This window comes from Anomalospiza imberbis, chromosome 1 (genome assembly GCF_031753505.1).
Source record: "Anomalospiza imberbis isolate Cuckoo-Finch-1a 21T00152 chromosome 1, ASM3175350v1, whole genome shotgun sequence".
Classification (NCBI taxonomy): Eukaryota; Metazoa; Chordata; class Aves; order Passeriformes; family Viduidae; genus Anomalospiza; species Anomalospiza imberbis.
Genome location: NC_089681.1, coordinates 95,361,606 through 95,938,321, shown reverse-complemented (window position 1 = coordinate 95,938,321; position 576,716 = coordinate 95,361,606). Strand labels below are relative to the sequence as shown.

General features: G+C 39.5%; 4 protein-coding genes and 1 long non-coding RNA gene across 15 annotated transcripts; 4 read left to right on the top strand and 1 right to left on the bottom strand.

The window, feature by feature from the left end:
* The first annotated feature begins 24,925 nt into the window (after positions 1–24,925).
* SALL3 (spalt like transcription factor 3) lies at positions 24,926–48,593 on the top strand. Of its 2 annotated transcripts, none has more exons than XM_068200889.1 (4): positions 24,926–26,835; positions 41,388–44,321; positions 44,538–44,878; positions 45,863–48,593. In XM_068200889.1, the coding sequence occupies exons 1-4, from the start codon at positions 26,757–26,759 to the stop codon at positions 46,292–46,294; spliced, it is 3,786 nt and encodes a 1,261-aa protein (XP_068056990.1). In that variant the 5' UTR covers positions 24,926–26,756; the 3' UTR covers positions 46,295–48,593. The 2 variants fall into 2 exon arrangements, with proteins under 2 accessions (XP_068056990.1, XP_068056979.1); XM_068200878.1 differs by having other exon boundaries at positions 41,385–44,321.
* Positions 48,594–93,463: 44,870 nt separating this feature from the next.
* On the top strand, positions 93,464–248,589 carry ATP9B (ATPase phospholipid transporting 9B (putative)). 2 transcript variants are annotated; one of them, XM_068200828.1, is made up of 30 exons: positions 93,464–93,618; positions 110,728–110,901; positions 119,697–119,847; positions 123,283–123,396; positions 126,995–127,103; positions 135,852–135,910; positions 142,214–142,265; positions 156,894–156,988; positions 165,086–165,166; positions 171,478–171,553; positions 178,566–178,642; positions 198,574–198,734; positions 209,885–210,027; positions 217,815–217,927; positions 222,226–222,474; positions 230,457–230,618; positions 231,222–231,314; positions 232,893–232,976; positions 233,532–233,702; positions 235,091–235,189; positions 237,718–237,807; positions 238,264–238,408; positions 238,740–238,804; positions 239,235–239,390; positions 239,544–239,608; positions 240,795–240,903; positions 242,583–242,640; positions 243,317–243,520; positions 245,998–246,030; positions 246,800–248,589. In XM_068200828.1, exons 1-30 carry the CDS (start codon positions 93,524–93,526, stop codon positions 246,934–246,936), a joined length of 3,420 nt encoding a protein of 1,139 aa, XP_068056929.1. In that variant the 5' UTR covers positions 93,464–93,523; the 3' UTR covers positions 246,937–248,589. The 2 variants fall into 2 exon arrangements, with proteins under 2 accessions (XP_068056929.1, XP_068056937.1); XM_068200836.1 differs by lacking the exon at positions 245,998–246,030.
* Positions 240,730–559,634, top strand: CTDP1 (CTD phosphatase subunit 1). 3 transcript variants are annotated; one of them, XM_068200849.1, is made up of 13 exons: positions 465,892–466,258; positions 481,338–481,421; positions 482,524–482,617; positions 484,041–484,169; positions 485,499–485,649; positions 490,906–490,996; positions 492,101–492,267; positions 493,836–494,921; positions 502,147–502,288; positions 504,483–504,713; positions 510,712–510,877; positions 533,355–533,533; positions 558,602–559,634. In XM_068200849.1, exons 1-13 carry the CDS (start codon positions 465,936–465,938, stop codon positions 558,741–558,743), a joined length of 2,985 nt encoding a protein of 994 aa, XP_068056950.1. In that variant the 5' UTR covers positions 465,892–465,935; the 3' UTR covers positions 558,744–559,634. The 3 variants fall into 3 exon arrangements, with proteins under 3 accessions (XP_068056963.1, XP_068056956.1, XP_068056950.1); XM_068200862.1 differs by lacking the exons at positions 465,892–466,258; positions 481,338–481,421 and adding an exon at positions 240,730–240,733; XM_068200855.1 differs by lacking the exons at positions 533,355–533,533; positions 558,602–559,634 and adding an exon at positions 523,831–524,034 and having other exon boundaries at positions 465,890–466,258.
* LOC137480036 (uncharacterized) lies at positions 253,013–256,856 on the bottom strand. Its single transcript, XR_011002675.1, has 3 exons — positions 255,143–256,856; positions 254,707–254,855; positions 253,013–253,888 (listed from the first exon to the last, which is right to left on the bottom strand). It is a non-coding gene; the product is annotated as an uncharacterized lncRNA (long non-coding RNA).
* NFATC1 (nuclear factor of activated T cells 1) lies at positions 266,757–377,407 on the top strand. 7 transcript variants are annotated; one of them, XM_068200789.1, is made up of 11 exons: positions 266,757–267,243; positions 275,988–277,086; positions 286,031–286,190; positions 310,076–310,278; positions 313,358–313,530; positions 315,474–315,614; positions 330,813–330,868; positions 332,093–332,225; positions 344,761–345,140; positions 345,252–345,447; positions 374,876–377,407. In XM_068200789.1, exons 1-11 carry the CDS (start codon positions 267,111–267,113, stop codon positions 374,923–374,925), a joined length of 2,724 nt encoding a protein of 907 aa, XP_068056890.1. In that variant the 5' UTR covers positions 266,757–267,110; the 3' UTR covers positions 374,926–377,407. The 7 variants fall into 7 exon arrangements, with proteins under 7 accessions (XP_068056890.1, XP_068056908.1, XP_068056898.1 ...); XM_068200807.1 differs by lacking the exon at positions 345,252–345,447; XM_068200797.1 differs by lacking the exon at positions 374,876–377,407 and having other exon boundaries at positions 345,217–345,428.
* Positions 559,635–576,716: the final 17,082 nt, after the last annotated feature.

Genomic DNA, 576,716 nt, shown 5'->3' with positions numbered 1-576,716 from the left:
GGGTGGTTGCTTAGAGATGGACATCTATTCATTCAGTAATAAGTGACATAATCATGTCTGTCTTTTACAATCACAATTCTCTGCTAACAAAAGATTTCTCCTTAAAATATAAAGGAAAAGACCCATCTGATACTACTGATAATTAGCCAAAACAAAAATTTTATTTCTGGGATATAAGAAATTGATCTTTTCCAAACATAGATTAATCCCTCCATTTGAGTGACTGATAGAATGTAAAAATTGCTGGTGCTGTTCACTAGTGTAATAATTTTTAAATGTGCTTACCAATTAACATTAAAACATCTAAACACAAGATCTAAAGTATTACATGAAAATACTTAACTATGGTGTTCAGTTTTATATACACTTTGTTTCCTGTCAATTGTGATTATGAACGTTAAAAGAAAAACTAATTCTGGAAGTTGGTAATAAATGTTCAGTAAGAGCCAGGAAGTATAAAGAACCATGTGGTCAGCCACTAGAATGTTGTGCAAGTAGTGCAAAGTAGAGGGCTTAAAACTTCCATGTGATGAATTTCAAAATACTGTTAAACAGTTAAAAGTTAAGCTTTTATGTCTCAACAAGAATGTCCTGACAAAATTTTTACAACCACCTTTTCTCCATTTCTAAGGAATTAATTTTCCTCTCCCCAGTGTTGTTTAGTGTTTTATCCTGAGCACTCAAGAAGGGAAACTGTTTACCACAATAGCTGGAGGATATAGTGCTACTAATTATGCAGAAAGTGCCATCAGATGTGCAAATTAAATATAAAAATCATAGATTATCCTCTATTCCCATGCATTCAGATTTATTTTCATTACTTCAGTGTCAGGTGTTGCATTTAACTGTGGTAGGTATGTAGACATGAAGATGATTTTTAGAATATTATCTTTTGAAAAATTACCTCCTGTAAGACTATCTATTAACAAAGTGCTTTTCTAAATTGGACTTGCTCTTGCCTGGGAATTTCCAAGCTCAGAGCAAGAGGTGACATCTCTTCTTGCACTAGCCAAGTTTTCAAGCATACAGTCTAGACTGCATATGTGAAATTGAAGTCCAGTGAATTTGGTGGGGAATGGTTGTGTTGCTTTGTTTGTCTGTTTTCATCTACTTGGGCATAAGGTAAACCAGCAAATACGTGATAAAAATAGTGGCACCAAAAAAGTTTGCTGTTGTTTACATTTATTCCCATCCATCTCCCCAAATAATAACAGTGACCAGTCAGTCCATATTGCATGTGGGCTGTGCACTAGTGCACGACAGACTGATTGCTGGCTAAATAGCTTCTGAAGGGAAGACATGCATTGCTGCACTAAAAAAGACTACAGCTTTTCACCCTAAGTTCAAAGAGTGATTTGGGGATCTGGTCAAACAAGCAGTTTGACGTGGGAGTAACTATCCACTGGGGCAGTTACTCCAAATTTTATACATAAGTGTGAAAAAGTTATCATGTGAGCATACAATTATTAGAAGTAAAAAAACCCTCCTTTTAAGGTTATGTCAGTTTTGACTAACTCAAGTGCAAAGAGTATGGCAGTGCTACACATCCCAAGTCTGTGATAGTAGTGCTAAAATATGGAGATGACTAGCTGGGTAAAAATCCTCCAGGCAGGAGTTTGCAGTTATTGTTTACATTTACACAGTCCTAGGGATTTCCATGGTTTCTAACAGGCTTCTGAGATAGCTCCACTTATCATCCAAAAATGTTCCCTTATGTGGCACACAAATGTCGTGTGGAAGGTGGCAGGGGGCAAAATCCTGCATGTAGGATTAGGTTAGGAGAGCTTGCATTTGAATTAGATTTTGTATCATATAAGTAGTATATAAGTGGTTCTTTTCTTTACAACATCATGCGGAAACATTAAGACATAGCCAGTCCTGTGTAGGAGAAAAAATGCAGTAACTTTAGTGAAAAAAAAAAAAAATAGGGAAGGAATTCTTTGTGATATTTCCTTTATTCTGAGTACTCTCTGCAGTATGTCTGGGAGAGAGTCAGACACTGAAGGATCCCACAACATTTACAGATGTAGAGAGGAAAGCATCTGGGGTTAGGAATCAGCATGACAAGGATAAGTGTGTCTTTTACAGCTTGCTAAGGCTCATACATTTTCAGGATAATGCATTATTCTACTCATTTCCAGTAAGAAGCTGTGGAAAGTAGAGCCTGTGTCAATTAGGTGACTACAAGTCTTCTGAGAAGCAACTGTGCTCCAGAGCAAGGGGTTTCAGGCCAACAAAACCTGTCTAACCTGTGCCTCTTGGTGAAATACCCCAGTTATCACCACTAGCTCTCCACACTGACCTTGCCCCCTTCCCACACAGTGCCAGTGAGTCTGCTGTCAATATAAGAAAGACACTAAACTGTTAGAGAGTGTCTAAAGGAGGTCCATGAGGGTGATGAAGGCCCTTGAGGGGAAGGCATGTGAGGAGCAGCTGAGGGCACTTGGTCTGTTCAGCCTGGAGGAGACTGAGGGGAGTGCTTATTGCAGTTACAACTTCCTTGTTAGGGGAAGAGGAGGGGCAGGCACTGATCTCTTCTCTGTGGTGACCAGTGATAGGACCCAAGGCAATGGCATGAAGCTGTGTCAGGGGAGGTTTAGGTTGGATATTAGAAAAAGGTTCCTCACCCAGAGAGTGTTTGGGCACTGGAACAACTTCCCAGGGAAGTGGTCACAGCACTAAACCTGAGAGTTGAAGGAGCATATGGACAATGGTCTCAGGCACATGGTGTGACACTTGTAGATGGTCCTGTGCAGGGGGAGAAGCTGTATTTGATGATCATTGTAGGTTCCTTCCAACTCAAAATATTCTCTGATTCTATTACAGGCTCAAACTTACTCTACCTCTCCCATCTCCCTCTAGGAAGATTGCCGCCCCAAATATTGTTGAAGCTTCTTCTCTTCCAACTCTTCCTTCTTTCAAATACTGTTCTCTAGCATCATACAAGGAATAGATTTCTGCTTTTCTTCATCCAAATAAAATGCTTTCCTTGGCCACTGCAAGATTAAGATGTAAAGACTTTCAGATTGCAGAGCAGTAGACTTTGGGGAAGGCAAAGTGGTTTGTTTATTTTTCTAAGTCTGAATTTTCAAAACTCCATTTTTCACTAATTCATGGAGCTCATCAGACCTAAGTGTCAAAAGAGCACTTTCCCAACACAGGCCCAGGGACCACTCTGTCTTATCTTGAGTATTAGCCAGAGCTCTGCTTCTGACTCTGTAGCTTTGTATGCAGAACCCTTAATAGCTCAGGACTCTGCTAGCACAATCTTCTTTCAACTTTTTGATATTCTGGATGCTGCTTCTCACTTGAGTCCTCTGACACCCTAATCCCCAAGATAGTGTTACTCATGGCAGTCAGTCTGTAGTGTTACAAGATCAGCTGAGGCATGGATCTCTAATAAGATTAAAGTTCATCAGTATGGTTTTAGTCCTTTCCTTTTCTAAGGCAGAGAAACAAAATTACTCAAGGCTTGCAGCAACAACTTCAAGCATTTGCTAAATATACCTTCCCCCCTCTTCTCTAAGGAATCTACTAATTGTAGATTTATATACAGATTGCTAATTTGTATAATGCCTTAATGAAAAGAGAAAGTAAAAATAGCAAAAAGCATTCGCTGTTTTGTTTGAAAATATCTTTTCACAGAATCGCAGAACATTCTGAGTTGGAAGGGACCCATGGGGGTCATCCAGTCCAACTTTTAAGTAAATGGCCCATATGGGGAACAAACCCACAACCCTGACATTACTAGCACCATGCTTTAACCAGCCAAACTAATTTGTCATCATATTAATTTGCATTTTTTATGAAGTTACATATTTGTAAGCATGTGCTTTGATACCTCAGTATTTAGTTTTTCAGAGATTAAGAGAAGAGAATTGATGCTCCTTTCCAGGAGGACCCTTCACTCTATTCCCTTCTATTTTGGTGGAACAGGTTTTACACTTCACATGAGCAAATTACAGGGCCTTATCATTTGGGATATGTCACCATATTTGAAACTTTGGAGTAGTTAGAAAACCCAAGCTCATTATTTTTTCACAAATGCTTGTGTTAGCATCTTGTAGGATGCTAAGGAAACTTCTAGGAAGTTGCTCATATAGGTGCATTACACCTTCTCCTTTACGTAACAACTTATGGACTCAGATGGGTGCATATAAAATGGATATCACAGAAATATAGGAAAAGCATTTCATCCACTTTCCATGGGAAAATCAACCCCCTCCCCCAGCTACCCTGACACCCAAATCCCAGATACAGTAGCTTTGAGTGACAGCTGGATTTTGAATCCCATTGGGAGACTCTATGCCTCTTGACAGATTCGTTGTGACACTGCCCAGACTGCCTGCAAACTGGTAGACAACTCTGTTTGCCAAATGTCGACATTATCTCGTTGGCATTTCAGCCCACTTCTCGTTTTTAATGGACATGGGGAAAACCCAGCTAGCAGAGTGCTGAAGCAGCAGCAGCGCACTCAGGCTGCAGTGGCTGCAGCCTCCCTTGGGCAGCTGCAGGATGGCACCAGTACCCGGGGTGTGGAGGCAGCTACTCGAAAGCTGCTGGACCACTTGATGGAAAATACAGGAACTGAGGAGAAGAAACGAGACAGCAGAGGAATGAAAAATTCAGGGGTAGATTTTAGCAATCAAAGCAATGTCATGTTATTGTGGTGGCTAAATATCTTAGACCTCTTAATATAATTTACAGCAAAAGCAGCTGTCATCTTTGGAAGAATGGCTTGCCTCAAACAAGAAGATTGTTTATATCTGTTTATATATATATATGATTATATATATATATATATACTGATCTGTAAAAGGTTTCCTGATGCACTATGTTCAGAAACATCAAACCTTTGAATGGGTAACTTGGAGCAGAGTTCACACAATAAGCCACCTTTGAATGGGTAACTTGGAGCAGAGTTCACACAATAAGCCATCTGCTGAAGCAGCTGAGAGATGGCAACTCATATATTAAGGTAGCTGTCTATTCATTCATAATTGTTGCCTACATCTCGAGAAATAGATCTGTTTCTCTTTTTCATATCTATCTGCCTGGCCTGTCAGAGCCATGGTAGATTACTTTTTCTCACTGTACTAAACTGTGGTTTTCCAAATAAATTATTACACCTCTCTTGGCTTGCAGCAATAGTGTGGCAGAATGGATAAACAATTCACATGCTTCAGTCATCGCTCTAAATCTTCATCAGACACCATTTCAGTGGCTGCACCCTTTTATCTCAAACATGTCATTCCTAATTTCCTGTCAGAGGGTCTTTACACATTATTTCATATTGCTTTAAATGACAGGATATACATCCATGGAAAAAACACTATACAAAATACTGCCTAGATGAAAAAAGGTCTGCTGCCAGAGAGAAAAGCATGAGTGCTTGAAGTTTTCTTGCTGAAATTGAAATTGATACCGAATAAGATTTTTAAATCACACCACTCTAAATAAAGTGTGTGGAAAAAACATTTAAAACTACCAGATAAATGTGCGATTTGAGAGTTGCAATTAACCTACTCCAGCAATAAACCATAGAATAAATATGAAGAGATATGATTATGTGTATAAGCAGTGCTTTTAAAGAAAAGGGGCAGGGGGGAAAGTCCCATAGAAAAGTCCAAAGTTTTAAAGTTTAATATATAATTTTCAATGAAATGTTTTCTTTCAATTTATATTTCATTAATGTTACCTTCATGTCAGTTGGTGGAGCTGGAATATTTTACAATGCACTCCTATTTGGTAAGCACAAATAAGGACTGCACTAATGATGGAGGGCACTTTTAAAGCTGAACATCAAGATGGCTTTTAACAAGCTACTGTAAAAGGATTTTCCAGTTTTAGTGAGAGTTATGACAGTATTCATCATTCTAACAATATAGTAAACATAAAGAAAATCTTTCCTACAGTCTCAATAACATTTTCCATAATACCCCCTTCTAACTGCATGCAGGTGCATGTTTTCAGCCACTCTTCACAGTTCCTTAACAATCATTACAAATTCCACTTATCTAAACCAGTGATTAAAAACCTTTAAGAGGAAGATGTTTAATTAAAAGTAAAATAGACATTTATTGTGTGTTTAGTGTGCCAATTTTGCTATGACCTAAGAACCATTCCCTAATTAAATTTTGTAACTCTTTCATATATCACAAGTATAATATGATAACGTAGAAGAAACCTAACAGCTAATTCAAAGCTCCCATGTGCTGTTATAAAACAATAGGTTGGCTGTTTTAAAACATGAGGCTGGGTTTTGCCCTGTGAAAGTCTGTGGGAATATATTTATAGTTTTGCCATCAACTTTAAAAAAACTAGAATGAAACCTGTAAAACTCATTGTCATGATTCATTTATGTAATTGACCTTAATCTGTCATAATTTCTTTGGTTTCAGTGGAATAAATCCAGACAGATAAAATTATTCCATGTGTAGTATTTCCTACAGCTTAGAAGCATAATTTTTGTCAGAATTTTCTTTATTGTGAGCAAATGCATAGGTGTCTGGGGACAAACATAGGGATGTTTGTGATCTCCCAGTAATGACATGATGGCTTAAAACACCGCTATAAAGCAGAGGCATGGCTGCAGCGCCTGGCGAGGCACAGGGCCGCTGACAGTGACGTGAGAACACACCTCTCTTGTTCAGATTTTTATTGTTATTACTTCAGCGCTGACATCTGACCTCTTTAGCTGCCTGCGTGTACTGAAGTGCTCCTGGCTCACACCTGGCGTCGGTAATAAAGCACAGCATGCATAAATAATGAAGATATGTTTGTGAAACTTCACTAAGTGGCAACTGCCTGTGACAGAGATCCTGCTACCAGCACTTACTGCTGTAAAGGTTTGTTAATGGAGGCTGCTCAGCAGATGACAAAATGACCCAATTACAGTTTATTCCAAATGACATCAGGGTCATAAAACTGAACAAAAGAGGAGGAAATGGCTCTAGTGGTTTGAGAATATATTGCTCTATATATTATGACATCTGCACTTTTTGCTGTCACAGGAGAACTTCATATTCATGTAATATCTATAGAAAGCCAAGTTAAAAAGGCGACTGTTGGCTAGACAGAAAAATGATTTCTTGTGACACTCTACTGGACATGCTTTCCAGGAAATGATCTAGTAAGAAAGTCTTTTGAGACTGGGATAGGAGAGACATTTCTCCTGTCAGACACTAGATCAGAGACTTTCCAGATGAACAAAGGATTTTAAATTCAAGTAGTCAGTCCATTTGTAGGACAAAGCTCTCACATAAAGAGTAAAGTACTCCTAGTGTAGGATCTGTCCTATTCTGATTTATTCTGAAATTTCTAGATGAGGGCTGAAAATGTGGGCCCCTTGAGGACTAGACATATGGCCCAATTTACAGAAAAGTTACTTGCTTCTAAGTGCCCCTTCCACTGGAAAGGAGGAAATGTGTGCAAATGAAAGGAGACTGAGGTTCTCCAATCAGAAATCAGCAGGCAATAAAGCATCAGTGATTTTGAGCCACCTGCAGTTAATTTTCCATTGGTTCCAGTCATCAGTCTCCATAGGGAAGGAGGAAAGACTATTTAATTTGATTTCTTTTGCATTGGGACTCACCGACACCTTGTGATGTACTTAATGCACCAGTGGGGTAAGAGAAGCTGTGTCAGGTGAACAGGAGCAGCAAAGAGAATGTGGGATCAGACCACAAGTGTCACTTGTGTGCATTCATCCATGCCAAATGAAAATAGATCAGCACAATTTGTTCTGAGAGACTGTGAGGCCAGTCTAGAAAACCAATAAACACTCCTTACAGAGTGCAAATATTTAAGGGCATATTTAATTGAGAGTGTAATTTAGGGTCATTTTTAATCCTAGGAAGCCAAGGAAACCAAGGCCACAGAGAAGCATCACTTTGTGTACATTAGTTTTAGTTGATTGAATGAAATGCAGAGTCCTCTACTCAGAGACAGGTTGTCAGAAATCAGCTCTGATTAATTCAACTTCACTATGACACTTTTCCCATGTTATAGTTGAGGAAAGTGATAAGTTGTTTCAGTGCTGTTAGCATGTCTTAATAATTCACTGCTGCCTCAGATCAGATAGTCTGCTCCCCTGCCCTATGCAGGTTTGATTTGTGAGGAATTTAATTTTTTATGAAAATCCATTTTCAAGAACTTGAGTATTGGTTTGTTTGTTTTGGATTTGGTCTCATTGTTTTGGTTTTTTGTTTTTGTTTTGTTTTGTTTTGTTTTGTTTTTTGCACTTCTACATACTTGCAACAAGTATTCAATCAACTGCTGTTCTGCAGGCAAGGAGCAGGACAACAACCTGTTGTTACATTCATGACCACCTCACCAGCATAAAAACACTTTATGAAGATATAGCAACAGGTCAGTGGCTGCCTAAGGTGGGAATATTCAGATTTCAGCCACACAAAGACATATTTTGCCTATTAAGATGCAGCTTTAACTTTGTCATTCAGTCTTCACCAGAAAGAAAGGATCCTTAGGGAAGAAAGATAGGTAAACATTTGGTTATGATTTCTTGACATAAAATGCATCTTTCAACAGACTGTGGTTCAAAGCATCCTGGGCCACAGTTTCATGTTTAATAGCCCTTTGTCAATATTTTTTTCTGTACTAACTGTGCCTGAGTTTTGAACCTACATAAATTTTTGGCACCTATTTTATGCCAGTGGTAAATCAAAATGAACACCAAGCCTCCACAGACAGCTAGTTTAATAGAGAAATACAATTTTCTCACAATGATTAGATGCTTTCCTTGCAAAGTGCGATACTAATTTGAATACAGTAATCTTCAGCCTACAGATTTTGTTTTGGTAGAAATAATGATAAAACAAGTAGATTCATACTTCTTAATAAAAAGTCATCCTACCCTTTCAATACGAAAATGAGATTTTACCCTCATTAGCTAAATGAGTTTGAGTGAGAAATTGAGCAATAACATTTTTGGACAATTAGTCTCCACCATGCTGCTTCTCATAGTAAAGGAAATTATTTGCCTTCTACCCCAGATTCTTTCTGATGCTTCTTGGCATTTTGTTTCTTTATTGTGAAGGAAGATCCTTCTTACATTCCAGGAATAAGTATGTGCCCTTGTAAAATCAACAAGATTAAGAAATTTGCCTTAAGGCAGTGACTCCCACCTTAGCAAAATATGATGCAGACCTGCGTATCAATGCTTCCTTTCACCTATTAAAAAGTGAATGAAAATTCTGAGTAACAACCTGAAGGATTTTTTTTTTTTTCATTTATATTTGTGCAGTATTTCCAGAAGATATGTTTTCCATTTTGGCTTTTGTTTGTCAGCAGAAAAAGGAAGCCTGTTACTGCATAAATCCATGCTTTGTCATCCCAGCAGCCTCAATGGTATCTTATGAGATCACATCTTGAGAAGGAGATGTCTGAGAGAGCAGACCATGGGCAGTTCAGCAGTGCTGCTGCCGCTGTCGCACAGCTCCTGCTGCAAGAGACATCCCAGAGACGTCAGTGTAACTGCTAACACTTTTCAAAAGCAGAGCGTATGCTCAAATTTTCTCCCAAAAACAGGTCCTCAGCAATTAGTTGTCTTTTCTCATCCCCACTGTGTCCGTGTAGAACTGGTATTATTAGGCAGGGAGGACACTGATGTAGTACAGCAGCAGCAACCTTTTGGAAGGGAAGTAAAATAACAGCCCTGGTTGCTTGTCCTCTTTTCGGGAGTGCAGTGGTATTTATCCAGTGCATGAGAGCTCTCAGCCTCAGTCTTCTGACAAAATTTCTATCGTAGCTAATTATATACTCCTTATCTACAAACCTCCCATGCTTCATCTAGCTTGAGTGGAACTTTTCCAAATGAATGTTTTTTTCAGTGGAAAACTGCTGTTTGATTGAAAACAAAGCTCCTCTAAGTGTCAACTTTAACAAAATCTGGAAAACAATTACAATTCCTTTGGTAAGGTTAAAATACCCCGCATTAACCTTTTCAGAACAGTGACTCCATTTCTCATTTTGAAATTACTCCTTCAGATTGTGTTATATTTTCAATTGAGATTAAAGACTGAGGTCTAAAATGAAATTGTTTTGAAAATGTCACTTAAAGTGATTTGATTTTATTCTGCTTCAGAAGCAAAATAAATCCTGAAATCCTGAAATTTCCTGTGAAAGGGAAATTTTGTATCCTTTGCTACTTTACTCATTTGCTTTTGGTTCCATGCTGTGGTGCACTGCTACTATCTTCAATGAGGAAATTGATGCATATCCTCCACATGGGATTTGTGTTTCACTCATGGTGACTGTAGCTGGGTCTCATAAAGAACTAAATTTTTTCTTTTTCCCATTGCCATGAAGTCTTATGGTGACCTTCTGGTGACATGTGTAAGAGCTGTGATTTCTTGCTCTTACAAGTGAATTGCTGATACCTTTTTTGAAACTTCATATATCACAGCCTGAGCAGTGTGTAACTGAAAACCAGTCGCATATTTCTGCTTTACATATACTGAAGAAAAAGAAAAAGAAATCAACACATTCTGATGAAAAAAAAAAACTTCTGAAATGTTCACTACTGGGTGTCCTCTGCAGAAAATTTCTTATTTCTCCATTCAGATAGCACTTCAAGTATAACTTCAGCTGCTGGAGTGAGTACCACATACCAAAGAGAGCAAGACAAAGGAAGGCTCCAAAACACAAGGATTGACAAGTTACTGAGAACTTCTGGAACTGCACGTGAAAATAACAGGAGGCACAAAGTTGCTTAATCTGCTATTTTAACAATGTCATTAGTAGATGGTGCTAAACATCCTTTTTTGGTTTTTGATTCTGAATAGTCCTTTTGGGTAGAGACAAATGGAACAGGTTAGTGTCAATAGAGTGTTTTTTTGGTGGCAATTCAGGCTGAACTTCAGGTGACAAAACTCCTAATGTTGTCTGCCTTACAGTATAAGGAACATGTCTGTGTCCTTGGTACCTCTGAAAACTTACCCCATGAATTTTACTCACTAATTGTCACTGGAAAAGAGCAATCTTAACATCTGGCCTCAGTCTCATCTAAAATGCCATGGGAAGAACAATGCTGAAGTATTTCATAAAGTTGTCATGAAGTTCAGTTCAGTAAGTAATGTTTGCAATCACATTATATTTCATAGATTGTCACCAGCCAAGGAGCAATACTTGAATGCTGCTTCAGAATTGCATATCCTGATTTTAAACAAATTAGGTCAGTCTACCTCTAATTGGCTCTTGCTTGAATATTAGTTTGTGAGATTTAGGAGCATCACAGTGTTACTAAGAGTGTTATGATCCATCAAAGAAAGTACCCCTAAGCTGTAGTACATAGACATAGGTGCAAGCATTACAGACTATTTGCAGGTGACAGATAAAAAACCCAAGTCCTAACTCAGACCTCATTATTGCCTTATCTGTATAATTTCATGTCAGTTACTGCATTTTGGAGCTCTTATGCATCTGGCTGATGCACAAACTTTATGAAATAGAAATGATATGTCTATATTTGTTATCCAACATAGGCAAACACCTTTCTAGATGCTTGGAGATGATGAAAGCTGTAGTATCTGAATACAACTTATTACAGCTCTTTGTAACAGGGGTATAAGGTCACCAACATTGGTAAGGAATGCTCTGACCAAGCCTTATCAGAAAACACCTATTTATTAAAGCAAAATAACTTTTGTGAAAATTCTTCTGGTTTGATACATCCTAATTAAATCACAGCTGTGACTCTGATGGGGAGTTGCCTGTGAGTAAAGATCCCATCAGAAATACAAGTGACCTAGGCTCCCAAGGGCAAGAATGGGATTTCTGACACCCTTTCATATCCTTGCCTTACTAGCCTCCTAATAGAAATTGAGGTCTCTGTAACTGGTATTTTGCAGGGGAATTCTGAAACTAGCTGCCAGCTTCCCTAAACAAGCAGGAAAGATATAATTTTGGACTAAGCTTGGCTGTTTGTTTAGAATATGAAAGGATACAAATCCACAACCCACTCAAGACAATCAGTTTTGCTAGTGAGTCTAATGGATTTCTGAACCTTTTCTTTAAAAGAATCTGATTAAACCTTCTTATGGTTCACGTCTAATACAATTTCGTCAAGTGGTCCACCTGGAAACTCTGGTACCAGCCCTTCAGCCTGAACTCAGATAATACTCTAGGAAACTTTGCTAGACTTTATCAGATAATATACTCAACAGTACACAGCCAAAGATTAGGTTGTCTGTGAAACTAATTCATATTAAACTGTTGTTTGAATGCCAAATGAAAAAATAATTCTTCCTCTTCCTTCCCCACTCAGAATCTCTCATACTCTATTCAAATTTCCCTTAGGCCAAATCACCCTGCTGATATATGGGGGTGAGAGGGACAGTTCTTCCATTCAATTTGCTGTTCATATGGAAATGTGTAATTACTAATCAAAAATGCACTTGGATAGCAAGAAAGTAGGAAAGATTTCTTTATTCAAGCAGAATTATAAAGTAACAAAATTCCAGGGGAACTAAAAAATATGCAAGTCATGCCAAAGTATTGATTGCATAATAATGTGATGTCAACAGGGCAGAATAATCATGTTTGCAGGTGGGAGCACTACATGCATCATACAGCAAAGGTTTTACTGTTGAAATGGAAATATAACCCTAGTAGTATGTATTTCTAGAAAATAAATATTTCTAGAAAATAAATAGAAAATAATATTCACATACTAATACCCATCTTGTACATCATGATAAAGCATTATCATCTCTCTCCTGGACTGACTAATGAAAATGAAAAATTCGGTATTTGGAATTAAATCTGATGTGGATGACATTTAAGGTCATGAAAGGCAATCTTAGTTGTACTGAAATCTTTTAATCTTATTTGCAGATTATTCCATCAGTGGCTCCCTGGAGTTGCAAAAGGATTTTATTCTCATATCTTTATTATTTAATTGAATGTTGAAAGTGTAACATATTGTAAATTGCTCTTAATTTTAAAAAGTACTTTCTTGTCTCAACATCATCGCATTTGCAGAGCTACAGGAGTACTCACTCAGAAGTATACCTGGGTAAATTCAGTAGTGACATTCAAAGTGGTTGGATGTAATTAGGTAGGGAAATGACTATAGGGGGTGAAGTACATAATCATACTTAATTGTGATTCAACAGATGTTCAAAATTACTGTAATTTACACCAATCTGACGTAACAGGCAAATTTGATTCTATATTATATCAAGATGCAGTTCCCATTAAAATCAGCAGGTCCACATAATCTGGGCTATCAGACTACCAACTTCTGTAAGCAGGAATATATTTGGCCCCATGCAAGTACAGATTACAAGGGCATTGGTATGCTTTTCCTTTTTTTGCTTTTGGCAACTGAATTCAAGACAGCTTTCCCAATAGCCTCAGTAGCCAACCCAAGAACAGCTTCCCAGCTGGACTAACACACATCAGCATTGAAGGTCCTGTTTGTTTATGTAGGAGCCCCTCAGAGGTTGTCTTTATCCAACAAGCCTGAAGTTGAGCTCCTGTCTTCACATGGCCTGGGCTTAAATTTCACTCAGTAAAGTTGTATCAACAAAGTGAAAACATTTTTCTCACCATTTTTTTTGTTACCTCCGTTCACCTGGAGGTATGATCCATGGTTCTTGAGTAAGGTGAAGAATGCATCTCTCTCTAAAATTACAGAAAGAAACAACAATGTGAGTGGTTTTACCTTGTATTCTTGATGCAGAAAGGGAAAATCCTACCACAAAGACAATGTGAACCTGGACTGTAATCACGTCCAAACGCAGACTACTCAGTCTATGTGTAAAGGCTTTGCACATAGATTTGAAGATATTTTTGAGACACTAGGGGGTATGGCACAAACTGTCAAACAGTGACAGCAGAATGAGCGATGAGGCTCAGGATGAGTGAACTCCACACTTCAGTGATCTGCCATGGCAGAAGTCCCTTTGAGTATTTACTTCAGCCACGTGACATGACACCAAGCTTTCCAGCACACCTGGTCTGGTCCCTTCAGGTAGGAAAAGCCAGTAGAGGAGACACAGTGTGCATGGCCACTGATGTCACACTACCTGGAAGCCATAAAAAGCTGCAGGAGTCTTTGACACTAGGAGCAGCACCTGCAGGTCCCTCAGTGAGGCCACCTGTCCCTGAAACCATCTTCATTACCTCTACAAAGGAGCTTAGAACAATTTTCTCTCACTACGTACTAACACTTCTATGTGTTTCTTGTAGGAAAATCCAATTCATTTCCTGGCCAGTGCAGGGCTATCTCTGGTAGGTATTCACACAGCAACAATCACAAACCACTTGTGCATAGGTATTTATAGAGCACCAATTACAGGCAGTTGCACCTAATGACTGATATTAGCATCATGTGTCAAATACAAAAATCTTGCCCTGAAAACAGCAGGATCCAAACAACTCAGCTAATGAAACAGGCAATAAAGAACATGTATGTGGCACCACCTCGCCTATCCTATTTTTGACCACTAAAATAAATTATATAGATTTCAAGTACATGAAAATAACACAAGACTACCTGACTTGCCTGCATGTCAATGTCTTGCAGCAAGGCTTAAAAGTGGGGTTTTTGTCCTCAAAAGCAAACCCTTGGCATAAATCAGCTCTTTGGTGACAAATTAAGATGATAAGCTCTTCCTTTCCTGACAGCAGTACCTGGCTTCACAGTATGGCACTGTCCATACAATGCAATGTCCACTTTTGGAGCATGAATTAATGTCCAGCACTTGTGACATAAGAGAGTATTAGCCCCATTCCACAGTCGGGGACATGGTGAAGCTCAGCAACCACTTTGCATTTGAGTGATAATCCTTGTGTTGCAGGCAGGATTTGACACACAGAAAGATGGACCTGCAGGACAGCAATGTCATCACAACAATCCCTCCTCCTCCTATCCATGTGCACCTTCCCTCTCCGTTTTGGAGTCTCCTCCACAGCTAAATACAATGAGGGTTATTTCAAAGACAGCAACTCGCTCTGGGTTACACAGAGCTGATATTGCTCTTTCATGGAAGCAGAGACAGGGGAGCAGATAAGAGGAAGCACTAGAAATGTACAGATGTAATGCATCCTTGCCAGAGAACAGAAAGACATACAAATTGTTGTGCTGGCACAGGACAGTTGTTTGGCTTACTTATTATCAGTCTGTGGCATTGATCTGTACCAGGTGCTTTAGATGAATGTCAGAAACCATACTGATGTTGACTCTAAAATTGCCTGCCCATCATGGAAAATTTTTCTAACCCTAAGATATGAGTCTCAACCTTCTGGTTCACCTGTTCATATTTTGTGTATGTCTCTGTTCCTCTCTAGTTTAAATGTAAACCTAATATATGAAGTATTTGTAAAATTAAGAGAAACTTACCTAATGGATTGAATTCATTGTTCATTCATTTGTCTCCGAGTCAGATTCTACATTTGGAAAATGTGCTTGTAACACTTGATATAGATGCATTTTTTGGCTTTGAAAGCACACAAAAAAATAAATATATATAAGAAATCTCCCACTATGAGGAAAGGTGGATCTTTCAACCAGAAATATTTCTCTGCACTTGACAAGGAAAGCACAGCCCAACTACTGTCATGGATAGATACTGCAATCAGAGGCACAGATTTTTAAGATAATCATTTTGAAAAGAGGAATGCATGGTTGGATACTACTTTAAAATCAAGGTCTGTGTTCAGAAAGAAAACTGAGGTGTGCAAACACAGTTTTCAGATCTACATGGGTATGTTTGTACAGTTCTGTATTTGACTATGAAATGTACACACCTGGCTCGATGACCTTAAAGGTTTTTTCAAAACTAAATGATTCTATGTTTCTATACACACAAATAAGTGCACATGCACACACACAAAAGCTGGTGCATTCATTTAGGAAACAGATTCCAAACAGGGAAGCAAAACCCTCATTTTATTCTCACAAAGAGGGGTAAGGAGAGATTCTGCGGTATCATTCCTGGTAGCAGGCAGATGCAGGCAGGGTGATTGACTGATCAATTGATTTTGATCCCAGCAATGATAGAGATTTTGTTATAATAGTATAAAATCACAGGTTGGGAGCATTATTGTACTCCTTAACTAAATCTTTTCAACCCAAAGGTGATGATTTATAAATTTTATCTGAGTCACTCCCCCTATCACCGTCCCACTGTTTTAAACATTTCAGTGGTGAAAAAAACCATAAACCAAAACAACAAAACCAGGAAGTTAATACCACTGCCATTTTGTTTTACTTTAAATTAAAGGGCTGTCAGCTGACATGAGCAAAGGAGTCAAATGTGCATACTTAAAAATGTATACTGTTTTATGATCACATTATAAGCACTTTAAACTAAAAGCTGTGCCTTTTATAGATAAAATCCATATGCAACAGATATACAATAATGTGACACTATTGGCTGCTGGAGTTCTTAGAAAGCAAAGCAAGGAAGAATTATATATTTTTCTTTCATTTTATTAATGGTACATCCAAAGAGAGCAACACTGTCATATCAGAAATTAGCCTCTGTGCCTTCTTTATGCCTAGAAACATCTCAAACAAACTTTTGTTTCATTCTACTTTCAAAGAAGACCAGTTTTAAATAAGATCCACAGGTCTGATATATCAAAATCCTCAGAATCTTGTCCTCTTACTCGGAGTCTCAAGCTTTTTTTATGAATCCCACCTTGCATAACCCTTCATGTAAAATAAAGGTTGTAATTTTTCATTTGCTAATTTCTGTGAACTCATTTCCAAAACACTTATTTTATCCACAGACAAACACTGGCCTCTTCTTTCTGTCCATGTAATCTCACTTCCCATCATCTCTATTTCACCTTTTTGCCCTTACTACCATTCTCTTACTACACAAGTGGCTCAGTCTCCTGTTTTATCAAACTCCCCTTTTTCTTCCTTTCCTCCTTAATAGTGCTTCTTTACAAAGTATTCATTACAGGCTGCACTTTTTTCCCCTTCCTGATTTCTGCACATCTCTGAATGATTCTAACCCAGGCTGCACTACATGAACTAACACATATGGTCTGAAAAGAAACCATATTCCAGTGTGTTGCTTATTTAATTTGTGAAAATTCAGGAGTTGTGGAAAAACTAAAACACCAGAAAGTTTTTCAGAGGTCTCTCTGGCCAGTAGAGTATCACGAAAAGATTCAAACCCAGCAGAAATGCCAACCCTTTAGAGTCTTTACACATACTTAGAGTTTTCTCCTGTTTCTGCAGCGTGACATAATGGTTTACATTAAGCCAACATACTTATCTTGAGATTTGATGATCTTCCTCAGAGTGGACTTCAGAATTTAAATGTTTCCGTGCTCCCTTATCTAACACTTTATTCTTTCTCACATTCCTGTTATTCATATGGGTGTGCAGTCTGAGTGGGCTAGCCAAAATCATTTATGGAAATGTATGCTGCCTAGTTTTCAAAAAGATTGTATTTCAGCTATCCTTATTTCAGATCTCAGCACATGGGCTATCATTTAAAACTTGCAAATACTCAGACAAACAGGCACAACTCAGCTAGCTTTGGTAGTAAAGGTGGTATCACTAGCACAAACTGAATAAATGTTACATTAAAACATGAAAACACATATAGCATTTTGCAAATTATAGAAGCATTTTCAAAAGCCCATGCATTTGAAAATATCAGGTATTTTTTTCTAAAGGGAAGCTAGAGTGACACAGAGAGAAGCTGTTTCCTAATCAGGTGCTGCCTCTACCCAAGCAGGGTAATCTAATTTGCAAGTAGGTGACCTATATAGTTGATTATTTATTCAACTAATCAAATTATATTGTGTCATTTGATGCTAGGATGTACACAGTGCTGACACGATGTTATTTTTTGTCACCAGATAAGGGGAATTGATTCTAATCTATATTACTTTTGTTAGTCATCAACTCTTACACCTAGACCTGCCAAGGGAAGCATGAATGCATTTTGTGAAGTTCAATTGCACACATATCATTAGGTCGTAGCAAAGATATGCATTGTTGAACAAAAAAAAATTAAAAAAAAAAAAAAAAAAAAAAAACAAAAAAAAAAAAAAAAAAACAAAAAAAACCAGTGTCCATCACCATTTGATCAACTGTTTCTATGTATCAGTTGTGTAGTTGTGTAGGGCTGAAAGCATCCTTCTGCCCCTCTCCCACCAGTCACTGCCACGATGCAATTTGCCCATTTCCACTTCTTCATTTTTGTCCTTCTGTCATCATCTGTTTTAGGAAGAGATCACTTTGGATTAGATTGCATCTTCTGAGAAACCTTGCCTCTTGCTATCCCAAAAAGCGCTGAAATCTTAAGAAAATCCTCCATCCACCTGTGTGTACTTGTGGCGCCCATTTTATAATTAATCTCAGGCCAGATGTCATAACCTGGACAAAAGACTGTCTTTTTTAAAATTTTGATTGACTGATTTTATTCTCCGACAATATCTACTGCAAGGGTCAGTGAACAATTCTGATATACCAACTCGGTCTCGGGAACTCATCAGGAGGGCTCTGTGCCTGCATGCCCTAATGAGGAGCGGCAACTGAGGCCACAGCAGATCTTGGTATTTCTCCCATCTCTCCCTGTCTTGCGTTGTTGGTTGGGGTTTTTTCAACGACCCCGCAGATTTTTTTCAGTGGAGGAGCAGAGAAAGTGGATGCTTAGGACTTAGTGGAAAGGAGGAAAGTATTGCCCGTGGGGCAAACGGATCCTCCTCTGTGGAGTGTTACGGAGACCGATGGCTGTAATTGTTGCCGCTGTCGCTCCCATGGGTGGGGGGCTCTGTCTCCCATCCGCGGGCAGGAGAGAGTCGGGAGCGGCAGGAGCCTGGCCGCGACTCCCAGTGTTGAAACCGCCGGCTGTCACGGCTGCTACCTCCGCGACACTCCCCGGGCCACAGTCGTGGGTGGGAACTCCCGGTGGGAACGTTCCCCCGGGGAAAGCCCCGTGAGGGGGGAGCGGCGGCACCGCGGCTGCTGGAGAGGCGCGGGAAGACAGGGAGCAATCTGCTCGCTCTGGAGAAGTTGGCGGCAGCGCAGCGGGGCGGCAGAGGTGTCACCGGGGCGGCCGGGCTGTCACCGAGCCGGCATCCCCGGCGGAGCCTGTGGTCGGGCTGAGGCCGCTCCGCCGCACCGTGTCTGCGCCGGGCGAGCCGCAGCCGCGCTTCGGTAGCGCCCGCACCTCAGCGGCGGCGGGTCGGGCACGGCCCAGCCCGGCCCGCTTCGGCCCCCCGGGCCCTGCCCAGCGCAGCTTCTCGGGCTCGGCCTGGTTACCCCCGGCACGGCAGGTCCGGCCCCGCTCGTCCCTCAGTACGGCTTCCTCTTGCTGGGATGTGCCCGGCGCTGCCCCCCCGTCCCGTTCCCCGCAAAGGGTGTTGGTCGTAAGGAAAGCGCCTTCTTCGCGACCTATGCTCCCTTGGGGCGCCGGACGGAGTGCATGCAACTTCAGCGGCCGTGGCCGCTTCCATCGCTGTCCTTCCTTCCCTTCCCCCGCCTCCCCTTCTCCCCTGAAAAGAACAAACTTGCGCTGAAATGACACCCCTGCTCGTGCGCCAGCGTAACCAGCCCATTAAATATGATCAACGTACCCTTTGTATTGACTGAAACCTTTCCCAGTCCTGATTGCTCCAAAGGGGAATCACGTACTACCTCCCACCTTCCCAGTCTTCACTCTCCCAGTGTACACACGTTTGTAATTACTGGTGATTGTGCTAATGCAACCCTGAGCAAAAGCTTGCTGGTACTATGGAGAGAGAAGGCGAAGAAAGTACCATTAATTTAGGGCAAAGTACATGTGGATTATGGTTTGGGGTTTTTTTGGGGCTTTTTTTTTTTTTTTTTCCTTGTCTGCACCATCCTATAGATGTTTGTTAAGCATCAAACCAAATATCAGCTGCTCGTTTGCTAGGCCCCCTTTTTTTTTTTTTTTTTTTTTCTCCCGTGGGACTTTTTTCTTTTTTTCCCCTTTACCGGATCACAAGGTAATTTGAAAAGAAATGATGGATCGCTTCGTGGACCAGCAAAAGGAGAGAAAGTGAGAAGACGACTTGTTAGTCCTGACTCGAGACAAGGAGAATGCTGCCTGATCCCACTTCTGCAGTGATTGCTTCTTACATAACTCTCTGAATTCACCGCAGACCGCTTCCCTCTGGGGCGGAGGGGGGCCGCCCCAGTATAATACCACGCCGGGCCTTCTCCGCACTTGAACACCCTCGCTTCAGCAGAGCGGGGCTTCGAAGCGTGATCATTAACCTCTGTGATCATCACTTGATTTTTTTCAAGGCGGCTGAACGGTCTTTTTCTTAAGATATGAGAGGGTTTTTTTATTATTGTTTGTTCAGATGACATTCCCTGTTCCGCTCGCCCCCGCCCCCGCGGCGTGTGCACACACACACACACACACACACTCATTCCCCTTTTCTTTTCATCATCAGCAAATAAAGATTAGGTGGGCAGATTATAGAAAGCGTTTTCAGTCCTGTGCTGATCTTTATTCCAGAGCCTTTGTGATAATATTGATGATGATGATGGTCAAATGGACAGTTTGATTTTTGTGTTTGGAGCTAGTTATAAAGAATCAATATTATATCAAGGGGTAACTTTCGTGATAAAAGACTTTAACCACTCTGGCTATTCATCATAAGTCTGTAGCAAGCAGATAGGTCAAAAGAAATTATATTGCACTAAAGAGTGTGTCTTCTTATCTCTCCTATACCAGGGGAATAAGGGACAAGCCGATCGATACAATAGCTGCTGTATACTTCTTGCAATTATCAATAGCTGATTTCGTCTTTTGAGGCCTGAATCTATTAATACAAACTAATAATAATCTTCTGAGCATATCTGTAACCAAGGCAATGAAAGTTTTTATACCTGCCGACACTATTTATATAGCTAGAATTAGTAGACAATGTAACATCGTTTATTTGTGTGTGTGCCTGCAGTGTATATATGTGTGTGTATATATATATATATATATATATATATATATTCACTTGTATTTTTCAGAAGCATGCAGATTTTTGAACATGGGCTAAGCCCACTAATTTTACATGCATGCTGCATTCCTACGTGCACCTCCTGGAGTATGTACTGACAGACGTGTTGCAGTACAAATACAGGAGCTTAACATATATAGCACCTATGCATCTATAAGTGTGAATTACATATATGTATGAGCTTTAATGTGTGTAGTCTTTATAATGCCCGCACAACGATGTGTATTACAAATGTTTCACAAAGTATTTCAAATTCTTGGTTAAATTATCAGCTGTTAGGTTAAGGAACAGAAGTAGATGGCAATTAGAGTTCGCTACGTGCGAACATAAGCTTTTGTGTATATGAATCAATGTTTATTTAGACCCAAGGGTGTATTAAAGACCCAAGTATTAAATAAAAGGAAAAGTAACTTAAACATTTAAGGCGAAACATTTAGGCATAGATGTGCTGTAGACTGGTTCTATGAATCTCGTGGTGGGGCTAGTTGCTTTCCACAAAAAAAATGTAATAGAAAAGAAACATCTTTATAATTGACATTTGACATGCTGTTTGGTTAGGCTGTGGTAGACCAAGCACAGATTTCCCTCTGATGGAAACATTTATCATCATGATTGCTGCAGAGTGGCAGGTGGTGGTATCAATTACATCTTCTTACCAATAATAATATTAGTATGGTAATATCTTTGCTCACGTGAGAACGGATTACTGGTCAGTTGTTGCAGCTTTAAACAGAAGAAAATCTTGTTGGATTTAACCCCAGGGTCCTCAAACATAAGTTGTGGTGCGGAAAGAATGTGGGAAGACGATACTTCAGCCTGCCAGGAGGAGTAGGAGATGACAGAAAATAAAGCCCAAATAATTACATGCCCCTTCGATTAAAGTTGCTGAGCAAAATAATGACTTTAAAAGACGGTAGATGGATTGCATAAAACGTCAGATCCATCTTATCCGCACGTTGGTAACTTTGACGGGTTTAAGAACAACCTTGTATGAAGCATAAGTGTAGACAGAACTACTTATATGCTCTTTGTAGAGTCAATCTTGTAGATAAGCTTTCTGATGGTTTTTATGAACTTTGAATAAGGATAAAAATTATATATAACTAGGTGTCACATGAATGTAAAAAATAATGTACTGGTTGGTAAATGACATTATTAAGCAGGCAGAATAATAACGTATCGCTTCTGGCAATGAAAGCAACATGGCAAAAGAAGAAGACGATTAACAAATTAGATTTAATTACGGAGGGAAAAAACACTTTTGTTTCCCATCACTAGTAAAGTATTTCGGTGGACCCACCAGTCACGGCGAGGGGGAAGGGAGGGGACGCTGTTTGAGCCGGAAAAAGCGTGACTGCCGGCCCCGCAACTGCGCTCCCTGCTCGCCTGCGCGCCCCTACCTGTGTGGGTGCGCACAGATTTACGCGGCTAAGAGATCCCATCCCCTCCCTCCGCCCCCCCAACTGCAGTGGCCGTATTTTTTCGCAGCCCAACTTCAGCGAACGCATCATTACTTTTTTTTTCGCTCTCGACTCCAGAAGATTAATTTAAAAGTCCGTGGAAAACTTTGCTGGGTAATGGGGAACGAAGGAGCAGGAAGGGACCGGAGGAGACGCGTATCACTTCGTCACTTTCCACTCGCCTCCCGAGCCCGCTACACTGACAGGGTTTTCCACTCAGGTAGTGTAGTAAGATTCCCCCGGCGATGTGCGCCGTCGCTGGCGGTGCGTCCCGGCGGTGCCTGACGGAGCCGGGGCTCCGCAGCTCTTCTCCGGCCGGGGGCAGCGGCCGCCCCGCTCCGCGCCGCCCGGCACTCGGCTCCGCAACCCCCGCGCAGCGCGGCCGGCTCTCTCTCCCAGAGAAAAAGTAGGAAGGCGAGCGGCATAAGGGAAAAGAAAACCATAAAATGTATCACTTGTAACCCTAGAATATGTTAATGTCAAGAGATACAAATCTGGTAATTATGCATTTCTTGCCTGTTGTGTTCTCCATTGTTCATTAAATATTAAAGACGGGATTATTTAATTTTCCACTTAAAGATTCTCTCACGTTCCGCAAAATCATATTAATTTTCAGTCATTTTAATTATACAAAGGACAAAGTTTTGGGTTTATAACGCTGCCAATGAGATGCCTTTTTTTTTTTTTTTTTTTCTCCCCTCATATCGCAATTTTAAACGTTCTAAGAAATCGTCTGCTGCTGAGGGAACTACCAGGCACCGAGCAATAGAAAACGCCAAAGTTTTGGGGGATGGGTGGTGAGGGGGTGTGGGAATTTTACCTCACCAACAGCAACAAATCTTTTCAATAGATGACTGGATGAAAACCGACACATTTCAGGTACTACAGCAATTGCAGGGGAAAATGCCCGGACGAGGGGAAAGTGCGTCCTCACTCATTCCGGGCAAGTATCTCAGCCAAAGAGAGCACTAGCTAAACCTCCTCAGTTATAAAAGTCGGAAAAAAATGTCCCTCTCTGTTTTTGAAGAGGAAGCCCCAACTCCAGCTCCCTACTCACGGCTGCGGTGCTGCGGGTTACTTGAACGCCCGCAGATGCTCGCTTTCACCTGCCCTCTGCCTATAATGCAACACATACACACACACGCACAATGTGTTATTCGTGTGAGTCGGGTGCAATAAATCCCTACTTCTGTCGGAAAAAAAAACATGCTCAATTAATGGACTCGTCCCCTCCCACTTCATATAAGAAAATTGCATCATATTTCAACCATCACCATTGTCTCCAGGTATTTTAAGCGAAACACTCTCAGTGCAACAAAACTTTCAGCGAAGAAGGATGCACGGGAAGAAGATGCACTAGAATTTATAATCAGTAAACAAGTTTTTTTAATTGTGAAGCGGGCAATCATTGCAAGGAGTGTCACGTACACAGCTCGCCAAACGATAGACAGAAAAGTACAATCGTCTAATACCAAAAAGCATTGATTTGGCGTTTCAGTGTTCTTTCCCTTAGAGGTTGTGCCCGTTTCTAACGAATACCTGCCCCACAGAAGTCGCGGATGTTGTGCATGTCAGCAAACTATCCGGAGTGGCCTAAACTGTCGCTTCTAACTTTATTTGGTTTGCCTACCAACATAAAAGCGAGGAATAAACCGAAAACCCAGAGACTGGGTATCAGAGCTCACGAGATAAAGGGAGCTATCAGCAGGGAAAGTTTACATAGAGAAGGCTCCCAAAGAAGCCGGGGTTAGTGTGTTTTAAGGACTAGGGCTGGATTACACGGGCTGGGGTGGGGGTATTAGGAGGAAATCCCTTTCACTGATTCCCGGCCCCATGCGTGGAGCTGACCGCCTCTCTCCCGCGGGCGGCAAGGTGGGCTGCACCTCCGCGCCCCTGTGAGGGCCGGCCGCCGGGGCCACTCCGCCGAGCGCGGCACGGGGCGGGGGTCGGCGGGGCCGGACTGCGACTATTAGAATAAAAGGAAAAAAAAAAAAGAAAGAAGAAAGAAAAAAAGGAAAACAAAACAAAACGGTGGAGGGGACCGCAGGAGCCGCTGAAGGACTCCACTCCGCCCCGAAAGTGCACATGCACAGCGCGGCGCAGAGCCGCGCGACAGGACAGTGCGCACTCTGCGGACCCCTGCGCGGTGCAGCACCGCAGCAATCGGCGACGGTGGGGTACATCCTAGCGGCGGCTGGCTGCCATGGGAGCGGGCTAGCTGCACTCCGCGCCCGCCCCGGCCGAAGAGAAGGCGGGCAGGGACGGCCACGGGAAGCGGCAACTTGTGGCGGCGGCCGGGGAGACGGAGCTGCTGCGCGGTGGAGGGGCCGCCCGCCTCCCCGGGGAACGGACGGGGCGGGAGGGACGCGAGTCGGCGGGACGGGGCGGAGGAGGCTCAGCCCGGCTCTCCGGCAACTTGAAATGCGATAAGAGTGGAAAGCGGGGGATGGGAGGGAGGGAAGTCTCTCCCCACCCCCCCACCCCCCCCCCACTTTTACAAAAAAAGGGGGGGCCTGGGAGAAAAGCCGCTGTTGGGAAAGTGCGTGCGGAGAGGGAGGCTCGGCAGCGGCGAGGAGCGGATCGTGCGGCGGGGCTGGGGGCAGCCCCGGCGGCAGCCCCAGCAGCGAGGCACGGGAGGCGGAGGAGGAGGAGGAGAGTAGGAGGAGCTGCTGTGTGACCCTCTCAGCTCCCAAACTTGAAAGTTTATCTGCCCGAAATCAAGAGCGGCCGCGGTGCGCGCAGCGCTCCTTGGCTCGGAGCGGAGGCAAGCGACCGGTGGAGCCGCCGCGCAGGGAGCAGCTGGCGGCGCCGCTGAGAACGAGGCAAGGCAGGGGAGGGGGGATCACCCGGCGACAACAACAACAGCCACCCCCACCCCCCAAAACCGGGAGACGATCCATACTATTTGCTGGAGACCAAGGACTTGCTCATCCGCGCACACTCGAGCGCGCTGTCATTAGCTAACGGGACACACGGCTGAGCCGGTGGGGTGGGTGGGCGGAAGGGTGAGGAGTGTCACAAAAAGTCATTACAACCTGAGAGAGAGAGGGAGAAAGAAAAAAACTTCCTACCAATGGACAACAGGAAGTGACCACCACCACCAACGGGGAGTCTCTGCTTGGAGAAAGAAGCTGCAAGACAAAGAAGGAAGGAGAGGTGAAAGACAAAACTGCCCAAGGTCTTCTGCGTGTGCGTGCGTGCGCTTTCGAGAGCGGAGAGAACAAAAGTCAGCCGGGAAGGGGAGACAGAAAAAGCAACGGGAAAGGAGACAGGATGGAGGAAGAGCTAAAGAGAAACATGTGAAGATCAAGGCGAAAGAGCAGTACAACGCCGAAAAAGAAAGAACACCGAAAAGAAAAGGAAAAGGCATGCACAAAAGTTTCTTTTCCTCCTGGGAAGAAATTACTCACACACAGAAATCAGTTGCTTTGCAGCTCAACTTCGGGGGAAAGCGTGACCGAGAGAGCAGAGGACGCAGAGTGATGTGAAGAAAGAAAAGGAAAAAAAAAAAAAAAAAAAAAAAGAAAAAGAAAAAGAAAAAAAGCAGAGAGCAGAAAGCAGAGCAAAAGAAACTGAGAGACAGGGGGAAGAAAGCACGACAGACAGAAAAGCGAAGATCGTGACCTTTCCCAACAAGTGAACCTTGCACATATGTTGTGTAAAGTGTGTGCAAAACAGATTCCCTCCTGCGTGGTGCGTGTGTGCTTCGCTGCTGCCGCCGCTGCTGCCGCTGCCGTCGCCACCGACGCGGTCGGTGCCTCTCGCAGGCGGCGCTGCCGGTGCCGGGGAGACGCATCATTTGGCGGAGCGAAGAGGCTAATTGCGGAGCCCCGTCCTTCATTTACATATGCAGCCTGAGTCCGCTGGAGCTGCGCCAATCCGCGCTCGCCCCCAGCACCATTAATCGCCATGCATTATTCACAATCATAATTACTGAGCCCCATGCGCGCTGCGCGCAGCCGTCCCAGCCCGCCGCCCCGCGCACACCCCGCCGCTCCGCGCACACCCCGCCCGGCTCATCCCCCGCTCGCTCACCCGCTCACCCACGCACTCACTCACTCACTCCCAGTTTGGCTGGCTGGTTAGCCTTGCCTTTTTTTTTTTTTTTTTTTTTTTTTTTTTTTTTTCCCGGGGTGTTTGTTGCCTTTTCTGTTGTTTGTTTGGTTTGTTTTGCAACTCGACTTTTATTTGTGAACAGTTATTTGCAGTCCCCAAGCCCCCTCCCTTCGTTCCCAATTCCTTCCCCCCTCCTTGCCACCTCCACGTCGCTGATGCCTCTGCAAAAATCAGAGTTAAGACGGCTCAGTTAGCAGCATGTCTCGTCGAAAGCAAGCGAAACCCCAGCATCTCAAATCGGACGAAGAGCTGCAAGCAGAGGTAGTTTCTGAGCACGGTAAGGGCTCCCGTCGCCTCTTTCTCCTTCTCTCTCTCTCTCTTTGTGAATGTGTTTCGGATGGAGATAGGTGAATTTATGGTGATGGTGAACATGGGAGTGCAATTACTCTGCAGCGGGAGAATGGGAATTAGAGCAGCCGGGGGAAGAGGCAGCGGAACAGAGAAGTTCACAGTTTAGCCAAGTTTCTGCAGCCTACCCCCTGCCTAACCAGCCCTCCCAGCAGCAACCTCCCGGCCTTCCCAGCGCTTTGATCGCTGCTGGGCTCGGCGGCGGAGCTCGGCCCTCCCTCCCCACTCACCCGGGCTGGAGCAGCTGCAGGAACGGGCGCCCCGGAGCAGCGCCTGCCTACTCCTCCTCCTCCTCCTCTCCGCTGCGCTCCTTCTCTCTGTGTTATTGGGCATTCCCTTTTCTCCCCCTCCTGCTCCCTCCTGGCGGAGGCTCGGAGCGGACAGAAGCCATGTTCCGCTCGCCCCACTGGCGGCAGGAAAGTTGAGGCGGCCGGGGCCGGGGTGCCCTGCACGGGGCCGAGGGAGGTCCCGCGGGCCGTGGACTGCCGGGCCCCGGGGCAGCCCCACGGCGGCCGCTGCCTGGGGATGCCCCCGTGGCCCCGGGTCGCCCGCCCAGGCTGCGAGGGCTGCCCCGGCAGCTCCCCCCGCTCGCCCTGGGGGGCCGGGGGGGGCATGGTAGGAGCGGGCAGGGCCGCTAGGATGCGCGGGGCCAGGGGAGTTGGTTTCATTATTTTCGAGAGGATTCAACAGCAGCTTTTAGCCTTCCCCCTGCGCTGCCTTCCCCCCTTCGCCTCCTGGCTCTGCTGCGACTGTAATTATTATCAGTGGTAGGTGACACGGAGTGCCACCATCGCCACCAGCCCCTGTCGCGCCAGCTGTAAGCAGTGGGAAAGGGTTATTTTCTCGCCCATCCGCCATTCCTCGCTTCCTCCCCACACGCAGGCACACGCACACTTGCTTTTATTCATCTGGGATGCCAGGCTGCTAGTGAACAAGTGTCCAAAGCTGGAGAGATTTGGACTATAATCCTGATTTATTTCCATTTTGCTGTAATTTTCTTTTCGGGAATAGGGCTGCACAGTTTTCTTCTTCCTTTTTCCTTTTTTTTTTTTTTTAAATTACTTTTAATTTCCTTAGTAGTCCCTGGCACTGCAGCATGCAAAGGCACACCACAGCCCATGCTCTCTTCTCCTGGACTAAGATGAGAGCTTCCACTTGAAAGTTTTTTCTTTTCCTCTTTGCATAGAGCCCGCTGATTTCTTAGTTTCTTATATAACCTAGTGGGATCCCAAATGTTTTCTGCTTTCTGTGTAGGCCTCTTGCTCCACTATATTATCTTCTCTCTCTCTCTCCCCTTTCGAAAAGGAAAACAAAAAAGTCCTTCTCCTGCTTTAAAACTATAATTACTCTTAAGTTGCATCTGTGAGGAGAGAAAAGCAGCAAAGTTGAAGCTTGAGGAGGATTTTGACTATTGTATCTGAACTTTACAGCCCTGAAGCTTAAGACAGTGTGAATCCACTTCATAAGGTTAAAGCATCTGTCAGACTGGCAAATTGTTAAGCTTCCCACTCCTTCCCAGGGTGTTTGGGGAGGCAGGGAGCAAGTCCCACACTGTCCAAAGCTGCGATGGGGGTTCCTGCCACTGCTTCAGGAAAATCCACTTCGGTGTTGACAATAACAGGCACACAGAGAAATCCTTCCTTCTGTCACAGTGGAGGAGCAAAGCAGTGCATTTTCAATTTTTATTTCCTTTGGAAACTGTGGTCATGTAAAATAAATTAATAGAGACAAGTAGATAAGAATTAGTATTTTATTATGAAAGCAAGATTTATTGAGCCCATCTCTTTTGGGTTGGGCTCTAGTTCTAAGAATTTATCATTAGCATTATAAACTTTTACATGCTCTGAATCCATTTCAATACCGGAAAATAAAACCCCACTACTTCATTATGACACTCCTGGTAAGTTAATAAATTGAAAAAAATTGTTAAACTAGGTTTTTGTTTTGTTTTATGAATCTTATCTATGTAGCCATGTCACCCGAGATTAGAACAAGAGATATGCTAAAAAGAAACGCTTGCATATGGTGGGTAGATTAAGGACAAAGAATCTTTTTGTCATGGAAATTTTTTTTTTCCCCTTTTTGGGGGGGTTTTGTTTTGTTTACTTCATCACATAGAATTTCTCACACTTGGTTTGTTTTGTATTGCCCTCAATGACTACATGATCAAATGAATGGATTTATTTCTGCCGAATGAGAAAGACAGTCTTTCCATCAAAAGGACTACATTGCATCCCAGTGAGGAATTTTAAAGCGTTATTATTGTGGTCCCTGAATAGCACAAAATCGGCTTTCACAGCAGCCCTAAAATGCAACAATGTAAAAATACTTTTCAGCCTTAGAAGGCTGTTATCAAAATGTACTATGTTTCCTTCTATTAAAACATATTTTAATTAATAGAGTGAAACCCTTGATGACTAAGAATTAACAAGTTAAATATGAGTTTGCACTTTCATTTGAGAAATGTGAACAAGGTGGAGACAAGCTACAGGAGCAGAGGGCTATCTAGTGCACATTCGAGTAATGTAAATAATTTACAGATTATATTAGGAAGCCTAGCGTTTGCCATAATTGAAAGCAATTTTATGGGCCAGATATAATGAGAATTCCAAATCTCGTGAATTAAAACACTTCTTGTAAAGTCAGTGTTCTTAGTTTCTGTTCACAGCTGTGATCAAGATATCGCTACAGTTCCTGAGTATATTTTGCAACAGGCCAAAAACAGTTGACACAGCGCAAGAATATTTGTCATTTTAAGAAAGTAAACTGTTTAAGCAGTATTATTTAATATGTGTAGCCTTTTGGCTCATTTTGCTTCTTGTCTCCAAAGGAGTTAATGCAAGACTAGGCAAATGAAGTTTAGTATTAATTTAATGAAATTATGTTTGATATCACCTCAAAATAGATTTTATAAAACAAAGCATTTAAAAATTAATGTCCCATAAATGTAATCCTCACAGTGAAGGGACATTCATAGCAACAGAGTGAAACATGGAAGTTTGGGGTGCAGGATGGAAGAAAAACATTAGACCGGGTTTTAGGCTGACTGGTCATAGTAGAACTTTCATGCTAATGTTATCACAAAAGTTTTACAATCTAAACAAGTAATTTTATAGCCAGCTTGAGCTACAGCATTCAAACTGCATTCAAACAGGACATTATCATGGTGAGGAGAAACTGTTGGAAATCTGAAGATAATTAGTATGCCATCAGCTACAGATATACACTTGAAATCGTTTGAAATTGTTAATCAAAAGTGAAATGTTAAAAATATATTTTTAAATAATTTTGAAAAAAAATGTTAGCAAGTAGCTGATGACGATATATTTCTTGAATAATTTCAGTGTAGAAAAGTGAACAAAAATATGTTTTAAAACCGCACAATTTGAGGTTGCTAAATGAGAAGATCTGCTGGAAATCATTTAAAAACAGCAGCAGCAGGACTCAGATGACTGCCTGTAAATACAATAATCTCAGTTTCTCAGTAAATGTAATGCATTGTAATAGCTGGAATTACATTTCTAATACACTTGCCTAATTCAACAGATTACAAATTAATCAGAATTGTAGATACAATAAACATCCTTCAACTCCATTTAATTTTAAAATTAAACCATAGACATAGACTTTGTATTTTTAATGTAGGGATAATAGAAAGAATTTTGTTTGTTTGTGGGGGTTTTGTTTTTTTTTTTAATTTTTGTTGGGGTTTTTTTTGTGGTTTTCTTTGTGCTGAAAAGTGGTTCTTAGAGTGTGCAAGTGAGTTTCTGGTAAGAGCGTTGACAAATGGTGCTTTGGACTTCTTCATGTGAAGTTTCTGGCAAAGATGTATTATTGTTTAGCCTGAGGTGGAAGGGATACCTTGTAGTGAACTGTGTAAAAAGAGTTTTCTAATGTGCCTTTTTCAGTCATTTTTTTCAAAATATTAGACCTCTTTTTTCCCCCACTCTTCAATACATACAATATAGTCTAAACTAATTGATCTGTTTCATCTTGGTAAATTGAGAATGGGCTGTGCAGTTTAGGCAGTTTTGTGACAGCACTTAGTATTCTTCTGGAGTATGTACACAGACACACAGGCTCAGCTACAGCAAAGACACAGTTCTGTATGTAGCAGCCAGCCTCATGCAAGTGTGGTCACTCCATCTGCATATAGGGAGGGTTAAAACAAATTTTGAGGGAACGTTCCTTCGTATGAAATTGAGGTTATTCTCTATTGCTTAGACACTGTTGCATTTCAAACTTGAGAAGTCACAAGCAGCCGTCAGCAAGCATAAATTTTATGTGATTTTTGCAAATGTTTGTTCTGAGGCAAGTGTAAGAGAAGGCTTTTTGTTTTGAAAAATAAAGGCCAAATTAGTAGGGCTATGAATTGTCCCTTTGATTAGAAATGGTAATTGAAACTTTATATAAATACTTTTGCCATTACAGAAGAGACCTCACGTTCAAACTATGTAACATCTGTGTTTGTGTAATTTTAAAAACACTCTGCACTGAATTGTGTTGACCATAGAAAAATATTTGGAATAATACGAAAACAGCAGCAATCGGCCAATTTGCTGATGTATGTATAACAATGGAAGTAGACAAAACTGAGTCAGATTTTATCTGATGATGCTGGTCTTGAAGTCTTACCATCTCCTGGGGCAGACATTAAGGCACCTTTTTCAGAGTGAGAGAGAGGAAATTTTGAAAGGTGTTTGTTTAAATTCTGTGTAATTAAGCTGTTAATATGCATACATTTATCTGTTGAAAATTACTTTTCCTTGCCTAAAATAGAGGAAAAGCTACAATTCAAAAAACATGTGGCATTAGAAAAAGTGTAAAAATAAACTAATTAATAAAGAGTATTAGTGTCATCTGAAAAATCGTATGAGTCCTGGGAAGATTTTCCTGATAGCTCTCCTTCATTTGATTTGTTGTCTGCCCAACACAGACAAGCATAGCTGTTGACTGTCCAGCAGCAAGGGTATGAGTCAATCACTTTTGCTGATAATAAACCAGGTCAGGCATGACATTAAAATAGTACTGACATAGTTTCTGCAATAAAGCATATAAAATAATTTATTTTATTATATTGTATTTGTAAAATGAGAGTAATTGTCTATATTTTTTCCCAGAGGAAGCACTAATAAATCTATTTCTAGCAGTACATTCATATTGAATTTTATATATCAATGTCAATCCTGTTTCCTTTGCGCTCTTAAAATTTCTCACTAAATGTAGGGAAGGTTCTCCATTAATTCAAAAAAGAGAATTTTGGCCAAAATATACTTTTAGGAGCTGGTTCAGTTCTAGTGCTGTTGGACCTAGAGAACGTTTTTTCTTATCAAGGAAATACCCTTCAAAACCGTGAAAGCCAGAAAGATAGATGTTTGTAATGGTGATAGAAAACCATAATGCAACACATTTGAAAAATCTGTTTATTTTGAGAAAAAGTGAAAAGACAGAAGATTAAAGAGAGGGGGCTTTATTATTTCCTTCCTATATTTAGGGTGGAAAAAGTGAGCATACTTGAACAATATTTATTATCATAGTGTAAGCTAAATCTTTACAAAAAGCCCTTCTGAAATCCTTATTGCCACTTTCTAATACTGGAGCGTGCGGTGTGTTCCTCTCCCCGCACCCCCAGCTTCACCACTCACCCCTCCCAGAAACCTGAAAGCTATCACTTTTTGCAAAAAAATCACCGAAGATATTCCCAAACTTCAGAGCCAGGGAGGGAGGCACACCCTCGGTTCGGGCAGGCTGCTGAGCCCCTGCAGCAGCCGCCGGGCCGGGCGCGGGCCGGGCTGGGCGCAGCTGGGCGCTGCGCGGCTGGGTCCCAACGCGGTGGCAGCAGGAGCTCCGCCGGGGAATGCCGGCCAGAAGGTGGGATCGCAGAGTGCCAGAAAGCTTCCCCAGGTTTCCTCTCCCGGAGGGTGGGGAGCTAGAAGTGCTTTGACAAGGCTTGCTGATTTAACCTTTGCCTGCTTTGCCCTGCCAGGGGTGGCCACTAGATGTCAAGCTCATAATACAATTAGTACATCTGTGCAGTTGACCTTGGCAGCACGGCTTACCACTGTTCTGTTAAGTGTTAACACTGAATTTGAGTGTTAACTAGAGATCCCTCGGAGTTTGCTATATGCTGTACAGTTTATCAAATGCCCATCTAGTCCAGCACAAGTGTTTACAGTCCTTAAAGTAGGAAAAAGGTTTTCTTTTGTGAAGCCCAGCATCTTGAGCTGCTTAATTAACCCTGCAGGTGCTGCCATTCCAGAAAATCAAAACCGAGTAATTATTCAGTGTTTCAGGAGACCCCTTCTCCTGGTGCCATTCGATAGCTTTCATTTATGAATTTGTTGATGCACTAATGTCCCCGAAGCTGGAAATGATGAAAGCTAAAGGATTTGTCTAGATCGTTATGGCTTTGCTATCCTGGGCAATACTGCAGTGTATGGAATGGTAAAAGACCAAAATGACTGAGCTGCACAACTGGCATTGAACTGTGACAGGTTTGCTCTTTCAAGTTGCTCCTGGTTGTGAGTAATTTTGCTCAAAGGAGCCCAGAACTCGTAAGTTCAGTTTTGAAATAATTTGGAGATGCAGGATTTTGTCCTCACATCGGCTCCTTGTCTTGCAAGTCTCCAAAACCAAATTTGTCCTCCTTTCTGTGCTTATGCAAAAAGTGATTGATTCATTGATGCATTAATTCATGCAGGGTGTTAAGAGTTGTGCAGTTTAAGATGTAGCTAATTATGCACTTTCCAAGGAAAGTGATGCAGAATCTCTATGAATCAGATGCAGAATCTCCCTCTTACTTCGATTTTATTTTACTTATTTATTTATTTATTTATTTATTTTTAGGATTACCAATAAAACTCAATGCATTCCAAATATTTCCTACAGACACCCACGTTATTTGTACACAAATTCTGGCCAACCTGAAATTATTGTACCTGTGCCATAACAGCCAACCGAGTAGCTGTTTACATGACTTTGAAAAACATAGCACAAGTCTTATTTAATATGATATCTTGCACAGATATTGCAAACAATTTATGAAGCTTGCATCTGTTCCACATCTGCGTCCACAGAGAAAGGCGCCGGTGTTTGATATAGTAAAGTGCTTCGCTGCACAGATTATAAACTGCAAATGTTTTAACCAGAGTACAGTTAGTGCCTGTGCTACAGGTGGCTGTTACTCAACAAATTCTGAGATTCAGGCTACTGAATAGATCAAACCGAGAGTGCCAGGTCAGCACCGGGTTTTGCATAACAAGAGTGCCCTCCACTGTTCAAATCTATACTGACAGCTTTTGTGGGCTGAGAAAAAGGACAGAAAATTTTTCTTGCGAGTCTGAAATTTCTTCTACATTGTTAAACACAGTAGGGGTCTCTATTTGTCTCCTCCTGTTTCACAGCTTGGGCTCAGTATGTGATAATTCATCTTTCTTTATGGGATTCAAAGCTATCATAAAGAGTTAAAAAAAATGAATTTGCAAGAAAATAAACGTGTTCTAACAATTTAAGAAAACTTTCTTTAACAACTCTGTCAATTGTAAGAGATGATAGAGCTAAGGAAAAAGTAGTACTGCTCTTCTCCAGGATCACTATGTTGCTATAAGGCTACTGTTTCCAAATTATTATAATTTTAAAACAAATTTATGGGGTTTTTTTAGTATATGTTGTTACTTTATTTAATCTGTATTTGGGGGAAAAAAAGTATTCTGATGATAGGAATAGTAAATAATTGTCCTGCATCTGTGCACTAGGCTCAGAGTTTTGTTTATAATAATGTTTGTTTTAATATACAAAACATTATGAGTTGCACTTTGAAATGATTAATGGATTTGCATATGAGAGCATTTTATACCTCTGTCTTTATAGTTAGCAGACATTTTAGCTTCAGCTGATGCTAACATATGCATTTTTTTCTGAAACTTCTTCACAGTTTCGACACTGCTTCTCAGTGTATCTTTTTATCTTCCTGAAAGAAATTACATTTACAAAATATTAATTAACTCACCATTTTAGAGCTCTGAATGTAGAAAAAATAACAATTCATACAACACTCTTTCATGCTTTCATTTGTATTATTGTGTATAGTCTAAAAAGAAGCTTCAGAAAATATTTTACTCTCACATTTGTTGTATTCCTTTATAAGGCTGTTTTGTTTGAATGCTTCAGGAAGGTATCGGCAATTCAAAATATGTACAAGCCTAAGGAAATGTTGATCCTCTTACTTGATTTTACCCAAGTAAATCACACATAATATGAGGATTCCATGACACAGAGTAACAGAAAAACAAAATACTGAATTATCAGAGATAATTTTATTGTTACAGTCCTTATTTAATATAACTGAAAAGGCTCTGTTCAGTTAATTTACTTGTGTGGAACTAGAACTGATTTAAGATGGGACAAAACAAAAAGATTCTGGAGCAAAAATTAAGCACAGTATTTGCTTGGGGCTTTTTCCAGACTGGAAGCAGTTAGCCCTAAGTAAGGGGGTATTTAGCAAGCAGCATACATTTTAAGACTTAACCTGACTAGCATGTGATGCTTAGTTTCAGTCTGTTTCACAAAAGTAGATAGCAACATTTTTGAAGCACCCATTCATTATATTTTCCCTTCACACCATGTAAGAAGCTCTTCTGTCATACAGAGGAGAAAGATCTATGCCGGCAATAAAAATTCAGAACTACTAAAGCCAGGTTTACAAATCCTCTGTGTGTGTAATCAGAAGTAACTATTTTTTTTTTCAACTCTGCACATTTCCCAAAGGTGACTAAAGGACCCACGGCATCCTTTGAGCCATCTCCCTTCTCCTTGGGTACTTATGAAGCAGGCCAACACCATCTTCCTTGCTGCTGCCCGAAAATTATTTGGCGGGTACACATAGTTAGGGACACAGAGCAAAGCCTCCTGGCATCAACCCCTTGTACCCCCCTCACTGAGTCACCAGAGCACCTGAATGGCTTCAGGTATCACCACCCCAAAGTGCCTTTCTCAAAATGCCTTTGTTTGAATTTCTGTGGGCTAATTTTAGGGCCAGACCTTGGTGGTACAAAGTGCTAGTTCTGCTGGAGCCACTGTGCTCAGGGAGCTTGCCTCGGGTACCATCTGAGAGATGCTGCCTGAGATTTTTCACCTGTTTTCACAGGGCTTGATGTGCTGTAATTCATCTTGCATCCCATAGCAGCTTCAGATTAGTCTGGTAGCTGTTAGACTACTAATGAGAAAAAGAAAATAACTGTGAGGTTATTAGTGTCTGAGATCCTGACTACTTGACAAAACTCCCATTCAACACCTTTTGTGTAACTAAGAACTGCAAAATTCAACCCATGTCTGTAAGATTAAGCAAGTGCTCGTTTAATTCCACCAAAGTCCTTGAAAATCTTTACTGTATGACATCTTCACTGTAATAACAGAAATTATTGTTCCTCTTCAGGAAAATTTAAAGAAAAGAGATTAAGTTCTTCACTACCTAACAAATTCAATCACTTTGTAACACATGGGGAAATGAAAACAAGTATAAAGCATAAATAAATGTGGAAAAATTGTATGTTTTCCTGCAATAGACATATCCAGTGATTAAAAAACCAAAATTAAATTGTATATTAATATTTTAGCATTTAACATTTTTAATATTTTGAATTAGTGATTAAATTTTGTATAGATTTCTGTCATTCATAAAGTGAATGAGTTTTAACAAAGAATCAAAAACAACCTTTCATGTAGAATGCTTTTAAGCTTTACTCCCTGTTGAATTCAGTGAGGACTTACACTTCAAAAGCAACAACAGATACAGTGCCTTAGTGCTTTCATATCAGTAAGTACTACTGAAATGGGTGTTAGAAATTGCATTTGTGAAATATGGAGGCAATGTCCTTTTGTCCAATACAGGTATATATTGCAAAATACTTATCAGCTGTTATTTTTAGTCTTTCTTGTTTTACCCTTGGAAGTGTTTGTTTGCATGGCTAGCTTGTACTCTTTCAATCCTATTAAATTCAGCACTGTTTCAGATGTGAGTAAGGGCTACTCCTTTGAGTAGGACTTGCTGGATTGAGACCACAGGCTGTCGTTCTGTGAAGCATCTTAGTAGCCTCAGCATGCTGTGCAGCAAGGTACCATCACCCGTGGCAAAGCAGCATTTAATTTCATGCTGTTTGTGTCACCTGCTTGCCTGCCTGTCCAAGGAAGTGAAGTTATGAGAGAGATTTCTTTGACTTTTTTTAAAAAGCCAGAATAATTTATCCTATATAGAAAACACTGTGATGAGATTTGTAGTATGTCTAGTTTGAGGATGAACTGGAAGGAAGAAAACTCCTAGCAGCTCTTTGGCATTATTTGAAATATTTTTCTAAAGGAGTCCATAATTATTTCAAGGCAGATGGATGATGAGGTGAATGAACTTCGATCGGTCATTGGAAAAGTATTCTCAATATTTTTAAGGTATGGGAGTTGAGGGAAGGAGAAATACAAAATAGAGCTGTAGGTCCCCACTTAGTGCAGGCAGGAGCCTGGTCCCCCTGAGACAGCACAAAACTAACCATTTATTTCATTGAGAGCAGAGCTGAGCACAGAATTTCCAAGAAATAACTATACTGCTGCATTCCTCATGTACTTTTTCACAAATTATATTTCAAATGCAAACTGCTGTTTCTTTGAGTTTGAGAACAAGTATACTAGCCTGCTTTTTATTATGAAATGCTGCACAGGTCCACATCAATACGTCCTGGCAGTGAGATTGCTTTGGAAAGCTTATGTGTTATACGTACTAACTTTGATACATGGAGATCCTGAGACTGTCTTCCAATGCATAAAATAATTCCTCTTTTGGTTGTAGATATTCAGATTTGGGCTTAGTTGTTACTATACAGTGTTTGAAATAATTAGCTTTCTGGTGTTTGATCAGCTCATTCTAGATCAGAGGACAGCCATATTTGAATGGCTATATTGCCTGAATCCATCACTAATTACTGAAAGCTTTTGTGTGAGATTTGTTTAGAGAAAGCTCTCCTTAAACAAAAGAATACCGATATATAGATAAAAGCTGGAAGGGGAGCTACAGTTAGCAACTTCTTTAAAGATCAATCCTCCTTTGCAATCACTTAGTAGCAATATTGGAAGTAGTAGTTGGAATAATAATCATAATCATAATCATAACAACAACACAAAACTGTTACCTGGCCTGCCAATGTTTAGAAATAAGCACTGGAAAATGTTCCTGGTGAAAGCCTTTGGAGAAATGACATCTCTGTGTGCATGGTTGGTGCTAGTAACCAAGACACTCTATAGATTCTGAGCAAGGACCAAAGAATCTGTCTTCCCGACTTTTAAAATGCAAATCTGTAATGTAAATAAGGATTTGTTTGAGTTGTCTTAGTTCAGAAAGACTCTGGAGAGAGGCAAGGGCATTGGATGTTGGATGCTTTGCTGGTCTGTACTCTGCATACTTTCACATTGCGAGAGCCAGAGCGCACACCGAAAATGTGGTTTGGAAGCCTGCTTTTTCACTTAATTCACTTTGGGAGGCTTTGGGATTTTCAGAATATGCTTTAGGATACCTGCTGCCAGTATGCTCTTTTTCTGTGGTGAATCATGTTATCTTCTGTGATATTTTTGTAACGCAAAGTGATGGTTTTTACAGAAGCATTTACCGTTAGGATTAGTCTAGTATTGTCTATCAACAGCTATATATTATCTATCTTAACCCAAACAGTGTACCAGGTTCAGCACTTCATGCAGAAGTCTTAAATAATTCTTGACTGTTTTGAATTGCTTTTTATTGCCCCCTTCCAAAAGGAAAAATAAAAAAAGAAGGGGGAAAAACAGTAGTATTTAAAGAAGTGTTTATTTTAACTAGTAAATGCAGTAGAATTTTGAAATTAGAAAATTTTGCATTCAGCAAAATAATTTCTTAATATCAGCAATATCATTTCTTAATAGAGAATGGATGTCTGTTACTTAGTGGCATATATCACTGAATACATGAATGTATGAGTATGTAGTGGATATAGTGTCATCTTTAAATTTTTTGAAAGGTACAGTTTTGGAAGGTACAGGAAAATAATACGTTTGAGAGGGTCTCAAAGGCTAGGAAACAGTATTTAGGGCACAAATTTATCACCTTTATCAGACAAAATTCCCTGCTGAAATCTGTAGGGAGTTTTAGCTGAGCAAAGACTGAAAGATCTGATAGACAATTTTGTCAAAAGCAATTTTATAGTTAATGTTCTGTAAAAACCTCTTTTTTAAAAGCAACCGGAACATCTCAACATTGCACTTTTATTTTCCACAGCTACCTTTTTTTTTTTTTTTGTAAGTGTTTCTGTTGAAATGATAAGTTCTCAATTTCTTGGCAATTTTTTTTTAGGTGTTCTCTAACAGTTCCGGGTATGTTCATACCAGAAGCATGCCTCAAGTTTTGTTCATACTAAACATGGGGTATGGAGGGTGTTAGCCCAATCCTGCATCTACTAAAGTCAATGGAAGTGTTGCCATTCATTTTAGTAGAAACAGTATTGGACACTTTATTTGCTTACTCTGCCTATCTTCAAGACAAATCAGCTATGTCTTTGCTTCTAGCCATGCTCAACCTCATTACAGATACATACTACATTCCTTGCTCTGGCAGGATGCTTAGACTACCAGCATTCTAATACCACGGCCGAATTTAGTAGAATAACTTGTTAATTGTCGGCTCTTTTATTCTTTACTTGCACAATCTTTTTCCTGATGTTGGGTTATGGTGCTAATTGTATAAAAATTGGTTGAAATATCCAGATAAATAAGAGTGCAACTTGGGATCCCACGATTGCAGAAAACATTCTTTTTGTTTTTTGTTTCAATTATGTGACCACATCTCTCATAGAGAAATAGAATATTGAAACCTTAGCACAGGGTTTAATTGAAATCTTAGCACAGGGTTTTGGCTGAGCATTCTTTCTGAGTATAAAAGAAAATAAACTAATAGACATTCTAGTATGTTCTCTTTCAGTAGCAAAACACTAAATTATTGATATGGCAAGAAGACTCAAAGCCACTTTTCTCACATACTCAAATGCACATAACAAAAACTGATTTACAGCTGTCATTCTCTTCTGCCAAACTGATTTGCTGTTGTCACTCAATCTGTGGGCTGACAAAAAGCAGTTATGTCCAGAGCAGCAAATGGAACCCAAGTAATTGCCTACATTCCTTCTCCCCTACATGACATAAAAAAAAAAAAAAAGAAAAAAAAAAAACCAAACCAAAAAAAGAAAAACCCACCAAAAATGTTATTGTATGTTGATTTCTCCTTCCTGTGCAGCTATATTTGATCAGGTGTGAATTAGAATTCTGGAATTCTGTTCATTTAATGTGCTTGTTATTCGGCACAAGAGGGTAATGCGAGTCAGAGGAAGTAGCTGCCTACAACAGTAATTAAACATGTGTAACCAATTAGTGGGTTTTCCACTATGGCACAAGCATATAATTTGTTGAGTCTTTCTATGAAGAGAGATGAAAATAGGTACAAAAAGTGTGCCTGACTACAACATTGACGTTCTCATGTTAAACATTTCAATCCAAATGAACTTTAAATATATAATATCTAGTTTCTCTTCTTTGCCTAAAATGAACTCTATTGGCTAATGGCAATAACATGTAATTTATTGTGATTTTTGCTAGAGGAATATTGCATCTGACAGAACCAATTAATAGTATTAAGTATTAACAGTATTTTATGGTTAGGGTATAGGGTTTCCAGTTTATGTATCACAGAACAGCTCATTTCAGCAGCATTTAACAGCATTTACAAGCAAAGTGCAAAAAGACATAATGCTAGTTTATGTTCTGAGTCAAAATGCTAAAAGTGCTCACACACCCTTGTTACTTTTATAACTGAATTCATTTAATTGAAAATTCTTAAGTTAAATAAATGCTTATTGATTTAAAAGGTTATACAGAATTACATTAAATTCATGGTTTCTCAACACTGTATAAAGATAATAAATCTAGGTAGTCCAGGACCACACTTGAGTAACAGAGGCCCAGTTTGTCCTGTCAGGTGCTGATTTGAGTTTGAAAGGTTACAGATTAGTTTAGCAATGTTAAGTGAACTGGCAAAGGCATCTCTAGTTTTGCTGGAAATGAGGAAGCTTGTTGGTAAAGGGGAATCCTAATGAGTCCATCGAAAGTTTGCTTTGTACCCAACAGACAAGGTGCTGTGAATTGTATGAAAATATTGGAAATCAATGGCTTCTATGGAATTTCATTAAGAAGCAGTATCCACAATTGATAGCACCTCATAATTTGATGGATTGTGCTAAGAAAATTATTAGCTAGGTAGAAAGAGTCATAGAATACACACACTGGGACCTAAGAAATGTTGAAGTGGGGCAATGTGTACAAAATAAAAAATATTGATTTTACTTATGTGCAAAATTTTTAAATGTAGGGAGACTTGTCTCACAAGTCATTGGCTGATAAAATCTTTTGATTTTCTAGCAGTCCTGGGAGAAGGAGTGGATGACGGTGATAGCGGGAATGAGAGCAGGAGCGGAAGCGAAGAAACCAATGTCTGTGAGAAGTGTTGTGCTGAATTCTTCAAGTGGACTGACTTCCTGGAGCACAAGAAGAGCTGCACTAAAAACCCCCTGGTGCTGATTATCAATGAAGATGAACCAGCTCCACCCCCTGCTGAGGAATTCCCTGATCCCTCACCCACGAGCTCTCCCAGTGACCAGGCAGAGAGTGAAGCTGCTGAAGAAGGCGTCCAGGCAGAAAACAATGACAGCTCTGAGGTAAAAAACACGGAAAAGGAAGAAGAGCCAATGGAGGTAGAAACTTCTGCCGAGAAAAGTTTCCAGAATCAAGGCACATCAAACACAGCTACTCCTCTACCTCAGATCCCTGAACCATCTTCCATGACAAGCTATAACATGCCAAACACCAACGTCACACTAGAGACTCTGCTGAGCACGAAAGTGGCAGTCGCACAGTTCTCACAGAGCACACGGGCCACTGCTTCCACGAGCATCAGCAGTGGAGTGACAGCTGTGGCCATCCCCATGATCCTGGAGCAGCTCATGGCCCTGCAGCAGCAGCAGATTCACCAGCTCCAGCTGATCGAGCAGATCCGCAGTCAGGTGGCAATGATGAACCGCCAACCCCTGCGACCATCCCTCAACCAGATCATGGCCGCCCAGGGTGGTCCCGGGCAGGCCTCCAACCAGCTGCAGGGGTTTGCCACCAGTACTGCTGTCCAGCTCACTGCAGTCATTCCTTCTGCCATTGTGGGACAGGCCACCAGTGGTCAGCCCACTGCCTTCGACAGCTCTCAGCATATCTCGAGACCTACATCTGGAACAAGTACACCCAATATATCAAGCAGTGGCTCTTCTGCCCTGCCTGAATCAGGTGTACCTTCCTCCTCAAACGTAATTACGTCCATAACTCCCATTTCTGTGTCAAATGCTTCTAACAGTGCTTCACAGCCCCAGAATGCTTCAACTCCACCTTCAATAGGACATGGAAGCCTCACCTCAGTGTCCAGCCTGCCAAACCCACTTCTACCTCAGACTTCATCAAATAGCGTGATCTTCCCCAATCCGCTGGTTAGCATCGCTGCAACTGCTAACGCGCTTGATCCTCTGTCCGCCCTAATGAAGCACCGCAAAGGAAAACCACCAAATGTGTCAGTGTTTGAACCCAAATCAAGTTCCGAGGATCCCTTTTTTAAACATAAATGCCGATTTTGTGCCAAGGTCTTTGGAAGTGACAGTGCTTTACAGATTCACCTCCGCTCGCATACAGGCGAAAGACCTTTTAAGTGTAACATATGTGGAAACCGCTTTTCCACAAAGGGCAACCTGAAAGTTCATTTTCAGAGGCATAAAGAGAAATACCCTCATATTCAGATGAACCCTTATCCTGTTCCAGAATACCTCGATAACGTGCCCACCTGCTCTGGAATCCCATATGGGATGTCACTGCCCCCCGAAAAGCCGGTTACAACGTGGTTAGACAGTAAACCTGTTTTACCAACTGTCCCGACTTCCATCGGGCTCCAGCTTCCCCCCACTATAGCTGGTGTGAACAGTTACGGAGACTCTCCAAGTATCACTCCTATGAGCAGGTCACCCCAGAGGCCTTCTCCTGCCTCCAGTGAATGCACTTCCCTATCCCCGAGCCTCAACACTTCTGAGTCGGGCGTTCCGGCATCTGCTGAATCCCCACAGCCTGTTCAGAGTGGCTCATCTCTGACCAAGACAGAACCTATCACTCTGCCTCCCACGAGCACACGGCTCGGGGACCTTTCTGCAGGTGGGCAAGTTTCTGCAGCTGCCACATCTTCAATTCCTACGGTGGTTGCAGACAACAGTGCTGCAACAAGCCTCCCAAACCCTGTGCTTCCAGCAGTGTCTGACCAGTTTAAGGCAAAGTTTCCATTTGGTGGTCTGCTAGACTCTATGCAAACATCAGAAACCTCAAAACTTCAACAGCTAGTGGAGAACATTGATAAAAAGATGACAGATCCGAATCAATGTGTCATTTGTCACCGTGTGCTTAGTTGTCAGAGTGCTCTCAAGATGCATTACAGAACACATACAGGAGAAAGACCATTTAAATGCAAAATTTGTGGACGTGCCTTTACTACAAAAGGCAATCTAAAAACACATTTTGGAGTTCATCGAGCAAAGCCACCACTTAGAGTACAGCACTCGTGTCCCATTTGTCAGAAGAAATTTACAAACGCGGTTGTTCTTCAGCAGCACATTCGTATGCATATGGGCGGGCAAATTCCTAACACGCCACTACCAGAGGGCTTCCAGGATGCCATGGACTCAGAGCTTTCCTATGATGAGAAGAATGTTGACACACTGAGCAGCTTCGATGATGACATTGATGATAATTCTATGGAAGAAGACCCAGAACTAAAGGACACGGCAAGTGATTCATCCAAACCCCTTATCTCTTACTCTGGGTCGTGTCCTTCTTCACCACCTTCTGTGATCTCCAGTATTGCTGCTTTGGAGAATCAAATGAAAATGATTGATTCTGTCATGAACTGTCAGCAGCTGACCAGTTTAAAATCCATAGAAAATGGATCAGGGGAAAGTGACCATTTGAGCAATGACTCCTCATCAGCAGTTGGTGATCTTGAAAGCCAGAGTGCAGGCAGCCCTGCAATGTCAGAGTCTTCTTCCTCCATGCAAGCTTTGTCTCCTGTGAATAGCAATAGTGAAAGTTTCAGATCAAAGTCCCCTGGTCTCAGTAACCAGGGAGAGCCACAAGAAATACAATTAAAGACAGAAAAACCAGACAGTCCACCACCCACAACTGAAAATGGAGGCGCATTAGACCTGACATCCACCAACCCAGGAAGACCGGTCATCAAAGAGGAGGCTCCTTTTAGTCTGCTGTTCCTGAACAGAGAACGTGGTAAGTTTAAAAGTACTGTTTGTAATATCTGTGGCAAGCCTTTTGCTTGTAAGAGTGCATTGGAAATTCACTACCGCAGCCATACTAAAGAACGTCCATTTGTTTGTACAGTCTGCAGTCGTGGGTGTTCCACTATGGGTAATTTAAAACAGCACTTACTGACTCACAAATTAAAAGAGCTGCCTTCTCAGTTATTTGAACCCAACTTTACTCTAGGTCCCAGCCAAAGTACTCCTAGCCTGGTCACCAGTACAGCACCTACCATGATCAAAATGGAAGTGAATGGTCACAGCAAGCCGATCTCTTTGGGTGAGGTTCCCTCGCATCCAGCTGGAATCCAGGTTCCTGCTGCACCACAGACAGTGATGAGTCCGGGGATCACCCCTATGCTGGCACCCCCCCCTCGCCGGACTCCCAAGCAGCACAACTGTCAGTCATGCGGGAAGACCTTCTCCTCAGCAAGTGCACTGCAGATACATGAGCGCACCCATACCGGTGAAAAACCGTTTGGTTGCACAATCTGTGGTAGAGCTTTTACCACAAAGGGGAATCTTAAGGTAAGAGGCCACATAAAACTGTAAAGGCTTGGGGAGGGTGGGTTAAAGAGCACTGCTCTTGAATTCAGCAAGTTTTAGTGCTAAGTGTTTGTCCCAAAGACAGGTGAGAAGGGAGCTTCAAGGAAATGTTTGTTGTATGGTGGTGGTCATTATGCTTCCACTGTGTAGAAGATAAGGACAGGAAAGTGGCTGTGCAATGATGCAAACTTTAAAACTGTTTCCAGGTGTACATGCAGGCATGTTGTAGTTCGGACAGATGTCATGGCACACTCAGTCTGCTGGTGGACATGTTCTGAGGGTTCGTATGGACCATCAATGCAAAATAACCTTGTTATAAACCAGAAACACGGAGCTTGCTCAGCTCCTTGGGTGCCTCCCCAGTTTCTATTTTCTATTCCACTTTGCAGCCATTGCATAGTAGAAAGCTGTTTCTCACAGATTTACAATAGATTACTACAGGACTGATCACTCCTATTCCTGCCATTTGGTTAACCATCAGGACTCAGCCTGGGGAAGATATTTTAAATGTCCTTTTTAAAAATACTAAATTTATCAAATTAATCAGTGCTTCTGACATGAGATAAAACATGAAAACAGTCAGGATGAAAAAAGGAAAAGCGAAAAACCACCCATCTCCAAGTATGAGTAATGCCCTTGGTAATCTTCAGTATGTGAGGTCTTCCAGCTTGCATGTGAAATTGTCTAACCCAAGAGAGAATGTACCCTTTAGTCTTGCAGCACTGTTTGTTTTTACTGAGAAGAATCAAATGCACATTGAAAAACTACTATGGATCTGAGTTTTCTTTTTGTGGGCTGACTGGACCTTAGAACTGTGTCCTTACTGGAATTGTTTTTTTTTCAATACGAATTAAAAAGCATTATTTTAAAAAAGCAAGTGCTACTCTAAGTAATAGCATCTCAGGCTGGACACCTCACCAGAATGTGCTAACTTGGGGGTGCTTCTTGTGCCTGTTTACTCTGCAGGTTCACATGGGGACTCACATGTGGAATAACGCCCCTGCACGCCGTGGCCGACGCCTCTCTGTGGAAAACCCCATGGCTTTGCTCGGTGGTGATGCTCTCAAGTTCTCCGAGATGTTCCAGAAAGATTTGGCAGCTCGGGCCATGAATGTTGACCCCAATTTTTGGAACCAATATGCTGCAGCTATCACTAATGGACTTGCTATGAAGAACAATGAGATTTCTGTCATACAGAATGGAGGCATTCCTCAGCTCCCAGTAAGTCTAGGTGGAGGGGCCATCCCGCCTCTAAGTAACCTTACCAGTGGCATGGACAAAGCTCGCACGGGCAGCAGCCCTCCCATTGTCAGTCTGGACAAAGCAAGTTCTGAGACGGGGGCCAGTCGTCCATTCACCAGATTTATTGAGGATAATAAAGAGATTGGCATAAATTAAAAGCATTCATTCCGAATAACTGTTGGACCTCTACTCGACACAACACTTGTCCTGTTCCATTTACAGCTTTTGAAGATAAGCATTAGTTTCCTGACCTAAATGCATAGGTTCCCTTTAAAATTTTACCCATAGCAGAAATACATAACTTTGTGGCTGCTGAAAAGTTATCTTGCAAGGTCTGCATGGTACTTCTTTCAACAGTGAGTTTGACTGTTACTGAGAACTTTGAAACCTTTTAATTTAACAGAAAACAATCAAACAAACAAACCAGTCATGGGATAACTTCATTAGAAACAGAAAGAGGCGAGTCTACATTCACTTTGCTTCTTACAAAACTTACTATCACCTGAGAAAGGGGGGCTTCATTACAGCATTGTCACACTTATTTGCTGGTTTTGTTCAAATTAGTTAGCAACATGGACTATGTTTTTAGGAATCTTAATCTTAAATAAGTGATTTAGTACCCCAATGCTGTGTATTATTAAGGTATCCTTGTCTGTAGTATTTATAATGTTAAGATTATGCGGGTAACAGACAATATACTAGTCCCAAACTTAAATGAAGCTTTTGTACTGCAAAATACATCTGGCTATGTGATTTTTCTTTTTTCTTTTTTCCTTTTTTCTTTTTTTTTTTTTTTTTAAGCAGGTTTTGTTTTACTATGAATAAGTGGTTTCTTTCAATGCAGGCAAAATTGTGAAGTTTTATTGGGAAAGATAGCATGCTTTTCATGTGCAAGTACCTGTCAGTAACAAACCTTTTTTTATTTAAATATTTGTAGCTGCTATGTGGACAGTTGTTCTATTAAATGAAAAAAAAATGTAGCGTGGATTTTAGCTCAATGATTGGAAAACAAGTTACAGACAAACCTTAGCACCATAAATTATTCACAACATTATAAACAGTTGTGAGTAAATACTCCGTGTTATCAAAGCTGTACAATAAAAAGGTAATGTTTGTATAATGTGGTTGCAAACTCTTAATTTATACTATTGCACTTTTATTATTTTGTATTAGGGAGGTTTGTCTATAATTTGAAACTGAACAAAGATGTCAACTATTTTATAAATAGTACTTTGACTTAAAGAATAAGGAGGAGGACTCTGTTGCAGTTTCTTGTTTTGTTTTAAGCTCAGACAATGAGAGATCTCTATCAACTAAGCAGAAATTTGAAGAGAACTGTCAGATCCTTAGGAAATATGGGGACTGCTGTTTCTTAAACAGAAATGATTAGTTTAACTTTTCTATGATGCCCACTTAAAAGCGTGACCACCCCTGAAAGAATTCTGATACATTTATCTTAGGAGTGTGATATTAATACAAGTCTAGGATAGAGGAAGGAAAACATTACGTAGGTTTAATTTTCCTGTAATCTGTTCTGTCTCTTTCACGTGTAACCATGAGAAAGATGCTGACTGCCTAGTAATAGTGGGAACAAAAGAACTTTTGGGCAGTGTGAGCAGTAGTAACACACAAATGCTCTATATTTATTTCCAACTGTCTGATTATCTTTTCAGATTGCTCCAAAGCACAATGTACTCTGATTAATCAAATATAATTTTACGTTGATTGCATTGCTGGAATTATACTGAGTAAACAAAGGGAATGGTTCCACTCATAAGTTAAGTGGGGAATGCTGAGGAGACTGGGGCTTAATCAAAACTTGAACAGTAAATGTTTTGTGTACTACCTCATTTTTGTGCATTACAAGCATGGTGGAGTTGACACTCTGAACTTCCGTCCAGCAGAATTGCTTGAGGGACATTATGGGTAGCTGGGTAACAGTGCAAGGAGTTTTATGCCCCTGAAGAATGAATCAGACAGTGAGGTCTTCACAGCTGAGACTGAAAAATAGGACAATCTTTCTTATAAAACAGAAACCATTACTGTAAGAGGATGGAGTATTTCTGCCATCATGTAATGGAGTGAGAAGAGGTTCAAAGACTTATTAGCTGTTTCTATTGGGAATGAACAATGAACTCTACAGCTCCATTTTCTACAATGATGAGATAGAGATATATAGATATAAATATATATCTCTATCTGAGCAAAATCATATATCTGTAACACCTCTACAGTATAGCATAATTTTTTGCCACAGTGTGTGGGTGGTTAGGGGTGTTTCCAAGCATTAAAGAAAAAGAAAACTGAGGTGGCTTAATGTTGCTGTATTTCAGCAATTGAATGTTTTTATTTATCTGTGTAATTTTTGGTGTGACTTTTTTTTTTTTGCTAGTATTTGGTACCATGTAGTGTTATCTCTATTCCCTAAAGGATGTGTATAACTTAAAAAAAATAAGAAAGAAAGAAAAATAGAGATGAAAAAATGAAAAAGGAAAAAGAGAAAAAATATGTAAAGTGTTGTAAATAAGATGGTTGATGATGGTACAGTAAGACTGACCCCATCTTGTATTCAGGGTTAGGCCATTCCTCTCTGCATGGTGAAGAGAGACATTATTTTTATACTGTGATACCATGTAGGGCTAGGAACCTCCCTGAAACAGCTGGGAATTGTTACCTAGATCTGATATTTTTTATTATTAAATTCTTGTTGGCTTGACACACCTACTGATTGAAATGGATGTCTTAGTCTAGGTTACTATTTTTGTCATATGGAATTGAATAAAATGCAGGATGTAATATTGTTTCTGAATTGCATTCCTTGATTAATAACAGAACAAGATATGAGACTAAGGTCACTTGTGGTAGATTGGTGTCAAAGACTTCTAATCATTGCATCTGAAAATCAGAGTAAGCTCGACACCGTATATTCAAATGTTTTTCTAATTTATATTAACAGTGCAAAGGGATAGAATTATTAAAATCTCTTTTCCAATGAAAATAAATTTTAACAGAATTTATCCCAAGGTAGTAGTACAAAAAAAGACACCAGAAAAATATTTTGGAGCGGGGAAAACAGACTTCGGAATGACTACTGTTTTAAATTGACTGCTTTCTGAACATTTATCCTGTACTATCTAATAAAATGCCTCCTTTTCAGGTTGTTGAAATATCTGCCTAATATTCACAATACACTGCATGAACAAATTTATCAGGAGCAATTCAAATTCTAAAATACAAAAAGGAAAAAAATTGACAACTCGCATCCGTTCATTCCAAATGACATAATCTATATGTTTAAAGCCATGGTTTTGTTTTGTCTTCTTTTCCAATATCAAAGCATGTCTAACTTTAACCAAATTATTTTTTCACATTGATTTAAATAAAGTATTTACATTCTTAAGGTTAGGCATGTGGTTACTTATCTCCTGCAAAAAAGCTGTATGTTTGAGTAAACTCCAAGCTGTTATATTCTGATAGTGAATGCCTGCTGCATTTAAAACAGACAAAAGATAAATAAAAGAGAAAAATCTGTATTAATCATTTTTCAGTGGCCTTGTTATGCAGATACTGTGTTTTATAAGACGAACCCAAAGAAGGTATGAGTTTCCTCAGATGACTCAACAACAATGATAGATTTGTGCTTTTCATCCTCCATGCACGTCCCTGAGTCTTGCTGAGAGAAAACATGATATGCAAAAGAGAAGAAAAGCAAAGGAAAGCTGATAGCTATGGTTCTGTTCAAAACACAAGAGGAAAATTAGCTGCTTTCCCTTCCTACTCCCCCTAAAAAAAGGATGAAAGCAGAATGGTATCTATTTTTAAATATGTATGGGTTATTTTTTTTATCATATGAAGACATTAAATAAAAAAATATGCTACACAGATTAAAATGGTCAAAGTCTGTTGAATTACAGATGTTTAAAAAGATAGCCACGTAGGAACTCAATATATGATCAGAAAAATTGCCTGTTATGATTTTTTAAGAGGAGTGTTCCAGCAAGGCTTTTGAACTTTTCACTTCCATTTTTCCCATGAGTTATTAGAAAGAGATCATTTATTAAATGATTGAAATAACTTAATTTTTACACTTTTTTTTTTTTCGTTTTGTATATATTAGCCCTCAATATATTGTCTGTTCCTTTACCTGTTTTTCCCTGTCTCTTTTGGCAAAAGCTTTGTTTTCCTAAAGCTGCAATTGTGCTGTACTTGTGTTGCCTTTAATTTACTTCTCTGCATGTACTCTGCCATTTGGAAGATACTCTGGTTTATTTTTTTCCTTTTTCTCTAATTCTGCAGAGGTCAAAAGAGCTGCCTGTTTTTTACGTCTATGTGTAACACTAGCATAATGAGTGATGAAGTCTTCAGTGATGTGATCAGGTATGTGCATAGCTCACAGGATTTGCTGACAAACAGGCCATTCACACTCTCTCCTTCAGATGAAGGCATGAAGCTTGTTAGTGCTGCTGGTAGAGGGCAGCCACAGATGGGCAGGAGGATAGAAGTCCTGATCCTAACTTCACTCTGCCTGCTGTTACACCACTGAAGTTCTATGGCCTTTAGTGGAGATACACCAGGCTTATTCTGTTGCAAAAGGGACTGCTTCCAGGTTCAGATGTCTTGCTTTTCCTTAAGCATTTTCAAACAATGGCTAGCTATACAGTATTTTAAAGAACGCCTAAGCAAAAGCATTCTGGACTTTATTTTTCAAAAGAGGGAAAAGAGAATACATATATTTTAGTACATTCCACAGGATTATACCAGTTTTAAAGGAGGTCCTGAAAGAAAAACATAAAAAATATATGGCTGTGGCCCTTAATATATAATTGGATGCCATCATATGACTATTTAGAGTATTCACATAAATGAGTAAAATAACCTGTGATTTTTATGCATATAAGTAAAAGAATGGGAGACTCTTGCTACAGCTCTGCTACACAAGGTATGCACTCACAGGGAAATGCCTTCCCTTGCAGATATTAAAGGTATCAGCAGACTTATGAAAAGAAAAATACATGTTTGTGCATGTCACAGGATCAATGTATAGTACCTTATTTTTTCAAAGGGAGAATGTCTCAATCAATTGACTAAGTGACAAATTTGAAAGCCAACAGCTTTGGGCTGTACCACTGACATTTTTAAGGATGTGGGCAAATTCTTAATTAGACTAATATTTTGCTTGAGAACAACATGCTTCTGAGGCCTCTGGGAATCAGGAACTCAGGCTTCTGGGAATCCTCTTACAGCATCAGCTAGCACCTTGCAGTATTGGGATGAGTTGCCCCATCAGTAAGATGGGGTAACACTTTTGTACCTACCTCACAGGGGTGTTGTGAGGAATAGTCTTATGTTTGTATAGTGTTTCAAAGATGGAAAATGCTTGGTATTATCCCTGAGTTTAGAGACTTTACAGTACATGTACTATTCTTTATTATTTGTACTCCAGTAGTACCTATGAGCTCCAGTCAGGACTGAGAGGCCTTATCCTAAATGTACACTCACCTAGTTGAGACTGATACAAAATTTTACTCAGTTACATTTTTCAATGGAGATATTTCATTATCAAATGCCTATTTGATTACTAAAGGGTTCATTTCAATTATTTAAGTATTTAAATTGATTATCCGTTTTAGGCTATGGCAAAGAATTATCTAGTATCACATTTTGTTTCGAGCTTATATTGATTTTCAGAAAAAGTGCACCAATTTTCTATGGATACTCTACAACCAAATCTTGCCATTAGTGAAATTCTACTGTACTTTTTCCTATTAAAGATAAACATTAAAATACATGTGTGTGTATATATTATTATAGACCAATATATAATATATATACCTATAAACATGTATGTTTTAAATTTCTTTAGCTCCTTAGATTAATTTCAAACTGTGTGTGGCATATTTTGCTCAAGAATTGCCCATTTCAGGTGCAACTTAAACATCGTTAAATGGTGTCGGGTCTCAGTAAAGATATAAAAACTGGAAAACATGACAACAAAAAACATATTGTTGCTATCATATTTATGAAGGCTTGTAAGGAAAGTGTCTAACTCTCAAATGTATTAAAAAAACCTTCAGTAAGTCATAGAAGTCTACTTAGATTATGTTGAAATAAACTACTACATCAGAATAAGATCACTGTATATAAAATTCATTCACTCATTAAAATGAATAAATAATTCCAAAGGTAATGCTTGCTATCATTTGGATGTTGAACAGAAAGTAATTTGTTTCCCAGACTGGCAAACAATAGTTAGTATGTTTTTACAGGTATGTGATTTACAATACTGTGTTAAGCAGCTTCTTTAGCATTTGGTCATGTGCTAAATATATTGGCTCAATTAATTGTATTGATAGTCTTGGTTTTTTGTTTGATTGAAAGGAAAGTTTTTGGTTTAGTTTTGATTGAATTGTAATCAGTGATGTTAGTCTCACTGATTTCACTCATGCACATCATGGAGTAAATGTATGAGCAACAGCAGGTAAATCTAGTCTAAAGAATGTCTCTTTCTTTTCCTTCTGGTTATTACTGACATCTCTCCAACACCCCATTACATGCTGGTCACCAGCAAACACTCTGTAGGTTGTTGTCTTTCTTGTGTGCTGATTAGCACCCGTGGCTCAGCCAATTTTGTTGAACACTTGGCACTTGTTCTGCTACAATGCACATTTCATATGGGACCTATAGATACACTAAGTATCATATTTAAGACAGGCTGCTGGTGGAGTAAGTAAGTGAACACCTCTGCTGGAAGTTGTATATCATTACCTGTAGTGTGTGGTGAATAAAATGGGCACATAAATGGATGTGGTGATCAGGAGGTTTCTATCACTTTATACTCTTAGTAATGTGCTTGATGTAGGAGGATTCATTTGGGTTTTGCTTTTTTAAACAATTGTTGTAAGAGCAACTATGAACAGATACCTTAAAAAGGGGAATATCCATTTTCAGGTAGGAGTTTTGCAGGAAGAACATTTTTTGCCCATTTTCTATTAAATGACTCTTCCCAACATAGTTTTCTAGATAAATTCACAGTCAGAATTTAGTCCTTACCTAGGTTTTAGTCTGCCACTATCCCATTCCAAACAGGCTTACTAAAACCAAAGGACTTTATACTAATACACTAGCTAATGCATCTAATGGGTAACAGAATACATTTCCCTGTGCACTTCTGAAATTTTCTTAAAAGAAAATTCAGTTATATCTTTAAACAGTTTTTTTATGTATTTTGTGTCATTGAATGTGATATCTATTCCAATATTTGGCAACAATCTGTACTCTCTCTTACACTCGGTAGCCCCGTTCTCCACAATTTCCCCTAAGTAACGCAATGACACATGACAACCAGTATTAGTCATTAAATGGAATTTTTTCAATGGGTTATCATGTAACTTATTACAATAGCTGCAATTCCACCCTCAGAGAAGGTACATTAATTGAGTCTGGTCGTCTCTGCAGCCTACATATTTCCTCTTCTCCAAGCCCTACTGTCTTCATGAAGCAGTTTGATAGTGTTTCTTCTGTGATAACGTGTCTTCTGATTCTTTTCAGCAAAGTAGTGCTGCTATGTTCATTTCTTTGGTTTCATTGTCTTTCTATACATGGCCATGTTCTTCACATGTTTTCTTTATGGTAGTGTTAGATTTGCCCAGTACACACATCTGTCCTTGCATTATGTTGAGACTAATTTCTTTTTTGATTTTGGGGCCAGGCCATATTGTCTCTACTCATATCTCCACCTAATTCCAATTAATTGCTTTCACTGGGACTATGAGTAGAAGATACTGCACAATGAAGCAAAATTCAGCACTGTGAAACTTTGAGGAATTTTAAAATGTTTGTCCCATTGGGATTACTGCACACCCACATGTTGAACACTTGAGTTTATTAACTTCAGCACTTTGGCCTATTATACATAAAACTAGTTCCACTCTTAGTTCCTCTGTGTCTGGAAACTCTTTCAGACTGACCTTGATTTTCCATACTTTTTAACAATATCCATGTATTACTCTACCCAAAAACCTATATCATTCACTTAGTGGCTAATGTTTTCTATGCCACAAGCAAATTGTAATCAAATTTTGCTATTATTTCAATGGAACAACTCACATATAATGCTGAGAGGGAAATAAAGCTCAGATGAGTACAATAAGTAGCCTTTTCTTCACAAGTACCTTTATAAGTAGCTTTACCTGTATATCTCTACTGCTAAATTGAAGAAAAAGAGAGCACTGGTTGCATGATTAGCAGCTAACATAGAGATCATAGCAATAGTAGCGTTAAGCACAAACACAGGCACAGTACCAGAATTAAACACAATAGGAAACATAAGAATTTAAGATACTATATTTTTTAAATATACATCATAAGGAAACAGAACCATACCTCTTTGCAATTAACAATTATGAGCTTTTTTGTTTTACAAGGATTGACTTACCTGACGTCAAGAGCATCTGAGGGAAGCCAAGGAGCATGTCCCTCAGTTCAGCTTCTTGTCAGACTCAGAAAACACTTTTTCAAGTTCAGTTGTTAAGGCTGGGGAGCTCCTGAAACCAGAAGTATCATTTAGTCAATGTTAGTGTGTATAAATGTCACAAGTAGATTTTCAGCTTACCCCTAGTCCACAGCCTTAGAAAAAAATGGAATATTTTATTACTTCTAAAGCTTACCATAGGGCTCCAAAAGAGGAATGAAAATGACCCTTAGCACATCCTGATAAGTGCAGCTGTAAAAGGACTCGTCATTTTTCTGGGCACAGATATTCTAATTTCTATAGAATCACTCCTGATTTACACTGCTATGGGCAAAATCAAAAGGCTGTAATGACTGTATCATCCCTTTTTCAGCAGAGCAAGACACTTGTCTCTTTTCTTAAACTATAATTTTTTCAGTGCACTTTTTGTGGTATAAATCACAGTACACACTGGAACAAGCATGGGATAATCAAAGTATATCTGTACTTCAGTATGTCTCTGGCCTGTTCCTTTTCTAGAGGCCACTTGTCCTACTAGAAGCTGCATTCATATAATTTCAAACTCTTTCACTCTCTTGGAAGAGGACAGTTACATCCAAATGGAATATTGAGATTGGCCCTTGCTCCCCAAATCCCTCCTGGATATTGAACAGGAGTGTGCCTGTCAGCCTGTGTCAAATCTTCCTGTGAATATGCTGCAGTCTGGTAGGGCAATTCCTGGCTGCCTGCCCTGGTCCTGGTCAGCTCAAGGAGATAATTAAAGCCTTTGAGGACAAACATTTCTTTCCTGAGAAGTAAAACATGCTTTTAGGTGGAGTCCTTTTCTATCCTGCTTTTTTGTAGCTGTACTTTTGAAGTAACTGGAATGGACTCTATCAGACCATTCTGTTCAGCATCTTTCTCTCTTGCCACGAGGGATTTGACTCATGGTATGTGATTTCATAGGTCCTATCTCATGCTTCTGGGAAGCTGGGCTTCTTGCACCAGCTATTATGTGCAAAAGGTGAATTGCTCCTTGTAGGTTTTCTGAGGGGGTTCTCCAGATTCAGTGAAGCTGCCAGAACATCTTTTAGCACCTGTTTGTTCATTATTTTATCTAGGCATGTTATCTAGCCCACTCTCATTCCAGTATAAGAATGTTATTCATGGTTATTCAGGAATAATATTTCCTGAATACTTGTGTAGACCGAGTAGTCCCTTAAGTAATGAGTTCAATTAGGCTAAGAAATTCTATGTAGCAATTCAATAACAAAAGTCCTGGGAGGTAGAGGTAGGAGAGGCTTGCCAATTGCTTACACACAGTATGCTGGATGACAACTAAAGACTCCGTGCTGTGGCATATTTGGCACATGCTGGCCTTCAGTTATGCCTAGCAACTCCCAAGGTTTGAGCAGTTCCTTACTAAGGTTTTAATCAAGGAAAAAAGTAGCATGGTGTGCAACTTAGTAAGACAACAGGCTCCATTTGAAATCTCTTTGGGGATGTTCATTCTTACAGAATACCATCATCCAAGAAAATCAATTTATCTTCTACTTTTTCCTAAAAAAAGTCAACAGACAGTTTAATTTAGCAATTCACTACCCTGAGCACAGGGTATTGGATTCAGAACTGTAACTTAAAAAAAAATTTAAAACTTGAAATGCATAAAATTTGACAGATTTCAATTAGGAATTACAATGGATTCAGCATTTGGTCTGCATTTCTCATTTCCATTGTTAAAACATTTAAATATTTACTCTAAGAAGATCAGTTAGCTGCATTTTAAACGGGCTAAACATTCTACCATGTACTTGAAAAAACATACCTCCACTATATATTCTTATGAGAGAATAATACACTGCAAAAATGCCTAGAAATCTTCTTTGGCTCTGCTTGTAGTCTAGTGAGATTACTCTTCTCAATTTCCATTTCATGTTCCTTCTGAGGATCCTACCCTGTAAAATGTTGCTCATTTTAGAGAAAATTCCTGCAAGACTTGAAATCTACTTCAAGTCATTATAATGACTATTCAAATGAAAACCAAACCCAGAACCTAGCAACACTACATGAAAATAATATGGAATTAAAGGATTCTTATGCCAATACCTCTGACTCATCTGCTTTTCAAGCTCCTGGTTTTGTGATAACAATGGGATTCTGCCTGCCACAGCATTAAGCATTCTTCTACAGTTTCTGACGAGGTGACTGCCAATCAGATCTCTTGACTGCTGCTGGGATTAAGTCCTCAGAGGCTTGAGATATTGATGGAGATTTCTTAGCATTGATTTTATGGAGAATGTTAAAATGTGAGTTTCACTCAAATGCTTCAGATGAATTAGCTTATGACAGTTGTCGAGCCACAGAAGCATAGGAAAACTTTGGGTAATTAAATGACAGCCAAAAGCAGATTTCAGCTGCTGAAATCATGCCATAGCTTTAGAAGCTGTGCTGATAGGCCATTCATGGTTGACAACGGTTAGAACTTGCCCAGTGGGTTAGGATCCTTGAGCCATACCATACCTGATTGCTGATTGACCCAGTAAAAGCAAGACCCTAACAGGATAGTGGAAAACAGAAAAATTAAAAAAAACCTGTTTCTCCACTGCAAGACAGAGATTTGACTGTTCTCCCGAGGACTTAAAGTTGATGCACTATAGTTTCCATGATTAGAGCATTATGGTAGAGCTGAAACTCTGACAGGGATTTCAATATAGATTTTTTTGTGCTTTGTTTTAAACTCATCTATATGCCAGTTCATTAACTCGAAGTAAGCTTTTCTCAGCTTGTATTTGACTTCTGCTATCATTATTCTTATAATTGGCTTTGGTCCATGCTATTTTATACACTGGCATGTTGTACTGTTCTGTTCACAGGATGTATTACTCAATATCTAATTGTAATGTAACTGAAAGCATTCAGAGAAATCACAAATACCCAGCACATTGCTGGTTTTATTTGTTAAAATGTCAGATACTGTACTCTTTTAAATTCTTACCTTTGGCTGAAAAGGGTAGATTTGTTTCCATTTTTTTATTTCCATGTACATCTAAAAGTAGGGAACAGCCAGTAAAATGATCATGTACTTGGTAGCTGATTCTCTGTTGTAAAACCAAACTCTTGCTGGCTTGTGCCTGAATATGAAGTTTGTATTTCTCCCATAGTGGTATAACCACCTAATATAGTCCTCCATGAGTTATTTGGTGGTTTATATGTAGGAACTGGAACAGGTGTTTTCTTCTGAGAAGGAAGGAAGGAAGGAAGGAAGGAAGGAAGGAAGGAAGGAAGGAAGGAAGGAAGGAAGGAAGGAAGGAAGGAAGGAAGGAAGGAAGGAAGGAAGGAAGGAAGGAAGGAAGGAAGGAAGGAAGGAAGGAAGGAAGGAAGGAAGGAAGGAAGGAAGGAAGGAAGGAAGGAAGGAAGGAAGGAAGGAAGGAAGGAAGGAAGGAAGGAAGGAAGGAAGGAAGGAAGGAAGGAAGGAAGGAAGGAAGGAAGGAAGGAAGGAAGGAAGGAAGGAAGGAAGGAAGGAAGGAAGGAAGGAAGGAAGGAAGGAAGGAAGGAAGGAAGGAAGGAAGGAAGGAAGGAAGGAAGGAAGGAAGGAAGGAAGGAAGGAAGGAAGGAAGGAATGTGCAATCACATTTTGTACTTGTATTCAAATCACAATGATAGATTTTAAAAATGTATTTAAAGAAAGAGCAAATAATTACCCCATTTCTGAAACACCTGTGTTCTCTACAATGATGGCTTGTGTTTTCCTGTGTCACTAACATCTGAATTCAGCTTTCTTGGTTTTGCTTTCTTCTGTATCCCTTGTTTATGCCACATTTAGGATCAATCTGCCTATCTAATACTACTGAGCTCCTGAATATGTGCACATTTTCAAGTCTCCTCCCCCACCCTTTTTTCCCCTTTAGTTACTTCCACAGCTTGTGAACCATTATAACTCCACTTCTGCTGGTTTAATTAAATTTACCTATGGAAAACAAAGACATGAGATCTGGCAGTCAGGGAGCTCAGGGACACAAGGTGATCTGTTACTGAATAAAGCGATGCTTGAGAGGTGCTATTCTTTATGCATCATCATGATCATCAGATAAGGAAGAATCATATGACACATTGCAAGAATGCTTTGAGGAAAGTGAAATTCTAATCCTTTCCCAACATAATCATAATGATGTAAATGTATCCCTTTATGTGGTGTAAAATTGATTTTTCCTTCCTGTTAACAGCTGTACAATTTCTGTTCTGCACACATTTTTCTTCAAAACTGCCTGTTTCCCTCTGAGTACATTGTTGTTCTTTCCCTCATCCCTTCTTTAAACTCATTCATTTTTTATTTATTTTATTTGTCATCCTGACCCTTGGTAAGGTTAAAATGATTATTCAGCAGTCGTGCACTGTTGAATTACCTGTCTTTTGTTCCATGGTCTATTTTGCTGTTAGTGTATTCCATAGACTCCTTTGACTCAATTATCGCTGATATTGTTAATCTCTGGGCTACTCAAGATGAATTCCCAAACTGTATAAAGATGACATTGGTCTATTCTATTCTTAAAAGAGTAATTCTTTTGACAGAAATCCAGGAAACTTCAATCTGTGAATGAATAAAGTAAAAAGGACAGAGCAATGATGTGATACTTTTTATCACACTGACATTGTAACTTGATTCTATTATAACTTCTCTTAGGAATCTGATATCCTAGTCCAATAAAAAGTATGGCAGCCTTTATTTTATGTAACAAAAATCTAGCTTGTTCATGTACACTGCTGGACCTTAGCTGTCAGAATGTGGTCAAAGGAGTGCAAAGGGCTGTGCTCTGTTCTCAGAAATAACTTGTGTGCTTAGAAACATAAGTAGTCCCAGAGATGTCCCATGATACGAGGAAATTTTACTGATTTACTATCTTGATAGGGGAGGGGGCAAACTACTGTGCTGCTGAGTTCTCACGGGAAGGCAGGAGTGTTGAAATAGGTGTCTCGCCAGCTCATTGGACTTTTCCAGCTCCTGAACTGAAGTAAAGCCTAAGGTTTGCTTTAGAGGCCCAGTGAAAGGCCTCAACATACATTTAGGCATATGTGCTTGGATCAAAAATGCCAAGAGCAGCACCCATCAGCACCTCAGGGAAGGTGATCACTCATAAATACCACTTGCTTACAGCACCAAATGCACTCTAATAATTTAACACTATAAAGCTAAAGGACGTGAAAATTAGGTAAAAAGAGGATTTTTTTTTTCATGTAGTCTTTGATTTCATTGTGGGCTTAATACCATAATTTTAATGTTAATGGGAATGTTAATAGTTATGCCCACCTCTCACTTTTCTCCTGATTTTCTGGCATTCCACTCCTCCATCTCCCTATAGATATGATTCCTGCCTATTCTATGTTTACCTGACACATCTCTCCCTAATCTTTGGGTGCCAAATCACATCCTCCTAAGCTCTGACACTATGTTCAAACCTCACACCTGCTTTTATTCTGGAATATCTCATTCACTTAGCTCCACTCACACTAGTCCAGGAGAAGTCAGTTCCTTAGACCAAGATCCATTCCAGTTGCAGAGCTTCCCACTGGATCTTCTGAGTGAACTAGTTATGCCTTTAGCCTGATTAGATGGCTCAGATAAGACTTAGATACATGGCATGAAGGAGATTATTCAAAAAGGAGGATTAGACAGATAATAGCTAAATTGGCAGGGAAGCTAATCCTGTGCACGTGCAAGAGGGACAACTAGCTGTCAAGGGACTTTTCCCTCTCTCATCTGTGTGGCTGCTGGGAAAAGATAGGTGGGGAGGTGGAAGCAAGGCAAGGTGGATGTGTGGAAGCAAATGGAGTATGGGTGTAGCTCCAACAGCTCTGAGTCTCACTGTTGGCCTTCACAGAACTCCTAAAATGGGAGTGGGCCTAACCATTGAGAAAAGGATACAGATCCTGGACTAAGAGCCATCAGTCAACTATCAGGATTTAAAAAATAGATTGGTATGTAACATAGATATGTATCTATATGACCTCATAAGATACTTTATGTCTGTATTGTTGTTCCTGTCTGAGACTATTTACTGGGCTACTATAAAATAGCTATTTCCAATGCAAATGCAAAAAACAGCCAGGGATCTCTTTTCTTCTCTTCTCTTCTCTTCTCTTCTCTTCTCTTCTCTTCTCTTCTCTTCTCTTCTCTTCTCTTCTCTTCTCTTCTCTTCTCTTCTCTTCTCTTCTCTTCTCTTCTCTTCTCTTCTCTTCTCTTCTCCTCTCCTCTCCTCTCCTCTCCTCTCCTCTCCTCTCCTCTCCTCTCCTCTCCTCTCCTCTCCTCTCCTCTCCTCTCCTCTCCTCTTCTCTTCTCCAGCAGTAGAGGTGCTAATGACATTAATATAGAAAAATTTAATGTTTGATCATAGGTACCTCAATCACTGACTTTCAATTGGGCTAGAACACTGAGACTTGTATTTGCCAAAAGAATCATAGTCTTCCTTTTTTTTTGTTGTTTGTTTTTGTTTGCTTGTTTGTTTTTAAGACTTTTCAGCTGTCTTTGACCATAGCCTCTTTTTATTTAGTGTGACTTCTTTACCAGTTGTTCTGGCAGTGTACTGATCAGTGCAGATTTTATTTGTCTAATACGTTTCATTTGTAGTGTAAGGAATTACCATGGTTTGGTTCTCATCATTCCATATTGATCTTAGTCCTCTTTGTATCATCTTATTTTATTTCTCTTCAAAGGATGAAGTGTCTTTTTTTTTGCATTCTCTGCATTATTCAATCCTACTTACCTTCAAATATTCTTAAACTACCACGCAAAATCGTATTTGTTAAATTTTATTTTTTGTGTTTGGCTATTAATTAACTTGCAAGTGCAAAGGTCTCAGGTATCAACTGTGGTATTTTCTTTTTATTGGCAATACTTTTTGCCTTTCATATAGCTGTCCATTTTACATAAGCAAAGAAGAGCTAAAAACCCAGAGAATTCACCTTAAATTTTCAGTTTACTCTAACTGAAACAATATTTAGTTTTAGTTAACACATTTTATATGAGATTTCAGACATCCTGAAAAATTAATGTTTTAAAAATTTCTTTATATTTTTTATTATTATTCATATCGGGGCAATGGATCTAATATTTCAGAGTATTTTAACATTTCAGCTGGCTTGAAATCAAGTTTCTCTTTCCAAATTCATTCCCCACAGATCAAAACTTCACCTTTAACTTGCAATGGCTTGCACAGTTTGACTACAAGCAGCCTTTGTGAGATAACCAGATGCACTGGGAATGCAACAATGAAATGAGGTATGTTTATGCACTATTTACAGCACTATATGGTGCTATTTGCAGTTAAACTGGGGTTTTGAATTTTTAATACCTGTAAGAAGGACCAAAACCAAGATCTTCAGAGAGAGATAGAGATTCATGATCCAGACATATGCTCATAAGTTGGTACTGAACTGCCTCAGCCAAAAGATGCATTACTAAAGTTCACTAGAATAATAAAATTACTTTCCATGCTTTTGAGCTTAAAGATATAACTGCATCAAAAAGTTCTTGTCACTTACAAGAAAGCCAGCAAGGAATAAGACCCCATGTTAAGCTAGACTGCCATCTCAGAACTCTGTGTTTCTTGTTTTATGCTATAAAAAAAAAAAAGGGGCTCAGTCTCACTCTTTTCACTTACCTGTGGCCTTACTTTTGTGTTGTCTTCAAGGGAAGTCAACAACTTGATAAACCATTTCCTATATCACATATTTTGTGTCCTAATCACGTTGAATTCTCTTTAAATTGTGACAGAACTACAAACTGGATTGAGATCCTTGCATAAAGATAGTTTTAAAAATGTAAACATGATAGTTTCAAATTTAAAATATGTGCCAAATGAAGCACATTAGGTAGCACTCCTTATGAGTCTCATTTACTTCCTTGCTATTTTTTCCAAATCACAAGGTCTTTGCTCATTCAAGAAATAAATACATCTAATTATTGTGATGTGGAGAAAAGAGCTTCCATTTTTGAAATTATCCTGACTGACAATAAAACAGCAGTTCTGCTCAGAAAAAAATAGCCAAAAGCATTGTAATTATTCTGCTATTGCATTTTCTATGTGCTTAGTTTTGAACTGTAATTATTTATTTCGTTTTTAAATTTGCCCATATTTACCCATGGTCAGACTTTTCTGTCTTTGTTTGACTCACATTACATCTGAACATTACTGAAAATATAAACACAACTGTGCTTCAATTACTATTTTCCTTCTTTCCTAGTCAGGTTTTTTTCTTCCTTATTTTTGTGGCTATTATTTGCTCCCCTTTCCCTAATTTAGTCTGTTTCGGTATTTCTTCTTTGTCTCCATGCAGTCCTGCCTTGCTCTTTTTTTGCTGTGTCCACTTCCACATAACTGTGGGCTGCCAAACAGTCTTCCTTCACTTCCTCCGACTTTTGTCTTAGAGCCACTGAGCTGGCAAAATCACAGGAACCCACCCATTGACTACAGAGAGAAGCAGGTCAGCTCTCTCCACTCTTCATGCCTTGATCCTGTATGAGAAAAAAGGGAAAACAGCTCCAATGAGTTGCTTCTTTGTGTGTCTTCTGTGTCCTGTGTTCTCTGTCTGCCTCAGTTTTGCAGTCTCCTTGAAGTATAGCTTTGTTTGGCTCATTGAGAGAGGAAAAACACTATTTAATGTATTCACACATTTCAGTGAGACCATTAGTCTTGGGGTGGGATGTTTTGGGATTTTCCCTACTGTTTTTAAACAAGTATTTAAGTAATATAGTATGAGGGAAGTTAGAGACTTTATTACTAATCAGAAAGCTTAAGGCATTCCCACCCACATGCAAAAACATTAAACTTGTAGTTCTTTTATTAAAAGCCAGAGATACATATATGCTGGTGCTTAACAAGTCAGCCCAAGAGAGGAAAAGATTAATCAATAAATTTTTCAAATCTGACTGAACTCCACAGAGTACAGGATTGAAATTAAAAATATTTTCTGATCTCAGTACTCACTATACAGGAGATAAAGCAATAAAGAAGACCAGTTATGAAATATAATAAAGCTTTGGCAGGAAAAATTGGATGAACTAGTAAACTTAAGCCATACATGAAGTGTTAGGGTGGTTGGTATGCCTGAATATGTTTAGGGCATAGCTAAGGGCTTAGACCCAGAAGGATTTTTTACAAGCTGGCTGAAAGAGTTATTGATACAAGCCAATTTAGCTGCCCCAGTTGTGCTGGCATCTGTCAGGAGCCTTCTTGCTAAAAAAACTGCTCCCTTCCTGTGTACTGTGCTGTTGGGTTGTGTGACAGTTTTTATAATAAAGACACTCCTTAAAACATCAAGAATTGCTTCTAATCTGAATAACCAAAGTTCTACTCTGGGAATATATATCCAGATTACACTATGTTACTTTTGAAGAGGAGACAGATGTTCATGGCTGTGAAACAGACCTTTCAGTATATTGGTATTCTCCTTGTGCAGTTCATTACTCAGCCAGACTTTGGGTACCAGGCAAGAGGCACCTGGACAGATTTTAACTCCTGATGAAGAAAGTATGTTTACACAGGATCTGTGAAAGTGAGATTTCTGTATTTTCAGGAATGCAGAAATTAATAAATAAAAATGATCCTCTTAGAACACTTCATGATGGAGCAGCAAAGTGTGGAATTAAAACATCATATAACACAGTGGTTATATTTCTTTATGTGATACCTATATTTGATTCCTAAAACAAGGTTCAGAGGAAAAATGCATACCATTATTCAAGGTTGAAAAGAAGGAAAAAAGTACATGCTCTGGAAGTCACTTCTCATATCATCATGTCATGGCTGAATTTTAGTTACCTGAGACAGACTTCAGCAAGCAAATTAAGAAGCACGAAGTCCTCTTGAACCATATATTCCAATCATAATTGCTGTATGCAGCCTTTTTTTTTTTAATTGGATATGCTTATGTGCACATGGAAATATATATGTAGTCCAGTTGACTACAGACTTCTTACACATGAATATGACCTTTATATGAGGGACGTGGAAACCTTCTGAGGTACCTGCCAAAGGAATTAGCACAGGGACAAGGCCAGTCATTTTAATTATTTTCTTTTTATTTGGTAGAGTGTCTCCTCAATCTTGTATTGCAGTTTAGTAATGAGGAATAAGTGACTGCTAGGATTTACACTAAAAAGATATTATGATAATTATGTCGTGTCACCTCTCATTCATCTGCCTCATAAACAGACCTAATCTCTTCCCATGTGGAATTATTTCCTGACTGGTATCTGATCACTGGCCTGTAAGTCCTTCCAGTTTATTGTATTTTGCCTTGTTTTGTGAGAAGTGCTGACAGACAGTAAGCAGGATCAAAACTAAAGGACAGCTATTGTTGGATCATATGATAAATGTCTTCTAGAAAGTGTCTTCTGTTATTCCATCTCTTAATACTTCCTAAAACACTGTGGGTTTGTTTGTAGTGGTTTTACAGTCATTTTTAACTTATGGTTGTGCATTGAGTAGATGGCTTCATTTGAGCCATGCACAAGATGTCAAGGTCTTCTTCCTGAATGTTTACAATGTTTACAGTTAATTTAGAAAAGCCCAAAACTCCCACTGAAGTCAATGGGGAAAATCAACAAGAACTGCTGAGGAAGGCTCAGAGGCAGTCAGGATGTTGCAATCTAACAACCCTCAGTATAATTTGAAAAAAAAAAAAAAAAGAAAAAAGAAGGTAGATTTTCTTTTCTGAGATAAAATGATAGTGCTAACAGCTTTCTTTTGGTAAAACTGGAGGTATGTGATATAGCTATCCATTTCTTGGAAGAAGGATGACATAATTAGAGAATTAAGCATTATAAATTGGTCACAAAATTGTTTCCTCATTCCACAGACCAGAATGATGTAGGACAAAACTTCCACAGCTGGATGTTTCAGCATTCTTCTGGAGGCACATGGAGCCATTGGTGTTCAGCATATCTGAGAATCACACTTTATTTAGGTGACTCTGTATGGAATCAGGATCCATTTTAGTTATTCAGCTTTTGAGCTGAATAAATTTTTGTTTTCCCATGGGTCTAATGGTAATGCTGCTGAGGGTAATGACTCCTTCATACAAATCAAGGAAAAGTAACAGAGGGCAGCCCAGCAGTAGGACCAGGACCATTAATTGGGCTGTTCCCATTACTCGTCTCCTTATCCAGAAAACCACACATGGAAGATGTACAACAGCACAGGACATATTTCACTTAAATCTAGAAGTACAGGGTGTAAACAACTATATGTCAGCTCAGCTTCAGTGGTGGGAAACAAGCACTGATTGGGTGCAATGACTGATGTTTGTCACCTCTGTGATCTTGGCTTAACTAGATGAACAAAGGCATCTACAATAGGGGACTTTACAATCCTGTCCTACGTTAATAAATGACCAAAAGTGTGTGAAGAGCTCTAGATATATGCATGTCCTTGGCACTGCTGACCACATATGTAGCTGAAACTCTTGTAAGGTGTCAGTAATATTGCAGTAGCTCAGGTAGTTCTTAAGGGAACTCTCTTTAGCATTTGAATAGAAAGCATACTGTCCTCTACCAAACTCTAGTTTTATTCTTGTATTCTGGTGCTTGGTCCCTACATTTCGTTACACTTTTCAAGAACCATTTCTTTCTGTAATGTTTTTCCATGGCAATATAAATCTATTCAAAGTGGTAAGTGGAATTTGCATGAATTAAATTAAATTTTTGAGAAAATAATCTTGTCTATATTAGCGTTCAGGAACACTAATACATAATCATGGGATATGATAATATGCAGGTGCTTTTATTGCAGAGCTCTGGGAATCAGGGGTACAGACCCAAATCTGACTCCAATATGGCTTTCGAGCTGAACATATTTTATATTCTATTGTTATATAACTTCCATATTAATTATTAAACTTATATTGTTCTATTGTATACATTGACTTTATCCAAGCATGAATTTCTCGTGATCTTTCTCGAGCCCCTGACCACAGTTTCCCATCATTATTCTTACAATTAAACAGTAATTATATTTAATTACTAAACAATCACTGCATCTAACAATTATATAATTTATCATATACTAGCTACACAGGTGCAGTTCTGGCAAGTACAAGGCCTATACTTTCCCAGGGTATTTTCCCAGGGCCTACTAAGCCTAATTTTCCTTTTAACTCCCCAAATCCTCATTATTTTAAAACTCTTTTATTATCATTTCCCCCCCTTTGAAAGTATTTTCACTTCACTATAAGTGCAAATGCTTTCACTTGATACAGTCTTTGGTTTCTGAGTTTATATGTGATGTTCTTCAAATCCAGGACTGACGTAAACGTTGTCATGGATGCTGTCATGAACTGGAGGATCAGAGGATGATGGGTGTGGATCTCATGTCAGTGCCTGTAGTGGTTTGACATGGAAGTGATTTTTTTTATTATTATTTTTTGGTTCCAGGATATTGTCTTCTGTATTTCTCCCTTTAGGACACTGTAGACTAACAAAATTACTAAGAACACAATTAATAGGATTATCACACTCTCGATGATAGATTTAATCCATGAACTCACATTCCACCCTAACCCTTTGAAGACTTTGTCTAACCAGTTCGTAGTCAAATCTTTTTGCTCTTCTTGTGCTTCATGCTCTATTTGTTTTAACTGACTGATGTCATATTCTACATCTGCAGTCACATTTGGATTGGGTCCAGGAGATTCGTATTGTACAATATCTCATAAGGACTGACTGACATCCCCCTCCTAGGCTTTATCCATATTCTCAGCAATTGGTAAAGCCTCTGGCCACTGCAGTTTGGCTTCTTGACATATTTTACTGATTTGCCTTTTTAGTGTCTGATTCATCCTCTCTACCTGTCCACTTGACTGGGGTCTCCATGGTGTATGGAGGTCCCAAGTTATTCCCAGCAACCTACTTACTTCTTTTACCACCGTGGCTATGAAACGGGGTCCCCTATCTGATGATATCCCTAGAGGCACCCCGAATCTGGGAATGATTTCTTGTAGTAACCACTTAACTGTTTCTTTTGTTTCGTTTGTGTGACAGGGAAGGGCTTCTGGCCATCCAGAAAATGTGTCAATCTCTACTAACAGATATTTGTATCCTCGAGCTCTTGGCAATTCTACAAAATCTACCTGCCAATAATCTACTGGTTCTATCCCTACCCGAACCCTTCCTAGTTGTGCCTGTCGTCTAGCCACTGGGTTGTTTTTCAAGCAGATCTCACATTTTGACATTATTGATTTTGCCATTGTTAACATTTGTACTGAGACCAGATTGCGTTTTAGAAACTTTACCAATGCCTCTGCACCCCAATGGCATTCGATATGTTTAATTTGTAGAACGTCTCTCATTACCAATGGGGGTACCACTATCTGTGTGTGTGCAGTTACATACCACACTTCTGGATTCTTCCATGCATTCAGCAAATGTCCCAATATCTCATCTTCTGCTGAATATTTTGGCGGTGGAGGTAAATTGAATTGAGATACATTAAGTTTTAAAGGTACCAAGGCCATTGCTGTTTGCACCTTTCGAGCAGCCTGTCGGGCTGTCCAGTCTGCCTTTCAATTTCCCTCACAAATTTTGGAGCTTCCTGATTGATGTGCTTTACAGTGCATAATTGCCACTTGTTCAGGTTTTTGTACTGCTCTTATCAGCTGCAGAACTGCATCATGATGTTTAATGTGCAGCCCTTGAGACGAAAGCAGGCCCCGTTCTTTCCATAGGGCCCCGTGCACATGCACCACTCCAAAAGCATATTTTGAATCAGTCCATATGTTTACCTTTTTTCCTTCACTTAAGTCTAGTGCTCTGGTTAAAGCAACCAGTTCTGCCTTCTGGGTGGATGTATTTGGTGGCAATGCTTTTGCCTCTACCACTGTACTGATTGTTGTTACCGCATATCCAGCATATCTGATTCCGTTCTCCATGAAACTGCTTCCAACTGTGAACAACTCCCAGTCTGGCTGTTCTAGGGGGACATCTTTCAGATCTGCTCTAGCCGCACAGGTGTGTTCTATTACTTCCACTCAATTATGTTCCAATGGGCTTTCTTCAGATGTTGTACCTAGGAACAAGGCTGGGTTCAAAAGGTTAGTTGATTTTAATGTTACATCATCTTGCTCCGTTAAGATTACCTGGAATTTCATCATCTGGCTCGGGGATAGCCAATGGCCCCCCTTCTGCTCCAAAACAGTGGTTACCATGTGCGGTACATAGACATCTATGTGCCTTCCCATGGTGAGCTTCCTGGCTTCTTGTATCAGCATCACAGTGGCTGCAACTGCCTGCAGACATGAAGGCCACCCGGCACTGACGTTATCAAGTTGTTTGGAAAAGTAGCCCACCGGCCTTTTCCAGCTCCCCAAACGTTGGGTTAGGACTCCCAGTGCCAGGCGCAGCCTTTCATGTACAAACAGCTGAAAATCTTTGGACAAATCAGGTAACCCCAATGCAGGAACAGTTGTCAAGGCCTCCTTTAGTTTGAGGAAAGCCTCCTTCTGTGGTTTGCCCCAGGTAAATGGCCGTGTCTTTTGGGCCTCATACAGGGGTTTTGCAATTAGTCCATAGTCCATGATCCACAGGCGGCATCACCCTGTCATCCCAAGGAAGACTTGCAGCTCGTGTAGATTCTGGGGCTCTGGAATGGCACAAATAGCTTGAATACGGTGAGTACCCAGTTTTCGCTGCCCTTGTGAGATTTCACATCCCAGGTAAATCACAGTCTGTTGGGCAATTTGTGCTTTTTCTTTAGACACCTTATATCCTCTCATTCCCAGTGAATTTAAAATCTCGACTGTTACCTTTATGCAGGTTGCTTTTTCCTCTGTGGCTATCAGTATATCATCAACATACTGTAGCAGCAGGTATTGTTCTCTTGCTACTTGCCCATTTGCAGTCCAAATCTCTAGCTCCTTCGCCAGTTGGTTTCCAAATAGGGTCAGACTGTTCTTGAATCCTTGTGGGAGCCGTGTCCAGGTGAGTTGTGTTTTTCTTCCATTCCCTGGATTTTCCCACTCAAAGGCAAACAGATTCCTACTTTCTTTGTCAAGGGGTATGCAGAAAAAGTCACCTTTTAGATCAATTACTGTAAATCATTTATATATCTCTTTCACGGATGTTAACAATGTGTAAGGATTGGCAACCACTGGATAAATGTCCTTAGTTATTTCATTTATTGCTCTCAAATCCTGCACTAGCCTAGACTCACCTTTGGGTTTCCTCACTGGAAATATAGGTATATTATATTCTGATTCACATTTTTCTAAGATTTGGTATTTCAAGAATTCATTAATAATTTTTACTATTCCCTGCCATGCTTCTGGTTCTATAGGATACTGTTTGATCTGTACTGCTTTTGCCCCTTCCTTTAATTCAACATGTATTGGTTGTGCTAATTTAGATTTTCCAGGTATATCTGTTTCCCATACTGAAGGAATTACTGTATCTTCTACTACCCTAGGAATAGAGGGAACTGGTTTTTCTTTAATCATTAAAATTTGTCCCGTCTTTGATTCAGGTATTTTCATCAAAAGCTCCCCATTCTCAAAGGTTATTACCACATCAAGTTTTGCCAATAAATCTCTCCCTAAAAGGGAAATTGGTCACTCAGGCATATATAAGAATTCATGCGTTAAGACTTTATTTCCAAAACACAAATCTAGGGGTTTTAGGAGTGGCCAATTCTCCTCCTTCCCTGTGGCCCCAACTATTGTTGCTTGTTTGTCCCCAATTTGTCCTTGCAAATCATTTAGTACAGAATACATGGCCCTTGTATCCACCAGGAATTTTACTGCTTTACCACCTAGCTGTATGGTCACTAAAGGTTCCTTCGTATATCCCGTTTCTTGTCAGCTACTGTATTCCCCCAGCACCATCAATTTTGAAATATCCTGATCCTGGCTTGGCTGGTTGCCCTGGTAAAACTAGTTCGGGCACTCATTCTTCCAGTCACCTTCTTGTTTGCAGTAAGCACACTGGTTAAATCCCAGTCTTGGCACAATAGTACCCCCGTGTCCCCTGTCAAGCCCACCTCCCTTCCCCAGTCCACGGCCACCCCTACCCCTCCCTCTGATACCTGGGTTTCCTTTCCCTTGTATTAATGCCAGGAGATTTTGCTGTTGCCTTTTACTGGTCTCTTTTTCCCTGTTATTGTATACCTTCCAGGCTACTTCGAGCAATTTATCCAGATTAAATTCCTCCCCTTCTAGTTTTTGTAATTTCCTCCTAATATCATCCTGTGACTGCCCCAGGAAAATGAGAGCAAGCCGAATCTTCACTTGTGGTACATCTCTTTGGAGATCTGTATATTTTCTCGCTGCTTCCTTAAGCCTTTCCAAAAAAGCAGTAGGGGATTCTTTCTTCTCCTGCATTATACAATTTAGACCAATTTATAGTCTTAGGCACAGCATTCTGAACCCTTATCTGGACCCACTCTTGATATTTCTTCAGCCTCTGCATATGCCCAGGTGCATTAGGATCGTCCCCTGAATCCTCAGTTGGAAAATTATCATCTAGAGTTCCCATTACAAGCCTATTTCTGATATCCTGCCTTGCCCTTTCCTTGGCTGCTTTAAGTACCATCTCCTTCTCTGTAGAATCCATTAGGGTATCTAATATTACTTGTATATCATCCCAATCTGCATTCTGAGTTTTCATAATCATTTTTACCACCCTTGCCACTTTATCAGGATTTTCCCTGAATGTTCCAGCTGATTGTTTCCAAATTACTAAATCTGCAGGCGAAAAAGGTACTTTTACAAACACTGGGCCCTCTACTCCTATTCCCTGTCGTAAGGGGGCAATCACAGTTCGCTTCTGTCTACCCACATCTTTTCTGGCCAAAACCAGGGCGGATTTTGACCGACACCGAGTCCTATGAGATACTGGTATCCCAGATTCACTTTCATCTCCACTACCACTATCTCCTTCACTTTCATCCTCCCCCCTTCTTTGTATCACAGTTAAATTTAGATCATCTCCTGGGGAAGAGGGATCAGGTGATGGTGGGAGAGGAGGATAGGGAGAGAAGGGTTGAGTGGGTGAAATAGGACTAGGCAAAATAGGATTGAGTGAAGCAGGTGATGAAGTAGGGGTAGCAGGCAGGATAGGGTTAGGTTCTCTCGGTCTTGTGGGGGCTACCTGTAAATCAACATTTGTATCGTTCCTCCGACTCAGACTTTCTTTCAACACAAGACATTATAAACAACGTTTCTCCTTCACACAAACCACACACTTATCACTTGCAGATGCTCTAACCACCATCAATCCACATTCAACCTGCCATTCTGGCTTATGTCATAAATAGAATAACAAATCAATATATGGAACCTCATCCCATTTTCCTTTATGCTTACAAAACTACATCAATTGCAAAATAGTGTTATGTTGCAAAGTCTCATTCATTGGCCACTTTGCACCACCCTCCAAGACATATTCTGGCCACCATGTATTACAGTAATCAACTAACTTACCCCAACGTAAGTCTTGCCCAAAATTACCCTATTTCCAATGTGTTAATAAGCACCCCAAAGGAGAAGTACATGGTATGGGGGCATTGCCGCCCAAAAGACATTTAAGCTTCTCCATGTTACAGCTACAAGACACCACAGAATGCTGAACCTGCAACGCTTTTGCAATGTTTAACAGATGGCGCCTAGGCAATACCACAGGAATTCCTTTAACCCAACCGAGCGTAGCTTTCGCTGCGTCTTATTGGCAGGTACCAGACCAGAGTAAAAGCACCTTACCTCTCTCCAGAGGATATTGTGAGCGGCGGAGGGTCACGGCACCGATGGGCTCCCCGAGAATCCCTCAGTGCCAGCTGGAGCGTGAGCGGGTCGCGGGGTCCTCAGCAGTGCTCGCAGGGTCCCATCTGGGTCGCCAAAATGTTAGAGTTCAGTAACACATATAATCACGGGATATGATTATATGCGAGTGCTTTTATTGCAGAGCTCTGGGAATCAGGGGTACAGACCCAAATCTGACTCCAACATGGCTTTCAAGCTGAACATATTTTATATTCTATTGTTATATAACTTCCATATTAATTATTAAACTTATATTGTTCTATTGTATACATTGACTTTATCCAAGCATGAATTTCTCGTGATCTTTCTCGAGCCCCTGACCACAGTTTCCCATCATTATTCTTATGATTAAACAGTAATTATATTTAATTACTAAACAATCACTGCATCTAACAATTATATAATTTATCATATACTAGCTACACAGGTGCAGTTCTAGTAAGTACAAGGCCTATACTTTCCCAGGGTATTTTCCCAGGGCCTACTAAGCTTAATTTTCCTTTTAACTCCCCAAATCCTCATTATTTTAAAACCCTTTTACTATCGTCTATGCAGTTAAAATATTGCAGTTTTATGTGCATATAATAATATGTATTATTGCAGTTTTTGTTGTGCAGGTACAAACTGAAGTTGTTTGTTGGAAATAGTTTGGCATTGCAAAAATGTCCTATTCTTGCTCTAGCTACCTTAAGACTAATTTATGCAGATTGCTTCAGAAACAACTACTTATATGCATTATATGCTAAAACAGATCTTTTCTTAAAAGTCCATTAGGGAATTAGAGAAAACCATTTCAGTTACTGATTCTGTTCTCTGAGTTGATGACTAATTTGACAGTTTTCTTCTTTCAAGCTTATATGTTCATATATAACCATTCATCTTTATTGTGGGTATTTTTCCTGTCAAAATGTTTCTTTTGCAATAAGAATTTACTGAGGGAAAACCAGGGAATTCTATGTCCAGCCGTCATAGGTCAGTAAACACTCAAAGAAAAGAAAACATTTCTGTGAAGCTTTTGGTTTCTTATATTGACATGGCTAGATTGGGAGAAGTCCTTTAAAATCCTACTAAAGGTAAGGAAAAAACCTTAACATGTCAACTTTTCAGACCGAAGAAATTCCATCAATAATTAAAACATATATGAACCTGCAGTAGCTCAGTGACAAAACTGCAGCTGCAGGATACAGCTAGGTTCCAAATAATCAGTAGGCTGCTGAGAAAGGTTTTGTCTAGTTCCTCTGGTCGTCTCTTGAGTAAGATTCTCACACAGTAGTCTGCCCATTCCCTTATACATAGTAGTACTGTCTAAACTAAGAAGAATAAGAAGAGTCAAGAAATGTTAAATAACAGACTGAAGTAATGATAACTTTGTTTTGAATGCTGGCACCTAAAGAAACCAGATGGAAAAATCTGATCTGGCTGTGGTCAGTCCAAGAGGTAGTGACCATGCTTGTTTTGATTCATATTTCTGGCCAAGATGATAAGAAATGGCATTTTACTGGGACATAAGAGGCTTGATCCTGTCTTCCATACATATGAATTTAGTGCACTCTGAGATTCCCTCAGGTATCCCACCTGATGCCCCTGGCACACCACTTCAGCAAGATTAAGGCCTCTTCTAGTCCTATATCATGTTTGCTGGGCCCATGTAGAGGTTTTAGGCACCACTTCTCTGGTTTTAGGAAAATGAACCATATACAAGGTGATGGCTGGAGAGCTTTTTCCTCATCCAGTGTTACATACATATAATCTATGCGCAGTTTTCGGTATGTGTGCATTTTGCAGTGTGTTTTATGCAAAGGGCTGAAGGTGAGATGTAGCTGAGGAAAGTGCTGGGTGACCATAACCTAAATCACCACAGCTGGTTTTGCAGTGAAGAACTCAGAGCTTCTTTTGCTGCTTAGGAAGTGGAAAGTGGTGGGGGTTTTCATGGTGGTTTTTAAATAGTTTTAAAGAACTATAGGATAGCAACAGCTTAGACCATTACACAACAAAAATGCTGCAACAATCAAACATTGTTTTTGACAAGGGGTCAAAGTATTAATTTTTAATTAGGGAAGACAAAGGTTAACAGTTTACAATACTCCTATGTGTTCTTCATTTGGCTAGGCCCTTAGTTAATTATAAATCTAAGGAAAAAACAATATTCCCTCACACAAAGACCATACCATTATCACTAATTATTCACATATTTTATAATATCTACATTCAGGAGGAAATAGAGGACTAAACTGAAACATGGATTCACTACAAACAAATATTAGCTTTGTTTAAAGAGACAATATTCTCCAATGGCTAGACTCAATCCTATTGATTACTTCCTGTGTTTCAGCCAAAACTCTCATGTCTCCCATGAATCTCAAGCTTTAATTTCTAGTCAAGGTATTAATTAAGCCAGATTGACTTCAGATGTCTATTGAATATAAATTTACATCTGCCTCATGTAACAGCTTTGAAAGGACTGTGACAGCTTTGAAAGGACTGGTCCTGTGATCCTCTATCTTCATCAGTTCTTTGGACCTATGACCTGTTCAGAAAAGTATACAAAACTTAGAAGGCACCAGTGGATGCTTGTAGAACAGTGTTGATTAGAGCCCCAGTTGTCAGGACTCTGCTTCCTGACAGCTCCTCCAGCTGCTGATGGTCAGGCTGGGCAGGTGATTGCTGCTTGGCATCTTTGAACGCCTAATTCGGGTTATTCTTTTTTTTTTTTTTTTTTTTTTTTTTTTTTTTTTTTTTTTTTTTCCCCTCCAACAATCTTGTTCTTTGTCTAAATGTTTGCTATCCAATCGTCTGATTTTTGGCCAGGATTTCAATGGCTCCTTGCTGACAATTTTCAAGGCTGCAGAAAGCTGCCAAGGGGGTCATTAGCACAAATCCACAAACATCTGCTGTGAGAAGGATTTTTTTTGCCAAAGATAGTAAAATTGGGAAGGAAGTAAAGCTGCTCCAAAGAAGTCAATGGAAGCAGCACTTCATCTGTAAATGAAATCAAGCTCTTTTGGGAACAAGGACTTTTCCTTCTGTGTTCAGATTGATGGTTCAGCAGTCTGGTGCCTGAGCAATCTCCTGGAAACTGGAGCTGAAGTAAGAAACATTTGCTTCTGGAAGAAGAAAGATGGGAAGTTAATATTCCTTCTGCAAGATGTTGAAGGAAGTACAAGAGCATCCATCCATCCATCCATCCATCCATCCATCCATCCATCCATCCATCCATCCTTTACATACCAATGAGTGTGCAGTCATTTATATATGTTGAAACATATATACATATATGAACATATGTATATATGTTTATACAGTTCATCTGCCCATTGCAAGCTGCCAAATGTCAGGTGATGATAGTACATAAGTGCTCTGGTGCAGTGAATTTTTTTCCTCTTTTTCTCCTACCTGATAAATCTGTGTCTGTTGAATGTACACAGATGCTTGTGTCTAATCCATGAAATATGTTCTAGGGAAGAAAAGGACTAGACCAATTTCTAAGTAACTGGGAGGTCACTCAACTGAATACCAGATCAGTGCTCAAGTCAGCTCCCCCAGGTGAAAGACAAAGCTTTTTATCCACCCATGTAGCACCCAGTGACTTACTGGGAAAGGAGGTGAATTGGGAGAAGATTCTCCGCAGGTTAAGTATATTCTGTTATAGATTAAGCACACAATTAAAGATCGTGGACATCTGAACATATCTGATGCCCCTGAAATCAGCCTTCTAACTGCATAAGAGATCCTACTCACTGCCAGAAATACAAAGATCACAGAGGATGAAAGAGAGGATGAGATAAAAACATCTATGATGGACTGGTTTGCAGGCACGCTGAACAGTTGCCTTGTTCAGTACAGGTGGATGTAACTTCAAGCACAAAGTAATGAGCAATTAAGTGATAGGATCTAGGGGAAAGTTAGCTGGCAAATAATTTTTTTACAAAAATTTGTTTCAGAAAACAGTGTACTAAAATATTTAACTTTATGGATTACCATTGCTGCTGTTTCCTTTCTGTTTAAATAAGGATGATAGGAAACCTAGAAAGCACCATCACCTATTTAAAGATACGATACTTACAGCTGAAATTCTCCATGCAAGATCACTATATTGAAATGGAGGACAGCCCAAATCAAACTTTCCACTCACCTCCAAGTGACATATCAAATAAGTCTTTTGGACTCTTGTGTTATTTTTTTGCCAAAGATTATATAGAATTATCTATTTACTTACATAGGAGATAAATATATAAGCAAAAATATATTGATTCTGCAATTATATAGAACACAGAATAATAAATAATAATTATGCCCTAATAAATTATGAGAATATTATAGAATTATTTTAGCTAGTCTCTAGTGAGGGATAGTCTCTCCCTGTGGTATAAAGATACTACTATCAGTTGTGCACAATTTTGCTGAACTTTTAATTAAAGATTTATACCATGGAGAATTGTGAGGTGGTAGGATTTTTTGGTTTGCTCTCTGCAAAAACATTTCTGTTGCTTCTAAAAATGATTTTAAGGAAAACATATCACTTTGCCCATATTAACTGTGAGTAGGATTCTTTCACTAAGATGTCCTTATGCTCTCATTGCTGGGAACAGAGATTTGAGGCTTGACGTGGCATTGCAGTATTTTCTTTCAAGGGTGTTTCTTTTGTCATTATTGCACATTGACTGCCCAGATATGGCCTGTGGTATTACACGTAGATGTATTACAAAAGATATAAAAGATACATATTAAAGACATATTACACGTCTTTAGAAAATATCTGTCTTCATATGCTCTTCACAGAGTTGTCAGGCTGGCTTCTGCCTTCGTGAAAGGGCATGTTTACAGTGAATGTGCTCTAGCTTTTTACAGCTGTTCTTCCTGAGTCCTTTGGTACCAAAAATGAGATCAGGCACATCCCCTCTTGCTCTTTCATGCCCTTCTCATGTACAAAGGAAAAAATGCCTGAGTGGAATAAAAGGGAGAACAAACAAGTCCTAGACTAGAATGGTAAAGATGAAATAGGGTAAGGATCTGAAAGGTTTGACTGTCAGGCCATGGGAAAGACTGACTGGGAGAGTAGGGGAGTCTGGCATTCAGACTGAGGGCAGAAAGGATGCCTGAGACTTAGTAATGAATTCAGAGTGAGGACGGAGGAGGACATTCCTTCCACATAACCTGGGAGAGTAAAACTAGTGTGTCAGAGGTGAAGGTTAGCATGGGAAGGGTTAGCATGGTATGGAGAGTCTAATAGAGTTGCCTGACATTAGCTAAGCCAGGAGTTTTAAGAAAAAATAGTCTGTGTTCAGCGTAACTAAATGGCCTCATAAAGTGTATAGAGCTGCACTGAGACAGTGGGAATTCAGAGGTCAAACGATGATGCCATTTTTGTCTTGCTTTATTATACTAATAGAGAAAGGCTGAGATTTTGCTTGGTTTGTTTGTTTTGTCCTTTGTACAACTTTGAAAGGGAATTCATCCTTTTTTTTATTTTTAAGCATAAAAAGAATTCTGTTCCTCCAAGTGCAAGCATTTATGAGGACTCAGTGAAAGCAAGAGCCTGAAAAGCCTAGGAAAATTTATAGTGCTTGCCTTGGAGCATGTGTTACACCCTGCATGATACTAACCACCTAGAGGACTGGTGTACCACAGCACACACAGTGATACCCTGCAGTGTGATCACTTCTACTATTTGTACAGCCTAGAAAATACTGAGACTCAAGAGAGAAATTATCTCAGAATATAAATATTTTCTGGTAGAGTAAGGAGCAATGGCCTGAAACTAAGAGAGGAAACATTTAGACTTGCTATTAGAAAAATGTCCTTAATGGTGAGAGCAATTGGGCAGAAGAACAGATTACAATGAGAAGAGATCAAGGAACTGCTGCTATTTCAGATTACATTACACTGAGAATAATACCAAAAGCCAGCAATACCTATGGAAGTTCTCTTTGTTTCATACTTTAAAAAGGCGGAATTTTTAAATAACAACATACAGTTATTATAGATTCCTTTTCTTCTGATTGTTTTTCAAGGCAGTGGACACAATACATAATGATTGCAACCAAAGAAAATGGACTGGGGTAAAACCAGGAAATTGAAAAAATGCCTGATGGGATTTTGGAATTTCTTCACCAGAAAGAAGATAGCACACATACACTCATTATATTTCTTGGTTACCACTTCTGGTAAACTTAGAACAATTCGGAGTACCGTGAACTGAGCTACCTGTGAGAGCTAAACCAGTTATTGACAGAAGGAAGCTATTGACAGAAGTTCAGCTGTAGCCAAATCATGTGCACCTCACTTTTCCACTAGGGTAAAGCTTTGCAGCTCTGAAACCTGACTGATCTGTCATGATGGATGCCTGGAGGAGTGGTCATATGGGGAAAAAAAAGACTACATGTGTTGTAGCACCAAAGAATGTGTTCAACAACTTTGCCATTTGAAGAAGGTAGACCTCAAAAACCTTTGCAATGCTAGTATGTTTTCTTCTGTTTGTGTGCAGTTTATTGCCACTTGCATATGCCGCATGAATCTCGGTCATGTGATAACTCTAAATTATGACAGAAGTAATAATAAAAAAAACTACAGTTATTATAGCTTTGGCTTACAACATGATCTAAGAGAACCAATGACATTATTTGAAACAAAAAGAGGCAAGCATAATACCCAGTGCAAGATGTTGCAGAAATAAAATAATAATTTCATAATGTTGCTTTGTTTCTGATTTTTAATAGCAGACAACATCTGGAATAAGTAAATGTTATCTAGTTTCATGAAGAATCAGAAAGGCTACATTCCAAACTCTTTTACAATTGAAAATAATGAATGCCTGTGGAAATATTTGTGAGTTATGACAGAAAGGAAATTTTTATTGTTCTTAGCTACTCATTTGCACTGTTGATATTAGAATTTAAACTGTCTTAGCACAAAGTCTCTGAACCAGAAATAAATAATCCCTGACTGAGCTAGTGAGATACCTGATTGAATGTAACACCTGTTAGTGGTATTGGGATGCTTAAAAGCCCCAGCAGATATTGTGGCTCAGAGAGGATGTTTATAAAAATATGAATCAATATCCTTTTGCAAAGTGTTTGTCTCTTTTGGCAGTAACTTAAATCAATTAATATCCTCTACAGGATTTATGAGGGGGAAGAAACTACGGAAGGTAATAAGCTGCAAAGGTAGTTCTTGAGCTCAGAATGTATTTTTCAAGACTAACATTTCACTGCAGACATGATGATCCATAGTACCTCATCTTTTTGTTACAAGAAATATATGATGGCACAGGTACTTCAACTGTTTGTCACACCAAGTAGAGGAGATTTCCATTGAAACTTCACTATCCATTGATTACCTGCCATATATTTTGTAGTCTGAGCTGACCTATTTGTTTTTATAATTTAAAAATATACTTAGGGCACACATTTTAAAAAAGATTTTGTTATTGTTAAGACTTTATGTTTAACTATGCAAACACGAGTGATATAAAAAACCCAGTGAAGATTTCAGCATCATCACATAAAAATAAACTTACTTGTGTCACATAGTCTTGGAAGATTAATTGATAAAGAGGCAAAATTAGCTTATTCTTATCTAGGCTGCCCATATTTTTATTTTGAAGAGTAGGAGTTTTTTTAACACCATTTAAAAGATCTGCTCCATTACACTGTGGCTTTGCAATAAAAACTCAGTGTGGGACAGAGGAACAGCTGTGCTATCTCAGAAGTATCTTACTGAACCCAAAACTGCCTCACACAATTTTTTTTCCCTTTGTCAGAAACTTGGATATTGTGGCTGAAGTTAGTTTGAGTTTTCTTTTATTTTTTTAAAGCTCTTAAAAAAATACATCATCTCTTTCCTTTTATCTGTGGAATAAATGTTTTAAAATATGTATTTAAGTATCCAATTTTCCATCAAAACAGTTTTATATGTATGCTTTTGATAAACCTAGCTTAGAACCACAAACCATCATATTTTCCATGATCCAGAAGGGAACTAAGGTAGTTTTTTCCATTTGCAGGGGCGGAACTCTGCTAACAGGGAGCCAAACCTTTCTTTCAGCTTCTCCCTTCTTGCCTTTTCTTTGTAACTAGGAATCTGTATGCAGCACTGGTCTGTGAAAGAGGTAAAATACTTTGGTTTGTGCCCTTGCAAAAAAAAAGCATAAGGAGAAAATGGTCAATCAGCACCTTCTCTTTTGATTCCTTCTTCATAAATAAGCACCCTTATCCTTCAAAGACAACATCACAAATGTAGATAAAAAACGGATGAGAGTTCTCTCTGGCTCATTTACTGGAGCCAAATGCAGCTCACAGAAGGGGCTGGTAAGGACCATATTTTCAAACAAAGCAAATAGGTCCACAAAATGAGCCAAAGCACAGGACAGGTTTTGGGGATAGATAAGAGGGCACAGACAAGGTAATATCTGCCTTAACTCTTGAATGTGAGTGACAGAAGTAGTTGAAATACTGGCAATAGTCCATTAGTTACATGGACTGAATCCTATTGGCTCTGCTTAACCTACAGAATTCAAGGAAGGGTGTCTTGTCTATACATCTGAGAAGGGTGGAAGGGTGTAACCTTGTGCTCAACAGAGTTGTGTACAGCATAAAATTTAATTATGATAACATAAACAATAAGAACAATGAATTCTAGCAAAATACTGAGTGTCTTCAGGATGGCAAGACTGCAGCTGCAACAAGATGGGTACAGTCCACAGCGGCTTGTGAATGTTACATGGACTCCATCTAGAACGAGATATTTTAAAAATCTTTCCTCATAAAATGGATTAGTAATTTTAAACAAGTTCATTCACAAGGAAGACTTAAGAATAATATAAGCAAATGTTTGCTTATGTTATTATATTATTAATATTATATAGAATAATATAAGCAAATATCTGTACATTGAAACTCTAAAAATAATAATAGTACAAAATTCAGCACTGCAAAGCTCTTTCCTGCCTCCTGGGACCCAGACACTGCATAATCACTGATTGCCAGATCTGTGCACCAACATGATGAGACTGGCATTTTGGGTCTACATCTCTTTGCTGAACTGCATTAAAAAGAGCAAGGGGTTATTTTGGTCTTTTAGAGCAATTATTATTTTTTGTCATGCAGCTTTATAAGATCAAGATTAACACTTAGAGAGAACATATATGTGTGTGTTCATTATTACCATCATAACAAAAAATGTTTCTGAAATATGCAGTTGAAAAACCCCTTTTTTGATTATTTGTGGCATTTTTGCATTACTTCAGAAAAACACAACTCTTAGAAAAATAAAAACTTCGTTTACAAAATAAGATGTTTACACATCATGGAAGAAATCTGCTTTGAACATCCTGAATCATTTTGTTAGTAACAAGGAGAAGCCATATTCTTTGAGCAAATGTAATGCAGGAGGTGTTGGTTGCTCAGAGCAGTCTAAATTTGCAACTTCAATCTTTGTCTTCAGTTTCTGTTGTATTGTGTTATTTGGTTTGTCCCTGTTTTTCCCTCGTTTATGGTTTCATCCCAAGTTGTCTCCCCTTCCCTAAATGTCAATCCCATGCCCACTCCTCCCAAATCGCAAGAAGTTTCCTTGTCAATCCCCATATCCCCTCCCTGGCACCTTGTCTGTCGTTCAACTCTCCAGCCCCTCTCTCTAGAAGCTTCCACGAAGGGCGTTGAGTGATTGGCCAAGGGCCAGGGGTCCCCCCTCCTCAGCTCCCTGATATGTTGTTCTGTTTGTCAATTACTTCATGTCCCACTCCCCTCTATCCCCCCGCTGGTGGATAGCCAAACCCCTCCCTTGTTTCCACCCTCTAAGAAAAGGGGCTGCTCCGGTCTCCTTGGGCACTTTCTAGCGTTGTATCCCTCTGAGGCCAGGAGCTCCCCGGAGCTACCAATAAACCTTGGATTTATACAACCTGGATTGTCTTCTCCCGGCTCCTTCACCATGACTAACAGTGTCTTCCGAGGAAAGGGCTCATAACCCTTAGCTGCTCTTCTGCACTCCTGAGCATGGAGGGGTGTCCCCTGCAGCCACTGTGTCATAGCTAGCAGGGAAGCACCAAGAAGACTCTTGGTGGGCAATAAGGCAAGTTTCTTAAATCATCAAGGAAGACCTCAGCACTGTCCTGAAATAGACAAGAATGCAATATGATTGGGTTCTTTTTACTTTTTGCCATTTATTTACTACAAAATCATCAGTTTATGGGAACCTGTTGTTAAGAGATGGGATTGCACAAATGAAAGGCTAGAATCCTTGTGTTCTCCCTTCCTGAGAGGGTGCAGCCCTGCAGGATTCAAATCTATGCATGGGGTCCCATTTGCCCTGAATGCAGAGCACACTTCCTCCAGAGCATGGTTTCAAGACTCCATGTCTTTTGGTCAAACAGTAGTGTAGCATTTCTTGTCTTGTGGCTGAATGGACAAGACAAATCATTTGAGTTTATCTCAGCCTTAACTATTTGTTGAGAGAAGGAACTATGGGTAATTTTCCCTGTTTGCTAATTCTTTAATGCAGTACAGAATGGGCACTACCTATGCCAATGTGCTCCATGAATCTGAGGCAGGAAAGAAATGAAAATACCATAATCATCTCTTTGGAAATGCAGGAAGATTTAGACAGAATAATTACTGAAGCTGGAATTTAGCCAGAATGCTGAGTCTGAACACATTTTCTCTTCCAAATACTACTGTGAATCCTTTCCTGACTGCATGTAGCCAGTATCTGAATTTTTGCATGTGTTATAGCAAGCTGCCATCTCCTTTCATCCTCATCCTAAATTAAGAATGACATATTACATCCAAATCATAGACCTGCATTATCAACACTTCATAGAACAGTCTTCAACATAATCAGTGTAAGTAATTTACCAGATAAAAGAATGTTAATAGCAACTACAGTATAATTTATGTGGACACAAATTGTACCTATCTTTCAGAAGAAGAAAGGCACTGCTGCGTACAAAGAGTGGATCAAGAGCAAGGTCAAGTGTAAGCACTTCTGTTTAACATGCACAGCCTGAAAACAGCAGGAAGAGCTTTCAAAGACAGATGGAAATTATACCAAATAAAGTTATTATAAATAATTGCTGTTTTTACGCTCCTAGTGGGTTTGATATGAGAGGCAGTTATAAATGGAAGACTTATTCTTTAGAAGGCATTTGATGAAGACCTCATTTCATCAAAAGGGTTGAAAGTTTACAACCTGTAATACTAGAGGGAAATTGTCATTTTAGTTAGCTAGGTTTCTTAGCTTGTGTGTGTAGATATATATGAAACACTGGTACAGGAGATTTTGTTGACAGTTCTTGCATCTCAGTTATACATGTCTTAAAAGCAAACACAGGTGAACTTTTGCCTTTGGATTTGTGGAGCATCTTTTCTTTCTGAAATTACCAGTGCCCAAAATGTACTAGGAATGGACTAGAGTATGAAAATTAAGTATTTTCTCGATGTGTACCAAGGCTTGGGATTTGTTAGCTGCACAAGAGATTCCATTTTGCCTACTTTTTTTTCTCTCCTCTTTAGAACTGTTTCATAAGATTAAAGGAAAACATTCAGAATTGTCATGCTGTATCTTCATAGTATCTAACAACAAAGCTTTCACTTCTCAGGGAACTTGCTCTTTGCATCATGAGGAGTTTCCCAAATCTACTCCTTCAGCAGGGGAAGAAACCTCAGGCTCTTCCCTCTTGTGGTAGAACATGGACTTTCTGAAGCACAGGAGAAAATACCACTTTACTAACTGGCTTTCAGAAGGTTGCTTAGGCGAGACACAGTTTGTAATTGATATGATATGAGGAATGGTTATTAAGAGTTGAAATTGCACTCTGTATGGCATGGAGATCACCCCAAAAATGCATTGTCTACCATTCTGAAAACCTTCATGCTTCAGAGATCAGCTATGGAATCTGGTGGATGGGGGCAGATTTCTGTCTAATGAAGCTCCATATTTTTCAGCAAGGTAATTAACCTGGGATAAGCTGGCAGACAGATGAATTTCTGGACAAGGAACTAGACTAGGACTGGGGCAAAAGTGAATTTTTCACTGGATTTCCCATAGCCTTTTTTAGTTCATTACTATTCAGTTCTGGTCCTATGTTTTTATGCTGTGGGAAAAAAAAATTCCAGCTCCATCCCCAAATTTATTTGGGAAAAGTAGGCAATAAATGAGGCCAGACACACCACACTGATAGTACCTTATCAGCGTATATCAGCACATTTGCTTCTGGGTATGTATTAATTTTCATCTCATTTTCTTTACCTTCCTGAGTCAGCCCTGTGTCCAAAGGCCTGTGTCTCAGGCTTGTGCCTTCGGAGCATTGCACAGCTGATAACATAACTCATCTGGTCAATTCCCCTAAGCCTATCCAGACTCTTAGTCATGCTCTGACCAACAGTTGAGGGTAAAATGATTTTAACCGCTAGGTGAACAATAAGAGGTATCAGCACTCTGCAGCATTTCTGATCCAAGAAACAATGCTGGTGATACAGGGATGCTTTATCTGATGTCTTTTTCTTGAAGTACATGCCACGGCATGTAACAGAGGCAGACTTTCTAAACTTCATAGAACAAGAATCTCAGATACAGTCCATGTCCATATGTCTATGGATATACACACACATACACATACACTCACATCTATACTGAACAAAGGTGTAAAGACACAGGAAGTTGACCAGGGTGACTGAGGAGAAATTGAATTTCAAATACTGACACACACCCCATTCACCTTACAATTAATGATACAATGATTCTATGGGTCTGTGAAGCCTAAGGCTACAGACGCATTCTGAACTCCACTTTTTATATACCACTGCACCCACATTGTTCAAGTTGCAGAAGGGGCACAAAGATACATTTTTCCTCTCTATCAGTGATGCTTCCATCTCAGCAAAGTCTTCAAATAAGAATCCTGTAATGAAATCCATTTTTTCTTCTTAGAGACCATATTGCATGTTATTAGTACAGAGGGATATGCAGTGTAAAACATTAATTTCTGTTTTCCAGAAGAAACATCTTTGATCTTAAAGTTAAATTTATTTTCTTGAAAATGGTACAAAATTTGCAGTGTACCCTCTCTCTTTTTTTTTAATACTAATCAATTTGCCTCTTTCCAGAAAGCAAACCAGATTCAACTTGAGACTATACAAGCATCCTAGAATATCAATATTTAATAGTAATATGTATAATAATCCATAAATTTCATAGAGGAAAAGGAATTGGCCTATGATCTTGGCACAACGGTATGACTCAGTCCTAATCCCAACTGAATCTGCTTGTGAGCAAATAGTTTCAATGCACCAGAGATCTGTTAAATTATTTTCAAGCACCTCTCTCATCGCTTGCAAACTGATCACTCAGATCTTTCCTTGTTTTAAATGAAAAAAATAAAGCCACAAAAAAAATCAATAGGATAGGAAAAAAAGAGCATATAATCCCTCCCAAAAAGTCCATCTTCAGCATTAAGAGAAAATACCCTACCTTGTGACATTGATAGAATTCACAGAAGAGAGTATATCTTTCTTCCTTTTTTAAGCAGGAAACTTATAGAAGAACAATTCTCTAAGATTCCCACTTTTCTGCAAAGCTTCTTCCTTGACTCTTACCCTGCTTTCCTCTTGTTGACAACCTTCTAACTCAAAGGTGCAATGCACATCTCTCTCTCCCCGTTTAATTTCTTTTTAGCCTTAAAAAATGAATTAAATTAAATTTCCCTGAAGTCTATACAAGACATGGACACGTTTAGATTCCTTTCACAGAAAATTTATTTAGGGATTAGAAAAATCTTTCTTTTTACCAGAAGACTGAAAAATGGCAAGCCACAGCTGACTATCCTAGCATCCTTACAGATGTACGTACAATCTGCAAAAGAAATCCATGCTGTTCATTCCCTTAGCTGTTTGTTTCAGTCTGGTTTTGTCTGTTGGGTTGTTGCACCTCACACCTGTAATTGTGGTTATATAATTATTTTCACTGTCATGGGCTATGACTCCACACCTCTGTAATCCAAGAAATTAAATCCTGGCAACTTCACCCTAAATGTATTCCAGACTATAGGTATTATTTTTAAACAATGGACTAAATATTGATATAGTCACAGTCAATTTTTGTGGATAACCTATTTACTATATGAAGTACATACTTCTTTTCAGTTTAAAGCCTCTTTTCAACAATATTATCTACTTTCAAAAACCACTGTATTTGGCTACCAGTTCTTCCAGATTTAGATAAGTTAGAATCAGATAAGGATATAATTGGAAGTTGCAGGTAACTAACGTTTGTAGAGTGATTGGTCTTTACCCTAGTACTTTGGAGACAAAATTGATTTTCTGTATCCAGTATTATTGAGGGCAATCCTGGTTTCAGTTTGCCTTGTGGAAGGAAGCTGACCCTTCTTAGTTCTGAAAATAAGCAATGAGGGATTTTTCATCCATTTATGGGAAATTCCCCAAGGAATGTGAGAAAATCTTTGCAAATTTTAGAAGACAAAATATATAGACAAACCCCACTGGAATTATTTGATGATTATAATGGGAAACAATCTCTCAGTGACAAATAATGAGTTGAGTGGGAACAGATTGCTGCTCAGAGCAGTACTGGGAAAGAAGGTAGAGGAAGGACATGGTGGGGCTGCACCTCAAATCCAGTGTCCAGTTCTCACTGCAAGAAGGACATTGAAGCACTGGAGTCTGTCCAGAGAAGGGCAATGGAGCTGGTAAAGGATCTGGAGCACATCCTACAAGGAGTGGCTGAGGGAGCTGGGGGTGCTAAGCCTGGAGAAAAGGAGGCTCAGGGGAGACCTCACTCTCTTCAATTGCCTGAAAGGAGGCTATAATAAAGTGGGGCTTGGCTTCTTCTGCCAAGTCTCAGGTGAAAGGACAAGAGGAAATGGCCCTCAGTTGTGCCAGGGGAAGTTCAGATTAGATATCAGAAAAAAAGTTTTCACTGAAAGTGTGATTAGGCTCTGGAATAATTTGCCCAGGGAGGTGGTGGAGTCACTGTCTCTGGAAGTGTTCAAGAGCTGTCTGGATGTAGCACCTGGGGATATGATTTAGGGGTGACTATGGTGGTGTTGGGCTGACAGTCAGAATAGATGATCTTGAAGGTCTCTTCCAACCCTGATGACTCTGTGATTCTGTGAAAATAATGTTTCCTATGGATAAGAGATACAAGAAAAATCTGTAAGGTTCAAACTGCTGCTTGGAGTGAAATCAGTATACAAAGAGAAGATGTTTAGTTTTTAGCAGAAACCAGTTCTGACTGGCTAAAATAGCTGAGGAAAAACAGGTTTCAGAAGCAGGACTGAGGCAAATAAAAACAAAATTTTACTATTAGCCTGAGCTGATGGCTGGGACAGACAGAGATATCAGAGAAAGTGAAGATTTCAAGTAATTTTAGACTTTTGAAGGATATGCTTTACATGACACTAAGTATTTTTTCACTTAGCAACTGGGAACTTTTCCTTCATCTACTTCTGTATAGCTCCCAGAACAAAGACTCTCTCACCCCACATGAAGCTTTTGGTCACTATTGTATCAGAAACTGCAAAAAGAAATCCAAGCAAGTCTGATACCAGCAATGACAACTGGATACTTGAGTTTACACTTGGGCCTTGTTTGTCCTTCCATGACCTTTTCAGAAGCTCTGAAACAATACAATATTTGTAATCAATCCATGGGTGTATTTTCTTTCAGTTTCAAGAAGTAGTTAAAATAGTTGTATTTATTTATTTGAAATATCAACAACATGAAATTTGAAGAAATAAACCTACTGAGAACACTCAAAAAGTAAAAAGGGTCCTTTGAAAATGCTGGTGTGCTTTGCTGTTAATTTTGCACAACAGATCATGGGAATATTTTATCGAATATTCTCTCATTTTAAGAGAAGATCAGAAGTTGGTAATATAGCTCAAGAGTTTTGAGTCCATAGGGCTTTTTATTCTCCAATTAGAAATAGAAATCTAGCACTGAATTTACATACACTAAGAACATTAGAAAGAGTACCTCAGAAGCTAACTAGAAATTCAAAGACATGGGATTTTGAAATGTATATTGAAGCAATGTTTAAGTTACAGATTAACTTAACTGAAGAGATACTGTGAAAAATTACTAGATGGTGTTCAGTGAAGGGTCATTGTGAAAATGCAGTAAAATAATGAACATGGTATTACAAGTTTCTCCTTTTGTTTATTCACAATCAACACTTAAGATATTAAGTGAAAGCATGACTGATATTTGTATCAGAAGTCACCAAAGTTTATCTGTTTCTAAAACAATTTTATTTAAGTACTCTAGGATTTGCACTTTTTCTGCCTCAAGTGTTGCCAAGCAAATTGGAGAAAATGCCTTTTCAGTCAGGCTTGTTACTGTCTAGAAGACACACCTGCAGTAAAATCCAAAATACAGCATATACCTTATTTTTCTTATGTAATTGGAGAAGATATTGCTTGCATTTTATTCTGAATGTATGCTTGGTAGAATTCAAGTGAGAGTGACACAGGACTGGAGTGAAGCCAGTGCTGAGGGATGCATAGTTTGGTAAGGATGGACTACAAAAGGAGGAATAGAGATTTGGCAGTCCATAAATCCTGCAGGGCTGCAGAGAGTTGGCATTTACCAAAGAGAAGACCTTGAAAGAAGGTGTGGAAAAAAAAAAAAAAAAAGTAACAGCTGGGAGGGCAATTAATTGACAAACACTGAATATTAAAAATAAAATGTGTAGAAATAGAATTTTCTTCTAGCTTTGTAGACAATATTATTTTTTAATATGTGAGCAGCATTTTGTTTTCAGCATTTTTATAGTATAGTAATATTTTAAATTATTATTTTTACTTCTTTTTGCTGTTTTTAAACTCATTTATTGTGGTGCATAACTGAATTGCATGAGGCTTCATTGTCTGAAGTGATCTTTTAAAACAAGGATCTTTTCAGAGAAAAGAGTGTCTCCACTTTTGTTCTTTCCCAGAGCAAGATAATATTTTGTTACATCCTACTGTAATATATTGAAGAAATGAAGGCACAGTTATTAGCATTATTAAAACATAACTGCAGCTGGTTTAGCTCCCTCTATTTTCCATTTGTCTTGCTCCCTTTCTCTGACAGTGTAAGAATTTATTTGGTGTAGCATTTCTTGCTGCCCTTAGCTCTTCCTATAAAGAAAACCATGTTCTTTCCATGTTGCTGTGCTTAGGTCTTGCCAGTGATTTTTATTTAAGCCAGGAGGTATTTTGGAACAATTTACAATTTGATGAAAATTTGAGGACAGATACCAAGCTGGTTCACCACTGGTGAAAAAAGTTACACAATTAAAAGAGAAATACATGGAGGTTTGAAGGATAAGGAGGTTTGAAGGATAAGGCAAGAAAATATCTAAGTTATGTAAATTTTGTACAATGTAACAATACATGAGGCTTACTGAAACTTTTTCTTTTGTTTTATATTTAATGATTTTATTATCATTTTCACAGATTTACTCCAGTGTAAATGATTTTATAATTTGGCTTTGAGAAGGATAGCAAAGAATGAATTAGCTTCCAACTATCTTTCATTTCCCCTATTACCCTAGCCCAGACTGGATACATAATCAGGATTACGAGGGAGGAAGCATTTAACCTTCAACATTTACAGCAGAAGTAGTATGGTAACAAAAGTATAAATTATTATTAAATGCCCTCTGGGGATATGGCAGAACTTGTTACAGATAGGTTCTGCACCTGTAGCAGATACACACAACAAATGCAAAATAGTTTCTATGCCAGCTCATTCCTAGTCAAACCAAGAGTTCACAAGATCCATAAATCATAGGTTCTGGATCTCTGCCACTTGTTAGAAATGCGAAAGTTATGTAAAAAAGAAGCACAGAAAGAATGATATAGAAAGTTTATTTCAGAGTGGTGTTATATTTACTCATTATCACAAATGCATGTTATCATGATATTTAAGTTACAAATGTTACTTAGCCAAGTATTGAAATGAATATTATAACACAAATATAAAAATGAATTCCTGAAATGAAAAGCTGTTTCTCATAAAGAAAAATAACACCTGCCTGAAACACCTGAATACAAAAATCTAGATCAAAAGCAAGTTTATTCCATGACCTTTCAGTATTGCTAAACAGGAAAGGAAATATTATTTTCAAAATGCAGGGACGTTTCCTAAAGGCAGCTTGAAAAGTCATCACATATCATACACCAAATTGTCAATTCTGTGTGATGAAAACTTTTATATAAATGTTTAGAATTTTTTTAAAAAGCAAGAGACAGGATCACATCATAATCTAGAGGCAGAACTGAATGATAATTCATGATACACAGTCAAAGATCCTGCACTTAAAAGCTTCTACCATTTTATGAAAATAGTGATGCAAAAAGGCAGTTAGAGTGATCAAGAAGATGAAATTATGATAGATTTCCAGCAACTGTCTTAACTACAAGCTTTAAACTTATATTTGAAATAATCAAAACAGCATGTATTTAAAATTACTTTGTCACACTCTTGGCCATTGGTATACCAAAAAACTCATTTTCCTCTCCTTGGAAGGCTTTCTGATCAAAATCTTCTCTGTTCACAGGCAATAGAGAAATATTTCTTTCTTAAAACCTCAAAGTAGTCATAAATAAAATAATACTGTGTAGACCACAAGAGACTCAGTAAGAAATGAAGGCTCTAAAGGCGTTTACGGTTCCTAATGATTGTCTCATGCTGGGGCCTTTACAAGTCTGTCAATAATAAACCTTTCCTTACACATTCTTGATCACATATTTGTTTATACATATGGAATTTACAAACACATGCACATAATTGACTGACATTAGATATAGTTACAGGCCAAACAACCTGTTAAATAACCAGAAATATAACCAAATAACCAGAACCAAAGTTCTGCACAGACAAGAAGATCAATCTTAAGCTACTAACTTGTGAATTAAGTACTTGCTGTTCAGTTCAAAAATTGCTCTGCCATGGGCTAGAATCAATTAATAAACTGGAAGCAATAGCTTTAATTCTCTTGGCCTCAGTGATCTCCAGTAACTTATTTAGCCACCTGACGATTCTGAATATGTAGTTATTCATATTAATGCTTAAAATTTTAAAACTGTGAGATGCACAGAATTTGCAGTAATAACAGCCATGAAAGCACCTAGGACTGGCATAATTGTTACCCTGAAAGTTTTCCAGGCTATGTTTGCTTATTCCAGCACATAAGTTACAGCCATCATGGCAGAGCAGGCAGGAGATAGGCAGTCCCACACACACCCCGTAAACTGCCATGCAGTGGATGCAACAGCAATGTACCCTTGAGCAGAGTCACATGCCCACACCTTGGGCACTATTACTAACTGTGTAGCCAGCACCTACAAGACGGAAGTGACCCTTCTCTGTCTGGTACTTGTAGTACCTTATCTGCATTACCATGTCCAGTTTTGGTCTCATTACAGAAGCTCATTGTCATTCTGAAGTGAGTCTATGAAAAGGTGACCAAGATGGCCAGGGAGCTGGAGAACATGGTGTATAAGGAGAGGCTGAGTACTCAGCTTAGAGTAGAAAAAGTTAAGAACTTTGTGGCTGAATGAGACTAATTAATGGCAAAATACCAAGATTATGGAGCACAGATTTTTCTGAGAGATGAATGGTTCTGGCTGATCCTGTGTCTCCCAAGTTGGAGCACAGGAAGTTTTGAGTACTTATTAACAATTTATCACAAGATAAACACTGCAACAGGTAGCCCAGAGAAGTTATGGAAACACTGTGTTGTCCTTGGAGGTGTTCAATAGTCCACTGCACATGGCCCTGAACAGCCTGATATTAAACATAATGTCTTGGTGGAGCGGCTTGGCTTGGGTGATGTCTAGACATCTCTTTCAATATAAATTACAATTCTGTGATTCTACTGGTGAACTGATTCTGATTCTAATACCATGAACATTATAAGGGTTAACAGAGTTAAAAAGTTAAATAAATATCTTTCCCCTTTCTGGCATTTCCATGTGTGATCCTTTGAATACCCAGCAAAGTCCTGTCATGTGCCCAGCATATTTTTCACTTCTATTCCTATAGAAGCCTTGTGCTTTCTGTGTAATTATTGTTCCCATCTCCTGGTTCAACTTCATGAGTTCTGTATCTGTCAGTGAGTTCAGAATCCGGATAGTACGCTTAAAGTCAAAATTCTGCTCAGAAATTTGGAAAGCACTGCCAGTGCTCCATAACCTTCACTCCAGCAGATAGGAGTATCCTTCATTGTAAGCTGTGTGTTGTGGTGCCTCCATGATGACCACCTTCCCTTGGTCAAAGCTACACCTCAACGTACAGCAACACTTCAGCAACACTTCTGAAGTGTCTGGGTTATCTTCATTTAGCAGCAGGCATTAAGGAAAAAAGAAAATAATGTTCTTTCTATCACTGTGGAATGTCTTCTGTATTTGTAATGGTTTTAGGCTTTTTGCTCCCCCATAGCATCTGTTTCAGAGGAATACCAACAGATAACATCCTACAGTAGGTCTATGAACTCATCTATCTTTCAAACCAGCTTGCTGGTGGTGACTTGTATAGCAGGCCTGTGAGGTAACACAGACTGGTTCATTATCCCTGAAGTACAGAATGTCCATTTCCACGTGGCAATACCTGTCTCTGTTTAATGGCAGGAGACCATCACTGGCAGGCATGGTACCACAGAATAATTACCAAATCACAGAACGGGTCCGGTTGGAAGGGGCCAGAGTGGGTCATTTGGTCCAACCTCCCTGTCCAAGCAGGGTCACCCTAGAGCCCAGGGTACAGCACTGCGTCCAGACGGCGCTTGAGTAGCTCCATCAAGGGAGACTCCACAGCCTTTCTAAGCAATCACACGGGAAAGTAGTTCTTCCTCATGTTCAGGTGGAACTTCCTGTGCACCAGCTCCTGCCCGTTGCCTCCTGTCCTACAGCTTGGCAGCAGGAGCAGAGCCTGGCGCCCGGCCGCCCGTTCCCCGCACTGCGGCTCCCCGCGGTCAGCGCTCTCTGAGCGACCTGCGCTCCACCAGCCACGCGAGCCGGCCACACCGGCCGCGCTGCGTTTACCCCGAGACCCCGCCCCTCCCCTCCCGACGTCACCGGCGTGGCCGTGACGCCGAGAGGGCCCGGGCGGCACCCGGCTGGGCGGCGCGGGGGCGCCCCCAAGATGGCGGACCAGATCCCGCTGCGCCCGGTGCCGCGCAGCGCCCAGCGCAGGGCGGCCTATTACAGCAGCGCCGCCGCGGCGCAGCGGCACAGCAGGTACGGGCAGGGCTGGCGCGGCGGCCACTGCCCCCTTCCTTCCCCTCTTCTTCCCCTGTCCCCAGCCGCGGTCGGGGCGGCGTGCGCCCCTCGCCCAGCTCTACTGCCCTGCGGAGCTCCGGGACCGCCCGCCCGCTCCGCGAGAAGGGGTGGCGGCCCCGCCGTGGGTGGCGGAGGGGGGTGTCGGAAGTCGTTGGTTCTCGCAGGCCTCCGCGGCGGTGGCCGCCTCTCCCGGGCCGCTGTTCCCGTGTCCCGGCGGCGGGGCTGCGGCCGGGACGGGCTGCCGTGGTGGCGGGAGGATGCGCAGGGCGCCCTCGGCCCGGCTGCTCCCGGCTCCAGCCCTGTGCCCGCGGGTGCGGCCTTCGCTCGCCCGGCCCGCAACTCCGCGCAGCTCGGGTCCCTTGCCAGGAGTTCACTTAGGAGCTGGATGCCCGCGGCGGGGGGGCTTGTTTGGGCGTCCTTAGTAATTATGTTGCGAGCTAGTTGTTGAGTGCTAGCATGGACACCATTCCTGAGTGTGGGGATTAAAATAGTTTCAGATTTCCTCAAAAATACACTATTGGGCTTAAACAATTTGGAGAAGACAGTTTAAAGATCTGCCATCAAATTGTTTCCAGGCAAAAATTAAACGTTGCTTTGCTTCCCATTACTCTGAATAATTTCTAGGTATATTCTTGTTGTGAGCATGGAAAAAGTCTGCTCCATAATTTTGCTGTCTTTATTGGCTAGCACTCTTACAGTGGATTATGTGGTTATACTTACTAGTTACAGGTTTCTTTCCTCTTTTGGTTCCTGTATAGCATTATCTGTGGATAGAGGAACTGGAGGGAGCAGTTGTAGGATCTGAAGTAAATGGATTTAATAGGAACAGAATAGTTGGTGCTCTTTTTCTAGTTCAAATACAGTGATAAATCTGTTTCATGATGAATAAAATGTGATAAATCTGTTTCATAATGAATAAGATGTATTTACTTCTTTGTCTGGATGGGATAACTAACAAAAAAGGTAGTTTAAAGCTGTGCAAAATAGGTTAGGCTTACATTATGTTGTCTTGATTTGTAAACTAGATGAAGGGTTTTTTATGAACATTCGCAAGTTTGTAGGACAGTCTGCCATAGTATTAGCCTTCTCCATCTCACTAATACTTGAATGTCTGACAATTTGTTGTAGGTTGGTCCTCTGTCTTGAGGTAGGGCAGTGTCATCATCATTAACCCTATTCCTTAGAGAATTGAATCAGAGAACACTGTCACTGAAATTTGCTTCTCAGTAGGTGTTGTGCTTGGGAATAAAGAGGAGGATTTGGTAGGCAAAAACTTAGTCCAGACTATGAAAGGTACTGGGAGTTCTGTTGTAGGTTAACCAGGAGTGTTCTGGTGATGCTGTAGATGGGATGGCTTGAGTCCATAAGTCAGATGGTTGCACAGGTTAATTGAAAGTGTGTGTGTAGGTGTCATTGTGGTTCTTTAGACAAGCTGTTTAATTGTGGTATTCTATGCAGATTTGGCAAGTTGTAGGAACTAGCAAGGAACTGTCAACTCATTGATTCTTGCCCTCTGTCTTTGATCAACATTGCCCTCCAAAGATAGTGGATTACATTCCTTCCAATTTAGATGACATCTTTCAGAGTTATGATCTTTCCTAATCTGTGTATTTAACATATTGATCTTCCATGAAAGTGATTATCTGTGTTTTTAGTTACTTTTGTGCAGCTTCTTGTAGGTATATAAAAGCTTTAAAAATTGACAGGCTCATTTATTGTGTTTCTTCATTTTTGATCACTTGATTAATAAATTGCTTATCTGAGCTCTGAGAATCAGAATACTTACACCAGCCTCTTCACTCACTTTATTGATTTTATTTTTCTTAATGTGAATTGAGTAGGTTGGTCATTCTCCTTCAAGAATACCTTACCTTGGATTTGTGAGAGCACCTTGGGCAGGTGTCCTATGGACCTGCAGTAAAAACATGGCAATGCTTGTGTGGAGTCTAGCACAGCTGTCTTGTGTAGAGTCAAAGGGGAAATACTGCAGTGCAAATAGTTGAATTGCAACTTGTCAGTCTTATGGCTCTAAGTTTGTAATTGAACTACAGTTTCTGTGTCTTTATGAATGATTCATCCTGCTTTTCTAATCTTTATCTTCAACACAGACTCTGAAGAAGCCTTGCATTCCTGTGGAAACTGCAGCAAAGGTCCCAATGTCAGATACTTATGAGAGTGTTGAAGTGAAGTTACTGAGGTCTCTGATATGCAGAAACCTATCAAGTGCATATATGCTTGAGGATTTTGCCTAAAAGGGTGTAATACATCTCTCTGAAGATGTCTAGAAACAAACACCTATTAAAATATACTGGAGTTGGTATGTTGGGTTTAATCCAGTGCTGTTGTTTCTGGATCTTCAAGACTTTTTGATTTGCTGTGATTTCTTTTTTCAGTGAAGAATTTACAGTCTTTTGGAAGTCTTATGCACACATCCTTAACTTTAGTGTGGTAGTGTTTTTAACTCCAGTTAACTGTACTGCTGCTGTGCAACATCAGTTAATACATATCATCAGTTGCTAACCTTTATTGGCCTTGTAGCTAATTTGTAGGATGACTTCTTTTGCTTGGGCTAAGCAGTCTGTAGGAGTCTTTGTCAGTGTTGCTGTAGCTCACTTTGCAGTGAGGACAAAGATTTTCATATTCAGTGTTTGTCTGTAGTGCACATTGTGCTTTCGAGGTTTATTTAGACAGACTGATAGTGCGTATTTTAAAGCTGGAATATGTTTTCCCACACACACCTAAAGAAACTTTGATAGTATGCACACTTCTGTATAAAATTGTAGCCAGCTAAGAATAGTGAAATGTCCTGAGTTGTACTTTATATACAAATAAACATGACAAGATTAATGTATTTTATATATTCATACTATATGTGTTAAGGCCTGTTAAAAATATATTAAAAATACATATTAAATATTACCTATGGTTCAATGAACACATGCATCCTGTTCTGCTTTTATTTCTGATATTTAAGCACAACTTATTACTTTTGCAGTAGAAATTCAGTCTTTATATTTTCTCTCATCTTTCCCTACCTCAGATGGACAGAGAACTGTTCATGTGTTGCTGTTAACAATTAGGGAAATCTATCTTGGAGGAAAAAGTTGTACACCTTAAAATGAATTTGAAAAATCCTTGCTATTGTTTAGTATATTCAACTTGCATAGTTGTAAAAAGGCTTGGGGAAAAAAGCTGATTGGTTCAGCACTTGTTTCAGCACCTTGTCCTTCAGTTTGAAGGTTGTTATCTACAGGAAAACAATTGCTGCTTTTTGTTTACATGGAGAGGGAGAAAGAGGACCAGAGAACATTCAGGTTCACCTTAAATGTTCAGTGAGGCTTATTCTCATCTGTTTGACTTGTATTTGTTGTCATCAACCGCAGAGTAATCAACTGCTGACCAAAGGAGGAAGTTGACTGTGCTGTCATGTGAGGTTGGTGGCAGGAAAACAAGAAGCCTGGTGGAATTTTGAGGCTGATAAGGAACTAAACAGTAGTCAGCTATCATTTATCCATAAACAAAATACCTGGTTTATTCAGGTGTTCTATGCTTGCTGCTGACAGTGCATGATTCTGTTTGGCCTAATAGGGCTGAGGTTAGAGGTGTTGGGACTCCTGAGCTGGTACCAGAAAATCACATCTTTCCAGCTCTCCCTTATGTGACATAAATTCACTTGCACTCCAGATATTCATAAAGGTGTCATGAAAGATATCCAGTCACTGGAAGGAATACCTTGCATGCTTGTTCGTGGTGTGGGCGAGAGTAGTGTATGAATGGCACAGCTGGATATATTAAGTGGTTGTTGTAGGGCAAGTTGCGGAGCAGATCAACAGCTGCTGCTTGTCTCTGCAGTTTGCCACTGCTGGAGCAACTCTGTTTTGAGGCAACTGACTATACTGTTATTTTGGAATTATTTTATGTCATTAGCAAATAAGAGAATTGCACAAAAAGAAAAAATGAACCAAATAATACGAAAATGTGTCTTTTGTTCAGGTAAATGTAGGATACTTGTTGCTTAACAATTTGTGAACTGTAGCTTATTTAATGTGAAGTATGTATAATAGAAAAAAAATGAAATCTGTTCCAGACAAAAGGGAATGGAAGTCTGCAGAGCTTGAAGTTCAATGAAAATTCACATGGTTCCCTGATACTTACAAATCTCAAACCTGTTTTTGTAGTACACAGAAAATAATATTATTTAATGTAGTAATACTGTTCTAATGCTTTTGATTTGAATAAAAGCTGTTCCCAGCAATCTTGTAGTCATTTTGGTTATGATTTCTTAGAGTGTTTGGCTAGGTTCCACACTGAACCACCAGAAAAGAGATAAAAATTGTCAATAGATAATAGTCAAGGCATGTACTGTAATTCTGTGGGATTTTTCATTTCTGACATAATCTGATGTGGGCTTTGTTAAAATACCTTTATTTTCCTGCTGCCTTTCAGTTGTTTGTTAGAATGTGTTCTAAACGGCATTGTCTAAACGACAATGTGATTATCAGTGTAGATATTATTCTTCGTATTCCAGTGGTTTTTGATATTTCATGTGTAATAACTAAGAATAATGTTCCCAAATAACTAAAGATATTATTTGGTGAGACCATGTACCAATCAACACTTTTAGGACCTAACATCTCTTGTAGAATGCCGTTCACTGAAAGTTAATGACTTCTGTTGTTATAAATGTGGGTCTGGAAGGCCTTGCAAAATGTCCATAATTGTTCAAAACCCCCAAATACTGGTACATATCAGTGGAGTTTACCCATTGAGTGGGCAGTGATATTTGGTACTTTGTACAGTTTGTGAAATGCTGCTAGTTCCTATGAATCTCCTTCCCTGGGTATTTCTGAACGTTAAGAACAAAAGTTCTTACAGTATCTGGGTAAAGTTATACAGGTTTCAGTTTCATCTTCTCCCCAACACACCTGTTAATTGAATGGCTCTACATGTTTCATCCTGAAAAAGAGCTTGAAAATGATGGATGAGGCTGAATGACTGACAATATTGGCATTAATTTGAATTTTAATATTGTTTCTGTGATAAAAATTTCCAAAGATGGAACTGAATTCACTTTTGAACATCTGTGTTTTAAAATTGCTTTTGCAAAGTGACAGTAACTTTTTCCAACATCTGTTGTTTGACCAGAAGCAATAACTTGTTAAATCCGGGATCATAAACTGTAAATATCTATGGTTTTGCTAGGGTTTGTTTGGTTTTTTTTTGAGGAAATAGCATTGTTAATGCTACTCATTCTGCTACTCTGGACATGATCACAGAAACTCCTGGAAGTTAAGCAGCTGTGGGAGTGTGTGGGAGTGGGTACTGCTTATTAATTCTCCATACTGGCACACCTGCACTTCCTTGTGGACAAAACTCCTAACATCATCCTGGTTCCTGTGGTGCTTCCTTTAAATCAGAGCTCCTGTCTTGTGTTGTTTTTCCTCCATGACAAGCAAACAGGAATGGCAGCAAAATGGATGCACCATTACAAATGAGTCTTCTGTCTCTGTAGGACAGAAATCTTTGCTGGAGGTAGCAACTCAGAGTGAGATGTATCGGTAGTTACTGTGATGCCAAAAGCTGCAAATGTTGCAGGTTCCTTTGATACTTGCTAGAAATGTCATGAACTCTTAACAACTAAGTATGTTATTCCTGGGAAGTGTTTCAAGCTACAGGTGCTGATATGTAGATGTTGTAGTGTATTGGGGATGAGAACACATTAAATTACTCAGCTGTATATTATGCTGATGTATTCAAATATATCTATTCATTACAATACACCTCTGTTTTTTGTTTCAGCATAAGGAGGAAAGGATCAAATGTGGCGTAAAGAAATTGCACTAGAATAGTCCTTAGTAGAGTTGTCTGTACTTTTATGCCATTCTTGCGAAGTGGATCAATTATGTATGTCCATTGTTCTTTTCCAGGAGAACTCTTACCCCTCCCTTTTTTATAGACTTCACCTGAAATTCAAAGTGTTTGTCTCTTTTTCATTAAAAAAAATTAAACATTGATGTCACTGTCTTGCAGGACTTACTGTCCTTTGTTTATTAGCCTTTCCTGGATTGTGGTTTTGGACAGATTCATCCCTGTTATTTGGAACTATGTCACTGAGTGACTTTTAGGCTTAGTCTTAGATCCCATCTCTGAATTCTGATGCTTCCAACAAGATGGTTTGTGTGGCAACTTTGTACTTGCGATGCTGTATTTGTGTAACAGTGTTTGAGTTGGGTCTGTTTTCAAGATTGCAAGTTATGGAGAAACTAGTTCTCTAGTTTTTAGAAAAAGGAGTAGTTTATGTATTCCCATTCCTGGACATTTTGGGGTTTTTTGGGTTTTTTTGGGGTTTTTTTGTTTTGGTTTTTTTTTTTTTTGGTTTTTTTTTTTTCTTTGCTAAAGACTTTATTTATAGGTTAATACTGCTGGTTGGGACTGACTCCCATTTTAGGATAGGTGCAGATTCTAAGACTTCTGCCTGGGACAAAGGTACAAGGAGTTTGCTGTATAAGTCTTGAAAAATAGTCTTGCCATATGTGAATATTTTCAGACCTTTTATGCAGTGTGTGTTGCCATTGTTAGGTTCTATGACTTTTACTTTTCATAGCAAAGTTTAATGATTTAATGATACAGGTAACCATATGACATGTATATAAAGTTGTTCAAATTAGCAAGTGTAAAATAATTTTACAAACAATGAGACTTTGATTGGCGCCATACCTGAGAAGCAGTTTGTCTTATTTTAACTGCAGACACAAATTTAGATGATGTACAAACCTTAGGTGATTTTAGTAAAAAAGTGATTTTTAATTGCAGTTCTTTAACTTGACATTATGTAGAACTGGGCATTTGGAAAAAGTTGTCTTGATGTTTTTCTGTTCACTAGTAATGGTCTTTCATACCAAGATAAGTTTACTGAAAGTCATAATTTTTAGCACAGTTATTCTTACAGTAACTCTCCTGAAGTGTTTTAATTTTTGGGCAAAAAAAAAGTTTGAGAACTTCAAATTACTATTGCAGGTGTTACTATTGTTCGCATAAGCACAAGTGACTGCATGTTTAAGCTATTATTTTTGCATGCCTTCCGGGTCTGTACCTATAGTATCTAAATACAGTGATTTATATTATAGGGCAGGCATTTGGATTGCTAAGAAGAGGGAGAGAAAACAATTGATTGGGCTACAATGTCAATAACAATAGCCAGTGACAGTGATAAAATGGCCCCGTTGTTCTGATCAATGACATACCTGACTAATTAAAAAAGGGTTCTGCTGAATGTAGATGATGTTTCCTAAGGTCCTACTGTGTACTTGGGCATTTCTGTATCTATTTGTTAAATACAGAGACTCACTCATCTTGTCATGGGTTGAAAAAGATTTTGTGTTAAGGTATACATTGCGCTTTGTAAGTTGAGCAAGAGGTAATAAGGATGGGTGCCTTTTATCATGGAGGCTCCATTACATATCTTCTCAATTTGCTTCTTCTGTATATTGTTCTAGTAAGAAAGTGTGATGTAGGAGAAAGAAAAGGCAAATAGCGTTCAGAATATTTGATTGTTGTATGGTGGAACCTGTAGTTTTAGTATCTGTTTTAAGCAATTTTTTAAAGCTACTGATGAAAGGGAGTTGCTGTGGTGCTAAGTTTCTATTATGCTTGTAGACCTTTATCTCGGCAGATGTTAAGGGTTTTCCCCTTAGTTCTGCAAGGCTGAATATACCAGGTGGTTTTTTTTTGTTTTGTTTTGTTTTGGTTTTTTTTTGTTTGGTTTTGGGGTGGGATGTTCAACGCTACAAATATCCAGCATCCTTAAAAGCTGTTAGTATTAACTGTGGTTACTCCATAAAAATTTGTAATAGCATTATTTTGTATGAGTGTCTGATTATTTTTTTTTTTAGATCAGGACCTGTGTTCAGAGACTTCCCAAGTAACACTGATTAGGGTGTTATACTTGCATGAGAGGCACAGCTGAAGCTGAATAGGGACAAGTTCTAAACAATTTTAAAAATTTCTGAAATATCTTTTCTGTGTTTTTTGGGAAGAGGTTGAAGGAAATTATTTAAATTTCACGCATTTATCTGTAGAAGATTCTTCCATTTTCAACTTCCATTGTAATCTAGGAACAGTATGATTGCTTTGTAATTTAACAGAATTTACTGCTGTGTGAAGCATAGAGGGGTTTGAAATTAGAGGAAAAAAATGTAATTTTTAATTCTTAGAAACACGGGGTAATATTTGAGGAAAATAAGTATTTGCAACTTGATTTTTCTTGGGTAACTTCTAGCAAAGCAATTTGTTTTATGGATACACTGGTTATTTGTTTAGGAGGAAAGGTTACATGAAACTATATTGTATAGTTATAAACATGGTTATGGATGAATGTGCCTTGATTGATAAAATCTGTCAGCTGCAGTTTCTTGGGATTTTTTTCTTCATTAGAGGACATGATCGGGACAGTTTTGTCATTGATACAGGCAGTCTACAGCAGTTGCTGATTTGGTGGTTCATCCTTTAAGAAACAATTTTTGCTCTTTGTATGGGTATGCCTGTCACTTCATTTTTTTTTTCTCCTGCTGCTTCTCAACAATTTGGCAGATTCCTCCTTTATCCTCAGACTTGGAAAGTGTTCACATAGGTTGATGTCCTGGTTTAGGGGACAAAAACATCAAAAAAGCCTAGGCACCAGAAACACATGAAGGCCTCCACCCTGAGAGACATTATGAATTCAAGCAACATGGCTACTGACTGCTTTATCCCAATACAGAGTAAGCACAACCAAAATGCAATCAGTACAGGATTTTTCACTTTCTTGAGCCCACATTGGGTGCCAGAAATTGTATTTGTCCTGGTTTAGGTTAAATTTGGGAGAAAACCTCCAAAGGAGTTTCCTCTAGAAAGCAAATTCAAGGAGCCCCTCCCCTAACTGGTTCAGGAAAAAGATTTTCTTGGAGAAAAGTGGAAAAGCCCTGTTTATTTAACAGGCAAAGCACAAAAAATGAAAAATATTAAACAATAAAGCCTCTTGCCTCTCTAAAAGAGAAGTCAAACTCAGAAAAGTCCCCTCCGTGGGTTGCAGCTTGGCTCACTCAGTCTCTTACCAGTCCCCCTGGCCCTGGAAACGCCGCGGCCCAGACCCGGCCCAGTGGGTCACAGGTGCGAGCTGCCAGTGCTCCTCTAGGTGTTCAGTCCAGAGCAGGTTTAAACAGGTCCAAGAAAAAGAAAAAAACACAGTCCAGGGAACTTCTTTGCCTCAGCTAGCGAAAAAATAACTAAAAGCAAAGGAGAGCTCTGTCCCGCTGTCTGTCCATCCATCCCCAGACAACACAGTCCCAGAGCAGGAATGTGGAGAAGTGATTGCAGTTTCTGATAACAAACTCCATTCTTCTTTTTTCCCCCCTCTTTGCTCTCAGAGCAAGTCTTAAAGGTGCAAAACTTATATCTGGGTAAAACAAATGGAGATACGAGCATCATAAAGTCACTCCAGGACAACTGGAGGTAGAAGATAGGGTATGAGTGAGACAGATTGTGCATCTTCCTCTGCCCATGATGGGAAGCAGAGGGAGTCCTGTGGCTGCCCAGCCACTCAGCCAAATGGCCAGCTCTCGGCAGGATGGGAATAGTCACAGCATTGGGAGGCAGTAGCTCAGCTAGTCTTTCTCAGCTTTTTTACTTAAGACTTTCCACTGCAGCCTCTCTTCCATGCTACTCTGCATCCCACAATAATCTCCTGGGTCCAATTCATGCATAGACTCATGACCATGCGTTCTTTTTTCCTCCCTCACTAGGTTTGAGAAATACTGCTTTAATACATCAGCTTTGTTTTCCTTCTTGTGAATGATGGTCTATAGCAAAAGCGATAGGTGATGAGGAACAAATATTTATGCAGGATCTGACACAGTGCTTATACCTGGGTCTTTTAATCAAGCAGATAAAAAAACCCTCTTCATAAGTACTGCTTCTACATTTGTTGAGTGGCTAAAATCAGAAAAGCATGCAGTCACAATTGCCCTCTGTCTTGCACCTTCCTGCTGCGCCCTTGAATATTGCTCTTTTAGAATAATGGAAAGCTGGCAGGAAACACAGAAGTTATTATGGACCTGAATAGTTAGCCAAGTTAGATTTAAATAACTTATAATGGCTTCCATTACCTGTTATGGTACCTATAAAATTCTGCATCTGCATCTAATCTGGCAAACTAATTCTCCATCCTCATCTACTCAGCCATCAAAGTGGGATGACATAGGTACATGTGACTTGAGGCATCATTTTCACAGCAGATATATAAAAATTTCACTTAGAAGTATTTATTGTATGTGACTTTCTTTCAGTTAAATGTGTTAAATGAGATTCCTTTGAGTAGTCAGATTTTGTGGAAAGTTGTTTAATATTAATGTTCCTTTTTTCTTAGGAAACCATATTTTGTCAAGATGGTTTTCTTCATACCTGATTTAGTAGCAGTCATGCTGAGAGTTTTGATGTCTCCACTCTGGCTTCTTTTTTCATGTTACTTTCAGTGCTTCCCTATTTTAATACAAGTTTCTAGGATTACACTTAATTGATTTGTCACTCAAGGAAAATCAGCACTTCAAGCAATTAAGTGCAGCAGAATTCTAGGTAACAAAGACACAAAGATTTTTGTTCTCATCCTAGTTATGAAAAATCCATTATTCATTATCTTACTGTTTTTAAATACTGAAGTACAATTTTCCAACACAATAGCAAAATTGCTTTTGAAACAGAATAAATTGCTTGCCAGTTCAGAGGCTGTATTTTGAAGTCAGGCTTACCAAACACGGTGATGCTTATGCTCATTATCTTCACTACTTGGTGAAGCTCCAAATTTGAAAGTGCAAATGTAGATACTAATTGTGGGGAAAAAAACTCCTTGTCTTTAATATAATGGTAAACAAATCTTAAAGAAATTATGATTAGAAGATCAGTGTATTCTGCAAATATTACCACATTTACAAAATCGATTTTAACATTAAGCATATCTGTGAATGTTTCTCTGTCAAATGTCTCCCATGATTCTCTTTCATTAATGTATTTCTTCAAGAAAGATTTTACCCTGTTTACTGTGTTACTGTTGTTTATAAGAGATACTGTTTTTCAAATCAGTCACTTGTTAACTTTTACTTCCATACAAAGGGATGTGTTACTTTGTGATATCTTGTACCCTCAATTACAGCTGTCAGACTGTGATCTCCCTGGGTGGTGTTAAAATACATCATTAATTAGATGTCCAAGAGAAAAACACAATGCAACATAAAGCTTTCTATTAAAACCGTGATCATGTAATTTACAAAATTAATTAGAAGAGATTATAAAAGCATTGTACAGGAGTATGTTTAAATACAGGCCTGTCTTATTGGAAGTCTAAAAATAAAGTAGTATCTTGCATTTTTACTACACAGTGGTTTTATTACCTAATGTTGATGTGGTCTGAGATAAATCAATGTAATTTGGTATGATATGGATGTTAACCTGTAATAATTGCTGTGTTTTGTGGAAAGAATTTTTTGAAAAATGTTTTTTCTTAATGTCCATTAAAATAAGAGAAAATATATTTTTAGATTGTCATATTAAACTAAACATCAGATACAGCTTTTTGGAAACAGCATTGTGAAGATCAAGTTTTATCATGTTTGTTTTAAACTTTTTTTTTTAAGTGGATGCTCTTAGCAATACTTTGGAAAGCATTTTCCATGCCATATTCTCACATAACTTTCTGGGAACTCCTAAGTTTTAGTATTAGCACAGTTTATTTTAGTTTGAAACTTTGGTTGTGTTTTCTGCAGTGTGGCAGTGCTTTTACACCATTTGAACTATTGATGAAGATTTCTTGTCACAAGACCTAATGTACTTCAGGTTGCAATACTCAGTTGACTTGCAGAGTGGTATAGGAGATTTTTGTTTATTATTACTCCTAGTTATGCAATATTTTCTAATCTGGTATGAACAGATCCTTTAGTGGTGTTCTATGCCAAGGAATTCCAAGGTAGTGCAGAAATCAGGGCATCACCTGCCAAAGAAAAGAGGGAGAGTGTAGCTCAAGATTTGTTAAACAATAGTGGATTTAGGGCTTTTTGTTCCCCTTCCTTATTAGAGTTTACTTCTTAACTGTGTCAATACCAATTTATTATATAGCCAGTGTAAAGTATGTGGTCTATCTTTTCAATAGAAATCTAATATTCAGTCTCTTGCTTTCCTCCCTCCCTTTCTTGGTATCCAAAAAAGTTAATAACTGCTTTAATATATATTCTTGTATACAATAAGGCTTAACATAGGAAATCTAGGAGGAAACGAAATAGTTTCAGGTTTTTGTATTAAACATATAGTGAGTTGAAAAAATGCAAGCCTTTTCATGCTTACCCCTTGTGTTTGTAATATTGTTTTTTTTTTAAAAAATATTGTATTTGAATGAATACTGTTCAGGGTGCTGCTCTGTCAGCAGAGCTCCCTCCTGCTCAAGCAAGACCACCTACAGCTGTTTGCTCAGGATCGTGTCCAGACAGGTTTAAAATGTCTCAAAGGATGGAGATGCCACACTCTCCCTGGACAGCTCATGACCGTGCTCAGTCATCCTCTTGTTAAAAGTGTTTCCTGATGTTGAGATGGCACCTTCTGTGTTTCAGTTTGAGCCCATTGCCTCTAGTCCTGTGACTGGGCACCACTGAAGACAGCCTGGCTCATTCATCTTGGCAACCTCCCTTCAAGTTCATAGACATTAGTAAGATCCTGCTTGTACCTTGTCTTCTCCAGGCTGAACAGTCCCATCTCTCTCATTCATTCCTTGTAGTTGAGATGCTTCAGTCCCTTCATCATCATCATGGCCCTTCACTGGTGCCTTCATGCTATTCAGCATGGCCATGTCTCTCTTGCACTGGACACACTGCTCCAGGTGTGGCTTCCCCAGTGCTGAGCTGAGGGGAAGAATCTCCTCCCTTGATGTGCTGGCAGCACTTTGTCTGATGCAGCCCATGATACTAGTAGCTGTCTTTGCAGCGAGGGCACAGTGCTACTGTCTGCCAGGATCCCCAAATTCTTTGCTGCCAGGCTTCTTCCCTGGAGTAGCCCCCAGCAGGTAGTGGTGAGTGAGGCTATTCAGGTGAAGAACTTAGTAATTCTTCTTACTGAGCTTTCTGAGGTTCCCATCAACCTGTTTCTCCAGCCACTCAAATTTGCACTGGATAGTGGCATGTTCATCTGGCCTGTCGTCATTCCTTCCAGTTTTGTGTCATCTGCAAATTTGCTGAGGGTGCATTTTGCCCCATCTTCCACATCATCACTGAAGGTGTCAAACAAGACTGAGCCAGTATGCATCTCTGGGGTACACTGACCTAGTGTACTGAATTCCAACTAGACTTTGTGCCACTGACTACTTCTGGACTTGGCCATTACAACAGAATTCAATCCATCTCGCTGTCTGCTCATCCAGCTACTGCAGCAGCAGCTTGCCTACAAGAATTTTGTAGGAGACAGTGTCTTAACACCTTACTGAAGTCCAAGCAGACACTATCCACTGCTCTTCCTTCATCTACCAGGTCAGTTATTCAATCTTACAGGTTTATCAGGTTGGTCAAGTAGGACTTCCCTTTGATGAAGCCATTCTGACTACTCCTCATAATTTTCTTGTCCTTTTTTGGAAAAGATTTCCAAAGATGAGCCAGTCTATCACCTTCCCAGGGATTGTGGTGAGACTGGAAGCTAAGGGCAGGTTCCCTGGGTCCTCCTTCTTGCCCTTCTTGAAAAGGAGGAGTGGCATTTGCTTTCCTCCAATCTTTAGTCACCTCCCTCAATTGCCATAATTGATTCAAGATTATTGGAACTGACTTGCAATGATGTCTGACAGGTTCCTCAGCACTTATGGGTGCATCCCACCAGGGCCCAATGGCTTTTTTATGTTTTTACATGCAAATATATATAATAGAATACTACTAATATATAATACATGTTTTATTACATATTTTATTTTATTATATATGTAATGTTACACTATATAAAATAAATAAATAAACATATATATTCATATTCAGTTTGCTTAAGTGTTCCCTTGCTTTAGGCTTTTTTTCCTGTTCTCTTAGACCTGTGACTCCTGAAACTCAGTCTTGCCAATCAAGACTTCAGCAAAGAAGGCATCCAGTACCTCAGCCTCTTCCATGTCCTGTGTAACTATATCCTCAGTGTTATTCAATGAGACCCCATTTTCCCTAGTCTTCCTTATCTCACCTATGTGCTTAAAACTTCTTGTCTTTGACATCCCTGGCTGGATTCAATTACATTTGGCTATAGCTGCCCTAGCTTTGTCCTTGGAAGCTTGGACAATGTTTTTGTATTTCCCCGAGTTACCTGTCTTTTTTCTACCCTCTGTGCACTTCCAATTTGTTCCTGGGTTTGAACAGCTCTGTGTTTGTCCAGTCAGAGCCATCCTATTGGATGGGAATCTCTTGAACTTGGAGTAGGTGATCCTTGAGTACTAGCCAGCTTTTCTGGGCTCCTCTTCTCCCCACGACCTTATTCCATGTCACTCTTTCAAGCACTTCTTGAAAAGGCTGAATCCATTCTGAATTCCAGGGTTGTGAGCTGCTTGCTACCTTCTCCCCTGCTCTCAGAGTCTTGAACTTCACCATCTTATGGTCACTGCAGTCAAGGCTGTGTTGACCTTCCCATCCCTAGTGAGCCCCTCCTTATTTGGTGACTATGAGGTTCAGCAGAGCTCTTGTCTCATGGGCCTCCTCCAGAGTAATTAGAGGAGGAAGTTGTTGAAGTGCTGCAGGACCCTCCAGGATTGCCTATGTCCTTTTGTGTTGTTCCTCCAGCAGATACCAGGGTGATGGAGATTTGCCATGAAGACCAGGGCTTGAGAATGTGAAGCTGCTCTTCTCTGTCTGTAAAAGGCCTCACCTGCATGCATTTCCTGTTCAGGTGGTCTCTAGCAGATGCCTACTAAAATGTTGCCTTTACCTGTTCTCTCTTTTCTCTTAACCCAGAAGGTCTCAGTTGGCTCCTCATCCATCCCTAAGCAGAGCACCATTCACTCCAGCTGGTCACTCACATAAAGGGAATGAATTTCCAGTTTTGTTAATTACTATTTTTATATGGTTTGGGATTAGGTTGCTGTGGAGAAAATGAGACAGTCCCAGGATTCACCTTGTAAGAGATGACTTTAAATACAGCTTCATAAAAATTAAACTTACTAATTCTGAGTAACAGTGCCTCTTCTTTCAATCATCTTCCCAAAGCTATGAAAGTATGAAAGGATTAACGTGGCACCTCTCTGTGTTTTCCCGGCTCTCGGGCAGCTCTGGCACCTAGAGCAGCGCCGCCTCCTTCCGGGACCCGGGATCGCCGCATGCTTCTGGGTTCGGCTCCGTGCCGCAGTCCGGGCGGGGGTGCCAGCGTATTCTCGCCACTGTGAGCGAGAGACACCAGTAAAGAGTGAAGGAACGTCCGTATTTCCCCATGCTTGGAAGGCTGAAAGTCTTTTATTGCTGCGGGGAGCTGTGCAGAGGTGCCGTGACCTGCTCCCAGCTTGCGTGTGAGGAAACACGGCCTTGGGCACTCCGAAGCACGGGATTATATCGGGGAGAGAGCGAGGAGAGCAGGGACCCTCCCGCCCAATGGGGGCAGGCGCCGTGGCGATGACATGGACCACGGCGCCCAACGGGGACACGGCCGGGGCGGACCCTGGGCGCTGCGGCGGACGGGGGATGGGAATTCGGAGTGAGGGGCACTGAACCCTCCGGGCAGGACGGGGAGTGGTCACAGGAGTGGCTCTAACAGCCAGGGACCCGGAGTGAACAGCCATGGTGGGGGGGGGAAGGGGAACAAACACAGGGGGTGCACGGGGGTACGCAGAACACAGCTAGCTAACGGATCCGAACCCCTAACCTAAACCCCAAACCGCGATGCCACAGATTAAGTTAGTCAATTTACATGCACTTAGAGGAATTTTCTTACTGAATATTCCAGTGTTTCGTCTTTGCTTAAAAAGCATTCCACATATGTAAAATTAGAGTGGATAATAGTTTCTGGGGAGGAAAGAACCATTGTTAGCCTAATGTTGTTTCCATGGGTCTGATGCCTTAAGTTTTAGCTGTCATTTGTTCCAGATTCTGTACTGCATTAGTATATAACTCTGAATTTCATATAAAGTGTTAGCAAGTTCTCCTCACAGTTTAGTTAGACAAAACTGTCCTTTTCCAGCCCCAGAACCAAGGACACCATTGCAGTTTCAGGCCCAAAAAGTGTAAACAACAAGAGCATGGGAGGATGGGACTTCATAACCTGAAACTGTAACTGGGCAATTAACCCCAATATGTAAATGGACCAAAACTTATAAAAGTGTGAAGACGTATGACCTGTTGTCAATGTTTGGTGTAACCTCGGCCAGGCTCTTGTGCTGCCCAAGGTGTATCCTTTGAAGGCCTTTTTAATAAATACCTATTTTATTCCTTTAACTCTGTCTAGCCTGTGTTCTAGGTAGCCTCTCAAGGCATCAGGTCCCACAGGCAAGTCTTCTTGACTCACAGAATGTTTTTGTGTAGAATTATAAGAGTAATTATAATGTTTTCATAATTAAAACTAAGATACTGATGTGTGGTGTCGAAAGTGAGGCTCAAAGGCCTGCACACACAAGAAAATACATCAGGAAAGCAAGTTGAAAAAGCACAGTGAAAATATAAAGTCTGTACTTCCATGAAAATTCAGTCACTTGTGTCTGCTATAAGTTTTTCAAAGTAACTTCTATCTAACAAAATTTTACAAAGAATCCTTTGAAAAGTAGGAAGTTGCAACTTTGTTTGCACAGATTATATAAAAGCTAAGAATTTTCCTGGAATTATTTATACTATGATTGACAATGATTGCAGGCTTTTTGCTGTATTACACAGTTTTAACTAAAATCAGAATATCTTGTTAATCTGTTAACAAAAATGCATGAGATGCTGAGATGAAAATATCTCCCTAATAAAATTCCATATGGCAAAAATTAAGTTGTTAGTTTAGGAGATTCCCAGTAATAAAAAGTGATGTATTGGCTATTTATGTAGTGCTTTTATCTCATTTTGCCAGGTACCAAGCGGAAGATGAGTCCTCTCATTTGGATGAAATGCCACTAATGATGTCAGAAGAAGGCTTTGAAAATGATGAGAGTGATTACCATACTTTACCAAGAGCCAGAATTTCTCAGAGAAGAAGAGGCTTAGAATGGTTTATCTGTGGTGGCTGGAAGTTCCTTTGCACTAGGTTTGTCACACACTAGTACTTTTAATTAAAGTTTTCTAAAAATTAAATAAATAATAACTTCATACTGTGTGATGTGTGCAGAGTACAGAACACAGAATAATTTGCTTGTAGTGAATCTTTTGATTTATTTGATTGAATTTTCGTTACTAGGACATTGCCAGCTGCTAAAAGCCATTCTGAAGAGCTGAGGGTATTGTGCTTTTCCTGCCTGCCTTGCTGACTTGCAAGAGAGATCATGAGCTAAACTTGTATTAATCTGAGGTCCATAATTTAGCATGTAATTCTGGTTCTCACTTCACTTAAAACTACATTAGGGTAAAGGGGTTAAATTTTTTACTTTTGCAGATATTAGTGTGTTAATTTTACAAAATATATAAATTTATTGCTATTGCTGTAAGGAAAATGTAAATTCATCAACTAATTTTTAGTCAACCCTTCAACTTTAAAGCTTAAAATATAAATTTAATTGGTGATCTTGGAGTGAATTACAACTAGAATTAGCTCTTGTGATTTGGTTCTTACTTAAAAAATTTCTGTGCCAAACTCTGCTCTATGCAAATACCTGGGAATAGTAATTTTCTAATGAATTTGTAGCAAAACTTCTAAGTAGTGAAACTGCTGTTAGGATTATTAAGGATCTTCCTTTTTCTGTAATTTGGAATGATAAAATCTGAGAATCAGTAAAGTGAAGTGAGTGAAGCATTTTCAGTGGATTTAAAGGACACATGCTTTTTTTGGCAGATGTTTTAGATCTGATTTAGATAGAAGTCTTAACAGCTGGTTTTCCTGGTGCATTAAGAGGCCTGTTGTTTTACCTAAGCAAAGCTGTGTTTGTACACCTTCAGTTTTTTGAAATAATTATTACAAAGCTTTAAAAAGCAGTATCTGTGTTGATTCCTGCTTTATATAATGATTTAACAAAAACTCATGGTTTATTAACTTTATTATAGGGGTTAAGTGTTTGGAAGGTAGAAGGAAGGAAGGTAGAAAATTTTACAGAAGTAGTGTTTGTATATGTAAATGGATTTTGGAAGCAGTCTTTCTGGTACAGACCTACATTTCAGTTGTTAAAAAAACATAAGTATTTAAAGAAGTTGTTAATGTATTGCACATGTCTTAAAATTTATATACCTTTCAAACAATATACTTTCATGTGAGTTCAGTTCTGTATGTATTAGTGATTATTAGTTACTGTGGTTATATTCCTGTAAGTTTTATGAAGACAGGTAGATCAGTAAAGACTACACCCTAGCATGGAATTTACAGTATTTGGATAGAGCCAGACAATTGCAAGGTGAGTTTATGTTGGAATTAATTAAAAATTGTAAGAGAATATCACAAGAAATGGTCATTAGTGCTGAAGACTGCAAAGAAGAAGTGCTGAAGATTGCTGCTTGCTTTTTAAAATTGAGAGGTACATCTCTGCTTTCAAGCCTAGAAACTTTAAAACCTGTTCTTTAAATTACTTGAGTCATATTTATGATGGATTTTTGAGAAGGAAAGGAGAAAGGAATTTTTTTTTTTTTTTTGCTATGCTCTATACATACTTTACTGCTAATATAGTTGTGTGAAAAGTCTTCACTAAGAAAGAGGCTTTAGCGGAGTATGACTTCTGCTTTGCTGATTTCCTCATCTGAATTTGGATACAGTAAATAGTCCATTTGGTCTTGCATTTATATCTGTAGGCATTTTAATCACATTAGTGTTCTCTAAAGTAGAACATCATAGCAGATAATTTTCATTTTTCATGGAAAAAATAATGAAAAAATGAACATTAGATTCTAGCAGAAGCTTGAAATTTCAGTTGGATGTTAGGAGACAGAGGATACTCCCATAGAAAAGCTGTAGATGTCTGCTTAGATGAAGTAGGGAAAAAGATGTGGAGGGGAGGTGAATCCCATGGTATCTTATCTACTGGTCCAGTTAGGCTGGATAGAAACCTCCTGTTGGGTGAGAATTTCTGAAGGTGTCATTGTAGTAGGGAGATTTCATCTGGGCTGAGAGCATTATTGAGGCTTTGTAATTGATAAAAATCAGGGATGTGCAGTTGGTGTAAGTTACTCTTTTTGATGATTTCTCATTGTAATAGCACTTTACAAATTTTTGCTGGGGCCCACAAAATAATTGAGTTTTTGAAATGCCTATTTGCAGTTGATAAAATTACCTAGGATCATACAAAAAAACATACAGGAAACTTGGAGGGTACTGTATTGTGACACCTGCAGTATTTACTTACACTGTGTAGTAGAATTAGTTACAGTGTTTTCATGTGGTGTGAAGTATTGGTTTGGGATACAATTGTGTGTTGATGCCTTCACACTTGAAATGGAGAGGAGCATGTCAGAAGACAATTTTTGTGTGTGTTAGTGTATTCATGTTAAAGGAACAACTGAAACTTATTTCCAGAAGACAAACAGGGTTCCTTTAAGTGTAATGTAAGATTAAAGCAGTCTGAGACCTGTTCAGTTAAACAGAACTTAAAATTTCACCCTCTTTTTATGGAAATCAGTACCTGCGTCTGGGTGAGGTTGAAATCTCCACTTCAACGTCTAGAATTTCTTTTTGTGCTTTAAATTAAATTGTAAATTTTTCAAAGCTGTGACAGAAAGATGAACACAATAAAAGACCAGGCATTATTCTGGAGCCAAGCTCAAGGTGCCTCTGATTTCATTTGGGTTCTCAGTGAAAGTCTTGTGTTTGTGTTCAAAATCACTTTACATGTTGCAAACAAGCAAAAACCCCCATACCCAGTAGGGGTTTTAGTCTGTCTTGCATTGTTAGGATTAATCTCATTTTTGTGAGAGGAAATTTTTCATCTCTTACTTTGCAGCTTTAGAATTTTATATTTTATGGATTTTTGTTGCTACATCACAAACTGTTACTCTTTAGTCTAAAAAGTTTCACCTGCTTTGCAGAAGCAAATAGGGAAGGTTTGACAAAGTTCTGTGTACTTGAAAAATTATTTTGTAAAAATCTTTTATTCAGCTTTTAACCTCAATTTTGACAATAGACTTGTTGATCAGATCTGAATGGTGTGAACTTTATTTGGAAATCTTCAGCTCTTTAAAGCTCTTTTTTACATTTGTGAGAAAAACATCATAATTAAATCAAATGTTGTCTTTGATTTTGAACAAACCGAAGACTTAATACAACCAACATAACTTTTAACTTCAGAAACTGCTTATTTCTTGCTTTCATAGCACAGTTAAAAGAAAACTTTGTGATATAGCATCTGTTTTGTGGTTGTAATCATTTCCCCTTTAACTTACAAATTCTCCTCAAGCTTGTGAAATTATAATGCACATAGATCAATACTCTGGAGTTCTTTGGGCTGGATTGCTTTCTTTCTCATGAGATTTACATTCCACTTGTTATCAAAAACACTTTGTCCCTATGAAAATGGTGCCATTGAATGGCATTTCCATATGAAGTGAAGGGGATATCAAATGCTCGGATTAATTTGGGCTCTAAGATGGCCTGTATGCTTTCAATTAATCTGCAATGCACTTGTTATGCAGAAGCATGGGAAAATGCTGATCTTTTGAGAATGACATGACCACTGTGTTGCTTTTGGCCTGATTACTGAAGCTACCTGTTGAGTACAATAATTACAGTATGTTTTCTTTGCAGAACTAGTTTCTGCTACTTAAAACCTAATAAGGAAAAGCTGACCCTTGCAGACAATATAGAGCTTTTATATTATCTTTCCATTCTGATGAAAATGCTGTTTTGTGAAAGATACTGGCAGTTAAGCTTGTAGGATAAAAGTAATGAAAAGAGAAAATAAAAAAAAAAGCCTTTATTCTTAGAGCTGCAGAGTCAGTTGAGACTTTTACTTTAGCTTTTGACTTGTAGAAATACGCTCTATTTATGAAAAAGTTAAGGGTTCTTATTTAACAATTACTCCAGGTTTTTGTTTGTTGGTGGGGAGTTTTTTTTTGTTTGGTGGGTTTTTATTGTTGTTTTTAGTTTGAATATGGTATTAGTTAGTAATATGAAGACAATGGTTATTGTTCCTCCACATTAAAATAATACATTAGGAAGCAGGTTAGTAAAATGCTGTTTAATGGATATGCCTTTAAGTTATTTGGTTATTTTTCATACATACCATCTGTTATATTGATACAGACAACACAGTTTGCACCTATCTTATGGAAAAGGTTTTCTGTACATGTGTTGAATTTTGTAGGCAAGGGCATTTGAAATACAAACTTAAATCAGTAAACAAAGATGTACTTCATGGTTTTTTATTGCTGAAACCCTATTATATGTGGTTTTGCATAAGAGTTCAGAAAAATCTGAAGTGTGTCTCGATCATGCTACATCTTATGTTTCTGTTGGAAGCTCGGAGAATGCTACTCTCATTTATCATACGAATTTACTGTTCATGTTAAATGAAAGCCCATGGAAGGGGTACAGAAAGCCCATGGAAGGGTCTATACCGTTGCTCAAAAATATGTTGTGTTAGGGAATGTTAATTCAAGAACAGATTAGAAATAAGTTGGATGGTGATAATCTGAGTTACAAAAATTTTGGGTAGATTTTATTGGTGTTAAATTTTTTAATTAATATAAATTGATTAAGATTTCTGAGGCCAGCATGTCCACCTTGTATTATTTCTGTGATAAAACAGTAATTGCTGCTGAGACTGTAAATAACAGAATTTAACTGATTTATATTTTTATGGTAGTAAAGCTCATCTGAACCATAACAATATTGACTTGGGCATAACCTGTAATATGTTCATCATCTGTGACTTCTCACATCTGAGAAATTGACTGTTGTTAGTGCTGTGTCAGTCAAATCCCTTTTATCAAAGGTATCACAGTTGTTTCCCAGTCAGACATGACTTTTGTGTTTGTACTTTTTGGCATTTGCTAAACTAATGGTCATGATGGTGACTGTTGATCTGTACCAAAAAAAACGTAGTTTCAAGGAGGGGAGACTCCATGGCAAGGAAGGCAGTGTAATTATGTTGCCTTAGGTGACTGTTTAATTTTAGTGGTAGAGAAGTCCTTAGTGTCTGAGGAAATGATTCTATAAAAGAGACTGTGGCTAATCAAATAGTCCATCTGGTTACCGTTCAAATTCAAAAACTGATTGAACAAAGCAGGATTTCAGAGATTGTCAGGGAATTTGTGTCTACGGGACTGTAGGCAGATCTGTCATGCTAGCTTAGTTTCTCCTGGAAAAAGTTATTTTCCTTGGAACTTTTTTCCTACAGATCTCTCCTTACACTTCTCACTATATAACTAAGCTGTCTCTTTTGTCTCCACATCCCTGCCCTGGAAACTAACAAGTTTAAAGCTTTAATGCCATGGGCAGTTTTATCAAGTTGGCACTGAGTGGAATCATTCTGCCTTCTGCTGCAAACAGATCACCTGCATAGTTTCAACTATTTTTACAGTTTTTTTAGATTTTTAAAGCTTGGGGATGGATATAAGCAAAAATAATCCCCTTTTATTCTGCATTAGTATACAGCTGAATCAATTTGCAGGCCTGGTTTTCCTATGCAGTTGCATGAGTATTCCCAGCACAAGGGAAGGAACAAGAATCCACATCTTTGTTATGGGTGGAGGGAGGTACTGGACATTTCAGCAGCAGCAGGATCTGTTCACAGCCATTAAACTGATTGTGGAATCATGAAAAAGAAGGACTGGTGTTCATTTTGCTTTAAAGACAAGTTTAAGTCATAATATTTCTTGTTTGTATGTTACTAAATAACAGGGCTGTATTTTGAAAATTGAATTGTTACAATTTTTGTAATAGGATAATTCTTTGTCACTATTTTAAAGTGACTGGGAAAAGCTAATGAAAGGACATTTCATTTTTGTCGCAAAAATAAAATGCATGTTTACGTCTATCCCATAGTGAGAGTTTCGGGGGGAAAATCTTAAGAATCCAGCATTTAAAGTTGAAGTATTTTAAGGGTCAGCTTGTGAGTATTGATGTACTGGTATTTCCATAATGAAGTTATTGTTGCTATGAATAATTTTGCTATTGGCATAACCTTTAATTTTCTTTAAAAAGAACCAACAACTTTGAATTCCATTATTTGGCAAAATTAATTTGTAATAAGCATGAGATTATTTAGACTACACACAAGAACACTTTAATAGGGATTGTAGCAATGTAAGCTAGCTATCAGCCTTCCTTCCTTGCAGTATTTGTGTGTTTCATGATTCTGTAATTGTGAATAAACAGACTAAGAAAGGACCTTAAGAGGTCTCCAGTCAATTCCTTGCCTATACAGAATTAATTGTATCTATCACTGATGTCTGATCTAACCACATCTTAGAGATATGCAGAAATTCCAGCTTCCTTAAGTGTCTCCTCCACCCCTCTCATTGAAAGAGTTTACTCATTATCTCTCCATGTTGTGTCCCCCCTGCTTATTGATTTGCCACAGTGAAGGTCTGTCATTAGTTAATGATGGTGGACCTGGAGAATAATTGTCCCTTTCCTCTTTGCAGCTGGTTCTTACATACTTGAAACCATATGAAGTCCACACTCAGCCTTCTGTGAACAGCTCTGTTTCTTTGGTGTATCTAATAGTCAGCCTGCCCTGCTTTCTAGACCTGTAATTGTTTTCTTGCTCTTGTGTGTGGTCTCTGTTTTCCCAATAGGCCTGTTTGTTGAAATTTGGTATTCAGAATGGTCCTGTAAGCCAACTGAGATCATGCTAGTACTGACTAAGAAAAAGAAACACATTCATGACTTGCTACAAGTAGCATGCTTGTCCACACTGAACAGATGTCTTTTTTTTTTTTTTTTTTGCATGTGTATAACATTCTCATGCAGTAACTGAGCTGCCATCTGGTTTTTGAGCATTTCCTGGTTCTGTATTTGTGTAGTTGGTTATTTCTCTGTAAATTGGGTTGCACTTGTACCTGTTCAACTGCATTCTGTCTTAGGTAGTTTCTTAGTTTTTCTGATCTGTCAAGACAGCCTTGAACTCTGATCTGCTCTTTGCATATACCCCTCTCCCTTCTATTTTTTTTGTGGTCTGAAAAATGAAATATTCAAAAGTCAATTAACCAGTAAGTTCTAAATAAATATTTAGAGATCTTCACTGAAATTACTTTGGTTTTATGTAAGCTACTCTGCAATTACGAGTTTTCCAACTGCATCCGTTCCAAGAATATGTTCCTTTACTTTTCTTATGATAAATGTCTTGAGAGTTTAATTTTATTAGAGACATAGAATCATAGAATGATTTTGGCTGAAAGGGTCCTGTAAAGATTATCTAATCCAGCCTCCCTGGCATGACCATGGATATCTTTCACCAGAACAGGGTGCTCAAAGCCCCAGGAGTCCATACAGGACATGCACTCAAGCAGTAGTGCAATTTGTTTCTTCTCAGAGTGAAATTAGTTCTGTTTTAGAGATTGTTCTTGACATGTCACTGTTGGTTGTGACTTCTGTTTTCTTACAGGTCTGTACAAATACATATGAATATGTTGACTATAGAGAATTAATCCCGTAAACAGTGCTGAGATGATTGGACTGTCAATTTCTCTTTTGTTCTCAGCCGAGTTCTTCCTGTTGGTTTGAATAAAATTTGTACAAATTTCCTAATGGCTGTTTTCTTTTGCTGCATCAAAAATATTGCCAGTATATTCAAAAACCTCACTAGAAATTGTTTCTCATGTCCACTTCATAAGCTGATGTAGCTGAAATCTGCTGTTATCAGCTCAGTCAACTGCAGTAGGTGAAGAGCACAGAAGACCTGTCTGCTCAGCATTCCTGATTCACTTGCCTGTAACAGACTCCAAACATGATTGAGGCACCTCCTCACTGTATTATGAAATAAATACAAATAAATTCTCCTTTAATGTATGGGATTGTAAGTCAAGAATATGCGGTGTACAGCAAACCCACTTTTCTTTGCAAATGGTCTCTGGATAGCCTTTCTGCCTCTGTAGATAGAACTAGCAAGTACTTAAGCTGATTACATGAGTCACATCCATGTTTGTTCCTTGTTTTATGGCTGTTAGTAAATAGCGTGTTGAGCCTCAGAGGCATCATTCCATTTGCCAGCTTTTGTTTCTCCTTGTTGTGACCCCTTCCCACCATTCCTGTATCCTTGTCCAAAATGCAGTTGTTTAAAGGTTGCTGTGAGCTCTTCTGTATCTCACTGCTCATGGTTTAAACTTCTTCAGTAGATTTGTAAACTATTCCTTTCTTCTGTGAACTGAAGTTCCTGTGCAACCTGCATTTACATAGTGCGCTTGTTTTGAATGGTTTTCTGGTTTTGTTTGTTAGGTTTGGTTTGTTAAGTTTATTTTTTAATATTTGACAGTATGGCATTAGCAGTGGTATGGAGGAAACTGAAGATTTGCAAATTATGTGGTAATTGTATCTAAAGCTGCTAAGATCTTTTAAACTGTATCAAACAGAAGCCTTATTTCCTCTTCAATCATTAGCATAATCTGAATGTTAGTAATCCAAGATAAAGAGTTTAGCCAAAGGACTATGAGGCATAATGCAGAATCTTATTAACTAGAAAATTTTAAACCTGTGTCAGAGTATGGTGTAGTGAAACTTCTCATTAGTGTATTAGGATTTTCTGCAAAGAATGTGCAAGTGTTTATATATGCGTATGTCTGGGTAAATTCAGTACTCTGAACTGCCCTAAATATTAGAAGCTAACATCATGCTTGCTTATATAGATGTGGCAAACATTTTTAGCCTGTTTTTCATAGTTATTTGCCTTCAGGGGTTACAGGTTTATAAGTTGTGATCTTGTATAGTACATTTTTAGTTTTAAAATAAATTATTGTCTTTCTTTTCAGTTGTTCTGATTGGCTCATAAACATTTGTCGAAGAAAGAAAGACCTGAAAGCTCGCACAGTGTGGCTTGGGTGTCCTGAAAAGTGTGAAGAAAAATACCCCAAAAATACCATAAAAAATCAAAAGTACAACATCTTTACCTTTATACCTGGGGTAAGACCACTAAACATTTTCTAGTGTTGGGCTGACTGTATGTTCTGTAGTGTTTTTTGACTATTCCACAAAAGGATAATTTTATTTGCCCAGGTTCTTGTTTTTCTTTCTGTATTTGTCTCAATGACTTCAATGAAAATTAACAGCTGACAGCAAGGTTGCATTTTTATTAAATTGTTTGGTTTTCAAAGGGATGTGTACTTAATTGCAGTTTGAGTGGTTGGAATTCAGTGATGCTTTTAAAATTTGAGATGAGTTTCTTTGCACTTTTCTATTCAGCATTAGAAATTTGTAATCCTTTTAAAAAAAGATGCAGTTCTGCATGCAAAAGATTGACTCCAATTGAGAAGTAAATAGTTGAAAATTACAATTTAGTCCCATGGATCTTTTCTCATACTCCTTGCCATTGAAAGTATAATAAATAATGAATTCCAAAACGCACAACTCCTTAAAGGACAAAAGCAACTAACATCTTCCATTTGTATCACAAGTAGGCCTAGTTTAATACTTTTCAGAGTTGCATTTGTTATTGCATTCTTTTTGCAGATATTTTTGACTTTGAGTGCAGTTTTTCAGCAAATACTTTTGTTGTGGAGTGAAAAGTTTTTTTGTCACTTTTCTCCTAAGAAGCCATATTGTGCTTTAATTTCAGGTTTTTGCTTGTACTATACACCGTGTATATGAAGACAAAAGAGACATTACAGTTTTTTCTAGTTCATAGTTTTTAAAAAAATGCATTTTTATAATGAAATTTAGCAACAGAGAAACAATTTTTAAAACTTAAGTAGTTAACCTAAAAATGTATCCTAGTGTGATATTATAAATTTTAGTGTTACACTTTTATTCACATTTTTGCAAATACCATCCCAGAGTCCTGTGTCCCATAGCAAAACTGAATGCCTTGTACTTTTGAATACAGACATGCTTTGTCTTAAATTTTTTATTTAAGTGATCATGCTGATTTATAAGACTTTTGATTCTATTCTTCTGGCCTCTTTAGTCCAAAGACTGACAGGTGTTTTGTAGTTAATTTCATTATTAAAACAACAACAACAAAAAAAAAGAATGGCCTTGTAATTAAGACTGATCTCCTGTCAGGAAAATAAAATGTCACTTATCACATGTGGATAAAATATTCTCATCATTATTGAACAAAGTAAGTGTCTTCTTCCAAAGTTTAAATTATTAAATACACTGAAATTGTTTATGCCACATATGCTTTCCTAAAGATCACAAAATTCATTAAGCATATAGTAAGCCATTGATTATTGCAACACAAAATTTGCAGTGTGGATTACAAATCGTGAACCAGACTCATGTTCCTTATAGGGATCACATGTAGTTTGCAATTCCCTATTGTGAGAATGTTTGTTCTTTTTTGATCTTTTAAAAATCTTGGTTTTACCCAATAGGTCAAGTCAACTTTTTGATTTGGTGCTAGTATTTGAAAACTCAGTAGTAACTTCAAAATGAAGTGAGATCCTAAATGTAAAGCCCAGTAGTTGGTGAAAATGAAGTGTTTTCAAATTTTAATTTTAGATATAAAGTAAGACTTTTCATTCATTAGAATATTGTGTATCTGTTTTGGGGGTTTTTTATGCTGCTTTACTAGGAGTAATTTGTAGGAAGCATCACTGTATTGGTTCCAAACTCATAAATATAACAAAGTCATAAATATTGACTCCAGTGGTCTTCTCTGGTTGAAATTTTCATCATGTGAAATTTTGTGTTCTCTTCTATGGTTTTTTAAACATTGAGGCTGGCAAGGGTAATATTCAATGATTTCATGTCCAAATACAAACTTTAAAAAATGCTTAGATTAACAGAATTTTACTTGCTGGCTAAAAGAGCTGTAACATTTCCAAAATATCACCAAATTTCTGAACATTAGATAAAATACTTGCTGCTTCTCCCTTTATACCAGTCTGTTGAATTTCCATTCACAATTAGATAAAGATCTTTATACAGCTGCTTAGGAATTTTGCATGAGTTTCCATAAAACATATCTTCTGTGATGGGCAGGTTTTGAAGATAACTCTCCTGACCTTCAAGGCAGTAGTTTCATTAGTTTTATGTAGCTGGAGACTTTTCAATTTGCTTAACTGAACTGAAGTGTTTAGCTTTGTATTGAATGAACTGTCAGTGGTCTCCCAGGATTCAGAAGATTTGTAGGAAGGTGCTTTTTAACTTCCACTGTCTCCTACAAGATCTTCACCTCCTAAATTACTGTCTGGACTTTTATTTGACTGAGTGTATGAAGTTTTTGTAAATAATTAAGCATACTAGCAGAAATGAGTGTATGAACTTTGTTATGAACATAAGGTGCAGGTTCAGCCTGAAATACTTTCATTTTGGAAGAAGGCTCTGACTTTTCTAACAATTTCTGATTTCACTTTTTATCTTTACAGTTTTATTGGTAAGTCATGAAATAGCATTCGGTGCTCTGAAAAAAAATCTTATGCTTGGTGGCTGTTTAGGTCGTCTTTAGCTGAACTGGCAGCTTTGAGGTACCAGTACTTCGTTGTGCCTGCCAGAAAGACACTTTGGACTTCCCTGAATATTTTTTCATAGCACATAGGTTTTTACATAAATAAATAATCATGTTGGACTGGTAAGAGCAATGAATATGAGTCAAAGAACTTTACTTTTTATGCAGAAGTCATTTTAATATTAACTGAGTTTTATGAGTAAAAATTGGAGACAAACTCTGAATGTGGCTTTTTGATCTATTTTGAGTGTTTTATCTTTGAAATAATTGGTTATTTATTTTCTTAAGTCTCAGTGTTCCAAGCTCAGTAACCACTTTTCTTAATGCTGCTGGAGGTGCCATATTACCCTGGCTTACTGAAGAAATATGTGAAGACTTTGAAGAATCAAAATTCTATAAAATGAATAATGTTCTTAGCATTGTAATTACAATCAAAGCAATCTTGAGAACATGTGCTTGCTGAAGTGGTACTTTTAATTACTAAAGGAATCTCTACATCTGACATTGTTTTGGAGTATGAGACAATGTATTCTGTGATAAATCTACTGTGGCTTCACTTAAAAATTGGATAATTAGCTCTGAGTTTAAACCAAACCTTTGATTTATTAATAAATATATCTTAGTACCTATATTTAAATCTTTGCACAGTGGTCTTGATACATAGTCCAGATTTCAAAATACCCAAAATTTAGCAAATTACTTTTTCAGAGTGAAAAGAGGCAATACTATCAATGGATTTTTCTCAACAGAAATAGCACTTTAATATTAAACTAATGTAATAGTGTGTGATGATCTATAATATATTGTGCTATATAAGTACTGTAATAATGCCATCTATAACAGTAGGACATATAATGCTTTTATATATCCTCTCATTAAAAAGTATACTTTATGTATATTATGAATGGAAATTTTAAGACATTTTTCTACTTTCTTTTTCATTTTAGGTTTTATATGAACAGTTCAAGTTTTTCTTGAATCTCTATTTTCTCATCGTGTCCTGCTCGCAGTTTGTACCAGCACTGAAAATAGGCTACCTGTACACGTACTGGGCTCCTCTGGTAAACAGAAAAATACTACTAACTAGAAATTTGGGCATTTTAATGTCAATGAATGGTTCTTGTCTATGTACCTTGCATAAACCTGCAACTGGTAAACTACAGTGGTCAAGGAACATAACAGAAGTAAAATGCTTATTTGAAAGCTGATGTTTGACATCCTTCCCTTCCACTTGCCCACTATGCCTCTGCCCCACAGGCAAGGTTGTTTTTATTAACCAGCTAGTGTCAGTGTGTAATGCTTCATTCTGCCTGCTGGTTGCTCAAGAGTTTAAAAAAACCAACCACCAAAAACCTCCAGCTACTAAAGAAACTTACTACGTAACATAGGTAATTTGTGTGTTTAAAATCTTTCCATTTATTGTTATTTGGTGACTATTTTGTGTTTTCAGACTTGTTTTCAGACAATTTCAGAATTATGAGCATAAATTTTTTGCATTCCTTCTGTATCAGTTTTGATCACAACCTTTTCTCACAAAAATATTTTAAGCCGTGGATAAATCAGGAAGAAATTGTTCCTTGAAAAGAAGTTATTAATTAAACACACTTCTCCTAATTGATCACCCTGCCAGTTGCACTGACTTCTTTTGATATGACTTTTTACTATTGAGCTCTCTTCAGTATTTTCTTGGGAAACTGTTCAAACCACTTGCTTCTGACTCAGGTTTCCTGTGTATTGAAAACTGATTTTTTGTCAGAGGTGACCCTTTTGGTAGTCTGCCAGCTGTATTGCCATGATTTGGAATTATTTTCTTATTTGTAACCAGATCGTTACCTTTTCTTTCATCTTTTTCCCAGTCCCTCCACACTAGGTTTAAAGGCAGGAAGAGCAAATGCCTCATGTTTTAAACTTTTTTTAAAAATTTGTAATTTTCAGTAGCATTTATTCTCAGTAGTGTTCAAGAAGAACTGTGTCATGCTGACTGCTTGAGTAAAGGTCATTCTTAACAAGTCAATAGAGTAAATATTCTTAATAGATTTCATTGTTTTAATTGTTGTTACATGTGTCCTTTTATGGATAAATGGAGAGACCATCCTGGATGTTCTTCCCACTTCTCTTCCTAGAATTTTGCTTCTTCTGCAACAAAAAATCACTTTCAAGATAGAAAGCTTGTTCAACAGTGGGATTTTAAATTTATATTTACAAAGTTTTGTCACTGACACAGTAAGAAAAGACAGTCTACCTTATCTGGAAGTTGCTCTATTCACCATGATGTACTGTGTGCAGCGCTATACATTAGTGGGTTAGTAAGAAAAAGAAACCGTTAAACCCTTAGCATCTCAGCTCATTTCTATCCTGCTCAAAGAAGGGAGAAAATACTGTATTTTGTGAACACTAGTGATCTGTTCTGTGTGTTTGTCTTACTCAAAGGTATTTTGAATTATGTATCCCAGTTTTCACATATAGCTTGAAAATACCAGTATCTCAATATGGTTTTTTGCTAAACTCACTTGTTTCTACTTTAATAGCTTTTCTACTAATAATCAAACTCCAGGTAAAAGGCAGCAATTGAATGTTGAGCAAAGCTAAGCATCCAAGAGGAAAATACATAACACTTAAGTCTGATCTGTTGGTCTGCTTTTGCTTCTTAACAGATAAGGTTAGGTTTTTTTGAAGGACATGTAGCTACTGATAAATCTTCAGTAATAATCAAAGGAGTAACTATGACTTGTATTTTCTCTCAACATTTTAAAGGAAAATTGTTTGCCCTCATACATAAAATCAAATGACTAGAAGCTGACTATTGCTAGAACTGTTTGGGGTTTTTTTTGATGGTGTATGTGGATTTTGTGGTTGTTTTGTTAGGATTTTTTTGCTTTTGATTTATTTCAAGAGTTTTTTACAATACAGATACAGTTAGATCAAGCCCCAAATTTCTTAAAACAAGACTGTTTTGCTAATTTATTTTCAAGTGCTTTAGGGAATGGACTTCTCATTTTCACTCCAGCATACAAAAGATTTTAAAGCATACAGGTTTGATTGTAGGCAGTACACTAAAGATACTTACCTGCTTACAGTAAAGAAAGATGACAGGTTCCCTTGTTAAACTGGATTCAAAATTTTAGCTCTCCTTTGGAAGAATATCAACTTCCTTGGATCAAATGAGTAAAAAGAGAAATGTCTTTCTTAAATAGTTCTTCATAGTCATGGTCAACTGTACTCAGCTGCTCAGCAAGAGGCAGCTAGAGGAAATTCTTGCAAGTAGCGCCTTGCATTGTGTTTTGATTACTGTCTAGTAGCAAGGTGTGTACAAATGAGAAATATGTTTGAAGGTGCTTCAGGAGTGCCCATTTTTATGTGGCTTAAATATCTATATTGCCAAAGCATATGAAAATACTGCTGTCAGAAAGGGAGAAAATCTGATTTTTTAGTTCAATTATGCCCTGGGGAGTAAAAAGAGAATGCTTTCTGCATAGGCCATTTTTTTTCTATGTAGTTCCACTATAATTTTAGCCAATGTAAACTTGAACAAATAAGTAGCGCTCAACTATAAGGTCATATCTGAATAAACCTTGGAACTTTGGTCTGGAACTGCAAAACATTGTTAAAATCTGTAGGAGGATTTTAGTCAACACTTTTAGGAAAACTCTACACCTTCACTCCTTTCATATTGCTGGGATGCTAGGGGAAGTTTGGCAAACTGTGAACTTCTGCAAGAGAAGTCTAATGGCATAAATTTTCTTCTGTAAAGTAGTGGTGGTTGTCTGAAACTAGATGGATAATGTTGAATCTTATTTGTTGGTGGATTTGTTAATATTTTAATTTTGTATCCATCTTATTCATAATTTTAATTTTGTATCCATCTTATTCATAGTAATGAAAGATCCTTTTACTGGTAAAAAAATTATTTCTCTTTCATTGATGGTGAAAAACTCAAGTGCTGAGTCTAAGCCAGAAGATCTGATCTGAGGAGGTTTAGAGAGGTAGAGAGGAAATTTATGTGCTTATCCCTGAATTGTTCTGTGTTTGTTAGCTTACCACCCTTTCTGGCCAGAGACCCTCACAGCTGAGTGAAGCATTCTGTGCATTTCCAGTAGAATCTGCAGTAGCATTGCCTGTGAAAGAAGCAGCCAAAGGATTTAGACACTTAGTTTTTGAGAGCAAATCCCCTTTTCCTTTGTCCATATTTGTGATGTGTTGCTAAGTAGCTACATTTAAGATGCAAAATTATTGAACTAGCCATCCATTTATCTTTTTCTGTGTATTAGGAAAAAGGCATTTTTTCAGCATTAGAATTGGAGGCTTTTTAAATGTTTTTAGTAAAGCCCTAAAGTTTGTGGATAAGGAAATAAGCTTATTGAAACTATAAAGGCTGTCTTTAAGTAATCCAAAGCATCTTCCTTTTTTGCATTTCGAAATACTGTCTATGTGTATTTGGACAGGTAGTTACTCTAATTATATTTGTACAATGTGCAAGTATGATTTTGTTTTTCCTGGACTAAACTGAGATACTATTTTAACTTATTGAATAAAAGACTCAAATCCAAATTAAAAAAAGAAAAGTAAATGTTCTAAGCACATGTTCTTACTCTGTGTAGTGTTCCTATTTGTCTATTCTAGCACTGAGAATTCTGAATTGCATAATTGTATCTTTAACAGGGATTTGTTTTGACGGTCACAGTGGTACGGGAAGCTGTTGATGAATTTCGACGTTACAAGAGAGACAAAGAAATGAACTCGCAGTTGTATAGCAAGCTGACAGTACGAGGTTAGCAACACCATTTTCTAAATCCTTAAAATATTTAATCTTTTTCTTATATATACATTTGCAGGCTTTCAGTTCAAAGAAATAACTAATAGTTTCAAGCTATAATACTCATATATGAAATTTATATTCAACTAAATAAAGCAAGTGATTTTCCTTAGACAAATATGATTGTTAAATTTGGCTTGTTTAGGAATTTTAATAAATATTTGGTTGTTTGTCAAAGAAAGGTGTATGTGTATAATTGTATATATTTTTAAAGAATTCTGCTGGTTAGTACCCTGACTTCAAAGTGCAATTTACCTCTGAAATTGATGCTGAACAGTAACTCAGCAACATTGTCTACTATGTATCAAGCATATATAGGAAATAAGGGAGTAGTAAATAATGAAACTAATTAAAATTCTGTGGAGCTGTTCAAATTTGGTGGATATATTTTGTGCTTAAGAAAAGGAAGGTGTATTGTGAGTCAGCTTCACTATCAAAAATATTAATTTGAATTTTTGCATGTAATTTGAAATTTGTTTGATCATGCAATATGGAACAGCCAGTTTTCTTTAATGAAAGGAGAAATCAGTTATGACTTTTTTTTGACTCAACACTTTTTAACAGGTTTTCATTAATACTTTTAAGGAAGTGAAGCACTTCAGATGTGAAGTGGCAATTAAATTTGGTAGGATATTGTAAATTTTAAACATGGGCAGAAGAGAGAACTGTGCGTTGCTCTTCACTTTCATGTGCTTAGCACTTCTTACTGTTAGATTCAGAACAGAGTACCACATAGAAAGGTGCCAAAAAATATTATCAAATCCAATTAATAACCTTACAATGTGACCTCGCTATTACCATCAAAAGGTTTTCTTTTCTCTGTTAATGATTTTCCTTGGCATAAAAATTCTAAAAGAGGAAAGTTAAGGGAATTTGAGGTTGCACTTCATGCAGTTAGAGTATATGGCAGAGATTGTGCCAAATATAAACTCTTTTTACTTCTTCCTAACACACAATTCAGTGTACTCTTTAGTGTATATTGGTGATTATTTTCTGAAAGTCTGTGGGAAGAGTAGCAACACCAGGTCTTGGACTCTTGATTAGAAACTAAACTCTTGGAGTAGCTCTGGATAATATTCTCTCCAGAAAATAAATGGATGAAAAGCTTGTAATGTAACACAAGAATGTTCTGTATGTTCCCATTTTTTGGAGTAACTGGAATGTAAACAGTCAACAGTCTTGTTAGTGATGACATAACCTAGCAGCTGAGAGGCATTCATGCTGCTTCCTTGCAGTGTGGATACTTGCATTGTTTTCTGGAGTTTCCATCCTGAAGGGAGCAACTGTAAGGAATAGTCTCATATTCTTTCTTTCCTTGTCAGTCTGAAATACTATTATCAAAATTTAGAAGTACAGCTGTTGAAATTTGGTATATAGGACAATTGGCATAGCTATAATTTGTTCAGCGTAAGGGTTGCACTGCTGGCATCCAGATCTTTTTTACAGTCATTAATACAGTCTGTTAGGAAATAGACTCTTAATAGTTTTGTTTCAGAGTTGTAATTTAAACTGCTAGTTGGCCTATTCATTTTTTAGATCTGTTATGATAGGCCACTGAACACTCACCTTGAAACAGATAGTACAGTCCTACCCTATTCAGCAACAGTGTTAGTAATCTGAAATTCTTAATTCAGGAAAGTTATGTACAGTTTATAATTACCTTTGTGATGTACATGTTAAGACTGACATTTGCTCTTTTAAGAACAAAGTTTGGTACCTTTTGTGCTTCTCTTTTAAAACATATGTTTAGAGTTAATAGACATTTAATTAGAGGTGTTGGAATTGCAATTTTCTCTTTCTCTGCTCATGAAATATTTTGTGAGGGTGTATGTATTTGAAAAAACTTTTATTTTGTGGCTTGTTCTGGAAATAAGGAAGTTGTCAATGAAAATTGGATTTGGTCACCTTAGAGATTTAAAAGTAGTATAAAGTACTGTGTAGGTAAAGCCCAGCAGTTATATCAGGAACTGACACACAGAGAGAAGGGACTTATTGAAAAGAAGCTTTAAAAATGCCCCTTTTTTAAAAAAAGGATATCAGCTTTTAACCTAAAAGAGTATTTGTCATTTTGACTTTCAGATTTTGGTGTCAGTGCCATCATGAATTCATACTTGAATTTTGTTCTGTTTTGTGTGTTTTTTGAAGACTGGTCTTCTACAGAAGTAAAGATTCAAAAACTCTGCTTACAATGAACTCTGAATCCCATGTTGACAATTATGTGCGATCATTGAATTAACAATGTTTTGAGTAATAACTACTTTTAAGAGTGAAAACATTACTGCAGTCACCACTCAAATGTACTATAACCCATATATTAAATCATAAGTAGTGATAAATTTCACTTTTTTCCTAAAAAAAGTGAAAAAAGGGATGAAAAAGTGAAAACCATTTCCTAAAAAAGGGTTCTTCCATAATGAGGTATTCTGAAAAGGAGAGATATAATTTTGATACAAAAAATGGGACTTCCTCCCATCATAATATTAGACCAAAATTTTTTACATGTTTAAAAAAGATGTAGGTTTATTTTATTTATCTGTGTAAAATAATAAAATCAAATACTATGCTTCCATACACTATTTTTAAAAATAACTTTCAATATAATTACCTATTTTTTTCATATTGACAGTATTCTTCAAGTGGAAAAATTTGTTTAGGCCAACTATACTAAAGTACAGGCTAATGGTTTGGAGAAAGAAGACTTTGTTTCTTGTGAATGAACAAACTTGATACTGATTTAATTAAAAGCCTGAAAACTGATGCCAGTCTTAAGAGTCACTTTTCAGAGTGGAACTGCACTTTATACTGCTCTAGCATTTTTTTCCTAATGATTTTATGACTTGTGCTAGTTTTACAGTCTTCTATTTGAAATATTTATTTTTTCAATCTTAAAGTGAGAGAAACTGACATAGAGATTTTAAGCAGGTTGCCCATGCTCAAACTGGACAGTAGAAAAACTTAAAATTAACAAGGATCAGTGTTCAGTTTTGGTTGATAAAAATGAAAATTTAATGAAAATAATATCTCATTAGTTGTTTTCCAAAGTATGTGTTTACTAAAGAAAAATAAACATATTTGTTGCAATAGAAGTTATTGGAATCTAAATTGTGATCAATTATTTCCATAAAGATAGTGTGGGTTGGCTGATTTGTAAACTAATATTTTTTATACAATGCTGCAGAAGATAAAAATTTGAAAGTCTGTGACTATCTATCAGGCTTAACTTTCTGTTGAAGTCTTCCTTAGTCTTGGGGAATCCTAAACATATAAAACATGTGAATGCTGTCATATGACTTGCATGTAGCTAGTGTAACAACTACCAACTTTTGAGGATAAGAGTATTTGTGCTAGTAACTGTTGAAGACTTAGAATTTCTTTCTAGTAATTAAAAAACTTGAATATGTATTTATTGTAATCAGCTTTTTTAAATAATAATGAGCTGTTCAGAGCAGAAAATCAAGGGGGAATGGGACATGTCTTTTAAATGTTACTTATTTGTAGTTGGACAGGTATTGACCAAATAAACATCCTTAGGCTAATTCTGATTAATGAGATATCCAGTGATATGCAGTTCCCTATTTGTCATGTAACATGGAAAAGCTCACCATGTTGAATGGTCATCCCTTGTCACCCCTTGTTGAATTTGCAGTGTGTAACTTTGCAAGTTGGTGAACCTGCTAACCATGAAGTTAGAATTGTTTCTATTTTTTGAACGCTTCATGGCAAGTGGTGAAACATGCAAATCAGTAAATGCATTGAAGTTTTTAAGTGAGCAAGTCAATTAAGTGTACCTGTCTCATGTCTGTCATGTGATTCTTTTCCTTTGTTTACTTGATGCTTGATTATTGTATCGAGTATATTACATTGTTCAGTGTATGGGGAATTCTGCTGGCCTTATCGAGATGTTTGCTGCAGGATCTTCTTTGCTGCATATGAAAGTCTGCAGATCCTTAATAAACAGTTTTCAGTTGGAAAGAGGAATTTCTGTTTCACAGCAGTTCACATGCATATCTTTTTCTAGAGTAGAAGACTGCAATGGCAAAAAATTTAAACCTCGGCATGCAGGTTTGGGAGGTCTTCTAGTTTTTTTACCTAAAGGACAATTATGCTTTTGACACAGTTTATTCTCTTGTGCACTTAGGTATGACCAGTTAAATGCCTATAAATGACTGCTATTCTGAAGCAGAATCACCTCAAGTTTATAAACAGGCTATATTATCTGTTTCATTAGTGAAAAGCCCATTGGATAATAAAATTGTAAAGCACTTTTAACTCTTCTTTTCTCCCTTCCCATTCTTGAAGTTGGCAGTTCTGAACCTTCCTAGTGAGGTTTGTCTGTGCACTCTTACTGAAGTTTCCAAGAAAAAAAAAAGATCAAGCAGAAAATAACTTACTATAATAGTCACAACTACTAGTGGCAGAAGAGGCCTGCATCTGTCACTTTATCTCATAATGTTTAATATGTTGCAGAACTCTCACTTTGCAATCTGCAAAGCAAAAGAAAAATTGAATGTCAGGAGAAATAAGTTCAGTAAAATAATTCCATCCAGAATTCAAGTGTGAAAGCTTAGGTCTTGGCTGTATCCTTAAAAGCTATTAAGGAATAAGTAATGAAGTTGAAAACATACATTTAAAACTCTGTAAAATTAATAAAATATCAATAACCAGTAATTACTATACAAGAGGAAAAAGTATGAAAGCTAGTATGTTTCTTTTGGAGACCTAGAGTGATTTCATTTTTTTTTTATTAGAATTACAGCTCTTCAAGAACAGGTTGTCCCTCTGCTTTGAAAATCCAGTCCATTAAGAAACCACACTATATCTGAATCTAGAGGTACAACATTAGGTCATTATTGCTTGTAACATTTCAGACCTACTGATGATTTTATTCCTGGTATGCAGACCATTTGCAACAGACAAGTTTTTAAAAAAATATATAAATTTTATCTGATTAGGGAATCAGTACTATCAACAGAAACAGAACTTGAAATTTTAATGTAAGAAAGAATTTAAATTAGAGGCCAGAAGAGAGGAAAAATCAAGGGGACTATTATTCCACATTTTTGCAGCATTGAGGATATTGGGTAAGGAAGAGTTTTACCCAAGATTAGACAGGACACATAGGAGAGAAGCTAAGAAGCTTTTTTGTGGAGTTTTACAATTGGTGGTTAAAGACTAACCTTGCTTCACTATGTAAGATGGAGTTTGAAAGAACAACCTACAGACAGCACTTGCTGTGAAAGATCAGCGTCCTCAACTTGGACTCACTAGAACTTTAAGTTTTCCTCCACTGCCTGCCTGCTGTGTTCTCTTCCAACTTCCCATATGTTATGTGTACTCTAATTATGCTGACAGTTCGGGCTAATAGATATCAGGAAGAACTTTCATATGGTCTATGCTGCCATCTGTCAAAAGAGTTTTGTATTTATGGGTTAGAGACAAGCGCCAGTACTAACTCCACAAACAGTACTTTAGACAGTATTAAAGGTACCATGGGTAAGGTGTAATAGCAACTTTAAAATAATTTCAAAATGCTGTTCTCAGAAGTGTCTGTTCATTCAAGAGTGGCAGTCAGGTGATGGAGAAACTTTTTAATATAAAGAAGCATATTTTATACCCACATTTTGCTCACTTAATTTCATATTTTTTTTGTGTGAAGTACTTGTTAGCACATATGAGATATTTATTAGTTTTTCAAATCATTGCAGTTCATTTAAACTGGTTTTATCTTGGGAGTATGATGACTTACTATAGACACATTTCAGTGTTCCTGTTCTGCATAATTTTCTACATTGCTTTAGGCGAAAGCCTTGCGCCTTGGTGGACTATAAAGTCTGGATGCGCAGCCTCTTCTGACAGCTTTGGACTTTTTATTGGTAATTACACAGATGGTGAAGTGTGTTTTGCTATGGAGATGTTTTTAGAGAAAAAAAAAGTTTGCAAAAATAATTTATGCAGTGAATAATATTCGGTGTCTTTTTTTTCCTAAATGCATCTTCATGAAGATGTAGTATTGCATTATTTTAACATTCTCTGAAATGGTATCTAATGAGTCTCATTTTTGCTAGTCTAAAATAAAGTGTTTATGTTGACTTTCCAGAATTTTAAGTCACTTTTTTAATTACTGCCACATTTTACCATTTAGTACTTAATGTAATAGATCCTGCCATTCAAATTTATTGTAGAATTGTCCTGTATATATGTAAGGCCTTTTCCTTATGTGTGAGAATGTACAGGATGATCCAACAAGACATGTTAGTGTCGAATAAAGTGAGCATTCTGTTTTATTATACTAAGCCATCTGGAAAACTATCTGATAAGGAAACTTTTCAGATCATTAAATGAAAGTCCTGGAGTTGCTAGATGAAGTACAAAGGTGAAGTGTAGGTTCTTCTTGGTGTACTTGGCACCAAAAATCTTTGCTTTATGTCTGCCCTACATCATGTTGCAAATGAACATTCTTCCTTCTCTTGGTCTTTCAGGCTTAGTGTCTTTTGGTCTTTACTGTAGGTGCAGTTTTGGCCTGACTGTGGAAAATCTGATTGTTTAAGTTGATAAAATTGCCACTAATTGCATTTGGTTAGTACCTCTGAATAGTTTTGCTCATACATGACTGTATAGGTAGTGAAGATCTCGGACTTGACATAGCTCATACTAGAATTTTTGTGACTGTTACTGCTATAATCAAGTAATTGACTGATAAATTGATGAAAATTGTTAGCAGAAGAATGGAAAACAATTGAGGTAATGCTATTCTTTTGGTAAAGCCAGCAAACTTAGAAAGCAAAGTAACATTACAATGTTTGTTCTGGTATATATACTATTCACTTCTAGTCAAAACTTCAGAATTTTTAAGGAGAATTCACAGGCTTGTGCAGGTAAGCAGGTGAAATACATTGATTTTATGTCAGACTGTTGTTTTAGTGGCTGAGCTTTAGTATTACTTTAAATTACAAAAAATAAAAGCTTTTGATACATTGATACTAATTTAATTTCCATAGGTATCTCAAAAGTCTTGTAGGGAATTGCTGATATTCTTGCTACAGCTTTTTATACCTTCTGCAGTCTTCTGCTACTTCCTCTCCCCTCACAAATTTATCTGTTGGAGACTACATTTGTCTTACATTTGAGAGCAGAGGACAGAAAGCACTTCTGGCAACTGAAAAATGGAACTAGTGTAAAAGGTCACTATTAGTAACAAAGTCTGGCTCTCAGAAGTAACTTTGCAGACAAACCAAACAAAAATTGTGATTTTCCTGACACTGCGCATTTTCAAAGTGCTATTTTAATGGAAAATATATCAAATATTAGCTGTATGTTACAGGAATACATTTATTATTGGCTGAATTAGACATAAAGCAACTGCTGCTTTTGCATGAAATTTTAAAGAGCAAGTACTCAAAATAATTACTCGTGAATCTTACTGCCTTTTAATAAAGGTAAATTTAAGTATAAGGAATTTTAGTATCTCTTTACTGAGAGTTGTAATGAGAAGGTCTCATGGATTTACATCCTACCCTAGTTTTCTTTTGCTATACTTAGTACAACTGAGATGTAACTGTGCATTGACAAATCTGCTACTCATAGTATTTTTGATTAAGCTTCATACTTTTTGCTGCTCAGTCTGTGCTTTTGTGTGTCTTCTGTTCTAATTCATTCCACCTGTCATTTAGAGCTCTAACACCTTGCCACGTTTTGACATACTTTCCATCTTATACCTGTGGCTTGTAATCATGGTAGTATTTCTGTTGAGGGAAGATCATACTTACAGGGGCTGTGTTTCAGCCCAGCAGGATATTCAAATATGTATGTATCCCTCAGGGGATTTTGGGTTTTGGTCATTTTTAACTCAGGGAAGCAACTTTATTTTGGAGTTGTGGACCTGGGACTAGAACTCCTGAATTCTATTATTGATCTCTCTTGAGATCAATAATAACATATTTTGGGCCATAGCTTAGCCTCTCTGTCTCAGTTTTCCAGTCCATCAAATAAGAATGTTAAAACTTAAGATCTTGTCTTACAAGTATTAATACCCTACAGAATGTGTGGAAATTAAATTGGAAAATGTGTTGTGTATATTTTTAAGTGAATTGTTCACAGCAGTTACTCAATGGGCAGCTTTAGAGAATGAAAAACGTCTATTTCAGCTTTTGACGTTTTACTTTTCTAGAATTAAATCTTTAGGCATTTCTTTGACTTTAGAGAGTTTTACATCTTTTCTGCTATAATTGCCAACATTATCAGACAGTGCCAGTTACATCAGGAACTTTAGTGGTCAAGCAAAGTTACCTGTTGGTAACTGTGCTGTGAATAACAACTCATGTGTGCAAGACTGCTTCATGACTACAAACCTAACAATTCTTGTCAGACACAGAAGTGCTGCCTAGTAGATGTGAAAGATTCTTTTTTCCAATTTTACAACTCTATTACAGATACTATAGTTCAGACTTGAGCTCTGCCATATGTATTTTTTCCTCTAATACTTCTACAATAGCTAACTGGTTACAAAAGGGGAATTTTTTAAACCACTGGGTTATTTATTCAAACAGATGAAATGTATTTATCAATGTATTCAGCAGAGATCTGTTTTGTATTAATTGTAACATTTTCACTTAATAGTAGCATCTATAAATAATGCTTGCGTTCTGGGATTTATATTTTTGTTATTCTTTATTAATGTTGATTACATTTCTTTTTTTTTTTAAGGTAAAGTGCAAGTTAAGAGTTCAGACATACAAGTTGGAGACCTCATCATAGTGGAAAAGGTTGATACTTTTAAAATATATTTTAGAGACTAAAGATTATTAACATGCTAATTATCTTCTGAAGAAAAGTGTATCAAGGTACTTATCTGTGAAGTCCTAACTAGCTAGTATTTTAGTTCAAGTCCTATTTGAGAATCTTCAAGGAAGTCTATTATAAAATTAATTATATTTTAACTGAATGTATATAATTATATTTTATGAACAGTTATATGCTTAAATCAATCTTCTGAAGGGAATACAACTACAGAATTAAATTCCCTGTCATGTGCTGTGCTGAATGTTTTAAGATGTCTTGTTACTGATACCTTCCTTCTGATGGTTAAATCAGTGTTTCTCTCTCTGAAGCTTTCAAGGATATATATATATATATATATTTTTTTTTTGTATTATTTTACTATAATATGTATCTAACTATATATAATTAAATAATAAGAAAGTTTATATATTTTTTTAATGAACAGAAAGCTTTTCAGTTTCCAGATGGTGAGTGAGAGCTGTGAATTCTTCTTTGCTCTATATTAACATTATTATAAAGATTGTTGCTTATTTCAGTTGCCTTTCTGGGCTACTAAGAAATTATTGTGAACTTAGAAGTCAGCTTAAATTTGTTGTCAGAGGTAACTGTTTTGCTTAAATTAATTCTGGAAAAGTGACTCACTTTCTGGGTGCCTGCAACTGATTCCCATCACACTTTGTATCAAAGAGGTGATGCAAGGAGGCATCTCAAATTGAAGCTTCTATCTACTTATGCTTGATTTGAAAAACTTCTGTTTCCTTCCTTTCTATTTTTGCTGTAGTTCAAAGCAAAAGGCAATACACCCAAGTCTCATTTGGCTTGCTGCTGTCAGCTTAATATATATATTTTTTCATGTAGTTTTCACAATTTCTTGCTTTTTCTTCTGTTCTTTTTTGTCCGCTCTGTGTACCTTATAACTTTTTGGCACCATCTGAGCAGCAAGGACTAGGCTGTACAAGAAAAGCATTGGTATATCTGGCCTTTACATCTGTTCTGCTTTATACCATGTTACCTTAGAGTGCAGGTGGAATTGGCTTGCACATGCTTGCTTCTGCCTATTCCAGAACTTTTAGGAGACTGAGATACTTGCTTTGATTTTTGTTAGGGAATTTTTTTGCCCTTCTTGAACTCTAAACCAGGAATTAATTTTTATAGTGGAGGGAAGACTCTGATGGCTACTTAGGTAATCTGCTTTCCCTGAAATTCACTGTGATCCATCTGTCTGTTGGATTATACTAGAATTTGGAGAACTGCAGTTACTTTGGGGATCATTCTGTCATGCATGAAGTTGCTATTTTAGCAGTGTTTGCAGTAGCTTAGAGCTCATATGTTGTGAGTGCCTGAAGTTTCTAATGAAAAAGAGTAATGTTTAAGGAATTAGAGAAATAATGAGCAATGGACTTTTTGATGAAAATTTTAGTCAGGTATTATCAGTAAGATGTTTGAATGGTTTGAATGTAGTATTTCAGTTTCAAGCTCCCTATTGCCCCAGCAGAGCTGTCTTTTTTCCTTTTCACCTAGCTGAGGGTGCTTTCAGGCTAATGAAATTAAATGTTTTCTCGTTCTGTTGAGGAGTGTATTTTGTTCGAGCAAGCAGTTTTCAATTTCAGAGTATGACTTAAGCCAAAGAACCAGTCAGGAGTGAAATGTTCAATTGCTCACTCTAATGGCAGAGAAACAAGTTAACATTGTATTTGACTGGTAGATACATCAACAGCATCTGCAGTGAAATTAATGACTCACTTGAGCTGAAGATCCATATGTTAACTAGTGAGTGCATCACAAATACTAACAACTTAAGTAACAGACCTTTCTAGATTTAAACTTTGAATATCCTGTGATTGTCTTTTTCTTAATAGTCATAATTAATTTCAAAGTATTTCTTAAGTGACTGTAATATGCTTAAATAGTTTAGTTTCAAGTAATACATCTATTTTTTTCAACTATATGAATAGTGAAAATTTCATATAGCTCTATTACTAGGCAAGATGAAGCCTGAACAGATGAAAATATTGCCTAATTTTAAGAGCTCAAAGGCATTCATATCTGTTAGCTGAAAAATGGTCCCCTGCCTTGAACACTCATGCTACTTCTGGATGTTTTCCTTGGCTTGTGTTACATTTTTAATTTCCTGTGGAAGCACAGATGTGCACAGTATTCCTAAATAAGACAATTGAAGGGATGAGTTGTTGAGTTCAGATATTGTTATTTAGACCCTGTACCATATTGACTGTTTGGAATACATTTTGAGGATGTGAGGAGGGCATAAAACTCAACAACACATTTAGTTAATAATAATAACTACACATTTATGAGACAACATTTAATATTAACAACACATAATAGTGATGTAAAGCATGAGACCAGTAATGCTTTTTCTTCAAACCTTGAGAGCTTTTCTTGGAGCTGTAAAGGTACACAATTTTTTCCTTAATCTTGTGCATAAAGTGAAAATAATCCAGTATTTGCAAGGATTACAGTAATGCTAACATGCAGTATTTCACAGCATGCAGATCAAGAAGACAACTGGGAAGTGCCTGTTCTATTTATAACTCAGAAATAAGTGGGAGTATTTTAGTTAATAATAGAAGTACATGGTTCATTGCATGCATGGAGAAAGAAGGACAGTAAATGCAGAATTCCAAGGGTCTGTAGCTATGCACAATTGAGGGGAATTGGAAGACTGACTATGGAACAGGAAAAGTTTATGTAAATAACAATTTCATGATAATAACATGAGAAAAATATAAAAGTAATTTGAAAGCTATGAGAAGAGTATTTTTAAGTGAATATTGTAGCCTGTGTTGCAGAAAGTTTAGATGCCTTTATGGGTTTCTTGTTTACCAGTCTGGCTGGTATTCCTGGATGACATAGAGTTACTCATGGAAACCCTGGAGCTGAGGAAGCATTTGCCTTGTATTGACCATTGGCTGGGTGTAGTTAGATATCTAGGACTGAATCTGGAAGTGTGCAAACACTGAGATAAATAGAAGCCCTCCTCTGGAGCTCTAATTATGCCCAGATTTAAGAAAAACTATGTATTCAAGTAATTTTCATGACTTATATGTTCAAATTTCAGTATATGTTAATAAGCATTTCTGGTAGCATCTCCTGGGTAATAGAGATTTTGTAGTTTTTTCCTGGGTTTCTGAATGCTTGAAGTTGTATCTGTTGTCATTTTAACTTGTTCTACTTTGATAAATATGACATGAGAGGGCTAACGTGATTGACATACTGCTGCTCTTTAACTGTGACAGTGTACAACAGAATTTAATTTTCTCCATAATGAGATGCTAAAGATTTTTGTAGCATACTTGCCGTCTGTTTCTGTGTAGTCACACTTTTATAGTGACTGGGTATGTATCTGCAGGTCTATCTTTGCTCTCCAGAGTCAGCAATAATAGTGACAATGTTTTTGGTACCTAGTACTCCTGCAATGTCTTTCTGCCCGCTTCCAAATTATGAAAACCCTGATAATAAAACAAGATGTCAATTTAAAATACTTTAAAGACAAGTCAGTCTCTAGCCTTCCCTACATGGTAGGATACATTCAGATACATTTATGCAGAAAAGGTTTCATTATTTTACAGGCAAGAAAAATGAGCAAGACAGAACACAAAAGAAGGCAAAATCAATATCTATTTTGTATTAAAATGAGAAAATATTCACATGACTAATTTGATCACAGTCTATAACTTTCTTATTGGGGGGCAGAGGGGGAGGAGTTGCTGATGACCCTCTGGTGATCAGCATCAGGACATGAGGAAATGTAGTCACAACAGTATGCAGCAACAGTACAAGGAGTAATGGCTTTAAATTGAAAAAGGGTAGATACAGATTAGATAGTGGCCAGAAATTCTTCACTGTGAGGGTGGTGAGACAATGGAACAGATTGTCTAGAGAAGTTGTGTATTCCATGTCCCTAGAAGTGTTAAAAGGTCAGGCTTTGAGCAACCTGGTCTAGTGAAAGGTGTTCCTGCCCATGGCAGAGGTTTGGAACAAGATGATATTTAAGGTCCCTTCCAACCCAAGCCATTCTATGATTCTATGAATGAAGCTGTGTTAGGGAAAGTTCTGGGAAAAGGCTTGTCACTGAGAGGCTGGACAGTCACTGGAACAGGATTCCGAGAAGTGGTCATGGCACCAAACCTGTTTGAGTTCAAGGACTGTCTGGATGTTGCTCTTAATCAAATTATTTATTCATAGGTAGTTCTTAAAGCAGCAGTGAGTTGGACTCTCTGATCCTTATGGGTCCCTTCCAGCTTCAAATATGCTATGATTCTGCTATGCCCAGTTTTGTCAGGCATAAAGTATGTGAATCTTGGATACTCTGGGCCAGGCTGTTTAATTTACTCAATGTGAACTGAAATGTGTCCTCTGAGGAAATTGGTAGTGACTTGTAAGGTACCTCTTTTGTATTACCAGAACTTCTATTTAATTCAGTATTAGATCACTTGACTGTTATTTTTGGATGATGGTGTTTTAGCTTGTTTACAAGTAACTGGAAGTTTGTAGGCATGAAGCCAGTAACCTTAAACTTGTTTAATGGATTTATGTCAGAGCTGGCAGGGGAGCTGTAAAAATGTATAGCTAATCTATATTAAGACTGGATATCTATTTAATCGTTATTGTCATTGAAGGACAGAATTATTTAATTTTGAAGTTGCCTTTTCCTTTTTCTCTTTTTTCCTTCTAAGTAGGTGCAAAATAATATAGTTTAAGATTAATCTTTTTTATGCATTTTTTTCCAAATTTGAATGAGATATTCGTAGTTGAATCTGGGCTCATGGTGGATAATAAATTTTAGTGCATCCTTAATTATTAGCTCGTATAAGGCAAGAGTCAAGAAAATGCTGTACTAGTTAAAGATAAACTTCAAGGTGAATACTGTTGGCATACAAGCAAGTGAATTTTATTTGTAAAAGCATAAAGGGTTAAAATAGGAAATGCTGCAAATCAGGAAATATTAATGGATGAAAATGCATCATTGTAAGTTATCCAGTGGGTTTTTTGCTATTTGCGTAGAATTTTCAGGTAAACTAAAACATGCATCTATTTTTTAGTGTTTCCCAACTTCCACATGTTTCTAGTTTCATCTTTGCTTATAATAGTAGCCCTCTCTGTAGCCCTTTATGGCCCCTCTCTACTGAACTTCCCATAGAGAATAGAATTACAATTGCTTCCAGTCCCATTTATAAACTGGTGTTGCTGAGAGTATGTTACAAGGAGTGGTGAGAAGTACTGGTCTCCTAGAGATTCAGAGAGTTTACATCATCTTATTTTGGAAGCTTAGCCCATATAACACATAGTCTGGCAGTTGACTTTGGCAGATCTCTTCAGATCACACTATTCCAAATGGCACTGTTGTGGTGGCATGCTGATCTTGGGAAGGTTTCTTTGGATTAATGGAAAACCTTGCTTTTTTCCTTTCCAGTCCTGTGCCTTGCAAATTTTGATATGTTGGTTATTTTTGCTTTCTCTGGTGTTTCATTCCTAAGCCCTGTGTTGGCCATGTATAACTGGTGCTGGTATATGCCTTGGGAACAAGTGAAGAGAGAGCTGAGAATTTAGGTAGTCATGTAGCAGATACCATGTGTGTGGCAGCCTGGTATTGTTCATTTTGTTTAAACTGTGAAAGCTTAGATTGGCCTTTCTGTGATCAAGAAATAATTGAAAACTTGATACAGACAGTTCTGTGCTGGAAAGGGAAATGACAGAACAGGTACATCTGACGATGCATATGATTCTGTTCATTTTACATATATGGATTTCTGTTCATTTTACATATATGGAATAAGAAAATGCTGTTCCCTAATTTGCTGTTTCCCCTGTGTGTGCTTGTGTGTGTTGGAAGAGAGAAGAATGCTTGATGCAGCTTGAGTGCCAAGACAGATATTTTAAATTTACTTTTTTTTTTTCTATTACGTGTGCTAACTGAATGTCAGAGTTTTGCTCAGTGAAGCTATGTTTTAATATATTTTGATTATATATTTATATACTTGAAGTACTGTTTTCAGTCAAGAAAATGTTGATCTGTTCTTCAGGTATTTATGATTCACTTATAAAGAACATCTGAAAGGGTTATCTGTTGTTTGCTTATGGTATAATTTTTCGAAAATATTGATTTCTGAATTGCAAATGCTGAATGTAAAGTACTGTGAGAAATCCTATTTTAATTGAGTTTCAATTCAAGTGTGACCTTTTGGTGATAGATCTTACTGGACTTTTGATTGGAATTCACTTTTTTTCATACTTACAAAATATACCTTTTTTTTTTCTTCTCTCAGAATCAGCGAATCCCATCTGACATGGTGTTTCTTAGAACCTCGGAAAAAACAGGTATGTTTTCACAATTCACATTGGTTACATGACAAGTTGGTGGTTGTGGTAGAGTTTTAGATTGTACATTGTGGTCAGCTTGAAATGGTTAAATAGATTGATGGAGCTCCACCTTCATCAGAGTAATGAGAGAAAGTCCATGCATGACAAAGACATTATGCTTGGACTGTAAACCAGGAGTAATGTTTCTTTGAACATGAGACTTCTATAGATATGTTTCTCCACATGAATGGTTTTATGAGCTGTTTTAACAAAAGGTTTAAATATCAAAAATGCTAAAAATATTTATCAAATAGATTTATAAGACTGTATTTTATTAGTATGATTTGACATTAATTTCACATTCTAATATGATTTGCAACTGATCATTGTCTTGTGACATATATTTAAATATAATCTGATTGTGTTTCTGTTATTAAATTTGATAGAACTCAAATCTGAACCTACTAATATGTGTTTAAAATAACTGTTTTTGGAAAAAAATTATTACAATTATCTGAACTCCTAAAATAACTTTTTTGGGTTCTTTTACTTCAAAACAATACTGCCTTTTTGATCAGTCAAAAAAAAAAAGCCAAAAAACCAGGAATTTTCTTGCATGAGAGAAAGAAAAGTGCTGTGCTTGTTAGCTCCGTTTCTCTTGGTGATGTTGGAGTACACATGGTGATAGGGGAGTACTCTTAATCTTTGAGAAACAAATATCTCCTTTATAGGAACCCTATAAATTATAGCTGTTTGTAAAGTTTAGAAATTACTACTGGATGCCCCTGTGTATAACTCAAATGAGTTTTCCTCCTTTATATTACCATTTCTCTTCAGATCCTGAAGAACTGTCTGGTATTTGTCAGACAGCATTAAATTTCACAAAGCTAATAGCTGTGATATTGATAAAGCCCTGTATTAGTGGCACACAGTATTTCATTGTGGCACTGGAGTTCTATCATATATTTCAGATAAAAGCCTAAATTTGTAGAGATCATTTGAAAGAGAAGACAAAAATATTTCTGATAGCCTATGGAGCTCCAGTAGAGCTATATATTTACTAAGAGAAGAAATTTCTGTATAGTTACTGTGTCTTGTTAATGCTGATTACATGCAGTGGTCATCTATAACTGGCCTGGAGTGACAAAGTCTTCTAGTGGACTTATATAAGCTCCATGTTTGTTAACCACCCTCTGGTTCAGGATACAGGGATTTTCTTTTTATTCCCTCTCAGAACCTCAATCTGTTAAAAAGCCTAATTTTCTGTTAACAAGCAACAGGTTAATTACTTTTATTGGTGTGGCACTTCTTTAAAAACAAAAAAAGAAAGCAAAACCACACAAAAATAATTTCCTAAACTTCAAGCATATGGCAGTAATTGTTTTTTGACTAAAGAGTGAACACTTACATCTCTAATTGTTTCTTCCTGATGTTGCAGTTTTGACTGATTTATGCTTTAATTTATAGTTGAAACTTGTAAGTACTTTGTGAAATAGTTTTTGCATGGTTTTATGTTCTATATGTAATTTTATCTTCTGTGTAATAAGGCAGTTTAACTATAGCTTCTTACTATAAATCTCTAAAGAGTAAAGTGGAGAGTTTGAACTAATCTCAAAATCCAAACCCCCCTGTAAGCTTCTTTTGGAGTAAAGTACAATTTTACAGCTTCAATATTTACATTACATATTAATGTAGTCTGCAGCACTGCAATATCCTACATCATCACTCAAAAAAGAAGCAATTTGAATTATAAATGGGCAGCTTACAAAGTTTATCCAGAAACTCACTCCCCCAATGCATTTTTACAGTTTTCTAGGATATTTTTAACTCCACTTAGCAGAAGCTGCATTCTGGGGTATCGAGCTTATTTTGATAAAACTAATTTCTTCCTAGATATATTTTTCCCTTTCTTTATCAAATGCATTGTCTTTTAGGTAGAATGATCTCTTCAAAGATCTGGTATAGTAACTTGATGTCAATTGTGTACCTGTATCTAATTTCTAAGATTCCTATGTTTATGAATCAAACTTTATAGAAATTATAGTCTAGAAGCTCATATTGGTGGGACTTTCTTTTGTATTCGTGTGACAGTCTGTATCATTTGTATTCCTCTTTTTCATGGACAGAGGCAGCTAGATGGCTGTTAATATTTTCAGTTAGGATTCCTTCCCAGGGGGATGGAGCAGGTGGAAATCATTCCTCAAATGTGAATTTTTTGCTGCTGTCTGACTCCCTGTATAACAGGTTTCCAAAAGATTTTCATTGACTTACAAAATAAATAAAAATAATTTTTAAAAATTAGGCATGAAAAGCTTATGGTGTAATATGTTGGAGCTCTATGTATTTGAAAAGGTAGGAGGGGATTATCTATGACTGAATCATGATTTTACTCATTATATATGGCAGAAATTACAAGGGATTTGGATGATTTGTCCCATTTATCAGCCTTCCACCAAATGAAAGGAAATGTTCATGCTGAGCTGGCTGCAAAAGATGGTTTAAAGGCTATTTTCATTTTCTGTATAAGCAGGCAGCATGCCAAAATCAACTGACTACCTTAGTGTAAAGCTGTTATGCAAATGTAGGCAAGATCTCGGTTACACCAACACAAAGCTCCCTTGCTGACATTAAACTAGATCTGAAGTGACCCTTAACAAAACTTTTAGGATCATTTTTAATTTGTTTGGTATATTCTATGCATTTCATTTGTCTATATGCCATCTCAATCAAAAATCAAAGGCTAGACAGGGCATTCTAAAGATCATTATATAACTTTGTAATTGTCCACAGAAACTGCCAACTGAAGCATGCATTAATAACATCATTATGGGAGAATCAAAGATACTGTGTGTATAAAACACAAGAAAAATTTCAAAGATAAACTCTTTCCTTCTCTGAGCTACAATCCTTGCACTCCACATTGGCTGCACCTTGGTGCAGTGACTGGCTTCTTATCCAGGTCAGGTATTCCTATGGTAACACATGTTCTGACATGATCTGGGTCTCACCTTCCCTGAAAATCTGGTGCATGTGACTATAAGAATCAGTGTTTCTGGAATATTTGTACTTTTTTTACTTCCAAATGTGAAATTCTGAGAGAAATACAAACTTTATAGGGTGACTAAAAGTGTCAAAAAAGAATGAATGAAGCTTATGTTTTTTCCAGACAAGCTTTTTATTTACATGCCACTAATAATTCCAGATTCATGGTGAAAAGCTGGCAAATGCAGTGGCTGGTTCTGAGCTAAGCAAATGTTGATTTTAGCTATCAACTTTTGCTAGGTCCTGGAACAGATGACTGTTGGAGTTAGCAGCTTGGCTTTTCTTTTGTTCATATGGCTCTTTCATCGTCTCTTGTTTCGCAAAAACTCCGGGAACTTCCTAAGTTTGAGATCATTGTTCTGCCATACTAGATTGAAATCGGCCACAAGTCAAAAGTAACTGGGAGAAGGATTGCATGGCAGAATAGCATTGTACATCGAATTACAGCTAAAGGAACTAATTGCCTACATCTGCAGCTGGAATAGCCAAGGGGTGAAAAGCTTTCAGTCTTGTGATATGCTCCATAGACACTAGGACTGCAAAAAAAAAAAAATTCTGTATTACTGCTAACTATTTAGGCCTACAACAAACTAATCACAGTGCTGGTAGGATACGGACTTTCCTTAGTTGCTTTTTATGGGGGGGTAAGAATTGCTTAATCTTAATCAGACCCTTCTGATTGTTCCCGAGGTCCTCTTTGTCACAGACAGTGCTTTGTGATGTATGAAAAGTAGAGCTGGATTTTCTGTTTAGCCTTTTCTGGTGAAACTGAACTTCCAAAGGGTGAACAGGAAGTGGTTTTCTTGGTCTGCTTCAGCTTTCCTGACCATAGTATTTGAACTTAGCACATGTCTTCTGCATACAGTTAAATTTTTTGGTAGACACTTGATTTCATGTAGAGTAACAGCCACTACTTCTGGAAAAGCAGTATTTTTTTTCAAGAGAGAGAGTACTGCATTAAAATATTTCTCTTTGAACAAACTTGTAAAAGTTCGTAAAAAAGATATGTATTTAGATGTCTGGTAAAATAAAGTCACAATTTATTTTTTTAATATCTCAGATGCTTTAGATTTCTCAACAGCTACTAAATTGAAAAAACAGGTGGGGTTTTTTTTGTGGGTTTTTTTTTTTGTTTTTTGGTTTTTTGTTTTTTTTTTTTTTTTTTTTTTTTTTTTTTGTTGTTGTTTTTTTTTTTTTAATTGTAGAGGTGATACTTTGGAGAGAGCAACTCCCAGTGGCTGATCAGTTCCACTGCTGTCAAGCATACTCTCATGCAAAGTTTTTTATCATAAACCAGTTTTGGTACTGTTTCTCCTTAAATCCAGTACATAATAACTTACTGGTGTGGATATTGCAAAACACTGTCCACCACTATAGCTGTGCAATGCAAGTGGTAGGGAAATGGAGAATCATTGAAAAATTCTTACAATCCTTTGTGAAGAACATTTAATTCTTTCCAAGGTAATGCAACTTGCACAGTTGCTACATGCATTATTTTTCAGGCCACTATTACATTGTTCTGGTGCTTGCTCGTCAGCCCATTTCTCCAGGCTGTAAAGGTCCCCCTGGACATTTCCCATTGCATAGATCAGTGTTTTGAATTCCACTTATAAAATTATTTTAAAGTGGTATATTTACTCAGGTATAAAATACTAGTTGCAAATATGTTTATACATCTTAGAATTGTAGCAAAAAGAGTCATCTCCCTTAAATTGAAATTTGTAGTTAAGAGTTTTCAGAATTCTTTACTTGTAATTACTTTAACAACAATGGTATAAGTAAAATGTTGGAATAAAACAGGAAAATAATTTTTGAGGCATTGTAGCAATTAATTTCTGTAGCAACATAATTCTCAGATGTGATTTTTATTTTAAATGCTAATAATTTAACTGGCAAAACTCTGCAATGCGAGTACGGGCTTAAATAATAATTCATGCAAGGTTATTTTCTGTTGGAAGGAGCTGAGTTAACCAGTAAAGGGATACACCAGAGTCTACCATCTCAAACAAAGTCTGCTCATTAAAGACCTTTTTTTGAAAATGATGAGTTCTTAAGCATTTCTATACAAACAGAGAGCATTGTGCCATTAAATACATTTTACTTGTTTAAAATATCTAGTTTTGTAGGTCTTAAAAAGCAAATATTAGTAGTACATTTATGTCAAAGAATGAAACTCCAAACTCACTGCAAGGAAGAATATAATAGAGGTGATGCTAGTACTGTCTATTTATTCTGGACAGTTAGGAGTAAGTGTTCTACAAATAACTTGATTTTCTGGAATTTCAGATATTTGAAAATCAAAGCAGAGGAGAAAATGTCAGTTTGGAATTCTGTTGTGCAGCTGATGTCACTTTTTATTTCTTAGTAAAACCAACTACTGCAGAATAATATGGCTGAAGGAGTTGCATTTGTCACACATTCTGGAATTTTCTGTTATGTTTAGAAAACAAGTGTTGCAAAACCTACCTGTCTGGAAATTAAAATGCTTTGAAAATCTATTGCTAAAGAGAATGATAAATGACTAGAGTTAAGTTTTGCACATACGGCCAGATAAAAGTTTATCTTCAGGGCATGAGTAGCTGCCAACAATCTGTCCAAACTACTTTAATCTGTTTCTCTATTTCAGTTCCTATTTCATTTTTAGCATTTGATTTAACTCAGGCTTGAAATGTTTTGGTATCTGCTTTAAGCCACTGAGTACTAGTGATTTAACATGATCAGCTACTTGTTTAAGATGTAGCCAGATAGTATGAATGTTATGTGGTGAAAGGAGGTGGTCTCAGCAGGCATTAGACTCCAAATAATATTCTTCTCTCTCTATTAGAACTGAAAAATTGCACAGTAAAATATTATTAGAAGACATGATCATATATGCAATTCCCTAATTGTTTTATTTTCTCTGCATACTTGTCTGACTAGTACAGTCCATGTGTTTCATTAAATTTGCAGCAAAATAAGCATTAGCAAAGAAATATTTTAATTTTTTTCTGTATTAAAAAAAAAGACTAGTAAGAGTTGAGAAAATTTATGTGTAAGGAGACTGTGTATTGTGTTAGGCATAAATTAGCCTCTTCCTATTTGCCAGTGATCATGAATTTTCCCAGAAATTTGAGGGGATTTGGTGGCTTGGCTTGAGTAGCAGTGTGAATGTCCTGAAATCCCAAACAATTCCCCCTTTTTGGGAAACAATGTAGAGAAACTGAAGGTGAGAATCATCAAAGCAGATCCCAGAGGTAGGGCAAGTCAGGCAAAAAATTATATGTATATTAAGAACTGATAGACTTTTTGATATGTGATCAAAGGCTTTGAAAATAGAAAAAACAAAATTACTCTTGCAAAAGTAGGTTTCAAGAATTCCTTGTGTAGAAGTTTATAACATGTTGTCTGTAAAGTATCTGTAAGGTCCAGTGTTAAATCTTCATAGTTGGGTCTATTGTTTCTTCCCAGCTACCAAACAGTAAAGGAAAATTTGCTTTTCCCTGCTAAAGTTTAACTAAAAATTTATCCTCTTGTTTTTCACATGCCTATTGTACCCTGATGGCTTTGTCAACTCTTTTGACTTGTACTTTTCTGTGTTTAAGCTTTATGAGATACCAAGGCTTTTATTACTACTCCCCCTAATTTAGTTAGACTGTCCTTCAAGTTGATTATTATTGCTGCTGCTAAAGTCTTGGAAGCAAAACATGTGGATACTGGTATGTTTGGCCATATGCTTTTCTCAACCTCCTCTGTGAGCTCTGCTTTCATCTAAAGAGGAAATGCTCCTTAAGTCTTCTATAAGCACTCTTCTTTGAGATGTATATGTATTTTTTTGTGTTACTGGTCTTTAGAAATACATAAGTGCATTAGGGACATGTATGGGGACAGTGAGTTCTGCTGTGCTGCCAGAGCTCTCAAATCATGGAGCTATTTAGTTGGTATTCGTATTTTATCTGAAAAGTGAGAATTTTTTCAGTGTTCTAAGTATTGTCTGTGGCAGACATTTTGATTTAGTCATTACTCTGAAGATGTAAATAATGCACACGATCTTTTTTCTGTATCACTGGGTTTCTGCAATAAGAGATTGTAGTATACATCAGAAGAATAATGGAGCAAGGTGGTTAATCAAATCCTATTAAATGGAAAAGATTAATGGTTTTGAGAATCCTGTATATCTCAAAATAATATAAATCAATAAGCTAAAATTTGAGAATGTGAATGTAGACTTTTTTTATCTTGGAACATTTTTTGCTATATCTGAAAATTCCATAATGTTTTAATAGAGAGAAAAATTCCTAAAGCGTACTGAATCAATACCACAATTCAAAAAAGATGCAATGTGATCAAGCTTGGATTAAAAAACTTCTGAGTTCTTGTCAATAAGGAGCTGTGATGAGTTTAGGGGTATCATATTGACTGTGTATTAATACATGGTATCCTATAAGACCATCAGCTGATTGTTTAGAATGTAAATGAAACTGTTCATGGATCTAGTGACTGATGGCTTAAATTCCAATTAATCAATTGCTTCATCAGTTTCTTAATTCAGATCAAATATCTCAAGTACATGCAGTTCTTCCCTGGTCTTAAGAGAAATTAATGCTTTTAAACTAATTTAATCAGTCTTCTATAAATGTATGTCCTCTGGAATGGTGTTGTAACTTAAACATTTAGGATGTTTCAGGTGTCTTGCGGTTTTGTTCCTCCTTATAAGGCATCATAACTGAAAGCTTCTCATTAGAATAGTAAATGAAACTCTGTACTCAATACATCATCTTGGTGTTGCTATTCACCTTGTCATCAGTTTAAAATTTTCATGTACATAGTCACTTAAGTAATATAAATGATTTAAAAGTTAAGTTCTTTGTAAATGATCTGGTGTTAAAGTGTGCAAAGTCAGAGTCTGTTTTTCTTTTGCTGGGTACATTCTAGTAGCCCATCTCTTTCAATTTTTTTCACTTAAAGCAGGGAGGCTGGTAATATTGCCAGAAAATATAAAGCTGTTTATGACACTGCAGTTCCATGTGTCCTGTTTCCCACTGACCCATCAATTAATTCACCAACACTTGACACAAGCTCTTCACTCTGACACTTATACCAGTTGATCTTAATTTGATTGCCGTTAAAACCTTCCTTTCCTGACAACTGTTGTCAATTATACAAAATAAAATCAAGTATTCATAAGTAGGTTGTAATAGGATATAGGCAGACAGATTTAATAATTCAGTTTTGCTGAGGCTTGAAAGGCATTAGTTGTAGCTGTTGTTCTCATTTGTAAAAAATTCATTGGATACTCTGGAGAGAGAAGGCAGACATAATTTTATTTATTTAGATTTGACAGAGAAGAACCCAGACATGTAGTGATGGTTTAGCATTATCTCTGTTCAAAAATAACTGACAGGAATTCTTATCCGTTACATATTATAGAAAGTAAATGTAATTTATTTCTATGATTTTTTTTTTTTTACTAATTTAAGTGCACACATTCTAGAGTTGCTTTTTGACAATATCTGTAATGGAGTGTGGTGTGGAATTCAACCCTGCATTTTTGCAGAAAAAACAATACCTTTTCAAGACTGGGGTGCCTGGTCTTTATTATGCTTGTAAAATATGCATATTCCTGTACATCTGCTATATACAACTAAATTATAGTTTCTTCCCTCTGATGCATCTTCCTTATTGTATAACATTAAAATATGTGCTATGGCATATTTGAATTATACCTATAAGTTTACTTTAGTGCTTATTGGCAAGTTGACTTTTTAAGCTTGCCGATAATTGGCAAAAAAATTTGCAAGCCGAAATCTGTTAACTTTAATGGCTTTTTAGAGAATATTAAATACAGTTTTTAGAACTTCTGTGTTAACTTCTTATACACTATTCTTTACTGTGTACACTGATGTTTTTAACAAATACCATAGGTGGGTTGACTGGTAAGGCTCTGTGGATTTCAATGTACTTGTGAAATCTAAAAATAGAAATATATTAAAAAAATAATTTCACTTGTAAAATGCTGATTAAATAGGTGTAGTCAAAGACAAGATCTGCTCTAAGTTATTGCTCAAAGTAAGAGCAGAAAGGGTAAAGGATAGAAGTGTGCAACTCCTTTTATAATGTGTCATTTACTTTGGTGCTTTTTAATGCTAGTCAGAATAAGTTATTCCTTAGCAGGGTTTTTTTCCTGAATTGAGAATACTCTTATGTCTCATCTCATGACTTAGAACTGCTTTCTCAGACCCTTCTTCTAGGCCAGCAGTTGGGAAATGAAAATTAAGTTTGGATACAGGACAAGTTGGATAGTTTAGTTTGTTATATCAAGAAAACTATCTTAATTTTTCCTGTTGCTGTATGTCAAGAAACATGCCCAGTCCTGGAAAGCAAGTATTAGCATATTTTAGCTTTAAGTATTAGCATATTTTCCAAACTTCTCTTTTTAAAAGCAAAGCAAGTAGACATCATGATCAAGAAGGAAGTAGGGAGGAAGCTCTCTTTTCATCATGCCGCTCTACCTAAACTTTTTGCTTGCCATTTTCAGAGTCTGATTTTCTCATAATTTTCATCAATTGATGAATTTATTTTCATCAATTGATGAATTTATTTTGAGGTATTTGGATTCAATTATACATATTTGGATTCAATTATGCAGTGTAGGATTATTCAAGAGTATTACTGCCTAACAAAGAACTTAGATCATAGTTTTATATCTGGAAGGATATTCCATGTCTGTTTATTTAAGGGCAATATTAAGCTACTAAGAAAAGTATTGGTTTTAATTTGGTCTTTGCCTAAAGCCATGTCTGAAAGAAAAATGTCTGTGATATGCAGGAATGGATGTAATCTAACACAGGAGATGCTATAAATAGCACACAGTTTTGATTCTGCAGCAAAGTAAATCAACGTGTCTAGGGCAGTTGAGATTCTTTCCCCACTTATTTCAAATATTAAATCTCAATGTAATTAGGATAACATGATTTTTTAAATTATAGCTTTCCATTAAAATCAGGGGATGCAATTTTACCAAGAATAAATTATTTTCCTTTCGTCAAGTAATTGCTCTTAGTCTGTCAATTTTGGGTTTCTTATGTTAAGTATGCGTTCTATAAAAACTACTTGTTTAACAGGCTGAATATTAAGCTAATTGTTTTAAGGAGAAATTATCCATCTTTCTGCTTAAAAGAAAGAACAACATTTCCAAATCAAATAAAATAGGAACAAATAATTTAATTAATAACCAGCAAATTTTCTTTTCTGAGTGACTTTCTTAATAAACCCTGGAAGCTAGAATTAATTTAAGAATATATGTAACATCCCAAGTAATACCTTGTTTTCAGAAGCTTAATTTAAAAACTGAATTTAATATTCTGGAGTGTGTATATAAAAATAAAATAGAAGTGTTTGATAGTATCACAGGTTCATATTCATTACTATAATTTCAGGAATTTAAGATGTCCACATATAAAGAAATTAATACATAAAATATGATTAGCAAGTTTGGTAGTATAAAAAAAAACCCTAGATTAGGCTATCTGGTGATGATGCATATTATTAATTAAGAGAAAGGTTATGATATAAATGTGTTTTACTTGATTAAGGAGCTTCCCTTTCTGGTTTGGGGAAGAATTTTTTCCCTTTTTTTTTTCCTCTCCTGCACATTGTTTTAAGGTGAAAATATTACCAGCTTTTTCAAAGGATGACCTGTATTTCGTTTGAGAATTTTTGTTCAGGGCCCTTTTTTTTAGGATTGCTAGAGGCAGGTAGGTGATTGCTGCATGTGCATATGTACACCATTCCCAAAAGCATTTGACACGCACATGTCCTTCAGATATTATCTGATTGAAGCCTTAAGTCCGGCACACACCAAGTAGAATTGTTCCTCTTTACTCTGTATTAACAATACAGAGTTTGTTTGACAAATCTAGGCCAGGCATATCATGGCCTTAGATTGGTGCCATCATAAATGAGCTTTTTTATCTCTATTTCAAAACACCATAAAAGCCACTGAAGTAAACATTATTTTTCTTCAATATTCTACTAGCACACAAGATATACTAGCTTTTAAGATATATTTTTATCCATCATATCTCAAAAAACATAAATAAGAAGTCTGTTAATAATTACCAATGTATCCTTATAATGTGAAGTTAGATAGTTTTTCAAGTTCTTAAAATTATTTAATCCTTTGTATTGAAAAGAGGTTTTTCCATGGAAAAGCAACCTTAGGGTAAATTCTGGACAGAACTCAAATAATTGAGCTCTTGATAAACCACCAAACAGAATTGTAAAACCTAAACATTTCTAGTCCCAAGACTGTCCTAAGCATTCAAGTTTCAAAGTTTCAACTGAAACAGTTTCAAAAATCAGTTTAGTTGCTACTTGGGCAGCACCTTGCATGCACTTGCTCTGCATTGATTTCTGCCTGTCTTCATCTGATTAGGCTAAATTAATATTACATATTTGTAAATTAGTTTAAATCTGCTCATGAAATTTGCACCACTTTTGATAAATGATTAATCTATATAGGCCCAGTGTAATTTCCTTGAATCAGACTTAAATTCTAATTCAGGTAATTTCAAAATTTTCACTTGAATGATAGAAATAAGTCAGATGTTCACAATGTACAACTTTGTCTACTAATTTTGCAGAACTGTACAGTTATGGGAAATGAGCATCTGACTGCTTCACTATATAAGGTAGAAGTTTTAACTTTGTGCATTCTTCTTTATACGTAGCCTTACAAAAATTTCTCATGTTCAGTGTGTAATTAAATTTTTATTTTTTAGTCTTTTATTTTTGTAAACAGCTGCTTTTGAATGGTAAATGCTTAAAATACTTAATGGCATTTCCTTAAATGCCTCATTTTTAAAAGCAGCAAAAACTTAAAAAAAATTCATTCTTGTGTGCTGTAAAATAATTGTCAGGTTCAAGAGTTATTTCTGTATTCAGAAGGAATAGCGACTCCTGACATGTATAGATGATTTGGGGTTGTTTTTGTTGGTTTGTTTTGGTTTGTTTTCTTTCCTGGCAAGTCATATTCAGGTTAGAAATGTAAGAGACTTTTCACACTGTCATAAAGCATTCTGCTGAAATATGCAAATATGTAATACAATTTTTACGGTGAGCTTTTTGGTTTTAATTTTGTTATTGGGGGAGAAGGGTGCAATTCTTCCAAGCATTTTAAAATGGAAAAAGGAAAATACTTTTTTTTTTCAAAAGAGTTTGATTTTTAGAATTTTTATGCACTACTGACTCAAATACCTCTCAAAGGTAAAGTATGTGAAAGGTAAGGAAATATACAGTTTAGTTTTACAAATATTCAAGGTTTTTGGTAGGGGTGAAGAGTTCTTTTTTATACTTTATAATTACATATTTAATCTTCCATGTTTATAGCTTAGTTAAGCCAGGTTACCTTAGAGAAAAGTTAAAATTTACTTAGTCATATCTACTGCAATATTTGAGGTGGAGAAGAGGATTATATTTTTCAGTTTTGCTTTTGTGATCACTATTGAAAGCTGACTTGGCAGAAAGCAGTCCCATTTTCTGGGTAAAAGGGAAACAGGCTATGAGATAAGTTATTGATGAAAATAACTGCTGAAGAGGAAATGCAGCTGGCCAATACATGTCATAGTATGAGCTCTATTAAATGAATATATGTGCAGTCAACCATTCACAGCAGCCACACTGGTCTTGAACTGCATTGTTCGATAGTATAATTCTAAATGAAATTGATGCAAGAGAGCAACCATTGACAGCAAGGGTAAAGAAAAACATGAAATGTCTTGTACAGGAAAAGTGTGATGGAGAGTAGGCTCATCTATGCCATGGATAGAAAATGCAGTGATACCATGGTGTTTCTAGGTGTTCCTAGGTACGACACACTTCATTATAATGCAGTGGATGTTGCTGACTCTTCTGTTTTGTAGTATTTTATTTTAGAAGAAAATTCATAAAGAATTCTGTTAAGAATTTAAAACCAGCTTTTAAAGAACTTCAGAGACAGCTTTGCAGTATGCATCTCTGAGCTTTGGGTGAAATTTAGCTGTGATTATGTTTTCTGAGAGCTGTCTATATTAACATTTAAAGATTTGTTTATTTAAAATGTGCTTAATATAAATAGATCTGTTACATGAAAGCTTGTACGATTCTTTGAAGTCTGTTGTGCAAAAACACTACCTTTTAGTCAGGTAGAATTTCAGGTGGTTTTTCTCTCAAGCATGTCCTTTCAGGCAACTGCTCATCGAACTGCTTAATTTGCAGGCTTTGATGGATAAAACATTAGGTTCTATTAGACTTTACTTACACCAGAATCCACTTTTCCTATAAAAAAATATCTCTTTTGTTTTATGTTTACTGGTAGGTACCCTTTCTTGGCATACAGCCTTGACACATTCTAGCAGACTCTCTTCTTGTCTGTAATAAGACTCAAATCTGGACAAATGCCTTTGCAGTATTTCCTTCCACTTAATTGCTACCACATCACTCCTAGGGGTAAAACTACTTTGTTAGTTTTTATTGGATTGGTTGAAATACAGATGGAAATATGTGTGTGTTTATATAAATGTCTGTTAAAATTTATGAATAACTTGTAAAATCTATTCTTTGCACAACCAGCAAAGCAGTTAGCACCAGTAACAATAATGTATACATTTGTTTAGCTGTAGTATAAAGGAAATTGTAATTACTACTTCAGAAATACTTAAGGCTTCTCTAGTGTAGCAATTGTGAAGAGTGTTGCTAAAATTTTACCACCTTTGTAAAAGGCTTCAAGCTTAATGGAATTGCAGTTAATTTTGTATTTTTAATAGATTTGCAGTGTTTGTGTGTGGTCTTTTTTGAATCTTACATTAGTAATGTATGTAATACTCCAGACTTGACGATATTCATCAAAGTATGGAGGTGAGGGTAGGCTATGCAGTGGTCTCAGTTCTCTGTTTCTTCATTCCCGGTCTTCTGTCTGTACAGCACACTGATTCTCTTCAGTGTATATCAGTGTGTATCTTGAACTTTCCTCATATCTTAAGTACTTTGCATATGTTGACAGGTTTCTTTATTCTTGGACCACCAATAGTTGCAGATAATTTTAAAATACTTATTTTAAGTATAATACATTTAGATCCACATTGTTTTGAATGCTGTCCATGTTAAGGACTTATTTAATTTTTTTTTCCAGAGAAGCCAGGAGACAATAAGCAATGAAAGTTTGTGATGTCATACCAGCATGGAGAAAAAAAATCACAGTATTCGGTAGTGTTGGAATTGTCCAAGTGGCAGAATTGCACAAAGAAATGACATTAAACCTTTTTCAACTCCAGTTGAAGTTGTATCTCTTGATGATAATGTTTGAAAGCCTGTTTAGAAACTTCGAAGAAATCTGTAAAATAGAAGTTACCTCCATTCATAAACAGACATATTGCTAATTTTATTAGCAAAAATGGTGCAGATGTGTGATATCTAAAGCATTCCTGGAAGAGAGCACACAGACACTCCAAAATGCAAATCCTTTTATATGTTGCACATTTGTTTTAAAATGGCTGTAAACTGTGTTGTTTTCACTATTTTACATATTTTAACCCAAACTGAATTTTTGAAATTGAAATAATAGTTTGATGTCTCTTTATAACTTCCAAGGTTCATGTTTCATTCGAACTGACCAGCTGGATGGAGAAACAGACTGGAAACTGAAGGTTGCTGTCAGTTGCACACAAAGATTGCCAGCTTTGGGGGTAAGCATTCTGTTTGCTTTTAAGTTATCTTCTGTGTGTGCATTTATATCTGTTATCCAAAAAATTGTTACAGTTACTGTAAGTGTTGAAAAATACCTGGAACCTTAGTTTTTACAATAAATAAGACACAAATATTCCTGGTTTTGCATTGAAAAGAAACAGAGTCAGAAGTGGATTTTTATCCTTCAACCTAGTGGTTCTCATTGTTGTCCACACAGAGATTCACACTCTCCAGAAGAAAGCCACAGTTACAGTGTTTTCAACCAAGTGTTAGACTGCAAGTACAAATTATTCTAGTCTCAGGAACCATTGCTTTAATCACTTACTTGTGAGCTTGGGAAACAATAGTCTGCTCCTGGAAGGTGAAGCGCTTTTTGTTGTCACCGTTCTTTCTAGTCCGAGTATGTGTGATGTGCCAGTTCTTGCAAGCAGGACTCTCTAAGAGTGGGTATTTTTTTAGTGCAAACATGTGTTGTCTCACAAGTAGATCTAAAATCATGAAAAGGAACACAGGTGTGTGTGTGTGTGTGTGTGTGTGTGTATGTATATATACACATCCAAAATAGACACATACCTACAAAAGTAAATGTAAAATTGTATAAATGTCTCCCTTTCAAGAAGCTGAATTGTTTCCCTTGTACTGGGAAAGCTTTCTGTTATACCGGTGAGTTGGCTTGGTATTAGGAGACCTCCTTTGAAAACATACTCAAGTGACAAGCTTGTGGAAATGTACCTCTACAGAATTTCTGGTGTTTTCACACTAAATCTTTTAGGTGTTTTATTAAAGGCAAATATACCTTAAGAAGACTGTTCATATTTCATCTCAATAGCAAAAGTATTAGATTATCTGCTGGATCTTAGCGGGACTTCTGCAGTTACATTTCCAGAAACAGAATTGCTGCCACAGTCATACTAGCAAAAATGAGAGGTTTTCTCCTGTGTTCATATTCTCTTACTACTTGCTTTGCAAGTGACCGGAGAAGGAAGAAGTAGTTACATTGCAATTGCACTTTAGAGGATTGAGAACAAGGTTTGGAACCAAAGGTTGGAGGTTGGTCATGCCAGACAGAGATGCCAAATCAGGCTTCAAGTCATGAGTTCTGGTGCCAGAACAGACTTTAACAAATATTCTGTAACCTGCAGTTGAATTTAGAGTTTGTAATAATGCTTCTCCTGTAGTTTTTAACATTTAATCAAGGCCTTCTCTTGTTTTCTCATTAAAAGAAAAAAACATCTAAATTTGGGACACATGCAATATGTTTGACTAAAATACAGTCAACTTTCTATCTTACTTTATTTTTTTTTTTAATTTAGTAGTACTTTTCCAACAGTTACTCCTGTACTCAACTTAGTTGTTATGTTTTGTCTTTTTTTTTTTCGACACATCACTGAATGCAGTTGCAAATACTGTGCAAAGCACTGCCTAAGAGTTTTATTTCTTAGCTATAATTTTGATATTCTGAGCATAGAAGTCTTGGTGTACTGAGGCTGATGAAATCTCGAGTAAATTACAATGCAAAAACTTCTCTGGAAGTTTTGGAAAAGAAAAAAAGCCTTTTGCATTAACTTTTTCCCCCTAAAAAATCCAAATCCATATTTAAAGTTTTTCTTTTCTTGTTAGGAAGAAAGCATGGAATTACCTTTCATGTTAGATGGAGCATTACATTTTTGTATTGTAATTTTTATATTATGTTCTTAGTTTAAAAGAAAATATCAATAGACTTGATAAATAAAGCATTAGGTATCTATGGAGATAATGCAAAATTATGGCTAAATCTGTGCAGTATGATTTGGAGAATAAATTATTGTACTTTTTTAGACTAGTAAATCAGAAGTGATTGAATTTGGGATGTCTGCATTTGAATGGTGGGATAGGCAGCCTCATCTTCCTGCAGACTTGATGGTTCTCGTCAGGTGGTGGTTGTTTTGGGTGTGAAGGGGAGGGAAGGCAAGATATCACCAAGAAATTATTTGTGCATCTTGGAAACAATATAGAGGAGTCAACTGTACAGTATAGTAACCATTTCTTCCTTAGTTGTTTCCACTTAGGGCTATTAACCTCCATCTGACTGATCTGGGCTTCTTGCAAGATCTTTATGCTCTCCCTCTTGAGCTGTAGGTGATAATCTGAGTTGTATTGTAAGTGTGGTTAATCAGGAGCTGCTTCCACTTAACCTGGCTTTTTCCACCTTTCCTGACTTTTTCCACCTTTCACACCAGCAGCATATGAAAGCCACAAGCAGTTGATGTGCCTCTGCCCTTTCTCACACCACTCAGTTATTGGTGCATACCAGGTGCTAAACAAGGCTTTGTCTGCATAAGCTGACATTTCATCCTGAAGTGACTGACACTAGGTGTAATTCTTCCTGCCAACTAAACTAAAATACTTCCAAATTTTTCTACTATGGGGTTTGGACAAGCCACTTAGACTTGGTGGTTCTTCACTGAGCTCACTTTAAATGGCTGCTCCCAGCAAGATTTAGACTGTTTGGAGTACTCATGTCATATACCTGCTTCACTCCTAAGCCCCATCTATCTATGACTTACTTTGGTGGACTGGTAGCCTAATGCATCCAAATGTAAATGGTTTTTAGGGGTTTCTCATATCCATCACAAAAAATGATGCTCAGTGCCCATCACAGAATATTATTTTCATTCCTGTGGAAAAGCATATTGATAATTCTTAGACTTCTGCAAAGATGCTTTTATCTTTACTCAAATTACAGTGATATTCAGGAGTGTCAGTCATGTAAAGAAACTCTGTGAATAGACAACTTCAGAAACTGGTATGGAGGTCTAAGCAGGCTATGAATATCAAACTAACAAAAAATAGCATTATGAAATTATTTTACTGTCAGCTTAATTTTTGTGCTTTATAATAGAGTCATAGGCTATATTTGTATGTGGGCCCTACAGGAAGTCAAAATGCAGTGTTCAGAATTATTTTGTTATAGTTACACAGTCAGGTTCCTTTCCTGTACAGAATGCCAGGCGGATCGTGCAGCGACCTGGCCAGCTGCTGTGTCCAGCAGTGCAGCCCGAGCGCCAGTGCGCGCCTGGAGCAGCTGTGGGGCACTCAGGGCTCCCAGCATGCCCACTCCAAACCTGGCCCTGAGCGCCATGGGGCCTGGGCTACCCCTGCCACCCGCCGGGTCTTGGCCCTCCCAGCTCTTTTCGGGAGTTCAGCAGGGCTGCACAGTCCTTGGCCCCCAAGGTTAAATCCCTATGGGCATGGGATGAGCCAGCACCTGGCTGCTTCTCCCCAGTAGAGCCCATGCCAACCAGGGCAGCGGGGTTCTGTCCCTGCGGCTCTGCCCTCTGTGCCCCTGGGCTGACGTTTCAGGGTGTTACCAGATGGATCGCATTATTCCAGCCAGCCTCTGCCCGCAGTGGCCTCCAGAGACTCATCGCACATCCCTGCCACAGTGGCTTCTCCATGTGTTTGTGATGTTCTTTCAAAGCTGAGACTTACAGTTCATACTTCCATATTGTAATATATTTTTAATAATTAAAACATACAATTTATGGAAGTTGAACATAAAATAGACTATGAACAGTTAGCTCTTGTGTTGAATAGAATAAACTTTCTATAATTTTCACTCATTTTGATTTCTTTAGTTGTAAAAACAGAGTCATTAAAATTGGAAAAGACCTCTAAGATTGTTGAATCCGCTGAATAGCTCCACTGTGTTCACCACTAAACTGTGTACCCAAGTGCCACATCCACGTGCCTTTTGCACACTTCCAGGGATGGTGATTACACCACTTCCCTTGACAACCTGTTCCAATGCCTGACTACCCTTTATGAGAAGAAATGTTTTCTAAGATCTAATCTAAACCTCTTCTGGGGCAACTTGGGGCCATTTCCTCTGCTCCTGTCACCTGGGAGAAGAGTCCAATTCCCACCTCACTACAACCTCCTTTCAGGTAGGAGAGTGAGTATCTCGTGTTGGCATGAGCTGTCAGCCGTGTCACCAGAACAGCACTGTAATCCTACCCACTGTGGCATCCAGAACAAACAAACCTGCAGACCTTCAGAGCTTTTCTTAAAGAACGGGTGATGCCACCAAGATGATCAGGACAGATTCTGTTGTCTTTCTAAAGCACTTAATGTGATCAGAGAATTAAAATCTCAGCAAGTCCATTAATGATGGCTGAGCAGCAAATATGGTAACACTTGGATTAGGTTCCTTGCAGTTTCATAGTTATAGGTGGGACAGTTCTGGCAATACACAAGTTCTGAGACATTCTTCTCTAGCTTGTGTGATCAGCTTGTGTAACAGCAGTGAGGTCACTGTAATTTTCAATAAATGGTGCAATGCTGATTTATATCAGAACAACTATACAGCAGTAAACAATACCATTTACATTTAGTTAGTTTTATTGAACCAAAGGCAATTGTATTTGCAATGAACTACATGTTATGATTAAGAATGTATTTTAATGATCTTTAAGTAAGGTGAACAAATGTTGCCCTTGACCTAGTAGAGGAGATTTTTCTATGTCATTGATAACTGTGGTGATTTCTAAATTGTGAAATGCAAAAGAGAGCATTTTCATTATTGTACCATCACAAAGTCATTTTCTGACTTGCAGTGTAGAAGAATGAAATGCAATCTTCTCAATTATTATTTTAAAGTATGAGATAATTAAATGCATCTCAATTTTAAAGAAAAATTAATCTGTTATATAATAATATTTTTTTACTTGAGATTCATTCTTTCATGTAGTTTTTTAATCTAGAACTGTTACAATCCCCACCCAAATGTGTTTTTTTGTCTTGAGTAAGAAAATAACTGAGATATTTGACCTTATTACATCCTAAAAGTGATGTAATTTTAGATGTAGAATACTGTTTCCATTGAAGGTATCAGTAAAACTATTTGGCTTCAGTGAATCAGCCAGTATTTTTCAGACTTTTGAAAATAAGTCTTTACTGAAGCTGAGTATCCCCCATTAGTTAAATCATTAATAAAAAGTAGTTGCCTTTTCTAAAAATAATAGAATCAAATCCTTTGTTTAAGGTAATTTCCCTTTCCCCTGCTTTTGTATAAGGGAAAGCAATGACATAACCTAACAAAGTAGTTTTTTCTTGCCTAGTGAGCAGAAGTTATGTTTGCATGTACCGTTGCTTACAAATCTTGATGTCTCCTTGTTAAAGTCACCCTTACGATTTCTTTCAAGACATTGAGAGGAGAAATGCACAGCTTCCATACTGGAAAAGCAGCACTTGGTGAAAAAATATCTTTGTATTACAGCAACTTTTCCTGGTTGTTGAATGGCGTTCATAGGAAATTTGTCTTCTGTAATTGTATCATTCTTCAAGTTTTTCTTTCCTTACCTCATATTATAAAAGTACTGTTATTTTATTGGCCTGAGAATGGTGTCTAGTTGGAGTACAGAACAATTGGCTACAGCAAATAAGAATCTTTAACTCTTTTCTTTAACCTAATAATGAAAAAAGCACTTCAGAAATCTACTGAGCTCAAGTAATATGTTTTTATGTCTTTCTGCTACTCATGAATGAAATGCAATGGGATAACACCCTAGATTTCGCCCAGAGCATAATTTTTTTTAAATTTTACAAAAAAACCCTGTGCACTTCTGGAATACTATGCCAGTTATAGCTTGTAGCATTTCAGAGTAATGCCAGTAATGTGCAGATCTCTGTTTTCAACAAAGATAAGTAAGTTTGTTTCATAGCTGAAATTCAAAAAGGAAAAAAAAGAAAACACAAATTTAGGTGTTAAATCAGAAATACAAAAGGGGAACTAAATCATAAAAAGACACCAAGGGAGTGTGGATAGGTAGACAGAAATTTTTACATTTGAAATGTAACAAAGGAGAAGATCACAGTAGAAAAATTAGATTAGAAACAAGGAAAATATATTACTGTACAAATGCCAATTCACTTTAAAAGGTGGATATTTCTACTTTCTTTTCTTTTAATTTTGCTTCCCACTAAGGCATTCTTTGAAAAGAGAGAAGTTGACGCATTTCACTAGCAGTTTTTATTGTGTATATGAACATGTGTGTGGTATTAGTTTTCTTCTCTGTTATCCGCTACTGAGAGACTCTTTATTTTTCTTTGCATAATAATGCACATAATAGCTTAGATTAGCTAAATTGTAGGTGATAACAGATTGGAGAGAAGTGAATGATGAAGATATAGGACACCACATGTGTATTAGTTTCATATGAATTACTTCCTGTGAACCCGTTGAAAGTAGATTGGAAGAGCAAGGGTGCAATGAATGAACTTTGTGTGATAGGCTTCAATAAATGTCTAGTGGTTTAAGATAAAGATAAGTTGTGAGATTCGGTGTTTAAATTTCATTCATGTTTTTAAAAGCATATGAAATAAAAAGTGTGTGTGTTTTTGCAAGCTATGAGAGATTTCCTGTCTGCAGAATATAAACACAATTCATTACTTAGAGAACTACACATTTTTAAACTAAAGTCAAACATGTTTCATAAATGTACATTAGATTTTAAGAAAACATTCATTTTGATAAGGAAAAGCAAAAATATAGTAATATTCATCAATCCAGCCATTGTATCAGAGAGAATAAAGGATATACAAGTGATGGGCTTTAAGACATTAACACAGGTAGACAGGTAGACAATTGCACTTTTAGTTAATTTTTCTACTATTCAAATTGTGAAACATTCTTACTTTCAAAATTACAGGAAAAAAATAATGGCTTACTTTTAAAAGTAGCATTTGTGCCAAGGTGTGGTTATATATCCATGAAAGAGGCTTTAAAATTAATTCTGCTTTGGAAGGCAGCACATTCTAGCTAGCATGAACAGGATATTGTACCCATGTAATTTGGTCCCCAGAGATGGTGTTTGATTAGCCTTTTGCAAGATTCATCTAGTAATAAGAGATGGAGATAACCCAAATAATTAGGTGCTACACAGAGTGGGAAGGTGTACAACCTTGCATTTGATCAGAGGTTGGAATTCTTACATCGACTGGGAGTTGTATATAGCATCTGCTCCTCTCCAGAGTAGAAATGGGACTGTTGTGTGTTCATGCATGAATGCTCAACTCCTTTTGAAATCCCTTTGCTGCTGTTGGTTCTTACCACCTAAAAAGCACCAAAAATTTACATTTGTGATTGAAAAATTCCTTTTCTATCAGGGTTTTAGTCTGTAGTATTTTTTCTGTGGAAGGTGGATGTTTTAAAAGAATTATTTGATGAAATAATTGTTTCAGAATTTTAAGGTTAACCTCCTTGGGCCTCTAGGGACAGCTCTTAAGATCTAACAATCATCAGATTTATTAGGGTTTTTTTCTTTTCTTTATAGTATCCTGCCATTTACTTATATAGTATATAAATATATTTTGTTTATAGTATACTGCCATCTATATGTCTGTTTATAGAGACTGCTTCTGTACTGTCTTAGGAGTTTCCTATTCTTCTTAGTTTTAGGTTACGAATATTTGTGGATTGTTTGCTGTCGTGAGTAGTGGTACCACATATATTAGACCAAATTTTATCAGATTAGTTTTGATGTATCCCTGAATTTAAACATTTGAGTAGTCCTGTTGATGTAGCCAGGCTTTCCTGAAGCTGATAGGGTTTTCTTGTGGGGTTTTCACTGGGGTGCTGGAGCATTCAAGAACTCAAATCCATTTAATTGTTTCCTTTTGTACTCAGTTGCCTTTGTCCTTGCTGGAAAAGTATTTTTTTCCAGTTTCTTTAAAAAACACAACCAGAAAACAAACCAACCCTTCTCCTTCCCCCACTTTATTTTGAAAAGGACAAATATCTGGAAAATATTTTAAGATTACACTATTATTAATTAAAATGGGGCTGTTAAAAGAAAATAAATTTGATAAGATATCTAACTCCTAATTGTAAAACATTTTCGGTTTTGAACTATCATAACATTTAGGATATCAACTTGAAACTGATTCCTCTGTAGCAAGATGTACTGGAAAAAACCACCATGTTTCTTAGTTGGGTGAAAGTTGCCTGAACTTAGTTTGGGGTTGGTTGGTGAGGGTCATAAACTGGAGTCTTTACCAGGTCTTCAAAATACATGATTATATTTAAGTAATTGTAAGTACATTATTCTCTTTTACAGGATCTCTTTTCAATCAATGCTTATGTTTATGCTCAGAAGCCACAGCTGGATATCCACAGTTTTGAGGGTACCTTCACACGGGTAAGAAGTCCGTGTAAATATATGTTCTGCCTCACTCTGATATTTTTCCTATGTTCCTGCCATGGCAATACTTCATATCAAAAATATCCTGTTAAACATGTATGGCAGAAAACTAATGGATAAGGAATATCTGTAAAAATCAGAATTGGAGAGTTGAATATTTGTTGATTGACATCACTTTAATCTTTTTATGTGAAATTCTTTGTGAACAGTATACAGTTTCCAGGTATCTAATGTATTGTTCATATATGTCAAAAATTGACAAGCTGAATAATAACAGTAGCCTGAGACAATGTATCTGCTAGTTTATGTGCAATAAAAGTGTGCCTTGTTTAACAGCATTTCTGCTGTACTTCCAAAGTTCAGTTTTCTGAAAAAGTATAAATAAAACTAAAATCTACTTATGGGGGCTTTGTATTGAATCTCTTCTCCAGAGATAATTATATTCAAAACTGATTATGAAAATAACAATGCAATAATATCTATGAGTTGTGTCTGTTGTTTTTAAAAGGTGGCCTGCTAAAGTTGACCTTTTAAAACAGTGTCCTAATAGGTAGTAATTTTTTTTTTTTTAATAGATTTACAGTTTTTTAGCATTGTGTTAGAAGATAATGATTGTTCTGTTTGTTTTAACCAAACTCAGTGGTGTTAGACGCGTTCCTGTTGATGGCTTGTTTCTAAAATAATTTGAGAGAATTAGCTGCTGGGGAGGTGAAGAGAAGGGTTTTTTACCCATTACTCAAATTGGTAATAGATTTTGTTTTGTAGTTGGAATTCCAGTTCACAATTGTAAATACACTGATGAATGAGATATTGCAATTGCTGGCTCTTGAAGACCAATTTATACCATTCACATAGTCCATGCTGCCTACAAAGTAAATGTCATTTGTTCACACCTTCTAAAGCAGTAAGCAACAATGTTTACTTAAACCTTGTGTTGACCAATTGTCCAAATGAAACTTCTATTAACAGCTGTAAATTCATATTATTCCTCTCAGTGGCTAAGTGTGTACTTTCTTACATATATATTGAACTCTTGTGAATCTTTTTAACACCTCTGGTATAATACATAATATATATAATTGAGACATTGGGAAATTATCACAGTCATTTGTGTTGTGGATTCTGTTTGTGCACGTCATGATTCAAATATCCCAATATGTGTAAATAACTGTTTTGCATTTTATGATTTCAGGATTGCATATATGTTTTTTTTTATTCTTGCTTTAGTAGCAGGGATAGTTTAAACTGAACCTCTCTGTAAAGCATCTTAGGGCATTGCCCTCATATTTGGTTCAGAGTGAATCACACTAGAGATTTTTCAAAGGTTGGGTTTTGTTAGTAGTGTGCCTTCTGCATTGTGAAATGTTGTTTTAGGACGCTTGTTTACTGATTTATCTTTCTGCTTTTTGCTGTGAGCCCTTGCAATAAATCAGTTCTTGCATCTAATTTCTATTTTATGTTAAAGCAAAATAAATTAGGGTGCTTAGTGATGCTAATGCATACATTTTTTCTACTTAAGCATTGATGTTCAAAGAATTCTTGCAAGGGTAGGTTGACAGGGTAATAGCACATTGATTTTTCTTTTTCTTTTTTCCCCCATTATGGAGACAGAGTACTAACAATGTAAAAGACAAACTTAGATAATTTCAAAAAGTGTGCATCCATAAAACAAATGAGTAACTTGGGAGCACAGTGCTAGAGTTTTTATGGGCAAGCAAGATCTAAATACAAATCTATCCACAAAAACCTGAAAGCTGATAGAAGATATCTTTTGCAGAACACCTGCATAATCATGTCAGGAGGCATAAAAGCTTTGCTGTACTCTAGTGATATCTGCCAGCTTCACATGAAGTTGTTTTCCATTGTTATCCATAGGTTTTGGTTTGTTTTTCTGTGGCTACCCATAGATTTTGGATATGCAGTCAGTGCATGAAAGTGAGTGTGTGTGCTTGCATGTTCATGTCTGGCCCTTAAATAATAGCGTAAATTAATTCCTCTCCTCCTTTCACATTTAGTAGACAGCTTCTCAAAAAACAATAGGTGAGCTAAATTAGTGTTTTTTGGAAATTTATGAGATAGTTTTATTTGTTCTGAGGGCATCATCCAGGTCTTCGCTGAGCTTATTTTTAAATAGTGGTGTACAGAATAAGGATGTAAACAGATGTTAGTACTAGAATTTCTCTTCTGTCTGATGCTCCTCTGTAGGCTTGATAAATGAGGGAGCAATTTTATCCATGTTGAAAATCTGTAAAAAGACAATAAAATATAACCATACTTCTTAACCCAACTTGTACCAGTTAGAGCCTAAAGAGTATTCTAGAGCATTACATCAGTATATATTGGCATAGCCAGTATTATTTAACCTTTGCTTATTTCTGTATAGAATCATGGAAAGTCTCTCTTGCTTTTAACCTTGGCTATTTTTTGTTTAAATTTGGGGTTTTCTTTCACTATTCCCTTAAGAATATTTTCCTTTTATTACTTCTGTATTACAGCTCTGTGCTGTTCCCATAGTCTCCTCATGTACTTTAGAAATATATCTTAATTTTTTTAGAAAATGCTGTTTTCTAATAGCAATCTTAGAAAGCAAATGCCATTGAGTTTGGTTCAACTACTTTAATAACCTTCTTTTTTTCATATGGTACAAAACTATATTGTATAATATATATAATTCTTTACAATATAGCATCTTGTTAGATGCTTAACAAAAACCTACCCTGATGCAAAACCTGGTGCATGTAGCCGTATTCATTTATGAGTAGAATCTCTGGCCTGATGCTGATTATACAGATGTTTCCTTGGATATGTCTTGCATTTTAGTAGAGAGAACATTAAGTTGTTTTTTAAATTCATGTTTTTTGTTAAAGAATTACCTGTTTTGAAGCAATGGTTGTGTTCAATTCAATCTGGCTTACTTTTATGTTGCCACTGAAGAGAATGGCATTATGATTTGCAAATCCTTTTGACTGCCCTTCCTTTATGCTAGCAGTAACAACTATACTGACAACTTGACTAGGGAGCTAATGTGTGTGGAACCTAAAACAGATCCCAGTAAAAGGAACATAGCCAGAAAAATTAACTGTGGGGTTGAGTTGGGGAAGGAATCTCTTTCAGTCATTCAAGTAAATTAATGTGTATTCCACTTTCCTACAAAAGTTGATGGGAGTTTTTGTACTGCATCCTGTCATGCGGGAACACAGATAGACAAGGTCAAAAAGAAGTGGTACCCTGGTTCATTCAAGGATTAGGTATTTATTCTCAAAGACCTCTCTTGTTATTTACAAAAGTTTCTAAAAAATTATAGGTTTGAAATTTTTTTAATGACTCCTTGAAATTTGTCATGATCCTTGGTCAGCTGTATTATTAATTCATCAAGGGACTTTATGAAATTAATAATGAAAGGACTGAGAATGGGTAGTATTCAATTTTTGTTTCACTGATCATCTTTCCTTTCTCTCTGCACATGCAAAAGCTGCAGACTAATTTCCAAAAAGAAACTATAGACAATTTAAACCTCTATGATCAATGCTGCTCACAGATTAAAAAACTGAGCCTGAATATGAATCTTGAATATAATACTGAACTGCACTATTCTGGTAATTAACTTAATTCATAACTCAAAGACCAAGAAACATACAGCTGCGAAATGAAATTCAACCCAGTAGACCTTAAGTGGAAACTTTGTCAGCTGGACAAAGAAGCCCTTGTATGTCAAATTTCTACTACAATAATGAGTGATGGATTTCATTTAACCCGAAACATACATTGTTCTGTTAGTGTCAGAAAATTTGCAGAAATTCCTCCTTAACATAGGTCTGGTCTCACCCAGGAAATGCAGTTCCTGTCCTTCCCTGCTTCATCTATCCCTACCATCTCTCTAGAATTACAAATAAAAATAGTGTGAAACAGCTAAACTCATAACCTTTAAATGTATCTTGTATTTTTCATTTGAGTAACTTATGACAAAAGAAAAATAAGAGTAAGTCATAATCTGTTTGGGCATGGAAGGTGTGATATTTTGGAAATGGCATGAACTGTAGAAAGTTGAAAATGTTAGGTAAAAGTATAAAGACACGAAAGTGTTATAATGAAATAAGCAGAAGATACATGATTGTCCAGACCATTCTGTGGATGAGCATGAGTGGAAAGAGAGAGAGCTCATTTGATGTTTTCCTATTTTGAATGACCTAAAAGAAGGTATTTCACTAGATCTTGTAGCAGTGGTAGACATTGAACAAGTGACTTTTTCCTGACCCTATTGTCAGCTGTCCACAATCATTGCAGGGCTTTTGATTTCTTCTTGTAGTATGGAAGAGTTTCACAATTAAGTCTTAAAATCTGCTAACTGAAGAACAAGAGAAAACAAGGGATTTACCTGGCTTAGTATCCTCTTCTTGACAATAGCCAGAAGCAGAGTGCTGGGAAGCAGAATACAGCTAGAGAAAGACATGGTAGTACCTCCTCAAAAGAGCCATCTGTCTCTTAACACGAGATATGGGAAATTTCCTGAGTTAGAGCTGTTTTCTGTAAGTAACCTGCAATGTATTTTCCTTCTCTAAACTTACCCAGTTCACCCTTGAACCTGTGTAACCTTTTAACATTGAAATTGGAGTAAGTTACACAGGCTAAGTTTATATTTAAGAATGATTGCCTGTTGTTTTAATTTTGTTGACTTTATTTATGACTTCTTTCTTCTTTGGTAAAAATAAGCAGTATTTGTCCTCCCTTTTCAGGTGCTTGGTTCATAGATGCCTGTCATATTCCCCATTAGAAGTCATGTTTATTTAGTCATATCTAGTACAGAAGCTATGTTGACCTCCCTTATTGCTCTGAACATTTTCCAGTTCTTTTTACTTTGTGTTTGGAATAAACACAATAAATAATCACAGAACCCAAATAATTTGGGAACAATTGTAAATAAAACCAGGAATCTAATAATTAAGATTTAGGAGTATAGCAAATAATTCTTGCAGTACTAATTTCTGAGGTAAGAATCAAAAAATATTTCTCCTCTTTCTTAATTTAAGGCTAATCTTATAGAACATAAATGATTTTTCACAGAATCACAGAATATTCTGAATTGTAAGGGACCTGCAACAATCATCAATAGTGAGTGACCCATAACGGGATTGAAGCCATAACCTTTGCATAATTAGCACCAGGCCCTAACCAACTGAGCTAATCCCAAGATTGTCAGAATATTAATCCTGATTCAAAATTTGTGATTTGCTTCTAAGGGCTAATTCCATATCCTCCCTCTCTTCCCCTCTGTTTTTGACAGAATGGTTCTCCACACCTTTTAAATAACAATTTTTCCTCTCTTAGGAGAGTAAGAACTATAGTTTCCTTGCTATATTGGGATCTCTTGATCTATGCACAAAAATTTATGTGTTTAATTGGAGATTTTTCTTTTTTCAGAAACAGATATTTCTATGCAGTTTTTCTTGTGCTTGGTGGTTGTTTCAAAAGTAGAGATGAAGAATGGGCATAGGTTTTGGTTATTGACAATATGTAGAATTTATTGTGTACTGTGATAAATAAGTCATCTCCCCTTTTTTGCAAAATGTTTAGCAACAGTCTGTAATTTGATCAAATACACTTGATTATCCTACCTCCTAAAGTTTCCTTTAGTTGTAAACAGCGCATTTCACAGCTGCTAATGAGTAACAAATCTGTACATGCACCAAATTGATTATGAGAGATTGTCTGTTTACAATCTGCAGATCATTATTGCTTGGGAGGAGAGAGGGGAGGAAAAAAGGGAATGTTTAAAGTAATCATGGAAGCAGTTTTCTATTGGAAGTATTTTCCCAAGGAGTATATATTTTGTAAGCATGTGGTAAGACAATACAAGCCTGCATGTAATTTTAAAAGTCTAAATATTTTTCCCTGAAGTTTATATGATGTTGATCAGATGCAAAACAATGATGACCATAACTTACTGTATGAATTATACTTGATTTAACTAGAGAACAGCATGTTAACTTGGGAGTTACTGTTCAGCACTCACTTTAACTGCATGCTGTAACATACTGTTCTGCAGTTTGATACATCTGATGAAAAGAATATGTTACTTTTAAAATACTTTGGACTAGTTATTTTAAAATTATTGGATAGAAATAATATGAACTTCAAACATTATTCACTCTTTAGAAAGTTATCTGTATCTGTGTATGTGCAATGAACGCTATTATACAGTGATTGATACAAGGATACAGACATCCTGTGTCAGTTATTCAGATGGTTTGACATGGTTCTTAACTTCTTGTGATGGTGATTCACTTATTAGCTGTTCTTATTTTTAACAGGAAGACAGTGATCCTGCAGTTCATGAAAGCCTAAGCATAGAAAATACATTATGGGCAAGCACTGTTGTTGCTTCAGGTAAGTGCTGCAATACAAAGCTGCTAATGTATATCAATACTTCCAAGGAAATGCATCCTTATTTTTCAAAAGCCATTAATAGTTCACATTGTAAAATACCTTTATCTTCCACGCTATTAAACTGTTGCTTTTCTGCCTTCCCATTGTTTTCATCATGCTGCTTAAAATATTTTCATACATTTTTAATCCTCCTTAAAAGCTTTAGGGTTTTTTTTAACTTAAATTTTGATCTTTCAATAGTGCAGTCCCTTGTAGCCCACTGACATCACTGACCTTTTTGATTTAATTAAAACTTTAAGTTGTAAGGTGCTCTGTTCAGTCACAGTAGATGCTCTTCCCTCCTGAAAAGCAAGGGTGGTTTTGCATTTTTTAGGAGTTTTTCTTCTATGATTAGTATCTCTGTGATTAGGATCTTCTATTAGGCAAAGTCTTAATCGGAAAGAGTAGAGTTTTGAAGTTAGGTAATTTTAAAATATTGGGATCTAAATATTATTACTGCTTCATGTATGTCCCAGATATTAAAAATGACTACACATTAATACCTAGATGCTCTATTCAGACTTTAAGCCACTGTAACTTTTTGTTTTTTAGAGCAGAAATTTATTTTCTTTCATTTTTGCTCTATGTAAGAGCAGTCATAAGGCCTGTGTTTATTCTTCTGCATGAAGACTGAGAATAAGGAATTGAGAGAGCATGATTTCTGAAGAGAACTAGGATTTAAGATAGGGAATCAGGACAAATGGGAACTGCCAAGAAATGGGAAGAAAGTAAAAGAGTCTCCAGCTAAATTGTAAAGTTAGTCCCTACTATGAAGACTTCTTACATCAGTGAGAGGCCTGCTGGAAGGATGTGGGGAAGAGATTAATTCTGAGGAGGTAGCAAAGAAGTCTGTGACTGAGCACTCCTTTCCTGAGTGCTGAAAAAATAGTCATGTTCTTTGAGTCTTAGTGTTGTTTGGTTTGATTGCACTGGAAAATTATTCTCTCTAAAACTGTTTAGTCAAATGGATGATGCCTAAAGTTGTCCTCAGTTAGGTTTTTAACTTAGGTAGCCAAAATCTTTAACTTTGTATAAAAAGATGCTTCTCATGAATTATAAATTTCAATACTGTATCATCTTGGTTTGAGTTTCCTTTTCCTCAAATCTATGTGTGGAAGAAACCTACAAACAAGGAGTATGCATTTGCAAACTCTTTAATTCTGAATCCGTACATTTGAATTTTAATTGAAAGCTGTTCATGTTTTCATTTCCATGGTAGGTGATTTTGTTTAGAAGTGTAGCTATTGACTGATTGCTCTTGATCTGCTATCTAAATTTGGCACCCATATTACTGGAAACAGTGCTCCTTAAAATTTATACCTTAGGATAAGTTTGAGTTTTTAACTTCTGTGGGGTCTTGTGAAAGTTTAACTATTTATGAAGGACTTTACCTCATTATTAATGATGGCAGTGGAAAAACATAAGAAAAGATAATTCTCTTATTGGGACATAGTTTTTGACAGTGGAATAAGACTTTAAGGCAGACTAAGGGCAAACTCACTGAACAATACAATGTTAAAAATATTGAATGGCTCTTCAAGACTGTAACCCCTTCTGAAGGGAAAAATAATGTGATCAAGAAATTAAAAATGGTGTCATGGTGTGCATACAGAAGTTAGCTTGAATTAAGGTACCAGGCAAAAATAATTTCTTTCAGTAACTGATTTTGTAATATTAATTATATCTAACCATTGGCATATCATTCATTTTGCTTACCTCATTTCATGTATTAACTAGAGTTTATTACCATGGTAATGTGCTTCTCTCTTGCAAGTACTCCTTATCTTGTAGGTCAAAAATTCAGATATTAAGAATTACTCAGGACCTCTGTGGATGTAATTTTAGCATTTGATAGGATTAGCCCTTCAGCAAAAAGTAGGAAATTATTTCCTTCAGTCTGCTGCTTATCTAATAAGGCATTTTTAAGGTCTTAGAGGTACACTGTGCATATAGTCATGAGGTACACTGTGCATATAGTCATGAGGAAGACCATGAGGTAAAACATCTAGCAAATTCTTAAAATTAAGATCTTCTAGATCTAGTTGATAACTGATACATCATTCAGTTGTTTCCATTTCACTTCCAAGTTGAACGTACATAACTAAGTTCAAACACTTGATGCTGAGCTAATTAAATTTGCTTGGCTTTTTTTTAAAGTAGACTTCATAATTGAATTTCCAAGATTTGTGACAACTGAAAATCTCAATAAAAATGCTGGTCATTGTCTGACTGCATTATAAACACATATAAGCTGGCTTGCTTAAACCTGCCATGGAAGGATATCAAAGGTGATCTCTGCCTGCACAAGTTTGCAGGTACCTCTGCATTCTCTCCCCTGGTAAAATTGGTCACAGCCCTTAATTATATCTGAAAAATCTAGTGGAAGAATATGCTTGTGCCCAGCTTCTACAGACAAGTGACACTAGGATTCCATGATAACAGAAGAATAAACAGCCTGTAGCATGTGAAAGTGTGCAGTTTTTCTACTCTGTAGACGGCTACCTTACCCACGTTTGTATCCGATTTCAGTGTCCTTACTGTCTAGGTTCACAGTTTTGTAACACACAGGTATTTTTTACTGAAAAAGTCTACAACGTCTGTGTGCAAACCTAATAATTCTATTACTAGAATTGTTCTATTATTCTATTCCACTTCGGTTCAAGAAAGGAGATTTGAGGCCTGAGTCCAGGTAGTGGAGGGTAGAGTTCTGCCCTGCAATGTTTCCTGTACACCTCTTCCTTTACCCTAAGACTCTTCAGTATGACAGTCTTTAATACAGCTTGAAAGCTTGAAAGGCTGCTCCCTCCAGTGCTCTCTTATCAGCCTGGACATCATCTGTTACTAAGCCAAGCAAATGTGTGACTCATTGGGACCCTGTTAGGCCCCTTCCAACCCCTTGTAGGTTGTTACAAAGTGTTCTGGGTCAACCTAGCACTATTATCTTGACATATTACTGACTGATGGTGTCAGAGTGGAGACAGAGAGCTACATCACTGATGCCCAGGAAAGGAATAGGTACCTGAGTTGCAGATAGAAAGCCTTATTTAATTTTAGAAACTGTTTTCTATAGGACATATAGGACAATTTTTGGGTGAGGGGGCTCTCCTCCCAGTCATTAATAGATACTGAATTTCCTAATACTACTTTTTTACATATTACAAAAATCACACTGTGTCAGGTAGGATAGCTCACTATCTCCAGGACAGATGCCATTGCTATTTGTCAAGGTGATACAGAGGGTCAAGGTTAGGCTGGGAAAAGTGTTTGGGGAATTATGTGGGGAATACCTCAGAAAACCTGAGCTCAGGTTGCTGATGCCCTGACAGTTCTAGAAGAGAGAGACCACAAATCAATTATTTTGCAGATCAGTAACAGTAAATTTAAGGGTATAAAGGTTTCAAGAAATCTTATCAACTGCATCTTGAATGCAGATTACCAAAGCTCATGAGAATATCAGAATACTACAATAATGGATTCTACAGAGAAAAAAAAGCACCTATTGCTAGAGCAGTAAGAAGTGACAAGAAAAGTATTTGCTATAGTTTAAGATTTTTTATTTTCTTCATGAATTTTGGTAACCAAAAAATTGATTCAACAGCATTGTGTAATTCCAAATAACTCAAGAATAAACGATTCCATGTCAATTTTTATATCAAAATATAATATTCAGGAGAGTGAGATTACTCAAATTTGTACATTTGGAAGGCATTTACTTTCCTTGGTTTTAGTATGTCTCTTTACACCTTAAAATAAAAATAAGCTAAAGGGGCAGGGGAGGGGGGGGAGGGTGAAAGTCCATTTTACCACACCTAATATATATCCAGTTTCAAAATTGATAGTTTAGATATCTAAATGGAGATTCCTGCTGATAAACAATCTGCAGGGTTTTCTGCCCTTTGCTGTAAAGCTCTGACAGAGATCTGGTGACCTTCTGTATGATGTTTACCCTAACCTTAAAAAGGACAAGGATTAATGTGCCTGGATCACACTGGAAGCTTCTGTGGGGATGGAAAACAAGTCTTTCTCTCAAGTCCAAAGCATGCAGTCATCCTTTAGTTATTCTTTAATAAATAAGATAGGAAAAAATATTCTGACTTTTCCACTTACAGGCAATAGTCTAGCAGGTTTTTTCAAAGTAACAGTAAGGCACAGAAACTCTGTCATTCTTAATATCTGTATTATCACTGTGGAATTAATAACAGTTCCTGAAGGAAAGGAAATTTTGGTTAGTGAAAACTTGCAAAACTACTGTTCCTGGAGAAACACCTCTAAATATAAACAAATAACTGAAACCACTGAGTATTCTGAAAACCTCTTAGTTTATCTTTGATTTAATTACTTATCTTTCAGATCATTTGTGCTTGTGGCATCAATGGCTATGGTGTTTGTGCTTATTGAAAGCTTCGATAGGTTTCATTTCAGAAAGGGAGAGAGGAAAGTTAGCAGTTAAATTTTTAAAAGCTTCAAAAGGTCCACTACAGTATGGACTTTAGCTTTTTGTTCTCCACTTGTGGTAATGATCGGTGTGGTTCAAATGCTGAACAAGATAATGCAGCTTTCTGAGAAACCTGCTGAGATACCTATTAAGAGAAGATTTGTATTAATGAAATTGCATCATCATTTTGGCAAGTGTCAGTCTTGTGAAGTCACTTTAGATAAAATCAGAACAATTTATATAAATGCACAGCTGTCAAAAGCAGTATTTTCTGCCAACTCCTACCTATGACTTTAATTAATTTGAGCAAACCCTAGTTTTTATATGGTTCATACAGTGCTTGGGAGATACAAAAATTTGTATGATCACACACTGGATTCAGAGTTTGTCTGACTATCACAAGTCTGCTTTTATTTTTTTTTTTCTAGGCCCACATTTATTCTAGTGGTATCTCCTAATTTCTCTCCCTGTCATTAACCGCTCCGCCCATATCTATCAATGATTGCCCAGTGTAGAAGACCCAGGTTGCAGAGGCCCCGTACATAAAAATACATGAGTCGTTACTTTTAATGAGCTGAGGCTTGCAGTACAGCTATGCTTTCAGAAATCCCAGATTGGATTCAGTACATGTTATTAGACACCACAACTGTCCCTGGTGCAACCACTGTGGGACAACAATGAAACTAGGATGAAATTCCCTACACTACTTGTTATAAGCAGCAGTTTAGTCACATCTAACCAACATTCTGCTCTAAGTTCATTGGTCAAAATGGAATTTATCTGACTTTTACCTTTGAAACCAACTTTTCAAGGACCAAATTATGAGACAAGTAGAACAGTTTGTTTTTCTGAGCTGCAGCAGCCAGGTGAAACTTTGCAGAAATGTGCCATCTGGAATGTAGAGTCGTCCCCAACTTCTACTGAACTAAATACCTTTGAAGGCAGAGGTTGCTGGAGTGTGCAGGAGGAGATTCCCTACAGCATATTGTCCAATGCATTCTGACTATTGGACAGAGGTCAGCTCAGGATCACTCCAAAATAAAGTGCCTCAAAGGGATATGTGGACATTGGTTGGAGGCAGTAGAAAGGGTTCAGAAATTATGGATTAGTGACTATTGGAGGAATTTTGGGGTGGCCTGGGCATTGATCAGTGGGTGTGAGCAATGGTACTGTGCATCACTTGTTTCACTTGGGTCTTAGGGGTTTTGTTTTGTTTTGTTTTTTGTTTGTTTTTTTTTGGGGGGGGGGTTGGTATTTGTTTTTTGGGTTTTTTTTTCCTCATTACAATATTTATAATCATTAATATTATTACAAGTATTACTAGTGTTGTTATGTTTACTTTGTTTCAGTCATTAAACATTCTTATCTCAACCCATGAGTTGTGATGTTTTTTTTTTTGGACGGGGGGATTCGTTAGTTGTTTGGTTTTGTTTTCTTTTTAATTTTTTTTTTCCTTATTCTCGCCATCCTATCATTGGTGCTCTGTGGAGGAAGTGAGCGAGCAGCTGCATCAGCTGCATAAAACTTAGTTGCCTGGGATTAAACCAGGGCACATTCTTTATTTTTGAGTAAATGCAGACATCTTTAATGCAAGCATCTTTCGCAATCATCTTTTTTGTCTTTGGGAGTTTCTTCAATTTTTACAACATGTTACACTACAAGAGTAGTGGTAGCAGATCTTACATGTGCTTCTGTTTGCCAAAGACTAATTAAGTTAATGTCAGACAAATATGTAATGCTTCTACTTTTTTTTAAGTTTTCTGAGCAGGGAGTTTTTTTATAGTTATGTTTATTATTTCTTTATATCATAGTGACCAGCAAAAAAATCACATTATTGCTTGTATTGCCATAAAGCCATTTCAGGTCACTTTATGAAATAATAGAAATAAGTGGAGTTTTTTTATGCTAGAAAGTGTCATGTGACATATTAATAAAAGCATAAAATTTTGTTTAATGTAAACATTTATTTACTAATGCTGAAGCCAAATTTTCCTATATCATGTTGTAAAAATTGACTAAAAGATAATTTAAACTAAAAGACAATTTAAAAAATAAAATTTATATAAGCTAATGAAGACAATATTTCTGTATAACATTCTGTCAAAGTAATTAATTGGCTGAACCAGATTTGAGATCATTATAGATAGCAGAGGTAGCAGGCAACTGGTGTGTGATGCGTTCAGCACTACTTTACTCATATTTTACTCACTGTGCAGTTATTTATGCTGTCCTAACTTCTGAATACAGTAGGAGGAAATTTTAAGTTCAAATGCAAGTTTCTAACCAGTTCTATTGGAAGTATTGTTTCCATAAAAAAGAAGGAAAGCGTGTTATCATCTTTATGGATGTCTATTGCAGAAGTTAAAATAAGTCTTAATTTTACATTCTGAAAATCAGCACTCCCAGTGTTATGCAGAAATGTTGGGGTTTTTTTAATACAATTGATTTATTTAAGGTACTGAATTAGTGCAAGATTTAATTTGGGAACATTTTCTCTCATTTACTTGACACATCTGGGTGTTTTTTTTTGTTTTTCAGGAACTGTAATTGGCGTTGTTATTTACACAGGCAAGGAAACACGAAGCGTAATGAACACATCCAATCCAAAAAATAAGGTAAGTTAGTCTTACTCTGGAATTGGCAGATTCTGCTCTCAGAAAACTTAAAAAGAGATGTACCTAAACCCAAAATTCTAGAAGTTTTTACTGTGATGTGTTTCATGTGTGCTGCTGCTTTGAATTTTGGTACAGTCTCCTTTTGAAAGTAAAATTATTCTTCCTTTAGCTAGAAGTGTTATAGGTAGTAATGGGGGCATTCGTCTTTGAAGTATCAGTTTTCATCTTCAGACCTTTATAATTCTGTCTCCTAGCTAAATATTAATTTTCACTTCTCCCAGATTATTTTACTGTACAGTATTTGGCTAAAGGTAGACAGTAGTTTTAAGGAGTGTTTATAACAGAATACTAAAGTTTATTCAGGCTACCAGTGGTGGTAGAAAAAGATAAGTGATGTTCCAGTCAGTGCCCAGAACACTCTTTCAGGGATTTTTGCAAGCAATTAAAACATTTTCAAGAGATTTTTCTGTCAAGAAGATAAAAGAGGTTTCAGTGCTTCCCTCTGTACAAGATTCTTTCAGTTCTAAACAAAGCTAATAGGTCTTCTCTTAATCAGTAATGTTTCTAATGTAAGTTGGGGAGCGCTCTCAATTTTAAAGAAATAGAACTTCAGCTGTGGGCTGTACCTTACAACCTAGACCTGTGTTTAGTAAGAAGATAATTATATTAAGAAAGGAAAAAATTATTGCAAGTGGTTTAGAAAAAAAATCAACTGTGACAGGTTGCCATTTTCACGCCATTCATAATAAGTTGCTCTGAGTTGGAATATCAAAAGTGAAATGATAATACAAATTGCTTGAAGCATTTATTGCAGTCCCCTGAGTGTATTGATTTGTGTTTCTAATAAAGAGATGCTTTTAAATGTCTCATTGGCAGAGACAGGTGATATGTACCATTAGGAGGATTAAGATGGCCTTTTATTATTTTAATCTTTGTAACATGCATTTTAAAATAATAGAGTAAAATGGAACCAGAATGTTTGTGATATATTGTTATTTTCACTTCTACCTGATACAAAGATGAGCCCTTTAGCAACAGAATATTTCTTTTAAGAATTCTGAACAATTTCTCACTAATAAATAACACAGGGGTTTAAAATGAAATTATTTTATGTAGCAAACTGATAGGGAATTATGCATGAGTGTAACAAGCATTACCTAAATTCAGCAGATTCTGGGGATGTATTATGCTTTTAGTAAATGTTAAGTTTTTTGTGACTATTTCAATAATAGTATTGGCATGGAGATTTTGTCTCTGTGGACTGAACAACCATGTTTAAAGAAGTAACCAACATGTAACATGGCCAGTAAGGACAAATTTGGGAATTGAAAACAGGAAAACACAGCTCTCACAGCTGCGTAAGTGATAAAATGGAGTACTGCACTGTAAAAAATAGTTGTCATCATTTTTAAGATGTAGTTTTAGTTTTGCAGTCTGCATTTTACTGTCTCTTTGTCTTCTACCATGGGATGAGATTGGTTTGCATACTTCTGTATGATAAGACACTTGCTGTCTGTAGGTGACATTTTGTGCTAGCTAGCCATGCAGAAGGTAGACAAACAGAACTCAGTTCATTCATCCTCTGTGTATTCGGGAATCCTCCTGTGTTTTTCCAAGTTTGAAAGTAATGGTTATGTGTTAGCTAGGGTATGTAGCGTTAGGACCCAAAAGGAGGGCAAAGGGAGTCTAAAATAGTCTTTGAGAGTAGAAGATTTATTACATTTGAGAGATTAAAGATTTGAACATTTAAAAAAGAAATTAACATACAACTTGCTGAAACAAAATTTAAATTAAATTGACCAGTTTTGCTATTGCTGCAAACTTGAGAGGAAATAAGTCTGCAGCCTTTTCTGCTTTAGGAAAGAATTGTTTGAAATACTGTTGGAAACTAGTTTTAAATGGCACATTGTCTCTCTCTGCTGTTCTTTGAAGACAAATAAAAATAACATTTTAGAGATTTTCCTGTACAACATGTTGATACACTCTTCTTGGGAACATAATTCAATGATGGTGGTGTCTTCTTTCTCTGGGAGAAAGCAAACACTGAGATCTATGATTCCCAAATTACACTGTCAAACTGAAACTCATATGTCCAGAAATAAGCAAGAAGTACATGGGCCTGACTCTTTTATCAGTACTCTCTTCATTGAAATACAGATAACTGCTGCAGTTGTATTTTTTAGCTGGAGAATAATATTACTGCTGTCCTTCATATTATAAATTTGTTTTCTTCTAATGGTAGATTTTTAATTTGCCTTTTTAACGCTAGATGCTTTTTGAACCAATATTAAAATTTAAAGATGCAGACTTGCTCTATAAACAAACAGCAAAGACTAAAACTGAAATAAGTTTAGGAAAACTTGCATAAGAAAAATTGTGAAATGTGTGTACCTGTTCAAGCATAGGATTTATCTGTATGTTAAACTTGGAAGGATTTATTATGTTTGCTGAAGTATTTAGTCATTCAAGCAACAATTTTCTTAACTTAAAGTCAACACTTACTTGTTTTATTGCAATTGTAAAAATTGTTTCATTGCCTAAGGATGCGAACACGGTCTGAAAAACACAAAGACAGAGTGTGGAATTTTCTTAATGGATCAATTCAATATGTTTTTAATTCCAACAATATAAAGAAAAATTATTTCTGGCAAGGTTTAATTTCAGTCTAAAATGATATGTGTTCTGTGCTTCAGATAAATGTGGAAGTGGTAACATCAACTTTATAGTGTAATGACTCTCTGCATTTTACCTCATTGGCAGTCACATCAGCTTACTCAGGAATGCAGTTCCACTCTTTAAAGAAAAAAAAATCAGATTGAATTGTGCTCCTCACAATGCTGTAATCAGTAATCAATCCTATTTGGATAGATATTCTTAAACCTTGGCTTTCTGGATGAAGGTGGACTTGTCAATGCTAAAGGTCATTTATAGGTGTTAATTAACCAAGAGGAAAATTAACAAACACAGGTTATTTATTTATTTTGTCTGGCATTTTGCAGTGTTTTCATTCTTATTTAAAGTGCAGAACAGTTTTTTGTTATCTAAATTCAGAGTTGCTTCTGCAGCTTTAGTCTTCATAGAAAGCAAGACTGTTGGTGCAGCCCTTCTGCAAATGTGACTTGTTTCCATCAATGGAAACAGATTCTGGGGGTGAAGTTAAAAAAACACAGTATCCTTGGCAGGAGATGGAAATAAATTCAGGGTAATATATTTTGTGTACTAAGATTGAAACATTACAATTTCTTGGACTTTGCAATATATATATACACCCAGAATGTACACAGTAATGCATCAAAATTAGTAGAAATTATCTTAAACGGAACTGCTGAGAAATCAGTAGCCTCTCTAAAGGAGCTACAGCATGTAATCTATCTAGTGTGCTTCAGATTAGTATAAAAATAGTTTTAATGTTGCTAATCCTTACAGGCAGCATTCAAAACACTTTTTCTCCCCCCTTATTTTATGGAATTCTGCATCTGCTGTTAAATTTTAACATCAGAAGTAAAACTTCATAGTAACCATTTGGTGTTCATCAAAATAGTAATATTGTTTTTACCCTAATTCTTAACTAGCCTGGAAGCTAACTACTGTTGTGGTTCCTGCTTTTGTTGCTTGTCTGCTGTTTTGATTTGGGTTTTTTAACATATGAAAATCTCAAAAGGGTGGTTGGTTTTTTTTTCTTTTTGTGTGTATATGTTGCCCTTTGTTATTTGAAAACGGCCTTGCTATTCTGGTAAACTGAGGCAAAATCACTTTGCTGCTCTCTTTTGCTCTCTCTCTCAGTCTCTCATTCTTTCCTCACACAAAATTTCTTTCTGGTGTTTTGTGGCCAAATTTACTTCTGTGTGTTTAAAAGGTTTTTATCTATGCTCTTTCTCCATTTTTATGAGGATGATTTTTGAAAATTATTTGCTAATAAAAGGAGCAGATTCATGTGGTCCCAGAAACTGATGCCACTTCACCAATTTCCATGTTCAGCATAGCTTTTTCAATATTCAAAATATATGCTTCTTCTGCCTTGACACATTTTTTTGAACAGCAATAAATTAGGTTGTCCAACATTTTGTTAGTGGCATTAGTAAGCCATTATTGTCTTCTCTACCCGAAAGTCTGACATTTCTAAGTCCAATTTGCATTTCTGTTCAGGGCTTCATAAGGGCATTGACTTTATCCTGCTGCTACATTGTTGTGCAAGAGCCCAGTAATTTCACTTGCGTATTTTTTTTACTAAATTGGTAATTTCATGTTCATAGTTTGTTTGAGAATGGTGGCTTTCTCTGGGTGTATGTCTGAAGGGTCAGAGTAAGAGTAGAACAGTGAAAACTGTTAGATGGCTCTTCATGGCAAATGTTAAGGATTTATAAGAAAAATGTTTATGCAGCACTTTTTATTGGCGTATAGTCTGCTGTAGTTAATCCTCCTAAAAACTTCTCTTTGTATTGGATAAAACTGAGAAAACTGTCACCTGCAGGTAGTATGTAGGTGACATGTTTAGTTTGCCTCTGACACAGAGCTTCTGTCCAAGGAAGTACTTAACTACCAGCACCCCATGAAGTATGAGAATCCCTTTCTTGGTGTATGGGAGAATTTGTGGGATCAGGCCATGGGGAAATAAATATCATGTAGTGTTGTTGATGCTTTTCTCTGAGCAAAGGAAGGAGAGTAGCACCTTGAAAAGCATAGAGTGTCTCAGCAAGAGGGATGGAACAGTGTTGGGTAAGGAGGAAGACAAAAGGTACTTTTCTTTAAAAGTTTGGGAAGAAAGGGCTAAATTGCAGAGGAGGCACCTTTGTTGTTCCAAAATTAGAATGTAGGAATGTTGATGCTTGGAAACAGTCAGCAGTGTTTTGGCAAACCAAAGACAAAATTTGTGTGTCCTTTGAGACAGAAAGAACATCTACCTACTATAATTATCTTTAACATTATTAACTGAAATAGCAAGTGTCAAAAGTGGGAATTTCAATCCTTAGATGATTAGGATGGAAAAAGCATAATTCCACATAAAGGAGCTGAGGTTTTCCATTTTCTTTGATATATAGAAAACTGGAAGAATGCTAGATTTATACCATGATTTTAAGACAATAAGAAAACAATAAGACTGGAAGTCTTGATTGATTTCCTTGAGTGTATATGTAGACAAAATCGCTTGATGCAGTCTGTTGTGCTGGGGGGTTTTGTACACTCATGTATTTTATTTACAGCATGCTGCTTCTTTTCAGAGACTTGGTGGGGCACTTTTATCCCCATTGGCAATGCTTTTCAATTAGTGGTGTATGTATTTTTATTCTCTTCTTCTTTACGTTGTTCTCAAAAGAAATAAAATGGTAGTACTATACAAATGGAAGCACAAGAGATAAAGGAGGTGGGGTGGGAGGAAACCAGAAGAGCCACAAAAGAAACAGGAACTGAGAGTGGTCAGTTTAAGGTATGCAACTTCATTTTTCATCCAACCTGGTTGAATGTTTTACAGTACTCTTAGGTTTCAGAATCTATTAATTTCGGGTTTGTGTACACATAATGTGTATGGGTTTGTGTGTACATGATGTCTGTAGCCTTAAAATTCATCCTCATGTATTTTCTTTGGCATCTTAAAAAATTAGATCACTTGCTTATCTGCTTCGCTGTTTTATCCCCAAGCTAGAGAAGTTGTTCCATTATATGGCCTGCTATAAATTCACAAGTTAAAGTTACAGAATAACCTATGCCATAACTTCTTATTTGTTCTGAAACCAACAATTAAGCATATCATGCAATTGATATACCAAGGCATGTGATAGGTCTTTTCTGGCTGCATGTAAGTTGTGTATTTCGCTGTGTCCTGCCTGAGGCACTCAGCCTGAATGCTGCTCAAGGACCAGGCTGAAGAGGTTAGCTGTGCTGTATTGTGGTACTGCTGCTTGGAGATGTTGAATCAGTGTCCTTTTTCAGTTGGTGCCACTTTCTGTTTACAATCCTACTGCAAAGCAAAGGCAACAATATAGAGTGAAGTTCTAAACAAAATCATTGCTATACAACAATATACAGAACAAGCAAGGGAATGGCTCCTCAGTAGTGAGAGAGAATTCTCACTGTACTCTTGGTAAATATCTGAGTTTACTGTGTATTTTAGAATTCATGCTAAACTCTCCCACTGGTTTTGCAAAGCCACGTAATTTATTCACAGCTGTAAAATTCCTAAAGCGTTAAATTTATTCCCTATGACAAGGCTGTAGAAGGCTAAAAATTGATATGTACCAGAATGTTAATGACAGGCCACAAGCCATGTCTAACTTGGAGTCCTAAATTCTTGTGATTCTCATCAAGAATGTTACTTGATATTCTGTGATCTCTGACCTGCCATTTCAGAGACTCCCATTAAAAAGGTCTTGGATTTTGTTATCTTAGTATTTTTAGAACATGTGTAGGTTAGAATTTGTCTCAGTACTTCAATGTCATTTTACACTGGTGTTTAAGGAAGTGTGAAGTATACCATGGTGGAGTACTCCATTGGAATGGTGAACTGTACCATTTCTGAAGTACTCTATTAATCTATTAAAATGGATTAACCTCACAAATAGTCAGAACAATTCTTAAAATGGATCAAGTTGTGGAATAGCAACAGGCTGCTATTTAGCTTATTCAACAGAAATTATATGTATTTTACCTGGGGCAATCTAAGCTAAAATTAATGATTTATGGTAAAATAAAGAAATCATTTGAAATGTTGTCATTCTACAGGAGACAGTGCAAAAGGGAGATTGCCTGCACATTTGGCTTGTGTGGAATATCCCAGTAAGCTCTCAAAGAGGCAGACTCTGATGGCTATTTCCTCTCAGCTGCTGCCTCCACTGCTGCTGATCAGCTGAGGGAGTTTGCTTTTTACCTTTACATCGCTCCTTATGGCTTTGTTGCCATTCAGAATGTAATCATGCCCTTGGCAAAATGCAGCTGCTGGGAGATGAGAGGGTAGGGGCAAAGGGCATGGCCTCTCAGAGGGTACTTGAAACCTCATCCCACGGCTTAGAACTGCACCACGTTCAGAGGGCTCTACCTGCAAGGCCGTGCTGGCTGTGCATGAGCCAAAGTGGTGGCAACCAAAATACTGATGTTGTGGAAGGAGGCTGCTGTGCATTTTCCTACATTAGGGTTGTGTTCTGTGCACTGAGTGTTTGTTAATAAGAACAGTGTACCACAGTCAGCAGTTTTTTTGTGTTTTTTTTTTTTTTTAATTATTATGTGTATTTTATTGGAAATCTGAAACCTTATTTTTGGAATTATTTTTTCCTTAGTTAAGATCCATGCAAACACATTTCTTTGATGTATAGTTCCAAAAACTTGATGCTGCAACTGTGTAGAAAGTCAGGTGTGCCTAAGGTCCTTATGAAATCTAGTTGTTATTAGGAAAATATATAATGTTTTTTGCATAATTTTCATTATTTCTGCAATTGTTTTCATATTTTTCTGAATAAGTTTGTTTTTTTTTTTTCCAATATGGAAAGGAACTCAATAAGAAAGAATAGAGATATTAGTTTTAGTGATGGGTAAGTTGAAAGTATATTGATTATTATTTTTTACAATTATTAGGAAGGAGGGATGTCCCAAATGTCAGAAACTAGGACGTTTAAGACCTGCAGAGCATTCTTAGAACAGATGCTCATCCAATTTTCAAAACTTCTATTTGGATGCTTACAAGCATTAATTATTGTTTACTGTTATTATTGGATAGCCTTCTCTTTGCGTAGAGCAAGTATTAAAAAAACATCTTTTAATTTTTGTGACTCCCTAATTCATGCAGCTGAAGTCTCATGCCTTTCTCTAATTACTGGAGGCTCAGAAACCATCATGATTCATGTGACTTGAAATGTTAGTCTACAGTGATGGATATCTAGAGGGAAAGGAAAGTTCCCTCCATATCAGGACACAGTATTTGTTTTGGTGTAGGCTGAACATAGTGATCATAACTAAGATAATTTACTGAGTTCTGTTTGACACTTGACGTAACAAGCTTGTTGTATTCTTAACAAATAGTCTTTGCCCTTCTTTTTTACCTCAGTTCAGAGAGCAAGCCTGTGGATACAGTGAGCATTAAAATCAGCATTCCAGCTTGTACCAGATGAAAATAATATGGTTTAGATTGTGGATTAATTTGTAAAGAGTGGATTGCTCTTCATATTCTTAAAGCTCATTTCCTTCCCATTATATCTTTTGGAATGTATCTCAAAATACTGTTTATACAAAACAGCATTGTTTCATTTCTTTTATGATTTGGACACATTGTGGAATCTTTTCTTAATCTCATAGTCTCCAAGGAATCCACTCAAATGTTTTGTTTTATAAAAGCAAAAATAGGTGACTTGTGACTCAGCTCTAGAAAGAAAATAAGATCCTTATTGATGCCTACTGGGTTTGAGGGATAGGCTTTTTTTTTTTTTTTTTTTTTGTTCTGCCTATCACGTAAACTCTTTTTCTAGTCTAAGTTTGACAGTGGTTGGACAGTTGTTTATTTTGCGTTTTTGAAAGAACTGTTAAAAAACTTTTTTATTCAGTTTGTTGTGACTCCCTACTATATATATGGTCTCTGGAATAGATTCAGCCAGCACCAGTCCTCTGCTTTGTATTCAATATATCTTTCATCTGACTACCTTCCCCCTTGCCTTTTCTGCTTCTCCACCCTGTTACTCTGGTCTGTCTAATACTTTTACTAGCTCCACCTACCCTTTCCTTCCTTCCTCCCTCCCTCCCTCCCTCCCTCCCTCCCTTCCTTCCCTCCTCCCTCCCTTCCCTTTACATATCTTACACGTGCATGTTTTTTCTCTGACAAGGTAGTACATTTGTGAAGAAGAAAGTTTAAGTCTTTGATCACATGAAATTATAAAATAATAATCTGTCACAATTTGTTTACCTTGAAAAATGCTGACTTGGTTATTGTGCACTCATTTTGCAATGATAAAAGATCATGATCCTGGTACACCTCTTCAGCTCTTACCTGCATCTTTCCATGGGTTCCTTCCTCCTTAGCCTATCCAGTCCTGTCACCTTCCTTTTAAAGCTACTTTCATCACAACTCATGTATCTTTAATCTGCTCTGCTATCAAATTGGTGGCTTCAACTGCAGGGTTGATGTTGTAACAGTTTTACGCACGGGAAGAGATTCCCCATAAGCAGCTGAGTAGCCATTTCACTGACCTTATCTATGCATATTTTTGAAATTCCCAAAGGTTCTCTGGCTGTATGTCCACCTCTTATTCTCACTTTTGGGTTTTTGTTTCAGCAGTTACTGTATCATTACTTTCTCCTTTGCACTCAAATCAATTTGTCTTTCCTTGGCTTGTTGAGGTACTTTATGCAGTACTTAGTGCAGGGATTTGCTCCATAGAAGGGGATCTCACTCTCGATTTGCAGCTAAAAAAGTTTGAAGCGAATTTGTGTGTATTTATAAATTTGGAGGTTATGGGAATCAATTTTTGCAAATGAGATACACCTAATTGTGTCTGAGCTGTGAAACAGTACTTTCGAGGGCACTGGCAGAAGTGTGGAGGGGTACCCATTATTAAAGTGTTGTATTCCATGTATGAATCTTCCTCTCACCTTTTTTTCCTCTTGCATTGAAGCATGTATTCAGTCAGTATCTTACTCTTGCACTGAAGAAAAAGTGTATTTATGTAATCCCTCCTTTGGGACACAGGTTTCCATTGTTTAGCAGATACATTAGCTGATGTTCCTACTAGTTTTGTAATGACTCTCCCCATTGTGAGGTTAAGATATGCTCTGTTTGCACTGTTTTACTTTTAAATGTATTTAATTCTGTAAGCACTAGGTGAGCTTTTCATGCCTTGCATAATATTCTATATTCTATTTTGACCTTCCAATTTTCTTTGAGAACCTGAATAATTTATTTCTAAGTACTGAATTGTTTTATAGTTGTACTGCACAACACTTTCCTTGTGGAAGGTCTGCTAGCTTCCAATGACCCTTAGCTACCATCTGGTACAAATTCAAAGTGCTTCTATCATCTGCTGCTAATTGCTGTCACCTGCATTTTGCAGTCACTGAGCAACTTGTAGTGCAGTAAAGCAGGAGGCATACTGCTTTGTATAGCTGCAATCTATCCATAATACCCATGATTTCTTTATTAATATTAATTTAATAATAAAAGAAGTACATGCCTCATGAAATGGCGTGAATTAATATAAATGGCATTTCATGTTTATTTTAGTAACTTTCAGAGTTTAATCTTACATTCAAAAATGTGTGTAGATTTGTATTATAAATATATTTATTATTTCAGTATTCTTCAGCCTGTTTATTCTGCTGAGATTGTTCAAACTGAATCTTACAGAAGAGTCCTTTAATCTTTTTTGTAAGCTGATAAGCTTTAGTCAGGACACTAGCCTACAGCACCATATTATATTAATGTATTTTACTTGTAATTTAGAGAACAAGAAGAATATCCTGATCTGAAGGCTAAACTGTCCCCTGTGGCACTTGCACAGCTGATAATCGTGAACTAGAAAGATGTGTATATCAAATAGTTTACAAAATGAAGCCAGCTGTGTTTCCCTACATACTGTGGCTTCCTGACATGCATCATTAAACCTTATTAGCTACTTCCTTTTACAAAGATTCTTGTAGCCTTGAACATTGCATATTAACATTTTCTGCCCCTCCAACTGGAAATTATTTGCTTTATTGTAGAGTGTCAACTTGCTCTAGTTTCTGATATGCGTTCTAATTGGTACTTTGGAGTATAATCATAGTGAAATACCACTCAGTGCATTTCTTTATTTGGAAAATTAATACAGACTTTTTCACTTCATCTGTCAATCTGTGCAACGTTTCACACAATTCCCAACTGTTGGGATTGCTTGCAAACGATTGAGTATGAAGTGGTTCATAAAATGTCTTTAAGAATAGAAACACTAAAAGAAGAAGTTGACTTTTATGGTAAGATTTTTTGTTGTTGTTACTTGCTTAATAGAAATAAAGCTATTTTAGCTGATAAATTTGATGATATAAGAAACCTCAAAAATGTAGTGATGTTATAAAATTAAGTTTTGTTGTTCAGATGAAGCTTTGTTTAATAAAACCACCATGCTGCACACATGCACACACACACCACTTGATTGCTGAATTGTGATAATGAAATTCAGATCTTAAATCTTAGAAAAGTAGAATTTTTGAAATATTAATCTCTCTATGGGTAAAAACAGATTTGGAATTAAGTACAAAAATATGTATATGCATTTGTACATATTTAGAGTTCTTTTGTATATCTGTCCAGAAGGTCAATTAAATACTTCTGATCTCTCTGGAAAACCTTTTGGAAAATATTATTCTAGAACCTTATTTGTTTGTATAATCCCAAGAATAATTTCAAAGCAACACATTCTGTTAATTGTCTTGAAACATATTTTGTGTTTATTTTAGGACAGGAGGCACTAGTAACACAGACATTATATAGATTATTAATGACGTGTAACTGTATAAAGAAAAAAATTAGGAAGTATCCTAAAAACCTTTTTGTTAATATTCCTCATTTTAAAAGTTTAATATTTGTTTCAGAAGGACAGTTTTATTTGTAAACACATCAGTGCATTAAAGTTGAGCTACAAATTCTAGAGCTCAGGTCATAATTTCTACTAGATATTAGAGTCTGAAAATTGATGTTTTTACATAATATTAGAAAGAAGTTGTATGTCAAATCTTATCTAGAAGTCTTCACTTAGATTTGCTTTTTCTGTGCCTTAAATGGTTGTGGGCATTTGCTCTGGATTTATTTTGGGTGACTTGAAGAAGGCTCACTCCCCTTTTTTGGGCATTTTTTCTGTATATTCAGACATTTAATTAATCTTTTAGGAGACTACTGCTGATTTTCCACTGTATGGAGCAGCTTTCAAGCTCCTGTCTAATTTTGAAGTAAAAATAAAACCAAGTTTTTATTTCAATACGTATCTCAGGCTTTTTTGAAACATTTCTTTTCAGTTTGTAGGCTAACAGGATTTTATACTCAGGAATATCTAGGGCAGAGACAAAAGTTCGATGCAGTCAAAATGCTCATTCTCAGTTCCTTTCTCACATGTTTTCCCATTTATTCTTGAATATTATTATATGTAAATATACATTCTAATTCGTTATTAATAGGATTCAGATTTAAAGCTTTGAAACAAACTTTCAGGTGCTTTGTGTTGTGTGGCTGTTCATTTTTTTAACCTGATTTCCTGTGCAAAAATACCTGGATGGTTGTGTTTGTATCTGGACCTGTGCTGAGACAGGTTTAATGATGGCCATAGACTATACACAGCAGAGGAGGAGGGAGGTTGTAGAAATGTTCCACCAATTAATGAAACACTGCATACTGCTAATTTTAATTATTCATTCAATAATTTTTATTCATTCTTTTGCATTTATTGGCTAATCCGTCTTCTGAAAGTTTCCTCAGTCACTTTAATAATGTGTGTTGTATCAACTGTATTCCTTCATTTACATTTCCATGAAGAAATGTTGCAGCTCTGATTTCCATCTAGTTTGTGGCATAAGCACCAACTTAATATATCAGAGTTTCTCATTGAAGTTTTTTTTCCAAATTTCATTAACTTAAAATAACAAGGTGTAATAAAATAAAATGTATGTAATTTACCTAGAAAGAAATTTTAAAAATGCACCTCTGAATTTAAACTCGAGTAAGATGGAAGGAAAACATATCCTTTCAACTGTCTTTAAGCTTACTTTCAGTTTACGATAAAATGCAATTGTGAAATTTTAAAATAAGCTTAGACTTTCTGGGTTCTTGGCTTCATTTATTTAATTATATTCTTAATGGAAAAATTGACATGTGTTTTGATAACCTTAGCTCTGACCTCTCTTACCCCAGCCTTGTGTGAGATTAAACTCTTTACAAAATGTAATAATCTCTGCTAATAGCTTAATCTAGATAGTCTATGAGGATATGAGTTACTAACACCTTATTTTGAATGTGGAGTAAGGAAATGTTGGTTTTCTGTAGTTACACATTTTCTGGTATTCAATTTCAAAGATGTCTTTGAAAAAGCTGTAAGGTTTTTTTTCATATCATTTATGAAATATTATTAAACATACTGTGTCATATGTAAAACCCACAGATTCAATCCCTACTATGAAAATACTACATTTGTGCAGTTTTCTATTTGAAAAAGTTATTTAGACCAGTCAGCCGCATGGTCTGAAGTGTAGATATATTACTATTCCCAAAATTTATGCAGATGAAAGAGTTAGCTGTTGTTGTCAATTTGTTAGGTCCCTTTTGTAATTGTTTTTTCATGAAGAAAGTAGTATCTGTTACTGAGCTATTTATTTTTTTTATCTCAATTTTTTGCATTTATTTATTTTTATATATGCAAATTTTACACAATAAAGTTTTGGAACCAGTTTTCCCTGTGCTAATTTTGCAGTTATTTTGGTACTGCTAATTATCTTAATCTGTGAGAAAGTAAATAATGTTTTTTTAAGCTATTCAGATTTGAAAAAATGCCAGCTCCATTTTAATAATAGTGCATGGTGTGTAAAGCTGCTTATTCTGTATTCTGACCCTTGAAAGACCTGATTACATGACAGCATCTGTAGAAAAGTCTTGAGTTGAAGCTGATGATGACTGAGCTTAAAGAAGATATAACAAGCACATGTAAAAGGTACATATGAAATATGAATCTGAAGATGTAAACGGTACATATGAAATATAATCTGAAGATAAAAATAAGTGTAAAATCAAGCACCTTTAAATCCTGCTCTTCCCCCACCCCTGAGAATTCCATGTCTTAGCAATATTGATCAGATATAAGGAGGATTTCAAGTGCTTAGAAACTCTAAATATCTTCTGTGCTGTGTATCTAGATTTTGTTTTAATTGAAAAAAAAAAAAAAAAACTGATTAATTAGAGTTTCACTGTGTGAAAGTTATTGAAGTTTCCAGTATGACTGGTTATCTTAGATTACTGAAGCAATTATTCTAAATTGATGGGTGGTCTTGAGAAAATGTTTTCAACTGGTAGCTTTTAATAGGGGGACAGTATGTAATGCAGCACAGTCACTGTATGGATACCGGAATTCAAGGGGCTGTTAACCTTTTCGATATCTTAACGTGCTCTGTAACGTTCTAATCATTCGCGTTCGTGACAAATACGTAGCGAAGTCGGAGAACATATGGTCGCACAGCATCTGACTACTGCTGCCTCAAAGTGTCAGACTGTGACTGTGTAAAGGTGTACGAAGTGTAGCGTTTCGCTAAGAGGAAATAGAACAATCTGAGTGCACAATCTGAAGTGTCAAAGCCGAGTAATTGACTCCGAGCGTTTCTCGCCGAACGCGGCGGGTGCCGGGGGAGGCGCCGTGCGGCACAGACGGGCGCGGGCGCCCTCTGCTGACCAAAGCGCGCATGGCAGCGCTGCCCGCCCCAGCCTCCACTTCCGCCTTCGGGCAGACCGGAGCAAAAGCCAAGTATCCACGGCTTGGCTTCGTTGCTCTACGTAAAGACTCAATCGAAGAACAAACATCAGACTGAAGAATATTTAAAGACAGTACTGTAGGTTACCAAACCTCAAAAATGGTAATGAAAGACAGATTTATGGTCAGAAGGATATTGAGAATGAGTCGTGTTCAATTTCTGTCATTGCGATCATTTGAAACAGTATGTTTTACTACAAAAAGACTAAATCGTTGGCATTCAGGTAAACCAGGATACAACTGAAAAAGAAGACACACTTAGGAAGGTTATGAAATCTGTGACTAGCATTCGACAAAACGAGTGCCTTACTTCAAACAATTGAGCCCTACCGAAGTGCAGCTGTGGAAATAGCTCACTTACAGTTTTTATTGCAGTAGACGCCTAGAGAGAGCTAAGCATCTCTAAAATCCTGGAGAGGATTCTCGAGCTTCAATTTGAGTATCCAGACTCAGATGATGTTGAGTATGGAAAAGGCAATAATATAAAATGAATTAATAAATGTGGCAGAGAGAGAAAGAATTGTGTGAGTCCTCTTTTTCTTTTAGAATTATCGATATTTCTATTTGTACAAGGGAATTCTACTTTCAAAGTGATTATTTTATTTCAAAACACATAAATATTCATTTATGAATAGTGTGTTAAAGTAAAGCCAGGCAAGTCAGAAGGGTAATTTCAAAACATAATAATAGTATTCTGTTTTTAAGAGCAGTTAAACCTCTGGTTTTGAATATGCATCAAAACACTACCAAAATGTACTTTAGCTTCTCTTTCATTGGACAATGAACTGTATTTCTTCTTGACTTGTAAAATTTCTGCTATTTTCAATGCCTATGCGCTGGAGTTGGACTGATTTATGTAAGAATACAGAGAAGTAATTGTAATTTGTTTCTTTGGGGAAACAATTAACACTAAATATATGAAATTATTTGTTGAAATCAGTGTAGAAATGACATAATTTGGTTCCATAAAACTGCAGTATTAACATGATACCAAATATTTCAGTTTGGTCGAAGGTTTGGTTGCATGTTGGATATTTTTTATGAAGGATTTTTTTTTTTTTTTTTTTTTTGCCAAAGGTAAGACAAAAAACATTACTGGAATCAAATGAACTATTTTATGGTAATTACTTATCATAAATCAAATGGAGTGGACTGAATAAGTAAAGTTTATTTCATTTTTATGAACTTAAGTAGACCAGTCCCCCCTGCATTATTGCTCAATTCTAAAATGAATAAAACTTGTAAAAGGTTTTTAGTGCTTCAGAAAATATTTTCAAGGTTTCATTGTTGCTCTTGCAGCTAAACCTGTGATGAGACCATGTCTGAAAATTGATATCAGAAAAAGCGAGGACCGGTGACTTTTTACAAAATGGTTGCTGTAGATATTTTTGTATTTTCTTTGCTTTTCCCACCTTTGAATCTACTGATTAAAAGAATGAGAAAGATAGTGATTAAACAGTGTACCATACTGTATGCAAGATTTGGTAGGTTTGGCATTAATCAGGTCAGTTTTGTAGAGAAACATATTTGTGCAGACCATTGCATAAGTAGAGGGAATTAAGGCAAGATGCTTGCTAAACCTGAATTTACTTGTTTTGATTCATAGTTATATTATCTTAATGTGATTACCTGGATTGCTGAGCTGTCAAGACTTTGAATCATGCAAATTAGGAGACCTAAGAAAGAAGAAACATTTACAGATTCCAAAGTTGCTCTTTGTGGTTTTAGTGTCAAAGATTAAGGTAGATAGATAAGGATGTGTCACTTTATTTAGCCTTTAAACACAAATTAGTAACCTGTTATTTCTAGGGACTATAGAGGGAGGGTTTAACAGATTATTGAAGAAAGTCATGGGGGTTTGGATAAATGCAGCTGACTGTATAGTATAATCTATATAATTTTTTTTATAAATGATGGAATGCTACTAATCGTTTTTGTTAAGCAAACCTTGGTTTTGTCACCCTGCAGCTGAAAGGTGTATTATTTGAATTTTAGTATTTTTAAATATTTATTGTCACATACCTTTTACATCTAAGTGTAGGCTACAATTAATGGAAACATATACTATACTGGTATTCAAGGCTTAATAAATTAATTTCAGAATATGTATTGAGAATAGGAAAGAAATTGTTTGTGTTTATCATGCAAGTTGAAACCCAAGTCCCTCTCAAACATGCATACCATGAAATTTCATTGTAGTCAATGTAGTGATTGGCAGTGCAGAACCAGGCCGATTACTGAAATATAATTACCTTTGTGAAGGAATGTGGTTGTAGGGGGAAGTCTGTCCTAAGACTGTGCCTTAATGCTTCAATAGTATTAAAGTAGGGCAGTTAAAGGCTATTCGTGAGCAATTATTTCTAATGCACTTTAAACTGTAATTGAATAAAAAATGGCTGCACTAGACCATTTTGAGAAATCTTTGTGATTTTATAGCATTTATCAAATTTTACATTTCAGTATTCTAGCATGTTAAAAGTTCTTATTTTGAAAGTAATATATATTTTATAGTGCTAAAAGAATTGTTCTATTGCTACAATCATAACTTCAGAAGATAATCTTTCCTAAAAGTTAAGCATCTAGGTCAGGAACAGCAATATTGTTGTTCAGATGTATTTCAGTAACTGGAAAAGTTCTTGTTATTTTCAGCTTTTTAATTAAATTAAGATTTTTCTTATAAGATAATGAATTATACCTTGTGGCCCAAAATGTAAAGTGTAGAATCATTGAATCATTCCCTCATTCAAATACAAAATATTTGAAAAACTTGTCAGCTTATTTACCATGCAAACAGACAATTGATGGTATAAGCCATTACTTTATTGAAAACCATTAACTATTTAAAACTGTGTGCATAAATTAAAGAGGAGCTAAATGGATTTGTGGTTGTTGCTATTAGTAGCATTTTAAATTATACAGGCAATTATTGTGTTCATTTTCATTATTATAGAGCAGCCCCTTTGCAAAACTATTGTGGTTTTCTTAGACATTACATCCAAATTTTCCCTTGGAGATTAAAATTTCTAGTGGTGTGTTTAATTTTGTTGTTTCAAATAGAACAAATATTATGACAAGTAGAAGAAAAATTGTTTTAGTAATATGGGAAATACCAATAAACATGGAAAACTACTCCAATTCTTAATTAATCTATTTCTATTATTTTCATAGTTATTCCAGTTACTATTTTCCAAAGAAAAGAAATAGCTTTCGTAAGATGGCATATTTTACAAATGCTTTGATAAAATCACAGTCTAGTTAAAATGGAGTTTATCCACTTTTCCAATATTCAAATGAATTTTAGAGAATGTTAGTGAATTTCTACGTGAAATTTATCTGGATAGTTCAACGGTGTTTCATTAGTTGACTGCAGAAATTTTTTATGTGGAAAGGCACAGAATTAAACTAATTAAGTATCTTTTAGTACATTGGAGTAGCTAGTTTTTGAGAAATGGAGAATGCATTTCAATTCAAACTTACTTTTTTGTGTGCCTTCTTAAGTAGAATTTTGAAATTGCCCTCACTTACTGTAGTAAATAAAAATATTAAAATTTACTATGGCAAATAGTATGATCTATATAAAAAAGAATGGCATTATTAGTAGTAAATCAAGAGTTCTTGAGCAAAAGATTCATAGTGTGAAAAGTTTTTCAGCATCAACTTTTATTGTCATAATACCTCTCCAAACACATTTTTATTGTGTCCCAAACTTAAACTCACATCTGTCTTCATAAATTAGAAAGGTATTAATGCTTTGAGTTAGCTACATGTCAGTGTGCAATGGACTAAATTTAATGTTTCTGCCCTAAAAGTGGCGTTCTTTCCAAAGAAGCTCTTTATTCATTTCTGTTCTGGGGTGGGGTTTTTTATGGGGGATGGAGAGGGGAGAGATAGGCTTTCACTACCATGATGCAGGGGAAAAAAAAGTGTGAGGTGGTAGTTATGCATATTGCAAGACAGTGATTCTTTATTTTATTACAAAAAAAGACCAACTCTAGAAGGCCAGATTAAATCATTCCTTTCACTTTTTAATGGGATTTGGATGAATAGAGTAAAATATGCACTTTGCATTCATTGATAGCATCTTTAGGTTGAGGTAATTGAGTCTTTTTTCCCTGACTGAATGAATAATGACTTCATCTGATCCTCAGCGAGGCCTGAAACTTAGGCTGCCTTTGTCAATGCAAAAAGATCTGGGCTTTGAAACATGCTCTACTTCCCTGGCTTCATTTTTCTTCATTTTAATCCAAAAACCTATTTTTCTCAATAATTCAAGCATAAACTATGTAGTAGTTGAAGCAGCGGAAATTGCAAGATATTTGTCCTCGTTGTGCTGCTTTTTAAATGCAGCTGATAAATCAGCCACTGTGGTCTTCAGCTGCCTGGTTCTCTAGGGAAGGGACAGCCTATGCGTAAGCAAGATTGCTGGAATTTTTAAGAACTATATTTAAAGTGCTTCTTTTGCAGACTGTTTGTTATCTAAGGAAGTGTTATGTTTTACTGGTCTTACTGGCAAGACTTGGAGATAAAAGGGGCATCTGTGATGTGGCCTAGGAAACTCTTCCTGACATAATTTTCCCACATATTTTACTGACTACTAGACCATCCCGAAAAGTGTAGTATGAATACCCTAGCTTACATCATACATTATTGAAATGGTGAGAGTCTTAGCTACATAGCTTAAACATATTTTTTCATGAGAAACAGTGGATGAAAGATAGCTTCTCCTAATGTTTTACTTAAAATGTTTCTAAATCAAATACCTTTTTATTCATGTGAAGCTGAAGCTCTGTTTCACTATATTGATTTGAAAATGGATATTCCACTTGATGTTTTTATTATTATATTGGATAAGTGAAAGCTTTATACAATTAAAAGTCATTTCTATGGCATAGGTTCAGATTTACAGAGTGGAATGAGAGCATAGTGACAAGTCGCAGTGCACTTGTCACACGAATAAGAAGCCTGTGACTTCTTATTCGTGTGACAGGTGCACTGCGACTTGTGCCTCTTGGTTCTCGAATCTAACAAGTATTTGATCTTCTAGCAGTCAATGAGCTTCCTACAAATATAATACACCATGCCAGTATTTTTGCTGCATGCATGACAGAAGAAAATTGTCCCTGCTCATTTGTTCATCTGTAATTATCCTTTCTCCTTGCTCTTCTGTGTTCCTGTCCTAGAACAAGGAAAGGAGAAGGGATGTGTCAAACTTGAAGGCTTGTCTGGGACAATTCACATTGTTTCTGGGAATTGTTATTGCCACAAAACCAGGGAAAATCTTTTGTGTGCAAGCAATAGGAATAACAATCAATGCAATGATCAAAGTTCAGTTAATTGTTATATGCATGTTAATTGTTAAGTGCATAGATTTTTAATAGGTAGGAATAACCAAAGCAAACAATCATTAATTGTTTGCACTGCAGAAGCATACATTTAAGAAAAACTAGTGACTAACTTGATTTCTTTTTCTTCCTCCAGGTTGGCTTGCTGGACCTGGAGCTAAATCAACTGACCAAAGCCCTGTTTTTGGCTTTAGTTGCACTATCAGTTGTTATGGTAACTTTGCAAGGATTTGTAGGCCCATGGTATCGCAACCTTTTCCGGTTCCTCCTCCTGTTTTCCTATATCATCCCAATCAGGTATGTATAAGAATTAAAGCAAAATACAGTTGCATAATTTCACTGTATGTGGCTTTCTTGAAATTTATACTTGCTTCTCATTGCAAAGGAAATTGATCTTATCAAGAAGCTGAAGGAGAAGGTGCCAGCAAATCTGCTGATTCTTGAAGGATCACTATACAGAAAGCAATACTGTTGTATTTTTTTTGTATAATGTTCATCTTGCTGGAGTTATCAGGATATCTAATCCTTTGCTAGCATAAATGTATTAATAAGGATACAAGGTATATGAGAAAGGAAACGTGCAGTTGAATGAACTGCTAGATGCATTGTGGAATTTTAATTTTAATGCTTTAAATACTAAAAATGTTAAATTTCTCTGGTTAAAACACAGATATTTTACCCCAGTAATGATTAATTTAAATTGGACGGCTGAATAATGCAAGTGCTCTTTTACAATGAGAGGAGTTTTAACGTGTAACCAAGTAGAGACTTGCCCTGAATTAATTAATTCATTAAGCATGAGTACTGTATATTCAAATTGCAGATAAACTGGAACACGAAAAAATATCCATGTGTGTAATCAAGTCTTCTGTGGACACAGAAATGAGAACACTGCCTCTGAGCTGAATTATTTTCTTTGCATAGGTATTGCCTTTGCAAAATCGAAATACTTTTTCCTGTTAAAATACTTAGTGTTTAGATTAAGGTAATTGTTAATTTTAGATCCTCTTTACAACTGTTCAGTTTAGATACATCATTCAGTAAGCCCAGTGATCAGCCAAAGTTAGAAGCATCTAAACTGTAGCTAGATTTAAGACCTGTCCCCTCAGGCATGCACACAATATTTAAGTTCACGTAGTAAATAAAAGAAAAATAACAGGAGGATTTCATTAGGCCTTTTATTCTAAGCTTACATTACTTACATGTTACTGTGATCACATTTTTAAAGTACATGTCTGTGTTAAGGAAATTGTATCATATTTGATACATAGCCTCAGTCTTAACATTTTATAACTTAATGGACTTTATTTTTATAGTACTTTTGTGTTGCAAGAGAAACTGATTCTGTGGGAAGTTGAAGGATGAGGTTCTGGCAAATCAGCTGGAACCACAATTTTGGGATATCTTTCTAAACACTGTTGCTGTCATAACTCCTTTACTGCTTGAATGATGCTGTTCAATTATGTTGCCATCCCCCCCTACACACTCAGTTACTGAGTATTAAACAATTTATCCATGTGAAGAGGCAAAAAGGCCTCCATTCAAATGGTTAAGTCTATGTTTTACTCAGAGATGCCCTTTAAAACCTCCAGGGGAGGGGAAAAAAGAGCTAAGGATATAAAGGATCACTTCTAACTAAAGGATAACCTTTAACCATTTTAATGTCTTTGTTACTGGATGCAAGAGGATTAGGGCCACAGAGGTGTAGTAAGTAAATTTTACTCTATATTGAAAGCTCAACAGATGCCATTGTAGAAACGTTCACTGAGCAGCTCATTTTCAAGGTAATAGTTCTTTAGTGGACTTGTGGAATAGTTTTTCTCCAAAAATAATTTCTAGCATGCATCTAATCTAATTTACAATTGTTTGTGAGAGATAATATAAAAACTAAAAATATTAGGGAATATGGTTGGTTTAGTTCATCAGACAGGAATTTATCACAGAATGCTTTCCTCCCTAGAGATTTATCTGTTTCTCTACCAAATCTTCTTCAACCCGGATCTTCATAAATACAGGGTTGCTTCCCACACTGTCAGCAAGATGAACAACACAATTATGCTGGTGCTCAAATTTGACTACACTTCCCATCCTCTCTTCTGTATGTTAAGCATGGGAATGACTTAAATTTTAGACTGTATTTTGCATGTAAACTCTCAAAGATGAAAATTGCAAAACAAATTACATTGAAGCACCAGGTGTTATATCTTCCCATTATTTTTAAAATAGCTATGTGGGGGAAATAATGAAATTACAGATGTAAATGAAACGTCAGAGATTAGGATTCACTGATAGAGGCAAAGCATATCTGGACTCAGGCACACATGAAATGCGTTGCTTGATAGTTTTAGAGAATTCAGGAAGTTTCTAATTGTGGAGCTTTTTTGCAGTTCTGTTTGGCTTTTGGTTTGCAGAGCAAGGGAACTTCTAGGTATGCAATAAAAATAGCTTTTCATGGCTAGATGTTTTTGGTGAAGATCATCAGGAAGATGATGATAGAGCTAGTAGAGTTTAACTGATCTCTGTGCAGCCTCTCCTATAATTAATAGGAAGAAGAACTTGTCATGTGCTTCAGAAAGAAGCTGGTTCCCTGTGTTTCAGCTGCATCCTAAATACTTGTCTAGACCGAGCAAAGTATTGCTTCACTTTGTGCGAGGTATTAGTGTGGGGCATGTAAGACTTAAGTATAAACATAAAACAACTGTAAAAAAAACCCCAACAGCACAGCAAAATAAAAACCACCCCAATAAGCAACACTTACCCACCCCTCACCTCCAAAAAATCAGCTTCCAACATTGCACACATTCTGTGGTGTACAAGGAATCAAGAAAAATGGAGAAAAACTAGTAATAAACAGATATCAAAAGCTTAGTCCATCTCTAAATTGTTTGTAAGTTAGAGTCATTAGGCACAAAATGTTTTGAACAGCCCCACAGCCCCAGAAACATTTGGCCCTTAAAGTGTTGATGTCACTGATGTTTTCTTTTTCCATATGGAGAAATCATAGCTCAGGGAGCCTCCATAGGCAATCTGCTGCCCTAAGAAGTCAAGCTATTTTAATTTCTTAAGATTTATCAGGGAAAGAGGATATAAAGCAAGTCCTTGACATTCTGTTCAAAACAAAGTAAATTTCTCTGTGATTATCTTCACCCATTATCTGAGTTTTTCCATGTTCCTTAGAATTTTTATGCTTTTTTCTAGTTGGCTCTAGCCAACTAGTCTGTAGCACCTAGTGCAGTTGTCACATAGCAAGCTAGCAGGGAGCATGTGTCCTCAAGTATGTCCATGCTGATGCTCTTTGTGATACCAATGTGGAAGTTCTTAAGTCTGTGATGGCACCTTTACTTTTTTAATAAGGTGCTTTTGTTGAACAACTTGTATTTTTGGATTGTCTGTTTTCTGAATGACAAGGGTCAGAGCAGCTGGGGTGGGGGAAGATTTTTGAATTTTAAGTGCAAGAGAATAGAAGAGGTTTTAATCAGTATAGGATGCAAAATACCAACTACTATTGTCATGAAAATTCTGATGTTTGTGTATATGGGTGTAGGAAAGATGTTAAGGCTGTTAGAGAGCCTTATCACAAAATTATTCTGTTTTTTTCCCCAGCCTTGAGTACTAACATGTCTTTATCAGCTCACTTGAGATATCGTAGCAAATGGTTCAGAAAGCCCAGCCAAAGAAAAGACTTAGTGATGGCACTGCCCCACAAACTGGATCCCCTCCATCGCCAGTGGACTTTGTTAACTCATTGTCCAGTCTTCTTCACCACCTTGAAAGACAAAGTGAGTTGCACTTTGTGTTAAGGTCTTCTGTATGTTTGGGTTTTGTTTTAAATAAATAAATAAATAAGGTAGCCAGGAAAGTTTTTCAAGATAATTAGCCAAACAATGTTTGGTGAAATTGCTGCCTCACACATACAGATGTGTGAGTCTTGTAGCTGTATGTGCTTCTGCTTAGCTGTTAACAACTGTAGAGGATTTACCATAAAATTATAAGATATTGACTGGGGATCTGTTAAAAACATGTGTCACCCAAGCTCTATATCTAATAGCAGTTTAAAGCTGGATTGACAGGGGCTTAATCAGCCATCATTTTAGAAGGATCCTTTAGTTTTAGTGTGAACAGAAGCTGAAATATCTCTTGTCCTTACCTTTGTACACCCCAACGCTCCTTGTCACTGAGCTGTTCTGCCAAAAGAAGCTGTCCCAAATGACTGGAAGGAGCTGCCTTGCACTTAAGTAGTAAAGTTTTGGGGCACTACATGGTTTCTGGCTGGGTTTTTTTTAGGGTCTTTAAGAGAAGGACTTAACTCCTTCAAATTATCTCAGTCTGTTTTCAGGGGCAGTGAGGAAAACACTGCTAGGAGGTCTTATGTCTGAAATTCATTAATAGCCCCTCAAATCCCAGATCATAGAGATATGAATTTCTGTGTTTTCTTGAGATTCAGGGAAATCACACCTATGCCAAGTGTCTAACAGCAGCAAGCAGCTATGCTGCTTTCAGTCATGCTGTAGTTTCTGCTGTGTTGACGCTCTAATCTGTATAATCTATAGATGTAAGAGTATCAGTATATGATATCTCACACAGAGAGACAGAGTATATATTAGATATATGATGCAAAGGTTTCAATGTGGAAGAGCTAAAGAGCTGCTTATGAAGTGGCTTAAGCAAGTGATTTAATACACATTTAGTGTATTGTGCTTTAATGCCATATAATGCAATCTCTATAGAGACTGAAAAACATTATGCTTCATGGCATTTTACTAATTAATTTTGCAGCAGAAGTTAAAGTGAGTCTCTCCTGTGCTAAGACTGTCTTACACTGTCTAGTGTGGTGCTGTACTACTGTCTGAGCTAGCTTTGTGCTTCTCTTAAAATGTCTGATATTCATGCTACATAGAAAAAACAGAGAATCAAAAAGTTATTTAGATTAAAGGAGATTTTTAAGATCATCAAGTCCAACTATTAATCCAGTGCTGCCAATCCAGCACTAAAACATTTCCCTAAGTGCTAGTTAGTCCGATCTGTGGTTCTTTTAAAATACCTCCAGCGATCTAGACACTACCACTTCCCTAGACAGCTAGTTCCAATGCTTGGCAACAGTTCTAGTGAGGAAATGTTTCCTAATATCCAATCTTGAGTTCCCCTGGTGTGACTTGATGCTGTTTCCTCTTGAGACTGACCCCCACCTGGCTACACCCTCCTTTCAGGCAGCCCTGAGCCTCCTTTTCTCCAGGCTAAACACCCCCAGCTCCCTCAACTACTCCTCATAGGACTTATGCTCCAGACCCTTCCCCACCTTTGTTGCTGTTCTCTGGACACACTCTAGCACTTCAGTGTCATTCTTTTAGTGAGGGGCTCAAAGCAGAAGACAGGACTTGAGGTGTGGCCCTATCAGTGCCAGGTACAGGGCCAATTGCTGCCCTGGTCCTGCTGGCCACACTATTACTGATACAGGCCAGGACTATTGGCCTTCTTGGCCCCCTGGGCACTGCTGGCTCAGGTTCAACAACAGCCAACCAGCACCCCTAGGTCCTATTCTGCTGGGCAGCTTTCTAGCCAGTCTGGCCCCAGCCTGTGGAGCTGCCTGGGTTTGTTGTGGCCCAAGGGCAGGACATGGCATTTGGTTTTGCTGACCCTCATACAATTGGCCTCTGCCCATTGACGCAGCCTGTCCAAACCCCTCTCTGTAGGTCCTTCCTTCCCTCCAGTGGATCAACACTCCCACCCAGCTTGGTGTCCTCCACAAACTTACTCAGGAGGAGCTAGATCCCCCTGTCCAGATCATTATTACAGATATCTATAAAACAGGGCTGGCCTCAATACTGAGCACAATCAGTCTAAAAAAGAAGTTATTTTTTTAACTGATCTATTGTAGTAAATCTTCCTCCTTTCAAATCTGGCAACATTGCCTATTTGCTCCTAGTTTTTTTTTTTTTTTTCTGGTTTTACAGCAAGTAATATCGAATTTGTGTAGACTATTAAAAAAAAAAAAATCAAACATATTTTAAATATTTGTATTGGACCTCCAATATGAATATTGTCACGTTGGTATAAGAGGCCTAATGAAGGACAGCATCTGAGTTGATAAGTGTGACAATATCAAAGAAACATTTTTCATAGGAAACGATCACTGTCATTCTGATCTGCACATGCTACATCTCTCAAGCAAAGGTGCTTGTTTGACATGTGGGTCTTTTTTTTTTTTTTTTTTTTTTTGCATTCTTCTGTGATTTAAGCCTGTAAGAAATTCACAGATAATTTTTTTTAAATTAATTATTCCCTAGATTTCCTCCTGGATGTTTAAGTTATATCTGTGTTACAACAAGTAATTATCTGTATCTGAGTTGCATTTGGCCTTTGAAAAAATGCATGTATCACAGTTGCTATAGCAATACAGAGTTGATACACATTTTTTGCCACAAGTATTTAATCGTAAATGTGTGGCGTTGAGTTCTCTTTTAAAGTTGCACTCGCTCCCAGGGTTTCATGCAAAATGCTATGTGTACTTTCCTTAATTTTCTTTTATATGCTCACATAATAGACAAAATTTAGAAAAATTAGTGCAAGAGAAGTAGTGAGACCAGTTATGAAGCAAACAGAAACACAGTTGTGAGGCTCTTCTTGGGAGTGCCAAACAGATAGCAAAAAAAGCTAAATAAAAATATACATATAGTGGACAAAGCACAAAGGAATATTATATTCCCATTTCCTTGTCAAATAAAATACAAGAGATGGAGAAATTAAAGGATGACCTATAGGTTGATTTTCATTTGCTTAGATCTTTATATAATACTGTGCTTAAATGAAGTAACTTCTGTTTTGTTCTATTTTTATTTCTTTTATGCCAGTTAATATCAGTTACTAGACTCCAAAAAATCAGTTTCTGTGAAGATTTAACTTTCCAGGCATGTTGAATTGAAAATATTTTTAGTTGTTTCTTGACCAGTAATTTAAAAACTATTCAATTTTTTTCTACATTTTGAATAATGCATATATCAGTGTATAGTTTATGGCTGTTTCAGGTAGGGATATGTTAAGAAGGTTAGGGGATGTAGCCATTGGGGATTCAGTACAGTTTTGGGTAATAATGGGACCCAAATATCACCTTCAGTTTCATTTTCACAGAGAATGAAGTCCTGAAAATAAGACTGCATCTCAATTACTTCATTTATTTTAAAAAGTAGATATCACTTTGGGTACTCATACTGTATCTGGAGTTTTGGCAGCGCTCTGGTGTTTTGGTTACAAAACTTTTACATATACAGAACTGCTCAGGAAGTTAGGAAAAAACCTACCATCTAATTTTAAGTCAAAATCATACTTAAATTTTATTTGACACAATATTGCTTTGTTCACAAAATTGTCCTTGCTAACTTCTTAAGGTCTTGATTGCTTTTCACTGAGTCATGAATGGTAGAATGTTACTGGAGTTTCTAAACGTATATGCCAAACTTTCTCATTGAAGGCCCTTGCTTATTGGCAAATTTGTCCTTTTGACAAAAAAAAAAAAAAACAAACAAAAAAACAACCCAATCAGACACCTTTAGAAGGGGACCTTGCATCATTACAATTTGTGAAAAAAAAAAAACAAAAAAGAAATTTAGAAGTCCTGTAAATAGGAGCGTTTAATCTAAAACACTGGTGTTGTTTTTGAGGGAATAAGAGCAGAACTATTCATTTTTAACATTTAGTTAAATGCAGTGTGGATTTTGAAATGTTGTGTTATTTATTTGTTCTGAAGCTGAATTGAAGAGAAACTCTGGCTCTTAATGGAATAAATCCCCAAGCTGGATAAAAATTGCCTTAAGATTGCCTGCTCTAGGGTAAACTTCAAATTCCTATATTAACATACTCTGCCTAAATATTGCATGTTAATTGGTTTGCTAAAAATTAGTGTTACTAATGCAACAGTTGCTAATGCTACATTGGATGCTGTTCTGTGTGTTTTCATGAATAACTGATGTTTTTGGACTTTGTTTAATTGAATTAAATTGAGAATGATTTGAAAACTGGTGAATTTAAAATATTTTGGTTATATAATGAGGTTTCCTAAAGTCTGCAAAGAAATTATCAGAAATGATAGCTAATATTATCAGACACTGAAAGTAGCTTTATTTTGAGTAAGCTTAGTGTCTCCTTGTTTTATTATGTAAAAATTCTTGGACATTTCAGTGAAGTATTTTTATCCATTCCTGTGAAGCTCTGTTGGAGAGGCTTCTAGTTTCAAAAGCAAATTCACTATTAATAGGCCATCAGCATTTTTAGTATTGCATCTGTTTCCATAGTGTGCTAAGCAATAGCTACAAGGATTTCAAAGATAAAAATTTCCTCTAAGACAAAAAGCATGAAGTGAAGGAAGTCAGAGAAGGATACAGTGTGCAAATTCTAGAATTAATACTAAAAATTAATCTATGGCACTCATTTTTATTCCTGTTTAATTCTTTATTCATCTTAACAATTCAAGCATATACCCGATATCTTTCTGTGTGCCAGAAAGCTGTCTTGGACTGTCCTAGTCATTGGGGAGACATAATTTTTCTATAGACCAGCAGTGCTAGCTACTAGGTCCATCAGCATAAAGGGGGTACTTTCTGTTCTACTTAGCAGTGCATGCTGGAAAGCTACAGTAATTCCTAAAATGCCATAATGCTTTGAAATATGGATTTCTCCTCACTGCTCATCAAGAGAAGTTGGAGTCTTATTTTCTTTTCTCTTTTTTTCTTACCTTTAAAATATATTCAATTATAGTTAAATGTATAGAGTGTTTAGAACATCAAAACCAAGGGATACAAATGCTTATAAAAGGTGCAAGTAAAGATGCCTGCTGCACTTCAGCTTTGAGAGACTTTTCTGATTTTATCTTACTGAAGCAGTTTATCATATCTGAACAGCCACAGAGCTCCATTGGTAGAGCAGCCATGTAGATGTCTCTGTGTGTGTGTCATGTACCTGAGACTGAGTGCTTAAATAGTGTCCATCTCAGAACTTCTGTCTTGGTAGATAGCCTAAATGCCTCTTTAAAGTGGGATGGTGAGCGGCTTTCATCATTCAGTTAATCCACTTGCTCCTGGCTAGAGCAAATGTCTATCTGTTTTTGAAATAAACTATGTGTGCTTGTGTTTCTCTTGTCAAGTTAGACGGCATCCTTTGTACTTGGCTGGCTAACTAGCAGGTTCACATCCCTAAGATGAGTAAATCTTTTGCTGTTCCTTTGGTTTCAATGTGAGGTGTGTTGCTTTGGTCTTTATATTCACTCTGAAAGTTAACAGACAAGCATAATAAGAATGCAATTTGCACAGTACTGGCTCCGGATTGAGTAAGAAAGGGTATAACTGTAGTTAACCAGTGTGAGGCAAGTTACTTACAGTATTTTTCTCACTATATTGTAGCATTTTCAGTACAAAGAATCTGTAGAGTCCACCTTCTGTTGTCTGTCCTTTTTTTACATATATTTGCATGTCTGAGGACAGATGAAATTAGGGAAATGTCAGGGAAACTGCAGGACTAATTGGGGTATATCACCACAGAGAAGAGTAATTTTCAAATTATGACGATTTTGATGGGAAAATAAGATGTAGTTAAAGCATAAAATACCATCCTAAATGGTAAATCTTGTATCTAAAATGTATGTTTCTTTTCTGCTGCAACATGTTTTGTCTTCTGCTGCACATATTCAGGAGGTAGGGGATGTAGAATAAACTTTTTTTCAGTGTGTGTCAAAATTCCAGATCCTCTCACAATTCTAATTAAATGCATCTCTTCTATATGGGATAGTGCAGATTGTGACTCACTGTTCCCTTCACTGTTACCTCAGGTAGTTCACAATATGTTGCTGTGATTCCAAGAGGACAGATGAAAACTCCTGGTAGCTGGTTTTTTTGTTATGCAGTTAAGTCAGGATGATACCAGGACTCTTACAAAGTGCATTAGCAGTATTTTGACCTTGATATGTACCTTTGAACAATTCTAAGAGTTACATTACTGTAAACCTGTTGCTTAACTTGGGATTCTTGTGTTGGCAACTTAGTACAAATAGTTTGCAAAATCACAGAATATGCTGAATTGGAAGGGACTCATAAGGATCATCGAATCCATTTTCTGGTCCTGCACAGGACCATCCTCGCGTCACACCATGTGCCTGAGAGCATTGTTCAAACACACCTTGAACTCTGTCAGGCTTGGTGCTGTGACAGCTTCCTTGGAGAGCCTGTGCCAGTGCCCAACCATCCTTTGGGTGAAGAGCCTTTTTCTAATATTCAAACATCCCCTTACACAAATCAGGCCATTATCTCAGGTCCTGTCACTGGTCATCACAGAGAAGAGATCAGTGTTTGCCCCTCCTCTTCCCCTATGAGCAAATTATAGACTATGATGAGGTCTCCCCTCAGTCTCCCCTTCTCCAGGCTGAACAGACCAAGTGACCTCAGTAGTTCACGTAGCTACTGTCCTACCTATGTTTTCAGTATTTCTGTTAGAGCAGAGTCAAGAGAAATCAACACATGCCTTTTTCTTAGTCACTGCTCCTCTGATAAGGCAGCATAAACATGGTGAATAGCCAGAGGAAAGTAGCATTTTAATGGTTTAGAACAAGGTGGATAGAGTTTTGTGTTGGAGCATTTTATTATGGGGAAGATTAATGTAATTAAATTAGTGAAGACTTTTTCTTGTAACATAGAAATACAAGGTGCATCTTAGTTCTTATATGATGAAGACATGGAAATATGAAAAAATGAATACACAGAGTGAACTGGAAAAACATACTTTTGATTTTGGACTTCTGTGTATAATCAGTAAAATTTGCTGCAAAATGCATATTTTCTGTTAGCGAGCAACCCAAAGATGCCAAAATGCTATCACAAGGATGCATTTTGCTGGTTCGCACTTTTCTTCTTTTATGACAGACCCTCTCTAGCTACCAAAATAGCATTGATTTGTTGGGAAAGAGGAATTGACAAATATAGTTGTACTATCCTAAAGAAATAATGTTGTTGGTCGTTTAAAAAAAAACCCTACAGTAACTTGAAATGGTACAAAAATATTTGTAATTTCACATCATAAAAGAGAACATAGGTGGTGTTTGGGGTTTTTTAGCAGATAAAAACTGTGACTTGAATAGTGATCTGTTCTTGCTATATGTTACCCCTCTGTATAAGTGTAGTAATGTAATTAAGTCAAGAGTCTTCACAAACTGTTGGAATCTGTCTCATGCAGAATACATGATACTGCATTTGTTGGTATTGGCATATCTTCTAAAATTCTGGGATGAAGCCTATGATATGTACTCTACAAACACATAAAAAAAGCGTTGTTCCAAAATTTGGTACACATAGGTTTAAGATCTTTCTTTTTTCAGATATACTAAAAAAAGATTCTAGTGTTATTTTTATGGTTATCGTTTTCACTTTGCCTAATATTCACACTGATTATGTTATAAATTTCCTTTGCAGTTTACGTGTCAACTTGGACATGGGTAAGGCAGCCTATGGGTGGATGATTATGAAAGATGACAATATTCCTGGAACAGTTGTTCGAACTAGCACCATACCAGAAGAGTTGGGACGATTAGTTTATTTACTAACAGATAAAACAGGTATATCAGGTTACCATTCTGAAATCTGATAACTTCTATAAAATTTCTAAATGTAATTCTGTGAATATGCTAATGTAAGAATGGATTTAGACTACTGATTTTTGCTTCTCAATAAAATTTTACACATTTGCTTGAGGACTTTTACAAGTACCAATAGGCTTGGGTAGGCCAGTACTTGGATATTAAAGTCAGCATTTGGTAGTACTCTTATTTATTCCAGTGGGAACAGCTCTTCTATAGCAAGAGAATACTGTACAGCACGAGTAAGAGTACCATATATCTTCCTCTGAAAAGACACTGGAAGAGCACTCAGGATGATGGTTTGTTCTGCACTTCATTTCTACTGCAATATTGTATGATAACAAGTTATGAATGATCTTTGAGAAAGCAAGTAATTTCCCAAACAAGTCACCAGATCAGCCTCCAAAATTATATCTGTTGTCCCAGTGAAGTTACTTGCTCTTTATTAGTTACTTTATTAGTTACTGCTCCAGTAACCAGTTCTAGAACTGCTCTAGTAGACCAGTTCTAGAGCTGCTGATTTCACCTTCATAACTGTACTCTGTTACTGTACCTCATCTGGTATACTAGGATCCCCAACCCTTACTGGGATCAGAAGGTAGATATTGAGAGTGTGAAGAAGTAATAGCTTGTGTTACACTTTCTTGTTTCTTTTCTGAGATTGAATAAATAATTTCTAGTAGATATACATGGGTTTTTTTAAAGAAGCTTTACTTCTGAACGGAGAAAGTTGTTTCTCGAAAAGCTTGAAGAATTCTTTTACTGGTTTTAAGTAAAATATAGTTCAAAATCATGAAAATCTGCTGGGGAAGGGAGGGGTTGGCCTCTGTTATACTGCTCTGAAAGCATAATTCACAATTTATATCTCCTTCTGTTTGAAATAGTTCTCTATTCCCTCCCATGCTAACACTTCCATTACTGCATATTTGAAATGAAGTGTAAATATAATATATCATCACATTTTCAAAACATACTTTTTTTTTTCTATAGGCACATATGTTATTCTATATATATCTGAATGATGTTCTTCTATTTTGTAAAAGGAAAGTATATTGCTAATTTTAACTGCTAAGTGTGGCAGTTCTTCAGAGCAAGTGAATGATTGGTAAACAATTCTTGTTTCAGTTACCTAACGATTTGTATACTATTTGAAACTGCTTATTGATTTTAATTGCACCCTTCATCATCATAATTTATGTAACATTGAGTCCTGTCACATTGAAGACTTGAAATATGTAATTTACAGCATATGTTTGGAAAAATAAGTATGTTCAAAAATAATTTATTTTCAAAACAATGCAGTAAAGTTAACTTACAAAGTAAATTATATAGTTAGTTACAAAACACTACTTTCTAAGCAAAACCAGTGTAGACTTTTTAAATTTTGCTAGTAGAGATTCCAGATAGTTGGTATTCAACTTCAAAGGCTTTTCAGAGGATTGAGATCTGCTGAGCTCTGGTGGAAGGTCTGAATCTGTACAATAATGATGTAAAAATGAAAGTGAAGGCCATACTCTAGGGCAGTAGTTTCAAAGTGTTTTGGAAAGAAGCAGAGTCAGCAGTCTCACCCTATGCACTTTTACCCAAGTGTCAGCTGAAAGCTCATGTAAGTGAAAATAAGCCAGGAGTCCTGGAGATGTCACCAGCTTCAAACCACTGACTGTGCCTTGCAGAGATGGGAAATACTGTTCTAATAATCTTAAGTGCCCTGCAAATTTTAAACTGTTCTTCATTCTGGACAAACACATTGACAATGTTCTTTTTACCCAAGTCTGTTGGTAGCTGCTTCCAGATTTCTTTCCTGAATACATTTGTTCTCATTATGCATTTTATGATAAATGTGAAACATACTGTTAGGTAATGAACAAAGTCTGTACTCTTAATCCATGATTGACATTGCATGATTATACAGTTTATAAGAGCTGGTCTCAGCACTTTCTCATTTGAATTTTCATTTCCAGTCATATAAACCAGTTGATTCTGTTCTTCTGCCAACTTAAGGCCTGGCTGTCAGAGGATAAAGAAGGGAGTCAGTTTTGTAGCCATCTGCCCAAGTGGGTGCTACCAAAAAGCAGCATTAAAAGGCTGATTTAGTTAAACTTAAAAGGAAAGGGAATCCAGAGAACTGTCTGCAAAAGTCTTATATCGTGGCCCAGGCTTCACTGGAAATGATTAAGAATTAGTTGTTTAGTCTAAGGAGCATTGCATTACTAACATAATTGCAAGGTAGTCCTTTGTTTGAATGTAAATTGGGTTTGTGCTTTATCAATAAGCTTTTTGACAAGAAGCGTCCATCACAGTGGCTCTCTCATTTGCCACAGTATAATAGAAAATGAAGTATCCCAATAATTGCATTATAGTTTCCTTATTGTGGGACAAGAAAGCAATGTGGTATAATTAGGTTTGATTGGAGTGCATGTTTCCGGTAAGATCTGAAATTAATGATGTTGCTATAGTGACACATCTGCGACCACCAGTGCATGAAACATAAAGTAATTCATTCGACAAGAGAAGACATCTGTTAACTGCAAGGATGCAGAGCATATTGACACTGACCAGAAATACTAGACGTTACGTGATAAATGAACAAATGATGCTGAAACAGGAGGACAGATAATTTGTACTTAATCTGCTGGGAGAACTTTAATCTTCTCACTGGTAGCATTTGACAATGCCGTTGTTTAAAGAACAATGCTGCAGAGAACTCATAAATTTTAAAACTTAACTCAGGGTGCAGCCTACTAAAGCAATACATTAATTCCTTTGTTAGGGAGTTTTTATCTTCTTGTAGAACAAAGCCATTACTAAAAACACCCAGTAAAACAACAGGTTTTTTTTAGGACCCACATTTTAATTATAGCATCCATTACCCATAATGTCATGTTGTTTGTACTTGAATCACATATAAGTTTGACAGAAAGGCGTCATCCGTTATGATGGTGGGTAGCAGTTTGCATGAGCATGGTTTCTCATGCTCTCCAGGGCACAAAAAATTCTAATGGTGAAAAAAAAAGATATTTGGCAATATTTAATGAGAATTTTTGTTTCTTTGGATGTAGGATAGAAATCCACCTGCTATTCACAACAACTACTGGTGTGTTCGGCTAAAACAAATGGGTTGTCTTCCAAGTGTAGTTATTTACTAATTAATGAACTTGTATTTGAGTTCTGTAATTAACATTTTAGTGGTTATTTGGACCAAATGACATGCTTAACAGATATAATCGTTGAACAGATGCATAGAGCAATGGGATTCTTGAATTTTTGGAAAATCTGTGTATTAGAGGTTGGTGTATATGGACTTTTTTGTTAAATGTGCCTAATGTAATATTCAGTTAGAACAGTGAATTTCAGTAATTGTTTTTGAAAATTAATCTTTTTAGTTACACTTTGAGTCTTTACCTCTTCAGTGTAAGCAACTAGAGAGAAAGAGTAATTTTAAAAAGTTCATGGAATAACATCTCCTTCCTTTACTTAGATGGATCTATATTTATGTTCTGCTTCCAAGATTTTTAGTACCACTAGGTTTGCAGTGTGAGTAGAGCAGACTAGAAATGAAACCTTTTGATGGAGACATCCTACAGGAAGATTCCAGACTAAGGAATCCTTACTTTTTATCTTTTGTTGGACTTCCATTCACTGGAAATATCCAGCGAGCATGATGTTGCTCTTACACCACTGAATACACAGGTATTGTGCTTGTGGGAGGCAGAAGGCACAGAGAAAATAGGTACTGCTCTTCACAACTGTGTGTCATGGTTTAGGAGTGGTGCTCCCTAATTCAGTGCCCCAAATTACCTGTTACCTCTACTGTGACCTTCTGCCCAGGAAAGATTAGGCTTAGCTCAGCTCTTTTGGTCTTTGTCCTCATTCTTAATGGGTTGTACTGGGACTTACTTGGTTTGAGATTTTGTGTAGGTTGTGTTTATGGCATACTTATAAATGGAGCAGCTGAATGAGCAGACATATGCTATGTATGCTTACCATGAGTTTTTTCGTTTTCTTCTTATATTATATACCAGATTATATTTTTCTAGGGTTCATAGAAAAAAGTTTGTATCTCCAGATTGTTGTCAACAGTCTAATTATTAGACTGATTAGGCCTGATCTCCCTAAAAGTTTCCATAGAAATGTTCACATTTACACTTACTTTTTATCTGTTTAAGCAAATGCAAAGCAAAGAAAGTACTCAAATTATATGAAAAGTTACTCATCCTCTTAATTTCTCACACAGTTAGTAATTTTTCAGTTGTACATATTTTCTTGATTTTTCTTGTTTTGGACTTTTTAGATTGCTGGTATTGGTCCAAATTGCCATCTAGTAATACAGGATCAGAATGATCTGCATCTGCTTCTCAAAAAAGCAACAAAAAAAATCTCTGCTGCTCTGTTGTGAATCACATCTGTTGCCACCCAAGGAATGATGCCTTCAGGACTTTTTCCTTAGAAATTAATTTCCTCTTTGCCTGCTTTACTCTGTGTTTAATGATACAATTGTAGGAAAGAAGGAAAAAAAAGAAAGAAAGCTCTTGGCTTCAATAAAGAACACACTACATTTTTCCTCAGCAATTCTATACTAACATTTTTGTCAGGCTATTTTCCTTATGTGGTACCTGCATTCCAGAGCTAAGTTCAAGAATGTATAATAGTAGTAGTATGTTGACTAATGTGCTTTCTGGAAGCTTTTCTAAAATAAGCTTTTTTTTTAATCTAGTAACTCTTTGTATTGGCAATTTCCTGAAAGTGTGGATTTGATAACTAGATCTTTAAAAATATTATTAAAAATAGAAAGTTCCTTCACTGTTCTATAGTACTTACCACCTTGAGCAGACTAAAAGAGCTCAGTTTTTTGTTTTTCTTGTTCAAAAAGTGGGCTATATTAGAAAATCTGCCTTTAGGTATTTGAATTGTTTGCATCTGGGGGTATAAAATACATGTTGTTCTGTCATGGAGTTTAGTCTTCAACTAAAACACTAAAATTTAAGGCAGAACTGCTGCTAAAGTTGTAATATGACCGGTTGGCACCATGTAATGTATGGAACAAGTTGTTGGGAATTTTTCTGTCCCATTTTGACATTTCATTCATTAGAAGTATTTAGAAGTAAATTATTAATTTGCATACATGATGAAATTTTATTTCCATGTGGATGGCTGAAAAAGGTATATTTTTTAAGGTGGGGTTTTTTCAGATTTTTTTGGAGTTTTTCATAACTTCAGCTACCTCTGTTTGTCTAACAACACATCAGGTTTATTATGGCTGTTCTTAAAAGTCTTAGACTAATCTTGAGAAGCATGAGCAAACTGGAATTGTTGTTTTTTTCTTTATTTTTGGTTTTAGTTATTTATCATAGATATTTCCTCTTAACATAGGTGATAAAAAGGATTGTATGAGAGATGTACAAGATGCAAGTATTGAATCAGGATTTCTAGCATGTTTATTTCCGTGTCTTTGTTGATTCTTTTTCCTCACCTGTTTTTTCTAAACCTCCTTCCCTGGCTCCTGTTGATTGCAAGATAGGAAAATCAATACTTTTCTGTGCAGAAGCTTTTCTTCTCTGTTTGCTGAGAAAGAGGAGTTGGAACACATAAATTTTCCACCCATCTACCTTTCCCTCACCAAGCATGATATGGAGTCGGACTGATTTATTGGTGTCAAAAGAAATAATCTTTCCATATAATAATCATAGGGCTAATTTTGTTTCCTGCTTAGTTTTCCCAAGCAGCAATTACAGAAATAGTAGGAAGTGGATTTGACAGTTGCCTGCTGTCTCACCTTTTGACTAACATTTAGTTTCACAACTCCTAGAGAGAGCTTTTTTAATTCAAAGGCTTGGCAAAGTCAAGGACAGTGAGAAGGTATTAGCACACCTGGAAAGTTAAGGAAGTGATAAAGATTGGCTTTGAAATTTCTTCCACTGACTATTTTTGCACAGTGTGTGGGTTTTGTATTTGCTTTCTCTTAGAAATGGAGATTTTAGTTTCTCATTATTTATTGATGGAAATTTTCATGTTTCTCATATGCAAACTCGAGATTAAATTTTTCTAGTCTTGAATTAAAGTAAAAAATATAAGGAAATTTTAAAAAAGGTCTCAGTAAATGTACAGCTTTTAAAAGTAGAAAAAGTGGGTTTATGTGATTAATTTCCTTTTCCCATGTATGAAAGTAATCAAAAATTTCCAATTTGTTAATTACAGAGATCTGGAACTTTGTCTTCCTGGGCTGTTTTCCAGCCTTGGAAATGTTCATCTTCTCATGTAAATGTTTAATAATGTTATGCATATTTTGTATAGAATTTATGCCTTTCATATAAACCTTATTTTAATTATTTTTAAAAATTTAAATAATATAACCATAGAAAGAAAAATTCTCAACAACATGTAAGGAAAAGCAAATGGGAAATGTAGTTTTTAATGGTAAAGGGGGAATTTGGAAGAAACATCTTGTACTGGTAAAACAGAAGGACAGGGTTTGATAGTGCAGTGTGGTGGTACAAGAGTGGAGATGAAGTGTAACTGTACAGGTATCACCAGGAGGTGGGAGTGGTAGACATCTCAAATGCAACAGGGAAAGACATGACACTTTTACAGCCCTAATGAATCTTTGAAGATCTCTGATTGTTCTAGCCCTGTTAAGTGCATAAACTGGATGTTGACTGGCCAGACAGTATTGTTTTGCTGATATATTGCATATGTCATGCTTTTAGTCTTTTCTTCTCCTGTTGCTTAACATGTATTTTGGCATACTGGGATAAAGATGTGAAATAAAAATAGTTAAGGTAAATAAAATAATTATGAAATACTTTTATTCTACAATATTTATTTCAAGATAATTTTCTTATACTCATTTTAAAAATATTGTAGAAGCTTCAAGAATGTCTACTCTGGTACCATTTTTGCATTATTTTTTTATGATCAGACTTTGCATTTTAATGACACAAAACTGTCTGGTTAAGTATGGGAATAGCCTTATACTATTTTTATACTTGCTCTGCCTGAGTAGCCATAGGGAAAAATTTTAGGAAGGGCCATAATCAAAATAATCTTTTGTGAGCTGACCATGGAAAGCTAGGCAGTAGTCACCCCTTTCTGCCTCACATACCCCATCAATCAGGCAAGGCTGAACTCCCACCCCTCGATTAGAGATTTTCCAAACGAGGACATGACTGCTTGGCAGAGGTGGATGCAGTGTCAGTCTGACTGACACCCTGTAGTTTCTTACAAATGTGAAGTGAGCACAGAAAACACTGATTTTGTTCATTCTGCCTTATTCTGCTAGGAGACTTGAGTCTGTCAAATTTGGAAGTGATATTAGGTCTTAATGACTTAATCTAGATAAGACACTGACACTGAATGTGCCCAATTGCCAGAATGCCTGCCTTGGTACATGAAGTGTGGAAAACTTGTATGAATTTTTGGAGTCTCCTGTAGCAGGTTTATTCTTTAGATTTTCTGATACATGGCGTAAACTCTTGCACTGGCTTCTGAGAGTCAGTTTTTTTGTATATAAAGAAAAGGTTTTCTCTCTTCAAGTTTGTGTAGTTATTGGCAAAATCAGCTTGCAGGTGGAACCAGTGACTTCTTCCAGAATGACTAACCCCGATCTTTCTCCACAAATGTTCCTTTAATTAACTAAATTGATGCTAACTCGGGATACATTTCTGCTTTCCAAAGGAAATATTTTTTTGCGGGGGGAGGGGAGAGGAGGTGTTTGTGGCCATCTCATAGTTTTTTTCACTGCTTTGTGATATACTTCTCCTTTATTACAGGAACACTTACACAGAATGAGATGATATTTAAGCGCCTCCACCTAGGTACTGTTTCCTATGGAACAGACACAATGGATGAAATACAGAGTCATATTATAAACTCTTATTCACAGGTATTTCATAAATCATTTACATTTCATGTGGGGGAGAGGGGTTTAATGACATTAAAGCATTGCTGTTAATGATTATGTCTAGAATTTGAGATGCTATGAAAGTTGTCATGTGTAGGTATCTCTTAAGAAATATGATGGAAGGGAAAAATGTGAGAGAGTACATAGTTCTCTCCTGATTCCAAAGTTCCTCATAATGCCCACTTAAAGAGATTTACTTTTCTGTTCTTCACTAGCAGAAATCTGTCTTAACCTGTCTGTGCAGTGCAGTCTTTCTCCTGCCAAATCATCTAAGAGTAAGCTATTCATTACTGAGTCTACAAATTATAAGGAAGTGTCCAGAACAACATGAACAGTAATTATATCTTTGAAGATACTCATCAAGAATATACATCAAAAAGCCACATTAATTGCTATAACCAAATGGTATAACAGTAGTTGCCAAAATAAAACTTACACAGGTATATTTAAAAATTCTTTTTAAAAAAATTAAGATTATTTTGAACAGCATAAAACTGGCAGAGAGAAAATGTAAGAAAATTGAAAGCTCCATATTGCTTGAGAGCAAAATGTTCCTGTGATGTGTAAGAGTGCTTGGTCTGGAAAGTGTACAAGTGTACAACTGTGTGGGTCAGTTGTAGGATTCTGCAAGCATTACTTGCATTTCTCGTGTATGTAGACTGTTTGGGCGCTTGCTGCAAACCTTTGGAAACACCTGATTCTACTCTGAGATTAGTGTGAACTTCGTGCTTTATTTCTTATTTCTATTCTTTGAAACAAAAAAAAAAAGAAAATTTACAGAAGAGGCAACAAATGAAAAGTTAACTTAACTAGTATTTCAACAACAATGTTAACTAATATTTCAACATGTAAACATGGTTTACAGTATGATAATAAAAATTTATATAACTTTTTTTTTCTGTAGTTAACGTGGATACACAAACATGACTGCCTGACCCAGTGTCCTGGTTTAGGGCAAATTTGGGAAGAAACCTCCGAATAGGGTCCCTCTAGAAAGCAAATTCAAGCACTGGTTCAAGAAAGATTTCTTTGGAGAAAAGTGGAAAAAACTGTTTATTTAACAAGCAAAGCATTCACAAGTATAAAAAAGACTAATACTATTAAACAATAAAACCTCTCGCTGTTCTGAAGAGATGGCAAATTCAGAAAGTCCTTCTGTAGTTCCAAGAGAGTCCTCTGTGGGTGTTTCTTGGCTCACTAAGTGCCTCTTAGTTCCTGTGGTGCTGGAAAATGCCACGTCCCAGGCCCTGATGGGCCACAGGTGCAAGCTCCTGGTGTTTTTCTGGTTTTTTAGTCCGGGATTGATCAGTTCCAAGAAAAAGAAAAGCCACAGTCCAGGGAACTTCTTTGTCTCAGCTAGCTAAAATCTGACTAAAAGCAAAGGAGAGCTCTGTCTTGCTGTCTGTGCTGCAGACAACACAGTCCATGAGAAAGAATGCAGGGGAGCAAGTGCAGTTTCTGATAACACACTGACCTTCTTCTCCCTCCCTTTGCTCTTGGAACCAGTCTTAAAGGTGCAGAACTCAATATCCAGCATAAACAGGACAGACAACTGAGGATACAAGCATCATAAAGTCACACTAGGACACTCAGTTAAGTTTGTAGACTGACCTTCTTGTCTGTGTTCTCATTTTCTCTCGTAGAAGAACTGTAGGGTCAACAATTGATTGGAATATCTGGCTGTGCTGTGTTGTAAACTATGACTCCCTTCTGATTTGCTTAAAATAAAAATAAATATTTAATTTAATGCCACACTGGACTCAGTTAATACTTTGTCGCTTTTGGGAGGAGTGACAGGAGGGAAGACAATGGTGAAGTATGTACATTTTAAGTTTGCACCTTAAATTCTTAATTATTTTTTATCTATACAATTCAACAAATCCCCTTCTTGAATTATTTTCCTTGGATAAATCCATTTCAGCTTAATTTTTAGTAGATATAGCTATGAATGGAAAGTGAGATACAATAACCATGCCTTGGAAATGGGAAATGGAGCTCTTTCACCTAAAGATCAGCTGTCCAAATTTGGTTCAGAATGTGTTGCTGAAATTATCTGCTACTGACTATGTTTATAAAAATCACCCAAACCTGGCTTTCTTATAATGTGTCTTTTGGGTATTCACAGTAACAACTCTAGCAGTAAATTATATTAACTGACAGTCTTGAGCTGGCACACCTTGGCCTGAGTGAGTTTGACAGCTAAGCACCAGTCTTCTAGGGCGGAGGCAAGCTCACAAATACCAGTTTTATATTTTGCAGTTAAATATGCTATCTGAAAAGAATTGCACGATTCCTGGAATTCTTACTACTTAAAGCTTTTACTAATTTACTGTAAAATTTAATGAGTGGTAACCATGGTTACAAGTTTTAATAACTGTAATATACTTAAAATAAGAAATGTGACGGAAGCTTTTCTTCTCAGTTGTGGGAAAAAGATTTTCAAAATGTAGGTTTGCTATTAGTAGATGATGAAAAGAGCTTTCTTGGAACATCCTTTTCTTCATCATTATATAACACTACTCTATGTTTAAATAATGCTTTATAAATAATGCTTTAATTGTGTTTGTGTTAGTAGCAACTCATTAAAACAGAGCAATGATGGAGTCTCAGTAACAAACCAAGCAACTACTAAACAATTGTTTCAATCTGAAAAAGTATTGTGAGGTTTTTATTTAATCTATGATAATAGAAGCTGCCAGTTAGCTAAGCAGTGGTTCGTGTGTGACATTGATTTTATCCCTTGTTTGTGTTCTTTTTTATTATTACAGTGGACCTACCAGACTATTGTCATCTTAATGTAACACACAAATCTATTATAACTTGATTATATTTCCCCACTGGAAGCATTTTGTGATAGAGGTCATAATCTTTAATGGAATTTGTGTGAAATTAAATTATACAAGCATCAATAAACAGAACATAATTCAGAAGGAGTAAATCAGCTTAATTTATTTGTGACTGTAATGGCATCAGTGTTAGCAGAATGCAAATGCAGAGGTTTAAAGCAGTATCTGAAAAGCAGTGCCAGATGAGCAGAAAGTTAAACCGTTTATTAGACAACACTGTAATTTGATGGGCAGAATGTTCACGGTTCACCAGATTGCAGTCAGGAGGAAAAAAGTGTGGATTCTGAAAAGTTTTTCTGAGTTACATTGGAGTGAATGGAAGAGCCCTGTGGTGGTACTGCTGATATATTTAATGTTCTGACTTTTAAACAGAAATCAAAACCCAACCAACAAAAACCAATAACCCCCACCCCAACCCCGCAAAAAAAACCCAACATACTTTAACTAATTATGAACACATAGTACTTTTCAGAGGAAGATTCATTCTGTCATGTGCTTGGGCATTTCTGAAGGATAACTTAAAACAGTGCTAGTTTAATGGTTATGCAACAGTAATACGATCTTCAAATATGTGTCAAACTGTTATTTTGCATGATTATTTTATTAGATTATTTCATTTTTGTAAGGGCAAAAGCATTTCAGCTGCAGCAAAAGCATAAAACTGCATTAGTTCACAAATACAGAAATTATGTAAGTTATAAATTAAATCAGCAATATCTGTATTTTAATTACTCCTAATATTTATACTTGAAAATGATCCTGCTTTTGTTCTTCTGTTCTCTTATGATCTCCTCTTCTTCTTATCTCTTCTGATCACCACAAAATCTTTTAAAATACAGAGATTTAGGTGAAATTTTTTTAAAGGGGGTCTTTTCATTTTAATGACACAGATAAAGAAGAACAACAAAATAGCAAATTTTGAAATTTTATCTCAGTGTTTCTGAACTCATCCATTTGTTGGCTGGTTTAAATACTTTTTTTAATAATGGAAAACAAAAAATAATTCACTGAATGCAATAGACGTGAAAGGACTATTGTGACGGATCACGGAAAAATGTAAAATCTGAAGTCAAGTAGCAGCGGTTTCTGCATAATCCGATCAGCCTATTCAGCATTTTTCCAACAAGTTTTCCAACTTCTTTTCATTTCACATTTTTCGATTATCTTCAGGCTCTGTTATTGAAATTTGGCTACAAATGCAAGGTGATGAGCCCATACTTATGTATGCTTTTTTAAAAATGTAGATGAGCCTTTTTATGAATCACAAGTTGAATGAGTTAACAGTAGGTTATATAAAAAGTAAGTAGATGGTTACTTGCCTTATAATTTATCAACCTTTGTGAAGGGAACAGTCCGATATAAATAGATAAGTATTCATGTTTTGTTTCCATTTTTGAACTTTGGTTTACTTATTCATTGTGTTGGGTCTTAAAGGTCCACTCTCAGAACAGTGGGAACAGTACGAGCTCAACACCATCCAGGAAACCTCAATCATCTGCACCCAAAGTGCGAAAGAGCGTCAGCAGTCGGATACACGAAGCAGTGAAGGCCGTTGCACTCTGCCACAATGTGACCCCCGTGTATGAATCCCGGGCTGGTGTGTCTGGAGAGACAGAATATGCAGAAGTGGATCAGGACTTCAGCGATGAAAATCGAACTTACCAGGCTTCCAGCCCTGATGAGGTTGGTATGCAAGGCTGAAAATACTTATATCTCCTAAAGAATGGGGTAAACTAAGTAAAAAAGAGAAGAGCTGTGAAAAAAAAAGTGGTTCGAGCAGGGGTTTCTGTAAAATTAGTAGTAATCTATTTTTATATTTTCTACAGCTTCAGAAAGATCTACTGGTTCTGATGCCTTGTTGTATGAAAGTGTTTTCAGTTATTTGACTTAAAGACCTGTGAAGTCAGTGCTTCGAGGTCAATCCTGTATTGAGGACTGCAATTAAATGTTTATTTTTTTTTATTATTATTCTCAAAACATTAGTCCATGTATGAATCATAGTATGCTATTAAAGGGAATATGAAACTGTTCTGAGTGATGGACAACCTGGTACATTAGTTAGAGATGCTACCAGATACTAGGACATACAGATTTCTAACAGGAAAAAACAAACAAACAAAACCCCCCAGAAAGAAACAAACAAAAAAATCCCATCAAACCTCAAATGCTTCTGTTGAAAAGTTTTTGATCTTCAAACTCTAGGCAGTTTCATAATCTTTAGGGTTCTTTTAAAATTGCATCAAGCGTAGCACAAATTTAAAATACCCTTTCAATAAAAATATGCCTTTGAGTTTTATTGAAATACAAATTTTAAACAAATCCCAGTGCTTTCATTGGATTTGAGTTATTGTTCTGAATAATCCTATTTTGGTCCCTAAATTGATTGCCTAAAATTCAATCTAAAATTATACTAGAAGAGAGAGACAAAGGTCACGCTGCAAGATACTGCAAAGAGTTCACTTTATAAAAATGTATGTAGTTGATATAGTAAAATGGAGAAATAGACTATTTTGAGGTTAGGTTGCATCTGAAAGTGAACAGGTTGAGAAGAATCGTTGTTTTAAAGAATTTCTAGCATTTTCTGAAGGTACCGTTTTTGTTGTAACCCCAATCCTTAGTCGTAAATAAAATAAGGTTGTTGTGAAGAAGGGATTATGTACCTGAAATCCTGAATATTTCTCTAGCTGTGCAAGTTGATCTCATACAAGATAATGTTTCTTTCACAAACTTCATCCTGCTACATAGTGTATTATTCATGTATACATTTGGTTTTCATGTCTAATTTTTCACCATACCTAATGCTAACAAAACTTAAGCAGTTCACACTGCAGGCTATAATTGCTAGAAGTAACAAGTCTGTAACAAGGGATTTTAGGAATGCAAGAAGTAAAATTAAATCCATCTTCAAGTCGTAACAAGCTAGCAGACATTACATACATTTCAGATGCTATAAACACAGTTCATAGTGTCAAAGGACTGTAGAATATAAAGTGGCTGATTCTTCATGACTAAAAAATGGCAGTCAGAACGGTTTTAAAAATAAAACTCTTTACTTTTAAATAAAGAGGTAGGACTTGAGATGCTGATCTTTGGCTAAAATCAGTAATCTATAATAGTGTATGTGGTGTTATATAGTGTGAGCTGATCCACCTTATGAATTGAGAATCCTAGAAGGGCATTTGTTTATGCCAGAAGGGCATTTACTTATGATATATATATATATATATCTTATATATATCTGTATAATGTTTGACTTGTATTATGCACATGTGCACAAATTTTCATCTGCACATGCATTCATATTTACTTAATGTTTCTGTTTAATAAGCTTGGGAGGTACTACTGAGTATAATGAATGATTGCATGAACAAGGATCTGTTTATCAAGATATGATAACTGTTATGAATTAAGCAAATATTCTGCTTTAATAGCCAAAGGTATTACTAAATCAGGTGAAGAGATGTGCAGTTGAGAGCGATTATGTGAGTTTTTTCTCCCACTCGCTCATCTCTCCCTGTGGGCTTTTGTATATTTGTTCAGTTGTTTGAAAGCTGAAAATGTTACCATGAAGAGCAATTCTCCTCCCTTACTTACTAAAGAAAGCAGCTGTAAGACTCGAGAATTATACAAGCGGAGCCCTAAGAAGACAGTAGGGAATTTGACCTTGAAAAGATGAAAGGAAGGAAAGGAAAGTTGATAAAGTGCTAATATAATAGATCTGGGACTCAGGGTGGAAAAGAAGGTAGAAGAAGAAATCAACAACAAAGAAACTGTTCATGCTGCAAGAGAGAGAATTCATAGATATTGTTTTAATAATGATTTTTTAATAATTTCAACTCATACATTAAAACTATATGGCAATGAAATGAAATGCTTCCATTATAAAAGAGCCTTAAATTTCATTTTTGTTTCTCAAAGATAATGCTTGAAACACTAGTAAAATTATCATATTGAACAAATAGGCTTTTATATAATGAGAAATTGATGTTAAATGGAGTCTTACAAAAAGATGAAGCTACAAAAAGTGTGTGAACAGCATAAAAATTGCAGCATGACAGAAAAAAGCCTAAGAGTTGAAAGACTAGCAGGTCTTTATCATAATTTTTTTAAGACTTCTATTGATGCAATGTTTGCAAATCATTGGAGCCTAAGGAAAATAATGTAAATGGTTCATTATTTAGCTTATTGAACTTTCCTGCAGTTAGGTTGACGGATGATGCCAATGTTTCCCAATCACCAAAGTACCATTTTAAAAGCATTTTTCATTGAATAAAGTGCTTTGAATATTGCACCCTGGAGCTTTATTTAGGGAAATGGTTCAATTGACGTTTTCTGTTTAACCTCAGCACTGACTTATCACAACATACTTGGTTAATAAGCAACATTATCATTTAATAGACTTAACCGGTTTTATGCATTGTACTTTCTCAACATCGCAACTCTGTTCTCTTAGATTTTGTTTATGGATCTGGCATGACTGCAGTCTTTTGAAACAAGATGTTATTTGCATAGTTGTCTGTTGCATTATATAATATTGCATGATCGCACCATAGGATGTAAAGAGCAGAGAACAGTATGTAAGTATAAACTATTCTTCCTTGTAGGAAGGTATAAGAAACAGCTCAGTAATATGCTACACTGCACGCTTAATTAATTGACTTGAGGAACTCTTTTGAAATTCCTTACATCTGTGCATATGTGTGCATCCGTATACAGATATAATATAACCATAACAAAGTATGCACATTTAGAAGTAGGTACATTCATCATAAAAGATGTATTTATCTGTTGTTAGAGTAACCTGAGATAAGTAACTGATTTTGTATTCATAATGCAAACCCTGCTTATGCCAAGCTCTTTGCTTCTTATGATAAATGATCAATATTTCATTTTCTCTGAAAGAGTGGAAAGTTTCATTTGTCTGTCACTTGTCCTCTACAGCTGTAGCATAGCAAACAATAAACATTCACTGAGAACCCACTGGATGGAAAAAAAAAAAGAAAAATGCACCAAAACTCAGCTTCAACTTTGCTATCATAGGTGTGGGTTCAGTTCATCTGTAGAAAGCCAGCTACCTTAATGTAATGAACAATCATAAAAGGATATAAGCTAAGTAGGCGAAGCAATAGAGTTCAAAGGTCAGAGACCCAAGCAATTCAGGGCATGCTATGAACAGGAGCCTTTGAATACCTTTGCTCCCCTTAGTGAGAAAAGGTTGATCAGTCATGATTTTTAATGACTGCTTACTCTCATAAACCAGCCATTTATTGGTTATGCTTTGTCCTGTGCTGTTATAGTCTTAAGCATTTCTAATTCCAGAATCTTGAATATTTAAATACTACCTTAAAGTGTGGTCAGTTATTTAATTCCAACATTTCTGTCCAGAGACAACAGAGTTGCTAAAATTAATTACAAGGATACAAAGCCAATAATTTAAAAACAGGGAAATTATATGCCCTTAGTGAAGCAGCTTTTCTGTTTACAAAAGTGAAGCTGTTATGTATGAGACATGTTGTATTGTTTAATTCATTTTATTGTGTGTGCTTATTGAAGCAAGACTAATTGTGTTGTTTTGTCAATGTATTGTGAAAAGCAAATCACTCAGTAGCATAAAACCATCACTTGTGTGACCTTCGAGACCCACAAAGAATAACTACTGCATAGCTTGTCTTCAATATTGATTGGTGTTTTTTTCCCATGACCAAGCTGTATTTTTAAGTTAATAATTTTATTTTAATTATGAAGGGTTTTTATGAAAAGTGATGGACTGCAAATGTTAGTTATAAAATTATTGTTTATAAATATAAACTAATCACCGATTGGAAACAGATATGAGTTGTTGAACAGTCCTAGTGGAAATGGTTGGAAACACTCAGGCAGTGGGGAAAGGATAGCTCACTGCTTCTTTTCCGTTCCAAAGCAATAGCCTTAACTTAAAAATACCACACTTACAATGTCTGTACACCTTATACAACAGTTTGATTTTGAAAGCAGATCCTATTGTCTGAAGTGATGCTCTTAAATAGTCTGAAAGAAATACAGGTGGGTTACATGAGAATTCTTCCAAGCAGCAAAACTAGCTTCCAAAATTTCCATGTCTAGTCCTTCTTTCTTGCCCTACAAATTGCTCCCTCATATATGCCAAAACCATTGAAGGCTTTACTTATGCAGGTTCTTTTTTAATTAAAGTGGTTAGGTCCATAGCAGGGCTTCAGGAAAGACGTGAGTACAGCTGTGGTGGAACTCCTAAACTGCCCTGTGAGGTGGAGAAGTGCCAACTGCAGCCACAAGGCAGTGGATCATTTTCCTAAACTAATGTTAGCTCAAAAGAGAATATTGTGCATTGAAAGTAACAATTATTTGTTCAATGAACTGTTTTGAGCAACAAACACTGTAAATGTTGAGCAGTTCAATATTTCTTCTAAGGAGCAGAAACTATAGTCTGGGCCATAAGGAAAGGAAAGCAGGAGCTGGGTATGATAGCCAGGCTGCTAGAGGCTGTGACCTTAGTGATGAGGTGTACAGCCCCACAGGATCCAAGTATGGTGAACAGAGTATATCCTGTGATGGAAACCTGCAGTCAAGAGTATTATTGTACAGGTCAACCCTAACCCAGTGCATAAGCTGTTTGGTTTGATTTGGTTCCATAAATGAACATTTCTAAACAAATGGGATGATTATGTCCCAAAACATGGACATAAATGGTGCTTTTGAAGTTTCACCTCTTCATGCCCCTCTGGAAATGCACTCATTCCTCAGGTGACTAAGTTAGTAACACACTTCTACTTAGAGAAGCTGCTTCTACCTCCTGAGCTGCTACTACTCTAGGTGATGTTGTGGGTTCCAGTTGCTGCTTGATTTGGGAGTGTTTCCTTATGAAATCTCTGAATTTGACTTTGAGTGGAAATCTGTGCCCTGATAATTGAAGTGTTTGATGTTTGGATCCGTGAACTATAGAAGCTCAGAGGGTTGGGTGGCCTCTAGTGGGGAGAATGCTGGCAGAAGCAACCAGAGTTCAAGAGTGGGCATGTGGTAAATGGAAGCATCTGAAAAATTTAGGGTAAGAGCACTAAATGAGGTGTTTCTCACTAGTTCGCATCAGATCTGTTGCATTTCTGTTTCACAATGCAATTATTTGCTCCTTTCTTTCCTAGTTTGGAAGTTACTTCTTTGACATTGTCATGTGAGAGGTGGATGGTCATCTCTACCCTTTGGGTTGCTACTGAGGAGAAAGAAAATTAGCAAGTTAGCAACCACAAATCTTCTCCTCCATGTGCATTACCTGCCCTAGAACACTTCACAGTTAGTGAGTTCACTGCATACCTGTGTCTCAGTAATGGGAAGACCGTTTACCCACCAACATGCTTATGTCTCCCAGGCAGCCGGTGTCCCTAGAAGGGAAGCTTTGTGATAAGCCAGAGAAGATCCATAAAATATTTAAATAAGTACCTAATCTGGATTCAGGAAACTTGATACATTTCATGTGTGTTTGTGTGCCAGCAAATTAATGGTTATCAGCAAATAAATATTGTCATTGCAATGGATTCTTTTAAAACAAAATGGTAGCATCACTATCAAAGCTTTTTGTGCTTGTCCAACTTTTAATTGCTTTATCTGACTTCATCCATTATGTCAAGCTCTGTAGAAGCCACAGCTGTTGTATTTTCCTGGTATTCTAGGAGTTCTTTATTTAGGCACACGAAATTGCAAGATCATTTTAATGTAAAGGTTCCAAAATGTAGTGAAGAGAATATATTTGTAGAGGAGAAACCTCAAGAAGAGAGACTAGCCTAAGAATCCTTTTTCTGAACTCTCTATAGCCAGCCTTTCAGTATATATGTATTTGTTAACATGTAGATGTTCATGCCATTTGTGAAATACTTGATTAGAAAAAAATTTCTACATTCTAAAAGCTTAAAGTATTTTAATGGTAAGATCTGGCTATGTTGTTTTGGATGCTGCTCTGATTCATTCTGAGTGGTGGGAGCTAAACTCGTCTTTCTCTCAAGTTTCTTCAGTGTCCTTGTAGGCATCTGTTTGATTCTTGAGCCTTATTGACTGTTTCTTGTATGGTATTTGCCCTGATCAATAAAAAAAAAAAAAATAAATATGCAGTTGTGTATAGGCCAGAATACAAAATTACTGTGCTGCAAAATGCTAATTCAAATGGTATGTGAAGCCAAGCATAAATATAATAAACAGATTTGAGTCACCAAATATAGAACACTTTAGTTCTAGCTGCAAAGGGATGCAAATAAGATGATAGGGTTTTAGTAGAATGATGCAATTTACAGGTCAGAATGTAATAGTAACCCTTCACTGTGAAATTTGAAAATTAACCTTGGAAGTACTCGATTGTTTGCAGCTTATATACTACTTCTGGTGAAGGAGAAAAGTTTGTAAAAAGGCTCCCTGTAGCTTTCAAGAATTTAAAATGGTGCTTTTCAAAGTGTGCTTTATTCTCTTGCATTACTGCATCTCACTATATTTTCATCTGGTGATGCCTACACAGATGGCATTACTAGGGCTTTTTACACGTTCACCCAAGATTTTATTCCAATTTTAAATTTTCTTAGAAACTGAGGTGTTTTATTTGCTTTCTGTGAAATTCTTTGTGACTGTCATGTCTGTTGAACTTACCTAGGGAATTTTCTAGTTGCATGTTTTTTATCAGAGTGCTTGATTTTTATTTCTTTCATCTTGCCCAAGATTAATAGCAGAGACTATTAATACATAAAAATCCAGGATCCATAAAAATCATGTGAACTTCATTATAGTTATCATTCTGGTGATTTAAAAATTTGGTTTCCAGTAAAGATTAGCATTTGGAAAACTAAAAGTAGATTGAGGAGGAGAAGTTTTCTTTACTCAGAAAAAAATTAGATATGGAATGTGTCTTGTATATAAAACAGTAAAATCAGTAAAGCAATTTTCCTAAAATATTATTTTTTTGAAGGAATAAATCACATGGTGGTGGTGGGAGATATTTAAAGTATAATATAGAAAAATGTTGAAGCTAGATGTCATGCACTTCAGAGCAGCAAAATTTGGAAAAAGGCACTTACCCATATGAGTTTGTGGGATGCAGTATTTGATGTCAGAAGTCATATTACTGTTGAAACAAAGTATTGAAATTATGCAAGTGAGCAAAGTAAACTAAAAATAAGGTCCTTTGCTTACCTATTTACTACCTATTACATTGTCTCAACTTTCATGTAGCTGTAGGTGTAAGAAATATTTTATATGGAAATACTCCCAAAGTCTTTCACTTACATAATGGTCTTATTGATGCATAAATTGTATTCTCATTTTGCAAAATTTCTACTCAATGTCCTTGATGTATTGTTGAATGTACATGGTTATTTATTAGACTAGCTATTTCTGAAGAATATATTCTAAATACCTCATTTTCAGCAATAACTTATAAAAAGTTTTTATATTCTTCATAAGAAATTTTGTAAGTTCTTCAAGGGAAACACATAATTTGATGTGTTAGTATTTTATACTCCATCTGCTCCTCACTTTTTTTTCCTTAGATTCTTGGAAGAGTTTAGACTTTCATCCTAGCAACAGTTGTTTGGTTTTAACCTAATTTATATAAAAGTGCCATAGACCTTTCACACTTAAATATGTATCTTTTTTTTTTTTTTTCCTTTGTTCTTTAGGTAGCTCTGGTGCAGTGGACAGAGAGTGTGGGTCTCACTCTGGTTAACAGGGATCTGACCTCAATGCAGCTGAAGACCCCTGGAGGACACATCCTGACATACTATATCCTGCAGATCTTCCCCTTCACTTCTGAGAGCAAGCGCATGGGCATCATAGTTAGGGTAATTTGGGGGATTTTCTGGGTGTTTGGTTTGATTTTTTAAAAACTGCTGGCAGATCAGACTAATTCACTCCTTCTGCAGCAGACAATGCCACAGAAATTCATTGGCTACATTTGCCTGAATGTGGATTCACTGAATATGCAATGAATGTTGCATCATTAAAATGCATAACAAGCATTTACACTAAGTTATTTGTATATTTTTAGTTACCAGGTATTTCAAAGATACAGAGCTTTCTGTTTTGGGTTGGTATTTGCCACCCAAGAAACAAAATACAAGTTAGAGGGGACGTAACAGTGATATTTTAAAACTTAGTTTAGGGATGCTGACAATGTGTTATGCTTGTTGACTTCAGTTAGAACTGGTCCTCTTACATGGAAATAGGGGACATGTATCTCAGTGGAATCAGAGATAACACTGGAAATAGTAACATCAAGTAATAAAACTTACCCACTTCTTGGCAAGGTACTTCGTCTTTTATAAATGGGAACTTGCTGAGTGCTTCAGAAGGCAATTAAGTTATTGGTACGTAATTTTTTTGACTTTATAAACAGATATTTCTCCCCTCCCTCACCCCTTCCCATTTCTTTTGTAAAATTTTAGGATGAATCTTTGGGAGAAATTACATTTTACATGAAGGGTGCAGATGTTGCCATGTCCACTATTGTACAGTACAATGATTGGTTAGAAGAAGAGGTAAGAAAGAAAATCAACATTTACAAAAATTTAAATTTTATAAAAAAATTAAATCTTAAATATATCAGATGCTATTGGGATATGTTTAAAGGACAATCTGAGGCAATGCAGTAATGGATTTTGAACTTCAGTTATGCATATCCTGAATGGGTTTTAAGGGATTAAAACTATTTCCAATTCCCAAGTAACATACAAGAAAAGTGAAGCTGGTAGTAGCAGGACATGTTCCACTTAAAACAAGGAAAGTTGTTTTTCATTGACTGACTTTTTACATAAAACCTAATTACTTCTAAGAAGTATTCTGCTATTAATCTTTTTATCCCTTGTTTGATCAAAATCTGCAGTGAGGTATGATTATGAATTACAGACTTTGACAAGCATTGCGTCCAAACTATTTTTTTGTTATCACATTTATTAAACTTAAAATAGTGACTGAATTTCAAACCTGATTGATATTTTTCACTTTATGTTCTAGTAGGTACCAGCAATCATCTTATTTTTGACCCTACATACAGCCAATATGTTAATACAATGATTACACCATGTATGTTCATAATGGTATTGGCAATAGGAATCAATATCTGCTGCAGGGCAGTTTGATTTATTCGGGGACATGAATAAATTAAACTCCCTCAAGACCTAGCAAAATGTCATAAAAATTACTTTTGGTGATAATGATACACAATTAATTGTAAAATACTTGTTTAATTTATTTAGCTTTATGAGGTCAAATCAATAAGTGTTTGCACTGGAGAGCCTTGTTTTTCATTAAGACATGCTATTCCACGGCTATTTTTAATAGGTAGATGCTTTTCTGATAAATGATATGTTCAGTGAAAAAAGAAATGTAATTCTGTTAATTAATCAAAATTAGTTTTAATTTATTTAAAAGCTTCAACCTAAAAGAAATTTTCTTTAAGCTAGGAGATCTAATTGACTTACTGATAGCAAACCACTTCATTTGGGGGACTGTCGCAGCACGTTTTGGGGGGGCCTCCCCCAGGGGTGTCCCCGGGGGGGGACCCCCAAGGCTGTGAGTTCGCTGATAGCGGCAGGCAGGCAAGGAGACTCCACACGGCTTCTGAGGGTGCTCATTAGATGAGGGTTTATTGGGGGTCCTACCCCCGGGAGGCAGCATGGTTTCTGGGGGGGAGGGGTGGGGGAAGGGGAAGTGAGGGGGAAAGGGGAGGGGGAGAAAGCACCAGCCAGGAGAGCTGGTGAAGAGAGAGAGAACCTTCTTCCCCCACCACCCGCACACTTAACAGGGAGATTCAAAGTGGGCGCAGAACAGATCGGGCCAATGGGATTACAGACACAGGATACTGCAGGGGAGGATCACAGGCTTGGAATAAACCATACATTTTCGAGAGGTGAGACTGAGCATAACATTTAACTATAATATAACACCACAGGGGACCTGAAGTATAATTGCTTTTCATACTGTTTATGGCTTCTCCAGAGTATTTTAAGAGTCTAAAGTAACACCAAAGCTACAGATACACCACGTTAGCATACAGTAAAAAGCACGAATACAGGATTGAATATTTGCATAACTGTTCTGTGCTTTGCTTCATTTAGTGCGGTAATATGGCTCGAGAAGGACTGCGCACACTGGTTGTTGCCAAAAAATCACTTACTGAAGAACAATATCAAGATTTCGAGGTATGAAAGGGCAGAGTGATCTTGCGCTTTATCATGTTTAATTACTTCAAGGATAACATTCCTCTATTTTATTTTTTACAGTTGCAAAAAAAGATTATTCATATTTTAAAAAAGATAATTAAAATATTGTCTACAATCTGTTAAAGGCTTTGTCATTCATTAATGATGGTTCTGCAGTCATATGTAGGATCCTGTTTGCTTTATTATTGGATTGGACAGTGTATTCCCAGAAGCTAATATAATATTTTTTTTGTAGCTTCAGCATGACCTAAAAAAATCTGCTTGTTCTCAAAGATAAGGCCTTTGCTCCTTAGAAGCTGTGATGCCTCATTCTTAATAGTTCTTCAGGAGGCATTCTCTTTAGGTATATTGTCAGAAGAGCCCTGTATAACATTGGATGTAAAGTAAAATTGCTCCTTTAGTTTTGTTGTTCATTAAAGATATTTAAAGACAAACATTTAGCCTAATGGATCCATGCTATCACTGAGTGGTAGACTGAATGTATACTTTATGAGTCGTAGCAAACTCTAAGTGGTTTTGTGTTTGTGCAAACAGAGTCGATATAACCAAGCAAAGCTAAGCATACATGATAGAAACCTGAAGGTTGCCGCTGTTGTAGAGAGTTTGGAGCGAGAAATGGAATTACTGTGTCTCACTGGAGTAGAAGATCAGCTACAAGCAGATGTTAGACCAACTCTAGAGATGCTGAGGAATGCTGGAATAAAGGTATTTAACACATATTGCTGACATAGCAGGTTATCATTTATTAACTTTTTAAATCAAGACGTAATTTATATCTGTCTGTATTTAAGTTCTTTCAAAGTAAGAAATGTATCAAGTCTCAAGCACATTCTGGGAATGAACTAGCAGAAACAAACAAGACACTGTGTGCAATGTTCCCTTGCCTACAACAGGTTTCATCAATCTCAAACTTACTTCTGTAGGAAAACTACCAATGGATAGATGTATGTTTGTCTCAGTCATTTAACCCCTGGCTGTCTACAGTAAACTGTCCTTGCTGACACTAAATGAGCTTGGCACAAGATTTGTGTGACAACAATGTTTTCAGGTTTGGCGCTCATAAGAAGTTTCAGCAAAGATCAAAACGTGAATTATTTGAACTAGAATTCAGAACTGACCTTGGAGTTTTGTTCAGTTCATGTTAAAAGGATGGCATGAAAAGCAATGCAGAAGAGTTGGTTTACTAGACACCTATCAATTGCACATATACAAGTAATGCAGTTATTTGAGGGAGGATTTCAAGTAAATATATGAACAATATCTGAGGGGAGGGGACAAGATTATAAACATTTTGCTTTAAGCAGTATCAAGCTCTGCTCCAAATAGTTGTAATGATTTTGCATTGGTTAAACTGAGTCAGACACAGTGCGATATTTTCCATATGCTGCTTGTGCTGGACTTCAGCCCCTCCACTATCTGCTGGAAGGGCAGCTCAGGAGGGCAAAGCAAACCAGGAGAATTTTGGAATGCAATGACAATAATTTCCTTACACTGGTGATTGAGTCATCTTACTAACTAGTCATCGTACTAACATACTTTCTTGGTGTTAAGGGGCTGAGAGAGCTGTCACATGTTGGGAACATAACAACTTTATCCCTTAATCTTTACTGCCTTCTCAGTTCTGCATGATCGATGGGCAAGATCTCTTTGGAGTGTTGGGACTGTAGCTCATGCTCCAAGATTTGTTGTCTCATGGCTTGGCTGCTGCTTCCTGAGATTATCACCAGGGTCACAGACTGTTGTGTTGCATCATTTTGCTCACAAATGTCATCTGTATCCTCACTTTTCTGATGAAGGTAATATCAGGGCCATAGGGAAAGGATTTTATGCTTGAGAGCATGTTATGAGAACATTGGCCCTTATGAGAATGGAAGGGGAATGGAGCTGCAAAAAGTAAAGACAGTTCTTTTCTGCTTTGCATACTATTGCAGTAAAAACTGTTAGTTAATTTTACTTTAAAATGCACAAGTCAGTATACTTTCTTGGATAATCTAATCCAAGGTGCCAGAGAAAAGTTGGAGAGAGATGTCATTTAGATTTGGAGAACAGACATGCTAACGTCCAAAGAAGTAAACTCTTACATTTTTTTGCAGATATGGATGTTAACAGGAGATAAACTGGAGACAGCAACTTGCATTGCAAAAAGTTCTCACTTAGTGTCTAGAAATCAAGATATTCATATTTTCAGACCTGTAAGTATAGTTCTAACTTTTTTCATTGGTTCCTCATGATACAGTTCATACAGTGTTGCTGTATAAAGTTAGTAGTTGGCTGGCTGTTGAAAGTTGTTGGGTTATTGTACTGAGTGTCATTGTAATGGTCAAGAGAGTAGTACTTTGGTTGTTATTCAAGGCAGTACAATTACAAAGCATTTAAGGGTGTTGTTTCCTAGTGTTGTTGATGTGCTGTAGAAATGTTGGTAGCCATGTGTGAGTGACCAAGGTTCAACACACATTTTACACCCTTCATAACAGATATAGCAAGATACCTCTAAATAGTGATAGAGGGGTCTGTGTGAGGTGAGGTGCTGAGCCACTAAGAAACTGTCCATGCATTTAGGCTGTCTGAATGTCATTCTTGCTTGTTTTAGCATTTTCATTGATAGAACTCTTTAGATTCAAGCAGAATTAATCCTGAATGAAACTGCAAACATTCCCTGTATAAACGGAGATCAAATTGGTATGAGAAATTCTTTTCATGTCATTCTATATATATGTGCCTTTTACCAACATACTGTTTAAGTAATTGTTAGAAAAGTGAACTGAATCTTTTTCTATATGTTTTATATGCGTACTATTCACTTGACTGAAGCCAAACAAAAATAGATTTTCCAGACACGGATTGATGCTGTGTGATCAGACATAATGCGTCTGTTTGTTCTAAATTAACCACTTGCACCTACAGAAATAATTATATTCATATAATTTACATGTAGATGTATTTTCTTCTGAAGCATCAGAATGCTAAATTAGGCCCTGCAATTAAATTATTAATGCTTCTGATAAAACTCCAGATCAATTTTTGTTGACCTTTCCACATTGTAACACCACAAATTAAGTCTTCCTGAACAAAATGTATTTAGTTGAGTCAGATTTTTATTTTCATTGCCTTGACTGGTAATAAGAGATCAGCATAAAACTGTGTTAACTTAGAATATGGAGTTTTAAATTAGTTAGAAAATGCATTTATACAGAATTACTTCTGTGGCTATATTTGTTGCAAAGAAATAACTACTGAATTAATGTAAGAAAATATCAAGCACTATAACACTTCTACTGTAGTTATAAATTAGAAAGATAAAACCTTTTGCTACCTTCTTTCCAAAAAGCTCTGTTTTGTTTTTAACAAAACTGTTTATTCTTAGAAGTCTCAGGTTCTATAATTTGTAATTCTGGAGGTATTTACAAATTAAAAAAAGAAAGTGTTCTGTTAGGTTGAAATGTAGAACAGAGAGGAAGATCACTGCTCATCAGTGTGCACAAGTGCTGACATCTCTTCATCTCTGCAATGCAGAAAGAATGTACTAGGCCAACACAGTCTGGTGTTCCCAACAGCTGTCAGACAAGGAGATTTCTCTTTTCATGCTTAATTGTGGAAAAGAAGAAAAAAAAATTCTGAATTGGAGCATGTGTATGAGTTTTTCTCTTTGCAGGGCCTCTTTAATGTAACTCAAATTTTATGGGTAGTAGAACCCATCTGGAGAGAGAAAGGTTCTTTGAACTGCATCTGGCTGGGTAGTAGTGGGTCAAGGACAAAACTTCACATTCAATGTAATTAAGATTCATATGTCTTAAAAGTTATTTAATCAATGTGATGTGTTGACAGAGACACAATTAAAAGTGTAATTGGAGCTTGTGTTTTATTCTGTGCTTGGAAATTTGTCTAGCGTGATAGCTCTAAAATACATTGATATTTATTGGGGGGGGGGGAAAAACAAACCAAATTAAAAACAAACCAAATAAAAAACCAAAACAAACAAAAAACCAAAACTAACAAAAAAACCTATCACCACATCCGAACCTGCCAGTCTCCTCAAAATTTGGTTATAATTTCAATTTTTCATATTCTGTTTATAGTTCAAAAACTTCTAAAATGCATTTAGTAACATTTGACTGTTTTTTGCATTTCACAGCTGGGCTTTTCTGAAACAATTATGTAAATTTAAAAAATCTGTTATGTAATTCTTTCATATTATATCACTTGATCTTGTCTTCAGAGTCATGCAAGATCTATAAAGACTGGTACTAATGAGCATCTTTATGTCCCTTTGAAATCTGTGCCTGGTTACCGAAACTGAAGGACCAATTAATAGGAACACTTTATGTTATTCTAAGAGCATATTTTGGTGGTTAATAAACAAAACAATTGAGGTTTGCTTGGGAAAATTTTCTATTTTTCTCTAGACCTGCCAGGATGAAAAGACTCAGGCCAGCTCAAAATTCAGATGTTTTAATGTCATTAATTCATTACTATTTTAGCCCTTGCAAACTTTGGTGAGGAACCACTTAAGCTGTCTACATAGATTTTACTTGTTGGAGGATTACTTTTTTACTTCATAAGATTTGAGGCTTATAGTCAAATTCCATTGGCATTAGACTTGCAGTGGGATAAAACCCTTGAACCAAGGCTTGTGGGTATGAGTTCTCAAAACTTAATTTGTTTAGGCACAGTTTTTTTAAGAATATAACAAAATCTTTTAACTGAATGCTTTTTATTGAAGGTTGTCACTCGAGGAGAGGCTCACTTAGAACTAAATGCTTTTAGGAGGAAACATGACTGTGCCTTGGTGATATCTGGGGACTCACTTGAGGTAAAAACTTGTTTTCTGTCAAATTATTTATATGCTTATGGTCAGAAAGTAATGTATCAGCATCTTCATGCTCTTTTTTCAAGTATTTGCCCATACTTTTAAGTAGTCCTTAGAGATACTTTTGCTTATCGCTGAGTGCAAATTAGATGATATATGTTGTAGATGTGCAAATATTACTGGGTTTCTAGTCTTCTGTACAGTAACAGAATGGAATTTGTATACAGCATGCTTTAGTACTGTCAATTCTCTTAACCTCAAAGTACGTTGCTGCTCAAAGTGACATTCTCTTTGATTTTAAAAATAATAAAGCTACAGTCAGGAGAATCTTTTTTTTCTCCCAGTTGGATATTGTACATGGAAAACATCATCAAAAAATCTTTATATTGTGGTTTTGTGTTGGGCTACATGTAGTAATATTTAATTGTAAATAAATCCAAGCATCTTTTTTTTCTTCAGGTCTGTCTGAAGTATTATGAGCATGAATTTGTAGAGCTGGCTTGTCAGTGTCCTGCTGTGGTGTGCTGCCGATGCTCTCCCACCCAGAAAGCCCACATTGTGAAACTGTTACAGCACCACACTGGGAAACGCACATGTGCAATAGGTAACTCTTGGCACAATCCTCATAGTAAAATCTGTAATAAATGTAATCAGCAGGTGGCACCAGAGAGAAATAGCTGAAACAAAACCAGAGAGACTTCTTTACCCCTTTACCAGCAGCCAAGTATTGCGTAGTTATGGCACAAAATGCCATTCCATGAGAAAGGTGTGGTTATCTTCTCTGTTCTGCAGGAAAGTCTTGATTACTGAAGTAATTAATCCTAAGTCACTGAATAATTGTAAGAATTTAAAGGTATGTAAGAGGTTTCTCAAATGCTGTAAGGCCAGGAGAATAAAACCTCTGAAGAACTGAATATTGCAGTGACATTTTCCAGGTGACGGAGGAAATGATGTCAGCATGATCCAAGCAGCAGACTGTGGAATTGGAATTGAAGGCAAGGTAATGCTAACAGTTTCACTGTGAAATATGTGTCACATAGAAGCCTAGTAGAATGTGATTAGAAGTTTTATTCTTAAACAACAGTGAATTGATCATTTCTAATTAAGGTATTCTGCGAAATTATAAGAATGCTTAGTCTTTAGTATTTTTGCTTGTATGTCTTCTGCTTTATCTTTTTAAAAGGAGGAAAAACTATAGTTGTTTCTGTGTAGCATTTTCCTGGAAGAAGTAGGAGAAGCAATTAAACTTATTTGTTATAGCCCACTGCATCTTAGAATATGTACAAAAAAATTGTCGTGTCTCATTGCAGGGCTGATTTTCAAAGAAGGAACAAACTTGTCTTAAAATTAATTATTGCTTAGAATTTTGAAACTTAATACACATCTTTTACACTGAGCTTCATATTTGAAATATTTTTCTTTTTTTCTAGGAGGGAAAACAAGCTTCTCTAGCAGCTGACTTTTCTATCACACAGTTTAAACACATAGGTAGGCTACTGATGGTACATGGTCGAAACAGTTACAAAAGATCAGCAGCACTTGGTCAATTTGTCATGCACCGAGGCCTTATTATTTCAACTATGCAGGTATTTAAAACCTGGTTTTCTGAATCGTTAAAATCCCTATGTCTGTCTTTGAAATGTCACAAAACCTTAACTAACCAGCATTGGTTTTTTTTCTATATTGTATTGTTTTGTATGTAGAATTATATAAAATAATTAATTATCTACTTTTTGTAGGCTGTATTTTCATCAGTCTTCTACTTTGCATCTGTTCCCTTGTACCAAGGATTCCTAATGGTAGGGTAAGTCAACGCAACAGTTACAATTTCTAGTAATAAATACAGCAAATTAACTGGTTAAATAACACCGAGGGCTTGGTGTCATCCATGTTTTCCATGCATTTATCATGGGTACACTAACAAAACCTGGGATGAGTTCACCAAGAAAAGTCACACTAGATTGGATATGCACTATATGAGAGAGGAAGACTCATTATCAGTTCTCTGGAGAGAGGGATCTGCATAGCCCTAGAAAAAGACACCACAGAACCTGTGCACATATGGGGGTGAAAACAATAAAGAAAATCTCCCAGACCAGACCAGCTTCAGCTGTCACACAGATTCATGTACAAATCTCAGTGAGAATCACAGGGTTTTGTGTTAAAAATGGAGCTGAAGCTACTATGAAATTTCCTCTGAGAAGGCTATCTATCCAAGTTTGCCATGTAGATTTCCATTCATGTGAATATGTGCAGCATTAGGAGCACCTTGGTCATGTTACAGCAGCTGGTTTACTAATATGGTTCCCCAAGTTATACCGCTGAGAGCTGTACATATATTTGTGTTTGTCCCTGTTTTCTGTCCCTACTGACCTAAGAGCTTCTTTTTATTCTCATTGTAAATAATAACAACTTAAATCTTAGTCAAACCATGGTCTGGTTACAGCGGACTTTGCAGAGGCAAACAGACATCTCTAAAAGATTTGCAGAAGTTGTGCTAAGTTCCAGGGAAGTACATTTGAAAGTGTGTATCTGGCATGCATAAAATCCAAAGCCACTTACAAAGCTGTTAAAACTCTTATTCGTCCACCTACCTTCTCCAGGTTGTCCAGAATATAGTGCCCTTTTTTTTCCTTCAGTTTTCATGCATCCATCTGTAGATGAATTTCAGTGGCAGGTCTTTGGACTGGTTGTGCAAAGTGCAAGTGCACAGGGAGTATGGTAACAGGTGATAAGCTTGGGTGATAGAAGAAAGAAATGTGTTTATTGGTTTTGAGTGTATAAGACCTCTGTAACTTCTCACAACTGACTGCTCTCAGAACCACAAGAGCAGTTGATTTGCATGTGGAAGCTTTGGTGGTAAGTTGCCTAAGTACTGGGAAAAAGAATCAGTTTAATTTCACTTACATAAAAAGAATAATTTAACTCAGTAGATCAGTTTAAAATTATATCATACGAAAGTGTTAAAGTGTGTTCTTCCTTTCTCCTAGGTATGCAACCATATATACTATGTTTCCAGTCTTCTCTCTAGTATTAGATCAAGATGTGAAGCCAGAAATGGCATTGCTATATCCAGAACTTTATAAGGATCTCACAAAGGTACGAATGCCCTCAGTACTTAGCTATGAACAAATACTTAAATCTCCAGTGTGCAAAACCAGGAATTGTTACAATCATTTCCTTAAGGTATTCTAAGCAAGACAGATTGCATAACTATTGCCAACTTCTGTACTATTAAAATAATCTACAGTAACAAATATTTTTATCAATTTTGATTCTATCATTATTATTCAATCATTTTTATTAATGCATTTCTCCAGTCACCCGTAGTTGTACTGAAATAATTCAAACCTGAAGGTATGTTGATAAAGCAACATACTCTGTCCTCAAAATCTCTGGTGTGGAGTTATTTTTATTTACATTTTCACATCTTACTTTTCCTTTTTAATTGGTAGATGAATTTATAGATTTATTTTTTCTGAACATGCAGAAATTACTGCTGATGTCTCCAAAAACTGTCTTCTTTTAAATAACAGATATTTATAACTGATATATCTGAACTCAGTGATCCATGGATACTGCTTTCTTTGTATTTGCACATATTTGCAAACAATCAAAGTTCATAATTTTGTTACAAGAGTGAAATAAATCTCAAGATTCTGTTTTAATAAGCTTTTTGAAAAACACTTCTTCTTCATCCTTAGCTGTTAGCTAGGAAAGTTATGATCCAAGGCAGAAACAGACAGTCTTTTTTAGGGATAGTAAATTCTTCAAAGATGTTTCTAAAAGTTCAGAAGCAGACTCTAGTTAAAGGCTCTAGTCCAAAATTTTCTGAGTCTTTGTCTTTTTAATTGCACTAAATTAGCTATTACTTATGTTAGTCTGGGATCATCTTTTTTCCTCTGTTGGAGGTCTTAGTTCTTTCTCTGCTTGAGAATCTTTGAAGTTTTTGAGATTTCAGTCCATGATCAAACTCCAAAGAGCACGGCCTTCACCTGCTAAACAGAGTCATAAGCTTGCCTCTGAAAAGCTGGTCACAGAACTTAGAACTTACTACAGTAATGAAGAAGTGCTGATTCTTGCCTGTTCTAGTATCGATCATTTTTGTGGTAAAATGGCTGCTCTGTTTGCCACTTTATCCCTTAAAATTTGTGTCCTATTAACTCTTCAGCTCTAATGTATTTCATCAGTACCCTCACAGAATGCAAGAGTCATATCACACGTTCAGCATTTATTCTTTGATTTTTGCGTATGTTTCAGTCTGTACCATTCACAACCAAAATATTTAACATTTATTTGGTAATAGTTACTTGCTGAAAATTTGCTGTAGTCATAAATTTATTCTGTGAAAGCAAATGGGCAGTTTATCCAATGTTTAGAAGGTGCTAGTAAATAACTGCAGATTTACTTAAGATCTTGGTCGGTATGAGCACAATGCTGTTGTTGATTTGAAGACTACATTTTACAATAAAAATAAACTAATTTTACTGTATTTATCATTCTGAAAACCAGTCAGAGAGCATTGCAAGCTAAAATATCTCTTCTGTTTAAGGCCTTAACTTCTTACTCCCAAATTTAGACTTTGTGCAATTTCTATACAGGCTTGAAATGAAGAATCATAAAAACAAGTAGAAGCTTTGTCACCTCTATCACTTCAAATGCTGCTTATTTTACTTGTAAAATGTTTCTCTAGTGATGAATTATTAAAAATATATGAGCTGAGTAGATTTCTTTTTTTGAAAGTTTTGTTTAACTGTCCTCTCACATGTTTCCCTTAGGGGAGATCTTTGTCATTTAAGACCTTCCTCATCTGGGTTTTAATCAGTATTTACCAAGGTAGGAGAGAGTCCTAATTTTGCTGAACTGAGAAATTTTTGTCTGCCATTAGCAATATTGTTTTTCAGCTGCAGGTTGAATTCCCAAAGCTTAACATTTCATCAGTAGTTATATATATTGCTTTCTGTTTATCTCGTAAATCGATATTCCTGTAGTGTGCCAGGCCTATTCAAAACACAGCGTGATTGGTATTTTTATTGGTGCATGTAAAAAAGTACATGTTTTTAATTAAATGCTAATCCAGAAAAATTTTAATGAGTGCTTATCACATGGCATGTATTTGCACAGTAGTTTTCTTTCATTGAATGACAGAAGTACTGTTGAAGAAATCTGAATTATGTAATCAGTTGAAAGTAATTACACTTTCAACAATATCTCATTTATTTGCAGCACTTGACAAAATGAGGTTAATTAACAGTTCATCAGATATATTGCGCTAAAAGGTGTTTAATTTTCTAATACTTTTCTGTATGGCTTTACTTTGGTTGGCTTATTTCACATGTACAAAAATGTATAGTAAATATCCTTCTTTTAGAAAGATCAATGTTATAAAAATTGCTTGACAAATTTTCATAATGAGTAATCAAACATTCAGTGTGCAGTTGTAAAAACTGGTACAGTGAAATTTCACTGCAGAGTGTATTGCCAACCCTGTGTGCCTCTCCACCCCACCCAGGTGGTATTCTGATGTATGGAGCCCTGCTGCTTTTTGAATCCGAATTTGTACATGTCGTTGCCATTTCCTTCACTGCCCTGATCTTGACTGAGCTCTTGATGGTTGCACTGACCATACGAACATGGCACTGGTTAATGGTGGTGGCTGAATTCCTCAGTCTTGGCTGCTATGTGGCCTCTCTTGCATTTCTAAATGAATACTTTGGTGAGTGAAAATATTATAGCAAAGAACTGTTTTATATTTTAATAATGTTTTTCTCTTCCCTTTTTTTCAATTAAGAATAGGTCATGTTTTGAAATGCAGCTCTCTTTATAAGAAATGTAATTGAGTCCAAATTAGGCCTATTTAATGTTGGGTTAAAATATTCTCTTACGCTTTTCTCCTAGAATTTGACAATCTTTATCCTGTTAGTATGGTTTATCTATATGATAAATTTTACTCAAACCACTCATGCCTTTTCCATCCTTGGTCTGATATGGACAGTCCAAACTGCATACCTTAAATTGGCTTTGAGATTTGCACTATTAAAAACAGATATGATTTGTTAAAAATCAGGATCTTTAGCTGAATTGGTGCATTATTTTGTACACCAGACTAAATGGACTTCATTAGATCTAACTCACAAGGCTAAAATTGCTGAAATATAGTTAGGGAATGATGCAGCAGCCTAGAAGGAAAGATACCTTATATAGGAACCATTGCTTCATAATTATAGTAAGCTTGTATTGTGCTTGCTTTGCTTTAAGTTTTGGTATGCCATACTGTGCCTTAAGGGATTGTTTATAGTTCACAAGATGAAAGAACACATTTTAACTGCAAATCTTAGCAGTCAAGAATCTGAGCATCAAAGTAATACCTATTTCTTCTTGGATCAACTTATCCTTTAATAAAAATAAACTATCTAGGTGTGATTTTACAAATGTAACTTACAGAAATATATGTAATAGCTTTAATTATTCCTCACAAGGAGCAGAATCCAGCTGCTTCTTCTCTGCCTTTTAGGATCTGATGAGTACAGAGTTCCCCTTCTTCACCTGTCCTTTCACATAGCAGAATTAAGTGCTACATAGCAGTTTCTAGAAGTCTTACACTTCTGCCTTCACTCTGTCAGTTCCCAGGTGTTCAGTGCTAGGGTAGTGTGTGTGCATTTTATAATTATTTATTTAATCAGTAAATGCTTCACTGCCTCTCCCAGGTGTTCTGGTACTTCCAAAATTTTTCAGGAGTCAAATTTTAGTGAAGAAACAACCCTGTTGGGCTTGGTACCTGTATTGTACGTTATTTCAGGTTTGCCAGAGCACCCTTTTGTTTTCTCTGACACTGATGCACAGATACATTAATAGAGATTATTGGGTTGATTTTTGAATCTCCACAGTCAGATTACAAATTAAAGGAACAAACAAGAACAGATATAGGTACTTGCACTTGAGTCCAGACTTCCAGGAACTTCATAAAGCAGAACTTGCAGCTTCACGTTTGAAAGTCTGTAGTATTGGTGACAGCCAGTCCTTCCATCCTTTCTGGTGGTGTTCTGTGAAAAACACTTTTAGATGATGTTCACAAAGGTGTAAAAACCACAGGAACTTTGTTTCTTGCAAACCTTTCCATAAAGGGGAGTGTTTTCCTCTCTGTGCTCTTGTATTTGCTGGGCAAGCCCAAGCAACTGAGTCCATAAATGCTTGCATGGCTTCTTGCAACACAGGGACTTAACTTCTCTATTTTTTGTATTTGTGAGTACTGAAAAGGCTGCAGTTTCAGGAGACTTTATAAAGATTCATTTTACTGTGTTTTTCACCAGTTAATCTGAGAAAATGCCTTTCTTTTAGTCTCACTTCTGCTTAATGCTTTATTCTTATTTAATCTGTCCCGTTATAACTGGGGGAAGGGAGATTTTTTGTGTATGTGATGTAGCATAAACCTAAGTGATGGTTTGCAGTTCAAGATATAGGAACTTCTATAGATCAGGAAAAATGGTCCAGACCAATAGTGCTTAACTTCACTTGCAAATAAACTTATTTCAGTGATGTTGCTTATAAGGATCATCTCCTTCCAGAGAAATTATATGTTGACATGGCACTCAAATTAGAAAGGCAAAAATACCAAAGGCAAAACAGATACTGTTCTAGAGCTCTGACTCATAAAAGTAAACTACTTTTTATGTTTCTGAGTTAATTGCATACAGTGGCCTTTTTAGGGTGTATATGATAGGTTACACGGGCTTTCAGTATGTCTAAGCAGGCTTAGGCTAAAACTGCATAACAAGTTTATATGTTGAAATTTAATATGCAAAGTAATTTTAATGAGCAGAGTTGGAGCAGGAAAGCATTTCTTTATTGCATTTTCTGAAGTGAATTTTCATTCACATGATCAAGTTGTTTATACAGTATATTATACCTTGAAATGAAATGTAAGAGAAGTACCAATCTAAAACAATCTTAAAACATGAGCAAATATAAAATCTCTATGTTTTCAAAGTGTTTTGATTTAATTGCTGCTTAAAAAAATAATCTGATTGACATGTGAAAGGCAATACTAATCCAGTTAATGCTACTAACATCTTTTTCATTTCCTCTGTGTAGCTAACCTGTTTGGTTTTTTTTTTCGTTTGGTTGGGGTTTTTTTGGCATAACTTTTATATTTTCTGTAAATCTATCCTTTCATTTTCCCTCTTTGTGAAACAGGTATAGGCAGAGTGTCTTTTGGAGCTTTCTTAGGTAGGTGAAGTTTAACTTTTCTTGAAGTTTTTTTTTTTTTTTTTTTAATCTTTAAAGATTCACTCAGGAGTAGCAAATTTCTTAATATATGCATTTGTAAATAACGGAAAAAAATAAAACAAAAAAATTCTTGGGGTTCCCTGAATTTTGGGATCTTTCCATGAAAATTAAGTATGATCTAATTATCACAAACAGGGTAAAAAATTTAATAAGCAAGCATAGTGTGTCATCATTCTTGTTAATTTTTTGTCATAAACAATTCTCTTTTCTGTGTGGTGTGTAGAAATATCTCTACATTGTTTTCCCTTGAAATATTTTGGCTGTAATTTAATCTCTATGATTTTAAGAATCATTCAGCATAGATGTTGTAAGAAAAATAATCAGTACAGAATAAAAGATCCAAACTAGCAAAATTTCTAGCTGGGAACTTATGGTGGGTAAAAATCATTCTTACTAGTAGAAAAATTTACTCGTTATTATGAGAGAGTCCTGCTTATAAACTCAGATTCTGTTTCCCCTAAAAGTTGCTTCAGCTGCAAAACAGTGTGAGGACCATAAAGGAACTCTGAAGTTCCTGTCTAAATAAAATAATTTGCAAAAGCAAAAGGCTTAGGTTAACTTTCTGTTGCTTTATTGCCTATTTTTTTGTTTGTTTTATTGGACAATAGCATAAGCAAATAATTAAGAGACTTTTATTGACTTTGCACTGGAAGTTCCAGTTTCCATGTTACTGGTTCCAATTACTTATTTTCCATTTTTGTTTCTGCAGATGTTGCCTTTATCACAACTGTGACCTTCCTGTGGAAAGTGTCAGCAATCACTGTTGTAAGCTGTCTTCCACTTTACATTCTCAAGTACTTGAAGCGCAAGTTCTCTCCTCCAAGTTACTCCAAGCTTACCTCGTAAAAGTGATTATATTCCTATGGTTTTTCACTCACACCAGTCTGCAGATTGCATATTCACTGTGCTTTAGTGTCTGTGGATTCATATTGGACTAAAGAAACTTAAAAAAAAATCAAAAATCAAAAGGGATAGCATGAATAGAGCACAAAAAGAGGAGGAAACATCTGATAGAAACAATAACACAGAAGTACACTAACAACTATCAGAGATAAACTAAATTTTCTTCAAGTTGATTTTCCTTTTTTTTCTTTCAGTTGTTATGATTATAAAATAAAACCAAATTACCTTTGATTTGACAATGCTTCTGAATGGTTTCATTGCTACTGTGAAGGATCTTTTGCTACTGTAAAGGATTTTTTCCAACTATGTTTACCTTCTGCAAGTTAAATTGAACCTTTTGTAATTTATTACATAAATTTCCATCTTTAATTTTTGTATGACTTCCTAATTCAAGCCCTTTCTTTTAATCTTTATATATGGAAATGTTTATTTATCCATACTTACTCTAACAAACCTAATACCTGTAAATGCCTGTGTCTGTACTAGCAGCTATTACTCCTCATCAGACATTGATTAATATGCACTATTTGAATTATGTACTGATATCTGCATAGCACAGTATTATTTTAGGAGCTGTTGTCCTATTCTGTACTCTCCATTTCTGGCACCAGTAAATTACAGATGTGTGATGTTGACAGCAGTTCTTTAAATGCACATTACGGACAGGTTGCATAAAAGCTGTTTAAAAATTAAATTATAAATTCTGTACATAATTCCACAGTACTTATTGATCTGTACAGATATGAAAACGTGGCTGCTCAGTAAATATGTTTTAAAGTTCTTATTCATTTTGTATTTGTAAAACTGCAAATAGTGTCAAAGTACATTTCTATATATGAGAAGTCCAGTAAACCTTGTATTAGCTAATATGTCTAAATTGCCTTGTAATCTGTTTACTTAGGTTACTCAGGTAAAAGAAAATAAGAGGATCACATGAACATCATGGTAGGAAAATCTGTCATCTTCCAAGTTGTAAATGTTATGTTTTTATAACTTAGTTTGAGTGCAAACTTGTCAAAAAAAAAAATCAAAACATTTTTCCTTGTAAGCTGTCAGTGTTGAGTGTCTTGGCTGAGTTATGACACTTTATCGCAGCTGATTTGTTCCAGAAACTCAAATACTCTGATGCAATCTGTAGGGTCCAAATCTTGCACACTGTACTGGCAAGTAGGATATATTAATTTTCCATTTTGATATAACTTTGTTTTCTCACGAAGTACATATAATGAATTTGGCAGAGTCTATAAATCAGAGGAAAGGAACAACACAACTGTTCATGCTTTCTTTATTAAATATTTATGTGTGTGTTTTTAAAACCCATTTAATATTGATGTCATTTTTATGTTTGACTGTATGCCTTTACAACATAATTCCTTGTTTAGTCTCTTTTCCCTTATGCCATTATTTCTTTGGAAGAGTAATATTTAAGTGATAATTATAACTACTTCCTGGGAGAGCGGAGGAAACAACTGCAGAGCTATTTGGATTCCACCCCATTCCATTAATTTCTGTTTTCAAAGTTTTTATAACTAGCTATTTATCTTTTTTCATTTTCATTCCTCATTATAAAAGCAATAAAGCCTAATTTCTACCAAATATTAGTGGTATATGTATTAAATAAACTACTGAGGTAGAGTTTCCTTTAATTACCCAACATCACAAGACTAATTTGCCCTGTCCCTCTGTGAACTCACTTCTGTAAATCCCCACAAGATGTCGCTGTTCTTGCATATTAGCAGGAGCCTTTCTGCATTTGGTGTGGTTTTGCCAAGATGCTCCTGATTTACGTTTTTAGATTAGTTCTGTGGTAGTTTTGTTACTGATTTGCTTTAATTTCTTTGTTTTCCCAATAAGTGGTAATTACTTTCAAACAATTAAGAAAAGTCACTGGTGTGCAGTTCTTCTGAAATGTTGGTGGTGTTTTTTTCAGATCTTTTTGTCTTACACATTGTGGGCTCACAACCATATGCATAAGCAAAAGCTCAGACTTGGTCGTCTTTCATCTATACATCACATCTCTGAAATTTGGCAGAAAATGAGGAAAAAAACCCAGAAATTAAACTAACAGCATGAAAGTGATAGTGTTACTGCAATACAGCTATATGAGACACAATTTTACCCATGAGTAAAGAGCTGCTCAGTTATAACTTAAGTGTAGGTATATTAATTCCCAGCATTAAAACTCTTAAGGTTAGTGTGATAGCAAATGTATAGGTTCTGAGCTATAAGCCTTTCAAAAGTGGAGTCAGTTCTCTAAAGTGCCTGCTCCCTTAGTATTTCCAATATACAGCAAAGGTCCACTTTCAGCTCACACTTTGTTTTAAGGATTGTGGAAGCCTGATTCAAGTCACCTTGCTTTTGAGGTTCAACTTGCATAAACAGATCTAGGCCTTGGCTCTGCAGCCTACACCCAGAAGTACCTTAGATTTTCTTGGTATTAAATAAATGTTTACTTTTGTGAGCTCCTATGTCAAATATGTATTTCTGAAATAGTAATCATGTCTCTCTGAAAACATATTTGGAAAACAATTTCAGAACTGGGACAGAATGGAGGAGCAAGGTGTGACCAGGAAATACATCTTCACCAAAGTAACTTACATAACAATACATGGACCATGTTTAATAAGCACATGAGCTGAACACCTAGATTTCCAATGTAGTTTGATGGAAGAACAGAGGGAAATAAGAGATCCTGCAAAAAAGGAGAATACTGGTAATTATATTGGGTTTTTCTGATGCTATTCCAAAATTATGTTCATGTAACTGCTGGAAAACATTTTACTGTATAAGATATTAGTTTGCAAATAGAAGATAAATCCTTGCATGCTTAACATTAAATCTGTAGCACACATCCATGAATGTGAGTGCTTACACCAATGCTTTTATGTTCAAATTGAGCTTGCTGACTCATGCAACCAGAATTCGGCTGTGTAGTATCTCCTGTTTTCTTCCTAAACCTTCAAAGTGGTTGTCAAAAAATGTGCCATTGCTTTTATATATACACTGGAAGTGTTTGTTATCTTGATGAGCACCTTCCACTTGAGCAAGCCTGTATTTACAAATGTCCTACCCTTCATCTGCAAGAGTGTGAGCTGAAACTTTTCTTCAGTCTCCATTTGAAGCACATCTGAAAGAGGGGGCTTTGCAGTTGGGAACCTTTTTGAACTGGACAGCATTTCTGTAGGTATTTAAGCAAGAATTTTGATAGCCAGCTATACAGTTAAACAGTTATGCTGTTCGTCATGAGGCTCAGCTTCTATAGGTGAAGAGGAGGTGATTTCCCCACATATTGCTCTTGCAGGGTTCACTGGAGGGTTCCTTCACCACTGGAGGCTGAGCCTGTTCAAGCCTGATCCACCTGGGGTTGCATATTAACCTCATATTAACCTCGCTAGTGAGCGAGTCCTGGCTTGCTGTACAAATGACAGTATGGACTTTTTCAGAGGCTTTAGAGATGGGCTGTTAACAGAGATACCCTGCTGTGACCCCTTTTCCTGCTTCTGCAGAGCTGCGTATTCCTGGGTTTTATATTGGCAAAATAAAATTAAAGAGGCTTGCATCTGTTTCACACTTGCACCCCTTCACATGCTCAGAGCTATTAATGTGGCTCCAACTACTCCTGCAGGGCAAAGAAATTAACTGCAGATTATGTGGGCTCTGGATGGACAGTTCTCCTTAAAATATGACAGCCACAGAAGGAGATTAGGCTTTCCTGCTCTTGCTAGTGATGCAGAAACTGTTCCTGTATGTCCTGCTTACACTGACATCCATTTCAATTTTACCTTCCATAGAGTTTCTCCTTATTTTTGCTGCCCAGAAAGGAAAAAAAAAAAGGTCAGCAGTCTCTTATAATACTTAATTGAATAACATTTCTGTATCTAGGCTGTTATTATTATAACTCAATTGAAACTTGAAGGCAACCAAAAAAGCCCTTCGATATGTTAGCCCCCTGTAGGGAGGAAAATCAGTACAAGTGAACAAAGATAACATGGATCGAACATTATATGTAAATAAACAGGAGGCACAATGTCTTTAACACTGTGTTAAAAAGTGTAGGAATTTCTTTTATAAACAAAACACACTTAAAGCAAGATACTTCCCCATGAGTATTAACTACCCAACAGATGCCCTCAGCAGGGTTGACAGCTGTTACTGCAAGTGGGAATTTGCTCAGCCAATTGCCAACAAAATCCGCCTCAAATAGGCAATTGCACTGAAAGACCTATTTGCTACTTCATCAACCAAAACCATAGTTCTGATCAAAATATTTTACAGCAGAGGTGATGAAAACTGGATGCTATCAACAGAATAATGAGAGCAAGCTCTGCAGTGGAGTTGACAAATTCTGCTTTATTCTTCCATTCCTGACCAGGTTTTAGCAGAGCTGCAGCTGAGGTTTCTCATGATCATAGTCTCCTACTCTCCTCTAGCATGCTTTCAAAGTGAGATGGTCATCAGCAATATTAAACTTCTAAATTGCTCAAAAAAGCAGACTTGATTAATTTTGACTTTGGAATTTAGCCTTTATGCATTACTGAGCTATGAAAAGATCATCATCTGCTCTAAGGAGATACTGTGTGCTATAGCTGTGATGCATGATAAGTATTTATGTGCCTGGCTTTATTCTTCTGGCAGTAAACTATCTTTATGTCCTCTGCTTTTGACAGAGGAAAAGAAAAAGAGCTAAGAAAAAGAGCTTTGGTTATAATGATCATGTAGCTTTAAGCAAGCAGTACACAAAATAGACCATTGTATTTTTTATTTGTAGAGCTGCTTTCCATTGTTTCTCTATAATGTACACATCTAGTTTTTTCCATGGGCCCTCTGTGTTTTGCTCTAAGTTCTAAGCATGCATTTGATTTTGCAAAGTAAACACACGTTGTGTGGAAGCAAATTATAGATGACTACTTCAAAAGTCTGTTGAAAATGAATTCCTGACTAGAAGGCTGGGGGATGTTAATGGATGAGCAGACCTGCAAGGGGTAAGTGTATGTACATATGTTTTGTATTTATTGCAATTATCTATTGCCTATTTGAAGGAGAGATCTGGGAATTCTCAGTCAAGATGCTCCCCAGGGGAAAAGCTCTATGCTGCATGTGCTCAGTAGAGGAAGACGAGCTGTTGTTTCCCCTGTGTGTAATTGCTGGTTGCTGCCTCCTCTTGCTGTTGAATTCCAAATTCATCTGCAGGAACACAGCTACACAGGTACTTTCTCCCAGAGCTTCTGCTTCCCAGAGTACCTTCTCCCTTCATTAGGGTGTTGACTCTTCCATGACAGTCACTTGTATATGTCTGTTGGTTATCTTGATCCCAGCTGAATGAGGTTTATCCCAGCTGTAGAAGGTAATTTTCTGTGTGAGTGTCACGAGCAGGACAGGTGATGTGGTCTAGTACATACTTACACTTATCCAAATGCAACTAAAGCAAATGTAGACAATCTGTGATCAAAAATAAATAAATGCGATAAACCTGTGCACGTACAATTTTATCAAATTCTGGGAAGGATGTGAAAGGAAACAAAAGCTAATGGCTTTGAAACTTTTACTCTATGGCTGTAGTGATTTTGTCTTGCTTATAGTTGCTTTTCTATTTCTTGCATAATCTTCTTCATGTGAGAAAATAGTAAAATATTTCAAGTTACTAAATGATTAATCTGATTTTTTAAAATAACCTAGCTGGAGGCGTTCACATTACCTTCCTACCTGTACATGGCTAGTTTTAATTCTGGTAGGTCCTTTTACATCCTTTTTGGTATTATAATGCATAGAGGGTTGAAAGTTGAAAGCAACATATGAGGATATCTGTACATTTGCTCCGAAATTGAATGTTATACTGAAGAATGCCAAGATTTAAAATTTAAGAATTTTGAAGTGTTTTAATTTACAATTATTGTATGATTCTATGAAATAAGAGGTGGAAGGCAGAAATCTGCTGCCCACAGCAGCTTAGGTTTTAGATGCCCTTAACTTTTGCAGACTTCAGAGAAAAAAATCCACGTGAAACAAGAAACCCACATGGCAAATCTTAATTGAAAAAAAGAAATAATAACATTTTAAGAAAGTAAGCCTTTTAAGATGACTGTGAGACTCACACCTGAATATCTGGAACTACTGAGAAATCGTGTTTTTAACGACCCTTTTTGGGAACACCTGCCTGAAAGAAACAATTCCAGACAGTCAAAATGCCTTGCATTTCTGCCTAGCTCAGGTATCAGTCTGGCCCTGCTTGCATTAGAAGATATTTGATTTCTCCTGGCCAGGAATGACCAGGATGGGCTGTCACATTACTTGCATTGTCATGTTACCCTGATAAGGGCAACCATAGTGAGGTCCCTCTGTGCTTTGGTTCAGCTGTGCCCACTGGAATGTTGGGACACAGGTGGAAGTCCCCAGCCTGAGCAGTTCTCCAGCTGTTGAAACAATTGACTTCTGTGTAAACTGGTTTGTAGTGCTGGAAGGGAAGCAGGGAGGAGAAAAATAAGCTCTCTCTGTATGAACTGAAGCAGATTTGGGAGGATTGGGAAAAAGCCAGGCTGCAGTCACATAACCATGCTGCCAGCTTGCCATCTGTCCAAAAGCAATTACTTGGAGATGGCAGGTGAGGAGGGAGAACAAGGTTATAGCTGAGCTGTAACGCAGAGCCAGCCACAGGCACTGATCTGGTATGTGGCAGCACAGGAGTCTTTCTTCTTGACATGCAGATAACTCACTCTGCCAGTTCAGACGTATCATCACTGTGAGTGATGGAGTTCACTGCTGGAGAGCAGGGAAAGGCTTCTTACAGTAAAGCCTGCCCTAGAGGCAGCTACCTCAGGGCACGGCAGCAGAAATTTCCAAAAGTGCAGAACTTTTAATGTTCTGGTCAGACACTGGAAAAGCCTTTGGAGGCAGAAGGCTGGGGAAGAAAATGGGGGAAATTTCATTTTGATTAAGGCCCAACAAAAACCCTCACCCCTCCACCCTGTGCTACACTGGACAGTGCAATGGAACCTCCAGACTGTGCCATGCTGCAGGATCCATGCAGCCCTTTGTAGCTTCCACCTCCCACCCTGGAGAACAATCCGAAGGCAGCTTGCAGGAGCCCTGAGCCAAGTCTGTGGGGTTGTCTGTCTGGCCCTGTGCCACCCAGTGCTCGGTGTGCAGGCACAGCCAGCCCCTAAGCACAGCATGCTGCTTTGGCACTGCGATCATAGCAAATCACTTGGCATCACCTTGGGGACATCAGATCTCCCTCGGTCTTCCTGCAAACCATCTTGTTTTTTGTGTTTTGATCATTTGATTGGCCAAGTCTTTGCCCTAGCTATTCATCAGCACCTTCCATTCCTGCTTGTGATGTTCTCCTCTGAGTAACCGGGGTGTCTGGGGCCTCTTTGAAATTGCAGCCTGCTGATCTTGTAGCTGTTGACTCAAGCACAGATGCATCTGCATGTGGGTCAGGATTGGTGACTACAGTCAAGGCTTCATTTGTTTGTGTTGAATTTATTTTTAAAGATGGGACACAAATTCCATGAGAGAGACTCTTTGGTGATCATGTGAAGAGAATGACCAGGCAGCTGCATGTGGCTGAGCTGCTTTCTGGCAAGCTGAATTCAGTATATGCCAGTATATACTGGCAGTAAGGGAGACATTTTGGAAGGAAGACACCAGATAGAGCCCTCCAGCAACTCATGGAAAACATGAAAAACAAAGGCTTCTCTATAGTCTTTCTTTTACCTGCCAGTCCTGTTTGAGTTGCAGACATCTCACAGCTCTTCTATTTTGTGTCCCTCCTTTTTTGGTTTGATACTTTTCCCAGGCATAAAAAATGTGGGAACTTTATCTCTTCTTAAGAGAAAGAAAAAAAATGGGAGCTGCTTGCAAGTCTGAAATACAGCAGTTAATCAGCTTCATATTACACAAATTTCAATGAGAGTATCAAAACCAGAGACAGTAACTAAGAACTTGAGATGTGAGGTAAGTCAAGGGGGAAAGCTAATAATTTCCACTGTTTTGCCCATGCAACAATTTCTATTCCCAGTCTATTCCACCAGAAGCGACTGGTGATTTTAAATAATACTATTTTTAAGATGTTTGTTTTGTAAGTAGGAGCCTGGTTTCCAAAAAAAAAAATAAATAAATAATAATAATAATAATAAGGCTAAATATTCACTGTACAGGCCTTCAGTCTCTTGATTAATCTTAAGCTGGGCAACCAAAATTATCAGATTGAACGGAATAAACCATAGTACATGAGCAGCAAATAGATAATTGTTTTTGGTATCACATTATGGAGCTGAGTAGGATGCTGTAGATAACGGTACAGGTTATTCAGAGAGAGAGATAAAGATCCCCTTTACTCATTCAGAGACTGACAAGGGAAGAAGTCTTGCCACCACTGAGAATGTACGGAAGTGAGAAAATACAACAAGTAATAGTGAGAGAGAGTGAGATGATAGGGCTAGGATTAGTCTGTAAGGAGAAAGATCCTAGGATGTCCCGACGTGACTTGGGAGGAAGGAAATGTTACCTTTTTCTTAGAAGGAGGCAGAAGTTTCATCAAGGTGGTAAATCTACTGATTTAAAGTCTCTAACATGGGAGGGCTTGTTAGTGTCATTTACACATGGCATGAAGGACGGACTTCTTCACTTTCAACCTGAGATTGGTCATCTTTCTTGTTTAAGGCACATCCCCTTAGGGACTACTTCACTTGGATTTGAATTTTTTTACATGAAAATAAAGTATGCATTTTTTTCTATATTCAGACATGGTCACTCTAGAAGTTATCTGGTTAACTTTGGTGTAATTCTGTACCCATCGCTCAATTTTCTTCTCATCCTCCAGATTACTGCAGTCTTACAGAAATATGTGCACTTCTGAGTACAGGAAATACACCTACAGGGGCTTCTTTCCTGCTCACAGCTCTGCCTTGGTGCTGCGTCTGGGCAGGTTTGAGCAGGTGCCCTGCTGCTCTGCCCCTTCCCGGAGCTCCTCAGCGATCAGCTCTTTGTTGTAGCTGTGTTCCAGCCAGCGAACTGCTCGAACTCCTGTTAGTCTCGTCCATGGAAAGCACGACCAGCGCTGTCAGAAGTGATTAGTGTGGAACTTAAGCGATAGAACTGAAGCTTCTTAGCACAGCGTAGTGACCGAAATAGCTGGACGCGCGTTCCAGGGAGCCGGCAGTGGGTCTGTACAAGCTCTCCGTGCCAACCCAGTTTCACAGCCACCAGCCCCTTTCACCCAGTGGGAAGCAGTACCTGCATCGTTTCCCTTGCCGTTCAGGATCCGTGCTTTCCAAAGGTGGGCTCGGTTCCAGTTTGAATGATTGATCCGTTTAAGTAGATAAGCGTTAACATCAATAAACATGGGGGGTTTTGCTTTAGTTTATTTCCAAGGGCAAATTTCTTGTGAAAGCTGGTGTTTTTATATAGCCACAAGAGGGCGATGCAAGCCAACAAATAAGTAAAATTACACATTCATGGTCATCACAACCAAGGGATAAGAATCCTTCTTTCAAAGCACACGGTGCTCGTTTTCTAAAACTGTTTCCACAGTATGCGGAAAAAAGTTTCCTGAACGGTAAAAATTTTAAATTTTTAAATCCTTAAATTTTTCAGATAAGACAAAATTCTGTTATGTAAAGGGTTTCTTTCCAGTTCAATTGCTGTCAAACAACATCACCACAAGTGCTGCCACTGAGGATGCAGTCTCAGTGACAAGCTAATTTATTTACCAGTGTGGGTGTTGAAAGGTGAAGGTATTTCTGCCAGCAGTCCATCCAGGCTAGCTTCAAACCAAATTCTTGGGAATTCAAGAGCCCTCGCCCTCTCAGGCACTTTTGTGTTTTTTATTGAACTTTTAATTGGGTGAAGGGAGAAGGAAAAGCCCTTAAAAAAGAAACTACCCCACAAAGTGTTTGCTGTGATAATGTCTGGATGGTGGAGGCAGCTGGGTCAGGACAGGCTTTGTGACGGGGCTCTCATTAGCCACCTTTTGCCAGATATGCTGACCACTAGTGCCAAGCATCAGAAGCAACACGATACCATGCTCCTAGCAGGACAGGATATTTCATCTCAGCAAGACACACCCCTCCTCACCGCTTCGGAATCAACGAACTCCACAGGGCTGCTCTGCCAGACCCAGAGTTGTGCTGTGGTCTCTGAACTGAACCAGCATCCTGGTAGCCCTTCCCTGCCTTCTCCTGCCTCACTCCAGACCTTCACAACAACATTCCTGAAAGACTCTCATCACTAAAACGTGAGCCCATGCTTTGGCCCCTCCATAGTTATCTCAAACGGATCTCTTACTACCCTGCCTTTACCTTCCTCTGATCTGCTACTGATACCAGCCTTAAATACTGTTCATCCAAGCCACTCCCAGGATATAAGAAGTCTTGCAATGGGCTTTATACCCAGGCAGTGGACTGCCTTCAAATGCCTCTGCCAGACAAAGTTTTTCCCTGAGGTCACCAAGTCTAGCTATCTATGAACTCTGAACAGAGGAGACACTCCTGCATGTGTTTGTGCCCATGCACGCACAGTTTCTCAGTCTGCCTTATCCTGTGGGTCACTCTATACCTGTTGGCACTCCAAGAACAGTGACAGGAGCTCCCAGGTTTGTGTACTGCTGGAACTCTGCAGCCCAGTGACCAGTGAAGGAGCTTTCCATAGGAAGGCAGAGAGGCTATGGTGGGTGGGAATAGCCTTTCTTTGTCCTGCTAGGGGTTGCTGGCCGCTTCTGTGAAATTGGTCTGCAGCCACTTATTGGAGTGCAGCCAGCAAAACTTGGAGCCAAATCCCAGAATTACAGACTTGACAGCTTAGGCTCGTGTAACTTGAGAAACACCATGAGACTTGCATTGTGGCACAGCTCTTGTGGACAGCTCAGGGCATCAGTTCTAGGCAGCTGGCAGGCAGCAATCCTTGAGCAGTGTGGCTTCCACCTCAAAGACTCACCTTTAGTGACAGATTCTTCAGGTGAAGTCCCAAAGGCAATTTCTGTGAAACAATTCCGTGAAACAGTCTTCAGCTCCAGTCTTTAGTCTGTCTTTTCTGCCTTCCCCAGAATCACCCTGGTGGATAGATACAGCCCCAGGAGGCTGTTCTGCCATTGCTCTGCCTCAAAGCTTAACAAAGGCATTCCTGTCTGCACAGCTCTGTCCATGTTGTTCTCTCTTGCACCACATGCACATCTGTGGGCAGCCTCCTTTTCATACACCACAGTTCAGAGGTTTCTTTAATTTCATAGTTTACTCAGTGTGCTTAAAAAGCAATCTGAAAATAAATGCAATTGGACTCTTGGAAAGAAGATAGTAATGCAAGTCCTGGAAGCAAAGGAGAAGAGATTAATTTGTACCATCTTCATGGTTTTCTGTAACTGTTCCAGGCCTGCGTTTGATGTATCTGTATTAACTTGATGTGGAAGAGTCTGTTGATGAGACCTGAGGCACAGTGCAGAAACAGAGCCTGGTGTTGGGAGGTTGTGGGGTTTCATAACACTCGTGGTTTCACTGTTGTGCCAGTGCACCGTTTAGAGCAGAAGAATCATGAGGTGCTTTTTGGCATTTTTCTTAGCAACGAGGAAAAGTATTCTCTGGCTTTGCAGAGGGGAGAGTCTCATATTTGGACTGCTGGGGCTGTGTTCATCCTGAAAAACTTTTCCATGGCTTTTGGAAGGTCCTGATCTACAGTGCATGCCAAGCAACTGCAATGACTTAACACATTTAGTTTTCAGAGATTCAACTGAGGGATCTCAGATAGAAGTTTAACCCTGCTAATGTTTGCAAATGTATCTTGTTCTAGCTGCTAGTGAATTTGCACTCTCACATACATCAACAGGTGCAAAAGAAGAGATGGGGTTCTTCCTGGGCCTTTCTGGTTCTGCATACTCATTTAGAAATCAATTTAATGCATTTTAATTGCCTATTTTTCTCCTTGGTTTTCTCTTTACAGCTACACACCAGCAAAAAATAATAAGGTAGAGTCTTGCCAGGCAGACTGCTAATGAGGAAGCTTGACTCAAGAAGATTTTAATTTTCAGCATTTGCTCTTAAAGATAGCTACTTCAGCATGTAGGGATGTCACAAAACAGGAATGCTTCTAGTGGAACGAAGACCTTGGGCTTGTACATAATTTCAGTACACAAACAACCAAAGCTATCCTTGACCAAACTACAGGAGTCTGGCAATCCTTTTCAGGTTGCTGGCCCCCTCAGTCAAACCACCTCAGTAAAGAAAACTCTAATTGTGCATGGAGTGAGGTGTGAAAAGAATGAGGGAGACAAAATTAAAGCTGTGAAAAGGGTGTATGTTAAAAGCCCAATCTCCTGCCAGCCTCTCAAGATCCTTCTGGCAAAGAGAAGCTTCTGTCTCTGCCAACCTGACTGAAGTGCCTCTCAGAAATTCCCCATCCATGGGGCATTTCTGTGAGAAACCAGAATTATCCAAGGTCTGTGGCATCCTTGGACAGCCAGAGCATTCAGGATAGCACAAAGTCACAATGGGTGTTGGGATCAAAGTCAGCCTACCTGATTCCACAGCGCCCCTGATTCCACAGCTATTCCAAGGTGCCCTTGATTCCCTGGTCACTCAGCCATTACCTTGGCACCACTAAATGCTGTATATGAACCTTGCCATTGCTGCTGAAGTACTACATTGCAGCTAGACAACTGTGTCACAAACTCCATTATAACCCTTCATGTCCAATAGCACACAGTTCCTATAATTTCATCTTTTAGGTTGAAAAGTTCCAAATTTCATCCTTGTCCAAGACTCCTGTCTTTGGAAAGGCTGGGCGGCTCAAAGTGTGGTGGAAATTATAGCAGAGTATTTCTTTGTAAAGAATATTTCTTTACAACATTGGACTGTAATTCATTACCTTCTTTACATCAAATGTAAAGGATGCGTCTCAATAGGGCACAGCCACAAGTGAGGGAATAAAACCTTGGCACCACATTTCATAACCTGGAAAATATTTAATTTCTCCCTAAATACCTCTCATCCCCTGAGTTACCCTAACATGCTGCAAGTACAGGGGAAAGGGGGAGCAGGGACTGGTGTATGCAAGCACCTGGCACAAGGGGCCATAGTCAAAACTGCTGCTACAGTAGTCCAAATCCTATTCATAAAGTTTGTGAAGGTGAGCCCAGGAAAGTTTAAAGCAATGATTTTGTGCTTGCTGGAATTTAACAAGGTTACTGACTCTGCCTCAGAAAATGAGGTCAGTAAAATGTATACAAGTATTGGAGGATCAATATAAGGAGGATAAACTTGGGTTAGAGAAGAGAGAAGTGCAATAAATAGCTCTGTGCACCAGAAGAGAGCTTATAGGGAAGACCTCCTGGGGCTCAGAGCCAGGACTTATTCCGTCTAAGAGTTTTGTACAAATGAGCCCAAGGCTGGCGTGATATGCCGGGTGTCCAGATGCGGATGACATCATGATAGGAGGGGAGGCAGCTGATAAATTTCAGGAACGCACTAGACTACAGGAGGATTTGGAGACACTGGGGGAACAGGCTAATACAAAGGAATTCAATATTACACAATAGAAGGTTATTCATTTAGGGAGAACCAATAGCACATATAAATGCAGGTTTAATGAACTAGAGCAGGAGGAAACTAATGAAGCCAAAGACTGCTGGTGCTGAGAAGCGGTAGGAATAGCAGCAGTCTGACAAGTAAATAATAGTGCAGCTGAGATATTGGAAAAGAGGGTTCATGCTGCAGGCAGGAAATCCAGAACATCACATCAGGTCATTCATTCCATGTGGCAGTGAGGGTGCTCCCAGCAGTGAACTTGAAGTATGAAAGAGGCTGGTCCCAGGTTATAGAGAGGAAGGCTACAAAGGGCTACTTCACTACTGGCCCTGCTCTGTGTACAGGGACATGGAACCTTGGATCTAAAATGAGATGCTTCCATATGCATGGAAGTGAAGGTGGCTAAGTACATGTTTGGACTCACAAGGCACTTGCCTGTGACCACAGATCAAGACATGCTGCCTTTGGAGTAAATTGGCTCAGTCTAGGTCTCCTCTGGCTGTGGCGGTAGATGCACTCAGGGACCAAGCACTGCCAGAAGGTAGAGAATGAGAAGGACTTACAGAACCTGTCACTAAAAGCAGAATTTCCAGGGGTTGTAGAGCTTATGGGCTAGGCAAGAGGGAAAGAAGTCCCTTCTGCACTGGAAGGGCATGTGCAGCCTTTCCTGACTTCTGACCATCTGGACTGCTGAGTGGAGCAACATTTCTGCACATGTAGACACCCCAGGCTTTGTGTCCATCTTCCTGGGTCACTGCTTCCATTAAGCCTCCTGCAGTAATCCTGCTCCTTCAGTTGAAATATGGACGTCTGGGGAAAAAAATGCTTTGCACTGCCTAAAAATGAAGGTGTGATCCTGTGCCCCGGAGGATGGATGAGGTGAAAGCCGCTATCTCCATAGTGTGCAGGAACTGATCCCTACCACAGGTCCCTGTCTGCCACAGACATCGTAAATCTGATGTTTCCCTTCCCTAGGAGAAGGGTCTGCTCTGCTGCCAGCTTGAGTCCCTGTGTACCCAATGAGCCTTTCCCTCATTAAGTACTTCTGAATGAGGCAAAAAATGTGTTACCACTCCCTGTACCAGCACCTGGGGAATTCTGAAACTTTAAATATTTCCAGAGCTAAAATATGATGCCTGGTACAAAACCTTATCACTTTTTCTTCACAAGTCTGGAAATACCACACAAAGTACCACTGGAAGTATGAATAGAGAGTTAGACATGCTCTTATTTTTTAACCATCCTGCATTGCACATTCCATCAGCAGGATCCAGGAAGAAATGCAGAGCATCGGTATTTTCATTGTTGATGGTTGTTTTGCCATGTGAAGAGAGTTCCTGTATTGCCATGGTGAGACCCCAGGTCACGCAACAGAGACAGAATTCAGCCAACTGCTGGCACCCACCTCAGCTGGGACAGCTGCAGGGAGGATGCTGCACATTGACCCAGCCAGCAGCAAGGGTCCCGCCCTGTACCTGCCCACAGTTTGGGTTTGTGCAAGGGGCAAACTCAAAAGGAAACAAAGGGGCACTGATGCAGCCTGTATCATTATGAAATTATTTCCCTGAACTAATGTCTCAGTTTAATTCAGTCACAGCTTTCTCTATATGGGTCTGGTGCAGCTGTCTGATGTCTATCTTGATTTTTAAAAGTCGGTGTCTGAACAGATGACTGTAGCTCCAAAAAGCTTTAAGGTCCTTTGCCTGCAGTCACTGGCTGCATTCCTAAACTGTTGTTTAAAAAGAGTCCACTAAATCAAAAGCCAGGTAAACCAACACAGCACTGAACATCATAGTGAGACCAGTTATAAGGTAAATTATAACATTATTCAAGCACACAAAATTCCTCCTCTGGCATTTGTCCTGCTAAGTGCAATGCACCTTAAAAGTAGTGAAATGATTTCTGGCAGCCTGTGAAAGAGGCTGTGTCAGGGGGATGGGAGGCTGAGCCCAGCCTCTACCTTTGCATCAGCTTCCAACTCTGGGCAGCAGCCGGCCACTGCTCAGGTTTGAAAGGTTTATGGGTGGGTTTTCAAAATGATGCTGTACCAGCCATAAACACTGACCATGTGCTGTCTCTGTTTCCAGCAAATCTTGTTACAATTTTCAAAGCAGGGGACTAGAAAGACTTTAATTAGGGCCTTGGTTAGGGAGGCTTGAGACTTATAAATTTTTTGTTACAATGAATGAAATTCTGAACAGATGCAGATGCTTTTGAAGCTGCCAAGACTCAAAAGATGGGCATGCAGACCCTAAGGAGATGGCCACTATTATGAATGTTAGATATAAAAGGCTGTAAGGATACGAGCGCAAGAAGCCCAAAACAGGACAATAATTCCATGCAGAGCATGGGTGTTTTTTTCTGATACATATCTTGGATTATGGGATTCTGTGCATTTATTGTAAGAAAATATTTGATACTGGTAAACACTGGAGAGAGGGGTTCCCCCCCATCCTGCATTCAAAACATTTTTGTGTCGACAAAGCTGAAAGTTTTCATTTTACAGGACATGGCCTGAAGAAAAAATTTGTCCCAAGTCTTGCAAGCAGCTCCGGGTGCCAGTCAGGCACAGCCTGTTGTGCAGTGCTACTAACCTAAATCCTCCGGTGGGGCAAAAATGAAGGAGTTTTGGTTGAATTAGAGGTTCCCAGAGAAATACTGTGGCTCCTGTGTGCAAAGGTTCATGCAAACCATCTCTCCCAGACTGCTGAGGCCCAACAAAAAGGAGAGAAAAGGAAAATGGAGGAGGGAATGCACAGACTCCCACAACTTCACATTATATGAAACTAATCCAAGTGCCCACTGGAGCCTGCATCATTTGGCTCCTTTCTGGAGCAAAGGAGCGGTGTTTGTGGCTGGTAGGAAGCATGTGTCAGATGGCCAAGCTGCACAGGGAATGCCAGCATGGCTCTGGGACCCACAGGTGGCTCCAGCATTGGGGCGCCCAGCCCAGCAATCTCGGCAGTGAGAAGTACTGCGATCCTGGGGCACTGCTCTGCACATCTGGGAGAGTAGAGAGAGGGGAGGCTCCTTTTCTACTCCTACCCTCCCTCCTGTAACATACAGATTTTTTTTTTTCTTCTTGTGATTTCTCCAGTACAAACTGATTGCTGTCAGGGCAGTGGAAAATGGGTGGGAACCCAAAAAGGCTCTGTTCCAAGGCAGAGGCTCTGTGGCCTGCTCTGTCCCCCTTCTTACCAAACTCTTATCCCTGTCCAGCTGCTTTCCCTTGGGAGAGCTGCAGTACACCAAGTACTGTCGCCCACGAGCACCACCTCGGTGTGCAGTCACACAGACGAGTTTCTCAGCCTGACCCAGGCCACACAAGCCACTGCATGCTGTCTCAGCCACAGAGGAAAGGTAGAGCAGGGCAGCTGATTAACCTAATTACTGTTTAAGTGCAGCAAGCACTTTGTTTTCAAGCACAGCCGCCTCTGTGGAGGGGAAGGGAAGCAGCAGCCCACCCCTTCCTTGCTGTAGGACATGCGGAGAGGGACTGCCCAGGGAGCCCATACAACTCTGTGGAAGATGTGGACAGTGAGAAGAAAGGGTCCAGCAGAAGCATTCCTGTGGAAAGATGGAGAAAGCTGGATGCATGCCATCGACAGGGGAAAGACACGTCCTGGCACAGCACTGGTGACAAGGGAGAATTTCTAGCTGGGATGAATGCTTGTACAGCCCTGTGTGAAGCAGAACCTGCTGGGATTTACCCATGAGGGATTAGAACCAGTCAATGAGGGACTAGATTTGGACATCAGGAGCCCTATGTCTGGTCTTAGTGCCCGAACTGGCATGCAGTGATACGCACAAAGGGAAAAGAAGAGTGCTGGGGGGTGAAGGAGCAGTAGCAGACAAATCTTCCCGTTGTGCACCCCTGACCTCTCCCACATGTGGGCTGTGATGGTCAGCATGTCATGTGGGGGCCCAGGGAGCTGCTTAGGATGAAGCTAGATGTAGAGATTTGCCTCTTGCATCTTCCCTGGCAGGTGAAGAAGCTCTACAGAATCATCAGCCCTGTCTCAAAAGTCAGGTGGGAGACTGATACTGGTCCCTGCTAACTCAGCACCAAAGGTCACTGAAAAGTACTCCAAATACTTTCATAATTTTTTGTTTCCCTCATTTTTTTTAGCTTGTTTTTACTTCTGTTGAAAGAAAACGTCTTGAAGTTAAAAATAATGACGGCCAATGGTGGCCGCAGCACTTACAGGCAGGATTTAGGGAGGAGATGTTGGGAAGCAAAGCGAAGAGGGCCAGGCAATATATGAGCCTTGGTGGCAGCACAGGACAAGAGACCTGGTATCGGGGACGTAGCTTTTAGAAGCACCGGGGCGCGTTTGCTACAATGATCCACTGAAACAACAGCCGTCTAAAAATAAGGTTGTTTTCTGTACTAAGCTCCTTTTAACTTCGTTAGTCATCACCGCCTCCCAAAATAAGTTCCGTGAAACAGCCTCTCCTAGTAGCGGCTGTAAACAAACTCGGGGAGGCGGGAAAGAGGCGCAGGGCCGAGGGAAGCGGAGGCGGGGCTGCGGGGGCGGCGGGGCCGGGAGCGGCGCGGCGAGGCTGGGGCGGGAGTCGGGGGTGGCAGCGGGGCCCGCGCTGCGCCGCCGCTGCCGGCTGCCCGCGCCGGCTGGCGGGGCCTTGGAGCGGCGCCACGGTGGTCCCGGCAACGGCATTAAACAGGAGGAAACAGACGGGAGATTCCGTCATTTCGGCCGAGAGCGGGGCGGGGGGCGGCAGGAGAGTCCCGCCGAGAGCAGCGGGGCTCTCGCTCCCCGCCCCAGCCTCTCGAGAAGCAGCCGGGATCTTCCCCCCGACTCCCCCCGCGCCGGGCAGCCTCGACAGCTGCCGCCGTGGGCGCGGGCCCGGGCACCGCGGCCCGCCGACCGCCGCCCCGTCAGGGTAGCTGGAGGGGGGGGAGGCTCCGTCAGCGCCGCCCCGCGCCCTCATCGCTCCGCGGCGCCCCCTGGCGGCGCCCCGGGGTCCCGCGTGCGCCCTGTCCGGGCGGCACGCGCCGCGTGCTTGAGGGGAGGCGGGAGGCTGGGAAAGGCCGCAGGAGGCTGAGGGCTTCTCCCCCCGTTCTCCCGTTCAGTTTTCCTTGAAAGAAAAGCGTCGCCCTTTTGGTTCATGTTTTGGGGTTTTCCCACCCGACGGAACAGCCGAGGTCGGTGGAGGGTGCTGCGCTCCCCACCGGGCGCACTCCCTGCTGGGCACCGTCTTCCACCGCTCTTCAGTGGAGGAGCCCGCCCCGAAGAACCAGCCGCGGGCTCCCGTTCCCCAGAAGCAGACAGGATTTCGTTTATACTGCGTTTATTTCCAACCATACATGGGTGTTAGGCACTAGATTTATGATTTTTTTTTTCTTCAAACACCAGATACATGCTCAAAACGACCCCAATTGGCCTGCATGTCCCATTCCAAAAGTTTGGTTCCCTCCTGCCAGCTGTGGGGGCAGAGGGAGGACGGAGCGGGAGCGGGGGGCGAGGGGAGCAGGGCTGGGAGCGGAGCGGCGCGGCCTCTCTCAGCAGCTCCCGTCCGAGAGGCTCCCGCCTCGGCCGGGGTATCACGGCCGCGTCGGGGGCCTGGACAAGGCATCCCGGAGATGGGAGATGGGAGGTGGGAGGAGGAGTCGCAGTGGGATAGAAATCTCTTCTCCCTGCTACGAAGTGATGAGACATAACTGTGTTGCTGAGATCTTTACAGAATAATAATAAATAATAATAATAAATCTAGAGCGATTGAAACCGAGTCCGCGGGTCTGTTAGTAATTTAGCAGAATGGGATTTTCCTTTCTCTCGCCTGCCAGTTGATGCTCTTTTCCAAATTTCCACAGCGGGGGAAGCCTGCGATTTTTTACATAATGATTCCAGCATGTGAGGCTGCCTCGACTTTTTTTTTTTTTTTTCCCCCCTCTCCCTGCCGGCCTCTTTCGCTCCCCGGTCTCCCTTCTTTCCCCACCTTCACTTTGCGACCCCAGCGCGCCGCCCGTTCTCCCGCAGGAGGGCACCCGGCTCCCGCAGGCTGAGGGGACCCCGCGGGCGGGGGGCCGGGGCTGGGCGGGCGCCGTGCCCCGTGGAGGAGCGGGTGTCCGGGGCCCGTCGGTGCCCGCCGGTGCCCGCCTCCCGCTGGCCGTCCGCCGGCAGCGGGGCCGGGGCCCGGCTGACATCACGGGGCCGGGGCGGGGAGAGGGGCCGGGAAGGGGGGGGAGAGGGAAGGGGGGGGGGGGGGGTGTTTTCCAGCTTTAAAAAGGCTGCGCCGGGCGCGCAGCCCTGCGTCAGAGCGAGACTTCCCCGCTCCGCACAGTCACTGCCCCCGTCCCCCGACTGCAACTCTCCGCGGGCGGCATCGCCCGCCGCCCCGTCCCGCCGCTTCAGCGTGGGCAGTGCCTACGAAGTCCCCACGCACAGCCGCCCTCCTCTCCATGCCCCGTCCCCGCGGGGGAGGCGGCGGCGAGCTCCTGTGCCTCCGCGGGCGCGGCTACCACGCCGGGGGCGGCGCGGCCCCGATCACCGGGTCGTGAAGGCGGGCGGGGGGGCGCGGGACAGGCGACGAGGGGCCGGCAGTGGCCCAGGGCGCGGCGCCGGGCTTTGCTGCCCCGCCGGGTGGATGCCAAGCGCTGCCCCGCCGGCCGCCGCCGCGCCGCCGTCGCGGGACCCATCCAGCGGGAGAGAGAGGCCGGCGGCGGCCCCGCAGGACGGCGCCCGCCCGCTCGGCAGCACCATGAAGGCGGCGGAGGAAGGTAAACGGGCGGCGCTGCGGGGGGCGGAGGGCAGGCGGGCGGGCTGCGGTGTCCCCCGGTGTTTCCCCGCGGCGGCCCGGAGGCTCGCCGGCGGCTGCTGGCCAATAGGTGTCTCTTTCGCGTCTCGCACGGCGCCGCCGCGGCCGCGCCGCCACTCCCGGCCGCTTCTCGCCGGTCCTGGGCCCGGGCCCGCTCTTGGAGGGGCTACGAGGGCGCCTGGGATCCTGTCAGGGGCACACGCTCGGGGATTCCTTCCCCATCCCGGGGTTTGATTTGGGGGAGGTCAGTATACAGCCCATCGTTGCAGTCAACTCACGTTCCTGGGAAAAGGAAGGAGTCCCTGGCAGTGCCAGGCGCCGTACCGGCGCTCCCGGCACACCGAGACAGGCGGGCACGCCGCGGCCGCGCTGCGGGGCTCTGCCATCCCGCGCCCCCGGCGGGCGGGCGCCCTGCCTCTGCCGTCCCGGCTCCGGGGGAGCGCTTGCCCTTCTATCCCAGCTCTGAATTACGGCTTCTTTCTCTGCCCCTCCTGCCCTGAAAACACAGTGGCAACGTTTCTAGAGGGACAGATGGTGGGAGCGGGACTCGGGACGCGCGCAGCTCCTCCGGGCTGAACTTGGCCCCTGCCGTGGGTAGCATCTGGCTTACTTCACCCTCCCCTCTTGCCAATCGGGACACTTCTCCTCCCGGAGCATCGCTATCCACCTACCGCCGAAACTTTTGGACCTTGCCGCTGCTTACGGCGCCTTTCTGCCCCGGCAGCGGGACCTCGCGGGCATCCCCGCCGGGCATCGCCTCCGCGCCGCGGCAGGTGCGGGGCAGATCCTGGCTCCCCGCTGCGGGCCCGACGGCTCCCTGCTCCCCTCCCGGCTGTTCCCCGGCTCCCAAGTTTCCTCCCTATCCGGTGATGCCGCCGCTTTGCAGCGGCTGCTGCTGGAGCTCGGGCAGGGTGCAGCGAGCTCGCACGTCCCGGGCAGAGAAAGTTGTGAAGAAGTTAGGTAGGGGGCGGGGGAGGGGGGGAGGGTGGGATCTGTCCATGTCCGCCGCGTTCTTTCCGCAGCGTGGGACAACGGGACTCCATTCCCCGGGTTTGTCCCCGGAAAGCTGGAAGGGAGCTCAAGACCCATCTATCTCTCTCCCTTTTTTTTTTTTTTTTTTTTTTTTTAATATTTATTTTTACACAGCTGTTTTCACCCTAGAGGTTCATTGCAGTTGACAAGATTCTGCCAGTGCGAAATCTACAAGAGCGGCTCTGACTGTGGTTCTGCTTGCAAAGCGAAGAGCCTTTTGGGATGGAAGTAAATTACACTGTATTTAATAGAAGTGGCTAGCGTGCCAGTTGTACACTCAGACATCCTTGGGCTGCGCACACGGCTCTTCCAATGCCCTGGGCTCCAAGGGCACCATTTGTAAAAATTACATCCAGAGGCAGCTGACATAAAAAGCATTCTGCAGCCTCTTGTAAAGGAAAAAAAAAAAAAAACGCTTTATTTCTGTGGCATTTCTGATGCCTGTGTTAAAATGTGCCAACCCTCGTCGATAGTTCTCTTCCCTGGTGGTGTATTTTGCAAGGGACTAAGAAAATGAGTCCAGCCAGAAAGCGTGACCCAATCCAGGAAACACGTAGGGGAGCCCTATATGTCAGGATTGCTGCCTGCAAATTAAGGTGCCATTTGACTGCCAAACTACAACAATCAAAGAAAATACTTTATTTCTTGTTTAGTCTGGGAAGAAATGCGCAGGTTTGTTTTCTTTGGGTGGTTGTGAGATGTGGTGTCCTTTACCTTTGAAACTGCCTGTGGTTATGCCAGGTTTAATGCCATGGACAGGTTAAATTCCCCTTCAGGCGGGGGGCTGCAGCTGAAGTAGACCCGTCTCATGCATCCCATGTTGAACGTGCTTTATGGAGCTGGAACAACTCTTGTTAACTCCACGGAGAGGCTGGGTGGGCAGAGGCTGAGCTGGTAGATGGGTCCGTGGGTCGTGCAAGGGCGGCTGGTGACATGGAAATGACCTTGCGGGGTGCAGCGCCTCCCCATCGCTCGTTTCACTCTCCTCAGTTCAATGACACTGTTTCGAACATGACTCTTAGCAGGAGGGCCACTGTTACTCTGTCCCCACATGTGGTATCGCTGTTTCTAACCATTTCATAGCACATCCTTCCTCCTTCTCCACGGGAAGGGGGCTAATTTCATTGACAGCACTAATAATAATGTCACTGACAAATCAAGCCGTCTGTAAATAGTGTGGGATAATTCACCAGCCTTGCAGGTACCATATGGGAGAGAGACGAAGGATCGAGGGCAGCAGGTACCTGGGAGCTTCTCCTCGCCTCCTCGCTGGGGCACTCCAGGAGATGGGCGTCTGGAACAGAGTGGCGTCAGGGAGGGTTGACACTGGTGGAACCGGGGGCCTGGCGGCTGGGGCGAGGCTGCTGTCCCCCTTGTAGGCCCTGAACAAGGGGACAGGAGGCACATCCGTACCTGAGGCCGGGGCAAAGGCTGAGGGACGTGCAAGGGTGAAGCAGGCCGCTCCTCCTTGCGGCGCGGCCTAAGCCGGCACCCCGGGCGACCACGGTAGGGGGAGGCGCAGGGGAAGGGGTTCCCCAGCTGCCAAGGCCTTTAACATACTCGGGTGAGTCAGCCTCGGCACTTCGGCACTCACGGCCCCTCCGGGGCAAAGCCCAGCTCGGCTCCTGCGAGAGCCCAGCCTGCACCGAGGCTCGCCCCGGCGAGGACGGGGAAAAGAATATTGGGCTCGGAAAAAAATTGTGTTTTCCTGGCACTTTAGAACGGAGATTTCGGTCGCAAGCCTGGAAAATGGTATTCCCTGAGTTTATAAGAGAATACTATTTCCAAAATTGCTTAAAAAAACTGTTCCTTTTGAAACCCGACCTGAAGCTTCGGCAGCTGAAGAGCCCAGCCGAGCTGCTGCGGCGGGCGCTCCTTTGCCTGGCGGGGACCTTTAGACGGGCCCGGTGTAACATGACAGGGAAGCGCTTCGAAACATAAAGAAAGTCTTAATTTACTTTTCTTTAATTTGTATCCCGTACGAGAGGGAAGAGGGACTGGCCGGGCAGCGCCGTGGCAGCACCGCCACCGGAGCCCTTTGCAGGCGCCCTCCCGGTGTGTGGCGGCGGCCCGGAGAGGACCTTTCCCTCCCCGGCGCACGGAGGAGGCCGGCGGCGTTCCGAGTCCCGCTTTACTGAGCTTTTTATAGCAGCTGGCACTAGTGGGTGCTGCGACTAAGTGAAATAAATAATAAATAAATGAAAGCGGAGCCTCTTGGTTCACAGACGCGGCGTGGTGGGCACCCGCGGAAGAAACTTTATCAGACGTCAGCGAAGAGGGGACACACCGATGTCCCCCTTGAGTGAACTAAGCAGCTCTCCCTCCCTATTTCCCTCCCGCTGAAGCGCGGAAGGAGCCGCTCCGGCCCCCCGCCGTTACCGCCGGTCGGGAGCAGGTGAAGTCCCACTCGCCGTCCACCCCTGGGCTCCCCCTCCCGCCCACGGCGAGCCCTCGGCAGTCTGGGTCTCCCCCGGGTGGGGCGAGAGCTCCCTGCGGAGCACGGGCTGCGCTGCAGGGGCAGAGCCCCGGCGGGAGGGTGCGGGGGGGGGGCGGCCACCGCGGTTGTTTGCATCGACCCGGAAACATCAACAGCAGGCGGGAGGGCGAATCGGAGGCGGTGGCGGCGGCAGCGCGACAGGCCGCCCGTCGGGGCCGAGATCACCTTACAGCAGCGGCCGCCGTCCCACGCCGTGCCGGGGCTCCGCGCAGCCCGACCCGCCGGCAGCAGGTGTCCGGGCGCGACGGGGCGAGCCCGACGGGGCGGGCCCCCGCTGCGCCACCACCGCTGCCAGAGTGCCGGAGCGTGGCGGGGGTCGCGGCGGGAGCCATGACGGGCATGGAGGCCGAGCAGGAGTTTGACTTCGATTTCCTCTTCGAGTTCAAGCACAGCGATGAGGGTGGAGGTGGGTCGCGGCGGGGCGGCCGGGGCACCTCCGGGGGTGCTGACGGCGGGATGCTGTGGGGAGCCTTCCTTGCACTGCCCCGTTCGGGAGGGGAAAAGGCTACCTTCCTTCGCGGGGAGCGGGGCGGGGGAGCCGGCAATCCCGGCCGGACAGGTCGGCTCGACCCCGGGCGGCGCTTGTCGCCTCAGCCGCGCCGGGAAGCAGCGAGCGGGGCCGCGGCGACCGGGATAGAGTCCTGACCGGGCGGCCGGCGCTCCTCTGGCGGGTCCCTGGCAGCAGCCGAACGAGGTGCAGGGGGAGACGACCCGGGGGGGGGGCAGCCGGTGCAGAGTTTTTAGAAGTTTGGAGTTGTTTGAGATGTCCGGACCCCTGCGCTGACCGCTCGCACGGCTTCCCCCGCTGGTTTTGGGTCTTGCCCGTGACAGAGATGGGCCGGTTGAGAACTCACTTCAGCCCCCTTTCCCCATCCTCCCATGAGCCGAAGTTAGGCTCAGGGTTTAGCTTGAAGGTCATCCACAAATAAAAATAACGGGCGTGAATTTGTCACGCGTCACAACTGTTCCCAATTCTGGTGTCTCGGTCCGGCTGTCTGCTTTTATAGCTTTAAGCAATGCTTGAGATGGAAATGAGGCGAACAAGGGTGGAACTGGCAGAGAGAGAAGGTTGCAGCTTCCTGGTGTGTTGTTAACTCGCTGTAGTGTCGATGCTAGCAGGTCACCGTAAAGAGCTCTTGTACAAGTGAATGACTTAACATTGCCTCAGAGCAGGGCTGTGTTTGCTCTGTGCCTTATCTTTTTGCCTGTAAATTCTAGCAGGTTTGCAAATCCTTGTCTGCCTAACACAGCCTGCCAGGATATGAGCAAAGGTGTTTAAACCTTCCTAGCTCTCCCCAGTTGCCCACCTCTCTAGCCCAATAGTTGTTATGAGCTTCTAGTTTTTAGAAGAAGGCAGATTTTAGAGTTTCACCCCAAGCTTTTCAGATAAGTGTTCTAGTGATTTGACACCTAAGTGTGTAAAGTGGAGAGGCCTAAGCAAATTAAGTGTCAAAGGCCCAGTCCGAGAAAAGTACCTAACTCCATTAGGCAATTTTGAAAGCATGAATTTAAACGCAGACATAGCTGTGGCTTCATCTTGAGCAATGTAAGGCAGCCTTCATCTTCTCTAAAGACCCTACAAGCTGCAGGTATTCAGCATTCCTATTTAAAGTATGTAAATAAAAAATGATGGTGCTCAGTGCCTGGCACAATCAGCACATTAATGATAGAAAGGAATAAAACTTGCTTACTGTGAAATTAACTAGAGGAAAAAAATGAGCTTTTTAATTGCTACAAAGGGAAATGTAATACGTGGAGGTATGCTCACAACTCAAAAGGGTCCAATTTCTTGTCCTAGTTATACATAATGTAAGTGTGGATTTGTTGGAACAGAACTGATGCAAACCTGCACTGGTCTATCTGATATTGGGGTTTGGCCCAGGATATTAAAATACCCTGTTAAATGTGTCTTGGTAATCTGTACACTGGTCCTGGGTGCCTCTGTGAATCACAGTCATAACAGTGATGCCATGGCGAAGTCATTACCAGCCTTTCATCTGCATCAGGACTGTCAAAATATCCTGCATAGCTACATTACATGATGCAGGATTTTATTTCTAGCTGTCTCATTCACCCTGGTGAGGAAAACGTCAGCATGTTATAAATGCTGACTATGGATGTGTGTTTGATGAATTTTGTAAATATGGAAGTTTTGGAGAATGAGCTTATTTCAGAAATTTTAGCTGGTGTTTTTAGCCCACAAACCAAGGTATCTGTCTTGTTCCTAGTTCTGGCTTTGAGGCTTTTATACTTGGTGGACATGTTTTTTACATGCTGCCTGTAATTTTAAGATACCTAAATATGTTTGGAAGGCTTTGGATCTTGCATCTTTCTATTTTGTGTACTATTGTACACAAAGTATGAGCTGTATGATGTTATTTTTCTTGGCCCTTTAAAAGTTGGCTTTAAAAAAAACGCATAATAGTTCTAAAAGTGGCTATTCCTTGTCATGTGAATTAGGGAACTTGTTGCTTATAGTACTGTCTTTATAGTCTGTTTTTTAATAATTTTTTAAACTGGATTCCAAAGGCTCATCTGAGCTTTGTATTGCCTGTTAAGCCTGGGCTGCAGATCTCCAGCAGACTGCAGTGTTTGAGTCTCACCCTAGTCATGCATTAGAATTTGAGCAAACTGCTGGGCTCACAGTACTGATCCCTGTTATTTTGTTTGTTTACCTATTTATTTTCAATACAAAATCTAAAAGCACTGATTCTGCAGTCAGCAGAGGCAAAGCCCACCTGTTGGGTGCAGAGCTGGGGCAGTCTGCCAAGCCCCCAGTCTCCTGCCTGGGCTGTCCAGCTGCATGGTAGGGACCGGCTGGGAGCAGTTCCCAGGTGTGCCATGTTACCAGTGCCTTCCAGCTGTATGCCAGAGCAGGAGGCTGTGGAAGGGTATGTGGAAAAATAGTGTAGCCAGTGTCCCAGCAGCAGTGTGGACATGGACATCACCTTCCTCTGGACCTGGAGAAAGCAGTGAAGGTCCTGAAGCTGCCCTGAAGACACTGCTCTAGACCCATTCTCTGAGCTAATTTCTGAAACAGATAAGGTTTGTTGTGACACTGGGTGGTGCGGCCAAGTGGCAGGGCAGCAAGAAAAGGGAACTGATTTTGGAAGGAGGGAATCTGATCCCCCTGGCAGATCTGCACCTTGATGTGACCAATGCAGTTGGATTTTGCCAAGTAGCACCTCTTTTGCTGTATTTCCTGCCTCCCTGGTTGTTTGAATAGAGTGTGAAGCTGCAGCATGTTTTGAATAATCCACTGTTGTTTGTGGCACACTGCAGTGTAATTTAATGACTCTTCCTGAGCAAATGGCTAGTATCTGAGGGTAGACTAGAGAGCAAGTTCAAAAAGTGTTGTTGCTCATCATTCCCAAATGTTACCTGCTATGACATGCATCAGCTGGAGTTGCTGTGAAGCTGCCACAGCACATTAATTTTTTGTAAGTACCGTTTGCCTTGGAGTCATTGCCAGCGAGAAAGGTGAGCGTAGGATCACAGGTGGATGACACCAGAGAGGGCTGAGCTGATAAACAAGGGAAAGAGAATAGCTGGCTGTGCTGGTTACCAGCTTGGAGGCTCGTTTGCATTTGCAGAGCTCCCTGGTCACCTCTGTAATAGCAGATGCAGTAATTAACAGAGCCTTTCCATATCTTCAGAGGGAAGGTGCGCAGGGTGACTGCCAAGGGGACTTGCCTCCTGGGATGGAAAGGGTCAGGTTTCCCATGTGGACTGGCTGTGGCCACAGGGCATGTAGAGTTTCCCTCTATCCTGCAGGAAAGTGATGCTGCTGACATAATAAACCTCAGAGAAGGCTGATGCATTGCAAACACAGCTTGGGGCTGGAGCTGGAGCTGGGTGCATTTCCAGACTGCTGAGAGAAACCTGTGCACCAGCGTTACTCAGACTCAAAGTTCAGCAGTCATTGTCCCTGATACAAAGATTTTGCTCTCTTTTCCCCATAAAGAGATACTGGCATTAGAGCTTACATGTCTGGCTCGTGTGTCCTGGTGACACAGGGCCTCCCTATATCAGGAAGAATAGAGATGATGATTCCTCATCCTACCACAGCTCAGAGCATCAGGGCATGTTGTCCTTGGTTGAGGGCTACCCATTTCCCCCATGGGCAGCCTACCAATATCTCTGGGCGGCAAAAAGAGTCACATATGCATCCCTGGAACAGGGGAGCAGAGCTGAAGGAGTCCCTTCAGGAGGCAGACAGTGAGGCGAGGCAGAAATGATGCCATGTGGACCAGATTTGAGACGCTGGTCCCTGTAGACCAGCAGGGATGGAGGCATGCAAAGGTCACATTGTTCCTTGTGCTTGGTCAGGGAGTCCATTGGCACAAGGCTGTGATGTGATCTGTCACCTTCCAGGTTTTCTACAGTGGCTGTGCAACTCTGCTCTTGCTTTTATACATCCGGTACTGCTAAATGGTCAGAGAGCTGGCTCAGAGTGCACTGCTGGCAGTGCTTGATGTGGCGTGTGCAATAACAAGCAATTTCAGTGGAATTTCAGCTGTCGCTGAGTAGTGAGACATCCATGTTTATCCTTCACCTGGCCTCTGCCAGTTGAGCTGGAGGATAAGTGGCCCCAGAAACCAGAAGAGATCAATAGATCCATCTTTTTCCAAAATCCTAGTTAACTGGAACCAGTTGGAAACTTGCTGTAATGGAAATTTCAATTGTGTATAATTTTTTTAACAGAATGCAGTTGATCTTTTTCTTTGCTTTAGTCTGCCTCCACTTTTATTTTTTTGTCCAGTTTTTTGTGTATTCCAACTTTTCAAGGAGGGAGTTAGGCGCACTTATGTAAAAACACATCTCTTCAGTTGTATTTCTGAATGCTGCAGTCTCCCAGAATCCTGAAGCAATGTTGTTTGAAGACTCAATTTTTTGCTTTGAAGGTTCACCTAGGAACCATATCCTCAAGACCAGCTCTGTCTGTGTACATCCCCCATCCCAAGATATCTTGTCTTGTTCTGTTCAGTTAGTGGCATTTTCAAGGATGCTAGTCCGCAGCCTCTCGACCAGCATGGCACGCCTCTGAGCTGGGTTGTTAAGGAGAGCTGTGCTTTTGTGTGTTGTGCCATGTCCCCCCATTTCAGCTGGGTATGTTACTAAGTGAGTATATTTGTGCAGCACCACGTCATTCTTTGTTGTTTGTTTGTTTCTTTCAGAACACTATAATTATGCATCTTCAAATGTAAATGCTGGCTTGCCTCTAAATGTGGCACATTCCTCATTGTCAACTCCATGTCATGGCCTGCAGACATCAAATCCCATCATTTCAGTTGTCCCATTGACAAACCATCCCTCGGGATATGGAGGACACATTGACAGTGGAGCCTCCGAGTACTACCTGCCACCAAACATGAGACCTAATGGAGCTCCAGCACTGGAGAGCCCCAGAATTGAGATCACATCTTACATGGGATTGCATCATAACAACAACCAGTTTTTCCATGATGAGGTGGAGGAGGCCATCCCTAATGCCAAGCGGTCGCCTTCCACTGCCACTTTGAACTTGCCGAACATCGAGGCATACAGGGACCCATCCTGCCTCAGTCCAGCGAGTAGCTTGTCTTCCAGAAGCTGCAACTCTGAAGCATCTTCCTATGAGTCCAACTACTCGTATCCATATACTTCACCTCAGACCTCTCCATGGCAGTCCCCGTGTGTCTCTCCAAAGACCACCGACACAGAGGAGGGCTACCAGCGCAGCATGGTGGCCTGTACTTTGCTCAGTTCCCCAAGGCACTCTCCATCAACGTCTCCCAGAACGAGCATCACAGAGGAGAATTGGCTGGGAACTCGCAACTCCAGGCCTTCATCTCCCTGCAACAAAAGGAAGTACAGCCTCAATGGCCGGCAAACCTCCTATTCCCCACACCACTCCCCCACTCCTTCTCCGCAAAACTCACCGCGGGTAAGTGTCACGGATGACACGTGGCTGGGGAACACAAACCAGTACACCAGCTCTGCCATTGTTGCTGCCATCAATGCCCTCACCACTGACAGTACCATCGATATGAACGATGGGATTCCCATCAAGTCGAGGAAGACCACCATTGACCACACCCCATCCATGACTCTCAAAACTGAACCAGCTGGCGAGGATCCTGGGACCATATCGCCAACTGCCGATTTGTCACCAGAAGACTTCACCAGCTTTCAGCACATCAGGAAAGGAAACTTCTGCGAGCAGTACTTGTCTGTGCCACAGCATCCCTACCAGTGGGCCAAACCAAAGCCTCTATCTCCAGCATCCTACATGAGGTAAGGAACACTGACTTAGAGGGCAATCCCAGTAGTATCTTTATTGCATGCTTTTGTTTCCTCCTTCCCCTTGTTGTCTCTGTTTCCTGCCAAATCTGCCCATCCACTCACTCCACTTAACTACGTCTTGTGACACTGCCTCTGTTGTTGGTTTGGTGTGACCATGAGTCAAGCCTTGAAGAGTAAAAGAGTTCTAGGAGCTGACTATGCATAGGTTGTAACCAGTTATCCACTTTCCAGGGGATGATCCCCTGGCTAGGAAGTCTGGAAATCAGGCATTCAGAAACTCAGAGAGCAGGACAATTTGGTACCAAAAAACCTGTGGCTTTACTTGAAGTTTATTATGTCTCAGTATTTTTATATTGCTGGACAAGGATATGATCTCATTATGGTGATGGTTGCAGGGCCTTTTACATTTATGCTTTGTGCACAGTGAATACAAGTTAATTAAGGATATGGTTCTTTTGTGAATTATTTCAGCTTATCTGAAATTATTTCAGCTCATCTGAAAGCTGTTTATCAATATTTTTCTGTCTCTACTGGACAGTGATTCTCTGTTTTTTTCTGTCTTCCCCACTACTTCTGTTTAAAGAAGAAAAACTAATTTTTCAGCTGATAGTGGTTCAATCTGTTCAGCAAATTTATTTATCACAACAGGGCTCTGGGTAGGAAGCGGCACAGAGTAGCTGAAATCTGAATTACAGTCATTGCATTCTCTTTCTGTCATAGTTATAGACTTTATTTTGGAGTCTTCTGGAAGCTATAATAGGCAGAAGCATGTGGTGCAGGAAAATAGTTCAGCTTTCCAAGGGTTTGTAGGCTGTTCCTAGTCCCTGGTTCTGATGGTCATCCCTTCTCCTCCTCTTCCCCAAGCACACCTGGCTTCTTGCCCTTGACAGTGAAGCTGCCTTTCTCAAAATGAAAGCACTAAGCGTGTAGCTGAAGTGTTTTAGTTAGCGAAGTGTTTCCTGGTTCTCAGCCTTGTCAGTGTCACATTTCTTCAGCCAGCACCTCTCTGCCGTGTGCAGTCTCCCGAAACTGAGATGGAGTGGTCCATGGTTCTTTATGTTGCAGCACACTTCCCTTCCTCATTGTTCTCGTTCTCCTCTGCATTGCCAAGCTCCTTTCAAGACCCTGGCTCAATTCAGTGCTGGGAAATGCAGCAACCCCTTTGGATCTGGCCACCCAGCGTTAGGCACTCGCTGTCTTTCAGAGCTGGGGTGGAGACTTCTAACACTTCTAACACCAGGCAAATCCTTCAGAGCCCTCCCATTTACTTAGAAAAAGCCTTTTGTGTTCACCCACTGCAGTGCCAAGTAACCCACGTTCATCAGAGAGGATGGCCCTCAGCTGTTATGTCAGGGGCAGCTTTTTGCCAACGACTTCAAGGGCAGGAATAGGACTGTTTGACCAAACAAGCTTTTATCTTTCTGTTGCAGCAAGCGGCCATAGGTGCTGTGCCGCGGTCCATCAGGAGGCCTGTGCGCTAACACAAACAAGAAAGGTGAAGTGCACAGAATGAAGCCCCACTATGTTGTGTATTTAACATTTTTTCCACTGTTTTGGTCTTGTATAAAAAATGTTTCCTGGTTTGCAATATGTTTCCATGTGATCTCATTAACTCATGCTCTAGGGCAGTTGGAAGTTACTGTTGAAATGTGATTTTAATGTCATTTTACCAATCAGATACACTGACAGTGCTTCCTTCCACCAAAAACACCTCTCGTTTTATGTATATGAAATGATGGGCAAGTGAGCACGGACGTCAATAGGATCACAGCCTACGCAACAGAAACTGTTATTTTAAATCTTTCCCAAAAAATTGGTTAAGAATTTGTCACAACAGAGCTGGATTTTTTTCCTGTTATGTTACACATCTGTTCTATTTCAAACACGAAGGCTGGAGGGGTGGATTCCAAAAAACAACTCAGGCTCCAAAATCTACCCGGTCATAATGATTTTGAGATAACGAGATTTGATTACCTCCTCTGTCTCTTCCTGAATATGCAGTACAGTTTTCCTCAAAAGCCAGCATGCCTTGGAAAATCACTGACGCCTTTCCCTCCCTCTCTTGCATTCCCATCTCTTTGGGAGCAGGAGGGAGCAGGCTCAGGCACACCATCGGCTGAGTGCTGTCTCCTTTCCCAAGGTGGGCTCTTTGGTGCAGATCTGGGCTCACACATCTCCCTCCAGACTATGACCATGTGACTGTTCCTGCACGGGACTTGGCTCATGGGTGCAGAGGATCACAGAACAGGGTTGCAGGGTAGAGCCTGACCTCACAGCTGAGGCTTGAGCTGCACAGGTTAACCCAGGGCTGGTGGGAATTTGGCTGCCGTCCTCTGGTTGCAGCCCAGGGCCTTGCACCAAATCTTTGGATGTAGAAAATACTTGAAGATCAAGCAGAGATTTCAGGGGAAGCACTGGAACAAGCCTTTTCTAGACCAAAATGAGTTATCTAAATATACCAGTCTGCCTCAAAAACCCCTGGAGGTAAATCATGATGAAGAAAGTAAAGAGATGGTCTTTGTGAAGCTCTCTTTCAGCTTTTATCTCCAAGATCTTTTTTTTTTTTATTTCAGTATTTGTGCATTGTGCTGTCTCATTCAAATGCAACAAGCTTCTGTCCGTAATATCTCTGATAGAGTTACTGCAGCAAATAATTTTAAGAGAAGCACTCTACTGAGCAGTTACTGTACAAGCAGGGGATGTTCTGTGTTTCTGAAACCCTTGTTGTGTCAGTGGTGTTACTTCTGTGCTATTTCTCCATCTTTCCAAGTGCTGTGTAATGCAGAATGTCTTGTGGGCAAAAATGTCAAAGTCAAAATGGAAGTACAGTACTGGACTTCTGCCCTCAGCTATGGGGGCACTGTTAGTGACTACTTCCAAACTGAAATCCTGTTTTTCTATTCTGTACCTGCTCATAAGTAGGTCCTAAATCACCCTATATCACAACAAAAAGTATAGTTACTCACCAAAGTGCTATGCTTCTGAGTATCTTGCACATTTTATCTTACTTCCTCTTCACCTGCTGCATTTGATTAAACACAAACTGAGACTTCCTGGAGTCAGTTTCTTACTCTTTGAAAAATAGTGCATTGTATTTATATCAAGTGTAATCTATTTAATCCAAGGAGTGTTTTGGCCTTTAACACTTGAGCTTGCACTAAATGTAGTGTTTTTCAAGAGAAGGAGAAATGGTTGTGTTTGTTGGTTGGGCATGTGGCGTATATGAGGTCTACCACACCAAAAGGAGTTCCCAGGAATAGACAGGTGACTTTTAAAAGCTCCTTATGGTGTTTTCTTCCACAGTTTATTGTTTTTAAACAGTCAAAAGCCACATTTTCTTTAGCTTCAGTCTCTTTTTCAACCTCAAAAATATGCATGTATGTTTTTGACCTCACAGGCACATGGCTATGTAGTTTTACATATGGAGACTGAAGTTTGTACCTAGAGAATGTATGGTTGAATATCTCTCTGCAAGCTGCAAAAGCACATTTTACTTTTGTCTGCATCAGTGAGCTTTTTTGGGTTTTTTTGTGGATTTTTTGGATTCTACTTTTAGGACTCTGACAGTATTAAACTCAAGCATGCAAAAATTGAGGACCCAAAAGATACAATTTCCTTACAAACTATGATTTTAAAATATTGCAGACATTTTTATTCTTTCTTTCAATTTGTGGACCTTTCAGATGCTTTTGATTTTGTGGGAGTTTTTTGTTTGTTTTTGTTTTTTGTTCTTTCTTTCAATTTGTGGACCTTTCAGATGCTTTTGATTTTGTGGGAGTTTTTTGTTTGTTTTTGTTTTTTGTTTTTTTAGAGGTGTATTGTTCCAGATCATGAGCTAGAGGGCAACCCTACTTGGGAAAAGTTGAGTTTCTCAAGAAAAAGGTACCATCAATCATGAGATGAGATGAGATGATGAGATGAGATAGTCAGCAGTGCAGCAGCACTGGATTTGCTGACCTGTGCATCCATGGCAAATTTGCCTGTTTATGGCAAGAGGAAGTTCCTCAAACAAAGCAAAGGCAGGTCTGTCTGGGCAAATTCGGTGAAGTGGGGACTTGTGGCTGTGTGGCAGTGACCATCTCCTGGGACTCGTTAGTGCTAATTGAGGGACTGGCACTGGGAAATGGACAGGGAAGAGCCCAAAATGCCGCTAATCTTTTTTTCTTTTCTGCTATATTCCTGCTGAATAGGGATGTTTAGATGCTTTCAACATGTTTGTTTTGCCATCACATAGCAGTGACTTTTTATTACATTTGGTTGCTGCACCATAAGGCTGAAGACTACTTGGAACCCTGTCTCAGTAAACTGATATATTTTTGTTTGTTTGATTTAATCCTCCCCACACTTTCTCCTGACTGTTTTTTAGCTCATTCAAACAACCCTCTGAGCATCTTATTAATGTCCCTCCTTCACCAGCTCATTTTAACACCCCAGGATTCTAAATTCAGAATAAGCAGAAATGAGATGCCAGCCACTTCTAATCTCCATTCCTGCAGCAATAGTTTCTTGTCCTTTCTCTAAGCCATCAAATGTGAAACTTCCCATGCAGACCAATATCTTAGTGTGAATTTTTAGGACAGAAGGGTGAAGTATTATGTGGGAGAATGACAACGACTCATGTTTTCAGACTTCAGCATGAGGAATTCCAATGCATCTCATGCACTTCACAGAGGAGCTACTTGCTTCGCATGCCAGCAAAATACAGTCAAGTCTGGGGTGGGATACAGCATCTATTTTAATAGCTCAACAGCCAGATTGCTCAATTGTCAGACAGGAAATTAAAAAAAAAGAGAGAGTAAAATCTGCCCATGTTAAGTCATAGGTGAAATATAAAGCAGGTGTATTTTTCTGACCACAATCAAGTTGGTGGACATGAAGCCATCACCGTTGCTTTCTTACTCTTTCAAAATCACACACAGGGATATTTCACAGGCATTTACTTTGATGTGAGATAAGTAATAAATAATAAATCGTAACCATATTTGCATTTGGTGCAGAGTTGGAGCAGGTTCAAGCTAGCAGGTTGGTAAAAGTTTCAGCAGCCATGTGGTTTTTCTAGTTTGTGTTTTTGTTCAATAGCAAAACTCCTTGTCAGAAAAAACTAAGTTTAGCACAGGGCTAAACTGTGCTAAACCCAGTCTCAGCTGTACTCCTTCTAGATCACTCAGTTTACTTCAGGTGCTGAAAGACACTGAGCATCTTCTCCTTCTAGGCAGTGGCTTATGCCACTCTTAGGCAGCTGTCTGGGTAGATGACTCCGTGCTGCAGTACTTGGCCAAGAACAAGGTTAGTCCCAGGGTGAGACTGGCAGTTGTTCTTATACCTTCTACAGTTTGGGACAAAAATGTTTGTGAATCTCTTTTTCCAGTGGCCTTAGGCACCTAGTAGCTTAGAAAGTGTAATTATAATTTAATTCCCCAATGGATAGCAGTCATGTGAAAATGGAGCATAAACGCCCTTACAAAGTTTAGCAGAAGTTTTTAGCTTTGTTTCCTCCCTCTCTATATTCCAGTGGGCTGCTTAGTATCTTTTCTTTTTCCTGGTTTTTTGTAACTTGATAAATCTTTCTGCTAAAGGCAGAAGTCAGCTAGACTGGATAATCTGTTTTTGATTTAATCATATTGTGTATCTGGTGTATGCAAAATAAATCACTATTCATCTGATTTTTAATCTGATTTATGTATGACAGAGTTACAGTGAGCCAGTTTTCTACAGCCTAGCACCAGGTTTTGTGAACCTGCCTTGAAGCAACCATACCTCATTATAGTATTTAGGAGGACTACAGTGAGATTTATTAGGCTGCAGAAGGAAATGGGACAGCTTTTCAGCTGGTGGAAAATGTCATCTGAGGAAAAAAGACTGATGTGTATTTGATAGGAAGACTGCATGAAGACCTTTTATTCCTCTTCTTGACTGCTGTGGTGGGGCTCTTCTCCTCTCCACATGACACTGGCTTGATGAGGTAGTTTGGACCTTTTCAAATTAATATTTGCAGCAACCAGATTTGATTTTACCACTACACCATTTGTTTGGTGGCTTTTTCCTTTAAGCATGTTTAGCCACAGAAAATTAGGTGCATGATGAAGATAACTTAGCATAGCAAATAGCTCTGACAGCCCCAGTCCGTGACACTGCTAAATGCATCACTTTGCTTCCTTTATCAGGAAAATTCCCATTAAATGTCAATTTATAATTTGGCAGGTGGTGCTTTGGAATTTTGATTGTAGATTTGAGGCTAACGGCAAACCATATTTTTGTTTTCATTCTTTATTTAAGAACATTAATTTTACCACTTAATTATACTAACATTTTCAGGTGTTGATTTGAAAGGGGGAGGGTTGTGTGTTTTTTCTTTGGTTCTTTTTTTTTCAAAGAGATGTCATTAATTACAAAACTATTATTTCTATGTATCTTTAAAAAAAACAACTTCTTCACAGGGCTACATGCTGTCAGTCAGAGTTCTCCTTTTTAGTTAAGTGTTAAAAATTTCTAATCTGATAGATGTTGCACCCTCAGAAAAAAAATCCATCAAGTAAGAATTTACTTAAAACCAGAAACATATGTTTAAAAATTTGTGCTGATCACCACCAGGAGAGGCACAGCTGTTTTGCTCTACTCTTTGTCATTTATCATTACTCAAATATACTTCATCCAGATTTTTTTTTCACACTAAAATATGTGTACCTAAAGTACTAGGCAAAGAGCTGTGGCTACATACAATGGCCATCTGTCTATAATTTTCCGCTGTCTCCTTGTTCCCTGTATGAGTGTGTAGTAGCAGAAGAGCTTCCCCTCACCTCCAGAGTGGGCCCTGGCCATTTTGGGGGAAAGGCTTGCACAGGAGCTCAGAAGGTGCAACATCCTGCCTGTAGCTGTCAGGGGCTTCCATGTGTGGAGGGGCAGAAGGAAAATTCAGAGTTTGTCCCTGGCAGGATCTTGCCAGTGGAGAGAGTGCCCACCCCCCTCCCCCCCCCCAGCTTCTCCTGACTCCACATGTTCATGGAAGCTCAGAATCTGCAGAGACAACATCTTTCTTTTAGATAAGCTTCCACTTAGGGTAAGCTAGGATGAATACTTCTCTTCCTCTCTGTTATGGACTCCATGTCCTGAAGGATGGAGAGCAGAATAACTTGATGTTTGGAGCCTGCAACTTGCCACTGAGCTGTCCTGGAGTAGTAGGCGGTGCCCCAGGGAGCAAAGGTGATCCTGGTCCTAACCCAAGATGAGACTTGGTGGCTCCAGCTGACCCCTGTAATGTGTATAGTGTGTCCATAGGCATGCAGATACATGGCTCAGACTTGTAAAAAATAAAGAAAGATAATGTAGGGAAACTTAGCACTTCCTGAGGTCTCAGCAGTGCATACACACACAGGCAGTAACAGATCTGAGTTCAATATGCTCATGATACAGGGCTGGGTAAGCACTCAAAAAATCCCAAAAGACGAAGCAAAAAAGTGCCTGTGCTAGTGGTGAAGGTCCTGTCCTGCAGTGGAGCCAGCAGGGCTGCTGAGAGCTGTAATGCCTGAGAAGCCACAAGTGCACCGAGTTTGGATCACTGGGATGGTAACATGGAGTATCCAGCCTCCGACTGAACATGTGTTTGTAGTATATGCATCCAGTGTGGAAGCTCTTGCACATCCTTTCCCCTTCAGGCAGCTCACAGGGAAAGGAAAGTTTTCTGCTGTGATCCCTGCTGCTCAGACTGTCCTTGCTCCTGGGCTGCAACAGTGAGGCAAGGATCCAGTAAATCCCCAGCTTCCAGCGTCTTTGCAAGCTGGGGAGAGGTGGTGAGCCCTAACCTAAAGGCTGTGGTGGCACAAACCCTCTCGCAGTGCTAGGGAGCCCTGGCCCATGGCACCTACAAAGGGCCACGATTTTCTGCTTGCTGGTTGTCTTCTCCAGGCTGATGGGAGACGTAATAAAGTTTCACATAAAAGGGCAGGGGAGTGTATTGCAGTTGTGCTGTTTAACTACTTGTAAAGACTTTTGAAGGACACTCAGTGAAGAAAATTCACCAAAGGAAAGAATATAGAGTGGACATGAAATTAGCGTTTTAATTGTAAAGCTTATTGCTTCAATTTTAAGATTAATAAAGTCTGTCTCAGGGCTGCTGTTTCTACTGTCCTTGTTTCTTTTCTTTCAAAGCGTCAACTTGGCATTTCTTAGAGGTGGCCCAGCTATTTTCAAGTGGGGCTCTATACTGGAAGAGGGTTTCTAATAATGCCACTTTCCCACCACTGCAATGCTGTCAGGATGTTTGATGGTAATAGGTCCTTAGTATTTTAGTATTTTAGTTAATTGTAGAGTCAGTGTTGAGCCAGAAGAGTGAGCTGCATTTTCTGCAGGCTTGCTCATCACCATCAATAGGATTCATAAGCAAGTTCTGACTTCAGAGCTTTCTCCTTTGTTGTGCATTAACCAAAAAGAGATCAGCTTTACTTCGAGGCTCTCAGACATGCTTTGTGTTGGGAATGAAGCAGGGAAATGGCTTTTTTTTTCTTCTTTCCACCCCTGTAAACAGAGCAGATTTGTTGAAACCCATTAGATTCATTAAATGCCAAACTAGTTTGGCATTCACTTTCACAGCAAAAATTGTCTTCCTAAAACTCCCCCGTGTCTTTCTGCCTTTTTTATTTTGCTTTTAGAGTTAATATATAAGGTATTTGTAATCTGTGTCTTAAAAATTTTTAATTTTGGATACAAATCAGATAGCATCTGAGCCAACAGATATGCTCGACCCGTAAATCTTCCTAAAATAGCCAATACCTTCTAAATTACTTATGTCATGACATTTTCCTTATAGATTAAATTTCAGCTGTAAGATGCTGAAGGATAAACTGCAAGACACAGTGTCTAAAGTAATAGTGTTGGCTGCTTGTGGTTTATAATAGTGTACTTGATATTAATTTTTAATCTGTTTTCCTTTCCATTGTAGCCCATCCCTGCCTGCTCTGGATTGGCAGCTGCCATCTCACTCAGGACCTTACGAACTGCGCATCGAAGTGCAGCCAAAATCCCACCACCGAGCTCATTACGAGACAGAAGGCAGTCGAGGGGCTGTGAAAGCATCTGCGGGGGGCCACCCCATTGTGCAGGTACCAAACCATGTAATGAGCAGCACAGGTTGTTTATCTCAGTGCTCTGTGGCAAGCGCTATTTCTTCTCTAAAACCAAAATGTAATGGAAGATTTTTCCTATCCTGAGAAATTCCTGCACGTTACCATTCTTTAGAGCGTATTTTAAACTGAGTGGACCAAGCCTTTGGTGAAAACAATGCAAGAGCAACGTGAATACAGGGTGGATTGTTGCTCTGTCCGTGTAGGGCTCAGTGAGTGTTCAGCTGGCAAGTGGTGACCATGGACCTATTTGTGCAATCAGACTCCAGACATGCAGTTTATACTGAAATCAGCTGGGATGTGCCCCAGTACATTTAGTCCTTAACTGGCAGTTGGATCTAATCAGAACTGTGAATGCATGTTGGAGTGCACAACTGTTGCAGTGATGTAGAAGTATGTCACTGGTTTGCATGTTGCAGTGAGTTCTGAGCAAAGGCTTTTAGAGTTTCTTATGTTCAATTTCAAAAACCTTTCCAGCTGCTCTGGAAAGCATCTGAGATCTGAATCTACTTTCATTAATTCCACCAAGCTCTTTAATTACTCTGTATAAAGCATTTAATTTAATAACACTCTAAACTGGCCCTTAATTTGTTTATATGAGTAGTCTCATTCATTTTTAAAGGGCTTTGCTCAGGAGTAGGAAGAACAAAGTTTGGTTGTTTAAAACAAAAAGAGAAAAAGTAGTGTGAGAGAGTGGGAGACAGTGCCTGTCCCTCCTCAGCTGCTGCTTTCTCACTCAGCAATTAAACTCCCAGTGCTACCCACCAGGGCTGTGACCCTCTGTGCAGCAGAGCCCAGGTTTTATCACTGCCCGGATGCCACAGGACTCGTGGATGCCAGGGCACTGTTGCCATGCTCACACTGCTTGGGCTTGTGCCACAAGCCGTGCTGCGGGAGCAGTGGCTTGTTGAAAGCCCAGATGGTTCAAGATGATGTACGGACCACATGTGCAGGGCTTTGCATGTTTGTTTATTTGCTGTAAGCCCCTGTTAGCAAACACATCTGTAGAAGGAATGGTGGGAGGCTGGGATGATGCTGGGCAGAGAATGCTGCTGTGTAAATGTGTGTTGCTGCCACAGCTGGAAAAGGAAAGTGAGGGGAGTTGTCATCAGCAAACACGCTTTAGCCAGAACTTGTCAGTGACATGGGATTATGGAAGCTGTCTGTGGGGAGTTGAAAGGTTTTAGCAGAACATTTGTGAATGATATTAAAGAGGGGCATGTGGCAGACATGCTTGTTTACAATTAATGCCTACTCTGTTTGGGGCTTGATGCAAGGAAATGCAAATGGGGATGTATCAATTTGCAAAGGCCAGCTTGGCACTTAAAGTTTCTTACGTGCATTTCGGAAAGACTGAATGTGATACCAACATTTAATTGGACTAAATGTATCCAGACATTTCCCCTCTCATCCCCTGTCCCAGTCTGTCAGGAGGGAGCATGCTGCTTCCAAACACAAACGGAAGGAGACGGGAAGGGGAGGGGAAGGGGAAGGGGAAGGGAAGGGGAGGGGGAAGGGGAGGGGGAAGGGGAGGGGGAGGGGGAAGGGGAAGGGGAGGGGGAGGGGGAAGGGGAGGGGGAGGGGGAGGGGGAGGGGGGGAGAGGAGAGGAGAGGAGAGGAGAGGAGAGGAGAGGAGAGGAGAGGAGAGGAGAGGAGAGGAGAGGAGAGGAGAGGAGAGGAGAGGAGAGGAGAGGAGAAGAGAGGAGAGGAGAGGAGAGGAGAGGAGAGGAGAGGAGAGGAGAGGAGAGGAGAGGAGAGGAGAGGAGAGGAGAGGAGAGGAGAGGAGAGGAGAGGAGAGGAGAGGAGAGGAGAGGAGAGGAGAGGAGAGGAGAGGAGAGGAGAGGAGAGGAGAGGAGAGGAGAGGAGAGGAGAGGAGAGGAGAGGAGAGGAGAGGAGATTATGGAAGGCCATGAAGGGAAAGGAGAGAAAGCAGACAGTCCAAGCCCTGTCAATTGGCTTTACCGGCTTAATAAGGATTAATGTATTTTTTGGTCCTTTTATTACAACCCAAACATCCATTTCTCCAAAATAACAGAAACGTAAAGAGGTGCAGAAAAAGCTTTTTTGTGCTGACATTGCCATCGTGGCCAGTTATCTGTTTGAAGAAATGCATAAAAGCTCTGACTTAGACCAGAGTTGAATAGATGGGTGGATTAAAAGTACTTCCAAAAAGAAAGAAAGTGTTTATAAATAATTTTTGTAAGACAATTCGTAAGTACTTACAAATAAAGAAGTACCTGAAAAACAAAAGTATATATAAATAAATGGAAGAGAAGGAAATCTAGGGAGTAATTTCTGTTTAATTGGTGACTGGCAAAACCTGAAAAATGCATCTCTGAAGCATCAAGATATTTCCAGATGTTACAGCTGTTTGGGTCAGGTTTGATTCATCCCACTGGGTTACACAGAAAGGAGCTCAAGTTTTGAAGTTCAAACTCAGATGTAAGGTCAAATAGAATCTGAGTGTCTTCAGGAGAGAGATTTTGGAACAAGATTTTCGCTCTTTAATATTTCTGGTGTTTTCTATTCTGTTGACTTAGGGAAAACTCTCATAAAACTGCTTTGACCTCTTGTACTACCCTTTTCTGTTACATTTTCCCATGTTGACAGTCAGGTCTTTCTTATGTCAGTACTTCGGGGAAACTTGCTTTCATTCTGCTGTTGTTAAAGCTCTTCCCTCTTTATCTTCAACAAGAAGAGAATGTGAATGAGGTCTCTTTCCTCTCTCAGTTTTTCTCTCTCTTTGTTTCAAACCCCCTCTCATTGGTATCTTGCTTCTCAAAGTAGGAGATGTTCTCACATTATTACCTCCGCAAATCTGTTGGGCATGCTAAGGCAGAGGAGAAATAAATCCAAAAAATATCCACTGTTCATGGCATGGTTCCCAAGCAAAATTGCCAGGAGGTTGCTTTCTCTGCAGCCAGAGCAGGTTTATCTATTTTTCCTGGGCAGCATTAGCTTCCTTGCTGCTGATCCGTCTCTTCTTTTAGGAGCTGGAATGTCTGAGGATCAAAGGTTTCTCAGGCAAGCATGCTGGATGAGGAGAGCAGTAGCATAGGAGGGCAGGAGTCTGTCATGGGTATGATACAAAGCCCAAGTTTGGGGGCCAATTTTTCCTTGGCTCCTCCAGGCTGGTGACTTTTCTGTGTAGCTGGAGAGGGCCCCATGTATAGCTGAGGAGCTGGCACTGTGCGCAATGCCACCACTGTATGAGGCTGCTTTTCTCTCCCAAACCTGAGCATGGGGAGGGGCAGGCAAAGCTGAGCATGGCAGGCTGCCAGAGGAGCTCATACTGACCCATGCAAAGGCAAGCCTGGTGCATGCTGGGGGCTGCCTGTGGCAGCAGTCCTGTCTACCACTTGTTCCTTATCATCTCTGAATCAGGTATGGGACTTGCTCACTGGAAGCTCCTGTGGGCCATCTCCCAGGCGTATTTCACCCAGCAGGATTTCCTGTGGATTTCCTTCTGTGGAATGGCAGCACCTTTCCCACTGCACTTAACAATGATATGGTTTGGAGCACTTCAAGTTGCCTGTGAGGGCTCATCAGCCTGCTAACACAATATTCCTCTCTCTCACATTCTGCTTTTGCCTGTTTGGTTGCCATGGCAGCTCCAAGTTACTGCTGCTCCAGATTGCTAAATGTTTGGAGAGTAGGATGAGCCGGCGTGCCAGGTGAGCTAAAAATGCCGCAGAGGATTGGCAAGTGAGTGGTGCTGGGGAGCGGTGCTGGTGAGCTCACGCCTGGCACTGGCTTTCACCCCTTGGCTTGGGGAAGTATTTTGCAAGTTGCTGTTGCCTTTGGTGATTTTAGACTGGAGTACTGCCACCTCTGAGTCAGTCAGCGATGGTGCCCTGGCTGGCATCAGGCATTGGGAAGCTGCATATTGTGTCAGGTGACCGTTAAACCTGGGACCACTTTGAGGAGCAAAATCCTGTCTGTTAGCATCCTGCTGGCATGTACTCCTTCTCAAGAGTTTGTGGCTCAGGCGAGAATTTTTCAAACAAAGCAAAATTACGTGAATGGGTTAGTTAGGAAAGCCACAGCATTACATAGCTACAGACATATATTAAGTGAGGTGAATTTAATTCAAGGGGTTTACATCCAGAACACCTTAAAAATGTTCTCTGTTTGGACCTATCTCACAATTCTTCATTTTGAGAGTTGTGGTGAGGAGTTGCACAAGATGGGGCATGCATTCCAGCCAGTGATGGCTCTGTTTCAGCTGCAGGTAAGTAATCCAGATAAAAGTTTGGGCTCCCCAGGGAGGGATGGCACCAGATTATAAATACATGGTCTGTAGATATTCTAATTAATAACTCATCTTTGAAATAAGTCAGGCACTTTGACTGCCTGACATGGAATTTTTACAAGCAGGGTGTGGTGTATCTACGAGATAAAATCCAAATACTCAAGAATGTTTAATTAAAGGGCATGATGTACTCCCATAGAAGATTGTACTCAATGGTGAAAGAAAATATTCAAATGCACAGAGTAGTCTAGTAAGCACTTTTAAAGCCATGACTATTATTAAACTTTTTGACACAAAATATGCCGTGAATTATCTTCAAGATCACTCCTGACATGAAGTAGATAAATTAGTTAGAAAAAGGAAAGAAAATGAGTTGTAGGGGTTTTCCTTTTTATCTAAGTAACCAGTACTATCCAGAATTTGTTTTCCTCTTGAAAAATTAAATTATTATGGAATATACAGTGAATGCTGCCTTGCCTTTCACTGTACCTCTTAGAATGAGAGGGTAGAGGTTGTGTTTGGCTCCTGTGCTCCAACACAAAATTTCATCTGAGCCTGTGCGGAGCTGAATAGTCGGAACTCCCTCATTTTACAGGCAAAACACAATGATTTGTCTGCTGATTTCCATAGTCAGAATGATGTTTATGCTAGGAGATTTGCTCAAGAGTCATCTGTGTCCTTTCTTGACAAGATCTCAAGTAGGCATTTCAGGTCTGATTTTCAAAGGCCTTGAGGCATACATTGGGATTTTTAAATCCCCTTATGACTAACAAGGGTCAGATTCTCCTCTATGGCAATCACTGCCTCTGTATTTTTTGTACATCTCCACATCACCATAATTAGGCACTAACATGCCCCTGAGTTATTTGTGCACCTCAGCAACACATGGAGTGTCTTATTGTTTGCTTCCCATGGATCAGTTGGTTTTGTTGCTTTTGGTTAACAAGCACAAAGTCCCAGTGCATGTCCTGGCCACCACAGGTATCTGCCAGAGCCCTTTCATCTTCAGACATATAAGCAATGAATACCTTTTGTAAACCCCTTGGGGAATAGAAAGCCTCATTGAGAAAGCAGTGTAGCTTCAGGGGCCATCACACTCTGATCAGCACGTCTCATACACATGGCTTCATACACAGCCAACAATGTGAGGTCAGACAGTCCTGTGATAACCAGAAGGCTACATGGGAGCAAGAGAGAACTGAAGAGCTAAAAAGACTGGAAAAGACTGGAAAGAGGTGTTCATTACTGATGACAGAAAGAAGATGAAGGTATAAGGAAGCCAAGAGGAAGGCTCTTCCAGACAGGGAAGTTCTTTGCAGCAATGCTCTGCTGCTGCACAGCAAGAGTGAACCCTTGGCGAGTCCCATTATATGGTACCTGCAGTGTGTTCATAAGTGCTTTTCTTAGTAGGGGTCCCCACTGCTGCAAGTTTGTTTTAAACAACAGAGCTGCCACCATTGCTGAATGAGGGAATTAGAAAGAAAAAACAGTCCCTTGTCGGTCCAGCTCATGGCCATCTGACACCTGGGCAAGAGGAGAGGATGTGGGAAAAATAGTGTTAGCTGCTTTCCCCTTCTCTCTCTGGGTATATCAGGGCAGAGCAGAGGGCGTATTCTCATTAGTAAGCAGTGATTCAACTCATCATGCCAGTGTGGACTTCCTCTCTGTGCTACTCTTAGCTTTGTTTTAGAAGGCAGAATCACCCTTTTGATCAGATGGAAATATAATCCTTCCTTATGGTGAGCATATAAAGATATTGCCAAGCACCTGTTAGCCAGGTTGCAATTAATAGCACACAGCCATGCAATCACACAACAAACCAGACAGGGAACCTACACTTTATAGCCTTGTTCTAGACAGCCGGTACTTCTTAAGAGTAAATCTGAGCTGAATAGCTTTCTCACTTCTTGCATCTGTATAGTCAAAGCAAAACCTCAAATTTTTTTAGCAGACAGAAAATCAAAACTGAAAAGTAGAATGATTTGGCAGATGTTTTAAGGCTGCTATTGCTTCTATAAATGTAGCAAATGGAAGAATGCCCATTGGAAGCTTTTCATCACAGTTGTTGGGGGTTTTTTTATTAGGAGAGTGTATTTTGGAAAGGAGAAAGTTTCTCATTTTTGGGGTTCACATGAAGTTAGTCCCACAGAGTAGCTCCACAAGCACAGCTGTATCACTAGCTTGTGGCCCTTACCCCTGAAGAGGGGTAAGTCCAGAAGGGAGCCATCCTGGAAAGTGTGCTGCTGTCAGCTGGAGAAGATTTCATGACCCTGAAAATGCAGCTTCAATTCTGATTTATGAGCCATCCTGGGGACAGGCCTCTGCTGTTTGGTGCAACAGCCCTTTACAAATGAAAAATGAAGTTTCCATCAGCCAGTGCTTGGGGAATGCACTCTGCTCTCTGTTAAAAATGATACCTCACCCATGCTCAGCATGATGGACGCTGCAGTACATATCCCGGCTGTTAGGATGCTAAGATGTTCAATCTGGCTTTCCAGCCTGAAGACTTCGGCCCTAGGTTTGCCTTCAGTTTGGACTCAGTGGCTGCAGGCAAAGCAGAAGCTGGTTATAGCCTTGAGGGAGGAGAGGATGGAAAGCCTTTACGTTCCTCTGCTAGTGCTGTCTCCATTCCCTTGGGAAAGGAGATCCTGACATCAGCTCCCAATTGTCCTTTTCAATGGCCTCTCCTGGTTTCCTTTCTGTCTTCTTCTGTGCAATAAGGGAGTCAGTGGCATTGCTGTCACTGTGTGGGCTATCTTCTAGCTGTCCTCCGGGGGCAGTTGATATGGCAAAGACCTTCTAGATTCGAGAGGAAGCAGAGGAGTCAACTTTACCTCCAGCACTGCTCACAGAGCCATCCTTTCTGCTTCCCTTCTCAGGCTGGTTTTGGTAACCAGCAGCACATGCCCCCTGAGCATCTACAACCAGTGTGATAGAAGTCTCTGCAAGGTCAAGAAAGGCAGAATGTAAGTGTAGTAGTCCTCTCTGATTCCTGTCTGATTTACTTTTCCTCAGGCCTTGTGCTGCATTCTTTTAACTTGGTGAACTGTTTTCATTGTGGACAGAGGGTTTTTTCTGCATATGGTCTAAAAGGGTGATTCATCATAATTTTGGAAGCATACCTCTAAAATGTGTATTACTACTTTTCAGCGAGGAATCAGGACTCATCCTTGACTTTTAGAGTGTGATACTTCTTCTTGCTCATTCCATCCTTTTTGTCCTGTGCTTAACATTGTATCAATCCCGCTAAAAGTTGCAGATACCATGTCTCTTGTGCTGTCACAGAATCAGAAGGCAGAGACTACCAGTAGTGCTAGAAACGGCTGCCCACTTTTTTAAGGAAAAACACAACATGGGTAGATCTTTTGCTTGCAGACCTCAAAAAAAAAAAACCAACAAAACAAACAAACAAACAAAAAAAAACCAAACAACAAAACCCCAAACTCAAATCAAAATACCTTCAAAGCCATATTGGGACACTCCTGAAGTCAGGCAGCCTATCCTGCTTAATTCAAGCACATGATTAGGGGTTTGCTGACTCTTAGTTTAGCAACTTTTGGGAAAATAAGACTGGATGGGTGAGGTGTTGACAAGTGGATTTAAAACAGCTTTTCATGGAGTTTCAGCTGATATGTGAGGCTGTGGTCTGAGCCACAGTTGTCACTTGACTTAGTTTTGGTTGCAGTTGAAAAGACCTACACCAAAGTTATCAATCAGCAAATCTGCTCCAGACTTGCCAGATTATTACATGTTAACATGCACCCAAAATCTGAAACATAGTTAAAATTAAAATGCAGCTTTACCAGAAGCCAGATGCTTCATTATGAGCTGAGCTAACCTACCTGCCAAATACTGCTAACCTGCATGAAGCAGGCCATTAATTGTTTACAAGTCTGCTTTGGGAACTAAACATCTGTCCTCTATTCCTAAAAGTAATATCTCAATGGAAACAATTTTTTTTTCTTGGTACTCCAAATTGCATAAAACATATATAATGAAAATTATGTTGCCTGCATTCTGTATCAAGATATACTGGGGGCCAGTTCATATTTCAGATCCCTTTCACACCAACCTAACTCCAATGGAATTTCTGGTTTTATACTTTCTAATTTTTATATGTAAGAAGAGTAAAAAATTACATCTGTAACACGCTTTGTGATCTGGAATATCAGTATAGATATGGTTATAATACAGATTTTCCATTTTAATTAGTCATTATTTCAACTAACAGGCTGAATCAGTGGAAAATATGGTGTCCAATTACTCAGTTGCTCTCTCAAAATACATTGCATCTTCCTTTATGAGCAGAGGTGTATAATTTCTTTTGTTGTGAAGATTAGTTTGAGATCTTCTTTGATACATGCCATGAAAGGGCATTACAGCATCTGCTGTATACATACACAGAAATAAAATTTGTTGCATGCTGTCAGTGCACTGAAATCAAATAAACTTTCTCCTCCCTCCACATGTTTAAGAAATAATTTAGCAGGAGTTGCATATTTTCACTGAAACAGTTGAAACATGCTAGTGATCAGTTTACTTACACATGGTAGAAATAATATAGGTTGCAGACAGATTTGTAATGCACTTTTTAAACACCTGTTTTTAATGTTTCAATACCCAATAAAGCAGAGGAACTCCTGCTTTTGGTTTGTATGCAGATGTTATGCACACTGGGATTTAAAAGTCTGCTGCCTAGGTTTCAAATGCAGTAAACAGCATTTGCAGGCACAGTGTGGGTACATTTTGGGGAGTTACAGACTCTAGAGTCTTTCTCAATGACTTTTGCTCTTTAGGACACTGATAGCGTGGTGTTACAGCCAAATGTGAATCCTGGCAAAAACCCACAGTCGTCACAAGAAAAAGAACTGCTTCCTTGCCACTTACAATCCTGCTCATGTAGAAATACTGCTGGTCCAGTTCTGTGTAAAGAGAAGGGTAATAAATGTTTGAGAGGCGGAGCACTGATCTATTACAGTGAAACCAAGTACTTAAATATGTCCTTAAACTTTTATAAAGTTGGATTAAATGTTGAATATATACTTAAGCTTTCTATCAAGCAAGAATACATAGATTAACTGGCAATTAATTGTGCAATGCATTGCCACTCAGGTTACTCGTCTGCAAAATCTGGCGTAAGACATTTTTGCTGCCTTGCCATGGGTGTTAAAAGAAATTGGGTGTCAGGCGCGTGTGTGTGGGGATGCGAACTGCCCAAAAATAGCATGATAAAGGGGAGTAAGTTGCAGTAGCTGCATTGTGTTCTTGCAGGCCTCTTTGCTACTTTTCAGGAGACCTACTAGGTTTTCCTTCTTAAAAATCTGATGCTTTTTGGGCATCAGTTGCAGATTCCCTGTATATTGCTACTTCCTTTTGGTGGTTTTCAGGTGAATGCTACTAACTGGATCCTCCTTTTCCTCTGTCTTCAGTCTCTTTGATTTTGGGATCCCTCAGGATGATTGCCTCTTGTTTTTGTTCGGCCACCATTTTGCCGGTCCACATCTAATGGCCATGAAGTCTCTGAAGCTTTTACTGGATGTCTTGATAGCAAGTCAGGCATGATGATACTGGAGCCAAGCTCTCCATCACTGTGCAAAATCTTCCTATTACTTTCCTCTGTCTTTGGGCAAACTGTACCTTTCTTCATGTCATCTAAGTCAGCAATTTAGACTGTTCAATGAAGTCTACTCTATTTAGCTGCTTGCTGTTCCTTTGCCAGCATGAAAACAGCGGTATCAGCATGCACGTTCTGTGCAGGCCATGGATACCGATACTTGCTGTGCTGAATAAGCCGCACGTTCCTGTCCCCTTGGCTCTCTACCCACGGGAGGATAGTCGCTCGCCTGGGAAGCCCGCAGCACACCGTGACTGCACAAACAGATAAATAGCTAGAAGGAAGTGGGGTGGGACACAGATCATGTTTCGTTTCTGGAGAGCTGTTCAGAGATGAGCTGTGCATGAAGCCCCGGTGCAGCTCACGCACAGAGGGTTAGTGTTGTAGATTAGCCCCGACTTTTCATCCCCCTCTTAGCATTTTCACGTGAGGCAGCTGCTTGGTTTAGCGCTGCAAGCAGAAACACCTGAGCGTCCAATGGTTGCGACATGTCAGAATTAAGAAGCTTGAGCAGGGCTTGCACGGTGCTGCTTGTGCTCACCGGCGGCTAGGACTAGCAGCACCTTGGCTCTCCTGCATGCACCCGCCGAGATGGAATGCTTTGGGCACAGAAGGGATGCGAGTGCCTGTTTTGGATGAGACTGACCGTTGCCAAGGTGAGTACCGATGCACAGGGCAGCAGGGCACTGGATGCAGCCAGGGGGCAAGGAGATGGATGTGGGGCAAGGGATGGATGCTGCGCGGGTGTTCCCAGCAGCGTGCCGGGGACAGCAGGAAGCACTGAGGCCAGTGAAGGGCTGAGTTCCTGCTGCCAGCCCCCATCCCTGCATATCCTGGCCTTACATCTTGTTGTTATGATTGCTATGGAAATAATTTCAATATGTTTTGCAGTTCTGAGTTGCTGTGTCTTGCATTGTTTGGATGGAAAGCTGCTTGACTGGTTTTGGAGGGTGGCTGTACATGCACAACAACTAGCTGATTTTTTTTGTGGTAGTGGAAAGTAGGAGATTCACAGCATGGTTTTAATTAGAGCTGCTCATTTGGTCTTTCATTGCAGTGTGTTCTTTAGTTGAAAGATAATTTAATTTTCTTTGTTTTGGAAGATTTTCGTGCTTGTCTGTGTGAAATGTCTTTATTTACTGTGCCTCATTGTGCTTTGTGCATAGCTTTGATTATGAGGAGAGTCAAAAACAAAACTTCCCTGGGCTATATTATTTTCTACCTGCTGTGGGTTTTAATACAGTCCTACTTGTATACATGTACCAAGTATCTTCATTTCTAGGACAAAATCACCAGAGAAAATTTGCAAAGCATGAAGGGTTAGATTTAGCTGTAAAATTCTTACTGACTTGAACAGGAATAGCATGTGTCAAAGTTGTGAAGTGCTGAAGAAGTGTAACTGGTATGGGTCAATTTTTTTTTTCTGGAGAAGTCCACAGAAGATACCACCTGTTAAACAAAAGGCAAAACCCCCAAAAAATCCTGCCTTCTCTTATTAAGATTATTATATTAAGATCTTGTAACACCTCCTCTTCAGGGAAGAGTATTTAGTGTGGTTGTAACACAGTGCAGCATGGATCAGTATTGTTTATATATACAAGAATATTTAGATAGTATCTATCATATCACAATTTTTTAAAAAGTTACATAAAATAGGCAAATCTCTTCCATAGCTGCAGGAACTCATAAAATTGCTTGGACTATGCAGTTGCAAAAAGAAAGAATTCTAGATGCTATTTTTAAATCAATCCTTAATAATCCTGAAATAATTCTGTAAATAGGTTTCAAATTAATTTTCAACCACCTCTTTTGCAGTGATATTGTTTTCATTATGTGGGCCTTATGTGCTGTAGCTCTTACTCTGCAATGATATAATATTCTTCAATGTAGACTCAAATCTTGTTACTGAATACGGGTTATACCGTGTTACTGACCACAAACTGGCATACAGCTGTAGACTTGTACACAAACTCCACTCACAGATGCAAACTTGAGCTTCCAGGGACAAACAAATTTAGACCACAACTTGCAGGCACATGTGCTAGCATCTAGGTACATAAGTAATTTCAAGCACATATCCTGAATACATCAGAGCCTCATTTTCTAATCCCTCACAGTTTTGAGGAAAACCTTAAAGTATGTGAACTGGCACAGCCACACTGCTGGCTGCAAGAGCCCCATTTGAGATGGAAGCAGGTTGGAGAGGCTTTGCAAAAAACAAGATAGTGCAGTGAAAATAGTGAAGCTGGACTATGGCTCTGCAGTTTTGCTGTCCTAAATGAAACCCCTGAAAATCTTAGCTCAAATAGATTTTACAGGGATAATTGCTCTAATCAAAGGGCAGTGTTAATCTGGAAGCCTGTCTGTAATAGCAGATGTTTGTAGGAAAATGATCTGGTGAATCAAAGCATTCTTCTTCCTCCAGTTTGAGTAAAAATAAAGAAAAAAATGATGAAATTTGGCCCTTGGGTTTTCCAATTACTATTAAATTCTCTTTTCCCTTCTTGTAGTAGAAAAAGGTGTGTAATACACATTTGAATTGAATGTAAAAAGTAGTCATTAGCAGAAATAGGGCTCAGGATTCTATTTTTATTATGATTTAACTATGCCATCCAATTTTGGAACAATGACAACAGCAAGGCCACTGAAACTGTATGTGATGGTGCTCCAGAACTTCTTGTGTGCTCTAGAGCAGAGGTCGGGAGCACTGTTGGGACTAGGGGGGTTGCTGCAGTCTATGCAGGGAAATGACCTGCTGCTTTGTGACACCCTTCTGAGGAAGGGAGGGAGGGGTGAGTAGTCCCATCACAGGAGCAGGGAAGGAGGCTGCAGAGAGAGCTGGTCAAGTGTCTGTCTTCTGGCCATGACTGCCTTGTGCCCAACCTGTGCTGAGGCTGACTCCAGGACCAGGCTAAAGCAGGCCCCCAAAGTCAGGGTGGAAAAGCCAAAGCACTGAATTTAAGCTGTGGTGGAGCTGACTTTGATCTTTCCCTCTGGGAGGGGAAAGGGCTGCTAAGTACCACTTTCTGAGGTGATGGTCTTGTACCCCTGCTGTGGAAAGCTTCGGGCAGCTGCCTGAAATTAAACATCTGCTGATGAAGTGGAGAGCATTGTGTCTGGAGTAGGCTCTGCCTGTGGGGGGTCTTTTCCCAAGAGCTCTGCTCCGTATCTCTTAGGATAAAGCGTGTGTGCCTTACCGTACTGCCCTGGGCTGGTGGGACACTCATGCTTTGAACTGGGGCCTGGGCAAGTGACAGGGGCAAGTTCACATTTCAGGTTTGTTACATGTCTGCTGCTGAGCTAATTGCCTTGGTTTCTCCCTGTAGTCAGGGATTGAGTTTAGTGAGCTATTAATTTTGTTCTGATGTGAACATCTGAAGCTGCTTGGGTAAATCACACCTTCAGAGTGCCTGTCTTGTTTTGCTGGCTGTGATGGCAGCTGAGGTGACTAGACCCTATTGTTATCCAGCCTGTACATGTTAAAAGTAAAGTGGCATGAATCACCTGACTTTTCCCTTTTTCTTTTGACCGGATGTGTTGTGTACAATTGTTTCTAACTGTGCTCAGCAGGCTTTAAGGTCTTACAAATTTGCCAAGACTGAGATATACTTCTTAGGTTGGATACCCAGGTAAGGCTGGAATATGGCTAGGAGGAGCTGTGCCTTTTAAGACCTTGGCATTTCTATCACAAGCTTGGAACTTGACCCATACTAGAGCCTCATGTTTGAAGTCAGCAGGTTGATAGAGACACAGTCTGGTTTGGGTGTAAAAACACAGATTCTGGTCGCCATCACCTCCTTGTCATACCTCCCTTCAAAGGAGAAATTGTAACCCTCACCATCCCCCTCAGTTCCCAGTCATACACTGACATCCTGCTCCTCTGACTGCAGCAGGGTCTCATCCATTTACAGCAGCAGATAAGCTACTCTATAAGGCTTTTATTGACAAGCTCTGCTATCAATATTTGCAGTATTTTACTTGGCTGTCTTACTGGCTTTAAGCAGGGCTGTGGTGTTAGCCTGTCAGTATTCAAGTCAGAAATTCTAGTGCAACAGCTGTTGCTAAATAATGTTACTCAACGTGACAATATTTAGAATGATTGATTGAAAATAGTCCCTGTATGTTGAGAAAGTTTTAGAAATCTTTCATGCCTATTTTGTTTACTTGCAGTTGAAGATCTCAAGCCTTTCAGTTCATTGTAGCACTGGTGGCAGAGCACCTCATGGTATGCTCATTGGTCAGTCTTGTCTATTCCATCCATTTGGTTTTTGTATTTTTTTCATTAAAAAAAGAAGTTGCATCAACCAATGCCATCACCCTCTCACCCTCAAGCAACTTACAGTGTGGAATCCAATCTCTCTAATTTCTTATAGTTTATTCAGACTGTTCTGAAGGTCAAAACCTTGAATCCAAGCTATAAGATATACCTGACCTATTTATTCCTGCATTTGGATGCTTTCCATGAAAGACATGCTCTCAGATAAAACTGCAATGTAATGAGAGCTGTAGCGCCAGGTGGATCAAAGGTGGTTTGGGGAAGTAGACTAGGTCCAGAAGTGGTCTCCTGGCAGTGTGGTTACTGTCTTTGTTTTGTGAGGAGGTTGAAGCACAGATTGATTAAACAAAGAAGTCTGGAAATATGTAAAAAGTTGTTAGGATTTTTTTTTTCTGCTCTAATCAAATCATGATCTCTGATAAAGCAAAAGCTGTCTGGCAGTACTGGATATAGGAACTCGATCACTCCATGCCCAGTTCACTGCAATTTCATCTAAGACATCCTTGCTCTGCATTTCTATAAAATGCCTCGAAACATTTCCCTTCTTTTAATTCATTCCTACATAAAAAAAACCACCAGCCAAAAATGGACAGAAGTACTGTGAAAGTTGGAAGCCATCAGTATTCATGTGACTTTCAGAAGAAGTGAGGAGGTTTATTTCAGACCTTCAGCCAGCCTCCCTTCCCACTCCCTCCTTTCCCCAAACACAGAAAGTAGTCAGGGCTTGATTCGTGGACTGTCTGATTATAATAAGTCTCACTTGGGGCATACAGTTGTATACCATGCTACTGCGCTATGTGCTTTGTCTGCCTCCACGCTTGGACCTTTAGTTCCGGCTTTGTGCAGTGGCTTTTGTCTCCATTGGCTAATTAAATAGCAAAATGTCTCACACAAGATTTTTTTTTGTTTTTTTAAACAAGTACTTGGCAAATCAGAGAAATTAAGAAATGGAAGTCTACCTATAGTAATTTTCATGGCAACAGAACAGTAAGTGCAATATTCGTATTATGAATATGGCTCAGTATTTATAGCTCTCCAAATATTTACAGAGATAAAGCCTTTAAACATAGCCCTAGCTTTCTGTCTTCAGTAGCAGTTTAAATAAATGTCATTTGGGGAGAAGTTAAAATTAAGGCAAAAGACAGCCATTTCTAGTTTAATATTGTCTCATTGGTGTCTCTGACCTCCAAAAGTTCTATGTCTGAAACTGTGCTGTCCCTGTCTCATATGAGCCAGTGTTTATCTTGACGTGCACCTCAAAAGCATTGGCCTTTAATCAGATAACTCTTGTGAGTAGCTGGGTGTCCCATTGTCCTCAAATTCACAAAGGTGAGAATTCAGAGTCATGTAGTTGCTGAAGTACTCGTGAGCTGCTGAGTTGAAACATGACATTGAGGGTGTGTCTCAGATTGGAGGAGTCACCGAGGGATGCTGGCAGTGGTGCTGTAGCATGGCTGGGATGGGCAGTGGTGAAGGACATCATGCTGATGGCACCTGACACACACCCGAGGATCCTGGGCCAGCTGGTGCTCACCACAAATGGGAGCGTGCTGGGTGCGAGCGGTATGGCGAAAGGCAGGCTTGCAAGTATGAGCTTGTCCAGGGTATCTGCCTAAGAACATGTAATAAATTCCTTCTACAGGGCTCTTGTGATAATTTATTTTTTTTAACCCATGCATGGCCATGGGTATGACTATCCAAACTGAAAGCCGTGATGGATGCTGAAGGCAAACCTTTTGAGTAGAAACTCTACTGAGTTTCTAGAGTGAGGGGTTGAGTAGTTTCAGGGACACTGTTGTGTTGGACTTACCCCCAGACCTGGATTTATAAAATCATTGGAGAGTGATGAGGCAGCAAGGATTAGGAGAAGAACATTTCTATTGTCTTGTGGTAGGAGACGTCATGAGAGCAGTAATGATTTCTTGGTGTCCCAGTGAATAACGTGACAAGGACTTACAAATCCATTCCATTAGTAACTCCTTTTCTGATAGGCATCTCTCTTGTGAGTCTAGCAGTTTTAGGAGGAGTGTGACACAGGTTGGTTTATAGGTACATGTATTTTTTAGGAGGAAAATCCTTCCTAGAAATAAGGAGTAGTGTCTTGCGGCTGTTTAGACAAGGAGATTTCATGGCTGTGCTGAGAGCCAGCAGCCACGAAAGCTGTTTTTCCCTGGATAGAGACTGAAATTACTTGTGAGCCAGTGACTGAGTGTACAGCATCTCTATTACATTAAGATTAATAATTCCTCAGTGTATTTGCAGCTGGAAGTTTTATATCGATCTTTATTCATCATGATGTGAACAGCTGCTCTTTTGCTGCTCTGTTAAGGTCCAAGTGGCAGCACTAAAAAGTGCCACATAAAACACACTCCTGCTGTTTTCATTCACTGCTCTCCCTTCCAGCTCGAGTCCTTGGCCCAGGGTTGGCCCCTTGTAGGAGCAAGCCATCCTATTTTTATTTGTGGACCAGTTCTGACTGCATTTGGATCTTAAAACAGAGTTTGAGTAAATCCAAGGAAAATCACTTTCAGAATGAAAAAAATAAATCCTGAAAGTGGCACAAAAATCTGTAGGAATTCCTGTTACAATTTTATTTTAAGTAAGTGAAAGACTATGGGGTAGTAACATGTTTCATTGCACAGAGCATAATTTATTATCTTTTTTTGCTTAACTGCATCAGATGCACTACAGCAAAATCTGTCACAGCCAGAGGGTCATCTCAGCTCCTAAGGAAGTGTTTTTATTTTCTATTTGGTTGTTTTTTGAGGGGTTGTTCTGTTTTGCTGTATTTAATTTTTTTCATTTTGAAGTCTGTCTGTTCTGCTGTTTTGAATAAGATGCTCCCCTTGTTGTGGTTGTCCTCTCACAGGAGTGCTCAAGCGGACCAAGTTTAGCTCCCGAATAGTCACCGACAAAGAGTCTGGAGCTGAGCTGTGCATGTCATCCAAAAACCGGCACCCTTTATTGCTTGCCTGGTTGCTGGCAAAGGGAAGATTTTCCTGGTCAGGATGATGTGCCTCTCTCAGTCCTAGGTACACAGAAGCAGGAGTGTAGACATCTGGAAAGAGCAATGGGCACATGGGTGGCACAGCAGTGATTGAAATGTATACACCTGCAGAGTGTGAGCTTGAAGGTGGAGAGAAAAAGCTGGAGACAGGGATTCTGCAACACGCGGAGCAAGACATGCCTCAGTGGTTTGCTGGTGCTCTGTCAATGCTGCCTGTCTGCTTCATTGGCACTGCCAGGGCTGTTTGCTCCTTGTCCTGTGGGGACCTGAATCCCCAGAGTAGGGGCTGCCAGCCCCTGCCTGGCTCATGCTTGGTAGATCAGGGTACAGCTGCCTGCTTGTGCCCTGCTGCTGCCCTTCAGCATGCAGTACACCCTTGATCTCCAGGAGAACTGCCCAGCTTCCCTCTGGAGCAGAGGGGTCAAGGGGAGTTCCATAAACCAGTTCCCATGGCACCTGGGATTTGGGAGAGGAGCTTGAGAGGAGAGCCACCACAGTCCCCCGCCTCAGGGCATCTGAGGTGTGTTTTTTTCTCAGACCTCCCCCAGCAAAAGAGTTAAGGGCCAAAACAGGTCAAAATAGGTATTAGGGAATTTTGCAACAAATGGGGCAACCTTTTCCTGACTCTTTTTCCCAGAGGCATAGGTTGCTGGCTCCCAGAGCCTTCAGCAGCAGGTTCCTGGGCATTTTCAGCTGGGGGCATGGTGACAGGGCAGCTCAGTGGCTGCCCAGGCAGAGGTCAGGCAGGATCTCTGCAGTTCACACCAGAATAGATGCCCTGGTCTCCTGACCTCATCCCCTGTGCCTGCGCTTCACATGACAGTCACTGCCCACAAGATCAGCTTTTCCCTCCTGCCGTTCAAAACCATGATGCAGTGGCTTATGTCTTCCAGTGCTTCTGTGTGGGAGCCAAAAGTAAATTCTTTTTCTTGAAAATCAGATTCATGACACTATTGTTATGTGTGCTCAGTGCTAACTGCTGAAATCAATACCCCAAATGTTTGTGCACTTTCTTTGTAAATAAAACAGCTTGATCTTTGATTTGGTTTTAAAAAACCAGGACACTGAGCACACACTGATGGTATTTTATTGAGGTTGTATATGAGGTACACTTTTAAAACATGACAATTTGTTTCCCTTTATCAATTATCGTGTTCAGTTCCTGAAAAAATAAATACCTGCTGCTTGAAAAAGTTAGCAATAAAGCTATTTATTGTACAGCTCCAAAGCATTAGCTTAAAGAGATGAGCAGCACTTGTCTTGACTTTAATATGTCCCTATTTTATAGATTTTATTGTTTGACCTTTTTTGAAAGCATTGCAATTGCTTTCCAAAACATTGATAGGAATAAAAGGGAAAGAGGCCGCCTTACACCAGACTGGGTTGTTGGTCTCCCTAGTGATTCTCACCAGACTGACTCAGGTATTCCTTGAACAGTTCTGGGAATGCAAATGGGACAGATAGATATGTAAGCCATTGCTAAGCATAAGCACTGTGGAACCTGCTGCAAACAGTGTGGCCATCAGTTACATGGTCCGATAAGTAGTTATTGTTCTTAATATTTTTAGAATAATAATTTTATTTGATTTATATAATAATATATAAATCAAATAAATTTGATTTATATATAATATAATATTTATAGATATATATATCTCTATATAATAATATAATCTATAATATTTATAGGTTATATATATATAATATTTTTAGAATCATAATTTTTATTATATACCAAACATAAAAAAGCTAGGCACACACAAAAGGTATTGCTAATATATATGTTCCCTGTGGCATTTTTTGGCGCATCATTATCATTAAGGAGGCAGCCTCTATGGGCCTCAAGAGTCTCAAGCACAAGCTGCTGACTGGTTTTGAGAGTGAATACTAAGTCCCTGGTCATTCCCTGCTTTATTATTAGTCAGAGCTCAGCCTTTAATGCATTGGGACAGGGTAAGCCCTAAATTATACCCTAATGTTCATGTAATATATTTGCAAAAGAGTCCGGGTCTGGAGGAATGCACCACTGTAGGGTTTTTGCAGTCCTTTCCCCAAACTCCCAGTAAGCACACTTGAAAGCTGTTACACAGGATAGCTCCCTTTCTTCCTGACTGATGTAATGGGTGGTGCAGAGGGTGTATCTGGCTGGTGTGTCCCATGAGAACAGGACCATTTTTTTGGTGGCCTCCCGGAGCCTCTCCAGACAGAGGCCTCCTTGTTATGACAGGTAGCTTTCTGAGCATTTCAACACATGCTTGGGTATGCCAAAAGCATAAAGCACTTGGACAGGGAACATGCAGAATATTTCAACTGCATTTCTTAAAATAAATGCCATGGCTTAAATAATAGAAGTTTTCCTCACTGTCTGTAGAATAACCACTGAAGCTGAAATAGCTTTTGAGTTATTGGATGTGGCATTTGCAAAATTTCCTCAAAATTTAGTAACTGTAGCAAGGTTTGGGGAGGTTTTGCTTTTTTTTTTTCCTAGTGCTTATGTTCAAAACACCTCATCTCCTTCTGCTCATCATTTTCCAAGTCTGTTTAATTCCAATTGGCAGATTTAATAGATGTGTACCAGAAGGACATTTGGAATCCAGGCAGCCTCAGTATGCTCACATCTGTGATAAACCAGAGACCATCATGGCTGTAGGGCTGAATCAGATAATACCTTGCTCATGGCTGTGAGGGGTGACAGCCCTGTTTCCCTCACACTTCACTGGCCACTGGAGGAAGATTCCTGGCATTCAGTGCCACGGCATCTGGACACATGAAAACATCCAGCCTCAGCACACAGTACATCTTCTTGGGGAAGGGCTGGGGTTTGCTTTGGCACCCTGCACTGAGTTGAGCAGCAATTTACTGGTGAGAATCGAGACATTGTTGGGAGATTGTGCTGGGAAAGTGATGAGGGATAGGTGTAGGAATCACAGGGAAGGCTTGATGCGATGGCTCAGCCTGTGCAGCCTTTTCCCTCACTCTTGCGTAAGATAATGTAAGGTGACGAAGAGCTTAGCTGTGATCAGTCCTGTTCTGGTGTTAATTACCAATGACTGCATTGCTTTTGATAGAATTAGAGGAGTGTGTAATAGGCCTGCAATTAAGTCTGATTTTGATCTTAGCAGCTTCAGACAATAAAAATGAAAATGTCAAGTGTTTTTAACAGTGTTACTCAAAGAGGAAAAAGAGCAGAGTAGTCAGTGTTTGATCAGAACAAGGGAATATGACCTACTTTCATTTAAAAACCAAACACTTGGCCACACAGTTCTTATCTGCATATTTAAGTCTTTCCTGCATCTTTCCTTTGTACCGCACCCAATGACTGCTGTATCACTGCCTTTATTTAGGAAGGGAAATTCATTCAGAAACATCCTGGTTTCATTCAGAAATGTGCTCCTTTTTTTGTAGCTAGTTATTTTTACTGTTTCACAGCAGGGGAAAGTACACCTCTTTCTACTTGGATCTGTGTATTGCCAAGCAAAGCATGCTTGGTAGGAAAGACACGTCCTTTATTATGAATGCTGTAGCTGAGAGCACCTTTGTCACCCATACTCAACCACTGAGTTATTAAGAGCTTTGGACTGTGTTACACAGAGGAAAAGATAAAAATAGGGTGTCTGACGCATGCATCCCATGTTGCACGCCAGGAAACTGAATTGCTCTTCCACCTAGTACAGTACCCCAGAACATACATGGAAAATATGCATGGATATGCATATGCGAGATCTTTCTTCACCAAGAAAAATGCTCAGTCACCCTTTTTTCCCATCCCATTTTACATTGATTTTTGTTTGATATTCCCTTTGACTGCTGGCAAACCTAACAGCCAAAAGTCCCACAACGGTGCTTTTACTGCCACTGCTCCTCACTGTTGAACCTGTCTCCCATGTTTTCAGGGAATGGTGGAATATTCTTATTACACCCAGCTGACAGTAAGCAGGATCTTCCCCATTCACCAGACATCTGCAGTATGCTGAAAACTCCTGAGGCTCAACACTCTGTCACAGAAATAATGCACTGGGTGCATAGACTAAAATAAGTCATTCACAGTATGTGCCCCTTTAAATGTTAATCCTTGCATCGCTTTCTTTTATTGCTTCTGTTGGCATACACGATTATGTGACATAATATAAAAATAAATAATGTGATGCAATGGGTAAAGCTCAAAAGGAAATACAAGTTAGAGATCAGATGCTTCCTAACACAGAATACGGCGTAAAACTTACAGTGACGTGAGTGTGAATTTTTCTTAGTTTGAGGGCAGCAAAATCTAGCATGTAGCAATTACATGAGTCTTTCAGGATGTTTCTGGCACTTTCTAAGTCAGGGAGTAAGTGACTTTGGGTAATAGATCCAAAATAAAGTATGGATAGGGCCTTTAAAAAAAGCAAACACAATTTTAGCTTGACAATTACAAACCTTAAAAAACAATGCAAAACATGCAACTGAGATTTTCCAGCATGTGAACACTTTTCATGGAAAAGCAGGTGTGCAAAACTGAGGACTATGGGTGTTTGCCTCCTGGTAGGAAACCTGTGGGAAAAGTGCAAGCTGACGCTCAGCAGTGAGTTACAAACTATGGCAGCAGCCAAGTTCAGATTTAAAGATAAAGCCTGAAATAGCAGAACCCAATGCAAGACCAACAGTTTTGGTCCTCTTTGCCCGTATTCAGTAAAACATATGGGTACCTTGGTGTGTGATTTGCTTTTGCTGAATTGAGTTTTGAGTTACTCGCTAGTCTATTTTTACATTTTAAGTGTCCTTGTAATTCAATATGTGTTTGTTTTAATTTTACACTCTCCATAAAAAGCATCCTTCACAACGACTTGGAGAAGTGACCGCTGGCAATGCATAGAAATTTATTTGCTTGGCATGTCACACTGTCTTACTTTTCCCCCTGCAAACCCACGTGCTGGTCTTGACCAAAAATACCCTGGGATACCTTGTGTCTCCTCCCTTACCTAAGCTTTGCTGCTGAGGCTCTGGAAGTGGTGAGGCAAGGAAGATCAGCTTGGGACAAATCCAGGTCACTCCACCAGCCCTGCTCACACACACTGTTGGAATTAATGAGCAGCCAGGCTGTCATGTGGGGGGAGCAGGGTGCTGATGAGTAGGACAGCAGCTGCCCTGTGGCCACTGACTGTACCAGGAGCACACCTGTGATCACCCAGCTGCAGCTCAAGCTGCATGCCTCTCTCTGGGGAAGAAAGCCAGTCATCTCACTTTTTGCAGCATAGTGCTGACATGTGTGTTAGGGACCATAGGAATGGGTGTTCCATGTGGAGCTGGAAGGAGGTTCACAGCCCATGGCATCCTCCTGAAGGCAGTGTACAGGCATAGCTCTGCTTTTCTCTCTCTGTTGTTTTGCTGATAGTGAAGATTTTCAACCTGCCACTAATGTGTTTCCAATTTTACAATGCTGGCATGGAACCATCATATCATCATATCATATCATATCATATCAATCATGTCACAACCCCCCAGCTCTGAGCTGCCATCGTATGATGTCTCAGGAATGCAGAGCTGATGAAATAGTGTAGAAAGGCTAGAAATAAGCCTTCTCCTCCTCCTATCCATGTGAATCCCTTCCAGCATTCACATGCCTTAGGTAAGGATATAAAAATTGCTGCACCGAATCAAACAAAAAATGCTTTCGTTCTCTTTGCTTTTCTGACCAAAGTATGGGGTGAAAAATTTACAGTGTGCTCGATTGGTGATGGAAGATGTGTCTGGGCTCATCGTCCTCCCTTCCTCGTGCATTGGTCACTGTGGTACCTGAAACTTTGCCACTATGAATTGCTGTTGCCATTCACAATGTTTGATAGTGGAGAGAGGGCTTTGGGCCTGTTAGCGCCCACCAGAATTTTGCAGGGCTCAAGGAGTAAAAGTGATTCAAGATCTTTGTTTCTAATAGCATTCCTGCTATCAGATGGTAAAATACTCCAGAGAGATAACATGAAATTGCTTTGTAAGATTTAAGGAGAGTGAAAATAGACAAAATACGAATATAAGCAGCATTTGATATATGGGTTTCACCACTTGTTTTCAGCTTTATTTAGCTTTGAACTTGCATCTACCTTAAAAATAGTGTTGCTCCTTACCAAATTATGGTAAGTTTTGAGCTGCCATATTCAGTGATGGTGAATAACTCATTCCCAAACCCACCTGAACCATTCAGAGAGGAACCTAAATCTACAAAAAAGTGAGTGGGGTATCTCCTGGGACAGTGCACCTTACCCACATTCCTCTCTCCTATAGTTACTACATCCTCCCTTCCCTTGGGACAAGGCTTCACCACTAACCCCTATATAAGGCATGTCCAAGGAAACATGGGGATGGGTGAGCTGTGTCCTTTCCATCTGCAAACTGTCAGTTTTGCATCCCTCAGTACTATGAAGGAACATTAAGTTTATTGTGTTTTTCTACTGAACAATGCAGCAGAATTTATGCAAAGTTTTCTGTGGATGTAGCAGGAGTACTCCAAAGCTCAGCCCATCTAAAGTGCCTCAGGTCCTTTAGGATAATGAGACATTTTGTGAGTGCACCTTTTTATTGTACCAATATTACATTACAGGAAAAATGGAAGGGGGGAACTTAACACATAGCACCTGTCACAAGTTCTCTCCTTGAATTAGGCTCTCCTGCTTATAAAACTTTAATTGATTCCTAGCGGTTTATGTGCATGGTACTCAGTGGGCGTTTTCTGTTCTCTTGCCAGCTCCATGGTTACTTAGAAAGTGAGCCGCTCACGTTGCAGCTGTTCATTGGGACTGCAGACGACCGCCTGCTGCGACCCCATGCCTTCTACCAGGTTCACCGGATCACCGGCAAGACCGTTTCCACCACCAGCCATGAAACAATACTTTCCAACACCAAAGTCCTGGAAATTCCACTTCTTCCAGAGAACAACATGAGAGCAATGTAAGACCAAGGCACCATGTCTGACTCCTAGCAGTTTCGTCTTGGTCACCTCACTTAATTTCTTTGGGGTTTGTTTCTTGCTTTTTGTACACAATTTTCCTTTCCCTATCTTCTTTTTTCTTTCCCTACATTTCTCTCTGTAATAGTAGGTTTTCACAACTTTGCTGAGACAAATTGCCGCTAATCTGCTTAACAGCAAAATGAACTGCACAAATATTTATGACAACTGATTTGCTTTCATTCTAGAGTTTCAGCCAATGTGCTTATTTGCCATTTAAAATAAGTATCTCGGTTACTGAGCTGTAAATATCTCCTACCTCAGCTCCTGCATTTAGTTTCTAAATATGACACCTGTTGCTCCTATACACACTAGCAGAAGGAATAGAGCTGATTAAAATTTATCTTTTGATGTCAAAGGAAACTCTTAGAGAGCATTTCCAAGTATCCTTGTGGTTTTTCTGAGAGGAATAAAGCCACTTATTTCTCACATAATAAAATTCAGCATTTTTCATGGCACTTGCTTACAAGCAAATCTTCCAGGCCTAAGAAGAGTTACCTCTGAGAACCTTTATTCAAAGGTGATGCAGTTTACAGATTGAGTTGTTAAACTGGGCTAAGTTTAGTGCTAAGCAGAAAAGCAGACATGTATATCTTTGGATATCTGAATGATAATTAGGTGTCCTGTAGGTCCATTAAACATCTGTAAACATCATTATAGGATGGCATATAAAGGTTAAAATAGCCTTCTGTTTAAGTGATATACATGAGACCTTCCACACTATTTTATCCTGTCCTCTCTGTACCCCTCCCTCAAATCAACCTAGCCCTTTATCTGAGTTGTCTCCCCCCTCATTCAAATCATCCTAACACATCTGAGGTGTCTGCCTTGGGAGGAATTTCTGTGTGCTTGCGTGCAAGTACAGCTCTTGGTGTGTGTGTGTGTATAAATATAAATGTATTCATATTTATATATAGATGCATGCACCTTTGTGTGTGTATATATAGGAAGACAGAAAGCAAGCAAGAAATCCTGACCTCCACCGAACCAAATACCTTGGGAAAATCACAGTATCACTCCTTGTTTTTCATACAGTTTTCCATGCCTTAACGAAGTGGAAAATACTATCAGACAGCTAAAATCCTTCCACACATAGTGGTTACTAGAAGCTGGTTTGCAGTGTCATGTACAGCATGCCCTGGAGTGCCTCATGTAAACAGAAGAGCCAGAATATGTGTACATGCATTGCCAGCTGGGCTTAGAGTGATCACTCAAGACCTGAGGATCTCTCTCGGTGCATTGTGTTAAAAGTCACGACAAGCCTTCAAAATTATTGGCCCTGTTTGCTGCCATCGTAAGTTGGTGTGCCTACCTTGTGGCTGAGGAAATTTCACCAATTTGAACTCACGCAGTATTTGTCTGGCACTTTATTTATCCAGTTTGAATCATGCTTTTGGCCATCTAGGAACATTATTACCATTTCATTCATCTTTCTCCCTAAAATCAAGGTAAGTTACACAGTTTGGGAGCCAATCTGAATATTTTTGTGGCATGTGTGCCAGACTGTAGTACAGCTCACTCAAAGATCACAATGCTAAAACCTCATGTAGCACTACCAATGAATTCAAATTTGGAGCCAAGGACTTTTCTCACACTTTATGTGTTCAGGCCTTGATTCAGTGAAATGCCAGAGCTCATCCGCCCATTTAAACTTTTGCACATTTAGCTGTTCCTATTGACTTCAGATTTTAATATCCATGACTTTACAAGCTTGAATTTAAATACTTTTTCTTGTCTGAACATTTGGGTATGAATTATATGTCAATAATTATTCAATTTACCAGTGTTGCTATAGGAGAGACAAAATGGAGAAATGCACCATTTCTTCCTTATCTTATGGATCTTTGCATAGAATTTTGACATGGGTACAAATACTCCGTAATTCTTACAGCTTCACCTGCTAGTATGCATTGTTGCGAATCTTTAATACTTTCATTTGTTTCTTTGATCATATCAGCAAGGGCATTTTTTAAATTCTGAAATCCATACTTTAGAAAAAATGCAGATCAAAACTGTGCTGCCATTGTGCTTATTTGCAGTTTGCTTCAGAACAGAGCTTCAAAGGTCTGGAAGGAGAATTAAACTCTTTGAATGCAAAATAAAGTTAACTATGCATACTCAGTGTAATAAAATGCATGCCAGAGACCAGCACCCAGAAGAAGTTGCCGTGTAGCCTTTGTAGTCATGGCCAAGGCAGAGGTATTTTTGCTGTGGGTTTTTGAGTGCATATGTTTATATGTCTTTTGCTCTGGGAGCTTCTTCTGTTAAAATATTCTTTGACAAAAATCCTGGCTCATAAACTCATCCAGGAGAAAACCAAAGTTAAAAAACCTAAAAAAGAGAGTGAGGTCAGAAATTGTAGTAGTTGTATCTGAAGAAAAGCATGTTTTTCCCTAATGTGGGGAGAGGACTTTGAGTTTAGTTTTTTTCATGCAGAGCTTCAGCTCAGCACTCAGCTTGTGAGTATTTCCAACTCATTGAAATACAAACAAATTGACAGTAGAACTGACCTCAGGGAGGGCTGTGCTCATTAATAAGAATTTCAGGACTTTGCCCTAGATTGAAAATCTTGTCAGATTTTTGTCCAAATTAGCTGTAACAAGTAAAATTGTAAGTAGCCTGTCATTCTAGGTTAGTAACAGTTTCTGCATTGTTGTTGCATCCCACTGACTTTTCTAGTCTTGCTGTTTCTTTGGGCTTTGGTAAATCTTTTACTACAATCCTTATAGGATGTGTTGGGGAGGAAGAGTCTTTTAGATTGTCTTCCTCTTGGAACCAAGGTAACATCCTAAATTTGTGTGCTTTACAGCAGCCACTACCTGCTGCGACTGATAGCCCCAACTCAGCTGCTTGGGAGTGCAAGTACTAAACAAAGTCTGCTGCGTTCAGCCTGGTCATTGGGCTGTGCCTGACATAGATTTTAAGAAGAGCATGCAGGAGAGAGGGAAAATATTGCACACTGATGTCTTCCTGAAGTCTTCTGGAAGTGAATTGAATTGCCCTGTGTTTCCTTTTGAATAGCATTGACTGTGCTGGGATATTAAAGCTCCGAAACTCTGACATCGAGCTGCGCAAGGGAGAGACAGACATCGGTCGGAAGAACACACGTGTGCGTCTGGTCTTCAGGGTTCATATCCCACAGGCCAATGGCAGAACCCTCTCCTTGCAAGTAGCCTCCAACCCCATTGAGTGCTGTAAGTAGCAACAAACATCCTCCTCTTGCTGGATATTATTAAAAAATCTTTTAATCAATAAGGTTGAAAAAGATGTCTAAGATCACTGTTAACTCAGCACTGCCATGTCCACACACCTTTTGAACAGTTTTTAACACTTCCGCCTCATATGCAGTCTGTTCATGCCAATATGCTCTACGTTGGTATTGCTTTACCCGTCTAGTTAGTGAACTTTAATCTGCTTTCCAAAAGTACATGGTTTACATCAAGGACAGAATACCTGTGCCTTAGGAAAAAATGTGTAGCTTTGTGCATCGAGGGCTGTAGGGAAACACACACTTACAAGTAAAGAACAGTTAAACCAATAGTAGAGTAGACCTGGGAGTGACAGGGCCCTTGGTTTTGGTGACTCCTTATCATAAAGGTAACTGCTGTAGAAGTTTTGGAAAACATCTCTCATGTCCCGTTCACCCTGTTTCCCCATCATAAAGAAAAACACCAGCAAACAAAACCCCAGCCCCTTTGATAAGGAGCTAGCAATATACTAGAGCTGACCTGCCTGGCCTGCAGCTTCAGAAAACCTCCAGAAACCAGGTCTGGGTCTCTTTAAATTAACAGACTGTATTTTATCAGATACACTGGGACACCCTTCAAAGATACCTATATAATTTTTGCTCTCTAAGCCTCATCAGCCTCCCCCACACAAAACAAAATGCTTTGTGCAGCTTTAACAGTCCAGCATAAGTGGTGGAAGCTGAATTTCAGTCTAACTCCCAATGCTATTTTGATTGGCTGGATGGACTGAAACAATTTTTTAAGGTTTTGTTGAATTACATCCACAAAAGTGGAACTTTCTGATGTTTACAGAGTAGGGGGGAAACGTAACATCTGACAGGTGTGTGAGAGGTGGGCTCTGGCAGAGGGAATGGGGAGGAAGGCCTGACCATTCATGCTGGAGGGCAAAGCAGAAAATGCGAGGAGTCATGGTTTCATCCTGCAATTGAAGTTTATGAGAGCTTTTCAGTTGCTACACAGGAGGACAAGGCACAGTTTGAATCTGTCCTGAACTGGTCTGTGCAGAGGTGCCAAGCTCAAGGAACCACTAAATGTGAAGCTGATTGGATTTCTGTCAGGGTACTGCAGCTTTGAGTGTTGTGTAATGAGCAAAAGCATGGCACATGCCTGCTGAAAGAAGTGGAAAAGAGGATAAAAAATAAGTGCCAGTGTTATTTCCAGTGCAGAATGTGGAATAAGCTGGTGCCAAAAACTTTATACATTTTCTAGTGCATGTGACACCAGAAGGAACCATATAATCTAGATAAAATGTTGCATCGTCCTTTGAAGCAGCACTCTCTTCATGTCCCACAGTTGAAGGGGAATAAAATTTGTGCCACAAGAATACCAGATTCAGTTTACATGGATCCATGTGTGCTTGGGCAATCAGGTTCATTTGGAAATACTCTCTCTAAAGTGTGAGCTGCTGCTGGATCACAAGGGCCATGGCTGCTGCTGCTGCTGCTACAAGACAGTTTGCAGAATTGACAATAGGGTGTATATTGACTGAAATGAATTTTGGACATGTGTGATTATCTTGTCATTTGTGCCTGATAAACACACAGCATATATGCTAGACACAGAGTGAGAGAAAATTATTTTAAATAAATTAATTTCCATAAAAATACACTTTCTGATAAAGTACATATCAAGCTGAGTTTTAAAACACTTGTTCTTTGTGAATCTTTTGAATCTGTGCTGCTGTTTAACACTATTGTTTATAATCAAAGCAGTGAAAATGAACCATGTTTCCTGTAAACCTTGTGACCTTTCTTTGTTTCTGTATCAAACTTAGCTTATCTTATGAGGGTAAGCATTAAGTTGCTTACTAATGCAGTATGTACTTTTTTGTGTGTTTGTGGTTGCCTTTTTTTTTTTTTTTTTTTTTAATCTTCTTTATAACTCTCCAGCTCAGAGATCTGCCCAAGAACTGCCTCTGGTGGAGAAGCAAAGTACTGATAGTTTTCCTGTTACTGGAGGGAAAAAAATGGTACTGACTGGTCATAACTTTCTGCAAGACTCCAAAGTCATCTTTGTGGAGAAAGCTCCAGGTATGTCTTTTCAATCTAGACTCCAATCTGCCTTCCCCCCACTCTGTCTGTGTCAGATGATGAAAGCACAAATATGGTAATGACATTTCCTTCTGCACATAATACGTTTTCTATGTCACTGGACAAAGCTGTGGAAAGGATCTGAGCCATGCCTAATGCTGAGGTTTCACACTGTGACTACTGTAGTTACAGGTGGACAATAGAGACATTGAAAGTCAACCTTTGGCATTTGTTTATTGTAGCAAACCATGAGTGTAGCAGGCAGGATCTGTGAGAGGGGTTCCAAATCTCTGGTGCCATGTCCCCTAAAGCCTGCAATACAGTGCATCTTCTTAAACATTTCTGTAATTTGTGCTGCTGGTAGCGTGTGTGCACCTTTGTCTCCTGTGGCATTTAAAAGGCACTAGCTGAGGAGGGCTTGGAGCGCATACATTCATTTGAAGGACAGGTTTACCTCGAGGACTGAGGGAAGCACTGAACACAACTTCCTCTCGCCCAGCACTGCTCCTGCGGTGCTTTGGTGGTAGGACTGGTTCTCCTGGAGAAGAGTAGCAGGCCAGGCTGAAACAGGGAAAATGACATGAAGTGGGAGCTGGGGCTGGGGCAGGATGTACCTGCAGGAGCAGTGGATCACAGAGTGGCAGGATGTACCTGCAGGAGCAGTGGATCACAGAGTGACAGTGCCTAATGGATGTGAATGCCCCCCGCAGGAATAAGTGGGGGCAGTGGAGCTGGGAGTCAGTGTCAGGCTCTGAAACGAGACTGCTAAGGATAGTTCTGAGTCTTGTTTTGGAAAGGGTTTCCCTGGCGCTGGCACAACCTATGAATTCCTCAGCTGCTGGCTGAGCACCCCACCCCCACCCCGAACTTAAAACAATCTTGGGCACTCCTCAGGCTGCGTGCACCAGCTTTGACACTGCGCCTGTTTAACCCTTTATGTCCACAAGGTTCCCACACTGCTCTCCTGCCCATAGTCCGTACTGGCACCACAGGAACTTGGGCCATGAGGCAGGATGGCAGGGAGAGCAGGGGAGGCTCCAGAGGCAAAAACACCCAAGTCTTTGGGCTCAGCAAGCTCAGGACAAAAGCGGAAGACTCCCCTGAAATTCACCAACAGAATCCTGGGTTGATGAGGTTTAAGTTGCCAAAAGTGCCTTGGCAGAGGTAATGCCTTGGCTTCTTGGGGAGAACCAGTTGGCACATTTCTGTGAACCCCAAGCACTGCAGCACACACAGTGGGGATGTGTCTGTGACATCAGCAGAAACATCCTTTTTGTTTCTTAAGAAAGTTTTTTGAAAAATAGGAAAAAGGTGGTATTGCAATTGAAAAAAAATTAATTCTCTTCTCTGTGTTCCTCCCAGGGGAGAAGAAAATTAATGTCTACTTTACTTTAAACTTCCTTTGCTGCACAGAACTGGGTTAGTGTGACATGTCACGAGTCCTCGATCTGTCTCATTACAAGAAGGAAACCACATTAAAGGGCGCCTTCCTTAATACTTATTTCCTTTCCTCTTCCTTTTTTGAGTTGAAAAATTTTTAAGTATTTCGTTCCGAAGGACTGTGATTGTGATGCTGTTTGCTGTGTGTGTTACCACAGCATGAATCTGAACACTGTCTCCCTACTCCTATATTCCTATACTACATTAGGTACACTAAAAACAGGATATTCACTGTATAGCTTTCAATTACAGAATTTAAGGTCCTGCCTTTTTTTAGTAGTCTCACTGTAGGTTTGTTGCAGTTACAGAGCAGTATAGCCTGCAGGGGCTGAGCCCTTAGAGTCGGAGTGTAGCATCTCCAGGAGCTGCAATAATTGTGTCAGTAGAAATGACACACAAAAAGTAAAGCTGCTGGCTAATCTGGGCTGAGCAATTTCTAAGGCTTCCATGGTTTGTGTGCTATGCTGCCTCAAACAGCTCGATGCATCGGAAGCAAATAAGAGCAATGTATCATTACCTTAGTGGCAGACTGCTCTGGCTGGATTTTTGAAGAGTCACTGTATTTAATGTCAAATGAACAAGTATTAGCAGCCTTCACTTTTGTAAATCGGCATGGGGTGTTTCTTTCAGCTCTTGAACATCAGTGAAAGTAGGTCAAGAGAAGGAACACCAGCATAGTTTCTCTTTCTCTTAGAGAGCTGGTTATGAACTTCTGTGATTAGCTGGAGACATTTATTAGTTTTGCTGCTGTTGCCACTTTTGTTTTTGAATTTTGAATGTTAATCACATTCCTAGTAGGTAGCAGCCAAACACAGCTATTACAGAGTAATAGATCAAAGTAATAGATCATTGTGCTCATAAAGTGAATGTATCTTTTTTATAAAATTTAAATATTGTATTACATCAACTCATGTCTTCAGTCCTTACTCAGACAGAGTCCCCAAGCTGGGAGGCAGTCTCCTGGAGCTTGTCTAATTCCTCCTAGTCTGCATAATTAATTGGATAATGAAAGGAGTTTGAGAACAGTTTCTGTTTGCCTTTTTTTCCCCAGCTTTTCCTAAGTCTGCTGAGTGCATTGTGGTCTGCTGAGTGTTTTTCCAAGCATGAGTCCCAAGCTTTCTGTCTTCAGGGCTAGCCCTCAGCTGTTGTAGTCTCTGGAGGAATGGCATTATCCTGGCCTCTTTTGGTGGGGGAGTCAGTCTAAACAGTGACTCATACAAGAGGGAATCCCTGAAGAATGATCAAATTAATCTTTCTGCCGGGAGGATGGCGGGGGGGGTGGGGGGGGGGGGGGCAGCAGTGGCTTTCTGCTTTCAGCTTAACCTTTTACTAGCTGCTGTTCAGCCAAGAAGTTTATGAAACAGGGCAAAACAAACTTTGCAGCCCTATGACTCTGTGTCTCACACAGGGAAAATGAGGTATCCAGGGGGTGAAGGCACAACATACTGAAAGGACCACAGGAGAAGCGCTGTGAGGACCTTCTCTGGAAGGAGAACGCCCTCATGGTGAGGTCTGGCAGAAGACACCCCTTTGGATAAATAATGACTATTCAGAAGTGGACTAAAATTTGCTCAAGTTTCTACAGTACCATAAAAAAGTTCTTGCGTGTTGATGTGAGGCCTTATTTTGCCAGATTTTGGGCAATATTCTGTAGCTTGTACATCACACAATATTTTCCAGTGATGAGCAGTAGTATAAAATGACTGTTGAAGAAACGTAGCAGTAGTGAAAATGTGAATGTTAAATGTACTTCAAAAGGTTCAATTCAATTCAAATTCTGAATTATTTTAAATTCAGAATTTCCTTAGACTGGGGAGTCCCACAATGACTGACCGGTTAAAAATTATACTAATAATTATTTTCTTATCTCCTTTCACTTTCTGTCTCTCTTTGTAGTCATGCATTTCTCTTCCTGAGGTTCAAAAGTGTCTTGTGCATGTTGTGGATGTTGAGTGCCACGTTGAGGATGGCCAACACCTGTCTATTTGTCAGCAGAAGAATTAGTACTTTGTAAAATACTGAAAAGTCTGCAACTCCTTACTGGCCAGGGCCCTTGATGTCTGTAGGCTGAGGGTTGCTGTGGCAGCAAGGTGTGCATTTTATCTACAAAAGTAGGTGAAATTAAATTGGTGTTTGTTAGCTATGGCAGGAAGTGTTTGGCTAGGAGTGAAAATGCTTCCTGTTAACATGAACATCTGCATGGATCACGATCATGGAATTATAACAAAAGACTGATTTAGTTACTTAAAATTTTAAAACTTTTTATTTTATTTGTAGATTATAAATGTACCAGGCAACAAAAGTCTTGAGGGAAATTCAGAAAAAGTAGACATGCTTGAAGAGTGTGTTTTAGGGATTGCATATCTATCAGAAACCTTTTTTTTGATAATGTATTCTGCAAACTTTTCAAAGCTAATTTTTAAAGGTAATATGAGTTACTAAACACAAAGCAGCACAAAATCCTAACTAACCGAAATGACCAGATGTTGGCTCTTAGTATATCAGATTATGATCAGTGATCTATAAAACAGATCACTGCACTGAAAAAATTCCAGTTTTCATCCCTCGGTTCACAAAATGTATCCTGTAACTGATGAGTGAAAGCTCAGTGATGAGACACAAACCCAGTATTCCAAGGGACAGTGCACAGGAAAATTATGGGTACGTTATGGTAAATTACAGATTGTAGTTCTTGGCATGCTGTAGGATATTTTGGGATAGAAAGAGTATTTTGGGGGTTAGGAAAAGTCTCATATTGAGATCTGAAATAGTTAATCTACCCTGAAAATCCCTACTTACTCAAAAATTGCTCCTCACTCCTGTAGCTTTTAACACTGGAACTAGCTCAAGTATTTCCAGACTTCACAGATTTGGCCAAGTCTAGACATACCTAAAATAACAGGTTAAACTGATGAAATCTTTATAATCAATTCGTTACTTATGGGCAGAAACGGTCATTGGATGTGTTATTATTAATTATCATAGGGTTGAGTTGCCACTAGTTAAGTCAGAGCTCCAAACCCATCTCTTTGCTTTTGTGCTTAGTGACGAGAGCTCAGGGCAAGGGTTTTAAAGAGTAAAAAGGCAGAAATGTAACACGTAACTTCACTATGGGATTAGTTTCTCAAATAACAGTGACTTTGGTACTATGATTCTGGGCTGTTAATGTTGAGGGCCATTTTGTCCTGGTCAAAGGCCATGTCTAATCTTCCCTGTAACAAATGCCCTTCCCTGAAGATGCATTACTCTCTTTGAAGGACATTTGTAGTGTTCACAATATCTCTGAGTAACTCCAGACTTAGAGGCTTCAGTGGTTTTGAACAACTTGTTAATTACTCAGACTTCAATAGTAATCCTTGCACCTATACAGTTCTGTAACCTAATGGCATAATATCCTCAGCTATTGTACCCAAAGTCTTTGACACTCAAAGTTCCTGGAAGATGGTGAAATAAACCGTGTGTAAGAAACATTTCCTCCAGGGATTTTTCTTTTTGAATATTATCAAACAACTAGGAAGCTTTTCAGATTTGGTTATTGCTTCAAATTCTTCATTCTGCTTCATTCTGTGTTGTTTTTATTTTGTTAAATGGATTTTTCTGTCAAAACTGTTCCTCCTCTCTGCTGAACAGGTTTTGCTCTTAGAACATGAAGGTGTTGATGTGTAGTAGTTATAACTAGAGCAGATGAAAGATAACTGGGTGAAATCACTAATACAATTTTTTTTAAATATATATATGCCAAAGGAAATCATAACTTTCTTTGAGTATTTCAGATGGGAAAACTTAACAGTTTGCCTGCTGTTAGATGTGTGGTAAAGCTCGGTCAGCTGAATTTTTGCAGAAGAGAAATGTGATGCAGAAAAGAAGGAAGCTGGATGAATGTAACTGTCCACTCTAGCATTTCACAGGTTTTTTGTTCCTCTCAAATTTCTCTGTCTCTGGCAAAAACTGGAGTCAATCAGTTGCTGCCTTAAGGTACAATTGTCAGTCTTACAAATTCAGTTCTGTTTCCCACATGTTGTGTGAGCAGAATTTATCTTGTAATGTGGCAGGTAACTCAAATACAGTCCTTTAGCTTCAACAAAACTTACAAAAATTTCTGGAAAGTGATATGTTGACAAAACATTTGAGTGGCATGTGAATGGAACAGATGTGTTGAGGAAGCATGTGGGCTTTTTGGTTTGACTCAGTTACACTGCGGAGCTTAGGGTTTGGAGTCTGTTTTGACGTGATGTGATGAGATGGTGAGATGGGTGACCTGAGTCTTGGCAGAGCTTCATGTGGTAAAAGATCTCACATTCTCAGAGATCTTTCCATTGCTCTTTCCATTGCCAGTAGCAGTTTGGGGGGCAACTGGCCAAAAAGGGGTCATGTTTCACACCAGTAATCATACTGTAGCTCACATAATAAATAAGCAAGTGGCAAAACTCTCCTTGCCCCTCTAGTCAGATAGACAGATACTACTTAATTTTGTCTTTATCTGTCTGTTTATCCAAGTTCAGGACACACGTTTCAGTTGGCAGTGAGCAATTGCATGCTGACTCATGCACAGTGAGGTTAAAAATTCGGGAAACTAGATAAACTGGAAACTTCAAAGGGATACAAGTTGGGAGCATGGAGTTCACGTGAAGGTCACTTGAACCTAGATCCTGGAGATGTATTGATAGCTGAAGGGGTTTCTGGCCACTGCCCAGAAACAGATATCCTCAGGCAAATTATGTCATCAGATTCTGGAGTCATTTGATGGTGGAACCCTTTCATGCGCACAGAGGAGTAGTGATGCAGCTTATAGGAAATGTCAGCACATTTCAGTTTTTCCTGGCTGTTTAGTCTAGGGAATGGTGAAGACAGAGTGGGACAGCAGCCATACACATGAGATGGTGTTAGCAGCAGCAAGTCTCATCCAGGGTGTTGCTCTCACAGTGAAGAATGAGATCAATCAATCACAGATACTTACTATGGACAACAAAGAAATAAGGAATAACCACATGGTCTCAAAAGTCACTTGTCAGAGTAATCCTGTAAATTTTTTATTATTGTAGAAAATGTGGCTGAATGTTTCAAGTTTATTCTTTCATGTCTTCCAGACTGAGTGACTTCAAGCAGCTGTATCTGTGCAATCAAAGCTTTGTCTCTGAACTTTTACAACTAGCAAAAGATTTCAAATAGTTATTACTGTTACTGTTCCAGTAGGACTGTCTGTCCAAACACACAGGAATTCACAGCCCTTACAAGAAATCTGAGAATCTAACAAAGCGATCAGTGCCTAAAGACAGTGGAGGAAAGAAGTATGGTTGGTTGACCTCAGCTGGCTGCGGTGCCCACCAAGCAACTCTCTCGCTCCCCCTTCTCGACAGGACAGGGGGGAGAAAATAAGATGAAAAAATCTCCTGGGTCATGGTAAAGACAGTCAGTTACTGTCACAGGCAAAACAGGCTCCACTTGGGGGAAATAATTTATTGTCAATTAAAAATTGAGTAGGATAGTGAAAAACAAAGGTAAAACTGAAAACCACCTTTACCCCTTCCTCCCTTCCCAAGCTCAACTTCTCTCCTTCATTCCTGACTTCTGTTTCCTCTTCCTGATTGGCACAGAGGGTCAGGGAATGGAGGCTTTGGTCAGTCCATGATAGCTCTTCTTTACCATTGCTTCCTTCTCATACTGCCCTCTTACTCCAGTGTGGGGTCCTCCCATGGCAGACAGTCCTTCATGTACTGCTTCAGCATGAGTCTTCTCCACAAGGTTCTGTCCTTCAGGAACAGCCTGTTTCAGTGTGGGTGCCCTGCAGCCATTGTTCCTGTGAGAAAAACTGCTTCTGCCTGGGATCCCCTTCACAGGCTGCAGCTCCTGCTGTGAGCGTGGGCTCTGACTGGCTGCATGTGGATCTCTGCTCTGGTGTGGTTGTCTCCATGGGCTGTAGGGGCCCAGCTGCCTCACCATGGTCTTCCCCACAGGCTGCAGGGGAATCTCTGTTCTGGCTGCAGGAGCACCTCCTCCCTCTCCTTCACTGCTGGGGGATCTGCAGGGGTGTTCCTCTCACTTATTCTCACTTCTCTGTCACAACTGCTGCAGTTTTTTTCCCCTTCTTATGTATGTTGGCAGAGAGGTTCCACCAGCTTTGCTGATGTGCTCAGGTTTGGCAGCTCAGGTCCATCCTGGAGCCATCAGGAACTGGTTCTCTCAGACATGGGAGCAGCTTCTGGAATGTTCTCCACACCTGCAGCACAGCCACTAGCCAGACCTTGCTAAGTAAAACAATACAATGGGATGCCTTCAAAGTCCTCACATTTTTTAAGGGAATGCTTACTTCCTTTGCAAAATGACAACTTGTCTCTTGTTGCTTTCCTGACATCATTAAGAATTGGTTCATAAGATGGGTAGCATAAGAAATGTGGAGAGAACTGAGGGAAGAGGAGCATGTTCCTTTTAGGTCTGTTGAGGAAGTAAGATTGCACCTTCAATGTGGAAGAAAATACAATGACATTTAAGAGAGGAATAGAGAGATAAATTGTTTCCAAAGTGTGCCTTGTTGCTGAGAGGCTGATGTCAAGGCAGAAAATCAAGGGATAGCAGGAGGGACCTCTAAGATTGAGCCTCACCTTCTTGGACAAGGGAAACGAGAAAAGGGATATGAGGGAGACAATGAGATGGAAAAAAAGGTAAAAATGCTGTTCAAAAATATCTGCCAAAAAGTCACAAGGAGTTGCCATAATGGGAAGTTTCTCGAAGTTGAGAAAAAAGTTGCAGTCATGCAGTTGAAGTGTTTGTGTCTCCAAAAATAATGAAGAAGGAGAATTTAAAAGCATTTGGATCAAATTTACATCTTAAGATGAGAAATAACTAGAAGTAGCTATAGTACAGGTGGTGGTGCTGGCATCCAGCACAGAAGTAGAGGAAAAGAATTGTTCATGAAAGAAAAATTTGGAACTTGATTTAAACTGGCTGTGAGGTTCATTACTCCAATAGTCTGAGAAAATATGAGACAGATTAGACTGAAGAAGATGGACCAGGAATATTTTTCTCCGTTTCAGCTGCAGAGTCACAGGTTCCGCCTACTAGAGTTTCCCAGAGGAAAGTAAAATTGTGAAGACAAGGGGATGACGTGAATGTAATCAAAACCAGAGTGAACTGCTGTCATGACTGCTGGTGGGTGGCTGTGCTGGGTGTGCTTTTCTTGACCTGCCTGCTCTAGAGAGATTTTTCAGGGATGTCAAGCTGCAGTTTTACTTGGAAGTTGTGTGTCTTAGACCTGGAATTACTTAAAGTTATTAAATAAAACCCTCAGACCAATGATAACTTGAATAGGGGGAGGTGCCAGAGAGCACAAATTGCACAACCAGCTTCCATTCTGCTGAAAATAGTATCTGGCAGGTATTTCCAATGGTTTTGGCTCAAGACGAACCTCGATCTGTCAGTTGTCAGCACTGTGCCTCCTTTTAATTACCTGGACTAAAATTACAGTTCATTTGCAAACACTGGAACTCAGAATAATTGTGTCTGTTAGACATACTGTGGTAAAAGGCAGCTAAAAAAGCCTCACCATTCAGGCAAAGTGAGTCCCTCAGCTTTTGGCTTGCCCAGCTGAGCAACCACAGAGGAAGCGTGTGCCTGGCACTGACTCCAAAATACGGTAAGATCCATTTTGTGCTGGATTTTTACACCTGCTCGCTGCATGACATTGTTAATTCCAGGTAATGAAAAGAGTAAAAGTAACTCGAGAGTTATTGAAGGCAAACAGACCTAAGTCTACATGGCACTCAGCTCAATACTGCAAAAATGTATAGCTGAAGAAGTGGACAAAACACATATGCTGCAAAAATGCTTATGAGAAGACACCAACACATACAGCACCTTTGATGTGGAAATAAAAATAGGTCAGTTATGCCTGAGCCCTGCCGTGCATGGACAGAGGCATGCCACAAGGCATGCCAAGGATGGGGAGCAAAGCTGTGGGGAAGTCTCTGTAGCAGCACAGTAGGCTGTGAGGAGGGCAAAAGAACATCTGGGGGACTTTCTGGCATGGAAGAGGGAAATAAAGTAAGTGAAAATCAGACCAGCTGTGTGGTCTCATAACAAAAGTGGTGTAACAGCAAAGAGTAGAGATGAGGGTGGCTGGAGAGGCAACATGCTGGGCAGTAGGCAGGCCATGGCACCCGCAGGAGCTGCACCAGGAGGTGGAGCTGCTCTGAAGGTGGCTCTGGGACTAGGAGACATCTTGCTGCTCGCAGGTCCCTAAGAGGCTGAGATCTCAGGAGAGCAGAGTGCCACTGAGGAGATCAAAAGAAAGGTCCTGGCCACTTACAATGCAGATACTTGCTTTCTGCTAGGACACATTGTATTTCTGAATGTTTCATTGCTCTCTTGCCCCATCTTCCATGTACATCCCATATCAGACTGCTTGACTGGTCTTGGTTCCTCCTTAATGCCTGACCCTTGTAAACATCTTTAAGATGTACACCAGTGTATCAAGATAGGTATAGAATCCCACCCATTTGGCGGGATCCCCTTCCCTTGCTGGTGTCCAGCTGGGGAAACATTGTTTGCAGCAAGACAGCTGTAGGACCAGCTGAGAAAACTGCCCTGACTGCTTGTGGTATCCTCAAATCCAAAAGGCTGCTGCCCTTGCAAAATCTGGCTGCAGTACACCCATGCCAACCGATAAGTGCCAGCTGGTGAGACAGTGCCAGTGGGTCGTACCCAGAACTGCCCTAGGGAGTGCTGTTCTCCAAGCAACAGAGCTTCCACCTCACCTCTTTCATTGCCAGTCCAGCTTGCCCTTCCCCTGGAAACTGATGGCACCTCTGCAGAGAACTGGATAACTCTTGAGTCCAAATGATGTGACTTTGCCATAGTCTTCATCCTCTTCTTTGCACAGAAACCTATCCATTCCTTCTGAACATCTTCACAGATCAGTTGTCGCAGTGTCATGAGGGCACTCACCAGAGGAGAAGGGTAGCAGTGCAAGTCAAAAGCTTTCAAATTCTTCATTCCTCAGGGATTTAAATATGCATCGTTAAGGGCCAAATAGGAGGGCAGACAACCTTTGCAGGGATCCTCCAAGTGACACTGCATTGCATCCGTGCCCTGCCTGTTGTGGACATGTTAAAGTAATCTGGGCTGTAACACAGAAATTATTGTTCGGGGTAATCTCACAACACATTAATCAAGTAGTGGGTTCCTTTGGGAGGATAGGGCTTGTTTCACCATTTTACTTGGAATATATGAATTTAAATACAGATTTACAGTGCAGCCAGTGCAGTCAAACTGTGTTGAAGCGCAGACTGGAAGAATATAAAATGTACCCTGTGTACAGGCGGTGAAATCCCAGATAATGTCTTTTCTTCTCATATCTCAAGTGAACACAGGTCCACTAAAGAATACAGACTGTTTTAATCTCCTGTAGTAAAGTGGAATCACTTAAATATATCTGAACATTCCCATTATGCCCATTTCATGGAGGCAAGATTTAAGTGGTTGCCAGATGTTATACCGTCCTGACTTTCCAAGCTTAGGGTTTTTTGCATTTGTATATTCTTCCCCCTTTCTGCAATCCATCATTTTGGAAAGTTATGCTGGTGGTTTGATTGTTTTGAGCTTGCAAACCCCTGACACTATGCTTGCAGTTCCCTGAGATAAAAAGGTAAATCCAGCCCTAGAAACCCCTGGGGATCTCTCTGGATGGGCAATGGTGAGGGGGAGATGCTACAAAAATATCTTTGGAAAGTCTTTACAGCTCTTTGTGTTGCTCTTCCATGAGGAACATTTGTATGTCATGGTCTGCAAGGCTCTATGGGTGAATAACTGAATCTGATAGATTTACACAACTACTTTTTAGCCCTGCTTCTGTGTTAGAACAGACCTTTACAGTGCCTTTTTATGTGGAAATATTGTAGCTGGGTGTGGTGGGGAAGCCACTTGGTGACTCATACTGCAGGGAATTCTCTAATGAATTAGAGTATTTTTACTTCTGGACTTGTGCACAGTTTCCTTCAACGTTGGAGCGAGTGGCCGATAAGAGCAGGCTACAAAGGCCCATTCACCGTTCAGCTACCCCATGTTAAAACAGGGTGTTTATGCCTTGCAGAGCTGAAAATCCACCCCTCATAACATGTAGGTTCACAGCATTTTTGTCATTAACAATCCCAGGTGCTTCGAGTTTCACAGCAATGAAGAAAACAAGGCAGAAGCGGATAGTGGTGAAGCACACACGGAGCAGGGATGACTATAAATAGCAGGGATGGGTCTGTAAATATCAGGCTTCCTGACCAACCTGGTGTCTTCTGCTGGCAGTAGTGCTGATGGCCACCTGTCAGGACAGCCTCCAGCCTGTGCAGAACGGGTGGGAGCAGCTTCACCTTTCCCCAGCACTGCTGCTGTCTCTTTGGAGGAGGAGGGATTTGAGGATCATTCATCCAGCCCGTGCGTGGTTCCCCCTTGAATCCTTGGCTCTGTCGGGTTGCTGTGGGCAGTGAGGGAGCAGGGCACTCCACTGGGGACTCTGCAGGGCTTCTGCCATGCCGTTCTGTGCATGGATGTTTTGGGTTTATTTCCATTTGGTAAAAAAACCCCTCACAAATCATAAGACACCAGTATAATACCTTGACCCAACTTTTTAGCTATATAAAGAACTGTCTTTCTCTTCAAAATATTGCACTATAAATCTTAAAAACGCCAAAACAAAGCCAGGCATTTGGTTTGGAGAAGATGCTTCTTATTACTTTGTAAAAGTAAATAGTGAAATGAAACGGAATGAAATAAGACCTTTGGAAAAGCTGTTTTCTCCCTTTTCCTTCGTGCCTTCTCCTCTCCTTCCTCTCCTGATTCCATCTCCCCCCGTCCCTGTATAAAAACTGCCCATTTGGGTACGGTAATTCCAGAGAGCAAACTTTAACAGGAATGCCTGAAATGTGTCTGCTTCAGCTTTGTGTTATGTCTGTAATTTGAATTATTTGCATTTTGGAAAGGTATAAATTGCTCTGGTGTACTGGGGTTGGCTGGTGGCCAGGAGGGAGTTGCCTCAGGCCCAGACCAGGCGCGTTGCTGCAGATGTGGCAGGCGTACAATGGAAACTTTTGTGGGCGAGCAGCCCTCACTCCTCCAACACAAGCTGACAGGAGGCGGCATCCCACCTGCTCGCCAGGCTCCCCGGCAGATGGGCATTGAGGCAAAACCATTTTCTCCAGCATAGGCAGACTATCTCGAGGCTTAGGGTTCCCATAAACCATTCCAAAGCCATTATTCCCTTTTTCCCCCCTTTTTTTCTTTTTTTAATTTCATCTGAACTGTTTAAACCTGAAAAACATGTTTACTGTAAAAGGTTGACGTAGTGTTCTAAGGTTTCCCTCCTGGAACTGGTCCCAGTCCATGGGCATTGAGATTTCCCTCTTGGTTCACCAGACGTAATATGAGGAATTGTCTTTCTTTCTTTTTCTTTTTTTTTTTGTTTTTTTTTTTTTTTTTTTTTGTTTTGTTTTTTGGTCTCTTGCTTCATAACAACTTTTGCTCCCTGTGTTTTTGTTAAATGAAATGTCACTAGCTGTTAATGAGTTGTCTATTCCCTACTTCTTCCTTCTCTTCCCTCTCCCCTCAGTTGCCAATGGTCTGGACAGTCCCAAGGGAATTTCTTGGAGCAAAACCCGTATTGTTCTTACTAGATTCCAAAGGCAAGCCACGGCTCTGGATTTTCATTTTTCTAATAGTTTAGTTTACAACATCTAAAATATTTCTGAACAAACTCCTTTTGTCATCATGAAAATTTCAAAAATGCATAAAGGCAGTGCTGCATGAAATAATTGAAAGAATAGCTGAAGATGGAGTAATTTTGAATTTTCCTGAAGTATTGGCAGAAAATAAAAACCAGAAACCTGAATCAGATCATTCGTCTTGCAAAGCACAAATTAAACATAGTAAAAAACCTGAACTTCTGGTAATCCATTTACAAAGGCAAATTGAACACATGTTAACTACTGGTCTGGACGTCTGTAGATTAAAAAAAAAAAAACAGCCCAGCAAACCCCTTCCAAAGCAGAAGTTCCTACACTTCGCAAAATGTGTGATAGTGTCAGCTTTTATAGATGATTGAATTAATTAGGGGCAGGGAGGGAGTGCTACAGAGGCTGGAGATAAAGGAGGCTGCTCCCAGACAGGGGATGTGTCCTGGCTTGCTGAATTTTGGTCAGGGTTTTCTACTGACAGCCCAGGAGAAGCATCTGTTGGATAAATTGTGAAGTGATCACCAGTCCTCCCAAGAAGCCTACTTCAATTCTGGCACTCTCCAAAGGCATTGTTAAGGAGTGTCAAGCACAGTCTGGTTGCTCCTTCTCTCCCTGCAGCTGAACGTGGCAGTACTAATTAAAGGGATTCCTCTTCCAGCATCACAAGTTAAAATTTAGGAAGAAACTGAGGGTAGATCTGCTAATTGTTTTCTTATGGAAAGACCTGCCAAATCCACTTTGGTATTTGTGCTGCAGCCTTCATGTTATGCTTCTTCAACATGTGCTTCTTCTTTCAATCGCCAGGGATTGTCCCTCAGCAGCATTCCTTTCACAGTAGGACAGCTGTATACAAAAATATTATTTACAGACATTTGTAATAAATCAGGCAGTTCTAAATGTGTCACCTCCATCCTGGCCATGAAAGTGAAGAGAAAAGAAAAAGTGCATTCACTCTTTTACCTTTCAGAAGGCTGTTTTTCTAAGGCAGGCCCACATCCACGTGATGAAGTTCAAAATAACTAATATTTGCATTTGCATGTCCCAATGCTGCAGTAAATGTACAAAAGAGATGACATAAAGTCTCCATTTCCCCTTCATTTTGGTAACATCTGACAGTGGTGGGACTCGTGAAGCTGCATGTGTCTCCACTGCCCAGCTTATCCAGCAGTCTGCTTATGGCCTTTCATTTGTGTTTTTCTAGGCCTGCAGAATGGAAACCTTACATTCTGTATTACTTTTCTCATTTCTTTCCTATTGAGGTCTGAATATGCAAGGAAATAAAAGCCCACCTTGTTTTCCAGTGATTTCTGTATCAGAAATGTACAGGAAAAATGACCAGACAAAGCCAGTTTCGCCCAAAAGACATGTTCGCAGAAAAAGTTACAGTTGTGGCTTAAATCTATGTTTTCTTGAAAACAGAAATTTGGTAAATTTGGAGGACCCAACACATCACTAAAAGCAGCTCCAGAAGTGGGACCACTTTGTAGCTGAACAAAACCAGCTTCAAAATGGAGTCTAAAGCTGTGTTTCCCAGCCTATGGCCTTGTCTTTTGACCCAAGTAGCAGAATTATGACAAGCCAGACTAGGAGTATATTAAAATCAAATCCTGCATGGCTGAGTAGCTTCCCCTTAATACTACCTTACTTCTTGTATTGTTTAATATTAATGTTGAATATGACTTACAGCCCAGGTAGTGTTCAAAAGGCATCATAAGTAGCAGTATTGTTGTCTGAAAGTTCAGTGAATTGAGATGGAAAACAGTTGCATATTTTGTCCAGGCTAGTGGCAGAGCAAACTCCCAGTGTCTCTCCCCCATCACAGTATCATGCACTTTGGATTGTGGTTCTTTCCTTCAGAAGGGGCTCCCGTCACAGGTAACCCCGATGGTCTCTTAATTGGGCAACACTTTGGGCAATGCCTTGTGAGAGCTCCTTTTCACATATGCAATGCCCCTTCAAAGAGATTGTTTTTGTGAAAGTTGTTCCTTTCTTGGCTTGGGAAAGGAAAAAAGGAAAGAACTAGATATCTTTTTCTGTCTTTTAGATGGTCACCATGTGTGGGAAATGGAAGCCAAAACGGACAAAGAAATGTGCAAGCCAGTAAGTCTGCATTAAATAGTTTAAGATCAAGATGAAAAATGTATATTGCCTTCTCCAGCACTGTTACTAAAGAGGGATTTCCAAGGCTTTGGCACTGAAACAGAACAAGTACTTAGGCCTCCCCTCCTGGAAATCTTTCTTTAACGTGAGCATAGGGTAAAAAGCCTTCGCTGGAAGCTATCCCAAAAGGAGAAGAGACTATTTGGAAAATATTTTTTCATTGTCCAGGATGGGCCAGTTCCATCTGCTCATCTTCTGTCTTGCTGGGTCAGTTCTTTCCTCTGCTCCCAAAGCAGTTTCTGATCATTTTCCTTGGCTTTCCTCTGTCTTCAGCAGGAGAAACATGAGGCCCCTCACAGGAGATAAGCTCCACATTGGAGAAGTGTGGCTCCCTCAGCCATGACTCTGAGTGGGAAGTACATCCACTATTCCACGTCTGCAGGAATATGCAATACTTGCAAACAATTTAAAGATCTCAGCTGAATTCAGGCCAAATGCTAAGAAGAGAATTCCCTGTTACTCTTTCCAAAAGCACCAAGGGAGATTTTGATGGTCATAGCAGATTCACTGTGCATATGTGTAAGCTGATGCCCTAGAAGCTAAGTCATTCCTTAGCCCCATGCTGGAACATTTGGTTTCTGACAGTGGGAGATCATCTACACATTCTCCAGCCCTTTTCCATGTTGTTAGATGTGCTTGCAACAGTGAATCTCCCATCCACAGTAGCTACCATGCTTAAAATTCCCTGAGTTATTATATAAAAATATATTTCACTGTGGAAAATGGAAATATTTGACTAATGCTGTTCTAAGCCTTTCAAAGGAAATATTGTTAGGTTCAGATATATCAGGGATGACCTGCCAACTGAGCTGTTGTGCTTTCTCCTGCTGAGTTAGAGACCACAATTTGATTGTGGTCCCAGATTCTTGACAGAGGCAGGCTGGATAGAGCCTTGTCCATATGCAGTATCATATTTGCTGTCCAAAGGGAAGAAGTAAGGGCTAGTGATTTTGTAAAGATCTGAGCCATGCTAAAATAATTTCCCTACTTCTAGAATCCTTGGCAAGGACGCTGGGGTTGGTGGGAAGCCGCCCTTGCCCACAAAGCCCACCAGTTTCCCTACAGAGAGTGTTTCTCTTCCTTCTTGGTGTTAACTTTTCAATACTATTGTACAGCTAGACTGCCTTAGTTGTGCCTTGACTTTCTGATTTGTTGCTTTTGCAGAATTCATTGGTGGTTGAGATACCACCTTTCCGCAATCAGAGAATTACCAGCCCTGTTCAGGTCAACTTCTATGTCTGCAATGGGAAAAGAAAGAGAAGCCAGTACCAGCTTTTCACCTATCTTCCTGCTAATGGTAACAAAACAAATTCCTTATCTCTGCTAGTAAAAGTGAGAGATAATGACAACACATGGTTCTAATGATTCTTTAGTAATTCAAATATTTTGGAAGTATACCTGGTACTATGAGAGTGAGAATAAATCCAAGAAAGCTGCCTTTGTCTCTGCTCCCCACACAAGAGACTGCCTCTGTAGATTATTTCCATTTGCATTGGTGGCAGAGACATGTTGAAACATGGGCTTCTGCTTTTGAGAGCTGAAGAGCCACAGCACTAACTCAGATGTTTGTGAAAGCACTGAGCTCTCTGCTAAGCCACTGTCAACCCTCGGTCTGACTTTTACCCAGAGGGTAAATTGCATTCAAATAACATTTCTAAATTCACACCACAATATTTTTAGCATGCTGGGCTCTGAGCTGGAGGTGGTGTGTGGATTCCCCTTGCAGTCATCTCACACCTTGCTGCCTTGCACAGGGTGAAAATTGAGATGGAAAATGGGGTAGAGATCGGAGTGCTCCATGTAAAATGCTTCATGGATGGGAAATGTTCAGAAACGTGACAATTTTTTTTTTGAGCTTATATTGGTAGCTGTGAAGAGACAATAAAGTCACTCATGATAGCTGAATTCCAAGCAGGCTTGTATGAAGATTTTAATAGCTAGTAAATTTAGAATTTTTTTAAAAAATTATTATTTGAAATGGCTTTTTTTACCAAGAACACTCTTTGGGGACAAGTAGGAAAAGGAGACTGGTTGTTTTGTTGTTGTTGTTTGGGAAGCAAAAGGAATTAGAAAAAATTATTAAGCTATGCTATTTTGTAGACTTTCCAAGAAAAAATATTCCTTCTCTGGGAAATACCAACAAAGCAATATTCAAGTCATATCACATGACTTGAAGAGACATGCTAACTTTTTGTAGGTGAAATCCCATAAAATACACATTTGGAATTTCACCCAGTTAGCATGTGTGCACTTTTATCGGGACTTAAATTAAAAATAAGAGTACAGGAAACCTGACATGGCAACAGAGTGCTTACTGCATATGTTCTGTGTAGCTATGCTTCACTGAATCAGCCTACTTATGCAAACTTCATTCCCAGTGGGGATGTCTGTACATTTAAAGACTGTTCATCTCTTAAACTGGAAAGAAAAAGAGTTGTTTTTCTCTTCCACAACACTTTTCAACAACTAAAATCCATTGTAGAGGCAATCAGGTATTGCCTTGTCACCCAAGTTACCCTCGTAAATATTTCAGATTCAGGCCTCTTCTCAGCTGCTGTTTATTTAGCAGCATCTTCCCTCCAGCCTTTAATAGGCCTTTTTTTACCATTGTATTCTAAACCCTGGCAATAGTGTGCACTCCTGCAGAGTTGGTTTATGCTATCACTATTCTGTGTTTGGGTCATTTGATGTGAAGAGATGGGAATACATACCTAGTGACAGCAGACTTAGTGACAACAGGGAACCAGCCTAGACTTTATTCTGCAAAGACATCTTTAATTATGGTAATTGTTTAAAACATTAGGAATCTTGTTTAGTCTGCTGTACCAATTTAAATTCAAGTGAAATATTTTCATTTCAGCGTGAGGAAAACTGAAAGAAAAAATGTAACACCAGAGTAGGGTAAAAGCAGTTATTCCTAGTAAATATTCTTTCCATTCATATTTAGTTGTCCATTCACATTCTCTTGATACATATGTATATATGCATGTAGGTAGTTGAAAAACATGTTGCGTTCTTTGCAGCATCTCCCATAACAGTGGTAAAGGTGAATGTGCTTCTGCAATCATCAGAATTAATAGTATAGTGTATTTTTATTACGCTTGTGTTGTAATGCCTGTGTTACAGCTGTAAGGTTTTACCTTTCTATGGCTGGTATTTTTTTCCATCATGCCTTTCAAAGATAGATACAATTACCTCCACTATATATTTAGAAACCATGTACAGTGATTGAATCAGTCATTTATGCTGCTGTATTTCTAGGAGATTGAATCAGTCATTTATGCTGCTGTATTTCTAGGAGTCATTTTAGGCTTCATTTGATTTCAGTCACAACATTATTTTACTGTTTCAAGGCATTGTAGAAGAGCAAAGTTTAGCTTATGCAGAAAAAATTACCTGAGTCAAGAACCACTGGGTGGTCGGTGTACAAAAATGTAGATAAGATAAGCATGATTTTGGCCCAGGTAACACTTTGTCTGTTGTTTAAACAAATTCCACAAAGAGAGAAAGTGTAGAGATTTGACAAGCAAATGTCAGAGTGATCATGAAGTGTAAGATGTGGTTTTACACAAATGAGATGGTATCCTGTAAGCTGCTTCTTCTTCTGTGCTTTAGGACTAATCAAATGCTGCATTTCAGTGCCTACTGTAGTTTTGCAGGTATTTCTATGTGAGGGAGGTTTTAAAAGCTTCATGATGCACATCAGACATATATTTTACAGCTCAAGTGGACTGTGCCAAAGCAAAATACCAAATGTGGATGAAAGCCTAAATATTGTGTGAACCTCCTGGCCGTGCTCCTGGGGTGGGTGTGGGTACACACAGACCCGTGGAAGAGCCATGGGCTCGCTGTGCAGCTCCCACCCCCCACAGCGGGTCAGTAGGTGCTTTTCCTGTAGCTCCTATTTCTCCTCATTCCCTAGGGGAAAACAGCCAGTGGATCCAGGGACACATGACCTCGGTCATCCCACCTCCCATGGATGGTCCTATAGCATCTCCATGGAGTACAGCTCTGTGACATGCAGCCAGCACAAGCTGCCATCTCCAGCAGTGCCATTTTGCCGCCACAGGGCTTCTTCTGTGCTGCAGAGATGTGTCAGGATTGTACCTTCCCTCTGTTAGCTTAAGTGTTTGGCAGAGCAGGGACTTACTTGGTGAAGATGAGCTTCTGCTTCAGAAATAAAAAACTACTGTAAAAATGAAAATCTTACTGATCTGTAAATGTAAAGTTTAAATAACATAGCAAAATAGAAAGTAGATGCTTCTCAAAAGGAGCCAAGGTCTTGAAAATGGGCTTGCTTAAGTCTTTGGCTTGGGATAGATTGTAAACCTAAGTACTCATAATCCGTTATTAATTTAAATTTTTATTTACTGTTTTGCTAAATTTGAGCAACTCCTGAATCCTGTATTAGCTTACATTGTACAGAAATGACTGTAATGTCATTTTTTTAGTATTACTTCAATGATACACATCACTGAGCAATTGCATATCAGTTTTGTCCTGGAGCCTGCAGGCTGTAGGCTCTTGAGACTCCTCCACAGACATGCCTGACACAGATATATAAGTATTTTCCATACCATTCTGGCACAGGTGAATTCCTGCAGCTCATATGGTAAGTACTGATAAATTTTGCATTGCCACATCCCATCAGAATTTGAGGAGGAAGACCCTGGACCAGACACTGCAGTCAGGAGTCTGAGCAGAGCACAATGAGCAGACCCTTGGATGTTCAGCTTTTAAAGTGCCCCACTACTGCGGCTCCATGCAGGGATCCCTGCAGCTCTGTTACATGCAGCAGAACATTTTGGAAAACCACGTTTCAGGGTTAAACTAACCCGGAGAGTCTGAAGAAGAACACAGGTGTGTATGCTGTGGTTCTAAATCCTGTGTTTTCATCTAAGAAAGCTGAAGGAGTTCTCATGCTAAGAAGACTTTAAACAATGAATTATAAGGATTAGATTTCTGTCTGTTTAGATTTCTTTTAAGTAGGTGCAAAAAAATAGAGGAAATGTTTTCAAGAACTTATTTTTGCAGATAGGATCGAGTGCTGTCTGTGTTTTCTGTTATCCAGCAAGTACTGATATCAAGAATGTTGAACACAGGAAAGTTTTTCTTTGAATTCAGTGATATTTGACTAACCAGAGACAGGCTAGATTGTCCAGGAAATATTTAATAAAAAGGAAAAAGGAAAGTTGATGTGTTTCTTCTACTGGAATGAAAAATATACTTTTGCAAGAGTTGATGATAAAGTATTTCCAGTTTCTGTTTCTGTCAGGCTTCTTAATTGTTAAAGCATTATTAAAAGACCATTTCATTGCTTCTGTTATTTATTAAAATGGTGTTGATATTCTGGGTAACTTTTACTTTGAGATGCGTTTCACTACCCACCGGGCCCAATTTCCAGCTGCACAACCTTCACTCACAGATACAGCTTTTCTGCAGTTCTTTGCCTCCCTGCAGTCATCTGCACAAGTCTCCGAGATGTTGAACCCCTCTGAAAATCTGGCCACAGTGACTTGGTGGGGATGGAAGTCCTTTGAATCTGTGGGTGTGGAGCTGTGCTGAGAGCCTGCCTGTGGTGACTAGATGTACCTCAGTATTGTGGTTTTCAGCCCAATGGCACAGACGTGAAGCTCTTAACATTGTAGAATAGAATTGTAGGATATCTCAAGTTGGAAGAGACCCATAAGGATTATTAAGTCCAACTCCCCACTCCTTGCAGTACCACCCCTTGCTGTACATCTGAAAAGGGTGAGTGCTGCCCAGAGCACATTGTTGTCAGCATTCTCCTGACTTACTGCCTCTGCTCTAAAATTATCCCCTGCCCACCATACAGATGGGTGCAACAACACTTTTCTCATGGCTGCATTGAACAGCCATGCCTCTGTTCCACCTTAGCCCTTCCACCCACACCTCACTTCCTAAGTTAAAAGATGACATCAGCCCCCTTAGCAGAAATAAGGATGCAAAGTGTTGCAACTAATGTGGCACAGCATGTGGCTTGTACTGATTGTCTCCTGACGCCTCTCACCTTTCAGTATTTGTTGAATTTTCCTACTTGAGGTCAGCAAAATTACTAGCCTAGTCCTTTATGCAAAACAATGGTGATTTGGGGGCTGCTGGGGGAGCAGGGCCAATGCAGGGCCTGTGTTGTGCAGGGACCGTATCTGGTGGCTGGTGCAATACAGCCTCAGCAGCGTTTCAACAAGGGGATGGAGTGTGGATGAGTCAGGTCTGGAGCCTTGGACCTGCTGGAGGTGTTTTCATCCCCAGGAGCATCTGGACTGCTGCAAAGCCAGCACATAGCAGGACAGGGCAACAGAAGGGATAGGGTGAAAGGTTGGCCCCAGGGGATTTTTATTTTAGGTGAAAATAGGAATCACAGTTACTCATTTTTACACTATACACTGATACAGTTTATTTTGTTTTGGCTACTCAGTGGCTGATTGTTACTTTTGACATTTAGCAGAGTGAAAGCAGGTGAGTTTTTGTCAGAGTCCTGTTCTCATTTATGACAATCACAAGTTCTTCATCACTGGGTGTATCAGCCCCTCCACTCCCATCCAGGAGCCATGGGAGGACTGTGGAGGAGCAGAGCAGACATATGTTGCACTCACCAGCATTACACCTTGAGGTGCTGGGTACCCACTGGAGCTCCCTGCACTTCATGCATTGCTCACATTTCATCTAGGTGGCATCCATTTTCAATAGTAGACAGAGCCCCGCCAGCTGCATCTGACCTGCAGAGTCTGTCTTGATCTGTGTAGAGAGGCATATGAAGAACACTGCCTCTCTGTGGTGTTCCATCTTCACCCAGAAGGCCAGGAAAAAGCATCACCTTTGTGATTGCCCTGAGAAAGGCAAGGGTGGACAAGTGGTCTGTAGAAGCCCCTGGCCGTGTCTCATCATCACCAATGATCACTCCTAACAGTTAACTTCCAGTGCATAAAGTTATCTTTTGTCAGTACCTCAATTTTCAGATATTCCCCTTCGGGTGAAAAAAACTCAGCCTGTAGTTTTGGTCATTGAATTCCTCTGCATGAGCATTTTGAGCACTCCTTGCCTTGCTTCCCAGTGATTTCACATGCAAGCAGGGATAAAGTCAGCACTAGTGGTGTAATGTTGTACAGCATCATCAAAAAAGACCTCAGCCTGGTGGATTTTACCATCTGACAGAGGTGACATAGGAAGCCCTGGCCGGTGCAGACTGGGTATTGTGTACAGTTAAACATCCAGTTGACGGCAGTAGTGGAGCCAGGTGCTGTGCCATGCTGTGGAAGCAACAGTAGAGCAGCCCAAGTGGACATACCACAGGACTTGATTTTCCTATTCAACACTATAGGATTGGACAAAGTGTTACAGTGAAAGATTGTGCCTTTTAAGAATTTTTATGTCTTTATTTTGAAAGAAAGCTAATGCATAATCTTCTCTACCAGCACAACACAAAATGTCCTCCACCTACTTTCTGCTTCTCCCCACCTGGTTTAGAATGGCACGCAACAAGCTATAATCTTCTGTCTCATAAATATGTGTAGAATAACCTAATAGTTTAACAGCTGTTGAAAAGCATTTAGCACATGAGTTAGCTGGAAAGCACTTCCAAAGCAGATAATGTCACTGTCTGAGATTATGTGGTGAGGTGTATGCACAAGGTTTCCATCTCCCCAGAGCTATTCTTGTATGAAACTGTACATACTCATCTGAACCAGTAAAAATCTATACATAAAACCCAAAAAGGGCTGGCAGGCATGCTTTAGAGTTAGCCCTCCTGATGAGTAGCACCAGTAGTAGTGTACATGCAAGAGAGGGTGAGTTGGGATACTTGTACAGATAAAAGTTGTACACACACATGTGCTCCTGCAGTGTCTTGATGGCAGGAGGCTTCCTTTGTGCCTGAGTCACCATGCGCTGTATTTAGTAACTAAAAGCAAAGGCTTGATAGTAGCTTGACCTTTAAAAATGTTTTGGTTTAATAGGTGCCTACGGAAAATACCAAGTTCACAAACAGCATTGCACAGGTCCCTGTAGTTGACTGTCTCACAAGATCCCTGGGACTGAGTGCTCATCCCTTGTCGCTGAGGTTGCCACTGCTGCACATATGTTGGCTGGTCATTTCAGAAAGTTTTGCTCAGCCATGTTGCTGGGGTGTTACTGAAGCAAGGATTATGTTTTGTGAGGGCAGCCAGACCCTTTCTTCTCCCTAGCACCGGCTGCTCCACAGTCAGAACAAGGGGTGAAGCCTCAAGTATGCTGGATCCAGCCAGCGCTGCAGCAGCAGCCAGAATTTTGTCTTTGCACAAATCCAGAGTGGCTAAACTGCACATGGAGATGTGTCCACATCCCTAATTAGTCTCTGGTCAACCAGCAGGAAAGCAGTGACAGGAGCTGGGGTGACCAGTGCAGTGTCTTCTGAAGGTGTGCTGCCACCTGACTGACAAGGAAGGATTTCAAAGGCACAAACAGCCTTTCAGAGCTCAACTCAGTTATGGAGATCTAAATAGCTAACTTCTCAGCTCTCTTTGAAACTCTCATCCCAAATTCTTACCAATTGCCAGACATTTAGTCCAGAAGTTGAAGAAATGTGTGTGTGCACATGATGAAAAAGGTAGTGTTTTTATTTTCATACTCTTAACTAAAATCTGTGTGCAGGTGCCAGGGAACTACGTGATAGTCTGCACCATGAAAGGAAGCTATTTTGTTGGATAAGTTCAATCAAACTTAAGGGTAAAATAAATCTATTTTAGTACCATAAATGTCTACACTGATAATACTACATGGAAACGGGAATTAGATAGTTGAATGTTAATCAGGATAAACATCTGTTTAATTGATAACATTTTATTTTTTCAGTTCACATATTTTAATAACATTCCTCCTCCCAAAAAAATAAAAAGTTTAAAAACCCATCTGGACTGCTGAAGTGCAAAAGCAAACACACACTTGTTAGAATTGTCAAAAAATATATATAGCTTATATCTGAGCACTTTCTGACTCCCTTTACTGAATGTGCATGATTTATTATTTTTCTTCTAGGTTTAATATATTTTTACCTGCTAGTAAGGCCTTTCATTTAAATGTGGGCTTGCAGTACTGGCCGAAATATTTCTCCCAGATTCAGACACACACAGAAGGACCATTGTCTTCCACCAGTGCCTTGGTATGATGTCATAACCCTGATCTCTCTGAGTAAGAAGCTTTGATTTATAGCTAGGGCTGCTGCCAATGTTTGGTTCTTAGAACTTCATATTAAATTAAATGACATAATGACATGAGTTCAGAGTCTAAGAAGGCATCACCAAACCATTGAAAAGCAATTAGAAATGAATTTGCTTATCAGACTAATTTAGAACAGTGACCTCTGTCATATTTCAATATTCAAAATCAAGGACTGTTTAAAACCATCTGTCAGCTGACCTAATGCATTGCGAAGTAACAGGCATTTAAAATTTCACTGTACCAAACTTGCATTCTTTTTTACCTTTTTCAGCAAGGACCCGATCCTTCAGCACTCTTAAATGAATAATATGGCTTCTGAGTCTCATCTTTTGTGTTTACAATTTCACAAATTCTGGCTTCATTGCTGCAGTTTATTATAGGCAAATATCAGTGTATTGCAAATTCAGTCACAGTTTTTCATTTTAGCCAGCTGTGAGTCCGCAAGGCTAGGCACTACCTCAGCACCACGGAGCAGTTCTGAGACAGAACGATTGTTGCTGTTTGGTATGGCTCTGCTGGATTTAAGAAGTGACTGTTTCTGCTGAAAGTGCTCACAGGTTCTGAAAAGACATAGGGCTTTGCAGTTAATTGCTAGCCCCAGGTCTGCTGTGTGACTGACTAGGAGTCTCTTTTAGCTGGCAGGGTTTTACCAAGTCATTCAAGATTTGAAATATTCGAGCTAGAAGTTAGTTAGACTAATACTGTTGTCTGTTAAATATTAATCCTGAAAAAATTAGCAGTGCTGTCTATATCACATTTCATCTCCCTCTGTGAAATACTCACTTGTGGAAGTCAGTGATGATGGAAGTGGATGTGGTAAGCAGCTAGCTTACCATGCCTCCACAGGGATGTATAACAGGGCTCAAAACCCCTTTTTTTGGTCTTGGGTTTGTAAAGACTGGCAGTTCATCAAGCATGGGTCAGTAGATAAATGGTAACACGAGTGCCCAGCTGGCCTGTGAACAGTGCTGTTCACTATGTTTTCTTGTGCCCCTGTGAACTGCCTAGGGTTCTCCTGTGCAGAGCCCTGATTTGGACTTGATCCTTGAGGGACCCCTCCAAGTCAGGGTATTCTATGATTTTCTTATCTAGGAGAAAACGGTGAAGGTGGGTACTAAGGTTTGTATTCTGTTCTAAGTCAGCTGCAGTTGCCCAGCCCAGCTGAGCACCCCAGTCCCCCAGAAATCAATGAGACAGTGGGTGAGTGTGTGTTAGTTCCTTGTAGCCTCATTACAGTGTTTGAGTAACACCGTAGACACTGTGATGGTCAGTGGGTAGCCAGTAAATACAGTTACAGGCTGTTCTTGCATTTGTTTGGGGAGGTGTGCCTTGAAATACCCATAGCTCTTACTTTGGGCCCTCTAAAGTCCTTTGAAAAGTGGAAGAAAACAGTTGCCCTTTCAAAGAAATAATATAAGGTGATTTATACCAACTTCTGACACAATCAGAATTTATATTTTATTGATATTTATTATTATTTATATTTTCAGAATGACCAGATCAGACCCACAGGTAGTTTGAGTTGAGTTTGCAAATGCAAACATTGGGAAAGATTTTTGGCCTTTGTTAATATGTTTGTTGAAGATACACAGGCTGGGGAGAAGCAGGTAATGAGACAGAGTAGCATAAACAAGACATTAACTGATGTAATGTAGTAACTTGTGGTATTGTGTCCTCCACAGGTCAAGTGCTACAGTTATTAATGTAAAATACTAAAGTTGAGATCTTGCCGGAAGGGGGAATGTTAATGTCTTATGTTTCTTCTGACATGCTCAGCTTTACAGGTCTGATTCCAGATCATTGGAATCATTAGTAATGGTTTCTTCTACAGACCTCCCTTCTCCAAACTGGTACCTCATGAAGATGTTTGCTGGTTTTTTTAAGGGGGTTGAGTGGCTGCCATGCCAGTCTGTATGATGCTTGCACTCACTCTGCACAGGGTTAATGGCTGTGCAGCTGGCAAAACACAGAAAAGACAGATACAAATTGCTTCACCATTTCAGCAGGAATACTTTTTCTATCTTCTAGTGTGATACTTATTCTAGTGATGAGATTAGTATACAAACAAAATATATGTAACTCAGCAAGGGTTGACTTTCTTTACTGTGTTGATAAAACACGTTAAAAAAGGTAATGAAGACAGTTCAGTTGAAAAGTTCAGGCAGCTCTACGCATAAGTGCAGGTAGTATTTGTCCATTTAAAGACAATTTGTTTCCCATTACATGAAATAACTGATGTCCATAAGTATTCGTTCAAAGCAAAACAACCCTGACCAGCCCTGACCAGTCTCTGTTTTCCCTCTGAATTTGTAGGCACCAGGAGTGTCTTTAGCTGCTGTCACCGCCTCCAAGTGAGTTTTTGGACTAACAGGTGTGGAACAGAGTCCCTGCCACCCATCAGTCCTTCACCTGGTGCAGAGCAGGACTTACTGGTGGTCCTCCATTGGCTGCAGTATGCGTATTTCAGTGTAGCAACACACAGAAAAAATTCACAATATTCATGACCACTAATCAGACCTCCAAATGCACCCCATGGCATTGCTTTTGTAAAGACAAACTCAGACTGAAATGACAAAAAAGTGCAATAGTGTGCTGCAGAAGAGCTACAATGAAAAGCCAGCCTGAGATCAGGAACTCGCCTTCTGTAAAGCCTCCAGCCTGCCTGCCACCAGGGCTATAATCCTTCCCTGGGTTATAACAAGTCAGACAACTCCAGGGTTTATTGGAGTTGTATTGCCAGTGGTTGAGCGTGGAATTATTTAGCACAGGTGTTTCTATAACAGTGATATATTGGGAAAATTCAGTTTTCAACAATCATCATATTTCCAGCTGTGCTATGGTTAGTGCTAACACAGTGAACCTAATATAAAACATGTGAGAATATTTGCTAGCTCAGGAACTTGTTAAAGGTATTTTCTTACAATATCTGAGTTGCTGTGTTTATCTAGGTGCGTTTCTTCGGTCTTGCATTTTCCTAAAGGGTGTGATAGTGGTTTTGTAAAGCTCTCACTGAACGTGGAATCTGTTTCTCTCCAACCAAGTGCATTACTAGTCCTTCTAGCCAGTGTGCAGCACACAAGCTGGTGAAAATAAGATTATGAGAAATCCAATGACTGTCCATCACATCTAGCCTATTTGTCTTGAGCAGCACCTGTGCATCTGTTATATATGTAGACCTGTTTTTACTGGAGTGCTAGAAATCTTGAAACAACTGTTGCAAGCATCTACATGTAAAAGAACATAAAAGGAACAAAGTTAACAAGGGGCTCGAGGACTGTAAAACAAGGGTAGTGAAGTGCATTCACCACCAACAAAATCTGTGAGTGTTAAAAGAGGTTTTATATGTACAGATGGACGCATGCATTTCAAGGGGCTCAAAAAGACTCATACACAAATATCATAAATGGCTGGAAAATGTGTGTTTTGTTAAACACATGCAAATAAAAATACAGTCAGAGACACTCGTGCAACACACATGTATCTGAGCTCAGTTGTGAAAAGATGTTTCATTATTAGCTTTGTGCCACAATGGGTTGGTTATTAGAATATTATGAAAAATATTCCCTAGTGTCACCAGAATTTTTTAGAAAGAACATAAATGCCACTGTGCATCCATACATGATTGTTGTATGCATTAGAGTTGCATCTGTCTAGAAAAAAAATACATCCACAGTCTTGCTTGGCTCTATTATTTGTAATTTTCCTGACAGAGAAAGTGGATCAGTTTTGCCTGTGCACTGCATCTGTTGTAGGAGAAGCTTCAAAGACATCTCTCTTTGATTTGAGAAAGAAAGCAAATGTTGAAAAGACACCTTGATTTGAGAAAGCATCTTTCTTTGATTGGAGAAAGCATCTTTGCATTTGTCATGACTGAGTTGATGCTCACTGACAATCCTTTCTGTCCACATTCTGGTAGTTTTTAGAGACTTGACAGCTCAATTAGGGCATCATTTGGGACAGTGGGTACAGCAAGCAGAGGTCTGAAACAAGAATCAGTTTTTCTTGGTAGCCAGAAACTGACTAACATTTGTTAGGAGCTGGTATTAGCAAAAATCAAATGCAATTATATAAAAAAAACCAAACAAATCAGATCCTACTCTTTCAAAAATATCCTCATAATTGAAAACTTCTTGTACGTAGCCCTTTGTCATGTACCTTTTCAACTTTATTTTCATTGAACTCTAAAAGCCCCATCTCTATCTTATTATGCTCCAGTTTACTGCACGTACAGACATTTATCAAATGGGCCATCGGTAGCTGTAGAAATGCAGTAATCTATCCAAGTTAAAATTCTTGCCTTGATTACTACAAATCCATGGAACCCTTGGGTCCAAAGCTTCCACTGAAGCACAGCTATTTGCAAATAGATTTTTATAGCACATTAGTGCTGGAGGAGAGTCCAAAGAAAATAGTCCTTTTCAATATTAGAACCAGCTGTGACTTTCTTGTGCTGATGACTCATTCATTTTTTTTATAGGGTGGGAGAACTAGGCAAAAGACACACAGAGTCTTATTCACGGCGTTGTTTGTTTTGCAGAGGGTATCCTAGCCACAAGCCAACTTGATCATACCAATATGCAACTCATGTTTATTTAAAACCTTTTTTCTTTTAACAGTTCCAATTATAAAAACAGAACCCACAGATGACTATGAGCCTGCTCAAACCTGTGGACCAATGAACCAAGGCTTAGGCCCTCTCTCTAAACCGTACTACAGTCAGCAGATCATGATGCCCCCTGATCCTGGTTCGTGCCTTGTGGCCGGCTTTGCCTCCTGTCAGCAAAGAAATGCTGTGATGTCACCTTCTCCCAACGCAAGCCCCAAGCTGCACGACCTTTTATCCTCTCCTTACAAGTGCATCCCCAACCCGGGCCACAGTCACCTCGGACTTCAGCAGCCTGCTGGAGGTGTCCCCACCATCCAGGAAGTGCCAAGGTCTATAGTTGTGCACCCAAGCCCCCCTGAGCAATCATCTCACGTCATGCTGCAGCCGCAGGTGAGTCAACATCTGAGCAGTAGCTGTCCCCTCGGTTATCAACAAACACTCTATCCCAACAGTCCCTCTTCTCCAGTTCCATCTGTTACCCAAGAGCCAACCTATTTGCAGTCCTGCAGTCCAACTCACTCATCCATAATGGGTCAACAGCAGCAGCAACTGCCGAAGGTTCACAGAAATGAGTCTCCAACAACCCAACCACTGTCATTGCCAGAGTTGCATGAGGAAAGTAATTATAATTTGGCCCCTATTCCTGTAACGATCAAGCGAGAACCTGAGGAATTGGACCAGATGTACCTGGATGATGGTAAGTCTTCCACGGCACAGGTTTGCGTTCACCATGTTGCTCTATCAATGAGTTTCCTTAAGCCCCCCTTCTTTTGAATCCTCGTGGAAAAAAATTTCCATTAATAGCCTGGTGGAAAGGTGCAGACTTTACTTGGATTGTCTTTATACAGGAAAGGGCCCTTTAATTTCATTTGCAGTAATGAAACTGCGTTATCTAAGCATTAATTGTTGTTAGTTAGCATAGAGCTATAGCTGCATGACCAATAGCTATGTTGTTGTAATCTTAACTGTATGTTCTTGGCTTACATCCATGCCAGTGACCTGTGGAGCTGCAGTGAAAACATATTAAACATTGTTCCATTCATAATGCAGTGAAACGTCTGATGTGCAAATCTGTTCCCTGAAAGGAAATGTTAAACTGCTTTACTTCAGTTGAGAAGGTTCAAATTAAAAATGGAGGTGCATCTTTCAGCGTTACTTTTCAGTCTGTTTGCATCTGATGTTTAAGACTACATTTTTTCCCATTTTCATTGTGGCCTTGCTGCTGCTTTTTCTTTTCTTTTTCTAGTTTTGTAAGATTCTGTATGTATTTATATACTACATGCAGCACTGAAAAGTTGAAATGCTGTGATAAATTTTTTAAGACCCTAGTTCCCAAATATTTATTAGTTGAATGTAATAACAGGGATAATAAGGAATTTGGTTATGTGACCTTACTGAACTGTGATTTAGCATTTGCTGCTAAGTATCCCAGTAGTATTCTGAACCCTTACCTTAATGCAGGATGGGAATTCCCTTCCAATAGCCACATAACTTTATATAACATACCATGCTCGTTGAAGAAGAAATTCCACTTAAATGTTTGCATTGAAACTAATTGGTGCCAAGGAACATCTTAATGTTTTTGTCCTTTAGGGAGAATTTAAGGGCAATTCATTGCACTGGTTTTTTTTTTTTAAAAAGGACATTTTCTCATTCTGTTTTAAACAGCATGCTACTCACTGAATTAGGATTGCAAATTAATGTTCTGGAGGCTGAGTAGCAGCTCTTTGCTTTTCAACTATAGGAAAATTATTTTACTTCACAGAAGTTGTTACTGGTTACATGATAGAGAGGTCTAGGAAGCTTCATAATTAGGAAATAAGGTCACTAGTTTTGCACAACACATCTTTTTGACAAGGTTTTCTTCATACAGAGTGCATTTTTATCTCTTACCTATGCTGCAAGGAACATGATCTCAACAAGCTACATGAGAAATGTACACCAACAAAAGAAAAGCCTTACCAGCATTTTGGGTTTGAGAAAAAACAGAATTTATGTATGTCAGGAGGAGAATTTAGATAAATCTAAACATAGTGTATAGCTGTCTTTTGAAGAAAAGTGCAAGAAAGAGACAGTCTTCCTGCCTTACCTCTCAAAAATCCAGAAGCCTCTTCTCAGACAGAACCATGAAAGCTGCCTTTGGCTGGTCCCTGCTGGAGACATGGGAATGTGTCTCAGGGATGAAGGATGAATGAAGCTCTTTAACCATGTCTGCTTTAGGTTTCTTGTGGAGGAACAGAGGAACTTTGTTACCATGTGGTCTGAGAGAGAGGTTTTAATATCTTCAGCAATGCTCATTCTCTCTGACAAAGTGCAAATGGTTTTGCCTTTTACCTCATCTCTGTTCCATCACTCCCCTCTGGACACACATGCGCACCAGTCCTCTAACAGATGATCAGAACTAATTGTAGAAGCCACCATGTACATCTGCACTGATACCTGAGGTTGACTTTGAGGATCTCTTCAGCTAGCCAAATCCAGATATACTTCCCTTTGGCATCCAGCAAGCTTTCAAAATCCTTCTGTGGCTGACCACAAGAACTATAGACCAAGAAAGACATTACCAGTCCTGATAACAGTATATAATAGGAAGAAGCCCAAGCCTTTGTAGTTCAATGAATTAAATACCACCAGTTCCCTCTAAGGGGGTCAATCAGAAATGGCTAAAATGATATTTAGGTTTGTCTCAGGGATCACACTGATGGAGCTCAACCCACATGAGCAGCCTTTTCCTATCTAAACCTTATCTCACTGCCTGAAGTAAAGGTCATCCACTCTATGCATATCTGAAGTGGACTACTTCCCTCTTTATATTTGTCTCAGTACCTGAATGAGGGGCTAAAGGGAGGAAGTGTTTCTTGTTGGATTTGTGCTGGCCAAGATGCCCTGTTCAAACCATGCAGATCTCTGGCATGCCTCAGATAGGTAGCACAGGAGTATGAAGCTGTGAGTCAGGCTGGAAGCCTGTTTAGGTATATGCTATATGCATTTCATGAAGGCAGCATTTTCACCACCACTGCAGATACTGGTTTCACTTTACATTTAATCTGATGGAACTGCAGGCTCCTATGGAAAGGGTAGTCTCATCTGTCTTGCTCTGTCACATGTTCTTGCTACTTCCTTTAAGTCAATTGATTATGGAGCAGCAGAGCAGGATAATGGAAAATTAACCTGCTCAAAATAGCAAAATCTGCACAGTTTTCTGTTGGGTCAGCTCATGGAACCATGTCCACTAGCTGGATCCAGCCCTCGAGAGCAGGGCAAGAAGCCTGGTGCTGTGAGTCACTCTGGGTGCTACTGGGTCACTCTGGGTGGCAGAAGCCCACCAATAGGCCAGAGCAAGTGTGAGTTGAGGTCATTTCTGATGTGATCTTATCCTCCCCAGCAACTATCTAAACACTCATCCTATTTTGGTTAAAAATCCCCTTCACCTGTCAGTTCCGGAAGGGTGACATCTGGGCTCTGTTGCACAGTCTCAAAGGGCAGTTTGGTCACTCTGGTAACTGCCTGGAAACCACCAGTGATTGCTCCTGGTGTCCCAGGAGGTGCTGCTCACTGAGTTCAGCGGGGAAAAGGCAAAACACATATGCAGCAGCACCTTTGTGCCTGGTACTGTTTCATTCACACCTCTGACCATAACAGTGGAACAAGGGACCATGAGTTTTGGCAAGTGGCTTGCACTAGATAGGAGTAACTCGTTTTTCCATGTACCTGACTTTTTTTTTTTAAATAGCAGCTTTTTGAATGTATCACCATTTTTAATTACTAGTATATCCACCTCTAAGTGTTTTTTCTTGTTGGAGGAGTGGGTGGAATATCTGTAGTACTTGTGAACAATATGAAAGCCAGAGACAGGTCAGGTGTACTTAACTGCTTCCCTTGCCTGCTACTCCAAGTATAACAACTCTTTTCTTCATCCCTGATTAATGAAACATTTTAATGATATTAAAAATTAACTTCTCAAAGCATCACTCATTTTAACAAGTATCTTTTCAGAGGATCTTGTAGTTATTTAATACCTCCACTTTTATCTAAAAGTATTTAAGAAATATGAGGTATTGACATCTAACATACGTAGGGGACTGCCAGAAAAATAAAATATCCAATTGATTTTCCCAGATTTTAACTGATAAAATTTTGGTTGCTTGTTTATCACTTTAGGAAGGTTTGATTTAGGTATCTAGTATACATAGAGCAGTTTTGGACCAGTATAATCAGAAATCACTTGGTTTCAGCTTATTGGTTCAAAGTAATATTCATTTCTTTAGTTCTGAAATATGTCCAAATATAGGCCATTTACACTGCAAAGCATAGATGGAAAAAAAACAGTCAATGAATTTATATAAATAGAGATCCTTTATATAACATTTTTCTGCTTTGATAAAAGGTGGGTAGCTGAAATAATATAAAGGGGGCACATGAAGAGAATTCCATTTTGGCAAGTAAGTTCTGGTCTTGGCAATCTTACTTTAAATCAAAATCTACAGTAGCCACCTGGGCTATTCATTAAATGTGCTGTCCATTTCAGCATGTGAATATGTGATTCCACATATAGAACGTATTTAAAATTCACGCCGTAAAGTGATATCTGATATATTATGGCTATGCTCTTGATACTGAAAGGTACCTGGCTTGGATACCAGCACCCGTTTCAAATCATTTTGAGTTCAGCCTCTTAGCAAAGATTATGGCTGACTACCTTTGCTGCTTTCACAGGAAAATTTTATTAAAAGCGGTTGAAATTGTGACATTTATGCCTGGTTTTGGTCCTCTGTGAGAGTCCATGGTCCTTTGCAGGGGGAGAGGGAGTGTCTCCTGTCCTGTGCACCAGGAGCTCTTGCAGATACCTGCAGGACACTGGGGCACCCTGGTAGGTGATGCTGTGGCTGACGGTCTCTCCATGTGCGTATGCCAGTCCTGCCCTAGGCAGTGAAGGTTAAGTGATGTTTGCCTTTTAGATCTAACATGGGAGGAGTGTGGGGTGCCTGGGTGCTGGAGCTCATGGAAAGTCATTAGGCAGACAGGCTTGAGGACCTCTTTAGTGCAAGTCCATACTGTAATTTCCTTTAATAAAATACATATTATTTAGGTATTGATGTGTCATCTATACAGCCCTTTGAGACGTGAAGTGGAATTAGTATTGTCCAAAGAGATGGATAGTTTGGGAAGCTACAAGCTGATGAGAATTCTTCCTGGTCCCTTGAACCAGATGTGAAAATTTACCTAATTTATGTCTTTGAGATCTTTATCTTTTGAGTGTGCTTGTCTCTGCAGTTATCTAACTAGTACTTGGATCCAAAGCTATGCTAGTCTGCTCTTGAACTAATCTTCTTTTTCTGTTGACTAGGGCAGCTCAGTTGACTAGGGCAGCTCAGACAATTTTTCAGAATTTTAACTGCCTTTCTTAGTGGTAGGAGAAAGCCAAAGCCAGAGGCAGGAGAGTGGAAGTTCACACAGCTTTCTGGACGTCCAGGCAGCTGGGAACTGGCCAGGCTCACAACAGCAGATGCTGTAGGTGACTTGAAATCACCTTCCTCATCCCCATTTCCCTTTCCTGGACCTAGTGTAGCCTGTGTGAAGCAGAGAACTGAGCTTCAAGTCTTTCATTTCAACAGGATGGATGATGCCAAGTGTTGGGGAAGATGAAATAGGAAAGCCTTATAAATGTGATTGCCTGCCAAAAGATTTGGAAAATACAGAAACTATAAGCAAGATTCAAATGAGAATAATCTTTGAGATACCAAACTTTAGTTGCTAAACAACTAGAAAACAATAGTATAGCCAGCTGTAGGCAATCCCCCTTTTGATTAAACAATGCCTTCCACCTACAGACAGATCCAAGGGTCAAATGGAATGTTCTGTCTCACCTCTCAAAAATGTATGGTTCATCCCACACCTGTAACCCTCCCCCTGAAGTATCAGGTATCTGTAATCCCATTGGCCCAAGTCTTATTCTGCGCCCACTCTGAAGCCCCCTGATAAGGTGTGCCCAGGGTACCGGAATTCTCTCCCTGCCCCCAGACCTTGGAGCCTGCTCTGAGCTGCGGCTGGCAGCTCCAAGCAGGGCCCTCACACCCATGCCCTTTGCAATAAACCGTATATTTTAAGACCTGACTTCAGAGATCTCTCATCTCCATCCATCCTGGACACCAGCCCTCCCTACAGCCAAAAAATTATTTTTCAGGTTGTAACTGGCATTCCCACGAGCTATTGGATATTTTACCTGCAGCAGAATGACACTCATTTGTGAAATTATTTCCTATTTTTAGAAACATCAAAGAATGTAGTTTTCATCACAGATGAAAATGAAGCTATTTTGAAAAAGCAAGGGGGAAAGCCATTGGTACCAGCAGGAAAAAATGTATGACGTATTCTCAGCACATTTCAAGGTATATTGTACATTCTGTAATCCTATTTGTTATGTTAGTGCACAAAGCTTTACAAAAGCAGTTTGTAATTGAAAGCAAAGCAGCATCCTGGAGGATTCTTTAATCAAGGTACTTGATTACTCAGTGCTTGAATACTGAAGGCCTGACTTCTAATCTCAACTTTTGAGATGCAGTGGCAGCCTTCTTGAAATCAGGAGCACACTCTCATTGCTTGGCCATGAGGCCAGGGTTCCACATGCTGTTGAAAAAAAATTTTCCAGAATGTCTTGAGTCCTGTGTAGGAGCCAGAACTGAAATAACAGCATCTGAAAGACAGATCTCCTGTCTGAAGTTTTGTATATTAATTCAGCCTCCTCCTGTCCACATGAATTCTTTCATAAAGGTCTCTATCCCAATCAGATCTATAAATCTTTGCATAGTAAGATGAAAATACACAGGCCATAAACAAAGGTATCTGATGTTTGGATATTTGGCTAGCAGAAAGTATCAGAACCACATAATCATCTTTTTTAAAACAAGAAGGCCTTTGTTCTTGTGATTGTCTTTGCACAGCTGAGAGTTTTATAGCACCATGCCAATGAATGCACTCATTGCAACTTGTATTTTACTCTGAAAAGGTAAATTGGGAGTATTAAGCCCCCAATAAGTATGTAAAAGTGGCAAAACCACAGGTAAAGTGTTACTGAAAGCTGCCAGCCATTTCATTTTGAACATGGCTCTTTTAAATATAACTTTTGCAGTAAAAGCTGTAACTCCTGGATGTAATATGAGCTATTGCTAATGTCATTCCCATGAATTGCTTACAGTGTTGAACTGTTAGATGTCTGACAAGTCCATATATCTCCTATACAGTATATATGAAAGTTTTTTGCATCTAAACCATATGTTCTTTTTTTACTCCTCTATATTCTGGAAATGTACGTGGTTTGGTGATATAGTTTATTTGAACAGGAACCATAGCGGACAGAATTATTCTTTTGCTGAAATGTATCCTTTTTCATACATCTCAGCTTCATGATTAAAGTGATTGGCTCTTAAGGCATTAAGTTTAGTCTGCTTCTGCCACAATTATGCCTTTGAAAACTCCTGAGTTCACACAGTGATTTGCAGTAGTCCAAATGTCATTAGAACAACATGCAGGTAGTCTGTAAAGTCCAGTAACACTGTCTACACCTTTGGCTTGGGCGAGCTTTTCCCTTCCTCCCTCTTGGCCAAGCCTCGCAACTCTGGGAGAAAACAAATAGCTTTCCTCATGGAAAGTTTTACTTAACCTGGCATGGTGCCTGAGCCTAGACCCTCCTCGTCTCTAATGATGATTGAAAGTGTACATGCTACTGTGATAAAACATGCTGAGTCGTTAACATTTGGGGCTTGGGTTGTAGGCGATGAGTAAGGGAGGGCTGAAGTAATGCATTCAAGTCAGACTTTCATTGGACTTGCACGTCTGGGTTGGAGGGGGATCCTGTTACACGAAACCACACACCCACGGGAATGTATTTTGCTGTTTCTAGCAGGTTTGATGAATTGGGTCTCCCAGGAGGCCTGCCAGAAGAAAGCCCCCAGAAGCACAGATGACCAGACTAGGTATCTTTCCTGTTTTCTGCAGCCCCAGGTGTGCAGTTGCCCACAGAGCAGACCTGCCTACCTCTTAGCTGTGGTATGCTGTGAAATATAGTAGGGAACTTCGCTTTCTTTCAACATCAGCACTTATATTTCCAGGGAGGTCCTTGAGTCTCAGGCTTTCAAGAAAGTGTCCAGTGCCTTCAGAGAAGTCCTTAGTGGCTCCAGCCCCATTCAGTGTTGCCAGACACTGGTGAAGGGAGCCAGAGGCTGACCAAGGGACAGGAAAGTTGCAGAAGGCAGTGTTGAAAAAGCAGCCTTTGGTTGATGTGCATCTGCACATGCACCTTCTTGTTAACATTTGGATTTATTAAGTGTTTGTCTGAAGCTACATTGCTCCCCCTCTTTCCAGCTGAGAGCAGCTCGGAAGAAGTCACTTCTCACTCCCATGCCCGATTCATTCTTCCATTTCTGTATCAATGGCTGTTGGCATTGCTGTTTCAAATGGTTATGGTTTTGGTGGTTATTTTCCATAAGCTTTCCCTGGCAGAGAGAAGAAGTTGCTGTATCTAAGCCTTGGTAACATTTACATCTGCTTTTAAGCCTGGAGCAGTGCCAAGGAAAATACATGGCTTGCAGTAGCACAAGTTTCGTGAGAAAGCTTTGTTCGATGCAAATTATTTTAGGAATATGTTGTTTGTCTGAATCATTTCTGCTGAGCTGAGCAATGTTAGCTACTCAGGTGTGGCCTCATGTCCTGAGCCCCTTCTCTCAAAACATTTGTGGGGAAGTTGTGGTAGCAGGCCCCTCTTCTTAAGGGAGCAGAATACAACATGGGCCCCTGCAGCGCCTCCGCAGAGCTGGGCTGGTGGCTCAGCCCAGCAAACACATCCGTGTCAGAGGGACCAGTCTCCTTGACTTCACGTACAGCACTCTTGGAGAGGCACTGGCAAGCTGCTGGATCCCCAAGCTATGGAGGGCCTGCCCCTGCTCCTACTCAAGTCAATAACACCGTTCCCTTTGGGTTCCTTGGGAACAGAACCAAGCGCGTGGCTGGTAGTTAAAGCACACATAATAGCTGCATTCATGGAAGCCTGGTCCCTGACAGACAGGCAGAGAGGGAGTTTTTCCAAGCAGATTTCTTTGTGGCACCACTCATTGTTTCATCTGTGTCTGCCAGACAGCTGGGGACTGGGTCAGGGGCCTGATAGTGGCTTGACCATCGCTGCAGAGAGCAGCCTGCTTGATAACCTGGCTCCGGGTCTTTCCTCCTCTCTGAGGAGCTGATGCTGATTGCAACCAAAGGGGGCACAAGCTTCCACAACAGGCTTATCACCAGGTTGGGAGGAAGCTTATGAAAAAAGCAGACCCTCAAAATGTTCCCCTCCTCTGTCACCAAGGACGTCTGCAAAGCCTGGGCATTGAAAATACCTGGGAACAATCATTGAGTAAGAAATACAGTAGGAAAACTGCAGTCCTATTCCTCGCAGGCCAGCCTGGCTGGGTTTGGCAGCAAACCAGGGAGCTGGACCAACCCTCTATCTCCTTTACAGGCTTCACTTTTAGGTCTTCTACATTTTGCAAACCATGAAACCAACTGCAAGACAAATAGCAGAAAGCTGAGCAAGACAGTGCTGCAAGTGTGTCAAAATTCCCAAACCGCATTGCTCCTGAACACATAAATTGCAATATGAGCACTGGGACAATCCTGAAAAAGCAATGTTACAGGTTATCCAAATCCATAATTAGTGGATTAATTCTTTGATCCTTACATAGTTACAGCTTGTTATCTAAACATCATGTAAACGCAAGAATGTTCCTCACTTGCCTGTCTTAGCACAACTAAAACATGATTTCTCTACTTAATTTTGACTCTTCTGCAGCCATACTGCTGCAGAGAATGCAGAAGATAAGGTTTTATTCTTCATATCTATACAAGATTGCTTTTGAGGTTAGATTTCTCTGGTAGCTAGGGCTTAAGATCTGTTCCATTTCATAACTCTTGAAAGTACCTTTGGGGTTGCAGAATAGGTATTGCTGTAGATATTATGAATCCATTTTGATATCCTAGGAACAGCACTCAGTTCCTTTCCCAGTACTTCAGGGAAAATATGTGTTTCAGTGCCACCTCATAAGCAAAATCTTCTACAGATTACTTAAGAAGTAGAAAAAATGCTATTTTGGGTCACAAGAGAAGCCTCCAAAAATAACAAACTGAAGAATATTTATTTTGACCTTTATTTCTATCCTGCATATGCAAATCCATACACAGATAGAGTGTCTGAAATTATTTATAAGGCTCTTCATGTTCTAATTCTTTTACATCTTTGTAGTTATGGTGAATGAGAGTGATCTAAGTCTCTTGTACTCATGACTGACTTTTCTGAAAATCCTGCAGGTGCCTGTTGAAAAAATCTTTTAGAAACATGAGGTCAGGTGGAGAAGCCCATCCCTTGAAGGTTCTGTTGAGCACAGTCAGTTCCTGAACTATTGCTGCTCCATACTGCTGCTCGCCTCTGAGTGTGATTGTCACTAATGCTGGCATCTGAGGTTTTGCTATCCAGTTATTCTTTTGGAAAGCTGAAGTGACTGGCAATCTCTTTGCTATTAGTTGATTTATGTTTTTTTCCTCTGTGATCACTGTGTTCCACCAAGCCCCAGGCTGCACTTGTACTCATCTATTGGCTTGAGGCCTTTCACCTCAGACTATCTGCACGAGTCATTAACAACTTCTTCAGGCATCTTCTCCTTATGTCTTTGGGTCAGTAGTACTGGGAAGTTCAAATGTTCTTCTCAATCTAACATGACTTTGCATGAACTTGCCATATAAAAAGAGAAACTGGTTCTGCTTTTTTTTTTTCAATTGCACTTTGTTCTGAGAAGCTTTGTTTTCTTTGTTCTGAGAAGCTTCCCTGACTTATTAGCTGTTAACCACTGCACGACACTGCACGGTCCCAGCAGTCAAAGGCTAGAGCTTCCTGAAGTTGCTAGAATTGATGCCACACAAATTCCGGTTTTGCAGAGTGTTGTAATGAGTCCAAGTTTTGCCAAGTTGTACTTCAGCCAGACGCTGCACTGCACAAGATCTCTCTAGAAGGGCCACGAGAAATGGAGATGGCTGTTCTATTCCAGACCCTGAGCTCCTAGGTAACTTTGAAAGAGTTCTCAGGCATTTTTTTCTTAGTTTTTTCTTCCCCACAGGGAGTATGTTAGGATGAGGAAAGACCTCATTACAAAAGAAAAAGAAGCAAAGCTGATTTTAGGGCAGAAAGTGCCATCATCCACAGACAGAAGACTCTGCTTTTTGCATCAGCAGACAAAACCAGGGGCAATGGCTGCTTCCGAAAACTTTCCAGGAATTCTCCCACTGTTTCTGGAAACCTCTGCTGGATCTTTACAGGCCAGAAAAGCACACTACCATCTCTTTAAACCACAGACTTACATTTGGATGAGCTGTCACCACTTGGTAGGAACCGACAAATCTCCATTGTTACCAGACAAACTACTGATTTCTGCCCTATCCAGCACATAGAGTAGTAGAGATAAAGGTGACCATGGCCTTTGGGATTAGAGGGTTCAGACTTAACTTTATGCAATCTGATATCCCAGATATTTCATGCCATTTCAATGGTAAACTAAAGCCTTAAAGAGGAACCAGCAATGCTGAAGTGGTTTGCCAGAAGGACATGCTAGTGTGAAAGTAGCTTCTTGGTGCTATTTTAGTAGCTAGTACACAATTCCAGAGATAGCTGCAGCCCTTAGCTTAATTGGTGTGAGCTTGCTGGCAGAGACAGATCTGTGTTGCAAGACTCCAAGACCCCCAGTCAAAGCTGGGGCTGCAAAGGATTCAGCACATTGGAAGGGATGGGGGAATGGGGCCCTTTCTTGACAAGTACAGGCAAGTGCATATGTGTATATGCATTTACTCCATTTGGGAAACTTAGTAAGGAAAATAAAATAGCAGCTGTCTCATGAAGCTGTAGCACCATCAGCAAGCATTTTAAAGTTTCAGACTTCGAGTATGGCTGTGAAACTACCTGATGGTGTAATTAGAGTGAAAGAAGGTCTGAGAAAAAGAGAAATGAGAGGAGGGTTAAATATAACACCCACATTAAAAAAAAAAAAAAAACAAACAAACAAACATAGATGAATTCTGGAAGAAGAGGGGAAAGGATGAGTGTGGGTGTGAGAGAGAGGAGTTTGTCTAAAAGTAAAATGGTACAAATGAGTAGTAAGAGCCCAGGATTTGACTGCCATGAAAAAGTGTGTCTAAAGAATACCTCACCTAGCTCCAACATAATTTAACTACAGAGAAAAATGAGAGGAGATGATGAAATGAGCATTGTGCTCCTTAAACTTTTATAGATCCAAGGACAGAGGGCAGAGGAGCCTTTCTGTCTGTATTGATCTGCAGTGAAATGGCTGCATTGACTGCAAGTGGAAAGGTTTGGTGAGCAGCTCCCCTAGGGCAGGACCGTCAAATAACCCCATGGCTAATTTCCGTGTTCTATAAACAGGTTTTCAAAGGGGCGAGGAAAGGGCTTCAGAGCTGCCACTGGGTGGAGAAAGCTCCCATAGGGAGACCAAAAAAACTCAAAAATATGGTAAAAATGAAGGGGGTGGTGTCTAGGTTTGGAAAGACAAGTGTCTGCTAAGGAAGGCAGGAGCAAGGAAGGCAGGAGACTCCTGTGAAATGGAATACATCTTGCCTTTCAATTTGGGACATGTGGGAAGTAGTCTTTGAATAAATATAGTCCCATCACCTGAACTTAGTAAGAAATTTTCATATCAGTTTTAAGACTTAGAGTGTAGCAGGGCCTTCAGTAAAAATGAGAAAAAAAAGAATATATTATCTATTTATTTTTCCCCACTTGGAAACTACACAGAAAAAGTAGTGCTAGAAGGAGTAGAAGTGATCAGACCTTGACAAGACATTTAAGGATTTGTAAAAGCTCACTTTCAGGATATTCAATTGAAGAATAAAACAGGAAATCCCCTTACTTTGCAACTTTCAAAAGATGGCATTCATGTTACATTTAGGATATCATCCAAGTGCCATGAAATTTTTTCCCTCAACTTCGATGGATGTTCTAAAACAGGATGTGTTAAATCAGGGAAGATAACAGACTCTCAAGTAAATTAACAGAAGATTCACAACAGATTATCACTGTACTAAAGAATCAGTCAGAGTCAGTTATTTACATAAAGACAGAATAATAGCAAAAGAAATTTTGAACTAGAAAAAATTGGAACATCTGGTGAAATTTCCAAAGCTATATTTAATATTATCTTAGGAAAAGCACCTGGGCTGAATAGTGTCTCATCACAAAATTTTAAGTGTTTCCATACCAAAATCTCTTGGATACTTCTGAAAAAAAACAAAAAAATCATCTGCTAAAGTAAAAGAGAAAGCTCCTCTCTAATCCCTTCCCTTCCACTGAATTTTGTCATGGGGAACATCACTGTCTTAAAACAGAGCACCTTCTGCTGCCATGAACTACTTTGCTGGAATCATGGCCTGTCCTTGCATAACAGTACCCTTAGCTAACTGTAGGGTAGGCTTTATTATTATAAGGAATATTTTGGATTCAAGCACTCAGCACAGAGGAGTGTATGAAAAGTGAGCAGACTTCAATAGAGATGCCAGATTTCCTGCCAAGAAATCTACAAATGGATGGACCTTTTCTTTGTTTGTTGAATATTCAAGGAAAAAAATCTGCTTTTGAAATTTGCAGCAAACCTACTGTCATTTATTTTAGTGAGGAAGAGGATAAGATACAAGGCTGTCTACATCTCATGGTGTGAGCTGTGACCCTAAAAACATTTGGTCAGCCAGCCAGAGGTCAGCCAGATGTATACCTGATGTTTCAGGGCTATTTTTATGGTTTCTCTGATAATAAAATCTAAATTTCTGCAGCAACCAACACAATTTCTCTGATGTCAGTTAAGACCCTGCTTCAGGGAGGAGCTGGTAGATGCTTGTGACGCCAGATGAGGCTGTATCGTGCTTTCTGTTGTGCATGATCCCCTGAAGGATGTGGCCACCACCTCCCTGTGCCTATTTTTGGAAAAATATCTGTGTTCAGAAAGTTGTCTGAAGACGGATTTACATTTCATATGAAAAACTTTCACTGGGAGGAAGCACCACTGAAGGGGGAAAACCCCACATCTTGTGACATTAAAAGGATTGTAAGAATTCTTCTCTGAGATGTGTAGGTGGGAATCTTTCTCATAATATGGAAAAGACGTCTAGATTTTACATTGCTGCAAAATGAAAATCTTATGAATGGGAGAACTTGCCACTGAGTATTTTTGATAGAGTAACTCAGCATAGATCCATCTAATTGTAGTACAGCTGCACTGATTTCTACCTGTTTAGACCCAAAACCAATTTATTTAAGAATGAATGTACTAGCTGCAGGGACGATTCTTCTAGCTATATCCTTACTTGAGATTACCTTGCTTTTAAGTACTAACAGATGTTTCTGTGTATCTTTCTCTTTTCCTGTGCAAACTTTTATTTCTGTTATGTAGCTGTGTCTCACATGCCAATGGAAATCAGGAAAGGAAATTAATTTGTATGAATGGACTTCATAAACTTCATGATTTACCGGTAATGAAATCTGGGTTTGCAGAATGAGAAATAATAGGGCTTTTCCAAAATATCTTAATCCTTGGCTATGATTAGTGGCATAAAATGAACCATTCTTTCCTATGTGTCTAAAGTCCAAGATGTGCTCCATGTGATGTTCTTTCCAGTCTCATGTCAGTAAATAATTGGCATGCTGCTCTTTAGACTGTCTCTGATCTTCACTATACTCGCTTTTCTTGAACAAAATTTGGGAATTTTTGCAGATTGATCTCCTACTGTGATCTGATCTAGTCTAGTGTGAAAGGAAAGCTTGTTAATCCTACTCCCAAATTCCTTACCCAGTTTACTGTAAATGCTGCTCTGTAAGCATACGTAATGCAGCACAGCCATAACAGTGCTTAAACAGGATTAGACAATGCCTCATATTTTCTAACTACTTCTACAGGAATACAAATTCACTCTCTTTGTATTGTCAAGAGTAACTTTTAAAAAACGGTTTAGCTAGTTTCAGTTTCATGATTTTTTGCCAGAATATTGTCTAGTCTGTCTAAACTTGGCCAGTTTGTTTAATTACCTGATTATGAACCAAATATGGTTCATATCTTAAGGAGCTTCTTTTGAGGATGGGAAGAACCAAGTACCTTAACATGATCTTCTTTTAACAACTGAAAATTTGCAGCTGTGCTGTGTACTCAAGTGAAGCAAAGATTTTTAGTTCTAGAGAAATGGCTTAAAATCTAGAAAAGAAAAACTCCATACTGCTACTAAAACCCTGTGCATGGTTTTCCACTATTCCCTAGAAAGTGGGTAGGGCTCTAGGATCACACTGTACCCAAATGCATATGCTCTAAAACAACACACTGAAGTAAATACAGAAATGTGATTGTCCTGTTTGAGTGGTGGATATCAGAAGTCTGCTGACCTCAGGGAAGTTTTGCATGCTTCAAAATTCAGGCAAAAGAAGAGAACACATCTACCTGCCTCTTTTGCATATCAACATTAAAACATTTCAACTGATCTTTTGGGAATAATGAACAAAATCGAGTGTTTACAATACAGTGACTGGTATTTTTTTCCTGCCAAGCCATCAGACCAGTACATTGCATACTTGTAGACTACCTTTGCAGATGTCTGTCTGTTTAATAAGAACTTTATGCAAAGCTCATTGAAGCAAGTAGGAATTCTTCAGTTGTCTCCTGTGCTCTTTGGATCAGGCTCCAATTCACAATCACAATAACCTTCACTTAATACTCTTTTAAAAACTCCTGTGTTGAAAATAAATAATGCATGAAAATCTCTAATATTGGGTGAAAATTTCAGGACCCAAAACTTGATACAGACACAAGTTATAGTTCCCAGAGTAACTGTAGAATTACATTAATATGTTAAGTTTAATGGCACATACAATAACCTGAAATGCTGCCTGTATTTCACTGATTGGCAGTGCTTCAAGCACACTCATTTTAGTTCTTTGGATGTGCTAATATTTAAAGCAATGTTTTCGTTAGTTGCAAGGGATCTCAAGGAGATCTCAATGTGTTCTTGCACACTGAATGGTGCGTAAATATATTTTGTATGTCTGTTTCTGTCATCCATTATGCCAGTAGGACAGAGACATTCTTGTCCTTGAGTAATTCTCATACAAATATATAAGGTCCCTTTTTAGAAGTCTCTTGAGTGGCTGTACTCATTCATGTCATCTGTAATGAGACAGTAACTACACTGCACTATGTGTTCTCCATGAAAAACAATGTAATTTCAACAATTTTCCATTTTCTCTGATGTTTTTCTCTAAAGACGGGGCCTTCTGTATGTGTACAAAGATTTCTGTTGCAGCTCTCCGTAGATAGCCACACCAAAGAGAAAGCATGAAAGCTTCTAAGGCAGGACATTCATCCTCACTTATCTGGCCCTAAGAGACATTAGCTAATCAAGGCATGTTACTCCATACAATAGAACAAGTGCTGTAAAGCTACCTCTGTTATCCCAGCAAACATGGAGACTTATCATTCCCATGGCCATTTTACAGGATTTGTTTGCTTCTGACAACATCCACAGCCCATGGTGATATCAACTCAACAATTAATCTGATGCTGGCTCTCTGTGTTATCGTCTCCCTAATAAGTCTTTTTTTTCTTCTCTTTTTTTTTTTTTCGTTCCCACCCCTTTTGTGAGAATTTCTCCCCTGGAGCTCTTCTCTATCAGGCCCCTGCAGCTGCTGTTATTTTAGATATGGCAGGAAGTAGGTATCAGAAAACAGCAAGAGCTCACAGCACTCAGAAAAATCTAGAAATTCCTCTGATTTACCCCAGGCTCTGGCTCCAGTCAAAGCTGGTTGAAAAAAAAAAAATGAAAAGCAAGAGGGGGGGAAGTTGGCAGAGAGAAAGGCCCAAGCAGACAACTGCGTCTGGGCAGCGAGTGTTAGGAAGGAGAGTTTCAGCCATCACTTCATGTGGGGTGCCGAGGGGATGCTCTACAAGGCCATGTGGGATAGGGAGTGCTTGGATGGGAGCAGCATTCCATGGCAGAGCTGGGGCTGCCACCCTCTGCAAGAGCCAAGAAAACCCCTTCTTGCTTCCCCAGGGACATGTGTTTCTCATCCTTTTTTCATGTTCTTCCCCTTTCATGTCTGGTGTGTGCCTGAAGCAGATCAGCTTCCCTGGCCCTCCAGCAGCTCCTGCAAATGCTTTTAGCAGCACTTACCAAGGGGCGCCAGCCAAAGACACTGGTGGAAAGTCACTGGAGCAGGAAACCTACATCACTACTACTACTACTACTACTACTACTATTATTATTATTATTATTATTATTATTATTACAACCACTTTTATTTTTATTATAATTTTACAGCTCAGAGAGGACACTTCTTAATCTGCTCTGCAAAGATGTTTTTAGCCACTCTGAATACCTTTTAAATCAGGCTGACTGTGGAGATAACTTCTGAGAGGAAAGAAAAGAAAAAAATTATAAAGAAAAGCACCTCCAAATCATTCATTCGGCAAGCATTTTAGGGAAGAAGACACCACCACTCCATACACAAAGATGCATGCAGAAAAATTACTACCTTTAGGACTGGTTTTAATAAATAAATTGTCCCCTTTGACACAGCAGATAAGGAGGAAGATGTCCACCCACAGACATTTCACACTATTAGCAATCTAGTTAACATCTGTGAATGTTTTAGGGAAAAAAAATACGCTTTGAGACATTTCTTTTTTAATTACAGGCTCCAGATGAAATTTGTTAGAGCAGGGAAATGTATCCCATAGCGACTGATGTCAATAGCAAGCAGTCCCTAAAGCCAGCCAGGACTGGGAAAGCCATGCTGTTTGCTGCTCTTGGCACTGCTCCCTGCTTTCACAATGTCAAAGTTAGAACCACCTTTATATGCACTTTCCAATTTTTTTTCCACAGTAGCTGTTGCCAGCAAGCTGTAAACTACCGTATATCACTCAGATTTAAGAACCTAAACATTAAAACAAATTAAACTCTTGTTGACATAGTAGTAAAAATCAGACTCAAACTGAACAGTTCAGTAAAACTGCACTTCAATTATTTTATGGATTTAAGATTGTTTTCTGGGATTCCCAGACTCCCAATACAGTGAAGTCATTTCCTCTTGGCAGATGTCTGGAAAAAAAAATTCATTGAATGGATAAAATCATGTGGCAGACACCAGGTTGAAGCCTAAAGGGAGGAAATGGTGTCTCCCCAGCATCTGTAAATATTTGCTCTGTGTCTTGACCAGGAGAGCCTTTTGTCCATGCTTTGAAAAAAAATTTTCAAGGTTTTTATTTTGTGAGTTTTTAAGGAAATAGAATTTTCATCTGTCAAAAACCAGTTTCAAACTAGGTATTTACGTGGGTTTGAACAAGAACAGCAAACATAGATCTGACCCACCCTTTAGAACCACATCGGAGCGCAGGTAAATGCATGCAGCACACCAATGGTCCAAGTCCCTGGCCTCTGCTTATCTTTCATTTTCCTACTTAGCAGTTAGTGTTGGGTATTCTTTTTATAATTCTCTCTTCTTTTTTTTTCCTGTTCTGTATAATGGAAACAAAGGTTTCCATCTGATTAATTGCCAGGTTTCCATTCTTTTTAATGTTTCCCCTCAAAACAGTTTGGAATTAAAGTATTTCAGAAATGTGTGTAGACGGAAGCTACTGGAGATAATAATTTGTTTAATGGAACTATATTTTACAAAAGGTGTGGTGCACCAGAAGGGCTGTTGTGTGGAGCAAACAACAATCAATTTGTGCAGCCTTTCATCAAAACCTTTGTTGCACTTTTTTCTTTTATCTCTTTAGTGGAATGTCCTTGATGTCCCCAAATCTCTAGACTAAAAAGTGCTTGGTTCACAGGGTCTTCAACAAGAGCTGACCCTTGCTGGGTTGCTCTTCTTGCAAGGATGCTTCTGAAGAGAGAGCCAGATGTTGCACATCTGTATGCCCACAGCTAGGTCCTGTGGTCTGCATGTCCTGGATGAGCTCCCCAGGGAGCAGGGACCTGCCTGCCCCTTCAAGCAATGTGTAGTTGTATGGATTTTCCAAAGCTGCTGTGTAAGTCTCCATGCATTTACCTCCTGCTCTGAATTAGCTGATTTGACCTGACTGAATCTCATGAAAGCAGCCAGTTTCTTCATTGAAGCATTATTAAATTTTTAAAGCTCCTCTTGAATTACTGTTAAAGTTCTTCCACTCATTTTGTTGCCTGGAGCACCTCTCAAAAGTGCAGGCCAGCTCCTGCTGGAGTTTGGATGTGCTGGGAGAGTGCAGCCTGGGCCATGGAAGCACCCTGTCATTGCTCAGCTATTGAGAAGCAAGGGTTTTGAAGTCCAGGTGCTCAAAAAGAGGCAGAAAAGAAGCCTGTTGCACATTGCAAGTGGTTGTTTGAAAAGTGTAATGCAACCATTTTGAGTAACATTTCAGGTCCTTAAGTGTGTTTGAGAGATGAGTGTTGTACACCTGCTCTCAAGTGCCTTTTCCCTAGTTCTCTAGTGCTGGCTGCAGATTTACAGTGCTTCGTTCTTGGGGCAGAAAAAATTTCCTCTCTAGTGGGGAGCACTGAGCATCAGCAGGGTTCTTGTGTCAAGCACTGAGCTGCAAGGAGGAAGGTTTTGTCTTCCCTGGGAGCCCAGCTGTGATTCTTACTGAATTCTTGCAACTGCATGTGGTGATTTTACTGTTGACATTGCTCTGTCAGTCCAGCCAGAGCTAGAGCCATTCTGCAGCTAGGCACAGCATGTGGGAGAGGAGAAAAGAGGAAAAGACATTTTGTCATGTTTGCAGCTCTGTCACACTGGGACCACGTACAAATAAGAGTATTCTTCCAGCTGCTATAATCTGAGATGCTTGCTGTAGGTGGTTTTAGCATCCAAGGAGTACTGGAATCCAGGAACAGTCTGGGTGCAGTTTTCACAGCCACGTCTTCACACTGGAGACAGCATCCACCAACACCCTAGGAATTTCCACATCATGGCCCAAGTTGCACTGGTATGTCTCCAATGTGAATCCACTGAAATCAGCCTTTGGATCAGAACTTCACAGCCAAACTGGATGGGGGTTTTGTTATGAAAAGGTCTGTCCCTAGTTAAGGTGGTACAAAGCCAATGCATGAGTGTCATTAAGCACTGCCAGTGCTCTTGTCCAAGGAGCCATGAGGAAGAGCACATGCACTTCTCTTTGAACTGCAGTGTTCTCCAGCAACAGGTGCTGCTGTGGTTGAAATGAAATCCTGTGGCATTACTTACAGCTCACATTATGATGGTGACCAGGTCATCATGCCAAAAGCAAATTTATTGCGTGACAGCTTTTTATTGCATCCATTTTTTTGCCATCTCTTCGCAGCCACCAGTTCAGATTCCCAGAGCCAGCCCAGGTTCTTGCCCACTGCTGAAGATTAGCAGCTGTGTTCCACCACCTAAGGATTTCCCCCAGCTAGCGTGACCTTTCCCAGTCTAGTCCCCAGCAGGCTCATAGGTTGATTTCTTGTCTCTTATCAAACACATAAAAATTGTATTATCCCGACCCAGCCTTTCTCTTCCATTCAGCAGCATGTGGCCACTCACTGAGTCACTTCATGTCACTTCACATTTTATCTGCCATCTTCACATTTTATCTGAGCAAAACCCCTGTGGATTAGGGGTTACCAAACAAGGTTCAGCCTTCACACAGGCAAGGCATAGATGTGTTCCAGCAGTGGCCACCCACTGTGCCATAGGCACATTGTGTATGGTCTACACAGTGGCATCCTTCTGTTGTCCTTGCCTAGGTGCCCACTTTGCAGGGTGATGTGAATAATTGCACTGATCTTTTCTATTTGGCATGCACTTCACTGATGAAAAGGGTTATAAAGGAACAAAGTGGTGATGATGGTAATGATAATAGGGCAAGCTGCGTACATTAAAGAGAAAAAAAAAAAAAGAAAATAAAAGACAACCAAACACTTATTGCTCAGAAAAAAAATCATATAGACCCTGTTTTAACCTATCTCCAGGAAGCTTCCATTCTTGAGACCATGTTACTCCTGCTCAAGTTCATCAGATTTTAAGGCTGGTAGAGCAGAAGAAGAGTGAAGTCTCCTGGCCGTTCTCTATCCATGGAAAGAAAAGGCCACTCAGCAAATACTGCTGTGTGACCTAGGGTGCTTCTTCTTGCTTCCATTTATTGTTTCTTTGCTTTACGGGATATGCCCAGCTTCACACAAGCTGTTTTTTTAATAAACAGCAGTGCAAGGTTTCTCATTTTGGAGGATTCCTGAGGATCACTATGGGCCACACTATTAAGACATAAAGAACATACATGCACATCCCATTGATTTGATTTAGAACTGATGAAAGCTTCAGTAATGTGCAATTACAAGAAACTTAATGACCCCTTTATATTGAATGCAACTTCTGTGACACCTAATATGCTTTGATGAATTGCTCATTATGTGCAATGCTGGAAAAGTTTTTAAAAATATTAATAATTGTATAATCGATAGAGAAATTCAGTTTTATTAGGCTTTTTTTAAACTCTGAAATCAGTAAGCCATAGAGATTATGGACCTTTTCTTGCTCCCTATTTTCCCTCCTGTATCCCCAGAATTAATTTTTTTCTTTTCTAAAGCTAATCTATCACTTTTCCAGCATGCTGAGAAAAGCCCTTTCTTGTGTTATGTAGAAAGGTCTGGCCTGATGGCCATGTAAAGGTCTGAAGGGTTAGTGTCAGCTGCCCACAGAAAAGCTGGATGCCTGCACATGGGATGCTCCTTTGGCAGGGCATGAAGTCTCCAAGTCACAACCTTCATCATCGGGCCCAGAGCTTTGTGACACAGTCCAGTCCCACTCCCCCTCTCCCATTTACAGCTGGTGAACCTTGGAATCTGCCAGCCCTTCCGGCCATCAGGTAGGCTTTAACCTTGCTTTTCTAACCATAGGATACTTTGAAACCCTCATGTCGCAAGTGTTATCTATACTTTAGATGACAGCTAGTTGTGAGGTACAGCAAACCCTGGGAGATGGGATCAGGAAAATGAGAGTAAAAAGACAAAAAAAGGAAGTTTCATTTCAGTGACATTCAGGATTTAACAATGTCAGAGATGTCTGGAGGCTAGAAAAATAGGCAAATGCAGAATTGCTTAAAACTTATTTTGATTGTGAATCTAGTCTTGTCATGCTTCAGGGCACGAATCATGAGTTCTGAATGCCGGAATCTGACAGTACTGTTTCAGTGCTGGGCACCAGATTGAAAAGGAGAACTCTTCACCAAGATCAATTTGCATTACTGCATTGCTCGTGACGGGCAAATTCCTGTTGTCTATGGCAAAGGGGTGTGTGGTCTTCCTTACTGCCTCTGGAGTGGTACCCACAAAGCTTCCAGCAGCGCTGACCTCAGGTTTTGGCTGCCTTAGGTAACATTTGTGTAGCTTATCTGTCATGTGGAAATTTTGTGTAAAATGTAAAATATGTCTGTTTTGTTTCCCTTACAGATGCTCTTAGGAACATAAACATATCATTTTGGTTAAAATGTGGTTTATTTGTTCATTGCCCAGCCTTACCCTCACATGTGTGCATATGTGTGTTTTAGATGAGGTTTGCATCATACTGGGGCAGATCCTGCAGCCTCTGCACAGCCCAAATCGCCATCTCCCCAGGCAAGACTGGCCTCAGTGAGGGCTACCTGAAATTCCTCTTGAGTCTCTGATTCTTTGGTAAAAAGGGCAAATCAGATTGAGTCCAGCCATCCTCAGACTAAGAGTAAAAACAAGCTGAAGTTTAGACTCCAGTGTGTTGGAAATCACTGCAGCTCTGCTGATCCTTAAGCTAATTTCCATCAGCCAGGGAATTCATCCCTAAGTATTTGCAGAGCAAGAGATGCAGGGCATTTCCAGGGCTGCATATGGGAGGGATGAAAAAGTTGAAACCCAGAAATTTTGGTGCGATAGGATGGGACTCATTTAGTCTGGGCACCTATTCAAGAGCCCCAGTTAAATTGCAGCTGAACAGTGCTGTCATCACACTACAAGGAACCTTTCCCATTAGCTCTCCACAGTGCAGCCTCCCTGCAAGACTTGGAGTTGGTTAACTAAATAAGGCAGAGGGTAAAGCAGGTAGGAAAATGACTCCGTGGTAATGGCTGTCATGCACAACAATGCCTTCCATCATGCCAAGCTGACGTTCTTATGGGAGGATCATGTTTTATTCAAACCTGCTACTTGTTGTCACTCACTTGCTCCACTGTCCTATTCTCTGTCTCCAAAAATAGCATGCCCTGCGGTAGTGGCTTATTATGATTAAACAGATAAAAATAAGTTTAAGGTTTAAACACATCCAGGACACCTGAGGTAACACAAGATCTTACTTCTTTGTGGAACATGTGAAGTTATATTTTCCACTGCTTCACAAGACTTGTTTTGTTTGGTTTTTAATTCAGTAAGCTTTCATGTGATCTATAGTTTTGCATTACAGTCTAGCACCTCAGGAATTTATATCACTCTTTTCTGATGTTTTGCCTCGCTCACAGGACAATGCTTACTGGCTTTGAAAAAAGACTTTATGTAAGAAAAAACAATTTTTTTTCTGGGATTTGAGTACCAATTCCATGGTGTTTGTTGCAGCTTTCATATGTCAAAAAGTAGTGATGGAAGTAGGTACCCTGATAAAAACTGTAGAATTTTAATCATGAGATGGTTTATACTAGGAGCTTATTTTTTTAGTCACTGTATGTGCATCTATATTTAGCCATTTTTCTCTTAAAATAAAATCTCTACATGAAGATAAGAAAAAAACCTTTCCTCCTGTATTTCAGCTTCCTCTGCATTCATTTGCAACTTTGAATTCCTCTTCAGTGATTCTAAAATGTGGCATTTCATCTAAAAGAAGGGCATATATAAGAGCACAGAAGCCTGATGGAGCAAGATATGGCATCACTGCTGGTGGAAAAAATCCGAGGGCAATAATTATAGGCAGCAAAGTGAACATCATACTACAAAGCATTACTGCAGGTAGCGTGGTGTCAGCATCAAACTCATAGTCACTCCAGAGCTATGTGTCCCCAGCTCTCTTCATGTGCTGAATAGTGACAGCAGAAATTCAGAGCACTTGTGGGTACATCCACACTGTGTAATGAGCTGTGTGGAGAGATCCCTGACCTGGGTGTTGCTGTAATTGTACCTATGTAAGGCTTGACCTGAGCTAATGAGTTCTGCCAGGAGGCAAAAACAAAGAGCCAAACCAAGGCAGTTTTTCTTTCAGGACTGCTACTTGTTTCTGGAGGTTGCTCAGACCTTCCACAGACCCTCTGGAGGCTGTGACACAGAAGCTGTGCAGTCTGACCAGTGTCAAACACCATCCAAATAAGGTCTCCAGTCATGGCATCGTACTGCTTGGGCAGTTACACCCATCTGAAAGATGAGGCATTATTGTCCGGACATGGCAGAATTGGATTGTGATTAACCACAGGTTTTCCACACACGTAGCTTGAAAGGTGCAGCTGGTATTACTTGCATTTTCCATGCCATGTGGACCAGTCAGAGCAGGCTGTGTTTGTTCATTTTCATTAAGAGAGCTTTTATGACATCTCAGCCTCTTGTCTTCTGTTTTGCTCCATGTTAGAGGCAGTGGTCCCCAGCAGACATAGGAGGACATGAAGTAATGAGCAAAGGTTGGCTAATCAGCTGTGGATAGAAACTTCATGTGACCCTGCATGCCTGGATGTCTTGGGACATGCCATGTGGCACTTTCTATTGATAAGGAAACCAAAAACCATCCTGAAGAAGCTAAGTTGATGCCATTGCTATTTAGAGGGCAACATGGGCATGTGAATCACAAGGTATCAGCTCAGTGCAAAACCTCTGAGTGTCCTTTTGCCTAAACTCTTACCTCACCTCTCTGTGTAAAAAAGAATGAAGTGAAGAGCCACGAAGCTCCCTTGTGGAAGAGTGCATCATAAAGGGGCACAACAGTAATACAACCTTGAGTTCTGTTACTCAATCTCCTTGTGCAAACCTTTCTGGGCTCCTGCTGGCATGGATTGAAGTCATGGGAACACTGGTCTTTGAATTCCACGTGTGTGACAAGACAGCAACTTCACCTAGCCAGAAAGTGGAGATTTAATGTTACTGCTTGCAATGTGAAAAGGAATGGGATGTTTTCAAACTGTTACAATTCACCTACAAAACTGTAGACTCAGCTCTTTGCAATTGTGAGTTTGACCATGGCTCTCAGCTCACTTACCATTTTTTTCAGACTCTTGGGAGACATTCACCTTTAGGAGTATGAAGTCTTCCAAACTCTCTTATTTGTATCCCCAAAAAGCTCCCCAGTGGGGAAAACCCTGTGCATGTACCCTCTCTCAACTCCCTGTACCACTGACCTTGCAACTTCTTTGCTCTGAGCAGGATCAGTGTCTGAGCTGGAAAGCAGAACTTTGTCTCAGAAGAACAGGCATTTTATTAAAACAGAAGGCCGCCTTGTTATCCACAATAGTAGTCAGATGCAGGGAAAGCAGAAATCTGCAGAAATTTAAAGTCTTGCCAGTTGATGGAATCCATGTACAGCCACCAAATGTTAAAAATACTACATTTCCTATGAAGTTCACATCTATATATGGAGCCCACATTTGTACAGATATATCTGTTTGTCCTGTTCCATGCAGAAGCCCAAACTGGTGCATCAGTACGACACTGATTTTGCTAATTAGTAAAGCAGAAATTTCCATTGCAAGGGCATTTCAAAGCAAATTTAAATATAAGAGGAAAAAATCTCCTTATTAAACTAAAACATGGGGTAACAGCTCACCACATCCTGCTACTGTGGCATCTGCTGTTTAGCAAAGGAAAGGTTCCTCTTTCAGAAGCCTTGACAGGTGGAGAGGTCACGTGTTACCTGCATTTCTCAGCATTATTATTTTTTGACATTTTTATTAGTGGAAAAGCTGAACATGACAATGGAAAATAATCAGCTGAGAGAAGGCATTGTGGGGAACTGTAGGTGTTAGCTATGAAAGCGACAGTGGCCTCCCCCCGCAAAGCCAGCAGAAAAACAGTGAAAAAAATCTGATGACAAAGGCACTGTAAATCATACTACTCAGCTCTTTGTTCTGATAGGGATCAACTCAGTGCTTTAAGGGAAGTGTTGTGCTACTCTAGGCACTGAAGATTAAACATCTCACATGCTATCCCAGATTTGCTGCTAAGCTGTATGTAGGGCCTGCAACAAGCTGGGTAACCATTTGGATCTCCTCTGTCCTGGTTATAAAACAGGTCTTAGTACTCAGGTTTTAAAAATTAGCGTAAAGCCATTGCAACCTTTCTTTGAAGAATGTTGTTCTTATTCAAAACCCAGCTACTCCTGGAATGGTACTGCAGACATGAAAGGATGTGTATCCAAGAAGCTGGGGATTCAAAGACCAGCATTTGCTTTAGGAATGAAACTCAAACCTGGGCCAAAATACTGCTTGCACTGAATATTGCTGTTCTGTGAAGCATGCACAATCCTCTTGTAATAGTAGCAGGTTTATAAGTCAAAACTTGAGCATTCAAGACTGAAACTAGCTGATTCTCCTTAACTATATAATAAATATATTGTTACAAATGTGAGAGCCAAGAGAAAAGTGTCAATTACTTTATCTGTATGATCAGATCTTGCCTCTCTGGGATAGATGTCAGAAGACATAGTGAACAGGGAACAGTCACCTCATTGAAACATGAATTAAATTTACAAGAAACAAATTTAAAACAGAAAAAAAAACTTTTTCCACCCTCACATATGTACACTGCGGAACCATTTCTATAGTAAACTCTGAAGGCCAGAACACAGGTTCAGAAGGTTACTAGGAAACTTAATGGAAGAAAGTTCACCAAAGTCTACTAGAAGCCAGGATGCAGATCTCTGGCTCACAAAGTCCTCCAGCAGAGCAAAGGTAAACTAGAGACAGCACCACTGAGGTGTGCTGGTTCTTATGCTCTTTTGACAGTAGTGGAGTTGTAACACTGGTGTGGATGGGCACACAAAATGCTTCAGCAGAATCATACCTGAGTAGCAGAGGTTTGATTTCCACCCACCAGAGGGTTTTCCTTGCAGCCTCAGGTGTCTGGGTGGGCAGTGAGGGAAAGCCCACTCAAATCACACTTCTCCTTTCATCTCTGCTAGCTGTCTGCTGCTGCCAGGTCAGCTGTGCTGCCACGTATTCCCCCACCTGGGCCTTTTGCATGCACCCTTGTCCTTCTTTGCAGGTTTTTTCCACTGCATTGTTGGGAACATTTTGCATTTTGGACACTGCAGTGGGTCTTTACAAACAGCAAGTGAAACAGAAAGTGAGATAGTGAAATAAAAAGAGCTGTCTGTGTCTGAGCCACACTGTCCACAGACCACTGTGGAGGAGAGAGATGTTGAGTGTCCTTTTGGTGGTTTTGGCCCTGTTTGATTGTGATATCTGGTGGCAATGGATGCACTTGGGTTGAGGTTCAGCTGTCTCCCAAGAATGTGGTGACATTTTCTAGTGACTGTTGTTGAACAGCTGCCAGATTTTGTTGCATGAGGATACAAGACTTACTCATCAAGGTAGCAGAAATCCACCTCTCTTAAGTAATATAAAATAAAAACAAGCAATAAACTGCTGTGAGTCAGTAACAAAATATGAGTGATTTCCGCTGGGGACAAATTGATTTGGCTGCTGAGAGACAGAGTGTGACTCAAGGAGCACCCTGGTCTCATGGCCTGAGCCAAGGCAGGTGGGCTCCCAGCTGAAAGGAAAAGTTGTGTCATTTCTGGAGTAAGACGTGTCCTACAGCGCTCAAGTGACAGAGGATCAGCTGAAGGTAACTGGAGTGACTGGAAGGGGCAGCCTCTTGAGTGTCTAAGCTGGTTTTGGAGTTGGACCTTTGGCTCATGTCATCAAGTTGCTTTCAAAATACCTTTGCGGCATGCTTTAATAGGGGAAAGCATGAGCTTGCAGGCTGAGGCTGTTGCTTTTGAAAGTTTTACTGAAAGAATCAAGCAATAGTAACTCAGCAAGTGCTACAGCATTAGTCAGAGATTTGAGATGCCTTGGTGCTAATCTTGACTGAGATGGGAAGGGTCTCCACATTTCCACCTCCCTGTCCCCATGAAATACCAGTGATGTTTTTGTGTTCACATTTTACACAAGCACTGTGAAGATTCATTATTTGATGTTTCTGATCACTAAGTAACTGTACAAAGAGTGAGAATAGCTCTGATTAGTGTCTTAATTTTATTTGATTTAACAGAAGCTTTGAGGGAAAGTTAGCAAAACTATGATGCTGTCTGGCCGGTAGGAGGATTTGTTTTCATTGTCACATAAAACACAAAGGTATCGCTGCGTGATTTTGCCGCAGACCTGAGAGTGCCTTTAGAAGTTTATCACAGAAGCAATCTTTACAAAAGCATCGTGGCAGAGTTCCACAGAAGTGAAATGCTGTTTGCATTCAAGGCAGAGACTCAGTCCCTAAAGCTCTCTGGAGTCTGGCCACATGTAATTGGGGTGGCACTTCTTGCTGGGTTTGGAAACGTGCAGAGCAGTCTTTGCCTCAGTGCAGGGCTTGCCGCTTGAATTTGTTTTTGCTCTTTGGTAATATTAAAGATGAACTCCATGGCACTCTCAAGGGGAAGAACTGCTTTGTATTTTCAAAGCTCATTTCCATACTTCTTAGTTTGCTGCTATAAGTAGATAGTTACAAATGCAACTGCTATTTCCACTGTGAAGTATGGTGTGTGTCTCCATTGGTAGAATTTGTTTTGGTGGCCAGGACCTGTGACACAAATCCTGACTGATTCATGTGCTGCAATTATTAAGTGGGCAATAGGTCTGCAGGAAAAAAAAAAAAAAAGCCATAAAAACCAACACCAAATGTACCCAACTAATTGCTTCAGGAAGCTGGTTTTACACAGGCTTGGTCTTTTCCAGTAAACACATGAAGCTATCTGGATTACTGTGAAGAGCAGCCGACAAGGAAAGGAAAATGCAGGCTTTTCCCTGGTGCTTCCATAATGTGGGCAGGTGTTTCCCAGTCCTGGCAATGTTAGAGAAATTCAAAAGCAGTGATAGTCCTGTTGATGGCATTTTGTCTATCTCCGTGTAAATCAGGTGGTGCCAGTTGCTGTAGGGAGGTGGAGTGGAAATAAAAGGGATGTTGTGTTGATGACCTTTGTCAGGTTCAGTCATTTCCTATCCATCTGCCAAAAATCACATGGACATAATTGGAGTGTGGGAAACTGTATTGCTTGATGATCTTCAGGGGAGGGGGAAAAGAAAGAAGATTTGTGAAGAAAACAACTCTTTATCAGTGGAGATGCAGTCTGGCTGGCTGATGCTGAGATAGCAGACCTTGTTTATTGTCTCCTCTGACTCTTGCCAGGGGAGTTTTTTTAAGTTGTTTGTCCCTCTCATTTGTTTGTGTGGATAAGAAGTAAAGAGTGCATGTCCGTATGCTTTGGTCACCACGATGGGAGGGTATATATTTAGACATGTTACCAGCTCCAGGGAATGGGCAAGCATGCAGCAGTTTCCTCTCTTTTTTTTTTTTTTTCTTTTTTTTCTTTTTTTTTTCCCTAATATCAACCCACAGTGGAAAAATCATCATGTGAAGTTGTATTCTATCTAGGCATTGCAGCTGCACGTACCCTGATTCAGTGACTGGCAGCTTTCTGCCACCAGTACCTACCATGGCTAACATACTTTCCAAGCAACTCTTTTTGTGGAAGGAGTAGATTATTCTAGGTCTCCTGTAGTCTTCCTGGCTTTGCATTTCTGAGGCAGTTCTAGAGCAAATGAAATGTTTTATTTGTAACCAATTTGAAATGTTAAGTATGTTTGAGGCCATCAAGGATCCAGGATGCTGCTGGTCTATGATGCCTGGTTTTACATAGCATTTGGCATGTTAATAACCTTGGTTAATCCTGCTGGGTTTGCACTGTGATCAGCCTGTACAGGCTACCTGGTGATGTCACACTCACTGTTCAGAGCTGTACTGAAGCTGTCAAGGAATGAGTGCAAGTTCAGGGGGGTTGTGGACTGAGGACAACTGCCTACAGCAGCAGGATGCTAACTGGTTCCTTTTCTTGTCTTCTTTCTTTGCAGTAAATGAAATTATAAGGAATGACCTTTCCAGTACCAATGTCCACTCATAGCTTTCAGTGTGGGCCTGGTATGAAATACACACTTTTGACTTGGCTGGCACATCACCTCTAGTTGGGAGATACTGAATGAACTGAAGACGTTGCCTGGTACCACTCTGATCTTCCACCAGGAACTGAAGATTTACCTCTTGCTTACAAAGAAGTTGCTCCTCAACTTCAACTGATGAAACAACTTTTTTTAAATAAAATCATCTCAAAAGAGAGAAGAAAGAGTACACTCCAAGACGGCGCAATTCATGGGAGAAAACTAGGAAACTCAGCAAAACCTGAGCACTTCTTCCCGTTGCTGATCCTTTTGGCATGGCACCGCTGGAATACAGCCCTGGAAGTGCCTTATTTTACCAGGTTGTGGCATCAGGGCATTTTTAATAAGCTTTGAATTTGCTACCATTAAAAGTGTTGGTAGATGCAGAAACTCTAGTTTGAATTCTGGAGAATGATACTGGAAAAAAGCATAGGACCCTGCAGCTGAGTAGGGAGAGCAATCCCAACTCAAGTAAGACACCTTTATGAATTCCAGAATTTCCTCAGCTTTTCTTCTGCTGTAATGTACAGCCTATTGCCTTATTCTCAGTCCATTTCAAAAGCCTCCTGATTCATCATCATCTCAGCTTTCTTTTTGCATATTACCTTTATTACGTGCTAATGAATCATAGGGTTGGTAGTAGTAGCATAGTAAGATTCTGATTTTGATCCAGCTTCTGCCATAGCACAAGTGAATTGAATAGCACAAAATAAAAAAGGTTGATGGACAAAAAATTGAAATCTATCTTTTACATGATAGATGAATGTGTATGCATGTACATACATTCTAGTATATATACATATATTTATATATGACAAGTAATATAGATGATTGCCTAGTAAGGGCACTGAATTTAGCAATAATTTAAATTTCTGAGAATGCATTTCAAATCCACAGCAAATATTTCAGCTACTTCTTTTGAGAATTTGTTGCACCTAAAGCAGGTATGCATTTTCTTTCCTCACGCAGTTAAGCAAGCACTTTAGATAGGCAAAAAGGATGCATATAAGATACATGTTATTTACCAAATGTCAGAATATGAGTTATAGTAACTGTAAATACTGTTACGGAAGAGTGTAAAATATTTGTTCAGTTATAATATTATTATTCCGCAGAAGCCTTATAACTCTCTGCTACATGTATGGAAAAAGATGTTACCAAAAATCCACCTTGGTTTCACATGCGGCGCTGTATAAAGTGTTTTCAGATTAGCTAATGTTCCTGGAGCTACAGGTAGGCATGTAGTGTAGCCTTCATCATTGTATTTTTTACAATCAACTGCTTATTATATAACTAACAAAGACATATTACTTCATATAACCAAAAAAAATTTAAAAAAAAAAAAAACAAAACTAAAATAAAATAGCATGACTAAATTAAAAATGTTTAACATTAATATTGTGCCTTAGGAATCTATGCCCCCTGCTGGAAACACACCCGAACTACACCCCCGAACTGGGGTGGCTCCTTAACCCCAATGCAATGAAGACTGAACAGGTTTCACAAAATGGTGAAATCCAACTAAGTGTTTTAAAACATTCTTCTGTATAATTATGTCTTACTTTCTTTACAAAAAGAATGAAAGCCATATTTGTCACATTTGCACATTACTGTGAAGACATGAGAATATAATATGGCTCTATGTACATAATATGTTGTTACTGGTCCTTATAATAATCCGTTATTCCTCACGTGTTTAATCCCAATTATTTACCCTGTATTTAGCATTGTAGACATTGCATGAAACGTTTCCTATAGACTGCCATATGAAAAGTTAAAAAGCTTGACAGATGTCAGCTTGACTTGTAGCTAGAAAATAGAACTAATAAAGCAAAATGTTTTGCTGGAAGCTAGTCTTAGTGTGGTTCATTTTATGTTATCTTGAAAAACCATCTTTTCTCATAAAAAATAGCATTTTTACATTATATACATATATCTCTCCATCTCTTCTATATGAAGCTGCTTGCATCCTGCTAATATAACCGTTGCACCATATAACCAAGTCTCTTGTCAACAGACTCCTCTTCATTTCCCCATTGCATTTAAAGGCATTGCTCCCAAGAAGAGGAAATTATATATGATATAGTCCTCCGATTTTGTTCTCTTATTGTTTCAGAAATGTCAATAAACTGTGCATGGAGGAATCTCTGATTATGCCAAAGCATTTTTTTATTCATTTACTAAATATCTTGGGTGAGGCTTTAACTGTGCAGGACAATGCACACATACACACAGAGGCACATTTCAGCAGTAATTTTAGCTAAGTTTTCAAATGTATGGTTTGGCTATGTCACAGCTCCTTCATTCTGAGTTTTATTTTCCTCTTTAAGCTATTTGGGAAAAAAAAAAAAAAACAACCTGTTACTTTTAAGCCTGGATAGTGGAAGATTATGCATCTGTTGTATATGTATTCATAAAATAAAAACGAAAGCAGAAATATTTCCTGTATGAGACTGCTATCTTGTTTCTGTACATGTGTTGTTATGTTGTTGCTGTGAGTTTAGGAAAATGATTTTCATCAACCTTTTTGAAAACAAAGCAAAACCAAAAAGCCATAACACTCTGAACTAGGAGCATAGGTATGTTCAAAAATACCTTTGCTACGGATGATTCTGACTATTCAAAAGAGCCCTTTGGATGAATTTTAAGTGGTGAAACAAGCTACCTTACTGATCACGCAACAAAGTACTTGACATCTGTGTGCATTTCTTGGACAACAGTTTCTTTTACCCTCCCTGGAACTACCTCTGAAACACATGGGTTGCTAAGGGTAGGCTTGGGATCTGTGGCCTTCAGTACAGTAGATAGAAGAGATATTTTTGTTAGGCTGAGGGCTTTGGTAGCCCTGAGAGAGAAGGGCTGGCCATGGGCTGGCAGGAGGGGAATATCTGGCCACCAGCTGCCTATGATGTGATCAATGGATCTGCTCTGTATGATGTGTCCTACTCCCTGAACCTCCTCACTGCTCTGCCCCAGTGATAAAGGGGCGACAGGAGGGTGGCAGCTTAGTCAAAGCTGGGCTGAACACAGCTCTGGGCTTCTGTCAGCTCATCAGGTGGTGCCTCTGTATGTACCAACATCTGATACCACATGGGACATGAAATGCTGAGAAAACCCAAGATGCTTCAATTTTTCAGGACCAAAGGCATGTTGGAAATTATACATGCATGCATACCACAGTAGTCTGAGTTTACATAAGCACTTAAAAACCATTTAAAAATTCCTCAAGGAGAAAGAGACACAAATATACATTGAAGTCCATGTTGAAAGACCTTTCTCTGCCTAGGGTTTCTCTTCCTGTAAGTATGAAGTGTCACTCCCTGTTTAGTCCATTACACCTGGCTTCCCAGGGGCTGGTACCTAACCCCTGGCCATTTAAAGAGAGGCAGATGCTCCAAGCCTATCAAAAGCCTGATAGGGCCCAGCTCTTCAGAGATTAGTCAAAAAACTCTTTCTCTGCTTCCCAGTCTGGAGAGTGGAAATAATGATATTTGTGCCTCATGGACAGCATGAGCTGTATTGTTGGTGAGGTTCCTGGAAAAAGGAAAATACTGAAAACTCAGTCACAAATTCTCCTGGAGACCATGACATTTTGTATCCCAGCAAAATGTCACAAACTGAATTCACTCAAGCAATGTACTTCAGTCATTGTGTTACCTGGCTTCCTGTGAGCTTCCTTTCCCTCCCATTTCCACACATCCTTCACTCAAAGCACAGCAGACCCAAGCACAGCTACATTAACCTTATCTTGACCAGACTTCTCCAGGCAAAAATAGCCTTCAGCAAACTCCTAACTGACTACTTTCATTCATAACCAAAGCAGAAGGTGAATCCCACACATCCATCTGGTACTGTTTGACTAAATAGCCTTGCTGGAGTCATGCCTTTGAGACTCTCCTTTCCAGCTGAAAATGGCAAATTTCGAGGAGTTAAGTTTCTTGGACAGTGTTCTACTGCCTTGAAGCTAAGCTTTCCTTCGCCATGTGTATAATTTTATTGAATTCATCACTGTAAATCTATTGAACTTGTGTCAGTAAAAATAAAACAAAATCCCTCTCATCAAGTACATTACAGAGGACTGTTAAGGTCAATGGCATAAAATATTTTTAGTTTCTGTAGCTCTTTTTCAAACACAGAGTCTAATTTTATGTCATAAGCAGTAATTGGATTGTTCATCAAACTAAACCGAGTCCTCTGTTCTCCACCTTTGCACACACTTGCCCAATATGGAGGTCAAACTCTTGCTTGTTTTAGTTTGCCCATACAATTTCCTCTTTCTCAACAAGTTAATATTTTTCTTCTTTGTGCTTCTTTCAAAAAAATTAAAATGTTTTAATTTTCTTTAGGTAGCCAAATAATTTGTTCTGAGCAGATCAATTACAGATTCTCAAACTGTTGGCTTTAATTTCAGGTTGTCCTTGAATCCAAAACTAGCTTTTCTTTGGCCAAAGAGACCGTCTTTTTGTGCAAACTAATAGAGCCTTAACAATTCAAACAGTTATGTTTTCAGGATTCAAGACAACTGTTAGTGTACCTGGAACTTGCCATCACCCATGGGCACATTAGCAGCTGTCATTTAAACTGAAGATTTGCTGACTGTAGTGCTTCCTTAGCTATTTTCAGGGACAGATAACCCACAAGGCACTCTTTGCAGATGCGGCAAATTCATTTTCAGTCATTTTAGGAAATCCCTTTTTTTTCAGCTTGGTGAAAGAGTTTCCAAAGATGCCATCAGCGTCAGTTTCCAGCACCTCTTCTGAATTAGTTTCACACTCAGGTCCTGTACCCATCCTGTTTCCAGTGCTGCTGATGGAAAGCTTTTGGGTCCACAGTAACAAAGGAAACACTGGCAGTGGGTAATGGTGTCAGAGCTGCATAATCTCCAAGAGCACACATGGTGTGGGGTCTCAAAACTCAGTGTGATGGTGTTCCCATCCAGGCAGGGGACATTCCAGTAACACCAGCCTCATGGTACTTGGGAGAGGAGAGACCTCTGGGCCTTGCCAGAAAATATTTCAGTGCATGTCACAAATCTTTTAACTGTAAAATCTGGGAGTTTTCTGGTTTGGTTTGTTTTGGGTTTAAATAGGAAAAATTACATTTCCTCCAACATGAAATCATTTGCTCTGCTTACTTCTTTGGGGTTCTTTTTTTTCTTTAATTTTCTACTTAGAAAATACAAACCACATATTATTTTGGATCAGGTTGATCCAGACTGCACCTTCTTTCCCACTCTCTCCCCTCCAAATCTCCAGGATGGGCTGCTTTCCCAGACAATGGCCCCCCCTCCACCCAAACAGAGCCACACAGGCGTCACATGTACAGTGCTTCTGACCAATTTCTTGAACAGTTTCTTTGCAGGAAACTCCTCATGGATCTTTCTGGCCTCCCTGGACCCTTTCCAGGGCTCCTGCCTGGGCCAAGCCGTTCCACCTCTCATCCTCACGGCAATCTTTTCTCTTTATTTTTTTTTTTTTTTTTACCACAGGTTTGTTGTACATTTTATTTTACAAAACAAATCAGCCCTGGTCAGATGACGACATTAAATTAAGTCCACCCCTTTTGGTGTATATAATGAGTTACTCTTGTGCTTTTCTCCCACCCCACACACTGAGAGCCACTCCTCTGGTGCTGAACCCGATGTTCCCTGCCAGCACATCGTGATGGCTTCAGCAGCAAGCTTCTTGAGAAGGCAGCAGGAGCCACAGCCTTTCCCACCCAGCACCCAGCACCGGCAGCCAGGCAGGGAGGGGAGACCCACCACAGCACAGCCCATGGGGCCCGGGCTGCACTGCCCCACCGGGACTCAGTGTGGGCTGACAACAGCCACAATTCAGCCCACCTGTAGAAACAAACCCGGTGCCAGTGCACCCCTGGGATGTGCCCCAGGGAGACCATGCTGGTCAGAGCAATTAAAGTGGGTTTATGGTGACTTCTCCACCCAGTAGCAGCGAGGTGGAGATGGGAGAAGGGGCTCCAGGGCCAAGGCTGAGTAGCAGAGGCGATGCGTGGGAAGGAGGGAGAACAAACTCTGCCTGACTTGCAGGATGAGTCTGCAGAGGTGGGTGTATGAAAACTCATCTATTTTCTTTAACTTTCCAATTGAGCAGTGTGGTCTGGGCAGAGGAAGTGTGGAGGGGGGGAACCCCAGCACTCTTTCCTTGTCCCTTTTTGTCTTCAAGAGCAAAGTTCTTCCATCAGGAAGTGCCCCTTGGAGAATGAGGCACTGGGTTTTTTCAGGTGTGCTCTGGTGCCACCCCTCCCATGACTGGTGACTCCAGCCAGGCAAATGACAACTAAGCATCTACACAAACAGTCAGACCCATGTAGGAGTTTCTGGTTCAGTTTTCCCTCCAGTGCACTTTGCCACTGACGCTTTAGAAAGCCAGTTTTAACAGAGGCAAGTGAGATGAGAAAACTCTCACTGACAAATTAGAAAGTCAGTAATTTCAGGGTTTAATCCATATAATGTGAGGGGGTGGGGCAGAGTGATTGAGACAACACTTTGAGGGCTGCTCCCCTCAAGCACTACATGCCCTTTGAAGCACAACAGCAAAGCACCTGGCTTGTCCCAGGGCCACCCTCAAGGCAGGTGATTGCTTGAACCTCCCTGTTATTAGGAGGAAATTCTTTGCTGTGAGCATGGTGAGGCACTGGCACAGGTTGCCCAGAGGACCTGTCGATGCTCCATCCATGAACACATCCATGGAAGTGTTGAAGGCCAGGTTGGATGGGGCCCTGAGCAACCTGGTCTAGTGGAAGTTGTCCCTGCCCATGGCAGGGAGTTCATGACTAGATGAGCTTTAAGGTCCCTTCCAAGCCAAACCATTCCATGATTCTATGATTTAATAGCAGCACTCAAGAAGAGTGCTTCAATGTAAGTTGGCTGGCACCAGAGCCCTTTGGCAATGTTTGTAGGCACAGGGTGCCAAAGCATCTCTAGCAGTGATCCCAGCTTGCAGAGGGGGATGCTGCCTTTAGCAGACCAACCCCTTGGTATTGCTGCCAGTGACCAAGTGAGCCAGGACCACTGCATTAGTAGGATGTGTCTGTGAAGCAGGTTGTCCTGTAGTAAAGAGCATCATAAAGGCTTAGATCCAGCAAAAATGTTAAGTCTACCCTACCCTTTCTAAAAAATATGTGTATATACCAAACAGTAATTAAAGAAATAAAACTTGATGCTAAAAATAATAATTGGAAATTATTGTTATATTTGTGGTTCCACTGCACATGATCTGTATGAGCTTTACAGGTCTAAGGAGTTATTGATTGACAAATAAAGTTAAATAACTTCTTATATAACACACTGTTTAAGGAGCTGCTGAGCTCCTTAAAACACTTTTGTGGCTGAAGGATGCACATTTTTGATGACTCAAGTGACTCAAGCACACAGTCTGAAGTCTAAAGCAGTGGTCAAGCCCAGGAATAGCACATCACTCATCACTGCTCCCTACTAGTAGGTCCAGTGGTTGACCCAAAACCCCCCATTTCCTTTCCTCACAGCCAGCATTGTGAAGTGTGGGATAACAGAGGCTGCACACGTGTCTGCTGACGCATTTCACTCCTGATGCAGATTACAGCATGGTTTTGCAGGGTGTCACTTCCACAGGCTGGCCATGCTGGGTGATGGAAAACACAGAGAGGCCATTTCTTTCAAGGCAGATATGTATCAGTTTAATGTGTCTGAACTGCTCAGCTTGAAAGGAAAGACACTGAGGCAGCCTGACCCTGGGGTTTGTGCTTTATCTGGACTCTCACATCTGCTTCTTTTGGCCCTCCCCAGTTTGAGGGCAGTTTTCAGAAGAGAAGAGGGTACCTGTGTTTGCCTCCCAGTGCCAGGGACCTCTTCTATCACCAGCTCCCTCAAACACAGCTGATGCTGCTGAGCTCTTGCAGAACTGGTGTGAACCCAGCAGCTGGCATGGTACTTAGTCAAAATCCTTTGGGATATTTCGATTCAAGAAATCAAGATTTTAGCCTCCCTGGGCCTTTTCCGTGCTTAAGAGGGCTGACTGCACATAAAGTCTCTCATTTGCTAAACCCAGTGAGTCACGCGATGCAGCACCATACCATGTGAAGGCTCTAAATACCTTTGTTTCTTGCATTTTTTGTGCTTCACAGCCATGCTTCATAACCATGATGAGGAATGAGTTTAAGCCTCTGTGGTCACACATGCAGTTAATCTGGACTGATTCTCAGCTGGAAGATAAAGCCAGTCAGTGCCTGGGGTTCCTCTCTCCTCCTGTCTTCTCCCAGCGTGGCTGCCTGTATCTTGGCAGGCAGACACCCTTTGGCAAGGTACCACATCCACAGCTTCCCCTCCTCACTAGCTGTGCTGTCAGCACGTTGCGTGCTGTGCGTGCATCCCAGTGAGCTCCTGAGGATCCAGCTGCCCTGGCAGCCTTGGAGACCACAGCGGGTTTGAACCCCAGGGATTTTCAGGTGCTGTTGGCATTGAAACTGCACCTGCAGGACACTCACTGATCCCTGGAGAGCTTTTTTAGCTCCCAGTTGCTTTGTAGCTGACTGATCATGGCAGGTCAGTAAGGTCTGCTTACAGAAGTTTTGCGTGCTGGATGCTCTTCCTCAGCACTGACCTTACACACAAGGATGGGAAAAGAGCAGTGTTTTCTCAGCTGTTTTCTGAACAGCCACTTGACTTTGGTCAATGGGTTCAGTCAGTGCTCTGAAATAAGTGAAACCATACATCCCAGCAGAGCCATATTCTGTCTTATAATACAAGTTGCCACTGGAGACAATATCAGGAATAGTTTCAGCTGATGGGAATTTTCCAATTTTTGTTTTCTTCTATAAAATTGTACATTATATAAAGAGCTATCAAAAAAAAAAAAAAATTGAACTTAGAAGAGGAAAACAGTATCCTTCTTCAGCCGGCTCTATTATTTACATCTTTGATTATTTTCTTCTTTCTGTGGACCAGTAATTTTGCCCAGTTAAAAAGAACTGGACTGATTTTCATCTTCTACAAGTACAACTGTAGTTATTCTTGAATTATGCCAGAATAAGTGAGGTCAGAGTTGGGCTCAAAATCCTTCTTCTCCAGAGCTTTATGATCAAAGTTATGTTGTGCAACAAACAGAGAAAGGGTGAAGGAAATAGAAGACAATTAGCTTTATTGCAGTCCAAAAAAGGGTCAGTGCATCAGCTGTGCTACACTTTGCCCTTTGGCTGCCTTGTAGAAGGGAAAACTCATGTGCCTCAGACCTATCCTGGCTCCTTAAAGATGGAGTTGCATCATTTTCATCCAAGCTGATTTCAGAGAAGGTGAAGTTGCATCACTTTCGTCCCAACTGATTTCCAGGCTCTGTCTGGCCACATTCTTGGACCCAGAGATGCTGATTATCAGCAGTGCCAGCCCCATTAGCCACCCGTCCTGACTGGGGACGTTTGGCTGAACTTGTGCCTCTGAGGTCGTGCCTGCTCCCACCCACCTCCAATCCATTTCTCTTTCTTCAGCAGGTCAGTGACTTAGCTGCATGGCACATGGAGAACAGCCGCGGTAATCCCATAATTTCCTGTTTCTGCCTTCTGTTGATTGGAATCCTAGACAGGCAAGTTTGGAGAGAGGAAAATGCTGTCTGCACACCAGGTCTTGGAGGAGGTCTCATTTTGGATGGTGCAAAGCACTGAGGGATATATGCAAGGGGGTAAACCAGAAGCATCTGGTGAAAGGCTTTAACACAGGCTGCCAGGGAGGCAATAGATGAGTGACCAGTGAGTCACTCAGCAGGCATTGAGTCAGGGAGACCTTACTGTACAGGCCCTTACTCAGCTGAAGAAGGCTTTCTGCTGCCCAGATGCACCAAACTGGTGAGGCCAAATCCTGTCCTTCTCTCATTGCAATGTCCCAGGCTGCAACCTGGAGGGGACAAAACAGGGTGAAGAGAAAATCTCAGTGCAGGAGCAATGATCATGTTTGGAAAAATTTGAGCAGTAGTATTAGTATAAATGCTGCTGTCTCTAGTCTTACAGTATTTCAAGTTCCTAGACCAGTATTGCAGTTCCTAGACCAGATGCTACCCAAAGCAGGCATCCCTGCCACAGATGAATGCATTTCCTACCAGAAGGAACTGGGCCATTACCTGATGCGGCTGTCTTCAGGCTGTTGTGACAGAAACCTGGGTCAGTCAGATCCTGTGGCCTTTGGTAGTTTTATTCCTACTCTGCTAATGTGTGCAGTTTGTGTCTTGTGGAGCTGGGATGCTTCACAACCTAGCAACAATATATATTTACACAGCCTCAAAGATTTCCAAAGAAATCTGTGTCGGGGTTTTACTCACAGATAGAGTAATGATAAAATAATGAAAAAAATAATAGAAGCCCCAAAATAACTTGTTTTGTTTATACTTGAAGTTGGTTTTGCTCCATATTTTAGAAAGACATTTTTTGTTGAGTTTCATATGTATAACTTTTCAGTTTGCTGTGTAAAAATAGAAGTCAGTGCTGACTATTAATATTTATCCATGAAGCAATTATTTAAGAAGGCATGTAGCTACAACACAATCTTTCTTCTGTACAGTTTCCATCATGATTTCAAATTGCAAAAAGGAAGCTTCAGAAGGAGTGTTCTGTACCAAGCTTTGGATAGGGAATACATCCTAGTTCCCAGATTTAAAAGCAAACGTTGACAATGTTTCAAGAGTCTGTGTGGTGAGGACAATGGAAAAAAATAGTATTTTAGCCTTGGTTGTGTACAGTGTTTAGGCCAAGCTGGATGGGGCTTTGAGTAGCCTGATTCAGTGCAAGGTGTCCCTGCCCATGGCAGAGGGGTTGGAAAAACATGATCTTTAAAGTCCCTTCCAACCAAACCAGTCTATGGTTCTTTGAATGTTTACTGCCAAATTGCTGAATATGAGGTTTTGGGTTAACCCTTCTTTGTTCCCATGCGGCTTTGCAGACATTGCTGAAGCTCAGAGCTGTGCCTTGTTCCCAGTGGTCTCAGGTCCTTCTTGCTCTGCTGATGCAATTAAGGGATTCAAGCCTGCCCTGAAGGAAATCCCTGTGGCTGTGGAGCTGCAACCCAAGCTGGAGTTTGCCCAGCTCAGTTTATGCTGCACACGACATTAAGAGAGGCCTTGCTGACTGAGCTCATGCAGAGTGGCAGCCTCCAACAAAGATGCAACACCACCAACAACAGGAAGAGATTATACTCACACTGGGAGTTTTGCTTCACTTTTAATCACCACCAGTTCTTTCTTGGCAAAATTTTCAGCGTTGTGTTTTTGAACTTAGGAACCTACATTATCTGTCTGATCCTGCAGTTTATGATCTCTATAATAAAATGCACTCACACTTCACCATTTACTTAAAGCCCTAAACAGAAGATCTGAATATTCTGTTTGCAAATTTGGCTCTCTGAGAAGAGGAAGGGGGAAGGGGGAAGGGGGAAGGGGGAAGGGGGAAGGGGGAAGGGGGAAGGGGGAAGGGGGAAGGGGGAAGAGGGAAGGGGGAAGGGGGAAGGGGGAAGGGGGAAGGGGGAAGGGGGAAGGGGGAAGGGGGAAGGGGGAAGGGGGAAGGGGGAAGGGGGAAGGGGGAAGGGGGAAGGGGGAAGGGGGAAGGGGGAAGGGGGAAGGGGGAAGGGGGAAGGGGGAAGGGGGAAGGGGGAAGGGGGAAGGGGGAAGGGGGAAGGGGGAAGGGGGAAGGGGGAAGGGGGAAGGGGGAAGGGGGAAGGGGGAAGGGGGAAGGGGGAAGGGGAAGGGAAGGGAAGGGAAGGGAAGGGAAGGGAAGGGAAGGGAAGGGAAGGGAAGGGAAGGGAAGGGAAGGGAAGGGAAGGGAAGGGAAGGGAAGGGAAGGGAAGGGAAGGGAAGGGAAGGGAAGGGAAGGGAAGGGAAGGGAAGGGAAGGGAAGGGAAGGGAAGGGAAGGGAAGGGAAGGGAAGGGAAGGGAAAAAAAGAGGTTTTTGGACAGGCTTTGTTACACTGACAGCCATAAAGCAGTCTCTGAATGCAAGGCACTGCATGCCTTTGCCAAACAACCACGTTTCATTACTTTGGAGCCACATTTTAGGGCTCAGGCAGCTTTTTTAAGTACATTTATAGTGTCCCACCACCATGGGTAGACCTGCTGCAGCTTCACCTTGGGTGTCTGTCAATTGTCTGGCTCTGCAGGGCAGCTGTCTTCCAGCCCTGGGCATAGGGCTGCTGCTTATCCCAAAGGATATGGGGGATATCAGGATGTGGGCTTTGCCATCCCCTGGAGCAGCAGGATAGGGATGCAGCAGTGCCAGCTGTGAAGCACAAATCTGCTGCTGAGGAAGGAAGGTGAGAAACAACTCCTGCAATTAGGAGCACAGAGGTGATTCTAAGTAGGTAAACTGCCAGAGCTGGTGAAGTGCCAGAATGGGATTTGGCCAGGACACCGCAGCTAACACCTGCATATTTACAAGGAATGACATGGGATCATTGACTCCTCAGAGCCTCCCACCTCCTGTGTCACCTCTCCCCTCCATCGGCACAGCACTGACAGGCAACATCTGGTCTGCAGTTGACATCAGAAACATCATTGTTACGAATTGGTACGGCAAAGACTCAGCCTGAAAACCACAGCCTAATGAACCTCCAGCCCCACACTGTGTGAAGGCTCCCAACCCAGCGCTGGTTGGTTCAGGGATGGTGGAGACTACTGGAAAACCTCCCCTGCAGGCTGCCAGGCAGCTCTCAGGCCAGATTGGTTCCTGTAACGTGTGAGCTCCAACAAGAATGCAGCAAAAAATGAGTGAGCTGACCACAGGCAGATTTCTTCCTAGCTGTGTCACTGGTGAACGCCGTAATTCCAAGCCAGAGGTGGGAGAATGGGTTTGTTTTTATAAGAAACTTGTCGAGGGAGAAAAGAAAAAATTGAGGAGAATTTAGCAACTGGATGAATTTGGCAAATAATTTCAGCTGGAGAAAATAGCTAAAATAGTTCAAACTGGGAGTGGGGAGTGGGAGACGAGAAATTCTGAAAATCCATTATTTGCACAGCTCTCCTCCAAAGAGTTTATATTATACTGCCCGCTACCAGCTGGCCCAAGATTTAGGTTGCCTAATATTTTCCATTATAAAAGATTCTTTCAACATTTTTATTTTTTTTTAGAAGCTCTAACAACTCCATTGCTTGCAGTAGGCCCTTATAATTTGGCAGGGACAAAGCCCCAGGGCTAAAGAGGTGCCTTTTCTTTCATCCATGAAATTCCAGTCAGGTTTGGCTGGATTAAAAAAAAAATAATCAAAAAACACACACAAAAAAAACCTGTTAAAGATCACCATTTCTCTTCTCTCTCTTATGTGCCTCAAGAAAATATGCTGGCAGACCGCCAGCATAGCAAGTGAACGTGAACGTTCTCATTAAATTGAGCCCAGGCTGTCACCAAAGCAGCCGTCCAGACTCTACTGGGAATGTCTGGGGGCTTCCAGGGCAGCTGCAGCAGCAGGAGAAGAGTTGCAGGAGACCAAGCACCACCCCAAGGAGTTTTCCTGACAGGCAAAGGAAGCAGAGAGGGGAAAGAACTCCTCCTGTCACTGATTTAAATGACCTGGCAAGCCTGGCAAACTTGTAGTTCAAAGATGGGTCTTGGTACTGATTCCAATTTAAATAGAAAAGGTTGTGTAATTTTCCCTTCAGCTGTATAGTGTATTAATTCACACAGTAATTTCTGGAGCGCTACTAATAAACTATATATTCAACAACATTGGCAGTAAAAGCCATCAAAGCAAGCATCAGCAATTCTTGAAGACAGAATATGATTGTGAGTACCTGAAGACTCTTTCTTTGGATTGCAGGAGTGGGATAACTTGTCAGGAATGAATAAATTGTAATCAAATATGTCTAGAATTCAGACTAGCTAAAGATGGAATAATCAAAACCATCAAAGCTAGGGGCATAATGGGTTGAGACAAATAGTCCAGCAAATATTGTTCTAATATCACCTTAGCCACAAGGGCTGCTCAGATGTGGTTCTTGAAGATGTTTAAGTTAGCAAATAGTACTTACTCATCATTAATCTTTTATAATGGCTTTTGGGAGCCACAGTTCATTTAAACATTTTACATTTTTATTACTTATGTATGCAGGGCAGCAATTAAAGATGTCATGGTCATATAATGAAGACTAATGAAAGCAAGATGAAGGCATGTTTTAATTTTCTGTCAATCTGAATATCCATCTGCTTCTGCCATCTCCCTGCCCCCCAATTCCTTTTTCTGGAGGGGAGGAATGGTGTTTGGGGTTTTTTTGTTTTTGTTTTTGTTTTGTTTTTGTTTTGTTTTTGGTTTTTTTTCATTTGTTTCATTTTGTTGTTTGTGGGGGTTTGTTTTTTTTTTGCTTGAAAGCAATCTCCCCAGCCCCGAGGCATTTCACCAAACACCTTTACAACTGTCCAGGATGAATTGTGAAAACGAAGTGGTCTTTTCTTTTTCTGGCATGGAATAAGCATCTCTCTTGGTAATCAGACAAGTACTGCAAAAGGCTCAGTCTTTCTCAATGCAAATAAATGTGAGTGATGCAATAATAGCATCTTTATGGCATGTTTTCTTCACTACTGTGAAGTAATAATTTTGGAGAGGAGACAGGGATTAGTCACCCCACAATTAGTCATTCTGCAATGTGGTTTGATACTTGAGAGATCTGTATTTCAGAAAAGTGGTTCTGCAACCATAGGACCTAATTTCAAGTACTTTCTGCTTTCCCCTCCTTTTAATTGGGAAGAGTTTGTTAAAAGAAAAAAAATCATTCACTTTTTATTTTTCATGTGCTTTCTGCACTCATGTGTCTCTATTTCGTCTTCTACAAACTTTGCTTTCCCTTTCTTGGGAGCTTTGACCAAAACCTGAGTTTGGGAAGTGCCTCCATCCTAGCTGTTCTAAGGTAGAGTCCATCAGCCTGGCTAGGCATCCTGAAGCTAATGCTGCAAAGAGGGTGGTGTGTTTGTGAGTGGGGTGCCAGTGTGTGGGTGTGACACATGTAGGGCCACTGCCCCCTCACACGTGTCTCCAGAAGCCTGGGAGTCTGAGAGGGACTGGTGCCCTGTTAGTATTTGGTAAGGTATGGGGAGATCTCTGAGCACAGAGCTGTGAGTAGGAGCGCTGGAAAACAACTCCTTTCCAAAGGCTGTTTTACTGCCTTGGGAAGAGAACGGGGTAAGAGACAGCTGCTCTGTAAGTCTTCTCTTTTTTGGCAGTCAGAAACTTTGCTACAGAAAGTTTTTTCCCTATAACTGGAATTCTTGTGAGTCAAAAAGGCAATGCAGATGTTTCAAAGTGTTAATCATAAATATCAGGGGAGAGGGAGCTTAATGGCAGAGCTCCCAATGAGTAAAAACGTTTGGCCTCAAATATTTCAGCTGGTAAGATGTCACATACTTCTCTGTCCATGACAGATCTGCAATTGTCTTAACCATTTCATTTTTGGAGTGAGTAATTGCAGTCCAGCCCACGTGTCCCAGCCAGTGTGCTACACACCAGTGTCTGTACTGGGCACATAGTTATCACTGGTCCAGGCACCTACACCAGATATAGTCCCCTTCTAAGATGGCTTGTTTCATCAAATCTCCCCACCACAGCAAAAGCCTGAATCTGCTTTCTACCCAGCCTTCCTCCCAGCTCCTTGGTATTTCTCTGTTGCCAAACTCTATAGTCTCCTGACTGTATTCCATGCATGCCAAAGTCTGCTTGACATTTGGCTGCAGGAGTCTTTCATAATTCTTCTTGTGTTGGTATAAATAGAGTTAATTTCTTCTTGTTTCAGACATGTTGTTGTCATTCTTAATTTACCAACCTGGATTCCAAACACAAAATTCAAATGTGGCAAAATACAGAGCAACTCATGGGCCAAATTGATTTGACTTAAAACAGCATTGAAACAGATGAAATACTGTGTTTCATTTGGAAAAACAGCAGCTATGTCTGTACAGTAACTACTGTGCTTCTCCAAGGGTTTTTTCTCACATACAGGGCCAAACTCAACCAAATGTAGTTTTGGATTAGAAGGTAAAGTTCTCCTTAAATTCCTAGATCAAACTGTTTGAAGATGTAAATTGGGTTACTAGATTGGGTTACTAGATGAAGCTGGTATGCATTGCACAAACTATAGACGCTCAGTGTAACATCTCGACTGATGACAGTCAAAAACTGAGTAGGAAAACTCCAGCAGAGGACACAAGCTAAAGACAGAGCCTTGTTTCTCTACCCTTTCCTCTCTGGCTAGAAGCAGATGCCAAGGTAGAAGCAGATGCCAAGGTCTGTACTCTGCAATCATCATAATTTGCAATGATTTAATATTAAAATGTCAGCACTGATGTGCAAGGAATTCTGTTTCTCCTCAATCCCAGTGTGGGATCTCTACTCAGCTGGCAAATTCCCACAGCCCCGGCACAGTATAGACCTCCCATACCCAAAGGAGCAAAAACACACTCCAGTTACAAACTGAATTGCTTTCTGCTCTATGGGAGAGAGCCCTGTTGGGCACAAGTCATCATTTCACGAGTGATGGGGTTTAAAAGTGAAGCTAACCTGGAACAAACCTTGCTGAGCAGACCTAGTAGAAGTGGTGACTGCCTGTGTAGATCAGCAGGGAATTGAGGTGTGTAGTACTGCCCCTAGAAGGAAAGTCCCCTAGAGAGCGCCCTTCAGAGATGCTCTCAAGCACTTTGGTGCCATTGTAATGGAAGCAAAATCTGAAGTGATTGTTATCTTAAATGCTGTTTAACTTTCAAATCTTGATGGTTTCACTGATAATTGGATAGCTAAAATAGCTTTCAGAATCCAGAACTGAAGTTTCACTTCTTTTTGCTTTGCTGATGGGTTGCAGAAGACCTTGTAGGGAAGGGGAGAAGCCAGTTTTCTGGTGGCACTCAGATTTTTTTCCCTTTACTCAATAGGGTGTGCATGGTACAACTGCCTTCTTGAAGTTGAACATTGCATTCCAGCTATCTTGGAGTCAGAAAGGGAGGCATATCCTTGAGGCAGCTCCAGTCCTTTTACACAGGAATGATGAGGGGGAGAAAATCAAGGCAGATGCAATTAGTGAAAATCAGAACCGGCAGTGCAGCTTCTCTCTCCGGCTGCTTTTGTGTAGGGCTTAGCCCAAACAAAGCAGCCTTCCCTGAGCCTTGGACTCCTTACAGCCTAACAGAAGGAAGATCACTACAAGCATCAGGTATTTCTGTTAGTGGGAAGCCTGGTAAATACTCTTTCCAAGCCAGCAACACCTCCTGTTGGCAGGCTTACTTGGCAGACTCCAGGCCCTGAAGTAAATACGCTCTCTGTTTTGCGAGATTCACCAAAGTGGGGCTTATCCCTGTTCTGCCTGTCAAAAGAGTCTGAGGAGCAAATTGTGGTGCCCTTTAATGTAAGGATATTAAGTGGCCAAAAAAAAATGGAATCGCCTGAAAAAGGGTTGCCCCTTAGTTATGACAAGCAATATGGAAATAATTTGAGAGTGGGTTGTGTTTCACTATTTTTTCCCACAATTTCAATATATTTTAAGTCTATGTTTTTCTTTTTTTCCATGATCTGACTGTACATCAAAAGAATGAAGAGTCAGTAGTGAGTTAAGACGGAGAGTAGGGAGCAGAAGACAGTACAAAAAGCTGGGAGAAGCAGCCAGTCCGAGCTGACCACTCAGAGGAAGCACAGGGTCATTCAGGAGAGGTAATTCCAGGGGCAGTACACAGCCTGGGATGGGTGGTCCCACAGTGTGGCATCTCTCCTCCACCTGGCCCAGATCCAGCCTGGCTCTCCTCTGCCTGATCTGCCCCTTTGCCAGCAGATGCCCAAAGCCAGCAGACCAGAGGAGTCACACCAGCATCCAGAAATGGGTTAGCACTGAGAGATGCTAAATTTTGCTTTACAGGTTGTTTGGGAAAGGTGGAGAACAGTCCACACAGAAAAGAGATAGAGGGGAAAAAAACCTAGGAAAAAAAAAAAACTGCAGACAATATCTTATTGATACAGCATCTGGGACTGACACTGTAATGCAAGCAACATGCAGAGGAGGGAAGGAAGCCCTGGTGCTCAGAGTAATCCATTATTTTCACTGGTATTGACCATGCTTCCCTGCCTCCAAGTGTCTCCAGAGGTGGTGGGGGCAGCTTCAGAAGGGCCACCAGGGCATTTTTGCTTCTGCTGCTTTGCCCACACTCTCCTTAGGGTGAGATCTCACTGCCAACCCCACGCCAATGCTGTCTGCTGGGATGCTGCTGAGGGAGGCTTGGGACCATGTTGGAAGCACATCCCTGTGTCCAGACCTTACCCAAGGGACTGAGCCAACAGCCACTACTGTCCAAACAAGACCAGGCCCATACACACAGCTGACTCCTGTCTCTGTTGAGTCACACCACTGGTTACCTCTTTCTTGTTGCTTTACCTAAATCAGGAGATCTGCCCAGCCCTGGCAGGGCTGCTGGGCAGCTGCTGAGGAGCCCAGTCTGTGCTAGTCAGGAAGGGGCTCAGCTTGGTCTCAGGCTGGAGATGCTGCAGGAGAGAAAAGGGGCAAGGCACACAGGAGAACGGCAGCCTTGTATATCTGTCTATAAAACTCAGAGCCCTCGTCTGGCTCTTTATCAATTATTAGCCTGCTGCTAAAATAAGAAAATATATTTCATAAGTGTGTTTCTGTTCCACACACCAGACAGATAGTCTGGCTAAAATGATTTATTGGTGTGAGTTAGTGTGTGTGCATGTGTAGATGTGCATATGGTTCAAATCCTATAAAGCGGAGTCCTGCCTCTGTGTGCGTGCATGTATTTAATGTTTTATATGGTACATCATTCCTTTTTCATGTGTGTCTGTCTGGTTTTCTTGGGCAGCACTAGTTAAATTTCTTCTTTCTTTTATTATTTTTTTAATTATACTTTTGCGTTTCACATGAACTGTGCAGTGGAAGCCAAGAGTATCTGCCAACTTGGCTGTCTCAAAAATAAAAGTTGACACTTCCCCTAGAAACAGCTATCTCCTCATTGTAGTTATGGTCAGACACACCCACATCATCCCTTTCTTGAAACTGAGACCGAATTTAATAATGTGTTTGGCCACTTTCATTTCTGACTAAAAATGTCAAAAAGTGAAAATAATTGTCTTGAGAATGCAGAGGCAGAAAGCAATCCCAGGATATGGCACTTACAATTGTAAGCGTGCACAAAGGCACAGACTGCTCGCCTGCAGCTGGCAGCTGGGAACAGTGCTGCAGAAACCAAGGACAAATGTGGAAACAGTGATAAGAAAGTACCTCCACCTTCTCTTCAAGTTAAAATTCCTCTCTTCTCTCATCTGTGGTAAATGGACTGCTGAAATTTTCACCTTTCCTTGAATTCTTCATTTTGGCTTTTGAGATTTGGGACTCCTCTTTCCATGCCCCTAGTTTACTCAGAGAGAGTAAAACATTGATTTCACCCCAATCATAAGTGCCACAGAGTCTGAGGAGGCAAAGCTGCTTGGATGTGAAGCCAGTTCATGTCCCTGCCTACTAGAATAGCAGGCAGGTCTTGGTATGAGTCATGCAAGACATGTTGTCTGCTCTCAAGTTATACTTGCCCCATGCAACTTATTTTCTAAGCCACTTGGCAGAAAAATAGCTATTCAGTGTTGCTGTCATAGGTATTTCAGAAGCTGTGCTTTTAGTTAGAGGTGGCAATAGTCCATGGAAAATTCTGGTTTAGATAGGAAAATATAGGTTAGAAAATGAATGAATAATCTGTTTTCCTGCATCACACCCATTTCCACCTGTAGAATACTTTGACAGCAAGTGAGGTTCTTTTAAAGCAAGAGTAAGTCATGAATTCAAAGTGACTTTTACCACTGCTGTTGTAAAGAGCCAAGACAAAATATATTCCCTCTTGGCTTTCTCTCAGTTTAGGTACAGTAGAAACTTTTGGCCTATGCTAAACAGCTGATTCTAATTTTTCGCTCCATGAGTTCAAGCAATTGTCGCTGGTTGGGTATTTTCCCATAGCTTCCATAGGTGAATTGTTCTCTGTTGCAGGAGTTGCTTCATGTGGTCAGAGCTGCCAGTGCCTTGAAATCAATTTTGAAATGGAAAATGACTGACATGATGATTGAAGAACATTTTCTGATTTTCACTGTCAAGGTGATTGTCAACAAGGTAAGGTCCATGAAAACAGAAATCATTGGCAACAGAGATTTATCATTCTAAGCAGATGAGGAGGGTCTTGTGATACTTCATGATGGCTGTTCTAGAGGTGTTGTAGGTTCATTGTCTTTGGAGATAAAGAAGTGGGTGTTTAAGCCTTTGGGGACAGCAATTATTTCAGTATCAATTTCAGGATTTTTTTCACCCAGTAAGCAGGGGATAACAAATCTCCAGAGCAAAGGGTTACAGAATCACAGGATCGTCAAGGTTGGAAGAGACTTTGTCCAACCATCAATCCAGTACCACCATAGACACCCCTAAACCATATCCCCAAGTGCCATATCCAGATTCTTCTTGAACACGTTCAGAGACAGTGACTCCACCACCTCCCTGGGCAACTTATTCAGTGCCTACCACTTTTTCAGTGAAATAGTTTTCTAGTATCTAATCTGAACCTCCCCTGGCACAACTGAAGGACATTTCCTCTTGTCCTTTCACTTGAGACATGGCAGAAGAGACTGACCCCCACCTGGCTACAACCTCCTTTCAGGCAGCTGTAGAGAGTGATAAGGTCTCACCTGAGCCGCCTTTTCTCCAAACTAAACAACTCCAATTTCCTCAGCTGCTTCTCATATGATTTGTTTTCTAGACCATTCACCAGCTCTGTTGCCCTTCTTTGGACACACTTCAGCACCTCTATGTCTTTCTTGAAGTGAGGGACCCAGGACTGAACATAGTAGTCAAGGTGCAGCCTCAATTGTTACCCTACAAAGCAACATTTTCAGCACTGCACGTGCCATCAGAAGATGTGGTTCCTGTGCTCGGCCTTAGCAGAAAAAATCATTAGATGTGTTGGATTGTTATTACTTATATGACTTTGCAAACAGATAAGAATTTTGTTAAGAATTTGTAAAAGTCAAATACCCGGTTAGTTTTGGCACACTTAGAAATCTGGATAAATTCAGCTTCTCATTCATGGGAGACTTGTCTATTTTGTACAAGAAGCAGCTTTGATTCAAGGCAGATCCTGCCAATCTGCCTGTTTTGAGGACTGGGTTCAACTGATCCATCTAAGTTGTCAGTTATCACATCCCTTACATAAACTGGGACATCCAAGCTGGGATGAATCCTGCAGTTTGACTGTAGACCATGGCTGAATTATCTTTCTTCTTCCCTTTGAAATAAACCTGGACTTCTGACTGTGGGTTTACATGGCACTCAAATTAGATATCTGGAGGAAATCGTATGAGTGATAGTCAGAATGTGTGACTCCACATATGACTGTAGAGTGCAGCATTTTGCCTATACCGGGCACTGACTCCTCATCTCTCACATTTCTTTAAAATCCTCTCTACCTTTCATAGACATTGTAGCACTTTTTTCTTCTTCAGAACATGTTTGGTTTAATGAAAGTGTAAATGGGTCTGCTCATCATGGCTGGAGTGTACAGCAGACATAGGGAAATTGTGAGTATTTAGAGTGTGAGGAACTCTAAGCTGAGTTACTTTAACCCTGAGAGGTTTTATGTGGCACTTTTCTGTGATATCTGTTCAATCCTGCTTTGGAGGTGAGATTGTCTATATGCCAGTCCATGTGCATTTTGACATAGTTATAAATATGGGCATCACATTTGAGTGCTGGTCCAACACCTAAAAGACTCCAAGTTGGTTTCCTGCTCTAGGAAATCCCTGGTAGTTTAATTACTCTCTCTCACACACAGGTTCTCATCTGTTGATCAGAGAGCATCTGCATAAAATATGTTTAAGGCTGTGATTCAGAAGGTCACTCATGTTGTTTGGCTTCTCAGCACAAAACAGTGAAGAGAGGGCAGGAAGGCATCTGAATGGGGCATCCCCATCTCTGAGGTGAGTAGCTAGGACAGATAGCCTAGTTATGCCAGGAAGTCACAGCAAAATAGAAATCAGTGATGCTACAAGCTTAAGTGTTGTGGAACACTTAAGCTAACCTAGGCTAATACTGGAGCCATAGAACTAGACTTGGAAAGGAATTGGTAACAATTAGCTGCAGTACCTCTTAGGTGGAGACAGGCCTCTTAGACCAGCCATCCTATCTTTCCCTGTGGGCTAGTGATGAAAGATCATGAGTTAAGAGCTTGGTGTGAGCAGGAGAGTCCATACTATCAGCACAGTGAATGAGCTTCCATTTGAGAGCTATATCAGTCAGTGAGGTGGGTTCCCATTTTGAGAGTTATAGTGTTCCCCATTAACTCCAAGAAGCCTTTATCTAAGCAATCAGGGAAGGCCACAATAATCAAAGTAGAGGTAAGGCATGGGGAAACCCACAATACTTGGAACAGAACTTGTTTAAAAGCAGTTTGAATAGCCTGGTGCTGAGTTAATCCTTCATCTCAGTGCACTTTGGAGATTGCTGAGCCACATGCTGCACACAAGAAACCCCACTGGTTGGGGAGATGGTGCAGTGGGGAATTGCCATGAGCTGGAGCTGAGCTCTGCCCTAGTGGTGCCATAAGGACTTGCCTGCAAAAATCTGGAATTCAAGGGCAGTGAGAGCCCAAGGCTTGATACAAAGGGTACTCTGTTGCAGTGTTGTCTTGGTTTGAAAAGACAGGAGTCTGTGAAGGAAGGCTAGAGTCTCCCGTGAAATGGAAAAGGTAAACCCCCCTCCCTCCGAATTACCACAATGTCAAAATAAAAAGGCTCTCAGGCAAAGATATGGGAATGGGAATAACAGTTATTTACTAGGAAAAAAAACTATATAATAATAATAATAATTAAAAAATGTAATTAGTACAAACAAAACTACTTATGGAGCCAGAAACCTGACACCCTGAGGAGTCAGGGTGTTGGTGATAGTCCAGTTAAGTGGTGGCTGCTCCTCCTAGAGTGGCAGATGATATGCTGCTGAAGTGGTGGTCCTGTAGAAGGGTGTAGTTTTCACTGAAGGTCTGGTGATAGAGTAGATGGGCCTGGTCTTCCTCTGGGAATCCAGTGGAGAAGAAGCTGCTCCTTTGGGAATCCAGGGAAGAGGTTGAGTTCATGTCTCAAAAAATGCTGATTTTGTGCAGGTAGGGATGCTTGGCTCTTCCCTCTGGGTGGAGCATCTCACAATGGGATGATGCAACCCCATCAGTCATGCAGTGAGTCATTCAGTGGCCCTTTAACAGAAGATATCTCCCCGGAGGGAGGCATTGTTCTTGGAAGAGATAAGAAAACTGCCCACCTCCAACAGATGGCAAATAGAATATATGCTTATTTTACAAGCCAGGACAAGTGCACAATAAGGTGTTTTATTAATCCTGCAAAACTGAGGAGCTGTCTAGGATAGAGACCAGCTGCTGGTGTCTCTCTCTCGGCATTTTATGTATTAATACCTATTTACTTACAGAGTGGTATAAAGCATTCCTGTAATGAAAATTGAGCAGTATGAAGGGAGAGATTGCTGCTGAGCTGTGATAGCATCTCCTCTAAGATGCTCCAATTTACAAATGTTAAAAATGCAAAATTTCCAGTATGTGTGTACACATATGGCAAGCTGTTTATAGCTGAGATTCCCACTGAATGTGGTCTTTGAGATGGGCAGGTACTCACCAAAGATGTAGCCTTGTGTCAGCTTCTCACAAATGTCTCCTGAAGTGGTTAGTGAGCCTGAAATTTTAGATTCACTATCTAATCACGTGGAACATGGCTCTGGTTATCTAAGTGAGAAGCAGTATAGGTAAAAGAAACTGAAAAACATGTGCCTCTTCACTACAGTGAAGAGTCCAGTGACTGGGAGAAAAACCACAAGTAAATTCTGAAGCCATGCTGAGACAAAGAAAGAGAGGAAATAGAAAGCTCTCCAAAAATGGCAGCACTTACACACTTGTTATAACAAGGTGTATATGGAAGCATGTATATCTAAACCTGTATATACCTTGGCAACAAATCTCCTCATACATGAAAGGTCTACCTTGCAAACTACAAATGCCAACCCCACCCCCACCCCCCCACCCCCTCCCCCGCCCCAGAAAGTATACCTAGAAAAAGTAAGAAATGCAAATTTTAAAAATTGGCAGAAATTGTGTATTCATCTAAGATTCTAAGAATGATTGTCCTCTAGAGTTACTTATTTTAAGGTTTACATTGAGGCACTGTGGAGTAAGAAGGACACTTTCCTCCTCTTTTTAGGACTATTTTGTGCTCAGATAAATACAAAGACAGTCTACAACTTGATGGAAAGCTGATACAAACAAAATACTAATGGAAAAGAATCAGATTGATTTTACTTATTTTTAGTAAATATACATGACACTTTGGGTTGCCATTTTTTATTTTTACTGCATCGTTTCATTCAGCAAATGCTGCATTCACAATCAGAATTACTTTCAAATGGGGTTGAATGCTGTGGCCCCTGCAACTGCACAGCACCAGGTCATCTGGCATGCACATTCCTTGTCTCTAATAGTGTGGACTACATATGCAAGGCCCCAAGATAGACCTCCCTCTTAGTGATCTGTGTTTCAGCCATATTCAATATATTTTTCTTTCCAGTTTCGATATTTTAATGAACTCTTGATTTGCAGCAATAATCTTAATTTTCATTTAAAAAATTAAAAGTCAAAAAGTAGTAGAGAAATCTAATCCTGGATTATCCCATTCGTTCCTCAGTTGTGCTCTCGGGAGCTCACTGGGTGCTTTTTGCTAATCAAACAAATCTGAGACATAAGAGCTCCTACTCACCCTCTTGCTGCTTTTTCTTTCTGCCATCTCTAATATAAACAACATGACAGCACTTAAGTAAGATCAAGGGTTAAGTGCTGGGACGGAACATCTCAGTAAAACAGGTATAGAAAAAGAAAATGCCTTTTTCTGAAGAATTCTGCTTTGGGGTATGATCCTTGTGCCTCTTAGATCAGCATGAACTGAGAGGTTTTGAGAATCTTAATGTTGTATGCTATCACACAGAACTTCATGGGGATAAAAAAATCCCACACATCCATATGTTTGTGTCTATGTTAGACAAAAGGAGAGTGGCTGAGGGTATCTGTGAATTGTTGCTTCCTTTCAATGGGTTGAGAGGATGTATCAAATACAGCTTTCCAAAGTTCAAGTTAGCTTCCCTGGGGACTCCATACAAGTTTTATAAAAGAAGGGAAGGTTTGTTTTCAGTAGAGAAAGGAAATTAGAGAATTCAAATAAAACCTAGATGAAGCTTGGAGTGACCTGCTAATCATAAGTGAGGTATGAAGGGCTACTGCCCAAGACAGTGCCTACTCCTGCTGTGGAACTCCACTCCAGGGAAGTGCCACAGGTTCAAGATGGCTGCTGTGTTGGAGACTGCAAGAGTTATGATTCACTCAAAGGGAACGTGAAGCAAGTCAGTTATTTTTTGAGAATTTCACAATGGCAAAGAATGGGAACCAATTCACTGGCCAAGAAAACAGGCAACAATGGCTAAGAGTCTAAACATATAAGGCAGACATATAGGGGGCAGACAGCCAATTAAGAGGAAGGAAGAAGCTAAAATAAGCCGATGAATGAAGAGACAGGAAATATTTAACAGTGAAAGAGATAACGTGTGACTTAGAGGGAAATAAGAGAAAAGACTTACAAGGTCAAACCTATAAAATAATACAGTGGTTATTTAGGGGAAATTTTGTTGTGCTGCAAACAGAAAGGACAGAATAAAGCGTAGGGGAAGTGCTGCAGAAGTACCAGCAAACAGCTGGCATCATTGGCACCTTGCCCCATCAAAGACTGGCCAACCCCTCTTGAAATCTGGCTTTTGTTGGGTGATCACCCCACTGCTTTATGCCTTCTCTTACCAGGCTTGCAAAATGCATGCAGTGTTTTTGGAGTCTTTTGAGCATTCTTTGCTCCCTTAGGTCTAAATCTCCTATTGACTATATTTTGTATAGATCATACCCAGTGATCCCTACTCTGATCGGGAGTTCTGGCAGGGAGGGCTGCCAGAGCTGGTAAATTTATGTTCAGGTGATGTTCATATAGAGGCATACAGAAACAACCATCCCAGCCTTAAAGAAGTTGAAAAGAGGAGAAAAACAGATGGGACTATCTGAGGGAAAATACTGACTGTTTCAAGTAGATTAGGCTATTTGAACTGCATTGGCAGAGCACTTCCAAGACCAGTTTGGTATCTCTTCTGGGGCTAGGAAGAGTTAATGGCAACTCCTTGTCTCTAAGACCCTGGCATGTCTCCAGTCCTGTGAGCTCTTCCTGTGTGGGTGCTAGGGGCTGCTGGAACCATCCTGTAGGCTGGATTCAGAGAGGAAAAGGATAACCTGAAAGGCCTGCTTCTGCTGGTTAGTAAGTAAGGTAATGAACTTTTATAGTGGAATAGAACCACAATTCTAGGAAAAGTTGCATGTTATAAAACCCTGGTTTTTTAGACATCTTAATAGAAGAAACATCTGATTCTACACAGAAGTCTATTATTTTAGCATAAGGCAATTCCTGCAAATATGAGAGGGGGTGTCTCTGTTATGATTGGCCTCCCCTCTCTTCCTGCATTCCTTCACATTGACTTGAGTTTCAGATTTGAATAAATTTCAACTCATAAAACCTTTAAGTGGTTAGGATCTGCATGTTGGATTTGTATCATCCTGAAATTAAGCCAGTTTTACATTGTTCTGGTTTGTGTGGATGTGGCTTTTTTGGACTACTTTGAAATAACCTTTTGAGGGGATACAAGAAAATCATCGACCTGAGAAAACTATTTACGTGTCAAAGAGGAACACTCATTATGACACTGAGAAATAGGGAATGAAGATGCCCCAGGATAACTTCCTTATTCAAAATTAGAAATGGGGAAGTAGAAAGGGAAAAACTAATGACTTTGCTTTGCTCAGCACAATACCATGATTTGAGTGCAGTTTGATCTGACTTTGCTCCCTGTTAACCTGAGAAACTCAGACTAATCTCAGTGTAAAAGTAGTAGGATCAGTATAAGGCCTGTGTAGTTTCCACACATGTTCACATCTCACAAAGCCTTTTGAGATGGGACTGGCATTGTGCTCTGTGTTACCCAAAATGCAAAGGCAGGGACTGATTTTTGGAGCTTACCATTTAAATGCAATGCGATCTTTCTACATTCTGGATACTCTGTTTTAGATTAAAAAGAAAACCTTAGAATAGAGTAGATTAGAATCTGTTAGATTAGAGGAAAATAGACCCTCTTAGATTAAAAGGCATATGCTTTCTGACTGCCTAGGGGCAGGAGAAACCCTTGGCCTTGCTGCACAGGGTGCAGGCAGCCTGACTACTGCCTGAAACTGCCTCTAGCTAGTCTGGGTATAAGAGCAGTGAAGACTAGCCCACAACCCAACAATCAAAAATCAAGGTCTGTGGGGCTTTGTCACCTGAGGGAGGTGCTTTGTTGCAGGAAGGTGCTGATGCCTTTGCCACCATGCCTTAACTACTGCTGTCCTGCAGAGCTGCCAGACAAAACCTATCACAGACAGGTCTATCCAGGCTGCAATCACATCTCCTTTTTGTTGTGAGGGCAAGTACTTGGACACCCTCTGTAAATGGTGGCAGTCTTCCAGCTAACAATGGTGTCTGGGCTCTCTGCGGTATTACCTGCTGAGGTGTTTCCTACAACATGCCACTTCTTTCTTTACCCTTGCTCTTGGCTCTTTCCCTTTAGACAGAGCTTGGCAAGCAGCCCTGTGGCAATTTTCTGCACTGAACATGGGCCAGAGGAAACCCGCTTGGATAAGAACTGGGACATTTTGATCAAAAGCAAGGTTGTGAGTCCCAATGGATATTCTTTTTATATGTGCTTGTTAGCATCATTGTTTTTCTGATTTTTGCTGTATGAAATAGTGTTCTATCCTTGACTAATGTAGTGCTATAGTTTTCATTAGCTTTTCTTACAAGTCCCTACTTTGGTATGGAGAATGTCTAAAAATTCCCTTCATCAAATTTTCTTTGTTCATTGGAAAACAATATAGCAAAAACTGCATGGCAAAGATTCGAATGTGTTTGAAGTAATGTTCTCTTACTTGCTTTGATTTCTTAAAGTTAACTAACTTAATAATAAATGGGACTAATAAATGGGGTTAATAAATGGGGCTTGATAGCTAATGTGTTCTAATGATAAGGTGCTTTGAAAAAAGCAATTCACAACTGCCAGGCCAGCTTGGTTAACCCTTACTGGGACAGTACCTCATGTAATGGGATGCCAGAGATGCTCCTCTGAAATAAAAAGGGCAAAAGGTATTTAGTTGCAGCATAATAAAAAGGACGCCAATCACCCTTTTGATGAGTATCAAATATCAAAATTATGAATTTTTTCATTAAGTGAATTGAGGAGTTTCTGTTTCCATTTTATTTTTTAAAATTATAGCTCTTCTCATAATCTCTGAGCCCACAATGTGCCCATTTTAACTTTCATGTTCTTGTTTTTATTTAAAAGATTCAGCCAACAGACCTTTGGCAGCATCGTCCATGTTTATGGACAGTGATATTTGCTTTAGAAATAGTGTCACTGCTGAACCTTGTGTGGTGATGATAAACATCCTGAAACTGTACACAGAAAAAGGTCAAAGATCAAATAGATTTCCTCACCAGGGAATTGTCCAGTAAAACACAATGATCCTGTTGTTTTTATTGTAATACAGGAGTTAGGGGCTGCAGAAAATGATGACGTGGACTGGATTTTCAGACTATGAAAGACATATGTAAGATGTTGTATCTTTCAAAGACAAGAAGCTTGTTTCCTTGCCACTGTGGCCACTGGGTTTAGTCCTTTTCCTGATGATGGGATGAAAAGTGTGAAATGAATACTTGCTACTGGCCTATAGCTGACAGGGGAATTTGACTGGGTGACTTGCAGCCTAAATGAGACTCTGCCTCACAGGGCAAAACCCACTTTCAGACAACAGCAACTTGACCTCTAATGGTGTTATGAAGATATCAGTGACTTCAGCCATTAAACAAACCAACTGCAAGTGCTGGGCTCTGTCTGTGTGCATTCACTTCAGCACTCACTTCCCTTTTGCTGACTCAATTGCCTACAGCTTGCTGTTGCTCAGACAGGGGAACACGTAAAGTGAGACCAGCTGAATGTGCAGACGGCGTTGAGGCATTCCAGGGGAGCAGTTAATGTTAGTGTCTTCATAAGATTTCCAGGTTCCAGTTAGCCTGGAGTTAGCATTTATTTTTGGGATGGAGTCAGCATTTGGTTGCTTGGGCAATTTCATTGTCGAATTCAATGTTAATCCAAAGAAACATTATATTAGTTACTTATTCCTACCACTCTGCTGACTGTTATGTAGGCCACAAAATCTGAGGTAAGAGCTGCTTTTGCCTGTATCAGGAAAATTAGTTTTTCAAATAAGACAAAAATACTATTATTCCTATTAAAAAAAAGACACCAAGATGCTTTTGTTCCAGTTTGCTTGTTCTTGGTGTTGACTTCTGCTGACCTCTATCTAATAGTTGTTCATCTGGCATTCTCATTATATCAAGGCACCATCCTACAGTGGTAGTTGTGTCCTCTGGAGATGAAAATCAAAATTACTATACAATGCAACAAGAAGATGTACTAAATGAGGAGAAGGAATGTAAGAGAAATGATGAGGCTACCGGTGACAGGAAACAGATCTATATATATTGGGTGTAAAATTTGTAACTTTCTCTAAGATATAAAAAGAGGGAAAAGATTGATGGTGTCAATAGTTCCTGCTGGCCACCTGCCTCCCGTTTATGTTGAAAAGATGAAAATGCATTCCTTTCATACATCAGGGTACATTTTATGCTTTCTGTAACAAAGCACACCATGGTATTTTGCCCAATTGCATTTTAGTTACAAGAAAATAAATCTGAGAAAATGAAGACCTTGAGAAGTATAAGCCCACTAATTTTGTAGTTTAAAAATTCTAGCATGTTGCTTTGTCTTTCCCATATAAATATTTTCCAGAGGAGCACTGTCTCTTCACTGGATCATCTTGTGACCATTAATAGGCAACAGAGGAAGTAGCAATGAGTACTGTGCTCAGATGAAATCCTGCCAGAACCAGTAACCAGCAACACACAAAAGCCCTGGTCAGACTTTAAAGCAAACATCAAACTAAATAACCCATTTCTCATGGGTGGGATTGTGGTGCAGTTTGACAACTATATTACAGAAAATGACAGACATATACACATGTACAAATAATTGTGTTTGAGGATGCTGAAACAAAGAGATCAGACTGCCATTTTCTCAGTGAAATCTAACCATACATCAGAATATAACTTTGCTTATATATGCCATTTGAAAGAAACACAAGTCTTTCTTTAAAAAAAAAAAAAAAAAAGTAGGTCCTTGTTCTATGAAGAGCAGGGAGTGGGAAGAAGGCATGTGGCAGGACCTCCTGAGGAAGGCCAGCATCACAGCACCCCAAGGAGGCAGCTCTTTGCAGCCAGCAGTTAAAATGAACACACTGGGGCTGCCAGCTTTGCCAACAATGGGGACTCACCCATGTCTATGTAGATGGAAGAGCACAAGTCTCTGTTCCACCAAGGGAGAGTACCCTTGAAACAAAGGACCAGAGCACACACTCATCATTTTCATTCAAGACAAAAGGAGGAACCATAAAACAATCTGGCCAGAAAAACAGCCTCGGGGAATTGTTGAAAGGAATTATTTCTAATGCGAGAAGTCTGATCCAGTCTTACCCTGGTTTGGAGGAAGGCAGTAAGGTTTGCTTTAGACACTTCTAAATTTGCATTGACATAGGATTAGGGTTAGGGTATAGGGTTAGGGCATTTAGAGTTATGGCTTACTTGTAGAGTTACTAGGGTTTGGGTCATTAGAGTTAAGGTTATGTTGGTTAGAGTAAGGCTTTGGGTTTTAGTTTTTAGGTTAGGATTAAGTTTATGGTTAATGTTGAAATTACAGTTTTTTCAGTTTTATTAGGAGGAGAGGTTTAGAAACTTCTAGATTTGCTTTCACTTTGGGCTGCTAATTTCTGACTACTCTTCACCATGTTATATATTTTGCACTACTTGAATTCTTCAAATGCTTGCTTATTTGTTCTTCTAGACATCTGTGACCCTCTTTCCATGTCCATTATTGTCGTCTCTATTTTTAATGTGAACCACACAGCCCAGGCTGCATGAGTGCTACTTAGTTCTTGTATGTTTATATCCAAAGAAGAGCTTCCTGATCCACATACAAAGCATGGGTTGCCTGATGCTCCCCTTCAGGAGATAGTTTTTTCAGGATCTGGGAAATTTTCCAGATTTCAGCTGCTATGGTGGCCTAACCATTTGTTTGAAGAAGAAATTTGTGAAGCTCCAGAAGGAAGGGGATTTATCACCAATGCAGAACCTGTATTCAATGCAATGCTTTTCCTTACATGCCTCCTGTTTCTCTCCAATTCATCACAAGCTGTTAATTTCTTTTGCACTTGTATGAATTGTTGATGCATCACAGAAATCTTTTTCTTCACCTTCGGGTTTTTTTTAATATTTGTCAGGAATGAAACCTCTGTGGTAGAAACAACATACTGTACAGAAGTGAATGGTTCAGAAGATGAAATATTTGCCCCTGGGATCTTCTCCACACACACTGCAGAACACATCCTACTCAGGAAGGTTTCTTCTGGCACTCCACGTGAGGGGCTTTCCATTTCCTGATCAAACACCACATGGAAAATTAAAGTTCACAGAAAATATATATAAAATCCAACACCTCTCTATAACAAGCTATATGGAGAGGCCAGATACTAGGTTGTTAATTCTTACCAGTGTTTAATACACATAGTGGGTAATTACCACTACATAATACTGTACAGCACATGATACTATTAATGGGCTGATTAAATTGAAATTAATTTAACTTTTTTTCTTATTAATTCCTCCTATTTCCTTCTGACAATAGCTCTCTTTTCTCTCTCTCACACTTGCTCTTGGCTCAGTAACATATCTGTTCTGCAGCCCTGTCCCTGAGGTGTGCACAAGACCTCCTTAAGCTTACCAGAACATGTACCTGGGACAACTTAACTCAGAAACGCCAATACTTTCAGTCTCAGACCACTGCCCGTGACAGCCTTCCTACCTTCAGCCTAAGCACAGCCCCAAATCTTGCTCTGTGGGAGAGAGGAATGGGCAATGTGGAACAAAATAAAAAAAAAAAAAAAAAGAAAAAAAAAAAAGCTTCTGCTTCAAATTATTTTTGTTGTAAGAATCTACTCACCTACTCACCTTTATAAGCTTGTGCATCACCATATCTGGGGTCCTCAGCACAAGAATGATGTGGACTTCTTAGAGCAAGTCCAGAGTAGGGACACAAAGACTGATCAGAGGGAAGGAGCACCTCTCCTATGAGGACAAGCTGAGAGATCTGAGGTTCTGGGAAAACCTTACAGCACCTTTCAGTACTTAAAGGGGGCTTCCAAAAAGGAGGGGAAAAGAATTTTTACAAGGGTAGATAGTGACAGAACAAGGTGGGGGATGGTTTTAAACCAAAAGATGAGAGATTTAGATGAAACATTTGGAAGAAGTTCTTTTCTGAGAGGGTGGTGAGGCACTAGAACAGGTTGCCCAGAATGGTGCCCGATCCCTGGAAGTGTTCAAGGCCAGCCTGAACAAGGCTCTGATCTATCTGGTCTTGTGGAAGGTGTCCATGCCCATGGCAGAGGAGTTGGAACAAGATGGTCTTTAAGGTCCCTTCCAACACAAGTAATTCTGGGGCTCTGTGATCTGTATGTGCACAAATGCATTTATGCACACGTGTGCACTGCTGCTTACTTCTGTATCACAAAAACTGCTACTGAATCCCAGAGTATTCTGAGTTACACTAACATATTACATAGTTTTTTAAGGGTTACTGAGTATTGAGTCAATGCCCCCGCCTCCTTCCCTGTTTTTATTGCCATTTTTGGATTCTTTTGGAATCTGACCATACTGATAAATGACACATCACTGAAGGACACTTTGTTTATTTTTTGCTGTGATGGGAGGATGGAAGCCTTTCTGTGTAGGGCTACTTCTGGTAAAAAAAGGAAAACAAAAGGGCTTGTTCAAGAAGGAGAAAATGGGAACCCAGAGTAGAAGGACCTCCATGACATGCTGGTGCTGCTGGCTCCAGCAGTTAGCACCTGGGGCTCTAGGAAAAAGGGGTGTAGCTAGGCCCAGGCCCTCAGAAGAAGGTAGCTGCTGCAGCCTCTCGTGCTGCCGTCTTTCATTCTGCTTTTGCCCGAGACTCTCTCCAGCCTCCCTATTTTACAATTTTATGTAAACTCTGGGGTCCTGCAGGATGAAAGTGCTTTCTGTTTCGCAGCGGAGCTGTGGCTTTTGGATTTTACAGCCCCAAAATTACTTCATGGTGATCCAGAGCACACATCATAGCCCAGAAACCACACGGGAGCCGTGCTGGCAAACGAAGCTGAGAGTTGCTGAAGTAGCCAGACTGAAATTTATAACCGTGACCTGGGCCTTGTCAGGCCTTTACGACACCATGTAAAGGGAATTGCTGCTTAGTCACCAATTTGCTTGGCAAGATTGGCTGGATTAGGAAATACATAAAAGGTCAGACAGTAGGAGTTTGTCTAGACATCCTATTTTGGATTATATGCTCTACAAGTTTCTGTGGCAACCCCTGCAAAACATTCATAGCAATATTTTAGCAATATTTTTGAAGGCACCATTTCTGTTATGAGCCACCAAAGCTTTTGTGAGCAAAACTAACTTGTTTCTCTGCCACCCGCTACACCCTTTGGGAAGCGGAGTGAGACACCTCAGCTGGGAGCTGACAGAGAAACCACCTTATTCCCCAAGGCAGAAGTTGTGCCTGTGGGGGCAGCTGGTGACCCAGCGAGGCCTGTGGACCTGCCAGGGTGGAGGAGCTGAGACGGGGACTGCATGCTTCCCTGCAGCTGTCAGATCACACTCTGCTGTCCTTCACCAGCCCAGGCTCCATGTGGAGCTTTCCAGTGGCAGAGGGATGGATGGGAGGAGGCAGAAGAAACAGGTGCTGCCCCATGTTCCCTGCTTGTGAGAGGAACACTGAGCTCTGTGGGTAAAAGCAGCAGCACCATGGCTTGCCACATGTATCTGAATCCACTGGGATTTGAGATGGGCTGCCCAGGAGTTTAAATAGAAATAAATGCAGTATTGTAGCAAGAGGGGAAAACAAACCAACCAGGCAGCCAGGCAAAAATGGGCTACACAGACAGGGATTTTTTTCACTTCTCATAGAATCATAGACTGATTTGAATTGGAAGGGACCTTAAAGTCCATCTTGTTCCAACCCCTCTGCCATGGGTAAAGACATCTTCCACTAGAACAGATTGCTCAAAGCCCTGCTCATCCTCGTCTTGTACTTGTGATATTATTATTATTTACTCCCTTCCATCTCATCCCTTGTGCAGGTGAGAAAGGGGAACAGTTTCAAATTTTGGTCTCTGGAATTCTTTTTCTGGGTTGTTAAAGTGAGGGTAAAAAAGAGAAAAAAATGAACTTCATGAGTTTCAATAACACTAATTGGATTTGGCTGGGCTTTCCATGTTGAATCAAATAGATGCCAACTTAAACTAAATAAAATGTAGCAAGAAAGACTTTATGAAAACCAAAGGTAGATTTACTTTGTCTACTCAAGTAAAAATGAATGAATAAATAAACATTCCACACAGCGCTTTTGACCAGGTTCATTGAAATAAGCACATGCTCAACTTTATAATTCCAGTCATCTGATACCTACAAAGCCAGCTTTCAAATTTATTCCTGAAAGGGCTGGTATTTATTAGGACTGGTCAGTTTTCTTTCCTTTTCCTCATAATTATCTTCTGGATAAATATTACTGTGAAAGGGGTTTTGCAATGCTGCCTGCTGACATAGGCAGCACCTGGAGCCACACTGGTGCCAATACAGCCATGCAGCAGATGTTCCTCTGATGGTATCACACATCTTCCTTGGGCAGTACTCTTCACCATCCAACTCCAAGCCCTTCAGAAAAGTGGGTACCATTATCCACACTCTGCAACTGAGGAACAGCTGGAGGAAAGCCAGACTTAGAGAAATCAGCCGACAGTTTTGAGAAGGTGTGGACTACTTGCAGCTTCCCTGAAGTTACTGGGGTGAGAGTGATGTTTCTGTCACTCTCACAGAGTGTATGAAAAGTCTGGCTTTTCATACGTCTGTTGAGAAGATGTGTAATTAATTTACTTTGTAAATTAAACTGCAAAATACTGTACTGAGTTACAGCTGGGTTAGGCTGAGTTACTGAAATGAGTAAGATTTCTGAAGTAAGAGCAGAAAATAATAGCTGTTCTGCTGATACCCTTTGAATTTGAAACCTAATGCTCTGGCACTTCCAAAGTGAAGTGAGTCAATGCTCATTCATAGTTGTCTTTGTCACAGGTGGAGGGATTGCACATGAATTTGAGGAGTGTAGCAACATCCCCAGGGCTGAAGGTGTACACTGATGTATGTACTTACATGAATCTATTCTACACTCTAAACCAACCACGGGCAGATGCATATTTCATGGCCTACCTGTTTAACAAGGCTTCCAAATGACAGCCTATGAGTCAAATAATGTGAGCCTGAAACGTGTGGTGGAAGGGAAATTCCATGTTTGACCAAGCAAACACCTCTCTGATTCTAAATTGTTCTCAGCCAGCTTCCTTTGGTCCTACTTCCTTGGTGATTTGCCTAGAAAATGAGCTTTTATTTAATGCTTTGAAATACTGTGTTATTAAGAAGGCTATAGAACCACATCAGATATTTCTGCATTCCAGCACAAATCTGTGATCTTCTATTATTATTATTATTATTATTAATTATTAATTATTATTAATTATTACACAAGCAGCCTGTTTGGGTAAAGGAGTTTTGCAATGTAATTTGCCAAATGAGTAACAGGTCTCTGCCCTAAGGAACTTGCAGTATAAAGGCAATTTTGGCAAGGTTTTCAAAAGTGCTGTGTACCCACAGTTTACAGTGACTTCAATGAGAACCTGTGAATCCAATGACAACTTTGAAAATCATGCCAAATATAAATAATTACTTTTTTTTTTCCTTTCTTTGATATCTGGAAGTCACTCATAACTTTTTAATTACAAACATATTATCAAATTTTATTGTTTGACTTTTTTAGTTCCATCTCCCCCTTTAAGGACTGAACTTCATTTGGTTGATAGACATCTGTCATTTCACCCCCTACAGTGTAAGAGGAGCCTAATAAGCTCCTACGAATGGCTAGCCACCACTAGGGAAAATACTACTGAATGTAGAAGCTATTGGGCTGAGCTACATTCGTATTTTTATAAGGGAATATAAGTAGAAGGTTGTGTATTGCTTGTACTGGGTAAATTGAGGAGACTAATAATTTCACTAATGCTTACAAATACAAGGGGCAAGCAGGTGGGGTATTTTAGATCACTGCTAGTGTGTAGAAGCCTTAGAGTACAAGGAAATGAGGTGCTTGTGCATAGTGGGGAGGATATTTTTTAATAGTTTTAAAAAACAGGCTTCATGACAAAGCTAATACCTTCAAAATGCTAGGCAATATAATCTATAGGAAAATATATACTCAGATTTAAGAATTAAACAAGTTATGCACAGGTCATGATGTTTTCCACTATTCATACAGATAACTGCATGTGGGATATGGAATGTGTATTGTGGAGGGCTTCTGACCTCTCCATACTCCCTAATGAACATTGAAACTCTGTATCTATTTTCAAAGCAGGGTAAAGGGATTTAGCATGTTATACCTAGATTAGGAGGAAAGGGTTTTTATTTTTCTAGGGTCTTTAATGACATTACTCTTCTACTTCATATTCTTCACTCTTTTACTTTAGAACTAAGTTATGAAATAGCTGCAATTCCATGAAGAAGAAAAGCAAGAGAGAAGATAAATTTATTGATGTGATCAAGGTACTAAGCAGAACAGAAAAGCAATGTAGAGCACATGAAAGGCATGAAAATGAAGAAGAAAATTAATTCACTGTACATGAGGGAAAGGGTAATTTTAGTCACGCCTAGTTCTTATTGGGTGTTTTTCTCTTGTGGATCTCAAAACACCTTAGTGAATCAGAGAGTACCACTACCTGATTTATGGACCGGGAATCTGAGGAACAGACAGGGAATTTCACATGCTTAAGGCTTCCCAGGATACCATGTAGGAATAGCAGCAATATACTGCTGCTGCAAAGCTGAATCCACTAGTTCATATTAACTGCAAATGATGACTCAGCTGCAAAAGCACTATTGAATTGCCACCAATATTGCAATGCAGCCTACAAAAGAAATTGGGTTTCTCTGACCCAAAATATGCAGTGAAAATGGTCTGTTGCATGCCACTGTAGCATCCTCACCCAAACCTGACATGAGACTGGAAAAGGCAGCAGGCTGTTCTGATGACCTACTCTGCCCTTCCTCCTCAAAAGGTGAAGCAGAAGCAACAGGCCTTTGCTCCAAACTTTCTACGCAGGTTACCCTAGACAAGGGAATTTCCATTCCCTTCAGGAAAACTGCTGCTGCATCCTCCTGTGAGTTTCCCTGGTGCCTGGCATCTTGCCAGAGCTATATCCTTGGATAATCTCCTCTTCACCTTCACTTTGTCCACATATATGTATTAATAATGGTGATTATAGTTGAGTATTATCTTATTTTGGCAGCAGTTTTTTGGAAGATAAAATAAGAAATCTACTTATTTTGTTGATGTTGCTTATTTCCCCTGCCAAGTCCTCACCTCCTTCTCTTCTCCTTTCTTGGGTCTTTTCCAATGTCTGTTTTCCCTCCCCATAATTTTCCTTCTTGTTGAATATTGTGCTATATTAATACTTTTTCTTCCTATTTCCCTCTGCCTTTTTCTCCTCTCCCACATTTTGATTCTGTTCATGACCTCCATCCTTCTTCTTCTATGTCTTTTCCCCACATTCCTCCTTTTCTGTCTGGTTTTTCCCAGTCTCCTCAGCCAGAAACAGATTGATCATGTCAGGTGGTTTGGGGAGTTTCAGAGCAAGGTCACGAACAGGAGATGGTCAGGCCAAGCAAAGCATCTGGATTCAGCAGTTTCTCAGCTGTTTTGCATCTAACTTCTGCGTAGTCTGAGCACATGGAAGGAGGCAAGCTGCCACATCTGCTGGAGAGGTGCTCTGTAGTCATCAGGGATGACAAGGTCATACAGCTATCAGAAAACTAGAGTACCCATGCCTTTTCACCCTGTTTGGTCAGCAGGATCTCACCCTTATGTGCCTTAGAGATTTAGAAAAAGGTCTGGGCTTTGTCCTGGTTTAGGGCAAATTTGGGAGAAAACCTCTAAAGGGGTTCCTGTAGAAAGCAAACTCAAGTGGCCCCTCACCCAACTGGTTCAGGAAAATATTTCCTTGGAGAAAAGTGGAAAAAAATGTTTATTTAACAGCCAAAGCATTTACCAATATAAAAAAAAATGAACAATATTAAAAAATAAAACCTCCTCTCAATCTGAAAAGATGACAAACTCAGAAAGTCCCCTCCATGGGTTGCAGCTCGGCTCACTCAGTCTCTTATCAGTCCCTCCGGTGCTGGAAATGCCACAGCCCAGACCCGTCCCAGTGGGCCACAGGTGTGAGCTGCCGGTGCTCCTCTGGGTGTTCAGTCCAGAGCAGGTTTAAACAGGTCCAAGAAAAATAAAACCCACAGTCCAGGGAACTTCTCTGCCTCAGAGAAAACTGGAACCCTTAACTAAAAACCCTTAGCTAAAACTAACCAAAAGCAAAGGAGAGCTCTCTCCCACCATCCATCCATGCTGCAGACAGCACAGTCCAGGAGCAGGATGCGGGGAAGCCAAGTGCAGTTTCTGATAACAAACTCCACTCTTCTTCTCTCCCCCCCTTCACTCTTGGAACCAGTCTTAAAGGTGCAAAACTTATTTCTAAACAGATGGACGGGGATACAAGCAGCATAAAATCACCCCAGGACAGACATAAGCCAGGGTGGGGGTCACCCATTAAATATTTGCAGAATTTTTCAAATCAGTTCACTTCTGTGGCCAAGCTAAACCAGCAAGCTCAACAATGTTATTTAATATAGTAAAGCGGACAAACTGATAGAAAATTGTCTGTGTTAAAAGCCAGCTTTGGTCTTCTGTGCACTTGGAGATACTGCCCAGTCAGTATCACAAAAAATATTATATAATTAAGAGTTTTAGTCACAGAGAGCACAGTTGTATTTGTAATTGTTTAGTCTGATTCAAAGATATTGAGAACAACATGTGTACCATTGCCTGCCTTCAAACCTAGATGTCAGCCCTTGCAGAAGGGTGTATATGGCATAGTATCTCATGTTGTACGAGAGAATGACTACACCAGCATTCAAAAAAACATTAAAAGAATATAAACTCCACAAAGTGTGTTAGTTTAGCAGGCAGAGCCAATATATACAGAGGATTTATCTGCTCCACAGGACTGATGCCTCGAGTCCTGAGGCCCATTTCCGCCCAGGCTCTCTGCCTGCTGAAGCAGCAGTCATGAGAAGGATGGGGAGGCAGATGGTGCTTTGTGAGCCACTGGCCTTTCCAGCATCGACCTGTGCAGATGTGCTCTCAGCAGAGACAGATGCTTAAATTGCCTGTGCTTAAATTACTGTGACTCCCATCATTGCTACTGCCAATGGAAAAATTGCAGACAAAAAAAAAAAAAAAAAGATTCATGTAAATAGATTCTTGTTTAAAAGCTTAGTGCCTTCAGCTGTTTCTAACTGAAGCATGTCAAGGTGTAGGAGGGAAGCCCTAATGGCTTATGGGGAGCTGGGAAACACTGACTTCCGTGAAATGCCTGTGGCCAGCATTAAATGTTCTTAGAGGTTTTATTTTTAACTATTTCAGTAGGTAAGAGATCTCCAGTGGTTGTTTCAAGGATAAGTAAATGAAGTTGTTGGTAATTTAATATCAACTATGTGCTTCACCTCATAATTTTTGTTCTCTTTGTCAGTTCTTCATGAAGCCACAGAAACCAAACTTTAATCGTTGTCCCTTCCTCAAAACAACACGATTGCTTTTGCAGTTCTCTCTTTGACAAGCTGCCAGCAGTGCATTATTATATACACCATATCTCACAAGACACTTAAAAGCTGCATATCATCACAAGCTGTCTTCTTGGTTAGAAATAGTGTAGTGTTTGCTCCACTGAAACAGTAGTTAGCTGTGAGGTATAAATTTCTAGATGATGACTGCAGAGCTTGGATGGTGATATAAGGGCTGAAGAGAAAGCAGTAACTCTCTGAGAATGCCTGCCCAAGATTCCTCATCACCGTGGAGTGCCTAAATATACCATAAATTGCAGGCTGATTGGCTAGAGGAGACTTCAGCTCCTAAATATCTTCTGTTAACGCACATACTGGAACGAGACAACTAACTGAGTTACTATGATGCCTGGGCTATCCTCCAACCCACTCACTCCTCAACATTTTTACATTCTGCTCTTTAATAAAAATGTTTACTTTTTTTCTCCCTTTCTCAAATTTGCCTTTTTCCAGTATCCTCTCTAACACTCTTTGGAATAGGTCTGCCTGCTGTCTACATCAAGTCACTAAACAGATCATTTCAGAGATGGTCTCCAAAGGGAAATTGCCCCTTCCCTTCACCTGATGGTGAGGTAAAAATTTGGTCTTTGACACTTTATTCAAGCCAATAATACATCCATCTCCCAACACATGTACAGATTTATTATCTGCTTCTTGTCTTGCTAAGATGTGGGTCATCTGGAATGCTGCTTCTGCTGATACACTTCTGTAGGGTTGAAGTATATGTAGTGTGCTCAAGGGTGGCTTCTGCAGATCTCAGTGCAGCAGAAACATAATTTTATACAAGGTTTTTTCTTCTTAAAGTGGTTCCGTCAGTGGAATTACAGAGAACTCCTCAGGTTTGCTGGATTTAGCTGTTACAAATCAAGGTAGTTTGTCTCTTAGAATCTGTCTGGATAACCCCTTTGTAGTTATGTTAATTGTGGTAGTTCAAAAAACTATGTGTAGTTAACTATTGCTTTCAATAGAACAGACATTTGCTTGCTTTTATATCTGAAATCTTACCAGTTAAGGTTTCTACTTAGCAGTTAATCCCATTCATAATTAGGCTCAACAAAACTCTGGTATATCTTTTCTATTCATAACACCAAAGTCATAGAATGGGACCCAGAAGGTAAATGGAAACAGGCTAGGTAATGTATACTCACAGATAACTACAGTGCAGAGAAAGAAGAAATTGCATAAACAAGTTGTCTTTGGAGCAGTGGGTAAGCCAGTGGCTGTACAGATGTGCGGTATCAGCTGTGCACATTTTGTCTGTCTCATGATGGGGAGCTACCCACTGCCATCAATTTTGTGCTGCTCAATTCAATGTAAAGCAGATGAAAGTCAGTTGGTCACAGCACTGACTCCAGGGATGGCCTTGCAGAAAGAGCCTTGCAGACTGCAGAGGGCAGGGCTCCCCACAGTTCAGACACTGAGGTAGCCATTCAAAGCTCTACAATTCAGATGTCCACTTTGCAATGCTGAAATACATCATACTGGGCAACTTGTCATCTTTAAGAATGCCTCTGTAATTCAGTAAGAATGCAGACAAAAACAACTAATAAAGCCTGGTGCCTAATATTTAGTCAGTTAAAATTAATTTTCTAAATTCTGCACCAGTTTCAAATATTCCTTGTTTAACAGGCTTCGGAGACTAAACCATGTTGTACTATCTGAAAATGTTACATCCAACCGTATTTATTACCAAGCCAAGAGCTAAGAGGAAAGTGTTGCTGTCTCTTAATTTTCTGAAATCTATGTGTACATTTATTCTATCACTATTGGAATATGTCAACATATGTTAACGAGTGAATCTGAGAAAGAATTAATTCTATCAATAATTTAATGCATAAATAATTTTGCATCAAAATCAAGTCAAAAGGTAATGAAATGTTGCCTTGATCATGACAACTCAGGCATGTGCTGGATCATTTACCTCACCCACATTTGGAATTGGCATAAACTATACAAACTGATTAAGAAGCAGCACAAGATGACTCTGATGTCTTCAAGTTCCAGTTTAGTACCTGTTTCCAGTCATGGAAACATATGGTCAGCTGGGATAGAGCCAGCCTTACAGTTAGAGCACAGTCTCCAGGAGAGTTTTCTGTCTTTTCTGCCTTCAAGCCTTTCCCATAACCCTGCGGGTTTGCTTCAAAAGTAATGCCACAAAGGTCCTCAAGACATGAGGCAACAAAAGTATTCTTGAGGTGAAAAATGCTGAGAAAAGACTCTGTTTTCTTTTGGTGGCAGCTGATTGGCTCCCTTAGCGCTTATCATAGAATCACAGAATGATTTGGACTGGAGGGTACCTTAAAGACCATCTAGTTCCAACTCCCCCGCCAATGTCAAGGACATTTTATACTAGACCAGATGTCTCAGAGCCCCATCCAACCTGGCCTTGAAACCTGACAAGGATGGAAACAACTTCACTAGACTACTTGTTCCAGTGCCTCACCACACTTGCTGTCAAGAATTTCTTCCTAATGTCTAATCTAAACCTATTCTCTTTATGTTTGAAGACATTCCCCCTTGTCATGTCACTACATGCCCTTGTAAAAGCCTCTCTCCATCTTTCTTGTGGGGTCGTTTCAGGTACTGGAAGGCCACAATTCAGTTATCTCAAAGACTTCTCTGGGCTAAACAATCCCAATTCTCTCAGCCTTTCCTCATAGGAAAGGTGCTCCATCCCTATAATCATCTTGGTGGCCTCTTCGGACTCACTCCAACAGATCAGTGTTCTTCCTGTGCTGTGGACCCCAGAGCTGGATGCAGATGAGACCACTGCAGATGGGGTCTCATCAGTGCAGAGCAGACAGGCTGAGTCCCCTCCCTCGCCCTTCCGACCATGTTGCTTTTGGTGAACCCCAGGATGTGAATGGCTTTCTGCCTTAACATTTTTTTGTTTGTTTAAAAGGAATGTATAAACCAAGAATCAATTTAGCATGCAGCTGGAGCTGTGACTTCCAGGTGTAAGGTGCAGTCATGGCTGTTCAACACATTCTAGCTCTAATGCATTTTACTCAAATGAGCTGCTGCTCTTAATGGGCATTTGCAGAATCAAGGTCCTCATAAGTCTCCCAGTTGTTTTTCTCAAGTTTCAAGAGTGACCAGGGGCATTTTCTTTTAGAAGATGAAAATACTGGTAAGGGAAAGTGCAAAAATTACTTTTACTTGGAGGACAGGACAGATGAAATGGCCTAGTTATTTCTTCTTTTTTAATATACTTTGTTTTTATGGTTGGCTTTCCACAGAAATTCTCTGCCTTGTTTCACATTTCATGTTTTTATCAGTGATTTTGAATGAGTGAATGAGCAGGAGCTAAAAAATGCACTTTGGGTTTTTGGAGGATATAAGGCTAAGTGCTGTTAGAAAGTTTTTGCCAGATGTCCGCATTTAGTTATTTTTTTAAAAAGTGGGTACATTTTCTTGAAAAGTATGATGTAGTTCTACTAAACTCTTTACAATAAAATATTTCAAATTCATGTCTCCTAACAATTCACTAGTTGGGACAAAAGGAATGGCCTCTGACTTACAGTAGATTGGATTTAAGTCCTAGCTGTGACATGAGTAATGCTTTGGGTAGGACTGAGTTCATTTTCCAAGACAGCATGACACAACAACTTTTGACACTGGTGCTTTCCAGTTATTCACCTATGACCTGGTGAGCATGGCTAAGATAGCACATGTAGTGGGAGGAGAGGAGAGGAGAGGAGAGGAGAGGAGAGGAGAGGAGAGGAGAGGAGAGGAGAGGAGAGGAGAGGAGAGGAGAGGAGAGGAGAGGAGAGGAGAGGAGAGGAGAGGAGAGGAGAGGAGAGGAGAGGAGAGGAGAGGAGAGGAGAGGAGAGGAGAGGAGAGGAGAGGAGAGGAGAGGAGAGGAGAGGAGAGGAGAGGAGAGGAGAGGAGAGGAGAGGAGAGGAGAGGAGAGGAGAGGAGAGGAGAGGAGACATTCTTGCCTCATTCCTCTTAAATCAAGTAAAGTGGAAGAGATTTCAAATTGTTATCGCCAAGGCATAATTTTCAGGAAAAACATTTTTATCCATGATACAAACTCCAAGCCAAAATTAAAAACTTCTAAAGCAAAGAACAAAAAAATCTCTTGGGATCCTATCAAATGTTTTCTTGGAACCAAGACTGTGAATTAGGCTTCTATTTAGTTCCACTGAAGGTAATGAATAATATTTAATAGCCTCCTTAATGTTATTCTTGGCCTGCTTCTGGAGGGGTTACCCTGGCTGGTCAGTGTGGATGTCAGAAGAGGTGCTAGGCTATTTGTATATACCTTGGCAAAGATTTTACCATCCCCATTCAAGAGTGACATGGGTCTTTATGAAGCGTACGATTTTACAGCTTCTTTGGAAAAAATAGTCATTGCTGCATATAAGAGAGATAGAAGAAATAAATTGGAAGGGTATCTATGAGGTGCCAGGGGGATAAACCATTTCTTTAACTGTCAGTGTAGTCTAATCTGAATAGATTTCCCTTACTGAGATGGTGTCCCACATCAGAGGGGTTGGCCACTGTCCCACCAAAAGGGCTGCAAAACCTCAGCCTGCTCTTCAGCACTTCCTTTCCTTGCACAGCATCCACTGACCTTCAGGAGCTGGGGGGGAGAGTTGTGGTTGTATAGAACAACATTTGCTGAGTACTCAGTCCCAGACAGTGGGAAATCACTCACTCAGCACCTGAGAAACCAACACTCTTGAAGGTCTCTCTCTGAACAAATAAATATAACCAGTGTCAAGTACCCCACTGCCGCTGTTGAAATGGTTGCCTGTAACATCACCAAATGGCAACTTAAACCTCTAAGCTGATTTCAACCTCAGCTGCCCCCCTTCTGAAATTTTATTTTTAATTGCAGAAAATTGAATTAAAGCTGCTCAAGTTGAAAAAAAATGTCATGATGATTAGCTGGTATATCCCATATTTTTCTTCTTTCATCTGTTTTCTGCATGTGAACAAATACCTAGGTTCTTTGGATTAAATGATGTTTCTTGTCCCCCTACAGAAATTTTGGGCAGCACATGTAAGGATACAGACCACTCCTGTTCCTTTGAACAGCTGTATCCTTTGATTTAGGGTTCATTCTAATTTTTCTTGTGTCAGTAGTTGGTGGGAAATGATAGCTACCTGTAACTGTTTTGCCCTTATTTGGAAGGAACTTCTTACTGCTGCACTGAAGCTTGATAATCAGTTGTCATATCCCCACAAGTCTGAAACTTTTATTTTGCATCTAAGTCCCCTAGAAGTTTCCCTGCATTTCATCATGTTATGTTTTAGTTACATTGACATTGAAAAAAAAATCTGCTGTTCCAGTTCATCATGTTTGTTGCTGATCACCTTTTTACAAAAAGAAGGAAACACTGTTCCAAGCCTCACTTCAGCCAGTGTTTCCATGTATTCCCCTCCAAGAGTCACCTAGCCTTGCAGCTAAATGAGGAATTTGTCTGAGATCACAATTTTTGCCTTTTTCATCCTAAGTAGAATTTACACCAAATTTGGCTACTTTGGCTGTTCAGCAGCTGCAGCTCTTCAGAGCAATCCTCAACCATCCCATTGCAGTAAGTCACTCAGATGCCATAGGCTCTGAAACCAAAATGACCAAAGTGTCTGCTTTCTCCTAAATATTAATTTTGATTGGTTTGGCCAGGCAGTCAGTGAGAGCTATGTACTATGTATGAGGGTCCTGAAGTTACAGTATTTGACACCTGGGAAGTGCAGGTATCCATGTACATTGCAAATCACAGGTACAAGTTTTCTGTTGCTCCAGGTACCACCGGTGACCGTATAGAAAGCGTATAGAACACTCCAGCTGAGCCCAGAGCTTTACAGCCTGTTTAGAAACTGGCGGTTTTATGCACATCTAGGTAGATTGGGTAGATAGGAATATAGCACTGTGGGGGTTTTATCCGTGAGGAAAAGACTTTTGCTGAGTGCTCACTGGCCCCATTACCAAAGCCAACTGTGTTTACAGGCAGCTCCCCAGACTCACCGGATCCCAGGGCTGCTTTCACTCTACACCACCTCCTGCCTCCCTCCATGCCTTATCACAACCCTTGCACTGCAGACAGCAGGAAGCCAACAGGTCTTTCCTAAACACTTCAACCCCTTTTTGATGCTCCCTGCTCCTTGCAAGGGGTGACTCCATTGCCCCACTGGCCATGGGGCTCCTTCCAGCTGCCACACACTGCTGCCTGTGCCTGTCAGCCTCCCCCACCTCCCTTCAGGGAGAAAAGGAAAATAAGAGTGTGTGAATGATTGGACTGGTAATGACATTAGAAATTCCATTCTGTCAGTGCACTAAATCTTCCTTAAAAGCTTTGAAGAGCTTCCTGAAAATATGAGCACTAAACAGTATGGCAGGCCCAGGCCAGGGCCCACCTCTCTTTCCCATGCTGGGAGCAGTCCGTGCTGAGAGCAGCTTGCCCTGCCCAAAGACACTGCCCTTCCAACTTGGTTTAAGCACTGTCCCCTCCTCTGCTGCCTTTCATTTTCTGTCTCTGGAAAACTGTCATGGGTCAGTCTTAAGTAACACTGAGCCAGCCCTTTGCTTCCCATCTGTACACGGAGACTGTGAAGCTTATTTAGCTACAGAGACCATGGACTGCACAACCTGGGAGACCTAATTCATAGTGGTTCTTGGGCCACATCCTTATGTTCAAAACACATGAATCAGGTCTTCAAAAATCATGGAACTCGCTTAATGATCATGAGATTTAATAAAAATAAGCACAGGTTTATGCATATTTGGAATCTGTTCGGGCTTTTGGAAACCCCCAATGTGCTGAAATACTTAAACTTTCCTTGCTAAGTACTCTTCAGGAACTTGAGAACTTGAGGTTTCTGATATTGGTTTGAGTCCAGAGTTTGGTGACAAAAAAAAAAAAAAAAAAAAAAAAAAAAAAAGAAAAAAAAAACCCCTTCGTTTAGTTTTTGCTGTTAAAGCCTTTTGAACATTACTAAGTTGGTATAATTTGAAGTTTGTGGAGTGACACAGAAACTATAGGTGAAAGAATAATTTTTAAATACAGCCTCAATGGGAGGGGCTGTACAAAGACTGTGATTAGTTAACATGAGGAAAGCAACATCATTTGAAGTATGGAATTTGTTGTTGAGTTTTTTCCCTGTGGTCATTTCCATTACTGGTTAGAAAACCAGCTCTGATCAAGGAATGTTTTTATTTAACTATGTCCTACTTAATGGCGATGTAATAACCCAAAACAGTTAAAGTAATTATGTTTCAATAAACATAAGCTTGGTACATCAGACTGGAAGTGGAACCTGTACCCTGAGCCAATTAGGAGCAGGGAAATGAACAGGAGAAAGTTGATTGTAATTTGTGAAGTGCATTTATTAAACCAGTAACAAATAATCTATTAGTCTTTCTCTAAACATCAACAACATAAAAGAGTTCCTCACCTCAAAGTCAATTGCATTAAACAATTTCAGACTAACAAAATGAGACACCAGAAGTTTTGCATGTCGGGATATGATTTATAGCCTGAATTAACTGCTTCTGTGTGATGAAGGGTGAATTTAAACTCCAGTGGCAGCATGTGGCCACAGCAAATGGCTTGGCAGAGAGCAGATCTCTGGAAGCCAGCTCACCAGGTAAAGGGTTTGTGTTGCTAGTGGCACCAGCAGGTCAGCGAGAAAGCCTGTTCCCTGGGCAGGCTCCTTCCCACCTTTGTCATGCACAGAGGAAACTTGTGGGCTTACCAGGACCAGGCATGCCAGAGGGAACTGTACCAGTGAGCAAAATATAAATGCCTTTGTAAAAACAAAAACATTTCACTAAAGCCTTCTGACCGATACTAGGAATATCACGGGGGAAAATGGAAAGGGAAGCAGTCAACTCACAAATGGAATTACTTTCTGAATATGCTCTACCTCTGGTGCTGGTGTTGCCAAACTGAATGATCTAGGGAAAGGCTTGTGTACTTTACCTTGGCTTCCTTTCCTTCTCAACCTTTTTTCTGCAGCCAGGTCTCTTGGTTCCCTCTGTTGCTTGGATTTCTGATGCAGTAAAGGAGAGAGAAGCATTTATAAAGCTGCAATATTGAGAAGATTTTACAGACAAATGGTAAAGGCAGTTGCTATAGGTGAAATTTCTGAAAATGTTCCCTTCCTGTTAAGTAGAATCTCTAAATAGCCAGGGGTCATCTAATGGGGCCCAATGCTAGAATGCGCAGTCTGCCAGAGCAACAGGGTGCACAGGTAGCCAGGGCTTCTACATAAAGCTATTAAATGGGCTTATTTGCAATCTGTCTGCTCAAGCAAATGATGTCTTCATTCATTTAACACCATGCAAGGACACACTGCTGCTGGCATTTTCAAGATTTTATCTACATTGCTTTTAGTTCATTAAGACAGGTGATCTCTTTCATATGGCAGGCAAAATCAGCTTAAGCTTGTTGATTTTGGTAGTAAATCATAACCTTCTGATTTATTGAGAAAAAAATGAAGCAATGTAATATTTTATTGTTCTGAAATAGCAATAGAAAAATTTCTGTGCCTATTTATGCATGTCAATACATTTTCAGTAATACAGTGTTATTGCAAGGGATGGAGTTAAACTTCAAATTCCCTCTGTAAGGAACTCTCCTACTTACACTGGTTCTTCCTCTTTACTTTTTCTTTCTCTAAATCCACATGCTTTTTCTTGTTTGATATTATTATTAGGCTTGTGTTAGGATTGAGAGGATAGCAAGCTAAGCTTGAGATCAGGAGTGTTTGACTTTAGTAGAAAACCATGACATATATTGCTAACCTAGATTTTGGAAGATCACTGGATACTTGTAAAACCTCTTTTATGAGTACAAGCCTGATGAGGAGTGGCTGAGGGAGCTGGGGGTATTTAATCTGGAGAAAAGGAGGCTCAGGGGAGGTTTCATCACTCTCTACAGCTGCCTGAAATAAGGCTGTAGCCAGGTAGAGGTTGGTCTCCCGGGTAAAAAGTGATAGAACAAGAAACAGCCTCAAGTTGAACCAAGAGAGGTTTACATCAGATCTTTGGAAAAATTTCTTCACTGAAAGTGTGGGCAGGCATTAGGAGAGGCTTCCCAGGGATGGTGGAATCACCATCCCTGGAAGTGTTCGGAGGGCCTGTGGATGTGGCACTTGGGGACATGGTTTAGTGGTGAACACAGTGGGGCTGGGTTAAGAGTTGGATTCAGCGATCTCAGAGGTCTTTTCCAAAATTAATTATTCTATGATTCTATGAGATGGTGGTTAAGACAGCTGCTGAGGAGCTTTGTTGGAACATCTTGCAGAGAGACTTGTAACATACTGCTCTTCTCTCTCATATTTTGTTTTTTAAAATCTCTGGTTTGGAAAAGTCTCTGACTACCATTGTCACAGCACCTAAAACCCACAGATGCTGAAGGCAAGTCAGACTGCTGAGACAGTCACACGAAGCGAGAAAGGGGTACAAGCTGTGCCTGACACCACCTCAAGGGAGCAGCTGTATGTTAAGGTCTGAGCAGATGCAGCTGGAAGGCAGGAAGGACAAGAGCTGCAGTTAGTCCCGGAGCCGCAACCAAGGCTTTCTTAATTATAGCCTCAAGTTACCAGCTGAATGGCTCCTGGTAGGAGCTGCTGTGCCTTGTGTAAGGAAATGGTTTTGTTAAAAACGGTGGGTTTGAATGGGTAGCCAAAAAATCCATAACACAGTTTCCAAAAGAGCTGATCCAAGAGCAAGAGAGAGAAGGGTTCATTATCAAGATTGTTGTGTGTGGTTTCCATTCCTCTCTTTTCAGTATCTGTCATCATTTATTGGTTAAGACTTAATAACTAAAAGAGAGTATAACTTGGCAGTCATTGCCAGAACTCCAAAAGCCAACATTACTGCTATTTTTTTAACCACAGGCAGCAAATCTTTTAAAAACGGGAGCCTGACCCCAACTCTCCTCTCCTCAGTATCTCTTCTGCAGTGGGGCAATTGAAGTAGCCCATGATCAGCCAGGCCAGGGGCAACAATGCTTTAGCCCATGAACCCTTAAAACAGAAGGTACAACTTATTTTAAAAATATGCCTTTAAAGGTTTTGGGTTTTTTTTTCCTTCACAGAGGTTTTAATGTATTTTAATCAGACAGTTACACAGACACTTTAGCTAGCCCAACAAAAGTTTGAATGGCAGGATAGGGCTGTAGGCAATCAGAACTTTATTTCTAGGTCTGTGCAACCAGTCATAAGGAACTTACTGCAGCTTGATTTTTAACAGATCCCAGTCCTCTCTGACTGCAAAATGAGCTAAACACAAGTCCACTCAGTTTCCGCTAGACTGCAAGTTCAAACCATGCAGTCAGGAGTTCTGGAATCGCATTTGGGTTTTAGTATCTCTTGTGATCCTTCCTGAAACTAATACAGGAATTCTTAGAACTCAAAACTGCTAATATGAGGCCAAAAAAGCATCAAATCAACCCCAGAGACAACCTGAATCAATGGCTGCTTTCCCAAATATAGTTCTTTTTTTTTTTTTTCAGCAGCATAAGTTCCTCATGGTGTTATGGAATAAAATTGTCGCTCTGCCTTCTGGGTTGTTGAATGGCAGATCATTTGTTGCAAGACTCTGTAGTGACAAATGCAATAATTTCCATAGCTTTTTAATGTTAGTATTGTGCTACATCTCATTTTGGTTGCAGAAATTCTGACACTTCATCTTAATTTGGACTAGTCTTTGTTTGCCATTTCACTACTCTTATTTACATCCAGGGGATGCTGTGATCTGTCCCTGCAATTTTGTCAATTAGTACAGTGGTATATATTTTGCACTTAATTGAATGTCATATACCTCTAACAAGGCTGCTGATCCCATCCCAGTGCAGTAACTGCCTTGATATGAAATTTCATTGGAAGAATGTTTTCTGCCTGAGAGCTGTTCATATATATGAGCTTCTGCAACCAATTAAAACATTAAGGAACACACAGTTGAATAAATATCAGCGAAAATTTAAGAATGGAGTGGTAGTTTTCAGCCAGTTTTATGGAAAGTCAATAGGTATCCGAAGGTCCAATTACAGGAAATGTTTTTCAGTATGAAATAAAATTATAAGAAATAGAGAGGTAAATGAGAATGTTACATGCACCTAGCATGCTTCTAGTCTTGGCATAATGAATTAATTAAGAAGAATCAGTATTAAATCATAAAGATTAAATTCTACTGTGCATTGCACCTCTTTAATTCTGGCATAATTTCGTAGACTTCACAGAAATCACATTGGATATAAAAGTGAGAAACACAGAAAACTCACACCCTGTCAAGCCAAAATGTACCGTCCCTTTTTGGCCAAATAGCCTCTTTTCCCTGCCTATTTAGTGCAGTTCAGAGGCTAGTTCGAAAGCCAATGCCTCCTGTTAATAAGGAGCAGCAAGATAAAGGGCCACATTTTATTCCCACCCAGCTACTTTGGGGTATCTGAGCAATGAGGCACTGTTGCGGTGTGTCTCCTCCCTCCCAAAGGTAACCCTCTCCCCCCGCCCCAACCCCCATGAGCCCTGGCTGTGAGACAGGGGGTCCAGGGGGTCGAGTGATTGGCAGATTTGAAAGATACCCCCTGCCCCCTGTGGCTATTGGTAGACCTAAGTGCCCCTTCTCCCCTGGCACCCCTCCCCCTCACCTGGTTGGTGGCTACCTGTCCCTGCCCCTCCCCTTACCCCCGGGTTAAAAGGACAATCCAGCCACGTGGCCGGGCCTTCGGTTGGAGCTGCCACCAGGTCCACAACTCTGTAGCTGAAATAAAGACTCTGGATCAAGCTCTAGCAGAAGTGCCTCCTTTCTTCACCATCGCCTGAAGCCTCTCCACTGAGGAATATCGCTCGCAGCCTCTGAGTAACCCAAGGGTGTCACTGGGGAGGAAACATCCCAGCTGCCGCCATTGGACTCAGGAGCAAGGCAAGCCCGGGCAGGTCTCTGTCGGAATATTGGGAACCCCAATAAGGCACCTTCTTTCTTTCTCTGTGTGCTTTAAATCAACTGAGGAGATCAGTTCAGTTGTTCAGAACATGATGCTAATAATGCCAAGGTCAATGCCTGTATGCGCCATTCACTAAAAAATTGGACTAGATGACACTTGTGGGTCCCTTCCAACTCCGAATATTCTGTGGTTCTGTGAGGAAGTCCACTGTTCCTCTTCTAGATTCATTTTGGGCCATTTAGTCTCCCTGGCTTTCTGCTTCTGTGATTTCTGCTGTTTCCTTGCAGACAACCTGCCAGCCAGCCCTGCCTGCAGCACACATGGGACAGCATTGTCACTCTGCCCCATCTACCTGCTGTTTGCCTCAACAGCAACTGCAAGCCTTGTTTGCTGTTTAGACACTGAGCAGTGCACCTCTATGTCTGCCAAGTGTGCTTGGTAAAACCTACTCAGCCATTCATTTAAATACTTGTTAAACAGGAAGCTGCTGCGAGTGCTGGTTTATATTTAAACAAATAGTGGGAACAGGCATGAGTGTCATTTTGTGATGTAGTGGAAAATCTGAATGACTTGCATTATCCCACAAGTAACCCCTTGAAAACAAACCTGAGAGGCTGCTAAGGACCCTGCTCAAACCTGTAAGCTTTTGCATTGGTAGCAGCAATGAAAGGGTTAACTTGCATAGTTCTTTCACTGCACACGTAGGCGTTAAAGGAAAAGTGAGGCACACAGTATAGCATTGGTGCTTCCCTTGTGATTGAAGGCAAGTAGTTATTAAGGTCAGCCATGTTTATTTTTGGCAGATGTGGAGCCCCTTTCAGCCTGAACACTCCTAAGGAGTGTACTTAAGGTCAAGAAAGTTGCATATTTTGTGAGTGAAATAAACAAGGGCAGAAAATGTTGGTGCGTTGAGCACATCCTTTTAGTAGCTGTGGACTATCAAGACTTATGATTTTGATCTAGCCTCTGTCTCCTGCAAAATTTGACATCAGTATTGTCAGGAGTGACAGTGAGGTCAAATGCAGCTCTGGGATCTCCTGAAAGTTTGAGGCATCAAGGGTGATGCCAGGATGCAGAGGTGTAGGAAGCCCAAAGAAGCCAAAGTGCACATGAGTCAGAGCGCTTGGGTCTTTTAATGTTCTGTCAGGGCATAGCTTTGCATTTGTGGGGTTTTGCCATCTCCTTCTGTTCTGTGGGAGATTTTTGGCTCCTCTGGTCTCCCTGCATATGTTCAGTAGGCCATCCATCAGCAGAAAGGGCATGAACTCTCAGAAGGCAGACCTCTCCATGGCTGTCACCCAGCGACGGGTGGTGTGATAGCCACCACTGTGTCACAGTGTCTGTTGTACTTACTGCAGGGTTACTCCTCAACAGTGACAGTCACAGTTATTTACACATCACGATTGTTTACACAGCTGATGGCTCCTGCCAAACTTCACAGCATAGCCAGGAGAGTTTTACTGAGAATGCATTTGGAGACATGCATTGGGCTGTCACAGAGACATGTGGTAAGGTGAAAGCAGTAGAGAGCCTTACAGTTTTCCTGGGTGACCAAAATGGTTAGCAGCTCTAGTCAGCTTCCCAGATGTATCACTGTATTTTTCTAGTCATCATCAGACTTCATTCTTCAAGCTTTCCTATTTGCCTCCTTCACTTCATGGTGACAAGTGCCACATAAACAATCCTATTACTAATAGATGTAATGTATTATATTTATATATCTTTATGATTCATATGTTGTATAATTAAAATAATTACCATTTGAATTACCATTTGAATTCCTTTTTCTAGTTCATGCTCCACAGATGAAGGTGGTTATTGATGATCCAATGCCAAGAAAATACTTACAGTTCCAATCATTTCCTCATTACTTTTTCTAATAATGTTTCTTATGCTTAGACATGCACAAGCATTACAATATTTTAAAAGGATACACTTTTTCTTCAGTGTTAAAAGTCTTCTCCATTTAACATTTAATATATTCTTGTCTGCTGGCATGTTAAAGCACAAAAATGCATTGCAAACTACAGACCAAGTTATTTCTCCTGTGAATGCTTTAAAGCACCAAAATAATTTTCTGGTCTTGGAAATGTGTCCTGAAGAGAATGCAAAGTGACTCTCCACACAGTGGGTAAGATGCTGCTAAAACTCCTCCACAGCCAGCCAGCATCTGCGCCTGCACATGACGTGCTTCCTCCCAGCATCCCGAGCAAGCAGTGATCCCTTTTCTCTCCAGAGTCCACCCTGATCCCAAGAGGGGTGGGTGAGGTAATGCAGCTGCCTTTCATGACTGTGGCCCAAGAGGGTTGGTGATGGGTTTGGGTTTTTTGGTAAGATTTTGCCAAAACAGAAAGTCAGAATTAGTGTGTGCAAAACACATCTAAACAATGGAACAAATACAAGTTAGAGTACCCACCCACAACGCCTAATACATAACCAGTGAGTCATGCCCAGGGCCCAGTGTGAGAAATCTGTGTAGGTGGATTTTAGTTGGCTTTCTTTTTGATTGCAGTTGTACTTCTCTCTAGCTAATAATTATTGCACTCTGAACTAATAAACACAGGGATTTGAGCTTTCCAAGATGTCCTAGTAGTACAACATGTCATTTGTTAGACTTCAAAGTTTGACCTCTGTGGAAATGCAAACGAGTTACATCTCAGGACCCTAAATTCTTTGGTGCTCATTTGAGTCCAGAGATTAAAACTGAGATACTAAAGCAGTGGGATGAACCAAGTTCAAGGTAGAATTGACCAAAACAGTCGCCATTAGCAAGTTATTCAACCACCTAAGGAAAACATGAAAAAGAATGAACCACGATAGTCTCCTGGGGATACAAGGACACATCACAGGCATCACCAGCAGTACTGGCTGCTTTCTCATGAGGCTCAACAGAGATGCCAAAGGTTTCAAAGGTGTGGAGCCCGAGCCGCCTTCTCACGCCCAGTGATGGTCCCTCCAGGTCAGGGCTGGGGCTTGCTAGTAGGGCAACGCCGGGAAGCACACAGTGCCACTCCTTCCTCTCTGATCAACCTCTGATAAACAGGGAGAAGCCCAGTCCACAGAGACATAAACTTGGCACTTTTCCTGAGTGCTACACTTCAGAAACACAAATAACGAAAGGGTGCGTAGAAGCCTAAGCAGTTTGTAAATGCAATTTGACTTTCAGGGGTTTCATTTTAATTATACTGAGAAAGATTTTTCTACGCTCCACAGTAATGAATATTTTTAACATTATTTAAAGTGAGTTTTCCAACCAGCCTCTGAGGGCCTCAAGAAGTTTCTGTGTGTTAATTGCTGCTGGGTGTCTTAATGTCACAGACATCTGAGATTTCCCAGAATATCTAAGTGAACATTAGCTGTAATTTAGTAGCCATGAGTATTGCTTGATGCCATTGTTGCAGACAGACATTGTAAGAAGGCAATGAAATTCTAAGCTGAGGTTTTTTTAAAGTGCTCATTGCTAGCCTGACATTGCCACCACTATTCATTTTTAATGAAAAATATCATTTTTATAAATTATATAAATGATATAAATTTATTCATTTTTATAAAAAATATCTATCTCAGAGATGTTTTGGTTTTTAGAACTATGATCAGATAAAGCAGCATTGTTCAGAAACTGTTGCTAAATAAAAAAAAGAATGGGTGATACCCTGTTTGGCATCTATACAGCAAGTGATGTGTGATTTATTATTAGGGAGCCAAATATAAGAGAAGATTATCATATGAAGGAGTCCCAGGCTATGGACTCTGTCATGAGTTTTTTTTTGCTGCTGCTCCCAAATTCTGGAGGGATGTAATATCCAAGTCCTGGAGGAATTTTCTTACACTATGATGAAGTGACCAGAGTGCCCCAAGAATGTGGAGCAGAGAATTTCTTCCTGCCACAGCCCTGCTCAGGCTGTTTTTCTCTCAGAAATGGGTAACCAGCCCTCCACGTTGTGCAAGTGCATGCCACAAGAAGCATGGAAGTGGCCTCAGTTTATTTCCATCTGTGCACCATACAGCAGAACTCAGTCCATCCCCATATTAGCTAAAGTGGGCTTATTGAAATTCCAGTTAACAGTTATGGTAAACTTCCCACTGATTTTAATGGGATGTGGATCAAGCACAGAGGCCACCAGGATCCAGACTAGCAGTAACGCAAAGATACATTTTTACTTTGAGTTTGAGTGCATGCGGGTAAACACAAGCCAGCCAAGAGGGCTTGCAAGAGGCACAAGATTAACGCAAGCTTTACTGACAGATGAAATATGGAAGCGGTGTCCCATCGTGATGAGTGTTATTGAAAACTCTAAGACAGGCAGAATGAAAGAAAACACAAATGTAGAAAAACAAAGTCTCGGCCTGTGCAATTACTGAATACGTGTGAAGAACAACCACAGAGCACTGGAGACCACAGCTGACCCAAAGCCAAGGAGGAAAACACAGAGGCATGGATAAGTGCCATAAATCACTCTGACAGGCCTATCATTAGATCTGAGGGAAAGACCACCTAGAAGGCCAGAGAGAGGGACTCACCACGGCTGTCTTCTGCTGGAAAGCATTACTGCTGGAGATATGCTCCTTGCTGCAGAAATGCAGCTTCTGTGAACAGCTAATAATAATACTTCTTTCCAGTTAGTATAAAGCAGGAATTGTTTCCCATGTGATAGTTGAACTATTTAACTTTGTTGACTGGACTGTCATAACCCAAGAGCAAAGAGTTATGAGATCATTTCATTATCTACTTCAGTATTTAACTATCCTGATAAGCTACTAAAAAATTATTAGATGTGTTTTCTCACAGCTTAGAAACATAGTGCCTATTTTCCTTTCAAGGAGTGGTTATGATCTCCAGAACAGATAAGAATTTTCCCTGATGGGGATAAAAGAACTTTTTTGCATCATGTATCTCAACAGCATTCAAACAAGGCATTTGTCAGAGAGTGAGTGAAAGACAGAGCTTCTGCCTTTTGTCCCTGTGGCAAAAAGTGTATCTGACAAAAATGTAATTCTCTTTTACTGTCTGTGTTTCTAAAAGACATCTATTGTAACCTCAGTTTGTTTATTGACTTTTTCATTGGGAGAAGGAAACATTTATTAAAGGGTTCACTTGGGAAAATTGAAACTATAGTAACTTGTTTACAGATGGTCTATTGACAACTGACCAGGCTGAAATTTCATGTTTCATCCTAATATGCCATTAATGACACACTAGAGTGTGCAAGGAGACTATCAAACATTGGCTACTCTTGGTTTTTCTTCTTGAGGTGGTTGATAAACCTGGTGTTGGTTTTTCATGATTCTTGAAGGTGAACTATGCTCACTTATGAGCATCTTGCCCCTTTCTAAAGAAGAAAACAAACTGCAAAATGCAGCCAATAAGTCTCAAAATCAATGTTAACCGGATGTTTGAAAAGTTTAATCATATTCATTATGTGTGGGCCATTCCTGATGCCTGGCAATAAATTGCTCCAGGCTAGGTTCTATGTGGTTAAGCTGAGTGACACTTAACTTGGGTGCACAGCAAATCATGAGGCAGAGCTGAATATTTCCAACTTCCTCATGTGCACATTACCCAGCAATGGCTTGTCCTGGAGTCTTGTACAAATTATGACCTGAAAGGAAGGGTAAGGTGGTGTTTGCTTTCTTTCTGAAGCATCAGACCATCACTTTCTTGGCCAGTTTTTCACTGTACTAAATTCTCCATTTCCAGACTCAAAAAGGAAGTACACACGACATGCATCCAGTTTTATCTAGCCATACTAAGTATAACTAAGGGATCTTAAGGACAGTGTTTTATAAAACAGAGATATTAATTGCATGCTCCTTTCACGCAGTGAGGGCTCTACTCCTTACCAAACATAAGCTTCCCAGCCAGTGCTGAGCCCTGTGCTGCTGCCGTGCATGTGCTAATGCTGTCACACTCAGCCAGTTCAGGTGTTGCTGTGCTACATCAGACACCCACAGAGAGATTAAGTGACTGGCAGTTTTTCATGCAGGAATAGAGCTGCACCCTGTAGTCTATAACACTCCATTTAACATCGGTATTGCTTTTGCCACTGGTTTCTGCTAGAAGTGTGACACTGGATTAATTGAAAAACACTGCCAATAGGCAAAAAAAACCCCAAACAATAGACACTCTGAAGAGCTGACTAAAACAACTTCCAGCTTAAAGAGACAAATCAGTATGTGAAGTACCTTCTGGTCTTGTCCCTCAATGCTTAGTATAATGTTGGAGAAAATGCGTGAAATGCACTAACTAGGGGGCTGTAAGATCACAAAAAATTGAACAGGAAAGGTGGTTTAGGTCACCTAAGTGAACTGGGATGCTGTTTCTACTGTCTATCTTTGCCATTAACCTGTTGTGTGACCCTAAAAGAGTCACATCTCTGAGCTACCAGCTTGAAAAAAAATTGATAATGCCTCATTTCAGAGATACAGAAACACATTTAAAGGACCTCTATAGCCAAAAATGATAATGTGCTTGAAGTATTTTTAAACTGCTGTCCAGTTTTCTGCTGTGCAAGCTTAGTTGTGTCTGTCTCAAGCACTGAAAAGCACCATTTCTATTTGATCAAAGGTGAAAATGTTTCCTCATTATGACAGTCCTTGAATTTCATCAAGCGTTACTTTTTCCATTTCATATTAGCATTCCTTTAAAGTAGATGGAAGGGTTTGTTCAAATTTTTTGTTCCAACAATTTGAGCTAAAGATGGACTGCTCTGTCTTGGACAAGCTATAATGCTTTTCCATAGCATGTGATGCCTTGAATCAGATTAAATCCTCCTGTTGTTCCATGAAAGCTGTACCTTAAGTCTGTGCATGACAAATCTCCTGTCATATGGATGATGGTTCCGTTTTTGCTCTGAGTTTCCAGATGCTGGGAAAATAGGATTTATCTATTTGGAGTGTTTGAGGGCAACAGTATCTCCATGTCTGCCCTACCATCTCCAGTGGTCCTCACAGTTGAGCACACCTGATCTGTTCAGCAATAGTATCTCTCCACTGACAGTGGGCCTGTATCTGTCTGGAAAGAAGATCTTTGGATACCAAGTCAAACCACTCCTCAATGTAATAGCTACTTCCCTTAATCCCTTTAATACATTAATAATTCCAAAATTATCTTTGTCAGTTACAAAATGGAAGTGTCTGGGCTGTAACTCTGGAGCAAAGTGATGGAGAATGCTGTTAAGCTGAGCACCCATCAGTTTTAACAGCAGAGAAGCAGTTAAAACACCAGACTTTTATTTCAGTGGGCAGTTGTTGCAGGGGTTTTGTACCCCAGAGATTTTCTGTTGCCAGTCACCACTTGTCACATGTAGAAAGTTAAGCTGAAACTGTCCACAGTTATGCAACTGTGTGTTAGTGTCAACAGGTAAAACAAGATGAAAATAAACAAACAAAAAACATCAAACACCAAAGTAAGAAATGAAAAACAGCTGGCCCAGAAATTCTGGTTCTGGCTGCAGGGACCATCTGAGCTGCCACCTCTGGGCACACTGAATTCAGCATGTGCTCCTCACCACATCATATGCATTAAGCCCATCACATTCCTCTTCTGCTGAACCATTCTTCAAAACTGCAGCAAACAGCAAGCTCTTTTTTCCTCCAATCAATCTGTGTTGTGGTTTGGGTTGATTTAGTCAGGAGTTTAATTAAAGTTAGTTAGGTAGGTTCCATGTACACTCCTACTTTTCCCTCACAGTGGTTTGCTCCAAGTTGTTTACCCCGAGATTTCCCACCACTCGGATCCACAGTTAACTGTCAATCTTATCACTTCTCCCGGTTTTCTCCTTATTTGGTTCTGTCAGTCAAGGTTTGTTCACTCCCTGCCAGGTGTCAATCATGTAACCACTCCCAGCTTCTTCATGAAAGTCATGTATCACTCACCCCACCTCAGCCTTTCTATTTGTCCCAGGATGCTGTACCCACCTCTGTTATGTCACCATTGGCTGTGAAACCATATCTCGTTTGCCCCCATTGGGTGAGGCAGGTTTCCACCCCTGTCTGCCCACCCCCTATTTAATCTGCTGTAACCCTTTGTTCTCTGTCATTTTGCATTGCATCTCGCTCTGAGAGGTTTTGTTCTGACCACGCATGGGGGAATAAAAGTTCTTCGGGCTCACAAGCAAAGTGTCCTTCTCTCATCCCTTTGTCTCCCTCTCAGCATGTGAAGCTACCAAAGCTACATTACCCATGCTACAGCGATCAGCATTACCAGGGAGGCAGACTGTAACGAGCACGGGTCTCCAGGACAGTTTGGATGGATGAGAGATCTCTGAAGTCAGGTCTTAGAAAATGTGGTTTATTAAAAGGGGGAAAGGCCCTGCTTGGAGTTGCCAGGCGCAACTCGTGGCAGGCCCAGGGGGAGAGGGAGAAGGAGAGAGAGGGAGCAAGGGTTCCAGGTGAGGGTCCCAGGGGAATGTCCAAAAGAGCGTCCGGTCCCTCGGGCACACCTTATCAGGGGGCTTCAAGGTGGGCTGGAACAGGACTTGGGCCAATGGGGTCACAGATACCTGATACTTCAGGGGAGGGCCACAGGTGTGGGATGAACCATACATTGGGGGGTGAGACAGAGCATTCCATTTGACCTTTGGACCTATCTGCAGGTAAAGGGCATTGTTTAATCAGAAAGGGGGATTGCTTTCAGCCTGGCTATACTATTGTTTTCTAGTTATTCAGTAGTCAAGGTTTGCTATTTCAAATCTAGTTCTTATCTCAATGTCTGTATTTTCCAAATCTTTTGCCAGGCAATCATATTTATAAGGTTTTCCTATTTCATCTTCCCCAGCAGCAGACACCAACCTCTGGAGTGACCAGACTCACGTGTCAGCCACCCGGCCTCATACGGGCAGTGCTGGCTGGTGCATTTTGACTGCTTGAGGTCGTGGCAGGTAGCCAATGCAAATCTGTTGCAAGAAATATTGTTCTTTTAACCAGGTTCAAAATCTTCCTTTTCAAAATAATAGCAACTTGAGATTTGGGCGGGACAGTATTGACAATGGGAGAAGAATGACAAAGCTAAGACCTGCCATCTAGAAGTGGATACTAAACAATGAAAAATATCTCTAGCAAGTACAAAGCAAAGCTCCTCTTTCCCCATAAACATGAAGCATTTCATTCTATTTGTAGACTACAATATCAAAGAGAAGAGAAAAAAAATCCCTTTTTTCTCTTTTGCCCTCAGAGGGTCAGTTTTATGGTATTTGTGCCACTTTTCCTTCCTAGACGTTTGACACACCACATTAATCCTAAAGCTCGATTTTCAACTCCAAGAAGCCAAAGGGACTCACAGTTATGTGGCATTCGGGCACAGTCAGCTCTTGGGCATAGGCTGTTTGTGGTTCCAGCATTCTTGAACCACGTGGGCTTTCCCAAGCTTCTGCCAGGAGCCTTTGCACTATCCCTTCCTGGATCTGCACACGCCACATCTGTTCCCTTCCCTCACACACACCCCTCTGTCATTTATATATGTTGTAGGGCTGGCAGCTGCAAGTGTTTATTGCTGATGTTTATCTTTGCGTACTGATTGTTGCTCTTGCCTCATGTAATTTTATTGTTTTTCTATCCTTAATGCCTGTTATTTGTTGGCAAAGGAAAGCTACTGAAAGAGCAACAAAAAGTGTTCAGAGCAGAGAAGAGTGCAGTGAAAAGAGAGATTGGATGGAGCCTCTTGTTTCCACTCCATGGACAATCGCTTGCAGTCATTTGAAGTGGGGCATTTTTCCCATAGCTCTTTTTCAAAAGCACATCTCATCAAGGAGCCAGGCATGGGTGCAGTGGCCACTCCAGGCTGGGGGGTGAGTGGGGACCCTCGTGGCAGTGACATTTGGTGGGAGAGAGTGGCTGGTGGCAGAAACATCCCTCCCAGCACACCAAATGCATGTTATTTTCTTAATGCTTTAACATGTGGCCTTACTTTCTGAATGGCCTAGTTTCAGAAATCAACTCATAACAATTTTTTGTGAGGTCTCACCTCCAGAAAGTCATCAATGCCAAAAAGGAGAGAGATTGAGGGCAAAAAATAGTGCATCACCTGACAGAATGGGAAAATGTACTGCCACACAGCTGAGACTGGTGCTTCTGATACAACAGACACAATACCTCACTACATGTTTTGAACAGCCCTAGGTTACAATGTTTGACCTCAAGCCTGGTATTTTCTGACATTTAGGGGTAATGTGCTCAAGACCATCTTTGACGTCTAAAGCCTCACTGATATATGATGTGTTCAAAATTTTTGATTTAATCTTATCACTGCTGATCATCCCAGACATAACCAGTAAATCCTCTCATTGTATGTGTGCCTAAGTGCAAATTAATACACCAACCCACATCTTGCAGAAAGAGCATCTGATTGCATTGCAGGTTTGACGTGTTGGTAGATCAGAGAGTTTATTGCAGAAGTGGTGGAAGACAGAAAAAGAAAGAAAAGGGCAACGGAAATTAATATGCAGCAACAGATAGTGTTAATCTACTTTATTTTCTGTTCATACAATGAGGTTTAGCTTGCCTCTAATGGAAACATCTTTAGGTGATGGACACAAAGGGATGGAAATCAGATTATGGAAATGAAGATCATACACTTCCAATAAAATTCCCAGTGTTGCTTTCTGCTCAATGGAAAGCAAATTTCAGAATGAGTAGTAACACAACAGCAGAGAGTACTGAACTTTGAAGTTCTCAATAGCAGCATAGTTGTTTAGAAAATTCTTGCCCTGGCTCATTCCACAATTTCCTGCTCTGGTTAGGCTTTACGTGTTCTAACATTTTTACTCATTGACTTTATTCTGAATCCCTGATTCAGCCAGAGGCTCTTTCAGAGGATGAACAAGAATCCCCGAAAAAGTCTATTCCCCTTTAACAATGCATTTAAGTACAGGGTTGATATTGAGCATATTAGTAATTTCACAGGTAACAGTACATCAACTTAAAAAGTCTTGGCCATGATTCAGCAACATATCCCTATTCAGCAAAACACTTAAGCACTTTAAATTCTATGGACTTCAATAAGATTTAAGCCTGTACTTAGGAACCTAAACATTTACATAGGGATTTTTTCCTTCTTTTCACAGCAGGAATGACTTACTTAGCTTTTTAGTAATTTAAGATGGAAAAGACTGTATAGTTCATCATAGTCCATCCCCATGCAGGCATGAGACATTAAATGGGTAGGCGACACTGAGCTGGGATCTAAGTACACTCACCTTTATTTCACTGTGCTCCAGGGGCAGGAGTCTGAAGTGTCTCTTCCTGAGTATTCAAGTCATCTCTTCATCATCCAAACACCCCATTTGTCACAAAGCTTCATGTGTCTCCCAAGACCTTGATATAAGCAGAATTTTATTGTCAAAGCCATTTGAAGTTGAGGAGAAGCCATTTCTCACTTTTTTGATAAATAGAGATACTGTTTATATGAATAAAAGTGAAAAGTACTTTCCCTGGATACTTTTGAACGTTACAAAAATAGTCCTAACTCTCAGCCAAAGTTACTGCTGCTGAGCTTCCCCAGGAGAGCATCAGTACATGGTACTTCTGTATGAAATATTCTTGCTGCCAGTTAAATTGGTGAGAAATCACGTTTTGGTGGTTTTGTAATAAAACAGAATATTTTGTGGCCTGGCCCCTAATTCTTGGTTTATTTCTAAAGAAACATATGCCTGTTTCCATAGCTACAAAAATAGGGAAACATCTCTGCAAAAAATTAGGCTGCAGTCTAGAACTGAGAAATTTCACAAATTTGTCCATAGCTGTGTAGTGATTCCATCTGCAAACAGAGAACCTTGTTCTGTTTGCAGTAAAACACTGCACTGTTTGACAGATGTGTTTTCCTCTTGATCAGGTTTGAGATATGTAGGTGGGGAGTTCTCACACAAGTTCCTCTTACTGCAGAAGCACTCTCTATCACAGGACCTAATCCTGCAAGGTGCAGAGTGCTTTCAGTTCCCAGCAGTCATACGGAATATTTTTTTTAACATTTTCTGTTCTTTTGTATCAGAAAAAACTAGGTTTTGGACTTGCTGCTGCTTTCCTTACCGACTTGAATAATCCCGTAGGGCAACCAGATAGGGCAGTAAAAGCTGTGGTAATGTTTCTTTTACTTTTGACATAGTGATAACTGAATAGGAAAGCCACTCAGACAAGCACTAAGGACCAGGGGATGCAGGCACAGATTCCTGCTTATTATTTTCTGCAATGGAGAGGCTATTTACACACAATCTTCAAGGCTGGGTATGTATAATGTGGAAAAATATGAAGTTGATCAATATAGCAAAGTAGAAGGAGATCTGCTAGGCACCAGTGTCACTGCCACCAATCTGTTTAGAATGACAAAACTTCTAATAGTAGATTGTCTTTTAAAAAATTACCTCTGTGTAGCTTTATTTTCAAATGTTTTCAAATATCATACTTGTCAAGTCTTTCTAAAAAATACAGCTTAATGAATGCACACTCATGTGGGAATGCATAACTACTTATAGAGCAATAATTTTAAAAATTATTACTACATTCCAGTGTTTTAAATTTTGTCTTAAACATAGCAATGTGTGCTTCTATGAATGGGCAAGAGGCACAGAAGCTATCAAATAATAGCACCTTCATGAAGCCCGAGCACTGCAAAGAACAGCAATGAGTCCCCTGTCGAGAGACTCCACAATTACTTTTTCACAGCCGTGATGGTTGCTTAGGACAGAACAGGAGCTTCATACTTCTTGAGCCTTCACAAAAGACAGCCTGAGATGATGATGATGATCTCCTCCAAATCATTCAAAGAGCTCATGAAATAATTCCACAGTTCAATTCTGCTTCATTACAAATGGGATTTTGTTACAGCTGCATCACCGTAAGTCTGTCCCTGTGCATGCTTTGGCATGCTACTGCCACTGCACTTCTCTTGTCACTTAAGAGAAGCCCCTTTCAGGGAGCAGAAGCCTCCATTATTGCTATCAGTTCCTGCTTTGTACAGTGGCCTGAGGATTGGTTCCAACTCTATTGCTACTTCATATTTAGGACTCTCCTTCAGTAATATGCATCAGTGCATTTTCTGTTAGCACTGTGGATGGTAAAATCTGGTGTTGTAGCCAGGGTCACTTACACAATTCATTTACTGCCAACATAGAGATGCTTGAATGTTCAGATGTTTTTAAGCACCCAAGAGAAAACATAGTGCTATAACTGGACTTTACATTAACTAGCTTAGGTCCTGTTTTTCCACAGGCCAGGTTTGGAACCAGCACTCATCTGTCTCTTGTGTCTCATTGACATGATACAGACATTTCTCATTGAAACACAGCAATTAGATTTGCTCTTTAGTACTTTGTAAGGTAAAACAGAGGTTCCTCTTAGATGGATATGTCAAGACTGCAAGTAGAGTAGGCCTGCAGCTCAGGTGCTAACTGCAAGTGCATTTTAATCTGTTTCAGGGTTATTTATAAGGTACACCCATACTACCCTTCGGAATCATCTCACAAGAGAGAAAAGCCAGTCCATCTCTTAAATTACCTTTTTCTAAATTCTTAACATAAAAAAAAAAAAAAAAAAAAAAAGAGCACAAGCAGCATGGGTGGCTGTTTAGTGCAGTTGAAGACCAAAGGTGGCTTTGGTAAACATTGCCCTGCTGGCAGTCCTTGATATCAAGCAGACCTGCCTCCCAAATGCCTCCACTGATGGCTGTCTAGTTGTGTGCTTTGAGGAGAGAGCCTGCATCCAGAGTTTTAAAGGTCAGCACCAATACCTTGAATCCTGCTGGCAGCTCAGAGAGTGCTAGTGTGACATGCTGTAAATTTAAGATCTGATTAATGTGACTGCTGCATTTCTGACTTCCTTCAGGCTCTGAATGATCTCAAGCAATAGCCAAAAGGAAAGCATATTACAGGAGGCTAATCTTGAGGTGAAAAGACTGTAAACAAGCATAGCAAGCTCCATTTAGAGGAATTTTTTGTTATTTCAGGTAGATCAAAAATTGTGGAATGGAAATTAAAATGCTTATTCTGTACTGCAGCACGTGTGAGCTATGGCTGCTAAGCACATTGAAGTGATTTGATGTTAGGTATTCTAGGGATAGAATGAGTAGCATTTCATTTTTCTGCAGCCACTAGGAGTTTGCTCTGATTATCTGTATGTACCTTCACACTGTCGAAGGGACACTGATTTCTGCCCTGGACTGATGGTGAATGTTCTGTTTCATCTCTCCTGTTTGCAAGATGCATGCAGAGAGATTTGGTTGGGTCTCGATTGCAGATTGCTGCTATTGTTCCAGCCAGTTAGAACAGACACTCAGAAAATAATATTTTATGCTAACAGACATATATGTTGCCCACAGCAGTACATAAGTTGTGTATAGAAAGGGGTACCTTAGGGTACATGCAGGTTTTTTTTAATGTAATGTCCCACTAATGATGACTCAATTCACATATTCATCAAAGTCCCTGATTGTTGCAAGACAAATGAGGATTCAAATCCTAGGAAGCAATTTGCTGTGTTGCATGAAAATTAATGAAAATCTTGCTCCTCCAATAGTGGTAGACAGAATGGTTGAAAAAATATGTAGGTCTGTGACTAATTAATAAACCAAGGGATTTTAATGCATTGGATAGAACTGAGCCAGAGTTTAATTTGGTCCACATTGCACATACTTTGTGTAACAAAGGATACTAAGCTCCCTTATAATGCAGTATTGTAGGATTCCTACACATTCAATACTAGCTGCACCAGTTTCCACTTACCCAAAACTGAGACTTTGCAGAGTTATGAGAGTTTGCAGAGACAGTAGCAGAGTTATGGTGTGTCACTTTTGCTTTTTACTGAATTTTGCCTGTGGTTTTATTTTCCTCTATAACATAACACATGATGGCTACAATCTCCTATCCTTCCTAACAACAAGCAGTATCTTTCCTTATTGCACAGATGATTGCACACAGGTGCTGCTTAAAGACTGTACAGGTGATAGAATCCAGTCCCTACAGAGGAACTCCATTTGATCATACCTTAAATATTGGTAGAAACATCTGCAAAATGCCAAACTGTTTCTAAGGCTCTCTGTTAGAAGTAAGCCTGTAGGAAAGAAGCATGCTTGTCTGCTCTGGTGACGTGCCCCCCAGTGGCAACACACCCTAGCCAGGCTGGAAGAGGAGGAGAGCAACAGAGGCAGAGGCAAAAGTCAGATTTCACAGAAGCAAAAGATGATGCCAAAATTAAGTACAACAATATAGCTGTTGCATGGCACTAGGTAAAATCCTTTGGTTAGGTCTGTACTCCCAAACCATGGGCCAGAGCACACTGGGAAATTATCTGTAGCACATTTTGACGACAAGTCTCTTCTAGACTTGCAGGCATGTTTTTCAGCCCTAAACATAGACTAGGAATCATTCCTCGTAGGCAATCTGAAAGCAGCCAGACTGATTTGACTGAAGTATTTCACCATCATATGGACACGAAATATGTTGCATCAATCATGTTGGTGTCAGGGAATCGGAAATAGCCCATTTTATTATCATTTAATATTAATATAGAATTATTGTATACTAATTATTCTATGTCTGTACTAATAGGATGATTAGTACAGACATATCCTCAGAGACCTGTCTGCTTCACTTCAATCATTCTGTAATGCAAGGATAATAATGTTTGTCTCCCCCGCTGCCTAACAAGGATGCTGTAAAAAATTATGTTCTAAAAATGGTAAAGCTTTGAGGATTTGGGGAAAGGACAAGGGGACACACATTAAATAGCACTTATAATTTTAATCTTTTTCTTTCCTTCTAAGCATGCTAGCAGCTGTTTTTCCTACCTACTACCCAGTAATTTGTGTTTTCTGATATGGGGTGAAGGGGAGGAGTGCTGGTTAAACTTATTACATTGTCTAAGTGAGAAGTAATTAATTTAAGAATTAGTCTTTTTATTCTGCTGGACAGCTGCTACAGAATTGACTGTCTTCAAAGGATGGACATGGTGTACCATTTGCCTTTATGAAGGATTTAACACATTTCTTTAAAGGTCACATAAAAACTATCAGCTCTACAAAATAACAAGTTGGCTATCAACTGTCCCTAGGGTCAACATTCTCCAAGACCTAATGAAATCAAGTTGGCAGGATATGAAAGGTATGTTGTTGCTCCCACATATCTCATGCAAAACTTCGGGAAACTGCATTCATGTTTCTTACACCAACACTCGCAAATGAGATTTACTTTTTCAGTGCAAGGACACACAGAAAGACATATTAAAGAACTGCTATCCTCATCCACTCTGAAATGTCACTATATTAAGTACTGTCTGAAACAGCAAAATCAAGTATATTGGAAAAACACCAGGAAGATGAAGAAGAGGACAGAGCAATTTGTTTGCTGATGTTGAATAAAATAGGAGAGAGGCAGCAGGTCAATCTGTGCAGACAGACCCAGGAGAAAAGCCCTGGTGTTGCCATGTGTCAGAGGACAGAGCTTCTCCAGGAAAAAGCAGGGGGAATGCCAACAGGAGCGTGGTCTGTGCCCATTCTGTGTGTAGAAGCTGGGGGGAGGAAATATGAGATGTTAACATTCTAAACAGGCATCTACATTTCCTCGCATTGTTGGAGTGCTTAAATGTGCTGTGGACTTTGCTTTTTCTTTTTCTTTTTTGTTTTTGTTTTTCTTTACAAAATCTCTTCTCTGGCTCTACTAGGAAAGGAAGAGCAAAAGAGCAAGTTGAACATTTCCCCTTCCCAGATTCCACAGATACCTCAGAGGAAGACTACCTTGTGCACAGATTATGTAGAGTAGAAGAGTCAGGCAATCTGTTGTGCATCCCTTCATTAATCAGTTTAGGAAATTAATGATTTAATTAACTCCACAATCACAATTTAACAAATCCCTCTAATGCTGATACTGCCTTTCTTATGTTTTTATTTTATTATTTTAAACTAACCTTTTCAGGTTCCTTTGATGATCCAGAGGATGAGTTATGTCACTGGAAAGCACTGTCTGGAAATTATTAGTGGTATGATCCTGTTCAGCCTTGGTGGTTTTCTCTTTTGCACTGAAGCAGACACAGAGTCCTCATATTTTTAGTGATGATACTCAGACAAGGACCAGTGACAAACCAGTGAAGCTGAGAGGAGAGATTAATTCAAACTGCACCAGCTTTGTTGGTGATGCACACCCAGTTCCACTGCGTGGAGGAGGGATCCTTGCCATGTGAAGCTAGTTTAGCACATGGTTAGCACGTGGTTAGCATACACCCCACTGAAATCGCTCTCCCAGTCCAAGGGCTACTTATACAGGGAGAAGGTTAAGTCTGGAACTTCAATGTTTAAGTTTGTGATGGCACAGAGACAGCAGCTGAGTGCTCCTGCCTCCTCTGCAGATGCCTGTAGTCTTAAAGTGCTACAGACAAAGTCCCAGCAGTTTGAGTGAACAAACACTCAAGTTCAGCTTCAGTGGCAAGGTCCAGCACAGAATATAGGTGAAAACTGTGGCTTAGATGCCACATAAGATGATGATACTTGTGTGGTGGTTTACAACTTGTTCCATTTACCCTTCAAAAATTTATTAACTGTAAAATGTTTGTGATCCTAGAAATGCTTTAGGAGACTGACTTGTCATGAAGACTCTGCCTAATGCATGTGAAGTAGCCTGCACCTCTTGTTGCTACCATATGTTGATAGCTCAGCTCATGTCTCTGTCCTAATGGAGCACATGAGTTGGGACAGCCAGGCCCAGAAACTTTGTGTTCTGTGGCCGAGGTTTTGGGGCTTGGGGCTTTTTAGGGATGCTAATTTAGAAAAAAATCTTACTGATTCAAATACTAGGTTTCCAGTCTCGGGCAAGCACCTGAAGAACAAACTGAAAAAGCTGGTTTATAATTGTAATTTTCTGATGGCAAAGCTACGAAACAAAGTGACAGTGCTGGGTGTTCAGCCAACTGCTAACTATAGCCATGCTGGAAAGAGGCTGAACCACAAGAGCCACACTTAATCTGCGCACCAAAGGAGGCCACTGAGAATGGGCTGGGGAAACCTCGAGAATGGGCTGGGGAAACCTCGTGAAAACACAACACTATGATTTCATTGTAAAAGAAATCATAGTTTCACAGTTTCACAGTTTCACAGTTTCATTGTAAAAGAAGCCTAAAAAGTCACTGCTGAAAGTCAGCTTTGCCTGGTGATTTTTCTCTTGTTGAACTAAGGGTGATGTAGCACAGGGCCTAAGTGACAGAAAGAGGAAGGTTTGAATGGTGACTCACTACCTTTTTCATAAGCAGAGGCAAGCACTTGGTAATTATGGGGAATATGAAATTAATACCTAGACAGCCTCATAGCTGCCTTTATGTAAGAGTACTTCCTCTGGTGGCATAACACTGTACAGTTGAAAAAGCTGTCCTACGAGGAGACTGCATTTTCCCCAGCACTGGAAAGATGCTGAACAGTCATCACATAGCAATGCATGTTCTGAGTTTCTGTGCTTCCTGCTAATAGCAGACATGAAAAGGAACAATCAAGGCTAATAACAAGTTAGTAAAGAAGGGATTTCTGCCTTAAGGCCTCTGAATGCTTAGCTCAAATATAATTAAAAACAAGAGTTTAAAGGAAAAAAACAGCTTTGTCCAGTAAGCAGAACAATCATAAATTTATCCTGTCTGGGAAGATACAGCCTTTCCAGAGTATCTGAATATACTTAAAGTAAGCACCTAGCAACCCTGCACACACTTCAATATGCTCGGCCACTGGCTCCAAGCAGTTCATATGTCAGGAGAAAGGAGTCTGTGCTGCTGTGGAAAATTTTCACATGTATATGGAAACAGTTAAAAATCACTGGAAGTCAATACCCATCTTTTCAGGGTGATATCATGCCAGTGTAGACTCTTCTTTCAACTCATCTGCTCTTAGTCACCACAGTAACAGGTAGGTCAACAGGCAACACCGCAGGTTGCCTGATACTTTTTCAGTTTTGCATGCCACAATGGTTCTGTGTTTGCTGTCAGCCCTATCAGAGACAAGTAGTGAGCACAACTTTCCAAGCAGTGTGGCACTGGTGATTCACAGCCAGAGTGCTGCACACTGTCCTCTTGCCATGCTAGGCACATCCCATACTCCACATGGCAGCCCCATGTGCAGGGCACTACAGCTGGTTGCCTGGAGAAGTTGTGGATGCCCCATCCCTGGAAGTGTTCCAGGCCAAGTTGGATAGGGCCCTGAGAAACCTGATCTAGTGGGTGGCATCCCTGATTATGGCAGGGGGTTGGAACTAAAGGATGTTTAAGGACCCTTCCAACCCAAACAATTCTATGATTCCATGATTCTATGATTTACAGTAATGCTAGATGTGAACCCCTGTAATGAGATGTGAAGGCCATATCTTCCAATATTTTCAAGATGAAATAAGTTGTTTCTGACCATACATTAAATTTGTTCCCATATTCAATTGATTGATAGGGGAAGGAAGACAAAGACAATTCTTTGAAACCCTGGAAACTCCCTAGCCTCAAACCAGTTGCAACAGGATGGATGCCATCATATGGGTGACAGCCTTTAGAAATGTTTTAGCTATTCCTCAGATTCTTCTGATTGGCTTCAACTGCTTGATGCCCACTGCTGGGTGCCAAGCAAGTGGCAGAACACTATAGAGAGGAACTGATCCTGCACAGCCTTGCTAATTGATGCAGTCAGGTCATCAGTATCTCACAGTCATCAAAAGCTATGTAATATATATTGCATCTCAAAGATATTCCAGTCATTAGTTTTTCTATGCTAGACTCTGATCTGGTAACAAAGAAGCCCACAAGACACTCTCTTTTGTTCACACAGCTGTGGGAATTCATTGAATCATGGAATGGTTTAGGCTTGAAAAGACCTTTTAGACCACTGAGTCCAAATACTAACTCAACACTGCCAGTTACCCCACTAAACCATGTCCATAAGCATCACACCTGCACGTTTTTTTTAACAGTTCCAGGGACAGTGATTCCACCACTTGCCTGGGAAGCCTGTTCCAATGCTTGTCAACCTTTTCTGTGAATAAATTTTTCCTCATATCCAGTCTAAACCTCCACTGGCACAATTTGAGGTAATTTCCTTTAGTCCTATTGTTTGTTAATTGGAGAAGAGACCAACCCCCACCTGGATACAGCCTCCTTTCAGGTAATTGTAGAGAGCAATAAGGTCCCTCCTGAGCCTCCTTTTCTCCAAGCTAAATAACCCCAGCTCCCTCAGCCACTCCTTATCAGACTTGTGCTCCAGGCCCCTCCCTATCTCCATTGTTCTTCCCTGGGCATGCTCCAATACCATATATGCCTTCTGTTTCCTGATTGAAAAAGTAATCCAGAGTTACCACCTGTGAACCTGCTCGTGATTTGTACGGTAAAAAGTGTCATAGTTTAGATAATCTGACCTCCTGTCTTATCTGGAGGAAACATGGCTTGACAGAATTCATCCACCCACCAGAAGATGTATTTAAATTTACAAAATGAACACTAGAGATTTTGTAAAGATGTGTAAATTGATTTTTAATGAGTGTATCTGCTCTGTCAGAACCTTTGTCTACTATCACTAACATCTAGAGGTCCTTGCCAATATTATGGAGGGTTTGGTACAGTACTGTGAATGCATTTGGTAGGAAAAAATATTTTTTCTGGTTCTTCCAAAGTTCTTTTCAAGGGTCTGCCACAAATTCTTGAGAATAATACATGGTGATATAGAAAGATCATCAAATATTGTTATCTATGTTGTACCTACCTGTACTGGACACGGACTAAATCTAAGTCTTCAGAGCTGTCAGATGTAATCATTAGAAGATTATTCATAGAAAACTGATGTACAAGGAGAAAACATTTGGAAGAAAGGAAGGAGAAAACATTTGAAAGAAAGGCCTACGTTTCTTGCAGCTAATTAATTAATTTGCTGGTGTTGTTGTATGTGTGTATCTTCATTTCCAATGGTAACTGTGGACATTAAACAACTCAAACACACCTAAATGCTCATCTGCATGGCTGATCTTGCCTAATCAATACACATTCAGACCTAATTTTTCTGCATATAAATATGTTTCCTTCAGAATGTACCTTCCCAAACCACTTTAGATACCACCATAGACAACCCATTGCATAGATGTCATTTTTGTTATTCTTCATAAAACAGTAGTCATGATGATAAGGGGTTTCTCTGGCTGGTGTGCTTATTAGATCTTCCCTTTTAAATTTAAAAAATCTTAATAAAAACCACCAGGGACTTTCCTTGTATGAGTATTGTAGTTTTTCTTACAAAGATGTTTCAGCAACCACATAAAAAACTATTTAGGGAAAAAAGGAAGCAGCACATTTAAAGCAAGATTAAAATAACATTGTGATTGATCTGAACTTCTCTCTTTCTTTTTTTTTTTCAATTCAAAGTTTGTTCTTCCCATATTGTTCATGAAAATGTGCCCATGTGCAAAAGTATATGATGCCTAATTGGTTCTGAAAGTAGAGTTCATATGTAAATATGTGGTGTGAGAAGACAATGACAAATCTCTCCCATTACTCATCAGGATAGAGCCCTTGCTGATTGTCAGTGCAGTTTCCTGAGCTATCACAATTCTGTTGCTCAAAGCCATATTTCCAGAGTACCATGTAGCTGTATCTGTACCATGTTTCTGTACTTAATTTAGTACAGAATATTTAGAGCTAGCATCTGAGTTAAGTCTGAGAATGCATTTTCTCCTCCTGGCATTTAGGCTAGACCAGAAGAGAGGGGAGGAGGAAAGTATAAAAAAGAAACCTTAACCTTTTAATATTTAATTCTATATTTTAAAAGCAAAACTAGGGAAACACAGCTAACAGAATCAACCAGGGCAATATAACATTTAAAATTAACTAAAGAAAGTGGATTTAGTAATATCTTTCAAAGACACTGTAAAGTCAACAGAGTTGCAGTATAAATCTCAGTATTGCATTTTTTAAAAAAAAAAAAATTAATAGGTTTTCTTATGGCTCAGTCTCTCTCATTTTCCCCCAAATTCAGCATATGAGGAAGAGTCAGGGCTGCATAAGGGTGCTGACAGATAAAGATTAAACCCAAAAAGTATTAAGTTCAACTCAATCAAAAAATTGTGTTTGATCCAAACTCTTGTCTGTCTAAAGATAGTTCGTGCATCCAAATGCTTTCTCCAAAATCTTTCCTTAGTGACATAACTTGGGGATGATATAGCTACCAAGGGGTTGGTTTCTTTCCATCTTTACTTTTGGAAATGTTCAATTTCATGTAAATTATTAACTACCACTGGTCTAGAAATCAAAGTAGAGAAAAGGTAGCAGGGAGACAAAAGACACCTTGACTCTCTACCCCACTAGTCAGGAAACACAGCAAAGTTCAGAGTCCAAAGACCTTCTCAAGTAAGTATTTTGTTACTGATATTAAGTGGAGCACCCCTCAGAAGAGACGATGAGAGATTCTTCCCATATTAGCCAGTAGATTGGTCACTCAGGCAGTCACCTAGAATACAAGAGACTAAATATAAGTCCTAAATTAGGGCTAAATTAGAAAAACCTAGGTTAGTAGGTACCCTCGAGAAGTTCATCTATTGGCTTATATTAAGATGGATCTTGGTGTTTTCCTAAGCACTTGTTAACTAGGAAAATGTTACTTAGACAAATTGTGCAGTTCTAGAAACCCACTTTTTAAAATACATATTTCATTAAATATATGCAACATTTAAAATGTTAAAAAATATAAATTCTCTACTCTGCAAAAAATAAAGGTTCAATGGGTCAGACAATTTTCCTGCAACTGAAACCTATTAATGCTCTTCTGGGTATTCCCCTGGCATGAGGAAGTAACTGTCATCTTGCCACTAAGGATGTATCCATCATACTCACTGACCACAAGGAACGTGCACAAGATACCGCTTGGGTACCCATATGAGGAATCTTTAGCTGGATCTACAGCTTGAGATAGATATATGCATATATATATAGATAGATAGATAGATAGATATATACTTCCACTAAGAATTAGAACTCACTGAAGTACTTCCATGACATCATACTTAGCATATGCAGTAGGTGTAGATATTAATTCAGCCTACTATATGCAGATTTGAACCTGTGAATATTTATCAGGAAGGTCTGCTCACTGGTTAATTGTGTCTTGCCAAATGCTGTTAAAACATTATCTATAATGTATGTAAAGCATAAAATGGGGGATGTAATGAAGTTATGTTTAGATCCTAATACTGAAACAAATGACAGGTACAGAAGCCTCCTACCTTTCTCCTGAATGTGTTTGAAATTTAAGGTTAATGTAAAGAATCAAATTGCTATTGGAAGGAGACAAGAAATATACATGTTTCAGCTGATCTACACTTCCACATAAGAAGAAAGATGAGCCAATGATAGGGAAGGGAATGAAGCTGTTAGTGGATTGTCAAAGAAAAGGAAGTGCTGGAGAAGAGGCTTTGGAATTAGGAGGCTGATAAACATAAGTTCTGGTCAGAAAATATGGAGGATAGATTTCCCACTAGAAAACTGACATCTTTAATAGAGGAGCAATAACTTCAAATCTGTGATCTGTAAATGTGACTTCAGTATCTCATTTGGGCCAGAAATCTCATCTGCCTAAGGAAATCTCCTCATCAGCCCCTACCTCCTATGGCACAGTACAGCAGTCCCCAGCATGAACATGGTTCCTCCTGCACTGTGGGAGCTGAAGCCAGGATGAGAAACTTGCTCATAGAACAGGGAAATCAAATCACTGCATTACATTTCCTAAGAGGTGCCACTGTGCCACATTCAAATGACTTTGTCTGGACTATACTGGCTGAAATATTGCATTGACGTATGTTTTCAGGTATATTTCCTCATTTTTTCAGGCATTCTTTACAGACAGCATTTTCCATGGTAATAAACAGATATTCTTCTCAGGTCTATACTGCACATGCACAAAACAAAAAAACTCTGTCTTCCACTGCAAACAGATTTTTTTAAAAATCAAGCAACGATCAGATTTAAAAACTATACCCAATAGTAAATAACTAAGAACTTCAATTTTTGAAATAATTTCTAAAATTTTGTTTAAGGAGGTAGCTGGTGTCCTGGGTAGTTGAATCAATGACATTTCTTGACTTTCTAAAAAGCTGAAATGTCCACAATGGATCCTTAAGGTTAATCAGTGAAACCAACTTTCTCCCTAATTATCTACCTGCCTGGCACTGACAGAGAAGACAAGCCAGAATGTGGACTCTGAATGTCTTCAGTAAGTCATGTGCTTAACCCTTAGGCATCACTCCAGTCACTTTGGAACAATCTTGAAAAAACAGTACAGAAAAGGCAAATCTACTTGTTCCATTGACTCAAGCATCATACATATGCTACCTCAGCACTGAATATTGCGAATTTGTCATTAGATTACTTAATCTGATACTTGTTTTTCATTGCTTGGAGCTGACAGCCTCAGTAAGAAAAAGCTTTCTTGCAGAAGTGAGTCTTGCCATTGGATCAGCACATGCTGCATGGTGTGTTTTGCAAACATGTGGCTAATGTGCAGATGACAGGAAGGGGAAGCAAAGCTGATGTTTGTTTCTTTCATTTCTTACCCAGTTCCATCAGAGAAGCCATCTTGCTCAAAGGTTTCCCCTGGTGTTAATCTCCTAATAGCTTGGTTTTCCTCCACCCCGTTGATTCATTGGTCCAATCTTCTTCAAATTTCAACAAAGAGAAAAAAAGAAAAAAAAAAGTGTTTTCCCATTTCCAATAGAAATCCCTCTGCTAGTTCTCTACTTTTTCTTGTCAGAGGCCTATGGGTTAATACTTAATAAAAGGAAAGAGGTAGGTATTTGTCTCCTGCCTGGAGAGAAATTCTTTGCCTCTTTGTCAGGGAAAACATCTGATTCTGTTGCAATGATTTTTCTTTTAATTGGAATGCAAAGATCTTATCTTTTTATTACTCTTTCATTGTTGATAACCACTCCACTTGCTCACTTCCCACAAATGTCCAGTTTATATATAGTCAGGGAAGCAGTTCATTTTTCCTCCATTTTCATTTGCCTAACAACTGAATTGTGCCAGAGTGGTTCATACATCCCTTCCCACACCAGCATCTCTTTCTCAGATGCCTGGTCTGTGTCTGCGTCTCTCTAATTTTCAGGCACAGATCAGCCCAGTGACTGCCTCCAGCTCTATCAACTGCCTGAGGTGGGGGAGACCACTTTATGGGAATTCAGTCACACGGGCCAATGCAAAAATAACAGTAAACGAAAAATTTGCAGTGAAAGGGAAACACTGCATGCAAGTCATACACCTACTACTCTCCTAATTTAGCTTCTTTGTGGCTTTGCATCGCCATACGTTCTGTAATGTCAGATTACTGCGTGGGGAAGCGGCTGCCTCATGGATGGAGCCGAGGCGCAGGAAATCTGGGGTTTATTCTCAGCTCTGCCCAGCTCCTGCAGAAGCACAGCTTGACCTGTCTGCCTGCCAGCACACAGGGGAGCCCTGCTGCCGGCAGCACACTTGCCCTACTGCTGGGCTGAAGCCTTCCCTCAGAGACATGCCCTGAGAGAGCAGCTGTGGGCACCTCCACAGCCTCAGGGGTCCACAGCAGCTCCACTGCATGCAGAGCAGGAGGCGTTTGAGGACTTCTTATAACCAGGACAGCCACAGATGTCTAAACCCTGCCTTTTTCTGTGTGAGACAGTCCCCCTCCTCCTAATACCAATTTTCTGTCAATTCTGACATATGTGTGAGCATGTGTTTCTGTACAAGCAATACCACTTCGTCTGTTACTCTCTGATAACTGTTGTTCTTAAGAATACCTCCCACCATTGTAGGTTCTCAGCTGCTACCTTAAGTCTCTTAATGCCCTCTGTGTTTCCTGCCCTCCTCCCTTTTTCTTCCTCCTTCCCATACTCCTCTTTCCTTAGCACATTTTCAGTTCTGGTTTTGACCATCTCTTCCCCTCCCCTCTCCAGCCCCAAAACTGCCCCTGCCAAAGGAATGCATTCAGAGTGTGGCACTGTGAAGTGAATGTACATGGATGAACACACCACTAGAGTACCTGTACTGTAGCTGTGCTACTGGTCAGGTCTCGTCATATTGCAAACCCTCCTGAATCAAAAATGACTGCTCTTACATGGTCTTGTAAGACAACAAGCCTACTGGGATGCCCATCCCAGTAGCAATTACAGGCATGCTGTCCCCTTCCCCTTGTGCCCCTAATTTCTCTGCCACACAGCATGTCACACCAGCCCACAGCTCATACCAAGGCTGCAGGTGGACCCGCCCGCTGCCTGCCATGGAAATAGAGACCATCACCATTCCTGTGCCACAGGGTTTGGCAAAGTTTAATTCCTTAACTAAAGAATGTGTGTGAGTGGCATGCTCAAGGTCTGTGAAGTTGTGAACTTGCAGTATCTCTGGTTTGGGATACTTCATCTGGAAACATATGAGAATATTAACTGAATATTAGCTGCAAGGATTGTTCTTGAAGAGATTTGTTCTTGTTCTGCAGTTTGTTACTGCAGTTGGACAGACACATTTAAATGTATTACTATTCTTATCTGTGCAAGAAGAAACACCAGATCTGGAAAAGATTATGGAATTTTTGTATAGTTCTGAGTGAAGAGGTTGATGTTTTTTCTCAGTTCAGTTTAGACAATGTAGCTACATCTCACACTAAATAGGTGTTTCTGTCCACTTTTCAGTTATCACTTTATCACTAGAACTGACTGAGAGAGATATGTTCTGTAAGAATTAAAAAAGAAAAATAATCTTCAGATAAAATGGATATTTTCCTGAAGTTACACTGCAAAGAAAAATACCAGGTTTCAGAAAGGTTACAGATATAGTCTGAAGTCTAACACTCAGTGTAAGAGTAGCACTTCTCTCAGATTTGGCTAAGTGTGCTGAGTGCTAACTATAGAAAATGCATTTTTCCTCCATTAAGTCTTCCAGTGCAGACTAGTACTGTATCAGATCATATTAATCATCCTAGAAACCTTCTGAAACATAAAAGTGCCCTTTATTGGGAAGAGGAGAAAACAGAACTGCTGCTCTGGAGCCTTTATCACATCTCCAGCAGCACTGCTGAACTCTACTCTTTGTTTATCTGTCAGTGGCCTATTGGGACTACTAAACACATGTACATAAGCTTTAAAAAAGTGGCATCGCTAACTGACAGATATTACTTGAAGAACCCTTTAGCTTTTGTTTATCAAACAAGCAAGAGCTACACTCTTTGTACAGATTTAGCCATGCAGTCAGTGCAATGCCTTAGCACAGAAATTGTAAGTATCAGTAAGATATTGAGTCTGTGAGTGTGTGTGTGTGTATGTGTGTGTGTGTGTGTGAGCAGCAGTTCAAAGGAGGATGTCTCGTTGAAAACTTGAATTGCATGCAGCAATGATATAGACCTGATAAGACTTTACTGTATTGCATCCTGACAAAAATGTCACAGAGCAAGAAACACCATCAGCATCTCACTGTGAAGACCAAATCAGAAAACAGCACCAGTGATAGCAAACCAGTTGAATCAACAACCAGCAGAGCCCAGGCCTGAGAGCTTTCTTTAACTCTGCCATCATCTAAAACATCTTGGGCATGAGGTGCAGCCAGAACGAAGATCCCAGGCTCCCTGCTGCCTCCTCTTGTCCGTGCTGGCACCCAAGCTGCAAGCCAGATAGGGAACCTAATTAACAACTGTTTGGTTTTGTCAGGTACATTTTCAGATGAAACGAATTTCCTGATTCGACATGCAAAAAGAAAATGAGAAGGTGAAACTGGAGAGAGAAAAGGAAGGCTGAACTGACCTTCTGAACATCTCTTGCAGCTCTGTTGGCAGGATGTGCTCTGAGACCACACCGGCAGGGAGTGTACCTTAGCACACAGGCCAAAGATGCAATGTCAGAACAAAAGGTCCTTAAATTCAAAAGCAACTTAGAGTACATCATGTAAACAACCTTTGCAATACAGGTTTTACACTGAGGGAGGAGGTGTGAATTAATTAAATGCAGAGTCAGCATACAAAGAAAGCTGAGGTACATTTCTGAAATATGGCAGCACCTCATGTGCAGCAGCAGCGTTGTTTTCTTATTGGTTCTGTGTTTTCACAATCCACTCTGTTTCAAAGGAAACCAGTATATCTTTGTTTTCGAAATGGAAAAAAGCAGTACTGGTTTTAATTTTCTGTCTAACTATGCTGTCACACGCGCAAGGCACATACACATACAATTGAAACAGACTGACATTTAAAATCTTGCACTGCCATCTTGTGGTGAGTGCCAGGAAAACATGAGGTTGTTCTCATAGAAATAGGGATGATCCTCTACGAAATGCGGCGGCTACGCAGCAGAGCCAGCTCAAGCACCAAGAGTTAGCTCCGTGTTACGCCAGAAAGCAGAGTAGAATCTCCAATGACATTATTTCTCATTATTCCTCCAGCAATGCAGTATCTTCCAGAGACCTTTCAGAAGAAACACAGCCCGCCCCCAAGAATACAGGCTCTTTAAAGGGAAAGTACTCTGATTAGCAGTGAATAGCACCTATCACACAGCAGGCCAGGCGAGGTAAGCCCAGATGGGCTGGAGATGAATAATTAGAAGTCACTGCGAACTTGACAGGGCTTTAACAGGCGGTCTGGGGCGTACTTTGGGCTTGACTTTGACCTATGAAAAGTGTAGTGAAGTTCACTTGTAAATAGGTCAGAAATTCCTACTCACTGGCTAAATGAGTGTTTTTTCCAGTGAATCACTACTAGGCTTAAGAAGAAAAAAAAAGGGGGGTACATGCCAAAAGGGCACAAAGTCAGCCAACAAGGGAAAGAGAGAAAAGGAGATGTCATGCAAATAGTGTGCAAAGTATGCAGTTGAAAATTAAAATGTTTACCACATCTAAACCACAATAGAATTCTGTGTGAGGATAGTTCTGACTTGTGATATCACACCTGATGCTAGTTTTTCTACTAGACTATGATTTTGCTCCTATAAAAATGTGCATTTATTATACTGAACATTACTCCAGATAGATACCCTGTTCACTTACTTTTCTAAGACAGAAGCACTTTTGTCAAACCAAGAAAAGAACACATATATTTCTCCAAGGACCAGTGATGGAGTGGTTCATCAGTACAGTGTGGCTTCTTCGCTTACTATATCTCTGTCAGGGGACTAACCTCGTAAACATTTTCATAGTCTAGGACTGTGCACAACAAGAGCTGGCCTCTCCATCTGTGTGATGTATCAAAAGCTATAAAAAGTTGGTACCTGGAGCAGAGAATATCCTGACTGAGGATCATTGCTAAAAGTTTCTCTCCTCTGTTTTAAAAGTGCCCATCAGCAAGATCAAGGGGAGTCCAAACTTTGCCATCCTGAGAATAGATTATAAAAATGTCTCCTGCAAAATATCCCTGAATGAGAGAAAAAAACCCTGAGTACCATCCATACAGCAAGTTTTCAGATGAAGTAAAAGGGAGAAAAAGATTTATCTCTCAGCTTGTGCAGACATTGCTTCTACATGTTTCAAGATATAATTATGAGTTTATTAGTGATTAGACACTTTTCTCAGTTCAGAGGCTCACAACTAGTGCTACTGCCATAATTTATGGTTTTTAAGATCAGCTTATGAAGCTGCCATGCTTGTCTCTTACATTGTACATGCTATGTCTTCTTTGATCATTTATTGTCCTGTCTTCCCCCTTCTTCAGATGTGCTTTTCATCCCTGCTTTGAATAAAAGAAAGTGGTGCTTGCCTCACTCTCCTCTCCAGCATGTCCTTCCTCAGCAAGCCATCAGACCAAATGACTTTTTTGTTTTCCCTTCAATCATCAGCTCCATATGGATCATTTTTGATTCTGTTTATCTTCTTTGCAGTGCTATGACTTTTTTCTTTGCTTAAAAATCACAATTGACAGCTTCTTTCTTCCCCCCCTACAAAACTGCTTATTTTTCTGAACTTTTCCTGATCCACAATAAGCAGGGAAGTATTACATTCAATCCTCTTCTGAATTTTGAATGTATCTGTCCCATTTTGCCTGTGTAGAAGAAACAACATGATTTTTTTCCCCCAGACAGTAGATCTTTTTTCTTCGTTACTCTAAATAAACTTTTTTCTTGTTTAAGTAAGAGTTATCTTACTCAGTATTTTCAATATTTGTTTCTTCTTAAGAACCACCTTATGGCACTCTGCTAGAAAAAGACAATGGAGAAAGGCAAGCCCTTCTGGGCTGGGGGAGCACTTCAGCCCCACCACCTGCCAGGGTCAAAAATTTGAGATCTGATAAAAAACTTAACTCCTTTTTTTTCTTTTTCTTTTTCTTTTTCTTTTTCTTTTTCTTTTTCTTTTTCTTTTTCTTTTTCTTTTTCTTTTTCTTTTTCTTTTTCTTTTTCTTTTTCTTTTTCTTTTTTTTTCTTTTTCTTTTCCTTTTCCTTTTCCTTTTTCTTTTTCCTTCCTCTTCCCCTTTTCCTTCCCCCTCCCCCTTTCTTTCTCTTTTTTTTTTCCCGATTTTGGTCTGCCACAAAGGGAGAGGCAGGTGAAAGTTGAAAAACTTGGACTCAATAAACCTTTCATACAAGTCTGATAAGAAAAGCAGATGTTTCATTATGGCAGGGCTTTTTGGCTGGTTTTCATCTCTATACATTTTCCAGTGTACGTGAAGGGAAAAAAAAATTCCCAGCTGTACACTACTAGACAGCAAAGTGTCCTTCTTAATCACCATCTATGGACTCACCAGTCCCAAAAGCCTGCACAGCACAGGCTGGAAATCATTGCTCTAACATTTTGCAGTCACAAACAGCCTAGGTTATAAAAATTCCCCATCTTGTCTTGTCGATGACCCAGTCTAGCACTTGAATGAACTTCTGTTGTGACAGCACAGGAAACTCTGTCATCAGCTTCTCTTCTGAAATGAAAATGTTTAGACATGTCTCTCTTCTGCAGAGCAGGAAGGGATGTTAAGTTGTATGCATCCCTGCTAAGGAAAGGGAGAAGTGTTCATTCACGTTTCCAAGTCATGCACTTCAAAATTATGTGGGCTTCAAGATGTGAAGCATGACTGTGAAGGCATCATGGGAGTAGCCCTAATCTAAGTGAATAATGGTTTACTTTATGACTAAAGACAGCAACCTGTAGGATTTTCAAGGGCAGGACCAAAAGGACATGTCTATGCTGGGGTGTATATGGGTAGACAGCCACATACCTGATGATGTGCATGCAGTAATCTCCTGTGCAGCTGATCTGGCATGAGTCAGTCTTGATGCTGCTATACAGAAAAACATCCATGCAGAAGTATTTACACTGCTGAACATACACCTGTGTAGATCCATCAGTGCAATACTAACCCCACTCACAGAAAAGGGAAAATGTAACTGCGGGGAAAATGTAACACTAACATTCACAAATGGTTCATTTTTTATATCTTTTTCTTTCAGATTGCCCAAGAAAAACAAAAATTGAGAAGCTAAATTAGTCTCTGCTATATTTCTACTGAGGAGCACAGAGCTTTGCCAAAGATATTTTCTGGAAAAAAAAAAAAAAGTTACTCTGCTAATAGAGTATGAAGATCATATTTTCAGACACAGAGACAGCTGATGGAAAAGTTGGTGATAGTGCAATTTAAACTGCCTGCTAATTGATTATTTCAATGCTAAGAATTTGCATTATCTCCTTTTGAAGGCAATTGACAACATTTCTGATAGTTCAGTGGGAGTGGGATCAAGCTGCAGATATGCATTTTATTGTATTCTGTGCGTTAAAGTAATTCCCTGGGTTGCTTCTGTAAAAGCCAGGAGAAACCCTGGCAGAAGGTTCTTGGCTAAGAATTCAAGAATCTAGAGCAAGGAAAGGATTGCCACAACAGAAACTACCCAAACCACTTTCACATGGGGTGCTCACATACAGCAAAACCTGCCTGAGTTTCTAATAAGCCCTGACAGCTTTTGAGGAGGGTAAAGCTTCCCTTCCTACTGGAATTGCTCAAAATATAGGATGAGGTTATTTAGCTTCCCCAAGTGGAATCTGTCACTGGTTATCACAGTGGATATAATAAGGTGTCTAGGCACAGAAGAGCTGTGAGACCTTTTGTATGCCTCCATATTTTTCATAATATTTAAAAGTGATACCACCTTGCAGACTTCTTGTACTGAGGAATTATATATAAACAGCTATAAACTCCCTGTCACAGGGACTGGCCAGTCTGTGACTCCTGAACAACTTCTGCATCACTTCTGAGTAGTTCAGCAACAGCTCTCATAATAACATTACATCATGTAATTGGCAATGGGGCTGTCTAGCACCAGGGCAGCTGGTCCATTCAAATCCCCAGCCACAGGGAAAGACAAGAGTGACTTTGCCCAGACACCCTGCGCTGCAGCTGCATGCCTGGGCTTCAGGCTGGAGAAGGGTCCATGGGCTGCTGGTGAGCTGCTGTTACGCCCTGTCTGCAAACCACCCCACAGCTCTCCCAGGAGCAGTGAGGTATGGAGTGAGAGCCTCGTGGCTCTCCCCCATTTGCAGATCTCTGTAAGCCACTTGGAGATTTTGGGAGGTTGACCACCTTGTACTCCACACCCTCCCAAGAATTACTATGGAACAGGTATTAGTGAGGACTAAGTATGTTGTGACAGGCTTACAGCATCAGTCATCAGTCTGAATAGGAAAACACTCAGCCAAGTCATCTTTAAGAGGCATTATATAATACATTTTGAATTTTCATTAAAGCTACAACACATAAAGCAGGGTAACGTGTCTTTTATTTTAAAAGAAATCTTAGCTAAGCATGTTTCAACCTTAAGTAACTACACTGTAGATTATCTTGTTTATCTTCTTGGAATTCAGCTGTATTTTTACAATGTATGTATTTTTAAAAATCAATCATTTTCAAGAAGTGCTTTGCCACAAGGCTGTATCTACCACCCCCGTGCTTTTACCCAACTGTTCTGTGAAGCTGATATCTACACCATATGCTTTTGCTCATGCTATGTATTCAAATAGGAAGGCGTGGTTAAATTCTGGTGTCCTTTTTGAGGGAAAGACTGGGAAAAACATCTGCCTCCTGATGGAAGCCATCTGGTATAAACAGACATGAAGTCAAGCATCGTAACACGGTGTGCTGCTTAGGATTCTACTAGTTAATAGAATTACAGATTCTTCCCCTAATGCTCTCATCACACGCCATCTCAGGGATTTTCCCTTGCACCTACCTAGGATTGATTGGTGCAATTATTTTGTAAACTTTTCTCTCAGGTCAATCAAAATATCAAGAAACAATAATAATTATTATGTAGACTTCTGTTGTTATTCTCCCATCTGTGCTGCTCATCTGCACAATTACAGATGCAGAGAAAATCACAAAATAGTTACAAAATATAGTGGAAGGAGAGGCTGCAGAGACTTCCTGAGGTCAACAGTACTGCAGAAGCTGCAGCACACCTTCAGTTTGTTCCAGAGATTGGTAAGGGGAGGTGAGCTCTTCTCACTTCATCTCTCACCTTAAGTGTCAGAATTCAGTCACTCCATCAAAGCCACCAGTGAGGGATCAATATTATCTATCCTTACCCCTCCAAGGAGATCTGGTAAGACATATATGAAATTGAAACATATAAAAGCTGTGTGGTAGGCCAGCTTTCAAGAAAACAGCAAGTGTTAAAGCTGCATGACCTTAAATGCATGTCTTTGAGTGAGAGGGATTAGCAGGCAAAAGGAAAACAGAGTAACCATCAGTTTGAGATATGTGTAGGGCAAACAAAGCCAGATCATTTTTGTGCCATGGTTCTGCTCTGCTGCCAAGACTATCTTCTCTACATAAAATAATGGGACATTCAGTACCAACAAAGTTTGTTTACCTGAGCTAATCTTCAAACACAAGGCAAGATTACACTCAGAGAATCTGGATAAAATTGACAATCTTTCCTGATTTTCTTAAAGAGGTTCTTCTCTAGAGCAGAAATGGAAAAAAAAAAAAAAAAAAAAAAAAAAAAAAAAAAAAAAAAAAAAAAAGATTATTATAAATATGAATATGAATATGAATATGAAGCTTGTCCCTGGTGCTTCATGCTGTGCTAGGAGTGTCCTGTCACTAGTTTCCCACTCACTGCTGCTTTGCCCAGAGAACAATACTGGGAACAATATTGTTTAACATCTTCATTAATGACCTTGACCATGGTGCAGAATGCACATTCAGCAAGTCTGCAGGTCATACCTAGCTGGGAGAAGTGGGTGACAGGCTAAATTGCTGTGCTGCCATCCAGAAGGACTTTGAAACGCTGGAGAAATGGGCAGAGAGGAACCTCATGAAGTTCAAGAAAAGGAAATGCCATGTCCTACCTGTGGGGAGGAACAACCCTAGGTACTGGAGGCCAAGTGTCTGGAAAGCAGCTCTGCAGTGAAGGCCCTGAGGAACCTGATAGACACCAAGCTCCCCTTGAACCAGCAAAGGTAAACTTTGCAGCAAAGAAGACAACAGAGTTCCATGCTGCACTCAAAAGAGCACTGCCAGTAGGTTTAAGGGAGGTGATCCTTCCCTACACTTGGCACTGGTGACACCGCACTGGGTGTGCTGAGTCCAGTGCAAAAGAGGCATGGACATACTGGAACAACAGGAGCAAAGGGGCACAACACTATTAAAATACTTGGAGCATCTGTCACATAAGAAGAGGCTGAGAGAGCTGGGATGTTTCAGCCTGGAGAACAGAAGGCTCCAGAGGGATTTTACCAATCTGTATAAACATTTGATAGAGATGGAGGATGGTTGATAAAGAAGACAGACTCTTGTCAGTGGTGCCCTGTAAAAGAACAAGAGGCAATTGGCATGAACGGAAGCACACAAAATTCCACTTCAATACAAGAAAAAGCTTTTTTCACTGTAAGGTTGGTTGTACACTGGCACAGGTTGCTCAGAGAGGCTCTAGAGCCTCCATCCTTGGAGACAGTCAAAGCCCAACTGGATGTGACCCTGAGCAACCTGCTAGTTGTCCGTGCTTTGAGATGGGGAGTTAGGACTAGATGAGCTCCAAAGGTGCCTTCCCACCTCAGCTATTATTTCAGCCTTTCCTTGACTATTATGACTACCAGTCTTGATGGAACTGGATTTTGCAAAATTTAGAAGTCTAAAAAGTTTTAATAGTGAAATTCCTGATGAATTCTCTTGCTCCTTGAAACTACTTTTTTCCTTTGCGCTCTCGAGGCAGTCATCAGCCTGCTGTCCCTGAGCAAAATAATATCAATCCACTCTACAAAAGAAAGAAGGCTGGGTGTGAGCTAAAAACACTGAGTTGAGAGCTGAAAAGAAATGCTGCAAGTCAGCACTTCCTGGTAGAGTTTGAAGGTGGCATCATCAGAGCTCACTGGGGGTTCAAAGTTCAGTTTTCATGTGCAAGAGGATATGGGCATATTGCTTCAGTGCTGATTATTTTTTTTTTTCATTTCAGATTTTCAGATTTTATTTATTTCAGATTATGAAAGAACAAATAAAGCAACACAAGTAGTAGAGAGATGGAATATTATGTGTTATAAATGAAAAATGATCCAGCCAAATTAAAAAAAATAAAAAGAATTTATTTTAGCAATAGACATCTAACTTAGCCAGCCACAAGGTAAAGGATAGTGCCAGCCCGGGATCGGCGCTGGGTGCAAGACACAGAGATCAGCCTCAGCAGAGGTTTCACTCTATGCCCCCACACCACCATCCTGGTACAAGCGATTTTTTTAGGGAAAATTTTGCCTGAAGCCAGGATTTTGGCACTCAGTCCTTTGTTTCATTCAAAGTCTCATAAGTTGATGAGATTTCCTTCTCTGCGACAAGGCAGAAAAATTCGAAGTCTGGTGTCGTGGAAACTCTTGATGAAATTTACGGGAACAGAGTATTCACATGTATCGGCCCGGGGGGGATGTTCCTGATGATGATCAGCGCCTGGGTGTCTCCATATCGCCTCAGAGAAGGCCCATCTCCTGGTGAGCCACATCCCCTTGCTTGTAAATCAGGTTTCAACACACACTCAGTTTTGCCTGAGAAGGGGGGGCTTCTAATGCCAAAGGGTACATCCTAACAACTCTTTAATATTATATATATATCATGCAAAAAAATGGCGCAAATTATACCTGTTACATACAACACTATGCAAAAAGTACTCACCTTTTATGAGGTAGCTTTACCACATACGCAGGACAGCATGAAAAGAACATTAAGAATAATACACAATACAATATGCCATTGTGTCTGTGTACAAGGAGCTGATAAAAAAGGCACAGCAACTTTCACTCTAAAATTTCCCAGTCTCTGGTTGTTGGTGATGGTGGCTGCCTCACAACCCAAGCTCATAATGATGTTCATAGCAATGTCTTGCAGATCCAGTTCCCAACCAGTCCACACTGGTCTTGTTTTAAGGTCTCTCTTAACTAATGTTAAGAGGGAAAAACTCAGGAGTACTTACCATTTGGAGACTACCTGTAGACTGTATGCTAACAGGCTTTTCCCTGTTAAGGAAACTTCCCTGTCCAACCATCCAGGAGCCACTCTCGCATCACCTAATCTGGGACCAAGGCCCCTTTGGCAGCTACATCTCCTGTACTCCCAGTCAGACCAGGTTTCCTTATGGGCTCAATCCCACGTTTCCCTTAGCAGAATCTCAGGCATCCTAATCCTTAAGATAATTTAATCATGGTGCAACATCAAAATAACAGCTCGAGGTGGGTGCCATTAAGGAGCAACAAAGGAAACCCTGGGCTTTTATACCCTGTAAGTTCAAGTAAGGAAAAGTCTAGAGTCACCAGATCCTCCTGTGTCTCTAGGTAGCCTGGGTCCCTGGGTGGGCTACAGGTCCTCAGGCCCTTTGTTATGCAAAGGGTTGGCAGGTAATGGCCTCTCACCTTGGGCTCAGGCTCATACCTGCAGCTCATACTGTACCTGCATATTGAGCTATGGGCACTAAATGTATTCCTCAACATCCCTACCAAAATCCTATCCACTATCCCTCTGGAAAAGACTTCTTGTGGAAGCCCCTGGTATCTGCTGCTCTGAGATCTTAGGTCAAGAAGTTAATTCAGGAAACACCAACGCGGTAAAAAGATTTGGTGCACTTGCTACACAAGCACTAGAGATGCTGAGGTAGTTGAGCATTCCCATGGAAGCTCAGAGCATCTCATTGCTCCATAGCAGGCTGCACAAGGCTTGGCACATGGCACAAGGCCTCCATCCTTGGCATGTGGCTGAAGAGATAAAAGTACTGTGCCATGTGGCTGCCATGGGTGGGAAGCATGTCCATGGCACCTTTTGGTGGGGAACACATGCCCTTAGGGACATCTCTGACCTCAGCTCCAGTCAGCCCTGCTGGCCTGTGGAGGATAGCACGACTGACCCTGTTAGGCTGTGCCTTTGCAGGGCCATGTCCATGTCCAAGCTCCTCCATGGATACGTCCACATTCAAACTCCTCTCTGCCGGACATCCCTATTCCTCCTCTGTGCCCTGCCAGTGTACTGCAGCGTGGAGCCAGTCCCACAGGGAGGTGGCTGCTCTGCCAGGCAAGGGCACTCACCTTTTCCATCTGCCCTCTGACCCAGGGGAGACCTGGAGAGTGCTGCAGAGCTTCCACAGGCTCCTCAGGTTGCAGGCCTTGGGCATCATCAGCACAGAGCAGAGTGAGGTGACTGTCCAAATGTGCTCTGCAAAGGTGCAGCCTCCCCTCATGTGCTGTGTGCAGTTTTGGGCACAATATAAAAAATATATAAAATATATATTTATATATAAAAATACATAAATATATATATATAAAAATATATAAAGTGTCCAAAGGAGGTCCACAAGGATGGTGAAGGGTCTTGAAGGGAAGCTGTATGAGGAGCAGCTGAGGTCACTTAGTTTGTTCAGCCTGGAGGAGACTGAGTGGCAACTCAGTCCACAGCTTCCTCACAACATGAAGAGGAGGGGCAGGCATTGATCTCTTCTCTGTGGTGACCAGTGACAGGACCCAAGGAACTGGCTTGAGGCTGTGTCAGGGGAGGTTTAGATTGGTGCCCTGGATTTTGCCAGGGAAGAGTTAACTTTATTCACAGTGGCTGGAATGGGACTGTGTTTTAGATTTGTGCTGAACACGGGGCTGATAATTTAGAGATGTTTTTGTTATTGCTGAGCAGGACTTGCACAGAGCCAAGGCCTTTTCTGCTTTCCATACTGCCACGCTGGCAATAAATGTGGGGGTGCTTGGGAGGCTGGGAGGAGACACAGCCAGGACAGGTGACTCCAACTGACCAGAGGGATATTCCAGACCACACGACATCATGGTCTGTAAATAAAGTGGAAAGAGGAAGGAGGAAGGGGGGACGATGGAGTGATGGTGTTTGTGTTCCCAACCTGTTACATGTGATGGGGCCCTGCTCTCCTGGGGATGGCTGAACACCTGCCTGCCCATGGGAAGCAGTGAATCGATTCCTTGTTTTGCTTTGTTTGTGCACATGGCTTTTGGTTTTCCTATTAAACTGTCTTCATTTTAACCCACAAGTTTTCCAGCTTTTAACCCTCCAAGTCTCTCCCCAGTTCCTCTGGCAGGGCAGTGAGAAAGTGGCTGCGTAGGGCGTGGCTGCTGGCTGGGGCTAAACCAAGGGAGTTGGATAACAGGAAAATAAAAAGTTCTTTAGCCAGTGGACGGCTGACCACTGGCACAGGCTCCCCAGGGAAGTGGTCACAGCAACAAGCCTGACAGAATTCAACAAAGGTTCGGACAACTCTCTCAAACACAGCATGTAATTCTAGGGGTGTTCTGTGCAGGGCCACAAGTCGGACTTTACGATCCCCGCGGGTCCGAATTCGGGATATTCTTTAATTCCGATTCTGTGACGCCACTCAGGGCCGGCGGGCGGGGTCGCAGGGGCTGCCGGGAGCCGTAGTTCCTCCCCGCGCTGCCCCGCGGGCCGTGCCGCTCGCGCCTGTGCCTTTAAGCGCGGCCGGACGCGTGGCGCCGCGCCTGCGCGGAGCCGCCGTGACCCCGCCGCCGTCGGCGCCACCGGTGACTGTCGGGGCGCTCCGTACCCCCCCCGACGGCGGAGCCAGCGCCAGGTCCGGCCGCACTGCCGGGCACCCCCGACCCGCCCCCGGCCGGGGCGATGGAGGAGCGGCCGGAGCGGGGCGGCGGACCCGGCGCAGAAGGCCCAGCGTCGGTGGCGGAGATTCGCGCTCCCGGCCCGCGGCCGCTGCGTCTGCTGGAGTGGAAGGTGTCGGTGGGGGCGGCGGTGCAGATCGGGTCGGTGCTGGCGCTCTGCGCCTCGCTTCCGCCCACCCCGCGCCCCGCCGCCGCCCCGCTGCCGCCCGCTGCCAGCGGCGCCTCCGCCCGCCCGCAGCGCGGCGGCCCCGAGCGCAGGCTGCGCGCGGAGCGGCCCGGCGTGGTGCGCGAGCTCTGCGCGCGGCCCGGCCAGGTCATCACGCCCGGGTGAGTGTGGGCCGGGGGCGGCGCGGGCGGCCTTGGCGGGACGTGGCTTTCGCGCTTCTTCCGTGGGGGCCGGGCTGGGCCCTGCTCACAAAGGCCCTTCCTGCGGGGCTGTGCTCAGGGAAGCTGCCGTGCGAGGGGAAGGAGAAGGAAGCGGCCGGGGAGGTGCCGAGGCATCGTGGTCCACTCCCCGTGGTGTTTCAGAACTGAGCCCTTCGGTGTGAGTGCTGAGCCCTTCGGTGTGAGTGCTGAGCCCTTCGGTGTGAGTGAGCTCTGTCTCATAGAGCGTTGTGTCCCTCCTGCTGCGTTGGGGTTCTCTAAGCACTGCGCTTACTGGAAACACTACTTGGAAATCACAAAATCACAGAGTTAGTTAGGTTGAAAGGGACCACAGTGGTCCAACCTCGCTGCTCATGCAGGGTCGCCCTACGGCATGTTGAACGGCATTATATCCAGATGGTTCTGGGATATCTGCAGTGAGGGAGGCTCCACAGTCTGGGGAACCTCTTCTAGTGTACAGTCACCAGTATAATAAAAAAGTTGTTCCCCGTGTTCAGGTGTAACTTCCTGTGCATTAGTTTCTGCCTACTGCCTCTTCTCCTAATATACTCTTCTTAGTTTGAGGGTTAGGTTGGTGCAAAACTCGGGGAGTAAACAGATCATTCTGTGTCCTATAGAAGGGATTTTAATGGGAAGCAACAGTGCGGCGAGGCATTTTAAAATTGTAAAGTCCCTTACACGTAATATTTGCAGTCTAAATGTTTTTAATACTGTCGATATTTTAATGTATAAGACTTCACAAGTACAACCAAGATTTTATCTTTTAGAAGAGCAAGGGACTAACAAATACATTTTTCCCCTATAGTTTAGCAATGAGTTTGTCTTGATAAAGCTGAATGTTTGTTGACTTTTAAATTCTTAAATGCCTGATAGATAGGGGGCGCTCAGATTTCTAGGTTAAGTTGGGCGAAGAGCCTGCTACCCTGTACTTTAAGCAGATTTATTCTTTCTCAGCAGGAAACCAGTTAAACAATCTACTTCCTCTGTTTTATGACAGCAAGCTGTTTACTTTGATTGCAGTTCACTTGATTTTTATGTGGGAGCAGCCAGGCCTAAGTTTTCTTGATTGAAATTCACTAATATATGCAAAACATCTGTGTATGAGGGTGCTCTGAAAGATTCAAGAAAAAAACCAGCCTGATCAGTCAGTCATATAATGTGTTACTAAGGAGGTGCAAGCTGTGTGTTTCTTGCTATAGAGTTATATCTTTCTGAGATAAGATGGTAGCTTTCCTTTTGTGCTGCATCAGCATTCTGCTCTTGCATCTGGTGCAGCATCGGCAGTCTTTAAAACCGATGTAGAACAAAGGTACTGTCAATGCTAGGTCAGACTAAAAAAAGTCTTAAAAGAACAGGCTGAAATTTTAAAACACCATATGCACGATGAAATTCATGTTGCTAGCACTGAATAAAAGGGGAGATAACTTTAGCTAGGTTTTTCATTGTGTTAGCTAAGCACTTGGAAAGAAAACCAAACTAAATATATTCTAAGTGAGAAATATAATCAATTTAAAGTAGTCTGAGTCTGCTGCTGATTTAGCAGCATTTTAGTTTTAGCTTTGCTCAATGTTAACTTTATGGACTGGAATGCACCAATTCTTATACATTGTTCTTGCTGGATTTGTCTTGTCATGAATCACTTGATTATAATTAGCAAGTCCTTGCTTTGAGACAATTAGAAAATAAATGGTTTTCTTTATTGCCGTTGTTCTTGGCTTCTGGAATATTTATATCTTACACAACTGAAAGATTGTATTTGATATTGACCATTGCTAGGCATTACACTTCTGGAATTCTGACTTTTCAGTCAGGTTCCTCTGTTGTTTGTTGCAGTGGTATTTACTGGGTGAGTTCAAGGGAGAAGTTCAAGTGAAGAGGCAGAATAAGCATGACCTAAGGGTAGTAGAACTGGTCAGTAATTGAAGATATAACTGCATTTCTTTGGTCACTTAAAAGTTTTTTTTGGCGAACATTTAATCTCTTACCTGTGGCTTCCCATTTTGTGGAATTGAAATAATAACATTTCATTAACAATATTTCAATATGTGTTAAGATTTTGCATTATTAAAACACCGGTGTGATTAAAGGAAGTAACATAGCTGAAATTTATTCATCATCTGCAGAAGATGCCCTTTTTGTAATCCAAACTATCCAGAATGATAGGTGCCATGCTGCCTTTAGAAAAATGAACCTGGTTGATTTAGTAGTGAATTCTGTCTGTCTCTAAGATACTTGCAAGTATTTTTCAAACCCTGAAACACTGTAGAAGTACTGTTTCTATTCAAAATATTTTTCCTTTTCATTAGAACATGAGAACATAAGTTGATCAAACCTTTTTATTTGAGGATAAACAATATGAGTGGCTGAGTTTTCTTCTTTGTCAGTTAGGTCATAATATTTCTGTAAATAAAGACATTGTTTAGCAAAAGTCTTTCCCAATTAAGAAGGTATTTATAACTTTTGATTATTTTTCTTTCAAGTGTGAGATGAAATCTTTTGCTGCGTGAAAGTAATTTTGCACATTTATGTCACTTAATTTTTTGTAGTGTTATTACCCACTTTTTAGCATTGACAGGGGTGCAAACTTTCCCCAGGGAAGAGCCCAAGGCATGCAGGCAGTAGGTAGCTTTTGCTTATTCTTGCAGTGTAGGCTTGTACCACATGTCATACTGAAACTTGAAAGGAAAGGTGTCTAACCTTTTAGGACTGTAAATGACTAGGAGTACAGGAAGCACTTAATGAAAGGCCTTTGATGTTAGTGAAGCGTAATTTTGATGGGTAGCAGGAGCAGCAAATAAAATGGCAAAAATCCTGCACTGCTCTGTGTATTATTAGTGCCAGTTACCCATCAGGGTTAATCATTCTGAAGCTGCTACAATTATGGCAGGTTTCTGGGTTGGGTCAGTATTAACGCTTTATGCAAATATTTACATAACCATTTCTAATATAAAATGATTGCCCTACTGATGGGACAGACTGTTGCAAGGGTTCACATTAGAAGAGCCAAACAAGGGTTTGGTTCACATTAGAAGAGCCTTCTGAAATATTTATTACCTATATATTTAACTAGGTATCTTTGTGTCTTACCACATACCTTTAATAGTGAAAAATCACATTCTTCTATAGAGTATATTTGTGTTGTAATAAAAATCTTGTTTAAACTGTCTGGATCCTAGTGAAGCAAAACTTGTCATTTTTTGGTTTTGGAGAAGATAGCAGGAAAGAGGTGGGGATTTGTTCTCTAAAACTGTAGATTTTTGTGTCATTGCTTGGGTTTTTTTTTTTTTTGTGCCAGAAACTTGATTATATATTTTTAAAATAATATCTTCTTTTGGTTATCTAATGTCACATAGGCTCAGGGCCTAGTTTATTGTCCACTTAAGGCCAGATCCCAGTACCATGTATCTTACAGTCTTCCAAGGGGGAAAAATGCTAATAAATTGCAGTTAATTTTAAAGTGGTGACACTTTTAACAAACTACAGGAAAAAGCACCTTGCTGTTTGTTAGACACAAATGTTTTCATAATATCCTGGCAAATATTTAATGAAGTTATGAGTCTAAAAAACCCCTCAGTGCTGCCAAACATAGAGGATTTTTGAATAATACCTAACAGTCCTAACTTACTGTATTGCTTGTCTAATTCCTTTTTATGCCTGAATTCATCCCATTATTTTTATAGTAAGTTTCAGTATGCATCTTTCTGACTTGCATCTTTTTTTTTTTTTTTTTTTTTTTTAATTTTCCCATCACTCCGTTCTGCCAGATACTGTGATACCAGGAAACATTAAAAGAAGGCTATCTCTCTGGTATTTGGTTGAGCTGGATAGTGAAAAATATGCAAGTTCTAAATGAGGGCTTTTGTCTTTCATTGCCTTCTCTTTTGCCTATTCCTAGGCACCTAACAAGTTGGAAGCTCATAAGACTGTTCATTTTACTGAATGGTAGAGGACAAAGTTCTTTTTCTTTACATGGCCATGATTTCACAAAACTTGTAGGAGCTTCTTTATCTAAGAGGATCAAGCTGCTCAGTCAGGTTTGGTTGGAAACAGGCATCAGGCTTGGTATTTACCAGTAGTGTGGTTGTAGCAGCCTCGTCTATGCAGTTTTTCTCGGTATGGCTTTCTCAGACCATGGTTTCCTGGTTGCTTCATGCTAATATGAGAGTTGGCTGGAAGGGATGCTCAAACTTGAGTGCCTTCAGCTTGCATTGAGTAGGGTGTTGGAAATCATATAGTCAAAGATTGTTGTAGTTTGGGTTTATTTAGTCAGTTGTTTTATTAACGTCAATTAGGTTTGTTCCTTGTACTCCCCCATTTTTCCCCTCACAGTGGTTTGCTCCAAGTTGTTTACCTGGAGAGTTCCTGCCACTTGGATCCCCGGGTACCTGTCAATCTTCCCACCTCTCCTTGTTTTCTCCTTATATGGTCCCATCAGTCAGGGTTTGTTCACTCCCTGTCGGTTTTCAATCCTGTCTCTCGTTTGTCCCCATTGGGCAAAACAGGTTTACACCCCTGTCTGCCCACTCCCTATTTAATCTGCTGCCATCTTTTATTTCATCGGCATTTGTCACTGCACCCACCCCGAGACCACCTTTGTTCCTGCCCCACCTGGGGGAATAAGGACTCTTTGGGCTCGCAAACAAGTGTCCTTCTCTTTGTTCCTGCCCCGCCTGGGGGAATAAAGACTCTTTGGGCTCACAAACAAGTGTCCTCTCATCTCTTCATCTTCTCTCAGCATGTGAAGCTACCAAAGCTGCGTAACCCACGCCGCAGCACTCAGCACTACCAGGGTGGCGAGCGCCGTTCCCCTGGAGAGTGCCCACACACGTGGTGGCCACCCGGCCTCACACGGGCAGCACTAGCTGGTGCATATCGTCTGCTTGAGGTCGTGGCAGGTAGCCGCCGCAAAAGATGGTTCAGTTTCTTATCCTTCCCACCCAGTGTCCTATAAAATGAGCCATAGTAATCAATTCCCTCATTTTGTTCAGTTGCTTCAACAGGAGTGTGGTGTAGGGAAAGGGGGAGTAATTTATCCTTTCAGCAGTAGCCCATAGATAGGTCAGATTAAAGTGATTGTGTAAATGCCAATAGAGTCATCAAGGGAATAAATGACATGTCAGCACTGGGGAATAACATTTTTGAGGTTGTGAATGTTCCATTTGGCATTTTGTATGATAGTCTTTAGTAACATTCTTATCATTACAAGGTTTCTCACAAACCTGGCAATTTCCTGCTCTCTTAGTTTGTACTATGAGTTGCTCATCTTACTTGTGCTTGAGGACTTTTTGCTGTGTGTGAATCTATGGGCCAGCAGACAGAATGAGATAGCTCATGGTAGTGTTTTATCCATCCTGTTGTAGAACTACAAGCTGGTTATAGCAGTTTCTTAAAAACTGGTTTGTAGATGTCTGTGCTGGAAATAGATTGTAGTTTTACCCAAAAGGTAATGGATTTTCTTTCTTAGTTATTGCCGTCTCATTTCTTTAGGATATTTATTTTTGATCTTTACTTTAATACTAGAGTTGTTTAGAAAACCAGTCTTTTTCAAAGGCAAGTGTGCATGTTGTTTCTTCTCAAATGCAACGTGGTTTTCTGTAGTTTTTCCTCTTCTAAAGAGAAAATGTATGGACAAAAATTCTTACAGGAGGACTGCAATGAGACTTTTAATTTTTATGTTGCACAATACATAGAATTTTGTCCTAGGAAGGGTTGGAAAAGTTTGAGGAAGGAAGAGACTGACAAGACTTTAGCTTTGAATTGTTCTGAAAGTTTGTCTTGACCCAAAGAGTTTTTTTCTCTTGAGCAACCTCAGTAGTACAACTTGCATGCTTATTTGGACCTTTCTGATTTGATGACTGTGTGTTTGGTGTTAACTTAAGGGCTAGCCCTAGCAGGGATCACAGCTGTTTGTATTTTCAAGGTCAGATTTATCTAGTTGAAGACTCCCCCTAGGTAAATGTTTAATGAGACATTTGAACTCGCTAAGTAAAAGTGAATATGGGGTGATGGTATTGCAAATTCTTAAACATCAACAAGAGTATATAAAAATACTTGCAAATGGGACATACTAGCCTCAAGGTTCAGTAAAGAGCTGCCAACTTTGAATTTTTGGGAACTCTTTTGGAAAATGATAATAGACAATTCATTGTAAGTTGTCACTTTTAAAATATTCTTATAGGTGTCTATTTTGTGTAGTTAAAAAATCAAAGGTTAAGGTCATCTGCTGTATATGGATAGCTGAATTGGCAGTAGTTGCCTTTTAAAGCAAATAGGGGAGTGTGAAATTACTTCCTGGAGAGCAAGTAATGCATTACAGGTTACAATTTAAGGATCTTGATTGTACATTTTTTCTAGGTTTGGTTATGCTGAAGTTAGATCTATGGAATTGGAAAAGGGGGAAGGGTAGAACTGTCACCAGCAGGAGAGACTGCTGGTTCTAAAAAGGATTTAGAAGATGGAAAGTGTCCCCTGGTTTTCTGTAACACAGTGTTGCTGTGTTAAAGGAAATGCTTATTTTTTTAAGACAAGAGTTGGGATTTTGCCAGGTGACTATTGCAATAATATCTGGGAAAAAAAACCCTGAAATGGCTTTTCTACATCTGTTCTAAGAAACAGTGTAGCATAAGGCAGTGATTTTGATATAGTAGAATTGAATAATGCCTATTTGTTTGCATTCTAGTGTTTTCTAGTTTAAAAATGGCATCTAAGGTTTCACAGCGGTCAAAAAGGTCTTGGTCCAAGCTTAGTGGAGTGAATGCTGTGGATTCTCATTCACAGAAGGGCCGAGGAGGGGCAGGTGGCCCTAGCCAAGGAAAGCATTGCTCAAGAACAGAACTTCATCAACTTTACAGCTATTTATCACTCTTAAAACTGAGCTGCTTTCTAAGCTATTGTCCTCTGCTTTCAGAGTGTGTTGGGTTTCTGGGTTCACATGATGCTGTTGCTATCTTACGGTTGTTGTCAAATGTGGAGCTGCTGCTCCTCGTTTGAGCACTGTGGTGTAATTTAGGACAGTTTGGTTCATAATTGCTCTTAAGGGTGTTAAAGAGTTGTTAATTTTTCCTATGTAACTGTGTTCATCTGGTTTATCAGCAAGTCCCAGAGGAGAGCATACAGGATGTATTGCCCAGATCAGTTTGCCACAGTATCTATAAAGGGAAAGGACAGGAGGAAGCTGTTAGACTTGAGGATTGTGCGTCCTGCAGTAAGCCTCTTCCCGTTTTATTTGTTGTTTGGAAGTAACAGACAAAGGGACTGCAATTGTCTAAATGCTGGTTTCAGTGGGAAAAGTGATAAAATGCTTGGCGAAGATGTAATATTCTGTTAATTGATGCAGCTTTCCAATGCAGAGGCGGAGAGATGACAGGATCCTCCCAGATTTCTTTGCACAGAAAGAAGTAAAGCCTCATGTTTATAGCTTTGATGTCAGCTCTGTGTGGGTGTGTTTGTGTTTGAAATGCTCAGTCACCTTTCTCTGCTTTGGTGTCCAGGCTGTTTTGGTGTTCATCTGTTGTTGTTTCTCTAGATGTGAACCTACAGGTGCAGGAGGCAAACCAGATTTGTTCTGGTAATTACATGTGATTTTGATTGGGTGTAGGAGGGATGCAGTGGTAAGTTAGTCTGAGATAAGGGGAAATTATGTGCTTTTATCTGAGAGAGACGTGTATGCCTGAAAAAAACAAAAATTAGTCAGCAGTGGATTTAGTCCGAGACTATTGTCTGGATTTGCAGCAGTTCATCTGTGAGTACCATTCTTGAGTAGCTGATACGTAAGTTCAAGTGTGGTTTGAGAAAACTGCAGGTTTAGGTTAATTATTGTTCTGCCAATATAGTCACTACAGGCTATACAGTCACTACTCAGTCACTTCAAATTTTTGAATAAGTGCCACTTAGATTGCTAGGGTTCATCACATAGATTTGGATTGATCCTGCTGTCGGGTGGATGTTCCTCAACTCCCAGGTGGAGTTTTGCAGCAGGTATTTGAGAACTGCTGCATGACTAACACTGCAATTAGAGAGAAGTGGCAATAGAAAAGCAAATTCATAAAGGTAGTGTCAGCAGTTGACAACAATAATGGGGGAGCGGGCTGCAGAACTGTTTATTGCTTAAATTAATTACTGAGCTATGACAGCCTGTTTTCTTCTGTGATTACTAGAAGTACTTATTGGTGCAGATACAAGTTACCGAGTTACAGGCTTGCATCTTTTTCCACTTCTGAATTCATTCTGTGTTTTAAATGGGTTCTATGTAAATGCACTGAGAACTGTATTTTTACCTTCTCCCTTCAAAAAAAAAATATTAGTCTTGAATTCTCCTAAGTAATAATACTTCTGGTTTAAAATGTTCTAAATAAAAAACACATGGTAAATAATGTTTGAAAGATTTACTAGATCTTATGTAAAGGGCACTGCAAGCCCATTTGTTTGGGTTTTTTGGTACCTTTTTATTATACATTGTTAACTCTTAGAAGTGGCTTTTTGAAACGTGCAAGAAGCTGTTCACAGATGTCTGTCAAGTGGCTGCTGTAGTGGACGTTTCCTCCAACAGCTTGAAGAGGCTGTAGGCCATGTGTTGCCTGTAGCAACAAGGGCCATGTGTCTTAGTGAATCCTTGGTATTTTTAATCAATTACTCAAGGACTCTCTCTGCTTCCTCACAGATATTAATGAGAGTTAAATATATAAATCCAGTTGTTAAATACTCTTACATGGTGAGAGTGAGGTGATTCAGGCTTTGAAAATACCCTTGCTACAAAACTGGAGTTCTATGTAACAAGGGCTGTGGTTTGATGTTAATTGATCATAAGGGCTCTTAGTAGGGGTTCTAAATGCTGCAGACACACCATAAAATACTGTTCTTGTGTAAGCAAACAAAAATGTCAGTGTTTCAGAAATCTGACTAATGAAAATGTAGAAGCAGGCTTTAGGTTCATTCTAACTTCATCTGACAACTAATGGATTTTGTGCTCATATTTGTTCTAGATCAGTTGGTTGATTCAGTAATGGTTGGTATTAATGATAATTGGTCTGAAGATGTGTTCATTTGGTATTTTTACCCCCCTTGAGAGTTTGCCAGTAACACCCCCTTGAGCATTCTGCCAGCCCAGGGCAGTGACTTCTGTTCACTTGCACTCCAACATCTCCTTTTGCTGTGTTAGTACACTTAGACATCTTCTGATGCAAATTGGAAGGGCACATGGCATCAGATTGAGAGCAGCAGTTTAAGGGATTGCAGTGACAACTTGGTCTGTGTGTTTCTTATGGTATTTGACGTGTCTCTTCATACCAAACAGTCCTGAGGAAACCCACCAATTGCTTGGCTGCCAGCACTCGCATGGTACAAAGTCAGTGCAGGGCAGTAGCTTCATCTTGTGAATTTGCACTATATTTTCAGTGCCAGTGCATGGTACCTTGAAGCAGACTTTAAGATAATAAATAAAACTTACATTTCCATGACTTGGAGTTGTCCAAGCTAGTCTTTACAGATAGGTAAGATAAATGCTAACAAAGTGGCCTGGTGAGAGAAAATGTGAGTTGCTCAAACTGTGTCTGTCTTTCCCCAGTCTTAGCCCTGTTTGTGGAACATTTTGCATCTTTGATTGGTCACCCTTGCTGGACTGGTCTTAACAGCTGCTTAACTCTAAAACCAGCAGAAAACTTGGTTAGGACTGGTGAGTTCGACCTTGCAGGGTACTGAAATCTTCTTTTCTGGTAGTGCCAGAGGGGAGGGGGTGGGCTTTCAGAGGAAACATGAGGGTGGGGAGTAAAGAAAGTAGGCCATTGCCTTTCTCTCCAGCACGACCTTGGAGCTGTTGCCTCTGGAAGTAAAGCCAAGCTGTAATAGAAGGCCATGGTTAATGTACAGTCAGGTTAGACTTGTTCTGAGTAACAGAGGGAACCTCTCTATTCCTGTGTTATGCTGAGTATCCTTAAGATACAGAGCTTTACTGAAGACAGCTACGAAGACATCTTACGGCCATTGTATTCATGTGCTGCAGCTGGCCAGCCCCTCCTGATGCAGGTAGCTAACTTATTATGGAAAAAAATCTCAGGTTCTTGTTTCTGTTCTTTTGTAATTCCTGCACTTGCTGCTGGAAGTGTTAGATCATGCTGAAAAAAAAGACCAACCAATAAAAAAAAAAAATTAAGCAATAATAAAATGTTTAGGGAAATGCTTTTTGTTTGCAGTGGGTTCCCTTGATCCAGTAAACTGGTTTCTACAAGTGTTGTGTAGCACAAATAGAACTCTGTTTTGGCTTTCCAGTGTAATTCGGTTACCAGGAAGCAATTCCATGGTTATGCTTGATACAAAGTTCTTCCATTTGGAGTCAACAGAAATGACCAGGCTTTAGGATTAGCACAGGCATTGACTTTCTTTGTTAATAAAAGCAAAATGTTCCTGTTGGATTTCATGAAAGCTTTTCCCCTTTGTTTTTGGGGTTTTTTTGGGGTTTTTTTTTTGGTTTTTTTTTTTTTTTTTTTTTTTTTTGTTTGTTTGTTTGTTTTGCTTTACCATGCTGCTTATTTAAAGCAGATATTATTAAAAGACTTGGGTTTAGAAATAGGGTGTGTGTAAGTACTGGGAGAACAGTGGTGAGCTTATGATCAACTGCATCTTGAGGTTGTTGGTAAATATCTGTTCCTATTCATAATTGTGGCCACAAAAAGTAAAATTTCATCTTAATGGCACATCTAATTTCTGTGTTGTTTACAAGTACATGTGGAAGGAATGTGAGTAAGGGCCCAGAGTGGGTTTCCTTGTTTACTAGTTCAAGTTTCATTGTACTAAAGAAACCACGTGGGTAGTTTGTGGTTCTGTTGCAGTCATTTAGCTATCAGACTGGGTATTGGAATGATCTATGTGAAAAATGCATATTTTATGATTGGCTTTTCGCAAATATTAAATTGAATACTATATGTATTATGTTATGTTGATTAGAAGTGCTGTAGTAACATTTTAATAATATAGTAAATGTAGTTTTGTAATTGAAATTAAGCTTTAGTAGTTAAAATAGAAAATATGTGTGTGTGGTATTCTTTTTGCTCAAGAGAAGAAGATAATCAAGAAATTCTTCACACAGAGATAACAATTACAGAAACCCCTAAATCTTCCAGAGGAGAGGAATTTATGGCTTTCCTTATCAACAAAAAACCGAACTTCTCCAAACTCGACTTAGACTTCAAGGCGCCTGGGATTAACAGGAATTTCTCAACAAGTACCGGACGAATTTCTTGTTTTAAATAAAAAATATGCATATTCATGAAGTGCTTTGTGTATCCCTCTTAAGGAGGGAATTCTCTTTTATCGGGGTCCTTCTCCTGGCTCACTTTTGTCCAGAAAGAGGTACCCAGCCCGGGCTGTAACTTTTTGCTGTTATTGTCTCTTTAATTGTCCTAACTCTAATTGTTTAATCTTTATTACTATACTTGTATTATTTTTTTTCCATTTTATTTTTATTAAACTTTTATAAATTTTTAAAACAAGTGATTGGTGTTTATTACAATCTACCACCTACATGGTTACTCAGAAAAAGAAGTTTGCTTGTTATGCACGGTGCAGTGGTTCTTACCCAGTTGCTTCACCTAGCTTTTCTGCACAGTTGAGACAGTTTGTAAAACTAGAAAAAGATTTTGCATCTTTTGAGGTGGTTTCCTTGGAATGCTATTGTTGAAGTAGCCAATTAGCTCTGCTTATCACTGTGTGGATCCTGAAGAAGATGAAGGTGCTGTTGCCAGCAGTGAAGTGTGCCCTAGTTCCTCTTATTTGAAGGGGGTAGGAGGGGAAATCTGTTTTTCCTTTGTAGAAATGGAATAGGGAAAGGCTCTGTTCTTCCAAGTGGGTTTCACTTACATCCCCGAGAAGAGAACAGGCAGAAACCTGAACCTGTGTTTGGTTTATGCAGCCATTTAAAAGCAGACATGCACACTTTGATTCAGCTCACTTTTGTCTGATAATTGGCTTTGATCTTGGCCATTACATTTTGAAAATCCCTCCCTTCAGCAGTAAAAGCAGAGCTTCCAGATGTGAAATTTTAAAAAATCATTCTACTTGAGGTCTGTGTTTGTTCCTTTTTAGTAATAAATGTGCTAAAATTTAAGTATGCCTAGACCTTAGTAGAGTTCAGGCTTTCTTTCTGCAGCACTAAGTAGTGTTGGGTTTTTTCCCTGAGAGATGTCTGCCTAAGATCCTGGCAGTTGTAATTGAAACTTGACCCTTTGGTTGTATGTTGCTCAAAAGTTTATCAGGGCTCTGGAGTTCTTCCTCTGTCCTTTGAGTTAAGCATCACAGAGAACAATATGACAGAGGACTTTTTATAATGTACTTTTTGTTTTCTCTCCAGCACACATAAGTGTGGCCAGGAGTTCTGGTTATGTTTAGATTTTGCAGGGGCAAAACTGCTATTTAGTGGTCATGCTTAGTTTGAGATAAGGTACAGAGGTGCTGTTTAGGGACAGTATCAATGAGTAATTTAGAACTCTTAATTTTCTTATAAAAATCATTGCTCTTGCATGTCCAGTTTTGAATCACATCTCGTCCCAGGAGTATGCCAGCTTTTTCTGTTGCATACCTGGAGTGTGAGGCTACCTTGTCTGCGAAGTAGAGAATGTCTAGAGATATTGTGGCTTCTGAACTGGCATTGAAACACTTTTTTTCTTCTGAACTATTGAAAACCAGTTCATTTGGGGTATAAACTCAGTCACTGTATTCTCTTAAGCATATTTCTGTACCTTGTACCATGGGGCACATTTTTGGCCTTTTAGGTGTGTCTATAATTTCTGATTCATACAGTGAACACATGGGAGAATGAAAAATTCTGACATGGTCGTTAGTGTGCATTGGTAGCCTAAAAAGGAGCTTAGCGGTGAATCAAAGTAAAAGGCAGAAAGATAGAGATATTGTCAAAGGGAGTGGGAGAAGAGTCAAATGAAATAATGCAAACATGGGGGATGAGAGGAGACCAAAATTCTGTGAAATTGTGAAATAGTCATGCAGTGAATTGCCACTAGTGAAGGGTCACTAAAATACTTTGTCTTGTGCAGTTCTTTTAAAAAGCCAAGACTTGTCATTTGTTTTCTGTGAAATACATGCCATGTTTAAAAAAAAAAGGACATCTAAGATGCCTATACAGGAAGAGGAGGTGTAATTTCCAAGCAGATAATGTCTGGCAGTGAGAAGGGAATAGATCTGCACTTTTGTAAATGGGAATACTATGGCTTGTGAAAGCTTCTTTTAAAATAAACCTGACCTGAATCTAGTTTTTGCTCTTAAAGAGGAAAATAATCCTCACTGTGGACATGAACTGCAGCTTTGTTAGTAGAGTTATCATTCTTCTGGTTGTTGAAGAGCAAGGGACACAATGCAAGTAAGCAGTTGCAGGTATTATTTAGAAAATTAATTTCTGCTTAAAATTCCCAAATGCTTAGTAATCAGATATGTGAAGGAGAGATTTGGGCATGCAAAACAGTTTTCTTTGTGTTGCAGTCTGCTTATTGCAAGTACAAGTTTGAAGCCACACTTCAAGCACTACAGTCAGTTTATGAAAGAGCTCAGATTTTGTTGGTTTTTTTGCTTTTTGGTTGCGTTTTTTTTTTTTTTTTTAAGCTCCTTGACTTTTTTTTTTTTTTTAATATTAGGGAGATGCTGTAGCTCATTATCACGGAGTTGGTGAAATTTTGTAGTAGCTGAACTACTGCTATCTACTTCTTAGAATTTTTTAAAAATGGGAAGTCTGAAAGATCAGTTTTCCATCTGTAATGAAGAAAACAAGTCTCTTATAGTGACTGTTAAGTGTTTGAGAGAAAATAAATAATTATATTTTGAAGACCAGGAATTTTGATAAGTGGTTGAGGAATACTTTAGTTGGACTATTCCACTGAAAACTAGAGTTTGTCTTCTAAAGAGTTTGGAATAGTGAATGTCACACTTCTGTTTCCAGCTCTAATTTCTGGTTTGGTTTAGCCATTGTTTAAAAGATAGAATAAAATATGAGTTCCTATGTCTTTATTTTAAGATGTGGTGAGTCAAGGCTTAAGGATCAGAAATGAAAATATTTTTATGAGAAGATTGAAGCAATATATGTCTGCCATGAAAATACTAAGATTAAGTTGGTATAGAACTAGTCTGCCCCTGTGTTTGGCACTGGTGAGGCTACACTCAAATCCTGGGTTAAATTTTGGACTTCTCAGTACAAAAAGGACATTGAAGTCCTGAAGCATGTTCAGAGAAGGGCAGTGAAGGTGGTAAGGAATCTAGAGGACATGTCTGATGAGGAGCAGCTGAGGGAGCTGGGGATGTTTAGTCTGGAGAAAAGTAGATTCAATGGAGGACCTTATCACTGTCTGCAACTGCCTGAAAGGAGGCTGTAGCCAGATGGGAGTTGCTTCTTCCAAGTATCAAGCAATAGGAGGAGAGGAAATTACCTCAAGTTGTGCTAGGGTTGGTTTATACTGCATGTGAGGAGAAATTTCTCCACAGGAAGGGTTGTCAAGCAATTGAATGGGCTGCCCAGGGAAGGGGTCAAGACACCATCCCTGGATGAATTTAAGACACGCATATGTGGTGCTTAGGGGCATGGTTTAGTGGTGGGCTTGACAGTGTTAGGTTAGTGGTTGAACTCCGTGATTTTAAAAGAGAACCTGAGCTGTTCTGTGATGTTGAAGTTCCTGCATTTGGTTTTTTATTACTGTGCAGCTCAGTAGGCTATTCATGGGGAGTTGTATGTAAGTGAATGTAAACTGTTTCTGGACAAACCGTACTTGTTCTCATCAAACTTCCTTGCTAAACTGTAGTTAGAAACTGACCTTAGTATATGATTTAGTGACTTCTAAAGTTGTGAAAATTAATAATTTGAAAATATAGATGATTGTCTTTTTCACCATGTTGTGGCAAAAGCATGTATCTTAAGGGGCTGACAGTCAAGTCATAACCAGAATTTATTCTTGGAATTAATTCAATCTGTGCATTGCTAATCTACATGTCTGTAATCTGCCTTCTGTAAATGGAATGCCTATGTCTTTTTCAGGACTGTCTTGGTGAGACTGGAAGGATGCAGCCATCCTGTTGTTATGAAAGGCTTGTGTGCAGAATGTGGCCAAGATTTAACGCAGTATGTATTGTCAGCTTATTTTTCCAACTTCTACTTGCTTCTGATTAGGAATTCAAGCTCTTCCTTCCCTCATCTAATAGAGTCATAAATATCTTGGGCTGGAAGGGACTTGGAGATCATCTAGTTCCATCCCCCTTGTCATGAGGAGGGATACCTTCCAGTCAACACACTATTGTACAGGGAAAGATACCTCCCTGTGGTTGTTTGCCTCATCTCAGCTCAGTACAGTTGATCCTCAGCAGTTTGCTTGTCACAAAGTGAAATCTGGTTTAACTCTTGTTGTAGATCTGATACCAAATCTTGTCCTTGATGGGACTGGTACATGAGAGAATTAAAAGATGTGTATGTGTCACCTAGAACAAAATTTGTATGGCAGGTTTTTTTTTTATTCTTGCATCATCAATTAGATGTCAGAATTTCCAATAAATTGTTTGATGTAAGCTAGTGAAAGGGATCCTATACAGGGTTATTTTCTCAGTTTTCAAACAATTTTGTACTCGTGTGTGCAGTCACACACACTGTCTCACATATATGTATGCACACAAGGGTGACACCTATTGTGCGTTGATATCTGTATATGCACACATCTTTTTTTTCCAATGGTATTTTTGAAGCAGCAGTCACCCATAATTCACTCTGTGTGCAGAGAGTAACTTTGCCTATCCTTTGCTTATATTTTTCATACTCTGGCTTGGAAAACAAGTAGATAATTGCATGCTGAGTGATTGCAAAAAAAAAAAAAAAAAAAAAAAAAAGAAACTGAGTAGTTTGGTAGTTTTCCCTAGTTTATAGCTTGTTTTTTGATGCAAATCAATACACAGATGTGTTTCATCTTAGTGTCATGTATTACAAAACAATTGTATGGAAATATAACTTAGTACAGTGACTTTTTGAACAGTTTTTTCTGGTGAGCTTCTTTGATCTCAATCCATTTTGTCTAGTAGCTTGCATTAACAAGAATTTGAAAGAGTGTGCTAGTTAAAATAGCTCTTTTTATCATTTTTTTGGTGGTGATTAGTCTGAGGCTACAGATTTTAGTCTGTTTAACATTTCACTAAATTGTTGTTCTCTCGTCTGATGTTTCTTTTCCCTATATGATTAGGATACGAAGCAAGAATGGAAAACAGAGCATGCCATTATCCACAGCAACTGTATCAATGGTTCACAGTGTCCCAGAACTGAAAGTTAGCTCTGAGGTAAGTACCATGATGCTTGATCACACCTTTCACAGTAGCTCCACAGTTGAGAAATTTAATTAAAGTAGTTTTGTAAATGTTATGTATACTTGATACAGGAAGTTTGGCATCCCTTTAAAGAGGAATTTGGGGTTGAATATAAGTGGCTGCAGGGTTTTGTAAGTTTATCTTAGTGTAGATTAATTTTTCTCATGGTTTATACTGGTGTTTTTTAGAGCTGTATACTGCAAAGATGTCAATTTGACAGCAGCCTGTAAACTTAGTAGTTGAACATTTTTGTCACCAAGAGTGAACAGTTAGTGAAAAGTTCCATTAGCTGACATTTGTTCAAAGCTTGCAATGTCTCTGAAACCTAGCCTTAACTTTCACCTTGAAATTGACCCACTAGATATAGTGAAGCTAATTTGCTGCAACTTACCTGGATGGTAAAATTATTTCGTTATATTTCAAATACTCCAAGTATTCTGAATTCATTTATAGTTCAAGCATTCATTTGAGTTATCAAAATAAGCTTGTTTATCCCTCAGTTTGTGCAGGGGGAAGGAGCATGTTTATTTTGAAGATGAACATTCTGTTTATCTTCTTTATCAACCTGGCCTCTTTTTACTTTTTTATGTTACTACTTGATTTTTTTTTTCTGGTAATTTGTCAAAGAACACCAGTGAGGGGAACTGTGAAGATGTAAGCAGCTAGAGGTGTCCCCATCATAGAGGAGTGTTTCAAAGGGCAGTTTGCACTTGATCCTTGCTGCTTTGTAGTGCTCTAACTTTACTTTTAAGTTCAGCTCTCTTGAGGGTAACACTGCAACTTGCTATCAGAATTCAACCAGGTGAACCCAGAACTTCATGTGGTACTTGGACAGTTTGTAAATATATGCAGGAGGAGTAAATATCTACAGGATTACAAGGTCTTAATGTAAGTGCTTGTGTGGCACTGCATAATCTTAGCTATTTATGTCTGAAGGCATACATTCTGTAATTTGAAGTTCACAGGTATCATTTTGGTCATCAGCAGCTTCAGCTTTATACTTAGTGTGGAGTTTTCAGACATTGTACTTAATAATGCAAAATTGCTGGACATAGCAGTGAAAAGTTCTCACACCTGCTGATGAATTTTCCTTTGTGTTCAAAGCTACTGCTATTTCCTATCAGGACACTGGGCCTTAAATTAAATCAGTGGTTACTTATTTGTTATATTTGGAAGTTTTGTGTTGAGTTTTTGAATTTTAAGAGTTAATAATGTCACAAAGATCTGAGAGTAGACTTTGAAAGCATTTTTTTCTGTAAAAAAAATTGTTCCACAGCTGCCATTGCAACAGCTATGTTGAGGCATCAAGGGCTTCTGATATGTGCAGTATACAAAAGGCGATAAACCTAATTTATTTCTATGAAGCTAAGCTTAGCAGTGAATATTTCTCTTACAGCAAGCTGAGCAACTGGGAAGAGAAGATCAGCAGCGACTACATCGAAATAGAAAACTGGTGCTCATGGTAGATTTGGACCAGACATTGATCCATACTACAGAACAGCACTGCCAGCAAATGTCCAATAAGGTATTTGGGGTTACCTTTCAATCCAGTATAACAACAGGAATGTTTCTAACAATATTTAAATGATGGTTCTTTAACAGAACATTCTCTGGTTAGGTAAAATTGTAGTTGAAGAAGAAAATGAGAAACAAGTCTTCTATAATATGTTCCTTTTTCTCTACATTTAAATGGACGTTTTTCTTTCTTCCATTCATGCTTTCCTGCACTTTTCATTTTTAATAATTTTGAGAGATATTTCAGGTAGCTATTTTTAATCTGTGCTTTCCTTCCTCTGCGGAGTACTCACAAGCTGAGTACTCAGTAATGTGACTACCATGTCTGAGGCAGATACAGTGAATTACTGTTCAAAGTCCCTTTTTGAGCAATCTTGTGTGTTCCTATGTCTGTCATTCCATGAGTATGTGTAAGGATTTTTTTTTAAACTATTTTTGGGGGAGTGAGGAGGGGAGAAGTTTTGTGTTGTGGTTTAATTTCCTCCTGAAACACTTGTTTTTGAACTGACAAGGACTATTGGCTTGTACCATTTCTAATTTGGAAGCTCTAAAAAAACAAACAAGTTGAAATGTGTACTGTGTCTAGAATAAGAGGATGCAAACACAAACATCAGTATCATGCCAACTGTGATTGCTTAGTTCTTTTCTTTCCTCTTGCTATTCTTGCATGTCCAGCAGTCTCAGCATATGTTCACAATTGCTAGGAAAAAGCAAGCTAGAAATGTACATTGCAATTAAGAGGAAAGGGAACCATGAATATTCAACTTAGGGATTAAAAAATCTTGCCTCTCTGAAAGGCTATGCCTCTATCAGTATAAATTCATGGTTTGAAGAAAAATAAGTTTTAAAATATTGTGAGGTTTTTAACTGGGATCTTTATCTGTAAGCTTCCTTCCTGGCTTGCTCACTGATGCCGTTTCCATAGACAGACTTTTTTGGATGAAGAAAATACTTTCTCTGAGCTCAATGCATACTGAAATGAGCCTGTCAGAAGTTCACTGTGAAGTATTGATTGTAGTGAGATCCTGAAATTCTCTGAAACAAGCACATTGAGAAGTTTCTCAGATTGGTTTCCCATAAGTAAAGATTTGCAAGAAAGGCACCTGCATCATAAATTTTTCAACAGTACAGCTTCCTGCATTTGAAAGCCTTATTGTTGGACTGCGTGCCACAAAGCAAAAATATGCTTTGGATTTTATTCATCCACATAATCTTGTGGCCAAAACTTGCTTTGATCTAGTAGGACCAAATAAAGTTGAAGTGAGGGAAGAGGGTAGCTCTGGAATGCTGACATTTTTGTTTGCTATTTTGATAATATTCAACATGGTTTTTCTTCTAGGGAATATTTCATTTCCAGTTAGGTCGAGGTGAGCCTATGTTGCACACACGTTTGCGTCCTCATTGTAAGGAATTCCTGGAAAAAATTGCCAAACTCTATGAATTACATGTTTTTACTTTTGGCAGCAGACTGTATGCACATACAATTGCAGGTAAGTAGTATGTTACATTTAACAATATTTATCTACCCTGCCTTCATACTCATATAATTAATATTCTTTATGCAGTTGTTTTCAAGTATTTGTTCTTTGTTTTGTGCAAAGCCACCTCCTAAATAGTCCTATGGGTAGAATTCTCAGCTTGTTTACAAGGCAGTGCCTGTATGGCCTGTAATTTTAGAAATAATCCTTTTTTTTCCCCATCAAATCTGCTTTGTTTTGCTGATGGTTAGAGAATCAGATTAACTAGTGCCTTATTAGGTAAGAAATTATGTTGATGGACCCTAACAGTGATCTGCAACTTCACATGTCTTACAAATCTGTTGTAACCATTCTGTAAAATTCAAGTGTGACATCATCTCATCCTGTAAGGAACGCTGCCCCTATATGGTTTCCTTTCACCAAAGGAAGCTCTGCTGCTACAAATCTATTTACAGCAGTTCTGTTCATTTCCTGGAGCTGAGATACACTTAATGAAAACCAGAAATCTAGCAATAGTTTCATGTATTTTTCTCAAGAACTTAAAAATATTTTCTCAAGTGAAAACTTGTGTTTTAATTATAATGGTAGTAGTCTATTGTGTGTGTCACTGGCTGAAATGTTTTCTTTTTTCCGAGAAGCATAAAAGAAACATGCCCTGGTTATGCGAGTGTATAGGTCTGAATCGTGTTAGGAGGGACACCATGTTTTTAAACTGTCAATATGGGCTAAAAGCCAATTTTAGTCTTCTCTATCAGAAGAGCATTTTCTCCTCAAACTTCCCTTTATCAAGTCTGTTGGTCTAAGACAGTATAATTAACAATATTTTAGGTTATGACTGTCAAACCACCCATACTGCTGTTCCATGTCTCCTAGCTTTTCTTTAAATTGTCTTTCACATTTGCTTTTACTGTGTTGTATTGCCAGGAGTGTTTTGAACAACAATGTCCCAGTAATCCCACTTCTTAGCTAGAAAGGATGGTACTAAGAGCTAGCTATCCTAGTTAGCTCTAAAACAATTCAGGGAAAAAAAAAAGAAAACAATTCTTTATGCATGTTAAATGCCATAGAAGAGGCTTGTAATGACAATTATAAGAGACTTCTGAATGACAACATACAATATTTCTGTAATCAGAATGTCATGTTTATTTGTGGTCTCCAGCTAATACTCCTTGAAAGGTTTAAGGTATGTCCTGTCCTGCCAGTCCAAGTGAATGCTTCTATGTGACTCAGTCTGACTGTAGTTTGAAGAATCTTACTAAAGCTTTGTCAGTCTTGCTGTTGGATTAAGTGTTGTGTACTGCTAATGCATGATCAAATCTGTGCCTTTTTGTACTTCTTAGAATGCATTTTTATTTTCTGTGGCAAAAAAGGAATAGTTTTCTTATGCACTAGGCTTCAGTATATGGTAGTAAAAAAGTGACGGGGCAGTCTTCCTCACCTGGATCTGTGTGCCATGATCTGGCCTAAGGTCAGAAGCTGTGTAGCAAATGGCCTTCAGAGCCAGGGAGGTGTTGCAGAGTAGTTAACTCATGATGTCTGACTGCTTTCCCTGTCTTCTCTCAGTGTGTGATTTGACTTGACCCTCTGCCCATTTTAGTCTCTGAGCCCCAGTGTGGATTACCCTGCAGTCCCTGTGCTGCCACAGGCTGACACTTACTGAGGTCATCATGTTCAAGCTACCCCGTTTATTCCATAGAGGGAATAGCCATCAAATTAGGGTATTGCTGCTTCCTGTCACCCACAGACTTCTGGATTTCTGCCTAAAGCTGTTTAACCTCATCAAAAGCATTCAAACTGCAAGTGGGTTTTTTCTGCAGTGCTGGTGATCGTTTCAGCTGAAGTATGTGGACAAGCACTGTATGCAGCTTTTGGTCCGCCTGTGCAGCCAAGACACAATACTAGAGAAATACATAGCTGATACATATAGAGAACACTTGATGTCAGTATTGGTTAAATGGTTTCTCACAGAGCTGTCTGTTTGATACTCTGTTATCCCTGTGTTACATAAAGAAAGAACATGTAATAAAATGCTGGGGATCTTGTTCATGAGGAAAAGGTTCTTTGCTTAGGTCCCCTGTAGTCATCCTATATATCTTTGTGAATTCTGAACTCTGAGCTGCTCCTTTCATGTCCTAGAAGGCTTTTGAAAAGAGATGATATCTTGTCAGTCCTTTTCTCTCATCTTAACTGACTCCTGCCAGCTGTTAAGTGGGACTAGCTGATATTTGTAAACACCATTTATATCTGCTGAAATAATAAAAATAATGTATCTTAAACCCTTTTTTAGTTTGACATGTTTACAAAGTGATATCTGGTAGTATGTTTATGAAGATGAGCTTTGGATTTCATTATCTAGAGCTCCCTGGAGTATTTCTCTACTAAATAATTATTTTGAGCAATTGTTACTTAATTGGTTTTTCTACTCTATAAGAGAAGTTTGGTATATTTAAAACAGATGTCAGCTTAAAAGCTAGTTGTAAAATGCCACAGAGAATTTTGAGTTCAGAAGCTATTAAGTAACAATAAAGCAATGTGAAATCACTCCAGATTTACAATGAAATTTAGAAAGTAGGACCAAGTTGAGAGCATTCATATGTATGATTTGTTACAGCAAGTATATTACAGAATGTATACAGTGTGTATGTATAATCACCAGTGTCTAGAGTTGTCCCAGCTTTTGAAAGATTGGGTCAATAGCTCTTTCCAGGTTGTAAAGTAGAATCTCAAGTAGAACTGAAGGTAACCTGATTCTTCAGAAATTCAATTTTAGTTTTATTTATAAAAGGACTTATTCAAATTCTTGTTGGCTCCAACTGTTGTATAACTTCTCCTAGGAACTGCTATTTAACTCAAACTTTCTCTAAGATTTGAGGCATCCTTAATATGAGTTAGTTTTCAACATTGTATCTTCTGATGGTTTTAACTTATTTTTTACTTATTTATGAATTTTCTTTTCTAAGAGAGTCTATCTAAGAGCAGGCAATACTTTTTGGTAAGTCTATGTGCAAATAGCCAGTCTGAGGTGGGGAACAAACAACTGGAGCATTAGTCTCTGCTAGGTGAGTCTACTCGATAGTCCCTCCTAATGTGGTGTAGGATAATTAGTGTCTTCAGTTTGTTCAAGAAACTTAGGGGCATACCTAGCACAGTGTCTAATTTATGAGAATAAGTGGAAGCTCATTTTGTTGGCTTTGTTTGTCCCAGTCTCTCTTGATCCCTATCCTAACCCATGAACCCTTCATTATATTTTCTCTCCCCTGTCCAGCTGCAGAGGAGAGTGAGAGAGTGACTTTGGTGGGTGCCTGGTGTGTTGAAGAAAACAAATTATAAAATGTTACCTGCCCTTTCCCTGAGATGTTAAAACATCAAATTGTTTGTTATGTTGATTTAGTTGACTGGGGAACATCTAAAAGAAACCAGTTTGACCTGGAAAGAACTTTTTTAAAAGAGATCAATGCTGTTTTCTGTGTTGTTACTTAGGTAGCTTAACCTTGGACTCTCCTAAGGTGGGCTTGAGTCTTTGCAGATGGATCTTTGATGAGCTCTATCCTCAGTGTATTTTTAGTTTAGTGATAAAGCATTATGGTGAAGCTTTGGAATGCTACCTTATCTCTAATCTCTGGCAGCTAGGCTTTCTGCATTTGGACTTTTTTAGTTCAACTTCGTTTTTCTTACAGTTTTAGCTCAGCATTGCTGCTGAGTGCTTCACTGAAGTTTTGCTGTGTAATCAGTGCACTTCTGTCTAATTCAGTGTGGAGAGTTCCTGTGTATTCAGACAATTAGCAGAAGAGAATTTGGCTGAGAAGAACAGCAACTTGTGTGACAGCTTTTGTAGTTTGTCAAAGTATATGTGTGTACAGCAATAAATCTTTGTAGCTAATTCTCTCAATTCATTATGCCTAGGTACTGCAAGGGTCTCACTACAGGGGATGATTCTACGAGTTTGCAGAAATTCTTAAGCATAGTCGGGTGAGTTAAGGTTGAACCTCTGTCCTTAACTCAGAATTTTCTTGCTTTTATGGGTTTTAAGTTTTTCCAATTACACATCAATATTAATTACATACAGGATCAACTTTCAGAAGTGATGACTGATTTTTAGGGTTTTTTTTAAACTTTGTTTTTGAAGTCTCAACTTAAGGTACTCTTGGGAGCTAGACTGTTAAAAGGCGTTGAGTGTATATTCTGTGCAAATCTGAGCTCCTTGAAAGAAAATTAAAGTTGGTCCATAGAGTCTGTAGTCATTTTGAATTTTATTTCTGGTTTTAATATGGCCATCATTTAAAGTAAAAGGCAATAAATCTTGAAAAGATGGTTCCCAAGTAAGTATTGACTGCCTTGTAATAGTCATAAGAATAATGAGAAGCCGATACTAGTTTCAGTACAAATTCAGTAAGACAAAAAATACAGGTTAGCATATAATATGCCAGTTTCTTTCTAAGCAATTATGTGGCTGCCATCTGCTCACAAAGGTGAACTTCATTACTGGAGACTAGGTTCAGAAGCATGTGCATGTGTGTTTGTGCACCTGAGTCATCATTTTCCTAAATAATAGCATTTTATCTTGCTTTAAGATCAGCTAGCACCGCTTCTGTTTTGGTTTTGGGGGTTTTTTTTTGTTTTTTTTTTTTTGTTTTTTTGTTTTTTTTTTGTTTTGTTTTTGTTTTTTTTTTTCTTTCTTTCTTTGTTTTTCTAAAGAGTGCAGTCAGAAAAGTTACTACAACTGGGCCTAAATATTTCTAGAAGTCCCAGGATATATTCATTATATGTAAATGTATTGAAGTAGTTGTTAGAGGTACAACTTAAAACCTACAAATGCAAGAGCTCTGGCTGGAACTATCTCTTAACTTCATACTGTGCTTAAATATTGCAGCACATTGCCGACTCTTGTGAGACTTCTCTGCAGTCCCTAGGCATAATGAGCTCAGGAGAGCATTTAGCTTTAAAGACCCAACTATAGAGAGATAAATGTAAGTTGCAAAAATCATGTGTCTATCACCTACTGTCTCTTTCAGCCTTATTTATTTGGCTGTCACAAATTCAGTTTTCATACCATCTTGAAAGAAAATTAGGTTATTAGGTAATTTTTTAAATTAATCTCACTGAATTAGCTACAAATACCTGATCCACTATACTTTCTCGCATTTGATCTCATGCCTTAAAATTGCCTGTTAAACTGCTGTTGCACAAATTAAAATAGCAGAAGTATATAAAATATAAATAAGGAACAAACATCTTGAACATTAACTTTTTAATTTCTTCTTCCAAAAGGATTTTTGGACCCTGAAAAGAAGCTTTTTTCCCATCGGATATTGTCAAGGGATGAATGTATCGATCCATTTTCTAAAACTGGGAATCTTAGGTATGTATATGGGTCATAGACATTATACAAACCATGACAACAAACAGAGAAAATATGCTAAATAAAAAAAAATTACTCAGTCTGCACTTAATGTGTTTATATCCTTCTTTGTCTGCCTCTTAAATATCAACACCACCTCAGTAAAACTTAGGTGTTGGTCATAGCAGCATTTCCTCTATTTAATGGGTTCTGTGGTAGTAGAACAGTAAGAGTGTGATGCCATGGCGTCATGTTTTCACTTAAACTTCTTATTCTTGTAATAACAACCATATTTCAACTTTGTCTTATGATCTTGTAGAATGACTTTTATGTTGTGGGTGTTTTAATTAAACCAAAAATCTCAGTTTGAGTTTAATTCATAATTGAATACCTAGTATTCTGGCTTTCAAATGTGCTAAAAGCACCTTCTGTTCCTAGTGTTTCTTGAAATTAGGTCATCTAGAGCCTTGAATTCATATTTTAGTCTAAATTCACATTCTGATCTTTTTCAGAGTATAAAGCCAAGATTTTTTCTAAGATAGATAAGTTTAATGCAGCTTTATTAAATACTTAGTTATTGCCCCTCCACACCTGACTGTAACAAATGCGAAGCATTTTTTCTTTGCTTGCTCTGTTTTTTTTATGCATCTTAAGTACTCTACCTCCTCTTCTTCCTAGGTGATGGATGATATTAGTACTTCTGTTTCAATCCAGTTCATTGGGTTGAATGAATCTATTCTTTAAAAACTCTTCTTGTGTCTTTTACCTGTCTATATATAGGTAGTGTATTGACCTTGTGATAGTTGACTTTGGGCTATTGGTTGACAAAAACAAGTGAAAACCAGACTGAAATGTTGTAATTGTTTGTTTTTATGGAGGTTTCTTGTTTTCTGCTTTTAGCCTTTGGGACACAGATTTTAAAAGACCTGTTTCCTTTTTATCCACTAACTTTAATTTGTTCAAAGCTTGTATAATTTTAATATTACTGGCTTTTTGTAAGTTTCTTTTGTAAGTTCCATGTTCTGCAGACATGTTCATAATAAACCAGGGCATCAATAGAAATTGCTTTCATTGCTACATAAATTTCTCAAACTGGCTTAATTTATCAACTATTTTGTCTCTTAGAGATCTTTTTCCTTGTGGAGATTCCATGGTTTGCATCATTGATGATAGAGAGGATGTTTGGAAGTTTGCACCCAATTTGATAACTGTGAAGAAATATGTATACTTCCAGGGGATAGGAGATATTAATGCACCTCCTGGATCAAGAGAAATGCAAATGAAGAAGAAAGGTAATTAGATTGTTTTTAAACCACATTTATAATATTGTCCACTTTTCAAACATGATTGATGTAAGTCATTGAAATGGTCTTAGTAATATTGCAGCTGTGCTCAGATGGGCAGTCCCAAATTATTGAAGTTGACAGCACAAATGTGAGTAGCTTGGTAAAATTAGACTGTTCTTACAGAGAGCACTCTTTTTGGCATCAACCAGAGCAGAAGTGAAGCAGTAGCAAGTGTTGTGGCTGATAGCTGATTTGGCAATACACCAAACTCTTTACGAATGTGTAGAGGGTGACAGTTTCTCCCTCACACCCCCATGTAAAACATGCTGACTTTTTCTTCTCTATAGGTTTCACCTCTTCAGTCCCTTTCCTTGCCCTTGGGACTTGGAGGAATAAGTAATAAACTCTGGCCTCAACACACTGCTGAAAATGAATGTTGAAATCTGCTTGCCTCCCAGTCTAAATCATGCTAATAAAATTAGTGTGAATTTTTAGCACCTACTGAACATGGTGTTCTGGCATTTAACACAGGAACCCTATGTTCAACAGGCTCAGCAGTGTAATACACATAATGGATTTAGAAAGTACACGTGACTAGACTGGTAATTGAGGGCAAAATGTATTTGAAACACAATTTCATAAGAAAGAATTGTTGGGCTTTTTCCAATTTAGCCAAGGGTTTGGGTTTTATTTTAATTTAATACCTGTGACATTGCTCTCTTTCCCTTTTTGAAGTAGAAATGTCCAATGCAACAATAGAAATAGTACGATCAATTTGAATCAGGTCACTGTGATGTGGGACCTCTACAGTTGACTCCTGTCCTTACTTACAGGGCTGGAACATGCACACAAAGGGAGACAAAGTAGTGTGATTTCACGCAGTGTTCCCAGTGAACGTTTGCATGCAGCCTTTTGGAAGTCTGCAGGTTCTTTAATTATCTCTACTTCTGCAGACATCTGCGAACACATCCTAAAACTATTCTTCTGTTTTTGACTCTATTACACTTTCACTTGCATTCCATCAGTCTTAAATTGAGCATGAGTAGCATCTTAGTGTTGCTAAAATACACATGTCTTTTCAAGGACTAAAGTTCAGTTATTTTGTTACGAAAATTAGGTAATATGAAAGACATGGCTGTTTATTTATAAAGTTCTTGTACTGTCATTCTGGATTAGGACTTTATGAAGCAAATTCTGCCCACCTGTCCCCCATTTGTTTATTTTCATTGCTGTAAGTTGTAATCATAAAACTTACACTGCAAGATAAACCCTTTAATGTTTGCAGAGTTAACAAATAACTACTTATGACCTGTGATTTAAAGAAAAAAAGCTGCTTATGTAACTTCTTTACAAAAGTAATGTTTGTTATGTTTGAGAGTCCTCTCTAGTAATCACTGATACCTAGAGAATTTTAACAACTCTGAAAAGCCTAGTGATCACTTCCAAGCATAATTAAATCTAAGTCCATATGTAAACTCTGTGTTTAAGGTCAATGAAAATTAAATTTTGGTTAATCTGAAAAGAAGAAAAAAAGGGAAAATATGTATGTGTTTTCTTTCTTGCCTGTGTCTTAGCAAACCACTCTACAAAACCCGAGGCATTGGATTCAGCAGTGATTTCAGCAAAAGATGTTGAAGAAATAACGAATGTTACATGTGTAGAAGAACTCAGTAATGGTCTCAAGAAAACTGCAGTGGAGACTTGCACTGTAAATGGGAGTACTCCTCTAAGCAGTGAAACATCTGATGGGGATCTGAACTCTCATAATAAAGTTAATGCCCAGGACTCCTTAAATGATAACATTGGTCACAGAATGGATGGTGAGGTCACTGATGATTTGGCAAATAAAAAAGAATCTCAGATTTTTTCAGAACAAGTTGATACAACAGTTACAGAGAAGCAGCAAACCCAAGAGAAGATAACAAATGATTTGGACTTTGAACTGTCTAGTGACAGTGAAAGTGATGATGGATTGGATTCCAAAAAGTCATCCACTTCTGTATCAGATAGTGAGAATGAGGAAAAGAGAAGTTGGAAGAAATCCAAACAACCTCTGCAGGTTGAAAATTTGCAGCAAGAGAGTTGCACTGATCTGAGTGAGAAAAAGTATGGTCTGGTGAACCATTCTGGGGACACACAGTCTTTACCTAGTGAAAATATCCAGGAAAAAATTGATCATGAAGCACAAGAGGAAAGTGAACAGGAAAGCCTTTGTGATTTAGGAAATGGGTCTGGAGACAAGAAAGAAGCTGAAACAGAATCGCAGATTAGTGAACAGTCTGGAATTACAATGGGTGAGTCCTTGGACCAGAGCATGGAGGAGGAAGAGGAGGAAGATGATACAGATGATGACGACCATTTAATATACCTTGAGGAGATCCTTGTGCGAGTTCACACTGATTATTACACAAAGTATGATAAATATCTGAAAAAAGAGATTGAGGAAATTCCAGACATCAGAAAAATAGTACCAGAACTAAAAAGTAAAGTCTTGGCAGACGTAACCATAATATTTAGTGGACTTTACCCGACAAATTTCCCTATTGAAAAGACACGGGAGCACTATCATGCCACAGCACTTGGAGCTAAAATTGTGAAGAATCTCGTACTTACTGCTGATGATCCTGATAAAGCAACACATCTCATTGCAGCAAGGACAGGTACGTATTTGAGCAGCTTTTATTTTGTTAGAGTTCATGCCTTGAGCTCTTTTGTATAATCTACAGACTTTAATGTAACTGAGATTACACTCAAAATCAAAGGAAAGATTCTTCCTAAAACAATTTAACAGCCTTTTAAAAAGGATCTTTATCTTCTTTTTTGCACAAATGTGACTTTTAATTGTTAAAAGTAGGACCCACTAATACCCTCTAATGCAATGTGTCATGTCTCAGTTTTTTGTTAAGAATTGGCGATACTAATAGTCAAAGACTCAGAGTTGTTGAATAGAAACTTTTAATATTTGTGTCAATAAAAGTTTATGATCATCTTGCTACAAAGTATAGCAGTGCTCTCTTTCTCAGTTTCTCAGATTCACCTCTCATGGTTCAGTTTCACTTGGTATGGAACTCAAACATTATTTTAAGAGACTGCTAATACCCTGTCACTGCACTGTGCTGCACCTGTATTGTTTTGTCAAAGGAAATGTAAGAGAGTTTAGCTTAACTTCTAGGTTGTCCTTGACAAAGCTGCCTGTTTTTTCTTAGCTGTAATGGATAACAATGTACCATTGGTAGCTGCCCCAGAGGAGCTACCAGTCAGCAGCTCTAGCTTCTAGCACACTGGTTTTTTTGGGTGCAGCCTGAGGCTTGGTTCCCTCATTGCTGGCCTTTCAAAATTACATGGAATCTAAATATCTGATAGTAAAATCCATGAAATACAAAAATAAAATTGCACATTTTAAATAATCTAAAACTTATAGATACTTATAGGACACGCTTACATGTCATAAGCAAAGAAATACATTATCTGCCACTTATTGGAATTGTTTTTGGATTCATGTGGGGTTTTAGTACATCAGAAACAGCTTAATTTTATTGGCTTGTATTTTAAAGAGAGAGTACTTTCCTCAAAAAGTCTGTATGTCAAGAGGCATTTAAGTAGTACAAGCATATGATAAATGGAGATAGACACTCTAGTAGTAAAAACAGCCTAAAACTCAGGAGATGGAATTAGATACATTGAGATTAGCTGGGATTCTAGGTTGTGAAGATGTGATAATTGCAACAGTGAATGTGAAGTTTTGAAATCAATGAATGCATCAGTTTGGGACTCCATTGTTTTACTACTGTTGCTGATTAGCTGTTTTAAAACGTCATAAATAGGGTTAATTATTTCAGCAAGTAATTATGCTACTTTGTCATACTTCATTGGAGGAATAATAGCCATCAGTATAAGAGATGGTTTTCCAATTTCAAATTTTAAAATGTTTCATTTTAAAGTTTGAAATTGGAAAATTTCAAAATGCTTCATTTTAAAGTTGCTTTATCTTAAACTAGATTACTTCTGAATGTAGTTATACATCAGATGCAACTATTGTGTGATGGGGTAAAATTGATAGGATAAATGTAAATGAGACGCTCCCAAACATACACATTTCTCTAGAGTGAAAAGTATTGAAAAACCCACTAAGGTACACATCATGTGATAATGGGAAGCAGTTGACTTTTTATTTGGTTTTTTTTTTTTGAATGTACTATTTGAGGGTTGTGTGTTTGTGTAAATTCATCTATGCATCCTTGTGTTCTATTTTTATAAATAAATTATTTGCCACCTGCACATTCTTAGTGAATTGTACTAAAGTGCATTTGAATATGAAAAACTATTTTAACTTTGTTTTTTGATTAAATTGCATTTTGCACTAATTCTAGCTGAGGTAAATCGGCAGTCATTTCTGCCTAATGGGCAATACTCTTGTCTTACATCATCACTTAATAATTATTTCTATGACAATGGCAATGAAATAATGGGATTTAGAGGGAATAAAACAGTATTCTCCAATAACCCTTTGTAAGGTCCTTGTGGATTGACTGGTTCTGGTTTTGTGGTGGGGTTTTGGTTTTTTTTCAGCTGGAGACTGTTATTCTCTCCTCTGGAAGGTGGGAGTAGTTAGGCTGCATCATTCTAATTTCATGAAGGGAACTTCTTAATCAGAGATTTTAAGGCTATAAATTTTGATCTGTCACAGCTGGATTTGTGATAATTCATCTGTCAATGTGATTTTCATAGTGATTATGGTTACAGAGCAAAGCCTCTTGTGGACAGTAAGCCATACAAATACTGCATCTTTGGCTCCTGTGGCAAACATCTGATGCACTGCTTGATAGCTAAGTGCTGGTGAAAAGGGGAAACAAAAGCATGTCCCTTCTTGAGTTTTTTTTAGAAGTCAATCATGTGAGCCCAGGCAACATTGTTATCTATACTTTTATTTTTTTTTTTTAACATGTTTGTGAAAAGTGATTCTAAAATACCTTTTAGTTTAGTCTTTCTGGGTGGCACCACTAACAGTGGCAGTCTTGGGACTCTGACAAGCAGCTGAATGTGTATGTTTGCTTTGCAGTAACTGAGATGTAAAGGCCTATACTTAATCTGCAGCAGTGTTTGGGGGTAAATACTATTAGCTTTTTCATTTTGAAGGTAAAGGAAGGATTTGGCAGAGGAAGTAAAAGGGAAGAAGTCAGTGTGAAACCGAGTTACCCCTTAGGTCTTGAAGTGATGGGGTTTCCCCTGCGAAGTGGCCTCATTATAGCTTGGTGCATTGAAATGAACAGCTACTGAAAAACATTTTAGGTTGTTTTTAAAGTATTCTTCCCAGCCTATTAGAGTAAATGATTTAAATTTTTTATTCTTTATATATACTTGTCTCTTTGCAGACAGGCCATTTATTTCCCTGTAGACCCAGGTACTCTGAATTCTAAAATTAATAAATTCTTGAAAAAAAATAGGACTTCTTTCATTACATAGGGCAGAAAATACTGTCTGCCTGAATTACTGTAAAATGCAGGATCTTTGCATCATCTAATCAGCTTTCATAAATCTGAGTGACTGAGAAAAGGCTATCCTATAGTCCTTTCCACTTGTCTATGGGCTGCATAAATCTTGCTTCAGTCTTTGAAACATATGCTGTTTGCTTTAAGCATCAGTAAACTGCACTGCAGGATGAGTTTTTATAGCTGTGTACACACTTGGCTAAGCAGTTATTGCACTGTTTCATAAACCTTGTTATGTTCCTTCCTGAACAGATGAAAGGCTCTGTAGTTGATCCTTGAATTGAATTTTTGCTGATGGAGCAGATAGAGCTGTTCAGGTCTCTCAAAAATTATTGTAGTGTGTTATGAATGGAATTACATCAGTTTAGGCCATGAATTTTTCTTTTATTTTTCAAAATATATTTGAGTCCATGCCATTTCCTACACCTGTAGTGTGTCAACAGCATTTTTTCCTGAAAAATAAGTTCAAGGGCTTTGTCTTTTAAAAAAAATAGGGTGAAGCATTGCTCTAAACTTGGCCACTGACCAAGTAAGCCTGTTGGTTTTACAGTGCAGAGTTAAACCTGAACTTTAGGAATAGCTTCAGAACAGCACATCTGTCACTTTTCTTAGGTCAGTGTTCTTGCAGAAGAGGATTTGATTAGAAATCAAGAACTATATATAAAAATTATCTGAGGAGAAATAAACTTTTAGTGATTGGATTTTCCAAGCACTGTCTGGCAGCCTGGTTGCAAACTGCCATAAGGATATGTTGATTTTTGTGTGTTGGAATCAGGAGAAAGTTCTGCAAGTGCTGCTGGTGATCTCTCCCCATTGTGTGCTTTGGTTAGTCCTGACACAGCCTTGAGCATTCACACTGAGTTCTGCATGGGTGAGATTGAATCATAGGCCACAGTTGGCTGAGCACTGTTTTCAACAAGTTCAGAAGTAGAATTGATGAGCACCTAACCCAGCTTTGAAAATAACATTTTCCAATACTATCTGCTTCAAACTGTATCCATCAGAGAGTAGATGCGATAAATTTGGCCCCCAGTTGCTTCATATGGAAAACCTTCTGTGCCTTTTTAACTTTTTGGAACAACTTTAGAATTTGAAGTAGGGAAAGGTGATTAGATGACAATAATGCAAAAAAGTAATCTGGAAAATCAGTTTTTTCTCTAAGTGATTTTCAGCTCAGCTAGGTAATTCAGATGTTTTTAGTTGCATCAGAAGTACTGTTGCTTGGATGGATTAAAATCTTTGTGCTATTTTGTCTTAATAAGTGTAACTCAAAAAGGAGAAGATACACTGCGGAAAGGGATAGGAGACAGCAAACATATTATCACAGTGCTATTTCTCCTTCCAGTTAAATTTGGTGTTTCACCAAATGTTGCTTTAATTAACAAGTGAAATCTTGATTTGTGAAGATGTCAGCTAGAAATAGGAAGCCCTCCTCAAGAGGACGCACTTGTGTTGCCTCATGCAGTTTTCAGTGTGCTGGAGTACAGGAGGCCACTGCACTTTTGAAATGGGAGGGAGGCAGAAAGCCTTGATGTTGTGGAGGTGAGAAAAGTAAGACTTTTGACTCTTGGGAGGTGGGTTTCTTTACACACAAGTCTGTGTCACCGGCTTTCACAGAATCCTAGAACATTTAGGTTGTTAGGGACCTTAAAAATCATCTAGTTCCAGTAGCAACTTCATACAAAATTGTGCTATTTTGGCTTTCATGTTCAAGTTTTCTGTCACAATCTTGTCAACTAGAAGAATTGGCATAGCTCCTCAGCATACATCCAATATGAAACAATCAGATATGTGTGAATGCAGAATGTGGGAGGGAGGGGCAGCAAGATGAAACACCTGACATCAAGTGCAGAAACATGAGTTTGAAAAACAGTTGGAGAAAGCCAACTCCTCATGTAACTTCACAGATTTAACATGAGGTGAAGGTGCAGTCTTACAGTTTTGTCCATGTTTCCCCCGATGAAGTCCAAAAGGAACAGCACATTCCCATCTATCCAACAGCATCACCAGCTCTGGTTAACTGTTGTGTGTGCTTACTAGTGAAACCACTGCTATTGCGTGTGGTATTCAGTCAGCTCCAGAGCTGTTATGTGCAGGACAGTATTGCCAGCTGTGTCTGATATTTGATTCAGTATCTAATACCAGGCACAGGTACCTAAACTTCTACCAGATATCTTGCTCTTGTAGCCTGTTTTTGCTCTGAAACTCTTATGCTTATGAACCTGATTTTAGCATTATTTTTATAACACCTGTCTTCTTACTGATTTGCTTTTCCAATGTTGTCATTCCTTTTCTCCTTTATTCTCAAAAGAAAACAATGTCCAAGCTAAGCCTTAAAACTTCTTCAGTCCTTTTTCTCCCAGATCCCTTAAACTGATTCTCTTTCAGAACCTTTGCTTTATTCCTTCTGAAATATACCCTGTGTATATATTAAATACAGGTTTATACATAACTATTTCTAACTGCAGGTATTTCTACAGTTCTTATTGAGGTTAATTAAATATTAATATCTCCAGTCAAAGCTCCTTCTGGCACTGTAAACTGGCTCATTTCCAGCAACTGTTGCATGAAATTCCTCTCAGTTGCTTTTGTAACTGATAATTAATTGGAAAACAGATTTCTTAAATCAGGACATGGATGATTTCAGGGAGTACATTGACCTCCCTTATTAGGGTTTTATGTTTTAGCCAGTTAAAACCTCTTGAACTGCAGAGGTGTGCTGGGTTTAGCACAGTTGCAGTTCTAAAATTGTTTTCACTGCATCTTTGTTGGATAGTAGTTTTATTACATGGCAAAAATTAAAATATGACGTCCAAATCATTATCAGCTTGGACAGGGCTGTATCTTGGAAGTACTTTTTTTGTGTTTGTGTTTATCTTGGGTTCTTAAATTAACCTTTTTATTTTTTCAGTGACACTAGTGTGGAGTTAAGCTTTATATGTACAGCTCTTATATCCTGAATTGTGCAACTGGTTGCATTTACAGCTGAAAAAAGAAATATATTTGTGCACACAACATTCTTTTCTGTTAATCTAAATCCAAGAAAAAAACGTATGTGTATCAAGAGAAAAATGTAGCCCTAGTCCTGTGTTCCACTGGGCTTGGGGTGTGAAAGGTAGGGAAACAGAGGCTTTCAGGCATTTCATAAAGGACAATTATCTCCTGCCCTTTCTGTTTATTTAGTCTTTTAATCTTACAAATGTCTTAAACTGAGCTGTCTAACCAACTAGTTAGGTCGGTCCTCAAGTGCATTTGAGTTCATCTGTCTATCCCAGTGGATTGTTGTTAAGGTTGTACAAAGAATATTAAATATTTGAAATTAGCTGCTTTGTCTCATCTTCAAATTATGTGAAGAAGCATGGGTACTTCAAGCTTTTCATCTAAGTTAAAAGATGTAAAATCATATTGTTAAATGACAGTCATGAAGATGAAACTCCAGGGAACTGTGATGAAAAAATGAAATTAATTTACTCTTCTTGCTTGCTTGTCAGAATTGTTCTGAAACTTGATTTTTTTCTTGTGAAGGCTTCATTGCTTCATTGTTCTCATGTGTGTGAAAACAGACAAGTGTTCATATTATTAGTATTGTTATATTTTACTTTGTTTCATAAGCTGTTGTTAACTTACTAGTGTTAATGTTTTTTTCCCTGATTCTCCTCCCCATCCCACTGGTGTGGTTGGAGGAATCAGTGAGTGGCTGGGATTAAACCACAGCGCTGATCTTGTTGCTTTTTGGTAGATTTATAGCAACTTTACTGAGTTTCTCTCTCATTCTGGCATCCCCAGAGAGTAGAATTTGAGATTACCTGTTACTTGCAAGCGGCACTGTTGATGGTTTCACCTGGACTGCATGCTAGCCTGCCATCTTTAACTTCATATTCTTTGTTCCTGTTGCAGCACAAAGGAATTCTCTCTGCTTTGCCTCCACTTCTGGTAGATGGAGGCTGGGTGGGTGACAGCCTGTTAAAAGGTAGCACACTGTATGAGCAGGGAACCATGTATAAAAAAATAGTCAGGCTTCAACAGCATTGAAAAGCTGCTTCTTCTTGGACTACTAACAAATACAAATGAAGGAGATGTTACAGAAAAGTGCACTTGTGTTGTTTGTTGGGCTAACATGCAGAGAAGATGCAGAGATTTTCTGTATAAATCTTAGTGGGCTACGTCTATGGTGCCAGTTCTTCAGAAAGTTACCTTCATCCAGCTTGAGTCTGAGTTACTGCATCTTACTTAGATTCTCACTTTTATTGCTGTGATTGTTTTGTTGGACTGGGGAGGAGCGGTGCTTTTTCTTTTCTGTAAAATTGATGACAAAATGTTCTTAGTTTTAACTATACACTGGTTTATCTTCTGTGTTTCTGGTGACACTCTTATGTTGTGTTTGACTCCATAATAGGCACAGAAAAAGTACGGCAAGCTCAGGACTGCAAGGATCTCCATGTTGTAAACCCTGATTGGTTGTGGAGCTGCCTGGAGCGCTGGGACAAGGTTGAGGAACAGCTCTTTCCCTTAAAGGATGACTACATCAAAACACACAGGTAAGTGCTATTCCTTGAGGGAATAGGGGCCATGAAAACAGGTTATTCTGATTTGTTAATAAATTGGTTTCTGGCAAGTTCAGATTCTTATGGATTCTATAGAAGAACTCCCTGGTTTTGTCCATTTGTCTTTTGCTTAAACTGAAGACTGTCAAGGGATCAGGAGGCAATTCAGTAACTAGCACAGTCAGGAGAAAACTTGTGGTAACATTACTTTCTTTAGCAGCTATTGTTGTTAGCTCTTTTCATTTGGAGAAGTTGCCCTTTTCAGTTTATCCATAAGCTAACATAGGGAATGCCACCAAAGCACGGGATCATTCATGCTGCTAAAAAATGAACATCCTTTGACTACATGAAGAAATGGTAAAGGATGGCATTTTTTGGTGAAATTTGGTAGTGATGAGAATGAGAAAAACAGAAAAATACCATAGAAAAGTGTAAGAAGAATTGGAAGGCATGAAGACAGGAGCAAAACCTGGAAGAAAGGAAGTAGTGAGAGGCGGTTTTGGTATGATAAGTAAGTGCTGAAAAAGAAAAGGTAAAACATAATTACTGCACTAGGGTGACAGTAAATAAAGGAGGCAGCCAAAAACATTATTAGCAAAGAGGAAGTCAGCAATAACAGTGGCATGACTAAAGTAACTCATGACAAGGTACTGTCAAGCCAGCTTCTGCTTCTTGACTTATCTGTTTAGATAGACCCACATCTTGCAAGCCTAACAGAGGATCTTCCCTTCCATGTTTAGACGGGAAGGACCACAGCATAATGTGCTTTGCCCTTTAAAGGCAGAACATGGGTGTGTTAGGCTTTGAAGACAGCAAAAGAAGAAACATGTGGAAGTGAGGGCATTTATCAAATGTGACATTAGGTTGAGACACAGGATGCCTATAAGTTGAGATGTAGCCTGTTTATGGCTTGACTAGGATGCTTAGTATTTAAAAAGTATTATCAGGTGGTTTTAAATCAAACTTTGGAAGATTTGCATGGGATGGTTAATTTGACACTGCTAAGTTCACAGTAGAAACCTGGAAAGTAACTTGTGAACATTTTTTTTTTATGTCTAGATGAATGTTAGTCTTTCTCCCTCTATTAATTTACTCTTCCATTTTACTGAAACATGATAATTTTTCCTACTTCTGTGTTTCAAATACAATACCTCTTAACTTCATACCTTCCCCCCCCCACCCCACCCAAGCTTCAGTCAGTAAGATACCTATCTTAATGCAAATACCATTACTTTAACCTGATATGTGCAGCTACTTTGGAAAACATTTTCTCTTTAATGAAGCTGTTTGAAATAGTGATTACGGGACCAAAGCATGTACAGACTAGGGGAGGGGAGAAGTCTGAGAAAACATTTGCATGTAAAATGAACTTAAGATAGCAAGAAAAGAATAAGTAAACTTGGAATTGGCTTACCGTGTTATTTCTACAAGAATACTTCAGAAATATCCATAAAAGCATCTGGTAATAACTCCAGTTTTGTATCACTTCTAATATTTGTTACAAATTAATTGAATCTTTTTCTAACATAGCATTGCTTTTATGGAGCATAACATGCTGGTTTAGTTGATAATTTTTTTAAATTATTCAATTTGCTTGTTTGTTGTTTTTTTTTTTTGTGGTATTTCATCACAATTGGATAGTATGCCATAATGGTGATTCCTGCAGACTGATCTCTGAATGTTTCTGCTGACACTTCTAGTTATGTTTTTTAAAATGCAGCAGGGTGATCATAAGCAGTTTAGTAGTTTAAAAAATTAGTTAGGATGACTTGCAAGTTAATACTACGTGTTTATTTTCTCTCAGATCAAATTTGGAGAGCAAATAGAAAGCTTGATACAATAGCCTGTTTTCTCTTTGTTGCATATATGCAGATTATTATGCTTTGCTATTTGTGCCGTTGCTACTACCTGGAAATGATTTCAGAAACTTTGTGTTTAGACAATTTCTAAGGCACACTTATTAATATTTTAGTAATTTAAACACGACATTATCTTGTATTTGCAGTTTTCTGTTTTAAATTCAGTGGGACTTTAATGAGGTGGAGGAGAAGAAATTTTTCTTTAGAGATTTTCCAAACCACTTCCCTCTTCTGCTTCAGAAGAAAAGGGAATGCTCATTTTTTATGTTCTGGTTAGATAGCTCATTTAAATTTCTAATGCAGTTTTTTTTCTGAACTCCATCTAACAGAGAAAACAGCCCTGCCACGTTTCCTGATACACCCAGCACATTTCAGACTGCTCTGTTTCACCCAACACCCATCCATCCAAAGTCTCAACCTGGTCCTGAAGTTCGAATTTATGATCCTAACACTGGAAAGCTGATCAGGAAAGCCACACAGACATCTGGGCAGTCAGTGTACATCCAATCTCCAGCTCCTCCCATCACTTTGCCAGTCCACGGTGAACACTCATCCTTCAGGTACTTAAAGCATAGCTAAGAGTCACATTGTCTACATTTTTAGATTCTGTAGTAAATCTTACTCTCATTATCCTTTCATTTGATTAAATTGGTATTTTTGCTTTATTTTATTTGCTTTCTAAAAAGCCAGGAAAATAAGCAAAACTGAATAATCAGGTGAAGTCAAGATGCTACAATTCCAGATGTTTTTGTCCCTCACTGAAGTGGAACTGGGAGCCTCAAACCAAATTAATTCAGTGTGTAGTTTGTGAACTCTAAAGAATGTTACAGTAGCTGATTGCTGAAGTGAGATAGTTTGATGTTTCTTAAGGGGTCTTAGAATACTGGATTGTTTTCTGTTAATAAAATACACCTGATAGCATTTAATTCTTGTTTATAAAATTTTCCTCTTCACCTAATTCCTTCAAATGAGTCATTAACTTTCTTTTTGAGGAATATCAGAAGTGATGGAAGAGGTGTGTAGCTGACTGAGCATTGTGAAATAAGGCCATATGGCTGAGTACTAGTTACTGATCCTTAGACCACTAAGTCAAGATGCTGATTCTGGAGGAGGAAGAGGCTGTCTGCTTTTTGAAGTACAAAGGCTAGTATCTATCTGCATTTTGTCAAAATTTTTGTTGAGATGCAAAAACACCCCTTTTCTCTTAAGGATGCGTGAAATACCTAGAATTCATCTCCAGTTATCTAAATAAAAGATCTGATTTTCTGGAAGTCTAACAAGCTCAGCAAGGCTTGTTCATTCCACTGGTAAAGAAGTATACAGTTAAATGCATAGCTTTTCTTTGTAAAGTGTTATCTTTGTAGCCTTTTTCTGTTATTTGTTTGTATCCTTTTTCATATTTCAGCTTTCCTCTTGTTTTCAACACAGGTTTTTTTAGTCTCTTGTTTGTGAAGATGTCCTGTTTCCAGTTCCTTTTTAACTGTTGTTCAAAGTCTGTTTTAATTTACTGTGACATGGTAAATGAGCATTAGAATCTTTAAATAATTGACACAGCATGTATCCAGAGAGGAGCTGAAAAGTTTTTGGGTTTTTTGGTCAGTTATTGTGTAAAGGAATCTTTCTAGAAACAGAGCTGGGAGGGTCTTATATATAAGAATGATGTATATGTATAATAATATGTTATATTAATAGATAATATATCTTTATATATTATATCTATTATATAATATATATTATATGTTACATAATATACATTCTATAATATGTTATATTAATATATAATATCTTGATATATTATTATAATATGTATAATAACATGTATAATAATAAATATAAAAATTACATACATAATGACAATTGTGTATGTAATAGTCATGACACTTGTAAGGTGCTTCAGTATGATGGGTTATGTTGATATTAATACATCATTGAATGCTTCAAAAGAATAGGTTTTAATGGTTTCCCAACCATTGTCAATAGTTGATGAAGAGTTTGTCCACACCTAAGCCTAGTTTTCCATAATGCTGAGGTGCTTCTTCACTTGAGTGTTTTATTGAAAAGAAAGAAATATACTTTAGGTGTCCTTTTAGTTGAGTTTCATAGAGCTTCAGACAGGTTTTGAGGGTGGAGTGAGGCTTTGTGTCCTTTCTACTCCCATCTTTTATTTCAATTCAGTGGGCGTTTTTTGTGACTCTCAGTGCTCAGAATTGAGATGTTTTAATCTGACTGTGAATCCAATTACTATGTGCTGCACCTTTACCCCATAACTAAGCAGCTGTAAGAAAAAAGATGAGCATAAGGTCTATGCGGAGAAAAAATATTTTCATTCACATTTCCTGTTGATTTTGTTCTACTGGTGACGTTGGTGACCTGTAAACACTGATCTCTTAATTGGGACGCATCTCTATTTCTCAGGGCAGTTCCACCTCCTTAAGATCCTGAGGAGTGTTTTGGCAAAGTGTAGAAGAAAAGCAAGGCCGTTTAAATACCGAGCAGGAAGGCTGTGAAGTAGTAACAAAAAACTGAATAGAATCAGCTCTGCTGTGCCTTGACTGAGGAAGAGCTGAGGCAGTGCTGTGAGCTTTATCTTAATGCACATGTCAATGATAGCTTTTTAGAAAAGCTTCACATCTGCTTTAAAATTTGATATAATACTTGTCTTAAGAAAAAAATTACATTAGTGCAGCAATTTATTGGTAGAGGACAATTTTTTCTGTCGTGACAGACTTAATGTGCTCCCTCGTTCACATTCTACAGAAAGAATGGAATATTTGTGACTAAACCATAAAGTTCTTGGCATTCACAACTGCTCCTGTTGTGGGTGGGTGTAGTCAAAGCCTCCAATAATTTTATTTGATAGTTTCTCACATCTTCATCTGATTCTGAATTACAGGTAGTGGGAAACAGAATTGCACTGCTGTGAGTGGAAGCCCTTGGGGATGTGGTAACTGCACGTGGCATAGCAATGGTCCTTGTCTTAGTCTAAGAATAGACCTCCTTGTACTGAGGATAGCACCTCTTCCTTGCAGGGCTGGTTATTGCAAAGGGCTTCAAGTTATCTGAATACCATTTCATAAGAACTGTTTCAATTCTCACTGTCTTGAGTTTCAACATTTTTAGTTTCTTTCTGGGATTCAACTTGAAACATAATTTAAAATTGGATATAATTAGTTTAAATTTATACATGCGATTTGCAGTGAAACTGTCACCAGTGAGATGGTTCAGTAAATGTAGTCAACATTTTAAGCAACAGGTCTTGCTGTTGTGCTCAGCTCTGAGACTTCAGCACCTGCTTTTTTATCATGGCTGTTGCAGCCCATGCAGAAGAGTGAAAAAAGTTAACAGCTGTAGTAGAAGGAAAGGGAATGCAGTGCTGCTCGAGGGCTGCTCGTGGCCAGCAGCCACCAGCTTGTCAGAATTTTGACATGCCTTATGTGTCTCAGTGATTTGCATTTTCATACAGAAACAGTATTCTACAAACATTGCAGTAAACACTAAAGTTGTAACAGATCACGAGACATTTAATGTAGTGCTGTTCAAAGTAATGTAAAAGCTAATGGCAGCTTGGACTAGAATAAAGAAAAAAGTTATACTGCAAGTTACATTTTAGTGAACACTAGTAATATGCTAACAGATGAGGCAAGGCTTAAAATATGGGTGCCATTTACATGTGAGAAGTTAAAAGTGGCACCCTGGTTTAAAATAATGCTAAGATGCACCGAATGCTTGGTTTGAAGAGGTGTGTCAAGCAGATGTTAGTGGCTTAAGCCATACTTGAAGATTTGTATAAATTAATTTCACAACATTTTTGTCTGAATTTATGTGCTCATAGTTACTATTTTTCCTACTTAATGTTAACAGTGTTATTATGACACCAAAAATATGAAATGCCAAATTGAACATGTGACTGGAATTTAAATATTTTTAACACTTTCATGATGATAATGTTATTTTAGCTTTACTTGAGGTATCAAGGAAAGTGCTTGTTACTTCCACAAATGTTGGCCCCACCCTGCACATATGTCCTTGTGCATATAAGACTGGCAAGCACCAACCAACCTCTGCAGGGTGGAATATGGTGTTATTTTTTAAAAAGTACTTATGAATCACATTTAATTAGAAATAAATGTAAATTCCTGCATTTTCATGTCTTTAATTTGTATTCAACTTTACAGGCAGCTGAAAATGTAAAATCCTAAAAAATGTTATTGACAAAACAAAAATGTCTTACAAAGCTTTAAGAAGACTTTATTTCACATTGCTTTTGGAATGCTTTCATGAGAAGGCCCAGTGTTTCTGATCTAGTAGCAGTGGGAAAATACTGGGAAAAACATCTGACAGAAGCCTTTAGAATTATAGTTATTTTACAGCTAATATTTGTGTGTAATGTAGTCAAGTATGATCTCACATTCTATTCTACAAAAGGAGAAGTTCTCATCAACCATATGACAATGTGTTCTTTAAAAATATGCTGGGTTTATTTAGATATTATCTCTAGTCTAAGAAAATCTTCTTGGCTGTCATGCTACATATAACTTCTCTGTAATTCTTGGAATGGTCAAGCTTGTCATATTTTTATCAGACTTGTGTAAGATGCTTATAGCTTTTGTTTTGCCATTCTCTGTTTTGCTAAGAATGTGAATGGTGTCACTGCTTTTCCTGCCTAGGTTATGTATTAAAAGGCAAGGAAATCATACTTTAAAAGAACCTTTTGGATAATATAGTGGAATGCCATGTTATTTTCATCATCTACCTATGATAATTACTGTCTGAGAGCAATTTAATAGCAAATGAAAACAATGTGATCTTTAAAATAGAAAACATAGTACAGGGAGAAAAAAACACTCAACCCAAAAACTGTTAGCAGTGGTGACAAACTCTAACAAAAAACCAGTTTGCTTAGTTCATTTTCACAGTATCCAAATTGTTTAAGCTTCACAAGAAACTCCACTGTACAGGAATAAGAGACTACAAAGGTGCACATGTGTGCTGTGCTGCTGATTTGTGCTGTGCTGCTGGGGGTCTTCTGCGGCAGATAGTGCAGGTCTTGGGTAGCATGGCAGTGGCTTGACTCTTTTCCCTCTCATATCTCCCATTCAAAACAAGATTTCAAATTTCCTGCACCTGTCCACTGGATCTGAGAAGAGAGATGTGTGTTTACTAAGTACAAGTTGTCAAAATGAGCAAAATTGACAGCTTTGTATGGTTTTCAGATTTCATACATTCTAGAATTTAAGTACTGAGGTAAAAAAAACCCTCAATACTTAGATAGCCTTCTTAAGAAGTTGTCAAGTTCACAAAAGGGGAATAAATTTTGTAGGACCTTACCTATGGATTTGCATAAGTTTATGGATTTGCATAAGTTTAGTGACTTGTTTTGTGGGGGACTGTTGGTCTATAGCTGATTCTTGTAAATCCTGGCTTGATGAGAATTAGCCATTCTACATAGAAACTCTATTCTGCAGAGTACACTGTACCTTTTTTCAGTCACAGTCACTCTCAAAAACAGGTTGATAGTCTCTCACCTGGTCGCTGCATCTTGAAACTGCTTGTGATTTCAAATGCAGTCACTTACATACCTGCTTTTGGTAGTCATTCTCCAAATACACAGTCTTATGGCTAACATAAATATTTTGTGACCCATGAGCTTTATGACCTTTGAATTGGATTCTGTGTGGTGCTGAGTTGCTGTAATTTGTTCCAGGAGGCTAATATGACAGACCAGTACTGGTACTTAATCGGTATTGTCTAGTAATTTTAGCTTCTAGAAGTCTTTAGTACTTGAAGTAATAGTCACAGAAAAATTTACCCAAGGAAGGTGGAAGTCTCCTGCTGTTGTTGTGCATGTAGTCTTTTTATTACTATCATAAAGCAATTCCCATGAAGTTATGTTTATTTTATCAATTTTAATGAAGATTTTGATATTCCTTTTTGTTTGAATTAAGTACAGTAATTAACAATGTAATAGAATACAGACTAAAAGAAAAAGCTACTATATTTCGATGCACTAGCCAAAAAGAAATATTGGATGTTTTGCATCTTATCCAGGCTAGGCATGTGGGAAATGTCTGAAGACTGACACTGCAGAAGTGCTCTTTCCTCATGCAGAACACTTGTCTATAAGGTTGAAAATAAAAGGGTATACTTAGAGACTCAAAATTAAAAGCCTAGCATATAGATCAGGAAAAATGCATTAGAATGTCAGCATTGCTTTTGTAATAATAAATTTGTCAAGTGATGGTGAAACTCCACTTGTGCAGGAATATTAATGTATTTTAAGGGCAACGCATCTGCAACTACTGGAGTTCTTGGCAACAAGAAAGGTTCAATGGTTATGTAAAAGAACAATACGAAGGCAAGAGAGTGAGTGCCTTATCAAAGGTAAAATAAAAATCAAGCTGTCAGACTGAAAATAAAAGCATTAATCAGGAGACTTGACTGACCTGTTGAATAGCACAGAGCTTTATTAAGCAAAGTCATAGATATGTGGCAGTCATAAATTGTTTATAGGATTTTATTTGTAGCTCTGAACCAAGTAAATCTTTCTTATTCTTTCAGAGTTGTTCAGCCACATCAACAGCAGATATTTGAAGAAGATGACCTACCAGCAAGTGAAAATGAAGAGCAGCCTGGTCCATCTAAGAGGAAACGCCAGCCAAGTATGTCTGAAACAATGCCCCTGTACACTCTATGTAAAGAGGATTTAGAGAGTATGGATAAAGAGGTGAGCTTAACTAATTCTGACAGATATTTAACATGACATATGTTCTAACTTTCATTAAATTATGCATATATGTGAACTGACCTTGTATGCCACTACAGTAACTTTATATAAAAGCCACAGTAGACACAAGTACAGCTCAGGCTAGCATGCAGTTACGTTCTGCAAAGCAGAACAGAATACTGTGGTGTGTAAATAGACCTTTAAAGTAGAACTTCATTTAAGAATAGCTTTTTCACATTAAACATGTTATTGAATTTGCTCTGTGGACAGCTTTGCCATGTGTCACTTTAGAGTTGTTCTGCTTTGCTTTGTTTTTACAATAAATCTCAAAATAATGTGGACAAAAGTCGATGGGATGGGAGAAGAGAGGTCTGCAGATGTATAAGGCATAGACTGTATGGAAGATTGAGGAGACACATGAAAGCATGGGGCCTTATTATCCACAGACATGTAATTGCAATGTTGTTAAGTAATAGCTATAATTGCTTTGCAGGTGAAAGGTGCTTTCTGTTGCAGAGTGAGCTGCATGTCTTTCATACAAAAGCACATTATTTGAAATTTATTGTGAACCTCTAGCTGCTCACTTTTCACTTAACATTCTATCCACTTTTTTCAAATGAGCCACCATCTTACATAATATTAAATGATACATAGAAGAAAAATTACCTATCACTGTGCACCATGTTTTCATTAATTTATCCTCTGTGTGACTTCAGTATAAAATCTAGTGACCCTGGAGCTTGAATTCATCTTCAGGCTTAGATAGTTTATTGGCGTGGGGACAGGAGCATATAACTTGCCATGTTCTTGGCAGTAAGTTCATTCCAAGGTTCTAGCTATAAAAGGTTTTGAGCTATCTTTAGAAAATGTAATAAAAGTATAAGAAGGAAACTGCATGTTTCCCTTCTGCATATTTCCCTGAAGAGATTTTATATACAGTACAGGGTCAATTCAAGATGGACTTTGAGAAGAACTTTAAGCTGATATTCTGGGGAAATGTCCCATAACTTTCAACTGCTGTGATCATCTCCTTTGAATTTCAGGTGACTTGAGGTTTTTAACTTCACCTGGTAAACTTTACCTTGGAGTTGACAACTTCTGATTTCTGTTGCTTTTTGTTCTGCAGTATTTTGCCCATTTTATCTCAAACTTTCCCAGAAGTATTCTAGTATTTCTGCTTATCATGATACCAGTCCCTGAATCCATCTGTGCCTTCCATTTGTCTTGTCAGTGATACTTCAAGACAGTTGATGTTGTGGGTCACCTTTATGATTTTATGTACTGACATTTTTTTCCTAATCATATTGCATTTGAAAGATATTAATGAATTACTGATGCAGTGTGTGCACTGAGTCAAAAGGAAGTGTGCATGTTTTTCAGATTCACTGCATAAAGTATTTATCATTCCGTTTTTAAAGATACTATTTAGGAAACTTGTAAAAAGTCTGAATCTTTTGGCACCGTTGGTTTTGTGATTGATTGCTCTCTGCTGCTACATTTATAACTAAAGAAATTAAAGTTTTTCTACTTCTCCTACAACTATAAACATCTTAAATTATGCTTTTGCTTAAGCACCATATTGTGCTTTGGAAACTAGACTACATGAACTTCAGAAAAAATGAAGCCCAAATTGCAGTGACTTTTTTTTCATAGTTGGATTAGCTTTGGTTCCAGGAGTATGATTTGCGGTAAAAGTTGCTGCCAAAAGTTTTCCCTTCCATCAAGTCTCTGTTCCTTGGGCAGCTGAACCAATAGGGGGTATGTTTGGGGTTTGTTCAGTGCAGAAGCAGGGTGGGATTTTTCTGGTATTTTAGCTTCCCAATATGATTTTATCAAGGATCAAATATTAGCACTGAGACATGGTGGAAGGGTGCACACAGGACATGTATCAGGGAGGTTGAACTGTACATGGTAGTGCCAGCAGGTCATTGTCTCCTGGAAGCTGACTATAAAAGGCAAGGAAAACTTGGGACTGCTAGCATCACCTTAGTAAAGGTGTTGTATTCACATAGAAGAAATGTAATGCAAGTAATTATGCAGGATTTTATGGCATTGTGTGGAGGTACACTTGGGAAACAGAGATGACGTGTGGTAGCATAGTCTATATAATATAAAAGTTTAGTGGAGTGTACACAGTAGAGTCTGCTGTCAGGAACATTATCAAATAAAATGAAAATAAGCTTAATAAGCCTTGCTAGTTGGAACCCAGTTCACTTTGGTCACACTGTGACTGCTTTAACTTCCAGAGAAAGGTGTTTGCCCCCACCTCATTCTTTATCAAAACATGTTAAAAGTAAGAACCTTTCTGGAATCAGATTATCACTAAGAGATGTGAAATTTCTGCTTTTGCCACAGAAATGCTTTTGCTTCATTTGTATGCATTCAAGTGGCTGTGGCAGCCACAAGAACTGCAGCTGAATGCAGATTACCTGGGCAGAGTGAGGGAGTCTGTTCCAGTCACAGCAGTGATTTCTCGCTTCACTTCTTGGGTGCTCATGCCTAGGCTGTTTGGGTTAAGAGTATGTGGTCCAAGGAAAGAGAAAGCAAGTGCCATTGGGACTTTGCTGCACTGTAAGCCACTCCAGGCTCAGCTCTGGAGTATCTCTGCCCTTAGCTACTGTTGGTAATCATAGGACCCTGTGGCAAGCCAGCTGAGGGAGTTGGTTGGGACAAAAAAGATCATTTCCAGATTAATCTTCATCATTTCCAGTTTCCTGAAATAACCATTGCTGCTGCATGAGTGCAAGTGCCAGGAGCAGGCAGAAGATGGGAAGAGCTAGTAATAAGAGTGAAGTCAGAACATTTAAAGCTTTAAAACTGCATCCTCAGTATTTTTACTGAATTCCCTCACAAATTCAGTAAGATCAAAAGGAGTCCTTTAGCTTTAGGGACTGGGATTTTTTAAATTAAATAGGAAATGCAGACATTCATATATACTGTTTCTATGGGTATAACTAGCAATAAATAACTCCTTTGCAGTTAACATCCAAAGAAAATCTTGCTTTTTCTCTGCAAAAATCTGCAAAAGGCCACACAGCCCCAGGTAATACAGAATTTACATGTAGTTTATATGTGGGAGAGTTTTGTTGGAAGTATCAAAATGGAAGCTGATAAAGATAATTTAATTATGATATATTCCCAAATTATATCCCTTTCCTCCCTTAACCTATTTGAAAGTGTGTTTGTCACTTTTCCTAGTAAAAAAGCTGTAGCTCTTCTACTGTTCCATTGGGAAGAACCACTGTGCATAAGCATATCTCTTAAAATTTGATCTTACGTAGATTTTTTATCTTCTCCTGTTTTTTCCATTGTAGTTGTGCTATGCATACCAAGTAAATCAAAGGAAATGAATAGCATTTCAGCTCTTGGGTTGCAGTTTAATGTCACTTAGCCTTTTGTATCTTTTTCACTGCCAAAGATCTGGGAGATCAGATCCAATGGTAGCTTCCTTTCCCTCTGACATGGACTGTTAGAATTTTACAAAAGTGGAAGCACAAAAGTATTTAGTGTAATAGAATTGCCATTCAAAGGGCAATTGCCAAATCAGAGTATGTGCATAAGGAATGTGTCCCTACTTGGGAAATGTGCAGCCTCCTGGTGCTGCTGCCTCACAGTTGAAAGAATGTTTTTCCTTCTTTCTGTACTAGCCTGACACAGGTGCATTCCAACTGATTGCTGCTGTTTTCTCTGTTATGGGATGGTAAAGGCAGCAGAATTAAATGCTACCAGTCAAATTATATTGTTTATAGTCACTTTTACAGGACTGGATAATTTTTTACTTCTAAATGACTGGCTATCTCTTACATAACCTGCAAAAGATCATTCCATAAAAATACTCTATATAAAGAGTTGTATCTAGTATGCTGTAATCTTCACCAAAGAAAAATCTTTAAAGAAGTGGTTTCCAATCAATTAAATGCAGTCAATAACTAACTAGAAGCCTCTTGTCCCTAATAGCTGTTCCAGGATGACTTTTGTTTTCTCAGGACCAATTCTATCACTTTACAGGGAAGTTATCTACTTTTGCTTTCATTGTCTGTGTTGGAAAGTAACTGTAGCAGAAGCCTATCCTCTAGGGAGAAGAAACTGGGCTGTTTGCAGCTTTTCTTGTTCCCCATTTCAGCAGCAATGGACTCACTCACCTGCAGGAGCCTTTGTTACTTGGTTGAGGTGGGACTGTGTGGCATTGCCATCCTTTGCCAGGGATAGGTGTAAGCTCCTGACCTTCCAGTCACTACAATGTCTTGTGGATCTGCTGTAGTTTACTGAGAAAAAAAACAAAGTGGAATCCGGGCTTCAAATGACTCTTAGTTGTTTCCAGAAATAAGATCTATTAACTAAAGCAAGTTGCACAAAGGAAGGGAACGACATGCAAACCACATGAAGACATATACGTGTCTTTCCATTCTTAACTGATTGTCTCCGTACAGGATGCCATGTAGCTCATTCCCAGAGGTTACTCATGGATCATCTTGTGAGACTATTTCTTCAGAACTGATTGCTGGTTCCTTTTTATTAGGGATCATTTTCTTCTAAATTTGTATTCCTAAATTGTATTTGGAGACAACCTTACAACTGGGATAGCATCATGCACAGTTACTTAGTTAAGTTGAGCTAATTCTAACAGTGTTGTGTCCAATGTGTTATAAATAAGCTGTTTGGTTTTACATACTAATTGCTTCCTGATGGACCTTGACTTTGTTTTTCTGTAAAATGGATTCTTTCTCCATGGGTATTTGTTGCAGACACAAAAGGTGATTTTTAGCCTCATGCATCATGCTAGCTTTTTAAAAATTGAGTCAGCTTTATATAATTTTAACGATTTTCCCTTTTTTAATAAATGTCCCTTTCATAATTATGTTGACGTTCTTGTGTATGATAAATTACTTGACCATGAAATAAGTAAACAAGATCAAGAGTTGTCATTCCTCTCTTCCTTTTGGCTACAAATTCTCATCTGTTCCTTCTAGAGCAATGGCTGTCAGTACAGCTCCCTTATGGTATTTTTCAGGTCCTTTCTAATTCACTAGTCCATATAAATAGTAGAAATGCATAGCAAGAATCTAAGATGCTCAATTTATAAAATGTCAGTGATAAAGGAGAAAGAAATTACCCTGAGCTGAGCTCAAGATCCTGCTCTCAGCTGCTGCTACATCCATGGTAACAGTAGAAGGCAGACAGCCATAGGTCCTAATATGTGTCAGTACTTTCAGGACCAGTCCTCAACAGATGCCAGTAGGGGTTTCACAAGTGGGAAGGAAGTTGAAAAGGAATTTCCAGTAAGGCAGTAAGATTAAACAAGTTCAGTTAGGCAGAAAGATTTCTGTTTGTTTTGCAGTACCTTCTCATCCAGGATGGCCCAGGATTACTAATGTCCTGGAACAGCTGTGCACACATAGTTTACTAGCTGCCTGATGCTTAGGTTTTTATATTTGTTACTGTGGTTTGGTCATGGTGTTTGACAGTAGCATCTATGTCTTGTCAAGTGTCATCATCTCTGCCATCTAAGGTAAAATATTTTGCTGGTTGAAATTCCTCTCAGTTTAGGTCTTGGGACAGGGGAAGTGAGGGAGTGAATCTGATATCAGTCCAACCTCTAGCTTTCCCATTTCTCACTTCAGTTAGTGGAGCTGCAGAGATTCCTACCATCTGGTTGGGACATGTGGTCAGCAGATGCAAAGTGACCACATTGCAAAGGTATGTTCTGTGCACGTGTGCATTTAAGTATACAGATTTTTCTTGAGTGGGAATTGCCTAATGAACTACTTTCGCATTAACATGATTCTGTTGATTTGGGACATATTCTGCAAATTTTTTTCCTTTAATTGACTTGTAATTTATATGCCATGTACAAAGAGTGAAATTGCAGCATTCTGCTTTTACATAAGGCCACTTATGCTCTTACATTTTGTCACTCTGCGTTTTGCTTTTATCTAAGCAAATTTATCCCTTAATTTCTGGGTTTTATTTCACATTAGTGACTGTACCATGCAGTGAATTAGGACAGAGTGTTTTTCTCCTTCAAATTGTTGAAAACTATTATCTCAGTAAGTGGTTAGCCTCTTGGTTAGTTAAAAAGTACTCATTTAATGTGGAGGATGTGGTCTCTAGAGCAAATAATAGCTGCCTAGGCTCCCTTGGACAATTATCTTCAACATTAATGGTTCTTTGAATTTCCACAGCTACGTTTCTCATAAAATTTTCTTGTTTGACACCTTAGCATGTTCTGTGTTATAAATTGTGCAGATACTAAATTTGGTTAACTTCTTATAAGTTGTACCTTTTTTTGAAGGAAAAAGAATAAGCCTGTGTATATGCTTGCTGTTGTTAGTGATTATCATCCAGGTCCCTTGGCCCTTGGAAGTGATGAGGTCTTGTTTTGCAGCTGTCCAACAGCTTTCACTCTAACTGGACTTGTAAAAACAATTAAAAACTATTAGTGAAAGTGCATGTACTGAAAAGTAAGAAAGGTAAACATGCTGCTCTTCATTGAGACAGTAAGAGACTATTATGAAAAGGATTTGCTAAAGCATCTGCTGATATAAGCAGACCTGAGGAGGCTGGTCTCAGTCCATTGGTGCTTCCTCATGCTGTTTCCTTACTGAGAGCCCTGTTGTCACCTTCCTTCACATGCTGACTCTCACATCCCTGCTGGCCCCCATGCTCTCAACAGCTTTTTGTTCTCACTGTGGAGTGCTTATTACCAAATGGCTTAACCCAGCAAGACTACATGTGCTGCTTGCCTTCTTTCACTGGGAGATGAATTTTCTGGAGAGAAATGGTGAGGGTGCAGTGCTAGGAATCAGGTTGCTGGTTTGTCTTCATGACACAGTAAAGGCTGGCTGATGCACCAAGAAATGTGATGTGGTTTTTTAAAGAGCAGAGGTTAAAGCAGTTTTATAAGAAGGAAAGCATATTTACTGCTGCTCCCCTGTTACACAATTTTGACATTCACCATTGTCTAATATGGTTAAATAATACAGAAGTTAATTGAGCATTAATGTTAAGGCAATTATTTCACCCATATCTCCTCTGATTAGTAGAGAAAACTGAGTAAAGTTTTCCAATACTATTTTTAATAGTTTGACCATGAGAATCAGCAGGATAGAATTAAGATACCGGTACAGTGCATTGCAGAGTAGGAAGATGAGCACTTAAAAGAAGCTGGCCATCAGTAGTTTGTTTCTGCCTTTGTTTTGCTTTGAAGAATTCATTTTCTACCAGAAAATGGAAACTAGTCTAAAAAGCAGCTATACTTTCCTCTTTTGTTTTTTTGCTTTTTGTTTTTTTTTTGAGAAAATCTAATTGGTCATGCTTAAAATTGTAAAACATTCTCACCAGAAACATTGACACTCTGATTGTTATTCACCTAATAGAAGGAACACCAAAATATATGTAGTGTAGATAAGGCTAGTGAGATTCAAATAGATTATCAAAATGTGAAATGTATTTTGGCCTATTTTTTTGGTCTGATATTTCTCTACAGACCATTAGTTTATGCACTAATTGCATAGACCTGATTGGCTGCTAGTTTTGTTTAAGAGGGCATCATGGTTCAAGCTTGCTTAGCACTTTTTAGAAGTGTTTGGAAAGAGGCTTTTTATGTAATACCATGTTTTACAAGGAGACAACTCATTACCAAAATAGGAAAAGGATTTTTATCAAAGTTGATATTATATCAAGTAGGCAATCAGTTGTGGATCACTTCTGTTTTTCTGCACAGGTTGCTTAGAAAATACTATTTAAACACTTTTTTTTTTTTTTGGTGTACTTGGATGTCTTATTTTCATTTTAGAGTTTTTTTTTTTTTTAATTTGTATGTCATGAGGAAATATGGGAAACATACTGTAACCTTTTGGCATTTAGATGACACAGTATAAATATCTGCATTTCATAGATAAAAATGGAGACTACCTATATATGTATAGGTAGTATATATGTATATATGTAAGAATTAGTCATGGCAGTCATGACAAGGTGTTAATTAAAATGTGATATAAGACTTTTGAGCAAAATGAACATGATCAATCAAGTTCTTGTCTGGTCAGGCTGTTAAGGAGAAAATAAAAGGAAACATTTCAAAGAATCACAGAATAGGCTGAGTGGGAAAGGTCCCACAAGGATCATCGAGTCCAGCTCCTGGCCCTGCACAGCACCATCCCCAAGAGTCACACCACGTACTCAAGTGTGTTGTCCAAACACTCCTTGAACTCTATCGAGCTTGATGCTGTGACCACTTCCCTGGGGAGACTGTTCCAGTGCCCAACCACCTTTTGGGGTGAAGAACCCTTTTCTTATATCCAACCAAAACCTCCCCTGACATGACTTCAAGCCATTCCCTCTTTTTTATTGAGACTTCACTTCTATTATGCCTACTTTATTCATAAGATAAGTACAAATATTTGTGCTACAATAGATATTAGTAATGGGCTGCACCAAGTGGACATCAACTGAAGAAGTAGCCATGCTTGCTTCAGCACTGACTTCTTTTTGAGGAATCTGATAAAACTCAAAGTAATCAGATTGATGGATTGTCAATAGAAAAACAGGGAAATCCAGGCAAAACTTAGTTAGTCCATGATTGGTCTGATTTACTTGTCAGCAAAGATGCTTCTGCCATCTTACGTAGTCTTCATACTTTCCTGATTCTATCAACAGTTGATTCAGATCCTCTGCCATTCTCCCAAAGATGTTCGCAAAATTGTTTCATTGTCAGCTTGGGTTTTGGAAGAGTTGCTTCTTTTTCCATGCTGCTATCATTCTGTTAAGAATAAAGTAAAAATTATTATGAAAATAAGGATAAATCCTGAGCTCTGTGATACTGCACATATGAACGGTTTCTGGCTTTTAAACTATGCCTGATAGCAAATGTATTATTCTAATGTTACTCCATATGAAATGGAAAGTAGTTCTATAAAGTTTCCACCTCTAGAATGTATATACAAGGTGTTGGTTTATTCTATAGGGAAGAAGGCTTTTCCATACATTCTGTGAAGGCTTTTCAACCGACTCTGGTAGTACATAATGTCTCTGCCTGGCCTTAGTAAGGAGAAGCTCAGAGCCTTTTTCAGCTGTTTGCTTACTCAACAAAATGAGGTAAAACCTCTTTAAATGGAGTTCAATAACATTATTTTAACATATAGGTCTACCTCCATATGCTAAATGAAGTGCAGCTAGGCTGTCAATACTAATTGGCCAGAGTTAAAAATTAGTTGCGTGAGCCATGTTAAACAATTTGCAAGCTGATCCCTAACGTAATTCTGAGCAGCTGCATATAGGGCCTGATTAAGCCTCATCATGAGTCTAACATGTTTTTGCATTTAAATTTGAGCTGGTACTCTTCATGAGGGATATTTAAAGGTGTCTGCTCAAGTCCCAGTCTAAGTCTGAACTGTTTTTCATAACTTTTTTTTTTTTTGCTTTATCAAGATCTTCTTGTACTTGTATTTCAACATACAAAGAACTATAGATCTGCAGTATAGCATAATGTATGTTAAATGCTGTGAAGAATCTTTGCAAATATTTTCATAATGTTAGTCTGCTAGCAAACTTAATTTGTGATTGAAATTCTGATGCGATAAAAATGTAAGTCCATTTTGGTAGCACAAAGGCAGGGTTATTTCTACATACAGCATTGAAGAACAGTTTAGTTTGTACTTTTTGATCAGCTGATCTTGATTAGTTATCATAAGGTGACTTAGTGTTAAATTTAACTTATGCATAATTGCATTTGCTTGCTTCAGAGCCATTTTCAAGAGAAAACATCTCTGCTTCGGTATTTTTTTTTCTTTTAGGTGCCAGCTTCAGGCACACTGAATACAGCTACTCTTTGTGATAGTCCTTCAGCTCCTGTGTAAGCACCGCTATTTCCATTCCATGTACAACTTTAACAGAGGTTAGGAAAAGCTGCAAAACTAGAGCCCCCTACTGATGTACAAAATTCTCAGCAGCGGTGAGTTGCAAAACAAATAACTAGCCGAATGGCTGTGCTGCAGTAACTTCTTCATGTCTACAGTAGTGGCATTAATTTGAGATCTTGAGAGAACACCACTGTTACTCTGTATTGTTGAAGAGTTTGTATATGGGCTTGCACTTTCTAATTGCCATGGGTCACAGACAGCTCTGGACAATATTCCCTGGCACTCCTTGTAGTAAATATGATGATACTGCTTTCTCAGAGATGAACACAGACAGCTGCCTATCCCAGATATTTCAATGCTCCAACTTCAAACTTGCTTCATCCCAGAAGTATTGAGGACTGGGTATAGCTATCATACCATGATACAGAGATCATATCAGAACCTGCATAGTATTCAATCACCTTAATATTGAGCTTGTCCTAGAAACAGACCACTCTTCAGCTGCTGGGCTTATCTTTCACTGTATTATGGATTGTGTCTTTTCTTTTTTCCTTAACTTACTCCATGCCTAATTCTTGCTGTTGAGTACTCTTGCTAGGCAGGATGCTTCCACATACAGTGCTCATATTTCAACATTACTTTGCTTAAAAGCTACATGCTTGTCTGTACAGAGTCGAGCAGTCCAATTGCCCAGTTCAGAAGAAACTTTTTCAAAACTGCTCTGTCTTCACTGTCTTCCTTAAATTTCTCATAAAACCAGAAATCGTTTTCTCCAATGCTTATTATTTGAGGTGTTTTTTTTAGCATGAGCACATTGATAACTATCTTTTGGTTCTTGTAATAATAAAACCAATCTAATCAGGCTTATTGAAGAGGGAAGTTCACTGACAAATAATGCTTCTTGAAGCCAGCTGATGTCTGCCAATGCTAAGTTAAAATTAGCAAGTCAAGGCAGATCCAAGCTGGTTTACCCATCTTTAGGGGTGGGTTTGTTCATAGTATGTGTGAATAAATCTATACTGAACACAGCATATTAGTGTTTTTATAGCAGTGATTTTGAGCTAGTATGCCCTACTGTATCCTAGGTGCTCTACAAATTGATAGTTTGAGTTCCTTTGTAGCTGTGATAACTGCAGAAAGCTTATGCATGCAGGTAATGAAAGCAGTTTTTTGTCTGTCTTTTGTTCTCACCAAAATGTTTTCAATTTCACTTAGACTCTGACTTCTGAACAGCTTTATATCTTGCTGAACAAGAAGTAAAGGAGTTCAACATCTGAAAAGGAAAAAAACCCTTATTTTTCTCTGAAATATATATGTAGTGATGAATATTCAGTCTCTCTAAGCAAAAGGCATGCTTTCAGTTAACCTTGGGATGGTGAAACCCAGCACTGTGCTAAGAGAGAATATTGTTAAAATATGATAACAAGGATTCATTGAGAGAAAGTTTTGAAAGTTGAGATGCAAAAAAATGGGAGGGTGGTGTGCACATTGTATCAGCAACTCTTTTTATGTTTTATGTATCTTCTTTTTAGGGTGAGGATTGCATGGGTTCTTATATCTTCTGAAGTAAAGTCCATAATTATGGCTGTTGTTTTTCAACATTTTCTGATCATGACTGTGCAGTATGAGACTGCATTTCTGGTTGCAGCATTTCAGAAGTTTAGCATTTGCCTCTGAGCTGAAGCACATTAGCACCTCAAAGGTAGTTTAAATAATCTGTAATTCAGGTTGAAGTGTTTGGAAATTAGTTCAAATCAAGTTTCCTCCCACTCTTTGTTTTCTCATTGTAATAGAATAACCAAATGGATTAAGCCCTAAATGCTTCTCAGCAGTTTTCAAGGATAATGTGCAAAGTGTATTTTCACGTTGGCTACACTATTAACTAATGCCTTTGAGGATGACTTGAAAGAGAATATGTAGATTAGTGTCCTAATACTTCTTTCATAAAATCTGAGATTTTCTGTTTAGAAATGCAGACTGTAAAAACCTGGATCATGTCTCATATTAGGAAAAAAAAATACTATTTTAAATTCCATCCAGCAGTTCAGCAGGTATTTCCAGATAAAATAGTGAGTATATGCTGAGAACTGTCCCATTCTCTTTCAAAAAACTATTTGGGCAGTCATCAGGTTGCACTGATGAAGGAAACCTATCCATACCTATTCAGACTTGCCTCTCTGCATCAGAAAGAAACTCATCACCTGGGCCAGAGTGCAAATGAATTTTAGCAGTAAATGATACTTCATCCTAGCTAGGTGCCTAGGAATCCCATTGCTTACTAGGTTTGGGCCATCAGTATGCTGTCCTCTACAAAATGCCCATGAAGGGGATCACTGCAATAGATATGTTTAGCATCCATAGATTCTTTTGTGTTTTTAAGTGAAACTACATGAGAGCCGATACTGTCACGAGGTCACTTGATGGTATTTTGGTGTTCAAAAAATAGTTGTAAAATGAAGTTTATGTCCAGAAAAGGCTTGCTCTGAGGGACTGATTAGAAACAGTACAAGTGGACTAAGTATTTTTGTGTTAAATTATTTTTACTCAAATTTCTATGTCTTTATATAACCTAAATAATATAAAACCAGGTTAGGAGCTCAGAAATTATATAATTCCTTGATAGTGGCATACTGCTATCTTGCTGCCCTCAGCACTTCATTAGCAGCTTCCTACTGATGTTTCCCATTGGCAGTGAAGTGTCAGAAAAGATCAGTCAGTCTAGGCTCTGTGCCCTCTTAAAGTGCCATGTGTCATTTTTAATAGAATGTTAGGATTTCTAACCTAGTATGTCAGTGGTATTTTGTGACCGTATTTAAATAACTTGTGCAACTGTTCTTTCATTAGCAAATTAGATTAATATATTTTTAAAGAAATCTAGATTGCACATGTCTCTTGCTAAATCTCTAGGAATAAGAAGAAAGTTATGACAACTTCTGGCAAAACTGTGCTTCAGTTAATAGCCAGACTGATAGTTCTTAGAGTCTTGCAAAATTATAAGACAAAGCTGCTGCGTATCAGCAAAACATACTTTCTACTTTAAAGAAAGGGTAGCTTTGAGAACAAAAAGTGTGATACTGTCTTGTTTTAAAACAGGTGAGCAGTACAGCTGTAGGCTGCTACAGCTTTTTAACCTGTTTCTATAAAGTTTTGCAAGATAAGAGCTGTAGGGACACATGCATGCAGCGAGCTGAAATCCCTGAAATGTACACCTGTGTTAAACAAAAAGGGATACTTCTAGTCTTTCCCAGGCCTTTTTTGTTGACTGGGAAAAGACTACAGTGATGTTAGTCTTTGTTCATCTTGTACACTTGGTAGTTTCTGTGAATTAAAGTATATCAACGATGCATTTTTATAAGAATTTTCTCCTTGTTCCTTTCTCTTCCCTCTAGGAGTTTATGTACATTCGTATTCTGTTTGTATAGCATCAACAGACACTCTAGGTATTCCAGTCTCTGGATATTTAGATAGTGCTTATTTCTACAAAAAGACTCTAACAGAATTTGAGTGCAACAGACTGTCACCTGGGGACTCACTCACTGCCTCATTTCTTTAAGGTGAAGGTTTGCCTAAAGTGAAATCAGGACACTTAGTAATATGTGGTACTTGAACTTGAGCATGCAGCTTGAGTTTCTGTTCTGTTGCAGGGTTTTTTTTTTGTTTTGTTTTTTAAGACTTGCAGGTAGAGGTAAACTTGAAAAATGACCCAGTGACACAAATTTTACTCTTCAGAAGAGAATTTTCTGATAGTACCAATCAGTTCATGAGATTATGAAATTCTGTATTGATCACAAAAGAGCATAAGGTAGTACTTTAACATAACTTCTCCAGTCCATTGGTCTGTTGCAGTCTTCTGCTACTGGGGTTGTGGCTACACATTTAATAGAGATCCTTCTCCAAAGTCTCTTAGCAGCTGCTTTTTTCTGCTGTGGTGTACTGTTACTGCTTGTGTGTTAGTGTAGGCATGAAATTAAGTGGGACAGGGAAGTGGTGTAGCTAAGCAGTAACCCAGCTTAGAGCAGTTGGAGGTCACTTAAGCTGCTGCTGTCTCTGAGAGCAAGGAGCTAAATGTATAGCTTTTTCTGACCAGCTTTGGTTTCAACAGGATGCATTTTAATTTACATGTAGTCATCCAGGACATACAAGTCAATCTCTAAATTAATTATATGGGAAAGAAATCTCATAAAAGCTTTTTTCTAAGGTTTGGTAATATTCCTTAAACTGTTTAGAGCAATTGTTTCTCAATCTACCAAAATAGATTTTGGTAACACTGCAGTCTTTGATACTCTAACCTGAAATATGCCTTTATCAAAATCAAGATAGGACAAAGGTAGTTCTCAGTGCATGGAGATTTAAATAGAGGAAGAGTGCTTCTTCTGTTTAATCATGAAAAAGGCTAGTCATTTCTGATATTTCTGATTCAGCACCTGCTCCGATGAGCCAATGGTAATTGTGGTAGAGAACAGTGAAATCTGCCTTGGAAGTGTTTGAGACAAAGGGGTATTGGACACTTGCATAAATGCATTGTGTGACTCTAAAAATTGAGTCAGAAATTTGAAAGGAGAAAAAAGTGCTGTACTCTAATGCTAAAGAAAAAAAAGCAGATGAGACAGAATGTGAAAGACAAGTTCTTCTGAGGTTACTCAGAAGAAACGGGACTGAGTTACATCACACATTCTCCCTTAAATTTTATGTACTGAGGGACAACTTAACCTAATTCAGACAGCTTGTCCTTCCAGCGACATCTTTGTATAAGAAAATTCTTTGTTTCCAAGTGACTTAAATTCAGCCCAAGTCTCTTAATAGAGATTGTTTCTATTGTAGGAAAGTTTAATTGTTCACAGGTATTATGCCCTAATATCACCTCTCAAAAGCATGCTGAAATACTTACTAGCTTTTTTGGAGACATGGGTGGTAATATCTTGCTCCTCAGTTAACTGTACCAAAACATTTGGCTGGTAGGAATAAACATTAAAAAATCTTCTAAGTTCATTGAGGAAAAAAGTGAAAAGTTTTAATATACAGTTGAAAAAATTAAGATCAAAACTAAGTGAAAAGTTATTAGACTTTTCCAAATTTGGAAAAAAAATTGTGATGTCAGACTAAGTGGATTCTTTTCTGTGCAATAAGGTCTTGGTGCAAGCCACAGTTGCTTATAGCAATGAGAGTGACCTGAAAAATCATTTGCTGCTGAGGAGGCAGTGTTCTGTTCCCTGTGTCAGCAGAGGATTGCTTCCCTGCAAAGAACCCTAGGACAAACCTCTTTTAGCTACTTGCTTTTTTGTCTTATCTAGGGCCAGAACTTTTCATAAATAATGGTCAGTAACAGACTAAAAATACATTCTTTCTCTGAAGGGTAGCTGTAGATCATGCTCTTACTCAGTGGCCCTTAACTTACATTGTTGGAGTCTTTTCTGGAATTTTGGCATGGATATTTTCAGCAGGCTAAATTGAAGAATCATTGCATTTAGCAGCCACGGAGCTGTTATGTATGCTAGGTTGTCATTGTTTTAGAAATGCTGCAACCAAAGGAACAGAGGGCTCTGTACTTGCTGCCTCCAGTGAGCTCAGGCTGTTTCATCTCCATTGCAGCCATAAGCTGATGGGCAGGGAAGGTGGAGTTGAAATGCTGTTCTTGTTTTCAAGTGGTTCCAGTTGAATCTGGCCTCTTGGATAGGTGAATAACTGTATTCTGGCCACACAGGTATTATTAATTTTTTTAAATCTTAGACTTCACCCTTTGAAAAAAATTGCAATGGAGATTTACAGGCCTATTGCTATTTAACAATCTTTTGGCAGAGGATTTCTTTTGAAAACAGAATAAAGGAAAGGAAGATTAGAGTTACGGATGGCTTTATAATCAGAAAAAGCCAGAGCTTCCAGGCTCCAGTGATGTCCCTGACTCAGAAAGTCTTTGGATAAATGATTGTATTACCTCCCTTGAGACATTTTCTCTTTAGAGTCTTTGAATTAAAAAATTGTTAATATTAAAATCAGTAACTTCTAGTCCATGTGAATTTAATTTAAATTTCACAAATTAGTAGTTAGGAATGGGATTTTTCCTCTTTCCAGCATCAGTGAAGTGTTACCAATTTAATGAAAGAAAGCAATTTTCATTATACTAATAATCAGAGAATCCTATAATGGTTTGAATTGGAAGTGACTTAGGTCATCTTGTTCTGGCTCCCTTGCCATGGGACGTAGATCATCTTGTTCCAACTTCCCTGCCATGGCCAGGAGCACCTTCCACTAGATCAAGTTGCGCTGAGCCCCATCCCGCCTGGCCTTGAACACTTCCAGGGATATGGCATCCACGGCTTCTCTGGGCTGTTCCAGTGAGTCAGCATCCTCACAGGGAAGAATTCCTCCTCATAGCTAATCTAAATCTGTCCTCTTTCAGCTGAAAGCCATTCCCCTTGTTCCATAACAAAATTTATGTTTTAGAAAGACTTTGGAATCCGTAAGTCAGCACTTGAGGCACCCTAATTATCAAGGAAGGATTGCACCTTGTGCTTCTTTTAGCAGTTTCACATATTTGTTCTAGGCATCTTAAGAGTGTTTATGAGGTTTCCACTCAAATCTAGACATTGTTCTCCAGGTGGGAAATTCAAACTTTTAAATGGCATTCTTTGAAGAATCAATCCCATTCAATCATAAACATGGATACAGGATTGTTATTAGTGCTTTTTAATGACAATATTGATATGCAATCTCTAAGTGACATTTTATTTCATTCTAGTCAAAGTATTAATTGCAGTAGTAAAGCCCAAATATAATGAATTGTGCAGCTGTAGTTGTAGTTACCTTGCCTTTTCAATTGCAAAGGTTAAGTGGTCACATTGTCAGAAGCAGTGGGTTTTGTTTTTTTCCCTTCAGATCTTTGTTTTAGGAGCACAGTCTATTGCCCAGGGCTGCAGTTAAAACTTGTGATGGCATTGTAGCCAGTGCTGTCAGCAGCACTGGGAACTCCAGCTATTGGGGCTGCACTGCCACTTCATTTCCCGTCAGGGTCCCTGTGCAGCCTCAAGGGATTGCAGTGGGGCTCCTTGTAAGTCAATTCCACGTGGTGTTTTTAAATTGCTGGTTTTCAAGTTTGAGCATAGTAACTATGCTCAGTGTCGAGCCAAGGCTTTTTCTTCTCACGTAATTGCTTTTCATCCTGAAACTGGAAGGTTATTACCAGGAGCTGCTAATATTTCTATGTGCAGTTTGATAACAGTAGGTGAAAATAATTCCAGACCACAAGTGCCAGGAAGCAGAAGTTACAGGTTTGGTTTTGCTCTCATTCTAAAGGCATGACTTTGAATATAACTGAGAAACCTGTTTACGCCTAAACTAAAAAAAGCTACCCATGGTTAGTGCCCTTTCATAGAGGAAAAAGGCAATCACCTCCCACTCAAAAATATACCATAAAGTATTTAGAAAAGCAAAATGTATTTTAAATTATACTTTTTGAGCATGAAGATCTCTTTTTCTGGAACTTCAGCTGCTGAGGAACAAAGCAGTAATATCTTTATTTAATTAACACTTTTCTATTACAAAAAGACAGTAAAATTTAATGTTTCTTTAATTGCAAATGAAGAAGCTACTGGTAAATGTCATTGGGGATGTCTTTTTGTTGAAATATAGAGACAAAAAATGATTATGAATATAAATACAGTAAGTGATAAAAATTACAAAGAAAAACACATTCCCTTATTTTGAAACTGTTTGGATATTCTGAAAGCTTTTCATAAAACTGTTTTACACCATTGAAACCAGATTCTTTGTTGAATTTATTCAGTGTCAATAACTGCTGATCTGTGCTCATTAATACAAATTCACTTGACTTCAGGTATTTTTTCTTATTCTAGGAAAGGTTTGTTTTGTTTTGGAATTTCAATTGAAATTTCAATTTCCTTCTTTAAGTACTTCTATATTTCTTTACACTTTGATTTGGCTTTTTGCTTTTTGGCTTCACTAGACATTAAGAATATTTTATAGATACATTGTTGAACTCAGCCATCTCTATCAAGGGTACAATGGAATACATATATGTAAAAACTAGATTAATGCTGTATTCAGTAGAAGATAGCATTCAAATAGGCAGCTATCACAGAAACTTTACTCTGACCTATAAAATTGCATAATTAGCACCTGATCTTGCTAAAGTTTGATATATTGGTAACATCTGTATTATGCTGCTTAGCACAGAACCCAGTGGGATTTGAAATTAAGAGACTGCCCATAGAAAGTTAAGTGAGCCAGCACTTCTCTTTCTGCCTCCTGCTCATGCAGGGACTCTGTCAGTCCTGGCATGGCCTTTCACTCTTCCTTGCCAAATTGCGCTTCTTTTGTGTCGAGCAATTAAAATTTCTAAGTCAATTGCACAAATATCAGTTCTTCTGTCCCTCTCTTGATAAACCTTTCCTTGCTTTACCAAATGCCTGGTGTACTCTTTGAGGAGCTTGAGGAAAGAGAGGACAAGCATTTGTGATTGTGCCACAATAATGATTTGTCAAGTGATTGTGTGTGCTGTCTAGAGAGTGCTGTTGGGTGACCTCTTGCAAGCTGGGTTATGGGAATATAACTGCACCTGCTTTAGAGTTATCAGTACTGTATTCATTCCTGCAAATTACTTTGGAGTGTGGAGTTAATAAACTATTACATTTATTTTGCTGCAGAAAGAGCAGTTTTGTTTTCACACCTCTGCCCTGGAAGGCTGGCAAGTTCAGTGTACAGCTCCAGAAAGATGGAGCCACCACTCCTCTAGTTAGATTTACAATCTAATACTGCCATTCACAGTTAATTTCACATGCTCAGAAGTGCTGCTTGGTTCATAATTTTCAGTGTCCCTTTTCCTACCACTCTCTTCTCATTTTGCTGCTCTTTTAAAGTTTCTAAAATAGTCAGCTGATTTCTGTACTAAAAAGCAATAGTTCAGGACAAAGCAGAAGGGAGTATTGGAAGGGGAGCCAGGGGTAAAGATAATAGGATCATTTTAGAGTTATTTTTTGACTTTATATACCACAGGGGAAATACAAGGTACGTATTGAAACCTTTTGACACATTCATATGGCAGACTACATTCGTTTTTGCCAGTTCTTCCTAAAATAAAATACATTCAGCACAATCTCAAATAAATGCTCAGGATGCACAGGTTTTATGCTGAAATGGAGTTGGGTTTTAGCTGTACTTACTGTCAATGCTAATTGCTTGCATTGCTTACAATGAACAGATGTTATTGCGGCAGTAGAAATAGACCTAAAAAAATCCTTGCAAATACTTGGTAGTTTTTTTCTATTTCCCCCTTAACTTACACAATCAGGTAGAGCAAAAGTCTTTTTGGAAAGACCCGTGGGGAGGGTCAGAAATGTGTGTATCCCCTGTGCAGTACTGGAGCACGAAATTTACTGCTGTTTATCAAACCTATTCTTTTTGTAGAATTTTTTCTGTACCAGTCAAGAGAGGTTTCAGACGACTGTAAGATCTCTTTGAAGAGATCTTTTAAACAGTTGCAAGTGTTGTCCTGTTGGCTGTCCAAGGTAGCTTCTCAGTTCTATTAAAACTTGAATCCCAAAGCACTTGCTAGAATTAAAGTTTATCAACAGCTCCTTTTTGTTTTGAAATATGTAGTTTGCATTACTGTGTATGTGGTTGTTACTTCCAAAAAATGTATCATGATAACTCTATCATACCCATTTTTCTGTATCAAAACATTGCCTGTAACTTCAGGAAAAAATAGAAGTTGTTCATAGGAGTTTCTTTTTTGGTATTTTTCCTGGAGTCTTAATGAATTTTGAATGTGTAAACTCAGCTTCTGGAGTAAAAACACTTTTCAGCTGATCTGGCTAGTTAGTACTATGGAAGGCTTTGACTTGCCTTTTAACAAAGCTTTAGATACTTTTCAGCTCTTAATCAGAGAATGAAACGGAAAATCTCATTGCTCTTCTTTGGTCTTTATACTTTGCATGAGTGTATGCTCTGCTCCTCCTAAATGAGAAATAAAATAGCTTTGTCACATGAGGACTTCTACAGGATTTTATAATTCAGTGTTTAAGAGATTTGTCAGGCTTCTGATTCTCTTACTGAATTGAACAACATCATTTTCAAGGGATGAATAATTTTTCTTTTTCAATGTTAGTCATTGTTGCCAGGTTATAAAAGTCTATTTCAAAGGTAGCTGCTATGAATGTTAAAGCAGTAAGCATCCCTTCACTGTATCGTACCAGTAGGATTTGGTATTAGCTGGCATTGTCTTCTGAAGTGTTATATGTTCCATTTATATTAATCATGTAAAATCCAATCACATAAGCTGAAGCTGTAGTTGGTTCTTGGTACACCTGTAGCTGTCATGTTCTGAATCAGATTAAAAGGTTCCTCTGTTCTTTGAACTTTCTTATTTATTTAAATTTAGTGATTGGTATAGATAGATAGTTGGTGTTTAGATATTAATGAAGTTTTTTTGCCTGTTAACTTGTTCAAGTGTCATGGGCTGAAATCTTACTGCCTCGATGAAAATATGGTTTGTTTTCCTTTTATTTTGAGAATTGTGGAAGATAAAGATGTAATACTTATATTTTTCAGCACAATTGCAATTTAGCCAATAATTAAGCGGGAATTCATGTTTTGGGTGCCTTTCTATTTAGAGATTTGTGCAGACCATCCCACATCATTTTCATATGCAATGATTTTTGAAATTTGATATGTTTCTGTGATTTATACATGCATTTTATATGGCCTTTCAGAGAAATTGCATATATTTCTGTACAACTAATTCTAGTAATTCTAATATTAAATGGCATTTCAGACTTCAAACAAATAATGTTATCATTGTACAGGACGAAAGAAAAACAGACATGGTAATAACTACACTGCTAGTCTTTCAAAACTGTTCACACAAAGTAGATTTTAAAATACTATCAAACTTCAGTTTGAGAGAGGCATCTGTAATACTGAATGTCTATCAGCCTAACTTTATCTTTTGAAAACCTTAATGTATTTTGTAGTGAGAACATAAGACTTTCTGGAAGAGTATTGCTTTTGGAATGAAGGACTGTAATTTTAAATTTTAAAGACTTGCAGGAGAGGAGTTGTTAGAGCTGTAGATCTGTGCTGTCACATACTAGCCATGTCAGGTACCTGGAGTATCTTCTACGAAATCTATACAGGCAGGGTCTTCCTGCCATCCCATCCCAAACTGTAACACTTGAAACACTTGAGAGTTTCACTGCATTCTGTACATACAGAAAAATCCCCATCCTGTGTACTTCACATTCTTCTCCTTGTTTCACCAGTGGCTTAATTCTAACAGTGCTTTCAGTCTCCCTGACCCTTAATTGCATTCCATGATTGTGATTTGCTATGCATACGACAACTTCTGCACACAGGAAAAACATTTTTGGACTAATATTATTTGGTTAGACCCAGCAATTCCTACAGTTTCTACCTGAAACTGCCATCTGGATTTAAATGTCTGAACTGGTTTGCAGTTCTTTTTAATGAGCTAAACAAAGAAATTAAAGGTCCATTTATGAATGACCAGATATAAATTACTTTCTTACAGCTTCTTTCAGCTTTTGGGATTATTCATGTAAAAGCAGCAAATAAACAGCTTGAAACCTTTTAGTCCATTTTTATGTGCAGATATTTTTCTTCTTGATAAAGCTGGTGTGGATTAGTGAGAACAAAGAGTAGTAGTGAAGCGTATTTTAATTTATGTTGAGATAAGCTGCTTCTAGGAAAAATTCTTAAATATCAGTTGAGAAATGCTCACACATGGTTTATTTTCCATGTCTTCTGCCAGTCACAAAAATTGAGAGACTGGGGGAATCTTCACCTATATTTTCTTATGATTTCATCTCTTTCTGAAGGTTGAATGCTAACTCAAAGAGGTTATAACCTTTTGAAGCTCATTAGGGTGGCTCATGAGTATGATTTGCTTTTAGTGATGGTTTCAGCAGATCCAGCCCTGTCACAGCAAATTCATTGGTTTTTAGAGGATTATCAAGTCCTATGGTACCTTTTCAAAAGTAAATACAAACAATTATTTAACAAAATATGTAAGCCTTTTGATAGTTTTTTTCCTTATTAATTAGCACAGTCAGGCAGTCGAGTTAAAATGAGGTTTGTATGTTCTGTTTCATTTATATTGTATTATTTAGAAATTGACTTCTTTACTGTTATGTATGTACCAAGGAATACCTGTAAATATAAGAATTCTTACTTAGAGATTTTAATATGCTTTGCCCTAGTGACTCTATATGTTATAATAATATAAAAATATATCTAGTAGAAAGCATGCATCAGTAAGTTACAATAGTATAAATCATCTATCCCTTTAATTTCAGAAGACAGCACTCTTTATCATAATTTCTTGTGTGACTATCATGTATGTGAGTAGATGTATATCTACCTTAAGCTAAGCATAGAATAAATATACTTTATTTGAATAAAATGTTGCTAGAGTTTTTACGGAAGCTGTGTTGAAGACATTGGGGTTTAATTTAAATTTTGACAGAGAAGGCCAGGGAAACTTGAAGCATATTCTAAATGAAGATTGAAGAGTGATCCAGTAATTATGAAAGATTAATGCACAGTAATCTGCTGGAAGATAAACTGACTCCTCCACTCTTTGGCAGGTGGATGACATCTTAGGAGAAGGCAGTGATGAAAGCGATACTGAAAAAAAAAAGACAGAAGAGGATGGTGAAAAACTTCAGACTTGTGCAACAGAGACTCTAGGGAGGAAGTCAGATCAGAGACCTGGATCATCATCATCTTCATCAAGTGAAAGAAGCTTAACAGGCAGTGTACCCAGGTATGAATTTTTCAAATGTAAGAAGTGTTAATGATGTTTCATTGTGTTTTTGCTATTCAGCATGCTTTCTTACAATCTGGTATTTGCCTATATATAGGCAACTTTTTCTTGTAAGTCTGTGAAGTTGTCATGCTTATCTCTGCAATGTTTTGGGATTTATTTAAGGAAGTGGTCGTAGTAAATGTCTTATTGAGTACCAGGATATCACCTGTTCTGAAAGCACTGAAGGCAACTAACTGCACTTCTTTTAAAGTTGTCTCAATCCTGTGTCAGATACAGAACCATGTTCTCTGCAGTGTTACTTTTAAGTAAAATAAAGCATGGTTTATAAAGCTATCTTTTTTTTTGTCCTAAATTTTTGAGATAGTTTTATGTTGATCATTCATAACAATGTGATTGTTGGGATGCTTTTCTACTTAGAAATTTAAACTTGCTAGTCTCTTCTTCAAAATTGATTTTACTGTCCCAGCATTGACTGTTGGATAATGACTATCAGCAAAGTTACTAGTATACTAGAACTTAATAAACTAAGTGCTTATGTTAAATATGTTAATGAATGGTTCTCCATTTGCAACATGTTAATAGTTTTTAAGCTTAACAATTTAGAGCAAGCAATATAAGATTTTATTTAGAATTGCAAGGGTCATCAGCTGGTACTATAGGGTGCTGAAAGTGCAAACATGACTCAGATGTGTTACAGTTCCTTTCTGCTCTCTAACCAAATTCAATTCCCAGCCTTAAGACTTTAAGCTCTAACACTTTTTCCTTTATGAGGGTAATATAAGTAGTAGGTCTTAAGCAACTGACATAGAGTATTTTAATTTTTCTGAGCTTTGTTCTAGCACACAAAGAAGGTATGAAAGAAACTGAAAAAACTGACACAGAGTGTGATATATAAATGTTTATGGGGAGATTTTGATTGGGACACAGAATGTTTCTGTGTGTTGGGTTTACTGTAGAAAGAGCTACAGGGGAAGCTTGTGTGGCCTTTTATTTTGTCATGGGTATTTCTAATCATTGTTCTTCTTCAATAAAAAGTCTGCAAGTTATGAGAGTTTTATTTGTGTCAAATGGATAGAAGAAAAAGTTTTTCCCAAATGAAGTTTGGAAGAGTAAAGGCAAGCAGATGATGAATGTTTTAGAATACAGCTTGAAGCAGCAAGGCATGGGGGTGGCATGTCACTGTTAAGTTATCCTAATACTGTGATCTTTTGTTGTGTGAAAGACATACCAGTTTCTGGAAACCAAAAGGAAGAAAGAGTCACATTAAGGAATATTGCTAAATAACTATTCCCCAAGTATGTTGTAAAAAGATAGAGGAAGTGCATTTGTAATTAAATTTTATTCTGTATACAGGAAGGTTTTTAAGTAAGCCTGGCAATACTTCTTCACTCAGAAACTATATAGACATAGTCAATTTGCTGAATTGTATTCAGGATTGAGCTAGGTGGGCGTGCTGGAAAACATACTCAAAAAGTGCTGGTTCACATGCTGACCCAGTGTCTACTAGGCAGGAAATTCTGCTTGATAAGAAAGGAGCCTGTCATTCCAATTACATTTTATGTTTGAAGCTTCAAATTGATGTTTTCATGTTCAGTAAGTGTTGTATGTGTTAAAGAGATACTGTATAAAAGGGGAAATATAAGGACAGTCTCAACAGTCTCTGAGAAATGGAAGATGAACAAGAAACAATCCACATATGATCCAGTTCTCCTATGATCTGTCTCAGCTCATTCCTATTAGAGATGAGGCCTACAGAGACTATAGGTTTCTGTGGCTCCTCTACACCTTTCCAGTAGTTACTGATATTGAAGTCATAGCGCTTACAAAAAAATCTAGCTCTTATATTTAATGTTAGTCTTCAGTCTTGAAACTTACAGAATACCGTGATCATTTCTTTGATTGGTGCCACTTCTGAAATTCTCAAGCATGGAGAAAAATAATCTTTGAGAAAACTGATAGTTCCTCCTGGAGGGAAAATGCAGCCTTTCTCCTAGATCCATTGCTAATTCATAATCAAGGAAAATTGAGCTCAGAGCCTCAGAAATCACACAACTATCTTTTCTGTGCCCATTTACTAAACTTTTAAAAGGAACTGTGATATTTTGATTCCTAAGTGTTTTCTTTCAAATACAATAATACTTCCTTACAACAGCCACTCTTCTAGAAGACAGAAATTATAGTTTTCCTTTCTTTCTTACTGACAGAAAAGACTGCTGCATACTCTGGTGCAAAATTTTGTTGGTGACATCTTTTATCCCAGTTGAACAAGTATATTCATTGTCACTGTAATTTTATTCCAGTTCACGGTCTTGAGACACTCTACTTTGAGAATCTGGAGACCTAAGTTTTTTTACAGCTCAGTGCTTCCCAAGCTGTCAGACTCAGATTTGTTATAGTCTGGGATATTTTTCAGAAACAATTTCAGTGACAAACCATTCAAAACATATTAAGGAACTATCTGGTATGTGGTCAAAGTCTTCTTGAAAGTACCCTTAATAGCCAGCAGCACATCTCAAATATGGCTGACAAAATAATTGTAGAAATTCAACCATTTTTCCAAAGAATGATGGTTCCTGTTTCCTTACCCAGGCCATTCATTGCATTGTTTCACTAGTAAAGTTGTAATGTTATTACACTGAACAGTCTTCCAAAATTCCTTTCTAGGTGATGTGAGTATGCTGTTGATTTAATTTTTACAGTATAGAAAAGCTGAAGGTCTAAATTTAGAAATACTGGTGATTTGAAGTCATAATATCCTGCTTCCTAGATCATTTGTTGCATTAGCATAGCTCACTTAATCTGTCTGTTAAAGAGCTTCTGTGTAAGGTGCCCCTAGAAAAAAAAAGTATGTTGTAAAGTTAATTTTAAGAACTAAATCTTTCATTATCTCCTTTTCCTTAGAATAGGTTTTATTTAAGGGGACATTCAGTGATGTCCAACTGCAAAAGGAAAGGGGATCAAACTTTCTCTGTGTGGTCAGTGCTTGGATGTTCAAGAAAACATTTAACCTTGAGTCCAGAGTGAAAAAATCCTAAAGTAAACAATTGGTTGTGTTTGCAGGTAATTGGAAAATGTTGTTTGTCTGAAGAATATTCACATTCATTTTGCTCTTACTGGTAGAGCTTCTACCACATAATTGTTTCAAACTACAAGTCTGAAATTTGTGGTGTGTGGTTATTCTAAACTACTTACAATTCTGGAGCCATTAGAGTTTTGCCATGCATAATAGTGAGGTCCTTTAGAAAATCTCTTGTTCAGACTCCCTCAGTAAGACCCAGAGTTCATTATTGGAAGTGGCCAGAACTAGAGGATCAGTTCATTTTTGAAACTGCACTGTGGTTTTGGCTGTGGGCTTGCTGTGTCAGTGGCCATGGGATTACAGAGGAGCATGTCTCATTTTAAAGACTGTTCCCTCAAAGCTTATTCAAAAAAAGCCAGACCTAAACTCTGAAAAATTAGAGATCATTGACAGGCAACCACCTCCTCTCCCAGCTATGGGAAAGACTGATTTGCTTTAAGAATTTGCAGTGATAGGTGGCATTTGTCAGTTGGAAGGTGCTTCCCTGGAAATGCTTCTCTTAAGGTGAAGCAAGTTAGGGAAGTTCAACATAGATGATGTGATGGCTCCAATTTTACAGATTATTACACTTAGAAAGTTTCAAATTTTCTTTGAGTCTGTTTCAGAGGAAACAGCCAGAATTTGTCTCCCATTATTAATTTCGGGTAAATTCAGTTTAATTCAGCATTCTAAATTAAAAATCTGGGAGAAGAAAGCATCCTTCAGGTAATAAGACAACGTGATGAATATTTTTTTACATAACCAAATTCTGACTGATATTTTGCAAGGTTGTTACAAGTACTTTTTGCTTGGGTTTAAAATTTAACTTGTAGGATGATAGAAGTTATTTAGATCCAACAGTTGGATTGGCCAGCATGTTCCAAGTCTCTAAAGTATTCTTGTGACAAGTTTAAATGGCTGTTCAGATGGATGTTTTGAGGTGTCAAGAGCTGAAACTTCACCAACTTCATTTTTCCCAAAACTATTGATTGCATTCAATGTCCAAAGTAGAAATTGTTCTTGATTCCTTTTGGTACATTTTTTTCCGTGGCATAACAATTGTTCTCATAGTTACTGCAAGCTGAGAGTATGTTTAAATGTCTGAATTCTCTTATATTTCTAACAGTTTGGAAGTAAACAGACTCTTTGATGTAGTGCACATAAGCAATTAAAAATTACTGCAGTTCCAATAAGATTTTTTTTTTTGCCAGAAGCAATGGTGAAACACTCCAGACTGAAATCCAGGATCAGCTTCTAAAGAGAAGTGCTTCTGTTGGCAGCAAATCTTGCTGTTTTCACATGAGCCAGCTGTCCTACAAAATTGTAACGGCTTTCCTGTTTGGAAGGGATTTTGATAAAGACTCTAAAATGGAAGAGAATTCTGGGCATGCAAAGCATAATTTGCTTCTGTACTTATATATTAAAAGTAAGTTTTCATATAGAAATGTTTTTATTTGAAAGATCTCTTGTTACCCAAAATTTCCACATAAGAAAATCAATACTGAGGTAATAACAGCTTTTTGAAGCCATTTTAATTAACTTTTTTTTTCCTCCAGAGGTAGGGTTCTTTATTTTTTTTTTTTCAAGTGTGTGTAGTCCCAAGTACTCTACCCACTGTTACATTGAATCAACTTATTTTTAGTTTGCCAGCTAGAAAATTGTAGGTCCAGGTTCTAGAGGATTGAATGAATGGGAAAAAATGCTAGATCCCAGTTGATAGTTTATGTATCAAGGGTGTGCCTTTTTCAGGCCATCTTGAAAATTGTCCAAATGTCCTGAAAACCAGGAGTCCTTCAGCTGTAATCTTTATCTGATAGGGTTAAGATCTGATTTGTGACCACCTTCAAAGCTTCATTAGAGTTGCTTTAGGCAACTGAGGTGCTTCCCATCCCCTTTTAACCACATTCTGTAGGTTATTAAGACATTGGCTTTTTGACAGTTGTAATTTTGTTTTCCATGTTCTGTTTAGGTTGATTCTCAGCTTTTTTTGTCTTTGTCTCACATACTTGTGGTAAAATTGACCTTTCCTAATATGTATTTCTGAACCAGTGATTCTATCCCTTCCGCTCCTCAGAGAAAATGTAGTTTGGAGAGGTAGGTTGTTTTGCCGACTTGGAAGTTTCTGCATCTGTTAAGTTGAATCACACCCCTTGGTCCTTGTCTTTGTTACAAAGCACAAAAGATGGTTTCAAGAGCAAGCTGTGCCAAGGATATTTGTGCTTGAAAAGTGTAGTTACAGACTATGTTTTGTTTGATTTGAGTAGCTTTTTTCACGAAAAGTAGATTTGATTGAAGTGAAATAGTGTCCAAGCTCTTCAGTGATTCCTTCCCTACAGCAATCTTTTTCATAAACCTTCAGTAAAGTAATGGGGAGTAATTCTGAGCGTGTCTTACTCATTGATCTGTGGAGCTCTAGCTGAAACCAGAAAATTAAGGGGTTTTTAAATCAGAAAAGTTCAGCAGTATTAGAATGTAATTGAAGATATCTAGAGAAGTCACTGACAAACTCAACTGTTCCAATATCATATTGGATACATCTTATAATTACCAGTTGAAAATTTAAAAATGCAGTAGGAGGAATTTCTTTATCTATTTTGATATTCATATATCTAGAGAGTTAACACAATTTTGTAGTTATTTCTTGATCATTTAAATGTTGGGACATTGCAATACGCTAATTTAAAATTTCAAGTGGTTAAATTACTTAAATTATAAGCGTGACACTGATAAATGGTAAAAACAGCTCTATAAGCAAATGAATGCATGGCTCAGTTTCTTTATGAAAGCACTTAAGTAAATGAGTCATTCATATCTTCAAGCTTGTTAATGATTTTAATGGCCTGAAGTTTCAAGCTGTTAATGAAAATATACCTACTACAGCTTCAGTTAAGTTGCAGACTAAATTACAGTTGTGTTTCCAGCTGCTGATTAATCTTGTTGGTAAACAAAGTGCATCCAGTTGTCAAGAAGACTAAGAAAAATACTTGAGAAAAGGAATCTGAATATTCAGTATGTAGGGGAAAGTTTGCGTCCTGTTTTTTTCAGAGAAGTCTTCTCTGCAATTTTGCAATTAGCTTTACTCCTATAATGTTGTCTGTAACCCTCTACTGTCATCCAGTTACACTGAAAAATTACAATTTATATTGGAAAGTCTTCTCTTGGCTACGTATATAAATTGCATTTGCAACCTGCAAGACTTAGAAGTGACAAGTCCTTTCTTCTGCTTAGGATGCTTACCTAGGAAAGCGAGCAGTCCAACAGTTTAATTATCTGTAATATATACAAACATTTTCTTACACACTCAGGGAAGAGACTAATAGGCACTTAGCATCTTCAGCTTTAGATACGTGAGCTGCTGCTGCATTGAGAAAATCAGAAAATTGTATGTGATTCATGTATTCACTCTGTTCTCAGAGTTTTAGTCATGAACTACCATAATCTCAGTATTTTCGATGGTCATGTGGTGTGTTCTTGCTTGAAATTGTGTTTTATCCACATGCAGAGATGAAGGCACAGAATATATTCAGATGAACTGAAGGAAGTTGTAGAAAGCAAGCCTTTGGGATTCTACAATTTTCTAGAGTTTTTTCCAGAAACCTTGAGTATCCCTTGAGAAGTTTTTCCTTTTGCAGAATTTTGCAAGGAACCCTCTTCATAAATTCATAATGAGACAGATGACATTCTGGAAACTCTTTCAGCCACAGGAATCTGTTCTTATTTTCTGGTTTTTCCACTGTTTTCTGGTGTCATGAGTTGTCCAGGGGGAAGGAATTCAAATTTTCAGCAGATTTGCAGAGATAGATCAGATAGATCACTTAATATCTTGTCTTTATAATGTGTAGCCTGGGTTTGTTCAGCTATAGCCCTTTTTCCTGTGAGAGCTAATGCATCAGTATGTAAAACACCTGGCAAGCAATGGGTTGGGTTAGAGGCAACAGAGAACAAAAATGATGGGAAAAGTAGATCTCATAAAGCAAGTCTGCTCATCTGTGTTCTAGTGCTGTGGTGGTGGAGGCACTAAAACTTTCTCAAAGGAGTTTCTGTCACAGCACTGCACAGTGCTGATCCCAAGCAACAGAGAAGCCAGTGAGGACAGCTGCTCTGCAGTGCTGTGACAGAAAGGCTGAGGCCATACTGTGCACTGAAGGAATGGAAATACCTGAGCAATGTAACTAAGAGCTGGATACATACTAATGGACACTGAAATGCTGGAGTTGAGCTTGTACAAATTCAGGTCCAGCACCTCCAAGCACCACAGCTTCCAGACCGACAGCTTCTTTTGAATAGCTTTTAAACCTTCCAGAACTAAGGATGGGATGCTTCCAGTGTGCTATCTCTAAAGGGCTTGTTTTGAGTGTGTTTTCCATTATTCCACTGCCTTTTCACCCATCTAGGAGCATTATGTGGAGTTGCAGTACATAAATCTGGGTCTTGCAGTGCCCTGGCTTCTATCAGTGGGTCTAAGTTTTGCTTGCAGTCTCCTGCAATGTGCTCATGTTGCACCTGATATTTCTCAAATAACATGAGATTTCTGTTGTCAAGAGTAACCCAGCTTATCCTGTGATACTGACCTGATCTTTGCATATCTTGCTGGGAAGAAAGGGAGGGAAATGATCCACTGCACAAAGTCTTGTTGCCCCTGTTTTGTACAGGTGTGAAAACTAAGGAGCATTTTTGTAAGAATAGTTTTCTGTAAAAATATTTGATACAAAGCTAGCTATTAAAAGCTTTTCTCACTAAAAATAGCTTTCTCTAGATACTATTGACACACTGCATCAAAGTATAGAAGAAAGAAGGAGAAATACTATGTTCTTCTCAGTAGAAACGCTCCTCTTCTAAAAGAGCTCAACAAAAGTGACAAACTCTTACAAGTCTTGAAAGTTTTCCTTCACTGTACCAATTAAAACAGCTTTGATAATTGCTGCCACCTCCTGCAGAGTTTTACCACTGCTAAATCTTTTTACATTAAAAATAACCCCTCAAACTGTTCCTTATTGCCTGTGTTTGTATAGTTCACCTTTCAACTCTTCATGGATTTAACCTCTTTCACTGTTCATAAAGGAAAATATATGGGCTTTAAGGTGATGCTTTATAGCAGCAGTCCTTTCAAGGATAATGGGATGATTGCATTTTCTTTTTGGTATGTCTTTAAGTGGCTCCCAGACTGGAGGAAGGGAAGTTTCTGAATCACACTATTTGAATGTCTTAAGAGTTTAGGTACAGGAGTGCCCATTGTAGATATTCTGTCAGTTACTCTTGCTGGTAGTGTTTTACAGCTCTGTAATTGGTTAGACTTCCCATTATCTGAAGCCACTCTTCTAAATGAATATGCCATAGTATCTTTCTATAAATAAAAATGTGAATGAATAATTCCCATGGGCTGGCTGAGGCTTTTATAGTCCCTTGAATGCTTATTCAACATCATCTCTCTTCTCTCATCACTCTCTTCAACATCATCTGTCTTCTTTTTTCCCTTAAGCTTCAGAAAGTTGTCATCAGTTTCCATTACATAAGAGCTTTTAAATAATCTTAATATTTCTAAAAGGACAATTGATAAAACCCTATCTTGATTTTAAAAGGAGACTGTCGAGTCTATTACACCCTTCAGAAGGCTTCCTTTTAGAAATCAAATTTCTTACTGCATATGTGTATGTTTATGTATGTCTTGACTGTTCCTATCTGGGGATCATAAAATATGATAAGATGGATACTGAAACTCATCATTTCTTGGGCAGCAGGGACAAAAAGCTGTGTTCCACTAGCAAAAAAAAATTAAAATTACAATCTGTAGAAGAAGAAATTTTAAGTGATTTCTGTCTCATATATGTGTTGAAGATAAAGCATTTTAAAAGCAATAGTTTTCATACTGGAAGTTACATATATTGATCTAAAGAGATCTGTGGTAGTCTGTTATTTTACAGTTAGTTCTTCTGTAGTAGGTTTTAATATTCCTTGTTATAAGTTTGTAATGGTTCAGTCTCTGTACCCCATTTGGTTTCCCTAATGGTTCAGTCCTGAGTTGCTTGCCACAGTTTTCCCTGTCAAAATATATGTCAATCCACATGTCAGTCCACCTCTGTATCTCCCTTGTTCCCTTGTCTCACCCCTGTCTGTCAAAGATAGCACACTCCTTTGGCTCTGGAGAGTTCCCTTTCTTTCATCCCTTCCTCAGGGCAGAATTGGGTTGTGGGGCTTGCTCCCTCCCCATGTTGGCTTCTACTGGGGAGTCCTTACCCTGTATGCCTCCCCTAATGCCCTCCTATTGGTCAAAGGTTGTGTCCTCCCCATGTTCCCCCCATCCCTATAAAGGTAGCCCCTTCAGGTTCAGATTGAGTTCACTTGCTCTGCCCTGACTTTGACATTAAATGTTTGGAGATTCAGACAAGTGTCCCTCCCTTATTCCTTTGCCTGAGTTTCCTTATGCCCTGTGCCTCTGCTGTGCTACCCACGCCGCAGCAATCACCGCCACCCGCAACAGTCTTTGCAGAGACTCGGGGGCAGCCACACGCGTGTCTGCCCTGCGGCCACAAGCGGGACAGCAAGCCGGCAAACCTCCATCCCGTGGCCACCGAGAGCCAGGTGCAGAGATCAGCTTTTAATTATATAAATATTCCTAGCTTCTTTTTATCTTAGACAGTTACTTATAAAATTAAAAAGAGGATGGAAATGGGCAACTCTCCCCAAAACCTAGGCATCAGTTCTGAGAGATAAGCTTGTGTGCAATAGAAAGATCTCTGCAGTTTTGGGCAGTTTTGCCCTGAAGACTCATCAATGAATCTTGTAGGAAAATGACTGTGTATTTTTACTAAAATATATTTCATTTGCTCATCTGGAATATAGTGTTGTATATTTTTGTGTGCCTCTCTAATGCTTTAGAAAAATATTATGAATATTAGTAAAATCAGGAGATTAAGAAAGGTCTGCTGTGTGACTAAGCAAGCTTTGTGCTTGCAGCTCCATTTGGGAATCATGCACTGCTTTAGTTTTCTTTATTCTCATTCTTGATTGTGACATTTATAAGATCAAACAACAATGTTGACAGCCTGTAGCCTTAGGTTTCTTTAGAAATTTTATGATTCTGTGAGGGAAATTAAAGCAATAAGAAATGGCTTCAGGAAAAATCACAGGAGGACATTGTTCGCTTCATTGCTACTTCTGACACATTCAGAAATACTTCGAGTTACTGTGGTGGTCTAATATAATATCTGTTAAAGAGGAACAGGCATTTTGGAAAGCCTCAGATCATTAACTGGATAAGAAAAAAAAATCACAGGAGAGAACTGAGAGTGTGAACTTTCACACATCTGGACTATTAACTGCGGCTAAAATTAACCAAAGTACTGGTTTGCATTTCGATCATATGACTTCAGTCTTGGTCTTGTATTTCTGTATGTTTCCTACAAGGAGCAAATGCACAGCTTGTGCATGTTTGCTCAAAGTGTCAAGCTGCTAAGTTTCCATCGCAGAGGTTTTGTGGGTTTTGTTTTTTTTTGTTTTTTTTTTTTTTTTTTTTTTTTTTTTGAAATGGAGATTCTTATTCTCCTAAAGGCTTTCTAAAAAGTGAACTGCATAATCTAAAAGTTCTCAGGTCCAACCAAGCAATTCTTAACACAGAATGAATGTGCACTGTGAGAGCCTGGGTTGATCACAAGGTGTCTCTTTAAAGTATAACTGGGCCTTTCCCACAGTCCTAAAATGACCAGAGTTGTAGGTATGCCTATTATGTCTATGTCAGCTGTCCTAAGAGAGCTGGTTCTGCTCACATCTGCAGCAGCAGAATGGAACACATCCAGTGTGCTGCTGACTTGTTGCCTGGTCAGTGGTGCTGATCTTGTCCTTGTAAACAGCAATATTATCACAAATACTTGGAGTTTTTTCATAAGTCTTACAAAGCAGGTGCCATAGCTGAAGTTCAGTTGGACTGAATGACTTTTGGTAATTTCTCCTAGGATGAGTCTTTTTTGGAAAGAATATCTGAGCTACTTTTCTTGGACGGTGTTCCTAAATAACTGTATTAAATTGTTTCTCAATAACTTGTATATCCAGAGAACATAGGGGTTCTCTGATATGAAAAAGACTATCAAGTCTATCAAATATAAACAGCAGTTGAATTTTCTAACCTTCTTTCCTTTTTATAAGATATTTTTTCCAAAGCTTTTCTCTATGGATATAATGTTGCTTCTTTTGGCAAGTTTCTTTAGCATTTGGTGGTATGAGTGAGGTGTTCACCACTTAAACTGTCACCTAAATCTATTAAGCTTTATGTTAAGAATAATGTAAGTCGTTACAATAGTTCTAAATTTTTTTTTTCATTGTTCACCAAAAAGCTGAACAGTGGTGCTTTGAGTTTCTGTGAGATACTTTAACATAATTCTGTGGTATCTTCATGTTTGCTTCCACAATATGTAAATTGTCAAAAGAAATCCAAACTGCACAAGACTACTTTTCTCATAAAGTGGTGGGTTATAATACTTGTGCTTGTGTTAGACCACATCAGATGGGAAGCTTGAAAATGCTTTGAAATACAGCATGTTTAGAGTGAACATCTGCCTTTAGCTTCTTTTACTGTATAACTGTGAAAATACCTAGAAGTTGTTCAGGTGGAATAATATAATATTATTCAGTCCATCTGTGTCTGTGTGTGCAGTTATCACTTGGCTTACACTGATTCTATGATTATACCTCTTAGTTAATATAGCAATTATGCAATTGAGATTAGGAAAATAAATGTCTTTGGAAAAGTAAAAAATAGCATGAGTTCTTTTATACTGCTTTCAGTATTAGATTTGAAAGCTGGTTTGTATTCGTTTGTTTTTGACCAAATTCTCTATAGACTAAGTCATCAATACCATTTTTTGGTCATGGGTTTTCCTATTTCGATACTATGTAGATTAACTGTGTTAAGTCTGCATGACGCTAAGTTCTAACAGTTCTGATACTTCAGGGGACGCATATACAAGCAATTAAAAGTCTCTATGTTACTAGTATGTTCCAAGACTTAGAAAAGTGCTGTTAAAATATATCCTTATTTTTCTCAGTTCACTTTAGGACTAAATAGGTTTCACTTGTGCTTTTCAATAGACGTGTGCTGGTATCTGTAAAATGAATTGGGGAATCTAACTTGCCATTTTTTCTTGGGGCAAAAGTTTGGAATTATAATATAGGTCATCAAACAGGAGAGTTTGATGTTGTTCATCAAACATCATGATGTTGTTCATGATGTTGTTGAGCCTTGTTCTCTTTGTCTCCTTAAATGTGCTAATAAATGCTAAAATATGTACAGGAATTGCTGTTATTCTTACATTTCTCTGTTCTAACTTTTGCTGTCTATAATGATTCAGTGTCTCTGTCTATAACTTAAGAGTTCTGAATGAATAATGAGATTGATTTCTCAGTAATGTCTCAATGTATTTGAAGTACAAGTCTTTCTGCAGTCATCGCCTTTTATCACTGCAGAGCCATTAACTAATAGCTTCCATCCTGGGACAAGGGTGTGACTAGAGCCTGAGGGAGAATAGTTTTCTATAATATATCTGCAAGAAGCACCAGTCTACAAGAGCTGGACTTTTATACAAGCAGACTTCAGAAATCATTTTCTACAATAATTTTGGTAAGAGTGAGAGCTAAAAAATGACAGGCATTCACATAATCAGAGAGAAAGAACAGAGAAAAGAGACGTGCTTTTTAGCAGAGGATTCTTGTTTAACTGTGAGGCCAGCTGAAGAAGAAAGTACAAACAACACTTCAGCTTGGAGAAGAGGCCATATGTGGCAAGGATGACCCTGGCATCCTTCCAGGACCCTAAACCTAGGCTTTAAGCAGTGATCGAGACTAGTGAGAAGAAAATAGGTCCACATGATTGTCTTTTCATCTAGCTCTGTTTTTCTTGTGCTTGTGCAGTAGAGAGGAGTTTGTCTCAGGATCGAGAATGAGTGTTGCATTAATTAGTATATCACCATTAAGAGATCTGTACAATCCACATTGCTGAGGTCAAAGTTGAAAGAAAGTGTATGGATTAACTACCTGGGAGTCAGAATAGCCCTGAGCAAGTCCTGGGGACCTACAGCAGAGTTAGGTGCTTGTGGTGAAGAAGGAAGAGCGCTTATGTTGTTGAGATTCCCGTCTAACCCTAACCCAGGGTACTAGGAGCTGTCTGACCCCATATGAGAAGCTTCCAGACAAGGAGAACTCTTGATAATGTAATGCTTCTAGGTTGTGGGAGTGAAGAGTTTTCAGAACAACACACAAAGGGCAGTTACCTGATGCTGGTTCCTCTAGCCCAGCTGGGAGAGATGCTGTTGTGTGAAACATTTCATTTAGGTATTCCTAGATCCAAAAAAATGCCAAAAGCACAATTTATGCTTGAATAAATGAAGGCTCCAAGAAACTAGGATAATGGGAAAAGAATTGGAAGTTACTGACTTCATCTGCTTAATGGTCTGCCACCTTGAATAATGAGCAGCCCCAGCTTGGTTCATGTGATTGCCAGGGTGAGAGGGCAAGAACTAGAGCCCTGAGTGAATTTAAAAACCTGAGCTACTAGTGTTCACTCACAAAGGGAGGAGTAGGAAAACCATTTTTTTCTGTCTTCAGATTCAGAGCACTTGTTACACACAGAGGGGACAATTCCTTTCTTTGATGAAATCCGCATTCCAGTAAGAAACTGGAGCATCAGATTGTTTTGGATGTATTTCTGTTCCTGCACAGGAGTAATTAACTACACCAGGTTCCAGTATCCTGCTTCTACTCACATAACAGTTCCCCCCAGCACCACTAGCCCATTCCAGCAGTCTGTAGATATTAATGTTGTTCTGCATCTGTGGCTAATGGTGTAGGATAAGAAAGATGTAAAGCAGAAGTTCAGGGTGAGGCAAGCCCATAACGTACTGCTTTGGTTTGCATGTTGGTGAAAGAGCTGCATTGGGAACTGAAGAATAGCAGGGGGTTGCCCCTCAGGTAATTTAGGCAGCATTTTTTCCTTTAGTCAGGCCAAATTCTTCACTGCAGTTTATGAGCTCTTAAACCATTTATGTTTTTCCTTAGTAGGATATGTGGATATCTAAATATCTCTTGAGAATAAGGAAACCAGGAAGTACATTAAGATCTGTCAGTGAAGGTTTTTAATCCTTCATTGAGTTGAGACCTAGGACATTAGCAGGAAACTGTAAGGCAACATTGTTCTGGTCAAGAAAAATAGCTTTAGTTTCCCTAATGAATTCTAAAAGTACTTTAAATTCCATATAATAACTAATCTTGATTGCTGCAAGTCTTTAATGGCTGCTAAACAGCAGTGTGTTTCTTCAACTAAAATGTCAGCTTGAAGCATGTACTAAAAATGTTGGTAGAAGCCATACTGCTTCTTAATGGAAGGGGGGGAAATCTAAGAATCAAAATGAGTAGATATTCCCATTTCCAAGTAGTTTATTAATCACTTCTAATAGCTTCTTCCATTGGGAACAACAAAGTCTGATATTTTAGAAACCTTGGACTTGCTTCAGAAGATTCTTGTATCTGTATCAAGCCAGTCGTGGAGATCTGTCCCTGTGTTGTTGTCAGCCATTCATGCAACAAGCAGAATAGGGATGTTTTAATTCCCCACACCACAGTCGATGCCAAAGCAGCAAATATGTCCTTTACTGTGTGACCCAAGCATATTGCCACTGCATTGCACAGAAAAGGTCCCTGTTAGCTGAGGGAAACGTCTCCTGTTCAGAGCCTCCTTTTGCTATTTCTCAGACTACCGCTGGGGCTTGAGTGTGCCTTTAGCTCTCCCAGTAAATATTTACTGGAAAACACAATTGAATACATGACAGTGTATGTTTTGCCAGTTGCAGTGAAATAACCCATCAGACAAACCACATCACATTAAATGTTCTTGCAAAGTATGTTCCTGCTAGGTAGACAACCTGTAAAGCTTGCAGATTAACAGAAAAAGGGCATGTCTCAGCTGATGTTGACCACTGTCAGACCTCTGAATGGTAATACCAGAAATTTTTTTGTGTTCCTGGTGTTAGCAAGGGTGGATAAAGAGCATCTGAGCAGTGGGGCCAGAATAGCCTGCAAGGTCTTGGTATGTGGCCAGGCTTCTCCTCTCTGCCAGGTCTGCACACAGGTACTACCCCTCACCCCTGAGGGTCACCTGTGCAGGCTGAGAAGACAAGGATATCTGAGTGAGGTCAGCTGTGAAATGTGTTCCAGCAGTCTGGGAGAGGGCCTGTAAAGTGCTTTTATTCCTAAAGTCAAACAGAGAAGTGTCTCATCCTCTGCCTGGCATTTCAGACCTTGCTCCTGTCCCTGCATCAGTGTGGCTCTCTCATTCTCAGATAGCAATTAGAAGAATAACTTGTTGCAGTCTCAGTTTTTGTTACATGTTTGAAGTGCTCTGTTTATCTAGTCATTTGGCACTTGGAGAAACAGCTTTTCACATTTCCCACTTGTGCATATCCATATATCCAAGTAAATTGATAATTGTACTTTATCAGAGCCTGTGGCCAGTACCACTATGTGGATAAGACCAGGCTGTCATGGTTTAACTCCAGACACAACCAGACAGCCACTCACTCACTTCCCCCTGCCCTGTGTGGTGGAGAACCAGGAAAAAAGTAAACCTCTGGCTTGAAATAAGAATAGTTTAATAATTGAAACAAAATATTATAATAACATCATAGTAATTTTAATGAGGAAGTAGGTGTAATTTCTCTAAGGGAAACAAGTTATGCACAATACAACTGCTTACCATCATGCTGCTTCTCCCTCAGCAGCAATCAGTCCCTCCTGTCCAATGACCCCCATTTTATGTGCTGGGCATGACGTTCTGTGGTCTGGAATATCCCTTTGGCCAGTTCGGGTCAGCTGTCCTGGCCATGCTCCCTCTCGTGTTCTTGTGCAGCTCCTCACTGGCAGAGCACAGGAACCTGAAAAGTCCCTGGCTCAGGGTAAGCCCTGCTGAGCAACAGCTGAGCCATCGGTGTGTTATCAACATCAGTCTCACACTGAATTCAAAACATCACACTGTACTGACTAGTAGAAAGAAAATTAATTCTTCATGACACAGGCTCAGTAGCTGCCTTTTCCTCTGGACTGATAAAAGATAATGAGCTGGTTCGCCTTCAGATGCCTTCTTCATTAGTGGTATGGGGGAGACTACAGCTGAATAATACCTTGAATCTAGGTTTTGGACAGCACCATCATAAAAAATTGCGCCTTTGCACCAGAAAGTACAGATCAAGTATAAACTGCCTTTGCTAGTTCAAATTTATTCCAGAAATATCAACAGAAAAAATCATAGAGCAGACTGTAGAGAGGACCAACCAAGACTGGGAGCCAGGAGAGCTATGATTTGCTGCACTGGGTAGTTTGTTACATTGTAGCTGGCTTGAAAACAACATGTAAAGGGAATTCTCAGCAGTCTGATTCCATTTGGCACATAGGCTGGGGGTTGGCATATGCCTTTTGATCCAGATTGAATTGGTGATGCTCGCTGACCCAGTATTGTAGAGAACAAAATTTAATGAATGCAGACCCACTTTTTAGGGAGTTTGTTGGAATTGCTCAGTAAAAGAAAAATGGCTAGCATTCTTTTTCAAACATATTGCATGTATTTTTATGCTGTATATATAATTTATAAAATGATGTATAAAACCTTATAAAACCGATGTAAAAGTCATGTGGTTCTGGCAGATACTCTTACAGCCTCAATTCAGGTATTTCTTATTTGTAAACTAAGGCTTGACACTGCTTTGCTGTTTCTAATGGAAGTCTAGCAGTCTCTAGACCAAATGTCTAACAAATTTTTGAAAATTTCTTTTACTGAGGAGTGACTTCTGCCTTGATGTCATTTCATTTTGTAACTTAATAGCTTTTCTAAAACATCCAGTAGCAAAATGGACTGTCTGAAGTCAACTGTTGACCTTTTAATGCTGTTAAATTATTTTCTTTTTCTCTGTAGCTTTGTGTTATAATGCAGCTGTGTCTCCAAAAGTCTTCCAAAACCTGTTTTAATGCATGAAAAAATATTTATTGTGTACAATTTCAACAAATAAATAAAGAAAAGGCTAAGTGGTCAGGGCTAGGAATTTGGGGAAGGAAGAAGTGAGGAGTGCCAAGATAACATGTCTTGCCATTGGGATAAAGAAATAAGTAGTATAAATGATGCTGTATGATACAGAGAAGAAATCTTGCAGTTCATTGCTAGATGGAGCAATCTCAGTCCCAGGTACTATAATGTAACCCACAGCCTCAACCCAGCTCCAATTCCCCAACTGTTGTGCAGTAAATACTCATTGGAAGCTGACTACAGAGGTGGTGGACTAGTGGCTTACCAGACTGTGAGGCAGGCAGCGCAGTCAATAAACTGGGGGATTATCCAGTTAAATCACATGGCAATGTGAGGAGCATGAATATCTGTCTGTTTTTGGCAGGAGAGACCTAGTGAATTTCATGAAAGAATATACCTGTGTGGAAAGGGGACATGTATTTTGGCCCATAGGACACAACATTTTAAAGGAACTTGAAGTCTGTTTTTTGTGCTTCAGTGGCGATGACTGTTCTGCCAGTATCCATATAGAGTCAGTGAGGTGTTTTGTCTTATTTCCAATATTTTGTGATGAAGCAGAGATGTTCTTAATTAATATACTTGTGAGCAAAGTAGTGCATGAACATTCTAGAAGGATGTTTGGTTTAGTTATTTGCAATTTAATCTCAATTATTTATTGAAAACAAGAACAAAGTAAGAGAAGAGTTAGTAAAAATCACAGTTGAAGGCTTTGACAAAATCGTCTTTCACTATAACTTGGTGTAGTCCATAACCTGCAGATTAAGATAATCTATGGATATCTTATTTTAAAAGCCACCATATACCAAATCCTACTTCCAACCTCCTTGATTAGCACAGTCAGTGTGTCATCAGCTAAATTTCATCTTAACAATTTAAGAAGCCAAATAATGCATGTTGAAGAGTATTCTCAGTGCTTGTAAGTGACGCTGGCAAATCGAATCAGGATTTCAAGCATTACTCCGCAGTGTTGAGGGTCTTCAAACTGGAGTTGTTTCTCCATTATATTGGCACGTGGATATTTCCACATACACATTGTGCTTCTGTGAGAAAAATGAAGGCAGTTTGACTTTTCTCAGATCAATCAGATGATGTTTCTTTTCCAACATCTTGTTTTGATGTATGGTTTTGAATTTTCTCAGTTGCTCATACATCCTAAGTTTTTTGCCCACTTTTCATTTTAATTTTTTATTGCATACAACCATTCTTTAAAACAATGACTTGTATTTTGATCTCTAAGGAGGACATTATTCTTTATCACTATCTGAGACTATTGCCATCCTATAACAGAAATTAGTTTGAGGAATTAGTCCATTTTCAAAAGACTTTTTTCATACCAAATCCCAGTAGAGTTGCTGTACAGTGCCCACCCAGGTGCTGGGAAGAAGGGCTTGAAACTTTCTTTGCTCACTTTTGAGCCTTGGTATTACAGCCTCCCAGAGTTACCCAGAATCTCTACAGAGCTACAGAACTACTGTCTAACTTTTATTGTCAGAATAGGTAATATTTGTAAACTAGAAGAAGCTGGAAAGAGAATTTATGGAAACAACAAAGGCCTGGTTTAGCTTTCAAATAGGATTAAGAAGTGATATGCTAGAGTGCATCTGTGCATTTTCCTTTATGAAAGTGTCAGGTAACAGTCTGGCATCCCTGAAAAGTTTAGTGAAAAGTATATTTAATTTTCTGCTGTTTTCTATATGTCAATGACAAGATTATTTGTTGTCTGATATAAAACTGCCACTGTCACCTTCATCTTTTGCAGAAATAATTATATTGCATGTAGTCTTATAACTACATGGATTATTTTTAAACAACTTGAAGTTAATAACAAGTAATATCTTAGGGACACAGTTTCTATTTCTGTGATTTAATTACAGAAGCAAAATTGTAGATTCAGCTTTTCAGTTTTCCATTATCCAATTTAATTGTTATCTGTGTCTAAATTAGTTCAGTACAGAGAAAATCATGCAGCATTTAATTTTAAAGTTTTATTGCTACACTGTTTGGTTTTGAAACATCCCAATGTTTAACTATTAAGAAATCACCATTTTCGTAAAGAAAACATTAATACTGCTAAGAAACCACTGTTGGGGTGACTTTCTTGTTATTAAACTTTCTTCTTGATCTGAATATTAAGAAAACACAGGCTCATCAATGGGACAATTTTAGCAAAATTTACCAACTATCCTTGTTAAATCCAGAAATTACTACAGTGTGTTATTTTAAATTTTCTATGACTTCCTGACTTAAAATACTCTAAATTTAGATATACATTGAGTATTTAGTTCGGAGAACTACCTATAAAGCTGTTGTAGGATCTTTTCAGTTTCCAGAATAGTTTCTCCCCTTTGGAATTGTGCACAGGTGCGCTAAATTTTAAAGCAGAAAAGCACTGAGGCTATACAGAATTTAATTAGCTCTCACTTCCCTGTTGTATTAGTTAAAATGCTCTTCGGAGATGTCAGTTGGAATTGGTGGGTGCCTGGAAGAGGTTTTTGTGAGGAGCATTGAAAGCACACTGTTCTTCCAACTGCAGGGGATCTCTCTGCACCCCAAGGCTGTGCAAGGAACATTCTCAGTGCATAATTTTTCTGCATATTAGAATTCTGGATAACCTGTAATCCTGCAGACAGCATTGGATGAGTTCTTGAGGAAATATATGAGGTGTCTGGCATTCGTTCCTGCAGTGTTAAATAGTATCCTGTTTGTCCCAGTGTGAGCAGAAAGTGAAAACACACTGCAGCTTGCTAGTAGTGCTGGGGTGGTGCTGTTCGTGGCTCCCACAGCTGTGTGCATGCCAGTGTGCTGTGCTAGTGCTGGTGAGGAGCATCGGGACAGAAAATCCAGTGTCCCTGCACAGATGTTTGAGGGAAATTTCCAGAGGGTAGACACCTGAGTTACAGGCAGGCTGTGGACAATTGCTCACTCTTGTATCACGTGTACATGAAAGGGCATGTGATGAGTGGTTTGGCTTGGAAGGAATCTTAAAGATATTGCCATGTATCCCATGTTAAAAAAACATAGCCTCGAGACTTGGAACATCTCTCTGAAAATTTAACCATCTTGTTTGTCTGTCCCATGTAACATATTAATGCTCACAACATTGATTTTCAGTTTGTGTGTTCTCAGAGCTCAAGGCATTGAAGCTTGTTTACCAAGTACTGGGCTGGCATCTTCCAAGTGGATTGAAGAAGAGTTTTACTGGATAACCAGCCCTAATTCTTCATAACTGAAGAATATTGCCAGAGAACTAGTTTGTCTGAATACATTGTTCCCACAGTGAAATTCCTGTGGAGGGAAGTCAAATTCTAGTTGCATTACCAAATGCCACATCACCTTCTTTCCATTGTGGAAGGAGTTTACAGAAAGCTGTAGTCTAGGTGTGTATGGAGACCAGGACAGACCTTCCACACGGAGTTTTGGAGGCATGCCAGGGGTGGTGTAGGTTGTGTTGTAGGGCTGTGATGATGTTGGAAGGCAGCACGCAGTTTCAAAATGCCCTTTCCAAACCCTTGCCTTCCAAACTACTTATGGCTGCTGTGTGAGTGTTCTCAATGAGAGAGAAACTTGGCTGTATTTGGTAGCAAATTGAAGTCCTAATTTATAATGTCAGTGCTGTAAGCTGATTGCTTGTAAAAGACTAAACACACTTAGTCTGCAGACTCTGCTTTGTTATTGTACTGATTTTAGGAGCTATTGAAAAAAGTCAGGTCAACTTGCAAAAAATTAGGGGTTTACTCATTATCAGAACAGCAATAGGGATTGTGCGTATTTGGAGTTTAAAAGATATGTGAACATGTATTTAAATACTTTCTGTAGTTTTCATTTACAAGTTTAAAATAAGGTTTTGAATTTAAGTTCGCTTTGTTTAAAGCAAGGGTTATGTTGCCCTTTGAGTTCTTTTGCTAATTAGATGTTTCTATTTTAATGTAGCACTGTATTTCTTAAAGGGGTACCATTGGGATACAAAACAAATCAGAGACAATCTGCTTTTCAGTTAAGAAATGAATGTTTTTCCAACATTATTTTCAGGCAGTTATAAATTAAAGCCTTAAGACAATAGAAGCAAGAAATACTGGACTTCTTTCACTTTGTTACCTATGGCTCTCTTAGTGAACTACATTTAAAGTGAATTGCAGTTTTTATTCGACATGTACATTGTAATCAGATTTTAGTGGTCATTTTAACTGATCAAGAACTAAATAAATTTTCATTTCCAGTAAATTTTTCTGTGCTATTTTTATAGGTATGCACCTTGTGCTATTGCAACTTTGTAAACCTTCTCTTCATTTGGAATATCACTGTTTCTTATTAGCATTCTGTAGATGAAATTTTCCTAAAAACTACTTTTATATGTATATAATTACAAAGAGTTTTTTCTTTTCATTTTTAATATCTTTCTGAATTGCACTTATTGTTTATTTAAATCTCTTGACAATTCATTTAAATATGTGAGATTTTATGAAATGTAGTTCTCTTTTGAAAGGATTTTTCCAGCACTTGAACTGGTGGGCCTCCTAGTACTGGGTATTAACAAAGGAAAAACACTTAATGCAAAGGAAAAAAAATCAGGATTGTAGAAGTTTTTTCACAGAGTTGTCAGATATTTAAAGTTCTGTATTCAGTGTTTTCGCAGTTGTTCATATGTGAAGTTAAAGATACTCAGTTATTATCTACGTGTTTGGCTTTTAATAGCAGTCGAGCAAAATTTGTTATAAAAATGCAAATCAGGCTAATGGAAGCCTGCAACGCTGCTGAATCATTTTCTCTAAATAGTAGGAAGGAATCCTGTATGAGCTTAACTTTTCCACTCAAAAGTGCTGCACACTATGGCTCTGAAACTGGAAATGACAAAGAATGGGCACAAAACAGTGAGGAAAATACACATTTTAAATTGTTTGTTATGTTAATAGATATGCCGCCATGGGGATATACTGCTTTTTCTCTGGAGATAGAAATTATGAACAGAGTGTTATTTCTCTTTTCTGAATTTGCGAAGAAAAAATGCAGCTCTGTGTTCCTGATGTTCTTCCTCTATATTTCTGTCAGGGTTAACTTTTTATTTTATATCATAATACTCATTTAAATGTTTTTTTGAATACCTGAGAAGCTGCAGTTTACAATACACAAATACTGAAAGATTTTATATCGTAATAAAAAAATGCTAACATTCAGGAGAGATTTTTTGTTTGTTTTTTCTATAGAGAACTAATACTTAGCTGTGTTTTCTTTTTTGTTTTTTTTTCCCTGTTTTTTCCTCCCCATAAGTGACTAATGTTTCATACTGAGATTGAACAGAGCTGTCACTCTAGCCTTGCTGAAATAACAAGAACTGACAAAACAGATAATGGTCAGGCTTTTGGATTTCCAAAGATACTGTTAATACAACTGAATGAGGAATGAAATATGGTAGAGGCATGCATTAAGGTTTCTGGAAAGTCTTCTTGTGAGTTGGAGCTCCATTCTTTAACTAATTATTCACACTGAGTATTTCAGATCCCTATATATAGTTGATTGTCCTCACCAAAATCTAGTTGGTGTGAAGTACATTGAAATCTTACAAGTTACTTTCTTGCATAAATTAATAATTCTGCTAGTCTTTGCTGTAATTATTTGGTAAATTGACTGTTCAAGAAATAATGAACTGGCAGTGAGGTATTATTTCAGTGAGCTGTATTTTTTGTATTTCTTCATAGACCTTTTTTTTTTCTTTTCTGTGAAATCTGTGCTATTGATTTATGTCCCAGTAAATTACAGTATTTGGGCTCTAAAAGCCTGCTTGTCCTGACACATCCTGTAATACAGTATCTGCGGTTGTGTGTACGTTTCATATGTGTAAATGACAGCTGTCAGATTGCTAATTTCATTTTTCAGTGGCAAATACCATGAGATTCCATGGATGCAGCCTTACAGATGAATACAAATGTTTTCAGCTGTGAGTGTTGTGGTATAGATTTCCTTCATGACTTTATATTTATTTCTCAGTTAGTACTGCTTGTGTACTTCGTATATTTTACTTGTTAAAGATGCACTAATTTCATCTTTTGCTGAGTAAGACTCTTTCAGGTTTCTTTAATTTCCAATTAGCTTTTCTTTGCTAATAGTATCATTAATGCCTGAAATAGCACTTGTAGCTCTGAAGGCTGAAATCATCACTAAGTCAGCAAGTGTTGCTAAGGCTCTATACATTTGTATAGCTTTTAATGAAAATGTGCTGAGATTTCTTCCAGTTGGGCATTTTAAGCATGGAAGCTTCCTTGTCCAAACTGCATGCTAATAGAGGCTGCCTGGAAATAATCACTGTTATGCCTGTATTCACAATAAAAATCGCTTTTTATTGTGAATTAGGCTACATTTAGTGCCCTGAAACTATTTCAGCACACCACATTTGAGTTTCAGTAGCAAAGTATTCAGGTAACACTTTTACTTCATCCCATTTTTCCTTGTTAGGGATTTAGACCCCAGAGTGCATCCCAGGGTTTCAGCCCTTGCCTCCCAGGAATAATACTTCTACCACCCTATGCTCAACAGTGAAACCCACCTGACATCAGTGGAAGTGCTCTGTAAAGCAGCAGTGGTGTCTCTTTTTGTCCCACAGCTGCAGCAGAAAGGGAAGATGGAACATAGTACTGCTCACTTCCTATTCTGATTTGGACCTCCCTTCTGACTTCCCACCACACTTTGTCCATCTCCCTGAAAAGCTGAGAAAGGGCAGGTCAGGTGTCAGTCAACCAGCCCACAAACCAAGCAGTTAGGGCTAATGAGCATTCATCTTTCTTGGAAAACAGCAAAGTGTCTGTGTAAATAAAAATTGCTTTGTATTTCAGCATTGCTTACAAGCTCACAAGTTTGACTCTTAATCTTTGCCTTTATTTCTTTTGGATATGTATAATTCATGTCAGTATTTATGAGATGTCTTTCTTGCTATATGGTATTTCTCTGTGCTCTCAGAAGTAACAGGATTATTGTTAAATTACTGCTTTTAGCTAAAATAGATCATTTTATGAGTTTTTCATTACTGCAAGTGGGTGCATGTGCTTCTTAATGAAACCCCACCCAGCAAGGAAAGTTATTTGAGAGATGCCTGCCCCCTGCATGTATTTTTCTGCTTGAAATTTGAACAAATTATCCAGAAGGATTTTGAAGGTGTGTCTACATCTCATTATGAATTCTGTGCAATGCAGAAATCTCAACTTTATTTTTGGCTTAGAAGTACACATCTGATATATAATTCCCTTTGGCAAGGAAAAGAGATTTTAGGATTCCACAAATCCAAATTATTTTGTTTATGGCTACATCCCAGTTGAAAAGTTAGATTTTCCTTGGAGATGTTTCAGAACCAGGAACATGATTCTTTCAGCAGGGTATGGTGCACATCAGCTTCCTGTTTAAACTGGTTCATTCTCCAGAGATGCGAAGAAATGTGTTGTTCAGCCTGGCAGGACTAATCCAAAGAGACACAAAAGAGAAGGATGGGACCTCAAAGTTTGGAAGCATGAAAGTGTACATGCTGGTGCAGTGAGATTTGGTTCATTACTTATGGTTTTATTTTTATAAAAAAAGCAGAAACTCGAATATTTCAAAATCATACAACATTTGTATTTTGGTAATATCTCTGTCACACAATGGCTTTCTTCTTTCTTTTGGGATGCAAGAGGAATGTAAAATCTACTCATTATTGTCAAACAATCTCATACTTTCTTCAGGAGAATGGAAGAAACAAATTAACACTGCTTTGTTCTTTGCACCTACCGCTGACAGTACATAACAGGTATTAAAAAGGAATTGTGTGTACTGGCTACTGTTAGTTCATATAAAAGCAAGTGCTGTTCTTTTTGTCTAGGCCTGAAAAAAGATGAGTCCTTTAGCCTCACTTTTTCTCGTGTTAAATGAGTCGCTCAGTAAGCACTGAGACACCTCCATTCACGAGCCTTGTCTCTGTCTATTCTTCCAGGGGTCACAAGCGCAAACTGGATGAAGATGATGCTGTCAGTGAATCCAGTAAAGAATCCAGCAATGAAGATGAGGAAGGAAGTAGTTCTGAAGCGGATGAAATGGCAGCAGCACTTGAAGCTGAACTGAACGACTTCATGTGAGATTCATGCCGAAGAGAGAATTTGTAATTATATTTACTTCTCATAAACAGATCGGACTTCAGATGAGTCCCTTATGTCAGTACTCAATGTTTTTCCAAAATGTGTGTGTATATTTTGCAAAGCATCTTAAGAGGTGATACATTATTTTACAAAATCAGAAATAGATGCTTTTAAGTTGTTTTACTAAATGAAATATACTTTTTTAAGGAGAAAAAAAAGTATTAAATGGGACGTGGTATGCTATGCCAAAGACATGTTAGGAGTTCTGCAGAACCTTCATGTACGGGACAGCGGTAAAAAGACTTGTGATTAAACATATATCAAGTTTCTAAAAATATTGCTGGTTGTGGTTTATGGGTTACAGTCTTCAAAAAAAGGAGGAGATAAAGAAGATGGAATTGCCTGGGTAGTACAGCAGGAACCTGACAAACTGGTCATGCTTTTCCACAAATAAAGCTATCAAATATAAAAAGATTTTTGAAATAAAAAAAAACTATTTATATTTATATAGAAACAGAGAATGTGATATGCAAGGTTTGTGAGCCGTGCACTTGACCCACATGTCATTTGCTCGTAAGAGAATACATAGTGGCCAACATTCATTATTTTAGGTTACTTTGTTGAATAGTTGAATTCTTTAGATACATCGTTTAGATTTTTAACTTTTCTTCTTTGTAACCAGAAATTTAGCACAGCAAACTGTGTAGTCCTGTACTGCCACAAGATGCATATTCACCCATTCATGTTGTCTTGGAAAGAACAAGTGCTACTTCAGTCTAGATAGAATTTAATTTCTTTGACAAGAGATCTGATGTAAAATTTTTGTATATTCTATTTCATATTTGACCCACAAAACAGATTTTCTTTCATTTAATAAAGGTTCATTTTGTATGCTTTGTTTGCCTTTCCTGTTCATCTGCTTCCATCAAACATAAGGTGCTTTTCTGTATTATCTTTCCTTTATTTTGCATGAAAATAATGAGAAATGTTGAAAGCAGGTGCAAATTTTTAGATTCAGGCGGGTAGCTGAAGGACAGAAGAGAAACACTGGCTCAGAAGATTCATGGACTCTAACATCTGACTTTTCTCAGGTGTCTTTGACTGGCCTCTGAAATTATCATAAGAGTTGTCTCTCTGGTATTGAATTTCTGTGGTGAGGACCATGGCTTATTCTCAATTATTAGCAGCTGGAGATTGGATCCTTTTAACAATATGATTGCAAAAGAAGACTTGTTAGTTTGTATGTCATGGTTAAAAGGAAGTACATTCTGGTGCAGAAATACTTCATTTTTCCACTTAGCAGTAAAACAGAACATATCAGTAGAATCTAAGCTGCTTTACAAACAGCACTTTAATTTTAAAGCTTCATAATGACAATAAAAGGAAGACTGAGAAAATAAAGAGCCTTTTCAGATTAATACTGGTTTTCCACTTCAAAATGCAAAGTCAGCATCCACAGACAAAAATAGTGGATTTTGTGGGAAACTCTTCAGTTTCCTGGACATTTACACAGGCACCAAACAGCTGAATGCTCCAGTGCCCTGCCTGCTGTAGCTCTCTGTGAAAACAAGCAGGATTGTCTCCTAGTGACTTTTCGTCATATAACAGAAGAAAAAGACTAATGCTTGTAAAATGGAAAGTCAATTTTTTTTTTTTCCCAGCAACCTGAATACAGCATCCCCAGCTACCAGAGGATGATTCCTTAATTAAATACTCAAATGCCAGGGGTTGTGGGGCGTGTTTTGTGTTTTCTTAAAACCCCACTTGAAATAATGTGAAATAACATCAGCTTTCTGGGTCACCGTGATGCTGCAAATGACTTGACAGCACACATTTCAGCAGAGACTAGTTCTGGCTGATGGTCTTTGCTAGTCACGCAACTCTGGAGCAGCATTTAAGCTCTGAATGTAAATGCAGCTAGCGAGCAAAGCCAGGCTTTGCTGGGTGCTGCGTCCCTGACACTGCAGCTGCCTCACAGCGCTCGTGGAGGGATTCTCTGCAGACAAGCTGTCTGGTGAGAGAGGCTGTATCTGTCTTCCAGTGTTATTTTATGGATGATGGTTTAACTGGTGGGAGGGGGTGGTCTGGGCAGGAGTCCTAAAAGCCATCAGCACTCCAGTATCTTTTAACAATCCCTGCCCTCCAGTCCTTGTAGTAGGAGGGACCTAGCACAGGGAGGGTTGAGCAACTCCTTGCTCACTGCCAGAGCAGCCCAGAAGGCATCAAATCTGCTTTCTGCTGAAAAGTAGCCTCCTGCTGAGTCAGATGGCTGTGCTGAGTGCACTGATCACCAGTCTCGGCACAGGTGGGAGAGAGAAGTAGAAACTGAAGATTTAATAGATTGTAAGTTAAATGCCCATTCTAACCTAGCCAGCAAGAATGTATGAAGTTGTCACTCATTCCCACTAGCTTACACTTTTTTGAAGGTGCAGGAGAATCCTAGGAAAAGCAACAAATGTGCTTTGTGGAATAAGTTTAACTCTTCATTAAGTGACCTAGATATTTTCACTGGGTGTTTTATCCTGCCTTTTTGTCCTACTGCTAGCTAGGTAGCTAGCAAGGGCACTCTGACAGCTGAAGCAGGGACCAGATTCCCAGTGAGGCTGTTGAACTCACTGCACAGTACTGGTTTCTGAAAGGGTACCAGGTGTGGAAATGAGCACAGAAAGGGCACCTTGCTTTGTCAAACTTTCTAAGCATGTACTATCCCTGCTGGCTAGGCAAGATGGCTCCTAAGGGCTCATGGTTATTTAAGAACTGGGAAGATCCATCATTTTGATTTAAAGACCAATAGGTTTACTTTCTCCTTGGCTTGCCCTCACCAGTTCTTAAGAGAATGAGAAGACATCACAGCTCTGATGGGGATCATAGAATAGTTTGGTTTGGGACCTTTAAAGGTCACGTAGTCTATCCTCCCTGCAATGAGCAGGGACATCTTGAACTAGATCAGGTTGCTCTGAGCTTGGTTCCACCTGACCTCAAAAGTTTCCAGGGATGGGGATGTAGTGGGACCTGTGATAAAGGTAAAAAGCATCGCATAGTGGCCAAGCTTTTCTCCTTGTGCCTGTGCTGGGGACAGGGGAAGAAGAGGGAGCTGTTGCTTAGCACTGAGATGAGAAAAGCTCCCAGCGTGCAGATACTTTCCCTGCTGGGTTGTGTGCATATGTGAAGGCCTCGAGTTTTCTGAGAGTTAGATAGTAACATCGTCTGTGAAGGGTGGGAAGTCTCAATTTTCCTTCTTGGCACTACTGTTTGTGGAATAGGTGACTGTCTTACAAGTGTGAAAATACACATACACAAACCTGGAGTTGTACTTAAAGATTTCTCAGCTCTGCCTAATTTTACTACAGTGAACATTGCAGTAGATGATGAGTCAAAGAATAAATACATAGCGGCCTGTTAAGGAGGGGAATCTCATCATGTAGCTGAAAATTCAGTGTGAGAAGACTCAAAATTCTCACTACCTGCAGGCAAGCTTTTATACAATTGTTTTTACTATCCAATCCTACCTTCTGTTGTCATTTCAAAAGTGTTTGGAGCCCAGCGCCTGGCCCAGCCTCCTCTCCCTTTCCTCTCTCAGGAACAGGAGGCAGCAGTACCCAATCCCCCAGGCAGCATCACCTACAGCAGGCATACATACCTGTACTGATAGGCTGCAGCTGCATGTTCTGTGCTCCTTCTGCTGACCTGGCTTTGAGAGAGAGAGAGAGAGACAAAGATGACCTCTAGCAACAGCAGTAAAAAATAGTACAGAGAAGTGAAAATACTGCCTTTTTTTAGGCTGGCTGTGGGTGCTTGTATGTGGAAAAAGGAACATCTTTCTTCTAGGAATTTATTCCTCAGTGTCATACAGTTTATAACCATAAATGGAAAAACCTTTGCTTCTGGTCTGACCTCCCATGAAGGTCAACTCAACCATTCCCAGCAGCTGTTAAGTCATTGTCCCCAAGAACCAGGCCAGCTGCTTTCCTGGATCTCTTCAGGACCCACATGAATCCTGTTATCTTTCTCCTCCAAGGAAAGAATAGGTCATCTGTTGTCACGAATATATGCATGACAGAATGGCTGAGGTGGGAGTGGACCTCTGGAGGTCATCTGGTCTAATCCCCTGCTCAAGCAGGGAGGTTCACATGTTCATGTCCATATCCATGTCAGTATCTGGATGTCTGCAGGGGTGAAGAGTCCACAGCCTTTGCTGTCACCTCACAGTAAAAAGATACTTTAACGTTTGGGTTTTTTTGGTTTTTTTAGGGGAAGTGGAAAGGAAAAAAGTGAGCACAAGGAGCACGATTGCTGGCTAAGACAGAGGAGGCATAAAGCAGGTGTGGCCCTCACCTGTGAGTTTCTCAAGGAGCTGAAACTAGGATGCCTGATTGCCAGAAGCTTATTTTCTTTCAAGTCCAGAACCACACACTCTACTGGAGAATCCCCTACCACATGTTAATGAGAGTGTAGATTTTAATAAATATGTGATGAATTTTTGAGCCACTTCAGGGTTTATTTTGGAATAGGATTTGAGAAGGATGTCAGGCACCTGGAACACAAGATTGCTAGAACTGTGGAGAAACAGACATGAACTATTTTGCACAAACTCTGTTTCTGGTACAGCAAATTATTCCTTTCACTCCTCTCATTCTTTTTGACTTTCTCTTTTTGCTGGAGAGTGGTAGAAATGCCCCATGACATGATCCCCGGGAAGGGTGGGGTTGGCATAGACCCCAACCCCAGAGCACTCAGATCATTTACTTGGTGAGATGCAGGCTGATTTTGACTCAGATTCTGTCATGTGCACTGAGCAGAGGGTGGGTTTGATGTGTTTGCAGTATTTGACATTGCTGACTTTCGCAGGCCCTTTTAAACCCCCTGGAGTTCTCATCCCTGCAGATCTCATGCCCACAGAACCTGTGCCACCACCCCATGAGTCAGAGCTCCTTTGGCAAAGGATGATTAGTTCTCTTTTCTTTCCACACTCCATCCTAACTCTGCTCCCTGAAAAGACAAGGAGACATATCTGGCAGATGTAAGTATGTATGGCACTTCTGAAGATCTCCATCCCAAGATGAAGCTGGGCTGACTTAGTCATTGGGTGGGTTTAGAGGCACTTTAAAGGTAGAGCAGAGGCTAACCAGAAACAACAGAGGTAAAAGTGTGTTTTGTTGCCCTATGTGTGAGATGGACAGCTGTGTCCACTGGTTCCTTCCATATGCTGTCCTCTTCCACTGAGCAGTCTTCCATGAGTCAGTGCATCTTGCCAGGAGACTGGGAAGCAGAATAGGGACATACCTTCCTCCTGAGGCACCACTGCCATCTTCTTGAGCCAAACTCTCACCAGAGCTGGCAGACAGTAACTGTATTGCAAAGCCATATGGGTTTAATAGGTGATGACAAAACACCCATCCTTCTCCAAGTCTGCTCTTAAAGCAGTGCAGTTCTCCTCTGTCCCTTCTACACCTGCCAGGGGAAGCCTTGAAAAAGTGAATCTAAGTGACAGGCCTCTACTGACAGTCATCATGAGGATAGAAACCTTGACCAAGGTCAGAAGAGCTGGGTCCTTCTTCCTTTCCCTTCTCTGCAGGAGACCAGCATCTCTAAGTCCCCAAGACTGTCTGTCAGGTTTTGGATGTTGTTGCTCCTTCACAACAATCAAGCTGTTCTTGCTGAAGCACAAACTACCGTTGCTATTGATCAATTGTAAGGGGCAAAGCCCGTAGGCAACAGCCTCTTCCCTCTTCCTCCTCATGCTGCCTTCAGACCAGGTGCTGGCACTTTTCTGGCAGGGAGCATAGCAAGAAGTCAGAAAAGCTTCTTATCTTTTCAGATGTACCACTATGGATATGTATGACCCTTTCAGGACATAAGTAATAAATATGTCACTTAGTTCCAATACAAATGGTGCTTGGTGCTCTGTTTGAATTAAGTGGATGAGTTTGGTCCTCAGAGAGCTCAACGTGTCCTTAGGTAAACAAATGTTTTAATAATTCAGCTTTGTCTCTCATAGTCTTATAGCTGCAACCCACAGAAAAGCTTTCTTTCCCTTGACACTGAATATCAAATAAAGAACACTCCATCTAATTCCTCTGCTTTTTGCTTTCTGTCCTTGGATCCAAGCTCTCAGCCAACCTGTCAGACCCAGGGGAGAGCCCCACCATAGGATCTATATGCACAGCAGCCCTGTGCTGAGTCCACAGGACACAGCCATCAGCTGCATCCTCCTTGGGTCTCCTCCCTCCAGAGGCTGTCTGTGGAAGCTGTGTCACCTCTGATCCTGCCTCAGAACAGCAGCTGTGCATCATCTACCACCCATCTACTTCACTGACCATCACCCTTCCCTCACTGGTGGAAAAGGCTTTCAGCTTGCTGGTACAAAGCACATCTTCCCCTGCAGCTGGCTCCTCCTGCCAGCAACCCAAGACACCTTTCAGTTCTTTGGGTTTTGGCAATTTAAATCTCGCTTCTTTTTTAACATTCCTAAGACAGCTAAGGAGGTGGAAGCAGGCCCCTGGTGGGCTCTGGGATGGGAAAGAAAGAAACTCAAGAGTCTGAAATTACCAGAAGAACTAATCTCTCACTACAGGGGTTATTATGCTTGGTCTGCATCCATCTGAACATGCCCATGAGGCAAGGAAAGATGAACAAAAGCTGGACACTGTTTCCTTACATGAGAGGGTCCTCAGTCTAAAGGGGAAAGAAGTGGGCAAACAGGTTCATTAGATTAGAAATTCTCCTCTACAGAATGTGCCCAGGGCTATATCAGCGCAACACCTACTGCTCTCCTTGAACTACAGCCCGTGCACAGGCCACCAAGCAAGGCCCTGGTTTCCTTCATTACAGGAGGGTGCCCTAGGTGGAGACTGGGGCACAGCAGGGGTTAATTTCGTTACGTAAAGCTGTGCCTTTACGTAACTTTGAATTGCCTTCATTTGACATCTCTGAGGCAGAGGCACTTACAGCCGCAGTGGAAGTGCTGAGGAATAAGTCCGTGACTAATTCCTGTTTGATTCCCAGCTTATATCATTTACTTAATTACGGGAATGCCTGCAGCCTTCAGCTGCTGTCTGCTTCCCCAGAGTTAATAGATTTTGCTTGCCTCTGTGCCACATCCCTGTCTCAGCTGAGCTGTGCACGCAGATATAGTACGTCCTCCCCACGCCCGCGGAGTTGGTGTGAAGAGTGCCCAAGCGCTCTGGGGCAGGGATGCAGCAGCTGCTTACCGAAAATATACGGTGTTCAAAAAGCAGCCCATGCCATGGTGCTTTGCTGTGGTGCAGAACAGGCCGAGACACGAGTGGCAACACAAAAACAGCTGCTGCTTTCAGAGAGCAAATAACAAAAATACTGCCCCTGCTGGAGGGACAGATTGCAACTCCGCTGTAGCTTACCCACCTCGGACTGCAGCCACCCTGGAGCAGCCCGGAGCAGGACATTCCGAGCCCCTCATCACAATACAGTCACTGAGATGCTGGACTGTGTCCAGAGAAGGCCAGTGAAGCTGGGGAAGTGTCTGGAGGACAAGTACAATGAGGAATGGCTGAGGGAGTTGGGGTTATTTAGTCTGAAGAAAATGAGGTTCAGGGAAGACTTTACCACTCTCTACAGCTGCCTGAAAGGAGGGTGTAGCCGGGCGGGGGGATGGTTTCTTTTCCCAAGTAACAAGGGATAGGACAACAGGAATGTACTTCAAGTTTTGCCAGAGGAGGTTTACTTGGATCTTAGGAAAGAATTCCTTACTGAGAGGATGATCATTGGAACAGGTTGTCCAGAGAGAAGCGTTCAAAAGGTATGTGGATGTGGCACCAGGAAATATGGTTCAGTGGTGGACTTGGCAGTCTGGGTTAACAGGTTCAATGAGGTAAGAGGTCTTTTCCAACCTAATCTATTCTATAATTCCATAAGACAGCCCCTGTGTGCAGGTCTCTGCCTGGGTTTGGGTGAAGCAGGTCCTCAGAGTCAGCATGAGCTCCATGCCCCAGCAGCCTCATCTGGAATCCAGGTCGTGGTATTAGGGACACAAAATGTGTTGCTTTTCTTAGATCCCCCACATTGCTTGTTGTCTTTGTGCTGCAAAGGATTGTGGGGCACCATGGAGCTCCTACCTGGTGGAAACTGCTGTGTCTACCTTGATGGAAACCCTGGAGCCCTCCAAGGAGTTCACAAGGGCTGAGGAGGTGTTCTTTGGCATCTCTGGAAGCTATTATGGACCATTTTTCAGGTCAGAAGTAAGAATTTAACACTAATTCAGGATCCTCTTCCAGGTCATTTTGGAAGTAGTTGGAAACCTAGAGAGCGCAAAGGAAAAACTGCCTTCATTGTGCAGGGTCTCCTAACACAACACTGAAGGCTCACTTCTTGTGGCTCTCATGCTATGATGTTCACTTGGCTTTCTTGGGAGATGTTTAGCTAATAATTATCATTTAATACCTTTGTATCTGTAGATATTGCTGCAGCACTCTTATGAGACACTTTTGCTACTGGCTGCTACCAACTCTCCACTTAAAACAGTGGAGTCTGTAAACTACAGGAACTTCAATTTGCAATTTAGGAAAATGTGAATATTCTTCTCTACTCCTTCAAGTTGTGAAGCAAAATTTGAAATCCTCTCCTCACTGCACTGTGAAAAAGCTCAGCAGCTCAGCCATGAGTATACCTGGTGATTTTTAAGCTAAGCTCACAGCTTCATGATGGTTTACATGCAATTTTGATTGTGAGGGGCTATGAATAATAATAGTAGTCTTGAGGCAAGGAGGTGTAATGAGGTAAACAATATGAGATTTTCCCACTGAGTTGAAATGAGACTCCTTCAAATCTTTTGTGAAATTTTGACACAGCTCAAAGAAACATTTTCTGAGGAGCACATGAGCTGCAGTATTAGGAACAGATTCTTCCAATGTTAGCAAGGATACTGCCGCAGAAATTACATGCAAGCATTTTCAGAGTTGAATATCTTATAAATATATTCTTTATGTTCTGATGTGTGAGATTGGGCACAGGAGGGTACATCTATTTTCCAGCAGAGAGGATCTGAATGATGCAGTTTGAAGAGAGAAGCTACAGCTCAAAGATGAAATCTTGCTATGAAGTATCTTACAAAACAAGAAAGCTAGACCAAAATTCAGAATATTTGAGGTGAGAGGTACGCAAATCATGCCACACACCAGTGACTTCATTGGTGGCATGAATACAAGTCCCCCACAAAACTCATGAGAATCCTTTGTTTCAGACTATTTTTGCCCCCATAAAGACTACCTGAGATGCAGGCACTGAGTGAAAATCATCTAGGGCAATCAGTAGAATTTCCACTTACTATTCCCTTCCCGTTATCCTGGCATTTTGGGCCAAAAGTTTTAAAATATTTCTAATGTGCCATCTTGAAACTAGCAACATGCAGTTCTTCATCGGTGCTTTCAGGAGGCCCAAGTTCAGCTGGCTGCCTGTGTGCACACAGACTGACTGATTAGAACAAGACTACATTCTTGTTTGCATCTGCTCCTCCTCTGTCTTTTCATGCTTTAAGCTAGAAGCCCAGTATGGCCACCCATGTTAAAAATTGTGTGAGTTGCTGTGCCTGCATGAGGGCAAACCCCACTACCAAGGCAGGCTGGGGGATGAAGAGATGGAGAGCAGCAATGTGCACTTGCAGTCTAGAAAGCAAATCCTGTCCTGGGCTGCATCAAAAGCAGTGTGGGCAGCAGGGCAAGGAAGGGGATTCTGCCCTTCTGCTCTGCTCTGGTGAGAGCCCACCTGGAGTGATGCCTCCAGCTCTGAGGTCCTCAGTACCTGTTGGAGCAAGTCCAGAGGAGGGCCACAAATATGTAGTATCTCTCCTATGAAGACAGACTCAGAGAGTCTGATTGTTCAGCCTGGAGAAGGGAAGGCTTCTGGGAGACCTCATTGCAGCCTTTCAGTACTTAAAGGGGGCTTATGAAAAAGGTGAGAACAGACTTTTTAGCACTGCCTGCTGGGATAGGACAAAAGGACTGGTTGTAAACTAAAAGGGGGTAAATTCAGACTATATATAAAGAAGAAATTTCTTATGAAGAGAGAGGTGAAACATTGGAACAGGTTGCCCAGAGAAGCTGTGGATGTTGCATCCTGGGGAACATTCAAGGCCAGGCTGAGCAGGGCTCTGAGCAACCTGGTGTTGTTGAAGATGTCCATGCTTAATGCAGGGAGGGTATTAGACTAGATGGGCTTTCAAGGTCCCTTCCAACTCAGGCTATTCTATCATTCTATGAAAAACATTAAGGCCCTGAAGCTGAGCTTCTGCACCAAGTTTGTTTGAAGAATAAATTCTGAAAATATAAAAATAAAAATAAATAATAATAAAAATAGGCTTTTAGCAACCTGCCTGACAGAGGCAGACATTGTGTGGGCAAACTGTTCCAGAACACGACTGTGCAATGGTTATTGAGAGCTGTACTTCCATAATAACAGTGCTGGGAGCTTTCCTTAGTAAAGAACGATAAGCAAGTATCAGCTTCTTCCTTGCTGAGACCTGGAGACAGCACTGTGCTTGATTAGCTCTGATGCATTATCCTTTAATAGCTAAGCAATATACTTTGAGTGAAGGTTGAATAATAGAGTATTTTCTCTCCCCTCCACCCCCCTCCCCACAACACTTTACTTTCAGAATAGCATCTTCCATTGTTGGTTATTGTCATTATCAACTGATTTCCCCAACAACTTCTCTAACCATCATTTCTAGCTTCCAGGCATTAAGCAAAGATTGCTGCTGCATAATTGGATTAATTTAGAGACTGACTTTGAACAACATAATTGATTTGAATTTTATTCTGTTTTCTCTACCCACTTTTTTCACTAAGAAGCACAACACCTGTGAGCCTGGGCATTGCCTTGAGTCTTCTGCAGGAAAAGCCTTCATGAGTGGGAGCCCCTCCTTGCTAATTGGGTATCTTCACCCATGCTCCATGCATCCCTGCACAGGGGAGGGGTTCCTGCTGGGTTTCATGCTCCCTCCTTCTGCCAGGTGCTAGAGGAGTCATGAACCGACTCACTTCTCACTTCATGCTGCAGGAAGGGTTTTGTTCTCTGGCACAGGGTCTGTCACTGCTGTGACATGTGGGGACCGGCCTGCCCAGCTGTCCCCACATGGACCCTGATCCAGGGGTGCTCTGTGGCACACTTGGTTCTAACATCACAGGGGCCTTTCCAGGCATTTAGCTGTGTTGCTGCTGTACCCAGCACAGCAAACCTTGTGTCCTGCCATGGTTTCTGACTGGGTTTTGATTCTGTGTCTCACAGATGTGGACGTGGAGTGAGGAGTGCCCTATGGACATTGCAGCAGGGCCTGTGAGTGCCTGGTCAGGTCCCTGACGCAGTGTGCACTCAGCAGGGATACCCCAAACATGCTTCATGTTTCACTGCAAAGCTTTCTTTTTCTTTGCAAAACATCTTCTCTTGGTTTTCACCACACATCTTCACTGCTTGTTAGAGAATGAAAAGGTTTTCAATTATAAATTAGAGTTATGAAAATCTCAACAGAGTAGCGTGGCTACAGACCATCCTCCTGAGCAGCTCTGAGCTCCCTGTGCCATTTCAGCTCCTCTCAGCTGACTGCAGAGGTTGGCAGAGGTGCTCAATGTGTGCCCTTCCTGCTATGGGGAGGGGTTTCTCTGGGATATTTGGGCAGTGGTTACCTAGAAGATGAAGCTGCCCGGGACTGGATAGGATCCTATCATGAGTCACTCAGGCTTGTACTACCTCTCACAATTTACACACAGCATATGGCACTTTTGCATTCACAACAAGCCCAAGGTTGCCATCCCACTAATTTCAGCAGGTCCAGGATGTCCTTGCCACACCTTTGGAGAGCACCTGGCTCTCATATTGATGTGTGGCAGCACATCCCATCATGCCCTCTCAAAGTAGAAAATGAAAAGGGATACAACTGTGTTACTTCTTCCCACTTCAGTGCCCAGAAACAACAGAACTAAAAGGAGGTCCCTGTCCTTCCTATTGTTTTGGTGAAAGGTAGTGGTGCTGCCCAACATACAATTCAGTCCTCTGAAAGTCACCAGATTTTGTGCCTGCAGCAACCTGGTATCCTATTTCTAAATAAATCAGAGATAGAAGGAATGGAGACAAGTCAAATCCCATTGCCCAGTGATGCAGGACACTCCCTTGGAAAATCAGCTGCTCCTCAGCTGTCAGCATCTGCTGCAGGCATCAGCCTTGGGGTGCTCGCCCCCTGCCTGCACTGCTGTCTGCGAGTGCCACAAGGCAAAAATCCACGTGTCCTCCTGCTTTTCCATACAAAACTGCATATGTGCATTTGCAGGTGGAATTCATGTCCTTTAGCACATAAAGGCCATGATCGTTGTAGGAATGCTCATACAAACATAGTTGCTATAAGGCACACAATAGATTTTCCCACTTCTCCTGCTTGGTATAGTCTTGTAACAAAGCTCTTGGTGATTTAGTTGAGTTAGAGGAATATGTCCACACTAACAGCATTAGCCTTTTCTTTAGAATAATGTTTTGCTGGACTAACATCCAGCAAACTGATGCCCAGGAAGATTTTCTTTCCAATATCTGAGCAATAGTTCTTAGGGGTCGGCTCTTCCAGCTTTCACTAACCTTGTTGCTTGTATTCCTCAGATGCCAAGATTGTCACAAACACTTCAATCTTTTGTGCTTTTAGCTTTCAGGCTTTTGTAGGAGACACACCTTTAATCGTTTGCCTTTTGAGTTTTGCTGCCAGCTTTCCACGTTCTCCCTGGTAGCAGAAAGCCAAGAAGAGAAAACAGGACTGCAGAATTGATGCTGTTGGGCACATGCATTGCCCCACAAAAACTCCTCTTCCCAGTGCCTGGAAACCTTTATCCCTTGTCCATATTCACCTATTCCTCCTCTTCTGTGTCAGTTAGTTATGGTCCCCTCCTTACAAGCACATTTATTCCATGCAGATGTTAAAATTGTTTAGGCTGTAATGCACTGGAAGATTTCTTTTCCCTCCTTCACAAACATCTAAACTTATCCCCCAACTACCTAGCTAATCTGTCTGTAAGATCCAAATGTCCCCAGCATTTGGGGGTGTTTGGGTTTGGGATTCTGATTCAGGCTTATCTAGAGAAAACACTGAAAGTCACTGCGTTTTAATTCATCCAGCAGATGAAGCTTTAAGGCACTCAGTTCTACTGTAGGAATGTGCAGCCTGAAACCAGTATCTACTTGCTAACCTGGTGGGACTAATTCAGGTCTGACAGAGTTTTATGTAAGTATTGTTTTACTTTTAATGTTCTCTTTACTTCTCATCACTTCTTTAAATCCCACCAAAGACAATTTTTCTCATAAGATAATGCTTTGGCATATTCACTCAATGATATTGACTTCCCAGTGGCAGCAGGGGAATAAACCAGGAGATTAAACTGTCCAATCAATTGCCCTCCTGCCTGTGTTATGTGTGTTATTTCCCACCATGCACATTCAACATTACACTCTGTGACCATTAACGCAGTGGGTGCTGTTAGACCATGAAATGTTAGACAGCAGCATGCTAATAAAAGGTTTAATGAATAACATGATATCCTTACCAGCAGCTACAGAAGACTTGGTCTAGGGAAACAGGGACTGTGTGCTGAGGCATCTTGTATATGAAAAAGGGACGTCTGTGCTAATCTGGGCTGGTGTGGAAACGTCAGCCTGGAGAGAAAACTGAATTTGAGGGAAATATCCTCCATATTAGAGAGGTGGACAGAGCAGGCATTACCTCCCAAAATCTCACTTTTTGATGCTGTATGGCTTAACATCTCAGCAGGACATTAATGCCAAGAAATTTAACAAGATTTTTCTGCACTGCCAAGTTGCCAAGTGTTACTCCTTGCTCCCCAAATCTGCCATTCAAATCTTATCTGTTTTGTGAAACATGACACAAAACTGCACTTCTTTCCAATGAGAGGCTTCAGCTTTGCAGCTGCCCTGGGCTTCTCACTCCCAGCTGACACCCTTTCTCACTAATGCTCTTGTACTTGCCAGGCTAGAGAACTCCCATGGGCATCTTCTGGACAGCCTGGAATTGGCAAAGCTGGAGTTGTGAAACAAGCAGCACCATTCTTCTGTCACAGACTCATTGCATGTCCAGGAAAGACTTGAACCAAGGAAGGGAAAGACTGTCTTCTAATGGTATGGGAACTAATTCATGCCCAAAAGAGCCTTACAGGAAGTGAGAAGCAATTTTCCAGCCATGGATAGGGCAGGGGCATAGGGATGCCACCAACCAGGGTCTACACATACAAGTGGCTCCCTACTGCCTTGTGACATCCCTCTGGTGAGAAGTGAAGGGCAGAGGAAGGGCAGGGGGACACCAGCCACTTCCAGCTGAGCAGATGAAGCTGCTCACTCCTGTCTGTCCTCTCTTGCACATTTTTTTCTCAGGTTTTCAATGGCCAAGTGGAGTTTCTTTCATTATGTCTCCTGCAAGATCACTGTGCAAGTTAATGGTGTGCTGTTAGGAAAGGGGCTGTTGACATATAGTCAGACCTTCTCTTTACCTAGTTTCACCCATTCATTTGTGTTTGCTTTGGATTAGCTGGTGCAGTCTCTTTATCAACATTATTTATAGGTTTTATGCATTTCAAGACTGCTGCTTTGTTACTAGGCTGTACCTGTCTCTTAATCTAACTAATCATCTAAAATGTTTTGAAGTCTTTTCATTCCTTCTCATAAATCAAAATTTGGACCTTGATGAATACATTTGCTGTGCTGATCCAAATTCTCTCTCTTTCATCAGATCTTCTTCATCTCATAAAGAAGTGAACAGGCTCTTCCAGGTGTGCCTGTAAAAAGATTTCATCTATATATTCCAGTCTCATAATATATTTCTCTGGCTATTTTACCTTGTTATCCTGCATTGAAAGTAGAGTCCCCTAAGATTCTTTCCACATTGTTTCTTTGCAGGTCTATTTGAAAGCACATCTTAGATTTTTTCTATCCCCTTGTGGATTAGTATAGCTTTTCATTTTGGTTGTGTTTTAATCCATAAATAGATGTCATTCTCTCACTTTCTCCCTGTATTTTTTATCTGAGCGAGTTCCATCCTATTTTTTTCATGTCTTCTTTGTATTAGTAATTTTCCTCAATTTAATATATATGTGACTTCAACTAATATATTCTTTATTCTCCATTCTAGATAATTAGTAAAAGAATAAAAGAACAGATACATGTTACTTAACAAATGTCTCTGCTAGTGTCCCTGCCAACCTATAAGTGGTTACTTCCACCAGTGGTTTCTAATATTTAAATTTATTTACAAAAGATGTGTGATCATCTCTTAACCCTCGTAAATGATGTTGAGATGAAGATTCGGTGGGCATTCTCATAAAAATATTCTACAAATAACTCCAAATACAACAGTAGGAGGAGGTCATATGAGATGACCATTGCAGTCTCTTTTGTCTGAATAATGGGTATTACACGTGTTGTTTTCCCAGAGCTGTTTGTTTTGTAATGTTGCTTCTACCTATTAACCTTGACAAAAAGGGGTAGTCAGAAAGGCATAGCATTTCTGTGCTTTGCATTATTGACTATTTTATTTTTAAGTTAAATTTTGTGGCTCTGAAAGGACATTACCTTTCAAAGGAAAAATAGATGGTCTTGCTTCTGTGACAAAATTACACCAAAATACTGGAAATAAAAATTACTTCTTCTAGTTTCAGAAGTTCCACAAAGCCTTTCCATGACTATTTGTGTTTACAGTTGTCATGGTTTAGGAATTTAGTGTTCCCAGTGAAACCATGCTCTACTTGTGCCCGTCGCTCACTTCCCATTCCCCCTCCAACTGTCCCCTGTGTCCACTGGAATGGAGAACTGGAGACACAAAAGGCAAAGTGATGAGGCTCATCTCAAAGGCTTGAGATGAGAACAATTTACTGGAAACAGCAAAGAGAGAAGCAAATGAACATTAATGGCAACAAAGTTCATAACAAAAGTGTACAAGTGAGAGACAGAGTGATTCAAATGCAAAATGCATACCACAGAATCCAACTCAACCGCTCCATGCTTACCCCATATGGAAAATGAGGTGAGGTGGTACAGGATAATATTCAGGTCCTAGCCAAGCCCTGTCCTGGCTACTGCAGAAATCAAACCTGTCCTGGCCAGAACCAGGACAGCAGGGAAATTCATTGAAATTCTGTTCCATCTGCTGTGGAAGTCACCTCCATGAAAGGTAAAATACTGGGTTTTATTGCATAAATCAGGGTCTTGTTTTTTGAAACATGATTCAGTTCTTCCAATAACTTTTTGAAAAATTATTGAATCCCTCTATAGTTTTCCTTTTTATAAACTTATGTACAAGAATAAAAAAAAAAAATTGGAATGCACTGTAAGCATATTGTCGCAGAATTGCAAAAAAGGATAATTTTTCTGTTTCAAGATGAACAAATTATCCCTATTTCTCCATTAATCTTAGTATAAGCAACAAACTGGTGGGCAAGCAGTTACTCATATTGCTTTAGTTTATCTCCTCCTGTGGCACTCCCGGCTTACAATATCCCAGACTTTATCAGAAATAGTCCCAAGATTTTCAAAGACCTGTATGCTCGTACAGAGGGCACCTTTTCCTCTCTTGGTGTTCCTGGCTAGAGCAGGAAATCTGAAAATCCTGAACAATTTTTACTGGTCTTTAACCTTCTAAAAAGCCTTTGGCCTTGCCAAATTTCTGAAGTTTACGTCTGTGACTTGGTTTCTTAGCCCAGCGACCAGTTGGGTTTCATTGATTCTCACCAATCAGTGGGAGAAGTAGGATACTTTCAGATCCCTAGGACACACCTCCCATCCTGATACCAAAGAACTTCTTCAAAATCTCGAAGCACGTGCAAAACAGTTCCTTATCAATATTTCTTTTCATAATGGGGGATGAGGTGGAGAACAGGTGTTCTCCTTTTCAATTAGAAACAGACTAAAACAGCCCGCACATCTCACATTATTATTATTTGCTTTTTTAAGAGACGACACCTGCATTTTGTGGAAGCAGTGCACAGATACAACACCTTTCCTTTGCCTCTTATTCTTAATTATGGAAGATTTTTCTACACAGCTATTCAGCATCACAGCCATTCTCCATTCATCATCAATTTCACATCCTTTGTAACTTGTAAATTGAATTGTAGAATTGCTCACAAAAACACTGTAAAAAAGATTATTCAAAGTGCATAAAGGAATACTCAGCTGAGTATTCCCTGTCTGTGCAGATAGTTGTGCTGAGGGTAGTTTTGTAGGGCCTAAAAGAATATCAAATATTTCCAAATGTTTGTTTCTGCAAAATCAAACTCACAGGAAAAAACCACAGTGTCAGAAATGCCTTGAATTAATGTAAAATAAACAATGAGACCAAAATAAATGTTCCTGTGGCACATGACTGTCAGTACACAACTGAAGCGGTCTGTAGGTAGCAAGAGGCTGTCAGGGTACATACATTTGTTCTAGACTTTAATTACACAGACCAAGTGGATCAGTCTGACAAAAAAATAAAAAACCAATTGTTTTCACTCAATTCAGTGAGTGTTTTCCACTGACAAGATATTACTAAGTGATACTGCATAATTTTGCTAGGGCACTTTGTCCTGGCTTGTAAAATAAGCATGTATTCTATTTTTGCCATCTGTTGGGAGTTAGGCAGTTTTTCTTATCTCTTTCAAGAACAATGACACTGCCAGGAAGATAATCTCCTGTTAATGGGCTATTGAATTACTCACTGTGGCTGGTAAGACTAGTTACATCATCCCATTGTGAGATGCTCCACCCAGAGGGAGGAGCCAAGCATCCCTGCCACCATAAAACAAGCATTTCTGAGACAACAGACAGCCTCCTTCACCGGATTTCCCAGAGGAATCAGGAACCAGGCCCAGCTGCTCCTTCGCCGCATCTTCAGAAAGGACCTACACCCTTCTGCAGATTGCCGCTCCAGGAGGAGCAGCCACCATCTGGCTGGACTACTATCAACACCCTGACTTCTCA

Coding starts and splice junctions, on each gene's coding strand:
- ATP9B (XM_068200828.1), top strand. CDS start 93,524: ATGGCGGACCAGATCCCGCTGCGCCCGGTGCCGCGCAGCGCCCAGCGC. Junction 110,902..119,696: donor TGGAAGTTCCTTTGCACTAG/GTTTGTCACACA, acceptor CTTTCTTTTCAG/TTGTTCTGATTGGCTCATAA. Junction 237,808..238,263: donor TATCTGGGGACTCACTTGAG/GTAAAAACTTGT, acceptor TTTTTTCTTCAG/GTCTGTCTGAAGTATTATGA.
- SALL3 (XM_068200878.1), top strand. CDS start 26,757: ATGTCTCGTCGAAAGCAAGCGAAACCCCAGCATCTCAAATCGGACGAA. Junction 26,836..41,384: donor AGAGGTAGTTTCTGAGCACG/GTAAGGGCTCCC, acceptor TTGATTTTCTAG/CAGTCCTGGGAGAAGGAGTG. Junction 44,322..44,537: donor GTTCCTGAACAGAGAACGTG/GTAAGTTTAAAA, acceptor ACTTTACTCTAG/GTCCCAGCCAAAGTACTCCT.
- CTDP1 (XM_068200849.1), top strand. CDS start 465,936: ATGGAGGAGCGGCCGGAGCGGGGCGGCGGACCCGGCGCAGAAGGCCCA. Junction 490,997..492,100: donor TCTAAAACTGGGAATCTTAG/GTATGTATATGG, acceptor TTTGTCTCTTAG/AGATCTTTTTCCTTGTGGAG. Junction 504,714..510,711: donor GGTGAACACTCATCCTTCAG/GTACTTAAAGCA, acceptor TTATTCTTTCAG/AGTTGTTCAGCCACATCAAC.
- NFATC1 (XM_068200769.1), top strand. CDS start 267,111: ATGCCAAGCGCTGCCCCGCCGGCCGCCGCCGCGCCGCCGTCGCGGGAC. Junction 267,244..275,987: donor CATGAAGGCGGCGGAGGAAG/GTAAACGGGCGG, acceptor TGTTTCTTTCAG/AACACTATAATTATGCATCT. Junction 310,279..313,357: donor GAGAACAACATGAGAGCAAT/GTAAGACCAAGG, acceptor CCTTTTGAATAG/CATTGACTGTGCTGGGATAT.